Source organism: Lampris incognitus, chromosome 2 (genome assembly GCF_029633865.1).
Source record: "Lampris incognitus isolate fLamInc1 chromosome 2, fLamInc1.hap2, whole genome shotgun sequence".
Lineage (NCBI taxonomy): Eukaryota > Metazoa > Chordata > Actinopteri > Lampriformes > Lampridae > Lampris > Lampris incognitus.
The window spans coordinates 92,075,819-92,649,586 of NC_079212.1; the positions used below are offsets into that span (position 1 = coordinate 92,075,819).

General features: G+C 47.6%; 25 protein-coding genes across 30 annotated transcripts in view; 16 read left to right on the forward strand and 9 right to left on the reverse strand.

Moving 5' to 3' along the window:
• Window positions 1–4,109: 4,109 nt before the first annotated feature.
• Window positions 4,110–29,736, reverse strand: LOC130134273 (S-adenosylhomocysteine hydrolase-like protein 1). 2 transcript variants are annotated; one of them, XM_056302175.1, is made up of 17 exons: window positions 29,269–29,736; window positions 19,319–19,430; window positions 17,880–18,023; window positions 16,237–16,337; window positions 15,498–15,600; window positions 12,985–13,079; window positions 12,032–12,138; window positions 11,760–11,876; window positions 9,792–9,855; window positions 9,286–9,374; window positions 8,922–8,992; window positions 8,397–8,491; window positions 7,736–7,834; window positions 7,537–7,605; window positions 7,119–7,197; window positions 6,648–6,768; window positions 4,110–5,115 (listed from the first exon to the last, which is right to left on the reverse strand). In XM_056302175.1, exons 1-17 carry the CDS (start codon window positions 29,446–29,448, stop codon window positions 5,109–5,111), a joined length of 1,653 nt encoding a protein of 550 aa, XP_056158150.1. In that variant the 5' UTR covers window positions 29,449–29,736; the 3' UTR covers window positions 4,110–5,108. The 2 variants fall into 2 exon arrangements, with proteins under 2 accessions (XP_056158150.1, XP_056158151.1); XM_056302176.1 differs by lacking the exon at window positions 4,110–5,115 and having other exon boundaries at window positions 6,641–6,768.
• A 38,029-nt stretch (window positions 29,737–67,765) lies between these two features.
• Window positions 67,766–75,771, forward strand: srsf3b (serine and arginine rich splicing factor 3b). The gene is made up of 6 exons (XM_056273680.1): window positions 67,766–67,965; window positions 68,997–69,207; window positions 69,360–69,494; window positions 73,446–73,484; window positions 74,687–74,773; window positions 75,082–75,771. The coding sequence occupies exons 2-6, from the start codon at window positions 69,005–69,007 to the stop codon at window positions 75,107–75,109; spliced, it is 492 nt and encodes a 163-aa protein (XP_056129655.1). The 5' UTR covers window positions 67,766–67,965; window positions 68,997–69,004; the 3' UTR covers window positions 75,110–75,771.
• A 16,350-nt stretch (window positions 75,772–92,121) lies between these two features.
• On the forward strand, window positions 92,122–95,145 carry cdkn1a (cyclin dependent kinase inhibitor 1A). 2 transcript variants are annotated; one of them, XM_056274777.1, is made up of 3 exons: window positions 92,122–92,172; window positions 92,494–92,948; window positions 93,043–95,145. In XM_056274777.1, the coding sequence occupies exons 2-3, from the start codon at window positions 92,495–92,497 to the stop codon at window positions 93,096–93,098; spliced, it is 510 nt and encodes a 169-aa protein (XP_056130752.1). In that variant the 5' UTR covers window positions 92,122–92,172; window position 92,494; the 3' UTR covers window positions 93,099–95,145. The 2 variants fall into 2 exon arrangements, with proteins under 2 accessions (XP_056130752.1, XP_056130751.1); XM_056274776.1 differs by lacking the exon at window positions 92,122–92,172 and having other exon boundaries at window positions 92,360–92,948.
• A 17,468-nt stretch (window positions 95,146–112,613) lies between these two features.
• tmcc2 (transmembrane and coiled-coil domain family 2) lies at window positions 112,614–119,151 on the forward strand. The gene is made up of 5 exons (XM_056300627.1): window positions 112,614–112,988; window positions 115,826–116,221; window positions 116,480–117,159; window positions 117,664–117,799; window positions 118,867–119,151. The coding sequence occupies exons 1-5, from the start codon at window positions 112,614–112,616 to the stop codon at window positions 119,149–119,151; spliced, it is 1,872 nt and encodes a 623-aa protein (XP_056156602.1).
• A 26,194-nt stretch (window positions 119,152–145,345) lies between these two features.
• Window positions 145,346–154,144, reverse strand: usp49 (ubiquitin specific peptidase 49). Its single transcript, XM_056274766.1, has 7 exons — window positions 153,466–154,144; window positions 152,279–152,385; window positions 150,513–151,999; window positions 148,495–148,702; window positions 146,240–146,348; window positions 145,872–146,077; window positions 145,346–145,746 (listed from the first exon to the last, which is right to left on the reverse strand). Exons 3-7 carry the CDS (start codon window positions 151,932–151,934, stop codon window positions 145,643–145,645), a joined length of 2,049 nt encoding a protein of 682 aa, XP_056130741.1. The 5' UTR covers window positions 151,935–151,999; window positions 152,279–152,385; window positions 153,466–154,144; the 3' UTR covers window positions 145,346–145,642.
• Window positions 154,145–154,594: 450 nt separating this feature from the next.
• Window positions 154,595–157,134, reverse strand: med20 (mediator complex subunit 20). Its single transcript, XM_056274993.1, has 4 exons — window positions 157,100–157,134; window positions 156,645–156,790; window positions 155,542–155,795; window positions 154,595–155,417 (listed from the first exon to the last, which is right to left on the reverse strand). Exons 1-4 carry the CDS (start codon window positions 157,111–157,113, stop codon window positions 155,196–155,198), a joined length of 636 nt encoding a protein of 211 aa, XP_056130968.1. The 5' UTR covers window positions 157,114–157,134; the 3' UTR covers window positions 154,595–155,195.
• A 254-nt stretch (window positions 157,135–157,388) lies between these two features.
• bysl (bystin-like) lies at window positions 157,389–167,953 on the forward strand. The gene is made up of 7 exons (XM_056274073.1): window positions 157,389–157,778; window positions 158,983–159,139; window positions 159,499–159,637; window positions 160,152–160,285; window positions 162,194–162,354; window positions 164,457–164,559; window positions 165,427–167,953. The coding sequence occupies exons 1-7, from the start codon at window positions 157,511–157,513 to the stop codon at window positions 165,779–165,781; spliced, it is 1,317 nt and encodes a 438-aa protein (XP_056130048.1). The 5' UTR covers window positions 157,389–157,510; the 3' UTR covers window positions 165,782–167,953.
• Window positions 167,954–170,448: 2,495 nt separating this feature from the next.
• Window positions 170,449–190,677, forward strand: ccnd3 (cyclin D3). The gene is made up of 5 exons (XM_056300637.1): window positions 170,449–170,691; window positions 175,006–175,221; window positions 175,547–175,700; window positions 176,855–176,997; window positions 190,490–190,677. The coding sequence occupies exons 1-5, from the start codon at window positions 170,449–170,451 to the stop codon at window positions 190,610–190,612; spliced, it is 879 nt and encodes a 292-aa protein (XP_056156612.1). The 3' UTR covers window positions 190,613–190,677.
• A 425-nt stretch (window positions 190,678–191,102) lies between these two features.
• nuak2 (NUAK family, SNF1-like kinase, 2) lies at window positions 191,103–203,624 on the reverse strand. The gene is made up of 6 exons (XM_056272957.1): window positions 203,278–203,624; window positions 197,874–197,994; window positions 196,750–196,901; window positions 195,453–195,518; window positions 194,672–194,924; window positions 191,103–194,526 (listed from the first exon to the last, which is right to left on the reverse strand). The coding sequence occupies exons 1-6, from the start codon at window positions 203,509–203,511 to the stop codon at window positions 193,481–193,483; spliced, it is 1,872 nt and encodes a 623-aa protein (XP_056128932.1). The 5' UTR covers window positions 203,512–203,624; the 3' UTR covers window positions 191,103–193,480.
• Window positions 203,625–205,967: 2,343 nt separating this feature from the next.
• Window positions 205,968–242,925, forward strand: dstyk (dual serine/threonine and tyrosine protein kinase). The gene is made up of 14 exons (XM_056273876.1): window positions 205,968–207,249; window positions 209,242–209,651; window positions 213,032–213,544; window positions 213,980–214,175; window positions 220,350–220,588; window positions 224,331–224,414; window positions 224,514–224,690; window positions 236,158–236,287; window positions 237,565–237,721; window positions 238,362–238,494; window positions 240,408–240,521; window positions 241,478–241,592; window positions 241,873–242,007; window positions 242,248–242,925. The coding sequence occupies exons 1-14, from the start codon at window positions 207,057–207,059 to the stop codon at window positions 242,433–242,435; spliced, it is 2,784 nt and encodes a 927-aa protein (XP_056129851.1). The 5' UTR covers window positions 205,968–207,056; the 3' UTR covers window positions 242,436–242,925.
• Window positions 242,926–262,506: 19,581 nt separating this feature from the next.
• Window positions 262,507–355,750, reverse strand: celsr2 (cadherin, EGF LAG seven-pass G-type receptor 2). The gene is made up of 34 exons (XM_056273054.1): window positions 352,189–355,750; window positions 322,158–322,862; window positions 308,328–308,550; window positions 301,153–301,268; window positions 300,952–301,040; window positions 293,422–293,579; window positions 292,877–293,040; window positions 292,446–292,571; window positions 288,015–288,181; window positions 286,344–286,523; window positions 285,673–285,786; window positions 285,405–285,561; window positions 284,704–284,845; window positions 284,435–284,555; window positions 283,033–283,216; window positions 282,768–282,869; window positions 282,547–282,641; window positions 282,109–282,318; window positions 280,881–281,064; window positions 276,965–277,283; window positions 274,896–275,063; window positions 274,645–274,768; window positions 274,299–274,499; window positions 273,867–274,041; window positions 272,088–272,200; window positions 271,861–271,943; window positions 270,591–270,717; window positions 270,388–270,498; window positions 268,871–269,001; window positions 268,183–268,268; window positions 267,905–268,069; window positions 267,491–267,715; window positions 266,339–266,561; window positions 262,507–264,854 (listed from the first exon to the last, which is right to left on the reverse strand). The coding sequence occupies exons 1-34, from the start codon at window positions 355,748–355,750 to the stop codon at window positions 264,830–264,832; spliced, it is 9,075 nt and encodes a 3,024-aa protein (XP_056129029.1). The 3' UTR covers window positions 262,507–264,829.
• A 3,866-nt stretch (window positions 355,751–359,616) lies between these two features.
• capzb (capping actin protein of muscle Z-line subunit beta) lies at window positions 359,617–379,373 on the reverse strand. Of its 2 annotated transcripts, XM_056272862.1 has the most exons (10): window positions 379,158–379,373; window positions 375,073–375,162; window positions 373,037–373,158; window positions 372,733–372,846; window positions 372,445–372,586; window positions 372,189–372,305; window positions 370,054–370,119; window positions 369,653–369,729; window positions 364,936–365,037; window positions 359,617–360,879 (listed from the first exon to the last, which is right to left on the reverse strand). In XM_056272862.1, the coding sequence occupies exons 1-9, from the start codon at window positions 379,158–379,160 to the stop codon at window positions 364,944–364,946; spliced, it is 825 nt and encodes a 274-aa protein (XP_056128837.1). In that variant the 5' UTR covers window positions 379,161–379,373; the 3' UTR covers window positions 359,617–360,879; window positions 364,936–364,943. The 2 variants fall into 2 exon arrangements, with proteins under 2 accessions (XP_056128837.1, XP_056128835.1); XM_056272860.1 differs by lacking the exon at window positions 364,936–365,037.
• A 1,142-nt stretch (window positions 379,374–380,515) lies between these two features.
• micos10 (mitochondrial contact site and cristae organizing system subunit 10) lies at window positions 380,516–386,817 on the forward strand. The gene is made up of 4 exons (XM_056275025.1): window positions 380,516–380,580; window positions 385,545–385,592; window positions 386,432–386,541; window positions 386,624–386,817. The coding sequence occupies exons 1-4, from the start codon at window positions 380,520–380,522 to the stop codon at window positions 386,630–386,632; spliced, it is 228 nt and encodes a 75-aa protein (XP_056131000.1). The 5' UTR covers window positions 380,516–380,519; the 3' UTR covers window positions 386,633–386,817.
• A 2,933-nt stretch (window positions 386,818–389,750) lies between these two features.
• On the forward strand, window positions 389,751–397,787 carry nbl1 (NBL1, DAN family BMP antagonist). The gene is made up of 4 exons (XM_056274271.1): window positions 389,751–390,392; window positions 391,760–391,940; window positions 393,140–393,251; window positions 397,155–397,787. The coding sequence occupies exons 2-4, from the start codon at window positions 391,768–391,770 to the stop codon at window positions 397,434–397,436; spliced, it is 567 nt and encodes a 188-aa protein (XP_056130246.1). The 5' UTR covers window positions 389,751–390,392; window positions 391,760–391,767; the 3' UTR covers window positions 397,437–397,787.
• Window positions 397,788–404,715: 6,928 nt separating this feature from the next.
• On the forward strand, window positions 404,716–412,299 carry LOC130108493 (transmembrane protein 88B). Its single transcript, XM_056275445.1, has 2 exons — window positions 404,716–405,009; window positions 411,903–412,299. The coding sequence occupies exons 1-2, from the start codon at window positions 404,716–404,718 to the stop codon at window positions 412,128–412,130; spliced, it is 522 nt and encodes a 173-aa protein (XP_056131420.1). The 3' UTR covers window positions 412,131–412,299.
• A 66,795-nt stretch (window positions 412,300–479,094) lies between these two features.
• On the forward strand, window positions 479,095–501,230 carry LOC130107952 (von Willebrand factor A domain-containing protein 1-like). The gene is made up of 6 exons (XM_056274770.1): window positions 479,095–479,743; window positions 496,188–496,751; window positions 497,287–497,607; window positions 499,115–499,390; window positions 499,564–499,840; window positions 499,997–501,230. Coding segments are annotated over exons 1-6 (1,557 nt in total). The 5' UTR covers window positions 479,095–479,625; the 3' UTR covers window positions 499,998–501,230.
• Window positions 501,231–502,053: 823 nt separating this feature from the next.
• Window positions 502,054–511,105, forward strand: LOC130107807 (cyclin-L2-like). Its single transcript, XM_056274568.1, has 10 exons — window positions 502,054–502,327; window positions 502,817–502,891; window positions 503,044–503,153; window positions 505,258–505,378; window positions 505,886–505,950; window positions 506,257–506,356; window positions 507,375–507,633; window positions 509,143–509,224; window positions 509,363–509,428; window positions 509,802–511,105. Exons 1-10 carry the CDS (start codon window positions 502,106–502,108, stop codon window positions 509,965–509,967), a joined length of 1,266 nt encoding a protein of 421 aa, XP_056130543.1. The 5' UTR covers window positions 502,054–502,105; the 3' UTR covers window positions 509,968–511,105.
• A 1,783-nt stretch (window positions 511,106–512,888) lies between these two features.
• LOC130107087 (olfactory receptor class A-like protein 4) lies at window positions 512,889–517,230 on the forward strand. Its single transcript, XM_056273491.1, has 4 exons — window positions 512,889–513,167; window positions 515,063–515,326; window positions 515,672–515,917; window positions 516,803–517,230. Exons 1-4 carry the CDS (start codon window positions 512,904–512,906, stop codon window positions 517,013–517,015), a joined length of 987 nt encoding a protein of 328 aa, XP_056129466.1. The 5' UTR covers window positions 512,889–512,903; the 3' UTR covers window positions 517,016–517,230.
• Window positions 517,231–520,447: 3,217 nt separating this feature from the next.
• On the reverse strand, window positions 520,448–521,792 carry LOC130130811 (olfactory receptor class A-like protein 4). Its single transcript, XM_056300649.1, is given in 7 exon segments — window positions 520,448–520,727; window positions 520,729–520,850; window positions 520,852–520,962; window positions 520,964–521,404; window positions 521,406–521,441; window positions 521,574–521,698; window positions 521,783–521,792. Coding segments are annotated over 7 exon segments (1,125 nt in total).
• A 3,853-nt stretch (window positions 521,793–525,645) lies between these two features.
• On the forward strand, window positions 525,646–528,388 carry fndc10 (fibronectin type III domain containing 10). Its single transcript, XM_056274916.1, has 2 exons — window positions 525,646–526,078; window positions 526,280–528,388. Exon 2 carries the CDS (start codon window positions 526,424–526,426, stop codon window positions 527,501–527,503), a length of 1,080 nt encoding a protein of 359 aa, XP_056130891.1. The 5' UTR covers window positions 525,646–526,078; window positions 526,280–526,423; the 3' UTR covers window positions 527,504–528,388.
• Window positions 528,389–529,287: 899 nt separating this feature from the next.
• ssu72 (SSU72 homolog, RNA polymerase II CTD phosphatase) lies at window positions 529,288–533,658 on the forward strand. The gene is made up of 5 exons (XM_056273517.1): window positions 529,288–529,586; window positions 530,644–530,787; window positions 532,023–532,162; window positions 532,340–532,458; window positions 532,714–533,658. The coding sequence occupies exons 1-5, from the start codon at window positions 529,507–529,509 to the stop codon at window positions 532,813–532,815; spliced, it is 585 nt and encodes a 194-aa protein (XP_056129492.1). The 5' UTR covers window positions 529,288–529,506; the 3' UTR covers window positions 532,816–533,658.
• Window positions 533,659–544,897: 11,239 nt separating this feature from the next.
• Window positions 544,898–554,676, reverse strand: atad3 (ATPase family AAA domain containing 3). The gene is made up of 16 exons (XM_056274115.1): window positions 554,384–554,676; window positions 553,748–553,824; window positions 553,220–553,321; window positions 553,006–553,065; window positions 552,842–552,911; window positions 552,567–552,732; window positions 552,237–552,306; window positions 550,118–550,273; window positions 549,921–549,977; window positions 549,676–549,801; window positions 548,988–549,112; window positions 548,717–548,768; window positions 548,119–548,189; window positions 547,791–547,958; window positions 547,106–547,214; window positions 544,898–546,942 (listed from the first exon to the last, which is right to left on the reverse strand). The coding sequence occupies exons 1-16, from the start codon at window positions 554,574–554,576 to the stop codon at window positions 546,445–546,447; spliced, it is 2,100 nt and encodes a 699-aa protein (XP_056130090.1). The 5' UTR covers window positions 554,577–554,676; the 3' UTR covers window positions 544,898–546,444.
• A 3,506-nt stretch (window positions 554,677–558,182) lies between these two features.
• mrpl20 (mitochondrial ribosomal protein L20) lies at window positions 558,183–561,757 on the reverse strand. 2 transcript variants are annotated; one of them, XM_056273121.1, is made up of 4 exons: window positions 561,439–561,753; window positions 561,076–561,186; window positions 560,021–560,098; window positions 558,183–559,814 (listed from the first exon to the last, which is right to left on the reverse strand). In XM_056273121.1, the coding sequence occupies exons 1-4, from the start codon at window positions 561,523–561,525 to the stop codon at window positions 559,641–559,643; spliced, it is 450 nt and encodes a 149-aa protein (XP_056129096.1). In that variant the 5' UTR covers window positions 561,526–561,753; the 3' UTR covers window positions 558,183–559,640. The 2 variants fall into 2 exon arrangements, with proteins under 2 accessions (XP_056129096.1, XP_056129097.1); XM_056273122.1 differs by lacking the exon at window positions 560,021–560,098 and having other exon boundaries at window positions 561,439–561,757.
• Window positions 561,758–562,149: 392 nt separating this feature from the next.
• On the forward strand, window positions 562,150–568,252 carry sdhb (succinate dehydrogenase complex, subunit B, iron sulfur (Ip)). Its single transcript, XM_056273120.1, has 8 exons — window positions 562,150–562,282; window positions 564,029–564,162; window positions 564,674–564,759; window positions 564,974–565,110; window positions 565,714–565,830; window positions 565,925–566,026; window positions 566,157–566,279; window positions 567,714–568,252. Exons 1-8 carry the CDS (start codon window positions 562,211–562,213, stop codon window positions 567,792–567,794), a joined length of 852 nt encoding a protein of 283 aa, XP_056129095.1. The 5' UTR covers window positions 562,150–562,210; the 3' UTR covers window positions 567,795–568,252.
• A 3,745-nt stretch (window positions 568,253–571,997) lies between these two features.
• The window catches only part of mfap2 (microfibril associated protein 2), a 5,497-nt gene continuing 3,726 nt past the window's right edge, over window positions 571,998–573,768 (forward strand). Inside the window, exon 1 of one of the 2 annotated variants that reach the window (XM_056273181.1) lies at window positions 571,998–572,085. The gene's annotated coding sequence lies outside the window, so the exon portion shown is untranslated. Of the gene's footprint in view, window positions 572,086–573,654; window positions 573,716–573,768 lie in introns of those variants that run through there. The other variant, XM_056273182.1, reaches the window with a different exon arrangement.

Below are 573,768 nucleotides of genomic sequence, written 5' to 3' on the forward strand. Positions count from 1 at the left end.
GCTTGTGTGCTTTTTATACATTTCAGTGCTTTCTTAAAATCTTTTAACTCATTCATGTAAAGTAAGAATAGTGGCCTGGCATTAATGAATCTAGATCTATGGATGAATTGTTTCGCCCTAATAATCAGGCTATTGTACATTTTCATATTTTTTTTCCTCCACTATAACGCCAAATTTAATATCCTTATCATCCAATTTGGGCAAATGAAAGTCCTTTTCAGATATCCAATTTTGAAATAATTCCCAAGAGGCTCTAGTATAATTACAAGTAAAGAACAAATGTTCTAAAGTTCCGATAACAGGCTCACAAAACATGTTTTCATCAATGTTAAATCTTTGTCTCAGAAACTCATTACAAGGATAAATATCATTTATCATTTTATTTGAAAATAAGTTTCTTTCGCTTTTGGTGAAATAGGGAGAGTGAGGTATCTGGTCCTGATTCTGCCTATAATCTCTCTAGGATAAGCTTTTAATATATATATATTTTAATGGTAAAGGGAAGAGTTCGGAGGTAAGGGCGCCCCCTTGCAATTTTGTTTGTGCATTTCTTCTCCTTAATATCAAGATAGCCTTTGTAAAGTGGGAGCATCTGTGGTACTAACGCGTCATAGGGCAACATGCCTTTTATCATATTCACCATTACACGTGGGATTGCCTTGATAACCACTGAGTATTGTTTGGTTTTTGTTTTGTACACTTCACATTGAATTTATAAATGAATTCACTGTACTCTAGAAGATTTTCTCCTGAATCCATCAAATGTAAAATAGACCAAATACCTCTCTCCACCCAGTCATAATACTCTCATCCCAAACCAACTTGGACATGAACTAAATTGATGCCGCAAAGAGCAAAATGTTGCCCTGAAACAGCGTCTCTGGTGTCCGTTTCCACTTCTGAACTTTGCGGCTTCGTTAACACCTTTATAACCTCATTTAACCTTGTAGCGCCGCATTAACAAATCTGAAATAAGAATCATTTTAAGTAATGAGCAGGAATGACTAAATTATAATTTGTACATTTTATTCTTCTTGGTAAATTTGTCAAGAAAGGCTATCCAACACAAACCTATATCGATCAAATTCTGAAAAAGCAAGACAACTAGTAAATAATGTCATGGGAGTCGTTTTAAAATGATAAGACTCAACTTTATTAAAAGGATCTGTGCACATCGGTTTATAGCGAGCATATGAACAGAATTACAAGTCCTGAAAGCTCTGCCACAGGAAATGGTGCTTAATGTGTTGCATTCTTTCCTGCAGACACCAGCATACACAGACTGTGCTGAAGCCACCACAAATTTTACACAACTGTATATTCTGACCTCGCTAACTTCACAACGTAAATGTCACACCATCACACTTTCGCACAAGTGTGCAACAGTCACATCACAGTGGCGCGTTTTGTAAAACGGTTTAAACGGTGACACGGTTAATTTTCATGATAGATAAGTGTCAAACTAGACTAAAATGTGGATTACTTCTTAAAGGAGAAAACTAACGGATCAGTCATTTTTGTTAATGGTATGGATTAAAAAAAAACATCGCGAGACATTTTATCAAATAAATGTCACAATCCAAAAAGAGAGCCAACATCTTAATATATGATCATTATTTTAAGACATGGTCATAGTGGTAGTAGATTTTAAGACATGATGAAATATGATCACTCGTATTACAGTATTTTTTTCCTCTACAGTTGTTTTCTATCTTAGGTGTAATGCATACGAGTCTTCAAAACCACGACTGGGACAAGTTAGACCGTCCTGCAACCAGAAGGTCGTTCAAAGGAGACAGTCTGATACACGGGTTGCTGCATAGCAAGTCATCTGTACTGCAGGAAAAACAAAAAAAAAACCAGCGTGCTGGTCACTTCCAATGCTCGATGAGAGAGCCCAGACCGCTCCATCAAGTGCGTGATGCATCTGCGGCATACTGGGTCACAAGGTACCGACACCCACAGCTAACCACGGTTACAACACTGCAATGTGACTGCTGCTGCCGCAAACGTCCTCGGACGGAGGCCGCAGCAGCCCGCCGTGCGCTCACACCAGAGTACTGGAAGTGACACACCAAGATCGACACCTCTGGACAGACTGAGACGACGGCACGCAGGGCGAACAGGGACTCCGTCCTGGTGTCGATGAACAGATTCGGACCCCGTTTGACAACTTGACACAAGGACTGAGCGAAGGACGTCCTCGTCCAAGCACGAAGCGACGGCCTGCTGACCTTAATGTTTCACGCTTTTAGAACGGTGCGAGAACTGGATATGCGGCGAGGGCACGCAGACCAACATGTCCGGAGGGGTCGCAAGACGCGGGCCACACAACCAGCCGGTGTACGTTTCACAAGGATGGCTTTAAATTCAGCTGAAGCACATTTACTATTTAGTCAGCAAAAGAAAAAAAAAGAACAGATTACAACTGACAAATGTGACCACTGCTGCAAGTGAGTCGTCAAGAGCTGAAAAGGAAAATAGAGGCAATAGAATTTGTGTATCCAAAAAGTTCGTTTAAAAAAATAGTGCTAGGAAGGACCGTCTTTAGAACGAGATCAAAATAAGTGATCAGAAATGAACAGAGAATAAAACAGTCATACAGAGCAAGCCAACAGACACAGCCTTGAACAGCTTTGCCTGTCTTGCAGGCTTTTTTTGAAGGCCGGTTTTGTCTGCTTTTATGGACTTGAGACGATGTCTGAACAATCAAAATTACCAACAGGGAAGTGGACACAGCTTAGTAAATACTGAAATTAACCTATTACAGTTCTAAGAGATTATATCCGTTACATTTCCATCAACACCAGTAAATAGACTGAAAAATATAAAAAAAGGCATGTATGTATGTATGTAATATGTATGTATGTATGTAGTAGTATGTATGTATGTATGTATGTATGTATGTATGTACACTACCGTTCAAAAGTTTGGGATCACCCAAACAATTTCGTGTTTTCCATGAAAAGTCACACTTATTCACCACCATATGTTGTGAAATGAATAGAAAATAGAGTCAAGACATTGACAAGGTTAGAAATAATGATTTGTATTTGAAATAAGATTTTTTTTACATCAAACTTTGCTTTCGTCAAAGAATCCTCCATTTGCAGCAATTACAGCATTGCAGACCTTTGGCATTCTAGATGTTAATCTGTTGAGGTAATCTGGAGAAATTGCACCCCACGCTTCCAGAAGCAGCTCCCACAAGTTGGATTGGTTGGATGGGCACTTCTTTGAGCAGATTGAGTTTCTGGAGCATCACATTTGTGGGGTCAATTAAACGCTCAAAATGGCCAGAAAAAGAGAACTTTCATCTGAAACTCGACAGTCTATTCTTGTTCTTAGAAATGAAGGCTATTCCATGTGAGAAATTGCTAAGAAATTGAAGATTTCCTACACCGGTGTGTACTACTCCCTTCAGAGGACAGCACAAACAGGCTCTAACAGGTACTATTTAATGAAGATGCCAGTTGGGGACCTGTGAGGCGTCTGTTTCTCAAACTAGAGACTCTAATGTACTTATCTTCTTGCTCAGTTGTGCAACGCGGCCTCCCACTTCTTTTTCTACTCTGGTTAGAGCCTGTTTGTGCTGTCCTCTGAAGGGAGTAGTACACACCGGTGTAGGAAATCTTCAATTTCTTAGCAATTTCTCGCATGGAATAGCCTTCATTTCTAAGAACAAGAATAGACTGTCGAGTTTCAGATGAAAGTTCTCTTTTTCTGGCCATTTTGAGCGTTTAATTGACCCCACAAATGTGATGCTCCAGAAACTCAATCTGCTCAAAGAAGTGCCCATCCAACCAATCCAACTTGTGGGAGCTGCTTCTGGAAGCGTGGGGTGCAATTTCTCCAGATTACCTCAACAAATTAACAGCTAGAATGCCAAAGGTCTGCAATGCTGTAATTGCTGCAAATGGAGGATTCTTTGACGAAAGCAAAGTTTGATGTAAAAAAAAATCTTATTTCAAATACAAATCATTATTTCTAACCTTGTCAATGTCTTGACTCTATTTTCTATTCATTTCACAACATATGGTGGTGAATAAGTGTGACTTTTCATGGAAAACACAAAATTGTTTGGGTGATCCCAAACTTTTGAACGGTAGTGTATGTATGTATCTAGAAGTAGGTAACCTACCTTTCCATAATCTGAGTTTCAAACACTGTTTAATATGTAGTCTATGCCTCCACATGTGTGACTCTACACAGGACACAGCTGCCGTGGTCAGTTCTCTGGACAGGTAAGGCTAATCTAGACGGATGTGTATAGAAAATTAACAGTATACAATTATCATCGTTACACAATGAACAGTTACATCTCAATTTTTAAACTCAGAATAGTGAGACACTGAAAATGGACGTGGCTATAGAGACGGCCAAGCAGAGCAGGCCCCCCGAGTAAAGAGATATTTACATCAAATTTCAGAAATCTGAATGCCCTGAGGTGCACCAAATGATCTGATCTGACCGGACACACAAGCAACCTCAGTGACGGACACATCACTTGCTCTCGTGTTGTTCTAGAACCCGTACAGGAATAAAGTCGTCTCATCCATTCTGTGCGGGTCTGCAGCAGGATGAACACTGATCAATCCAGGACGGTGTTTCTCAGCGACTATAGTAACATCTTCATTTGGATGGAATGTAGGAAGGTCGTTTATCAATCCCCTGGGGGAAACCTCTTATTCAAAGGGTGCAGGCGTGTAAAGCAAAATCAAAGCAGAAAGTTCTAGTTGATTTCACAACTCAACTCTCTCCACAATGGTTTGGCACTGTACATTAACACTTGATTCCGTAACTAAGAGATATCTGAATATGAGCAGCTATAAAAATGGATGCACGTGAAAATCAAACCTGAAGGTGACAGCACAGTGTGCGTTTAACGCTGAATTTTTTTGAGTGGTCCTCCATTATCTGGTGCGTATCGGGTGGGGTTATGCAGGGAGCAGCCGGTGAAGGCAAGGCTGCCGTGGCCGACCATACAGAATAAAAACTGACATGATACAAGTCTATAAAATATATATATATATAGCTTTCTTTTGTCTTCTGGACAGGGACTTCTAGGTAATGTTGAGGTGAGCCAATGCGTGAGTCCCCTTTGTAGACTAGTACCTGCAAAAACACAAAACACAGCAAAAGAAAGAAAGAAAGAAAGAAAGAAAGAAAGAAAGAAAGAAAGAAAGAAAGAAAGAAAGAAAGAAAGAAAGAAAGAAAGAAAGAAAGAAAGAAAGAAAGAAAGAAAGAAAGAAAGAAAGAAAGAAAGAAAGAAAGAAAGAAAGAAAGAAAGAAAGAAAGAAAGAAAGAAAGAAAGAAAGAAAGAAAGAAAGAAAGAAAGAAAGAAAGAAAGAAAAAGAAATAGAAAGTTGATTTGGGAAAAACATTGTCACATTTTCAAAAGAAAATGCAGCATCCTTACATCCTTGCTGTGTGTGTAGTGGCTATGAGTGTATGTACAAAAAACAGACTACAAAAACCTCACAACTGGGCTAGAGGTACCAGCTAATAGTTTCTATATCTATTGGGCTAGGTTAAAGGTGATGTACCTTCATATGGTACATATGTGTGGTACATATATGTGTGGGAAGATGGCGGCGCGAATTCACGTTTGTAGCAGCCTCACCCAGTACCGGTGTGGGAAGGCAGCGGCACAAACATACGTTTGTGGCGGCCTCACCCGGTACCGTCCATGCAGTGTCTTTGTCTATGTCTGCGCCTAAGTTTGTGTCTTTGTTTGATGGCTGGGAGAGCTGGCGCTGGATCTGCGAGGAGAGCTGGTGCTGGATTGGCTAGGAGAGCTTGGTCTGCAGCATCCTGTGGGCCCAGGGACTGCGGCCCTGCTTGGAGCTGCGGCCGAAGAGGAAACACCTGAGGGTGGTCTGACAGGACACGGAAGCAGGGCAGTCTAGCCCATGCAGACCAGCAATTCTGATAACACCGGCGGCCTCGCCTAGCGTTGACCGTTTTTCGTGTTGTTGTGTGGAGTGCGGGGAGGTGTGTCAAAGGTGTCCGGCTGGGAGAGCTGGCGTTGGATCAGCTGGGGGAGCCTGGTCTGCTGCGTCTGGCGGGCCCAGTATCCATGGCCCTGCCTGGAGCTGTGCCCGAGCAGGAAACATCAAGGGCGGTCTGACAGGACGTGGAAGCGGGGCAGGCTAAGCTAACTGCTAGCCCATGCAGACCGGCAGGTCCGACAGTCATCCTGACGTTCGCTCTCTTGGACAGTGAATTTTTTTTAATATATGTTTGATATATAGATTTTTGTAGTGTGGATATGTGTTTTTGTCTTTGTGTTGCACTGCTGTGGGCAACGATATGTCGTTTCATTTCATGTACACAAGTGCGTGAAAGGAAATGACAAATAAATGTCCCTGATTCCTGATATCAGACACACATCTGCCAAAGTATAAGCAATGTTTTGCAGTCACGCATTTGTGTGTGGGCATTGTGCTGCTTTTACCCTGGTGACTTTACTGTGCACTCTTAGGATATCTAAAGATAATACGTGCTCGAGTGTTGCTTGTCGGGTAAAAAACACTGACAAATCTTACAAAACACCCGCAGGTTCGTTGATTATCATCCTTCGTGTGGGCAAAGGGCATGAATAAATCATTCTGCTGTATTGTGTTGGTGGTGCTGTGGATCAGTACCTGTAATAGTTGGGTTTGAAAGGACCGTTCTTGTTCAGGCCTAAGTACTTGGCCTGCTCATCAGAGAGCTCCGTCAGGTGGGCGTCAAAAGTAGCTAGATGCAGGCTGGCAACATACTCATCTGAAACACACAGGCACAGTTACATAAGACACAAAAGCGAAAGTGTTTTTATGCACAAATCCTTGACACGGGAGGCCACGCTGAGCTGGGATTGTACAGAACAGTCAAGAGAGCGATTTGCATTGTTATTTATATAATTCCAGAGCATGGGGCCAGGGAGGGGAGGCGGTTTTCAACATCTGGTTTAGTCCAAGTTTTTAGTCTTTAGTCCAAATCTTATAAAATGTACATGCAAAAAGATGGGGGCCGGGGGCAGAAGAAACAGGCCAAACATGGGTAATAAAGCTTGTAAGCTTTGAGGATAACACCTCCAATACTACAGGTCAAAACAGGTCTCTGTGCATCCTCACCCATCTTCTTGGGCAGCAAGTAAACGTCTTGTTTGTACCGCCCCTCCGGAGCATTATACAACTCAATGAGGGCGAGGGCCTGCAAAATAAAAAAGGCAGTATGTCAGCCATACTCGTTTGACTGGACACATATCGCGCATCAAACGTTATCAAAGTATCTGAGAAAATATCCAAAAGACTGATCATTCAGAAATTATTGCTAATCTATAGAAAGAAGCAGGAAGTCATGGCAGATCCAGGGGACACCGTTGAGTGCTTCTGTGCTGACTCTAGAAGCACAACCAGAACTCATTCAAGTATTGACGAAGAGTACCTTTCTGAATATCACAGCAAAGGTGGAGATGAAGCATGAAGCTACCATGGCTGCTAGACTCTACGTTACCTATTGCTGCTGCGGGTTTAGCAGACTCGCCGTTACCTGAGTGGTGGCAGTGATGGACAAGACGAAGGTCGGGACCGTGGAGCAGCTGAGGTTCAGGAGACGCCCCTAAAAGAGAGAAGCAAAGGCAATTGTCTCACATGCGACTGCCCTTTATTGGCGGAGGGAGCGTACCGAAAGAAAAGGTGTCAAACTTTATGCATGCAGTCGATGGAGAGAAACAGACGCAAACCGTCACCTCAGCTAAGAGGATGACTCTCTTGCCATCGGGCCAGATCACGTGGTCCACCTGAGAGCGCACTCTCTCCCAGGTCAGCTCAGGGGTCCGCAGGCTTGCCTGAAGAGGAGGAGAAATTCAGACGTCATTAAAAAAAAAACATAACACTATTCACAATATATTATCATTGCACTGAGCCTGACCTGTCCATCCCCCCCTTTTTCTCCCCAGTTGTATCCATCCAATTACCCCACTCTTCCGAGCTGTCCCGGTCGCTGCTCCACCCTCTCTGCCGATCTGGGGAGGGCTGCAGACTACCACGTCTCCTCCGATTCATGTGGAGTCGCCAGCTGCTTCTTTTCACCTGACAGTGAGGAGTTTCACCAGGGGGACGTAGCACATGGGAGGATCACGCTATTCCCCCCAGTTCCCCCTCCCCCCTGAACAGGCACCTCGACCGCCCAAACAAGGCGCTAGTGCAGCAACCAGGACACATACCCACAATCTGGCTTCCCTCCCACAGGGAATGCCCGACCAAGCCGGAGGTAACACGGGGATTCAAACCGGGGATCCCTGCGTTGGTAGGCAACGGAATAGACCGCTACGCCACCCAGACGCCCCTGAGCCGTCTTTAATAACGGTCACTTCGGGAATCCCTGTTCCACAAAGACGGGTTGCTCACCACATCGATCTCAGTATTGGAGTGGCCCATGTTGCAGACAATGGAGCCGTTCTTCATGCGGTCCAGCTGTTCTCTGGTCACCACATTCTTGTTCCCTATTAAAGAAGATGCACACCAGTCACATTAATCCACAGGTAAACACTGCAGCCACAAAGCAGCTGGGAGGGCAAAAACCTTTCAGGGATACCAATCAACGGCAAGGTCGGTGAACCTAAGGGAGTTTATTTTCAGTCTGTTCGGCTGAAAGCTCAAACATGAATGCAGTGGTTCTCAATCAGGTCCTCAGGTACCACCAATACTGCCGGTTTTCTATTCTGCTAGGTAGTTCATTACACTCACCTGTTGTTCCCGTTATTCCAGCCTCCAATCAGGGAGGATACAGACCTGCAACAGGTGGAGGTAATAAAGACCGCCTGGTAGAACAGAAAACGAGGAGCACTGATGGTGCCTTGAGGACCAGGATTGAGAACCACTGGATTAATGTAATCCCATTGTTTGCATAATCCTGATTTGATGTGGAATTACCTGTGCACGTGATGATGACATCCACATGGCGGATGACCTCGTTGAGCTTGACCACCCTGAAACCGTCCATGCTGCTCAGACAGAACATAAAGAGGGTCAGTGTGGACGGAGGTTGGGAGGAAGGTGGCGTCACTTGATGATGAGAAAACTGTACTCAGTAACGCAGCCTTGTGTATCGGTCTGGTTACTTATTATGTCAAGTGTTCAGGCTGAATTCTGATCTAGTGATGAGCTGAACAATTTCCCCCGGCAACAGCGGCGAGCTCAAAAAAGCTGTACTATGATGGGTTTTTTGTGCCGCCATTTCGCTTGTTCACAGAACTCAGTACTCTCATCTTCCCACGTCTTCTCCCCAAACACTCACCAGGCCTGCAGGCCACAGATGGGATCAATCTCTGTAACGTAGACAATGGCTCCCAACGCTTTGAGAGCAGCACAGCATCCTTTTCCAACCTACGAGCAAAGCAGACCATGTGTCCAACAGCGTTATTTATCTAGATCGCCTCCGTCAATAATCTGCACTTAAACCTGAGTGCATGCACACTGAGGACATGGGTAGAAAACCTTTAGGCTCTGGTTTAAGGTCTAAATGCTAATCTAGACTTGATCAGTTAGGAATAAATCGACAGCAGAGCTAATACAGCCGGTTAAACACAGTCAAAGGAAAGTTTTCACATATTTCTACCTGTAGCATAACCTAACCATCTACCCACCGCCAAACAAACAGGATTTTAACCTCTCATCTGGGCAGAGGATGGAGGACGGGTATAGCAGCTGCTATTTTTACTGGTATGAGAACATACAGGCTTCACTATTTCCAAAGCAACAACTTGGTGTACATGCCATGCATCATCTTTGAGTCATATTTACCTCTCCGTATCCACACACAACCACTTGCTTCCCTCCAAACATGACGTCCGTGGTTCTCTTCAGCCTGGAGAGATGAGACACAGACAATCTGCCACTCAGCTGGTGGTGAAACACACTACCTACATATCCACTGATTCACTGCCACATGTTATGGTTGTTTGTTCCTATAGTGTGTGTATAGATAGGGTGAGCCAGTTGCTTCAATATTCATATTTTCAATCAATTTTTGCACAATCTAGCCATGAGTGAACACACAACTTTTGCATGCACTGAGCTACTGTAGGAACCGAAAAACCAACGCACACAAGCATGGAGTAAAACAACAGGCAAGACCTTTAGTATATTTTGAAGGTCACTCGTCCTTTTGAAGACTTCATGAAGCGTAATGAAAAACAAATTCAGTGTAGAAATGAGAGAGAAAGAGCAAAAACTATTTAACTACCCTGTGGGGCAAATAAACAGCGATACCCACACACCTGTGCAGTCACACCCCGTCTCCGTGTGTGTCGGTTTATAGCGGAGATGTTTAAAAAAAAACATTACTTGGACATTTTTAAGCTCATAATTTTCTCCCTGGTTGCACCCGGCCAATTACCCCACTCCTCCGAGCCGTCCTGGTCGCTGCTCCACCCCCGCTGCCAATCCGGAGAGGGCTGCAGACTACCACACGCCTCCTCTAATACATGTGGAGTCGCCAGCCACGTCTTTTCACCAGACAATGAGGAGTTTCACCAGGGGGACATAGCGCGTGGGGGATCACGCTATTCCCCCCAGTTCCCCCTTCACCCCGTCCCCCCCGAACAGGTGCCCTGACTGACCAGAGGAGGCGCCAGTGCAGCGACCAGGACACATACCCACACCCGGCTTCCCACCCGCAGACACGGCCAATTGTGTCTGTAGGGACGCCCGACCAAGCCGGAGGTAACACGAGGATTCGAACCAGTGATCCCCGTGTTGTAGACAACAGAATAGACCGTCATGCCACCTGGAGGCTTGTTTTGTTTCTCTAATCAAACAGATGCTATTGTTCTCTTTGACAGTGTTGATGAGATTATGATGGACAGGAGCGTCACCGTTGAGCCATTGTTTTCCTGTGGACTTGAGGTGAGCTCCTTAAGAAGTTAATCCTCATCAAGAGGTCTGGCTCGATCCTGATCACGGTTGTTAAAACCATACTTAGCAAGGGACAAGTATGAGGTGAACCCAGCCTGTCTCCTGCAAACTTGGCTTTGTTCCTTCATGTTTAAAGTGTTGATGGTGGAACAAGCCAGTGAATATTGAGGCTTGTGCCGCAGAGGCCGAGTCATTATGCTGCTGATTCCATCATCATCGTGTGAGACATGCATCCCATAATAGTCGAAGACAAAGACAGCTGATGGTTTTACTGTAAACAAGCAGCCCTCTGGCATTTTACTCATTTCCATCCATCCACCCATCCATTATCCAAACCGCTTATCCTGCTCTCAGGGTTGTGGGGCTGCTGGAGCCTATCCCAGCAGTCATTGGGCGGCAGGCGGGGGAGACACCCTGGACAGGCTGCCAGGCCATCACAGGGCCAACACAGACACACACACATTCACACCTAGGAACAATTTAGTATGGCCAGTTCAACTGACCTACATGTGTTTAGACGGTGGGAGGAAGCCCACACAGACACGGGGAGATCATGCAAACTCCACACAGAGGATGACCCGGGACAACCCCCCCCTGCCTCAAGGTTGGACTACCCCGGGGCTCGAACCCAGGACCTAGCTGTGAGGCGGCCGCGCTAACCCCTGCACCACTGTGCCGCCCCTTTCAAATTGTTACTTCCATTTATTTTTCATTTATTTATTTATTTTTCAGAATTTTACTCTTTTCAAATATCATAACTTCGATTTCGTTAGGCAGAAACACAACAGAATACATACCTTATGTTGCTACAACGGCCCACAGATAATGTGTTAGTGATCAGCTAGTCTCACTCACCCATCCAGTATCGACTCTCTGCAGCAGTAGAGGTTGTCAAACTTCTGTTTGGTCACGGAGTCGTTCACATTCATGGCTGGAACACACAGTTTTCCGGCTTTGGACAACTGATACAACCTAGGGAAAGCAAAAAGCAGGGGTGAACATTTCAGCAATGTGTTTGTTAGTCCTGCTGCATGTATTTGTATTTGTCTTGTGCTGTGTTTGCATTGCCTGATCTTTTTTTTTTTTTTGTACTGGAAGTCTACATCTGGCAAACAATAATAGACTACCTGTGAACACCAGTGACACTCTCCTCTACAATGCCCCTGATCTTCTTGAATACGTTGGGGTATTTCTTATATACCCAGTGGGTCAAATCTCCTCCATCATCAAGGATCTAACAGGGTGGAAGGGAAACAACATTGGTTTTTCCTGTACCATCAACAGTGTTTGACTGAGGGATGGAGGGGTCAACATGTGAAGGTGCCGTGTTTGAGGAATGCAGTGTAAGGCAAATTTTTTTTTTTTGGGGGGGGGGATTACCCTCCCCCTTTTTCTCCCCAACTGAATCCGGCCAATTATCCCACTTTTCCGAGCCTTCCCAGTCGCTGCTCCAATCCCTCTGCCGATCCAGGGAGGGCTGCAGACTACCATACGCCTCCTCCGATACATTTGGAGTCGCCAGCCGCTTCTTTTCGCCTGATGGTGAGGAGTTTCACCAGGGGGGCATAGCGCGGGGGGGGATCACGCTATTCCCCCCCAGTTTCCCCTCCCCCCTGAACAGGCGCACCAACTGACCAGAGGAGGCGCTAGTGCAGCGACCAGGACACATACCCACATCCGGCTTCCCACCCACAGACACGGCCAATTGTGTCTGTAGGGACGCCCGACCAAGCCGGAGGTAACACGGGGATTCGAACCGCCGATCCCCGTGTTGGTAGGCAACAGAATAGACCGCCACGCCACTCGGGTAAGGCTAATTTTAACGTATACAATCACTCTTCACTTTCACAAGTATCTCCTTCTCTGTGTTAGTATACCATCCGAATTGTACAAGCACAAAAAATTTGTTTTTAAGTTGCTATGAAAGGCGTGAGTTCAAATCCAGTCTTATGCTCTTGCAGTCTTGCATCTCTCTATATTGCATTTCCTTTCACACTTTGTTGTGCCCTGTTACAGAAACCATGAGAGGTGCTTGAAAACTGTACACTTGAAAAAGACAAAAGTAAGATGTAATAGCTACCATGTTAGGCTGCCAGCCCTCTGTGTTGACACAGCGGTCGATGCACCACCAAAAGTCATCCTCCGACTCGCCTTTCCAGGCAAAAACCGCAACACCTGAAACATGACAGGTGGGTCACCCTGTGAAGGACACTCCGATATCCACTCAAATGAAGAGCCACTGGACTATTCCTATATGACCTTGGAAAGTTCAGGCTTGACTAGTCAACATCAGCAGGTCCCTCACATCCCAAAGATACAGACAGAGGGCATCACCTCAGGTTTCCGATGCCGTTCAGGAGACACTTCCATAAGTGATTTGCGTGACAATAAATGAAGCCAAAAGACAAGACAATAACCTAAGTTAAATTTACAGGGACATGGATACATCCGTCCATCCATCCATCCATCCATTATCCAAGCTGCTTATCTGAATTAGGGTCGCGGGATGCTGGAGCCTCTCCCAGCAGTCACTGGGTGGCAGGCGGGGAGACATCCTGGACAGGCCACCAGTCCATCACAAGGCCAACACATTCACACCTAGGGACAATTTAGTATGGCCGATTCACCTGACCTACATGTCTTTGGACTGTGGGAGGACGGGGAGATGCTGTGTTTTTGGTGTCATCGTGTGGGGTGTGGGGAGGTGTGTCGAAGGTGTCTGGCTGGGAGAGCTGCTGTTGGATCGGCTGGGGGAACCTGGTCTGCTGCTGCGTCCTGTGGGCCCAGGGACCACGGCCCTGCTGGAGCTGCGCTCGAGGAGGAAACGCCGAGGGCAGTCTGACAGGATGCGGACGCGGGGCAGGCTAAGCTAACCGCTAGCCCATGCAGACCGGCAGGTCCGACAGTCATCCTGGCTGGCGTTCGTTCTCCTGGACAGTGGAATTTTTGGACTGTGTTGCACTGAGCAGACTGTGTTGTTAACCGTTTCTGCTTATTTATTTATTTGTTTCGCTTTGTTCTCTCTGTTTTTGTATGTTTTTGGTGGTGTCGTTTTTGGGAATTTTTGAGATGTGTTTTTGTCTTTTGTGTCGCGCTGCTGTGGTGCTGGGGGGAAAGGAATTTTGTTTCTTTTGTGTACACAAGTACATGACAGAAATGACAATAAATTGTTCCCGATTCCTGAACACGCAAACTCCACACAGAGGACGACCTAGGATGACCCCCCCAAGGTCGGACAACCCCAAGGTTCGAACCCAGGACCTTCTTGCTGTGAGGCGACTGCGCTAACCACTGTGCCGCCTGGACAGGAATACATATGCTTCTTTTTATTGTTTTTACTGCAGTGAAACACTAGGACACAGTGTCAGATGTGACGCACTATTGAGTCCAAGTAAGCAAGGACTTGGTGAATATGCAATGATTAGATTTAGACGGTGTGTCCACTGGAGACCTGTAAAAAAGCACTTCTGGCATATTTGTATTACTTTAATGGGAAAGACGGGGTTTCAGCATTCTCTACCCAACGCAGAGACCTGACCTCTTTTAACAGCCTACACCACAGACACGCCATCCGTCTCTACACTTACAATAAATGCAAAGTTACACAGTTAAAATGACCGATCCCGGGGGGGCGACACAGGAGGCTGAACACAGAGCTGTCTATTTTCATGTTGCACATGAAATCATTCCATGTTTTCTCTTGATTTCTTTGTTCTTGTTTTCAAGCCGTGCCGGACATTTTTACCTTTGAGCTTTGCGATCAGCTTTTTTCTTTCCTTGTACCCCTTCATAGAGACAGACCAGCTCACTGTTTCCAGATCCATGAGCTGCTCTGCATCTAAAAATACTTGGGTTTTACTGCTGCAAGGCAAACTAAAAAAAAAACTGATCAATGTGACATCTGACTCTCACAACTCCCAAATTAGAAGAATTTGCAGTTTCGCTGAAACGACTCATTCTGGTTCGTACACATCACCTTCCACAACCAAGCAAGTGCAAAGGATTTTTGTGCTCTGCAATAAACTCAACAGGCGGGAGACAGAATAGTGTGAAGTAAGAAGGGAGAGCAGACACATATTCGACCTCACATTAAAACATGTGGTATTCATGTGCCGCCAGTAACTCCAGACTGAATGTGCTGTGAGCCTCCGCGGCTGCCAGGCCATGAAAGCCCTCCCGTGGAAACGACTGCAGTTAGCCATCACCTAGAAACCACAAATGAAGGTCCTCTGAAAGCATTACTGCCTCTCTAAAGGACAAATCCTATGTGCTCCCACCATCTCTGCGGGGATGTGCCGAGGACTTATTCTACATTTCTGAACTGTATCCTTGGATTTCAACCTCCCACCAAAGTCACGAGGCATATCTCTGCCCGACAGCAAAGAAACACGATCTGACCATGTGATCCAATAACAAAATAAAAGCAGAGCTTCTAGTGAGGCCTGATTTGTGTTCACTCCGCATAGTTCAGTCTAGTTGGGCCCCCCGGCACATAACAAGATCTGAGGTGATGATGCAGGCTACGGTCTCTGAAGTGCAAAAAAAAAAGAAGAAAAAAAAAGTAAAATATTCTGTACGTGTTGCTCTTCTTACCGATCTCTGAGAGAGCTGCAGCTACTTCGTTCTGAGTAGAGTAGATGTTGCACGCGGTCCAGCGGCACTGAGCGCCAAGGGCCACCAGGGTCTCAATCAGCACCTGCACACATTGAGGCACATGTGACTGAAGAGCAAGCGGGAAATTCAGATGACAACATCAGAAGTAGCAATGGATCTTAAATAGCAATGCAGAGGAGAAGTTATAAGCACATTTGAGCAGAACGCATCATGTCTAGAAGAAATCCACTACTTCCTAAACTTCAATTTGGGGGGGAGGTTGTCTTTTTTTGCATGCTTATATTTTTTGTATACATTTTGGAAAATAATTTTGTAGTTTTGTTTAATGTGATCAATGACAACCACCCATCGAGTAACAAATCCTTGTACGTGTACACTTACTTGCCAAATAAAACACATTGTGATTCTCATTATCCTCCTCACACTTTTGCTATCCTGTCAGAATATTCACTGTGTTGTCTGTCAAGTGTCATGACTTCAAGCATGGTGACAGATCATGTTAATGCACCCGGGCAGTTGTGCATGGTTCAAATACCCCGACAAAGGCAACGTTCCTATCTGTGAATAATACACTCATGAATAAAAGGACTGCTGGTTATTTGTGGAGGAGCTCCCGGTGTCCAAGCCGGAAGCAGTGCAGTAAGTATGATAGAAAATGTCCTAACAACCTATAATAATGACTGAGTTGGACGTTTAAAGACACAGAGAGATGTCTTACTGCGGTCTGGGCAGTGATGTGGGTGCAGCCCACGATCTTCGCCCCCGCCAGCGGTTTCTCGCCCTGCGCTCTCTTTCTGAGAGAAATCAGGGCTGACATATCTGAAAGCAGGACATGATGAGCGAGAGAGAGACAGAGAGAGAGAGAGAGATATAAATAAATAAACCAACCAACAAAGAGGCAGCCAGTGCAAAGACACATATGTAAAGCTTGTCCCTCTAGCATTGGTGGTGTCATCCACTATAAAGGGGACTAACTAAAGCCATGCTGTCCTTGTCGGCCCCATCTTGAACACTACCACTTGGGCATCCTGGTGGCATGGTGGTCTATTCCCTTGCCTACCAACACGGGGATCGCCGGATTGAATCCCCGTGTTACCTCCGGCTTGGTCGGGCGTCCCTACAGACACAATTGGCTGTGTCTGAGGGTGGGTAGCCAGATGTGGGTATGTGTCCTGGCCGCTGAACTAGCACCTCCTCTGGTCGGTCGGGATGCCTGTTAAGGGGGGGAGGGGGAACTGGGGGGAATAGCGTGATCCTCCCACGCGCTACATCTCCCCGGCGAACTCCTCACTGTCAGGTCAAAAGAAGCGGCTGGCGACTCCACGTGTATCGGAGGAGGCATGTGGTAGTCTGCAGCCCTCCCTGGATCAGCAGAGGGGGTGGAACAGAGACCGGGACGGCTCGGAAGAGTGGGGTAACTGGCCGGATACAATTGGGGAGCAAAAATTTTTAAAAAAAAACCAATCCTGTTAATATTTTACTGCAAGGGAAAAGTTTTGCTTCCATCTCTTGCCCATTAATAACAGAAAAGTACAATTTATTTCAAATGCTTCACAGGCTACGCAGGATAAAAGAGGAAAAAAGGGAAACAAATTCACCTCCCACAATACGTAGCTATCCGGCCACCTAACCTGGCAAGACAGACGGCATATAGACTGCATGATTATCTTTAAAGTTTACACTAAACCCAGCAAAATGGAATAATCGAGTATCACTTCCTGCATTTTCTATGCCCTCTTAACTAGGTTCAAGGGTGTGTGTGTGTGTGGAGGGGCAGTCTATCAGAGGCGGAAAACCTGGCCTCAGAAAGTAGAAGTACTAACCATGTATTTGCTCTACCCATGGACTAAACCAGCTGATTTCACTAATTAGTTCTCCTACCTGGCTGAAGTGTTGTGCTAATTAGAATCAGCTGGTTTAGTGCATGGGTGGAGCAAATACATGGTTAGTACTTCTACTTCCTGTACTTCTACTTCCTGAAGCGGAGTTTTTCACCTCTGCAGTCTATCCCTGTGTACTGAACATAAGGAAGGAAAGATGATGACACCCTGGACCATTGCAGGACCCAAACACACATCTATGCACAATCTAGATGCTGTAGTTCACCTACCATGCATGTATTTGGACTGTTTGAGAAAACTGTAGAACCTAAAAAACCCAGCGGAACACGGGGAGGAACATGCTAACTCCACCCAGAACGGCTGAGGTCGGACCCAAGGACCCTCTAGCTAAGAGGGTGCGAACCCTCAAACAGCCGTGCCATGACTTATGCTCTAGTGTGGAGTATCAACCGTATCATATATCCAGTAGGCAGCGCCAACAAACTGAGACGGCAGCAGTGATGTGATCTCAGCGTCTCACCTTGTTCTGCAATCTCAATCTCCCGCCTGCCAAACTCAGCCTGCTTGATGTTCTTCACACAGAAGTCACTGCTGCCCTTGGAGTTGACCTGCGTTTTGTCCCGTGGTGAGGTCTCGTCGTCAGAGCTGTCTGTGTAGGAGGCGGCTGTGGGGCGGAGGAGATGAAGGCATTTTGTCAGAGGACGTGAGACAAAAATAGATGCTACAACTATTTGTGCTGGACCAAATGAGATGACAGTTACCCACTATGATGACTAATAAATGTGACGGCACATAAAGGCTAGCTAGGAGGATGGACATTTATAAGGAGACCAATAGAAACTGTGCTGAAGATGTTCCAAATGAAATTCTGCAGGAAAAAAAAAAAAGATAACTTCATTTTCTTCCAACTCTCTCTCGCCTCCTGCCTCCCTGTGAAGCTCGGTGCTCGGACACCTCCCATACATAAAGATTTACAGACAACGCAAAACAATGGCTGACATTTAACCGCCCCAGGGGCTCGTACAGAGCTTGGTGAAATTCAATGTAGGGCGTCTGGGTAGCATAGCGGTCTATTCCGTTGCCTACCAACACGGGGATTGCTGGTTCGAATCTCCGTGCTACCTCCGGCTTGGTCGGGCGTCCCTACAGACACAATTGGCCGTGCCTGTGGGAGGGAAGCTGGATGTGGGTATGTGTCCTGGTCACTGCATTAGCACCTCCTCTGGTCGGTCGGGGCGCCTGTTCGGGAGGGGGACTAGCGTGATCCTCCCATGTGCTATGTTCCCCCTGGTGAAACTCCTCACTGTCAGGTGAAAAGAAGCGGCTGGCGACTCCACATGTATCGGAGGAGGCATGTGGTAGTCTGCAGCCCTCCCCGGATCGGCAGAGGGGGTGGGGCAGTGACCGGGATGGCTCGGAAGAGTGGGGTAATTGGACGGTTACAATTGGGGGGAAAAAGGCGGGAAAAAATCCAACAATGTAAAATAAGTCACCTGGCTTTAAACAATCACACTCTATTTCATAGTTGTTGGTTTTTTTTGTTTGAAAGTTTAATAACTTTGTTAATTTTTGTGGCATCAGAAATGCCAGACAGCAATGGTACAAAGAGACTGGAAGTGAAGCAAAATCAAGAGATCTAACTAAACTACTAGATAATCTAGTAATTCACTAAATAACCTATCAATTTCTGAATCTATTTAATCGAACGGCCTAAAAACTGCAACCAAGGTGAGAATTACAAAGTGTGTCTGTGGCGACATTCCCCCCAAAAATCCCCAGCGTCAAACAGGAAGTGAGGTGTTTTACATCACCGAGCAGCGGTTGGTCCACCAGAGACGGTAGGAGGAGGAACAAATGCTCTCTATTCCCGCGTTGTGGAGGACAAAAAAATCTTTGGAGGACCAAAATCTTTGAGATTGCCACTTGAACACTGGTTTGCATGTCTTTCTTGTCCCTTACCGGAGCTGTAGCTGTCCGTGGACGACTGAGAGATGGAGCGGGACAGGGAGCGACGTCCAGCCTTGGTAGGGAACCTGCTGAACTCCTGCTTGTCCTCCACAAACTGGATTTGCTGATGGAACAGATGGACATAAATTAGTACACAAACTGCACAGAATTGTCTTTGACATCACTGTGGATGTAATGTTCATTCATCCATCCATTATCCAAACCACTTACCCTGCTCTCAGCGTCACAGGGACACTGGAGCCTATCCCAGCAGTCATTGGGTGGCAGGCGGGGGGAGACACCCTGGACAGGCCACCAGGCCATCACAGGGCCGACACACACACATTCACACCTACGGACAGTTTAGTACGGCTGATTCACCTGACCTACATGTCTTTGGACTGTGGGAGGACACCGGAGCCCCCGGAGGAAACCCACATAGACACGGGGAGAACATGCAAACTCCACACAGAGGATGACCCGGGACGACCCCCAAGGTTGGACTACCCCAGGGCTCAAATCCATGCGTCTTGTGAGGCGACCGCGCTAACCACTGCGCCACCGTGCCGGATGTAGCGTTAATTCATTAAATCGTGTTTTAGGCCATGCAAGGTTTGCAGTCAGGTTAAGGAGGAATATGGCTCGTTATGAAAAGAGGAAAGCCGAGGTGTGGAATATTTTGAAGAGTATCATGGAAAGAGATGTTAATAGGTTGTATAGTTATGTTAGAGAAGAAGAGTTAATTAGTGGGTTTGTGGAGGGGAGCGCTTTTATTGCGATTGGGGAAGGAGGGGGGTGTTGGATTTTGGTTGAACAGCATGGTGTGTGGAGGTGGATGTAGTGTGAGTATTTGTTGCTTGGTTTCTTTTGATTTGGGGGGGGGGGTCTGTAGGCAATACTGCATAGCCCTGTTTCAATGCTATTAAGTTTGAGTTTCAATTTTGCCCTGGAGTGTTTTTTTTTCCTCATAACCATATTTAATAAAGTGTTACAATGGCTGTTCAAACAAAAAAAGGTGGAGAATTTAGTTAGCAGCACCAGCTGTGAAAAAAACGGACTGGATTCCTTCAGTGAGCTACGATGGTGTTTCGAAAGACATACAGCGGGCCGGCATGCAACAGTTAAAGAATCAGCAACAAAGCTTACATCTGGTTTAACCGCTGAACCGGAAGCCAGACACGAGGCTCAGCTTGCAATACTAACACAGAGATGAGTGTTAGATCATCGCCGGCCTGTGGCCTCATTTCTCACTGAGCTCTGATTTGGATGGTGTGGAACGAGGAGAAACCGGGTGGCAAGAAGGTCCTGGGTTCGAAACCCTGGGGTGGTCCCACCTTAGGGGTCGTCCCAGGTCGTCCTCTGTGTGGAGTTTGCGTGTTCTCTCCGTGTCTGCGGTGGGGTTTCCCCGGGTGCTCCGGTTTCCCCCAACATCAAAAAGACACGCACGTTAGGGTTTATACTCCCGTCTGTGCTCCTGAGCAAGGCATGGCAAGAAGAACTGGAGTTGGTCCCCGGGTGCTGCAAGGCGGCTGCCCAATGCCCCTAGCCACACAGCTAAGATAGGTTAAATGCAGAGAGGAATTTCCCCACGGGGACTGATATAGTATAGTAAATTAATATAGTAAACCAAAATAAAAAATAAAAGAAGGTTGTAATCCAGAAAGGCTTATCAGTGAGTTTATCTTCTATTGCACTGCCATAAATAAATGTGCAGAAGTGACTCAACACATATTGCTCCACTAAGTAATGTGCTCCGCTGTGCCCTAAATGAGGGCAGGAACAGGCCCCATGCAGAGGAAGAGCTGTTGCCAATCACAATCCCTGCATTACATTGCATACACACAACTAGAGGCCCACTTTTAGCTGTAAAACTTGCCTACTGTGTCAAAACTGAAAAGCCCACTTCCTTATGCTGGCTGCAGATCGGTGGCGTCGGTCGGCCAAAGTCACACAAGTTCTCGACGCGTGAAAGTGACAGCCAAGAACAGTCCCCCACCAAACACAACGCGGGGCAGTTCCGAGGCATTTCACGACGCGGTTGCTTGGTACGCCGTGCAGCTGAAGCCTGACTATTTTCAAAACGTCCCTCACCGTTTTCTGCGATAAATTATGCAGAGGAAACACGACGTCAGATTCCTTCGGGGGACGTTAATGGGTTTCTCGTGTTGGAACTGCTGCTCCACATGTGTCTCGTCTATGTCAGCAAAATGTGTATTTCTCAAATCGCTGGTTGTCTACAAATAGACCAGTAAGTGGATTAACCTTCAGACTTGAGCAAACAGTGACCCTGCATAGAGGGTGATCCCAGCAGAGCCTGAAACAGCCTGTCGTGTGCAACGCTGACAACATCGGGGAACCGTTTTTAAGAAGCATTAAATGACCCAAATCCTCGGGAATAGTACACATGGCAGCTGTTACTCTAGTTAATGGTCCCGCCCGTATTTGCATATGAAACCAATCGTCGGTTTCGGTCGTTATGCTGCTGTATTGTTTATAAGGGTGGGGATACCTGCAGTCAGTTGAGACCGAAGAGGTCGGTGAGATGAGTGATGAAATGTATCCGTCAATAAACACTGTATCCAGATGAACTGATTCAACCTTCCTGTGATTGAAAGAATCAGTTTGCACACACTAGACCAGCTACTTACTTCACTACGACTGGAAACTAAATGTCACTTATCCATAAAGTCAATGCAGGGTCTGGTCAAAGTAACCAGTTGGCATTGGCAACCATGGGTGTAAGAAAACATCGATACACTTGAGTATCGCGATATTATCTTTTGTGATACTGTATTGATTCTGAAAACCACTGTATCGATTTTTAATTGTTTGCATGTAAAGGTTCGTGACAAACATTTTGAGTTGTGTGTAACCCCACGACCGCTGGCTCTTCCGCCATTTGACTCTTCCGCTCCGACACAACAACGTAAACTGAGACAGGAAGTGGCATAAGCACAAAGAACACAGGCCAATGAAATCGCAATACATTGCCTTTCTTACAGTATCGCGATATATCGCGACATATTGACTCGTAACCCCCGTATCGCGATACGTATCGTACCGCCAGATTCTCACCAATACACAGCCCTATTGGTAACACTCTTGTTCAGATTAACTCACACCAAGAAGCAGAGGAAAAATACATGTTAGCGTGACAGTGAAAACACCACTAGGAAAAGTTAAATGAGTCGTGATTAAGCAGATGTTTTTTTTTTTTTTTTTTTTAATGGAGGTTTTTTTTTTAATCATGATTTCATTTTACTTGCAATCTTCTATGCAACACTGGTTGCCAAAATCAGATCCATCCACTATCCATTATCCATCCATCCATCCATTATCTGAACCGCTTATCCTGCTCTCAGGGTCGCGGGGACTATCCATTATCCCAGCCGCTTATCCCAATTGGGGTCGCGGGGATGCAAGAGCCTATCCTGGTAGGCATTGGGCAGCAGGCGGGGAGACACCCTGGACAGCCCGCCAGGCCATCACAGGGCCAACAACATTCACACCTAGGGACAATTTTAGTACGGCCGATTCACTTGACCTTCATGTCCCACGCAGACACAAGGAGAACATGCAAACTCCACACAGAGGACGACTCAGGAGACCCCCAAGGTTGGACAACCTCGGGGTTCAAACCCAGGACCTTCTTGCTGTGAGGCAACCGTGCTAACCACTGTGCCGCCCCCATATCAGATATCCCAGTTAAAAGAGCCAGTTTCTCATTGATAAATGACAAATTTCTGCATAATTTAGACGTCTGCCGAGACTGATTTAATCCCATTAGCTTTTAATGTGCAACACTTCACAGTAAGAGACAGTTTTCTATATTTGTTCCAAGATAATGACATCAACCCCATTATAATGATAAAGACGAGTTGGCTAACCTTTTTTCCCCCAAACATGCCAATGTTATACTGTCCTTATGCTTGCATATTAAACTAGTAAGGTCAAACCACTAAGTACCTAAAAACAAACCTTAAGAGTTATTTTAAAGTTTAGCTAAGCTTCTCCTCTGAGAAGGCAGCCAAACTGGCTGCTACTTCAGTTAATATGGCTTACTATCTGACCTTCCCCTGAAAGGTGACGTCAGGTTGCAGGAGCATGAGCGTGTGAACAGTTGGCCCAAGTTCATCTAGTGCACTGTAAACAACAGACGCTTCTGTTCTGCACATGCATCGTCAGCTTACTGCTTATCGCAACCATGCAAACCTGCGATATTTTTGATGACAGGCCAGGATGAAGCAACACGAGACGCTGCGATATACTCCTCTGAGACCTGAGACTGCAGCCATCCAGAAAGGCCCATTGTTAAGTCAACAAAACAGGGAAAAGGGCTGGAGGAGCTCCTCGCCTTGCCCATCTCTGGAATATTTTGGTTCCAATTATTCCTTACCACACAGGGCAAGGTAGTGAACTCTGCAGCAGCACAATGGAGGCTCAGATTTGAGGCATCAGAACACAGAGAGATGGGATTACTGCTAAATAAATCAGCCTGCGGACTTTTGATTGTGTTAGTGTGTGTGTGTGTGTGTGTGTGTGTGTGTGTGTGTGAGAGAGAGAGAGAGAGAGAGCGAGAGAGAGCGGCCTCTCCCCTCCATAGATAAGATCTGGTTGCCTCATGCTCCTCATGCTTGCCATGAGAACCCAGGTAGCCTATTATTCATTCAGAGCCGTTAAGAAGGGGTGGTTTTCTGGGTCATGCTGCTTCACCTTTGAACTCAAAGTCATTTGTGAAGTGCAAAACATGTCCATGAACAGGGGCGTCCGGGTAGCATAGCGGTTTATTCTGTTGCCTACCAACACGGGGATCGCTGGTTCGAATCCCCGCGTTACCTGCGGCTTGGTCAGGCGTCCCTACAGACACAATTGGCTGTGTCTGTGGGTGGGAAACCGGATGTGGGTATGTGTCCTGGTCGCTGCACTAGCGCCTCCTTTAGTCGGTCGGGGCACCTGTTCGGGGCGGAGGGGGAACTAGGGGGAACAACGTGATCCTCCCACGCGCTACAGCCCCATGGTGAAACTCCTCACCGTCAGGTGAAAAGAAGCGGCTGGCGACGCCACCTGTATCGGAGGAGGCATGTGGTAGTCTGCAGCCCTGCCTGGATCGGCAGAGGGGGTGGAGCAGCGACCGGGACAGGTCAGAAGAGTGGTGTAATTGGACGGGTACAATTGGGGAGGAAAGGGGGGGAATCCAAAAGTATATATATATATCCATGTATTAAGTGTAATAAAAAACAAACTCAACAGTTCTGCTAATTTAAATATATACATACATAAATAAATAGAACAAACACATTTCGTGCAACACAGCAAGAGCAGTCACAAACACTAACATTTCTACCTAAAATAAGTGGTTTCACTGGTGTCTCATATTTTGCAAAAGCAACCGCAGGCTTGGCAGCAAGGCTACCAGACTGTGATAATTATGCAGGCCTACGCTACAGCACTGTAAGGAACGGCATTCAAGCCAAAGGGTAATTTGGAACTGATCTGGACCACTTAAACGCTTCATAATTTGGGCTCTGGCAGATTGAGGCAATACAAAAACACTCGAGGAGAGGACAAGGTCTATAGTTTATAATTCACAGAATCACAATTGTTGTCTACGGACATTTGTCATGCAGATTTTTGCGCGCGAGTGTTTATTTGGGCACACTAATAAGGCCTGGACGTTTTCATGGATTCAGAAGCAGCAGATCCTGCTCGACATGCAAGACAACGAAAGGAGAGGTGCGTTACTGTGACTCTTCGGGATGCTGTACGGCTCTAAAATTTGCCCCAGTGAAGAGACTAGTGAGCAGCAAGCTGGTCATTACACCAAAGAGACATGTCCACCATTAACAGACCTAGCCGACTGTCAACACATCATCTTTAAAACTGTGTTACAGGGCATCCACGTGGTGTGGCTGTCTATTCTGTTGCCTACCAACACAGGGATCACCGGTTCGAATCCCCGTTACCTCTGGCTTGGTAGAGCATCCTTCCAGACACAATTGGCTGTCTGTGGGTGGGAAGTCGGACATGGTTATGTGGCCTGGTCGCTGCACTAGCGCCTCCCCTGGTCAGTCGGGGTGCCTCTTTGGGGGGGGGCTGGGGGGAACAGCAGGATCCTCCCACACGCTACATTATCCTGGCGAAACTCCTCACTGTCAGCTGAAAAGAAGCGGCTGGTGACTCCAGGAGGCATGGGCTCCAGGAGGCATGTGGTAGTCTGCAGCCCTCCCCGGATCAGCAGAGGGGGTGGAGCAGTGACCAGGACGGCTCGGAAGAGCGGGGTAATTGGCCGGGTACAATTGGAGAGAAAAAGAGGGAAACCCCCCCCCCCCCAAAAAAAACCCGTTTTACAATGCAATGAGGATCAACCCTGTATATCCACCGACCTCATCCCTTTGCAAAGGCCGTGTCGCAGTTAACGGATGAAAAAGGAAGACCAGCACCAGCCCAGCATCTTCATGTGCACAAAATTGCGGTTAAAAGCTCTGTTTCTATAAACACGTCATCCTTAAGAATAAAGGTCACTCTGGCAAAGTCGGTCAACTAGCTTACATAACAGTACCGAGTAAATGACCTTTTAAATTTGGACCTTTTAATGATTAGTTGTGTTCAACGGCAAAACAATGAACCCACCTTTGACGCCATTGTCTCTTGTAATGAATCTTTAAACAGAAACGTAACTGAAGATATGTCGGGGGGGACTGATGACAGGATTAGCACCAAGCTGTGGTGATGAGCCGCATTTAGACTGTATTTCATCAGGGCACCTCAGTGGATGACCCCTGGGTCATATCTGGGGGCTGCCATCTTCCTTTCAACCATGTGGTGCATCTCACAGACACGGTGGCCTGACAGCGGTCAGTCACTGGGGCTTCGCTCGACTGTTTCCACCAGTCTTCAGCGTCATAAGGCGAAACGAGCTCGCTCATTACTGACAAACATCGCCAGCTGGCCGTGACAAATACAGAGCAAATATTGCCAGTGATAACGACTAATCCCAAACAATGCCAACGGATTTCATATCTGGTCTCATTATCTGTGTGTACTCTCTTTGTCTGTGAGAAGCGCAATTAAAATCAAGCTCACATGGACGGTATAAACCAGTCTCCATAAAAGGAACGATTTGTGAATTTTTCTCAGCACAGCGATCAGTTTGGCTGTGTTGGGTCGTAACATTTGGAAGAGCGTTTTCTTTCCTTGAAAACACATGCTGACTAAACAATCCAATATCATCAAGAATAACCTGGTGGCACGGTGGCGCAGTGGTTAGCGCTGTCGCCTCACAGCAAGAAGGTCCTGGGTTCGAACTCCAGGGTTGTCCAACCTTGGAGGGGGCCATCCCAGGTCGTCCTCTGTGCGGTGTTTGCATGTTCTCCCCGTGTCTGCGGTGGGGTTTCTCCGGGTACTCTGGTTTCCCCCACCATCAAAAATTACATGCATGTTACGGTTAATATTCCAGACGGAGGCATGGCGACACGAACTGCAGTTGGTCCCCGGGTGCTGCACGGCGGCTGCCCGCTGCTCCAAGCCACACAGCTAGGACGGGTTAAATGCAGAACGTGATTTCCCCACAGGGATCACTAAAGTATCTCTCATCGCTCAACCCTAAATTGCCTGTAATTTGACTTTATCACGACTGAAGGACTATATCAATGTGGTATGGGGAGCCATCTGGTCCACACTAGTGTCAAGAGCTTCTGGAACAGCTTTCTGGCTCCACACCACTTTCAGTATCGACGATCCAAATGTACACGCTTCAACAAAATAAAGAGAGACGTTAACATGTTGTGAGTCTATAGCAGACCCACTAAAGACAAAGGAATGGCTGAAATGGTTTAAAATTTACGCAGTGATGTAAAGTCTCATCCATGAAAAACAAATACAAAGTAAGCACGTCAGGATAAAGCCTGATTGCTAAATGTTTGGGTAATTATATTTGAGGAAGGAGATTTTCTTTATTAAACCCTGTGGGGAAATTCATCCCCTGCGTTTAACACAGCCTAGCTGTGCGGCTAGCAGCAGTGGGCCGCTAGCAGCAGTGGGCCGCTGCCGCTGCCGTGCAGTACCCAGGGATCAACTCCAGGGATCAGGGGCACAGACAGGAGAATTAACCCTGACATGCATGTCTTATTGCTGGAGGGAGGAAACCTGCGCAGACACGGGAAAACATGCAAACTCCACACAGGAAGACCTGGGACGGCCTGGGGTTCAAACCCAGGACCTTCTTTCTGTGAGGCAACAGTGGTAACCACTGGGCCACCATGCTGCACTTTCACAAAGGGCGTCTTCGTTACGACTCAGGAATTTGCACGGTACAGAGGTGGTCAGAGTTGGTTTGCTTTGGCGTTCATTCGCCCATTCAACTGTCAGTAATGTGCACTTAAATATTTTTCCGTTCACGTCTCACAACATTCCACTGTACAACGCTTCCTTCTTCCTTGAAAATATTTCATAACCTCAAACTGCGAACCAGTCGTTCGGCTGCATTTCCTGAATCAGTTTACAAGACGGAAAGGAAAAAAGCAGCGAGGGAGGAATAGATTTTCTTCCGCTTACTTTCACCCACAACTGTGGAAAAAGCGCCTTGCAGAGAGCACCTGCAGTTCATCGGCAGTTCGCTTCTGTGCGGTGATAAATACAGAACATCAGAACTTTACTCACAGAGCTGTGGGCGTTCCTACTTTCACTGCTGTGAAACTGCATCATAAATCAAAATGTTAGCCATCATTTAGAACCGATGCTGGATTTTGCGGTCGAAACAAATATCCAAACTCAGCTAGTCCTGCGTTATACACAGCGGGGTGGTAATGCCATACATGTATAATAGCAAGCTGAACTCATAATGAATTAAAACAGGGCAGATGGGCGCGTGCTTCTGGAGCTAAAATGCAATTGCAACATAATTCAAGATTTTTTTTTAATAATAACTGAGGTTTAAAAGACATTAAGCAGCTGAAGTGGAGCTATTAAACCTAAATTTAGAGAAACTTGTGTACATTTCCACTAGGGGCTCGGCTTAAGTTCCATTCCAGACAATAACGTATATTTACATCAAACTTGTGTTTTTGACTGTTTGTTGAGCCTTAAATATTGTGCACACTCTGCCAGACACCGCCATTTGCTTATGCCTGTCTACGTGTGCCCACACTTACATGGTGAACGTGAGAGAAAGAAAGGAAGGAAGCAAGAGAGAGCGAGAGAGAAGGGAGCTCAAACAAGTTGGTGGTGGGCAACAACACAATCACAAGGATCTCATGTAACTGTAGCCAGGGAATCAGGTACAATAACATCACAGAGAGGCTGCTTATTTTAGACCTGCACTCTCTGGGACTTGTGATAGTCCCACATGACTGATAAGTATGAGTCAAGTCACTAAACGTTCCCAAATTGTTGTTTAGGGACTAATATCTAATCTGTCTGCTTTAACAAGAAGTGCTTTTTTGGGTGGGGGGGCGTCTTTAATCCGAGAGGGCTCAGCGGGGTCGAACCCAGATCCTTTAGTCTGCACATTGTCCATAACCCAAGACTCAGAATGATCTGAACACTGTGGAGTATGAATCCTTTCTTGTTTTTTTGGGGTCGTCTTTAAACTACATATAGACGTGCTATGCGCAGAACTCACTGGGGGGGGGGTCGTGTTGTAAAAGTGAGAATATCAACCGCTGCAAATGATGTTAATACTTTTTTAATAGGAAGAGTGAGACGTGAGCAGGACGGTGGTGAGCATGGTGCAGTGCCAGCTCAATCCAGTCACCCTGTCACGACCGGTTCTATCAGCCAAGACGTCAGGACTTCTTATCCCCCATACATATATACACACACATATACACATATATACATATATACTCCTGTAACGGCGCGAGAGTACGCGATAAAACACGAGCCATGCCAGCCCCTCCGGGTGACGTCACCGGGCGGTGCGGTAAACCCCGGGTGACGCGCCAGGCTCGCGGGTCGGGTCTCACCTTCTTGACGGGCTTGTGAGTGGGGAGGGCGCTGAACGCGGACGCCAGCTCCGCCATGGTCACGTCGCTGTTCTTGCTCACCGTCATGGTCGAGTATTTTTCCGCCACGTTCTCACTCTCCTTCACCTCCTTGCTGGCTTGCTTCGGCTCCGACTTGGCGTCCCCGGCGGGATCTGACATGGTGATCCGACGATCTCCTCCGACCGAACTTCCTTCTCGCGGGGGGGGGAGGGGATAGCTCGGGGTATGGGGGGGGGGTTCGCCGTCGGCCCACAGGTGGGTTTTAGCGGAAGGAAGCTAGCGTTCACGTTAGCGCCGCGCTGCTAGTTGAGGCTCCCCGTCGCCCTCCTCCTTCGGTCGCTGGGGAGTTGTCAGACGGAGAGGAGAGACCGGCACCGGGTCCGCTGGAGAGTGAGCCGAGGCGGACTGCTGAAGTGGAGGGGCGTGCTCGTCTGTAGCCTCGTTGTTGATCCTGCCTCTGCTGCCTCAGCTGTCACCTGGTCGTCCGGTGGGCGGGGCGGACACGCCCCTCTCCGGCCGAGGGCACGGCCGGGCAGTTATCCTGTTGGGCAATTATCCAAACCACTTACCGCGTTAAATGGTAGCACTAGCTTTTTTAAATTTATTTTTAATTTTTCTTTTTCTTTTTTTGCTGCTATTCAGCTGATTGAGTGCGCCGTAAACTGTCATATTTACGACCAACGGTATTAACTTTAAATCCCTTATTTGGGGGGAGGGTATTACAATTAAATTTGTATTTGTTAAAACACCTATTTATGATATCAGAAATGAAATTACGTCTAGTTGACGTCGATAATTGAAATTTAACTAGTTCATATAGCACGGTGGCACAATGGTTAGCACGGTCGCCTCACAGCAAGAATGTCCCGGGTTCGAGCCCCGGTGGTCCAACCTTGGGGGGGTGAGGGTCGTCCCGGGTCGTCCTCTGTGTGGGGTTTGCATGTTCTCCCCGTGTCTGCGTGGGTTTCCTCCGGGGGCTCAGGTTTCCTCCCACAATCCAAACACATGTAGCTCAGGTGAACCGGCCATACTAATGAATGTGTGGGTGTGGTGGTGGGTAGGTGGGCCCTGTGATGGCCTGGTGGCCTGTCCAGGGTGTCTCCCCACCTGCCGCCCAATGACTGTTGGGATGGGCTCCAGCATCCCCGCGACCCTGAGAGCAGGATAAGCGGTTCGGGAAATGGACGGATGGACAGTTCAAATCGCCTTTCTGATATCAGCAGCAATAGGCATTTTCCCTAATTAAAATTGAATTAGCACTGGTCATAAATTGATTTCTGATGTCAAAAATGGAAATTGAAAGATCAGTGAAATTCAGTGAAACCTGAACTTGAAATTCTACAATATCACAATATCACCCAACTGCGACGCTGTAGTCGCAGATGGCGCATGCGTCAGAAAGCTGGGAAGTCCTGAGCTTGGACTCGGTTGTGTGATTGTGGACAAACTGCTAAAACAAAGTGAATGAAGTTTGGAAGCAGATTCTCACTACCTGGGATAGCAGATGAGGGGAATGGATGGAGGAAAGAAGGGGTTAAAACTAAAGAACTGGCTGGGAGAGTCTAGCCTGACACTCACAGAGGGTTCGGTTATAATGAAGGCATCAGAACTAGGAAAACGTTTTCAGAACAATACAAGAACATTTTAAAATTGAAGGATTGGAAAGGAGGGACGAGGGGGGGGTCAAATCACTTAACCCCATTTAAGTGTCTGAGTCATTAAGACATTTGTGAGGGATTACATGCAGAAATCTTAAAATGAAGAGCTGGATGACTTGCCATTCAAATAGAAAGGTTGTCTGGGAAGAAGATGGAAAGGAACTTTCTAGGTAGGAGATCAAGAGTAAAAGAAGTACTCAAAGTCCTGTGTTATTGTTGCAAGGTGCAAGAAAGACACTGCAGGGCCACAGTATATGGACATCACACCCTCCCTTTGCTTCCACTCTTCTGGGAAGGCTTTCCACTAGATTTTGGGACATGGCTAGAGGGGTTTGCTCCCATTCAGCCACAAGAGCATTAGTGAGGTCGGGCACTGATGTTGGGGAGATGGCCGGGCTCATAGTGGGCGTTCTAGTTCATCCCAAAGGTGTTGGATGGGGTTGAGGTCAGGGCTCTGTGCAGGCCAGTCAAGTTCTTCCACACCAAACTCGGCAAAGCATGTCTTTATGGACCTCATCTTGTACAAAGGCACACTGTCATGCTGAAACACGGAAGGGCCTTCCACAAACTGTTGTCATAAAGTTGTAAGCACACAATTCTCTAGAATGTCCTTGTATAGCATTAAGATTTCCCTTTCCTTTGGCCGAGCCCAAACCATGAGAAACAACCCCAGACCATCATTCCTCCTCCACCAAACTTTACAGTTGGCACCATGCATTCAGGCAGGTAGTGTTCTCCTGTCATCCGCCAAACCCAGATTGGTCCGTCAAACTGCCAGATAGTGAAGTCTGATTCACCACTCCAGAGAAGCATTTCCGCTGCTCCAGACTTCGATGGTGGCGTGCTTTTACACCACGCCAGATGACACTTGGCATTGTGCATGGTGAGCTGTGTGGATGCTTGGCCATAGAAACCAATTTCATGAAGCTCCAGGCAAACGGTTCTTGTGCTGCCATTGCTTCCAGAAGCAGTTTGTAGCAGCTCGGTAGTGAGTGTTGCAACCGACGGCAGATGATTTTTACATGCTTCAACACTGGTCTTGTGTCCTAACAACTCACGGCTGAGCTGTTGTTGCCCCGAGATGTTTCCACTTCACAATACAGTTGACCAGGGCAGATCTAGCAGGGCAGGAATTTATCCTCTTGGAGTCTAAAGCTCTGACAAGGACTCCAAGAGGATAAATTCTGAGTCTCATCACCAGCCAGTCAGACTAGCTTTGTCTAGTCAGAAAGGCACGAACTGAGGAAGCCTCTTGGATGAGAGGCGAAACGTCTTCACAGATGTATACCAAGTCCAGTTGCACTTGATTCAACTCCTTTGGATGTCCAAGGTCTACCTTCCATCCCAAAGGAATTATATGGAACCAGATCTGGCACTCCACATCTGAGGAGGAAGAAGAGGGGGAACGAACACACACCATGCTTTTTCTTTTTCTTTTTTCCATGGCGCACGCACAACTGCCGCCGTGAGCTACGCGTGGCAAATTGTGGTCACTCGCTCACTCATGGTGGACCTGAGAGGGCCGTCTGCTGTTCCCCCCTTTCTCACTGAACAGAGTTGCTGCACCTACACGTGCAGTACAGGTGCGCCGTGGGTCTGGACGGTTTCGTACTTGATTCAGTCTCTTCGCCCGTGCAAGTTTTTCGCATGCATGTTTACACTGCCTCACAAAGGAAGGTGGCTTTAAATGCTCAACGTGATTTACGTTGCACTGTTCTGTGTAGCGAATTCAGGAGACAGCCGGGAACTGCTGAAGCCGGGACGCGAACCCGGGTCTGCCGCACCACGGGCGACTACGTTAACCAGTCAACTAAAGGGTCCTACACGTTAGCCAAGGGCTAGCGAGTCTAGTCATCCGTGATCGTTACACTACCCCATCAGGAAGCGCGTCCCCGTGCTTCATCGTATCAGCTCCCTCGTGCCTCTAGGAGCACGCGCTTCCGATGACCTCACGGTCTCAAAATCCCACTTCTGACACCAATGTAGCGAGTTTAGGGGGCAGCCGGGAACTGCCGCAGCCAGGACACGAACCCGGGTCGCCTTACCATGGGCAACTTCATTAACCAATTAACTAAAGGGTCCGACCCGTTAGCCAAGGGCTAGCGAGTCTAGTCATCTGTGATCGTTACACTACCCCCCTCCTTTGGGAGGCATGTCCCCACACTTCAGCAAACCAGCCCCCTCCCGCCCCTGAGCGCACGCACTTCTGATGGCCTCACAGTCTCTCCATCCCACTTCTGACACCAATGTAGTGAATTCAGGGGGCAGCCAGGAACTGCTGCAGCCGGAATCTTGGGTCTCCTGCACCATGGGCGACTACGTTAACCAGTCAAATAAAGGGTCCACCCCATTAGCCAAGGGCTAACGAGTCTAGTCATCCGTGATCGTTACAACTGTAAGGCAGTGGCTACTGTGCCATTAGAACACCAGTACTTTATTTGCCCAAGCTGCATGTAATCAAACACGACTCACCGCAAACTGTCTCTCACACCATGGACAATCATTATTGCATAATTCACTTCAGCCTGAGCAAAAAAAGTGCCTCAATGTAGCCTCCAAAGATGATAAGTCCAAACATGACAAGAGTAACAATACACACTAATGTTCGTTGCGAAAATAATGGTAGACATATTCACCAAGGTCGAGGGCAGAGGGTGTCTTCAAGCGGACATCACGTAGCAGACGAGATCAAAGTTACGACTGGCCCATAGAAATGCCACAGACATGACTAAAACTACACTATTGATTGGACAATCCAATAAGGTTGATGCTAGCCTGGATCGCCATTAAGAACATATCTCGCAGCAAAGACAGATAAAGCGCAGGCGACGAGTTTGCAGGTATGTGGTTCATCTCATCAAGTGGTTTACATATACACCAGATCCAGATCTCCATCAGACTGCAGCAGCACAGCACCCAAACTATCTTTTGAGGCGTCTGTTGAGCTCTTTGTTCTTCTCGATGGGTCAAAAATTGTAAGGACTGGCTCAGCAGACAGAGTCCGCTTCAGTTCTTCCCATTCCTTGTCATGTTTCTCAGTCCAGTCCAACACTGTGTTGTGTTGCAACAGCTCTCTTAGGCATGCTGTCTTGGAGGACAGATTTGGAAGGAACTTGCCAAGGAAGTTGATCATTCCCATGGCTCGCAGGACTCCCTTTTTATCAGTGGGTCGAGGCATCTCCTGTCTGTCTTGCACTTTCAAGCAATGTGGTTGCACGCCCTCTCCTGATAGCTTGTCGCTCAAGAAAATGACCTCTCTGACACCAAACTGGCACTTATCTTTATTGCTCTTCAGCCCGCTCTCTTGGACTCTGCAAGTTTCCTGAGCCTTTGGTCATGTTGCTGACGTATGGTTCCCCACACCACGTGGTCATCTATGTACACTCTTGTGCCTTCCAGACCCTCTATTGTTATCTCTCTCCATCGGTCTGTGGAAGATCTCGGATGCTGAAATGATGCCAAAAGTGAGCCTGATAAAACAGTATCTCCGAAAAGGCATATTGAAAGTTGTGTACTTGCTGCTTTCAGCATCTAGCTTTAGCTGCCAAAACCCCTGTGAAGCATCTAGTTTACTGAAAAACTGTCATTTGTAATTAGACATTTGTAAAAAATTTGTAATTTGTGATATTCCATCCATCCATTATCCAAACTGCTTATCCTGCTCTCAGGGTCGCAAGGATGCTGGAGCCTATCCCAGCGGTCATTGGGCAGCAGGCGGGGAGACACCCTGGACAGGACGCCAGGCCATCACCGGGGCCAACACACACACACACAGGGACAATTTCATACAGCCAATTCACCTGACCTATACATGTCTTTGGACTGTGGGAGGAAACCGGAGCTCCCGGAGGAAATCCACGCAGACACGGGGAGAACATGCCAACTCCACACACAAGACGACCCCCAAGGTTGGACTACCCCTGGGGCTTGAACCCAGGACCTTCTTGCTGTGAGGTGACTGCGTTAACCACTGGGCCACCATGCCGCCAAATTTAATTTGTGATATTGGGCTATACAAATAAAATTGACTTGACTTGAGCTGCTTCCTCAAAAGCTTCATGTTACCGTTTCTTAACTGTGCAGGTGGTCAACATTCATATACATGCACCTTAACGTTGACACATTGCCACAACACCTCAGCTTGTTTCATGGGTTTTTAAGGCCATGGCAGTATTCCCATCACATACAAAATTGTTCAGTTGCTCTCTTCCTTATATCCAAATGACTGTATCTAGTTCATTCATTCATTCATCATCAGCTGCTTCTCCGGGCCGGGGTCAGGTCACAGTGGCAGCACTCCAAGTAGGGCACTCCAGACGTCCCTCTCCCCAGCAACCCCCTCCAGCTCCTCCTGGGGGATCCCAAGGCGTTCCCAGGCCAGACTGGACACAGTCCCTCCGGTGAGTTCTGGGTCTCCCGCGGAGTCTCCTCCCAGTTGGCTGTGCCTGGTAAATCTCCAAAAGGAAGGAACCCAGGAGGCATCCTAATCAGATGCCTGAACCACCTCAACCGGCTCCTTTCGACGCAAAGGAGCAGTGGCTCCACTCCAAGCTCCCTCTGGATGTCCGAGCTCCTCACGCTATCTCTAAAGCTGAGCCCAGACACCCTACGGAGGAAACTAATTTCAGCCACTTGTATCCGCGATCTCACCCTTTCAGTCACTACCCAAAGCATGAACAAGACCCCGAGATACTTGAACTCCTTCACTTGAGGCAACAACTCATCCCCAACACGGAGGGAGCAATCCACCATTTTCCGGTAGAGAACCATGGCCTCAGACTTGGAGGTGCTGACTCTCATCCCGGCCATTTCACACAGCTGCAAACCGCCCCAGTGCATGGTGGAGGTCGCTTTCTGATGAAGCCAACAAACCCACATCATCTGCAAAGAGCAGAGATGCAATTCTGAGGTTCCCAAAACAGACACACTCCTCACCTTGGCTGCGCCTTGAGATCCTGACCATGAATATCACAAACAGAATCGGAGACAAGTGACAACCCTGGTGGAGTCCAACACCCACGGAAAACATGTTTGACTTTGTGCCGAGAACGCGGACACAGCTCTTACTTTGGTTACACAAGGACCGGATGGCTTGTAGCAACTGCCCCGGTACCCGTTTCTAGTAGATATCACAGTTTTTATATTCCTAAATTACCTTGTGCTCCTCTGCATTTGATAGAAATAATGGGACATGCACAAGAATTTTACTCTCTTGTACTTAGAAATGTAATAAAGGATCTTGAATCTTGAATCTCATAAATATGGCCTGAATACAATAAGCCAAATCAATAACCGGGACACTATAACAATGTAAACACTCAATTATACCCAACAGAAAATATTTATTAAAGCCAAAATTGAGGGATTAAAAAAACCAAATCAAAAGGGTTGATAACATCCTTAATGTACACTGTGGCAAATAACTAGCCATCATTCTGTTTTGAATATGCTTAATTTGAATGTCAGTTGAATGTGAGGACATTTTGGATTATTTGGTATGGTATATGTAGGTTTCTTCTCTCAAGGCTTTTCTGGAGGCAGGTCCTGATGAATAGTGTCTGTACTCCATAATCATGCAATGGCTGAAGGAGCTGTGTTCATGCTGGTGTTCTATAACAAATTAAACACACTTTTAGAAGAGATATACTGCAATATGTTATACACATCTGGTGTGATGTAGTTACAACCAGGCACAAAAACAAAATAAGGCATCAACAGAATCTACTAAAAGTTTTACGTCAAAATGACATTTGATTAAAAACACTATGGATGGACACATATCAAAACAGGGAGGGAGACAGTGCATCATAGAAGTCGTGTTAGGAATCAAAATGATGGGCGTCTGGGAAGCGTAGCGGTCTAGTCCATTGCCTACCAACACAGGGATCACCGGTTCAAATCCGTGTCACCTCCGGCTTGGGCGGGTGTCCCTACAGACACAATTGGCCGTGTCTGCGGGTGGGAAACTGGATGTGGGTATGTGTCCTAGTCGCTGCACTACCGCCTCCGCTGGTCGGTCAGGATGCCTGTTCAGGGGCAGTGGGGGAACTGGGGGGAATAGCATGATCCTCTCATGCGCTACGTCGCCCTAGTGAAACTCCTCACTTTCAGGTGAAAAGAAGCGGCTGGCAACTCCACATGTATCAGAGGAGGCATGTGGTAGTCTGCAGCCCTCCCTGGATGGGCAGAGGGGGTGGAGCAGCTACCGGGACGGCTCGGAAGAATGGGGTAATTGGCCGGGTACAGTTGGAGAGAAAAAGGGGGGAAACTTCAGAAACTTCATCAACAGAGACTTTTTTGCCAGTCGGGTTTCTCTTTGAGGTAGTAAAGAACAAGAAACTATAAACTGAACAATGTTTCAGAAAGCCCTCATGTTGGCATAAAACAAACAAAGAGCATTTTAAAAAAAATACAAAAATTATATTCCTGGATACAAAATGAGGTAGCATGAAAAGACAATGTTTATAGAGCTCAAAAAAATGGAATAGGTATGAATAAATCATAGATTGAAGATGTTTTAAGGTCAGCCAAGAGATGGTGCAGAACTGGATTCCCACCGAGTGCCAAACTCAAATGCAAATACGTCTTCTTTGAAAATACTTTACACCTCCATCACCTACCTGCCTATCGAGTTCTACCTTTTCACTTTCCTTTTGCGAGATGAAGCGCCCACCAACCCCTCTCTTCCTGTTCATAGCATGGAGGTGTCTTGACTCATAGAGATATTTCTGAGGGAATAAACCCATTTAAAAAGTCTTTATCATCTCACACCAGTTCATTACCATGTGGTTATTCATATCACAAACTACACTGAGGCACAGCCAGGAGGGGCTGTAGAGATCTGTCATAGATGCCAAACAGAAGGCAAAAAAAACCAACAATCAAATGACTGCAGCAACCGACGTGCTAGTATGGTGCCTGACTCTTGGCCTTTTCAGGTAAAGATCACAAGATTTGTTCTGACCCCTGAATGAGCATTTTGTATTTCTGTTTCAATGGCTTTAATTTACAATATTTGTCCACATGCCTTGGTGGATGAACACCAATGAGCCACATAAATATTGCCAAATATAATGTGTATCATCCATCCAACCATTTTCCGAACCGCTTATCCTGCTCGGGGTCGCGGGGATGCTGGAGCCTAACCCAGCAGTCATTGTGCGGCAGGCGGGGAGACACCCTGGACAGGCCGCCAGACTGTCACACAGGGCCCACACACACACACACACAGACACAGACACACACACACACCTAGGGACAATTTAGTACGGCCGATTCACCTGACCTTCATGTCTTTGGACTGTGGGAGGAAACTGAAGCCCCTGGAGGAAACCCACGCAGACATGGGGAGAACATGCAAACTCCACACAGGATGACCCGGGACAACCCCCAAGGTTGGACTATCCCGGGGCTCGAACCCAGGACCTTCTTACTGTGAGGCAATCACGCTAACCACTGCGCCACCATGCCACCAATGTGTATCATACAAAGAGAAAAAAAACTAGCTTTTTCACAGCTCTCATTTGTGATATCGATACAAAAAGAAAATTATCCTACCATATACTCACCCGTCTCTCTTTGAGTCTTTTGCCCTTGGCCTCCAGCTTAGCACAGGCCTGACGTCTCTTTAAGATGCGGTGATATTGCTTTGCATTGACATACACAGGCTCTTTCTCAAACTGCTCAGTGGCAGCCCCAGTCACAGATGTTTGCTGTATAGAGGGTGCATCACCACCACCTGGGACCATCTTATTCACATACATACAGAAGATAAAAGAATGTGTGAAAACGAACACACACACACACACACACACCCCAGTAGTTGCACTCATCTCAACTAACTTACCCTAACTGTACCATCAGCGGTGATAACATTACCAGGCAGAGTGAGTGTCACTGCATCGTGTCCGTTGCCTCCTGGGTTTTCATGAGTGCTGGCCTGTACAATCTGGGCCCCCGTTGGACTTGAGGTAGGTATGTGTAACATAACTTAGAGAAACAGTATCGACACAAGTAAATCAGCATAGGCATGGTACAAGTAGAGGGTTGTAGCGTCCAATGTTTGAGCTATCTCCCTGAAGAAGCAACAATCCAAAACGCTCATTTTAACCTTTTACAGTCACCAAACCGAATGAGTTTACCTTGCCATAGAACAGTGCCATCAGAGAGGATTGACTGGTATACTACTATGGCCTGCCCAGCCATCTGATGCCCTTGCGATGCCATCTGTTGACCCTGAAGAGTAAACAATATCTGTATTAAAGCAAATTGAATCAGTTCATCTAGATACAGTGTTTATTAAGAAAGAAACGTTTCATCACTCATCTAAGACAGTGTTTCTCAACCTGGGGTCCGCGGACCCCTATTGGTCCGTGGTGTAATTGCAAGGGGTCTGTGAAAATAAAATATCTTTAAAAAAAAAGATCCTATGACATTTATAGAAATAGGATTATTTTACTCAAATGTGACTGAGACCTTTATCTACCTAAACTATAAAGGGTAACAGGACTTATTTCTCTAATTACATCTGTTTCACAAGTGTAATTTATTGTATTTTAATAAGAGATCCCGCTCCCGTTTGCATTGTTAAAAGTTACTGCATAAAAATTCTGTTGTTACATATATCTGAAAGTTACTGAATACATATTCTGTTTTGTTACATATATATTTGAAAGTTACTGCATAAGAATTCTGTTTTGTTAACTATATCTAAGTTACAACTGAAAGCTCTTATTTGTGCCCCAAAGAGTGAATAAATGCTCTAATGCAATTTAAAATGCAGTTTCTACTGTTTCTATCAAATTGCAACCCCCCTCCCCCAAGATCAGGTGGAGGGGTCCTCAGGGTAGATCAAAAATACGCAGGGGGTCCAGGACCCCAAAAAGGTTGAGAACCACTGATCTAAGAGACCTCGTTAGTCTCCACTGACTGCAGGTATCCCCACCCTTATGAACAATGACACAACGACCGAAAACGATCGGTTTCATATGCCAATTGCCGCCAGCATTAACTAGAGTTTCAATGGCCATGACATGTGTACTATACTCAGAGGGGGAACGGTTGCAATCACAGTATTGTAAAATGGCGACTATTCTGCCCTCACTAGACCGTAGACACGATTGCTAGCTTGGCGGATAGCTAAACAGGCTCCTTAACAAACATCCAGGAGACAGCAGCTAAGTTTAGGACGTTTACTGTCGGAAGCACCGTGAAACTTAAATACAGAAATAAAAAATACAAATTCCCAATTATAATGTGTTTCCCTCTTGCGCTCACACCGACAAACACTAAATCGTCATTAATTAGCTATTAGTTAACTAGCGATTAGCACGAATGCTAACACTGGAAATCACATAGACAAGCTAGCGCAATTAGCATAGATTAGCGTCGCCATGGTTTAACTTTTTTACACTAAACAAAAACTGCTACAAATAACTATCACAGGGGATTGTCACACAAAAAAAAGTTAAGCTCTCAAATCAAATAACACTGATTAGTTACTGTAGAGTAATAAGTACCGCAGGTCGTCGTGTGGTCAGTTTAGACTACAGTCGAGGACTTGCGGCCTACACAGGCGGCGACCTCGGCGCTAACGCGGCACGGAAGGGCGGTTAAAGCAGTTTCGAGCGTGTAAAACTTAACCGGTCCACCGTGGGGTTTCATAGGCACGTTACGTGGTGTCAGAAGTGGGATAACGGCTCAAGGGCTTCTTCGCATCGACCTACCATAATTTTCGATGACAATATTGCCGATAACTGGCGGGAACTTGACAGGGAATGGAGAATTTACCGCAACGCGGGGCTGTCGGGTAAGTCAGAGGAAGCGCAAGCCTACACGCTGCTAAACCCCGCCGGTCCTGAGCAGTGGCGCCCCCAGGAATGTTTCATAGGGGGGGGGGCAAATGGGGCCACTGAAAATCTTGGGGTGGCACACCAAAACCAAAAGCCATGACTGAATTTCGGGAATTCTATGCTGCTGTTGTAGTATACTGTATAGGCTAGTTGAAAACTGTCAATATGAGAGTTAAGAAAAATATACATTATTGATTTAAATGAACAGCACCTAATGTAAGATATCAGATAGAAGCACATATTCTGCATATGCGACTCGTGGCTGGGGGGGCCAGCGGGGGGGCCAGGGATAGTATCAGGGTGGCCGTGGCCACCCCTGGCTGTAGTGATATAACGCCATGTATATACACTGGAACTACACTAGGTGTTATGTACTACCCAGACTGTTATTATGGTTACACCACTACCATATATGGTTATTATGTCTGCCTACTGAGCCGCGATTAAACCTGAGTTCTGTAACCCGGTGTGGTCATTGATCCTCGACCAATACTACCCCAAGTATTACTTCATGGTGGCAGCGGTAAAGTACTCTCTATGAAGAATGAAGATAGACTGATAAAATTGTCCGTGGATAATTTCTGTCATCATTCAAGCAAGAGTGCGCCGGAGCTGAGCTAGCCACAAAGCTAACTAGCTAGCTAGCAACAGGAGACGTCATGGCATCGCATCTACCGACGATGAATTGGTCAGACCCGGACCTGGGTGAAGCAATTTCACTGTATAAACAGAAAATGACTCTGTATTTAGAAGATGAAGAAATAAATGGCGCAGCTAAACAAGCTAGGAAAATATGTCGTGGAATCGGAGATGAAGGATTAAAAAGACTGAACGCCAGTGGTCTCACCGATGATGAAAAGAAAAAGCCTGCCAAACTATGGGACTTCTTTGAAAAACAGCTAAAGTTGAACGTAAATTTCAGAATCCATAGACTGCAACTGATGCAACACAGACAGAAACCAGATGAGAATATTGTTGATTTTGTGACCAGAGCCAGAACACTAGCACAGAAATGTCAGTTTTCAGACGAAGAGCTTAACGAGCGTATGATTGAGCTTATTATTGCGAGCACTCCCCATGATGCCCTGAGGAATGATCTATACAGCAAACCAAAAGGATTTTCCTTAGCAGAGGTTCTGGCCGAGGGACGAAAATATGAAGCCCTGACAGCAGGCAATGAACAGTTAGACAAACTTAGCCTGTCACACAATGAGAGAATCCACGCTGTGGACAGGGACCGCATATGTCGTAACTGTGGGAGAAGCCACAATGTCCTGCATATGATGATGAATGCAATGCGTGTGGTGCAAAAGGTCACTGGGAGCGGTGCTGCAGGAAGGCCAAACGAGAGCACCAGGAACACTCCAGCCAGAGCAGGAGCGGGGGAAGTAAGTCCCACACACCACAAGACAAACAGCACAAGTGCAAAACCTATATAGACAAAAAGCAACAGAGCAGGACTCGCATACATGCTGTAGAGAGTAGCAGTGAAACAGACAGTGAGAACGAAAGTACTTGCCAGAAACAGTTCCACTCCATAACTATCAGTGAAAAGTGCATGCATAGCATAGACAGCAAGCCAGCCAGAGAGGAGGCGTACACAGTCCTGAAGGTGACACCACCTGACCTACCTGGTCGTGGATACACACTACGTCTGAAGATAGACACAGGTGCGTCAGGCAACACACTCCCATTGCGTACCTTCAAGCAGATGTACAGTGAAAATGCATGCACCCAGAAACGACTGAAAAAAACCAACAGGAGGCTATCTGCATACAGTGGTCACGCCATCCCCTGCCTAGGCACCATTGACATTCCATGCCAGTACAAAGAATCCAAATGGATCAATGCAAAGTTCTATGTTGTAGACATACCAGGGCCAGCCATAGTTGGGCTGCCAACATGTGAACTGTTAAACCTAGTGACTGTCAATGTAGATGCAGTGACCGAGAAAGGACATGCAAACCAGAAAAAAGTCAACACAAGACAGACAAAACTCAAAATGACCATATCTAACAGTGCAGACCTGAAGAGAGCATACCCAGACCAGTTTGACAAAATTGGCAACTTCAGTGGAAAGGCCAAGCTCTTCCTTAAAAAGGATGCTGAACCATTCATAGACCCACCACGTAAGTGCAGCATTCACATCAAAGACAAACTGAAAGATGAACTGAATAACCTAGTCGAACAAGATGTGTTAAGAAAAGTAGAACAGCACACAGACTGGTGCTCGAGTCTGGCATACAGCACAAAGAAAGACGGTTCCCTTCGCATATGCTTAGACCCCCAAAAGCTTAATGCCAGCCTTGGGAGATGCCCACACAAGATTCCTACTGTGGAGGAACTGAACCCGAAGTCTGCAAATGCAAAAATATTCAGCAAACTTGACGCAAAAGCAGGATATTGGTCAATACACCTAGAGGAAGAGTCACAACTGCTAACCACATTCCGAACTCCATTTGGTAGACACTGCTGGAAACGTTTGCCATTTGGTCTCAGTGTCTCTCAAGATCTCTTCCAGGCAAAGATGGACCAAATCCTGGAGGGGCTTGACGATGTCGTCAGCATAGCCGATGATATCGCAGTCTACGGAGCAAGCGAAGAGGAGCATGACAGGAACCTGACCAACCTGATGGAGAGAGCAGCCAAGACAGGTATTGTGTACAACAGTGACAAGTGCACAATCAAACAGACAAGCATCTCATTCTTTGGCAACCTGTACACAGACAAAGGTATCAAACCTGACCCAGCCAAAATCAGGGACATCCAGAAAATGCCGACACCCCAGAACAAAGATGAACTGAGCAGATTCTTGGGGATGCTGACCTACCTATCACCCTACATCCCAAAGTTCGCAGACAAAGCACACACACTGAGGGTGCTGCTGAAAAGTGACGTGCCTTGGACATGGGACACTGCCCACCAAAAGAGCTTTGAGGACCTGAAATCAGTTATCAACGAACATGACTGCCTGAAGTACTATGATCCAAGCACACCTCTGACACTTGAGGTCGATGCATCACAGAAAGGACTGGGCGTGGCATTAGTGCAGAACAAAAGACCCATAGCTTTTGGCTCAAAGACACTGGACGACTGCCAATCCAGGTACAGCAACATAGAGCGAGAAATGCTGGCCATAGTCTATGGAATGCAGCGATACCATACCTACCTGTATGGGAAGTCATTCATTGTAGTTACAGACCACAAACCCCTCGTTACCATATGCACAAAGCCACTGCATGCCGCCCCGCCACGGCTTCAGCGAATGCTGATAAAAACACAAGGATACAACTACGAGGTCACGTATCGACCAGGAAACCAGATGGTCCTGGCAGACACACTCAGCTGACTACCCAACCCTGAGAACAACAGCAACATCGAGCTGGACGAGCGCATTGACAGAATAGAGGCAGAAGTCGAGGATCCAGAGATGCTCACTGTTGCAATGATAAACTTCTCTCCCGAGAAACAGGACGCACTCCGCACGGAAACCACCAGCGACCCCAGACTCAATGCACTGAAAGAGCTGATCCACCAGGGATGGCCAGACAACATCAAAGCTCTACCAAGACAACTACGTGAGTACTGATCATTCAGAGATGAGCTCGCAGTTGAAGCAGGAGTCATATTCAAAGGCAGACAGGTGCTCATCCCAGACTCCATGACTGATTCTATACTCGAACAGCTGCATGTAGGACACCAGGGCATCGAAAAGACACGGCGACTGGCGAGAGAAAGTGTCTACTGGATCAGAATGAACGATGACATCGAAAGAGTCTGCAGGTCATGTAGCGTATGCGTGGAACATCAGGATGCAAATCCAAAGCAACCTCTCAACCCACACAACACACCGTCAAAACCATGGCAATCCCTAGCTTCTGATCTATTCGAGATCGATGGACATCAGTATTTACTGATTGTGGACAGATATTCTAAGTTCCCTCTAGTGGATGAAATGCCCATGCCTGTGTCCAGCCGGGCAGTTGCACAAAAAATGGAAATGTACATGTCTCTTTTTGGAAGGCCTGACGAGATACTTACAGATAATGGACCCCAGTACACAGGGCATGCGTTCCAGAAATTCACGGCTGACTGGGGAATCAGGCACGTGACAAGCTCACCCCACTATCCAAAAAGCAATGGATTCATTGAGAGGCATGTGCGATACATCAAATCCATTGTGAAGAAAACCATGAGACAAGGAGGTAACATACAAGTGGCCTTACTACAGGTCAGAGCAACACCCATCGACAGTAAACTACCATCACCAGCAGAACTGATCTTCGGAAGGCCAGTCACCACCCTGCTGCCGAGTCGAGGGGACCCAGGCAAGGAGGAAAACCGACAGCAAGTATCTGTCCTAAACAAGGAAAAAGGGACTTGGTATTCAGCCACCGTCGTACAAAAGTGCGATGAGCCAAGGAGCTACATTGTGCAAACATCAAATGGGAACAAACTCAGACGTGGCAGGAGCCACCTGCGGGAAATTCACCACCCCCATGCACTGAGGAGCGCAAGAACCCGCTTCACAGAACCTCAACGGGACACTCATGCAGCTGGAACTTCTTCCAGCCAAACCTGTGAAACACACAAGACAGTAAGCACAAGATATGGAAGAGCTGTTTCCAAACCAGCTCACTATAAGGACTATGAGTAGAGACAATCACACACAAAAGGAGGGCTCTGAATATGTTTATATTTTGATACTGTAAAAATTGAAAACTAAACAGGGGGGATGTAGTGATATAACGCCATGTATATACACTGGAACTACACTAGGTGTTATGTACTACCTGGACTGTTATTATGGTTACACCACTACCATGTATGGTTATTACGTCTGCCTACTGAGCCGCGATTAAACCTGAGTTCTATAAGCCGGTGTGGTCATTGATCCTCGACCAATACTACCCCAAGTATTACTTCACTGGCTACCCCTTGGGGGCGCCACTGGTCCTGAGGCTGTTGAAAAATAGGAATCGTTCATTTACGACGATGGAGAAAGTCCCGAAGATCCGAAGGTTCTACTGGAAAAGTTCCCTGAATTGTGCTTGCCTGCAAAAAACGTCATTATGGACAGGCATGATTTTCAACACCGCTAGTCAAAAGCCTGGTGAGTCGGTTCAAGCGTACATCTCCACTTTGAAAACACTGGCCTAAGAAATGTGATTTTTGGCGCGCTCCGCGGCGACTTGACAAGGGATCACATTGTGTGTGGCATAGAAAGTGACTGTCCGCAGCCAAGCAGCTACTCCATGAAAAGAACCTCACCCTGGAATTAGCGAGAAGTACCTGTATGCTCCATGAACAGTCGGAAAAGAGCTCCAAGGAGTTAAAGAAAGAAGGAGATGTGTGCGCTATTCAGTTGGACAACACGCTCCTGACCGTAGTAAATGTTATGCATTCAATAAACAATGCAATAATTGCGGCAAACTCAGTAATTTTGCTAAGTGCTGCAGATCCGCACCAGCATGGCCCACGGTTAGCGCCAAAGCCCCCAGTCAATACAGAAAAAGACAGCCAGATTGAGTGAACGAACTGACCACGCAACCAGACAGTGCTTTGGATGATACTTTTTATTGTGACCCAGTTGATTCACCCTCTGAGAAAGGAGAAAGCTTCACAACGTTGAAACTGAAAAGTGGAAAGGGGCAACTGAAGGTAAAAGTGGACACTGGTGCCAAATGCAATGTGATGTCCGAACGCATGTTGCATGCAGTTGACTGAACAATCCCTGTGAATGCAGATGAAAGAGTCGATCTTGTGGCCTATGGGGGTGAGACAATTAACACAGAGGGCACAGCAATACTACACTGTCTGCGAGCTGCGAGGGCAGTTCAAATTTCATGTGGTCAATAGGGATGCGAGACCATTGCTAGGACTACAAGACAGTGTTGCCATGGGACTCATACGCCTTGGACCTGACATCCACACCCTACAACAAGAAGCACCAGAGGTATGGGAAAACAAAGAACTCTTTGATAGCAACACGATAGGTAAATTACCAGTCATATATCACATGAGGCTGGACGACACTTGCCTCTACAGTGTTTGCTCCTCGCAAGGTTCCAACAGCCATGAAAGAAAAGGTAAGGCAGAGCTTGATCGAATGACTGCACTTGGTGTCATAGTGCCAGAAAATGAAGCCACAGAATGGGTTTCCGCCATGGTTGCAGCCAAGAAAAAGATGGAACTGTGAGAATTTGCATCGACCCAGTGCACCTGAACAAGGCCCTTCTCAGACCATGTCACCCCCTGAAATCTATCGAACAAATCATTGCAGACATGCCTGATGCTAAAGTTTTCAGTATTCTGGATGCCAAATACGGTTTTTGGCAGATCCCCTTGATGAAGTTTGCTCAAAGCTTACAACTTTCATGTCACCCTATGGCCACTATAGGTTCCTGAGAATGCCATATGGCATCTGCACTGGCAGCGAGGTGTTCCAAAATGTGATGGAGCAACTGTTCACTGGACAACCCTCTGAGATTGTAGTAGACGATATTTTAATCTGGGGACGTACACTGCAAGAACATGATGATCATCTGAGATGGGTATTGAACAGAATTTGGGCCATCAACTTGAAGCTCAACCCCGACAAATGCAAATTCAGAATCCGCTGTGTCCACTATGTTGGCCACCTGCTAACCGCTGATGGTGTCAAGCCAGACCCTGAAAAAACTAAAGCACCGTGTGACATGGCAAAACCGCAGGACTAAAAAGCCCTGCAGCAGTTCTTAGGCATGACAAACTATCTGTCAAAGTTTATCCCTCAACACAGTGAGGTTAGTGGTCCCGAGACAACTGATACACCAAGATGTGGCGTGGACTTGGCATGAAGCCCATGATGCAGCATTCAACAAGCTGAAACAAACAGTGACAAACCTACCAGTTCTACAGTTCTTTGACATATCGAAGCCAGTGGTCATTGTGGTGTTCCCAACACAGAATATTAACCAGTGTGGGTTGGTTGGTTTTGAATGTACACAGACCAATGTGATTGGTGCTGAATGAGGTGGAGGTCAGCTATTGGTTGTTCCTGAAGAGTATATAAGGCAGAATCGCCACTGGGGCATCCTCTTGGTACTCCGCTCTACTCGGGATAGCTAGGTTGTTACAGCGTAATAATAAATATACTACGTTACTGTCATAAGTCTGCCGTGTGCACTTTCCAGTTATCTACTTAAACAGTTTAGAACAATATTAGTGTTTCATACACGACAGTCATATCAGCTGATGCATCACAACATGGTCTGGGTGCAGTGCGTCTCCAGCAAGGGAGGCCTGTGGCATTCGCATCAAATGCCCTCACACCCACTGAGTCAAGGTATGCACAGATTGAAAAAGAAATTGCTCTCGTCTTTGCAACCAAGAAGTTCCATGATTTCATCTATGGATGTCCTGTCACAGTTGAAACCGACCACCAGCCTTTAATAACAATTCTAAGGAAACCGCTTCACACTGCGTCACCCTTCCTGCAGGGCATGATGTTGAAATTACATCGCTACAACCTGGATGTGATTTATAAACACGATAAGGAACTTTTTTGTTGCCGAGGCTTTATCACGTGCACACCTACCGGTGACTGAGCCCGCACTTACTGATGACCTGTTGGACGTCATGACGGGCCAAGTGCTCTCCTTACGTCGCACAGATGAACTGAGAAGTGCTTAGGAGAGGGATGTAATGTGTCAACAGCTCTCTGACGTTATCCTGCATGGCTGGCCTAACACCTCAAAGGAATTAGCCCATGCTCTGCATCCCTTCTTTTAAATTAAGGAAGCATTGACTGTCGAAGATGGACTTCTGCTCTGTGGACAAAGACTAATAATACCCCCTGCACTGCAAAAGTTCTATGTTGGCCAGCTGCACCAAGGCCATCCCGGTATCAACGCCACCAAATGCAGAGCTCGGGAGACCATGTACTGGCCCTAAATGTACACAGGCATTGAGAGGGAGGTGTCTCGCTGTGCGGCCTGCAATGCTCTCACACCTACACAAAGGAACCACTGTCACCTTCATGAAATCCCAGACTTACCATGGTCATTCACTGCAGCAGATATATTTGAATGGCATGCCAAAATGCATTTAGTGGTTGGAGCTGGACTACCTCCCTGATATGAAAAGCGCCACAGTCATCGCAAAGCTGAAGTGACGCTTCGCAACACATGGTGTTCCTCATACCCCATGACTGACAATGGGACCCAATTCACTGGTAAGGACTTTTCAGACTTTGCACACACATGGGACGTCATACACATTCGGAGTAGTACTCATTTCCAGCAATCAAATGGCCTTGCTGAGCGTGCTGTACAATCCACTAAGCACCTAATGGAAAAGTGCTACCACGGACAACCAAACTGCTCTCTTCCACACTCACAACATTCCCCCGTGATGGACTCCCCTCTCCCGCTCAGCGCCTTCTGTCCAGACGGACCAGAACATTCATACCAGTGACCAAAGCCATGCTCCAGCTGACTGTCCACACTAATGTGAAAGCCACTATCACAAAAAAACAAGGATGGGGGGGGAAAGCATATCATGACCGCAATGCCCAGTCCCTCCCTGCATTAAGTCCAGGTCAAACCATCAGGGTGCAGACTGCACGAGGTTTTGACAGGTTAGCAAGAGTAGAGGGCCCAGCCCCTCAGCCTAACAGCTACATAAGAACATCCTGAGGGACCAACTACATCAAGAATCGACGACACCTTCTCCGAGTTGACTAACCCCACCGGCCATCTCTGAGAACGACCCGCCACAAATTCCCGCTTCAGCAGCACCTGATACAGAAGCTGTCCGTGCTGTCTGCCACACCAGAAATCACCACAAGTGATTCAGGTGGTAGACAACCTGTGGTGACTCACTCGGAAGAGTCAGCCACCCCAACCAGCGTTATCGGGATTACGTCACTTAGCCCCAGTGACTGATAAAACTAAGGTGTGCACTCTTCCAGTGATTGAGTTTTCTTGTTGGTTATTCTGTGCCTCATTAGTTACACATGCAATCTCGTCTTTTTCTGGCGTGCGAGTTTGTCAGTTTCCTGTTATGTGCTGTACCCCACTCATGCTGATGTGTTCAGGGATCTGTGCCACTTGTTATGCAACATAGCTGTTGTTTGTGTTGCTGTAATGTATTTTGTGTTACACCTAGAAGAGGGGGAATGTAGAGTTATGGTGTAGTCACTTTAAATTGCAGTTGAGGACTTATGACGTACACAAGTTGTAGACCTCAGTTGTAGTTACAACTGCGCACGGAAGGGTGATTAAAGCAGTTTTGAGTGTGTAAAACTTAACCAGTCTACTGTGGAGTTTATAAGCACGTTACACTTACAGACATATGCTATCTAGGGTTCAGGCAGAGAAAAATGAACAGAGGAGAAAGAACAACAGCTGTGCTCACAAAGCTCTTCAAGTACAAATCAAACTACAGCAAGTCCACAATAAGACAAGCAGCATCACACAGTCAATACTGCCAACGGCAGCACAGCGACGGATGTACTCTTTTAGTCCCCCTCAGTTCCAGGATGGTTGTTCCCTCTTCACATAGAGGGAACGACCATCTTCGCATTCTGTCGCCATCTTACAATGCTGTGACACTGTTACCTGATGGTCTGCCCCTTGCCACATCCACTTTGCACTGTTATGAGTTGCCCTGAAAAAGTAATAAGCTGTCCTATTGTATTTTTAAATCACGTCAGGACACAGCGCTGTCGCTCGACACAACCTCTCCGTGGCATTCTTTATTTAGACTGACACAGCATCAAAGGCAGACCCGATCAAACAACCCAGAGCCCGCAGGCATCACCAATCGATCCCAGCACAATAGAACAGCACCAAATCAAATGCAGCACTGTCGATGTGTGCAGACATAACATTCCCCCCCCCCCCCGGCAGGATTTCAAACATGAAAGGTTGACACAAAGTCCTCTAGGTGGCCAGGGCGTAAACGTGTGCGAACAGGTCGCGGGGCGGCCTGAGGCTGGGCAGGCCGAGGTGGGGAGGGAGATGGCAGGGGAAGCTGAGGCCCAGAAATGTCTGGGGCCCGTGTAGGAGCTGCATGAAGCCCCGGGGCGTCTCGCCATGCTGAGGGAATGGCTATGGTTGTGTCACCAGCTGTGTGTGGCGGAGCTGACACCTTCCGTAGACGACTGGAGTGCCACCGAGTGCCATCGCTGAGGAGGTAAGTGGCTGGGCCCAGCTGACGGGTGACTTGGAGAGGAGAGGACCAGTATGAAGCCATTTTATTGTCCCTGTGGGGCCTGCGGACCCTGACCCAGTCTGACACATTGATGTCTGGCACCCTGGTTCGTTTTGACTGGTCAAACCGTTGCTTCATCCGCGTCTGCTGACGAGTGACTGAGGCTCTGACCCCAGAGGGAGGTGCCTGAGGTGTGGAGGGGCGGAGCCTGTCAAGGGGCATGCACAGTTCCCGGCCTAGCATGAGAGAGGCTGGGGAGACGCCTGTGGTCGAGTGCTGTGTGGCCCGATAGTGCAGCAGAGTGTGACGGATGGCCTGCGTGAAAGAGCACCCTTGGGCCATGTGTGCTCTGAGGCCGTTCTTCAGTGACTGGTGAAAACGTTCAACGCCGCCATTGGCCTGGGGGTGGTAGTACGCAGTGCGTATATGACGGATGCCCTTGCTTTCGAGATAAGCAGTGAACTCAGCAGAGACTAGCTGAGGGCCGTTGTCAGTGGTGATGGCCTTTGGGAGGCCCCAGCGAGAGAAAAGAGAGTCCAGGAAGTCGATGATGATCTGTGAGGTCACAGTGCCGGAAGTGGTGAGTTCAGGCCATTTTGCGTGTAGATCGTAGGCGACCACCATGAAGCGTTGGTGGTGGGGAACTCCATGGATCTCACCACAAATGTCCAACTGCAGGTGTTCCCAGGGCTGAGAGGGCCAGGCGAGAGGTTGCAGGGGTGGGGGAGCCTGGTGGCCAGTCTTGCCACTCACAAGGCAGGCAGAACAGTCCTTCACCAGAGCCTCAATATCTCTGTCTATCCCCGGCCACCACAGCAGGTCTCGGCAGCACTGTTTCAGTTTCACAATGCCCAGGTGGCCTTCATGCGCCGTATTCAAAACACTTGCACGGAGAGCAGCTGGGACCACTGTGCAAAACCCACGTGCCACGCAGGTGTCGTTCCAGCAGGAGAGCTCCTGTCTGACTCGGGCGAACGCAGCCAGCTCCTCTGGGACCTTGTGAGGCCAGCCGTTCTGGATGTAGGTGCGGAGCTGGGAGAGGACAGGGTCCTGTTCGGAGGCTGCCCTCAGCTCCTGCAGAGAGACAGTGGCCTGGAGGGGTGTGTGTAGCATTTGGACAATGTCCTTTTCCACACAGTCAGTGTCCGTCTGTGGAGCTGGGGTGGAGACAGAGCGAGAGAGCAGGTCGGCGACAACATTGTCTCTGCCTGGGGTGAACTGCAGGCTGAAGTTGTACTGGCGGAGGCGGTCAGACCAGCGGTGCAGCCTCAGGGGTTTGTGGCCTGTCCCAGATGTGGACAGCAGCGCTGTCAGGGCCTGGTGATCTGTCCTGAGGGTGAAGGAGCGGCCATAGAGGTAGAGGTGCCACCTTTCACAAGCCCAGATACAGGCTAACGCCTCACGCTCACCCACGGAGTACCGCTGCTCGGTCAGGTTGAGGGCACGGGAGGCGAAGGCAATGGGCTTCTCCACACCGTTCTGGGTTTGAGACAGCACGGCCCCTATCGCTGTGGCTGATGCGTCACAGGTCACAAAGGTGGAGCTGGAGATGTCGAAGTGAGCCAACACTGGTGGTGAAGTCAGTTGAGTCTTGAGATCACGCACAGCGTCACTGCATGCCTTTGACCACACCCATGGCTCGTCCTTACGCAGCAGCTGGCGCAGGGGGGCTGTGGTCGCAGAGTACTGGGGAAGAAACCTCAGGTAGTAACTTGTCATACCCAGGAAGGAGGCGACCTGGGCGGCCGAGCTGGGCTCAGGGATGGCCTGAATGGCGTCCATGTTGGATTGTAGTGGAGTTACACCGCTCGCTGACAGCCGGAACCCCACGAAGTCGATGGCTGGCACAGAGAGGACACATTTCTCAGCATTGAGAGTTAGCTTGTGCTTGGACAGGGCTGCGAAGACCATGTTAAGGCGCTTGTCGTGGATTTCACTGGTGGGCCCGTGTACCACTATATCGTCCAGATAAATGGCCACGCCCAGTATGCCAGCCAGCACGGAGACCATGATTTTCTGGAAGCAGCTAGGGGCGGAGCTGAGACCGAAAGGCATCCTGGTGTAGCGAAATACTCCTGCATGTGTCACAAAGGCTGTGAGGTTTCGGCTGCTGGGGTGGAGGGGCACCTGTAAGTACCCCTGTCTGAGGTCGAGCTTGGAGAACACCTCAGAGCCATAGAACTGAGCAGTGAGTTCTTCTGAGGTGGGCAGTGGATACTTATCAGGGACCACTGCCTTATTTACTGCACGTAGATCGACGCAGACACGCAGGCCCCCCCGACTTCTTCTTAGCCACCACGAGGTTTGAGACCCAAGGTGACGCGTCCACCGGTTCAATGATGCCAGCTTCCAGCAGTTGTTGCAGCTCGGCGGAGACCCCATCACGGAGAGCCAACGGGATGCGGCGCAGTGGTTGGATGACAGATTTCACAGCAGGGTTGAGGAGAGGTTGATGGGTGAAGGCGGAGAGGCAGCCCAGCCCCATAAACAGCGATGGCCACTTCTGCTGCCAAGGTGTGGCGACAGTCAGGATTGCTGCCCCCCTTGTGTCTAAGAGGGAGAACCCCAGAGCGGAGAACAGGTCCAGGCCCATCAGGTTGGCCCCACGGCGTGCCACATGAAAAACTGCATTGGGCACCAGCTTGGTTCCATAGCGGACAGTCACTTGGAGAGAGCCAACCAGATCGATTTTGGAGTCACCATACCCACAGAGGACAGCTGAGGGTGCGGACAGTGGCAGTGAACCGAAAAATTGACTGTAGGTATCAACATTCAGGAGAGACACACTTGCACCAGTGTCCAACAGCAGGGGGATGCACACATCATTAATGTTGACTGTGCATGATTTGAATGACACTGGCCCAGAGCTCATCTTGTGAATGACGGCGGTTGAAGACTGGGGGGTGTGGCCCTCTGACCCAGCCGGGGAAGATCGACAGACGTTGGCAAAGTGATTGTGCTTACCGCAGCTACGGCATGTCTGGCCACGGGCAGGGCAGTTCTGAGCCCTTGAAACATGAGACCGAGACCCACAGTTACCACAGGACTGTTGAGGGCGGGGCCGAGAACGCCGTCGTTGCAGCTGCAAGACGTCCCCAGTGGAGTCGGCGCCCGCCTCGCTCTGGTTGGGTTGCGTCCCGAGGGGCAGCCGTGAGTAGAGGGAGGAGTCGTTGGCAGCTTGACTGGAGGTGGCCACTTGCTGTGTATTTAGCATAGCAGCACACTCAGCTGCTCCCTCAACCTGTAGTGCGATGGTAATTGCTCTGGACAGCAGCAGATCGTCTTTTTCCAGCAGGAGAGTCTCACGCACCTTTGCGTTGTTGGTGTGTTCGATTAGCTGGTCGCGAACCATCTCGTCCTGAAGCGCGCCAAACTTGCATGAGCTAGCTAGCCCTCGCAAATTAGCTACGTACTGCCGCACAGACTCACCAGGCAGTTGGTGTCGCTGACGGAATATAAATCGCCGAAGGAGGGCACTCTGTGGAGCAGCGAAATGGGTGCTCATAAGTCCCACAGCTTCGGCAAAGCTTGTGACGTTCCCCAGAGTCCCGAGCACACGATGACCCTCTGCTCCCAAGCAGTGTAGCAACAGAGCCGTCTTCCTAGCCTGGCTCACGTCGTCGAGCCCTGAGGCGATGATGTAATTTTCAAAACTATGTAGCCAGCGATTCCATGGTACCGGAGGCTCGCCAGGTAATGCCAGGAAGGGGGCAGGTGGTGGGAGAGAGATATCAGCCATCCTCGTCGCCAATATTGTATTTTTAAATCACGTCAGGACACAGCGCTGTCGCTCGACACAACCTCTCCGTGGCATTCTTTATTTAGACTGACACAGCATCAAAGGCAGACCCGATCAAACAACCCAGAGCCCGCAGGCATCACCAATCGATCCCAGCACAATAGAACAGCACCAAATCAAATGCAGCACTGTCGATATGTGCAGACATAACATGTCCCCCACTCACCTGCACCATCACAGGCTTACCTGGACCCTTAACAACAGATTTCAGAATGGACAGAAAGAATAAGGAAATGCCATGAGGACCCAAAAAGAAAAACAGTCACCATCCCAGTAACCTCAGTTTTGATGCAAAGAGTTACTCAGCTGTGCAGATAAACACTGGGTTGGGGGGATATCAGTTTATAAAACTAGGCTCACTACAGGTTAATGCCTACAGTGCTGCAGAGCCAGAACTACACTGTAAAGCAAATAAATGGTGGTGTATAAAAATACACATAACCATGGCTGCCAAACACTGAAAAGGACTCGCGCTCCCCAAATTCTAGGAGCAGTCGGTACTTTTAGTTATAATTGCACCACCTGGTGGACAGTTTTAGACTTACAGCTACCTGGATTGACTGTGCCGTTTTACCCTACATGAATCCTGACCAATATCGTTTAGTAAAGTGAGTAACAACAGCAAATCAAAGCAAGCCAGAGACAAAGAATTGGCAGATGTGACATTTTTTCCACATCTGCCAATTTTAAACGGCCTCAGAAGATGGCATTCGCTGTGCTTGCTGTGTAGTTTGCTGAGGATGGCCAGAGCAAGCCAAGTCTTTTAAGGAGCAAAGCGTCAAATGACAACAAGACCAACTCATCCAGCCCAGTTCCAGTGTTTCTGAATACAGAAATCTGGGGAGTGGAGGGGGCTGTGAGTCATTTACTTTGTTTTTGTGCTGATATATTAGTCATATTATCCTTCAATAAAGTATTATATGAGGAAGCATGAAATATATAACACAAAGGATTTTCTAAGATGATGGAAATGCAGACGGTAGAGTATAAACAGGTTAAAAGCCTTCTGATCCACATTAACACAGCAGTGACTGAGCTTGGTAATGAGCCACGCAGATAAGACAAACGTGTGTAGGATACGAATCTGCAATGTCAGGACTACCGGTGTGTTGGTGGGAAGACTGCACAACTCAGGCTGTAAATTCACCACAATCCTGACCAAAGAAAAAATGTTAAGGTTTCACTGAATCTTCACACAGTTGTTCTGTATTATTCACAGCTATTCAAGCTATGACAAGTGGTGGAGTAACAGCACGGTGCAGTTCAAATAAAGTTCAGCACAGAAATGTAAAAAGCCTTCCAGATTCCCGAGGTGATACTGTGTCCAAACCAGCTTTGAACCATTACCTGCTGCTGGATCAGCCCGTTGGTTGCCTGCACCACCATCTGCTCCCCTGATAGTCCATGGGCCAGAGCCCAAAATTTCCTATTTCGGTACACTCAAGGTGGCAAAACTTACTTATAATTTCTGAAAGGATCCATGTCTGTAGATGATATTTTGGTATGATAACCATTCCTGAGTGGCAGCTGTATCACAGTTATCAGCTCATGAAGTTAACCACCCCCTAAAGTAAATTGCATTTTAGACGCTGGTGCATATCCTGGTTTAGCCTCATGGTCAGGACATTTTTAAATGTTCTATAATATTGTCTTTGGTATCATTTTAAAGGGGACCTTCTTAGCTTTCATTCAAGCCCTGTTGTGGATATTTCTCACAAATATAGAGGTCACTTGAGCTCTTCAACCCGTCAATAACACACATCTTTCTGCAATGTTCGCCTAAACTATATACTTTCTTTTAGCCCTGTGGCATCTAGGAATATCAGGGACACAAAACACAAAAACTGGAATACTCACAGGGACTGTAAAGATTCAGGAAATGTATAATATACCCATACTATTTCATTGTGTGAGGTGATTGTGAACCTTAAATTAGAAGGGCATTATTACTAAGAAACTAACTAGACCAAAGCCAGTTAGTCCATAGGTCAGAACAGATATCGATATCACCCAAGGTGACACAACTTCACTGGTGCCGTTTTATTTGGTACACTAACAGAAGTAAAATAATACATGATAACCTTTCCAAATGAGCAGCTATTTCATTTTTCTTTCAGGAAACCTGTTTCTGTGCCTCTCACGATTGTGTATTTGCCCAGATTTTTACAAATATAGCATTTCAACACCCCTTGTACTGATTAGCCTAGCTTAAACTCTGGGACAGTTCTTAGTTGGCCAACAACCAAGGATAACCAGTACTGTGTACTTCCATTCATTGTGCTAAGCTAGGCTAACGTGCAGCCAGATAGCTTTCTACTAAACACATATAGAGGAAACTGGTATCTATCTTCTTGTCTCACTCTGGAGAAGATTGTAAGCTAAGTTCCCATAATGTTAGCATGTTCTTTTAATGTATATGTTAATATGATTAGTTAAAGTGGCTACGAGGAACTTTCATCTTGTGTTGATTTTAGCGGCCTCATGTGGACAAAATACAGCTGTTGCATAGCAACTAGGTAATGTATCTATTTGTGGCTATGTAAGATAAATAATGGTAATATGACGCTGGTGAAGCAAAGTAAACTTTGTTTTAGTAGTGTTCATACACCTAAGTTACATGTATTTGTTTGTATGTGGCAGGTGAAAACTGACTGAATATGGCCACTGGTGAACAAGCAAGTTTTTACCCAATACCAAAGCGCCCACGGGTGGAGTGCATTATCCACTGTTCTGATGATACAGATAAGCTGGTTTCACTACAAAGTGTCGACTCATGGAGAACTCTGCTCAGGGCAGCTCAGATACGAAATCATGCACCAGTTTTGAAACTGGCAAAAGACATTCATGAGGGACAGATTCCAGCAATCTACTACCACAGAAAGTGTCGCAGTATCTTCACTATGAAGCAAATTCTTGATGGCCTCCTTGCAAAAGAAAAGAAAAGTTGTGTCTCTGCTGAAGAGAAACAATCTAAGAGAGTAGCTCGACATGCTCCAAGTACATCTAGGACTTATGTTGCAGAGTGCATATTTTGTCAGAAAAACAGCAAATATTCCAAGAGACAGAATACGAGAGAAGTACTGGTGCAGTGTCGAGAACTGCGAGCTGATGCAAAGATCAGGAGTGCAGCCACAAAGAAAAGGGACAGCAGAATCCTTGCCATTGTGAGTAGAGACCTTGTAGCAGCTGAAGGGCACTACCACAGGTCATGCTATAGACTTTACACCAAAGAAGAGGTTTCCAAAGGAGAGGTTACCAGCAATGAAGATGATGCTGCTGCAGCCCAGTATGAAGCTGTTGTGAATAAGGCATACAATGAGCTGTTCCTCTTCATCAGGATGGAGCTTTTTGGCAATCCTCAAGTGATGACAATGACTGATCTCTCTTCTAGACTGGTAGCTTCAATGAACTCCCAAGGCATTGCCCAAGTCAAGGAATCAACCAAGAAGCACATAAGGCGAAACCTGGAGAGTGAGTTTGCTGGAGCCTTGCAGATATTCCCTGATGAGAAAGGAAAATTCCTCCTCTATCCCGATAACTTGTCCATGAGGGAACTTGCCAAAGAAAATCAGTCTCTCAAAAGGGAGCTGCAGACCCTGAAAAGTGTCAGTGCACAAGATGTTATAGCCAAAGCAGCCATCAAATTGAGAGCAGACATTAAAAGTCAAGATGTTCCTCAAACCTGGCCGCCTGAAGTCAAACCAGAAGCAGAATGTCCTACCATTCCAGAGTCGCTCATTATCTTCCTGTACTCTCTACTCACAGGCTCAAATGATCCTGATCATGCATCCCAGAGAGCGCAGTGCCTTCTGCAGTCATTTGGCCATGACATAGTATATGCAGTGACATGTGGAAATACCAAGCCTTCCAAGCACATTGTTCTGCCATTCAGTGTCAAATCGTTGACAGGAAATGTAGAGTTGATAAACATCCTCAACCGACTTGGTCACAGTGTGTCCTATTCACAGATGGAAGAGATCAACACTGCCCTGTGTCTCCAGAAACTCTCATCATCAGGGAGTGGCATTGCCCTTCCAGCTAACATCCATCCTGGCATATTCACAACTTTAGCCTGGGACAATATCGACCGTCTTGAAGAAACTGTCAGTGGTGAGGGAACATCTCACAGAGTCAATGGGATTGCTGTGCAAGCAAAGCCAGTCAACCCACTTCCTGTCCAACCCATGCCCACTGTTCCCAAAACAAAGAAGAGAAGCATTGATGGACCCCCACCAATGTTACCAACTTACAATGCTGGACAACGGGTAGGGCCACCACAAAGCAAAAAGTCAGATGCCGATACTGCAGCCAATACTAAGCTTGCCAGAGAGAAAAACCTTCTTTGGGTCCTAGCACGCATGTCACAACAAGAAGAACAGTCAGTCAGCAGCTGGACAGGCTTCAACATCCTGACTCGAGAAGAGATGACGGTCATCCCCGACAATATAGGCTATCTGCCTACCATCAATGCTCCAGCGACACAAATGTCTACTGTCAACGAGGTGCTTAACCAGTCACTGAGCATCATGCAGTGCTTAGGCCTGAGGAAGATTGTCTGTGTCTTTGACCAAGCCCTGTATGCGAAGGCTGTCGAGATCACATGGAAACACCATGACAAGTTCCATGATATCATCGTTAGGCTTGGGGTATTCCACACCATCTGCACACTGCTGGCAATAATAGGAAAGCGTTTCCAAGATGCTGGACTCAAAGACCTCTGCATTGAGTCTGGCATGATTGCAGAAGGCTCAATTGCTGGTGTTATGGATGGCCGCAAGTACAACAGGGCAGTGCAACTACACAAGCTCCTGTATGAGGCTCTCATGCGACTGACCTTGAATGGTTTCCTGTCCTGGTTGGAAGAAACTCACAGGAATGACATGGTTCACCTGAATGAGACACTGAAGACCATTGACAGCCTTGGGAAAGAAGTCTCACAACATGCTTTGAAGGAGGTCCTCGAGAACAGCTCTTGTACACGCATCATGGATCTATTTGAAGTCTACCGTGAGTTCCTTAGAGGTGGAAACGGCAGCCTCTCGAACTTCTGGATGTCCTATTTGGACATGGTTGAAATCTTGTTGGGGCTCATCCGAGCATCCAGAGAGGGAGACTGGATGCTACAGTTGGCTAGCATTCGAGCAATGATCCCATGGTGCTTTGCTTATGACAGGATGAATTATGCACGCTACCTCCCCTACTACTACGCCCAGATGTCTGAGCTGCCCATCACACACCCAGATGTGTACACAGAATTCATGGAAGGAGGCTTCTCAGTCCAACTGGGCTCCACCAATCCTTTTGGCCGAATCCCTGTTGACCAAGCTATAGAAGAAACGATGAACAAAGACACCCAAACAGCTGGAGGGACAAAGGGATTCAGCTTGAAGCCAGGAGCTGTGACCAAATATCATCTCACAGCTGAGTATAGAAGCATGTACCTCAGACAGCTGAGAGACCTGACAGGTCAAGGCAGGTGCAAATGGTCTCATCCAGATCTACAGAGTCCAAGGATCAAGAGAGATGAAGCAGATGTCCAGTCTCTCATGGACCTTATGGAGAATAACTGGCTCAATCCTATGTCCCCTGATGAGATTGATTTGGTTAGCCTCTCCACTGGCAACATGGCTCCACCTGATGTGACCATAGATCTCTTGAGAGCTCTTGAGAAAGGAGAAGAGGCCTACCAAGCATTCCAGCAAACAAGGTTAGATGCAGACCCACCACCTGTGAAATTCCACGACAAGATGACCAAGCAAAGTCTGAAAACATTCTCCAATGTCAGCACAAAACAAGCTCATGGAAAGAAAGCACAGGATGTGGTTCTGAAGGCAGATAGAAACCTTTTCAGTCACATGATCCTGGTGGCTGAAAGCAGGAAGGTGAATCTGAAGGATGTCCTTGCCTACCCATTGGGCCCACTACCATGGGCACTGGCAAATGCTGATGGGTCCTTACGAAAAACAAACAAGGCTGCACTTGCCAGAGAGCTTGAAAAGAATGTATCTCCTGCAGAAGACATCCCAATCCCATCTACTTCCATCATTGATGGGATGAGCCTGGTCCAAAAAATGAATGGCAACAACAAAACCTTTGCACAGGTGGCAGAGTCAGCCTTGACCCAGGTCCTCCATGAGGGAGCACAGAGTGGGAGGATTGATGTTGTTTTTGATGTCTATCACCAGACTTCGATCAAAGATGCTGAACGACTTAACCGGGGTGGAGACATCACTCTCCAGTACAAGAATCTTGCAGGGGGACACCACGTCCAGCAGTGGAGAAAATTTCTGTGCAGTTCCTCCAACAAGACCAGTCTCATCAAGTTTCTGGTGGAAGAGTGGAAACTCCCACGATACAGAGCTATGCTGCATGGCAAGGTGTTGTACATGACCTGTGAGGAAACCTGCTACAAGTTGACAGAAGATGGGTGTGAGGAAGCAGCAGAACTGCACTCCACACATGAAGAAGCTGACACCCGTCTGCTCCTGCATGCATTGCATGCAGCAAATGCGGGCTCAAAGTCAGTGATCATCACAGCTGAGGACACTGATGTCATGGTGCTTTGTCTTGGCTTCCAGAAGGACATCACCTGTCCCATCTACCAGAAGTGTGGGACTCAGAACCGCACACGGTTTGTCGACATCACCAAACTGGCAAGTTCACTTGGAGACAGCATCTGTGACAGCCTAATTGGCTTACATGCCTTCACAGGCTGCGACACTGTCAGTGCATTCGCTGGTCGAGGGAAGCTGAATGCCCTGAAGATAGTGAGAAAGCACACTTCCTGCCAAGAGACTTTTAGTCAACTGGGACAGACATGGAATGTGAGTGATGAGCTGTTCCAGAAAATTGAGCAGTTCACCTGTCGGATGTATGTTGCTAATAGCAGCACTGCTGGGGTGAACAAACTGAGTTACCAGCTCTTCTGCACCAAAAGGGGAGAGGTTGAGTCCAGCCAGCTGCCACCATGTAGAGACTGTCTCTTTATGCATGTTCAACGAGCCAACTATCAGGCAGCAATATGGAAGTGCGGTCTGCAGGCTAACCCTGTGGTGCCAAGCCCTACTGAGTATGGATGGACAGACGATGAAGGCAAGCTGGCCATTTACTGGATGCGCTCCCCACCTGCACCAGATGTGGTCTTGGAAATGCTAACATGCAAGTGTGTGCATTCATGCAAAATGCCAAGCTGCATGTGCCTGTCAAATGGACTTCCATGCACAGGTTACAGACCTGCAGTAACCAAAAACAGCAGGATGGTCCAGAACTGGACTTTGAACTTGGGGAGTCAGATGATGAGAGAAACGAGCAGTTTGATGAATGACAGTGTGATGATTCTGATGGTATTACTGTGGTAGTAGTCTATTGATGCACAGGATGTTGATTCTGGACTTGGTTACCCAGAGCTTGATAACAAGAATGTAACCATATTCACATATACCCATTACCCTACCCATTACCATTACATATACCCACTAATGATATGGGATTACATGTATCATTGACTAAGTATATGTAAATGTCAATGTTGTTTAAAATATTAGAATAGTTCATTACCTCACTATGGTATTCCTTTTTATCATGTATTTTGATTGTGTATTTAAACAAATGTATAGAGACCAGTTTGTGACCTAACTGGCTTTGGTCTAGTTCTCATTTAAGGCTCACAATCACCTCACACAATGAAATAGTATGGGTATATTATACATTTTCTGAATCTTTACAGTCCTGTGAGTATTCCAGTTTTTGTGTTTTGTGTCCCTGATATTCCTAGATGCCACAGGGCTAAAAGAAAGTATATAGTTTAGGCGAACATTGCAGAAAGATGTGTGTTATTGACGGGTTGAAGAGCTCAAGTGACCTCTATATTTGTGAGAAATATCCACAACAGGGCTTGAATGAAAGCTAAGAAGGTCCCCTTTAAAATGATACCAAAGACAATATCATAGAACATTGAAAAATGTCCTGACCATGAGGCTAAACCAGGATATGCACCAGCGTCTAAAATGCAATTTAGTTTAGCGGGTGGTTAACTTCATGAGCTGATAACTGTGATACAGCTGCCACTCAGGAAGGGTTATCATACCAAAATATCATCTACAGACATGGATCCTTTCAAAAATTATAAGTAAGTTTTGCCACCTTGAGTGTACCGAAATATCGTCTGGCCCATGGACTATGAGGTTGTAGAAGCTGTGGTGTACTGTCCATAGTCCATGCACTTCTATCCTCTGGAAAGTAGACGGTTCCAAAATTAAGTTTAAGGGTGAAACGTCCCTCACAGGACTCACCAACTCCCCCCAATTAACAATTGATAAATAGCAACATTCAAGAACAGCATAAAATTACATATACCAATTCTATGTATAGAATTACCTGTCTGGTGACGCTACCCTGCACGACTTAGCTGTTGACTGACTACTTTGGTCTGGGAAAGAGCCCACATATTATTTTCATGTTTTTCTTTTCTATATTCTTGAGTATACCTATATGTTTGTTTGGTGTTCTTGTTGCTGTTTGCACATAAATAATGCAGATAATGTAAGCTGAAATAGCCATACATGTAAATAACACGCTTCAAACGTAGACTGTACTCAACATGTCTTTATGCACGCTCAATAAAGGTGGATCGGTTCATCTGGACAGAACTTTTATTGAGAGAAACGTTTCGTCGCTCATCTAAGTGACCTCTTCAGTCTCAGCTGACTGCAGGTATCCCCACCCTTATAAACAATACAGTGGCATAACGACCGAAAACAACGACCAGTTTCATATGCAAATTGCCGTGACCATTAACTAGAGTTACAATGGCCATGTGTACTAATCACAGAGGATTTGGAAATGGTTCCAATCAGAGCATTGTAAGATGGCGACAGATGTACACCCCCCGCCCCCCCGTTATGATAATGATCAGCACATCCTTGATAGGGAGGAACGCTGGTTTGAACTGGGAGTCAAAGAAGCCATCTATGTGACCATCCCTGAACCGGGGGGGGGGGGGCGTGTGCTAAAAGTACATCTGTCGCCATTTTACAATACTGTGATTGCAACCATTCCCAAATCCTCTGTGGACATTGCCATCGAAACTCTAGTTAATGCTCACAGCAATTTGCATATGAAACCGATCGTTTTCAGTCGTTGTGTCACTGTATTGTTTATAAGGGTGGGGATACCTGCAGTCAGTTGAGACTGAAGAGGTCACTTAGATGAGTGATGAAACGTTTCTGTCAATACACGTTGTGTCCAGATGAACCGATTCACCCTTCTGTGATACTCAACATAATGTTGGTCAGCATGTTCTAATGCTCAAGTGTGTGTTATGGCTTACAACCAACAACCAATGACCAACCATTTCTCTCATCTACACTTTTTCGTTCTTTTTTATCAGTTTGATAATGATTGAAAGTCTTTCAATAGTATCAATAGTTTTGTAATTGCACATGGCATACAACGTTATGATAACGTTAACACTGTTTATTATGTATGCATGCATGCACATTTACCTGTACAATCACGTCACAGTCAACATCGTCTCGTTGGATGTGTTTCACCTGTTTGGCTCTTTTGTTGGCAACATCTGTGAGATGGTGGATGTAATATGCCTCCATCCTTGTGGTGACAAAGTCAACCAACTGTGTGACATTGTATGCCTTCAGTTGGTGGAGGACCTTTTCTTTGAGAATGCGCAATGCACTCTCCATAAAGTTGTCGGTATGATGTCCTCTGGTGGGTATTTCTGACTGGAGGCAGATGGCCCACTCTTCCCTGCTCTTGAAGACATCCGCCAGGTGTCAGAGGAACTTTGGATGCTTCTTAGCTGTAGGGTCTTCTGTTAGCATTTTGTAGCTCGCAGCCAGGAAGGATGAAGTGCCTGCATAAACGATATGCTTGAAAGGGCTCAAGATGAGAGCGATGGTCTTTCGCTACCTCATTGCGGGAGTTCCACAGCCATCTCCACATGGCCTGCAGAAGATGGAAGACACACAGGATCAGGGTAGCCTCTGGATAGACAGCATTGAGGGACTGTCATAAGGCTGAACAGTCATCAGTCATTATGACCTGGGGACCTTCTTCTTGATGCCCAGAAAAGTTTTATTTCCCATTGGATGCTGTTGAGGAGCTGGAGGGCGGTTGTGATGAGAACCCCTAGAGCAGGAGTGGGCAATCTTATCCAGAAAGGGCTAATGTGGGTGAAGGTTTTTGTTCCAACCAAGCAGTTACACACCTGATCCCACTAATCAACCGGTGGAGTCTTTGCGAGGAACTTGATTAGGAGACACAGGTGTGTAATTGCTTGGTTGGAACAAAAACCTTCTCCCACACTGGCCCTTTCTGGATAAGATTGCCCACCCCTGCCCTAGAGGCAACCCACCTGCAGAAGAGTGGGTGAGCAGGAGAAAGATCCGGTGGTTTTGGCAGCCACAATTGCCTGAGGAGTCAACAAACACTATCTCCCCACTCTTCCTGACCTTGGTGTGCACTGTTTTCATGAGTGGATTACATATAGTGATGACCAGCTGGCTATCTTCAGTCCTGGCCATCTTTGCACTGATGTCTCCCTGCTCCTCACTGTACAGGTCCAGCCTGTACTGGAGATCTGACCGCATCTCCTCCCCTGCTGCTCTGTATGCTTTTTTAAAAAGCAACAACTTGAAACAAAACTGTATGTCCGGACAGACAGAGCGGTCTGCAGCAGCATATAGTTTTCCCCCACCTGCTCCTGCAGATCATATTTAATGGTGTCAAGCGCTGATAAGGGAGAGGGACCATTTTCAAAGAGGGTCTTCAGTTTGTCGCAGGTGTCTTGTGAAACATCCCTCTTTTGTAATGCTTTGGCACATGATACCTGTGGTTATGGTTCTTCCATAGAGTTACATTGACGAAGTAATCCTCTCTGATGTGTGGGTTTTCTGACCCACCATTAATGGGATATATAATATTAATCAGCCCAAACACCAAACCCAACAACCACAGGCCAACCATCATTGGAGGCGAGCCTGAGAGGTACTAACCTTGACTTCCTCTCTTTGCTGTAAATCTGCATTTTCAGGATTAAATACATGGTGGCAAAGCAAGTGGTGTTTTTGGTCATTTTGCTAGCACTACCCCATGTGTTGTGCTGGTATCTTAAGCCCACCTGCAGATGACGTGAAAGTAAAATTAAGCAAATAATGTTGATGTTTCATGAGAGAAATATTGTAGAACATAAAATCAGAAGCTATAAAAGATCACTACCATTACACGGTACACATGGTGTTAAGTGGGGGGGGGACTGTGTAGTACTAACCCTATATGTGTTTGAGCTACACCCAACATCAGGGTAGGTTTTGGACTTCCTCCAGATCAAGCCTGAGGATTTCTGGAAGTCCTGTAGCCACTTCTGAACTTCACCCCCCAGTCAGCTCTACTTTCAGATCTGCTCTGAAATGTGTCTCTCCCAAAGACTCATAGGAGCACACATGATGGCTGTAGTCCCCTGGTAACAGGTTCTGTCAAAACAGGGCCAGTCAGACAGTCTCACATCTCACACCTAGCCTGCTAACTTAATATGTGTTGTGTGCCCTGAGGGTAGCCAATCCTACAAATGGAATAGGTGTAAAAGGTGTACTTTGTAATTCATGTCAGACCTTTTTCTCAAAATGTGTGGTAGCTAAACTATGATCTAGCATGGCCTTGGGTTGCACCTACAGGAACGGTGCAACCCAACAGGGTGGCACAGTGGTGAAGTGGTTAGCGCTGTCACCTCACAGCAAGGAGGTCATGGGTTCGAACCCCGGTGTTGTCCAACCTTGGTCATCCCAGGACCTTGGTCATCCCAGGACCTTGGTCATCCCAGGACCTTGGTCATCCCAGGACCTTGGTCATCCCAGGACCTTGGTCATCCCAGGACCTTGGTCATCCCAGGACCTTGGTCATCCCAGGACCTTGGTCATCCCAGGACCTTGGTCATCCCAGGACGTCCTCTGTGTGGAGTTAGCATGTTCTCCCTGTGTCTGCGGTGAGTTTTCTCCAAACCAAACATGCATGTTAGGGTTTATACTCGTGTCTGTGCCCTTGACCGAGGCAGGGCAAGACGAACTGGAGTTGGTCCCCGGGTGCTTCACGGCGGCTGCCCAGTGCTCCTAGCTACACAGCTAGGATGGGTTAAATCAGGGGCGGGCAAGCAATCTTACCCAGAAAGGGTCAGTGTGGGGTGAAGGTTTTTGTTCCAACCGAGCAATTGTGTCTCCTAATCAAGTTCCCCAGCAAAGACCTAGTGGTTGATTAGTGGGATCAGGTGTGTAACTACTTGGTTGGAACAAAAACCTTCACCCACACTGGCCCTTTCTGGATAAGACTGCCCACCCCTGGGTTAAATGCAGAGCGTGATTTCCCCACGGGGATCAATAAAGTATCTCAAAATGTCAAATCTCTCCCAGCTGGCGTTTTCGTGACATTTTCAAAGGGAAAGTAATAAAAGGATTAATTATTCACACAATTGTAAAAGAAGTTTGACTTCTGTAACTTATTCCTTCAACCCACCGGCTCATCGTCCAGGGCTCACCGTTCGTTTGTGTTTGCGCCGCCCGGTCCTGATTGGCTCGTCCCGGAAATCAGCTGATCCAATCACCGCGCTCGAAATTCGTCCGCAAGTTGTTGATTTTTTGTTTTGTTTTTGTTTTGTTTTTGTTTTGTTTTGTTGTGTGTGTGTGTGGCGGAAATGGACTCCCAAGAACGCCCCCCAGCGAGTTTTGCAGAGACTTGCAAAAAAAAAAAAATCTCTGCAAAACTCGTCCGCAAGGTGCGCACGCCCCCTTTCTTCTTTCCCCCCCGTCTCCGTCCGGGCTGCGCGCGCATCCAGGTGTGCGTTGTTCACGATCCCGGATTGGCCGTTTTTACGATCCTTTTCGTAACACCCCAAAGAAACGCCTTTAGATTCTATTGGCTACCCTCGATCAATTAAAGTTGTGGAAAAAAGTGTATTAGATTACACAAACGCCGCGTATTTGCTTCAAATGAACCGTCGCCTCCTCGGCAACCGATAGGACAGCCATCGCTTGCCCCGCCCTTCGAGCGCTGCAGAGCCGTGAGCCGCTTCTCTTAGCAACACACCTTTCTTTCCGTCACGCCATTTTCTTCGTGCGGCGGGCAGAGCTCCGAATTCGTGGTGTCGGTGGGGAGAACAAATACGGTAATCTAGTTATGTCGGAACAGGAGAATTTATTTATTTTTGACGTGTTTTTTGTGTGTGTGTGTGTGTGCTCGTTTTGCCGGTTATTTCTTTGCAGCCACGTCTGATTTTTAACTATTTCCTCAACCGCTCGATTTTCGCTTGCGGTAAGGAGGCCACGCAAAGGTGACAGCCATTTTAGCTAACGCGTTAGCTTTTGGCGACCGACCCAGAACTATAACGTTATCGATTTACTTAACTAATAGATGATTAAAATACACATTCAACGTGTGAGTTTACGGCCAGACTGTTCTCTGCCCCTCGCTAAGCTGCTGGAATTGTTTAGGTGGGTCGTTGTGGTCATGGTGATTTTTCACTGTGTTCGAAATGTAAGCTAACGCTAACCCATCGGAAGAGGCTAGGCTCTCCCACCGCTAAGGGAGTAAGAGTGAGAGGTGCAGGTAGCTTGGCTATAACACTTATATATCGCAAGCAGTCGCCCTCTTGAATACATGTGTAGATACTTCTGAAGTAAATGCCAGTAGCTGGTGAACAGCATTGAACTGCCAGATGTGCCAGTGTGGTTTGCATTCCAACATCATCTCCATGTCTGGGAATTCATTGCCTTATTCCTCATAACAACACTGCCACCAAAAGAGCCGGGACTATTGGAGACATGACGGCTCGGTGAGGTGGGAGGGTGTCGAGGAAAAGGAATGAGTTGTACACAAAATGCTTTCAATTGCTCTTTTATGGACTACTGGAGGGAATTTTTCGTTTGGAAACTTGTCGCTTTTTGTTCTCGTACTTAAGTCAGTGTCATAAACAAACTCCTCCAATTGGAATTTCGGATAGCATTCGAGCTTTCACGATCTCTTGACTCCAGTAGCACATTTATATTGCCAAATGAAATGTGAGTGGTGTGCATGTGCACCTGCACGTGTGTTTCTGTTTAGGAGAATTCTCAACAAGTCATTTTCTGTCTTAACAATCTACCATAAGTGATGCCGTGATTTTAAATGCAGTAGTTCATCCCTTTATATCTTTTATAGGACCAGACATGCACAGAGACTGCCCTCTTGACTGCAAAGTCTATGTTGGCAATCTTGGCAACAATGGAAACAAGACGGAACTAGAAAGAGCTTTTGGCTATTATGGCCCACTCCGCAGTGTTTGGGTGGCAAGGAACCCCCCAGGCTTTGCATTTGTAGAGTTTGAAGATCCCAGAGATGCAACTGATGCAGTGCGTGAGCTTGATGGAAGGTAGGCAACAATTAACACGTAATGGCACATCTAAAAAGAAAAATAGGGAGTTAATTTGCTTGTGCTAAAGTCACAGTTGGAGATTGGTTCTAATTTGTGCCCCCTTTTTCATTATTTATTTATTATTTATTTATATATATATATATAAACAGGACATTGTGTGGTTGCCGAGTTCGAGTGGAGCTGTCCAATGGTGAAAAACGCAGCCGCAACCGTGGTCCTCCGCCTTCCTGGAACAGACGTCCTCGAGACGATTACAGACGTCGAAGCCCACCACCCAGGCGAAGGTAACCTAGACAGTTTTATGTGATCGCAGTGCCCATAATGCCACTAAACCTTATATTTTATCTCCTACTTTAACCCTTCTCTTTTAGGGTAGGGTAAAAGTTCACACTGACCTACAGTATTTCCTGGTAACTACATGTTTTGCATTTTAGACCTTTCTGTTGTTGGTAGTATTTTTTTGTTCTGTGGTTATACATACTGCAATTTTTGTGATTCCAAAACCTGCAGACTCATCTTCTTCATTACACTTTTGGTCATTTTAAATGTGGCACCAGAGAGTTAGATATTCATAATCAGCAATTGGTTTTACAATTTGGTATACAGTTGGGATGTTTTACTGAATATTTCAGTGTACCTTTTTAATATAGTTAAGTATTTCATTAAGTTTGACTCTGAAAACTTTCACTTGCTTCGAGCACAAATGTATTTTTGAAGTGTATCATTTCCTGTTCACTTCCAAGAAGCTTTGGATTCTAGAGTTTCGTTTTTGGAAAATTACAACTAGATAGTTGATAGGCTTAGATAATTACTATGCAATTTCAGTACCCTTTAGTTGTGTATGTATAGAGGGAAATGAAATTATCACTTGTGATGCCTTTCTTTTTTATTTTTATTTTTTTTGATTTGAGGTTGCATTTTATTTTCCATCTATATTAATAAGAATGAACCCCGTTGCAGAGTCACCACCATGCCTCTTCTCACCACCCTCTGAGTCAGTCAACTAGTCCTCTTTCAGCATCATGTGACCGCTGACCGGCGTGCACCGTTCAGCTTGGCTGGTGTCGTGTCACATGACCCAGGCATGGCCAGTCGTCAGGTTGCACCAGCCCATTGGTTCCTGAGCATGCCGTTCTCAACCTCCTCCTCCAACCTTAACCCAAACGGCAGCGGCCCACTTCACATTTCCGACCAATCAGCGTTTTACGTTCCCAAATGTCTACACTACAACCTACCGGCAGCAGCCTTCGGCTAACCAATAAAAGCAGGGAAAAAGCCACAGCCAGCCCCCATCTGCCTGCCAACTAATCACCTTGCAGCATCTGGCCAGTCCTATTCAGCCAATTCTGCCTACCCGGCCGACAGTCTGCCTCCCTTTCGTCATATCTAGCTTGTTGAAAACCAAAATACTAGTAAGTTTTTCCTGCTTCATTCAGTACACTGCTGATTAGTTTTCAAAGTGAAGAGACAGCTGGTTTAAAAAGGTTGTTTGAATCATAATGGTTTGCTTTCTTTCTCACTCTTAACTTTATTCATTGTTTCAAAGGGGAATGGCCCAATACCCAGTGTCTAGAACCTTAACATTACCAGAGATTTGGATGATAGGTGATCTTCTGGTGTGTCTAGGGGCACTGAGCTGAATTATGAAGTCACAAGACTGAAAACTACTCCTTAACCCCTTTTTTAAAAATCCTGTTTTTGTGTGATCTCTGCAAATTATTTTAAGTTTAATCTATTGTCCATCTATTTTTTACTCCTGATGCCCAATACATTAGCATTGGTTTTGTTATGAACTTCTTTGTATGCACACTTTTCATGTCCAATGGACTAGTTTCATATAGTGGTCTGTAGAGCTGTGCGATATAACCAAAATCTCATATCCTGATATAGTCGTTTCATAGCCAAGTAACTAAATATAACGATACAGAACATTTTCAGTAAATTAAATTAATAAATAGTTTCTGGTCTTTGTCCCCCCCCCCCCAAGCATGTGCACACTGTGTGTGTGTGTGCATGGAGGGGAAGCCCCGCCCTCACTGAACCACAGCAGAGAAGAGTAGCACGACTATAAATGATAGCAAAATGCAATAGAAGGTCTCACACTGAGCTGAAATGAAAGGGGTGCACATAAATTAGGTGACTAACATTATGTAAACATAGCATCTACTGTGTAATGCTGTCATTTATGGGCACGTTAGTTTCTCATCTCCTCTACTCCACTGTCCGTTTCACTGCGGGCGAGGCTCAGTCCCTCCACACAGAGGAGAGACAGAGCGATGGAGAGTTGACGACAATTACACTAGTTACTGCAAGTGCAATAAAAGCTTCGCGAGTAAAAAGCCCATGATTAATTTATTAACGTAACCCCAGCAAAAGATGGACAGACAACACAGGATGAAAAATATTGCCGTAAAGATTGATTTGCGATACTGAAATACACAATAGAGCTTAATATGAAACGGTAGATGTTTTTCTATTGTCGCACAATATATATCACCATATTGCACAGCCCTAGTGGTTTGTGTTCGTGTGTGTGAAGTTCCCACGTGCTCGTCCTGCAATGCAAAGTGTCCCCAGACTGGGAAAAAAGGGAGGGGGGGGGATCAGCTATTGGGCATTAGGAAGTTCAAAGACAGATATAATGCTGCTTGACTGCTATGCCCCAACCATATTCACAATAAGCCTTCCTTGCCGTCAGGCATGACAATTTTTCATAACAATTGGACCCCATTATCAATAATGTTTGAAATAGGCACATGACTTCTATACAGAACAAAAGTATAGCATGTCTTGATGCATGCTCAATAATCCAGGTAAGGAAGTTGAATCGGTTCATCTGGACACATTGGCAAGAAACGTTTCATCGCTTATCTAAGTGACCTTCAGTCTAAACTGACTGCAGGTATCTCTACCCTCTCTAAAAGCACAGTGGCATAACAACAACAAAAAAAAACTTGTGCAAATTACCATGACCATTAACTAGAGTTACAATAGCTGTGTGTACTGTTTAGAGGATTGGGGAGCAGTTGCAATCACAGCATTGTAAATGGCGAAAGTATGACAGGATGTGTGATTACAGCCTGTTGTGTTTGTATGATTAATTCAGTGGCCTGTAACATCTCTTAAGTTTCTGGCGTCTATTCTGTTGTTCTGGATGTGATGTTCATTACTGCCTACCCATTGGTAGGCAGTAATGAACATCACATCCAGAACACTTCAGTTTTATGGAGATGACGAGGGACATCATTATAGAGGGGGATGAAACAATGGTCCTTTATGATGTTAAGCTCCTCTTCACGTGCGTTCCTGTTGATGAAGTAGTGGAGGCAGTCCATATGAAATTACAAGACGACCCCACCTTTAGCAATGGACCACCGTTAACACTGACCGAGTGTGTCTGCTGCTGAAGCTGTGTCTTCAGTCCACATACTTCACATACAGGCAGTACTAAAGGCAGAAACATGGGTGTGCGTAAGAGTACATCTATTGCCATCTTACAATGCTGTGATTGCAACTATTTCCCAATCTTCTGTGGATAGTACACATGGCCATTGTAACTCTAGTTAATGATCATGGTAATTTGCATATTAAACCGATTGTTGTTTTTGGTTGTTATGCTACTGTGCTGTTTATAAGGGTGGGGATACCTGCAGGCAAGACTGAAGAGGTCATTTAGATGAGTGATGAAACATTTCCCAATAAATGTGTTCAGATGAACTGATTTAGCTTTCTGTGAAAAGTATAGAATGGTACATGCCTGATATAAATGGATTAAATTGAGAACTAAGCATGTGACACAGAAGCACATACCTTAACAAATCATACATAGTGCCGTTATAATCACCACAGGCTAATTTAGCTCTTTTTCTTCAATTGAACATTAACCTTTATCCAAACATCCTAATCCAGTGTTCCAAGTTTTGTGAGAAAGGTAGGGAAACTGTGCACTTTGTGTGCTATGGCTAATCTTGGATGCACTGAATGACAGTTCACAGGGCCACCGTCTTCATAGACCTGGTCCATTACTGAGCAACATGTAATATTGGAAGACACTGAGGTCATGTACTAGACAAAATAGTCTTTCTCATGAGACGCACAGCTAGTCTAAAAGTGCTGTGTTGCAGGAGACCCATTAAGGGATTGCAGGCATTATGAGGAATGGGAAGCTTTGGGGTCAAGAGGTAAACAATCGATTTTACTTTAGTCTTTAACATTTTCCTTTTGTTCTCTGTCAGATCCCCCCGCAGGAGGAGTTTCAGCCGTAGTCGGAGCAGGTATGTATGTTTTGATGAATTTTGCTTGAGTCGCCCAATAAGAAAGAAATGTGTGGATTTAGGATAGCAATTTTTCTTGTACAGAATAAATTACAGCAGGTAAATGTATGGGAATACCCATTTAGTCAGGGGGAAAAGACAACTGAATTCATGATTCCCACAATCATTAATATCCTAATTTTAGACCATGTGCTTAAAACGTGACAATGAACAGCAGGTGCTTGTCTAAACAAAAAGCAAACCATGATTCCCAGATGATTTGTCTTCTACATCTTGTACTACTACTTTCAGCTGCTCCCATCAGGGGGTTGTCACAGCAGATCGTCCGTTTTCATCTCTTCCTGTCCTCTGCATCTTCCTCTGTCAAGCCAGCCACCTGCATGTCCTCTCTCACCACATCCATAAACCTCTTTGGCCTTCCTCTTTTCCTCTTGCCTGGCAGCTCCATTTTCAGCATCCTTCCCCTAGTATACCCAGCATCTCTCTTCCACACATGTCCAAACCATCTCAATCTTGCCTCTCTTGCTTTATCTCCAAACCGTCCAACCTAAGTGGTCCCTCTAATATACTCATTCCTAATCTTTTCCTTCTTCATCACTCCCAATGAAAATCTTAGCATCTACAGCTCTGCCACCTCCAGCTCCACCTCCTCTCGTCAGTGCCCCCATTTCAAAACCATATATCATAGCTGTTCTCACTACCATCTTGTAAACCTTTCCTTTAACTCTTGCTGGTACCCTTCTGCTGCAAGTCACTTCTCCACCCTGCCTGCACTCTCTTCTTCACCTCTTCTGCACTCCCTGTACTTTGAACAAGTTGACCCAAAGTACATCTTCGTCACCTCTACTCCTTGCATATTCACCATTCTGCTGTCCTTCCTCGCATTCACATATGTGTATTCCATCCTGCTCCTACTGACTTTCATTCTTCTCTCCGGTGTATACCTCCACCTCTTCAGGCTCTCCTCAACCTGCACACAATGTCATCCGCGAACATCATGGTCCACAGAGACTCCTGCCTGATCTCGTTAACCTTTCCATAATCATTGCAGATTCCCATCCCTACTACAAATAATCTGGGAATTCAAATATGTGGATTCCCAGATTATTTGTAATTTAAGTTTTTTTTTTGTTTTTTTTTCTAAAAGAGTGATTATGATTATATATTTGTATATTTCTGACTGGGTGGTTTGACTTCTGTAGGTCCCTCTCCAGAGAAAGGAGGAGAGAGCGATCCGTTTCCCGGGATAGGAACCACAAACCCTCACGGTCTTTCTCTAGATCGAGGAGGTAATGACATTTTTTCTATTCTTTTATTCCTTTGTCAATATTGCTATATCATAAACTGCCTTCTAAAGGAGTTTTTCAGTTACTTAAGGTAAAAGTGGTTAAAAGTTCTTGGTGGGGGGAAAAAAAAACTAAAATGTGAATTGGTTCCCTCCCTTCATGTTTCGCCCCTTCACTTGAAAAGGTTTGAATAGACTTGATGTGACAGCTAAGTATTCCGAGTCACTGGACGACATGTTCTTGTGTGAATGTTGCTGAGTTGGTTTGGCCAGTATGTCTCGTTTGATTTTAATTCTCGTTTCCCCTTGTAGTCGCTCCAGGTCAAACGAGAGGAAGTAAGGACACGTGGCTGTCAGGAGTGAAGGGATCAGAAGATGAATGATGAACGGTTGTGCTGGATTTATGTGAAGAACTTAAGCCAGACCATGTCCCCCTCTCCCCCAAAAAAACACAAAAAAAAACTTTATAAATATTTTAGAGGTCTAGGGTTTTGTTCCTTCTAATGTGATGTAATGCTCCTTATTCTTGGTTTGTATATTTCATTGTGTGGGTATGTCCAGGAGTAATTCTTTACCCGGGTCTTGTTAATTCTCTTCAGTACTGAAACCTAGTTGCTCCACCCAGCATTCCAATCACAAGTGAATCACTTAAACACTTTCTTTTGTCAATGAATGTACTTTGTAGTTTGACATAGCTTAGTAGTTGTCCATTATTCATGTGTAAACGCCAACTGAGTTTTGTGACTGAAAAAAAAGCCGTGTGAAAGGAAGTCTCCCTATTTTGACCCACTGTTTAGCAACGTTATTTATCTACGACATTCATGGGGAAGGTCCCTGTTAGCAAGGGTTAGTCAGTTACAATGATGGCAATCAGATTTGAAGTGTTTTCCTTTACTGATGAAGAGGATGTAATCAACACAAGTTTTGGTTTTTGACCATAAAAAAAACTGTCCACTGTATTTTCTTCGATCTTTGTAATTTTCTCTTCATTAAAAAAGATGTTTGTTGTAAACTTGCGTTTCAAGAGTACTGTTGTCTACCAGTCAGGCAAGTCTTTCCACTAGATGGCAGTATTGCACAGCGTCAGTTATCCTACAGTTCTGTACTGTTGCTTCAGTCATGGCACGGTTTTACTGTGTGCTGTAGGTGACTCTGGGCTTCTTCTCACCAGAAAGTAGCTTGGAAATGTTATGGGCTTGTTTTCATGGTGTCGTTTTTTAAATCTATTGTAGAGGTCGTTGTCCGCGATGATTTCACAGAGGCGCTGCGGATCCAGAACTTAGGAAGAATGACCCGTTTAACGTTTGATGAGTTATGCGGCAATAGGACACCTCATGGCGTCCGCGTATCATGGGGTTCCAACCCTAAAATACTCCTCACTGCAGGGTGCAGATCGTGGCGGGGCTGACGCCCCCCCCCCTCCCTTTCCCTTTATGAGATGGGTTATTCTCAATTACGTGGCTTTCTGTTCGCATATGACGTCACGAACAGATGGAGGGCCGAAAGTGGTTTTCTACATAGGAAGCGCTGTCACAAACGTTCGAAATGCCTGTTTGGCGTCATTAACTGAGAAACCACAAGGAGTTTTTATTGAGTACCAAAAGTTGTTGTGCATGGGTGGGGTGCAAGAAATTGACCGAAAACGTCGGAAGAAAATGGCTTGCGAACCGCCGTGGGTGGTCAGGAGGAGCGGGGTCGGATAACGCGCGTGTGTGCAGTGACCACTTAATGACTATTAGTAGCCCTATATGTCATATGGGTTACACCATGACCCAAAATGTCATGCCAAGTTTGTATGTCGTGACACCCTTTACATTGGTCAACACTCTCCTCAACAGTTGGCAAGTAATACAAGTTTCCACTCGTGGATGTCAAACCTGCCACCGTCCTTGGTAACCATGCGACTGTCCCCTTTCTTGAAAGTGATTGTCGCCCCTCCGTTTGTTGCTCTTGCCACCGAAAATATGTCATGTGGGTATGAAGATATACAATGTATCCCGTAGCTGTGCTCTGTGCTGTCGTCCGGCGCTGTCTAGTAGACATATTGTAAACTACTAATAAGACACGTTAGTCCCTAGCTAACGGGTCTGACCCTTTAGCTGAGCGGTTAGTGACGTCGCCTTGTGGTGCAGTACACCTCGTATCGAATCCCGCACCGGGCAAGAAAATAACCGGTTACGTTGGTGGCAGCGGTGGGACCCGGAAGTGTGCAGATCCTCAGAAGTCTCTTCGGAGCGCGGGAATAACAAAGCGCGAGGGCGCGCTTCCGGGAGAGGGTGACGACTGTAAACTACTAATAACACACGTTAGTCCCTAGCCAACGGATCTGACCCTTTAGCCGAGCGGTTAGTGATGTCGCCTTGAGGTACAGTACACCTCGTATCGAATCCCGCACCGGGCAAGAAAATAAACGGTTACAATATGCTTCTATCTGATATTTTACATTAGGTGCTGTTCATTTAAATCAATAATGTATATTTTTCTTAACTCTCATATTGACAGTTTTCAACTAGCCTATACAGTATACTACAACAGCATCATAGAATTCCCGAAATTCAGTCATGGCTTTTGGTTTTGGTGCGCTACCCCAAGATTTTCAGTGGCCCCATTTGGCCCCCCCTATGAAACATTCCTGGGGGCGCCACTGATACAGTGTATCCCGTAGCGGTGCTCTGTGCTGTCGTCCGGCGCTGTCTAGTAGACATATCATCACCGTTCCTCTTCGTTGTGCTATTCCACTGCACTTGGTGCCATCGGCTAACTCCACTGAATGGGTCTCAGGCTGGGATGAGTTGTCGAAGCTTTTAAACTTTCCGATGTCGTTCACGATGTGGGATGTTGCTCCTGCATCCACCATGATGCCTTTCATCTTCACGTTGACTTCTTGGTGTGTATTATTAATGCAGTAACTGCACCACGCTTTTCGAAAACATTTTCTTGCCTTGTGCCCTTTTATTCCACACCTGTAACACGTCACGTTGGCATCTTCATCTTTTCTGTTGCTAGAGTGCGTGCGTCTCGGTGGGGCCTCGGCCTTGCCGTGCACATGTCTTCATCACATTATCCGTAGCTCTTGCCGTGTTCACTTTCTCTGCCTCTTCATTGACCCGTAGTCTTCTTTTATTTAAAATTTATCTCTGATTTTTTCTCCCAATTTAGTGTCCAATCGATCCCTATGTTAATTCAAACACCCACCCTCGTACTGCATGCGTTCGCCAACTGCATCTCTCCGGCCGGCAGTCTCGAAGGAGACGCCTCCCCACTTTCGTGACAAGGCGACTGTTGCAAGTGTAGGTGCATATGAATAACAGACAGAGTCGGGCTGTGTCGCTTAGTAACATGTATTCACCGGCTGTGCCCATAACAGAACTGAGGCATGTTACACAGGGCAAGTATACATCCATCAGTGCCCCCAGGGGGAGCTGTTGGCTGCATAACATTACCCTACAACATCTCCCTTCCTTTCGTAGAATACAATACTAAGTAATATAATGGATAGTATTAGCCATTAGAACATTAGTGCTCATATCCCAATATTAAAGTAGTGCATTGGAAATAGTGCATCAAGAAGGAACAGCAAGTCAATATCAACCAAAACCTCTGCAGAACAATAACGACAAAATGGTAGCATCAGAACATCCACAAGACCACTGAATAAGAACATTAGAAGTGAACATCACAGTTTTTGTTTCGTTTTTTTTTTTATGTCCACAGTCCAGTGTGTGTGTGTGTGTGTGTGTGTGTGTGTGTGCGTGCGTGTGAGCGTGTGTGTGTCAATCTCAGTACAGTGTATGACCTAGAGGTCAAGTCTTTCTGGAGGCTTAATCTGCCTCCCGCTCCGGGAGAAGGCCCGGCCCTGTAACTCACGGCATGGTGCGGTCACAGCCTGTGGGGGAGATGGCGGCGACCTCGGGGCTGACGACCTTGGAGACATTACAGGGCTGCTGACGACTTCCTCCATGCTGCCCCCGCCCACATGGCCCCCTTCAGCTGCACACGCGCCCACAGGCTGCTCCGGTGGCCGTTCTGTGTGGGCTGACGGCTGTGGAGGGGCAACCTCCGCTGGTCGGAGATCAACCCTGTTGCGACGGTACGTGGTTCCCTCCATGTTGACGAGATAGGACCGCGGTCCCACCTGCTGCAGGCATACTCCTCTCCTCCATCGGCCCGTCCTGTCACCCGGGATTGGTTTCATCCTGACAGGCTGGCCGACGTTTAGCTCTGGCAGATCCCTCGCAGTTCTGTCATATGTCAACTTCGCTGTCTGATGCTTCACCCTCAGCTTGTCTGTGACCCCAGTGATGATCTGAGGTGCTAGCAGCTGGTCGGCCACAGGGAGAAGAGTTCTCAGCCTCCGTGACATCAGCCGTTGTGCTGGGCTGCCGCGCATGTCCTCAGTGGGCGTGTTTCTCCAGTGTAGAAAAGCCTTCCAGGGGTCCTCGTCGGCCCGGTCTGCTTTTCTGCATAGGCCTTTCACAATCTTCACTGCAGACTCTGCTTTGCCGTTAGCTTTTGGGTGTCTCGGGGAGGACATGACATGTTCGAAGCCCCACTCCCTCGCAAACGCCCGAAACTCTCCACAATCAAACTGACCTCCACAGTCGGAAATGACCCGGTCAGGGATACCGTACCGTGCAAACTGCGCCTTGCACCTTCAGATGGTCGTTTCTGCCGACAGGTCTGGGAGTAGATCAATCTCCCAGAAGTCTGAATAGTGATCCACCATGAGCAGGAAGTCCTGCCTTGCGTAGCTGAACAAGTCCATGCTCACCAGCTGCCAGGGACGTGTGGGGAGCGGGTGTGACATCATAGTCTCTTTTTGTTGCTCGTGTGCATACTCGTTACACACTGAGCACTGCTGCACATAGTCTTTGATTTCCCCCTGCATATTTGGCCAGTAGAGAGTATCCCGGGCCTGTCTATAACAAGCCTCACCCCCCACGTGGTTGTAGTGGATCCGTTTCAGCATCTCAGGACGCATAGCTTTCGGAATGATGACACGCTGGCTCCTAAAAACCACACCGTCCTGTGCGCTTATTTCATCTCTGATGGCCCAGTATTCTCTGACGGCTATGGGGCTCTCCTCTTTGTGTTCTGGCCATCCCTCCAGCACGACTGACTTGAGTGTTTGAAGAAACACATCCTCCTCTGTGTGTTTTCGAATCTGTGTGAGGCGTTGGCTGGTGACGTTTAGATAGTCTGCCTGCTGAATGGCTGCCGTGTCGTACTGCACCTGTTGCATGCTGCAGACCATTTCACGTCTGTACTGAGTGTCCGTTCTCTGTGGCGGGGTGGTGGCTCTGCTGAGCGTGTCACTGATGTACATTTCAGGGCCTGGCTTGTACATCACCGTGAGGCAGTAGTTCTGAAGTGTGAGGAGCATGCTTTGAAGGCGCTTTGGTGCACTGAGAAGGGGCTTAGTGAAGATTGACACCAGCGGGCGGTGGTCGGTCTCTGCAGTCACATCACCCCTCCCGTATAGGTAGTAGTGGAAGCGTTGACAAGCGAATACGATGCTCAGGCACTCCTTCTCAATCTGTGCATAGTTTTGCTCCGTCTGGTTCAGCGCGCGGGAGGCGAACGCGACCGGCTGTCCCCCCTGAAGCAGGCAGCAGCCCAAACCGGTCTGACTGGAGTCGCTCTGTATGGTGACTGGCTTGCTGACATCATAGTAACGTAGTACTGGCACCGCCGTGACCAGCGTCTTGATTTCTTTCATAGCAGCATCATGTTTGGGCAACCAGTGCCACAGCACACCTTTGTCCAGCAACCTTCTCAGCGGTTCACACACCTCTGACAAGCGGGGCATAAACCTCGATAAATAGTTAACGAAGCCGACACACCGCTGAACGCCTTTTGCATCCGTGGGGTTTGGCATGTCCAGGACTGCCCTGACCTTCTCGGGATCAGCTTTGAGGCCCTCCACCGACAGTATGTGGCCGTGGAAGCGGACCTCCCTCACACGAAACTGTAGCTTTTTTATGCTCAGCCTCAGCTTCACTTCCCTGCATCTGTCCATCAGAGCAATGAGGTTTGCGTCGTGGTTGCGAACGGCCTCCTCCTCCGTGTCCCCACAGCCGACTATAAGGATGTCATTGGCTATGGGCTCAATCCCTTTCAAACCGGCCAGCAGCTCATGTTGTTTCCTCTGGTACAGCTCTGGTGCGACTGACACGCCAAAAGGGAGCTTCAGCCATCGCTTTCTACCCTACGGCGTCCAGAACGTTGTCATCAGGCTGCTCTCCTCATCAAGGCGAAACTGCAAGAATGCGTCGCGCGCATCCACCAGGGTGAAGATACGTGCCTTAGGCAGCTTGTACAGCACGTCATCTAAAGTGGGCATGAGGTAATGGGACCTTTTCAGGGCTCGGTTAAGTGGCTTGGGGTCGATGCAAAGCCTCAATTTGTCTGGCTTCTTCACTATGACCAGATTGCTAATCCAGTCTGTGGGCTGAGTGACTGTGGTTAAGTGTCCATCCTTTTCATATTGGTCCAGCTGCGCCTTAACAGCTGCCTTGAGGGCCACCGGGACATTTCTTGGTGCGCACTGGACAGGGGCCACAGTGCTATCCAACTCGAAGTGAACATCACCCGGCAGTGACTCGACTGGGCTGGTGAACACGTCATTGTAAGTGTTAATGAGACAGCCTTTGGTTAGATCACCTGTCTTGCAGTGCTCCACTTTATTCAGCTCTTCGGGAATGGTGAAGCGTATCAAGCCAAGTCTCTCGCATGTCTCCCCGGCGGCGGAATATTGGAAGCCATCGTCTTGGCTCGATGCTAATACTAGCAGGCTAACTGAAACTTCTAGCTACGCTTAGTAAAAAAATAAGCACTCGCTGTTCAAGCAACAGGCAACGTAAGACTCACGTTGGGTTCCAATACAGCTTCTGACACCATGTTGCAAGTGTAGGTGCATATGAATAACAGACAGAGTCGGGCTGTGTCGCTTAGTAACATGTATTCACCGGCTGTGCCCATAACAGAACTGAGGCATGTTACACAGGGCAAGTATACATCCATCAGTGCCCCCAGGGGGAGCTGTTGGCTGCATAACATTACCCTACAACAGCGACTCCAGGCCTGTTAGAAGACTAGACTAATACTTTATGTCTATCTCTGCGCAGATGAAGTGGATTATTAAACCGTTATAAAGAATCGTACTGACTACCGAACTTCTGCTGGAGGGAAAAATGCAGCCTCCGTTTATTCGGTAGTTTGGGGAGAATGAAGAAAAGACCTTATAAAGTGGTATTTGATATCCACATGTTTGCAGCGTTGCCTACACACCGGGTTCTTCGCTAAAGCTATTGTCCCCTGGTTGTCCTCATAAACCACTGTTCTCTTGTATTCATATGAATCAATACCTCCCAGTAACTGTTCAACATAAATGCATTCCTGGATGGCTAAAGCCAGAGCCATATACTCCGCCTCGCACGTAGAAAGTGCCACAGTAGCTTGTTTCTTGGCTTTCCAAGAGATAAGTGCACTTCCCCTGCTCATGCTCACACAGTAACCTGATGTGCTGCGTCTATCCGCAGTATCTGAAGCCCAGTCGGCATCACTATATGCCTGTAAGCCAAGCTTCTCGTCGCTCTTCCTGTAACAGAGCTGTTTGTCTGTGGTGCCCTTAAGGTAATGAAACACATGTTTTACTGTCACCCATTGCTCTTCAGTAGGCTCTGCAAAATGCTGAGATAGCTTGCTCACAACAAAACATAAATCTGGACGTGTACATGTAGCTAAGTATATTAGACTCCCGACCACCTCTCTGTACTTTTTCACATCTAACATTTTTGGTGCATCTTCTGAGTAGTCTAATTTCTGCTCACATGGGGTTTCTCTTACCCTGCACTCCTGCATATCAAAACGCTCCAATATTTTCTCAGAGTACCTTTGTTGTGAAACTGTTACACAGTTGGCGGACTGAGTGAAGTCCATCCCAAGAAAGCACTTTAACCTGCCCAGATCTTTCATCCTGAATTTTGTGGACAGCATCTTTTTCACTTTACTCAGCATCTCTGTGCTGCTTGATGCTATGATAAGATCATCTACCCAGGTTATAATGATCGTTTTCCCTTCCTTTGACTCCTTGGAGTACACACAATGGTCTGATTGGTTTTGTGTAAAACCATCACCTGTCAAACACTCGTGTAACAGTAAATTCCAATTGCGGCCAGACTGCTTGAGGCCGTAGATTGACTTCTCTAGTTTACACACTAGTTTTTCTCCCTTCTCAATATAATCCTCAGGTTGTTCCATGTATATGTCATAGTCTATGGGGGCATGAAGATAGGCCGTCTTTACATCCATCTGGTGTAAAATCAAGTCATACTGAGCCGCCTTCTGTAGAAGCACTTGAACACTTGTTAGGTTGGCTGTTGGCGAAAATGTCTCCCCATAATCCACCCCAGCTCTCTGGCTATATCCCTTTGCTACAAATCTAGCCTTGTACTTGTCGTGTCCGTCTATATCTGTCTTTATCGAATACACCCACCTTCCTCCCACTGTTTTCTTGCCCTCTGGCAATTTCGTAAGGGTGAATGTTTTGTTGTCTCTTAGAGACTCCATTTCCTCGTCCATTGCCCTGGACCACTTTTCTGATTCTGGCGATTCCATGGCCTCTTTAAAGGTCAGAGGGACACCGCACACTGCCCTGTATGCATAATCTATAGTAGTGAGTGAGCTGTCATCACTGTCACCCTGATTATAGTCAGTCAGATATCTCGGAGGGTTGCGTTCCCTTTGGGGGTATCTCCCACTGGCTGAGGCTTGTGATGTCACCCTTGGGTGCTCCTCGTCATCATCCTCGGGTGCTGACGGTGTACCGTCAGTCTGTACATTTTTCTGTACTCTGTTTTGGGTAAACTTCTCTTCTATGCATACTGCACACTCTTTGTCAGGTTTACACACTTTACCCTTTATATGCATACCATCAGTGATATCCTGTAGCTTTATGATATCGTCATAGTTGCAGTGGCCCATTATCTCATGCCAAGTTTCTATATCATGGCTCACATGGCACTTTTCAACAACACATTCAGTTTGCAAATAGTACATTTTCCCCTGTACAAAAATGTCAAACCTGGTACCATCCGGTGACATCAGGGCACCTCTGCCCTCTTCGAAGAACACACTGGCTCCGTGTGCTGTCGCAGACTTCACAGAGAAGAGCTCTTGGGGGTACGATGGATTATATAGTGCGTTCCGCAGTGTCACTCTACACCGTCGCCCCTCACTGTCGAGCAGACATACCGTAGCATCTCCCCTGCCCTGCACCACACCAAAGGTGCGCTTACCGTCCGCCAGCTCCATGCAGTGTTTCTCTGGCTCGAACGAGCTGTCAAAGCTCTTGAACTTCTTCTTATCATTGACTATGTGGGAAGAAGCCCTACAGTCCACAATCATTCCTGGTTTGAACTGTTGCCGTCGTCCTGGTCCTGCTGAGCTGGTCTCTCCAGCCTGCACTCTGAAGATGTAGTTCTCTTCTTCCGCAGTATTCCCCGGTCCCTGACCTCGACCTGCTCCGTGACCACCGCCGCCGCCGCCACCTTGCTCGCGTGCACATCTGGCTCCATCAGCGCGGTCCTTCTTCTTGCACACTTTGTCCGTGTGACCCTTGATCCGGCAGAAGCTGCACCACACGCTGCGTGAACAGTCCGATTTCCGATGGCCTTTGTCACCGCATCGCCAGCACACCGTTTGTTCATCATCTCCCTCACAGCGTTTCACTGGCTTTTTCTTAGGCGCTGCGTGGGCCTTCATCACCCTCTCGGACGTCTCGTCCGATGCTGTAGCATTAGCTACATCTTCTGCCGCCTCAAAGTTTCTCAATTTGGCCTTAAATTGTCCCAATGTCAACTCACTGTCGCCATGTGTCACCATTAAAGTGAATGGCTTATATCTCTCGGGTAACCCCCTCATCACCATGGCCATCATTAGTCCCTCACGCGGTGCTTCTCCCGCCCCTTTGAGAGCCGTAATGATTTGTTCAGCTCGGATAATGTATTCGGTGATCGTCTCATTATCAGCTTTCTTTAGCCCAGTCAATGTTACATACAGAGTGACAATCCGGGGTCTGCCCTTACCAATGTAATGTTCCCGCAACACCCGTAGACTCTCTCTACCGTTGTTCTTCGTTTCTCTGAAGATCAATCCCAAGCTTGTGTTGTCCAATAAAGGCGCCAATGCGCAGTAGGCGTCCGCGTTCCGCTCCTCGTCTAGGGCCTGCTCTTCTGCTGTCAAAGGTCCCACGGGCTCGGTAAGGATGGTGATTTTCAGCCCCACACCATGCATGCAACAGAGCATTCGCTCTTCCCACAGTTCATACTCATCGGCCTGTCCGTTGAATGTGGGCCACCTGCTCTTCTTTCGCTCCATCTCCCTAGGTAGCGTTAGCTTAGCTTAGCGTTCCGTTAGCTTCCCGATAGCTTCTCTCGATGCTAACTAGCTTCACACTTGCTAACTTGCTACTCCGTGCTAACCTGCGCGCATTCCGCCATCCGAGGTTATCACACTTCGTGTACTTCTTTTATCAAACTACTAAATAATCCAACGTTATCTTGGCCCATAACCTGTTAGAAGACTAGACTAATACTTTATGTCTATCTCTGCGCAGATGAAGTGGATTATTAAACCGTTATAAAGAATCGTACTGACTACCAAACTTCTGCTGGAGGGAAAAATGCAGCCTCCGTTTATTCGGTAGTTTGGGGAGAATGAAGAAAAATGAACGGCGTCTCAGTGACGTAATCAATCCGCGCCTGCAAGCGCAACACCGCCTACTTGTGGACAAACAAAGTCGTAAACAAAATAACAGTACACAGTAACACATAGTCATACAAATACGCTGGTGTCATATCTCAACAAGGCCGAACCACTGCTTTCTCCGACCCGCATTCGCGTGACGAATACAAGCCGACTCCGCCCCCCTCCCCAAGACAGCGTCGCCAATGATCGCTGCTTCATCGAGTCCGGCCATAGTCGGATCTGACGAGACCGGGGCGCGAACCCCAGTTAGTGTAAACTACTAATAACACACGTTAGTTTACACAAGTTAGCTTAGTGTAAACTACTAATAACACACGTTAGCCCCTAGCTAACGGGTCTGACCCTTTAGCCGAGCGGTTAGTGATGTCGCCCTGTGCAGTACACCCCGTATCGAATCCCGCACCGGGCGAGAAAATAACCGGTTACATTGGTGGCAGCGGTGGGATCCGGAAGTGTGCAGATCCTCAGAAGTCTCTTCGGAGCGCGGGAATAACAAAGCGCGAGGGCGCGCTTCCGGGGAGGGTGACGACTGTAAACTACTAATAAGACACGTTAGTCCCTAGCTAACGGATCTGACCCTTTAGCCGAGCGGTTAGTGATGTCGCCTTGTGGTGCAGTACACCTCGTATCGAATTCCGCACCGGGCAAGAAAATAACCGGTTACACTAAGCTAGCTTGTTAGCTTCATTGGCTAACGCATTTTAAGTCGCGTAAAACTTCTTCCGAGAATATAAACCCAGATTAAGAAACTGCGATATAAACGCTCACTTATCTCCAAGCTGGTCCACATAGCCCGTAGAAGTTCCGTGTAATACTTGGCCTTAAACTTCTTCCGGAATGCTAGCTTGTGTCCAGCTCTGCCTGGGCCCATAACCTGTTGAGCTGGGGTGCGCAGTCTTCTTTGCGTATGGGGGATAAGCAAAGCTTGACTGTTTTCTCTTTAGCCTTTAATGTTAGGCATATTTATTCAAGCAAATACAGCAGGTCTTAGCTCTCTACTACCGGCCCATACAACCAAGCGAGCCATCTATTTTATTTTATTTCCTCCTAATAAAACTTGTTTTTTTTCCACCGGAAAACTATAGCCGGACAACGGAAACCAGGAACTAGACGCCCGTTATATAGATACGTTATTTTCGTATATAGTTACGAAATGTATTTGATTAAATTCATATGTATTTAACGAAAACGTGTGAGATTATATATATATATATTTTATACACTCACTGGCCACTTTATTAGGTACACCTTGCTAGTACCGGGTTGGACCCCCTTTTGCCTTCAGAACTGCCTTAATCCTTCGGGGCATAGATTCAACAAGGTACTGCAAACATTCCTCAGAGAGTTTGGTCCATATTGACATGATAGCATCACGCAGTTGCTGCAGATTTGTCAGCTGCACATCCATGATGCGAATCTCCCGGTCCACCACATCCCAAAGGTGCTCTATTGGATTGAGATCTGGTGACTGTGGAGGCCATTTGAGTACAGCTGGGCCGAACTGCAGATATCAACTTTAAAAAAGAAAATTCCCCTACTTCAGCTGCAGTGTCCTGCGAGAGAGACGTGCTTTCCAAGTATAAATACTAAATGGTAGCCTAACTGGACGGCCTATACAGTGTTGGGAGGGTGGTGTGTTCGTTATATGCTGACACTTTAATCACTCTAGATGGGAAGTGCAAATAACAGAGTGAGGATATTTCTATTCAATGTACCTGATTAGCCGATCTGACGATGAAAGTGTTTATTTTACTCATCTGTTTTCATGTAACAGCGCCCTCACTTGACTTAACTAGTATCTCTGAAGGCTTTCCACCCCGTCCAATAATGTCTGATTATGAATCAAGCTCAGCATGGGGAGCACCTCGAACCTCACCGGTCTGATGAATTGTTGTTTGTTCCCCAGATAGAAAATTGCTGTGGCCCGGACCCATCCCACACCCGACACTTTCACCCAGCCCACATACCGCGGGGAATGATGGCACTTGGGCGGTCCGCTCCTGTTTGCCAGGTCTGGGCCAGAACCAAGCCATAGCAATGCCGTATGCGCCACATATTTGCTAAAGGTGGCCCATATTTGTTTTGTAATATTAGGGCCATATTCACCATTTACCACACGGGCCACTTCAGGGTCACATCCAGATCACATGTTGCCCAGAGCACTGCATCTTTGCCAAAAAAGGCCCACATTTGATTTGGCATATTTGGGCCATATTTGCTATCATACATGTGGGCCACTTCAGGCTCACATCCATTTTGTCAGGGCCAGAAGAAGGCCATCAGTGCCGCATCACTGCCTGAAGTGGCCCACGCCCGGATGCTGTCTGGGTTGAAGTCTTTTACACCCATGATTAGATTTGTTTAATCCTAATTCCAGCAAGGTGTCCCACCTCCTTGGACAGAGATGTTCGTATGTTTTGAAGAGCCTGGGCTCCACCACCACCACCACCACCAGAGATAACCCAGTACAGCCCTACTTGACCTGCTGGTGTAAAAGAAAAACAAAATAAAGTGATGAAGTTATCCGACTGACTGGCTAGGAAGCATATCACTAAGCGTACCTGTACTCCTATATATATAGGGTTATGTAACGTTTCTGTCGGGTGATAAAGTTGCAGAGGCAGCATGCCTTGTGACGACCTTCTGCCTCTCCTTCATGAACTAGCATGCAGGACGTGCACAACACGGCTCAATGGAGAACATCCGACCAGTTGCCAGGTGTAACCAGGTTAAAATTAATGTTACACAGGCATCAACAACATGACAGCTTGGAAGAACTGGCATGACCCCAACGCCGGGCCTTCCAGTTGAGAGATAAAGGATCTGCTCAACTGTATCAATTGAATTACGGATTTTGTTTTTTTTTACTGTTGTCTCCATAATGACAGTGGAGCTCAGTGTGCACCATCAGATCGGTTGGGGCTTTGTGAGCTGTAGAGAGTGGGGTGGATCTGCCGGGATCTGGGCCGGAGGGCAGGCAGCTGTGCTGGTGTTGGGAGGACACAATATGGGGGTGGGGGTGGGGGGTCCTGTTCACCTGGCATCAACAACGTGACACTTTTTCCCTCCTTTTTCTCCCCAACTGTATCTGACGAATTACCCCACTCTTCCGAGTCGTCCCGGTCGCTGCTCCACCCCCTCCGCCCATCCGGGGAGGGCTGCAGACTACCACATGCCTCCTCCGATACCTGTGGAGTCGCCAGCCGCTTCTTTTCACCTGACAGAAAGGAGATTCATCAGGGGGGTGTAGCGCATGGGACGTTCACGCTGTTCCCCCCAGTCCCCCCGGACAGGCGCCACGACTGACCAGAGGAGGCGCTAGTGCAGCGACCAAGGACACATTCCCACATCCGGCCTCCCACCCACAAGTGTGTCTGTTGACCAAGCTGGAGGTAACACAGGGATTCGAACCAGCGAACGAATAGACCGCCACGCTACCCAGACGCCCAGCATGACACTTTTTAGTTATCGAACCAGCACAAGAGAATGTGGGTCTACGAAGCAAGGCTGTAGAGGAATCTAACTGGGTTTATATAGGGTCAGGGACATGATAGTTATTAATACAGCCAGGTAATGGTGTGGCACAAGGGACATGATAGTTATTAATACAGCCAGGTAATGGTGTGGCACAGGGGACATGGTAGTTATTAATACAGGTAGAGGTGTGGCACAAGGGACATGGTAGTTATTATTACAGCCAGGTAAAGGTATGGCACAAGGGACATGGTAGTTATTAATACAGGTAGAGGTGTGGCACAAGGGACATGATAGTTATGAATAAAGCCAGGTTAGGGTGTGGCACAAGGGACATGATAGTTATGAATAAAGCCAGGTTAGGGTGTGGGACAAGGGACATGATAGTTATTAATACAGCCAGGTAAAGGTGTGGCACAAGGGACATGATAGTTATTAATACAGCCAGGTAAAGGTGTGGCACAAGGGACATGATAGTTATTAATAAGGCCAGGTAAAGCCAGGTTAGGGTTAGGGTGCCAACATGGGTAATGATGTTAATGGCCTTACATGTCACAGAACCAGAAGAAGAAAGTAAACGTTCGCGTCACAGTCAGACTACTGTCATTATCCCGTGAGGAACTGGGGAGCCGGGCTGTGTGCTGAAACAGGTCGTCTTGGCGTTTTGTCTGTCCCCTGTCCGTCAGGGGACAGACAAAACGTCCCGCGAGGAGAAACAGCTGAAGGAAGTGTCACTCCGCTCTGGTGACGAGATCCACACACTCTGCGAGGGCCTGGCGGTCTGCCCGGCGGTCTGCCTGCGGGCCTACCGGTCTGCCCGGCGGTCTGCCTGGCGGTCTGCTGCGGGTCTTGTCAGTCTGCTTGGCGGTCTGCGTGCCGGTCTGAAGGTCTACCGGCCGGGTCTTCAGCGGGACTTAGTCCTGGATACACTCACGTGTGCTGTTGTGTTTACCGGGCGAATTACACGTGCTGCAGCGGGGAGACTCCGCCCGTGCACGATAGGGGTGCCCCGCCCACCGGAGTTCACAAAATTCCAGCTCGGGTCTCCTGGAGGGGACACTTCGAGGAACAACATCCAGTGTAGGGGTGTTTGATCTACTTAGGAGGGCTCTGGTTAAACATTCTGGGGCGTTTTTCTCACCCCACCGTCGCCGGCAAAGACAGGGACCCTCTCGTGCGAGAGCTGATACTACACATCCGCGGGTCTCCTCGCTTATCCGAGAGGCTTCGAGTTAACGGAGGGACTTGGACTCCAGACGTCTACCCATGTAGGTCAAAAGCCTTGGAATGGTCATTCCAAGGCTTTTTCTTATATATTTCAAAATGTCACCATTTCCAGTTTTATCTTTTGCTTTTCAACGCCGCTGTAACTGCACGTGGTATCAGTACTATCTGTATGAGTACGCTGGTAAGAGGAGGTATAGTAACTTCCCCAAGTATGTATCTGAAATGCATGTTCATAAAGCGAACCACTTCCGCTTACTTCGGCTTATTTCACTCGTCGCTTATTAGAGTTTCGGGCTTACAAATGACAAAGTCGGCGTTTCGCCTCGTCGCGTATCGGGGAGCGTCGTGTTGTTCGTCCCGGGTTATCTGCGGTATGTCACGGTGACTTATTGGGGGGGGGGGGGGGCTGGCACGAGTGACAAGCGCAGTTCTCGACCAGCTCACACGGGTTTGAGCCTCACGTGGAGCAGCTGATGAATGGGGCTGGGTCTCCGGCACGCCACCGCCGCTTCGCCGGGTCCTTTTCTCCCGCCACACCATTGAATCGCTGCTCTGGCCCCGCCCAGCCCTCGCTACGTACCCCGTGTCTGGCTGGACGGAGCGGGAGGCGGGGCGTAGGCGGAGCCTTCGGGGTCGCGTGCGACCGGGGTGTGGTGCCAAGTTACGAATCCCCAGCAGGAATCTGATTTCCCCCGTCCATCGGCGTTCCCTGACGAAAGCGTAAACGCCGGTTATTTCGGTCGTTTGTTCGTCAAACCGTGTCGGTAATCTCATAACGGGCGAAACGACAAGTTCATCGAATCGACCTGTTACCGTTTTCTTTTCTTTTTTTTCTACATCCGTGTAATAGAAGTCCGCTTCGAACGTGTGCGCGTTGCCGCGACGCCGCGGACGCGCCTGGGTAACATGTTTTCTGGGGGTGCTGGAAGATTTCGCGTCACGGGCTCCGGTTCCGGTGGCCCCGCCGACTTCTTCTGCTGTGAAGTGAAAGGCCGGTTTCAGTCGTTCCAGCGTCGTAACAAAAATAAAAAAAGCCTCACCGGTGTATTAATTCGTTTCTCGAGTGAGACAAATGTAATGATTATATCCGTAAATAAAATTGGAAACCCCTCACTTGTCGTCGCCGTAAACCCAGCTTGGAGGTTGCTGAAGCCCCTGCAAGTTGCTGAAGTCGCGGAAAGCTAAAGCGATGTTCGGTGGTAGCCTTCAGTACATTTACAGTTCACAGTTCCGGTGGAGTTGCCTTCCCTCTTTATCTGCGACCATACAATTTGCATATATTTTGACCTGAAAGGTCGCCCCCCCCCCCCCGCCATCCTATATATAGTGCGGCAGTGGACCGGGCAGAATGAAGGACCGCACTGTCCTCTGATGTGTGCTTAATAACCTTATGGTGTCGAGTGTGCCTGCTTGCAGATTTCACAGCAGACATACCACACAAAAAGAAACGCAACGACGGTATCCAAATCTTATCTCGTTTAATGTCAAGATATCTTTATAAGAGTCTTTACTGGGCAGCTGCATTCAGCAACTGTGGATAAAAACCCACGCCCGTCCCCTGGGAGTCGAGGTTTCCCTTCCGAACAACCCGTTAATTCCCTGTGTGTGAGCCTCCCAGCGGGGTATGGAGCTGAAAGTGTTCTGATTGATACAGTTCATTAAGCGGACTCTCCACTGCCCCTTGGTGGTTGCAGGGGACACTGGCTGAAGCGCTGACGGGGACTTGCCTTTGCATGTCGCTGTTCAGATTATGTCCGGGCATGTTCCACCGTCGTCAGGTGGGAGTGCCCGGTGATTCACCCTCGGCTGCTGCGTTACCTATAAAACAGCCGCCGACACGAGACCATTACTAGTTGCCGTGGAACTTCGAGGGAGAGGAGCGTTACTAGTTGTTTTGTAAAGCTGAGAGAGACAGAGAGAGAGAGAATCATGGTAAGTCCAGCTCTGGATACATCAGGCTAGAAGAAACTGTATAATACATGCTCCTTTGGGTTTTGAGTGACGTTTACTTTACACCGATTGTAATTCGGAATTTTAGGCTGTTACAATTAGATCTCAAAATGTAATCATTTACATCAGCTGTGTACAATCTTCATTCTAAGGTGGGGAGAAGGCATAACTCAGCTCACTTCGGGTGGAAAACGTGATTTTTGACACCGCTTGGTTGGTGGTGAGAACCCCAGCAACCGATGTAGATACCGCTGTGTGGTTTCGTGTGCTGAGCTGTTTCCGTTCTGTTCTTTCACAGTGTAGGATGATGACTACTCCCAAGAGAATCCTGTCGGTCATAAGCAACGGCCCTGCCCGGCGAAACCTGTTTGGCCCGGTGGACCGGGAGCAGCTGCAGGTGGAGTACCAGGCTGCCCTGAGCAAGGACCTGGAGGACGCTTCGCTGCGATGGGGCTTCGACTTTTTCGCAGAGAAGCCGCTCGAGGGGAGTGGGTTCCACTGGGAGGACGTCCCGGGTACCAAAGTGCCGTTCCTTTACCGATCCTGTATGCTTGGTTTGGATCATCACGTGGCTGGACGGGACTCAGTAGGGACCAGAGGGACGAACCCCTCCAGAGGCAGAGGGGAGCTGTCCCGCAGCGAGAAGGAGAACATCCCACGCTCCCCCGAGAGATGTTCAGTCAAACAACAGCAGCTGGAGAGGATGCCGGAGAAGGGGGAGAGCGCCAAGCTCAAGAGGAAACAGACCAACATTACAGGTTAGTCCCGTGATATGGATTTCTCTCTTGCTGTGCAATACAGTGCTTTTGCGGCCCTGTGCTAACACGACCTTTCGCGATGTCGTTTCAACAGATTTCTATCAGGCCAAGAGAAGAGTGGTGGGGACGCCACGGAAATCGGGTCAGTGATTTCAGTACGGTTTGATGCACGAAGAGCCGATACTCCAAGAAACCCGTCGCAAAACAGTACCTCTCTCAGGAAAACCACATTCTACCCAGACACTGCACATTCTCACTCGAGGAAGCCTTGTAAATAACAAATAGTTTGAAGTCAGTTGCAAAACACAGTAAACCTCATCTACACATATACGTGTTGTCCGTTATATCACATTCATCAATGTACTTTGTTTTCTCCAAGGAGGCTGGTGTTTTCCCATTTGTACAAGCGGTTATCATGAGTAGTAATGAGTCCTAGAAGTGCGCTGTATATCCTGTTTGTGCTGCTTTGGACCAGGGGGGAGACAAGACGTGTTTCCGCCAATCCACCATACTGTAAAAATGCAATCGCAGGTCCGTTGCAAGGTCTACATATCACTAGGATGATGCAGTACTTCTTAAAGGGCTCCGATAGATTCACACGTCGACTTTACACTACCAAAAACAGGCGTTACGTCTTCCGATTGTTGCACGAAACAATGAAATGGCGTAACGGCTGTGATATGCTGCTTACTCATCGACCACAACAGACAGAGGGGGAGGCTCCTCTGTTCCTTCCCTTGTGTCGTGCTTGCTGGTTCTGTGTATCGCGGGGCAAGGGATTGATTTTAACTTCTTCTTTTTTTTCCTTTTGTAAGCACTTATTGTCTGTCCAAAGTGTATCTTTTTGTATCTTGGTATAAATCCTGTTTTCATGTATCAGCGTGTACTCATAGGACACTGTTTACGAGAGTACCCATAGGCTTTGCTTAGATTACACATGACAGAAGTGCCACCGGGTCCTCTCCCAGACCCACCAGACCACGCCGACGTATAGGTTTGTCAGAGTTGGGGGCGTCCGGGTGGCGTGGCGGTCTATTCCGTTCCCTACCAACACGGGGCTCGCCAGTTTGAATCCCCGTGTTACCTGCGGCTTGGTCGGGCGTGCCTACAGACACAATTGGCCGTGTCTGCGGGAGGGAAGCCGGATGTGGGTGTGTGTCCTGGTCGCTGCACTAGCGCCTCCTCTGGTCAGTCAGGGAATCCTGTTCGGGGGGGAGGGGGAAGTGCTACGTGCCCCCCTGGTGAAAGTCCTCACTGTCAGGGTGAAAAGAAGCGGCCGGCGACTCTACATGTATCGGTAGTCTGTGGCCCTCCAGATCGGCAGAGGTGGTGGAGCAGCGACCGGGATGACTCAGAAGAGTGGGGAGTAATTGGCTGGGTACAATTGGGAAGGAAAAAAGGGGGGGAAATCCACCCCCCCACACACACAAAAAAAAGTTAAGTCAGAGTTAGCCCTTCACATGTGCATTGACGGGACTATGACACGTGGACTGTCAGACATGCGGTTGGCTTAGAGTGTAGCACAAGGTCTTATGAACAAGAAGATTATATATATATATATATATACATACAAACATATACATATATATATGTGTCAGAGATTTATCTATAGAGTCATACAGCACTGCTTAATAGCAAAATCACACGAGACATTGCAGTATTGCATGTAATGCTGATAACCAGGTGCCTTCATGGTGTTTGATGGTTCATTTAGGACAATCAGAAGAAAAGTGTTCTCCGAGGCGTTTATCTGTTTTTCAGTCAAGATGAAGTTGAGTATTTTATTTTATTTTGTTTTGGGTTTTTTTTGGTTTTTTTATTTGGACGTTCAGTGCAATTGAACACACGATGTATTTTGTACCTGCCTCAAAGCTAAATAGGGTATATGTCCATACTAGTTATTTATGTCTGTGATGACAATTCCTGCTGCTATGGGTAATCGGATTAGGTGACAGACAAAAATCACTGTAAAGCTAAATCTCACAAACTGAATTTTTCACAGCCCTGCGTGTTATGCCAAGCCAGACGGCATTACCCCAACCAAGACATGCACTTCTGTTTATAGATAGATGCTTATGCAAAGATCCCACATAGTGGTCTACTGTTTGAAAGCTATAAATTTGAAAAAAATGTATTGTTATTTATTGTGTTGTTCCTCATGGTTATCTAAATGTTTTTAATTCCCTAGAAAAATCCAATAAAACGTTAAAATGTAAATGTTTTGTCTTATATCTTTATTATGGCTCCTCTTGATCTCGGCAACATTCACTTGCCTGGACCCATGTTCTCTGCTGCAGCATGTGTGTGTGTGTGTGTGTGTGTACATTTATTTGGGAAGAGGACTTCCAGCCCAGATAGCCAAATTGCTGTGGCCCGGACCCGTCCCACACCTGACACTTTTTCACCCGGCCCACATACCGCGTGGAATGATGGTACGTGGGCGGTCTGCTCCTGTTTGCCAGATCTGGGCCACAACCAAGCCATAGCAATGCCGCATGTGCCACATATTTGCCAAAGGTGGCCCATACTTGTTTTGTGATATGTGGGCCATATTCACCATTTACCCCACGGGCCACTTCAGGGTCACATCCAGATCACATGTTGCCGACAGCACCACATATTTGCCAAAAAAGGCCCACATTTGATTTGGCATATTTGGACCATATTTGCTATTATATATGAGGGCCACTTCAGGCTCGCATCCATTTGTCAGGGCCAGAAGAAGGCCATCAGTGCCGCATCATTGCCTGAAGTGGCCCACATCCGGATGCTATCTGGGAGTCGACTTGCATTTGTCTTCAGTCGGCTCCACAACTGTAACGGTGTCTTTGCAGGTCTCTAAAACATCCACCAAACAGCTGCAGCTGCTCCAGTCCTCACCGAGGCCACAGGAGCAGGTCACATGACTCCACTTCTGAGGTCACCGCCTGGCTTCCTGTGCGCTCACATGACTCTGCTCTTGGCTTATAGAGCGCTGAACACGCTCCACTATGAACCACACGGACCTCTCAGATGGTCTGGGACCGGTCTGCTTTCTGTCCCCAGACTCAGAACTAAACATGGAGAGGCAGCCTTCAGTTTTTATGCACCACATATCTGGAACAAAGGATGGGTTTATTCTCCGTGCTCTTAGGCTCCACAACAACATCAGCATCCGTGTGTAACGTACTGACTGCTTTTCGGCATCTCCCACTTACAGTAGCAACTGTCGTAAAACACATGTCACACAACTCACATCTATAACATCTCCCCCTTTTAGATACTGCCATTATCCATATCCACGTAACGCTCAATGCTTAATATAAACAACAGCACCCTCTTGTGGCCTAAGAGTAACCGAAGAGAGAAAGAGTGTTTACCAACCATTATGTCTCTCAACAAACATGCATAACCAACAATGTCATACTTTTTTTTTATTTCCACACTAAACAACCGTGACATGTCTCTTATCAACAAACAGGTATAACAGCCAATGCCATACTTTATTTTTTTCACACCCAAGTCTCTGACTAAACCTTCCCTTCACAGGTCAAGTCTCTGGACAGTTTTAACAAGCCTACCAGACCTGGTTTGTGGCAGTTCATCAGTGTTCACTTTTGGGCCAGGTGAGCTATGTTTTGGGCTCGCCTGAATGTCTGGTGGGTCATTCCTGGGGTTTGTGTTGGCCTCCACTGGGGACCCTACAATGGGCACCGCTTGGAGATGGCGACGGTTTTGCCTATACAGAGCTCCTTGCTGTCTCGATGATGTACGACCTCTGTGCAGTGCTCTCACCTGCCACTACCACCGGTGTGGCCCAGGATTTTTAATGGTCCATCCTTGTGAGGACATGGTCTCCTTGTTGTAGTGGTGTAAGCTTTTTCACGCCGTGATGCTTGTTGTAGTAAAAGGCCTGTTTACTCTTCTCCGCAGCATCTCTAGCTCTGACGTGATGTCGGCTGTCGGTTGCAGATTCTTGGGAAGGATGGGCAGGGTCGTCCTGATTTTCCCCATCAGGAGTTCGGCTGGACTGACACCCGTGCTGCTGTGTGGAGAGGATCTGTAGATCACGAGAGCAAGGAGAGGATCTTTTTGTTTCAGAATCCCTTTGGCTGTTTGGACTGCACGCTCTGCATGTCCGTTTCCTTGCGGGTTATGGGGGCTAGAGGTCGTGTGCTTGAAGTCCATTTCACGGGCATGTATGTACCTGATCACTTCTTGGAGCTGCTCGTCGGCTGTGGTCTCTGCTCGGATGCTATCCATCTTCTGTGGTGACACCAGAATGCTGCTGATCATACGTCTGTGTGACTGTCTCGGCTATGCTCTGGGTCCCTCTGCGGACTCCTGGGCAGCATGACTGTCACGATGAGGGTCTTCCCCGGTGCATATTCTGCCTCCAGGTTGAACCTCATCAACCGCATGAGAAGTCTCTGGCAGCGGATCGGCACATTGTCGAGATCTCTAGAGTTCATCAGTGGGATGAGGGGTTTGTGATCTGTGATCATTTTGAATGCAGGCAGGCCGTGGAGGTACATTTCAAACCTCTCACACACCCACACACACACCAGGCACTTCTTTTCTATTTGAGCGTACCTCATTTCAGCATCGCTCAGTCACCTTGAACAGTACGCCACCGGTCTCCAGCCCTCACCATGGAGCTGCAACAGGACGCCACCTATCTATCCCATAGCTGTTTACGTCGGCTGAGACTACTGTGCTCTTGTTTACATCATAGAACACCAAGGTAGGTGATATTGTGAGGAGCTCTTTGATTTGTTCGAAGGCTGTCTGCTGCGCCAGACCCCACATCCACACTGAGTCAGACTTTAGCAGTCCATACAGTGGCTGGCCCACTGTAGCTAGGTCGGGAATGTATTTCCCCAGGTCATTTATCATGCCAAGGGCCCTCTTCAGCTCTTGGACGTTTTCAGGGTGTTGACTGCAGACACTTTGGCCAGGTCGGCTCGCACACCGTCGTTATTGATCACCTGGCCCAGGAAGTGTAGCTCCCTCTTTCTCAGCAAACACTTCTCTGTGTCCAGCTTTAGGCCTGCAGACTCTAGTCGCTCCATGACTTTCTGCAGCCGTTCATCGTGCTCTCTCATGTTGCTGCCATGGACGATGTCATCCAGATAAACGGCAACTCCCAGCAGCCCCTCCAGCATCTCCGTCATCTTTCTCTGAAAGATCTCAGGGGCACTGGTGATTCCAAATGGAAGACGTTTAAAACAATACCTTCCATACGGTGTAATAAAGGTGGTCAACCTCTGGCTGTCTTTGTCCAGTGGGATCTTGCCAGAACCCCGAGGCCGCGGTTAATGATGAGAAGACTGTGGAGCCGCTGAGCTGAGCGATCATCTCCTCTGATGTCGGCAGTATGAACCTCTCTCTCTTGACAGCTTTGTTAAGCTTCTTTAAGTTGACACAGATGCGCGTCACCCAACTTTTTTGGGACTGGCACCATCCCTTTGGGTTCAGTCACAGCCCTAATGATGTCGTTGGCTTCCATCCGTTCCAACTCTTCTTTCACTGCACCCATGAAGGGTATGGGGACACGGCGTGTGGTGCAGACTGCATAGGGCTGGGCATTGTCCTGCAGAACTATTTTTACAGGCTGTTTTAAGTAGACCAAACTCCTGTTCACTGCTGCTGATTTCATACACTCTCTTTACTAGCCCCATTGATAAAGCTACAGGCCTGCTGAGTAGGTTATTCACGCTCACCCCTCTAATAACATAGAGCCTGAATGTGTATGGTTTACCTTTGTAGCTGGTCTGAGTTATAAACTGCCCTAAAGATTTCAAACCGCCCCCTGGACCACTCAGTACTTTCTTTGGCCTCTGTAGGACTCGACTTTCAATTACCGTAAATACTACAGTATATGCTCACATATATTACTGTAACCGAGAGTTTGTATATGTCGCTGATACGGTATGAAACTATAAAATAACAAATACGGAGGCTCCACTTTCACACGAGGACCACTTTATTTGGATTCTTCCCCAACAGTCCATTCCACAGCAACAACACTGCGTACAGCACTTCCGCTCTCTCTTGAGCCTTCAAAATAAGAGCTCAAGGCATATACTGTGGCGACAGCTTATAACAGGAACTTAAAATCACTAACAGGCAAGTCCAGAAAAATAAGTTACATACCTCCCCTCCTACAAAAAGAAACGTCCTCGTTTCAAAACAGTAACATTATAAGTGCAAAAACACAGGCTTGTCCAAAACATTATCAACCTGTCCTCCTAAATATACATATATATAGCAGAAAACACACCGACACAAAAAAAGTGCATATCAATCTGCAAACCCCAGATGTAACCCAACACCATAAAACAAAATCTTAACTATAACATTATGCATGTTATTCCTCACCCCACTGCACAGTCTCAATAAAGTATGCCACACTATTCCCCATGTACACCAGAAAATTCTGATACACCATAGCATCCAGACATACTATATATACATATGAAGAAAAAAGTACCATCACAGTAAAAAAAACATGTCAAGTGACCTCGACAACATTCAACAGAAATTCCAACAGTCATATTTACTTGTCTGTGCTGTTTTTTTTTCCAAACAGCTAACCAAACTTGACAAAGTCCTTGAAACGAACTGGTTTTCTCACAGTCCTCCCAGAACGAGAAACAGTCTGTAGTGGCTCACCGGTGCCTGTAATCTGGACAGTCCCTGTGTCACCAGAGGCCAGCGGCTCCTCATCGGTGCACGATGCTTAGGCACCGGGACCTTGCGGGTTTGACATGGGATGCACTGCTCACACCACCGTTGAATATCTTTGAACATGAAAGGCCAGTAGCAAGTTTTCCTTGCATGTTCCCACACTCGTTCCACTGAGAAATGTGCCGATGCAGAGCTCCCTTGCAGATGCTGCAGCACATCAGGGATAACCGAGGAGGGCATGACAACCTGACACAGAGCACCTCCGGTGAGGGGAGAGTTCACCGCCCTGTAGAGTAGTCCATTAACAACAGAGAGGCGGGGATATTCAGTCCATAATTTTCTAAGCCATCGGGAGCTACCTCTCAGCCGCCCCTTAGGTGGCCGAGAACCGCTCCTCTCCATCCAGTCCAATACCTGCCTAATATCTGGGTCAGCCCGTTGTAGCTCCCTCATTTCCATTCCATCATGTGAAAGTGCATGCATGAAAGACAAATCCTGCTTGTCACTGCTCCTCTCCACACGCTGTTCCCCTGCGTTCAAGTCAGAGGTCTGGGGGTTCCCCATGGGTGTTTGAAGCAGCTGAGTGTCTGTTTGGGGAACACTTGGCCCTTCCTCCGAGCCTATGACATTCATTTGTGCTGGCTGCCACGTGGTGACATTTGCCACCCTGGGCTCGGGGTCCCGAGGATGCCGTGAGAGTGCATCAGCATTAGTATGCCGTTGCCCATCCTGTGTTTCCTTATTAGAGGGGCTCCTAGCAGGTCTGGGACCCCGCCAACTTGGGGAGTTGGTTTGGTTGTTGTAGGGGGTCCAGTAGTCCTGTTTCTCCCTGGGGCCTCCTTCTGCTCGCCGCTCGCGCCAGCCACGGTCAGGTGAACGCCCTCTCTGTTCACCCCATGGGCGAGACTGACAGCCCTGCTCCCCACAAGTACACTGACACTGACCTCCATGTACTGGGTGAGGGGCTTTCCATTCATCTCTCCAGCGGCTGGATTGCAGTCGGTTGTTTTCCTCTGCCATTTGTTTCATTTCCATCTTCATTTCCCTCATATCCGCAGTAAGTCTATCCATAGCTCTGTACAAACCACCCCCATCAGATGTGGAGTGCACCATAGCCGCTGCACTGCTTTCAGTGGGAGGCTGGCGTACGTGGGTGTTGACATAGTCCATCTTTAGGGCCTCTCGGGCCATCTCACACCGGCCAGCAATGGTCAGGGCCTCATCCAAATCAGTAGCTCCCTGCTCGTGACATTTAGCTCTCAGCACCGGGTCAAGTCCAGCCAGAAATCTGCGAAATTTCTCCTCTTTCTGAGCTACATCACCATAGCCTGGGAACGCCTCTTGAACTAGCTTGCTTATTTCTGCTGCATATACTTCTGGACTCTCTCCGGGAGCACGGAGGCGGGCAGAGAGGTTTGCTCTGAAACAGTCAAGAAAATGTCTTTGTCCGAAAGCCTCCTGCAATTCCTCCTTTACCTTAGCGTAATGCGCCTGGACGGCAGCTGGCAAGCTATCCCATAGCAGAAAAGCAGCCTTTGTCAGGCGCGTTGGTAAAATCCTCACCAGTTCATAGTCCAAGTCACCGCCAGTGCCTCCAACCAGCGCCTTCACCGCCACTTCGTATTGTCTGGCCCAGCAGGGGAAACTTTGTTGTTCCTCCCCAGAAAATGGCGGCGGGAGTTCAATCCTCACGTGGCTGGCGAGCGGCTTTTCTCCACGTCGCTCTCTGTGGTTATAGTCCAGCGGATCCTCGTATTTCCGCATGTTGCTCCTCAATTATCTCAGAAGACAGCAGCAGGACGAGTGAAGTCTTGGTGCACACACCGCGCCGGGTTTCCCACGCGACGAAGCTCCGCCGTTGCTAGCTGAGGCTAACCGAGAAGCTAACTGACTCTCCTAACCTTTCTTTTCGGTCATTTAAACGTTTTTCTTTTGCGGGACGTTGGCACAAGCATCCCACCGCTGCCACCAATGTAACCGAGGGTTTGTATATGTCGCCTATACTGTATGAAACTATAAAATAACAAATACGGAGGCTCCACTTTCACACGAGGACCATTTTATTTGAATTCTTCCCCCAACAGAACTCCACAGCAACAACACTGCGTACAGCACTTCCGCTCTCTCTTCAGCCTTCAAAATAAGAGCTCAAGGCATATACTGCGGCGACAGCTTATAACAGGAACTTAAAATCACTAACAGGCTAAATCCAGAAAAATAGGTTACATTACCGTATATGACAATAATATGTTTAACCATGTATATAGGTTTTCTATGCGGAACCGTGGAGAGTAAAATAGCTGTGTCTTGAGTAATTTTAGCAAGTGGTTCTAGTTCGGTTAACCACGAAAGCGTTGCTCGACTGTAGCACGCTTGCTAGCTGGCGTGACGTAGGCGATGGCCGCCATTTCGTGAGGCAGCATGTTTGGTCTGTACCCATTTCATGCTGTGCGGGTAAAATGGTGACGCCAGCGTGCTCCAGTTTCAGAAGTGGACCACTGTTGGCTGAATGCGGAGACGTAAAACTGCTATTGGTGTTTAATTTAAAGCAAGACTGTTTACTGATTTATTGGTTTACCAGTGTAAACTACTAATAAGACACGTTAGTCCCTAGCTAACGTGTCTGACCCTTTAGCCGAGCGGTTAGTGACGTCGCCTTATGGTGCAATATACCCCGTATTGAATCCCGCACCGGGCAAGAAAATAACCGGTTACACCAGTGACTCAACTGTATTCAGGTTTAAATGCACGGCAGCCGTATAGACAATAAGGGTGCTGTAAAGGTATTTCTAATTCTGTTTAAAGGAACCGTAAAAGTATTTTGCTAATTTTGTTTTAAGATGCAATGCAGGTATTTTCCTGATGTCTTGTTTAGTCTATTTAAAGGTGCAATGCAGGTATTTTCCTGACAATTTCCTAATTCGGTTAAAGGTACAATGCAGATATTTACATCGTCTCTGTATTCATTCCTTTCATATTCCCCCTTACAGGGGCGTAACACACACACACACACACGCACACACGCACGCACGCACACACACAGTGTATTGGTGTGTGTTTACAGGGTTAGAGATGGGCCGATACAGTCATATTCATATTAAAGAGCTTTGCAGGAACACACAGAGGGCAGTAAAGACCCAAAGGGTCAGATCACTCTTTACTATGAGGCCTTTTCAATTGTTGTAAAATAAATACAATCTGGCTGCTGTCCAGAAAGTCAGGTCTGAGGTGTATGTAACCAGGTTAAAATTAATGTTTTTATTTTATTTTGTTTGAGTATGAAATATCACCAAATCCTGTCTGTGTGCTGTTATTTGTGTTTACTACATTTTATTTTATGTCATTATTTACTTTTATGTATGTTTTCCAACGACCGTCATATACGTGTACTGTCGCTTTAAGAGAGAGGTCTTGTGGGTACACGGAAGAGGGAACGCGGGAGAAGCCATTTTTGTTTTGTGGGAGGAGTCTCAAGCAGCAATCGAGCGGAGCCAGACGTTTTTCTTACCGTGGGACAGTTTTGCTGGTTGAGGAGAACGTAACCTTGAGTATCCCTGTAAGAAGATACTGCAAGCTGTGGGATAAAATACTTGTTTATCCTTTCTTACATCGGAGTCCCGTGGACGGTTTCTACTTCTAACGCACACGAGTGGAGTCCGGGCAGTGGTTGAACTTCGACCCCCACGTCCGTAAGAAACACCGCTCCCGCTGGAGGACTGGACGGTTGTCGAAGGGTTTGAAACCAAAATAAATGGCAAGGTGGGCCAAATAGAGTCCTGTGTGTCCCCGCTCCTTCCTTGATCATGATGATGATGAGAGACTGAGGGCCCCCACAACACCTGGGGCCCCACCCAACTAGAACACAACGCAGAGCTAATGATGAGAGTGACGGGCATGCAGCAGGCTGACCAGCACAGAACAGCATAGGACTGCCCCCGTTACATTGGTGCCGTGACCCTCCTGGATTCTGAGAGTGACATCAGTTGCTCGCCGCGGGAGGCTGCTGTCGTCATCAAGCCCCAGACGTCCTCAGGTATTTCTACAGACTGTACACTCATGTTACAGTGGACTGGAGTTGAGCTGTGTGGACACTGGACAGTCATAGCTGTGGTTACCATGGACTGGGCTTGTGAACAGGACATTTGTATATACTGAAGGAAGAAAAACACACGGAAAAAAAGGAAAAAAAGGTTAATGTTGATGTGATTGAAGGACTCGTGTGAATAATCTATTGATCTAAACTACTGGATATGTGCATATGTGATTAATCTATTGGTGAATTTGTTGATTGTGTGTGATTGTTTCAATCTCTCAGTGATTTCTAGATTCAATTATTTAAATGAATTGAGCTTTTCACTTTTTTATTTTATCTGAGTGTTAGAGGTAGGAACATGGCAGAGGGTGGTTCGTACGTAGGTGGGGGTAACATTGCTGATCAGGATCTTTTGGATCGCCAGTGTGCTATGGAGAGGGGGTACCAGTTAGATGTGGGTGGGGGTTTACGGCTAGGTGTAGGTAGGAGTTTCGGGCAGCTCTTAGAGGGCGGGGAACCAGACACCAGAGCACCAGGACCTAGAGACCCGACCACATTTGGCACTCCTCAGTTCACCTCCACACGCTACGTAGAACGGGCCAGGCCAGGTATCAGCGAAGGGGCTGTGCTGGGTAACAGCGAGCAGCCAGTGGGTGAGTTAGCCATGCTCATTACTGAGTTAGCAGAGAAGATAGGAGAGTCAATCACTGCTAAGCTGCAGGAAACACAAATGCTTAGAAACACACACACAGACAGTGCTAGGTCTGCTGAACAGTGTTCGGAGACAGTGCCTAGTGTTAGAGTAGTAATGCAGACAGACGCTAGGGAGCCTCCTATTTTCAGGGGCGACAGCTCTGATAAGTTTACAGTTCATGAGTGGGAGAGCCTTATGACTTTGTATTTGAGGAAGCGAGCCATTCCAGTTAGTGAGCAGTCACATGAGATTCTAGCTAAGCTTATGGGGAAAGCAAGGGACGTGGTGAGGATAAAGCTGCGCAACACATCTGTCGACCACATAGCGAACCCCCACATTATTTTTGATGTACTGAAGCAACACTTTAGTGACTTCACATACTCGAGCATGCCCCTGGCGGACTTTTACAGTACGCTGCCCAAGCCAGGTGAGGACGCTATGGAGTATTGGATTAGGCTTAATAAAACAGTGGAGGTGGCTGACGAATGCTTGAAGTGGCAGGGCCGTAGTATTGAAGAGCCAAGCCACGAGGTAAGCATGATGTTTATCAAACACTGTCCAGATCAGTCTCTTGCCAATGTTTTTAAGTTCAAGTCCGCAGGGAAATGGTCTGCTAGCGAGATCCAGGAGAGGCTTGATGAGCACATGCTGGAGAGGAAGTCCCGTGTTGCTGCAGGTGGACAACGTGAAGCAGGCGCGGTAGAGCGTAGGTTCCATTCACAGGTTCATGTCCCTGTAGTCGACATGGCTCCCGACTTGAGCACGACCGTGCCGGTGGTGCTATCTCCCGTCCCGGCTCATGCGTCATCTCCTATACCATTTTGTGCAAGGTCTCCTACACCGTCTCCTGCACCTGTCTCTGGCGGTGATGATTATATGAGGAGTTTGGTGAGCTTGCTAGACCGTTTGGTCAAAATGCAGACTCAGGTTCCAGTTAGCGCTGCAGTCCGGACACCGACGCAGACTCAACCGCCAGCTAGCGCCGCAGGGCAGGTGTCAGACGCACCGCAGAGGTTGTGCAAGGTTTGTAAGTCTCCGGATCACTCCACATTTTCCCACTGCAGCCGGGAGAACCGATGTATAAACTGTTTGTCTCCTGGTCATTGGAAGAGGGACTGTCCTCACCCTCAGCCGCCCAACCAGCTCCGTTCTCAGCCTGGTGGAAGAGCTGGTCGTCAGTCTCGTCCGTTAAACTACTAAACCCACACCTAGAGAGGGATGGTGTGGGTAATGTAGATGTATCCCTCACTGATGTCTCCGACCTGGCTCACTTGTATGAAGACAAGTGTGCCAAAGCACCTCAGGGTTCGCGTATGGTCATTCAAGCGACACAGAGGATTCAGGCTTTCAGTGACTTGTTCTATGCTCCTGTTCTTGTCAACCAGAGTGTGCAGCTTAATGGCATGTTGGATACTGGCTCTATGTCATGCAGTATCAGTGAAAATGCAGTAGAGAAGCTCCGCTCTGGGGGTGTTTTACCTGAGAAGCAGCAGCCTGAAGAGAACATTGTCTTGATTGGCTGCGGTGGTCTGGAGACTAGGCCTGATGGTTTTTATGACCTCAACATGCAGCTTTATGGTGTTTCCTTTGTCATACCCACTCTGGTCGTGCCCGGTCAGCATGATGATCTGATAGTCGGCACAAACGTCATTAAACATGTGGCCCATGTACTCAAGAGTGGTACTGAGTACTGGGACATCGCGTCCAGACAGGAACATCCGTCTAGTCCTGACGTTGAACAGTTCTTGTCCATGTTCACGAATGTAGAGCGCTGGAGGGGTGGTGCAGTTCCTGAGAAGATAGGTACTGTTAAGCTCACCCAGGCCGTGACACTCTTACCGAGGCACGAGCACTTAGTCTGGGGCAGACTTCCTGCTAAGGTGCCTATGTCAGCTGGAAGCACTGTTGTTGTGGAGCCGACAGACTCCAAGGCCATGCCACGCAGTGTCCTCGTAGGTCGACTTGTCACACCGCTCTGGGGTGATAGGTGGGTACCCATGACTGTTGTCAATCCATCTGACAAAGCCATCACACTGAAAAGGAACTGCAAGTTGGCTGATGTGTTTCCATGCTTGGCGATTGAGGACTTTAATGTTTTCCAGGGACTGCAATCAGTTGCAGGGAGGCATGAGTCCAACGCCACAGATAGTGCCTGTCCCCCTGTCCAGCCGGCTAGGAGTTTGTCAGAGCTCGGACTCAGTGACATTGACCTCAGCTCCTGTCAGGTTAGTGAGGCATGCAAGTCCCAGCTCACTCAGCTGCTCACCGAGTACCATGACATCTTCTCCAGGGACTCTCTGGACTGTGGCGAGGTCACAGGATACACACATCGCATCCATCTGGTGGATGAGCGCCCCTTTCGCTTGCCCTACAGGAGGGTTCCCCCAGCCCACTATCAGAAGTTGAGACAGGTTCTCACTTATATGGAGGAGAAAGGGATTATCCGGAAGTCCTCGAGCGCATACGCTTCACCGCTGGTTATGGTATGGAAGAAGGATGGCGGGCTTCGGATCTGCACTGATTTCAGATGGCTGAATGCTCGGACCTTGAAAGACGCTCATCCCTTGCCACACCAGTCGGACTGTCTTGCCGCGCTGGGTGGTAACTGCCTCTTTAGTACGATGGACCTCACCTCTGGCTTCTTCAACATCCCAATGCATGAAGATGACAAGAAGTACACTGCTTTCACGACTCCCCTTGGGTTGCATGAATACAATCGCATGCCACAGGGCCTTTGTAATAGCCCTGCAGCCTTCATGAGAATGATGATTGGGATCTTTGGGGATCTGAACTTCACGAAGCTTTTGTGCTATCTTGATGATCTTCTTGTCTTCGCGCCGTCAGAGGTTGAGGCTCTGTCGAGGCTCCGCACTGTGTTTCAGAGGTTGAGGGAGAACAACTTGAAACTGGCTCCGAAGAAGTCTCATCTGCTGCAGAAGCGGGTGCGGTTTTTGGGCCACGTGGTTGATGGCGGAGGTGTGTCTGTCGATCCCTCCAAAGTAGAGGTCATCTCCAACATGACAGTGCAGGATCTCATGGAAGGTGATGGGTGCACGCCTTCTGTTCGTAGGATCAAATCTTTCCTTGGTATGGTATTTTACTACCAGCATTTCCTCCCGAACTGCTCCTCCGTGGCTAAGCCCCTGTTCGCCCTTACAGCTGGACAAAAGAGGAGGGGGAGGTCGGCTAAGGATAAGAAGCCCCATGGCAGCTTCCGTAAGCTTACCTCCGCAGACTGGACGGTGGAATGTGGGGAAGCATTTGATCTGTTGAAGACGATGTTACTGGAGTGTGTGGTGCTTGCCCATCCAGACTTTGAGGTGCCTTTCATTTTGTCGGTCGATGCGTCTTTGGACGGACTCGGCGCGGTGCTGTCTCAAGTGCCCCGAGGAGAGTCCAAGGCCAGACCTGTTGGTTTTCCAAGCAAGTCCCTCAGTGCCTCACAGCGGAAGTATCCAGCTCATAGACTGGAGTTCATGGCGCTGAAGTGGAGTGTTTGTGAAAAGTTCAGCCACTGGCTGAAGGGTCAAAGCTTCACCGTTTGGACAGATAATAATCCGCTGACTTATCTCCTAACGAAGCCGAAGCTTGACGCGTGTGAGATCCGCTGGGTGTCTAAGTTGGCGTCTTACACCTTCGATCTCAAACACCTGCCAGGGAAGAAAAACGTGGTGGCGGATGCATTGAGTCGCGACCCTTTTTCCAAGCCCGTCAGTCAGAGGCTACTTAGGGAGCCCTACCCGGCCCTTGTTCAGGAAGCCGACGGGGTTGAGGGGGACTCTGTGCAGGATGTTTTCAGACTCAGTTGCCAGTCCCAAACACTGAGTAGTGCGCGATCTGGGTTTGCTTGTGATGCAGCTGAGGTCAGGGCTTTTTGTCAAGCCAAATGTGACTGGCCTGATGCATCAGTATTCACAGCACTCAGTTTGGTCCAGCACGTTCAGCATCTGTCGAGTGGTCAGGATACACTGCCAATGTTATCCACCGAGGAGCTCAGGTTGAGTCAGGAGCAGGACCCCTGCATCTCCAAGGTGTTGCCCTTTGTCGCTGTTCGGAAGCGGCCATCGAGGCGTGAGAGGCATGGTGCTGACCAGAAGGTCCTCAGGCTGTTGAAACAGTGGGAGAAGTTGGAAGTCAATGATGGTGTCTTGTACAGGGTGACAAAGGACCCAGTGTCCAAGCAGAGGAGGTCTCAGTATGTTTTACCTCTGAGTTTGAAAGACAAGGCACTGTCTGGCATCCACGATCACGCTGGTCATCAGGGCCAGGACCGTACTCTCTCTCTTGCAAGGGAGCGTTTTTATTGGCCTGACATGGAGAGGGATATCAGAGCATATGTCAGATGCTGTCGGAGATGTGTGTTTGGGAAGACCCCAGAGCCAGCTGCTTGCGCGCCCCTGGAGAGCATTAAAACTTCCGCACCGATGCAGCTTGTGTGTATGGATTTCTGGTCCGCTGAGGACAGTAAGCAGCGGTCAGTCGATGTCTTAGTGGTTACTGACCACTTCACTAAGCTTGCTCACGCGTTCCCCTGCACCAATCAGACAGCGAAGCAGGTCGCCAAGAAACTCTGGGATCATGTATTCTGTGTTTACGGGTTTCCGGAAAGAATACATTCTGACCAGGGCACAAACTTTGAGAGCAACCTGATTGCAGAGCTTCTCAAGTTGGCGGGTGTAGCGAAGTCCCACACGACGGCTTACCATCCTATGGGTAATGGCGGGACAGAGCGGTTTAATCGCACGATGGGGAATATGCTCCGTTCCCTTCCGCTTCAGCAGAAGCAACAGTGGCCTCAGCAGATCCATTCTCTCACGCTCGCGTACAATGCCACTGTTCACGAGACCACGGGTTACGCGCCTTTCTTCCTGATGTATGGGCGTGTCCCAAGACTGCCGGTGGATGTTATGTTCAGGCAGGTTTTGCATGACCCTCACGTTGTTGATTATGACTCTTATGCTCAGTCTCTGCTTTCCTGTCTAAGGAGTGCAATGGAGATCGCTCAGAAGCACTCCACGGCTGAGCAGCAGCATCAGGCGCGACAGTACAACAGACATGCCAAGGGCACTGTCCTGTCTGTCGGGGATCGTGTTTTGGTTGCGAACCAGAGTGAGCGAGGGAAGAGAAAGTTGGCTGACAAATGGGAGAACGGAGTGTACACGGTTGTCGGTGTCAACCCCAATATCCACGTCTACAAGATTCAGGATGCAGAGGGGCACACCAGGGTGGTGCACAGGAACCGTTTGTTGGAGGTCAACTTCTTGCCCCTTCCTGAGTTAGATCAGGGTGAGGAGTCCAGTACAACCAGTCAGTTGTCTGACTGCGCAGAGTCCGATGAGGAGGACAGTGCAGATGTCCTGACGGTCTCAGGGGATGCAGTGGGGCTAGCAGTCTCATCACTTGGAGACTCGCCTAGATCTGAGTGGGCAGAAGCGGAAGAGTTCATTCCGTCTAGTCTGGTAGTCAGTCCTGTGGGGGCCACTGCTCAGTCTCCACCCAACACACACGCACCACACAACACACATGCACCACACATAGAGGCATCACACTCACTCGATGTAGGTGTTATATCTCACACTGATTCGCACACAGGGGCACCACCCTCACTCGATACAGATGTTGCAGCTCGCACTGTCTCACGCACACAAGTAGAGAGCGATGGTGGGGTTAGGACACGCACAGGGAGGGTGGTGAGGTCAGTGAACAGGTTAATAGAATCTATGGCTCAGATGCCATTTCTACGGAGTGTGAGGGTTTGAACTTTGATGGAGGTTGGAGTCATTCAAACTAGTTTAATGTGAGTTATTAGGTGTCTATCAGACAGGGTTGTTTTGGGCCAAGTGCATGGTGTGGCGTATCAGGCGTCACATTGATCTAGGGGAATACTGAGACTTGATCAACCTCATTATTTTCTGAACCTCGTAACCGAGGTAGCTCCTAAGTTGACTGGAGGACTAGGTCCTTCTTTTCACTTGTGCCAGTAGTCAGTGATGGGCTTTTCCTTTCCTCTTTCTCTTTTTATCCTGCTGTCAGGATGTTGGTGAATTTCAGGAGGGGTGAATGTAACCAGGTTAAAATTAATGTTTTTATTTTATTTTGTTTGAGTATGAAATATCACCAAATCCTGTCTGTGTGCTGTTATTTGTGTTTACTACATTTTATATGTTATGTCATTATTTACTTTTATGTATGTTTTCCAACGACCGTCATATACGTGTACTGTCGCTTTAAGAGAGAGGTCTTGTGGGTACACGGAAGAGGGAACGCGGGAGAGGCCATTTTTGTTTTGTGGGAGGAGTCTCAAGCAGCAATCGAGCCGAGCCAGACGTTTTTCTTACCGTGGGACAGTTTTGCTGGTTGAGGAGAACGTAACCTTGAGTATCCCTGTAAGAAGATACTGCAAGCTGTGGGATAAAATACTTGTTTATCCTTTCTTACATCGGAGTCCCGTGGACGGTTTCTACTTCTAACGCACACGAGTGGAGTCCGGGCAGTGGTTGAACTTCGACCCCCACGTCCGTAAGAAACACCGCTCCCGCTGGAGGACTGGACGGTTGTCGAAGGGTTTGAAACCAAAATAAATGGCAAGGTGGGCCAATTAGAGTCCTGTGTGTCCCCGCTCCTTCCTTGATCATGATGATGATGAGAGACTGAGGGCCCCCCACAACACCTGGGGCCCCACCCAACTAGAACACAACGCAGAGCTAATGATGAGAGTGACGGGCATGCAGCAGGCTGACCAGCACAGAACAGCATAGGACTGCCCCCGTTACAGGTGTAATAGAAATAGAGCGAGGCAGGGGGCGTCCGGGTAGCGTAGCGATCTATTCCGTCGCCTGCCAACACGGGGATAGCCGGTTCGAATCCCCCGTGTTACCCCCGGCTTGGTCGGGCGTCCCTACAGATGTGCGTATGTGTTCCGGTCGCTGCACTAGCGCCTCCTCTGGTCGGTCGGGGCGCCTGTTCGGAGGGGGGGCGTAGAGCGTGAGCCTCCCACGCTCTACACCCCCCTGGTGAAACTCCTCACTGTCAGGTGAAAAGAAGCGGCTGGCGACCCCACAGGTATCGGAGGAGGCATGTGGTAGTCTGCAGCCCTCCCCGGATCGGCAGAGGGGGTGGAGCAGAGACCGGAACGGCTCGGAAGAGCGGGGTAATTGGGCAAGTACAATTGGGGCGAAAAAGGGGGAACCCCCCCCCCCAAAAATAAAGAAATAAGAGTGAGGCGGCCAGGAGGAAGCCGGCATGTCTGTGTAATCTGTAATCTGAGGACTATCCATGCACAGGGACTCCAGGTCACGTGACGGATTACTTGTTTTAGGGCGGACGTACAAACGCAACCAACTTGTTGTTTGGCTTCCTGGGCTTGTTTACATCCAGCAGCATCACAGAACCAGTCCGCCTCTCAGTGGGACGTTCAGCGGTTGTTGGTCTGTGTGTGTGTGTGTGTGTGTGTGTGTGTGTGTGTGTGTGTGTGTGCGTGCGTGCGTGCGTGCGTGCGTGAGTGTGTGTGAGCGTGAGCGAGAACCCCTCGTGGCGTCGCGGCTTCACGCATTTTTCTCCTTCCTTTGGGGAGTCAAACGCGCCCTGTCCCACGCGTCACCCACCCCGGCCCCCCTCCGTCTGCGTCATGCGTCATGCGCGGGACCGAGAGCGCCCCGACTGGGTTTTTTAAGGGATGAAAAGGCCGTCACACATCCCGACCCAAGGCCCGCCGCTCTCCCTTCCCCCTCCCTCTCTCCCCACCGCTCATGCACAGAGGCACCTGCACGCCTGCGCTAAAGCCCCTCCACCCCTCCCCTCCACCCTCCCCTCCCATCTCCATCTCCATCGTCTGTCCCTCAGCCCCCGTCTCCCATTGTAGGGCACGGCAGCGAGCGCTTGAATTTTAGAAAGCGAGGGAGGGTGGGAGAGAGGGAGAAATGAAAACGACAGGGGCGGGGGGGGGGCGGCGGCGGGGGAGAGAGAGCTAGATGAAAGTGTAGTAGGCGAGTGAGCGGGAGGCTGCAGTCCTCTTTCCTGTAGTGCCGGCGGAGCGGGAGGATGTGGTGAGGGGCGACGGGCACACTGCTGTTGTTGTTGGGGGGGGGGGTCTCAGCAAAAAATTTAAAGGAGGGGTGGAGGCTCCTGCGTGAGCACGGAAGGGGGTGGGGTGGGGTGGGGGCAAGGAGGAAGGAAGGAGGCAAGGGAGAGAGAGAGAGAGAGAGAGAGAGAGAGAGAGAGAGAGAGAGAGAGAGAGAGAGAGAGAAAAAGGGAAAGTAGGTGGAGGAGGATGAGGAGGGAAGGATGGGCCTGGAACACGGACTGGCGATGGCGCCGCTCGCGGCAAACTGGGATTAAACAGTATGGTAACGTTCCTCGTTTCTTCTCTCGCCGCCCTCATTTCTGTCTCGTGCTGTCGTCTCCACCCCCGGCCTCGCCGGCACCCATCAGCCCCGCGTGTCGCACTGGGCGCCCATCCCGCTGCCTCCGCTCACCGCCGCGCGCACGCACACCATTCCTCTTTCACTCGCTTTCCGTGCCACGGACATCTGTCATCTCCGCCATCCTTCTCTTCCTCCTCCTCCTCATCCTCCCCTTCCGCCGGGACCCTCCTGGAGCGTCTCGTCCACCGCCGCTGGATAACGCCGACATCGACCATTGCTGTGTATGTGTGTCTCTGCATTTGGTTACGTTGTCTCTCTTTTCTTGTTTTAAACCATAGGGAGTCTCGTGCATTTTACACCCCCCCGCCTTCCTCCCCCCCTCACAAAAACGCTGCTTAAGCGTCGCACCCCCCCCCCCCATCCAAACCAGGGTGGGATAAAACGTCACGTATTTCTCTGCTGTCCGCTGCACGGACGCGTCTCGCGGCTGATTCCGAGGGCTGTGACGTCACTCCTTCTGATTCCCTCCCGCCGTCTGTCACGCAATAAAGCAAAACACCCGCAAATCCCCCCAAACCAGGGCAGCGCCGCGAGACGCGGGCTGTCACGTGTCTGCGTCTGATGGCAGCGTTGTGACGTCTGGCCATGGAGCAGAGGGTGATTAACTAATCACACACACGCACACACGCACGCGGCTGATCTGGGGGGAACCCCGCCTGGGCTTGTCTGTACATGTATACATTAGGGCTCATTAAAGCTCATTAATCCAGAGGGATTACAACTGCACGCTCGGATACTCGAACCCGATACGGCCACGTGACGCGCAACCTCTTAACTCGGTACCGTCAGAGCCACCGTAACTAAAACTCACAATACGTTCTGTTCACTACTTTTTTTGGGGGGGGTTACCCCCACTTTTTCTCCCCAGTTGTATCCGGCCAAATACCCCGCTCTTCCGAGCCGTCCCGGTCTCTGCTCCACCCCTTCTGCCGATCCGGGGAGGGCTGCAGACTACCACATGTCTCCTCCGATACATGTGGAGTCGCCAGCCGCTTCTTCTCACGTGACAGTGAGGAGTTTCACCAGGGGGACGTAGCGCGTGGGAGGATCACTCTATTCCTCCCCAGTTCCCCCTCCGAACAGGCTCCCCCACCGACCAGAGGAGGCGCTAGTGCAGCGACCAGGACTCATCCTCACATCCGGCTTGCCACCCGCAGACACGGCCAATTGTGTCTGTAGGGACGCCTAACCAAGCCAGAGGGCACACGGGGATTCGAACCGGCGATCCCTGTGTTGGTAGGCAACGGAACAGACCGCCACGCCACCCGGGCGACCGGGTTCTGTTCACTATTAGTGATGGACGTACTACTACCAGACCTCCTTCGGATTATAGCAGTACGGTTGGAAAATTGTGTTGCTATATAGTGGAACAGTTTGTCAAACATACCCAGTACGCGTTATATTCAGCCCAGTTATTAATAACATGGACAACAGCTATGGTGACAAGTTAACCGCTGAGGACGCACAGGCCAGGGCATTCTTAGTGCCGGTCCCAAGCCCGGATATATTGGGAGGGTTGCGTCAGGAAGGGCATCCGGCGTAAAATCTTTGCCAAATCAAAAATGCGGATCATAAATATGATTTCCATACCGGATCAGTCAAGGCCCGGGTTACCAACGACCGCCACCGGTACTGTTAACCAGCAGAGTGCTGGAGAGGCAGGACAGGGGAATGGTGAGTGTAATGAGTGAGGATGCAAGGAGTAGAGGTGACGAAGGCGTATGAGTTTAAATACTTGGGGTCAACTGTCCAAAGTAACGGGGAGTGCAGGAGAGAGGTGAAGAAGAGAGTGCAGGCATGGTGGAGCGGGTGGAGAAGAGTGTCAGGAGTGATGTGTGACAGAAGGGTACCAGCAAGAGTTAAAGGGAAGGTTTACAAGATGGTTGTGAGACCAGCTATGCTATATGGTTTGGAGACAGTGGCACTGATGAAAAGACAGGAGGTGGAGCTGGAGGTGGCAGAGATGAAGATGATAAGATTTTCACTGTGAGTGACGAAGAAGGACAGGATTAGCAACGAGAATATTAGAGGGACAGCTCAGGTTGGACGGTTTGGAGACAAAGCAAGAGAGACAAGATTGGGATGGTTTGGACATGTGTGGAGGAGAGATGCTGGGTATACTGGGAGAAGGATGCTGAATATGGAGCTGCCAGGGAAGAGGAGAAGAGGAAGGCCAAAGGGGAGGTTTATGGATGTGGTGAGGGAGGACATGCAGGTGTCTGGTGTGACAGAGGAAGACGCAGAAGACAGGAAGAGATGGAAACAGATGATCCGCTGTGGTGCCCCCTAACGGGAGCAGCCGAAAGTAGCAGTAGTAGTATGGTTAATAATTAAAATGGGTCATTTTGGAGCGTTCAGGTAGTGTAGCGGTCTATCCCGTTGCCTACCAACACGGGGATCGCCAGTTCGAATCCCCGTGTTACCTCCGGCTTGGTCGGGCGTCCCTACAGACACAATTGGCCGTGTCTGCGGGTGGCAAGCCGGATGTGAGGATGAGTCCTGGTCGCTGCACTAGCGCCTCCTCTGGTCGGTCGAGGCGCCTGTTCGAGGGGGAACTGGGGGGAATAGCGTGATCCTCCCACGCGCTACGTCCCCCTGGTGAAACTCCTCACTGTCAGGTGAAAAGAAGCGGCTGGCGACTCCACATGTGTCGGAGGAGGCATGTGGTAGTCTGCAGCCCTCCCCGGATCGGCAGAGGGGGCGGAGCAGCGACGGCTCGGAAGATTGGGGTAATTGGCCGGATACAACTGGGGGGAAAAAGTGGGAGGGGGGTCATTTTGACCTGAGCAGGACATAAGGGTTAACAGCGTCATGTGGAAATTTTTTTTCTTACTAAGTTGTTGTGCTTTCAGTATGATTTCCCATTACACACCCTGCTAATGTGTCATGTACCATCAGAAGAATTGTGTGTCATAAAAAAAAGACATGTTGCAACTTATTTTCTGGGGCTGGGATGGTCACTGTGTCTCGTCTCACCTGTTAGTGTGTATGACTTGTAGCCAGCTATCCATGAACAACACCAATTCAACTGTGACCATGACCCCCCCCCCCTCCACAGCTGGATAAGAGCGAGGTGACTACCCTGGGCCTGCCCCCCGCCACCAGCCATGGCGGCTCTGACAGCAACATCAGCGTGGAGGGAGCAGGGGCGGCGGCCGGGCTCGTGGCGGGGGGAGCCGAGGGGCCTGGGCCCGTGGAGCCTCAGCGGACGCGGGCCGCTCTGGAGCACCTGCAGCAGAAGATCCTGAAGATCACAGAGCAGATTCGCGTGGAGCAGGAGGCCCGCGATGACAACGTGGCCGAGTACCTCAAGTTGGCCCACAACGCGGACAAGCAGCAGGCCTCGCGCATCAAGCAGGTGTTTGAGAAGAAGAACCAGAAGTCAGCGCAGACCATCGCCCACTTGCACAAGAAACTCGAACACTATCATAGGAAGCTGAAGGAGATTGAGCAGGTAGGTGTAAATGAGGGCATTTGTTTTGTTCCTCTGTCCATGAGTACATCTGCGTCATGCTGTTGGGGATACCCTGTTATGTATTTAGTGGTTCAGTGGTTGTTTCTCAGGACAACTGAGTCTCGCTTCTCTGGAGCGATTGTTGCTGTTCTCGAGTGCCTCGCCTAATATACCACAAACCTATATTTTTACACATCTTCTCCCTTAGAACAAAAACTATCAATGACTTTTTCCCCAACTTATCTCCCATCTCCACAGAATGGGCCAGCCCGACAGCCTAAGGATGTCCTACGGGACATGCAGCAAGGATTAAAAGACGTCGGAGCCAACGTACGTGCTGGGATCAGCGGTTTCGGCGGCGGGGTAGTGGAGGGGGTCAAGGGAGGGGTATCGGCCCTCACACACACGGCCGTGGTGTCAAAGCCGAGGGAGTTTGCCAGCCTCATCCGAAACAAGTTCGGCAGCGCGGATAACATCGCCCACCTCAAAGACACCCTGGAGGATGGCGTTGGGGGGCATCCCGATGATGCGCCCACACCCCGGACACTGAGCGGTAGCGCCACGCTGGTCTCCAGCCCCAAGTACGGCAGCGACGACGAGTGCTCCAGCGCCACCTCTGGCTCGGGGGCAGGCAGTAATTCTGGTGGGGCAGGGGGAGGAGCAGGGGGAGGAGCAGTAGGAGCAGGAGGAGGAGCAGTAGGAGCAGGAGCAGGAGGAGCGGGTATGTCCGGGCTAGGGCCGACCATGGGCAGTCCCAGACTAGATGGACACCATCATCACCATCATCATATGCACAGCTCTTGGGACACTCTGCTGGAGGGCTTGCAGGAGATCAAGGCCAGCCAGGTGCACATGGAGGATGCCATCGAGGACATGAAGGGCCAGCTGCAGAGTGACTACACCTACATGACCCAGTGCCTGCAAGAGGAGAGATACCGGTATTCATGCCAAAACACCAGCAATGACACACAACCTGCACAGCTTTGCACTTTGAGTCATTTATGCACATGATACCCGATCATGTGCTATGGACGGCCATGTGTATGCGGGTTTTCTTTCCAGTATAACACTGCACCCACTGGTTTCACTGCTCAGTCCTCCTCGGTTCGGTTGAAGGAGTGTTAACCAGTAAAATCAGCTGGTGCAATGTCGGATCGCTACTATACTCCTGACACCAATCTAGCGAATTCAGGGGCAGCCGGGAAGCGAACCCAGGTCTCCCCACCTGGGTGACTGCGCTAACCAGTCAACTAAAGGGTCCGACCCGTTAGCCAAGGGCTAGCAAGTCTAGTCATCTGTGATCGTTACACTGGAAATAATAATGTGCATACACACAACTCTGTGTGGCAAATGGTCGACTACCACTGATTTAGAACACTTGAATATAGAACATTTTCTTCTCCCAGCAAGTTCAGCGTTACTTTTGTGTTTTGTATGATCAGGTACGAGCGGCTTGAGGAGCAGCTGAATGACTTAACTGAGCTGCACCAGAATGAGATGACCAACCTTAAACAGGAACTGGCCAGTATGGAGGAGAAAGTGGCCTACCAGTCCTATGAAAGAGCCAGAGACATTCAGGTAAAGAGACAAGGGGTCGAAACCCTTGAAGGGAAACGTTCACTATTGTCAACGTTATCTCTCCGTGTAAATGTTGTAGAGACAATGCTCCATTAGCAGCCACAATACTTGGCAATCTTCTGTGTGTTTCTGACAACGTTGTGCAGAAACGTGTTGGCCCGGTGTCGTCACTGGTGGGCAGTCTGTGAATACGAACATTAACTTCCTGCTTTGCTATATCCATCCATCCATTAGCCGAGCCGTTTACCCTGCTCTCAGGGTCACGGATGATGCTGGAGCCTATCCCAGCAGTCATTGGGCGGCAGGCGGGGAGACACCCTGGACAGTCCGCCAGGCCACCACACAGGGCCGACACACATTCATTCCTAGGGACAACTCAGTAGGGCCGATTCACCTGACCTACATGTCTTTGGACTGTGGGAGAAAACCAGAGCCCCCGGAGGAAACCCACGCAGACACAGGGAGAACATGCAAACTCCACACAGAGGACGACCCGGGGCGACCCCCAAGGTTGGACTACCCCGGGGCTCGAACCCAGGACCTTCTTACTGTGAGGCGACCGCGCTAACCACTGCGCCACCGTGCTATATTGTACAAGAAGAAGCGAAAATCACCAGCGCCTCCGAGCCAAATAAGAAGATGCGAACCTGAATGTCACATTACACAGCTGCACGTGGCAGTGTTATGTATGTTTTCTCATACATTATGTTTTCTCAGCCAAACCTGGAGGTAAGTTTTGACATCCGTGGATTGTCTGCCTGTGACGTTACCACCGTAACACTTTCCTGCACAATTTTGGCGGTGTCTCAGAGACACACCGCTCAGTTTTATGGCTGCTAATGGTGTGTCATCCCCGCACAATGTAGAAATAATGCTGACAATCAATATTCCAGCGATATTTTGGAATAGAACCAAGTCATTGTTGGCACTGACTCAAATGCATTTCTGAGTCAATGCACTTGCATGCATTTTTATTTTCCATCTCCGAACAAAGCCAATACCACCTGAACAGACCAACACACTAACGCTATCACTCTTGGTGCGGCCTTCACATTTTGTGTGTCCAGGAAGCCGTGGAGTCGTGTCTGACACGCATCACCAAGCTGGAGCTGCAGCAGCAGCAGCAGCAGGTGGTCCAGCTGGAGGGCGTGGAGAACGCCAACGCCCGCGTTCTGCTGGGCAAGCTCATCAATGTCATCCTGGCTCTGATGGCCGTGCTGCTGGTCTTCGTCTCCACCCTGGCCAACTTCATCACCCCGCTCATGAAGACCCGAGCGCGGGTGGCTGCCACGGTCCTCCTGACCCTGCTGCTGTTTGTTTTCTGGAAGCACTGGGACTTCTTGGAGCTGTGACTGCCACCCCGCTGAGCATGCCAGGATTTCCGGTCAGAGGGGGCCTCTGGTCTGACGAAAGGTGGGGCATAAAGGAAACACACTGAGCTAGTCACTGCACCTTCTTTGATTCGAAGGGGGTGTAGCGGTACTAACCAGGACTACAAGGGACACGTTCGGTTGAAGAATAGACGAGGGGGGAGTGTTGAGGGGCCTGCTTGTCCACTCAGAAACCGTGACTTTCCTGCTGGTGTTGATGGCTTACCGTTGCATCGCCACCAAACCGGAATTCTTTTGCAGGAAACTTTGGTGCAATCTTCCTTTTTCTTAGATTATTTACGATGCATGAGGTACAAGGACCAGAGCGAGTTCTGATCCCTGGGATCCTCTGACTGTTGGTCCCGATCTTGGTCCAGACCTTCACGGTGGAGCTGAACTGTTATTGAGAGCTAGGTTTCTATTGTTTTTGTTATGAATGTTGAGTGTGCGCTCATGCATGTCCTCAAACACGTGTTGAAACGTGTCTAGCTAGCATGAATTGATATTTCATTGCTAACAGAAGCACTCCCCCCTCTGTGGACCACCTGTCCGTCTGTGTGTCCGGTCAGTTTTACTGCTGTTTACCAACCAGGGCAGCCTGTTCTGGGGGTGAAGCACTGCTTTCACGTGTATTTCTTCCCCTCTTTCTTTTTTTGTGCGGTTCAAGGAACAGTTTTCAAAGGCCGTCAGTGAACTGTATCGCTGTCAGCCAGTTCGGATTACGATCTGTCCCGTCCATCAACGCTGCTCCATAACCCGGTGTCCTTCCCCTGTCGAAGTCATGAGCATGTCTGGTCATTTTCAAAACATCTAGCCTTCATCCACTCTGCAGAACTCTTCATCATTCTGTTACCTTCTTAATAAACGGTTTCTAACATTAGGCTGAGCTTGGATATTATCATTATTATTATTATTATTATTATTATCATAACTACCGTGTTATCTTCAGTGTTTATTATACTGACACTGACCTTCTGCATTAAAACTATTTTACATGCGAGTTGCAGAGGACAGACATCCACTAAATACTGACAGCTACATCTGTTTAGACTAATCTACTGACACTTACCTTACCTTACCTCACCTTACCTTACCTTAAATACTGACAGCTACATCTGTTTAGACTAATCTACTGACACTTACCTTACCTTACCTCACGTTACCTCACCTTACCTCACCTTACCTTACCTTAAATACTGACAGCTACATCTGTTTAGACTAATCTACTGACACTTACCTTACCTTACCTTACCATACCAAACCTTACCTCACCTTACCTTACCTCACCTTATCTTACCTTACCTTAAATACTGATGGCTACATCTGTTTAGACTAATCTACTGACACTTACCTTACCTTACCATACCATATCTTTTCTTACCTTACCTTACCTTAAATACTGATAGTTACATCTATTTAGACTAATCTACTGACACTTACTTTACCTTACCTTACCTTACCTTACTCAACCTTACCTTACCATACCATACCTTAGCAGAGCAGCAAGTAATTCTATATAACACTTGGAGTTAAAAGTAATAGTACCGCTTTTAAAAGCACATTTTCTTATAGTACCTCAGCGGTGAACTAAAAATTGGTCTCATGTGTGCCAGTAAGCTATTTCACAATCTATACGTGTTTTTAATGGGTTTTTAGTCTTAACTTTGAAATAAACAGATCTCTGCCTGAACACTTCCAGCTGCACTTGTGATGTCTCCATGTTTGTGTCGACTAGGGCTGACCCGTTGTTTCCCTTAAAGAAGAACCAAATAAAATGTTGAAAAGTGAGTTCTGTGGTTCTAAGGATCCATCCATCCATTATCTGGACCGCTTATCCTGCTCTCAGGGTCGCTGGAGCCTATCCCAGCAGTCATTGGGTGGCAGGCGGGGAGACACCCTGGACAAGCCACCAGTCCATCACACATACATACACACCTAGGGCTAATGTAGTATGGCCGATTCACCTGACCTACATGTCTTTGGACTGTGGGAGGAAAACCACACAGACAACACGCAAACTTCACACAGAGGACGACCCCCCAGGTTGGACTACCTCGGGGCTCGAACCCAGAACCTTCTTGCTGTGAGACGACCGCGCTAACCACTGCGCCACCGTGCCTAATGTCAGCATCTAGCAGAAAGGCACTCTGAGTTAGCACACGTTTTACTAACAGGGTGGCTCACGAGCTGAAATGGTGAACGCAGTTTTAGTTTCGTTTCTGGCTGAATCTCCTCGCAGCCAGATTCTGCACTCTGCAATACAAAACAGCACAAATCATTATGGATCTGTCAGGAAACTGTACCATTTTATTTAGAACAGGGGGAAAAAAAATTACATTTCTACAGATCTCTCATCACCGTGACGTTGCTTTGGACCAGATAACATTTGCTCTCAGTCTGGAATCGTAAAGAGGGGCTTAGAGAGGAGGAATTAAAAGGAAACTTGAGCTCATCTGGGTATCCATCCACTAATCCCGTGGATTATTGCGTCTCTGCTTCATTGCACCCGTCTCGTTGAAGCTGCAAAACTTGAGAAAAGATTACTGAGAAGACTTTGTTCGATATGGCGGCCGGTCCACTCAGCGTCACCCGCACTCAAACCTGTACGACACCAGCAATGAGGTAATCCTCTTGAATGCTGCTTTATCGGGGGTGTGGGGGATCTTGGGGGTCTGCCGCGTGCACCCGGTGTCGGCTGTCTGTATGTGGCTCGTGGCCCTTTGTCACAACACCCACCCACCATTTCTCCTGGCATTCTGCTGCACATATCCACCAAGGCAGGGGAGCCACGGAAAGTCTGAATTCCAGTCACCCGCAGGTTTGAACAGCCTATCAAGCTGTCCATTACTAGCTTGTATATACTTACAGGCTACAGTGTGTAACTTTGGAGAAAAGACCAAGAGTGAGCTAGATTTGGACCTAAACAACCAAAAAAAAAATCCATCATCCCTCCCTCCCCACCAGCTTCACGTATGTGCGCGAGTCTGCTCGTCATAAGAGGGAAAACTCATATTGTCATTCCACGCGTGTAAAAATGCCCCCCCCCCCGAAAATCTGTTTGTTACACCAACACCTTTGTGTTGATGCACTTTGCTACTGAGAGGTTGAGTATTATGAAGATGAAGAACATTCTGTGTGCTTACTGAGGAAACCACGGCTCTTAATGGCTCCTCGCTCTCCACTGCTGCTGCAAAGGAGGTCGAACATAAAGGCCTTGCCAGGGGCCATATATTAGATTGTCCCAGAACGCACCTTTACATGCCATAAAAATGAACATCCATCCATCCATCCATCCATCACATCCATCTGTTATCAAAACCGCTTTGCCTGCTCTCAGGGTCGCAGGGATGCCGGAGCCCATCAAGACAGCATTTGTTTCTAAAGTGGCAGCGCACGTAGGCCCAAACCTGAGTTACGAGGAAATAAATAAAGTAATTAATTAAGTTTCCTTTATTAATCGCCTTGGGGAAACTCAGTTACTGCAAATTAACCCATCCTAGCTGTGATTTGTGCAGCTAGGAGCAGTGGGTTCTCGCCTTCATGCTGCGCCCAGGGACCAGCTCCAGTTCTTTTCCCATTGCCTTGCGCAGGGGCACGGACAGGAGTGTAAACCCTAACATGCATGTTCCTTTAGATGGTGGGGGAAACCGGAGCACTCGGAGGAAACCCACCGCAGACCCGGAGAGAACATGCAAACTCCACACAGAGGACGACCTGGGATGACCCCGCTGGGGTTCGAAACCAGGACCTTCTTGCTGTGAGGCGACAGCGCTAACCACTGGGCCACCATGCCGTCCCATGAATACATTTTAAAGATGCTCAGTTACTATTGCCCAGTTAGCAGTATGAGTATTAGCAGGTATCTGTGATCGCGTAAGCTACGCAGCGTTCAGTCTGAACTCTTGAGCTTTTCTTTGACATCAGCAGGTAGAATATAGGATGAGCGACCAATGTTTGACTCGCCATGTGAACTTTTACTCAATCGATGGGCAACTTCCCCCAGGTTGCGCCAAGCAATTGGGGTCCACATGGGAAGGCACGCGGTGGGCCAGTGCTTAGCACTGTTGCCTCACAGAAAGAAGGTCCTAGGTTCGAACCCCAGGCCGTCCCTGGTCCTTTCTGTGTGGAGTTTGCATGTTTTCCCCATGTCTGCGTAGGTTTCCTCCTCTGTGCCCCTGAGCAAGGCAATAGAAAGAAGAACTGGAGTTGGTCTCCAGGCGCTGCAGCTGCCCACGGCTCCTATACAATAGTGTAGCAAATTCAGGGGGCAGCCGGGAATCCGCTGTAGTGGGGAAGTGAACCTGGGTCGCCCACCTGGGTTCGCTTCCCAGCTGCCCCTGAATTTGATACATTGGTGTCAGAAGTGGGATGGTGAGACCATGAGGCCATCGGAAGTGCGTGCGGGAGCCGATATGCTGAAGCACAGGGGCGTGCTTCCCGGGGGGGGGGGGGTTGGGGGTAGTGTAACGATCACGGATGACTAGACTCACTAGCCCTTGGCTAACAGGTCGGACCCTTTAGCTGACTGGTGTGAGGGCAGTTTACATATGTATACTGCTTACTTTTACTCGCTGACCACAGAACAGCTGTACTGTGTTTCCATTGTCTGCATGGATGCCTGGGGGCTCAGGTTTGAGTAAGTTTGGTTCAGGTAAGGGAAAGACAGTGATCTTATGACTAGTGATTGGATGTATTGGGATGATGATATGTGCGCATTAACGTTTGTTCCGACCCAGCTTCACTGGGAGTATAACTCAACACTAGACGTGCCTCTAGTCAAAACAATTGACACCCAGCGGGAGGATTTAGGGCTGTGGGTCAATCCGTGTTCACATGTGGGAGACTAGAGGAGAAGGAGTACAATACTCTCCCCAAATGTGAGCATATAGATGCCCATTTCAGAGCCCTTTCGTGGGTAAACGGACTGTGCATCTAGCACAGAGCAATAAATTCAACTTGAGGGAGTGGGGAAATTTCCCCCCGGTAACCACTGACTCATCAGAGTTGCAAGAAGTGCCACAAATTGTTATGGGCTACAGATCATTATGATGTGGGGTTAGTTAAAGGGGCTGAACTCCTCCATGTGGCACACAAGAGCACATACCGTCCATGTCAGGCATAGTATCCACTCAAACCGGAGATAATAATAGGTATAACAGCAGCGTTTAACCGTTTGCTGGCAGCAGGAGTCATTATGCCATGTGCTCATTCACCAGTGAGGACGCCTATCTTCCCAGTTAAAAAGATAAGGCCAGAGAATCAGCCAGCAGAATTGCGATTCATGCAAGATTTATAAGCAGTAAACGCAGCAGTGTCCGTGTGCACCCAGACTCTCAGTATTGGTTTGCTTTCACGTTTCAGAATAAAACATATGCGGACCAACATAACCACAAGATCATGTTGAGTCTCCAGCAGGTTTTGCACGCAAGTCTCGAGAATTTAGACCTTCCAGCAGGGAGCGCCCTGAAACAGTATGCTGACGATTTGATGATCTGTTCATCAACAAAACAAGCTTGTGAGATTGGTACCATTACATTGCTAAAACATCTGGCAGAGCAGGGCCACAGGGCCGGTCTGAGTTAATTGCAATTTGTCAAGGAAAAGGTCTCCCTTTCTAGGGCACAAGATCTCTAAAAATGAATAAATAAAAGGGTAAACATTGAGCTCAAAACGAGTGGAAGCCATCCTCAAAATTCGAAAACCTTGCACTAAAAAAAACAATTGATGTCATTTTTGGGGATGACAGGCTACTGTAGACAGATTATGGATCCCTGGAGAATCCACTGCTGACTATCACGCATGGCCAGGCACTAAAGCCAGCTGACAATGTGACGTAGACAGAGGCTGCTGACGCAGCTTTCATTTGACTGAAACAGACTGACTACCGCGCCATGTTGGGACTGGCCCACCTGACAGACCATCACACAGACTGTGGATGGAAAGGCGGCTGTATGACTTCTGTTCTACTACAAGAGCATGGGGGACAGCAGCGCCCAGTGGCATATTGTAGCGAATGCGGGGGACGACGCAACCACAGGAACTGCCGCGGCCGGGAAGCGAACCCGTGTCGCCCGCACCGCAGGAGACATCGCTAACCGCTCGACTAAAGGGTCAGACCCGCCAGCCAGCGTGTCTTCTTATCCATGCACGTTACAATATTTTCCCTCAAAACTAGATAGTGTGGCATTGGGCTTGCCTCTCTGTCTGAGAGCAGTAGCGGCAGCAGAAAGAGCCATAGTTGCGTCATGGGATATAGGCGGGTATCAGAAAGTCACACTACGCCGCTCTGGTGGCCGAGCGGGACAAACCGCCGTTCTTGCAAGCCGCTCGTCACGTGGCTGGGAGGTTCGTATCCCAGACTCGCTACGGGGTAAGGCATTCATTAGGCTACCCTTACTCGAGGGATAGTGGGTGTAGATCGGTGTAGTGTTCGGGGACTCGTCGTTCTCCAGCGACCCCTCTGGCCCATCCGGGCTCCTGCAGCCAAGCAACCGAAAGCATTCTCCCTACGCCTCCTTCGCGGCCTGAAGCTAATCTAATGCAGTCCATGCGAGGCTTCAGCGTGTAACAGCGAGAGCAGCCGACACGAGTTTGAAGGAAGCTGGTGTTACGACTATCTCCTTCCTGTGGAAACGTGAGCCAGGGGAGTTATTTGACAAGACACATGCCATTGGGTTATCGGGTGTGATAAGGGGAAACAATAGAAATGAAATTTTTTAAAAAAGTCACACTATTAGTACCTCATTCAGTGGCCTGTCTTCTGCTGGAGCAGAAAACGGCGCACTTCTCTCCAGCGCGCTGGCTGAGGTATAGCAACATTCTCTTATCTCAGCCTCATGCCGAGGTCAAACAAGTCCTGCCATCCTGCTCCCCACTGCCGAAGATGGGGCACCTCATGATTTGGCCCCAATAGCGCAAGTATGCAGCCCAATAGTGGATTTAAAGGAAACACCTCTCATTAACTCTGACTGTGTATGGTCTGTTGATGGATCTGCGAGGAAACATCCGATAAATTGGAATTGTAATTGGATAAGCAGCAGTGGATGATCATGACGTCGCTGAAAGTGCACGCATCCCAGGTCATTTGTCTGCGCAGGCAGCTGAACTGGCTGCATTAACCCAGACTTGCAAACTAGCGGAAGGAAAGTCATTGACCGTGTACACTGATAGCAGATACGCATTTTGGAGTTGTACATGATTTTGGCACACTGGAAACTGCGGGGGTTCTTAACATCTACAAGCAAGCCCATATCACATAGGCCTTTAACTGATGAATTATTAACTGCCATTACAATCCCCACAGTTGTTTCTGTCTGCAGATATGTGGCTCACACTACTGACCCAGTATCACAAGGTAATGCTCGAGCAGACAGCCACAAAATCAGTAGGACAGCAGTAGGACTGAGACTCTTGTTGCCGCTCTAACAGATCTAGCAATGGCACAAACCCGTGCTGGTAAGACAGAGAGATCAGCCTGGGAAAGGGCTGGATGTGCATATGTTAATAACGTCTGGCAGTCTGAGGACGGACGTCCTTGCCTGCCCAAGTGTTTGTTTTTTGTTTCCTCATTATGTAAAATTGGCACATGGAGAGGACCATGTGTCAAAGGGGGGGATGGGGGACGCAGTAAACAAACACTGGTTTACGAGAGGTTTCACAAATTGTTCTGAAAATGTTTTTCGTTCAAAATGTTTAATTTGTTTGAAAAACAATGCCGCAAGAGGGCAAGCCACACAAGCCTCGAGCCACCCTCCCCCTGACCACCCGTTTGATCCCCTGCAGAAGGGTTTCATTGAACGAGCACCATGTGAGGGAAAGACATATTGTCTTGTGATTGTTAGTATGTTTTCTAAAGGAAAGGCAGATGCCTCCACGGTAGCAAAGGTGCTAGTAAGAGACATTATTCCCAGATGGGGAATACCACAGAAGATCAGCAGTGATAACAGAACTCACTTTATAAATAGTGCTGTTAAACAACTTTCAACATTTTGGGGTATTGAGCTGAGACAACGTTGTGCCTATCATCCACAGAGTGATGGAATAGTAGAGGGAGAAGATAGGACGATTAAAAGTAAACTGCTCAAATGTTGGGGTGAGACAGGACTCACATGGATAACGGCACTACCATTAGTGTTGATGACTATGAGAGCGAGAGGGAGGGCTGCAACAGGTCTGTCACCTTTTGAAATCCTCACAGGCAGACCCATGAACACTGGAATAGCCCTTCCCCCACAAAAGCAGGTCCTCAGCTCAGACCCCATGGAGGATGTAATGCTTAACTATTGAATGCAACTAAACAAAACGCTGAGTTCTGTTCACATGCAGGTGAGATGGGCACGTCCACAGACAACAGAGGGTCATCTGCACGACCTGAATCCAGGAGATTGGGTGCTGATAAGGGACCTAAAGAGGAAACACTGGAGGAAGCCCCGTGGGCAGTGCCCCACCAGGTGGTGAAGGTGGAGGGGAACATCAGCTGAACACACACCAGCCACTGCAAGAAGGTGCCACCACTGGAGACGGAGGTCCAGGGTGAGAGACCCGCTCCGCTCACAAACGAGGAAGAGAAGTAGACGAGGCCAGCTCTCACTGAGGGTTAAAAACCTACCGAGAGCCAACGGTTGCTACGCTATAGGGAGAGGCATTCTTTATCTAATGGAGTCTGATAACAATAAGGCACCGTTGAGGTACTTGGTAGTGATGAGGCCAGTGCCTGAAAGCAGGCCCTGGCATCCTGTTAGGAACATGGGATCTAGTCTCAGGAGAATTATGTATTGATTTGCAATAATAAATATTGTGATTGTCAGTCCCATTTTAGGGTTTTTTGATTCTTTGCAAGATAACAATGCCGTAACAACGACCCCCGTTACATTCTCATCAACCACCTTTTGCCCCCACCACAGCCAAACCGCCAGACGTACAGATGACAGGAGATTAATGTCCGTTTGTGCAAGAGAGCTACGTGTGATAGAGAAAGCTGTGTACCGAACACTGACACTACAGTTCACCCTGGTCGAAGTTGGGCTGAAGTTCTGGTTGAAGTTTAACTTTGGTCGAAGTTGGCGAAGTTTATTGGTCATGGATAAACGGTATCACTATCGTGTTACCCCATGTGGAACAGGATGCTGTAAAGTGCTAGTCACAGCCGGTCTGGTGCCAATAGATGGAAAATCCACATGCCGTATTGATGTAGACTGGCCACCAGTGTAACAATAGGAGCTATTGTTAGTAACAACACACTTTAACAACCAGGGCATCAATCACAGATATATGTAAAGATATTGCTAACCCCACAGTAGCCACTCAGACTTCTGAAACCCCTCTATTGTGTGTAAGATGCTTTGATAGCTATAGGGGAAGTCTGCCTATAGTAACTAGGATGGAAGAACGGACCACCTCTCCCAACTTTACTAATTGTTGGATTTGTCAACAATTACCTGCATCGTCTCAAACACCTACGGTAGTTCTGCAGCGGGCTTCCGGGTGTTCGATATTAACCTATTTGACACCGCCTCGGTCTGTTATGTCTCGGGGCTTGTGGTGTATTGGATCGAGCACTCGGTGCTCGATTGTGTTGGACTGTCACCACTACTGAGTTCTGTAATACACTGGTCGAGCCTGGTAGTGTGTGACGTCTCCGTCAGTAAAGATCAGACTTGTGCCGCATCCTCGTCTTCCTGTACTTATTTATATTAGTGATTAAGTTAGTAACCCACGAATAGTAACACTACAATAGTCTACATAAGAGAAGTCACAACATGGTGTCAGAAGACGGAGTTACGGTATAATTCGAGGGCGGTACTTCAACGAGTTCGCTGGTAGCTGAGGCAGCTAGCTAACACGTGCTAGCCTGCGCACAAATATGGAACAGTTCAAGCCGCCACCACCGCTGATACTTACCGGGAATGTCGCAGAAAACTGGAGAAGATGGGAACAGCGTTTCCAGCTGTACATGACCGCTTCAGGTGCGTTGGATAAGGAAGAGACGGTTAAAATAGCCATTCTGCTTCACACCATCGGCGAGGAGGCGCTGGAAGTGTATAACACACTCACCGTCATCCCAGAAGGAGACGACGAATTGATGGAGGACGTTCTGAAAGCCTTCAAGGACTACTGCAGCCCTCGGAAGAACGTCGTGTTCGAACGCCATCAATTCTGGTCGCACACGATGTCAGCAGGAATATCGGTGGACAGATTCATCACAGAGCTGCGCCAGAAGAGCAAAGACTGTGAGTTTGGCAGACATGAAGATGACATGATAAGGGATAAATTAGTGTTCAGCATAAATGATGCCCGTTTGAAAGAAAGACTGTTACGTGATAATGAGCTTACTTTGCGCAGGGCCGTAGAGATATGTAGATCAGCCGAGCTCGCTAAGTCACAAATACAAGCGATGCAGACGTCACATGTTGTCCAAGACGCCTCAGTGGAGGCATTGAAGAAAGCAACAGGGCAAACGCGCACGGGCAGCTGGAACAAGAACAAAACGAGCAGCAAGAGGCATGTAGCAGCAACTCTCTGCCACAAGTGTGGAAATAAACATGAGCCCCGTCAATGCCCAGCTTATGGTGCAGTGTGCCACAAATGTGGTAAGAACAATCATTTTTCCAAGGTGTGTAAATCAAGCACCGAAAAAAGCGGCAATTACAAGACAAAGACAGTGCATAATCTAGAAAGTGAAATTGATTCCTTATATATAGGCATGATTGGAAAATACAAAAACAAAGCAGCCCACCAAGCTAAAGGCACTGTATGGCGTGAAACAGCCACGGTCAGAGGCGTAGCAATTAACTTCAAGTTGGACACAGGCGCCGATGCAAATGTGCTTCCTATGCGCGTATTCCGGCAGCTACCAGGTCCCGTTCAGTTACGGCCCACAAAGACTGTGCTGATTGCTTTTGGTGGTGCACGACTACCCTCAGATGGTGTTGCATCTCTAGATTGCCGCACATCTAAGCATACAGCTATATTGGACTTCCATGTGTCTAGCCGAGCTGACAAGCCAATCCTGGGTGGAGATGCGTGTGAAGAGCTGCAGCTGGTGAGAAGAGTCGAGGCGCTTGCAGTGGAGTCCCCACAACCAGCAAAACCTCCGGCCATCAAAGAGGAGCTGCTGCAGAGGTATGCGGAGGTCTTCACAGGATTAGGCGAATTTCCTGGAGCTCATCATATACACATTGACCCCAGCGTCACGCCTGTGATTCACGCGTGCAGGAACGTACCACTCTCCATCATGGACTCACTAAGAGAGACACTCACAGACTTGCAGAACAGGAAAGTCATAACTCCTGTCAATGAACCTACAGAATGTGTGAACAGTCTTGTTGCCACAAAGAAAAAAAATGGTGCGCTAAGGGTATGTTTGGATCCTTGCAACCTGAATGAGGCAGTCAAGCGTCAACACTACTCCATTCCTACACCGGAAGACGTGCGCAGCAGGCTAACAGGAAAATCCATCTTCTCCATCCTAGATGAAAAGGATGGATACTGGCAGATCAAGCTAGATGAGCCGTCATCTAAGCTATGCACCTTCAACACGCCGTGGGGCCGGTTCCGCTTCCTCAGACTCCCATTCGGGATCAAATCGGCCAGCGAAGTGTTTCAACAAAAGAACTGTGAGACCTTCGGCGATATCCCAGGTGTGTACATTATAGCGGACGACATGATCATCGCAGCGTCATCAGAGCGGGAACACGATGAAATCCTGCAGAAAGTAATGGAGAGAGCCAAGACCGCACATGTGAAATTTAACAGGGACAAGATCCAGTTTAAAGTTGATACTGTAAAGTACATGGGACACGTCATCACGGCAGCAGGACAGAGAGCTGACGACACAAAGATCAAAGCGATTGTCGACATGCCAACCCCGGAAGACAAACAAAGTCTCCAACGTCTGCTGGGAATGACAAAATTCCTAGCGCAATACATACCAAACGAAGCCTCACTCACGGCACCCCTCAGACAGCTGCTCAAGAAGGATGTGGCGTGGCAATGGTGCCCGCACCACAGCTCAGCGCTAAAGGCACTAAAGACCATCCTCACACAAGCCCCTGTGCTGAGATACTACGATCACAAGCAGCCTCTCACTCTACAAGCAGACTCCTCAAAGGATGGACTGGGAGCCTGTCTGATGCAGGACGACCGCCCAGTGTGCTATGCCTCACGAGCGCTCACCGACACAGAAAAGAGGTACGCACAGATAGAGAAAGAGTTGCTCGCTATAGTGTTTGCTGCTAAGAGATTCCACCAGTATGTCTACGGCAGACCAGTAACTGTCCAGTCCGATCATAAGCCTCTGGAGGTCATCATGCGCAAGCCGCTGAGCAAAGCACCTGCGCGGCTGCAAGGTATGCTTTTTCAACTGCAGAGGTATGATCTGAGTGTAACATACACACCCGGCAAGCACATGTACATTGCCGACACACTCTCACGCGCTACAGCTAGCAGAGAAGGTGACCATATTGATGAAAACCCTTGTGATGAGAGAGTTGTGTATGCCTTGAATGCCACAGATGCCTTGAGCGAGGAAACACTCAGCCAATTAAAGAAAGCAACGGCAGCAGATAGCGGGCTGCAAGCTGTGTGTGAGAAACACAAGAAAGGCTGGCCCATGAAAAAGAAAAGTTTGGACAGAAAACTACACGCCTACTGGGCAGTAAAGGACATTATAAGCATGGAAGATGACATTGTCTTGGTCGGAGACAAAATCATCATACTCCAGAGCTTCAGGAGCACGATTTTGGAGAAGCTGCATCTTGCACACCAAGGAGTGCAGCGCACAAAAGCCAGAGCAAGAAAGTCTCTCTACTGGCCTGGCATGGCACAAGATATAGAGGCAATGGTGGAAAAGTGCGTGCAATGCCAGCAGCTACAGCCCAAACAGCAGGCTGAGCCACTTATGCCGCATCAGGTCCCAGAACTGCCATGGATGAAAGTCGGAGCTGACATCTTCGAGCTACACGGTCAGTCATACCTGTTGTTAGTTGATTACCTAACCAAATATCCTGAAGTGCTCAACATATCTGACAAAACAGCATACACAGTAATCCAGAAGATGAAGTCTGTCTTTGCCAGACACGGGATTCCTAGGGAGATAGTGAGTGACCATGTCCCATTTGCCAGCTATGAGATGAAGTCCTTTGCAGCTTCATGGGAGTTCAAGCTCACACACTCCAGCCCAGGTTTTCCCTCTTCAAATGGCATGGCTGAGAGAGCCATAAAGACAGGGAAACATGCGCTGAAGAAGGCAATGCAGACCAGCACTGACCCACATCTGGTGCTGCTGTCACTGAGGAACACACCGGTGACAGGACTGGACGTATCACCTGCACAAATGTTGATGGGTAGAGTTCTACGAAGCACACTTCCGTGCTCCAGTGCTGTGCTGACACAATCAGTCCCACAGCACATTCACAGCAAGATCCGGAACCTGCAGTTCCGCCAAAACAACGTTACGACCAGTGTGCAACTAACGATTATTTTGGTAGTCGACTAATCTGTCGATTATTTTTTCGATTAGTCGACTAATCTAACGATTATTTCTTTCACACCCTCCATCTCTGCTTCCTGAGGGCGCGGATCCTCTTCCGGGCTCCAGTGCATGTTTTACCTCACATGCTTAAGTCTGCACACCTGTGAATGTCGCCCTGTGTCTCTGTCTTAACATAACACGATCCCATAGCGAATTAAAATAATGACTCATGAAACATTTGAATTTGGAACTTGTTTTGGAGCTACTTGTTTAATCAAATGCATCATCAATCATAATGAAAACTAAATAAATACATTAAATAATACAAATGAAAGTCAATGCATTATCAATCATAATAAAAACAAAGTAAATAAATTAAACAATGCAAATTAAAGTGCAAGTCAAAACGTAAAGATAATGTGCAAATAATGTTTTAAAAGTAACTCAAAATAGCAGCCTCTGCCCCAGCACCGCGGTTCTGATGGGGCTGTTAACCTGGTCCAGGAGGGGGACGTGGATCCACTCACTAGGCTCCACCATCTCCAACAGGAGGGGAGGATGAGTCAGATCAGACAGACTTGTAGGTCTTTTGTTTGCTGTGTGTGAGTGAGAGGAGCTGTGTGTGTGTATATGTGTGTCTTACTCTGATCTCATGCAGTTCATAAATGCTTTAAATTGCAGTGCAGGAACGTGAGCATGTCGACGTGCTCTGGAGTGAGGCTGGCTCTCTTCTTTGAGGCGATGTTCCCAGCTGCTGAGAAGAGACACTCAGAGGGAGTAGAAGTAGCTGGAATACACAAAAACGATTTGGCTTGTGATGCAAGGGTTGGATACTTTGCCTCATTCAATTTCCACCAAGACAGGGGACTTTCTGTCTTTGAGAGGGGCTGCTCTCCGAAGTACATCAGCACTTCATTACTGATCGCTTGGTTGCGTGCATCCTGTTCATCATTGGTCTCACTGTCACTGTCTGTTGAGTCACATCCAAGCAGTGAATCGAGAGCTGAAACAGACCTATTTGGAGTTCCCTCAGCTGAGTCTGTGGCATCCTTGTCAGCTGATGCTGCTGTGGCTTCTTCATTCCCACTGGTGTGCTGGTTATTCACAGTACTCCCATCCTTGGACTGTAGGGCCAGAGCTTGTACTTTATTCTGAACAGTAAACCTCTCCTCTGGTGTCAGGAATTTCAGTTTTCGAAATCGTGGGTCTAGTGCAGCTGCAATGATCTGTTTGCTTGGGTCATCATCTGTGATGGTGACCTCTCTTGACCAGCGTGCAGTGGTCTCCTCTGAAGCAGCCGCCTGGAAGGCCTGCACAGGAGCTGTATTATAGGCAGTGTGGGTGGACTTCAAAAGCCCTCTGACTAGTGGAGGCAGGGCGGAGACTGTCACATAGCTTTCACCACTCAAGTAGACAGTGGCACATTCAAAGGCCTGGAGAGCTTTGGCCAGTTCATCTAGCAGGGTCCACAGATCAGCTTTGAGGTCTAGGTATTGTTTCCCTCTCTGTGTTACTGCCGGGTCAGACAGAGTCGCAGTCAGTGGCCATCTCTGTTCCAGCATGCGAGTCACCATATAATAGGTGCTGTTCCACCTGGTAGAGACATCTTGGACAAGTTTGTGTTCCGGGGTCCCCATCTGTTTCTGCTTTGTCTTAAGCTTGCTTGAAGCCAGTTCGCTCCTTTTAAAGTGCTCGACGAGACACCTCGCTGCTCCCAGTGCTTTACTGATCTGAGGGTGTTTCAGTGCACGATTGATCACCAACTGTAAAGTGTGGCCTGCACAGCGGATAGACACCCACCCATGTTTTTCCTGCAAGATGTTTGCAGCCAGTACGACATTGGAGCCATTGTCATGAACAACTGCCACAATCTTGCTTGGAGGGATCTCAAACCTTTCCACAGCCTGCTCAATCCATGCAGCAATGTTGGGTCCAGTGTGCCGTTCTTCGAGTGGCATGGTTGTAAGGCAGAAGCTAGTGAGCTCCCAGTCATCACTTATAAAGTGACAGGTGATGCCAAGATATGCCTCTGTCGCGACACTGGTCCAGACATCAGTTGTCAGGGCAATCTTGTTCTTGGTTGCTTTAAGAGCATCTTTAACCTTACCAAAAGTAGCTTCATACTTTCCCTCCATAAGCTTAGTAAAATGAGTTCTGGAAGGTAAGGTGTAACCTGGATGGAATGTGGTGACCATCTGCTTAAATCCCCCATCTTCAACCATGGATATTGGTCTCATGTCATTGACGAGCATGTTGAGGATGCTCTCTGTTAAGACTCCAGCCATTTGAGGGGTGCATGAGCCTCTCTTCAGGATGAACTCATCCACACGCCTTTGCTTAGTACTAAAATAGAAAGAGAACAAAACAGAAAGCTGTATTAATTATCATCACAAGTTGTAGGCTATGGTATCAGTTTATCTTAGTGTACTGCCTAATACCAATTAAACCATTTAAATGAATAAATATCTTACAACTGAATTATTGATATGCTCCAACCCAGTCTTAACTAGCTAACGCTACGACAAGCTACAGCTGATTAGAGCGCACTGTGAAAGCTAGTTGACTGTCTAGGCTACAGACAGCTCACGTTAGCACCGTGTCGTGTTTTTGCAGACTGCAGATTGACTAGCTAAGTAAGATAGCTAGCTAATGTTAGATGGTGCTAACGTTCCCCGTCTCTGCAGTCTTGCCTGCGCTTTAGCCCAAAAAGTTCAATTTTTTTCAACTGAAAAAAAAGAAACCTAGAGCTCATAGCGTAAGTTACTGCAGAGTCAGTGAATGTTAGAACCCGTTAACATTTAGCTAACGTTAGCAATCTTAACTTAGCTAGTTAATACTCCAGTCTGCAAAAACACGACACTCGGTGATAAATGACGGAGCTAAACAACTCTAAGCTGTAGTGTGCTATGCTGCAAGCTTGGTGCTGTTTAGCTAATGTTACATACAGCTCGTTGGTGGATACGCAGAATCCACATAACTGAAATAGCGTTCGCTTAGCAAGCATCACCCTTGAGACGTTCTGTTTTCCAACATGTAACTTAAGCTAACGTAAACATTACGATACTGTGGCTAACTAGCTAAACTTACCCATGATCCGAAGTAGCAATCATCGTGGCTCCAGGGTGCTTGCGTTTCAAATGCTCGTGCATCGCCGTAGTGCTGCTGTGGAATGCCAATTCGGCTTTGCATATTCTGCATTTAACTGACTTCTTTGGCTTGTCATCTGTGAAATACTCCCAGACTTTTGATAGTCTCGGTCTCGCTGGTTTTTGCTCTTCATTAGCCTCATTCGCTCTCCTTTCCGCCATCGTTCATACGCTTTCTTCTTCTCTTCGTCGTTCATGCAAAATGCAGTTATATCAGACGATGGAAGCGATACTGCCCCCAGCACTTCCTATAGGGCATTGCAGTTACAAATGAACATTTGTGCGGTTTTGAGTTAACGTTACTGGCTCTGATTGTTTTTATACGACGCGTCGAAGCTAAAATTCTGCGTCGACGAGTTTTTATGATCGACGTCGTCGATTATGTCGACTAATCGTTGCAGCCCCAGTGTGCAAAGCCCCTGCCAGTGTTGACCCCAGGAGACACCGTACACATGCAAACACGGCGCGGCTGGGAGCCTGCCGTTGTCATCCGACAGCGAGATGAACCACGGTCCTACACTGTGCAGACACCGGCTGGGAGGATGCAAAGAAGGAACAGGTGACATCTGAGGAAGATACATCCGAGCCTATTCAGAGACACGGACAGTGAGGAACATTTTGACTCAGAGGTACAACCCTCACCCTCACAAGCGCCTGTGCCAGTCGACTCACCACCATATGACCTGCCACCACACGACCCTCCTCCGGTGACTACAGGCAGTACACCCACATGCTACACAAAGTGCGGCAGAGCAGTTAGGCGCCCTGCCAGATACAATGACTTCTTTTGTGTGATCATTCAAGTGTTTATTTAAAAAAAGAAATGAAAAAAAAGAAGGTGAAACAAAGAGTACAAGGTGTGTTTAACCTGAAATGTTGCAAGATTGCTGAATGTTCAAAATGTTTACATGCTAACCACCAGAATGTGAAAAGGAAATGGTTTATGTTGCTTAATGAGAGTCATCTGTCATTTAAAAAAACATGCTGTATTAATCATTGAAGTATGCAAGTAGAAAAGACTTGTTCAGTGTTAATGCCATAGTGTTAATGGTTCGGTAAAGGGTCTACTGTTGAAGCAACTGATGAGTAGGCCACATCTCAGTTGGAAAAGAGGGATGTGGTGTATTGGATCGAGCACTCGGTGCTCGATTGTGTTGGACTGTCACCACTACTGAGTTCTGTAATACACTGGTCGAGCCTGGTAGTGTGTGATGTCTCCGTCAGTAAAGATCAGACTTGTGCCGCATCCTCGTCTCCGTGTACTTATATATATTAGTGATTAAGTTAGTAACCCACGAATAGTAACACTACAATAGTGTACATAAGAGAAGTCACAACAGGGCTTATTCGTTATGATCTACCTGATAGTGAGGTAGATATACTCATATTTGCCTTGTCTGAATTCAATAAAGTTTACAGGCTGCGTGAGTTGAGCCACGTGGTATTGTGGAAGGTATCTAGTACATTTGAACCAACAATAAATGCAGCGCTTCAGTATCACGTGGAGTTTCTGGCCGTGCCTACGACTGGATCTGGGGTGCATTCAGCTCCATGGAATCTGCAAATACAGCCGGCATTTTTAGGGTTTACTGTGTATCGTGGCTCCAGGCCTATAGTGTCTACTAAGTCTTTGACTCGCCACTGTTCTTTTCCTTGGCCTACTCTGTGTGTGCATGCCCTGCCTGGTGTTTGTTTGTCTGTACAGGACCCCAGGTATGAAATCACAGCAGGCACTACTCTCTGTAATAGGACAGTAGAGATAACACTCAGTAAGCAACCCGCACTGCCTGAAAAGGTGTATGTGATTTGTGGCGGAGCAGGCTTATTTATAGCTGTTTCCCAAGAGCAACCCACAATTGGTGTTACTTTGCATTCTTGGTGCCCAAAATCACACAGGCGTCCGCATCAGAATGATCATCACTCTATCATAACCGTGCCTTATCAGCTGATCAGCACACATTTGGCATATTGATACCCTCGTACGGTGCATATATGCAGGCCAGGACGAGATCAAGTCACTGTCTACCGTGGTAGAACGTCACACGAACATCTCTACAGACGCCCTTCAGCCACGGCCAGACGCTTAGATGATGTTGGACGATGCTGACATATCAGAACTGAAACATGATGCTGAACAAGGGGTAAAAGAGTGACGTACTGTTCATGGGTGGGATCCCTTGTCAGAAGTGCTCGACCGCTTGGCATCTGTGGGGCGTCGCTCATCCATACACTGATTTTGGGTATTCTCCTGTTGTTTTTTTTGCCATTGTTTTTGTCATTACTTGTATGATTGTTGTGATCTGTAAATATTGTGTTAAGACAGTACTTAATGCTGTCCAAGTTCAATATCCTCCTGATCCCTGGGTTCCACTGTATGATGATGATGATGATGATGATGATAAGGATTTCAGCAAGTGTCTATAGTCACCTCACTTGATAGCGTAGTTCCCCCAGACCCCTTCCTTTCCTTATTCAGAGTTATTGGTTTCTTGGTTTAATGCTTGGTTAGTTAGTCACTAACCAGCCTACATGTGTGGTATGAATATATCTCTCATTTATTGTTTCATCGTTTACTCACATTGTTTGATGTTACTGGGGACTATGTTGTGTTTCAGATGGATTTTGAGGATTCACATCAGTTTTTCCTACATGTCAGCACTGGGGTTTTCTTGTGATGTACCCCCTCAGATTAGCGTAGGTCACCCCTTGATGTTTGGCTCGAGAGCACATGGGATGATTGGGACTTTTGTCTGTCTGACTGGTGAGTTTATGTGGAGTGTGCTGATGTAAACCTGATGCATGTCAGTTGGCCTACAACTGACAGACAGCCCTCAGAGATGTTCCCCAAGAGATACTATATCCACTGTCATGTTTTCTTTAAGGTCCTGGCTTCGAGCCCCGGGGTAGTCCAACCTTGGGGGTCGTCCTGGGTCGTCCTCTGTGTGGAGTTTGCATGTTCTCCCCGTGTCTGCGTGGGTTTCCTCCGGGGGCTCCGGTTTCCTCCCACAGTCCAAAGACATGTAGGTCAGGTCCAGCAGGAGCAGGATAAGTGGTTTGGATGATGGATGGATGGATGGATGGATGTTTTCTTTGATGCTTTATCTAGACGATTTGTTGGTGAGTAAAAGTAATCAAGGGGGGGGGGTTGCAAGGGCAATTTACATATGAAGGCCACATGGGAAAAATGATCACAGTCACTTTTTTTTCGAGAAAATCCATTTTAATGATTAAAAACGCTCTCACAGACTTCACATAAAAATGATGGTTTGGTTTTATATCTTTTTTGTGGATGTGGTCATGTGATCTGAGCAGGACCTCGCCAGCGACACTGTGATCGTTTTTCCTTTGTACACGTCGGACATTTGAGCGTTCTTACATTATATATGCTTTTAAAAAGTGTGTCTGACTCAGGACTTTGGTGGTTTTAGGTGTTAACGATTTGTGGGAGGAAACTACGGCGCTGGGGGGGCAGGTTAAAGGCAACAACTCTTAAAAGTCAAAATTGTGACTGTGATCATTTTCCCCCTGTGCCCTTCATATGTATGTTGCTTACTTTTAATCGTTGACCACAGAGCATCCATCCATCCATCCAGCCATCCATCCATCCATCCATCCATCCATCATCCAAACCGCTTATCCTGTTCTCAGGGGTGCGGGGATGCTGGAGCCTATCCCAGCAGTCATGGGACGGCAGGCGGGGAGACACCCTGGACTGGCCGCCAGGCCCTCACAGGGCAACCACAGCTCGGCTATACAGCTATACTATATTAACATTGTCTGAATGGATGCCTAGGGCTCATGTTTAGCAGGACAAAGGTGGTGTTAAAAGTGCCTCTTCTTCTTAAATATGGCAAGGACCTGATAACAGAGGGAGGTGTGAAAGCCCTTTGAGCATCATGGGAGGCGGCCCTGGAGGGCCCTGCCAGAAGACAGGATGGGGGACAGACTCTAAGTATGCACCATTATGGTGGAAAATACCTCCTCTTCGTGACAAAAGAGACTCTGGGTACATATCATTGTAATCGAAACAATGGGCGTTGTTCTAGTGCATGGTATGAAGAGGGCGCGCTCCGAGATGGAGGCACGCACGAGCATCTGAGTTTGTGGGTCTGTTCATCGAACATTTATTGAAATTGTGTGACAACACTGGAAGAGATTTTTGTCTCGCTCCTCATTTCATGTCAGAGTGGATTTAAATAACTGTCACAGCACTTGTTAGCACAGTCGCTCGTGGTGCGGGGGCGACCCGGGTTCACTTCCCGGCTGCGGCAGCGGTTCCCGGCTGCCCCCTGAATGCGCTACATTGGTGTCAGAAGTGGAATGGTGAGACTGTGAGGCCATTGGAAGTGCATGCGTCCAGAGGCGTGAGAGAGCTGATACGCTGAAGCACGGGGATGAGCTTCCCGAAGGAGGGGGGTAGTGTACCCAGACAGCAAAATTGCTGTGGCCCGGACCCGTCCCACACCCGACACTTTCATCCGGCCCACATACCACGTGGAATGAAGGCACTTGGGCGGTCCACTCCTGTTTGCCAGATCTGGGCCAGAACCAGGCCATAGCAATGTACCACATATTTGCCAAAGGTGGCTCATATTTGTTTTGTGATATTTGGGCCATATTCACCATTTACCACACGGGCCACTTCAGGGTCACATCCAGATCACATGTTGCCGAGAGCACCGCATCTTTGCCAGAAAAGGCCCACATTTGATTTGGCATATTTGGGCCATATTTGCTATAATACATGTGGGCCACTTCAGGCTCACATCCATTTTGTCAGGGCCAGAAGACGACCATCAGTGCCGCATCACTGCCTGAAGTGGCCCACATGCTATCTGGGTAATGACCACGGATGACTAGACTCGCTAGCAATTTCCTCACCAATTTCTTCATGCTTTTTATTTCTTCAGATGCTGGCCAAGAGAATGGCACAACACTGGAGAGCTAACACGCCAGACCAGGACTCCATAGTCTACACATGGTACCCTCAGGCCAGTGGCCACTCTTTCAAGGATGAGGATGTGCACATCCTTGATAGGGAGGAACGCTGGTTTAATGGGGAGTGAAAGAGGCCATCTGTGTGAAGAGGGATATCATCCCTGAACCGGGGGGGGGGGGCTAAGAGTATGTCTGTCACCATTTTACAATGCTGTGGTTGTAAAAGGAAGCAGTAATTGGGCAGAGATAGTGGACAGCAGATTAAACACAATACATCAGTCATTCACTCCAATACACACAGATGGATTAAAGGAACCTAAAAAAGGAAACGCAGGACTTGCTTATGTTATCCCAGAGTTAGATATAGTACATATCAAGGAAAGAACACCAGATCACTTAACAGGCTATACAACCGAGATATTGACTATTGCCTTGGCATTACAGTGGGTAGAGCAAAACAAGCTTAAAAAGGTCATAGTGTGTTCAGATTCATTGTCAGCTCTGGTATCATCACAGGCCATGTCATCTCAATGCAGACCAGATATCATCTACGAAATCTATGAGACACTATTCAGACTGCATCAAGCAGAGACAGCAGTTCGGTTTATGTGGCTTCCAGCTCATAGGGGTTTAGAGGGGAATGACATGGCAGACTCACTGGCTAAACAAACCCTGAAGCAGGACAGAGTCAGGAAGGTGCCCCTCAGCAAAGCTGAAATTAAAACAATAATAAGGAGCAAAATCATGACGGCATGGCAAAAGCTATGGGATGAGAGAAACAAGGGCCGTCAATTGTATAAAATAAAACCAAAAGTGTGAGGGAGGATATCAGTAGGGAAAAATTCTAGGGAACAAGCAGTCATTCCAAGATTGAGGTTAGGACACACAGGATTAAATGGAACAATGCAGCTATTAGGGGGGCATCCATCAGGACTTTGTGAATGTGGATCAGAAGAAAGTGTTGAGCATGTTATTTGTCACTGCCAGAAATACTCCACACATAGAGAAAAGCTGAAGAAGGAACTCAAGACATTTGAGGTGGGAGTATTTACTCTTAATAATGTATTCAGTATTGAGGGGGAGAAATATAATCCATTGTTTGTGTTCTGAAAAGACATTGGCATAATGAAGAAGATCTAGCGCTATTATTATTGTTGTTGGGGTTTTTTTCTTGCCTTTTGTTCTTTAGTATTCTGGCCCACCCTCCAGCATAGTAGGTGGCGATAATGCACTCTAAACGCTGGTGCCGCCCGCCATTAAATACAAGAAGAAGAATGCCGCGCTCGCAACGATTCCCAAATCCCCCGTGTATAATAGTATTACCGTTGAACCTGTAGTTAATGCGCACGGCAGTTTGCATATGAAACCGACTGTTTTGGGTCGTTGCGCCACTGTGTTGTTTATACGGGTGGGACACCTGCAGTCAGCTGAGACTGAAGAGGTCACTTAGATGAGGGATGAAACGTTTCTGTCTATAAACGTGTGCGGATGAACCGATTCAACTTGCTTTGACATGTTCTGTCTGTTCACGGCGCCTCGGAGGGCCACGGAGACCGGATGTTCTTCCCGGCGCATCTACTTGATAACTGTCGGGTGTAGAAAGCGATGGACCAAATAGTATAAAACCTGTTCTCATTAAAATCTCCGATAGTCACTAATTCCGTCTCTCCTTTGTGAACTTCTTCCGTTTCACGTCGACGTTTTGCGTCAAGCGCACGATGGCGCTCCTAGTGGGCCGGAAAAAAAGCTGTCAAACGAAACGACTGATCAAAGCCAACTGGTTGGTTGCACAACAGAAATAATGAGTGTGGCAAAGGTGGAACATGATGGCAAAATACTGAAAAAAATATCACCGTGCAAGTTAAAGTTTGAGAAAATACCCTGAAAGCACTTCCGAGAGGATAAAGTGCTTATGGTAGGTCTGACAGAAGGCAGGTTCACTTGACCCATCCCCACTAGGGGCGCCATCGTACGTTTGACGCAAAAGGTCGACGCGAGGCGTAAGAATATGGAGTTACATTTGTGTCTTGTTTGAGCACAAATTGGTTAATTTATCGCAGTTTATAATCTACACATTTTAGTTACACCGACGTAGGGTCTACCGAGCACGCACGTCAAATTGCGTGCAGTTGATTGACAGCCAGGAGGCCTGCCCCTTCCCTTTGAGCTTCTTTGATTGGTCACAAGGTCGAGCCTGGCTGTAAAACTTCAGAACGGAGTAAGTAGACTGAGTAAGTAGTGCTTCCTGTTCACTGAGAGTCAGTGTCCACGTTAGGATGTATTTGGGTCAAATTGAAAAAAAAAATAATATCAACATTGTCTCAATAATCATTGTCAGACAAAACCCATATGACCATTTATTTTTATGACCACGTTTATGACAGTTATTCTTACAGTACAAGACAAAACTCAAGGAGATCCAAGCCAGGGGCGAAGCCATACCTGACCACTAAAAAGTAAGACATTCATCGTCATCAGATTGTTCCAACTTTTACATACAGTTCACAAATGTATTTGCATTTGACTCGTATCAAACACAGCGAGTATTTTTTTTCTTCTTCTTGATTACCTAGCAAACTCTAAAGACCTTGGTAGAAACAGCAGAGTAGAAAAAAAAACATCGTATAACAAGCTGAGGAATTCCTGATTTTATCCTAATTTCCTGTCAAGATGTAAGACGTACAATATATTGCTTTCAGGTGCTAAAACTCAAAATAAAACGGGAACCCCCCCCCCCCAAAGTCTTTAAAAACCACAATCTTCTAGATCTTAGTCTTTGTCGTCCACTTTGTTCTCCTGCATTTTGAACGGAGACGCGACGACTCCGCGGGGGGTAGACTGCGAGACTCGCTAGACTAACATTTCAGCTGGGTGCTGCAGGGAGAGCTGCCATTGAGAGAAGGGAAAGGAGCCAATAGATCACAATCACGCAGATAGGACTAACAGTGTTAGCGCCACCTCAAAGTGCAGCTTTCTATCAGTAAAGCATCCAACGCTCGTGACGTTTCACTTGTTTTCGTGGAAGGGAAGCATAAAAGGAATGTATAGGGAAAAAAATCTATTCTTGTTTAACCATGATAACCCAAAAAATAAGGCCTCGAGCCTAAGACACAGTATCCAGTCGCAGCAGTAGCACTGAGGAGAGGACATAAAGACGTGATGAAACACAAGTTACACAGGGGTGAGTACTAAAATGCCCTGGGTTGACATATCATAATGATTGGAAAAACCCAAAAACGGAGGCCACGCTGGTTCTGGAGTAGTCTGCAGTACAGACGAAGGTTCGGATCATAAAGCCAAACAACTCGCGCTAATTTCGAGAGGTTACCGTGTCTCCGCTACTCTGTCCCACGTGGTGGCCAGAATTCGAGCGGGAGCGGCGACACTGAAACAGGCGTCTCCGTCTTGCCGCGTAACGCTTTGGGGAGCGCACGCGGGAGTTCACACGCGCTCAAATAGCTCATCGCGAAACCTTTGGAGTGGAAAAGCTTCCGAACTTCCGAGTCGTCCTCCGATGTCGTACGTCACAGGGGCGCGCCCGGTCGTTTGGCTGGACCGCAACAGCGGGGTCCAGTCCTGCAACACACGGCTGTCCGCGAGCGCCTGACCGAGTCGTGGAGCTCCACCGCTGGGGCCCCACGGCCCAGTCGCCCCCCCCCCCCGTTGGCCTGCGACGACTCGGCGCCCACAGTTTTCTACTAATTCATCAGCTGTTCACGGAACAAATGTCGGAAAAGCCACGTTTAAACGCAGCCGTGCAAAAACAGCCGTTTAATAAATGCAGTCGCGGTCCAGCCATAGACTGGGTCTGAACCCGGACTTGTTCAGAACTTCGACGGGACTGCTGCGAAGGCCCGTGAGCACATCTTGGCACGCAGCAGGGTGAAGAGAAGAGCTGCGCGCGATCACGCGCCCGAGGCCTTGCGGACCTCAGCTGGGGAGCCTGCGGTCTCGTTTATCAAAAGGGTCTGCTGTGCATGTTTCGTGCTCCAAACCAAATCTAAGCCAAATTATGTTCCTTCATGGAAGCGTCACTCATGTGAAAACAAGCAGCTGATTTTGAGTCCACACTAAAAAAAGTATGTAGGCTTATAACATCACCCCCCCCAACTGTGTTTTACTGCCAATTCTTTTTGCACCTTGATGCACTCCCGGTGGATGGTCCGCACCCATGAAGACGGTTTCAGCATGTTCTCGGAAATAATCGTTTAACACTAGAACGACCAGGGCCGTCATTTTGACGGTTTTGGATTTTCAAAGTTTAATAACTTTGCGCAAAAAAAAAGAGAAAAAAAGATACAGACCTGCCGCTCCGTGAATGCTCCTAAAATTGCATATATTTGCATTAAAATGAGTTTTGATCAATTGCACAAAAAAAGTTATAAGATCTACCTAAAATGACCACAAGCGGTCAAATAACCGCACATAATTTGCGCGTCATGTCACTATTTATGACGTGTGTTGGTCTTGGCGAGGTTCATTGCTCTGTCCTAGAAAGACACTAGCATCCTCCAGTGGAAAGGAATGGTCTAAACTTGATTTTTGATTATTTCCAACATGTCTGGTTACAGACGCACCATGACTACCACTGAGGCGTTGCAGTATTTACTGGCGTTGGACAGCGGCCATTTTAAATTGCTTGAAAAATAGTATTAAAGTTGTTAAAATGTTAATTTTGGTGTCAGTTTCATAACAGACATACTAACATATGCAATGCTTCAATATCTCAGTTGGGTATTTATCTCGACAGAATATAGAGTTTAAAACCCAGCGGTCATTTTGACTGCCTGTGGTCATTTTAGGTAGGCGTGAAAGCCCGGTCGTTCTAGTGTTAATGAAATCTGCCATTAAGTCAAAGATTATTTCAACACGTGACGCTAGTTTTGAGTCCAAGTTGACATCACAGGGAGAGAGGAGCCTAGGCAGACCTCTGGGTATAGAAGAGAATATAGGCCTGAGTGTTGCATACTTCCTCCACACTGCAAACCTTCATCTCAGAGTCATTACAGTGGACCCAGAAACCTGTGAATACAGAGACACAAAACTACATTAGACACGTGACAGCACACACAACTTCGTAGCTGAAGACACTTCAAGTTTATATCAGAGTTCACAGAGCAAAAGCAGACATCCTGCGTCTTCCTCACCTCCTTCCGTGTTGTAGCAGTAAGCGGTATAGTGCCCTGAGCCAAAGCCTTTACCGTGGTGCATAACTACGGCAGACAGGTCGTACATGTAGCCCCCTCTGTGGACGGAGTGACCTGAACCTGTGCAGCAGTAAGGTTTGATGTTCAGAACCTGGTCAAAGGCCACATGGACGCCTATCTTCTCCCTATGGTTCCGCCCGGACCATCTGCCACAGAACACAGGCTAGTCAATATAAACTGGCCTTGTAAACCCCCCCCACCCAAAAAAAATCTCCAAAGATGTAATTGAACAGTTTTGGGTTTCGGTGTTTGGGACATGTTCTCTGATGGTAATCCCAGTTTGTGGAGGCGGCGTAGGGAAAACTTGCCTGAAGCGTTTGAGGTGCAGCCGGAGAACCTGAGGTAAACGGTAGATCAGAAGCTGCTTACAGGCCTCTGAGAGGACTATGGGTTTGTGGGATGTTTTCCGTCTTCTTTCTGGCATATCGGAAGAGAAGGAAGCAATAAGATGGTCTGTAGATCAGCTGAGCAGGAACAGCATGATCTGAACGGCAGGCTTTGCAGATGCATTTAACTAGCAAAGACTCAAAAGGAACATTTCTTGCACATTTCTTTAGAGCTCACGCCTCAGCCAATTTGTTTAGGATCCGAGTCTGCTCTCTGAAGGATATGAGAATAGCCTCTATAAGTTGACTACAACCTTCTATGTTAATGTGTGATGACTGTGTGAGGATTAACTATAGTACAATCACGACTTTGCAGACCAGATTAAACTAAGCCAATCGACCGGATATTTTAAGTAGGGTATACCATACAAACTTCCAGATCTGTGTCATTTAGAAAAATGAAATTCAGAGCTGTATGTTATTCAACTCTTTACTTATATCTGATGACAAAACATGCACATTTGTTCATGCATGTCCCCATTCTGCCACAACAATGACACCAGCATTGTATGCTGAAGCAACAGCATTAACTGCTATTTTGATATTTTTCACATTCAAATACTGCATACTGTCACTCATACTGTAATAATTTAAGGATGACCCGTATATCTTCTACAGTACTGCTATAGATACGCTTTATTACTTAAATTATGTGCAATACACATCTGTTGGCTCGCTATTGTGTGCAGTATACAACAACTGTCCAGTAACTGAATAACTGTACGCACCCTGTGCAATAACTCAACATGCCACTGCATCTTTTTTCTTACTGTAACAGCTGCCGTTTTTTATTTTTCTACCAATGCTCTTGATTCACCTTGCTTTTATATATACATATACATCTTTTAATTCTACAGGCACCAAGTACTGCAGTTCGGTTAGTTCTTTATATATTCCCTGTACCCCCCCCTTTTTCTCCCCAACTGAATTTTGGCCAATTACCCCACTCTTCCGAGCCATCCCAGTCGCTGCTCCACCCCCTCTGCCAATCCGGGGAGGGCTGCAGACTACCACATGTCTCTTCTGACACATGTGAAGTCGCCAGCCGCTTCTTTTCACCTTACAGTGAGGAGTTTCGCCAGGGGTACATAGCGCATGGAGGCTCACACTAGCCCCCCCTGGACAGGCGCCTTCGACCGACCAGAAGAGGTGCTAGTGCAGCAACCAGGACACATACCCACATCCGGCTTCCCACACGCAGACATGGCCAATTGTGTCTGTAGGGACGCCCAACCAAGCCGGAGGTAACTCGGGGATTCGAACCAGCGATCCGAGTGTTCATATGCAACGGAACACACCACTACGCAACCCGACGCCCTGTAGTTTTTTCTTTATGTGTGTATGTTTGGTATTGTGTGCCTTTGGATTATGCGAGCTATACTGAATCTTTAATTTCCCTCGGGATCAATAAAGTATCTATATCCATCTATCATTTCAAATGTCTTTATGCATGCTCAATGTTCCCGGTACAAAAATCAAAGCAAGCAGTTCATCTGGACACAACCTTTTTCACTGAGAGAGAAATGTTTCATCACTCATCTAATGCCCCTTTTCAGCTACATGGTACCGGCTCAACTCCACTCAACTTTGTCGTTTTCCATTACTGGAAAGTACCGGCATTTTGGTGACTGTTACCACTTTTCTGGTACCACCTTTGTCGAGGTTCCAAAAACACTGGAGCGGGTACCCAAATCAATGCAGACTAGCCACACTGAGGGGGTACTGTTACGGTAATGGAAAATGACACTCTGCAAGTCGAGACCATGTAGTGGAAAGGGGCTTGCGTGACCACTTCAGTCTCAACTGACTGCGGGTATTCCCACCCTTCTAAACAATACAGTGGCATAACGACTGAAAACGCATATGAAACCAATCCTTGTTTTTGGTCGTTGTGCCACTGTATTGTGTATAAGGGTGGGGATACCCGCAGTCAGTTGAGACTAAAGAGGTCACTTACATGAGTGATGAAACGTTTCTCTCTCGGTAAACGTGTCCAGATGAACTGATTCAACTTTCCTTGATATCCATCATTTAGAATGATCGGCAGACCAAGAGTAAAACCATCTCGATTGTTCCAAAATTACTTCAGTAGTCTGATTTCACTGGATAACAAACAGAAGAACTTCTATATAAAACATGCCAGTTTTGCATTTTGCATTGCACGAAATTGTACTAACTGTTGCAGTGGTTGCAGGCGTAGATGCTGCCTTCGAGGGACTCCGTTTCTGTAAACTTGGCCAGCATCTCAGTGAGGGTGCAGCTACGGGGATCGGCAGTCGCACTCGAGCCTTTCGCCATGCTGTGGTAACGCTCAGGAAACTCCAAAGACAAATCCCAGAACGGCTCCACTGTGTTTGACTTGTGCTTACAAGACAGACAAGTGACCTTTAAAATTCACAGGGATGGAGAGACAGAAAAAGAGTTTTCACTCTGTCAGATACAGGCTACATACACTTACGATGTAGTTTCAAAAACGTGCAAACTGATGTCTTTATGCACGTGCAATAATGCAGTTAAGAAAATCAAAGAAAGTTGAATCAGTTCATCCAGACACAGTCTCAACTGTCTGCAGGTACCCCCACCCTTCTAAACAATACAGTGGCATAATGACCGAAAACAATCGGTTTCATATGCAAATTGCTGTGAGCATTAACTAGAGTTTCAATGGTAATGTGTACTATTCAGAGGATTTGGGAATAGTTGCAATCACAGCATTGTAAGATGGTGACAGATGTCGTCTCCCCCTCGGTTCAGGGATGGTCGTTCCCTCTTCACATAGATGGCCTCTTTGACTCCCCATTCAAACCAGCGTTCCTCTCTATCAAGGATGTGCACATCATTACCATTGAAAGAGTGAACACTGGCCTGTGGATGAGTGTAGACTGCAGAGTCCAAGGTCGGGGGACCTGATCCTTGGGGATCCCCCGGCACAAACAGAGCAATATAGTGTACGCTGTTAAGTGCCGGAAGGATTGCCCTGATTTGTACATCGGGGAAACCAAACAGACGCTGACCAAGAGGATGGCACAGAACAGGAGAGCTAACACGTCAAGCCAGGACTCCACAGTCTACACCCATCTACAGGCCAGTGGCCACTCTTTCAATGATGAGGATGTGAATATCCTTGATAGGGAGGAACACTGGTTTGAACGGGGAGTCAAAAAGGCCATCTATGTGAAGAAGGAACGACCATCCCTGAACCGAGTGGGGGGGGGGGGGGGGGCTAATAGTACATCCGTCGCTACCTTACAATGCTGTGAATGCAAACATTCCCCAATCCTCTGAACCATTGTATCTCTAGTCAATGGTCATGCCCACATTTGCATATGAAACTATCGTTGGTTTCAGTCGCCACACCATTGTATTATTTAGAAGGGTGGGGATATCCGCAGTCAGTTGAGACTGAAGAGGTCACTTAGGTGAGTGATGAAATGGTTCTCTCTCATAAACAGTGTCCAGATGAGCTGATCAACTTTCTTTGCAAAACAACTTAGTTTTCCTTGATGGATTTTAAGCATTTGACTTTGCATACAAATCTTGCTGGGTTTCCAAACATACCACAATATAAAAATAACTAAAGGAAGTTTTTGCTACAAAACAAATGTGCTTATCAGAAAAAAACACCAATTAAAAAGGTATAATCCTTAATTCAAATGTAACCAAAAGGGGTTACCCTGCTAAAAAAAAAAAAGACACAGGATTGGAACTTGCCATCGCTCCCAAATTGATTGGCAGATCTCTTAAAGCTGCTGTAGGTAACTTTGGAGAGCTGAGCAATTTTGACAGCACCTCCCAGAAAATCCACTCCCTGCTTCCTCCTTCCAGGTTCATGCATATGCACGAGTTTGCCCATCATAACTGACAAACAGGTATTATTGTTGATAATTTAAGCACGTAAAAAAATATTTTTTCAACAAATCCATTTGCACCAATGTTCTTATCAAGTACTGGTTCACTTATATGTGAAATTTACAGAGATCACCGATTCCTAAAGTACTGGCGGCACCTTGTGTGATGACCTGTCAATCCAACTCTTCAGTTATGTATGATAATATAGTTTAATTTTAAGTCAATCAAGTCAAGTCAATTTTATTTGTATAGCCCAATATCACAAATTACAATTTTTACATGGTGAAATAAGTCAGACCGGGTCACGCTAAATTGGTTAGCACTGGACAGGCATGGAAAAGCTCACCTGGCTGAGTAGCTGCCCATGAAAGATGGTGTTGAGAACTTTAAGCACTTGCTTGGAAAGTTTCCTCTGGGTGATGGGGATGACTATCCTGCGTTTGGACCCTTCGGACTCCAGCTCCTGCTGCACCTTATCCAGCAGCTCACACAGAAACTCCTGGGCATCCTGCTGGTCATAGCCCCTGAAAGCCGGGATCAGGTTCCACACAGAGTGCAGCATGGCGAAAGGAGATACCAAAGACCAACGGCCCGACCACATGACCCTGAAAAGTGTATGCAACTCGTGGCACAGAGACATTTGCTGGCGGGTAGAGGAGCGTGGTTCTTTGGGTTGGACCAGCTCTGCAGCATACAGAGAAGTGGGGGCAGTTTCTCTATTGCCCACAGGCAAATCTACACAGCCCGCCTTGCTCATGCGTCCAAGAGGGCATCCCGACAGCGCATCACTACCACTACTGACTACACCTCCTGCCACACCCGTCACACCCTGGGAGTGATTGGTCTTTGCTAGCAACTCCTCAGTCTCACATAGGTCCAATGTAAGAAAACACTCCCTGAATTTCTGCAGGTGACTAAGCACCTGTAATATAGAGTTCATGTAGCATGTGTTCCCCAAGTTGCGCAGACCAGTGACGCCTGGAGCAAGTCTCCGACGTGTTGCCGCATGATTAGAGTAGTACTTCCTAAGTTTGGTGGCCCTGCCATTCTGTGAGGCCTTGCGGGAAAGGGACAGAAGAGGAGGCTTCTTGGGAGGAGGAGGAGGTAGGCGCTCTGGGGGGTCACGAAATTTGCGAGGAATAAGTGTGATGGTCGAACGCGGTGCCTGGGTGAGCAGCCGTGCGCTCTTCCTGGGAGGAACACTGCCAAGCTCCTCCATAAGTTTCTTTTTCACCTCCTTCCTCTGTTGTCTGATCTCCTCCTTTTCTTCCTCTAGCTTACGCTTGCGCTGGCTTTGCAACTCTTGGTGCTCTCTGACCCAACTCTGAAACATCTTCCGCAGGAGTGCCTTCCTCCTGTGTCGCAGGGCCAACTGCATGGCAGGCTGTGGCCTTCCATCCGCTACCCAGACGGTGCATTCCCCAGGTGCAGAGGAGCGCAGTGACCGCCTACCTGGGCTGTGAACAGTCGAGAGTGCCCCTCTCAGGAGTTTAAGGTCTCCCTCAGCATTGTCATTAAGCACATAGTCCCCACAGGCGAAGCAGAAAACATCCAGCTCCCGCACTTCCATAGCCAGGGGGTGGCGTGACTCCTGGAAGTGTTTGAGCGAATGCTCCTCCATGAAACGTCCGCAAGCCACGTGGGAGCACTTGAGGCAGGCCCACACTGAGTCCGTGGTGCTGCAGTCCATACATTGCCATTTCTGTGGATTGAGGATGGAGTGGTCCTGGCCCAGACGAAGGCGCCCCACATGCTTACAACGATCCATCTCTGCTGATGCACATGTGGCCTCAGTGATAGGACACACATCCCACAGCCAAGCAGCAATTCATTCTTGGGTATGACACAAGAGGGAAAGAAATGATTAGAACAATTCTGTATAAGAATTCAGAGGGCTTATTTACTTATACTCCAAGGTGATTTTAAATACAGACTTTAAGTTCACTTTAGGAGAAAGCAGGTGCCCGTTGGAATGTGAGAATTTCTCAAACACACCCACTTTTAAATAACAACATTTAGACATCTTAACTAAATTTTGGGATTTTTTTTTAATTAGGTAGAGTACAACTAAAGAAACATCACAGGTGTCCAGGAGTCAAAGCATGTACTTACTGTGACAATGGGCTGCTCGATTAGATTTGGAGCGATACATCACTAAATGCTGCCACTGAGCTTCATCACCCATGTCCACAGTGATCATAGGCATGCACAGGAACATCCTGAAAGACAGGGGACATTTAAATCAACAATGTATTTTCCACTTGTCTAGATCCACAGTCCATCATGTTAGCGTTCAATTGTTCCAATTCTCTAATAAAGTTTTTCAAAAACTACATATTGACAAGAAAACTGCACAACACAAATTAAATCAAGGAAAAGCTTGACAAGTTGACCAGTACAAATTAATAGGCTCATCTCCAGCATGTAAAGCAAGTGATTAGCTTTAGCCTTTCATGTATCCATCACTCTTTTACAGAAAGTATTACTTAAAAACATATCTACTTTTTCCAGGTATCTGCCTATTTGGTGTATAAATTAATTCTTGTGGGTAATGAAAATATGTTAAGAGTCAAATTCCATGCATCCGTGATCTGATACTCATCCAGATGACCATTTGGTAGGCAAGCTTGCAGGAATTCTTAATTGATTTACTATAAGGGCCTTTTAGAGTCTGCAGAGGAAAGTCTATCGAAGCCTCGAGTTTTATATTACAACATTTAAAATGTCGATCCACAATCGCCGTTCAGTTTGGTCGCTTGTACATTTTCACTCAATCATTTGTCAGACGGTTATTCCTTAAAAACTAGTTAATCGCAAACATAATCAACTCGGGCAAACAAAAACCGGGTCTTCTGAATTCAGTTCAGCCAAATAGAAAAACAATTCTTAATTGAATCCAGATCATCTCCTCTGACCCTCCTCCATGCCCACGGGCGCGAGCCTTGTTTAAATATGGATCCTCGATATTTTAAGTTTGTCACTCAAAAACACTCGGGGGACACTTGGTCAGGAGATCGCATCGCTCCATTTCCACGGCACTGTCCAAAGTTATCCGGCGGTCAAACACTTCTGCTACAATGTTGCCGGCTCGGATTTTTCGAACCACTTCAAAGCTGAAGCTCACTGATCGCATTGTCTGCCCCGCCGGTCTGCGGGTCGCAGTAGTTGCGTTCTTACGGCCCCGTTCGCCATCTGCGTTCGGGGCAAGATCCAGAGGTCTCTCCCAATCCAGACATAAATGTGCAAGGACAATGGCAACTTCCATGCCAGGACACATATGTCCACCGTTTCCCATTTACCTCGCGTGACGCGCTGCCGTGCGATCCACATGGCGAATAACGCCAAAGGCACCTAATGGCTCGGGGTCCCGCTAGTTGACGCCTGCTTTAAACCCAATTATTTGCGTCCGTCTATTAATGCGGACGAGTCCGAGCTAATCCCGACCAGTTGATCGGGCTAGGCTAAAGCTGCCCCACCATTCCCATTTTTCCCAGGCAGAACAAAGACCAGTCGGAGAACCGCACGGCGAACACTCAACAACTTTCCCCCGGTTTAAACGCGAACCCCGCATGCGGATTAGCGGACTAACGCCGCTGACCGCTAGCGACGACGCCGCGACGGCGGCGGAGCGCCCCCCCCCTCCTCCAGACAACCGTATATCGTTTGGCGGAGCCCGGCGTGTTAATAACGCTCCTCACTCCCAAATACGGAAACACGCTCGGCGAGCGACCTCACCGCTATCGCCCCCCGCTCTGCTAAAGCGGCTAACGCGCTGGCTGCGGACGGACCCAAGTTAACGTGACTGTTGTTAGCCGCCAACTACCGTGGTTAAAATGGAAGGCGGGGGCGAAACAGCGGCTCCCAAGTTTAACGGACGGAGCGACGCGGAGCCCTTGACGACAGCCGGAGGAGAGAGCGCGTCTGGGAGTCCGCGTCTGTACCATGTGAGGGGGAGGCTAAGTCGACGTTACCGTGCACTGCGACGCTGGCCCCGGCGCTGATTGTTGTCTTCGCTTTACCGTCGAACAACCGAACTCTCGCTCTGATCCGAAGCCGCGCTGATTGGACCGGGACGGAGCGGCGGGCTGTGATTGGACCCGCGCGGAGTGGCGGACCCTGATTGGCGGAGCGGCGACCAACCGGTGAGGACGAGCGCATTCCGAGAGCGGCGGGACCCCAGATGCACGGATTGTTCGGCGTGTGGACGGCATCGCTGCTGGTAACAAAGACCCCCCCCCCTTTAAACGTTTTAACGTGTTTTCATTCGTTATAGGAGAAACCAGACGACGGCATCAGTACGTGGGAAGATCAGTGTAGCTCATTGGATGTGCTGCAGGAAGTATAGACTCTCGCTGAAAACCGTATTGGTACCAATCATGACGTTTGGACTAGTCTAATGAAAACTTATAGTGATGATGACCACAAAAATTAAAACAAAAGTATCGATTGCTTTTATTTACCCATAACTAACAATGTAAGATGGTTCTGTTCATAACATCGACTGATAGCTTCCATTTTAAGTTTCTGTTTAAATATTAGGGTTAATACAACAACTTTTGCCCGTGCCCCTGACCAAGGCAATGGAAAGAAGAACTGGAGTGGTCCCTGGGCACTGCAGCTGCCAACTGCTCCTATACAACAGGATGGGTTAAATGCAGAGAACACATTTCATTGTAACCTACAATGACAAAATAAAGTGGCTTCCTTTCTTTTCTTCTTAAGATAGCAGTAAGTAGTGAAAAGCAGTAAGACGTGTAATTGTACATAGTTCTAAACAAAGTAACTCAGGTCTGAAATCTCAAGGTCATCACGTCTGCCACATGAACTATGGTTTCTATTCTCTGTGGTCACTTGTGTTTATGAAATTGTTTTATTTGAATGAGAGTGCAGTGCCATGCCCAGTCTCCCAAAATGGAAAAAAAAATCCTTGGGTGTAATCAATCCCTGAAGTCCTTGGTGATTCATAGGATCCGAATTATGAAGCAGTAATACAAACAAACATCTGCTTTGCTCTGCGGTTAATGAGGTCTCAACGCATATTGCCTCCTGGGATCTGCAGTTTACGCAGTTTGTTAAACAACTCTAAGTACTGAGTCATGGTGTCAACACAGTCTGCAGGGGCATAAAGGCCCTCAGGCTTGGTAGCAAACACAGAAGGCAGCTCCGGGACATTGGAGCCAAGGAAGCTTTGCATGAACTCTTTCATTAGGTTCCAGCAGTCTCCTGGAATCACACATGGACAGTAATCCACCTAAACAAATGCACAAAGGATTGGTATAACACAGGAAAGATGTACAACACTGATTAAATAGGAAAGATTTCACATCCCCATTCCCTCTAAAAGATATGAATCCATTGATATACGAAGGCCATACCTCTACTGATATCCCTCTCGCACTGGAGCTCATTGTTACAGTGCCAACTTTCACTTGGAAGTCACAGTAGCGGTATCTGGAACCACGGCACTCCACCTTGTGTCCCTTGGCATTTTGGAAGTGACTTTTCAGCTTCACCATGAGCACATCAAAGTTTCCATCTGCTGTGAGGCAAGGTCCTCCTTCAAACAGGGCAAGGCAGCTCAGCGGAGTTTCAGAGTTGTGCATCACATACAGAAGCTTGGTCGGCTGACCTGTTATAAACAGGCAGGATAGACTGTGAGGCAGAGAGACCACTGTTGATACTGTTGATAATCAGTGTTGGGGAGTAACGGAATACATGTAACAGTGTTACGTATTTATAATACAAAATATGAGTAACTGTATTCAAATACAGTTACAATTTAAATTTATGGTATTCAGAATACAGTTACATTCTTGAAATCAATGGATTACTTCAAAAAAATTTCTTTGGTGCCATTCTTATTTTAAGAGGATTGCGACACAAAATCCAGTGAAAGTGATACCTAAATGTTAGTTCAACAGTAAATCCAGTAAAACAGTATGCTATATTTCCATCTTTGGCCAAGGTTTTTCATTCTAACAGCTATGGAAATAAAGAAAAGGACGTGGAAAAGTTCTCTTTTTTTAACAGATAAAAAATCAGAGATCTTTTGTGTTTACATACTCTTCTTGCCTTTGTCAATACATATTTAAGGTGACTCAAATGCATTCAGCCAGTTGATACAATAGAAGAAACAGAATCGTCTACTCAGTTAAGTAGTATTGTGTGAATGCTACATATACTGTTACACAAAATGTAAGAAAATATTAAAGTAATCCAAAGTATTTAGAATACGTTACTCACATTGAGTAATCTAACTGAATACGTTACAAATTACATTTCATAACATGTATTCTGTAATTTGTAGCGGAACACATTTTAAAAGTAACCCTCCCAACACTGTACAATTCACCGTTGATAATACTTTTTTTTAAAATTACAACCGAAGATGAGTGGTTAGTTGCAGAGAAAGCTGTATTTTCTGCATAGGATTATGATAACGCTGATGTCAAAGAATCTGTCATTAATTATGAATTACCGCTGACATTTCCTGTGGCATGGTATGTCTCACAGTCAACGCAAAAGCTTCCCTGCTTCACAGCACCAAGCTGTTCCAGTTTCTTGTGCAGTATGTCTACTGTCTGCTGTACACTCTTCCCCTCCGCAACAGGCACCTGGCACACACTTAAGAGCACACACAAAGCACAGCACTAAATATCACATACAAACCGTTTAGTTTGTTTTAAAATCAGAGATAATACTGCTAGGAGGGTATTCTCTTATGCTCCACGCTTATTAACTCGTTGCAGCTCTTTGCTTTGTTTGCTACCGAATACAGTAGCTGAATGGCAGAGTGCACTCTTCTGTGGTGGCACTAGTCAAAGTTGTAGTAATAAAGATAACACACCAGGGAACCATTGAAGTAATGTTCTGGCTAATACGACATAATTTAAAACCCCGAAAGATAAAAATGACAAAAGTATTTTATCTTACCAAGTGACCCCCATTGATTTCGCCGCCAGTAACCATTTATTGCCAGCGACGTTTTCAAAGGAATACTTCCGGGTTACAAAATAGTCTTCCGGTTAATTACGATATAAAAAATTTTGGATGGGATGACTGGAAATTCTTGAAATTGTTTTTTTATTAACGAACACTTAAACGAAGATATGGAATTGTACCTTATCAAGAAATGTATCTTACTATGTGGACCCCGTTAGACAACAGCGAAAAACTATACGACGCGAGCTACGTCACTTCCGTTATGCCGAACGCCCGCACGTGTTCACCGACCATTACTTGTTCCTGTCTTTTTACCCAAATTCGCAGATCGGACAGGGGGTTTTGACACATGCCAACGTTACATCTGTTGACGACCCAGTGACCCCTTGTACAGCCGCAGCCATGCCGAAAGCGAAAAGATCAAAAGGCGGAGGTGGGGGCGACAAGAGTGGAGGAAACGTTGCGTTAGCCGACCAAATTCTGCTCGGGGACGCGATTCGAGTCCGTGGCCGAGCCAAGAGCAGGGACAGACGGGGGGAGGATGAGAACGAGTACGTGGACGAACGTCTGTCGAGGAAAATTCTGGAGCAGGCGCGAATTCAGCAAGAGGAGCTCCAGACGGAATATGGCCTGGCACCGGAGACCAAGAAGACGCCGGTCACGGTTCTGGGTAAGGGCTGTTCCCCCTGTCACAAAGTCAGCTGGCACCGCAGCACTTAACTTCAGCACCAGCTGTCTCGGTGTGGAGGCACACAGAGTTTAAATGGTCACACACCGGGAAGCAGTCATGCACATCCCCTCTGTTCTGAGTATTTACAGTCAGGTCCAGTAGGGATTGTAGACAGATAAACCCCCTCCCGTCCAGTCTACATTATTTGGCTCTATCCTGTTCTAAGGGTGTTGTTAACACCCTTATTGCCGCCTCGAGGGCATTATAATGATGAGTCAGTACAATCTCATCTTGTATAATAGTCCACATGAAGGCTGATGATGAAATTAATGGTTTGGCACCCTACTGATAAAGCCATCAGACACAATTAGAAAGAGAGAGGAAAAAAAAGCCCTGAAGGTTTCCAGTAGAGGAAACCAGCCAAACTTCTGGGTTTTAGTATGTTTTTGGAAACTGGACTAATGGTTATAGTGATTCCCATCAGAAGCCATTAACCTTATCCTGATACTTCCCAACAGAACACAACATGCCCTGATGGTTTCCATCAGTCTGTCGTTCTAATTCCCAATAGACCCATTAAAATCATCAGAAAATCTATTGTTTTTTTTGTTTTGTTTTTTTTTTTTCAAAATTTTTTTGTTTACATATATATTTTCCAGCTTCGATCATGCACATATCTGAAATGCTCTGCTAGGGCATATACTCCAGGTAGTAAGATGTACAGTTAAATAGAAAAAATTGGTACTTTTCTACTTAACCAGACACTTTCTAGGTAAATAAGGAAAATATTCATTCTGTTCAGTCACCTAAATATGACTTTCCCCCCCTGATTTACTGAGTGGGCTATGCAGATTAACAACTGTCCGCTGCATGTACAGTTCAACACAATACATTCTGCTTGACAAACAGTAAGAATGTGAAAATTACAAACATAAGTATGTGGCAGCATTATATTTTTGAAATCAGTGGTCTTTTATCATTTTTTCTCGTATGTAAAAGTCAACTTGAATTGATGAAAATCAACTACTAGGTGAATGACATCACATATATCCATATTATAAGTATGTCCCATGTGTGTGTGATATTATATAACTGCACCAAACAAGTCACCTCAGTTTGGAGGATTTTTAAGATAGTGTAGTGATGGTGGTTAATGTAATATTCTGTATCTGTGGTTTTTTTTGGTCATGTTATCTGATTCTAGGGTCAGATACTCAGGATGCAGACTCTGATGAAGAATGGCCAGCGCTGGGAGAAGCTGGTGCTGGTTATGAGGATGCGGGCTGTGAAAAAGATGTCGTGGTGAACCCAGAGGATGAGAAGGCCATTGAAATGTTCATGAATAAAAACCCTCCCATGAGGCAAGACTGATTATTTCTGACCTTACCCTCAAACTAGTCCTTGTTTGCACATTGTCTGTCTTGGGAGAGAGAGTCCTCCTCTCTTGCTCTGCCTGAGGTTTCTTCCTATTTTTTCTCCCTGTTAAAGGGTTTTTTATGGAGTTGTTCCTTATCCGATGCGAGGGTCTAAGGACAGGATGTTGTGTTGCTGTAAAGCACCCTGAGGCAAATTTGTAATTTGTGATACTAGGCTATACTAATGAAATTGACTTGACTTAAAAACTGATTACAAAACACATTTTATTTTTTTTCTAAATGTTGAGTCCACTACCTGCCATAAAATTCTCTATTTCTCACAAGTCATCTGTTTTGTCTCACAGGCGGACCTTAGCAGACATTATCATGGAGAAGATCACAGAGAAGCAGACTGAGGTAGGAACAGTGATGTCAGAGGTGTCTGGAAAACCAATGCCCCAATTAGACCCAAGGGTCATTGAAGTATACAGAGGCGTCCACAAGGTGAGTTCTATCATTGTTGTAAATTTTATCCTTACCTGTATATCTGCATGCACTCACAGTGTATAGAAATAAAGGGAGAGTAATTAGGTGCATGAACTTCTAAACCCTTCACAAAAAACGAATTCAGCATGAATTCAGTAAGGCCATGAAAGATAGGACCCTACCACCTGATGGAAGATTACTGCTGAAGAGTAATGCAGTTGTTGTTGTTATTTATTATATATTATCATTACAGTAATGTAATAATAATAGTAATACTAATAATACATTACATTTTTAAAGCACCTCTCACAAAACCCAAGGATGCTGTACATAGTAAGAGAAACACGATGACAGAGGACACAACAAAGCCATATAAAACATAATGAGCAGACATAGAGAATAGGACATGGGAACTGGAGAAGGAAAGAGAAGGGAACAATAGAGTAAGAAAGCCCAGGTGAAGGCTGGGAGTCTTTCACCTGGATATTAAAAAGGTAATAGACTTATTGTCATTTTTGTTTCGTTAATTCAGGTCCTGTCAAAATATCGCAGTGGTAAACTGCCAAAGGCTTTTAAGATTATCCCGGCTCTATCAAACTGGGAGCAGGTTCTGTATTTGACTGAGCCTGAGACCTGGACTGCAGCTGCCATGTACCAAGCAACAAGGTTAGTCTTCAACTCTTTTGGCCGATGATTTCACAGAGAATGAATTGTTGTTGTGCTTTTCATTGTGTACTGTTAGGAATCACGCCTCTTTAAGAGCTTAAAGGTTCCTTGAAACAGCATTTAGAGCACCGCTTCCGCAATTTGACGTATACTCGAATGAAACAGGACCGTCGGGTGGGATTTTTTTTTAGGGGAAGGTGTCAGTCGATAACGGCTGGGCATTTTTAGAAGAATGTGAGCACAAATGTGCTATTGGATGGTTTCAGTTTGATGGTAGAAGATCCCATGTCTTCTTTCAGTCTCACACCCTGTGTCATTGGTCATTTTTTTTAGTGTATGCCAGCAAGTTTAGAGCAACGATAAAGTTATTGTATTTTTCAGGGAGAGAGAACATTAGTCTCATAAAAATAAAACTAGAAGAGTGCACTCAGTAGAGTGCAGATCCCCGCCAGGCGTATCTCCCCTTCTCCAGTGCTCGGATTTGGCGACAAACCACCCCTTCGCCTACCAGTAGAAGGGAAAATATGGAGGCCACTGCCTGTGTATATTCCCTTCTCTGGTGCTCGGACTTGGGCGAAAAGCCAGCTGAGGAGTTACCCCTCGATTGCGGTATAAAGTAGGTTTTTCCAAAGGTTTTGAATCACCGCAACCATGAGAGGTCCTTGATCATACAGTCATAACTGCACAAAAGTTATTAGGCTGACAGGCCTAGTAGTATGGGAGATTAGCAGCGGACAGGTGCACGCACACATGGACAGAGAAACCAGTGTTTTTCCTACCATTATAAGACTTTTCGTCCTGGGTACGACGTTAAACTGCAACCGTTGGGTCGTCGATGACTTAACCGGTACCCCCACTTCAACCCTTGGGTTGTTGTGAGGAGGGTGTGTGGACACCCAGCGGGACTAAAAACAACCTGTCAAAGGGCAGACGAGTTCCTCTGTGAACCAACGGCCACCCATACCTGGAGAGGAGATAGGGACCACCAGGTGCTCTCCCTACTGAAACACAATGATGACTCAACCTGTTGAGGCATCAGCTGTGCTCCTATGACCAACATAGGTCACAAAACTGATGATGATAAGACTTCTACACTGCGCCTAAGTCAATTGAACAGGAAATATGGAAAAAAAGGTTTTTAATATGCAGCGCTCAACCTGAAAAGTCTGCCTAATAAAAACGTTTTGCCTGTCAGTCTGTGGATGTGCAGCCTCCTAGGCAGACCCTCGCGTGAATGCGACCGAGTCTAATATCAACTTGAACTTTCCAAAAAGAAAAAGTTTGCTATGTGAGTGACTGACCATTTTGGTCTAACCCTAACTTGTCTTTATTTTCATAATATAACAAAGCTGGGTAAGCCGTTTATGCTCACACATGCGCGACTCACATCGACGGTTGACTCAGATCGGGCAGAGACAAGAACATGTAACATTTAATATTTTGACTGCAACCTAGAGGAAGTTGTTCCTTTATAACTTTAACTCTTCTTTTTTTTTTGGATTATTGAAATTCTTTGAATAACCTTCGATCATGTCGCTGCCCGATCTGAGTTAACCGTAGATGTGAGTCGCGCATGCGCAGTCGACTTAGATCAGGCAGCGACGGAGAGCACGTTGGTCGAGCGAGCTAGAGGGTGAATGAGGAGCTGTAGCGAGAGCAAAGGTTTTGAATCACTGCAACTACGAGAGGTTCTTCATCATACAGTCATAACTGCACAAAAAAATGTTAGGCCGATTGGTCCAGTAGTTTGCGAGATTAGCCGCGGATGGACACACACACACACACACACACAACATAATGTTAAATAGATGTAAATTAAGGGCAGATCAAAAAAAAGTAACGAGGATGAAAACATATTTCATTTCATGTGACCTTTGACCTTATTGCATTGCTTCTTTTCTCTTGTAGAATCTTCTCATCCAACCTGAAAGAGCGAATGGCCCAGCGCTTTTATAATTTGGTGCTGCTGCCCCGGATAAGAGATGATATTGCAGAATACAAACGACTGAACTTCCATCTTTACAATGCCCTCAAGAAGGCCTTGTTTAAACCAGCGGCATGGTTTAAAGGTGAGAGCAGATCATTTGCCAGGTTGATGCTTAGGCACGTTTGTTGGTTCAGACTTGAGTTTGAACAGATTTACTGATGTTTTCGATGCTTAGCTGAGGTGTTTCACACTTTTTTGACAACAGTTTTGGTTATAGTAGAATGATGTTGGCGTTATGTCTGAAGTGATACGTGAGGGAGTTATAATGGTCTCAACCAGTGGTGGGTAGAGTAAACAAAAACAGTACACAGATGTATAGTTACTTTAGGGGTAGTGTAGCGGTCTATTCCGTTGCCTACCAACACAGGGATCGCCGGTTCGAATCCCCGTGTTACCGCTGGCTTGATCGGCGTCCCTACGTTGCCAGCCGCTTCTTTTCACCTGACAGTGAGGAGTTTCGCCAGGGGGACATAGCGCATGGGAGGATCACGCCATTCCCCCCAGGTTAGGACAACTTCTTGTGAACCTGGCCTCATCTGAGCAGGCATAATTTAGAGTCGTGCAGTTAAAAACCTCACCGCCCCATCGGACTGTCTGGCAGTTTATGCCTTCAATAACCCGGACATATCTCTTTTTCAAATACGGCAAGCTCTGTCTACAAAATATGAAGCGATGCCCCACAGCTTTTTTTTTTTCTACTGAAGCCTGGGTTCTGTAATGCCTCTTTATCACTCCATGGTACCGGCTCAGCTCAACTCTACTCGCTTTACTTTTTGGGATTTGGTTTTCCACTGCAGATAGTTTCCCCTCACGGCGAAGCCCCGCTGGTCATTTGTGGGCGTGTTGACTAGTTTTTCCTCCGTTGTCTGCCAGCGCCCCACACGAGTGTTTTATTTTCCAAAAAATCGAACAAGACCAACTCTAAATGTGTGCTTCACATGAACAATATTAGTGTAACTAAGAGATTCAACGAAAACAAATAATTTTTTACATAGATTATCAGCTATAATACAAGTTTCAGAAGACTCGCTTTGGCGTTTCCTGGTTATAAACAGAGCTGTTCATTTTCTCTCTGACCAGTCAGTGGTCAGAGTTTATTCATATTTAAATAAACAGAAAAATGTATTTGTGTTTTTTTAATATTTTATTTATTTGTTTATATTTAAATTTAAATATTTTTATTCGTTTATGTATTTATTTATTTTATACGCTTTTGTTTATATTTAAATAAATATACATATATTTATATTTTATTTTATTCATAGAGGTATTTTCATGTCACCTTTTAGTATGGGCTCAGCTCACTTGGAACCTGGACGGAGGTGGTACAAAACAAAAGTACCAGGTACTATCCCTAACTTTTGCCCAATGGAAAACCAAAAAAAAAAGCGAGTAGAGTTGAGTAGAGTCGAGCTGGCACCATGCAGCGAACCTGACCTTTTAAAACTGCGGGGTTTGAGGTTGCTAGTCTACCCCAGACCACTGGGGGGCGGTGTTGCCTATAAATACGATCAGCGTCCGTCCGTTGCTGTTGTCGGTCCTCGGGTAACGTCGGCGCTGCTGTAAATCACGGCGTCCATCAGACGTCGACTCCTTTGTCTCACTTCTTCAACACAGTTTGCTGAATATGAACAAGGCAGATATGGAAGAATCAAGTGTACCAGGAGAGCAAAACAAGATAAACATCAAACAATACCCAATGTTGATGCCATTGATAGTGTACATAAAAATATTAATTATTGTAATTTAGTTTTGATACAAAGACTGTGCAACAACAAATATTCAGTTTTAACTCGAGACCTTTTTTTCTTTTATTAACTTAACCTGTTATTGAATCGGGGGTTTCTTTTGTGAAACCTCCATATACATAACCTCTGGGTAATTATTAATATGTTACAATCCATTGTCTATTTCCTCCCCCCAGTATTATAGTTTCTGCTCATGTTTTCCATTTGCACGAGTTAATTGTAAAATCAAGTTACTGTGGAGTTGCTACAAACGTGCGGGCCCCAGTGAAATCTATTGTCGTGCCAAGCCATCTTCTGTTTATGTCAAATGAGTGATCGGTAATTCCTGTAGCTAACCATTTTGTGTCATTAATCCTTTGTTTGAATGTGGTCTAACTGTTAGCTCTCGAGCACGAGATATTTTCAGCACCTGTCTTGTTTGCCCCTCATGGTTCAGGCATACTGATCCCGCTCTGTGAATCTGGGACGTGCACCCTCAGAGAGGCCATCATCGTCGGCAGCATACTCACAAGATGCTCAATCCCCGTGCTCCACTCCAGGTAATTACCCCACCCCGAGGGGGATGACTTTGCTCTGTCTAGCTTTCTGTCTGTCTGTCTGTCTGACTGTCTGTCTGTCAGTGTATCTGTCTGAGACAGTCAGTCACAGCTATATGGAAAAATGGCTGCAGCAAATGAGAATGTTTTCGAGAGAGGTGAGGCAGTGGTTCTGAGATGAGCAGATAACCTGATTACATTTTGGAGATAAACATTTCACCATCAAATTGACACTGAAATGTGTGACTTTTGCTGTCAGAGATATATTCATATCCATCGCTGTGGTCAGTCATGCAATGCTTTGAACACTGGTAGTGGTCACAGTTATGTTAAGAGAAGAGATTTTTTTCATTTACACATATTTGTAAGTTTCTGATGACCTAAAATCAGCCTGTATTTAGAACATGGTGGCGCAGTGGTTAGCGCTGTCACCTCACAGCAAGAAGGTCCTGGGTTCGAATCCCAGGGTTGTTCAACCTTGGGGTCATCCCAGGTCGTCCTCTTTGTGGAGTTTGCATGTTCTCCCATGTCTGCAGCGGGTTTTCTCCGGGTGCTCCGGTGTCCCCCACCATCAAAAAAGACAAGCATGTTAGGGTTAATACTCCTGTCTGTGCCCCTGACCGAGGCATGGCAAGACGAACTGGAGTTGGCCCCCGGGTGCTGCACGGCGGCTGCCCACTGCTCCTAGCTGCATAGCTAGGATGGGTTAAATGCAGAGTGTGATTTTCCTATGGGGATCAATAAGTATCGGTCATGGGGAGTTGCAGAACAGAGCCACTTTCTGATCAGTGGTCGTCATTTCATTTGTGGGTGCTTGTAAACAAAGGGTGGGACTTACTGTGATTGTGTCATATGCTTTTTTTTCCCCAGTGCCGCGATGCTTAAATTAGCAGAGATGGAGTACAATGGCGCCAATAGCATTTTCCTGCGTCTCTTACTGGACAAGAAATATGCCCTGCCATTCCGCGTCTTGGATGCACTGGTGGCTCACTTCCTGTCTTTCCGCAGTGAGAAACGCATCCTTCCTGTTCTGTGGCACCAGAGTCTACTTACTCTGGCCCAGCGCTACAAAGCTGACCTGGCCTCTGAGCAGAAGACCGCTCTGCTGGAGCTGCTCAAGCTTCAGACGCATCCGCAGATTTCTGCAGAGATCCGTCGCGAACTACAGAACTCTGAGTCGCGCGACACCGAATCGACCCTTCCTGTTTCGATGCCTATGGACTGAGTACTTAGTAATACACAATATCTTAATTTTGATGCAAACACCTACGATTTGTCCTGCAGACCAAGGGCTGTGTAGACATTTTTAAGAAATCTACCCATCTTCATTTTGTTGGTACTCCCTGTCGAAGCAGTCGAGGATGGCAGGTATTCATTACAACACCCGTTTTCTGGTTCTCAGTGTGGGTGAGATGACCTCTTCAGTAAAGCAAATGAAGAGCAAAAATGGTGTACATCTTTCATTCTGTGACGCGCTGAACTATTTTGATGCTACTGTTTGGATGCGTTTCACATGTTCCCCAATTGAGCACACATGACAATTGATGTTTTTTGCATGCAATTTGACTCATGAACGACTAAATCCTTGTGGTGCAACAAATGAACGGTATTTGGATATAAAAGATGTGTTCAAGCAGCTGTGTTGAGAGACGTTTTTCCAATCCGTTGGTTGTAATTTGGGGCCTGTCATTGATGGTTTCATACTACCACCGTCTGGACAAATTAACGGCGCCCCCCTGGGGTCAGCTGAGGGGGAAAAAACAGACCCATGTGTAAATCTCTACCCCCGTTTTCGAAAGTTGTGTGCACGGCTTATAAACCGTGGTCTTGGATTCCTAATCCGTGCCCGCAGGTTTGTAAACTCTGCACCCGGGTTTGCAATCCGTGCATTCATTCACAGACTCGAATCTACCAGATTGAACCCTAACCCTAACTGCAGTAAAAGTCTTTGCACTATCAACACTATGTCAAATTAAAATTAGGTGAATGACAGTAAATAACTCTACAAATCAGGATATTTCAAGCAAAACATACAACCCTGTTTGACACGTTACTCACATAGGGTCACTGAACAGCGCCATCTTGGCTAGTTACAACATGGTTGAGCTACCCTGTCAGTTTTGAAATGATACGACAGTCCGTTGAAATCTCCATTGACTTCAAATTCGTCCGGTGCAGGACGAAAAAAGTTAAACCATCATCCACTGGTGGACGATTCAATAGATTAATTTTCGTTAATATCAGAACGAAATCTTGTGATATCATGGGTCTCTATGTCTGGCCAGCTGAGAGTGCAGGGAGCGTCTAAAAAGTGCAACACCAAAAAGATATGCTGCAAAAACGTTAAATAACGTCACGGTGTAGTGTCCCTGAAGTCATGTCACACATCAGTTGTCTCTTGTTGGTTATACTACTATACTCAGCTTGGAAAAGTGTGCGTTTGTATAATTTTTTCTGTATGAGTGAAGTTATTGAATATTCTTTTCCAATAAAATTCCCCAAAATTACGCAAAAGCCCATTTTTCTGAACTGAGTGTTCAGAGGAGTGTTTTTTAGGGGACACTACAATGTATAATACTGAAGTTACTGAATATTTTTTACTATCTCTTGTTGGTGTTTGGCCTTCTTAGATGCTCCCTGCGCACCGGTCTCACAGGTCGTTTGTTCAACTTGGAGGACGGCTCCTTTTGGTGACAGTTAGGTTGTAGCTCGTTGTCTGTTTTACTACGGATTCCTAATTCCAGGCTGCAGATTACAAATCCATGTGGATTATTAATTTATTGGTAACACTATATACTACACAAATGAAGCATTAGTTAAGTATTGGTAACTACTGAAGTCATGCTTTGTAAGGCTTTTGTAAAGCAAGACATGCAGCAGTGGTTAGTGTGGTAATAGATGTTTTAGAAATACTTATTAATACTGCAATTCATGATTGTACATCTAAATAGTTTGTTAATCATGTACTTACACTTTCTAAAGAATTTTATGATCCTCTAGACTTTTGTGAGTCTCAGGGTACTGCTGGCCTTTCGGTCTCATTTGTAAATGCTTTGTAAGGCATAGATAGTCCCCACTTTATACAAAATACTTAACAACTAGTAACTACCTGAATTAATCATGGACTGCAGTAGTAATAAGTATTTATAAAACATCTATTAACACACTCACTAACCACTGGTGCATGTCTTTGCTTACTAATGCTTTACAAATGATGAATTCAGTAGTTACTAATACTTAACTAATGCTTCATTTATGTAGTTGTTATAAAGTGTTACCAATTTATTAATTCTAGGGCACGGATTATGAGTCCGAGAGCACCGTGCGCACAAATTGCTAAGCCGAGTATTGGGGGGGTGCTCTGTATAAATTCAATAAAATGTGTTTCTTCTGTTGAAACTGATGATTGTGGCGAATGTAACTGAAATGACAGTGGAGGCCAGATGAGGATCCATCCACCCATCCATCCATCCATCCATCCATTATCCAAACTGCTTATCCTGCTCTCAGGGTCGCGGGGATTCTGGAGCCTATCCCAGCAGTCATTGGGCAGCAGGCGGGGAGACACCCTGGACAGACCGCCAGTCCATCACAGGGCTTATTGAAGAATAACCACTAAGCTTTACAGGGGCGTAGCACAAAATTCTGGGCCCTATACACCACCAGTCTCTGTGGGGCCTCTTTTGTCTCTCACGCATCACTTTTTTGAGTTCTAGCATACTGTATATTATTTACAACCACAGTACATTCATCTATTTTAACCTAACTTAACCTCACCTTAACCTAACTTAACTATCTCTCGGTGATTGCAAAAATGTGTAGTTCTTTTTTGCAAAGTCGTTGATTAGATATTTAAAGTCCAGTTGTTTTGCTGATCGGCTTTCAGTTGAGAGTAGCGCCAGGCTGTTCAGCCTCTCCTGGTCTGAGGTGGGTTTTAACTGGCTGAAAGCCCGTCCAGTCACTCGCGACAGGACTAGATGAGCTGCACTGAGAGATGCTCATGAGGGGAGGACTAAACCATTTTGCACCTTTTGTAAGGGGTGAGAGGGGCCTCAGAGAGGGGTGAAAGGGGCCTCAGAGAGCCTCCACTATTTTCTTCAAGTCCCTCAACCGATGTATTTAGCCAGTTTTTTTTAAAATTTATTTCTGATTTTTCCCTTTTTTCTCCCAATTTAGTGGCCAATCGATCCCTATTTTAATTCAAACACCCACCCTCGCACTGTATGCGTTCGCCAACTGCATCTCTCCGGCCGGCAGTCTCGAAGGAGACCGCCTCGCCACTTTCGTGACAAGGCGACAACAAGCCGAACCACTGTTTTTCCGACACACACAGAGACGCATTCACGTGACGAACACAAGCCGACTCCGCCCCCCTCCCGAAGACAGCGTTGCCAATGATCGCTGCTTCGTCGAGTCCGGCCATAGTCGGATCTGACGAGACCGGGGCGCGAACCCCAGTCCCCAGTGGGCAACTGCATCGACACAGAGCCGATGCTTAGACCGCTACACCACCGCGGACCCGTATTTAGCCAGTTTTAACTGAAGTTATTTAATTCCAGGCTTCCCGAGGTCCCCCCTTCTTCTTTCTGGGCCCTGGTAGCCCCCCCTCCCCCACTACGACGTCGCTGAAGCTTTATAACGGTGTAGCTACAAACACTAGTCTACTACTACTGCTACTACTACTGCTACTACTACTACTACTACTACTGCTACTACTACTACTGCTACTACTACTGCTACTGCTACTACTACTACTACTGCTGCTACTACTACTACTACTACTGCTACTAATACTACTAGTGCTACTACTACTGCTACTACTACTGCTACTACTGCTGCTACTACTACTACTACTGCTACTACTACTGCTACTACTACTACTACGGCTACTAGTGCTACTACTACTACTACTACTTCTACTACTGCTACTACTACTACTTTCGGCTGCCCCCGTTAGGGGGCGCCACAGCAGATCATCAGTTTCCATCTCTTTCTGTCCTCTGCATCTTCCTCTGTCACAGCAGCTCCATATTCAGCATCCTTCTCCCAATATACCCAGCATCTCTCCTCCACACGTCCAAGCCATCTCAATCTTGTCTCTCTTGCTTTGTCTCCAAACCGTCCAACCTGAGTGGTCCCTCTAATATACTCGTTCCTAATCCTGTCCTCCTTCGTCACTCCCAGTGAAAATCTTATCTTCAACTCTACCACCTCCAGCTCCACCTCCTGTCTTTTCATCAGTGCCACTGTCTCCAAACCATACAACATAGCTGGTCTCCTATATTCTAAAAATAGGAAAGCTATTAAAACCGTAAATGTATGTGCCCTTAGCTGTTAATGGCACTAGCTGTTTTATTTGTTGTATTTACTGTATTAGAAACAAAGAAAAACAGAAACCTCGCCGGTCTCACAGCCCTCTTGTAAACCTTCCCTTTACCTCTTGCTGGTCCCCGTTGGGTCGCGTCTCCCTCCTGACGCTCGTGTCCGCCCCGCCCTGCCAGCTGCCTGCACGCGCTTCCTCGCGCCTCCCCCGCGCCTCCGTTGCTTACGGCCGGTACAAGCTACACGCGCCGAGTACTCCGTAAAGAACACAGCCGGGTTCCGACTGTTACGGTAACAGTGGCGATGGACTAAAGGTACAGTTGGAAAGCGGCCATTCAGAACCGAACAGAACTCGCTTCCGAGGCCGTGTTGATGTATTTTACGCCCGTTTAAAGAAGGTCGGAGTGAAGCTAGCTTGCTCGGCGGGTTGTGCTCGTGCGCGGCGCGGGTGACGCCATTGCCGAATTTTGTAGCAGTCGAATCCGTCTGTCGGAGTGACTGAATATATAGACTATATAGAATATATATATTATATTTTATATTTATTTAGTTAAGATCTTATTAGGTCGAATGGATTTAAGGTGTCTTGAGGGATCGATTGGGCACGAATCCAAGGCCGGTACCCCGGAGGCCGGGAACAATGCTATCGCCAAGATCCGGGCCAGGGCCGACCCCGTCCTGATAAGCGACGACAGGAGCCTGCAGAACCTCGTGGCCGCGGAGAAGAGCGGACAGGCGCCAGCCTACTTTGGCACGGTTCAGAAAGACATCTATCCGTACATGAGAAGAATGTTGTCGGTGTGGATGTTGCAGGTATGGGGATTTGGCTCAGCGGTTGTCCGTCAGATTGCTGCCAAACTAAGTTTCGTTGTGTTTAACAAAGGGTCTCCCTGTCAGGCCCTCGGTACCACCGGCCCGGCACTCCACCCTCTCTGCCATGTTGGTGGTGGCGTTCACCTGTTGCGTCAGTTAGCATGGCGCGAGCTACGGAGGAGCTGCCCTTAATAAGACATGGGCTCCCCAGAACACGTGGTTTGTGAAAAAAAAATTCTGGGGGTTCCTCCAAAAATGTTGACAATGTTTTATTTTGACATGCAATTTTAGTTTTGTGTATCGTTACCATCATGGATTATTATGTGTAAAACTGCGAATTTGTCATTCGTTCATGCATGACGGCGATTTAGTATGACGTCACGACGTACACATGGAGGGCAAGAGGTGATTTTCTGCATAGGAAGCACTGTCACAAACCTTCGAAATGCCTATGTTTGGCGTCATTAGCTGAGAAACCACAAGGAGTTTTTATTGAGTACCTAAAGTTGTTGTTCATGGGGGGGGGGGGTGCAAGAAATTGACCGAAAACGGCTGACCACTTTGTCAAAGACATCCCTCCTCCTATCATAAGGATCATGTCCAACATGTCTTACTTTCTGTTGACACCTTTCTCTCATTATGTCGTCTACGTTAAATAACGTCCCGGTGTAGTGTCCCCGAAATAACTTCACACATCAGTTGTCTCTTGTTGGCTATACTACTACACTTAGCTTGGAAAAGTGCGTTTGTATGAGTGAAGTTATTGAATATTTTTTCCAATAAAATTCCCCAAAATTACGCAAGAGCCCATTTTTCTGAACTGAATGTTCAGAGGAGTGTTTTTTAGGGGACACTACACTATAATACTGAAGATACTGAATATTTTTTACTATCTCTTGTTGGTGTTTGGCCTTCTTAGATGCTCCCTGCGCACTGGTCTCACAGGTCATTTGTTCAACTTGGAGGACGGCTCCTTTTGGTGACAGTTAGGTTGTAGCTCGTTGTCTGTTTTACTACGGATTCCTAATTCCAGGCTGCAGATTACAAATCCATGTGGATTATTAATTTATTGGTAACACTATATACTACACAAATGAAGCATTAGTTAAGTATTGGTAACTACTGAAGTCATGCTTTGTAAGGCTTTTGTAAAGCAAGACATGCACCAGTGGTTAGTGTGGTAATAGATGTTTTATAAATACTTATTAATACTGCAGTTCATGATTGTACATCTAAATAGTTTGTTAATCCTGTACTTACACTTTCTAAAGAATTTTATGATCCTCTAGACTTTTGTGAGTCTCAGGGTACTGCTGGCCTTTCAGTCTCATTTGTAGATGCTTTGTAAGGCATAGATAGTCCTCACTTTATACAAAATACTTCACAACTAGTAACTACCTGAATTAATCATGGACTGCAGTAGTAATAAGTGTTTATAAAACATCTATTAACACACTCACTAAGCATTGGTGCATGTCTTTCTCTACTTAGGAAGCACTATCACAAACTTTCGAAATGCCTATGTTTGGCGTCATTAACTGAGAAACCACAAGGAGTTTTTATTGAGTACCAAAAGTTGTTGCGAACCGTCGCGAACCGTCGCCTGCGGTCCGGAGGAGCGGAGTGACCACTTCGTCAAAAAAAGAAAATCACTCTTCATAACATAAGGATCATGTCCAACACATCTTATTTTCCGTTTCTACCTTCCTCTCATAATATTGTCTAAACTAGCATAGTTCGTTCTGCTTTTCACTTCCTGCCCTCCATCTGAACCTAGCGCGTCATCGGAATCACGTGACCGCAAGCGCGCTGTAAACATAACTACACATGCTATTCTTGTCATCACCATCGAGGCGTGGCGGCGCTGCGGTGCAAATCAAACTCCACTCGTGTTTACGTGTTAACTCAAAGATTCGTAGAAAAAAAGTATTGTAACGATCACGGATGGATAGGCTCGGTAGCCCTTGGCTACCTTGTAGTCGACTGGTTAACGTTGTCACCCGCGATGCGGGAGATACGGGTTCGCGTCCCGGCTGTGGCAGCGGTTCCTGGGCTGCCTCCCGATTCACTGCATTGGTGTCAGAAGTGGGATGGTGAGGACGTCGGAAGCGCGTGCGCCCAGAGGCGTGAGGGGGTTGATATGCTGAGGGGGGGTAATGTACACGAATAAGTAGACACCTTAGCCCTTGGCTAAGGGGTCGGACCCTTTAGTCCAGTGTTTCTCAACCGGGGGTCCGCGGACCCCTAGTGGTCCGTGGTGTAATTGCAAGGGGTCCGTGAAAATAAAATATCTTTAAAAAAAAGATCCTATGACATTTATAGAAATAGGATTATTTCACTCAAATGTCACTGAGACCTTTATCTACCTAAACTATAAAGGGTAACAGGACTTTTCTCTAATTACATCTGTTTCACAAGTGTAATTTATTGTATTTTAATAAGAGACCTCGCTCCCGTTTGCATTGTTAAAAGTTACTGCATAAAAATTCTGTTGTTACCTATATCTGAAAGTTACTGAATACATATTCTGTTTTGTTACATATATCTGAAAGTTACTGCATAAGAAGTCTGTTTTGTTAACTATATCTAAGTTACAACTGAAAGCTCTTATTTTTGCACCAAAGAGTGAATAAATGCTATAATGCAATTTAAAATGCAGTTTCTACTGTTTCTATCAAATTGCAACCCCCCCTCCCCCAAGATCAGGTGGAGGGGTCCTCAGGGTAGATCAAAAATACGCAGGGGGTCCAGGACCCCAAAAAGGTTGAGAACCACTGCTTTAGTCGACTGGACACCAATGTTGCGATTTCGGGGGTAGCTCGGCGGACCGTCACAGACAGGGTGCAGACTTAACATTGTCGCCCGGGGGACAATGTTAACCAGTTGACTAAAGGGTCTGACCCGTTAGCCATTCATATGCATATGTTCCGCGACTGGAAGTTGCAAGACAGAGCACCAGCCAAAACGCTGGAAAAGCTTTGTACAGCGAGTAGAACATACAGTACCTCCCCACTTCAGCTGAGTGTGAGAGGGGATTGTCTGCCGTCAGTGATACTGACAGCAAAACCCGCAACAGGTTGCGTGAAAACAGCCTCTCATCGCTCCTTTTTCTGGATATTAATGGACCCCCGTTGGAGAGTTTCGACCCAATGCCTTTTATAACATCTTGGATTAAGGCAGGTCATCACCCGTCCACATCATGGACGAACAGCAAAGGCAGCTGACCCCAGGCCTCTGTGGTTGATTCTGTATTAAGGTAAGGCGTGTTATTCCCCATGTGTTGTGGCTGGGTTGTTATAGATCTACATGACCCCTCGATGTCTTAATTGAACGGAGGAATTATGGTGCTCTTCTGTAGCCCGTGACAGGTAACTTTAACCGTTGTTGATGTACTCGATCGTAGGCAGCCTGATGTGCTTTGTCTATAGCCTGTTTTATATAGAGGGAGTATAAGAGTATATATTTATATAGCCTATACGATGTGCTGGCATAAAGCAAGTAGGCCATACACTTGCAGCTGTTGTGTCTTTGTAAGTCATTGTAAGTCCTCTTTTTGAGGCACGCGCAAGCGCCCCCCCGCCCCGCCCCCCCGTCAGTAAAAAAAAATTTTTACAAAAAGTGGGCTCCCCTGAAGGCCACGGTATAGTTCGAACACTGTAATCCAGCCTCCAACCAGAGAACCACAAGAATAATAAACAATAACAAGAGAACATAAGGAGCTACATGGCAGAAGAGAAAACTAGGGCGCCCGGGTAGCGTAGCGGTCTATTCCGTTGCCTATCAACACGGGAATCACCGGTTTGAATCCCCGTGTCACCTCCGGCTTGGTCCCTACAGAAACAATTGACCGTGTTTGTGGGTGGGAAGCCGGATGGGGGTATGTGTCTTGGTTGCTGCCCTAACGCCTCCTCTGGTCGGTTGGGGTGCCTGTTCGGGGGGGCGGGACTGGGGGGGATGGCGTGATCCTCCCACACGCTACGTCCCCCTGGTGAAACTCCTCACTGTCTGGTGAAAAGAAGCGGCTTGTGACTCCACATGTATCGGAGGAGGCATGTGGTAGTCTGCAGCCCTCCCCGGATCAGCAGAGGGGGTGGAGCAGTGCCCGGGGACGGCTTGGAAGAGTGGGGTCATTGGCTGGATACAATTGGGAGTAAAAGGGGGAAAATCCACAAAAGAAAAAACCAGTAGTGCTGGTGGTACCCGAGGACCTGAGTGAGAACCATTGGTCTATGGGACATCTAAGGTCAACACACACCATTATTATTATTGCAGCGTCAATGTGTATACATGAATGATGGGTCTCACTTTTGACAGGTGTGCGAGGAACAGAAATGTGAGGAAGAGGTGTTTCCACAGGCGATCAATTACTTGGACCGTTACCTGAGCCGAGTCGCTATCAAAAGTAACAGGTTACAACTTATAGGGGCAGTCTGTATGTTGCTGGCCTCGAAACTGAGAGAGATGATACCTCTGACTTCCACTAAGCTGTGCATCTACACCAACTGCTCCGTGTCCGTGTCAGAAATTCTGGTAAACGCAATGTTCCACACACTGAAAACAGAAACTAGATGGGATGATAGGGGAGTGATGACTGCATTAACATGTCTTTCTTTAAAAATGTTTGGTTCTACATCTACAGCTGTGTATCTGACTCAGAGGGAACCCTCACACAGTTCGTGAATTCACTTTGTGTCTAATAACCAGATCTCAAGCATAACCACCTTTGACAGATTTATGGTTAAAACATATAGATTTATTATGACTAGGTAACGTCTGTGCTAACATGAGCTTTCCTAATTCATGTGGAAGTGGAATGCTGATAAATGTGTATGAAGAATGTGAGTGTGTGTTCCAGCAATTGGAGATGGAAATAGTCTTGGCATTGGACTGGTGCCTGGCCTCTGTGTTGCCCTCTGACTTCCTGGAGCTAATTCTTCATGCCATATCCTTTGTTTGGCCTGACCGCATGCGAAGACATGTTCACTCCTGCATTGCCTTGGCAGCTGTAGGTAAGCCTCTGAAACAACCAAGACCTCAACTCCACTTCTTTTTTTGTTCCATAGATATAACTATGCATATTCATGTTGTGCATCAGTACCTGTTTAGATTAATTATAAACTTATGGAGTCCCTGTCTGTCCGTCCGTCCGTCATTTTTATCCTGACTAAGATGGGGGGATGGGAGTTTGGCTTTTGTTTGAATTGGTTTTTGTTCGTTTCTTTGTTTATATACACTTTATCTTTTCTCTGTAATGATGACACCCTGTCTGTAAAATCACAAATTGAATAATAAAAAAGGAAAGAAAAAAAACAAACCCACATCCAAAACATGCTCCGACGTGTTCACTCCTACACTGCCTTGGCAGCGTAGGTAAGCGATATTATATCAGGATATCAACTTGGGCTTGGGTGAGGGTTCCTCCTAGTACCAAGACTTGGGGAGGATGGAAATATTGCATATTTTTGGTATGGATAAGAATTGCAATTGTATTTTTCCCCACCTAGAATTTTTTTTTCCTCTACAATATCACATCTTCAACATATAGTTAAAGCCGTTTATGGAAAATTGATTTTATTTGTTGAAATTAAGTGACCTTTAGAGAACAATGGGCACAGAGCAGCCATAACTTTGATCATGATGTGTCAGCGGTTCATTTAGGAGGCAGGGAGCTGAGTTTGTGTAATCCTGTATTGTGTGCTGTGAAAGACCTATGTCTGTCTATTCAGCTGGCTGATTTCCCACGAATCTCCATGAGGTTGCCTGAGGCAACACGTCACAGGGATACAGTCAGTTTGCGCCTTTTGGAGGGTCTGTGACACTGAAACCTGTGAAATTTAGAATTTTCTGGCTCCAATCTTTGCAGCCTATTGAAAGAGGTGTTCCATGAAACCATTCATTAGATTGACTTTTTGTCTCACTGCCGTTTTTGCCTGAAGCGGTTGGGATGTGTCTATAATGGCGGCATTCCTCTCATTTTGTCATATCTCATTTCCAATGGGTCATGATTAAGAAAGTCGTGCCGACACTGAATATTCCAAAGTTGCATTAGTCTTTCCCTTAGGCTGAGCTTGCTAGACAGAGGTCCAAACAATATCCAGTAATGTGTATGTGAAAATTATGTAATTTCTGATTCTGAATTTTTGTCATTGTCTCTCTCTTGCAGAGTACGAGTTTTCAGTCTTCCTTCCTTCCACCATTGCATGTGCCTGTGTGGGGGTTACCATGAAAAGACTCAAGCTTTTGGATGGCTTAGGTTCCACTGAATCAATTCTGCAGAAATTGGCTAACTATTTAGTCATTGACCTGGTGAGGATAATATTTAACTGGTACCTCTTTTCCAGACACAGTAAAAACTTTCATATCAGTGCAGATTTTGACTTTGAGCTCTCTTCCAACAATGGCTCGTATTTATAAATGTAATCTTCAGATCACTCACAGCTAGTTAGTGACTCTCGGTCTTTGATGTGCAGTTAATGGAGAAGGAATATAGCTTTGATGTTCCCTAGCCTGATACTCAAACACTTAAAAAGGGATCCAAGATGTATTTTCCTTGGTAAATGTCTATACCCCTTTTAGTGAGATATACCCTGAAAGCCAATTAAGCTGCTTAGTGTGCCTGTGGAGGGACAAGCATGCTCGACACAAATGTGTCAGTAGGAAATATCTGTCAATGGAAAAACAAAACAAAAACAGTCTGGAATGTCAATGACAGAAACCTCTTGGTTGGTTTTACTGTCTCTGCATACTGCTGCACTCATTGTCTTGGAGTAAATGACTCTTAACATAACAGGGCATTGCTTAGCTCAAGCTATCTCCACTGCAAGATTACACCATGCCAAACCTCAACATTTCACTTGTTGGGTTAAGAAAACTTCAAGCTTTAATATGAAAAAATGCAGGATCATGTTGAATAATGTAGCGATCACGTATGACTAGAATCACTAGCCCGTTGGCTAACGGGTCGGACCCTTTAGTCGACTGGTTAATGTAGTCGCCCGTGGTGTGGGAGACCCGGGTTCGCATCCTGGCTGCGGCGGTTCCTGGCTGCCCCCTGAATTCACTACATTGGTGTCAGAAGTAGGATGGTGAGACCATGAGGCCATCGGACGCGTGTGCGCCCAGAGGTGTGAAGGAGCTGATATGCTGAAGCATGGGGATGCGCTTACTGAAGGAGGGGGGTAGTGTAACGATCACGTATGACTATACTCGCTAGCCCATTGGCTAATGGGTCAGATTCTTTAGTCGACTGGTTAACATAGTCAGCCGTGGTGCGGGAGACCTGGGTTCGCGTCCCGGCTGTGGCGGTTCCCGGCTGCCCCCAGAATTCACTACATTGGTATCAGCAGTGGGATGGTGAGACCGTGAGGCCATCGGAAGCGTGAGGCGTGGGGGTGCTGAAGAGGTATACTTTGCTAGTTTGGAGCCTGGGTGGGCCTGTTATAGGAAAGTTAGAGAATAGATTTTTGAGCATGCATAAAGATAGACACTAACATTGTTTTTTTTTTTTTTTTATTTGATTTTCGAGGGTGGGGTAGTTAGGAATTTATTGAAGGATTGCCCCTTGAGATGTAGCATCTCATTTTCAACAGGGTCCTAAAGACAAATGCAACATTATAAAACACATACAAACAAAACAGCATTCCATAACAAACATACACTGCAAATACACAGATACAGAAAACTCACTCACCCTCTCCCACCCACGCCTCCAGTCCTCAGAAGTTGTACAAGAAAAATTGGATACAATGACCTGGATAATAATACTGTGGGAGTATGGGGTACCGGGGCAGTTGCTACAAGCCATCTGGTCGTTGTATAACCAAAGTGAGAGCTGTGTCCGCATTCTCGGCACAAAGTCAAACATATTTTTGGTGGGTGTCGGACTCTGCCAAGTTTGTCCCTTGTGTCCGATTCTGTTCGTGATATTCATGGACAGAATGTCAAGGCACAGCCAAGGTGAGGCGTGTGTTCATTTTGGGAACCTCAGAACTGAATCTCTGCTCTTCGCAAATGATGTGGTTTTGTTGGCTTCATCAGAACATGACCTCCAGCGTGCACTGGGGCGGTTTGCAGCTGAGTGTGAAATGGCCGGGATGAGAGTCAGCACCTCCAAATCTGAGGCCATGGTTCTCTACTGGAAGATGGTGGATTGCTCCCTCCGGGTTGGGGATGAGTTGTTGCCTCAAGTGAAGGAGTTCAAGTATCTCGGGGTCTTGTTCACGAATGAGGGTAGCATGGAGCGGGAGATTGACAGGCGGATTGGTGCAGCATCAGTAGTAATGCGGACGTTTTACCGGACCATTGTGGTGAAGAGGGAGCTGAGCCGGAAGGCAAAGCTCTCAATTTACCAGTCAATCTTTGTTCCAACCCTCACCTATGGTCATGAGCTTTGGGTAGTGACCGAAAGGGTGATATCATGGATACAAGCAGCTGAAATGAGCTTCCTCTGCAGGGTGTCTGGGCTCAGCCTTAGAGATAGGGTGAGGAGCTCGGACATCCGGAGGGAGCTCGGAGTAGAGCTGCTGCTCCTTTGCGTCGAAAGGAGCCAGTTGAGTGGTTCAGGCATCTGATTAGGATGCCACCTGGGTGCCTTCCTTTGGAGGTTTTTCAGGCATGTCCAACTGGGAGTAGACCCCGGGGTAGATCCAGAACTGCTGGAGGGACTCCGTGTCCAATCTAGCCTGGGAACACCTTAGGATCCCCCAGGAGGAGCTGGAAGGCGTTGCTGGGAGAGGGATGTCTGGAGTGCCCTACTTAGCTTGCTGCCACCGCAACCCGACCCCAGAAAAGTGGCTGATGATGAGATGAGATAAGAAACCCGGATAATAAATCAATTACATCAACAAAAAGAGCAATTGAAACAGTTTGTCTTCAAGTACACACAAATTAAAAGCATAAACGGGTTGTTTTAAGATGAGAAAATAAAGATTTCCTAAAACAGTGAAAAGAGGTAATAGATCTCAGAAAAAGGGGAAGATTATTCCAGTCACATGGAGCTTTGTATTTGGAATGATCTGCGTCCGACTTCTTTGAAAATCCTGGGGACCAAAAAAAGGGATATTGCACATGTCTTGAGTGGATATGAAGCTCTACACAGAACCAAAAACTGTTTCAAATAGGAAGGACAGTTATAGTGAACACATTTGAAGATGAACTGAACCCAGTGAAATTGCCTTCTAGAATTAAGTTGTATGTGATTCATACATGAAACAATGGTGAGTTCGATATGGACACTTCAAAAATCTACATAGAGAATTATGCACAACATTAAGGGGCCTAAGATTGTCAAATTTGTTCTGATAGACAATGTCAGCATAATCAATAATAGGTAATATCAACTGAGAAAGCGTTGTTTTTCTGACTTGAAATGTAAAACAATTAATTGAGTGATAAAGTGAACTCAGACAATGATATAATCTTTTTTGTTATAACATCAATGTGGGTTTTCAGGGAGAGTTCAAGATCAATCCAATTCCAAGATATTTGAATGAATCAACTTTCTCAAGGGTTCACCCATCATCAAAATAAATATGCAAAGGGATATGAATGACTGTTACATACCAAACACCATGCTGCAGGACGTCTTCTTATTCAATACAAGTTAGTTGTTAAGAAACCAGTTTTGGATCAAAGTAAAATCAGCCTGTAAAGGTTTCTGGATTTGTAAATGTCAGAGTTCGAAGTATAAATAACTCTTGGGGTGTCCCGGTAGCATAGCGGTCTATTCCATTGTCTACCAACACGGGGATTGCTGGTTCAAATCCTTGTGTTACCTCCATCTTGGTTGGGTATCCTTAAAGACACAATTGGCCATGTCTGTGGGTGGGGAGCCAGATGTGGGTATCAGTGGTGGCTGGCCAGTACAGGGTGCTGGGGTGCTGCCCCCTTCAAATATCAAGAGATGAAAATCTACTTAAACTTGTTAAATATAATTTAGTTGTATAATGCAAATAATTATGAAATAATACTTTTTCAGTCTGTGAGTGCCTGTCAGCAGCCATTAAATATTGGTTCAAATGGTATTTGGTTGATTTCTGTCTGAATACATATGCTTGCTGGGTGAGGGGCACTGGCCAAACCATACCTTATGTAAGCCCTCAAATTTTTGGCGAGCAGGTGACCTGAGGCTGCTGTCTAATTGGTTTCTTCAGATTTTCCATGGGGCTCAGTTCTGTTTGCCCCAAATACTCTCACTTTTATTGGCAGCGAATTGGTATTATTTTAATGGTTTTTGATCTAATGTGATTGGACAATTCTCTGGGCTGTCAGTCATGTTCATACCCACCACCATGCCTCGTCTTGACCGTCAAATCATCCACCATCTACGAACCCTCATAAAATGTATAGGCTACACTGTCCTTTTGTAGCCTGGGGTCGGCCCCTTTTAGTTGAGTGGTTAGCGATGTCGCCTTGTGGTGCAGTACAACGCTGGATCGAATCCTGCAGCAGGCTGAAAAAAATAAGCTCGGTTACACTTCTTAATAACTCTGTGACTGTGTGGACATTAAAGCAGCTATCAGGTGTGCTGCGCGCCCCCCAATTTTTTTAGCACCAGCTGCCACTGGTGGGTATGTGTCCTGGTTGCTGTACTAGCACCTCCCCTGGTCAGTCGGGGCACCTGTTTGGGGGGGTAGCATGATCCTCCCACATGCTACGTCCCCCTGGCAATACTCCTCACTCCTCCTGGGCCCTTCCAATTTGTTCAGCTGGGGCCTGGCGGACTCACCTGCTTGCCAACTCTGCAAGAAAAGGGGATCCTTGGAGGACATCCTGAGCTGCTGTCTAAAGGCCTTGGGAGAGGGGCAGTATCATTGGCGCCATGACCAAGTTCAGCGACATTAGCACACCATCTGCACTGGGATCAGCTACAGCAAGCAGCAACACCCAACAAAACGCACCATCGCCTTTGTTTGAGCAGGGGAGAAGCACCAGCCGAAGGCCCAGGCTGGGCTGTTCGCAACAGCAAGGGACTGGCAGTTCCTGGTCAACCTTGGAAGATAACTGAGTTTCCCGGACACCATCGCAGCAACCACACTCAGGCCAGACATGGTCCTGATGTCCGTGGCAACCAAGCAAGTGGTTTTGCTAGAGCTGTCTCCTGGGAAGATTGGATAAAGGAGGCGCAAGAAAAGAAGTCAGCTGGGGGTGCCCCGGTGGCTCACCTTGTAGCATGTACTGCATAAGGCTGAGTCTTTACTGCAGCTGTCTGGGTTCAAATCCAGCCTGGGCCCTTTGCTACATGTCATCCCTTCCTGTCTTTCTCTGCTATTGCTGTCAAATAAAGATGGAAAATGCCAAAAAAAATAAAATCTTTTAACAACACCAAAAAAGAGCCAGGTATGCAGATCTGCTGTGTGTCAGAGGAATAGGTGGAAGGCCCACTGTAAGCCAGTTGAAGTGGGCTGCAGGGGCTTTGCAGGCCAGTCTCTACACTGGACTCTTGGGGATTTGTGGGCTACAAAGAAGAAGAGCCATTAGGGACATCTTGGAAGCTGCTGAAAAGGCTTCCGTTGGCTCTGGGTGAAAAGGGCTGACGCATGGCGTAAAACGCTACCTAGACACAAGTCAAGGCTTGATCGCCCCCGGCTGAGTCGCTCTGGTGAGGGTGTCTGATGTTAAGACCCAAAACCCCTGATGACCTTGGGTTCATTACTGACAATGTGTCCACGTTGCACCACATGGTGTATCAAAGAACCTGTCTCTCAAGAGAATTAATAGTTGACAGAATACACTTTTTAGTGTCAGTTGGAGCAGAGGGAGGCCTATAAATGTTGCCAATAGTTAAATGTTTGTTATCATGAAGAATAATGTTAATGAAAAGACATTCAAAATTAACTGGCTCTACATTAGGAATGACACACTCTGACCCAAGATTTGCAGCAACATACACTGATGAGCCAAAACATAACCACCTGCCTAATATGCTGTTGATCCTCAATGTGCCACCAAAGCAGCACTTACCCACCGAGGCATGGACTCTACAAAACCCCTGAAGGTGTCCTGTGGTATCTGGTATCAAAACATTAGAAGCAGATCATTGAAGTCCTGTAATTTGTGAGATGGAGCAGCCATGGATCGGCCTCGTCGGTCCAGCACATCCCACAGGTGCTTCATCGGATCAAGATCTGGAGAATTTGGAGGCCAGGGCAACACCATGAACACTTCATCATGTTCCTCAAATCATTCCTGAACAATCTGTGCACTGTGGCAGGGTGCATTATCCTGCTGAAAGAGGCCACTGCCATCAGGGAGTACCATTGCCATGAAGGGGTGTACCTGGTCTGCAGTGATGTTTAGGTAGGTGGCACATGTCAAATTGACTGCCACATGAATGGCCAGACTCAGTGTTTCTGAGCAGAACGTTGTCCCGAGCATCACACTCCCTTCACCATCTTGTCATCTTCCCCTTCACCGTCTTGTCATCTGCGTTGAGACATCTGGGGCAAGATTGGCCCCTTTCTATGCAAATGAGCCTCATTGCAAAAAAAAAAGTCCCATTCACGAACAGCAGCGTTAATAGCCACATGCAGTTAGTGAAAATTATTAGCGTTTAGAGAGATGGTGGTAACCGACGCCCTGAATTTCCAGTGATCATGGCAGCAATGATTGTAGCCAGACGAAGGTATCGTCATGCCAGGTGTGCTCATGAACGGCTATTTTGAAGGAGAATATCACTTTTTGGTTTAAATGAAACCGAAATCATTCGCAGATACAGGCTGCCAAGTCTAACAATTCTTGCTATACTTCATGCCATCAAGGATGACATTGAACCTGCTTACTGTGTTCTTGGTGCAAAGCCACCATTTATACTTTGCCACATGGCTAATTGCAATCAGATTCAAAACAAGGGCAAATTGCACTTAGCTGTAAAATTTTATGGGTGTGTGCACTTTAATATTTGTGCAATATCTTTTGTGAATTGGACTTTGAGATGGGGCAGATAGCAGTTGAAAGTGATGTGCAATTCATGGTGCTATCAGCGGCCCATTCTTTGTGAATTCCCTTGTCAATACAGCGAGTCTTAGAGAAATGAGAGATATCCACAGATAGAGACAGATGAAAGATGAGAGGGAGTTAACATAATTAGAATAGGTATACATACAAATAACTTGAGTTCTCTTCAAATCATGCATCCCAAGATATGAGCGGAAAATAGCAGTTACCCTGGATGTAACTCCAGTTCTGAGTATGTGTGTAGCCCTCTAACGGGCTTCACTATTGGTTTACCTCTTTGAGACGCCGCATCTGAGACATCTCTTTTCCCTCATCACCCAGTCAGGTGGTAGGAACGACACAGTGCCCATCCACCTGCAAAACCCCAATGTCTCTGCAGCTCGTCTCCCTTTAAACTCAGCAACAAATACTGGTGGCAAGCTGGGCTAGAGGTTATAGGGCTACGCATGTACTCATAGAACTGGAGTTACATCCAGGGTAACTACTTTTCTATGTCGTACGTTCTCCACCCTCAAACGGGCTTAGCTATTGGTTTACACCTAAATCGAAGGCCGTTAGGGATGAATATACTCCCAGCTGGGCTCGACTGACACTAGTCAGAGACCAACCAAGACCACACCCCACACTGCAGCAGTACAACGGTCGAGCCCACCTGAGGGCTTTGTACAATGCTGCACCGGCCCTTTTGGGGCCTGACATTGCCAACTTGTCAGTCAACTGATGACGAGAACCCGCACCGAGACCCTGCACCGAGAACTGCATGGGGTAAGGAGTCTGTAGTCATATCCCTGAGATATGATTGCACGAAGGTCTGCCAAGCAGATGTCTTCCACTGGCACTCCCCTGAAAAGGGTCACAGAGGATACAGTGCCCCCTGTAGAGTGCACCCTGAGGCCCACAGGGGCAGGGTGGCCCATAGCATCATAACTCCTGCGGAATGTGTCACAAATCCAGTGGGTGAGCCATTGCACCTATAGGGGAGCCCCCTGAGCCCAACCGCCATGGCAGACGAATAGTCGGTTGGATTTCCTGAGCGGAGCAGTGAATTAGCTGCTGCTCTCGTTTCATCCTCCAGTGATCTGATCACGGGGGACGAAGGAGAAATAACAATGCTGGGGCCAGGCGACAAAGCAGGGAGAATGGCAATATCACTTTGCCCCTAAGTTATATGAGAAAAACTCACCTTGGCAGCCAGTGGGCTAGCTCAAGTGGAAAGCTACTCGATAGCTGTAATGTTTTGGTCGCCATCTTTGGATCGGTCACCCTCTCTGGCCTGAAATGCATAAGAACATGGGGTGGCCTGTATGCAGCCCTGATGACTGATGTCACAAGGCAAAACGGAAGTGGAGCAGTAATGTCGGTGACCCTCAGTAGAAGAAGCTAACTGAAATTTACTTACAGTGGAAACTCCATGAGCAGCACCCCTTGTACGTGCGCTCCTGGTTCAAGATGTGCGTGTCGAGGAATGGCGGTGACAACTTAACCAAAGTGACATAAAAATCCTATTAGCTTTAGAGGAAGCCAATCGGCCATTGCATGTAATGTACTTAAAACACGACACACGTCTCAGTTGGGAGCCAGCTTGTTTATTCCACAATGTGAACCGAGCTACGGGTGCTGTGTTGGGACAGAACAGACTGCAGCTACGGAAGGCAAACACAATATGTTACATCTCCCCTCTTAAACAAAAAGAAACATTCATTGAACTTTACTTGTGTCAATAAACAAAATACCTGTTTACATCTAAATGTGATTCTACACACAATAACTTGGGAGTGTTTACTATCACTTCATTTTCTCAAGGTCAGAAAAACAACTCAAAACTTCAAACTCAACTCAAACTCAAACACTTCCAGATTCAGTCTCTCAGGAGGCTTCACAACTGCCCCGCCTTGTAGTAAGCTGTTCAGATGGCTGGGCTTGAGTGGGGCTCAAAGGTATTTTAGGTGGTGAGTGTGGCAGTTCAGCAAGAGCTGGAGGTTTTGGCTTCTTCTGAGTAAGCCGATCTGATAGTTCAGTCCAAGGTTCATCCCGAGCCCAGTGGCGTGGACGGTTGGCGGCTGCGGTGCTTTTGTGAAGGTGTTGGCTGTTGTGGCAGTACTCCTTGTTCCCACAGTCCACACCATAGGATTGCGGAGCACTGTATGATTTAACTACAATTCCTGGGAACCATTTGTGGTTGTCAGGATGGGGTTGCATCCTAACCTCATCCCCAGGCTTAAGGGCAACACGAGGTTTGCCTGCTCTCTTGCAGTCATAGAACTTTTGGATGTCCTTACTTTTGTCCATCAGACGCTTTACTTTGAGAGGGTCATAGGCTGTTGGTGTGAGTAGCACACGAGCAATAGGCAGCTCATTATGTGGCCTCCTGTCCATGAGCAGTTGAGCCGGCAACAATCCTATTGACTCAAGTGGAGTAGTTCTGTAGTCCAACAGTGCAAGGTGTTTGTCTGGTGCGTTACTCCAATTTCTCTTCACACTTTGCACTGCGCGCTCTGCTTCACCCTTTGAATGTGGTGTATGGTGAGGATGTCTTGTGTGAAATACCATAACTCTTGCAGAAGTCTTTAAATTCCTCTGAGGAATACTGTGCACCGCTGTCTGTCCGTACAGTGGCAAGGATGCCATGCCTGCTGAAATTAGCTTTCAGAGTCTCTATGGTGGGGTGACTGTGCATGTCTTTCAGGTCATTAACTTCAGTAAATTTTGAGTAGTAATCCACTAGGAGGACATACTGTTTGCCTTCAAACTCAAACAGATCTGATGCCACCTCCTCAAATGGCAGCTCTGTCGTTTCTGTTGGCTTGAGTGGTTGTCTGGGCAGTTTATTTTTGAAATCACCACACTTGCTGCAATTTCTGACTATTTCTTCGATTTCAGCACTCATGTCTGGCCAGTATAGCATTTCACGGGCTCGCTGTTTACTCTTCACTATCCCTAAGTGAGATTGGTGTATCAGCCTTAGCATGTGCTCTCGCGTGGTGGGGGGCACTATTATACGTAGTCCTTTGTATACAACTCCATCAGATAACACAAGCTGGCTTCTCGAGTCCCAATATGGCTGAACAGGAATTGGCACTTCCCATCTGTGTTCTGGGCAGTCATGCTGAATTGTCTGTTGGAGACAGCTTAGCTCTTCTTTTGTGCGCTGCTGCAGTTCTATGTCCTTCTGGTTGCTAACTGCAACAAAGTTGAGCATGAAGACACACTCTAGGCCAGGGGTGCCCAACTCCAGGCCTCGAGGGCCGCAGTGTCTGCAGGTATTTGTTGCAGCCATGCACTACACCAGCTGATTTAACTAATTCCTTTCCCTCCTTGGTCCAAGAAGTGAGCTAATTAGTTAAATCAGGTGGTGTAGTGCATGGTTGGAACAAATACCCGCAGACACTGTAGCCCTCGAAGCCTGGAGTTGGGCACCCCTGCTCTAGGCCATCCATCTCAGGCGTGCTCTCTGGAAGCTGTGCTCTGGACGGCGTCCAGATATCAGCTCCCTCGTGCTTCTGGGCACACGCGCTTCCGATGGCCTCACAGTCTCACCATCCCACTTCTGACACCATGTAATGTACTTAAAACGGGACACACGTCTCAGTTGGGAGCCAGCTTGTTTATTCTGCAGTGTGAACCAAGCTACAGGTGCTGTGTAGGGACAGAACAGACTGTAGCAAGGGAAGGCAAATACAGTATGTTACATTGCGAACGACATTAGCTCCACTAGACACTAAAGGAGCTAGCTGGCTACATTAGCCTTGCTAACCGCAACCGTTTAGCAGGTTGTGGTTGGCCATATTAGCACCTCTGATAGCTAATGGTGCCGATAGGCCGCAGTTAGCAACACTAGCAGATCCGAGAGCTAATGGCGCCAACAGCCTGCAGTCAGCCACATTAACACCTCCAATAGCTAATGGAGCCAACAGGCCGCAGTCAGCCACATTAGTGGCTCCAATAGCTAATGGTGCCAGCAGACCGCAGATAACCACATTAGCAACAAGAGAAAGAGGAGTGGAAGACGGAGAAGAGTGGGCAACCTTCACCGCCTGCCCCTCAAGCACCTCACCTGGGGAGGAAAAGGAACCCCCCCGGCCCAGAAGAAGCACCTTTCAAGGTTAACAGGGCTAGCATTCGGACAATAAGGGCGCAGTTATCCACGTTAGCGCCGATAGTTAACGGTGCCAACCCTCCAGAACAAGCCACCTTACCTTCTGGAGAATTGGGGGGGGGGGTTGGAGAAAAGAATGGGCAATGAACACCATCTGCCCCTCAATAGCCTCAATCGGAAGGAGTGGGGGCATCCCCTCCAGCCTGGGTGGGGTACCTCAGAAAACTATTAGCACTAACACCTGAAACTACCTGAGTAACAGTGTGATTAGCGCAGGAAGCAGCTCTTTTAATGAGGGTGTAAGGGTTGGGACAACGGCCTTTATTGACACCATAAGAAAAACTCTGCCTTTGACTGAAAGCAGCCAAGTGAACGGGGCCAGCACCCCTGCCACGAGGCAGGACCAGGGGCTGGGACGATTGAGAGGGCACAGGTAGACTGGTGCTGGCGGTGGAAGAGTTGTGAGGCCTGTCCTTGGTGAAGCGCCAATGGCGGGGTCTCAGCAGAGGACGACGCTGCTGCTACTGCCACAGAGGGGGGTGCTGGGGACAAAGATGGGAACCCAGCTTCTCCGACGCCTTACGGGCTGCCTCCACAACTTGTCAACGAAGGCCTGGATGTCCGGACCAAAAGGGGGAGTCACAAGAGAGGGGTGCGTTGAGCAATAGGTAGGTAGTAGTAAGTAGGTAGTAGTAGCTGATCAGCCCGGTCGGTCACGGCTCTTTTCTGTCCTGGCCCCATAGTGGTGGAATGAACTCCCCACTGATGTCAAGACAGCGGAGTCGCTGCCCATCTTTCGGCGCAGGTTGAAAACTCACCTCTTCAAGAACTACTACCCTGTTACTTGCTGTTAGCACTTATTGTATTCACTCATTCAAAAAAAAAAAATCATCTCTTTCTTGCGCTTTTACTTTAGCACTGGTTTTGCTCTTAGATGCTTGTTTAGAGAGAAGATGCACTTATGACCTCTGATGACTAGTAGTTCTCCCGATTTCCTACGTTAAATGCACTTATTGTAAGTTGCTTTGGATAAAAGCATCGGCTAAATGACTGTAATGTAAATGTAATGTCATGTAAAGTAGGTGCCGCTCGTGCTCATTCAGGGATGATAGGCCCAGCCAGAGATGTCTGTACCCCACTTGTGTAGCACACATGACACAGCCACCGTTTATGGCAAAGGCCTGGGACATCCGGAGAATGGCTGAGGCAGTCGTCTGGGCTTAGGTAATCTCTGCAGCAGACAGCTCGGTCTGCTCGTGGGTTAGCTTGTCAAGCGACCCAGCTAAAAAGGCTTAAGTTTCTAGCCAGTGCCACCACCAGGGAGGCACTGGCATAGCCGCGGTCAAGAAAGGTAACCGTCAACCGGTCCCACTCATTGGGCAGTGACGGCCGACCATCTGGCTAGAGGGAGGATGAAGGCAGGGGGCAGATCCTGACTGAATCCTCGATAAGAGGCACTCCCTTGTCCCACTCCCAGCCCTCCATGGAGCAGTAGGGACCATAAGCCAGAGCCGGAGTCTTGGCGCCAAACGGGGAGGCTCACTTACGCTGCGCGTAGTGGTAGATGGTCACCATCTTAGGCCATAATACATGCGGGTGAGGCCTACCACATGGCTGGACACAAAGGCCGCCCATGAAGTCGTCCTGGGGAGCAGCGAAGGGAGGAGATGAAGGAAGAGGGATAGTCATCCTCAAGGCGGCCAAAGAAAACAGGCAGGGCAGGTCATTCAGAGGGTACCAGTGAGCCGCCAGTGGCTCCGAGTCAAGGAAGAGAGACGTCGAGTCCTCTTCCTCGAAGACACGACGGTTGTCCTCTTCGTCATAGTCGGCCCAGGATTTAGAACAGGCCTCTGACCTCTTGCTCGCCAGCACGGGGGAGGCGAAAGGAGTCAGCATACTTCAGCCTGTTCTCACGTTCCACCTGGGGTAGAGTGAGGCAGGTAGGAGAGGTCTCAGCTTCCTCCAGGTGATGCCAACCGAGGCAACAGAAACAGGCCTGGTGGCTGTCCAGCGAAGACATCTCAGCAGCCCGGGAAGAGCAGGTATTGGTCGGCGAAGGCATGACTATGAAACCGGAGGGTGGCAGAAAAAAAATTGCAGAGCTGTACTCAAGGTGACTGAGTGAGAAAGAGAGGTGAGCTGTAGAGGCGCTGGGGTTTTATAGGTGGACGGGTGCTGTGTGGCTCCTACCACCTGTTTGGGTGGTGAGGGAAAAGATCTGTCTCAGGTGCCGAGGCAGGGCCTCGAAGGGGTAAACCAATTGCGAAGCCTGTTAGAGGGCAAAACACGTACGGCATAGAAGTATTGTTCTTACAACGACATTTATAGCCTTTTCTTACTTGAACGGGGCTTAACCATGTCAAGTGATATGCTGCTTCAATATACTTCAACAACAAATATTACTCTAACCACTGCAGAAAATGCAGATGAACATTGAATATCCAGGAATTCACATTATAGACACTACCGCTGACTATCCCTATAACAAATTGGCCACAATTTCCAAAATTGACCATACACGGTCCAGATATATACTAGGATTTGACCTAGTCTTGTTTGTCATTCCCCATGTAGGGATGGGGAAGGATACATTTATTATCTGCTGTTTCCCCATTCTTTCCTATGGCCCAGTAAAAAAAAAAGATCACAAAGAAAAAAACAAGTAAAAAGTGGAAAAAAAATTGTTTATCTGACCGTGCACTCTTCTCTAATTCTTCCTAAATGCTTTTTTATCTGACCCCAAAACAGGAATCTCTCCATCGCTGCCATCAGAAGTTGGACTATGTGCTGGAACTCAACCTGGCCTCTCCTCTACAGGCTGCAGATGTTTGCACATCAGGAACGCTCAGTGATCAGCTACACACCAACTGATATTCAGGATGCTCTCCTGACACCTGCGGCTCAGACTTTACCACAGGCAAGCAGGCTCTTACGATTCTCACAGCCGTCAGTGGAGTTGGAGATTTGTTATTGATCAGCCAAGTGAGAGGTACCCTGAATATTAAGACCAAGTATTCCTGAGGGCCTTGTTCACGCAGCAAAGTCTGTAATAAAAGTGAACACATGCAATTTAAACTTTGTGTTTCTTCCATTTATCTCGAGAGATCCCTGTTGACACACGACTGTTAATGTTGGTGAAAACTGTTTGTGTTTTCTGCATTGCCATAGTGTTATGTGACTTTTATTTTATTTATTTTTTTAAGAAAATGTTTTAAATGTATTCAGTAATTGCTAATGCGACTTTGCAAGATGGTTCCAATGCTTAATTTTGCTTTTCTAAAAGCTTGTTTCCTTTGGGATGTTTCAGAGACTTCTTTTAGTTTTATCTTTAGTGATATTTCCAGGTGTACCGCATTAAGAACTTGCTTAATTTGTAAAGGGTAAAGTTTTAATTCATATGACCCAATAAAATATACTTCCTCTTGATTTTAATCACCGAACTGTCATTATCTTGGCACTGATTGCTGGTACATTCTGGAGAGACAGAGAAACACAAGCTGTTTGATGTCATTGTTGTATTGCATTCCCCTTGAATTAGTAACCAGCGGTTAAGATAAGACGCCATCATCACGGGTTTAACTAGGTCATGAACACCATAAGGCAGCACTTAAGTTTGTGTTTTTAATTGGTTTCCTCACACAGGTCATCAATCGAACAAAGCACAGGGTAATAAATGAACAATATGAGCTGGTAACTTTGGTGAATACAGTTGTTCCTCAAGAAAGGATAACAAAAAAGATCTCTGAAGCAGCTTACCGGTTATTTTTTGTCCAGTTATGTGTGATAACTACATCAACTAAAGAAAAAAACATCAACGCGACGATAATGTGGCATATTGTATCCTTGCAAATTTAAAAAAAGAGCCACTTTACTGCTGTATTTCTGTATGCTGATGATATTTTCATTTCCAACAGAACATTAATGCAGCACTGAGATCCCATAAGCCATCACTGACAGTCATCACAGCTCAGTCCACCCCTCGTTTTCCTCCAATACAAAAACTTCCACTCGGAACTGAGCGCATTTTCTATCTTATGTGAATGTACATTTGCAAACATATACACATGAAATTCTGGATGAGCTTCAGGGTATGCAAAAAAATAAAATACCTGATTTAGCATTTCTAGAGAACTCGTCTTACATTCCAGTTATGGAGCAGCAACACTACAGTGCAGCCTCTGGGTGTGGTCTTGTGAAACATGTCTTTGTAGCATCAAATAATTATTCAAACAAGGCCGATGAATTGCATGGTGTCGAGTTCTCATGCTGTCATAAAGTGCTTTTGTTGGCACGGTGTTGGGATTATTCGACAAGATCAGGGCACCAATGTAGCTTTGAAACCCCCAGACTTTACAGCAGTGTTCCTCGTTGCTGTCCCTGTCTGTGCCTGCCTGTAGCCACAAGTAAAGCAGAAAGTGAAACACGACTTCACAACGGCCCATGCAAGTGATAAACTTTCGGATGAACTCCGTTTATGGTCTTCTAGTTACACCAAAAAATGTTAAATATTAACTGCACCACACTGGAGGTGGCTTAGCTGTCTGAAAATGAACTGCGGACTTCAATCTTTTTAATGCCATGACCGTTTGAATACGTAACTTTCCAAAACTACGCCATATATCGAAACGAAATATGTCATGAGCCTCAACTTTACTAGGAAGTTGGGAGCGAAGGCTGTGCAGGTTCAACAGGTTTCCCTTGTCGTGAATCAGTGTATGATAAATATAATTCAAGTAATTTCTCATTCTTTTAGCGAAATGAGTAAAATCCAAACAAAATCAGTTATTTGACTGAGTCCCTGATGCATATTAAAGTCTTCTTGGCACTGTCATTATCTACATAATATTTTCTACTGCTGTCTAACAGCCTTACATGACATTTTCATGCTCACACTTTGGTATCAATCAATGAATCCTTTTTCCTCAAGTCAAGAGAAGTCACAAAACCCTTCCTAAAACTGAATTCAAGTGTTATTACCGTAACGTTGGACAATTAGCCTTGCAAAGCAAGGGTTCGAACACAGTGCTTGTGGACACGAGCCTCTCTGCCTGACGCTGGTATTCGAAGAGGCGAGACACATCTCTTATCCATTACACAGTAAGCAAACACTTTCTCCAGCCGCTCTGTTGACAGTCAGAGGCTGACTATTAACACAAGCAAATTTAGACTCAAACGACTAAATGAGCTTTTTCGTAATACTAACAGTTGTAAACCGGACAACACAAATATACCACCAGATACTGAACCTTGGTCCTGTCACAGTCTCCTACACACGATCAATACAGCAGCTCCAAAAACAACTGTTTGACGACGTCATTTGACTTTGGGGTGAATTTAAGATACCGTTTAAAAATTGTGGGAACTTCTGAGACAAAAAAAAAAGATCTCACTGCCATTTAAAAAAAATCCCTGTTGAAATTGAGACAGTAATTTAACAGCTTTGAAGAAACTCATCTAGCACCGCCAAGGTTTTACAACCAAGTAAGGCTTTTTAATGATCATCTAGATTGTAAACTCACGAGTCAGTGTTCCTTATTCATCTCAACAAGCAGTTTGATATGAACCAATTCCCCCATTTTGGTACTGTACAATTTCTCAAGTATGAACAGTTATCACCTCCATCTTGCAGCTTATACCACATAGCAAACTTTGGCCAAGGATATATATAGATATATAGATATAAATATATATTCATTCCACTACCAGGTCATGTGCCAGTAATTTTGCTGCACAATGGTCTTAACTTGCTGGAGCACTTCTTATGACCATAGCCTGTTTATAAGCCTCTGTTACATTCTCACAGTCTGTGATAGAAAAAGCACTATCAGCCACTCCAGACTCATAGCAGTTCCAGGGCCTCAACAGACCTTCCCCAAGTATTGTGTCCTCTTGTATGTCTAGGAGGTTGTCGGCAGACACACACCCCCTCATACTACCCTTTGCTGGTTGACTGATCGGTGTCGGGGGTCCCATACGATCAGGTAGATCCAGCTGATCGAAAGATTCTGAGGACAGAATGCTGTCCTCGCTGATTGCCCCACTCGGCCTTGCCCTGGAAATGCTACGGGGCAAAGAAGCAGCCAGCTGGTCCAGAGAGCCAAACTCCTGCAGCCCGCCTGTGGAGAACTTCCCATTGCGCTTCAGGATGCCTTTCCTATGGGTTGATGCCGAGGGGCAGTCACAAGCTTGTATCTTAGCAGAATCGCCGCTCTCTGGAGAGGAAGAGTAGTACCCTGACTCCTGCTCTGTTGGCTTTTTCAGGATACCTTTGCGAGGCATCAGCGCTGGTGAAGGGGCTTCAACTTGTGTGGATGAGGCAAAAATGTTCTGTGGCTCGACTGGCCCCAAGCGTACGGCTTCACTGATTCCTTTCTGTTTCAAACTGTTGCGTCTCTTCAGAATGCTCTTGGTGGGTCGAGTTTCGGTCGCCCCATCGTGTGCACCCTGAGAGACGTTGTTCTCTTTTCGGGACCTCCGCAACGAGCGCTGCCGCACTACATCTCCTCCGCCTCCCTGGGAGCGCAGCAGGCAACGCACCTTTGAGCCATTCTCCAGGAGGGGCCTGGATGTGCGGCGCAGCCAACCGGCAATGCTGGCAAGTCCGCCAGGCTGCTGCGTGGACGGAGAGGCTGACGAAGCGGTCTGCCCCACTGCCGCCGCCTTACGCTCAGCCAGCAAGGGCTGCTGGTAACCCCAATTCACCCACCAGTGTCCCGCAATCTCCTCGACCGTAGCTCTGCGCTCAGGATTAACCATAAGCATCCAGCGAATAAGCCCGCATGCATCTGAAACAGAGGGAGAGAAGGGGAAAATAGTATTATTGTGCACAGCTATGGTAAACAATCAGCATCAACCGCAAAAGGAAACTTGGAAATCTGGTGAGGTGACAACAAAATTCCCTTCACTGAGAGTCTGAGATATCATTTCTACCTGAGGGGTTGGTAGGTTTGCGGTAGTTCCCAGTGCTGATCTGCTGGACCAGATTTTTGTGGTTGTTTCCATCAAATGGCATGGCACCATGAACCAGGGTGTATAGCAGCACACCAAGGGACCAAGTGTCCACCTCTGGTCCTCTGTAAGGCCGTCCATTGACAATCTCTGGAGAGGCATACAGAGGGCTGCCACAGAAGGTCTGCAAGTATTCATCACCATGGTAAAGATTGGACAGGCCAAAGTCAGCAATCTGCAATGAAATACACAATTACATGTAATGAGTACAGGATTTATGTGTTGTATAAATTACATAACAACAGCTTCTGCCAAATCCTCTGGCTCCTGGCTAGCAACCGGGATGGCTCAGAGAGCGGGGGTGATTGGCCAAGTACAATTGGGGAGAAAAAAAGGGGGGGGGGTTTGATAATTTCCCTTTGTAAATTTAAATAACAAATTGTCTTTCCCTTCACAAGATCATGTGTCAAATTAGGGGAACTGATTTAAAAGCTCAACTTCCTGCCGAACACCTCAGTGGCCAACGCCTGATGTGATTTGCATTCGTTCCCCTGTACCTTTTTATTTATGAAGCGTATTATGTGGGCTCAGTTTAGCAGTGAACGAAGGAGACGTCATATACCTTAGACTTGATATGTGACTTCAAGTCTGTTTTTGAAGCCATATTGCACAGCACTGTAGCAAAGAACGTTTTGTTGTAACATGTTTGGGAATATTACAGACACAGAAATGCAGTTGTTTTCTGTGGTTCCCTTATCCATACCTTAATGTTGCCATTCCCATCCAGTAAGATATTCTCCAGTTTCAGGTCCCGGTGCACTATTCCATTCTAAAAGAAAAAGATAGGAGAGTTATTTCCTTAACTATATTTTTGTACAATAATTTCCCCTTCTTTTTTTTTTTTTAGTTTCAGTTTCCTTGTTCCTGGTATTTGCATTCATCATAGGGGGACGGCTCCGCCTCTTAACGGTCAGAACAAATTCTGTTCCAAGAGAGGAGTTCTTGGGTACATGAGCCATGTTCCATTGTCCACCTCTCTGCAGGGGGGCATGCCTTCCACTAGTGCCGAAGTTCAACTCCAAAAAAAAAGAAGCATATCGGCTACTTCCTCCTTTAACGCCTGCTACGAGCCCAGTGCTGAGGCAACTGACATGTCTTTGCATGTTTCTGCATGTTCGATTCATTACTTGCACAAACTAAACTGTTGCGTGCAGTGCTCCAGAAGTCGTCACGAGGCTACACAACTTTAGACAGTCCTTTACTGACCTTTTCTGGGTTTACGACAGATACTTAACTATTTATCGTCACGTTATCAATCAGTAAAAAGGGACTAGACAGGGAGGACAGATGGTTGGTGCAGTCTTTTGTAGGGCAATTCCCTCTGTAAACGTTGTCCAAAGTACATGTATGAATGTCCCATGCTGTGTTTGAACGGCTACCCTGTAATATTACACAATGTGCTCTCGACTTGCATTGTACCGCAGCCCTGTTCCCTCGCACCCTCATTAGACTGTGAGACCATGCGTGTGTGTGTCTGTGTGTGTGTGTGCGCGCTCAGACCATTTGGGCTCTAGTCCCAACACTGGCTCTCCATAGACCGACTGTTAATTTCCCCCTGCATCATTCTCACAGCCACTCTGTGCACAATGGCCGGCTGACAGTGAATAATGCCCATTATGTAACTTTGTGGGTGCCAGTGTCCTGGAAAAAAAGCTGATGAGCGGATGGGCTACTGTGGGGCTGAGCTCTGCGTCCTGTGGTTTTACAGTGGTGAGCATGGGTACAGATTTTTTGGGGGGAAAATAAAGGTACTTTTTTTCATGACATAACTAGTTTTTCCAGGTGCCTGTTGGGTTAAGTACTGAGCCAAGGACATAATAATAATATAATAATTATTTTATTTATACAGCACTTTTTTAAAACGATGCCACAAAGCGCTTCACTGAATAAATAAATAAATAAAAACAGGCAAGGCAAAAACAAACATAAATCTAACTAACTTACTAAATAAATAAAACAAGACACTGGGGGCTTAGGAAGAAGATAAGCAAATGGCTTACCCGATGGCAGTAATGCACAGCCGATACGATTTGTCTAAAGAAGCCCCTGGCCTCCTGTTCGGAAATCCTCTGCTTCTCGCAGATGTAGTCGTAAAGGTCGCCTCGTCTGGCATACTCCATCACGATCACTATCTTGTCCTTGTTCTCGAACACTGGGACACCGGGACCACCCACACAATAAAAATTTGTTAATTCAAACCCGAGACCCTCGAACCCAACCGGTCCCCAAAACTGTCATTAAAAACAAAAAAAAACCTAAATAAATTAAAAATTAATCCTACAAAATTGTGCAAAACAACAAAAATAAAAATTAATTAAAATAGTTTAAAATTTAATTAACAAAATTAAAATTAACAAAAAATTGTGCAAAACAACTAAAAATTAAATGAATAAAATTAAAAATTAATTAAATTAAAATGTAATTAAAAAAATTTGCAAAACTACAAAAACAGTGTAAAGCCCCTTGAGGCAAATTTGTCAATTTGTCACTAAAGAAAAGAAAAGGAAAAAAACTTCATTGTGAAACTAGGGGCTAAATGCCCCCAAACAGATAATTGGCACTATGTAGAGCCTTTCAGGTTGGTCTCTCTCTCTCTCTCTCTCTCTCTCTCTCTCTCTCTCTCTCTCTCTCACACACACACACACACACACACACGTGTGTGTGTTGTGTTGTGAGTAACTTAATTTCAGGATTCACAGACTGCAGTAAGCGTATCAGAGTTGTGTCGTTTCCTCGTCCTCAGCAGCTCTCAGTTCTTACGGTCTTAACGCCGACAAGGCTCCGCCGCACACACGTGTAACGTGGAGAATGGGTCTCATTGAGGAACCCGAGTCAAAGGATGGCCGCTGAGGCGTTCAGCAGCGATGAGCTACGGGCATGGCGTCATTATTTACGTAACCTGGGACGGTTCCTCAACACAAAGACTTGCGTGACCACATTCTGAACGCCCCTTCCAGCAGGGATCGACTCGGGGACTTTTTCCCTTTCAGGTGTCACATTTTATTGCACGTGGGCCTTAGAACGTATCTCATTCATCTCCTGAAATTTACACAAAGGCCACACACACGCGCACACACACACACACACACACACACACACACAGTAGATGTGGGGCCCTGTGTACCTTCATATATGGTAATGATGTGCGGGTGGCTGAGCGAGGACATGATCTCAATTTCTCTACGGATATGAACGAGGTCCTGCTCATCCTTGATCTTTTCCTTCCTGATGGACTTTATGGCAACCTGTGACATAAAAAGATAAATAAAAAAAAACAACATTTGACTTCAGACAATAATACCCGTTTAGCTGTGTAATAATAATATTAAAAAAAGGACATGGACATTGTGAGACAAATTTGGGGGGACTAATGAGCAGTATAATGCAGTTTTACTGTTGTTAGGAAAGTAAGACTTATACATGGCAGGCAGGTGCTATCAGTTAATTTCATATACAAAATTAAAAAAAATCTCAAAATCTGAACACTTCCTCGGTCAGGACTAATATTGTATTCATTGTTTAAGCTCTCGGAAAAACTCGTAAACTGATGTCACAATAATGACAATGGAACAGCATTAGGTCCATTAAGGAACAAGCTCTATTATAAATAAAATCAATCAGGTCTGTCCAGCGGAGGTATAGACTATATAATAGTATAACAGCAATATAATAACAGGAAGCTCTTCACAAATATAATTATCTTCAGACATTTTCCTTTTATGTGCCAATGGTCTTGCGGCAGAAACAATGGACTGCGACCTGTGTTGAACTGTGTTGAGGTGCTTGCAGCAGTTGGGGGTTCGGGTCCGCGTATTTACTGGCTGTGATGAAATCTATTATTTGGCGTTAGCGTCAGTGAGTGTCAGCATGAGAATATTTTGTTCATTTTGGGTCATACTGTGCACGGCGTGCACTGGTAGGCATTCAATTTAGCAGGAGTTTGGCAAAATGTACACATGCGTAGCTTTAGTGGGCAGCGCCGACACGGCCCGGCTCCGAGAGACCCTGTCTGGGTCTTGTATGCTTGTCAGTTTGGAAGCCGGGATGCCTGAGATTCCTGTCTCCCTCAAATGCGTCATCAATCTACTCCAAGGTTGAGAGGTGTTGTGCGTGCTGCAGCAGATGGTAGTGAGGATGGTAGTGTGTGTGTGTGTGTGTGTGGGGAGGGGGGGGTCGCCCTTGTTTCCTCACATTCACGACCCTCGGGGGTTGCAGACATTGGACATGAGTCGTCTACTGAGCTGTCAGATAAGATAAGCCTCAACACGCGATCTGCTGTAATGAGTCATAGTCTGGTGTGGATGCTCCTCCAGTCAGTGTGTTAGTAGCGCCGCCCGGGCCTCGCTCCCGGGGCTGGGAACCGAGGAGGCTTCCTGCATTTGTTTTCATAGCTGTCTGATGGGCTTAACTCACACTCACAACTTAACACCGCTGTGAGGTTTTCTGCATGGGCAGGGTTGCTCCCTGTAGGTCTGCTCAGGTCAACAAGTTCCAGGAAGTCGGGACTTTCAAAAAACGGCTCTGCGTCAAACCAGAGACATTTAAAAGACCCCCCCCCCATTGAATTGTCAAATGCACACTGGATTACTCAAATCTGATAAGGTTTGATACAATATGTGCGAGCAAATGTAGTCGCGAACATTGTGTGACGGAAGGTTTTGTGATGGAACAGTTAACCAAGGTGCATACAATGTGTTTGTGATGTTGTGTGTTTGAGACCTGCTAAGCATCAGCTAATACTGAAGCCTCCTGTTCCCAAACAACATTAAAAAAAAATTCCCCCCCACTTCTGGTATGGGAAGATGGCGGCACGAATTCACGTTTGCAGCGGCCTCACCCAGTACCGATGTGGGAAGATGGTGGCACGAACTTAGTTTGCGGCGGCCTCACCCAATACCGTCCATGCAGTGTCTTTGTCCTGCGTCTAAGTTTGTTTTGTCTTCGTTTGATGGCTGGGAGAGCTGGCGCTGGATCGCCTGGGGGAGCCTGATCTGCTGCGTCCTGTGGGCCCAGGGACCACGGCCCTGCCGGAGCTGTGCCCGAGGAGGAAACACCGAGGGCAGTCTGACAGGATGCGGAAGCGGGGCAGGCTAAGCTAACTGCTAGCCCATGCAGACCACTAGTTCCAATAACAAAGAGGGCGGTCTGGTGGCGGCCTTGCCTAGCGCTGACTGTGTTTTACTGTTGTCGTGTGGAGTGCGGGGAGGTGTGTCGAAGGTGTCTGGCTGGGAGAGCTGGCGTTGGATCAGCTGGGGAAGCCTGGTCTGCTGCGTCCGGTGGGCCCAGGGAGCACAGCCCTGTCGGAGCTGTGCCCGAGGGAGGTCTGACAGGATGTGGAAGTGGGGCAGGCTAAGCTAACCGCTAGCCCATGCAGACCGGCAGTTCCGACAGTCATCCTGGCTGGCGTTTGTTCTCCTGGACAGTGGAATTTTTGGACTGTTTGTGTGTGTGTTTGTTCCCTCTGTTTTTGTATGTTTTTGGTGATGTAATTTTTGGGAAATTTGGGATGTGTTTTTGTCTTTTGTGTTGCACTTCTGTGGGCCGGGGGAAACGGAATTTCGCTTCTTTTGTGTACGCAAGTACATGAAAGAAATGACAATAACTTGTTCCTGGTTCCTCAGAAAACGATCAGAAAGTCAAACTCAGAGAGTCCCACTATGGCTTCTCACAGAAAATGAAGCCCTGATCTCACACATCATGCGCCGCCTGCCGGGTCAGGTGACATAGTATCCATAGCCAACACAGTGGGACACTGACGCAGGTAGAGCAGAGAGAACAGAAGCATTTGCATGGAAACCATGGCTCTCGGACACCGGCTTGGTGTTAGCCGCCGTTTCACCGCCTTGGTATGATATTCGGGTGAAGCACTGATGGGACAGCTGGCTCTGTGAGAGTAATATTCGGGTGAAGCACTGATGGGACAACTGGCTCTGTGAGTGAGTAATATTCGGGTGAAGCACTGATGGGACAGTTCGCTCTGAGCGAGTAATATTCGGGTGAAGCACTGATGGGACAACTGGCTCTGTGAGTGAGTAATATTCGGGTGAAGCACTGATGGGACAACTGGCTCTGTGAGTGAGTAATATTCGGGTGAAGCACTGATGGGACAGTTCGCTCTGAGCGAGTAATATTCGGGTGAAACACTGATGGGACAGCTGGCTCTGTGAGCGAGCAATATTCGGGTGAAGCACTGATGGGACAACTGGCTCTGTGAGTGAGTAATATTCGGGTGAAGCACTGATGGGACAGCTGGCTCTGTGAGTGATTAATCGCGCTACCGATGCTCTCCACACACCTCGCGTGCCACATCAGAGAGCAGCAGCAGCAGGCTGCATCATGAGTGATCTCACCCCGGGGAGGGAAACGCAGACAAGGCCGGACACGCATCGCTGCACAGTCAGGAGGGGGAGTCCGGGCTGGCACTTCCCGGAGGTTTGAGCCCGTTTATCCATTACGGACCAATCTTATCGACGAAACTGATGAGCCCAGATGATCTGGTAGTTCTGCCCACACGTAAGGAAGCAAACTAAGTTTTAGGCCAAGAACATGAATTACGGTTATTTTGGGGGGGGGGTTTCTCCCCTTTCACCCCCACTCTTCCGAGCCATCCCAGTCGCTGCTCCACCCCCCTGCCAATCCGGGGAGGGCTGCAGACTACCACATGCCTCCTCCGATACACGTGGAGTCGCCAGCCGCTTCTTTTCACCCGACAGTGAGGAGTTTCACCAGGGGGACGTAGCACGTGGGAGGATCACGCTATCCCCCCCCCCAACAGGCGCCCCGACTGACCAGAGGAGGCGCTAGTGCAGCGACCAGGACACACACCCACATTCGGCTTCCCACCCGCAGACACGGCCAATTGTGTCTGTAGGGACGCCCGACCAAGCCGGAAGTAACACGGGGATTCGAACCGGCGAGCCCCGTGTTGGTAGGCAACAGAATAGACCGCCACGCCACGCGGACGCGCATGACTGGCAGTTCTTGTGTTTTTGCCTGATTGAGAGGTTTTGTCATGCTCGTCTGTAAGATGCTTGTTTATGACTCAGTTGTGTCCTTCTTGTCACACAACCTCGCTAGATAAATCATTATGGATCCGTCTCACATGACCAGCTGTCTTTCAACAACCTGATGGTTTCTTCTTTTAAGGAAACTATCAGGGGATTTGACACAACCTCTGACCACCGCCGGCGTTAAAGAAATGGTTTTCCTATTTCACAAGTAGAATAGCTCGTCTCTTTATGCAAAACCGACAAGCTTTCACATTTAACCATAACCTTTTTTTGGGGGGGGGGGCTTGGAAGCACTTTTGAGGAGCCTCTTAATCTCTAACAAAATGGATCCACGCTTGTTTGCCATGGCTGACTATTGTGCTTTCTATTTCCAGTGCCTCCTGTTCCCCTTGGGTCACAGTGGACTGGAATGCACCTAAAAGAGGAAGCAGCTTCCCTCCTACCTTTATCTACCGCCAGTCCCCCGCCAGAGGGTTTCTTCTGCCCCGGGGACCAATCACAACGGCACTTCTCCATTCTACAATATGCTCACATTCAGAGACGTGGACCCGGACTAGTGCTGACAGGTCTTCCTAAGCTTTTCAGCTTTGCCGTTTCTTGTAGCTTGACTACAGCTCAGAGGCAGTACTTCAGTGCAACCTCACAACTCACCTTCATCCCACGTTTCAAACCTACAAATCCATTCATTTTGCTTCAATAACAGAAGCCTACCTGAATCATCTGTCCACCTGCTGATGGGAAGACTATACGTATTCTTTTACTACTTAGTTTTCCATCTATTCTCATTAAGCATTATTATCTCATTATGAAATTTACCCTCGGACAATGAAAATAGTGGGGGGGGGTTAACTTTTAACACCAATTTCATTGTAACTCACTTGTACCATTAAAAAAGATCATTTTCAATTACCTTACCACCTACACTGACTGGGGCATCATGTTTCAGAAACCAACAGGTTTACATAAAAACACCCCCCACCCCTCTCGCTTTGTCTTTCTGTTTCACACACACACACACACACACACACACACACACACACACACACACACACACCTGGTAGCTTGGGTAAACAGCTAATGATTACATGGCCCTATTCTCTCTGGTTCATTTAGGATTAAGTTTCTCTTCTCCTCTCTCACCGTGTGCTCAGTTCTCTCTCTCGATGGAAGAGGAGATGGGCAAAATGACGCCATGCTGCAGACGTACCGTTTATCTCAAAAACCCAAACCCAGTTCCCCCTGGCGTTTTAGCGGTGTCTGAAAATAGCACGCAGCGTTGGTGAGCAGGTGGCAGCCGCGCTGCTGATCTGCGGCAGATGTGCAGGTAGAGAACGCTCCGCAGGGGGCCCCCCGGGGACCAAAGCTTACAGGTGAAAAGGCTGAGGATATGTCGGGAGTAAAGGGGATCTGTCTAGCTGCTAACTCAGACTCGGCTAGCTGGCAAAAGTTGCCACTCAACATGTCATGTGTGTCACACATACCCCCCCCCCGGGGTAAACACGGACGATCGGGTCTTACCGTCCTGCCGGATCTTTCCTTTGCCTTCTTCACTCTCCCGTAAGTTCCTTTCCCGAGGGTCTCCAGGAATTCGTATCGGTGCTTCAGGTTGTGCTTGTGGTGGTGTCTTTTCACGGCTTGCTTCTTCACAGGCACCTGGGACGCGGGTTCCCTAAAATTTGCATCTTCGACGGGCAGAACCTGCCTCGTGGGCCCGTAATTCGAGGACAGTCCAGTATCACCGAGGTCTTCCATTCCGGTAGATCTTTTTCTTCTTTTTGTTTATTCTCGGACGATGGTGTCGATGTAAAACCGCATTCCTTCCTGCTCAGCCCTGTTATTATTATTCTTGTTGTTCTAGCGTGTGGTTCCTGTTGCTGGAGTTTCGTTTCGAAGCTGCTGACAATGAACAACGTTCTCCCAAGATCTATTTTTAACGCTCCATTCGCTGTGACTGACAGGTCAGTATTTCGGGATAACGAAGCTGCAAATTGAAGTCACTCCACCTTCCGCTGTAGTCGTGTGCCGGAGCAGGGCACTACGGTTCCCGTTCCTAGGAATCCTGTCGCACTCAGCGGGCCACGCAAGAGCCAATGAGAAGACACCAAACGGCGGAGGGCGGGGCGAAGGGCTGCCGGGGGCGTGTCGTCTAATGCGTGCCGAACTTGTTACATTCTCTCAGAAAACCACGTGATTGGCGAGGACTTCGGACGAGTCTGCCAGTGTTGGAGCCAGCCCTTGCTGCCCATTCGCTTCCTCTTTCAGATAACGTGAATTGAAAAATGTGGCGCGAGCTAGAGTCGGTCCTCCGGTGCAGCTGGTTCGCCTTGTTTCAACCCACTGATTTTGTCATTGCGATTAAATTTGAGGTCTCAGCTGTTCGGCGAATTCGTCTGACCTCGTGGTTTCCGAGAAAGTGTCTTCAGAGACGAGTTCCTCGCACATGACGTCTCGTGTGGGTGGGGGCGACTACGACACAAATGAAGTGTGTTGGAGAAATGGGGAACATCGAGTTCTCTTTTTCTGTTATAGCCATATCTAAATGATCATATTGACAAATAACCTATTTAATCTGTTTGTTGCCGAGCCCAAACAGTGGCCTATGGAAGAGGTCCGAAGCTGTTGTTTTTAGGCCTAAGCGATGTGCATACTTCACAGTCTACATCTCTTTTAATATAATAATAAAAAAGTGATGGGTCATCTTGGCACTGCACACGGCTCTCGTCTCTGTCATATTATTTTCCTCCATCTACGCAGAAACATATTCATTTATTTCCAACAAAAATATTGTTATGTTGCTCGAATCTTAATGTCCATCATTAAACACGGTGTCCTTTCGAATGCGTCTCTAACTTGCTGATGAAGACCTAAGACTCTCGACTTTTGAAAGCTGTCACAGAACAACTTTGTGCCATTACAATATTATAGGTTGTACATAATTGATATATTTCACTTCGGTCTGGCCAAGAGGCGCCCCTAATCAGGCTATCCCCCTAATCAGGCCCACGAAGTCATTCGAGTTGTTATTACAACTTAAGGCCACTGGAAGGCAGTGTATCTTCAAGAATTTCTTCAAAGTGGACAGAGTTCGTTTCAATTAAACCAAGCAAACTGCGTGATTATTCTTTGAAATAGCCGTCAACTGCATCACTTGTGCAAGGTTAGGCTGACCAGAAATTCCTGTTTCACGCGAAAAATTCCCAGTTTTGTTCCAAAGAAGTCATGACAACTACATTTCAATTTATCTGTTATCTTATCTTCAACTTTTGACCCCGTCGTGGACGTGCCTGCAGTGCTTGTGTTGGATTACCGAAACGGAGTTCGGTACATTTGTTCAGCTAGTATCTGGCGGTACACAGAATAACCCTCAAAAGAGGTTAACACTTTCCTGTGTGGCCGGGGTGCAACAGTTAAATCCTACGAAAAAGGTCCCCCCCCCTTGGATCCACACTGGGCAGCGGAACGAAACGAAGGGCAGATGATTATAAGGATACAACATAAATGCTGTTTGAAGCTATGCAAGCTCATTAATGCTACATGGATCTGTCAATACTGACAGCATGTACAAGAAGTAACTCCCCGCGAACAAAAAGTGAATAATTTGATTAGTAAAGGATTGAGAAAAAAAGATTAAAAACAAAAAGATCAAGAACAAGCTGCGGAAGAACAAATTCATGCGTATAAAGGAATGATAAATGATCCCCAGAGTTTTATCTGCTGACCTATGTAATTGGGTCGTTTTGCCACAAGAGGTTACATTTGCGCAGTGGTCCCCCTTCCCTGTATTTAAGAGGCACAAACCAAGTAGGGATCTATCAGTGAGCCTTTTTCTATTGCCCCCCCACCCCCCCCAAAAAAGCAAAAACAAAAAGACATTTTGATACCCAAATTAACAATCATAATACCTAGATACTGTTTTCTTCTCGGTGTGTGACAAATGGAACGATGACATTTCTTGTGTAAAAGTATAATTCTATATTTAAAGTATTGGGCACAGTAATAAATATTACATGTCGGGGTTTTTGTTATTTGGGCTGGGGGAGTTGAGTGGGCTGATGGGTCGCAATTAAGATTCTCCTCCGGGCTGCAGCATCCCGCAGCTTCGTATCCATGTGCTGATGAAGCGCACACGCCGAAAAAAGCAAATCTCGGGGGAAAACGTCCCGATCGGCACACGACTCCCAGAATGCACCGCGGCGGCGCCCCCTGTGACCCCGCCCCGGAGTCGACTCTCTCCGGTTTATCTCACTGTTTTGCATAGCCGCGGCCGCGATGTTGTGATTTATCTCGGACACACCTCGGTCTGCATCCTCGCCGTCGTCCCCCACGCCTCCTCTTCGTCACCCCAAAAATACGAAACGTCTCGTTTTATTGTTGTTTACGTCGCCCGTCGACGAAGGCGCCAGTTTGCCACTTTCTCCGGAGCCGAGACGGACGCGGCGCTCCTCCAGAAAACACTCGGACGTCTCCGGTTGTCGTGGAGCCGCACCGCCGTCTCTTCGCCTAGCCGGGGGGGGGGGGGGGTCGGGGGCTGGCTAGCTAGCTAGGCGTCGGTGCCCCTTTTTCCCTTTTCGGTTTGTGTGTGGTCCGTACGATGTTAACCCCGGTCGGGAGTGTCTGCGTGAAGTGAACGGGCAATGCCTCGGTGCCAGGCCAAGGCGAGGACAGGAGACGCCTGCTGGCTAGTGGCGCTGGTCGGACCGTAGCTCGGACGCGGGATTAGCTAGCTTACTTTTCCGTTAGCGAAACGCTGACACTCTATCCGACGCCGGGATAACGGACGGAAGTAGGACGAGGATCCCCGGGGAGTGTGTGAAGCAAAACGGCACAACCGCTAACTATCGCGCAACACGGTCGTCTCTGGACGCCGCGTTAGGTTAACGTTGAGCGCTTCGCCTTAGCTCGCCGAGTCAAGAGTAGCAGCTCCCCGTCCCACGAGTTCGGGTCCAGATGCGCGGTCTTTACCCGCTGACAGCGGAGGTTTCGAGTACCGTGTCTGTCAAACGCCGGCGCCGGTCGGGGCTCAAGTCGAGACTTCCATCTTTCGAGTTGGTCCACCCCCCGTATGATGGACAGATAAGAGACCCGCGAGGCAGGCAGCGTGAGCTGTGACCTCCCCCCCCCCCCCCCGCCCGCCGCCGATCTGCCGCTTCAGTAAAAGTTGACTCGAGCATCTCTCGAGCCAAAGCTGCTTCATCGGGGAGTCGGGAGGACTTTTAGCTCCTTGACCTCGGCGCACATCGGGAGCAGGAGACGGACGCTGACTTCACCTGGGAGGGGGGGGGGGAGAGAGAGAGAGCATGGAGGGAAACACGCAGAAAAGTACTCCCCTAGCCCGAGAGCTCACGCGGGTATGCAACAGCTACAACAAACACTCGGTGCAGCTGAAAAAGAACCTGAAGGAGACCAACGTCTTCTTCAGGGAAATAAGGCAGAACTACAGTAACGCCTGTGCCTCGGCCATCAGCTCGGATTCGGCGTCCTTGGAGGCAGGTAGGTTTTGAGCACCTGCGGCGTCCGGATGCTGCTCGTGGTTGGTTTCCTACACATGGCGGGACCAAAATCGTGCCTTTCTCTGGTCGTTGCATGCACGTCTTTATGGTGCAAGTGTTTTAAAACTGCCGATTCAGCTGGGAAGGAAGGAAGAAACAAAAATAAGTTTGGGGTAATTCCCCCCATCACAGTGTCTTGAGATTTTTCCTCAACACCTGGACTCCAGGCAGTAGCTGGGACTAGTGGCAGCTGAAGGCCCTTCTCAAAAACATGCACCAAATATGTTCAGGGTTGTTGCTCGTGAACATCCTGGATGTCTACCATCTCATCCTTGTATGCAATGGCCCTATGTGTTGGGGGCATGTTAATGAGAGGGGTCAGCTGGTTCTTGTAAACAACAAAATTGCTTTATGTTTAAAAGACTGGCCCATTAAGTCAAGCAACTGCTAAAGCATCAAGTAGCCATTGTAGTCATGTAGTCAGTGCCACATCTGTCCTAGCGTTTCATAGCTAGAATATACCTTTCTCCCACTCCACGCTGTTCAAATACTCGTTTGTGTTTAAAAGGATCAGATCTGTGGTGGTGATTTAGGTTTGGACCACTCTGTGTGAGACATCGGCACCGATAGCCAACGGTTTTTTTTTCTTTCAATGTGGAAAAAAGAATGTTAAGCCTAAGATTAGGCATAATCAGTCAGTGAAAATGGCCCTCAATGCAACCTTTCATGACATAAGCAAACTGAGGGTCCCTACAGGCTAACTTTATATAGCTCTCAAATGTTTTGGCTGGCCTTATTCATCTAAAGAAAAACCAACGATGTCACAGTTGCAGTCTGATTGTGAGACAGTGCTTAATCTATAATCTTGTTTAGATGTTGTACATAGATCCAAAAAAAAAAACAAGCTTGTTGGAAAAAAAAATTGAGGTTTTCCAAAATAGGTCATGCCGTCCACTGCTTAGCACATGTTGGTCAGAAACTTTAGACTTCAATACATCATGTTGGACACAGTGAATACCAACAGAGTAATAGTAGATTAGACTTTTAGAACCTGGAAGATAAGGCGGGTGGGTTGTTAAAATGTAGCTCAGGCCGTGGCTGGACCCAATTTTTTTCTTCTCCTGTCGTATAACTATTTTGAACTTTGACTCAGCTTCATTGTGGATTATGAGCATTCCTCTCAAATAATTTGGTTGATCCGGTTCTTCTGCTGGCGCACCAAACCTCGGCGTTGGATAGAGGAATAAAAATGGAGGAATAAATCCCCCAAGGGTTGACACCGGGTTTGTAGTCTACATGTACTTTAAAATCTCTCCCATATCACTATCCAAGAGGGCTGATCTATACTGTAGATAAACGGCAAATCAGAGAGAGCTTTCCAGACTTGGATTAACCTGTTTCTTCTTACAGCGCCTAACAAACTTGATTTCAGAAGTTGACCAGTATTAATATGCGCAAAGAAGAGCAGCAGCGGAGTGCAAATCTCAGCCGAGGCTCAACAGTCGTCCTCAATAACATCTCCCACAATGAACCACTTTATCCTTTAGTCTTCAATATAATCAGATTTGTTAGTCTTGAGAAGTTTTGTCTGAAAACTAGTTTAAAGGCGTAACCATTAGAATGAATAAGGTCAGTCCTGTAGGAGATTTCAAATATTACACCATTAATTTCTCTGGTCCCCCCTTTAAAAAAGTATATGTCAACATATACAGACCTTCACCAACAAAATCTAACTTAACCAATTATTGCTTTGTCCAAGGTTTACCTGTACACAACAGTTAGTGAGAATACATTCATCCATTTTTTTTAGACATTTCACTGACAGACAAAAATCAAGCCAAAAAAAACAAAACAACTTCCTTTGCTGGGGTACCAAGGGTGGATAAGACTTGCTCATGGAACTATTTAGTTGTAGTCAATGGTTAACCACTTATATTTGCAAACAGTTAATACTAACACTTGGTTTTTTTCCCCCCCTTTTGTTTTCTCCTAGGCCAGCTTAGTTGCATCTCTTTCCCCAGCCATGAAGAAGAATTCCTGCGTGACACTGTGGGAGCTGCCCCTTACATCCTGGTGCTGGGCCAGGATTGTGCTGCCCGCTACCAGCTGCTTAACTGCCTACTGGGGGAGAGACTGCTTCCTTTGGGTCCTGAGGCTGGGGAGGCTTGTAAAGGAGTCCAGGGCACGGTCTGCAAAAGGAGGAAGCTATGTTTCACCCATGGGAGACAGACACGTCTTAGTCTTGCACTCCCTGGCCAGTACGAACTGGTGCACCAGCTGGCGGCCAACTGTGGCCGTTGGGATACAGTGCCACGGGAAGACCTGGAGATCCATGAGGAATGTGAAGATCCAGCCCACAGGCTGGCTGAGCTGGAGATCACCCTCCACCACCCATTACTACAGGTAGGGTTCAACCCGTGCTTTTCGACCAGGCTCTCTTTACTGGTTGAGATGTTCACTATTTGTGGAGGTGTTTTTGCACAAGATTGGGCATTTTGACATCGGCCTCCTGAACGAGGGCGTAACTGAGAAAAGTTAATTATTGCTTTGATAGTCTTTTTTTTTTGCCACTGAGCTGTCAAAGTACACAGCATGCTGTAATAAATTAATATCCTTCATATGGTGGAAGGAATGTGTCCCGCTGTGCATGGATTTCTCTCTGTAGATTATTTTCTGTTGAGGCGACTCATTGTGTGTGTGTTTTAGGCCTAAGGGGAGGATTGATTTTTTTTTTTTCTTCATCATTCTCGCTGGCTGAATCCAGCCTTTTTACTTTCACACATGGTTCAGTCTGCATAGAGATTATATGCAAGAGGTGATTAATTCCTGTGTTTTTCAGCCTTCTTCTGACCAGATTTCTGGTGCTTTTTTGGAAACATGTTGCGTTTCTTTTCAGGTCTCAGGCGTTGCTGACTTACCGAATCACAGGTCACTCCAGTAAGAGTCGTGTCGTTCACATAGCGGTGCAGTCAAACTGGCTTTCAAGCAGCGAGACCTCATAATTAGACTATCTTATGTGCTTAATTGATTGGATGTGATCTGTTGTCATTCATTATGTATGAAACTTGGAAAAAAATGCGGCTTAATCCTTTAGACCAGGACCTCCTCGCTCGTTGTCATGGAATCCAAGCTCCAGACGGCTCTGCATAGAGTCTTGGCCCTAGCGTTGCTCCGAGGCGGCCCACCCGTCTTACCCCCCCTTACGTAATAGTCTTGGTCTGGTGCAATTCACATGACCGGGCAATGGTAGAAAAAAAATCCCAAACCCTTTGCTGGGATGAAGTTGCCAGGGTTACGACTGAATCCGTGGAAATATTTTGTTGCTGTCATCACATCTTATGTTTATAGGATTTTACTCTTCAATAAATATTTTCTAAAGCCTCAAATCGAGGTGCTGAGATATATATATATATATATATATATATCTTTTCTGAGACTTTAGATATTTGCCATGACTAAGACTTCAGCTGTATTAACTCTTACCTTTCCAAATGACTCGGTCATGAGGACAAATATTCAGAATACGTTTGATGAAAATATTGATTTAATGTATTTAAAAGGATCACATTCTGTAGACCCTTATGTTGGATATTAAATTTGTCTTGCAATTAAAATATCTTATTTTTCGCTCTCTGTGATGCACAGCCCTCTGTCTTATCAAGAATTTGACCTGAATGGACAGTTTGTCTTTTGAAACATCCTTGTTGCATATCCGATTCGAGACGGTGTGATCCTAAATCTTGTTTTTCAAGGATCCCTTTTTTGCACAATTAACCCTTTTTGTAGCGTGCTCTTCAAGAAACAATGCCCCGTCTCAAGGTTAACGGTACGGTAAATGTATTATTGTTTGATACCAGGAACTGTTGGTGTAGCACGGTTCCTGCCGCTGGCACTCCAGTGTCTCGGTGTGGCGTTAAGTCTCCGCCACTGTAATGGCGGTGGGCCAGTTTTTACCCGGAGGGCGGCCGAAGTGGGAGAACCTCTCTCGTCGCTGTGATATTCACACAACCCTGTCAGAGTCACAGCCCCCCCCGCCCCACCCGCTCTCGAGTCAGCGGGCTAAAAGAGCCCCCTTGCTAATTAGCCTTCCTTTCCCATCCTGGTGGTTGCACGTTCTTCTGTCTCCAGCGGGGGGGACGCGGTAGCACGGACAGACACAGGCGGTGGTGCTGACCTATGGCCAGATGTCTGAAATACCTTTAGAGCCGCAGAACCCGGCACGCTTACTGCCAGTGAGCCGCAAGTTCACAAAGGACACGCCGCCTATTAGCAGATGGATGAGGCATTGGTACACGCGTTTTAAATGCCATTTAAAGCGTGTTGCAGGTGCGAGCGCGTGTCTGTTTGACTCCGTTGCTGCCGTGTTCATAAGAAGGTCAGACAGGAGTAAAGGAGCAAAACGGAAGGCTTCAGAACGGCCCGCTGATGAGTCAAAGCTCTGAGGCCTTCTCAGACGTTTTTATTTTGATTGGTTTGTGAACAAATATGTGCAGGCCATCTTTGTTGCGGAGACTGCTCAGTTGGTCTCGGCTCTTGTCTCTTGGAGACAGGGCTGACTGTCTCCTTTGTGAGGCTGTGCTAGTCATTACTGCTTCTCTCTCTTTTTTTTTTCCTTCCCTGTTTCAGCCCCCATCACACAAACACACACATACCCTCTCACGCTCTCCGCTATACTATTTTTGTGGCTGTTGTAATTTATCAGAAGGTTGAGCAGAACTTTTCATTTGTCACCCACTCCCCACCCGTCACTTCAGTCTTTCCCAGGAGCACCATACATGTTTTTGTACCGCCGTGTGATCAGAAATAGATGTAGCATGTGATATGTGTGGCTGACTTTTGTTTGTTTGCTTTCTCGTGCAGTGAAATACATCTTAATCACAAATTATGTTGAAGAAGTTAGCGAGGTTGTGAGATAGATTATTATTATTGTTGTAGAGTTAAAGATTTATTGTTAAGGCCCTGTCCGCTGATGATGAGTCAGGAGGTCACGAAAGGTCTCAGAAATATATATCATAATAATTGCCTCCACTGGGGGCGTCTGGGTAGTTTAGCGCTCTATTCGTTGCCTACCAGCACAGGGATCGCCGGTTCAAATCCCCATGTTACCTCCGGCATGGTCGGCAGTGTTACCAGATTTGGCAGTTTTACGCCCAATTGGGCTAATTTTTATTTGATTGGGTGGGTAAAAATGGCTCTGATAAACATAATTATTATTACATACATACACCGGACGGACAGAGAAGCCCTCTACTAAACGGCAGTTTATATAAAAAAAAGGGGGGGGGCTATTTTTGTGATGATTGGGCGGGTTCAGGGCTGTGATTGGGCTCTTTGGTCTCAGTCAAATCTGGCAACACTGTTAGTCGGGCATCCCTACAGACACAATTGGCCGTGTCTGCGAGTGGGAAGCCGGATGTGGGTATGTGTTCTGGTTGCTGCACTAGCGCCTCCTCTGGTCGGTCGGGGCACCTGTTCGGGGGAGAGGGGGGCCTCCCACACGCTACGTCCCCCTGGTGAAACTCTTCACTGTCAGGTGAAAAGAAGCGGCTGGTGACTCCACATGTATCGGAGGAGGCATGTGGTAGTCTGCAGCCCTCCCCAGATCGGCAGAGGGGGTGGAGCAGCAACCGGGAAGGCTTGGAAAAGTGGGGTATTGACTGGATACAATTGGGGAGAAAAGGGGGGAACCCCCCCCCCCAAATGGCCTCCATTTATAATGGTAAAAGGTCTTCTTGAAAAGAATAATATTGTCCATGTTTGCTTTTTTTTCTGTTGTTGATCAGGAAGCAAAGATCATGGTGGTGCCGTGCTCAAGTGTCCAGCCCATAGAGGAGGCCCTGGATGACTGCACCCGCAACATGATCCCCATCATACTCTACGCCCTCAACCAGGACTCTCTAAGTGCGGAGCAGGTGGCTGAGCTCCACAAGGTCAAAGAGATGCTCTCCTTCCCCATCTGCTTTGTCCGCATTCCTGCCACCCTGCCGGAAGCATCCCCAGAGTCTGGCCGCCGTGCGGAGAAGGAGAAAGAAAAGGAGAGGGAGAAGAGCACTCTCCATAAGCAGCTGCTTTCCCTGGGCTTCCTAAGCAGTCCTGGAGGGAACTGCCCCTGTGGCGCCCCTGCACAGACACCCAGCCCAGGCGCTAAACCTCAGAGCGTGCTGGGAGAGGCGTTTGATAGACTGCACCGGTTGCTGGTGCCCTTCGCCCGTCAGGTGCTTCAGAACCAGCAGGTGGAAGCCGCCAGCCTTCTTAATGGACTACACTGTCGCTGCCTCGATCTTTTCATCAACCAGGTCAGTGTCTGTGGGGGACACGGGAGAAAGGACACTTACTCTTGTTAATGACTCGTCTCTTTTGTCTGTTATTACTCGTATGGGACAAAGGTTAAAGCCATTACATGACTTGAAAATAATGGCGATAAGTAAAGCGGGGGAAAAAACAGTGGATAGGCCCAATTTTGTAAGTGGCAAATGTACAAAAAATATTTTCCCCCCCGAAACCTAGTAATTGTGATCAGTAATCATGATCCACAATATTTAGAAGAATAATCGGGATTATCATTTTTGTCATAATCATACAGCCTCGCAAGCATTCTTATTCATTAATATCAGCTGTTTAGTTTGGCTCATCAGGTCCCACATGGGAGTTTAGACTCTGTCTCCCAAACTGCCCCAACTGAAATAACCAACACCGGGTGTTTGTCTCTTCTACTTCCTTTTGTTCTGCAGGCTTTTGACATGCAGAGGGACCTGCAGATAACGCCCCGTAGGCTGGAATACACCCGGGAGAAGGAGGGCGAGCTCTTCACCTCCCTCATGGCCATTGCGAACCGCAAACAGGAGGAGATGAAGGAGATGATCATCGATACGCTGAGCAGCATGAAGGAGCAGCTGCTGGAGGATGCTGCCAACCTGGAGTTTACAGGTCACTTCCCAGATACCAAATGTCTTGTCGCCTCTGTGCTCCGCCGCAACAGAGATAACCGGAGATAACTGATGTAGAGGTGACTTTAAGTTTACGTGCTGCGGTACCTATTTGCTTATCGTATGCCTCTTCGCTGTTTTAGGTGGTGTTTTGTCAGTCAGAATCAGTAAATTTGAACGTGCGATGGTTGAATGGGGTCAAGTGCTCACATAAACTTGTCACAGACTGGCTACTGGGTCTGACAGGTAGGAGACCATGTGTAACTTTAAATGCCAAAAGCAGATTTATTTGCTGTATTTTACATAAATTGTTAAATGGGCGGCACGGTGGCTCAGTGGTTAGTTAGCGCAGTCGCCTCACAACAAGAAGGTCCTGGGTTCGAGCCCTGGGGTAGTCCAACCTTGGGGGGGGGGGGGGGGTCGTCCCAGGTCATCTTCTGTGTGGAGTTTGCATGTTCTCCCCGTGTCTGCGTGGGTTTCCTCCCACAGTCCAAAGACATGTAGGTCAGGTGAATCAGCCGTACTAAATTATCCCTAGGTGTGTGTGTGTGTGTGTGTGTGGGTGGGTGGGCGGGCCCTGTGATAGTCTGGCAGCCTGTCCAGGGTGTCTCCCCGCCTGCCGCCCAGTGACTGCTGGGATAGGCTCCAGCATTCCTGAGAGCAGGATAAGCGGCTTGCATAATGGATGGATGGCTGCTGAATGTTGGGTTGTTGAAAGGGTCAGGCGTGACAGTCGGTAGAATCAGTGGGTTTGTGTGTGGTGCGTTGCCGGGTGTAAGTGTGCAGGGTGGAACAAAGAGAAAGTTAGCTAAATCAAACAACAAATGGGGGATTGAGCTGTTGAGATATTCTGTTTGACCCTAGAATATTGTGTATTCAAAATAGTGGTAGCTCTTCCGAGCGGTCTCTGCTCCACCCCCTCTGCCGATCCGGGGAGGGCTGCAGACTATCACATGCCTCCGCCGATACATGTAGCCGTCAGCCGCTTCTTTTCACCTGACAGTAAGGAGTTTCACCAGGGGGTGTAGTGCGTGGGAGTATCACGCTATTCCCCCCAGTTCCCCCTCCCCTCCGAACCTCCCCTCCGAACAGGCACCCCAACCGACCAGAGGAGGCGCTATCACAGCGACCAGGACACATACCCACATCTGGCTTCCCACCCGCAGACACGGCCAATTGTTTCTGTAGGGATGCCCGACCAAGCCAGAGGTAACACGGGGATTCGAACCAGCGATCCCCATGCTGATGGGCAGCAGAATAGAGCGCCATGCCACCTGGACGCCTCAAGTTTTCTTTTTATCGTTTGGATTGTTTATCAATTTACATCCACGGACAGAAATAAATCTCCACAGAATTTAAACTTAAATTTAATAACTAGAATTTAAATTTGAGTATTGTCCGCAACGTAGAATCTCATTATAGTCGAGTTTATTTGTGTAGCCCAAATTCACAAGGCGGTCCCCAAGGGCTTTACAATCAGTACAATGTACAGCAGTGTACGACATGTAACCGCCTCCATCCTTGGACCCGAAACCCGATTGAGGAAAAACGCTACCAGAAATATCCAGACGAGAGATTTAGTTTTGGATGGAGAGCTCATTCCGGGCTGCATTTTTTTGCTGTTCTGGCTTTGATTTATTGTGATATAAGCAGATATAATTAGGTTGTTGAAAACAAACAAGATTTTATTTTGGCATACTTCCAATTAGAACAGTGTCCTCTTTTGATGTGACGGGACTTCCCAAAGAGTTGTGCAGCCGCTCCACATGCTTCATATTAAACAAATAAAAGAATATTAGGGTTCTGTCATCCTCTTTATCATCTAGTTTTCGTTTTCGTAGGGCTGGGCGATATTGACAAAAATATAATATCCCGATATTTTTGACTGAAAACCTCCATCAATAGCGTGATGATATTTTGGGGATGACTACTGGTGCTTTTATAAGACACTAAAAGGAATATTTAGAGAAATTATCACTCGTAATGTGGATAGAGGCATCAGCTGTCAGTCTGAATGACATTATTTAAGTTGGATCTCCATATTACGATAACCGAAACCCCAGACGGTATCTCGTCTCGCATCATGATGTCAGTATTATGATGATGTGTGGCCCAGTTCTAATTGACAGCGGCTCACTTTTCCACTGAGATGTTTCTCAGTGTAAAAGTGAAGTTTTGTTCATGATAGTCGGGACTAGATGCTGTATATAAGGACTTTCAGTGCAAAATGAGGCTTCCACCACTGGCAGAGGTCTGACCCTTGAACTGGAAAGTGATTTTAATCATGAAATATAAGATTACAAATGAGAAATTATGTTTTTATAAATTAATTCATGGTACATGAATTATTTTATCAAATAATAGTACTTTTTTTCCGCTCCCCAATTGTATCCAGCCAATTACCCCACTCTTCCGAGCCCTTTCGGTCTCTGCTCCACCCCCTCTGCCGATCCGGGGAGGGCTGCAGACTACCACATGCCTCTTTTGATACATGTGGAGGGACGTAGCGCGTGGGAGGATCACACTATTACCCCCAGTTCCCCCTCCCCCCCTGAACAGGCGCTCCGACCGACCAGAGGAGGCACCAGTGCAGCGACCAGGACACATACCCACATCGGGCTTCCTATCCGCAGACACGGCCAATTGTGTCTGTAGGGACGTCTGACCAAGCCAGAGGTAACACAGGGCTTCGAACCGGCGATCCCCGTGTTGGTAGGCAACGGAATAGATCGCTATGCTACCTGGATGCCCCAGCATTACATATTTTGAGCTGAAAACATCTTGGTTTGGGTAGAACAAATTGCCCTCATGATAAATGACAACAAAAAACGAGACTCTTGCTTTGAATCTGTGCTTCTTCTTCTTTTGTGTCCGTGGATAAATACACATTACTATCACCCCCCCTGCTAACTTAATATGGGGCATCAAAAACACTGAGTCCTATGTGACTCAGGTGGCCCTCATCAGGTCCTGGATATGTTGGATCAACCTACTCTTTAAGCTTGGTGATAGAGCTGATGTAGAGCTCTGACAAAGCACATAACTGACCTGCTGTGGTTTGGCTACACGCAGACCTGAGACTCACTCAGACCTGAGACTCAGTCCTGAGACTCACTCAGACCTGAGACTCAGTCCTGAGACTTACTCAGACCTGAGACTCACGCAGACCTGAGACTCACTCAGACCTGAGACTCAAAGGCATCACCTCATCTGTCATTAGACTCTGGCCCGCTTTGCTGGATCTGGCTTCAGCTGGCTGCTCTCTACAACCTGGCCAAAGCTGGTCAGCAGCTCTGACTTCAGGATTAAAATATTTTTGTAGAAAAAAAACACAGAATTTTCCTTTTACACTCTGAAGGGGGTTTCGCAGCAGTGTTGTTGTACTCCTTCTGATGATAAATTAATGTTTCATAAAGTAGGTGACTCGGAGAAGAATGAAGAATAAAAACTGTCAGTTGTCAGTTGTTCCTTTTGTTCTCTCGCTCTCGTATTGATAGCAAAGGATGATTTACAGTGTGTGACTGATCCTCACTGGGTTTTTTCTTCCAAATCCTGGCTTTCACTCTTTGGCTCACCTACTAGTAAATGGAGATGCAAACCAAACCATACGATGCCGTAGTTGGCTCCAATAAGGCCAAACAGTACTAATGGAGACAAGTAAAGAGACTCGTTTTGCGACTTCCAAGTGTGACTTTCTGTCTCTGCCAGCAACAAGACCAGCAGCAATCAGTGGCACACTGTCCCAAAGGACACATGATTTCTATTTTCATACATGAGTCACTTTCATACATAGGTTTTTACATGAGGAGCTTGCATGAATTGTTTAGCAATTAGTCCTTCTGTTTGATTGATGGTCATTACATTATTGAATACAAATGCCCCGGTTGTGTCCCGAGTTTGCCATGCATGAATTCGATGCGATATGAGTCTCTTGAATGATGAACTTTCTCCAAGATGCTTAATTGTTTCCCATGCCAGCATCTTGCATACCGACCCATCAGCCGGCGACCGGAGTCAGCCGATTTTCAGCGTGATTGGCCGTGACTGGCAACCGACCAGTCAGTCTCAGATATATCCAGTTCTGTGCCGGTCAAATTTACATGCATGCACCACACAGTGGTTCAAGTCCCACACAGCAACACAGACGGTAACACCACAGCCATACACACACACACACACACACATGCTAAAACAGCACACAACATCATACTGTGCACTTCTCTACATGTTCGTACATGCTGTGTCTCTCGCTCTCTCTCTCTCACTTGCCGATAGTGTGTGTGTGTTTGTGTGTGGCTGTGACATTAATGTCTGTGCCGCCAATGACATGTCAGCATAAAAAATGTTGAAGAGTGAAGAACACACAAAGCTTGCAATATGTTTTTTTTTTCTTCAGTTTTTCCTCCCAAACTGTACTAGCCCAATTACCCCACTCTTCTGAGCCTTCCCGGTCGCTGCTCCACCCCTCTGCTGCCGCTTCTTTTCACCTGACAGCGAGGAGTTTCACCAGCGGGACGTAGCGCGTGGGAGGATCACGCTATTCCCCCTAGTTCCCCCTCCCCCTCGAACAGGCGCCCCGACTGACCAGAGGACGCGCTAGTGCAGCGAGCAGGACACGTACCCACATGCGGTTTCCCACCCGCGGACATGGCCAATTGTGTCTGTGGGGACGCCTGACCAAACCGTAGGTAACAAGAGGATTCGAACCGGAGATCCCCGTGTTGGTAGGCAACGGAATAGACCGCCATGCTACCCGGACGCCCTAAAGCTCGCAATTTGTAATACCTGTAAGGCCAAAATAACCTGTGGAGGAACAACTACGAAAACATTTGGAACAACAAACACTCAGAAACTTAAGAAACCATCACCTGGCTGAAAATGCTCAATTTAAAAAGCAGCAAAGGCAAAGCGGCTACAACTAAAGCTAGCGGGAACACAAAGCCAGTCATGAGCCACCAGACTCTTCTCTTTCACTGGTATCAGCAATGATGTAAATGAATGACATTGGGTGTGTTGTTGTATAGATCTGTTGCACCTGTTTTCTTTTGGACATGTAAAACAGTTAGATGAAGTGGGGTATACTACAGTTCCTTTTCAGTTGGATTTTATTTGTACAGAAAAGCTCTTCAGTAACCTGGAGCACTTTTTTTATTTGGGGTTTGTTTGAGTGAGTGTGAGAGCAGGTCCTGTAACCTGGTGCAGTTTTGGAGAAAATGCAAAAGTTATTTAATATTCAGTGTTGTAGTATGAACATAACAATCGAAAGAAAAAAATTAAATTAAAGAAAAGTTACAAAAATGTTTGTGTATGCTGTCAATTATAGTTCTTGGATAAAAAGAATATCAGAATCGGCTAGAATTGGAATCAGCATGTCAGACTTTTAAAAATCGGAATCGGCAAAGAAAATTTCAGTTGGTGCATCTCTAATTTCACAGTAGCCTGGGAACTAGACAAATCTGCAAGCTCATGGTTTACATTTGCTCTTGCAGATCTGGCAGATTTCCGACTGACCTGCCCCGGGTCGAGCCGATTACAACTGTTTATCTAATATGGGGTGGATTTGATACAATGATTTATAGCCTTATTTTTTTCCCCACCTGCCTTCCGGGAACTCTGCCTCTGATTGGCTAGTACCCGTTGCCTCCAGTGGTGAGGTTGGTTATGGTTAGGGATATGGTTAGCCAATCAGAGGCAGAGTAGGAGCGGGTCTTCCTGGAATGCATGTGGGGAAAAAAAATAACGCTGATGCACAGGCTAGCGCCGTTGGTTGCCGCTGATGTAGAACAGTCTGTTGAATCCGCTATGGCGTCAGTATTAAACGAACTAGACGGTATATTTTCTCTAAAATAATAACAAACAACTGCACTTAAAGGTTTTGTTAAAAAAGATGTGTTTGCCGTACTTCCGACAGGATTTGGCAGAAGTTCAAGTGCTATGTCACACGTTTCATTACTCTGATTGTTTGTAGGTCTATCTAATTGCGTCCAGAGGCATTTTGGTCTGCGCCTATTGGTGATACCCCTTGGAAATAAAAAATGAACTGAGAGGAGCCAGACTCATTAGCATTTGCTAATTTCACAGTGATAAGAGCTTATACATCACATGTAGTAGATTGGAGAGCAGTTCATTGTTTTTGGTTTCTTGATCCTAAAAACCTGTTTCTTCTTACCCACAGACATCATTGTGACCACCAGCGGAGAGCCCGTTACTTCAAAAGAGATCAAATCCTGCATCCAGCACATCCAGGAGCTGATAGTCGTTCGTTTAAACCAAGCAGTGGCCAACAAGCTCATCAGCTCGGTGGACTACTTAAGGGAAAGCTTTGTAGGAACCCTGGAGCGCTGCCTCAGCAGTCTGGAGAAGTCCAACATGGAGTCCTCTGTCCACAATGTCACCTCCAATCACTTAAAACAGGTGGGCTGTGTTCTTTGATGAAGCGAAGTAGTAAAACTAGTCGAATACACATGACAATAAAAGGCAGAATTCAGCAGTGAAATATCAAATGAATGAATCATCTGCAAAGCTAACAGGTTAAAACAGTTAAATTTGGAGGATGTTATATTTCTGGGTGAAAATTACAATCGCATTTGATTACCTCTGAAAGGTGAGAAAGACTTCACCTGCAGCAAGAATAGCTGTGTCACAGTCAAATTGATCAAATAATAATAATGAAAATTGCAAATAGTGTATGAATACATCCTTACTTCTGCAGATTAATTTGGATTTGGTCCAGTGTTTCAGTCCTGGATAAAAAATTTAATTCTGAATCGCAGGTGGCACGCCATACCAATAGAGTAGTGTCTTGATGGTTCCCTCTCAATTGAGGAACTAGAAAGAGCCGGGTTTTTTTTTTTAACTGCAATTCCTGAGATGTTGCATTATTTTCTTCAGTTGAAATGTGCTAATGATGCAGTGATTCTGTTGGACAATGAATCAATATTACAGTAGAACAACATTCCAACATAGTTGGATGTAGGCACCAGAGAATTTTTTGGGACTACAAACAAGGTGTAGCAACCATTATGGCTTTGGGTGCCCTCAGCTCACTAGTAAATAGTCTGCATCCTTATCAAAATGAGATCCTCGCACCAGTACTAACACAGGTAGTCTAAACGTCTTCAAATTACATCGCCATGTTGTTCTACATTTATGTTGATCATCTGTCCAACAGAAGAACGGCCACATCGGTGTCACATTTCAGTCTTTTTCCCTGCTGGCATTGTTTCCAACATGTACGTGTTTGCCGCTGGTACTAACAAATGTTAGTACCATTAAATGGAGAGTAGAGAGTGTTTCCAACCATGGTAACGATGACGGTTAGTATTATGGGATCTGACTCTGTGATCCAGATGGATAAAATAATGATTTATGACAGTAGAAATGTTATGGATTGCAACTTTAACTCCTCTGTTATTTTACATTAAAATCGAGCATCAGGCCGTGGCTCTTATACTTAGCACATGTCTGACTGGTATAAAAAGTGTTGGACACATTCGTAAATTGTCTCTTTATGCTGATGACCTGGTGCTGTTTTGTCTAATCTAGGCCTTTCCATCCCTAAGCAATGTAAATCATTTTAGGTTTTGGGGAAAAAAAAATCTCAGGTTATCAGATTTATTTAATAATAAGTTAACCGTCATGTACAATGTCAAGCCTGCTGGAGAAGCTCAAGCAATTCCTAACCTGATGGTGAATGCTTCAACTTTCTCTAGCTGGTAGTTTATTCTATTGACCACCAAATTCATCTCCACGAAAGACATTTTAATTTACCTTAGTTGTCATGCCCAAACTTTTGCTCCTTTTCCTAACATCACCAGTTTTTATATGTAATTTTTCAAAGACGTGGATCTGTTCATATCGAATTTTATTTGGAATAAAAGCCTCTTCTCGGATATGGAATTCTTATCTGGAAAGATGGTACTACCTATACATGTTATTATTGTGTAGCATAATGGCTGGGAGGCTTCGAAGGAGAACTGATGTTGTTTGGCAGGTTGTTCGGAAAAGGACAAATTTTTCCACCCATGTGTTTTAGACATGGCTTGCACCTGTTTAAGGTTACACACAGACCCTATTTATTTATCCAAGAGCAGGCTGGCAAGGCTACACCTGGCAGTGGACCTGACCTGCTCAAGAATTCAGGCTCCAGCAGCTCCTTGTAATGTGTTCTGGTCCTACTAGGAGCCAGTTTCATTCTGTTCTAAGATTTTATGAAACATAATAAATTTTTAGCAAAAACGGTGGCCCTGATCTTATAATTGCAACCTTTGGAGTTGGCTCTCCTGCCAGACAGAGTCTTCTCAAAGTGCAAGTCAGCGGTGCCACCGTCATACGCTCACTGACTTGAGGAGGTCAGCATCACATCTCCAACTGGAAAAGCTCAGCTATTCTGTTAATGGTTCTGCATAGAAAGTCATTTATAAATTACTTTCAAAATGAATTTCCTCCTAGAAAGAGAAGGACCCATTTACCACCTCCCCAAACCCAACCCCCCCACCCTTTTTTTCTTCTTTTTCTTTGTAGGCTGGTTTTGATTTGTATTGTATATGTGTGGTTTTTGACTCAGGAAAAGTTGAATATTGGTCAGGTTGAATCTTCCTAAACAATACTTTCTGGTCAGATAAGATATACTTTATTAATCTCCATGGGGAAATTCACCCTTTGCATTTAACCCATCCTAGCCATGTGGCTAGGAGCAGTGAGCTGCCACTGCGCAGCGCTCAGGGACCAAATCAGTACAGTATTGCTGGAGTTGATTGCTGCATACACAAACAAAGGAAATTAAGATATTTGAATAGATGTCATGGCATGTTAAAATCCTTTGCTGTAAATGGTGGGGGTGTAAAATTGCAAGTTTCATCACAATACGATATTATATCAATTCTTTGTGGACAACAATACGATATTTGCTGAAAGTCTGTCACGATACGATTTCGATTCAATTCCAGGGCTTGCAATCAGTATGAGATGATATCGCGTCCATTTACATAGTCGGTTACATTTATATCAACTCACAAAAAGCAACTAAAATATGATTTGACGGGCGTCCGGGTAGCGTAGTGGTCTGTACCGTTGCTTACCAATACGGTGATCGCTGGTTCAAATCCCCGCGTTACCTCCTGCTTGGTCGGGCGTCCCTACAGACACAGTTGGCCGTGTCTGCGGGTGGGAAGCCAGATGTGGGTATGCGTCTTGGTCGCTGCACTAGTGCCTCCTCTGGTTGGTCGGGGTGCCTGTTCGGGGGGGAGGGGGAACTGGGGGGAATAGTGTGACCTTCCCACATGGTACGTCCCCTTGGTGAAACTCCTCACTATCAGGTGAAAAGGAGCGGCTGGCAACTGCATATGTATCGGAGGAGGCATGTGGTAGTCTGCAGCCCTCCCCAGACTGGCAGAGGGGGTGGAGCAGCGACCAGGACAGCTCGGAAGAGTGGGGTAATTGGCCAGATACAACTGGGGAGAAAAAGGGGGGAGAAAAAACACGATTTGACAATTTTATTGCTGAGCTCTTCCAGACATTTAAATCAAAATAATCTTAGACCTGTTGTTCACTATGAAGTGCCACATTTCTCATGGTTAAGTGCAAATGTTTTTTTAATCAGTTAACTTCCAATTGACCTTTCAGTTATAAACATAAACCATGTCTGTGCCTCATCACTTTGGATTTACAAAGTTATGTCTGTGGCTAGTGGTTTAGAGATACTGAGCTTTAAAATCTTCACATCCTAGACGTATCTTAAAAGATGATGGTATGGATCGACGTTTCCACTTTGCATCGACGATATTGGGTCATTGATCACTGAATCGATATATTGATCCAGATCGATCGATAGTTACACCCCTAGAACCCGAATAAAAGTGCAGAGGGGGTCAGATGGAGTTGTTTATTGGTCAACAGACTAATGGAGAGACAAGCCAATGTTTTCTGACAGAAACAACTCTAATTCGAGGAAGCACATGGGCTTGTCTCCTGCATTAGCAAAAATGGCTGAATCAATGGTCAGGAGACCTATTTCAACTCCAGTTTGTAAAGTAATTTTGGCAAAGTACAAAGTAAAAATTACTTTTGAAAATAAGCTTCAAAAGAGTATAAGAAATCATGGTACCTTAGATTGTAGTTTTCATTCACATTGTATGCCTTTCCTTCATGACCTCAGATATTGAATGCTGCCTATCATGTGGAGGTGACGTTTCATTCAGGATCCTCTGTCACGAGGCTAGTCTGGGAGCAGATCAAACAGGTAGGAAACCCACCTATCCAGCCACATGTGAAATACCTGGTGACCAGTGAGGTGATAGTTTCTATTTCTGAGTCACATTTTTCTCTCCCTCTGTTTCAGATTATACAGAGGATAACGTTTGTGAATCCTCCTGCCATCACTCCAGAGTGGAAGCGAAAAGTAGCCCAGGATGCCATCGAGAGTCTCAGTGCTGCCAAGCTGGCCAAGAGCATATGCTCCCAGTTCAGAACGCGCCTCAACAGCTCCCATGATGCCTTTGCTGCATCCCTGCGCCAGGTTAACTTTCTTTATAATTTTTTTCTCATGTAACTCTCACTGTTTCAAAGCCTGACACGTTTGAAGGTCTGCAGTGGTAATGAAATGGTGTCCTTACAGTGTAGAGCCAAGCAAATGTCATTACAATGATATATATTATGTACACGGGGCCACCCCTGTGTACATAATATATACCATTGTAATGACATTTGCCATTCTAGTAACTGCTGTTACGACTACTACTTTCGGCTTCTCCCGTTGGGGGTCACCACAGCGGATCATCCGTTTCCATTTCTTCCTGTCCTCCATTTAATTTGTCCTCCAATTCATTCCATTCCATTCGAGTTGGAATTTTATTGGAATTCCGTTCCAATTTGCCATTCTAGTAACTGTTCCCAAATTACTTTTCAATAACAGCATGCAGAATCACTTGCATGACTCCAAATGCAGCTACGCTTGGTAAGGCACCAATGCATGTTTTAGGTTTTTGTTGCGTTACTGGCACAAATATTTCACTCTGCTATAATTTACCAGCAAGTCATACTGACTACTGCTTTGCTAAATAGCTTTCTAAGCCAGCTGGATAGCAACTATCTGACGAGTCAGTTGACGCTTGGCTGGTGCCAAGTTGGCTTCCATCGCTTTTTGTGTGTCTTTGGGGTGTAGGAAATTCCTGTAGGATTTCCCTCGCTGCCACTTTAAACAAACATGTCATGAAACCATTTGTTGTTCATGACTGAATGATTCATGATTGAATAAAATTTGGTTATCTGTGCAGGATTAGCGCTTCCTAATGGTGAGAGAGGGGGCACTGAGTACTGATAATGAACAAGGGATGCACTGGGATCACTTTTTCATGGCCCATACAGTTTCCGAGTGTGAATCTTTTTTTTTGGGGGGGGGGGGGCCCATTTTCTCTGTAATTGTATCCGGCCAATTACCTCACTCTTCCGAGCCGTCCCGGTCGCTGCTCCACCCCCTCTGCCGATCCGGGGAGGGCTGCAGACTACCACATGCCTCCTCCCATACATGTGGAGTCGCCAGCCATTTATTTTCACCTGACAGTGAGGAGTTTCACCAGGGGGACGTAGCGCGTGGGAGGATCATGCTACTCCCCCCAGTTCCCCCTCCCCCCTGAACAGGCGCCCCGACCAACCAGAGGAGGCGCTAGTGCAGCAACCAGGACACTTCCTACCCGCAGACACGGCCACGTTGGTAGTCAACGGAATAGACCGCCACACCACCCGGGACGCCATGAGTGTGAATCTTTAAGTATCGTCACATATCGGGTACCGTTTCGATGCTTTACCTTTGCTGGAAAGTGCAGATTTAGACAGCTAGGCTACATTTATGCCGCAGGTCTTGGTGCCTGATTTGGATTTTTTGTTAAAATCCCATCTTTTGTCTGTGATGTTTACATTACATGGCCTGTATTTGGACTGTGTGTTTACCCGGCCATGCATCTTAATGTGACACACATGCACATACAGCAACATGTGATGTTTGAACAGCAGTGTGGGCGACAGATGGAGGCCAAACATTGAGCCCGAGTGAGCTGATGCTTATTCCAAAAGGTGTTGGTGGTGAGATGACAGAGAAGGGCTGTCGGATGCATTTCTTCTTAATCTTTGTGTGCAGGATACAACATCATTGAAACAGAAAGTGTTAAAAACTCAAATCTATAAATGAAGAACTTAACAACGATCATATCAACAATATCAAACATGCAATCATGTTTTAAGGTGGGAATGTGCTGTCGATCTAGTGGGTTGATGCTCGCACAACGGATACTGCCATGTGGCTGGATGAGCGGTGGGGCTGTCGTACATTTGTCTAATGACTCCCAGTGGCTGGAAAACAATGACTGTTTTTTCAGTCATTGTTCCCATCACCTCTCCTGACAGAGCACTTCGTTTCTCCAGCTCGTCTCACTCAGGAAGTCATGCGAGGTGTTGAGTGTGTTGTCATGGGTCATTTCTGGGGTCAGAAATCCATCCATCCATCCATTATCTGAACCGCTTATCCTGTTCTCAGGGTCGCGGGGATGCTGGAGCCTATCCCAGCAGTCAGGGGGCGTCAGGCGGGGAGACACCCTGGACAGGCTGCTAGGCCATCACAGGGTCGAGACACAAACACACACACACACAAACACATTCATACCTAGGGACAATTTAGTACGGCTGATTCACCTGACCTACATGTCTTTGGACTGTGGGAGGAAACCGGAGCCCCCGGAGGAAACCCACGCAGACACGGGGAGAACATGCAAACTCCACACAGAGGACGACTCGGGATGACCCAGCAAGGTTGGACTACCCCGGGGCTCGAACCCAGAACCTTATTGCTGTGAGGCGGCCACACTAACCACTGCGCCACCGTGCTGCCGGCAAAAATCCAATCAGCATTTAATTTTAGGTTGGATCAATTTCAGGTTGGATCTAGAAAAGTGCTATAAAAGAATGTAACTTGACTGATTGATCTTGGCGATCGGAGTCGTATCAGAATTTAATACCACATATTAAGGAGGCCTGTATCCGATCTGAATCAGACACCATGCGTTTTCTGCTGTTTATACTTGGAACAGTTAAATCCAGTCCGAGTCAAATGTGTGGGGAAGATAGGAATCAGATCATCACTGTGGTAGTGTAAATGTAGCCTCAGCTTGGGGGTCAGTTGGCAAAATAATTGAGACAGAATCCGTTGTTTCCCCCACCATTAAAGACATACAGGGCGTCCGGGTAACATAGCAGTCTATTCCGTTGCCTATCAACATGGGGATCGCCTGTTGGAATCCCCATATTACCTCCGGCTTGGTCGGGCGTCCCTACAGACGCATTTGACCGTGTCTGCGGGTGGGAAGCCGGCTGCGGGTAAGTGTCCTGGTTGCTGCACTAGCGCCTCCTCTGGTTGGCCGAGGCGCCTGTTCGGGGAGGAGTGGAAACTGGGGGTAATAGCGTGATCTTCCCACGCACTACGTCCCCCTGGTGAAACTCCTCACTGTCAAGTGAAAAGAAGCAGCTGGCGACTCCACATGTATCGGAGGAGGCATATGGTAGTACTGCAGCCCTCCCCGGATCGGCAGAGGGGGTGGAGCAGCGACTGGGACGGCTCGGAAGAGTGGGGTAATTGACCAAATGCAATTGGGGGGAAAAGGGGGGATGCAGTAAATCAGCCATGTTGCTTTTATTCATGACACGCTGCTCATTGTTTTTGGTGTCAGATTTTAGCCGTGGGTAAAATCTCTGTTGCCGATATGTCATTTTAGCCTGGTTTCGGCTCGATATTCAATAATGGCGTCAATATCACTGCATTCTTATAATGAAATTATTGTTGGTTTGACATGTTGAATACTTTATTTTTTAAATATTTTTAATTAGTTTCTTAACATTTAAAAGCTGCTGTCGTTTTGGATTATCGTGCTCCTCTGCCTTGTACTCCCAGGTTTACACTGTTGAGTAATTCGCCTGTGTTTTACCTACACCTCCAGTCTTGTGCCACAAAAACACCTGTCAGTCAGATTGTTTTGAGGGTGTATCTTGTATGGTAGGCAGTAGAAAGACTCGAACCCGTGCCAGTGATGGATTCTCACATCGCTATCTGCAGTTCCATGCTCAGGAGGATGGGATTATAAAAGCAGTCTAGTTATTTGTGTACTGGATATGGAGTAATATTGTCAGTGCTGTTGACATTGTGAGACATACAGTGACATCATGAGACATGCAGTGACATCATGAGACATACAGTGACATCGTGAGACATGCAGTGACATCATGAGACCTAGTGACATCATGAGACATGCAGTGACATCATGAGACATGCAGTGACATCATGAGACATGTAGTGACATCATGAGACCTAGTGACATCATGAGACATGCAGTGACATCATGAGACATGCAGTGACATGAGACCTAGTGACATCATGAGACATGCAGTGACATCATGAGACATACAGTGACATCATGAGACATGTAGTGACATCATGAGACAGTGACATGAGACATGCAGTGACATCATGAGACATGCAGTGGATATAAGAAGTCACACACCCCTGTTAAAATGGTAGATTTTTTGCAATGTAAAAAAAAAACGAAACCAAGATAAATCATGTCCATTCATCCATTATCCGAACCGCTTATCCTGCTGGGATAGGCTGGAGCCTATCCCAGCAGACACCCTGGACAGGCCGCCAGGCCATCACACGGCCATTTCTATTCCTCTCTCTTTTAATCTAGCTGTCGCTCTCTTTGCCTGTCCGTCTCTGTTGATCTATCTTCTGTGCTCTCCCTGTCTCGCTGTCTCGCTCTCTCCCTGTGTGTGTGTCTCTCTCTCTCCTTGTCTGTCTCTCCTTGTGTGTGTGTGTGTGTGTGTGTGTGTGTGTGTGTGTGCGCGTCTTTCTCTCTCTGTCTTTCTCGCTCTCTCTCTCCTTATGTGTCTCTCTGTCTTTCTCTCTCTCTCTCTCTCCCTGTCTCTTTGTCTCTCTCTCCCTGTCTCTTTGTCTCTCTCTTCCTGTCTCTTTGTCTCTCTCTCCCTGTCTCTTTGTCTCTCTCTCCCTGTGTCTTTGTCTCTCTCTCCCTGTCTCAATTCGATAAGAAAATCCACAACAAATTCAATTCAATTCAGCAGGCTTTATTGGCATGACCATATTCAGTTACATAGTATTGCCAAAGCACAATGTTGTACAAAACAGTACATTACAGTTTATAACATACAAACTATAATAGAAAAAAAGTTGCTGTATTGTTCAAAACAAACAAACAATAAACCAGCCAACTTAACAATACATTTAGTATTTCAAACGTTAATTGAACTTGGAGGACAAAGAAGAGAAGAACAAAAAATAGAAAAGGAAGAAACCTGTGTGTGTGTGTGTGTGTGTGTGTGTGTTGTGTTGTGTGCGTGCGTGTGCGTAGGTGTGTGGTTACGTGTGTAGGTTGGTGTGTGTAGGTGGATGTGTGTGTGTGGGTGCATGTGTAGGTGTGTGTGCGTAAGTGGGCTTGTGTGTGTCAGTGTGTGGAGGGGGTCACTGTCTCTCAGATCGTGACTTGCAACAATATATTTGGCTGCTGTGGTGCAGTTTGTCTTCTCCTCTCCCAGTAGGATGGCTAGTTTGTCTTTTTCTCTCCCAGTAGGATGGCTAGTTTGTCTTTTTCTCTCCCAGTAGGATGGCTAGTTTGTCTTTTTCTCCCCCAGTAAGATGGCTAGTTTGTCTTCTCCTCTCCCAGTAAGATGGCTAGTTTGTCTTCTCCTCTCCCAGTAGGCTGTCTAGTTTGTCTTCTTCTCTCCCAGTAAGATGGCTAGTTTGTCTTCTCCTCTCCCAGTAGGATGGCTAGTTTGTCTTTTTCTCTCCCAGTAGGATGGCTAGTTTGTCTTTTTCTCTCCCAGTAGGATGGCTAGTTTGTCTTTTTCTCTCCCAGTAAGATGGCTAGTTTGTCTTCTTCTCTCCCAGTAGGATGGCTAGTTTGTCTTCTTCTCTCCCAGTAAGATGGCTAGTTTGTCTTCTCCTCTCCCAGTAGGATGGCTAGTTTGTCTTCTTCTCTCCCAGTAAGATGGCTAGTTTTTCTTCTCTCCCAGTAGGATGTCTAGTTTGTCTTCTTCTCTCCCAATAAGATGGCTAGTTTGTCTTCTCCTCTCCCAGTAGGATGTCTAGTTTGTCTTCTTCTCTCCCAGTAAGATGGCTAGTTTGTCTTTTCCTCTCCCAGTAGGATGGCTAGTTTGTCTTCTTCTCTCCCAGTAAGATGGCTAGTTTGTCTTCTCCTCTCCCAGTAGGATGACTAGTTTGCTGATGTCAGGGAGGCTTCTGATGTTTGGGTGGATCTGTTGAGTGTTTGGGTAGTAATGATTTCTAATATGGTTCTACTGAAGACAGGTGATGATGAAGTGCAGCTCTGTCTCCACCTCTCCCATGTCGCAGCGTGAGCACAACTTCTCGTCTAACGGCAGCCATGTTTGTCTGTGTCGGTCTTTGTCTACGACCAGGCCATGCTCACTGAGTCTGTACTTTGTCAAGGTGGTTCTCAGTTTGGTATCAGTCACTGTGCAGATATTCTGCTACAGTGTACTATCTTTTTAGGGCCAGATAGCATTGCATTTTATGTTGGTTTTTAGTTTGTGTGTCCCAATAAGTGATATAATTTAGTTTTTGTTGAGTTATAATTTGATGGATTCTGATGTTCTGGTCCTAAGGCTGTGAATTGTTAGTGAGCTGAGCGTCAGGACCAGCTGAGTGAGGGGACTGGTTTTGCTCAAGTCTTGGTATTGCAGGGCTTTGTAATGGTATGAGTCAGGGGTCACTGTTTTTCAGATGTTAGCAGAATTTGATTGCCCTTTTTTGTATTTTGATCAGTAATGGGATATTGGCCTAATTCTGCCCTGCATGCATTGTTTGTTGTTTTCCTCTGGACATGTAAGAGGTTATTACAGAACTCCGCATGCAGGGTCTCAATTGGATGTTTGTCCCAGTTGCTAAATTCTTGATTTGTAATTGGACCCCACACCTCACTGCCATAAAGGGCAATTGGTTCGATCGCTGATTGGAATATTTTCAGCCAGATTCTCATTGGAATGTCTACAAAAATTTGTCATTTTATGGCATAGAAAGCTCTGCATGCTTTTTCTTTCAGTTCATTCGCTGCCAGGTTAACATTTCCTTTGTTGCTGATTTTTAGTCCTAAATAATTATTGTTCTGGGAGTGTTCAAATGTGGTTTCCTCCTAATGTGAATGTATATTTCATTCCCTGAGATCTGGATCTTTTTTGAAAAATCATGGTTTTGGTCTTTTTCACGTTTACTGCCAGGGCCCAGGTCTGGCAGTACTGCTCCAGCAGGCCCAGGTTCTGTTGTAAGCCTTGTGCAGTAGGAGACAGCAGAACTAGGTCATCTGCATAGAGACGGAATTTTACCTCTGAGTCGTGTAGAGTGAGGCTGGGTGCTACTGATTGGTCTAGAGTTTTTTCCAATTCCTTGACGTAAATGTTGAACAAAGTTGGACTCAAGCAGCATCCCTGTCTCACTCCAAGCTCCTGGGAGAGGAAATATGTTATTTTATCACCAGTTATTCTGCACTTATTTTCTGTGTACATTGATTTAATGATGTCATAGGTTTTACCCCCTACACCACTTTCAATAACTTTGTAAAAAAATCCTTGGTGCCAGATAGAGTCGAAAGCTTTTCTGAAATCAATGAAGCATGTAAAAATTTTGTTTTTATTTTGGACTACATGTTTATCAATTAGGGTGTGGAGGGTGTAAATATGATCAGATGTGCGTAATTTGGTAAAAATCCAATTTGGCTTCTACTCAAGACATTGTGCTTCGTAAGGAAGTCTAGCAGTCTAGAATTTATAATATTACAAAAAAGCTTCCCCAGATTACTGTTCACACAAATGCCTCGGTAGTTATTAGGGTCAAATTTGTCTCCATTTTTAAATATTGGTGTTATTAGTCCTAGAGTCCAGATGTCAGGGAAATAACCTACTCTCAGAACCAAACTAAACAATTTTGAGATGGCCAATTGAAATTTTGAGCTCAGGCATTTTAGCATCTCATTTAGGATGCTGTCAGTTCCAGGTACTTTCTTAGTTTTTACTTTTTCAATTTGGTCCTTGAGTTCCTGGTCAGTAATGGGGAAGTCTAGTGGGTTCTGGTTATCTTTATGGCCAATTCTAATTCTTCAAGTCTTTTGTTTATATGGTCCTGATTAGGGTTTGTATTTGATTCAACTTTTTTAAAGAGCATTTGGAAATGGTTAGTCCATATTTCTCCATCTTGTATTGCCAATTCTTCTTTTTTGGATTTTTTCAGTTTGTTCCAGTTATTCCAGAACTGATTTGTATTGATTGACTCCTCTATTAGTGTCGGTTGCTTGGAGGCGTACTGTTTTTTGTTTTTGGTTCTGAGCATACGTTTGTATTGTTTTAATGTTTCACAGTAAAGAAGGCAAATGTCTGTATTATTTGGGTCTCTGTTTCTGGTTGGATAAAGTTACAAGTTCTTTTCTGATGTTTTTGCAATCTTGGTCAAACCAATTATCTCCTTTTTTCGGTTTGGTTTTTGGTTTATTTTGTTTCAGTTGTGATTTCTGTGCTGTTTTTGTAAAGATGGTATTGATATTTTATACTGCCATTTTGACTCCTTCTTTACTGTGAGTATACAGTGGCTTGAAAAAGTATTCATACCCCTTGAACTTTTCCACATTTTCTCACGTTTCGACCACAAACATAAATATATTTTATTGGAATTTTATGTGAAAGACCAACACAAAGTGGCACACAATTGTGAAGTACAAAGAAAATTATACATGATTTTAAAAAAAAATTACAAATAAAAAACTGAAAAGTGCGGTGTGCAAAAGTATTCAGCCCCCCTGAGTCAATACTTTGTGGAACCGCCTTTTGCTGCAACTACAGCTGCAAGTCTTTTGGGGTATGTCTCTACCAGCTTTGCACATCTAGAGACTGAAATTTTTGCCCATTCTTCTTTTCAAAATAGCTCAAGCTCAGTCTGATTAGATGGAGAGCGTTTGTGAATGGCAGTTTTCCGATGTTGCCACAGATTCTCAGTTGGATTTAGGTCTGGACTTTGACTGGGCCATTCTGACACATGAATATGTTTTGTTTTAAACCATTCCATTGTAGCCCTGGCTTTATGTTTAGGGTCGTTGTCCTACTGGAAGGTGAACCTCCGCCCCAGTCTCAAGTCTTTTGCAGACTCCAACAGGTTTTCTTCCAAGATTGCCCTGTATTTGGCTCCATCCATCTTCCCATCAACTCTGACCATCTTCCCTGTCCCTGCTGAAGAGAAGCACCCCCAGAGCATGATGCTGCCACCCCCATGTTTGACAGTGGGGATGGTGTGTTCAGAGTGATGTGCAGTGTTAGTTTTCCGCCACACATAGCGTTTTGCATTTAGGCCAAAAAGTTCAATTTTGGTCTCATCTGACCAGAGCACCTTCTTCCACATGTTTGCTGTGTCCCCCACATGGCTTCTGGCAAACTGTAAACGGGACTTCTTGTGGGTTTTTTTTTAACAATGGCTTTCCTCTTGCCACTCTTCCATAAAGGCCAGATTTGTGCAGTGCACGACCAATAGTTGTCCTGTGGACAGATTCCCCCACCTGAGCTGTGGATCTCTGCAGTTCCTCCAGAGTCACCATGAGCCTCTTGGCTGCATCTCTGATCAGTGCTCTCCTTGTTCGGCCTGTAAGTTTAGGTGGACGGCTGTGTCTTGGTAGATTTGCAGTTGTGCCATACTCTTTCCATTTCCGGATGATGGATTGAACAGTGCTCCGTGAGATGTTCAAAGCTTGGGAAATCTTCTAATAGCCTAACCCTGCTTTAAACTTATCCACAACTTTATCCCTGACCTGTCTGGTGTGTTCATTGGATTTCATGATGCTGTTTGCTCCCCAATATTCTCTTAACAAACCTCTGAGGCCGTCACAGAACAGCTGTATTTGTACTGAGATTAGATTACACACAGGTTGACTCTATTTAGTCATTAGGTCAACATTCGATCATTCAGCAATCATCAGGCAACTTCTGAAGGCAATTGGTTGCACTCAGAGAAAAGGGGGCTGAATACTTTTGCACACTGCACTTTTCATTTTTTTATTTGTAAAGAAAATTTAAAATCATGTGTAATTTTCTTTGTACTTCACAGTTGTGTGCAACTTTGTGTTGGTCTTTCACATAAAATTCCAATAAAATATATTTATGTTTGTGGTCGTAACGTGACAAAATGTGGAAAAGTTCAAGGGGTATGAATACTTCTGCAAGCCACTGTATGTGGTATCCAGAAAGGTGTCTAAAAGTTTTTGAATTTCGTGGCTGCCAATTGCTTTGTGGAAATCTTCAGTACAGTTTTGGGCCCATCTGTATGATTTCTTGATATGGAACAGCTTACTGGGCTTTGTGTGTGGTGTTGTTATCTGTCTTTTTGATGTATACAGTGATTTGACTGTGGTCAGACATAGGGGTTAGTGGTTTAACAGTGAATGCTCTGAGAGAAAAAGGATCCCTATCTGTGATCATATAATCTGCTGTACTATTCCCAAAGGTGAGCAAATGTGTATGGCCCTAGACAGTCCCCTCATACCCTACCATTGACGATGTACAGACCCAGGTTTCGACAGAGCTGCAGCAAGTCCTTTCCGTTTGTGTTGACTGTGTGGTCATGGTTATTTATGTGGGAATAGGTCAGGTTGTTGATATATGACAGTTTATTACTGTCATATATACTGTTATGTATATGTATTAACTACATAACATGACAGTTTATGTAGTTATTTGCTTTTCCACCAATGGAATCGGGCTGGGTTCCTGTCCTAGCATTCAGATCGCCACAGGTGAGCACATTTTCCTGGGCCTGGAAATGGCTCGTCTCTTTTTCAAGTTCAGAGAAGGTGTCTTCGTTGTAATAGGGGGATTCTTTAGGGGGACGTATATAGCTGTGCTGAGAGTAGATTTTCCTTAATTTTTATCCAAGCCTGTGATTTTTAAGATTTTTATAAAATTGTTTAGTTTAGCTTTGTACCATATTTTGAGTCTCCCTGAGTCCCTGCCCTGATGTGTGGTGCTGTTTCTGGGAGGATGTAATGATCTCTCCCTGTCTCTCTCTCCCCCTGTCTTTCTCTGTCTCTCTCTCCCCCATCTCGCTCTCTATCCCTGTCTCTGGCTGTCCTTGTCTCTCTCTCTCTCTCTCTCTCTCTCTCTCTCTCTCTCTCTCTCTCTCTCTCTCTCTCTCTCTCTCTCTCTCTCTCTCTCCTTATGTGTGTCTCTCCGTCTTTCTCCCTGTCTCTCTCCCTCTTTCTCTCCCTCTCCCTGTCTCTCTCTCTCCCTCTCTCCGTGTGTGTGTGTGTCTCTGTTTTTCTTGCTCTCTCTCTCCCTGTGTTTCTCTTTCTCGCTCTCTCCCTGTCTCTTTCTTTTATACTTTTTTGAAATGGCAACCTATATAAATAAGGTGGAAAAACAATCAGAAACATTTTAGGTAAAAAAAAGGAAAACACAAAGCTCACAATAACCTGGTTTCAGAAGTGTGCACATCTTTTATAACAGGGTTGTGGCTGTCTGCAGAATTAATCAGTCACATTCGAGCTCATGTTTAGTAGTAGTGAGGATACACCTGCTATCAAGTAAAGTTTACCCCATATAAAGTTCAGCTGGTCCTGGAGGATTTCCTGACGGCTGCATCCAGCTGTAAAAGCCATGGTCCACAAAGATCTCACAAAGCATGAACGGGGTCTCGTTGTTGATTGATATCGGTCAGGAGACGGATGCAAAAGATTTTCCGAGGCCTTAGATGGTCACACTTTATTTGAAGAGGCATGTATAAGCCTGACATGAAATCATCATAACCATGACATTACACCTGAGGGAGTCTTTGTGGATGTGTTTGTTGTAGCAACCCGGGTGGGACGAGCCGCTCCATTTGATACATTTCATGCGTATGTATTTTGAAAAGAGTGAATTGTGTGTGCGTGTTTCTGCAGCTGGAAGAGGGACACACGGGGCGACTGGAGCGTACCGAAGACCTGTGGCTGCGTGTGAGGAAGGACCATGCTCCCCGTCTGGCACGACTGTCTCTGGAGAGCCGCTCCCTAAGGGATGTGCTTCTACATGGTGAGTCACCCTTACACTGTCTCACTGTTCTCACACACACACACACACACACACACACACACGAGAAACTGGAATTGGAGAGTTTACTTGCACCTTTTTGCATGAAGTACACACAGTTACCTTACAGGGTTCATGCAGTCATGTAAAACCTGGAAAAGTTCGTACATTTGGAAAATACAGTTTCCAGATCCTGGGAAAGTTATGGAAAATAATAATTTGTAAATGTTTTGGAAAAGTCACAGAAATCTGACCAAAGGAGCATCAGCTTTATTAAAGACTGATTGACTGGAGCGTCTGGGTAGCGTGGCGGTCTATTCCGTTGCCTACCAACACCAACAGGCGTTCCTACAGACACAATTGGCCGTGTCTGCGGGTGGGAAGCCAGATGTGGGTATGTGTTCTGGTCGCTGCACTAGCACCTCCTCTGGTCGGTCAGTGCGCCTGTTCAGGGGGGAGGGGGATAGCGTGATCCTCCCATGCGTTACGTCCCCCTGGTAAAACTCTTCACTGTCAGGTGAAAAGAAGCGGCTGGTGACTCCACATGTATGGGAGGAGGCGTGTGGTAGTCTGCTGCTAGAATCATTGTAGTGGAGCTTTAAAATTTCTGTTGTGTGTGTGCGCTTGCAATGGTTTGTGTCAGTGTGCTTGCATGTGCCGCCGCCGGCTAGCCTTATCAGTTAGCTAGCTAGCAGTCTTGTTGACGGCATACTGGACAAATGCACTTTCAACAACAAGTGGTTTCAAATAGACCAGTACAAAATATAGCTTGCAGAAGTTGAGTCAAGTGGCTCGTATACTTACATGTTATTTGAAATATAGACTGACTGCTACATCATGTGTAGTGTTAATACATACTTTAGCAGTGGCAACTCTAAAAAAGACCAAAAGTTGATTTTGATCGTAAAAATGAAGCTAAAGGTGATGAAGAAGTCATGGAGAACAAGCGTATGAACTCTGGATTTAGTGTTGTACACAAATGTGTTGTTTGCATTATCCAGGTGTGTGGACACCAAATAAGACATTTGACATACCAAGTACATGATGGCCAGAAGTCTTTCTTTCTTTGCACCCCCCCGATCTAGTAATGATTTGGAATACTGATTTGAAAAATTCATCAGGAAATGTTCCTTAATCAGGAAATTAAACCTGCGTTGCCAAGTTGGTGTCAAACCCAGTGAGTTGTGGAAGGGTGAAAACGAATAACCTGAACTCGTTCAGCATGACAACCTTTGCTCAAGAACAGACATTTGATTTAAGCTAAACAAATTGCATTACAGGCAAGCCCAAGCTTGGGCGAGAGCTGGGCCGGGGCCAGTACGGCGTGGTGTATCTGTGCGACAGCTGGGGGGGCCGCTATCCCTGCGCCTTGAAGTCTGTGGTGCCGCCTGACGATAAACACTGGAACGACCTGGCCCTTGAATTTCACTACACGAGGTGAGTCCGCAAGTGGCAAAAAGTGAAATATTAGAGAGGGCGTTCAGCGTTAAAGACAACGTGGGGACCAAGATCCCTCAGCGATGAGTCACTGCAGTTTGTCCTGCTGCCGCACTGACTCAGTCAGGTGTAAAACCGGATCCCCGGCAGTGCATGTCAGTCGATTCTACAGACACGCCAAAGGTCTACCTGTCAGGTGTCAGATTGGATAAATGCTTTCCAGAGTCACTGTGTTTGTCAACAACGGTGTTATTATTGAACATGATGGTTGTCTTCATTCTTCGCCCAACTGCCACACCTGATTTTTTTGTTTTTTTTCTTCCCTCCATGTTTGTTTTGTGAGTTCACCCTTTGAGAATTTTATCTGTCCACCCACCTGCACACTGGTTTTGAGGTATCTCGTTCATGTCATCCTGACCCATTTTAACTGTTCATTTGTGGAATGCAGAACTTGTTTGAGAAGGAGCAGCCAGGATCACATTTGGTGTTAGGCTATAACAGGTCTGCCCCCTTGTGGACACCCGGATAAGGATCCCAGAAATACACAGACCTGGTCAAACAGAATGCTTTCAGTCCAGTATTGGTTTTCTTGATCTGACGTATTTTCCCATCTTGACCCTTCTCTGCTCACATGGTGTAGGTCCTTGCCTAAGCACGAGCGTCTGGTGGATCTGCACGGCTCCGTGATCGATCACACATACGGGGGAGGCTCCAGCATTGCTGTGCTTCTCATCATGGAGCGGCTGCACAGAGACCTCTACACAGGCTTGAAGGTGAGTTGGTGCTGCAGTGCATAGAAAAGACAGAGTGTGTTGTAGTGCAGGGGCTTACTCGCAAGGTGCCCCCCTCCCCAAGATGAGTTTATAGAGAACAGTTTAGCGCTTGTTGCTTTCCATATTGGAACTAATTAAAAAGCTTTATATTTGGTACAACCCACAATTCCTTCCTCTCATGGAAAAAGTTTAGCTGTACTGCTTTGCAGGAAGCAACACCAGCGGCTTGGCCAAAAACAACTAGCACTCAACCGGAAGAGTTTGTAGTGGTTTGTTGGCATCAAGCTCCAACCTGAAGCAATAACATCTAATCAGATTTCCAGGGAAGGAAGGGGGGGGGCAACACATGGGGGAAGACTGTTACTGACATCATAACCTTGCTCAACTTTCCTAAGTGCTGTGTGGAAAACCCCCACCTGTCCATGAGGATACAATGAAATGGTTAAAAGATGTGCCGGTGCAGTCCTCACTGGGAATTTCCTAGTTAGGAGTTTCCTAGCTAGTTTTTTTGGAGTTGTACTAAAGATCAGGATTTTCTTTGGATTGTTTAGAAGGATGCTTGCTTTTTACAATCCTACCCAAGAATAATCTAGGAAGGAGGCTGTCTTAGACTAATTTACTCAGACCCTAAAACAAACAAAACAACACTCAGTTGTAATTTTGTCTAGTTGCACATTTTCATTTTTACTGCAGTTTGTGTGCAGTGTGCAGTAGAGACATAGCCTAGACCTGCATATCCTGTGTAGAGCCAGCTCGAGAGGCCATGGCCCAGGGACCCAGAGCAGGGGCGGGAGTCACAGGTAGCACTAGCAGAAGCATCAGTGATGAAGCAAGGGGAAAAGTGAGAGGATAAATGTGAAGGGGTTAGAATAGAAAGCGGAGAAAGAGGAGGGGATTCAGAATTAGGTTTTTATCAGGTGATACAGGACTGTGGCTTGCTAGAATGAATAAAGACATATTTATTAGAAAACTGGCTGGGAGACTTGGATAGTGCTTGAATTGTGCCCCTGTTGTGGTTTATATGGGCACCAGCGATGCACAGGTGGACCTATAATCTGTGAGTCCTGCAGGTTGGGTGATTTCGGGTAAGCTTACCGGAAGATATCACGGGTTTAGGTGGGCAGTTCAAAAAGTGACAAAGCAGCGTTCCGATGAAGTTATAAATAACAGAAACATTGCGTGCAATAGGCTAGGCAGTGCGTTGCTAGTCCCCCTCGCTCTCTCTCTTAAACACACGCGCATGCATGCAAGCTGCTTCATCGTCAATGTGATTATAGCTTTGGTCAGTGCATGTGTTTTAGAGTGTTGAGGCTAAATGGTATCTGTAGCTTTTGTTTATACCACCAAAACTTTTTTTTTTGGTCAGAGGGAGAGAATGACAGAGAGAGAGGGGGAGAGAGAATGACAGAGAGGGAGAGAGAGAATGACAGAGAGGGAGAGAGAGAGAATGACAGAGGGAGAGAGTGGGGTGTCTTTAATGAAGGGTTACTTGTTATGCTGCTATTCAACAATAAAGAAGACCGTTTGGAATAATTGGTGTGTTTATTTAGTTGCCGAGACCCAGATGCTATGATGCTATTACACTAGGATAAACAGGGGTGTGCCTTGCGACCAGTCATATTGTGCTGGGCAAACAGCCCGAAAATGAAAGAGTGCAGCACTACTCACTTTGCTAGCCTGGGCTACATCTGGAGGTTGTCAGGTTCGGGTGGTTAATTAATGCATATTTTAGTGGGTCAGGCAGGGCGGATTGGCTCTCGCAATGGGCTGGGTGGGTTAAATAAACCCTGACTTGTGCATCCCCAGTGGGCGTCATTGACTTCTCCTTGCCATCTGTCTCCACTTCTGTCCCCCTCTGTCTCTCTCTCTCTCTCTCTCTCTTAAAACTAATCCATCCCTCGTGTCTTTTCCAGGCCGGTTTGTCACTGAGGGGGAGACTTCAAATTGCCCTGGATGTCGTGGAGGGCATCCGTTTTTTACACAGTCAGGGCCTCTTGCACCGAGATATAAAGCTTAAAAATGTTCTGGTAAGTGTGGGCCAGTTGTTTGAGCAGTCTGCAGACTGACTGCAGAGAAGAGTGCATCAAAAATACTGAAAACCAAACACACCCCTCTGCAGACTTGGTACTGACCAGAACGAGTTGATCTCGCACCTGAAAGTTATTGTGTATGTAGTGTTGTGTGGTATAAATGAGCTGGTATACAATGTTGTTAGTTTTTTGAAGAAATAAGCTGCTCAGGCGGTAGCAAACCTTTATTATACCTTATTATATTTTTGAGCTGAAAACATGTTGGTATGGGCCAAGGATGGTAGAACTGACATCACAAACCCCACCCCCCCAAAAAAAATCATATGGGGGGCATCAAAGATGGTGTGACCCGTGTAACATAGTTGACACATGTAGGATCCAGTGCGTTAGACCATTAAAATATGAGGCGGGGGGCATCCGGGTAACGTGGCGGTCTATTCCGTTGCCTACCAACACAGGGATCGCTGGTTCAATCCCCGTGTTAACTCTGGCTTGGTCGGGCGTCCCTACAGACACAATTGGCCATGTCTGCGGGTGGGAAGCCAGGCATGGGTATGTGTCCTGGTCGGTGCACTAGCGCCGCCTCTGGTCAGTCGGGGTGCCTGTTCAGGGGGGAGAGGGAACTGGGGGGAATAGCGTGATCCTCCCACGCGCTGCGTCCCCCTGGTGAAACTCCTCACTGTCAGGTGAAAAGTGGCTGGCGACTCCACATGTATCGGAGGAGGCATGTGGTAGTCTGCAGCCCTCCCCGGATCGGCAGAGGGGGTGGAGCAGCGACTGGGACGGCTCAGAAGAGTGGGGTAATTGGACGGGTACAATTGGGGAGAAAAAAAGGGGGGGAATCCCCCCCCCCCAAAAAAAAGAGGCGGGTAAGCAACACACCAGCATGCTTCTCCTGTTGAAAAACTCAAAACTTTCCTTTCCTGACGTTTGCTGTCCTTTGCCCCCCCCAGTTGGACAAACCGAATCGGGCAAAGATCACAGACCTGGGCTTCTGTAAACCAGAGGCTATGATGTCTGGCAGTATTGTTGGAACCCCCATCCACATGGCTCCGGAGCTGTTCACAGGTTAGATAACCCAACAGTGATACTGTCCAAACAGTTGCATCATGGGACTTCAATTGTGACAGAGCAGTACATCTTTGACAGTGGAAGCTGCTCTTTGGTCTTGGATTTGGACAGCATGGCACCTGTTTCTATGTGTTGATAATGTAATGCGAAGTAATGCAAAGCTGTATGTTGCAGCCAATTGTGTCCAATTTGTAAATTCATTTTATTCGGTATTTATTCTTTCAGATTTATTCCACCTGTGTCTTGTCAAGCTCTCTGCTCTCCTCTCTTCCTGCAGGAAAGTATGACAACTCTGTGGATGTCTACGCCTTCGGGATCCTTTTCTGGTATCTGTGCACCGGTTCAGTAAAACTGCCAGAGGCCTTTGAGAAGTGCTCCAGCAAGGACCAGCTGTGGAACAACGTTAAGAAAGGTACGTTACAGCAGCGGCCATTTCCTGAGAAACCCTCATCTGCACAAGTTTAACATTGATTCACGGCATCAAACCTAAACCTAATTAAACCCTCATCAGTCTGCAGAGCGAGAGGCCTTCCTTTCTTGTATTCGTGGATGCCGTTTTGTGCGTTTTTGTCTTCCTGGTCTGTCGGCGTGTGTTTTGGTTGGTTCGCCGGCTGGCCCGCCAGAGACTCAGTGGTGTGCGTGTGGTCTGCAGGTGCCAGGCCGGAGCGGTTGCCCAGTTTCGATGAGGAGTGCTGGCAGCTGATGGAGGCCTGCTGGAACGGGGACCCTTCCCAGAGGCCCCTGCTCGGTATCGTGGAGCCCAGCCTGCAGAGCATCATGGTGCGGCTCTGCAACTGCGGCTCCAACCAGAAAAGCATTACCCTCGAGGACTCGAACTGAAACACTCCATACAAAACGTCACGATAAGAGTATTTTTGTGTGTATTTATAAACAAGGTGGGTAAATAAAAAGCGACTCGGAGCAGGTGACCAAAAAAGAAAAAGAAAAAAAAAGCGTGCTCGAGATGTTGTCTGCGTTCACCGATATTAGATTTACACTATTTATGTTGAAACGGAACAAAAAGTTCACAAGTGTTTGTTTTATTTGTTTGTGGTTGTGTATTTGTGTACAAACTCTAGACCTGCATCCACTCTGCTTCTCTCTTAGCCGGCTAATAGCTGCCTGCTCCAGGTTGTTACTAAATGCAAACCGTTTTAAACGTAGTCCACTCCCAGTATTATCTGTATCTATACATCTGTATGTATAGATGTGTGTGTGTGTGTGTGTGTGTGTGTGTGTGTGTGTGTGTGGATGTGTATGAATAAAGAATTTTAAGCTGTATTTAAACTTGTCTCTTCAACCATACAAAATCCTTTTTTAATAAAATCATTTGTCAGAGCAAAGTGTTTGTCGTTCCTTCTGGTTTGGTTGATGTACTGGTTTTCTCTGCGACCAGACTGGGGTGAAAAGTGTCGGAGTCGATCCAGAGCCGATCCAGAGCCAATCCAATCTTACACATGCAAAGGGGAGTAACTCCAATAGTTAAAAAAGAAAAGTTTAGGGGTAGGTTTGAGGTGAAATAGGACCTGTCTGGCTTCAGCTTGTGGTGTTGGTGCTCATGCGTGCTAATGTATCTGTTCAGGTGACAGTGTTATAGTTCTCGAGTCCATGGCTCGGACTCGGGTCCTGATTTTCAGGACTCGTGACTCGATGTGGACTTGAGCACTGATGACTCGGACTTGTACTCGAGCATTGACTGCATTCGGACTCAGAAGTTGGAGATGAGGACTCGGACTTGTTAGTTTTTTGTAACAGCGTTTCTGCATGTCTGGTGATACCACAGCACCTCTAGTCTACGAGCAGTCTTTTTATAAATCTGATCCATACTGAAGCCTCGGAAGCACACTGGGCACAGGTGATTAAGGCGAGGGAGATGATGAAGGTGAGGGGGTTTCTTGTTTGGCCCTTCACACAAGTTGGACAACGACCAGAGTGGTGATGCGTTGGATGAAGAACTCCACCCATTGTGAGACAGTATTGGTGTGTCATGGCGTGGTCATGTGGGGCGCATGATGTATTTGTGGTGTTGTCTTGATGGGTCGTCTTATCTTCAGCCTGGTGCAGCTGGATCTGCTGGTGGTGGGTGGGTGTTTGGCCAGTCTTGTCATTATTCGCCCCTTTCTCCAGGTTGTAATTTCACATTGCAACACGCTGTGGTCGGGGCAGCAGAACTTAAAAAACAAAACAGCAACACTCAGTTTGGCAGAGAGAAGCAGCTTTCCATATGGCACATCACCACACACCGGCACGTGCCTAGGATACCATTTAAACACCCGGACCAGAAACCCAGCACACAAGCCCCCACTCACAGCAAGAGCTTGAATAATAATAATGAATAATAATCATTACATTCTTATATAGGGCTTTATCTAGACACCACCAGTGTGTAGCACCACCTGGGTGATGCACGGCAGCCATTTTGCGCCAGAAGGCTCACCACACATCAGCTTGAGGTGGAGCGGGAGGAACCATTGAGCCAGTTACATGGGGGGGGGGGTGATTAGGTGGCCAGATTGAGAGAGTCAGGTTGGGGATTTTGCCAGGAAACCGGGGGACCCCCTACTCCAGGGGTGTCAAACTCCAGGCCTCGAGGGCCGCAGTGTCTGCAGGTATTTGTTGCAACCTTGCACTACACCACCTGATTGAAACTAGTTCCTTTCCCTCCTTGATCCAGGAGGGGAGCTAATTAGTTAAATCATGTGGTGTAGTGCACGGTCGCAACAAATACCTGCAGACACTGCGGCCCTCGAGGCCCGGAGTTTGACACCCCTGCGCCTACTCTTTGTGATAAGTGCCATGGGATCTTTAATGACCACAGCGAGTCAGGACCTCGGTTTAACGTCTCCTCAGAAGGACGGCGTCTCCTACAGCACAGTGTCCCCATCACTGCACTGGGGCATTGACCTTTGGTATTTGTTGTTTATATTAGGGCCAGAGGGAAGACCGCCCCCTGCTGGGCCACCAACACGACTTCCAGCAGCAACTGAGTTTTCCCGGGAGGTCTCCATCCAAGTACTAGCCAAGCCCACACCTTGCTTAGCTTCCGTCATGCAGCAGAAGCAGGGTACATGTTTGGTATGGCTGCCAGCAAGTGTGACGTCATATCCTCTTAAGTATACATCTTAAATTATATAATAATTTAAAAAAACACACTCCTAATGTTTAAGCACCAGAATTTGACAAGTTAAGATGGTTACCTTTTATTATTTTTTTCTCCCATTTTCAAGGCAAAAGGTCCCGTGTTCAATAATAAGCAATTTTCCAGAAAACATTTTGCTGAGTTTAATATTTGTCATACATTTTATGTACACTTTAACAGGTTTGTCAGTAGTGATAGCTGTGTTACCGTTTCTTCTGCGGGACTCCCTGTTTGCCACTTCACCCTGGGTGGGGGGGGGTTGACACTGGACCAAGATAAGGATTAATGTCAGATTAAGATTAGGATTAAAGTTAGGTCCAGGGCTGGTTAAAACTGGGAAGGTCTAGGATGGCCTTTCTTCCTCACATCCCTGAATCCCTGCTGCGTGTGACTGAGAGGGGCGTTCTGCAAACACTAGAAGAGCACATTTAAAGGCAATCATTTGACATGTGACGCCGGTTAGCGTGTTCATTTGTGGTGAAAATTCGAGTTTAAAACAAGTTTAAGTTAGGTAAGGAACTTCCTGTCTGGCTGTGCGTCAGTGGCACCTTTGCAATCTTTTTGTAATTGCAACTACATATATGTTTAAGTCCTTAATAACTTTTATCGCAAATATAATGTCAACAGTAAAACTGCTTTCAGATTAATTTGCTTGCGGTCAGGAGTGAAGCACGAATAATCGAGAATTGTTGCCAATGTCTGCAGTTGGTGACAACTTGAAGTTTACAAGCGAAGCACCGCAAGGACATCGCGTTTTCACAATCATGTCAAAATGCGCCCTACTCACGTTCACCGGTCCTTCTAAGACCAGTTTGTTATGCGTGTCTGAACTGTTACCTTGATGACATCCACCCCAGATAGCATCCGGATGTGGGCCACTTCAGGCAGTGATGCGGCACTGATGGTCTTCTTCTGGCCCTGACAAAATGGATGTGAGCCTGAAGTGGCCCACATGTATAATAGCAAATATGGCCCAAATATGCCAAATCAAATGTGATTTGGCAATGTCAAAGCTTTTTTGGCAAAGATGCAGTGCTCTGGGCAACATGTGATCTGGATGTGACCCTGAAGTGGCCTGTGTGGTAAATGGTGAATATGGCCCAAATATCACAAAACAAATATGGGCCACCTTTGGCAAATTTGTGGCACATGCAGCACTGCTAAGGCTTGGTTCTGGCCCAGATCTGGCAAACAGGAGCGGACCGCCCAAGTGCCATCATTCCACGTGGTATGTGGGCCGGATGAAGTGTCAGGTGTGGGACAGGTTTGGACCACAGCAATTTTGCTATCTGTGACTGAAATGATAACTAGATTGTATCTGACCCTTTTTGACCCCGGGACTCACTTAAGGACCATATGGTAAGGTTGAGTTGGCCCTGTTATGTGTGCAATTTAGGTCATGTCACTTTAAGACTGATGACGTGAGTGCACAGAGTGATGGGGACCGGGAAGTTGATGTGACCTGCAGCAGCAGTGTGGTGGAATGGAAGTTTCACTAAAGTCATGCTTAAGACAATGAAGATAGCAGCTAAATGTGAGGGAATTGAAATGCAAACGTCCACCATGAGTGTTAGTGCAGATCCCAAAGAGACTGAGACAGTGAACCGAGTTTCAGGAAAAGGGAGAAAATACCATCAGAAAGGGAAGAATCCAAGGGGAGATAGAGACAGCAAATCTGACAAAGTGTACTATAGCTGTGGGCACGGAGACCATTTTGCAAAAGACTAACTGTCCCGCACGGGATCAGACCCGCAGAAAGTGTAATGGGAAGGATCACTTTTACAAAATGTGCAAAAGCAAAGAGCAGCAAAAACAAACAGTGAGATGTGTGGAAGAGGAAGAACAAAGAGGCTATGTTCTCACAATAAACAATGACAGCAACACAGAGAGAATCACATTCCCAGTAGGAAATGTTAGTCTGAACATGCTCATAGATTCAGGGGCATCTAGCAACATTATAGATAAGAAGACCTGGGAAATACTTAAAGCAGAGAAAATAGTGTGTGGGTCAAGAGTATCACAAGCTGTATTCTTATTCTTATCCAGTGAACCTTTACCGGTAAAGGGGGTTTTCACGTGTCAGGTAGAAATAGGTTAACGCAGCACGCAGGCTGAGTTCACAATGATTAAGGGCCAGGGTGAGCCGCTGTCAGGGAGAGAAGCTGCAATGAAACCAGGGGTGTTGAAAATAGGCACAAACATAGCTACAGTCAGGGACATGAATACTATCATACAGGGGCAATACCCAAGGCTGTTCGAGGGAGTAGGTGAACTGAACACGAAGCAGATCCGCCAGTACATCGATGAGACCGTCAAACCCATCGCCCAGCCCCTGAGGCGTGTGTCGTTCAGTCTGAACATGGACATTATCGAGCGTGTGGAGGGCGCCACACCGTGGGTCAACCCAGTAGTCGTAGTACTCAAAGCGAAGAAAGAGATCAGACTGTGCCTAGACATAGAGGCAAGGAAACACAGCAATAGTTCTTGGCAGGTATCCGATCCCCACTGTCGACCAGCTGCTGCAAGGAATGAACGGGTCAGTGGTATACAGTAAACTAGATCTTAAATGGGGGTACCACCAGCTAGAGTTAGAACCAAAGTCACGAGACAACCACATTCGCGACCCACAACGGCACATACGGATACAAGAGGCCCGTCTTTGGAGTCTCCTCTGCTAGTGAGCAGTATCAACACGAGATCGCTACAGCGTTGACAGGCACCGAGGGCGCTGAGAATATCTCGGATGATGTCATCATACATGCCCCGGACCAGGAGACTCATGACAAAAGACTACATGCTGTACTTCAAAGGCTACAGGATTGTGGTCTCATCCTCAACGCAGAGAAGTGCCAGTTCAATATGGACCAGATGGTGTTCATGGGGATTCTGCTATCGCAGAAGGGCATAGGCCCAACAGCTGAAAGGGTGAGAGAGAGCTGTATTGGAAGCCAGGGAGCCCGAGGTGTGTAGTTTTCTAGGCTTGGTGAGCTACAGCAGCAGGTTTATACCTCAGTTCGCATCGATCTCAGAGCCGCTCCGCTGACTGACAAAGAAAGACACACCTTTCTGCTTTGGACTGGAACAGAAGGAAGCATTTAAGACACTGAAACAGGGACTAGCTAGAGCAGGGACACTCGCTTACTTCAATAAAGACGCTTCCACCAAACTCATTGTGGGCGCAGGGCCTGTAGGTGTAGGTGCTGTACTTGCCCAGGAACAAAAGGGAGAAATGATATCAGTTTGCTATGTGAGTCGTAGCTTATCAGCATGTGAAAGGAGAAATTTGCAAACAGAGTGTGAAGCCCTAGTACTAGTATGGGCGTATATGGCATGAAATTTGATCTAGTTACAGACCATAAACCACCGGAGGTGATCTACAGCCCACGCTCCAAGCCATGCGCCCGCATCGAGCGGTGGGTGCTGAGACTTCAGCCATGTGACTTCAAGGTCGTCCACATACCAGGGAAACAGAACATCACTGATCCGCTGTTACGGCTGCTAGGAAAGACAGCAATGGAGGAATCTCATGGAAACAGGTCATATGAATATGTGAGTCATCGCAGAGAATGTAACGGCAAACGCACTTACCACAAGGGAGGTGGAAGAAGCACCAGCAGGAGATGTGGAGCTGAGGGAGGTGAGGAAGGCTATTGAGAGTGGGTGTTTTGATAGTTGTAAGGCATATGCACCGATAGCAAACGAGCTCTGTACAATAGGGTACTTAGTTCTCAGAGGGACACGTATTGCCCTGCCTCACTCGCTCCGCGCAAGGGCACTAGCTTTAGCTCATGAAGGACACGTAGGTATAGTAGGCACGAAACAACACCTAAGGAGCAAAGTGTGGTGGCCTGGAGTTGACAAGGCTGCAGAAAAACACTGCAAGTCATGTCATGGATGCCAGATTGTAGCCCGGCCAGACATGCCGGAGCCACTGAGACCTACGACACTTCCTGATGGGTCATGGCAGGATGTAGCTACAGACTTGTTGGGTCCGTTACCCACTGGACATTCAATACTAGTAGTTGTAGACAATTATAGTCGGTATTATGAATACGACATCCTCAAGTCCACAACCGCAGAGAAGGTCATTGATAGTTTAAGGGCTATCTACCACTTACCTGTAGAACAGATTGTGGCCCGCAGTTTAGGTCAGAGGAGTTTCGGCAAGGAAAACGGAATTCAGCACGTTAAGAAATCGCCAAAATGGGCTCAAGCAAATGGTGAGGTTGAGCAACAGAATGCCCCCCTCTTGAAGCACATTCGCATTGCACAGTCCGATGGGCTGGACTGGAAGCACGAGCTACGCAAATACGTCACCATCTACAGAGCCATCAATCATCCAACAACAGGCAAGAGTCCAGCCGAGCTACTGTTCGGTTGCAAAATGAAAGGGAAGTTGCCAGATCTTTCCACAACCCGAAATGACTTGGATTTGCACAACCGCGATGCTGAACAGAAAGGAAAGGCCAAGATATATGCAGATGAGCGCCGCAGAGCAAAACTCTCAGACATAGAGGTAGGAGACCAAGTACTCCTAAAGCAAGAGAAGGTAGATAAGTTCACCACACCTTCCAACAAAGTCCCGCACACTATCATCAACAAAACAGGAAACTGTGATTGTTCAGTCTCCGACAGGTGCCAGGTATTCAAGGAACACCACCTGTGTAAAGAGATACCTACCTGAGAGATACCTACCTGAAGAACCAGCTCTGCTAGCACAGGATGCTGCACACCTGCAAAAGGATGAGAACAGTAGCCCCACAATGGAGCCCCAAAAGATTCCCGAGCTGGAAACACGCTCCAAGGAGCAAGTGTAACCAGGCTAAAATTAATATTTTTATTTTATTTTGTTTGAGTATGAAATATCACCAAATCCTGTCTGTGTGCTGTTATTTGTGTTTACTACATTTTATTTTATGTCATTATTTACTTTTATGTATGTTTTATAACGACCGTCATATACTTGTACTGTCGCTTTAAGAGAGAGGTCTTGTGGGTACACGGAAGAGGGAACGCGGGAGAGGCCATTTTTGTTTTGTGGGAGGAGTATCAAGCAGCGATCGAGCCGAGCCACGCGTGTTCCTACCGTAGCACAGGTTTGCTGATTGAGGAGAACGTAACCTTGAGTATCCCTGTAAGAAGATACTGCAAGCTGTGGGATAAAATACTTGTTTATCCTTTCTTACATCGGAGTCCCGTGGACGGTTTCTCCTTCTAACGCACACGAGTGAAGTCCGGGCAGTGTTTGAGCTTCAACCCCCACGTCCGTAAGAAACACCGCTCCCGCTGGAGGACTGGACGTTTATCGAAGGGTTTGAAACCGCAGGAAAGAAGAATTCAGCTCGCGCTGGCTATAGAGCTGAGAGACTGAGGGCCCCCCACAACACCTGGGGCCCCACCCAAAATAGAACACAACGCAGAGCTAATGATGAGAGTGACGGGCGTGCAGCAGGCTGACCAGCATAGAACAGCATAGGACTGCCCCCGTTACATTGGTGCCGTGACCCTCCTGGATCCTGAGAGTGACATCAGTTGCTCGTCGCGGGAGGCTGCTGTCGTCATCAAGCCCCAGACGTCCTCAGGTATTTCTATAGACTGTACACTCATGTTACAGTGGACTGGAGTTGAGCTGTGTGGACACTGGACAGTCATAGCTGTGGTTACCATGGACTGGGCTTGTGAACAGGGCATTTGTATATATTGAAGGAAGAAAAACACACGAAAAAAAAAGGAAAAAAAGTTAATGTTGATGTGATTGAAGGACTCGTGTGAATAATCTATTGATGTAAACTACTAGATATGTGCATATGTGATTAATCTATTGGTGAATTTGTTGATTGTATGTGATTGTTTCAATCTCTTAGTGCTTTCTAGATTCAATTATTTAAATGAATTGAGCTTTTCACTTTTTTATTTTATTTTTTATTTTATCTGAGTGTTAGAGGTAGGAACATGGCAGAGGGTGGTTCGTACGTAGGTGGGGGTAACATTGCTGATCAGGATCTTTTGGATCGCCAGTGTGCTATGGAGAGGGGGTACCAGTTAGATGTGGGTGGGGGTTTACGGCTAGGTGTAGGTAGGAGTTTCGGGCAGCTCTTAGAGGGCGGGGAACCAGACACCAGAGCACCAGGACCTAGAGACCCGACCACATTTGGCACTCCTCAGTTCACCTCCACACGCTACGTAGAACGGGCCAGGCCAGGTATCAGCGAAGGGGCTGTGCTAGGTAACAGCGAGCAGCCAGTGGGTGAGTTAGCCATGCTCATTACTCAGTTAGCAGAGAAGATAGGAGAGTCAATCACTGCTAAGCTGCAGGAAACACAAATGCTTAGAAACACACACACAGACAGTGCTAGGTCTGCTGAACAGTGTTCGGAGACAGTGCCTAGTGTTAGAGTAGTAATGCAGACAGACGCTAGGGAGCCTCCTATTTTCAGGGGCGATAGCTCTGATAAGTTTGCAGTTCATGAGTGGGCGAGCCTTATGACTTTGTATTTGAGGAAGCGAGCCATTCCAGTTAGTGAGCAGTCACATGAGATTCTAGCTAAGCTTATGGGGAAAGCAGGGGACGTGGTGAGGATAAAGCTGCGCAACACATCTGTCGACCACATAGCGAACCCCCACATTATTTTTGATGTACTGAAGCAACACTTTAGTGACCTCACATACTCGAGCATGCCCCTGGCGGACTTTTACAGTACGCTGCCCAAGCCAGGTGAGGACGCTATGGAGTATTGGATTAGGCTTAATAAGACAGTGGAGGTGGCTGACGAATGCTTGAAGTGGCAGGGCTGTAGTATTGAAGAGCCAAGCCACGAGGTAAGCATGATGTTTATCAAACACTGTCCAGATCAGTCTCTTGCCAATGTTTTTAAGTTCAAGTCCGCAGGGAAATGGTCTGCTAGCGAGATCCAGGAGAGGCTTGATGAGCACATGCTGGAGAGGAAGTCCCGTGTTGCTGCAGGTGGAAAACGTGAAGCAGGCGCGGTAGAGCGTAGGTTCCATTCACAGGTTCATGTCCCTGTAGTCGACGTGGCTCCCGACTTGAACACGACCGTGCCGGTGGTGCCATCTCCCGTCCCGGCTCATGCGTCATCTCCTACACCATTTTGTGCAAGGTCTCCTACACTGTCTCCTGCACCTGTCTCTGGCGGTGATGACTATATGAGGAGTTTGGTGAGCTTGCTAGACCGTTTGGTCACAATGCAGACTCAGGTTCCAGTTAGCGCTGCTGTCCGGACACCGACGCAGACTCAACCTTCAGCTAGCGCCGCAGGGCAGGTGCCAGACGCACCGCAGCGGTTGTGCAGGGTTTGTAAGTCTCCGGATCACTCCACATTTTCCCACTGCAGCCGGGAGAACCGATGTATAAACTGTTTGTCTCCTGGTCATTGGAAGAGGGACTGTCCTCACCCTCAGCCACCCAACCAGCTCCGTTCTCAGCCTGGTGGAAGAGCTGGTCGTCAGTCTCGTCCGTTAAACTACTAAACCCACACCTAGAGAGGGATGGTGTGGGTAATGTAGATTTATCCCTCACTGATGTCTCCGACCTGGCTCACTTGTATGAAGACAAGTGTGCCAAAGCACCTCAGGGTTCGCGTATGGTCATTCAGGCGACACAGAGGATTCAGGCTTTCAGTGACTTGTTCTATGCTCCTGTACTTGTCAACCAGAGTGTGCAGTTTAATGGCATGTTGGATACTGGCTCTATGTCATGCAGTATCAGTGAAAATGCAGTAGAGAAGCTCCGCTCTGGGGGTGTTTTACCTGAGAAGCAGCAGCCTGAAGAGAACATTGTCTTGATTGGCTGCGGTGGTCTGGAGACTAGGCCTGATGGTTTTTATGACCTCAACATGCAGCTTTATGGTGTTTCCTTTGTCATACCCACTCTGGTCGTGTCCGGTCAGCATGATGATCTGATAGTCGGCACAAACGTCATTAAACATGTGGCCCATGTACTCAAGAGTGGTACTGAGTACTGGGACATCGCGTCCAGACAGGAACATCCATCTAGTCCTGACGTTGAACAGTTCTTGTCCATGTTCACGAATGTAGAGCGCTGGAGGGGTGGTGCAGTTCCTGAGAAGATAGGTACTGTTAAGCTCACCCAGGCCGTGACACTCTTACCGAGGCACGAGAACTTAGTCTGGGGCAGACTTCCTGCTAAGGTGCCTATGTCAGCTGGAAGCACTGTTGTTGTGGAGCCAACAGTCTCCAAGGCCATGCCACACGGTGTCCTCGTAGGTCGACTTGTCACACCGCTCTGGGGTGATAGGTGGGTACCCATGACTGTTGTCAATCCATCTGACAAAGCCATCACGCTGAAAAGGAACTGCAAGTTGGCTGATGTGTTTCCATGCTTGGCGATTGAGGACTTTAATGTTTTCCAGGGACTGCAATCAGTTGCAGGGAGGCATGAGTCCAACGCCACAGGTAGTGTCTGTCCCCCTGTCCAGCCGGCTAGGAGTTTGTCAGAGCTCGGACTCAGTGACATTGACCTCAGCTCCTGTCAGGTTAGTGAGGCATGCAAGTCCCAGCTCGCTCAGCTGCTCACCGAGTACCATGACATCTTCTCCAGGGACTCTCTGGACTGTGGCGAGGTCACAGGATACACACATCGCATCCATCTGGTGGATGAGCGCCCCTTTCGCTTGCCCTACAGGAGGGTTCCCCCAGCCCACTGTCAGAAGTTGAGACAGGTTCTCACTGATATGGAGGAGAAAGGAATTATCCGGAAGTCCTCGAGCACATACGCTTCACCGCTGGTTATGGTGTGGAAGAAGGATGGCGGGCTTCGGATCTGCACTGATTTCAGATGGCTGAATGCTCGGACCTTGAAAGACGCTCATCCCTTGCCACACCAGTCGGACTGTCTTGCCGCGCTGGGTGGTAATTGCCTCTTTAGTACGATGGACCTCACCTCTGGCTTCTTCAACATCCCAATGCATGAAGATGACAAGAAGTACACTGCTTTCACGACTCCCCTTGGGTTGCATGAATACAATCGCATGCCGCAGGGCCTTTGTAATAGCCCTGCAGCCTTCATGAGAATGATGATTGGGATCTTTGGGGATCTGAACTTCACGAAGCTTTTGTGCTATCTTGATGATCTTCTTGTCTTCGCGCCGTCAGAGGTTGAGGCTCTGTCGAGGCTCCGCACTGTGTTTTAGAGGTTGAGGGAGAACAACTTGAAACTGGCTCCGAAAAAGTGTCATCTGCTGCAGAAGCGGGTGCGGTTTTTGGGCCACGTGGTTGATGGCGGAGGTGTGTCTGTCGATCCCTCCAAAGTAGAGGTAATCTCCAACATGACAGTGCAGGATCTCATGGAAGGTGATGGGTGCACGCCTTCTGTTCGTAGGATCAAATCTTTCCTTGGTATGGTATTTTACTACCAGCATTTCCTCCCGAACTGCTCCTCCGTGGCTAAGCCCCTGTTCGCCCTTACAGCTGGACAAAAGAGGAGGGGGAGGTCAGCTAAGGATAAGAAGCCCCATGGCAGCTTCCGTAAGCTTACCTCCGCAGACTGGACGGCGGAATGTGGGGAAGCATTTGATCTGTTGAAGACGATGTTACTGGAGTGTGTGGTGCTTGCCCATCCAGACTTTGAGGTGCCTTTCATTTTGTCGGTCGATGCGTCTTTGGACGGACTCGGCGCGGTGCTGTCTCAAGTGCCCCGAGGAGAGTCCAAGGCCAGACCTGTTGGTTTTGCAAGCAAGTCCCTCAGTGCCTCACAGCGGAAGTATCCAGCTCATAGACTGGAGTTCATGGCGCTGAAGTGGAGTGTTTGTGAAAAGTTCAGCCACTGGCTGAAGGGTCAAAGCTTTACCGTATGGACAGATAACAATCCGCTGACTTATCTCCTAACGAAGCCGCAGCTTGACGCGTGTGAGATCCGCTGGGTGTCTAAGTTGGCGTCTTACACCTTCGATCTCAAACACCTGCCAGGGAAGAAAAACGTGGTGGCGGATGCGTTGAGTCGCGACCCTTTTTCCAAGCCCGTCAGTCAGAGGCTACTTAGGGAGCCCTACCCGGCCCTTGTTCAGGAAGCCGACGGGGTGAGGGGGACTCTGTGCAGGATGTTTTCAGACTCAGTTGCCAGTCCCAAACAGTGAGTAGTGCGCGATCTGGGTTTGCTTGTGATGCAGCTGAGGTCAAGGCTTTTTGTCAAGCCAAATGTGACTGGCCTGATGCATCAGTATTCACAGCACTCAGTTTGGTCCAGCACGTTCAGCATCTGTCGGGTGGTCAGGATACACTACCAATGTTATCCACCGAGGAGCTCAGGTTGAGTCAGGAGCAGGACCCCTGCATCTCCAAGGTGTTGCCCTTTGTCGCTGTTCGGAAGCGGCCATCGAGGCGTGAGAGGCATGGTGCTGACCAGAAGGTCCTCAGGCTGCTGAAACAGTGGGAGAAGTTGGAAGTCAATGATGGTGTCTTGTACAGGGTGACAAAGGACCCAGTGGCCAAGCAGAGGAGGTCTCAGTATGTTTTGCCTCTGAGCCTGAAAGACAAGGCACTGTCTGGCATCCACGATCACGCTGGTCATCAGGGCCAGGACCGTACTCTCTCTTGCAAGGCAGCGTTTTTATTGGCCTGACATGGAGAGGGATATCAGAACATATGTCAGAGGCTGTCGGAGATGTGTGTTTGGGAAGACCCCAGAGCCAGCTGCTTGCGCGCCCCTGGAGAGCATTAAAACCTCCTCACCGATGCAGCTTGTGTGTATGGATTTCTGGTCCGCTGAGGACAGTAAGCAGCGGTCAGTCGATGTCTTAGTGGTTACTGACCACTTCACTAAGCTTGCTCACGCGCTCCCCTGCGCCAATCAGACAGCGAAGCAGGTCGCCAAGAAACTCTGGGATCATGTATTCTGTGTTTACGGGTTTCCGGAGAGAATACATTCTGACTAGGGCACAAACTTTGAGAGCAACCTGATTGCATAGCTTCTCAAGTTGGCAGGTGTAGCGAAGTCCCACACGACGGCCTACCATCCTATGGGTAATGGCGGGACAGAGCGTTTTAATCGCACGACGGGGAATATGCTCTGTTCCCTTCCGCTTCAGCAGAAGCAACAGTGGCCTCAGCAGATCCATTCTCTCACGCTCGCGTACAATGCCACTGTTCACGAGACCACGGGTTACGCGCCTTTCTTCCTGATGTATGGGCGTGTCCCAAGACTGCCGGTGGATGTTATGTTCAGGCAGGTTTTGCATGACCCTCACGTTGTTGACTATGACTCTTATGCTCAGTCTCTGCTTTCCTGTCTAAGGAGTGCAATGGAGATCGCTCAGAAGCACTCCACGGCTGAGCAGCAGCATCAGGCGCGACAGTACAACAGACACGCCAAAGGCACTGTCCTGTCTGTCGGGGATCGTGTTTTGGTTGCGAACCAGAGTGAGCGAGGGAAGAGAAAGTTGGCTGACAAATGGGAGAACGGAGTGTACACGGTTGTCGGTGTCAACCCCAATATCCACGTCTACAAGATTCAGGATGCAGAGGGGCACACCAGGGTGGTGCACAGGAACCGTTTGTTGGAGGTCAAGTTCTTGCCCCTTCCTGAGTTAGATCAGGGTGAGGAGTCCAGTACAACCAGTCAGTTGCTTGACTGCGCAGAGTCCGATGAGGAGGACAGTGCAGATGGCCTGACGGTCTCAGGGGATGCAGTGGGGCTAGCAGTCTCATCACTTGGAGACTCGCCTAGATCTGAGTGGGCAGAAGCGGAAGAGTTCATTCCGTCTAGTCTGGTAGTCAGTCTTGTGGGGGCCACTGCTCAGTCTCCACCCAACACACATGCACCACACATAGAGGCATCACACTCACTCGATGTAGGTGTCATATCTCACACTGATTCGCACACAGGGGCACCACCCTCACTCGATACAGATGTTGCAGCTCGCACTGTCTCACGCACACAAGTAGAGAGCGATGGTCGGGTTAGGACACGCACAGGGAGGGTGGTGAGGTCAGTGAACAGGTTAATAGAATCTATGGCTCAGATGCCATTTCTACGGAGTGTGAGGGTTTGAACTTTGATGGAGGTTGGAGTCATTCAAACTAGTTTAATGTGAGTTATTAGGTGTCTATCAGACAGGGTTGTTTTGGGCCAAGTGCATGGTGTGGCGTATCAGGCGTCACATTGATCTAAGGGAATTCTGAGACTTGATCAACCTCATTATTTTCTGGACCTTGTAACCGAGGTAGCTCCTAAGTTGACTGGAGGACTAGGTCCTTCTTTTCACTTGTGCCAGTAGTCAGTGATGGGCTTTTCCTTTCCTCTTTCTCTTTTTATCCTGCTGTCAGGATGTTGGTGAATGTCAGGAGGGGTGAATGTAACCAGGTTAAAATTAATGTTTTTATTTTATTTTGTTTGAGTATGAAATATCACCAAATCCTGTCTGTGTGCTGTTATTTGTGTTTACTACATTTTATTTTATGTCATTATTTACTTTTATGTATGTTTTATAACGACCGTCATATACTTGTACTGTCGCTTTAAGAGAGAGGTCTTGTGGGTACACGAAGAGGGAACGCGGGAGAGGCCATTTTGTTTTGTGGGAGGAGTCTCAAGCAGCGATCGAGCCGAGCCACGCGTGTTCCTACCGTAGCACAGGTTTGCTGATTGAGGAGAACGTAACCTTGAGTATCCCTGTAAGAAGATACTGCAAGCTGTTGGATAAAATACTTGTTTATCCTTTCTTACATCGGAGTCCCGTGGACGGTTTCTCCTTCTAACGCACACGAGTGAAGTCCGGGCAGTGTTTGAGCTTCAACCCCCACGTCCGTAAGAAACACCGCTCCCGCTGGAGGACTGGACGTTTGTCGAAGGGTTTGAAACCGCAGGAAAGAAGAATTCAGCTCGCGCTGGCTATAGAGCTGAGAGACTGAGGGCCCCCCACAACACCTGGGGCCCCACCCAAAATAGAACCCAACGCAGAGCTAACGATGAGAGTGACGGGCGTGCAGCAGGCTGACCAGCATAGAACAGCATAGGACTGCCCCCGTTACACAAGCTAAAGGTCAGCTGACTACAGCGCTGGTCAGACCACAAAGACAGACCAAACTACGTGAAAGACTGAAAGACTTTGTTATCAAGTGATAGACACAGAAACTTAAAAAGACCCAGCTGGAAAGAAAAAAAGTACTTAAGTGTTGGCTTATTTCAAATGCATCATGTTGTTTAGACTGACAGTTTAAGTTGGTTATGGCAGACTGGGTAGTACAATATCTAAAGAGAGACAATGTTGCAATATATGGATACAAAGAAAACATGTTAGTCACGCGTTATGTACATGTTTGTTAAGTTAAAACTTCATCCAAGAGAAAGGGGGATGTTATGTGTGCAATTTGGGTCATGTCACTTTAAGACTGATGACGTCAGCGCACAGCGTGATGGGAACCGGGAAGTTGATGTGACATGCGGCAGTGTGTTACGATGGAAGTTTCACTAAAGTCACGCTATGGTTTACTCCGTGTCCGTGTGATTCAGTTCGTTAAGTATTAAGTCTAATTCGGTGATCTTAATACACAACAAGCCTCACCTCCAGATGTATTTACTATGTTCCGGAGATGCTTGTGCTTTACTATTTTCAGGCTTTAAAGCTGGGGAAGGCAACTTTCTTCGTGTTATTTGTGGGAAAATTGTGTATCCCTCTTACAGCTAAGAGTAATTCAAATGAGTAACTTAAACGGCCTGAGAGAAAAACAAGCCTCCGTGTTTAACTACCCAGGAACGCAAAAATCTCACCTGCGCTGCCCTGATTGGTTGAGGCTTTACCGCTCCTGGTAGCTCTCAACCAATCACAGGGAGCGCTCAGTGAAGGGGCGGTCCTACTGCCTGTCAATCACTCGCATTCACAGCCTTTCTGTTGAGTTTTCTTGTTGCGGTTATGGATCTTGTACAGGTTGAGGGACTAAACAGCAAACATCTTAAATACTGGGCCTTACAGTAAAACACCTGCTTCATGATATCAGTGTACACTACTAATAACACACGTTAGCCCCTAGCTAACGAGTCTGACCCTTTAGTCGAGCGGTTAGTGATGTCGCCTTGTGGAGCAGTACACTCCGTTCGAATCCCGCACCGGGCAAGAAAATAACCGGTTACATTGGTGGCAGCGGTGGGATCCGGAAGTGTGCAGATCTTCAGAAGTCTCTTCGGAGCGCGGGAATAACAAAGCGCGAGGGCGCGCTTCCGGGGAGGGTGACGACTGTAAACTACTAATAAGGCACGTTAGTCCCTAACAAACGGGTCTGAGCCTTTAGCCGAGCGGTTAATGATGTGGCCTTGTGGTGCAGTACATCTCGTATCGAATCCCGCACCGGACGAGAAAATAGCTCGGATACAACAGTGTTGGGGTAACTAAGAGATTTGCCGGTAATGTTTCTATTTTTGTTTTTACGTCCATAGATTATGAACGAATTTGTCCGTTAAAACAGTCAAACTCGGGCAAGCACGTGAACCTGGTTTGGACGGAGGGTTTATGGGAAGGAGGAAGCGGAAGTGGATTTTTTGGGAGGGTGTTATGTCAAAGGTGCTCACTTTTCCAAAGTTGCCTACGCCAAGGATGAAGAATGATATCTGGAACTTTCTCATGCACCAGTTGCTGCTCTGCTCATTTTTCCATGGTGCAGATTACACGCCCTAAATTGGTCCCAATTACCCCTCTAATTAAGGAGGCGCAGGATCGCGTCGCCGAGATAACAGCCGGGATGTCAGCGAAAGCGGGCCTCAGCCACGTCTGCAGGGATGGAGCAGAGCCCCGAGGAGCTGGAGGGGGACCCTGCTGTCTACGTCACAGATCCACAGAGGACGACCAAGCTGAGGAGAGGTTCAAAAAGGGAAAAGGTAGTGATGATGCACGAGAGAGAAATATACAGAAAAAAAGAAATCTGAGCAGCTGACAGCTATTGATATTTTGGCAGGTAGGCAGCACAGCTGTTTAGCAAGCTAGCTAGACCCTTTGAGAGCTCCAGCCAAGAGGCATTTGATTTCATTCAGCTGTATTCTGAGGAGGGAGGATTATCACAGGCACATGATAGTACAATGTTATTTGAAGTACTGCTGCTACTACTACTACTAATAATAAGTAGAGCAGCAGCGGTTAGCAGTGTCACTTCACAGGAACAGGTCGTGGGTTTGATTCCAGTCCATCTGTGTGGAGTTTTCATGTCCTCTCTGTATTTATGTGGGTTTCCCCCCACAGTCCACAGACATGCATGTGGGTGAACTGGAGTCTCTACATTGTCCATAGGTGTGAATGGTGTGTGTGTGTGGGCGGTGTGATGGCCTGGTGATCTGTCCATCTGTCCTTGCTTTCTGCAAAATGCCTGCTGACATTGGCTTAAGCGAGAAAGAAGCCTAATAAGTAAAGCTAATAGATGGATGGCTTGATAATAATAAGCATAAAGATATAATCCAATATGCAAAAGACAGCAAAATGCAGTCCAAACTTTAAAGTGATGTGGGTTAGGCTGGTTGCATGTTAGTTTGCAAACGAGTTTAAATGTCGGCCCAGAACTGATCATTTGATTTGAAGAAGTCCCAAGATTTAGAAAAGGTTGCTCAACATTTCTTCATCTGCTTTTTCATAAAAGAATTAAGCCTCTGTAGTGTCTGTACTTATAGTCAAATGACAGCAGCGTCCGTGTTGAATATTTGCCTTTGGTTCATGCAGCTGTTCTAAATGTGGTTAAAACACATTGGGGTATCCTGTCTCAGCAGACCAGGCCTGCCCTGCCATGTCGATGGGCTCCACCAGGACTTTCAAACTCCTGCATCTGCAGCAATGTTTATCATTGTCAGCCCAGCTGGAAATGGCAACTTGCCTAAATACACTGAGTTCATCGAACAGGTTGTGTTGTTAGTTTGCTATGTCATCTGGTCTGCCACAGTGGAGGGCCCACCACGCCAGGATCATCCTCCAAATTAGCACACATCCCAGGTTGGTTATGAGCGGAAGTGTGAGTGGTGAAATAATGACGTCAGGAAGCTTCCAGCTGCACGACAAGCTCCCTCGTGTACATGTGGAGCATGATATGGTCTTACTACAGGGAGCCTGGAACATTCCTGCTGCTGTAGATTTATTCTCCTTAAAAGTAAGAAACTGTCACTCTTTCTCCTGGCTAATTCTGCATGGCTCACACTACACGTCCTCAAATGTAATTGTAAGTATTTCCGGGCATTCAGCGCTGTATGCTATTATCACAGATAATGTGCACGCATTATAGCCACGTGGCACTAAAGTGCACAAATTATACAAACTGCTGATAATGAATTTCATGTGAAACAAAAACAAGAAACAAAACTATACATGGAAATAAAAACGAAATGATGTGCAATGATAATTTGGTTGTTTTGAAATGAACATTAGGGCAATTACCAAAAAGAGGCGCAACAATAACATGAGTATTAAAACCACATCTGCTGTTTTACTCATGAAATTTGGTGACATCTTTTTTTTTTTAACAAAGTAGTTTCCCATAAAAAATACAGGCCATATTCTAGCATATTCTAATTAGTCTGTATCACTAAAGCTTTGACATCAGTCACCTACAACAGTTGTTGTTTTGGAGCAGTCGATTGCTTGCCGCCATTACTGAGAAACAGTTTGCAGACCGGATGAGAACAAACGAGCAGTCAAATGTTCATTTTGGGGGGGGAAAAACACAAAGGAAATCGAGCAAAACGTTTCCTGTATTCTTGTACAACTTGAAATCTGTGTTTGTAGCAGAGTCTCTCATCTCCAAATAAGTTCTTGTTAACTGACAAGGAGAGTGTCATCAGCATATAAGGTCATACCAGCGAGGAGGGGAGCTTAATGCAAAATAAATTACGCAAAAGAAAACAGCATAGATTTAAAGATGAGAGAAATCTTTTTTTTCTTGTCTTGCCGAAGACACTGAGGTGACATGAGAAATACCATCTATGTTCAAGGCTCTGGCATCGTACATGAACCACGTGTAGCTCTGCAAACATCACACAGAGTACATCAAACTGAAAATGGAAACGTCACAGCCACTGACGTGTACGAAACCTTCTTACCCACATCCAGGATGAATTCAGAAACGTGTTGCCATCTGGAAACGGCTGAATCAAGTATACACGTTTGTCACACGTTTCCTTTTTGGGGGGGGGCTCCCCCCCCCTTTATTCTCCCCAGTTGTATCTGGCCAATTATCCCCACTCTTCCGATCCATCCCGGTCACTGCTCCACCCCCTCTGCCGATCCGGGGAGGGCTGCAGACTACTACATGCCTCCTCCAAGTGGAGTGGCCAGCCGCTTCTTTGCACCAGTGGCGGCTGGTCTCAAAAAGTTTTTTTTTTGGGGGGGGCGCAATTTACCTTGGTGCAGCACACCTGACAGCTGCTTTCATGTCCACACAGTCACAAAGTTATTAAGAAGGACAATGTAGCCTATAGATTTTATCAGGGTTCGTAGACGATGGATGATTGACAGTCGAGACAAGGCATCGTGGTGGGTGTGAACATGATTGACAGCCACAAGAAATATCCAATCACATTAGATCAGAAAACATTAAAACAATACCAATTCACAGCCCATAAAAGTGGGAGTGTGTGGGGCGCACAGAACTGCGCCCCATGGAGAATCTGAAGAAACCAATCAGACAGCAGCCTCAGGTCACCTGCTCGCCAAAGGTTTGAGGGCTTACATAAGGTATCGTTTGGCTGACGCCCCTCACCCAGGAAGTATATGTATTCAGACAGAAATCAACCAAATACCATCTGGAACCAGTATTTAATGGCTGCTGACAGGCGCTCACAGACTGAAAAACACTTTTATTTCATAATTATTTGCATTATACAACTAAATTATATTTAACATGTTTAAGTAGATTTTCATCTCTGAAGGGGGCGGCGCTCCAGCGCTTTGTACTGGCCAGCCACCACTGCTTTCCATCTGACAGTGAGGAGTTTCACCAGGGTTGGTGCTAGAATGCATCGTCCGGAGGGAGGTGGGAGGGAACTCCGCTGCACGTCATCAAATGCTCACAGCGGAATCGACCAATCTTATGATTGGGTAGGGGCTAGTTCAGTTTAGGAACAGCGGGAAACAGTAGATTAACGTTAGACGCAGCTCAGGCCTTCGGCCCTCGCACGCGTTCACTCGTGTGGCCTCGCTCCTTAGACGTAGCTCGAGCCTTCAGCCCTCACACCTTTACTAGCCAACTCTATGTCAACGTGGATTGTAAAAAAACACACAGCTAAATAACTATAAAGCTAGCAACGCTAGCTAGCAACATAATCTGTGATTCCATTGTGAGCATTTGATGACATGCAGCGGAGTTCCCTCCCACCTCCCTCCGGACGATGCATTCTAGCACCAACCTTACACCAGGGGGTGCACATGGAAGGATCACGCTATTCCCCCCAGTTCCCCCGCCCCCAAACAGGCACCCCAACCGACCAGAGGAGATGCTAGTGCAGCAACCAGGACACATACCCACATCTGGCTTTCCCACCAGCAGACACGGCCAATTGTGTCTGTAGGGACGCCTGACCAAGCCGGAGGTAACGGGGATTCGAACCGGCGATCCCCGTGTTGGTAGGGAACGGACTAGACCGCCACGCTACCCGGACGCCCCCACTTTTCCTTTCTGAGATACGTTGGAATTGCAGTTTCTTTCACAGGCAACTCTGTACAGTAACATTAGGATGCAGTTAAATGGAATTACAGCACAAGTTGTAAAAGTATTTAATTATTTCACAAAAAGACAAACGCTTCAGACAGCAGCTAATCTAGAAAATACAGCTGTTTAGTCACCGAGGTCACACATCCGCCCCACTGATGACACACTGGAAAACAAGGGCGCGTTTAATGTCCATTACAAAAAAATGGCTCTCAACGATTTACAAAGAAAGAAAAAGGTTGTATGAAAAGTCTGTGAGATGTGTGCATGCAGGTTTTCCCTCCTTGCTTCGCTGATGTTAGGAAATGAAGGCTCAGTGGTAGACAAGGCAGTCACTGTCAAATCTGTACAAAATGTCAATTTACACCAGCAGAGGAAGGCCGCAGCCTTGAGGAAACATCCTTCATTTGTGAGAAATAGCTTATAGAGAGACAGATGTAGACTCAAACAGTCTTTTCTGTCCTTTGCTCTGTCTCCAGTTTGCTTCGTCGTCCACGTCTCCACCCGGAGGCCACTTCTTGCAGCGTGTCTGGACGGACACGTTGGGATGGCCTGTAACAGGAGCCGGGTCAGAGGGGTCACCGACCCCCCTCAGAAGAGCTGCTGGGTTAGCGGACCAGTTTTACAAGTGGGAACTCTGATGTTTCCGTGCCTCCGGGAACATCTCGGCCTGGCTGGCGGAGCAGCTTCTGCTTTAAAATCCAACGGCGGTACCTGAGACAGGCGTGAACCTCAGACTGCGGTACCTGAGACAGGCGTGAACCTCAGACTGCGGTACCCGAGACAGGCGTGAACCCCAGACTGGCACTGTCACTCAGCACAAACGCCTCCAACAAAACAGCAGCAACATGAAGTGTGCGGGCAAACCGTGGTAGCGAGCAGGACGAATTTCCCTGAACGTTTACAACTCTACAGCTAAGTGACCCATGTGATCCTCACGTCCTCCGGTCAGGCTGTGTATCCCCCAAAAACAGCTGAAGAAAGCAACAAAAAAAAAATTGTACACAAAGTTTACAACCAGCAAATCTAGGGCTGGCAGTTGTAAATTCGAAGAAAAAAAAGTGCATTGCTTCAAGTATGTAAACAAAACAACAATTTCTGTAAAGGGAGGATGAGACTCGCTCTGTCGGTGTGCGTGAGCCCGGGCCAGTGCAGTGACTCCTGAGGTTTGGCACACATGCATCGACAAACACACACACACATACACACACAATGCTCAGCACGCACAGACCACTTGCTGCACAAAGTCACAGTACGCTCCTTCAGGGGATGATGATGATGAGGAAGGGGCACTCCCATCGGTCTCCAGATTGAGGGATTGGTCCGGCGCTCCCCCGGTGTGTGTGTGCACATGTGCGCCTTCCTCTTTACACAGCGGAGAGAGCGGTAGGGCTGGCGCTGACCAACCCTTATGACCTGCAAAGACACACCCGTCCCGTCAGCTGGGTCACATGGAGGTGTTGCGTTGGCTGCTGGGAAGACACGGTGGTAGGTGAAAGAGGAAGAGAAGGAGGAGGAGGAGCGGTGAAGGTGAGCGTTAGGATGGTCACGGATGATGTTGGAGACAAACGTGACGATGTAGACGAACAGAGGGACCAACAAAATACAAATGTAAACAAACATAAATCATGAATGGTGACACAAACCATGACAGCAACAGAAAACCACACTTTTGTGCGCACACAGACACACACTCACACACACACACGTTAGCTATGGGGGGTGGGAGATGCCAAATGATGCACCAATCAGAAGACAGTGATCCTGATTTTGGACTGAGGATCAGCGCTTCAGTGGCTAAAATGAAAGAATAAAAATCTATGGTTTTTGGGGAGGGAGGAGGGGTGGAGAGGGGGGATTAGTATAAACGACAAGCTCTGTCAATCTCATGGTCAACATCAAGGTTTTCAAGCATTTGACGACGGCATTTCACTGACTACAAGGAGTTTCTGTTTACAAGGTCCTCTGAGACACACGTGAGCGTTTTCACCAGAGGAGCAACTGCGCAGGTTCAGATGTCCACAGCGCCCCCTGCAACCAGTAGGCCTTCTTTGACACGGAAGTGCCAACTGTGGCTTTTTTTAACGTTCGTGTCGCCCTGCTCGACGACTCAGAACCGAGTGAAGAACAGATGACGTCACACCCTCATGGGGTTTGGATGGGGGTGGGGGGGGCTTTCACGGACTTCTGAGCCGGTGAGAATGGAGTGGTGATGGTGCTGTTTGTTTGCCCTGGGGGACTGACAGACTGGCACATTTAACATCAACACAACTCGGGGGGGCAAAGGTGGACATGGGACGGACCACAAACAATGACGGCAACGGAAAAACCACAGCGAGGGGAGCAGCAGCACACATCGACAGTTTATTTGCCTACATCCAATAAGCTTCATAAGATGCCAAGGATCCATGCAGATGTATGAGAATGATCCACACTCTGCAGTTTAGATTCCACCCCCCCCTTTTCTCCCCAATTGTATCCGACCAATTACACCACTCTTCCGAGCTGTCCCGGTCGCTGCCCCACCCCCTCTGTCAAGCCGGGGAGGGGCTGCAGGCCAGCCGCTTCTATTCACCTGACAGTGAGGAGTTTCGCCAGGGGGACGTAACGCGTGGGAGGGTCATGCTATTCCCCCCCTGTTCCCCCTCCCCCCCAACAGGCGCCCCAACCGACCAGAGGAGGCGCTAGTGCAGCGACCAGGACACATACCCACATCCGGCTTCCCACCCACAGACACGGCCAATTGTGTCTGTAGGGACGCCCGACCAAGCCGGAGACAACACAGGCATTCGAACCAGTGATCCCCGTGTTGGTAGGCAACGGAATAGACCCACCCGGACGCCTGGTGTTAGATTTAAACTAAAACTGTATCCCCCGCTGACCTTTTACCCCCGGTCTTCGTGGTGTGCTACACGCTGTATGCGGTACTTGGGACTCGGCTGTTCCCGGTACTCACTCTGATCCTGAGGAGTCGCCGTCCACCGTCCCCGCCTTGATGCTCATGGCGACGCCATTCAGCTGATCTGGGAAGCCGGCCTTGGCCGCGCCCGCCCTGCCGTCACTGGAGGAGGAGCCGTGCAGCGACGTCAGGCCCGCCACACTCCCGGACAGCTCGTTGTGGATGCGGTTGATCCCATTTCTCTCTGCGATGGGAGAAAGCTGCTTCTTCTTTAAGATCCCTGCGTGTGATGTGAAAAAGAAAAACCAGGAAATTCAACACGGCAACTTCCGCCCGTCTAACAAATTATTGTGGTCTTATATTCAACCTTGAAATACTGTTTCTTCTTCCCCCTAAGATCAAACCAGACTGTCTGCCAGTGGAGGGAAGTAACTGCACTTGCTTCCAGCAGATTCATGTGTACCCTGGGATTCTTTCTGAGAACCAACGTCGGTATCTTCAGGACCCAAAGAAGAGAAAATATTTCTGGTTTCTTTGCTTTTGTGCTTTCAAGAGCAAAAACAAAGTTTGTTTGTATGAACAAACAAACAAGTATCAGGTCCGCCTTGCAGGCTCAACCACTCTAAGTACTCTCCCCAATTGTACTTGGCCAATTACCCCACACTTCCAAGCTGTCCCGGTTGCTGTTCCTCTTCCTCCTCACCCCATGGCGGTGTTCCACTGCTCGAGTGAAGAGTTCCTAATGCTGCCTCATAAAATGTTGGGTGTATGAAAGTGGGTCTCCCCCCACCCCTTTTCCTTCCAATCGTACTTGGCCAATTAACCCCCTCTGCCGATCTGGAGAGGGCTGCAGACTACCACGTGCCTCCTCCGGTACATGTGGAGTCGCCAGCTGCTTCTTTTCACCCAACAGTGAGGAGTTTCGCCAGGGGGATGTAGCGCATGGGAGGATCACGTTATTCTCCCCCCCAAGAACAGGAACCCCGACCAACCAGAGGAGGCGCTAGTGCAGCGACCAGGACAGGCTTTCCACCCAAAGACACGGCTAATTGTGTCTGCAGGGATGCCCGAGCAAGCCAGAGGTAACACGGAGATTCGAACCGGCGATCCCCGTGTTGGTAGGTAACGGAATAGACCACCATGCTACCCAGATGCCCTTTAATCTTAATCTTAAAAGTAAGTACTAGATGTATTAATTGCACAGTTCACCTTTGTGAGGATGTGCGTTCAGGTTCGGCAAACAGGGTAGTAACAAAATCATGCTATCCTTGTCCGCTGCCTTGTCGTCTGGTGCTGCTCTGTTGTCTCGGCCAAGCCTCCCGTCAGGGTGGGCCAGAGGATCCATCATCAGTCTGCTCGCCCCCCCGGCGGCCTCGCCGTCACTCGGCGGTGATGCATAGTCGCCGGGCCAGTACATCTTGCTCAGGTTGTTATCTGGACACAAACGCAGAGACATTCACGTTACTGAACAAAGACAGATTTCATCTGCTGATACTCCATCGTTCTATTAGCTCATCACTATCTGTGGTTGTGCCAAATGTTAGGATCATTTAGAAATCTCTGGGGTAAAAGGAGCCGTGGACCTCCCTCGTGATGGAGAAGGGTTTGGATGAGGTCACATACCATGCGGGTGTGGTCTCTTGGCCACGTTAGAGGCCAAGCTTTCCCAGCATTCCTCTGGAGGGTAGGGCTCTTCCCCGTCCTCGCTGTCGGAGGAGTGCGTGGAGGCGTATGAACCGCTCTGGTCATCTTCCAGAGAGAGGTCACTGTCCGAGTCACTGTCGTGATCTACACACAAAGAAAGAGCACGACGAAAACTTACGCAACTCTTTAACGCAACAGCCTGTTTTTCTTATTATAAGGGTACATTCAACGCTACTGCAAACCAACTATCTACATACCATCCAAGTGCTCCTTCGTTTCATGGAAGAGTGACCCGTGATCATTCAGGGCGATATGCCCCTGACTGTTGTTGAGTCCATCATCCCTGGAATGCACAATTAGACTTGTACAGATGCTACACAATCAGGTCACACAGCATACAAATCCATCCATCCATTATCCAACATCCATCCATCCATTATCCGAACCGCTTATCCGGCTCTCAGGGTCGCAGGGATGCTGGAGCCTACCCCAGCAGTCATTGGGCGACAGGCGGGGAGACACCCTGGACAGGCTGCCAGGCCATCACACAGGGCCCCCCCCCCCCCCCACACACACACACATTCAAACCTAGGGACAATTTAGTACAGCCGATTCACCTGACCTACATGTCTTTGGACTGTGGGAGGAAACCCACGCAGACACGGGGAGAACATGCAAACTCCACACAGAGGACGAACCGGGACAACCCCCAAGGTTGGAATACCCCGGGGCTCGAACCCAGGACCTTCTTGCTGTGAGGCGACCGCGCTAACTACTGCGCCAGCGTGCCACCCATCTTTTCCAGAAATTGTGAAATCGTAAGGGAGTGTGCTGTTCACACTTCTGTACAGGAATATCCTACAATGCAGAAGAACAAAATGAAGGGACCCTGCAGTTCTCAGCATTCTTCAGCGGTTCACTTGACCCCCGCTTGCTTTGTCATACCTGAGGACAAATGGGACATAGCTCTGCTGGCTCTTGCCACTCTGCGTGGTGCCATTCAGCGACACGCTGGAGTCTCCGAACGGGAGGTGGTACAGCCGCCCGTCCATGTAGCTGGTGTTGCATTTGTAGACCTGGAAAAGCAAGAAGCGAAGAGAGGATGGAGGACAGGTATGACTGAGAAAAATAAAGAGTACCACGGCAGAATTTACACAGGCTGTTCTTCTGGTCATCCACAGGTGAGTGGCTGTGTGGAAACGTACAAGTCTCTTGCTTAACGCCAGAGAAAAGAGAGCCAAGACCGTATTCTGAAATGTTGTCAGATGATGCTTGTTTGACCTGACTCATTAGCCAAATTCATGAAATGGGTACATCATTTAATTCATTGTGCACGATGACAATGCTCAGGGTGATTTTTTTGGGAATGAGTTTCATGGGTCTCAACTATTGATGTTACTATGAAAAAACAATTTCAACTTGAGCTCAAACAAGCTTTTAATGAACCCAGAGAGTCGGTTATTACAAAATCTTTCAGCGGAATTGGGTTAATTGGCAGTAAATGATTTCCTCCCAGGCGCTTAATAAAGGAAACTAAACTTGATGAGTGGAATGTCTTGATGCCTGCTCAATAAGCCAGGTAAGGAAATCCAAGAAAGTTGAATCAGTTCATTCATTGTAATTCTAGTTAATGGCCACAGCAATTTGCATATTGCTTCCCTTTCCGGTGTGGGAAGATGGCGGCGCGAATTCACATTTGCAGCGGCCTCAGCGCTGGATCGGCTGGGAGAGCTTGATCTGCTGTGTCCTGTGGGCCCAGGGACCACGGACCTGCCCGGAGCTGCGCCCAAGGAGGTAACGCCAAGGGCGGTCTGACAGGACACGGAAGCGGGGCAGGCTAAGCTAACTGCTAGCCCATGCAGACCAGCAGTTTGACAGTCATCCTGGTGTTCGCTCTTTTGGACAGTGAATTTTTTTTGGATATAGTTAGATATATGTGTTCTTGTAGTTTGGATGTGTTTCTGTCTTTGTGTTGCACTGCTGTGGGCTGGGGGCAATTATATTTCGTTTCATTTCATGTGCGCAGGTGCATAGAATGAAATGGCAAATAAATGTTCCTGATTGCTGATATGAAAGTGATCATTGGTTTCGGTCGTGATGCCACAGTATTGTTTGTAAGGGTGCGGACACCTGCAGTCAGCTGAGACCGAACAGGTCACTTAGATGAGTGATGAAACGTTTCTCTCAAACTTTGTGTACAGATGAACTGATCCAACTTTCTGAGGATTGGGGTCTTTCTAAGGAGCGGGGTCTTTCTCAGGAGCAGGAGTCTTCTCTGAACGGATTTCAGATTTGCGAGCGGTAAATATTCACAAAGCTTGACTGAAACGGTCACGGTCACCCAAATGCAGAAGTACCCCATAGGTGGGACTGGTACTCATGCAGTATTATTGCTTCAGGTAAGTTCCCACTACGTGACCAAAGCTGAGGCATTACTGAAGACGGACACTCGGGGGACTCACAGAGGCCTTGGACTTGATCATATGGTCGGGACGCTTGCGACTGCAGCAGTATTTCATGGCGTTTCTCGCCTCCTTGTTGAAGACGATGCGGAAGAAGAAAATGAAGGGACCCTGGGGTGGACGACAAAAGGGTGAGTAGAAAAACAAAAACAAATCCGAGAACATTTTTTGAACAGCATTTCAGAGGGAACAGCGGTGCTCACTTGTACGCAGTTGAAGCCGGCGAACAGGTAGTGGAAGATGATCATGTCGCTGTTGACGGAGAGGAGGGCCAGCAGGCACGTGACTGTGACCAGTAAGAGGACGACCCCGGCTGTCCTCAGGCCAGAGCTGCAAACATGGACGGATCACATGCAGGGAGAGAGGGAGGCATGAAGGAGAATGGAGCATTGAACATCGCTTTGACTCGGGGTACGTAAGCCCAACCCACAGATATGTGACCTTCTGGTGCTGCGCACATGAAAGCCACGAGGACTCACCAGACGTCCGGTGAAATACGACTCGTCTGGCCCATAAAACACTGCGGCCACTGCCCAACCCTTACAAACAAGAAGCTGGTGTGTTGTATTTACACACAGTTATCGATAATTTGGACAAAACTTCGCCCGACTACTGGTCCTCTGAAAAGAGTATGTGACAATACACCTTAGCTTTGAACCCCCCCCCCTTTTCTGCCCAATTGTACCCGGCCAATTCCCCAACTCTTCCAAGCCGACCCGGTCACTGCTCCACCCCCTCTGCCTATCCGGAGAGGGCTGCAGACTACAACATGCCTCCTCGGATACATGTGGAGTCGCCAGCTGCTTCTTTTCCCCTGATAGTGAGGAGTTTCACCAGGGGGACAGGTATAACATAGGCCATGTTATAGGTTTATAACCCCCTTGAAAGAGCTCATTAATATTCGTCTGTCTGTGCTATGATTTGCTGAGTACGAATACTGTCGTCATACAGAAGAGACGGAGGAGATAGCTAACATTAGCCGACGGTATCAGAAGGGAAGGCAGCATGGGTTAAGGTTAGGGTTAGGGTTAGAGACGGAGGGTCTCTCCGTCTCTTCTGTGTGACGACAGTATTCACACTCAACCAATCACAGCACTGACTGACGAATATTAATGAGATCTTTCAAGGGGTTATAAACCCATAACACAGCCTATGTTATAGCTCCAGGAGGACGTAGAGTGTGGGAGGATCACGCTACCCCCCCCCCCCCGAACAGACACCCCAACCGACCAGAAGGAGCGCTAGTGCAGTGACCAGGACACATACCCACATCCAGCTCCCCGCCCGCAGACACGGCCAGCTGTGTCTGTAGGGACGCCCAACCAACACGGGGGGGGTTCGAACCAGCAATCCCCGTGTTGGTAGGCGGAACAGACCGCCACGCCACCCGGACGCCAAACGTAAATATGTTCGACCGTGCAATGGCTTGTGGACTGCCTGGTGGTTTTGTTGGGACATTGAGAGGACACTCACACCGGCGGCTCCTTCTTCTCAAAGCTGTGGTGTCTCAGAGAGCACGAGACTCTGGAGGCCAGCACGTACAGGAAGACGTTCATCTGCAAACACACAGCCGCAGTGCATCATGAACTCACACACGGTGATACACCACATACACAAACGGTTTCTGATTCCCTGGTGCCTGCAGCACCCCCCACCCCACCCCCCACCATGCAGATAAGAAGTCACATCCAGGGACTTACCGACACAACCATGGCAATGGGCCCAGCGAAACTCCAGATGAGAGTGTCGTACATGGACAGCCAGCAGAAGTCCGGGTTCCCATAGCCCTCTGGGTCCAGTCCAACAGCCAGGCCTGGGGACCGAGCCAGACAGATTAAGACAACAGCTCCGAACCATCCGTCAGGAAGTGGCAACCCAGCTCTCAGTCTCACACACACACACACACATACACACACACACACATCACTCTGCCTTTGTACTGACTGATGTGTGTGTGTGTGTGTATGTGTGTGTGGGCATGTCTCTGTATACACTTCTGTATTGTGTGTGTGTGTGTGTGTGCGTGTGTGTGTGTGCGTGCGTGCATGTCTCTGTATACACTTCTGTATTGTGCGTGTGTGTGTGTGTGTGTGTGGGCATGTCTCTGTATACACTTCTGTATTGTGTGTGTGTGTGCGCGTGCGCCTACATTCCAGCAGAGGGCGCTTGTTTTCCTTTGCTGGTGTAAAAGAAGGCCGGCTGCTGACTTCAGCAGGAGAACGTGCTGCTGTAGCAGAGCTCCATCTCTCAGATGGTGTGAAACAGGACTGAGTTGTGTATCAAGTGTTACAGGACTGAGTTGTGTATCAAGTGTTACATCTCTCAGATGGTGTGAAACAGGACTGAGTTGTGTATCAAGTGTTACATCTCTCAGATGGTGTGAAACAGGACTGAGTTGTGTATCAAGTGTTACATGTCTCAGATGGTGTGAAACAGGACTGAGTTGTGTATCAAGTGTTACATGTCTCAGATGGTGTGAAACAGGACTGAGTTGTGTATCAAGTGTTACATCGCTCAGATGGTGTGAAACAGGGCTGAGTTGTGTATCAAGTGTTAAGTCTCTCAGATGGTGTGAAACAGGACTGAGTTGTGTATCAACTGTTAAGTCTCTCAGATGGTATAACAGAGGACTGAGTTGTGTATCAAGTGCCAAGCCTTAATGTCTGCTTCTGTTGGCAGTGTGTGTCTGTATATCAAGCAGACAGGATGCTTTGCAGTCAGATTCCTCTATTTCTCAAGCTATGTTAAACACTGAGGCTGAGCTATTAGTGGTTATGATGAAACCACAAGTAGAACAAGGTTCCTGCTGAGCCATCCACCCATCCATCCATCCATCCATCCATCCATTATTTGAACTGCTTATCCTGCTCTCAAGGTCAGGAGGATGCTGGAGCCTATCCCAGCAGTCATTGGGCAGCAGGCGGGGAGACATCCTGGACAGGCTGCCAGACCATCACACAGGGCCCACACACACACACACACACACACACACACACACACACACACACACACACACACACACACACACACACACACACACACACACACACACACACACACATTCACACCTAGGAGCAGTTTGGTACGGCCAATTCACCTGACCTACATGTCTTTGGACTGTGGGAGGAAACCGGAGCCCGGGGAGGAAACCCACGCAGACACGGGGAGAACATACAAACTCCACACAGAGGACGACCTGGGACGACCCCCAAGGTTGGACTACCCCGGGCTCGAACCCAGAACCTTCTTGCTGTGAGGCGACTGCACTCACCACTGCTCCACCGTGCCGCCCCTACTGAACCATATGACCTTTAATTTTGGGGTTAGGTGTTGAAGGCCATGGGCTCCATCCTGCCAGGTCGGCAGATGGAAAGGGAGGGAGGGAGGTCGTGACCTCCCAGGGGGTTTCTCAGCACACACTATCTTATCTTATTATGCAATGCATTGTTTTACTGTGTCACTCGTGCGAGGTTTCACACCTGTGATGAAGGCCGGCACTCCCCAGCCGACAAGATAGTAGAATCGCATCGGTCCGTAGTTGATGTCTCGCACTTCACTGAGCATGCGGTACACATGCAGCCCTTCCAGGAAGAGCCAAGAGAATGTGCACAGGTAGAAGAAGTGCAGCAGGATGGCAATGACTGTGCACAAAAACTGCAGAAAGGAGGGAGGGGGGGGTTGAGGAGGGTGATGATTAAAGCATTGTTAGAAATGCTGTGTCATCGCAAATATGATGAGAACAATCTTAAACTACATCTGTTTTATCCTCTGATCATGCAGCTCTGCTAAGACTCTTCCTCGTCCAGATATAGATGAGAGAGGCGGCAGGAGATGGGATACGCTGCGGTGAAAGCGGTTGCGCTGTTTAAAGATAAGACGTTTGGAGAGGAACAGGAGAACTTTGTGATTACCGGGTTGTCAGCCTGGTTGATGCCGAGGATGAAGATGAGCTCGGAGAGGAAGAGGGCGGTGGCTCCATTGTTGATTATGCTGGTCTTGTTGCACTGCATGGCTCTCAGGCAGAGGAGGAAGAGCGTGGTGAGGAAGAGGAAGCCCAAGGTCACACCCACTGTACTCCACGTCACAAGCTTGATGGGCAGAATCTCCCCATTCTGACCGGTGATAACAAAGGATTGGGGGCGGGGGGGCAGGGGGGGTTAGAGTTAGTGTAGAACTTGGACACTGTCATATGACGAGTTTTTGCAAAGGTTTCGAGTTCATGTGCTCCCCTCGCTGGGTGGACAGCGTTGCCCTCACCTCCCTCCTGGAGACGTCCATAAGCACAGCGAAGCTGGTCATGTGGTAACACTGGCAGTTGATGTGGGTGCTGTTCCTGAACACCACCTCACAACCCTTGGCTGACCAGCCTCCGCTCCCCGCCCTGGAGAGAAAACAAAGAGGAGAAGAAGAGCCGTGTGAAAACGCAGTTTGAGCTGATGGTTCGGCTTAAGTCTGAATTGGATTGTTTGTTTGTGTGTGTGTGTGTGTGTGTGTGTGTGTGCTCTCACAGTATGGTGTGATTCCAGAAAACACAGATGGGTTTGGATCGCTCCTCTGTGATGACCAGGCGGAACTGCACAGTGATGGGCTTGTCCAGCGTGTGCAGCAGCAGCTCGTCGTTGTCATGCACTGTGATGCTAACGACTGGCGTGTTGATGACCGGGCGCTTGGGCACCCTTGATGCAAGTCACGTGACAAAGAGATGTATGAAGTCAGTGAACAATGTGAGCAGTGATTTAACTGGCAACTGGGTTTTAACAAAGAAATCAAAGGCACTGGTTAAACAGTAATTCATTCATATCCCATATGCTTCACCCTGTGCAGGCTCGGTTGGGGGTCTGGTTCATAACGGTGCAGGAGGATATTCTGGACGGTGTTATTCCATTGCAGAACACACACAGACACTTTTATAGCTATGGGCAGTGAAGTCACATATTCACGTTAAATCCAGATTGATTCAGAGGAAACCCATGCAAACAAAATGCAAACTCCACACAAGGATAGACTCTCTGACCCTGCTGATCATTCAGCCAATTAGCGGCCTGATTCTAAGGATTGAAAGAAGAGAAAAATCATACATTGAGACTATGTTGTGCAGCGATTAGTGAGAGCTCTGTCCGTGTTCTCGGCACAAAGTCAAACACGTTTTCGGTGGGCGTCGGACTCCGCCAAGTCGTCCCTTGTCTCCGATTCTGTTTGTGATATTCATGGACAGGATCTTGAGGTGCAGCCAAGGTGAGGAGTGCGTCCATTTTGGGAACCTCAGAATTGCATCTCTGCTCTTTGCAGATAATGTGGTTTTGTTGGCTCCATCAGAACGTGACCTCCAGTGATGGCCAGAATGAGAGTCAGCACCTCCAAGTCTGAGGCCAGGGTTCTCTACCAGAAAATGGTGGATTACTCCCTCCGGGTTGGGGATGAGTCGTTGCCTCAAGTGAAGGAGTTCAAGTATCTTGGGGTCTTGTTCACGAGTGAGGATAGGATGGAGCGGGAGATTGACATGTGGATTGGTGCAGCATCAGCAGTAATGTGGATGCTGTACCAGACCGTTGTGGTGAAGAGGGAGCTGAGCCGGAAGGCAAAGCTCTCAATTTACTAGTCAATCTTCTCTTCCAACACTCACCTGTTGTTATGAGCTTTGGGTAGTGATCGAAAGGGTGAGATCGTGGATACAAGTGTCTGAAATGAGTTTCCGCCATAAGGTGTCTGGGCTCAGTCTTAGAGATAGGGTGAGGAGCTCAGACATCCGGAGGGAGCTCGGAGTAGAGCCGCTGCTGCTTCGCATCGAAAGGAGCCAGTTGAGGTGGTTCGGGCATCTGATTAGGATGCCTCCTGGGCACCTTCCTCTGGAGGTTTTCTAGGCACGTCCAACTGGAAGGAGACCCCAGGGTAGACCCAGAACTCGCTGGGGGGACTACATGTCCAATCTGGCCTGGGAACGTCTTGGGATCCCCCAGGGATCCCAAGATGGAGGGCGTTGCTGGGGAGAGGGACATCTAGAGGGCCCTACTTAGCTTGCTGCCACCATGACCCGACCCCAGAGAAGCGGCTGATGATGAGATGAGATGATGAGACTATGTGCATAATGATTAAGTTTTAGGAACTGCTGTCTTGTAGCCAAAGGGTCAAGGAATACCTCCCAGTCCTTCAATGTTTGCATGATGCACAAGTATGGGTTTTCTCAGTGTTCTCTGGGTTCCTCCTACAGTTCAAACATCATATTAGGTCAACTGGACAGTCTATATTGCCCATAGGTGAGAATGCGTCAATATGTGTGTTGGTCCCCCTGAAGTCTTCTGGGGGACCCCTAGGACCCTATTGAGTTTGATTCAAAATATCTTTCAGCCAATGGGGCCGATGGGGCTCTGGATTTAATGTGGTTAATATGAATTATTTCGCAAATTATATGTACATTATTACACAGCTGAGCAGACATTCCTTGTGGGCTTGAGTGGCCCAATAATTATTCTGCGGTTGCCTTTTTATGGTCTCACTTCATCTTTGCTTCTCTCTACTCTGTCAGTTTCCAAGCTGTGCTCGGTGCTCTGGCGTCACAGCTACGTATTATCTGATTTACCGGAGACTTCTCTTGTCAGGGTCGTAACTCTCAGGTAACAGTGAGGCCAAACTGTGGAAGATGATCACACTGGCGATGGCCTCCTGTTGGCTCTCGTCAGGGTGGCGCCTCTTCCTGGTAGCCGAGTAGTTCCTCGGGGAGGATTCTGGGAAGACATCCAGGTGCCTGTGGCCTTTGGTCTCCACAGGCGGGTCAAAGACAGAATCGGGGAGGGTGACTGCCGTCTCCAAGTCTGCAGGACGAGGGCCTCTCATGGACTGGTAACGGGGCAGCCTTGCTCCAGCAAAATTCGTCTTTTTCAGACGGTCCACAGAGATAACTATGAGAAGCACACAGAGGAGAGGTCACAAAGCAGTGCAGGAGGACCACCAGTCACTCTTAAAGGGAAAAAAAAATCACAATTTTCAACATTATCTCCATATTTTGTGCCCAATTTTGGCAGTGTTTCAGAGATAGCTGCTACTGGAGGGTTATCCCTACAACACACACACACATACACTACCGTTCAAAAGTTTGGGATCACCCAAACAATTTTGTGTTTTCCATGAAAAGTCACACTTATTCACCACCATATGTTGTGAAATGAATAGAAAATAGAGTCAAGACATTGACAAGGTTAGAAATAATGATTTGTATTTGAAATAAGATTTTTTTTACATCAAACTTTGCTTTCATCAAAGAATCCTCCATTTGCAGCAATTACAGCATTGCAGACCTTTGGCATTCTAGCTGTTAATTTGTTGAGGTAATCTGGAGAAATTGCACCCCACGCTTCCAGAAGCAGCTCCCACAAGTTGGATTGGTTGGATGGGCACTTCTTTGAGCAGATTGAGTTTCTGGAGCATCACATTTGTGGGGTCAATTAAACGCTCAAAATGGCCAGAAAAAGAGAACTTTCATCTGAAACTCGACAGTCTATTCTTGTTCTTAGAAATGAAGGCTATTCCATGCGAGAAATTGCTAAGAAATTGAAGATTTCCTACACCGGTGTGTACTACTCCCTTCAGAGGACAGCACAAACAGGCTCTAACCAGAGTAGAAAAAGAAGTGGGAGGCCGCGTTGCACAACTGAGCAAGAAGATAAGTACATTAGAGTCTCTAGTTTGAGAAACAGACGCCTCACAGGTCCCCAACTGGCATCTTCATTAAATAGTACCCGCAAAACACCAGTGTCAACATCTACAGTGAAGAGGCGGCTGCGGGATTCTGGGCTTCAGGGCAGAGTGGCAAAGAAAAAGCCATATCTGAGACTGACCAATAAAAGAAAAAGATTAAGATGGGCAAAAGAACACAGACATTGGACAGAGGAAGACTGGAAAAAAGTGTTGTGGACGGATGAATCCAAGTTTGAGGTGTTTGGATCACAAAGAAGAACGTTTGTGAGACGCAGAACAAATGAAAAGATGCTGGAAGAATGCCTGACGCCATCTGTTAAGCATGGTGGAGGTAATGTGATGGTCTGGGGTTGCTTTGGTGCTGGTAAGGTGGGAGATTTGTACAGGGTAAAAGGGATTCTGAATAAGGAAGGCTATCACTCCATTTTGCAACGCCATGCCATACCCAGTGGACAGCGCTTGATTGGAGCCAATTTCATCCTACAACAGGACAATGACCCTAAACACACCTCCAAATTGTGCAAGAACTATTTAGAGCAGAAGCAGGCAGCTGGTATTCTATCGGTAATGGAGTGGCCAGCGCAGTCACCAGATCTGAACCCCATTGAGCTGTTGTGGGAGCAGCTTGACCGTATGGTACGCAAGAAGTGCCCATCCAACCAATCCAACTTGTGGGAGCTGCTTCTGGAAGCGTGGGGTGCAATTTCTCCAGATTACCTCAACAAATTAACAGCTAGAATGCCAAAGGTCTGCAATGCTGTAATTGCTGCAAATGGAGGATTCTTTGACGAAAGCAAAGTTTGATGTAAAAAAAATCTTATTTCAAATACAAATCATTATTTCTAACCTTGTCAATGTCTTGACTCTATTTTCTATTCATTTCACAACATATGGTGGTGAATAAGTGTGACTTTTCATGGAAAACACAAAATTGTTTGGGTGATCCCAAACTTTTGAACGGTAGTGTATATAATCTAGTGAGTCAAGTAAATTCTTTATGAGACAGTTTAAGTCTGTTTCATGCCATAAGTAATCATCAGCTCTCAATATATATATATATATATATATATATATATATATATATATATATATATATATATATATATATATATATATATATATATATATAGATAGATAGATAGATAGATAGATAGATAGATAGATATAGATATATAGATATATACGTATATATAGATAGATATATAGATATCGATAGATAGCTAAAATGAGAGAGAGAGACAACAAGAGAGAGCACGAGACAGAGAGAGAGAGAGAGAGAACACGAGACAGACAGACAGACAGAGACAGACAGACAGAGAACGCGAGAGACAGATAGAGACAGAGAGAGACAGAGAGAGCGCGAGAGAGAGCACGAGACAGACAGACAGACAGACAGAGCGCGAGACAGACAGCGAGAGTGAGAGAGACAGAGAGAGTGAGAGAGACAGAGAGACAGACAGACAGAGCAAGAGAGAGACAGAGAGAGATCGAGAGAGAGTGAGAGAGACAGAGAGACAGACAGACAGAGCAAGAGAGAGACAGAGAGAGATCGAGAGAGAGACAGAAAGAGCCAGAGAGAAAGAGACAGACAGACAGACAGACAGACAGACAGACACAGAGAGAGAGAGAGAGAGAGAGAGAGAGAGAGAGAGAGAGAGAGAGAGAGAGAGAGAGAGAGAGAGAGAGAGAGAGAGAGAGAGAGAGAGAGAGAGAGAGAGCTCCTGCTGTGCCCTTGTTGGATGACCGAAAAAAACGGGGAGGGAAAAACTGTTTGGCAGCTTTCAGAATGTTCCTCTGAAGGGACCCTCTCTGCATCAGGTCATATGTATAGACACCCTACTGCACCAGTATGACCAGTAAGACCAGTATGACCAGTAAGACCAGTATAATCATTACGCTGATAGCCTTACAAATAGACTGCATGAGGCTACAAAGGAAATCATCTAATTAAACAGACTGATATTGATTAACTTTATAGCTAATTATATCCAGGATGTCTTTTATGAAAGCATGGGCCTTGATATAAACTTTCCTAACTTAAAGCTGAAATTAAAACCATGACATAAACATCGCAGGACAACAGTAATCTGGAAACCAGATGCTGCATGATGGCTCCTTCACCCGTGCTGCTGCAGATCCCCCATCATTTGTCCAAACTCTACAACCCCGAAACGTGCTATGTATTCCTCGCCTCTTCTCCAACAGGCTGAGGACAACAACAACAAGACTGTTGAAAATCTCGACTGTATCCCTTTAAATCAGGGGCAAGCGATCCAGGGCGGAAGTTGGCAAGAGCTCGCTTTATTTTGAAAACGTCCTGCAAAAGAACCCGCCCCCTCACTTCTGCCCAAGAGTCTCGCGCACTCGCAAACTGACGGACAGCAAGCAGGGGGCCACTGCAAAGAGTTGTCCTAATTGGCCGATAAGGAGCAGGAACGGACTAAATGTTCTGTCTGGTTTAATATCTAGGGCAGCATCAGAGACTGGACTTCTCTTCTCGGTGCATCTACTTACTCGATATCTGTCAGGACGTAGAAAGAGTTTGACCAAATATTATAAAAAGTGTTCTTAATTAAAACTGCCCTGGTAATAGTAAGGAAGCGCCCCCATGAAATACCCTTAAACAAAACAAAACAAAACATGCTCTGTGACAGACAAATTTCATCTTTGGGAATCAAAAAGGTACCCCTGAAAACATACAAAAAGAGAACATAATAAATTAACACATTGCTGTCTATGGATTCTAGTGCCTCGCCTTATGTGCCGCGGTACCTGCTGGTGACGCCCTGGAAAAAGCTCACCTATATGCGGGGTCACGATGGTGAAGGGGCTGAGGTAGGTCTTCCTCATGTTCTGGGCCAGGGTGTTGGCATATTCCTCGTAGTGGCGCAGCAGGGCGGCCGAGCCTCCCTCCACGCGCTGGATCAGCTCCCAGTGTGGCCGCGTGTCGGGGGACAGGATGGCGCTGCCCACGTGCACCAGGTTCTGTCAGAGAACAGCAAGAATTCAGCCGTGACAGGACTTGACAGCGGGAGGATGCGTGAAGTGTTGTGCGTTTCCTTCTTCCTCATCACCATGCTACAGACACCACGTGTTAGTGGATTATATCCAGTTCTAGTGTTTGCTTCTGGTGAAGCAGTCTTTTGTTTTAATACCAGTCTTTGTAGGTGTGATGAGGTATTCTCAGTTTGTTGTCTAGATGTGAGGTGGTGTGGGAAGATGGCGGCGCAAATTCACGTTTGTGGCGGCCTCACCCAGTACCGTCCATGTAGAGTCTTCGTCCACATCTGTGTCGAAGTTTGTCTTCATTTGATGGCTGGGAGAGTTGGCGCTGGATCGGCTGGGAGAGCTTGGTCTGTTGCGCCCTGTGGGCCCAGGGACCACGGCCCTGCCTGGAGCTGTGCCCACAAAGAGGTAACACCGAGAGTGTTCTGACAGGACGTGGAAGCGGGGCAGGCTAAGCTAACTGCCTGCCCATCCAGACCGGTAGCTCCGATAACACCGAGGGTGGTCTGGCGGCGGCCTCGCCTGTGTTTTTAGTGTGGAGTGCGGGGAGGTGTGTCGAAGGTGTCTGGCTGGGAGAGCTGGCGTTGGATCGGCTGGGAAACCTTGGTCTGCTGCGTCCTGTGGGCCCAAGGACCACGACCCTGACCGGAGCTGTGCCCGAAGAGGAAACACCGAGGGCGATCTGACAGGACGCGGAAGCAGGGCAGGCTAAGCTAACTGCTAGCCCATGCAGACCGGCAGTTCCGACAGTCATCCTGGCTGGCGTTCGTTCTCCTGGACAGCGATTTTGTTTGTTGTGTTTAGTTTAGATATATGTGTTAGTTTGGATATATGTGTTAGTTTGTATATGTGTGTTCTTGTAGTTTGTATATGTGTGTTCTTGTAGTTTGGATATGTGTTTTTGTCTTTGTGTTGCATTGCTGTGGGCTGGGGGAAACGACGTTTTATTTCATGTGCGCAATTGCATGAAATGAAACGACAAATAAAAGTATTTCTGGTTCGGGTTCTGGTGCTGTCGCTTACCTCAGTGAAGTGGACGTCCTGCGTAGCGGTGAGGTTGAAGCCCTGCTGGTTGCTCTCGTGCTGCAGCAGGCTCTGGGTGAGCCGGTAGGCCACCTTCACGTCACTGCCGTAGTATTTGTGTGTGTGCAAGGTGGCATTGGCCAATATGGCAGCAGTGTGTTGGACGTGCCCGGTGTCCAGGATCGATATGTTGCGGAGCAGCTTTTCAGACTAGGGGGAAGAGCAGTGCACAACACTCCAATCACTCACTTTTGCGATGCTTTGAATGTGAAATTAAATTTCAGTAACCATTACCTAACGGCACCTCTTTATGCTACAGAGCTTTAGCTTTAAATAACAGGGTGGAAAGTAGAATCCTCATTTTGTTAAATCTTTCACCAGCGTCAACGATGGCTTGTTCTTTGGCGTAAGAGAGGAGGCAGATGGGGTTGTACTGACCAGGGCCTTAAGCTTCGTGAATGTGATGGAGGTGCAGTTGAAGAGATTGGGAGGCAGCCATCCCTTGTGCTCATCGCAGTGGCGGATGGCCGTGCCTGGGAAGGAGGAGAGCGTAATCACGGGTTGAGTTGGAGAGAAAAAGACGGGGGGAGGAGGAGCGGTGCGAGGGGACATTTCTGGATATTTCCATTATTGCACGGCGGTCTGACGAGCTGCCTTACCAACGGATCCCTTGGGACAGGGAACCGCTGCCGGTAGACCAAATTTGGTCCTGGGCCACCAGATCCCAGCCTCGATAGCCTGAGGGCAGCTGTCATAGATTACTGAGAGGGAGAGGAGGAGTGGGAAGATAGGGGGAGTAATGGAGAGGGGGAGACGATGAGAATTAGAACAGCCCACTGGTGACATCCATCTGGGTCCTCAACAAAAGAGACTTTTTAGAAATCCAACAACGCGTGGTTTTCTGACACACATCACCACCCTGACCTTCACAGCCGTTAGGAGACACCTCTGCGAAGGGGTTGTCGCAGCGGTCGCACTGGCGTCCGATGACTCCGGGTTTGCACTGGCACTGGCCGCTCTGCCGGTCGCACGCCCTGGAGAAGGAGCCGATCGGGTAGCAGTCACACAGTAGGCACGTATCGCTGCCCTCCGGGCAGTAGTGGTTATCCTGGAGGGGTAGGAGGAGAGGAAGTCGGACGGAAATCAGTGACCAGCTTTAACCTTTCATGCCTAAAAACCTGGAACACGGCACAATAAAACATTCAGTAGCTTTTTTTACTTGACTAATATTGTGTGTTTGTTATGCCTTTATTCATAGCTGCTCTCCAGAGGTGGAAAACCCGGCTTCAGAAAGCAGAAGTCCTAACTATGTATTTGCTCCACCCATGGACTAAACCAGCCGATTTCACCAAGTAGTTCTCCTACCTGGCTGACGTGTTGGGCTAATTAGAATCAGGTGGTTTAGTGGAAGGGTGGCGCAAATACATGGGTAGGACTTCTACTTTCTGAAGCGGAGTTTTCCACCTCTGCTGTTCTCCTTTGTCTAAATAACTGCGAGGGGAGGGGTCTATTCCTCATTAATATTCATTAGCTGACCTTTGAGTGACATGTACAAGCAAGTGTTGTCTGCGTGAGTGGGCGGGGCTTCATATTTGATGATCTGATCTGATTGGCTGTATGTAAATGAGTGTGTATGACGCCATTATGATGAGCAGACGATACGATCGGCTGACAGGAACTGAAGGGGAGCTCTTTTGAAAAGAGAAAAATGGAAAAACGGAATTCTACCCTTTAAATATATATATATATATATATATATATATATATATAGATTTTTTTTTTTTTGTAAAAAGCGACACGACAAAATGCATGACGAATAAAGTAATAAGTGACGTCAGAAAATGTTAGTGTTTCAATTTCAGTCCGACTTTAAAAGTCACGCCTTTATGCAATTTTTGTTTTTATGCCTGCTCAATAATGCAGGGAAGAGAACCAGACTAGACTGAAGAGGTCACTTAGACGAGTGCTGAAACGTTCCTGTCAATAAACGCCGTGTCCAGATGAACTGATTCAACTTTCTTCGATTTTATGCAATTTTATTCAAGCCTTCTCTTTTTTTTTTGCTTTCATCAGCATGTATGACCTTCCCTGTACTTCATGCTCATACAGCGCCGCATATTTGTACGATAGAGCTTTATTGATCCAGTAAACATCTATCGGGGCAGTTGGGGGGTCAAATGTCTTGCTCAAGGGCATCTTGACAGTGGTTGCTGAGCGACTGGAGCGCATTCTCGACACCTGCAGTCAGGAGCATCGAACCCGTAGCCTTCCGGGTCACAAGGCAAATTCCCAAACCTCTCTGAAGTCCGCAGGTCTTCCTGCTCACCTTGCAGCGGCACTCCCCGCTGGTCTTGTTGCAGTCCAGATCAAATCCCTTGTGAGTCTGACAGTCACAGGGACCACAGGTCTTGTGACCCCACCAGCCTCTGGGGCACGGCAGGTCAGTCCTAGGGGTACAAATATGTAGTTATAACTACTGCACTGCTAATGTACGTCATGCTGAATGTTAAGCATGTACAAGTAGAGGACTGCACATGCCATGGTAAAGTACAAAACACACATAAATTAGCATTAATATGGATTACTGCACTCAACTTTTTTTCACAGTACTGGCCAAAGTAATTACTGGGACAGTCGCATGTGTAGCCGCGAGAGGAGCTTGACTTTCTGGTGCAAGATGAGTCATGTTCACACGGGTTTAACGAACAAGCATCGGTGCAGTTGTTGCCATAGAAACCTGCAACACAATATACCACAAAGGCAAATTGGGAGTAAATCTCCTTCCCAGTTAAGATAACGACTATTGCTGCACAGTAGTGCTACAAACAGTGTTAAGAGGAGGACACAGTTAGAAGAGAAAGGTAAAGGATGAGATAAAAAGGCAGTCATTGTCAAGTGCAGGCATAAATATAATATCAAAAGGCTTGAAGCGTTATTGTATCGTTGTAGACGATGATGTTGGAAATTTAGGAAGAAAGACTATCCATGTAAATTCTTATCCTGTAGATTGTAGAGGCAGCGCCATATCAAATAATTGATCGTTTCTGAGCAAAGATTGAGGATTTTGCAAATTTTCTCCTGTGCAAGTTTTCTAGGGTTCGTTTTTTGGCGTTGCACTCTAAAGAGATACTCATTGCCCAAAGCCCTTCATTCCTCTTGATAGTCCTATATGCAACGTGCCCCGGTTGCGGCGGTTCCCGGGCTGCCCCCCTGATTCGGCACTGTCAAAAATACGTTATTTTCCGCAACGTATTTTTTTTGCAGCGCCGGCAGTGAGCGTAACCATCTAGACTGACCGGTGTGGCAGGTGCAGGAGTAGCTGTCCCAGTCGTCGCTGCAGTAGCTGTTAACAGGACAGGGGCTGGAGCCACAGGGGTCCGGCACGTTGCAGCCCTGCTCAATGTTGACCTTCCTGGAATGGGAAAGACTCAGGACGTCGCCCATGCGCAGACCCTAAGGGAGAGCGCAGGAAACACAATGTGCAATGTAGGCACACGCAGGTCGCAGAAACACAGTACACGTCTTTGGGAGTGTGCAGGAGAAAGCAAGGAGGGTAAATCGAACCTGTACGCAGCCACGGAAGCCATGCTGTACTCTCCCATCCTCCCTGATCACGCCTCCCACGCTCACACTTTTCAGCTTGGATTCTCTCAGCCTCCCATCCACCTCCATACTGGCCTGAGACCGGTACACAACACACGGCTTAGACAAGGCTGTTGGATGAAAAAAAAAACCCACAACAACGCCCCCCCCCCTTTTCTCCCCAATTGTACCATCCCGGTCGCTGCTCCGGCCCCTCTGCCAATCTGGGGAGGGCTGCAGACTACCACATGCCTCCTGCGATACATGTGGAGTCGACAGCTGCTTCTTTTCACCTGACAGTGAGGAGTTTCACCAGGGGGACGTAGCGCGTGGGAGGATCACGCTATTCCCCCCAGGTCCCCCTCCCCCCCGAACAGGCGCCCCCGACCGACCAGAGGAGGCGCTGGTGCAGAGACCGGAACACATACCCACATCCGGTGTCCCACCCGCAGACATGGCCAATTGTGTCTGTAGAGACGCCCAACCAAGCCGGTGGTAACACGGGGATTCCAACCAGTGATCCCCGTGTTGGTAGGAAACGGAATAGACCGCTATGCCACCCGGACTCCCCAACAATCTCTCTTTATGCTAGTTTACACTGACAGGTCCCTGCAAAAGAGCATCAAGCCATGTGTCCGGGGTTCACAACTCACCAGGTAGAGGCCATAGTCTAAAGACAACACAGCCCTGTGGTGGGACGTGTCCCCCACAGACCCACTAATGTCAAGCTGCAAGTGGTGCCAGTCTCCGTCGTTCACCGTCATCTCCTCCACCCGGGATAGTGTGGAGTCCTCCCCCCTGTGCAGGCCCATCACCACGCTGCCCCCGCGCAACTAGACACAGCAAAAGGGAGGGAGAGCGACAGATGTATGGATAACATAGTGGGACGGGGGTGGGGAATTCCATAGATGGTGCACAAAGAAAAAAGAAAAAAAGAACGGCGTGGTGGAGGATTGAGAGAAGAGGCAAAAACTGCTGAGGTTCACAATCTGCAAGCGGAGGATGACCGGAGAACTACTGAGAGTTATACAGCAAAAGTTCCAAGCTTGCAACTGCTGCACAACTTAGAAAAGGTTGGCTGGGAACAGATCCTGGACTGTTACGTAACACTGGAGAGGCATCAGGCTGGACCAGCAAAACAACATCAGGCTGGACAAGCACAACAACATCAGCCTGGACAAGCACAACAACATCAGGCTGGACAAGCACAACAACATCAGTCTGGACACAAACACAACAACATCAGGCTGGACAAGCACAACAACATCAGGCTGGACAAGCACAACAACATCAGGCTGGACAAGCACAACAACATCAGGCTGGACACAAACACAACAACATCAGTCTGGACAAGCACAACAACATCAGGCTGGACAAGCACAACAACATCAGTCTGGACAAGCACACCAGCAGCACAAGTGCAGAACATGCGCGTCATTAGATGCTGGGACGAGCAGCTCTCCATGGAGCAGGTTTTATCTGCGTGCCATTAAATCACACGAGCCTGCTGCTATTCTAGACAGCCAACAGGTGGAGCCTCATTCCAAATAAAGTTCTATGTTATGCTTGTGTGTGTAGTTTATTGGTTTGAGCACATTTATATATATATATAGTTTATATATAGTTATAGTTATATAGTACATACATATTGATATATAGCTTATTGGTTTGAGCATATAAACTGTTGCAGTGCAAATACTAGGGATTCTAACAAGCAGTCCTTCATTGAATCTTGAATCTATATATATATATATATATATATATATATATATATATATATATATATAGATTCAAGATTCAAGCAGTCCTTCATTGAATCTTGAATCTATATATATATATATATATATATATATATATATATATATATAGTATATATATATGTGCATGCTGAAACCAATAGACAAGTTAAATTAGTGGTGTCTAGGTTACTATAAAAATGTCCCTGCTGATGACTTCAGACAGATGAGTATCGAATCAGCCGGCCTATTTTAAGATTTCTAATGCATTACGACTCACAACTTCAGCTATTCAGTGGGACTACGAGTGGAAATGCTCTGACTACTAGAATACAACACTGCCTTGCCAACCTGCCATGTGACTTCACCAGCGCACATGTCTAACACAATAACGTGCCTGCTTATAAACGTTATTGCTTTCCTTGAGAACAAAAAAAGGAAAAAAAAATCAAATTATGTTCAGCGTACCATTTAATTTGCAAATGCTGTTGTCTGTGAAGTGGAATAATACATGATGTAACTGGGCCTCAGGTGCAGAGAGAGTGTGTGTTGTGAGTGTGTGTGAATGCAGCAGGAGTGTGTGTTCACCTGTAGGGTGAGGTTGTGCTGCAGGCCAGCGGCGATGTGCAGCAGTGTGGCGGTGGGCTGCCGCGTGCGGAACATGAGCTCCACATGCCAGGGCACCGAGACCACCGCTGCCAGGTTATTCCAGTGCAACAGACTGTTACCCAGGAAACGCTGTGGGTTGGTCATCACTACAACACAATCACAGACAGACAGACGGACGGACGGACAGATAGACAGACAGAGAAGTGTGAGGACGAGGGGGAGCGGGATAGGGTTGGCGTGGCTCAGCGGGTGTCATGTGACACAGCGCTGCCGCCAGTCAGACAAATATAATCTCCCGTCTTAAGTGCAATATGTTCCGTGGTCACGTCCAACATTATCGCCGATGAACAATTCTCCTTTCATGCCGCTGCAGACTCCACTCCTTCAGGAAGTAGCCGAAAATCCAGAGGTGGAGACAAACGGAAAGGTTACGTAGAACATACTAAAGCCTTCTCATATTCATGTGGCTCAGTTTTATTATGTTGTGGTTTCTGAATGACATTTAACATTACTTTCTATATTTCCATAGATATATATATATATCTCTATATATTTTTTTTTTAATTTGGATTCCCCCCCCCCCTTTTCTCCCCAAATATATCCGGCCAGTGATCCCGCTCTTCCGAGCCGTCCCACTCGCTGCTCCACCCCCTCTGCCGATCCGGGGAGGGCTGCAGACTACCACATGCTTCCTCCCATACATGTGGAGTCGCCAGCCGCTTCTTTTCCCCTGACAGTGAGGAGTTTCACCAGGGGGACGTAGCGCGTGGGAGGATCACGCTATTCCCCCCAGTTCCCCCTCCCCCACCAACAGGCACCCCGACCAACCAGAGGAGGCGCTAGTGCAGCGACCAGACCACATATCCACATCCGGCTTCCCACCTGCAGACACGGCCAATTGTGTCTGTAGGGACGCCCGACCAAGCCGGAGGTAACACGGGGATTCGAACCAGCGATCCCCGTGTTGGTAGGGAACAGAATAACAGAATAGACCGCCACGCCACCCTGATGCCCCTCCCATATATATGTATATATGTATATGTGTGTGTGTGTGTGTGTGTGTGTGTATATATATATATATATATGTGTGTGTGTGTGTGTGTGTGTGTGTGCGTGTGTATATATATATATATATATATATATATAAATCCCATATTCTTCATACATGAAAATTACGTCTGCATACAAATGTATGCATACATTTGTATTTTGCCAGTTTCCATTTGTTAAGTAACATGTGTTATGTGTGTACACTCTGAAAGAACTTTACGGCCTTCACTAATCCTTCCTTATACAACACAAAGGGTAGTCATTGAGTGCTATTGTAAGTGGCTGTGCTTCCATGTAGTCGGGGTCATGTTTAATGCAGTCTGAAGTGATGCACAGCAGTTAGCAGCATCCCTCCTCAACATCTTCTTCACTGGACGTGTGATGTCGGGTGAAAGCGAGCTGGCTAGCTGCGTGTAGGCGGGGGGAACCCAGCCGCAGTAGTTAGTATGCGGCTTGTAGGATTCCGCGGACAAGCTCCCTCTCTGTTTCCATGTCAGAGACAGAGACATGAAAGGGCCTCCGCTGCGTGCCGAACACCTCGTCTCTCGCTCCGCTGTCTCCCTCAGCCCTGGCGAAAATTGCTCTGATGTGCTCAAAGCGGGACGATCCATCATTACTGGCGCCCGCGTCCATCCTCGCCTGCGGTGGAGGGTGGCGTGACCCAAACAATCTGTGGTGGTTAACTCCACAGTGTTCCTTGCAATCAAGGCGAGGGAGAATGGCGAAGACCTAAATGAGCCCGCCCGTTGGGCAAAACACTGAATTGTGCCGGGAATTTACCCGGCCACGCGACGGGCGGCAGGTAGACTGGCTGCACGGCCGCTCGGATCAGAGGACAGGAGCGCGTGCACCACATCTCCCCACACACAGCCACTTTACAAACCCAACAGGTAGAAACTGTTGGACGCTGTGAGGTGCCCTTAGTGGATGTGTTCAACCTGGAGTAGGTCCTCCTTGTGGTCGATGTTATATAGTCATGCTATCAAAGCTCATTAAATGTGAATTGGAGATCAGTGACATGGCAGCATGCTGCATTGTGCGTTCCTGCTCCACTTTCCCTCTCCCCTTCCCGCCCCCCCGTCCTCTTATGTTCAGATGAACGATTTTACGGCAGATGCTATTCCTGGTTCCCAGGCTTTCCTTTCTCCTTCCACCCGTGTTACCTTCTACCCCCACCCCCTTCTCCTTACTGACTACTCTGCTGCAAAGCAACCGACTGATGGTTTCACTTTGAACCCCTTCAGTTTACATGACTGGCCTCCTTTTTCTTGCTTATCTTCCCCCTCAGCTGGATCGAACCTGTAAGTCAGCAGGAGAAACAACTGTGTCGCGTAGGATAAGGAAACGAGACACACTAGAGAACACAGAAAAGAAAATACCAAAACTTCCGGCGTGGGAAGATGGTGGCGCGAATCGATGTTTGCAGCGGCCTCACCCGGTACCGTCCATGCAGGGTCTTTGTCCACGTCTAAGTTTGTGTCTTCGTTTGATGGCTGGGAGAGGTGGCGCCGGATTGGTCGGGAGAGCCTGGTCTGCCGCGTCCTGTGGGCCCAGGGACCACGGCCCTGCCTGGAGCTGTGCCCGAGGAGGAAGCACCGAGGGCGGTCTGACAGGACGTGGAAGCGGGGCAGGCTAAGCTAACTGCTAGCCCATGCAGACCGGCAGCCCTGACAGTCATCGTGGGCATTCAGCCTCTTGGACGGTGAAATGTGTTTTGATATGTTGGATATAGCATGTGTTTTTTCTTTTTTTATAAATTTATTTCTGATTTTTCCCTTTTTTCTCCCAATTTAGTGGCCAATTGATCCCTATTTTAATTCAAACACCCACCCTCGTATTGCATGCGTTCGCCAACTGCATCTCTCCGGCCGGCAGTCTCGAAGGAAAGCGCCTCCCCACTTTCGTGACAAGGCGAATCCAAGCCGAACCACTGTTTTTCCGACACACACAGAGACGCATTCACATGACGAACACAAGCCGACTCCGCCCCCCTCCCGAAGACAGCGTTGCCAATGATTGCTGCTTCATCGAGTCCGGCCATAGTTGGATCTGACGAGACCGTAGCATGTGTTTTTGTTGTTCTTGTAGTTTGGACACGTGTTTCTGTCTGTGTCACACTGCTGGGGGCAAGGATATTTTAACTTCATGTGCGCAGGTGCTTGGAATGAAATGACAAATAAATGTTCCTGATGTCTGATTCCTGACCATCTGCTTCTAAAAAGCCGAAAAAGTCCAAAACATCTCAGTGTAACGCTGTCCTGTTGTACTGTGGAGACAGTGCAGCGCTACAGCGCCCGGCATTAAAGCCTCCCCTTGTGAACACACCGGGGTATTACGTACATGCATGCTGATCATTCCACAGATAACTCTTATTTACTGGTTTAGTCATTTGCTTTATGACAAACATGGCTAACTGAGGTGCTAACCAGGGCCGCTGAAGCACTATTGACTCTCTCTGTGCACTTTATCTCACAGATTACCTGCCCTGCTGATAATGCTTCATACACACTAGTCCTCTTCTGGGTGCTGAAACAACGCCTCCACCAGAGCAGACACGGCTTACACAGACCACATGTATGCCGAGGACGAGAAGACGGCTTTACACTAAGCCCACAGTTTTAAAGTCATGGGACCAACAAAGCCTTGTCAGCCTCCAACCCCCATCTCGTGTGTGTGTGTGTGTGTGTGTGTGTGTGTGTGTGTGTGTGTGTGTGTGTGCGTGCTTCAACCCCGATGCCCCATATATATATATATATATATATATATATATATATATATATATATAGAGAGAGAGAGAGAGAGAGAGAGAGAGAGAGAGAGAGCGATAGATATAGATATATAGATATATGTATATATATAGATATAGATATAGATATAGTATCCATCCCATTACAATGTATCCAATTGTATCCGGCCAATTACCCTATTTTCCGAGCCGTCCTGGTCACTGCTCCACCCCCCTCTGCCGATCCGGGGAGGGCTGCAGACTACCACATGCCTCCTCCCATACATGTGGAGTCGCCAGCTGCTTCTTTTCACCTGACAGTGAGGAGTTTCACCAGGGGGACGTAGCGCATGGGAGGATCACGCTATTCCCCCCCCAGTTCCCCCTCCCCCCTAAGAGGCGCCCCAACCGACCAGAGAAGGCGCTAGTGCAGCGACCAGGACACATACCCACAGCCGGCTTCCCACCTGCAGACACGGCCAATTGTGTTTGATGGGACACCTGACCAAGCCGGAGATAACACGAGGATTCGAACCGGTGATCCCCGCGTTGGTAGGCAACGGAATACACCGCTACGCTACCCAGACACCCCGCCCCAGTCATATTGTGTGTGCGTGTGTGTGTGTGTGTGTTACCTCTGTCACAGCTCTGCCCTCCATATCCTAGGGGACAGTCACAGCTGAAGGAGCCCCACAGGTTCACGCACGTGCCTCCGTTCATGCAGGGGCTGTTGCTGCAGAAGTGGCGTTTCGCGGAGCACCCTGGGAGGACGAGGAAACGACAGCTCGGTGACTATTCTGCCGCGGCTGCAGATTTCAGCAGGACACGGGGGGGGGGGGGTAAAGAACTATTCACATCAGCTGAGGTGACGACGATGTCATGGTGACACCACTCCCCTGCTTTTCTCAGCAGAAATGATAATAATCACTTCCTCCCCCTCTGTTAGAACTCGGCTGCTGCAGCGGTGAACACCAGCTGACGGCGCTACGCCGGCTCAGCGCAGAGGGCAAGGCGACGGGTGACGTCATGTGACTCCGGAGCCACACAGCTCCACGCGGCTACACACCTGGCAACGTGCCATTGTTGGCGATGAAGCTGGCCATATCGACATGCTGGTTGTCGACCCGCAAGTTCTTCATGCAGCCCACGAACTGTCGGTTCTGGACGGGGAAGTCTTCGGGGAGCTTAGGAACTCCCCCCAGCAGCAGAGGTCCGGTCAGGTCCAGGGATCTGACAACACACACACACACACACACACACACACGCACACGCTGTGCCTGTTACAGCCCGCTCCCCCCATAACAAACCATGGACGCTGATGCAGGTTCATGAAAAATTCATCACAGACAGTTTTGCAGTGTTTTCTTCTTCTTCACCAGTTATGAAAACGGCGTAAAAGATAAACATCCCAACGAAGAAGAAAACAAGTTCGGTTTACTCTGGAGACAAGATAAAGCTCACTTCAAGGAGTCTCACTCCGCCCCTCCTGATGAGAGGACGTGATCGGTGGTGTGATCAGTGATGTCACGAACGTCAACACAAAACCGGCGTACAGAGTTTACAGCAAGGGGATCCAGAAGGATTTCGCCGGTACCTGCTCGCCGAACCTACTTTTTGGATCCTGACTGGCTCCCTTGAGCAGAGCAGGTGTAGTTCCCAATCATGTGACCGAATCTCAGCGCCACCGAGGTGTCACAGCTGTCCACAGTGACCACCACCACCTTCTGGTCCGAGGGTCCCTGCGGCAGGCCGGCCTGGTTCAGGACTGGCTGTGGGTCATGAATACCAAGAGACACAATAGATGTTACAAAAAGATGACCCCCCCCCCAATTGTATCCAGCCAATTACCCCATTCTTCCGAGCCGTCCCGGTCACTGCTCCACCCCCTCTGTCGATCCGGGGAGGGCTGCAGACTACCACATGCCTCCTCCCATACACATGGAGTCGCCAGCCGCTTCTTTTCACCTGACAGTGAGGAGTTTCACCGGGGGGACATAGCGCATGGGAGGATCACGCTACTCCCCCCCCCCCCCCAGTTCCCCCCCTCCCCCGAACAGGCACCCCGACCGACCAGAGTGGGCGCTAGTGCAGTGACCAGGACACACATACCCACATCCGGCTTCCCATCCGCAGACACGGCAAATTGTGTCTGTAGGGACGCCCGACCAAGCCGGAGGTAACACGGGGATTCGAACCAGCAATCCCCATGTTGGTAGGCAACGGAATAGACCGCCACGTCACCCAGACGCCCCTAGATGATTTCTTAATGTTTAGCTCACACACATGGCTTAAAAGCTGACGATGACCCATAGATATCTATACAGTCTGGTTCATCTGGAGCTGAGGAATTCAATCCAGAACGCACATTTGAAACAAAACACACAAGCCAGCATGAACACACATGTACATTTCACCCATTATCCAAACCGCTTATCCTGCGCTCAGGGTCGCAGGGACGCTGGGGCCTATCCCAGCAGTCATTGGGCGGCAGGCGGGGAGACACCCTGGACAGGCTGCCAGGCCATCACAGGGCCGACACACACACACACCTAGGGACAATGTAGTACGGCCGATTCACCTGACCTACATGTCTTTGGACTGGTGGGAGGAAACTGGAGCCCTCGGAGGAAACCAACGCAGACACGGGGAGCACATGCAAACTCCACACAGAGGACGATGCGGGACAACCCCCAAGGTTGGACTACCTCAGGGCTCGAACCCAGGACCTTCTTGCTGTGAAGCAATTGTGCTAACCACCGTGCCCCCCCCCCCCCCGGTCGCTACAATATTTTGCTAAAGGAACGACACAATTCTGAACCTCATTGTCATCAAAAATCATCCCAAACTGGTGTCGTTCACCTTTAAGTGGAATAAAAATGTGCTTTCAGTCATTTTAAATCATATGTAAAAAGTCAAATTGAAAAACAATTAGCTCAAGAACAGCCCCCACCATATGAAACAACATTCAGATGATTATTATTAATGTTATTACAATTGACATAAATAGCTTTTTTCCACAAATGCATTAAATGTACTATATTGTAGTGATCTACTTGTCGGTTACATATCCGCCTTGCGGACCAGTGATGGTCCCTTTAAGACAATGGGTTCAGGGGTTAGCAGACAGGATTGTGGGTACACACGAGGCTTAGATTTTGATACAGTAAACTGTTCACTTAAAGAGTTGGAGGAAATAAATGACCCCACGGCTGTGTGGTCAAAAGGAGAAGCGGTCTCGTCTCCTTTCTGTCATCCTCCACAATATAATGACAGTGAAGTTACACTACTGATCCAAAAATCCCTGGATTTATAGATATAGAGCTGGTTTTTACAGATATAGAGCTGGTTTTTACAGATATAGAGCTGGTTTTACAGATATAGAGCTGGTTTTACAGCTATGGAGCTTATTTTACAGTTATAAAGCTGGTTTTTACAGATATAGAGCTGGTTTTTACAGATATAGCGCTGGTTTTACAGTTATAAAGCTGGTTTTTGCAGATATAGAGCTGGTTTTTACAGAAATAGAGCTGGTTTTACAGCTATAGAGCTGGTTTTACAGATATAGAGCTGGTTTTTGCAGATATAGAGCTGTATTTTTACAGATATATAGCTGGTTTTTACAGATATAGAGCTGGTTTTACAGTTATAAAGCTGGTTTTTGCAGATATAGAGCTGGTTTTTACAGATATAGAGCTGGTTTTACAGTTATAAAGCTGGTTTTTGCAGATATAGAGCTGGTTTTTACAGATATAGAGCTGGTTTTACAGATATAGAGCTGGTTTTTACAGATATAGAGCTGGTTTTTATAGATATAGAGCTGGGTTTTACAGATATAGAGCTGATTTTTCCAGATATAGAGCTGGTTTTACAGCTATAAAGTTGTTTTTTTACAGATATAGAGCTGGTTTTTACAGATATAGAGCTGGTTTTACAGCTATAAAGTTAGTTTTTACAGATATAGAGCTGGTTTTTACAGATATAGATCTGGTTTTTACAGATAAAAAGCTGGTTTTTACAGTTATAAAGCTGTTTTTTACAGATATGAGGCTGGTTTTTACAGATATGAGGCTGGTTTTTACAGATATAGAGCTGGCTTTTACAGATATGACCCTCCCTCCATCCCCAACCACGCAGATGAAGACAGAACAGCGCAGCACAGCAGTCGCAGTAAAAATAGCAAGGCTTAGACGGACAGATAAGAGAAGACATGTCATGATGGTGGTTTATCTGAGCTCTCTCAAAAAGACTGTGTGTGGAGGAGTCACACTCAGCAGCATCACAACACTCTTCCATGTTACTATTTCTGACACACACAGGTATTTTTACCTTTTTTTCCTCAGTGAAACGACACAAAATGTTAAGACTATAAGACAGAAAAAAGGGTTGCTTTAAAGATCTATCTCACACACACACACAAACCAAGTCATGTGTGCGCACACTGACACACACACACACACACACACACACAAACACACACAGAGCTAGTCATGTGCACGTACACACTCTCGCGTACACTCAGACACACACGGGGGGGGGGGGGGGCTGCTCCCTGCAGCGGTCTTGCCCACAGAGGATCTTTTTCATTGTCTGAGAAATCAATGGTGGGAGCAACAAAGGGAGGGGCGGAGGGGCGGGGGTCTGAGAATGATGATCCCGTCAATAAAGGTCGCGGCCTCTTTTCGAAACGGGGCCCTTCCTCTGAGGTCACACAGAGCTCATATTAACCCTAAATACAGGTTCAGGCTGGTGTCGCGCTGCACTGCGGCCACTGCGGTGAGCGCGCCGACCACCCTCGCTGAGGCCTGCACGCCACGGACGGGCCCCCGGTCCCCGCACGGGTCAAACAGGGCTTAGCTGGAGTTAGCATATCCGTGGTGCAGGGGTGATGCGAGAGCTCGGCTTGGACGGGCCTACCGCTGATAGCAGGGGGTGCACGCAAGGTTTAAGGATTCATTGTCCCGTTATTTTAGTGCGCTTCAAAAAGACAAATCTAATGGCTGCATGAGCCTCACGAGTCGCTTCCTGACCGCTCGTCTGTTATGACTGCCCCGCCGTGACCGTCTGATCCCCTACAATTAGCGTCTCCGAGAAAAGACCCAGCCGAATGGGATGTAGGGTTTTATTTCTTACTCACAAGCCGACACTGCGGGTGTATTGGTCTAAGCAAGTGCAGCACAGGCGGTGAAAAGTAAAGTCCCGCCACAGCACTGAACAGGGCCAACTGACACGGCTTAACCTCTCCCATGTGGTTTTCTAATGGCATTCATTCTGTAAATTAGATTATAGCTCAGTTGGCCATGAATTCTGCTGCTTAATTGAGGAGCAGCTAGGACATTTAGCACCTCCATTCATTCTCTGGCTTGCGGTCGAAGAGGCCCGGACCTCTTCCTCCTCACCCCATGGTAGTGTTTCGCTACTCGAGTGAAGAGTTCCTCAGGCTGCCTCATAAAATGTTGGGTGTATGAAAGTGGGTCCCCCCCCCCCCCACCCATTTTTCTTCCAATTGTACTTGGCCAATTATCCCACTCTTCCGAGCCATCCCAGTTGCTGCTCCACCCCATCTGCCGATCCGGGGAGGGCTGCAGACTACCACATGCCTCCTCCCATACATGTGGAGTCGCCGGCCGCTTCTTTTCACCTGACAGTGAGGAGTTTCACCAGGGGGACGTAGCGCATGGGAGGATCACGCTATTCCCCCCAGTTCCCCCTCCCCCACCAACAGGCACTCCAACCAACCAGAGGAGGCGCTAGTGCAGCGACCAGACCACATACCCACATCCGGCTTCCCACCTGCAGACACGGCCAATTGTGTCTGTAGGGACGCCCGACCAAGCCGGAGGTAACACGGGGATTCGAACCAGCGATCCCCGTGTTGATAGGCCGCTAACGCTAGCCGGATGCTGAGGTACCCACCCTTTTAGCGATATCTCTGGATATTAACATTATGTCCAGCATACCCTCGTCCGGCTTCCCACCCGCAGACACGGCCAGTTGTGTCTGTAGGGACGCCCGACCAAGCCGGAGGTAACACGGGGATTCAAACCGGCGATCCTCGTGTTGGTAGGCAACGGAATAGACCGCCATGCTACCCGGACGTCCGAAAATGGGTTTAGAAGGTTTTTCAGTACATGGCGTCTGAGGTCAAGGTGGACAAATTTGTCGCAAATGTGCGGGTGAGGGACCAAGTAAACAGGCGGTTTGAAATCGTCTGTTGGATTTCTTACAGATGAAATTCCCCGACACGGTCTTTACCACGCTTTCCTTTCTGCTATCAAGAGTCCAAAACAGACTGTGGCCCAGATCTGATGGTCCTTTCACTGACCTGCGCTGTGAGCCGTGGCTCCTGGGGGCCCCTGGCTTTCTCAGCGACAGCCTCCATCAGTCACGGCTGTTGACTTCCCTATAATGACTGCTGATGTCTGTGAGCCAGCCCGTCCGGCGTACAAAGCCTCGCGCTGTCAAGGCTGATTGGTACGTACATATTTGCTCAGGACAACATTAAACACTGTTCTCAGCCGCGGCAGCAGGGGATTATGGGAATATGAGTTCCCGGTCACCCTCTGTGGCAGGGGTCCACGGGAAGAGCACGGCTACAGACAATGCAAATATGGGATTTGAGATTGACTGAAAAACCATAGCAACCGGAGGGGCTGGCCCCGAAGCGCAGTGTCCACCGTTCAAAGCCGGAGTCAATACTTCTCCTCTGCTTTTCTTTTCCCTCCATTTGGTCCTCTCCTGCTCGGCTTTTCTCTCCTCGCCCGGGAACAGAAAGAGGGGCACCTTCCCCGGGGCCGCATCATTCACTGCCCATGGTCCCAAAGGAAGCAGACCCCAACACAAAGGCAGCGGTCATTGCCATTCTCCACAGTCTCCACTCCCCTGAAAGGCACATTTCAATCTAAAATGCCCCCCCCCCAACTCCAGCTTGCCCCACCCCCCTGTGGACAGGGACAGGCCAGACCAGGCCACTGTGGGATACCTCAACAGGGAGGAGCCATCTTTCTACCTCAGTGGCTCACAGGATCTGGACCAACAGTCCTCTACTGCCGAGGCCGAGGACTTAGGACTGGGAGGATTAGTTCAACTAGCATACTGACTGCATCATCCCAGGGCTGGACCCTGTCCTGAATCCTCTGTAGGTCTCTGCTATGCGTGCAGTATTATTCATAGACCACACATTGTTGTGTATTAACACATCAACAGCAAATTTCAAATGAAGGTAAAAAAAAAAAAGATAAAAAAGTTCTGTGGACACACCGCACTGAGCCTGAAGGGATTTACTGATCATTCCTAATGTAAAACGTTTAAATGCACATGTAAATCTGCCAAGTCAAAGCAAAAACAACTGAATCAGAGATTCATTGGACTTCAGGGTTTGTACGAGAGTGATTAATGAGAGTATAATGTCCATCTTGGCGAGGAACCAGGGTTTTGTTCAAAAGCCCACGAGATGGGCTTCTGCTCGCTGGAATCTGACATGGCCGTGTTATCATAGACACTGAATAGAATATCCACACTGGGGCAGTTGCCTGGCAACATCTTTATGATGCAAAGTGACTTCCTCAATAGAGTAAAATGTAACATCCTGTGAGTTGGCCTGGGGGGAGGGAGTGGGAAACTATTGAGAGGGCCAGGGTGAGATGGGGAAGCAAGGGTCCCATACACCCCCCCCCCAACTGATTGATGCAAAAAGTTGTGAAGCCCCTTTGGAAAGAAACTTGTCCTATCGGGTCCTATACGAGGCGATGTCTGTGAAAATATTCCCCACAGAGTTTTATTCTTCGATATTTTTCTTGCTCTGGCTCCCAATCCCTCCCCAACTCAGACCCCCTCACCCCACCCCCACGCCCCCCATCCCCTCTTTCTTTCTCTCTGGCTGGCTGGCTAGCTGGCAGTGATCCAGATCATCAGCCTGTCAACGCTAATTCTTTATAGTGACACAGCAGCAGTTCTGAACGGGGGGGAAAAAAAGCAAACACAAAGGGAAAAAACTTGCACAGCTAACATTATTCTACCCCCAGAGTGGGTTCACATTTAGCACCAGCGTTTCATCTCAGGACAATCATCAGTTTGTGTTGGAGACGACACAAACCTGACAACCGTCACCACAGCAACTACTGTATGTATGCAACCGCAATCAGGTCTCCATAATGAATCAAGACCGTGACCTGATTTCATTCCAGATGTATTTAGCGACTAGATCTAACATGCTGTTGTCACACCCGAAGTTGACATCGGCATGACGTGGCCAGAGGGGAACCTTCTGGACCTTCAAGATATTCAGTGAATACCCAAGAAGAAATATTGAAAGAATCCCCCCCCCCTTTTCTCTCCAATTGTACCCGGACAATTACCCTGGCATATTACCCCTCTGCCGATCCGGAGAGGGCTGCAGACTACCACGTCTCCTCTGATACATGTGGAGTCGCCAGCCGCTTCTTTTCACCTGACAGTGAGGAGTTTCGCCCGGGGGACGTAGCGCGTGGGAGGATCACGCTATTCCCCCCAGTCCCCCCTCCCAAACAGGCGCCTCAAACCGACCAGAGGAGGCGCTACTGCAGCGACCAGGACAACCCCCACATCTGGCTTCCTGCCCGCAGACACGGCCAATTGTGTCTGCAGGGCCGCCCGACCAAGCCGGAGGTAACACGGGGATTCGATCCGGTGATCCCTGTGTTGGTAGGCATCGGAATCGACCGCTACGCTACCCGGACGCCCCTATCGAAAGATTTTTTGTACTCCTAGTAAATATTTTTTCATTATTTTTATTCACTGAAATAACAGTAATAATTTCCAGCTCATCGTTATAAACTTGGACTAATACGTCTTGGCAAACAGTGGGTTCATATAACGGAACGGCAAATGGACCAATCACAATTTTCCTTCCGATGGTATCTGGTTGAATCAGCGGCTCCCTCGTGTACATGACCATATCTAAAACAAAGCTTTTGTTCGGTCAGACCAGATATGCTCTCTACTGCCCTTGCTTACAAAATAATAATCAAGAAACAAGAATAAATGAAGATGGGGATGCGGGCCAGAAATTGGCCCGTACGGAATCCTAGACTGGCCTCGCCGAGCTATTAGCCATAAATCCTGCCCTGCAGACCAACCAAAGCATATTCTTCCACTCATTCATACCTTGTTGTAGTAGTGGACCTGGACCACATGCCACTGCCCGTCACTGACACCTCCGAGGATGTAAGGTGACACTGTAGTCTTGGTCTCACCTGGGACACATCGAAAGCAGTCAAAGGTCACAACATGCTAAATAAGACGCTCATTTGCATCCTCAAAGAGGAAAAAGAAAACACAGAAGTGGTGTATTGTTATTTTCAATACCTGCAGAGAAGGTGAGCTGGACCTGCTCATTGATGATCTCCATCGCAATGAAATCGTGCTTTTCGTTGAAGCGGCCATTGTAGAGTAACAATCCATTAGGCTCTTTGGTAGCAAATCTGGAAAAAAAAAAAGAAAAAGTTATATTCTGTAGCACGGCGGCTGTCACGAAGGACGTACCTGCAAGCTGAGCGACAAGCAAAATACAGTGAATTTGGGGCACCCCGGGCCTCTGGTGGCTCACCTGGTAGAGTGGTGCCACATAAGGCTGAGTCCTTACCACAGCGGCCTGGGGTTGAACCCAGCCTGGGCCCTTCGCTGCATGTCTCCCCCCACCCCCCCTCGCTCGCTCTCTCTCTCTCTCTTTCTCTCTCTCTCTCCTGCCTTTCCTGTCTCTCTCTACTATCACTATCTAATAAAGGCGGAAAGTCCATCCATTATCAAAACCTCTTATCCGAATTCAGTGTTGCGGGAATGCTGGAGCCTATCCCAGCAGTCATTGGGCGGAAGGTGGGGAGACACCCTGGACAGGCTGCCAGGCCATTACAGGACCGGCACATTCAAACCTAAGGACAATTCAGTACGACCGATTCACCTGAACTACATGTCTTTGGACTGTGGGAGGAAACTGGAGCCCCCGGAAGAAACCCACGCAGACATGGGGAGAACATGCAAACTACACACAGAGGACGACCCAGGACGACCCCCAAGGTTGGACAACCCAGGGATTCGAACCGAGGACCTTCTTGCTCTGAGGAAACCGCGCTAACCACTGCGCCACCGTGCTAAATAAAGGCGGAAAATGCCAAACAAAATAACACTGGTAGCGTAGCGATCTATTCCGTTGACTACCAACACGAGGATTGCCGGTTCGAATCCCCGTGTCACCTCCGGCTTGGTCGGGCCTCCCTACAGACACAATTGGCCATGTTTGCAGGTGGGAAGCCGGATGTGGGTATGTGTCCTGGTCACTGCACTAGCGCCTCCTCTGGTCGGTCAGGGCACCTGTTCAGGGGGGAGGGGGAACTGGGGGGAACAGCGTGATCCTCCCACGTGCTACGTTCCCCTGATGAAACTCCTCACTGTCAGGTGAAAAGGAGCGGCTGGCGACTCCACATGTATGGGAGGAGGCATGTGGTAGTCTGCAGCCCTCCCCGGATCGGCAAAGGGGGTGGAGCAGTGACCGGGACGGCTCGGAAGAGTGGGGTAATTGGCCGGATATAATTGGGGAGAGAAAAAGGGGGGGGGCACTGAACTTACTAGTTTGACACATGCTAAGTTCATAATTTCTTGGTGTATATAGACAAAATACACATATTATTTGCTTTGTGACCAGTCTGTCTAACTTAAAGACCATCACAAACACCATAGGTCACATTCTGCATCACCATCATCACCAACATCGGGACACAAAGAGCCATGGACATCTATAGCTCTGACAACGACTCCAAAGAGGATACATTCTGAGTCTCATCACCAGCCAGTCAGACTAGCTTGGTCTGGTCAGAAAGGCACGAACTGAGGAAGCCTCTTGGATGAGAGGCAAAACATCTTTATGGATATACACCAAGTCCAGCTGCCCTCGATTAAGCTCCTTTCGATAACCATGACCTGGATGAATGAGAACATTCACAGACATTCCGCATCACAACTTCACCTTTCAAACAGAATATTCATCTCATGAAGGTCCATTAATGTCGAAGTCTTTGTTCATCCTTGTGAACTGTAAACAAGCCCATGTACTCAGCATGTCCGCATCCCATGTTAAGAGAAAACGGCAGCAAAAATAACCACAAAAACAAGACAGTACAGTAAGTAGTTTATCGTGTTCTACACGTACCACGACGACACCAAAGAGAAACACAATCAGCGTGTTTTGCTTGCTGCAGTGTGGATTTCTGTTGTGGTCCACGTGAGTCACCAATGTGGACAGAGAAGGCCAGACCTAACAAGCCCGAGATGTTACACACACCGCTGCACATATAACAGGGTTAATCACGAGCACGGCCCGAGCCGGGGAGAAGCCCTGCGAGACAGCAGCCCGTCTGCAGAGAAATGACCGCCAGCGACACGGTCCAGAAACTGTACGCCCTGAATAGCAGCGCATTTAGATTAGATTTAGAAAGCGAAGAAAAAAAAAAAACACAAAAAAAAACAGACAGACAGAAAACTAGGGCAAGATCAAATCGGAGAGATGGGGAAAACCCATCACATTACTGCAAGTAAGCAGATGCATGACGCGGAGATGCAGTTCAGGAGTAAACATCTGCATTTCCCTCGTAAAGGAGGACAAAGACAGCAGCCCAGGCTGTACACAGAACCCCAACTCCCCCATTTAAATATATACGTCTGAGGATGAGAGAGGAGCGCCCGGGGCCAGCTGGGTGTCTGTTGGCTGCATATTAATGCACAGTTTAACAAGTCTGAACACACTGGCACCTCCGCACTTCCAACAACAGCGCCCCGCTTCCCGCAGCTTCCCCCTCCACCTGGGATTCAAGCTGGTGGGTGGAGATTGTCTACACAACTGCCCTCGTGAGATAATGTGAAAAAGTGGCCAGGGACGGAAAAAGTAAGATCTACCCATTTCCAGATGTCTGTGGACAGACAGAGCTGCCCTCCTCGGGAGTTGAGAGGCAAGTCATGTGTTGAGCTGATGGTGTTCATAGCCTACTAAGATAGTCACCGACAAACAACACCGACATTGGGGGCTGTGTGCTGTCGAGAATCTGGCGGTACGATACGTATCACGATACAGGGTGGTTAGGATTCGATATATCGCGATACTGTAAGAAAGGCGATGTATTGCGATTTCATAGGCCTGCGTTCTTTGCGCTCGTGCTACTTCCTGTCTCAGCTTACGTCGTAGTGGAAGAGTCAACCCCAGCGGTCATGGGGTTTACACACAACACAAAATGTTTGTCACGAACCTTTACACGTAAACAATTAAAAATCGATACAGCGGTTTTGAGAATCGATACAGTATCACAGACGATAATATCGCGATACTCGAGTGTATTGATATTTTCTTACACCCCCCCCCTACTTGACATGCAGCCTGATGATCACCAGTAGTAGAGCTGAATAACTCTAATTCCAAATGAACTGGCATCTTAAAACAATTTGATTCAAAATGATACCAGTCCAGCCAACAGTTGAAAGAAAACATGCATTTGGGGCACATCCATAGTTAATGATCAACTCCATCAGCTCAGCTTCTTTGAGCTGGACTGGATAGAAAGCAGGCCTACATGTGAACACCATTATGATCAGTCAGACTGCTGTTATCAGAATGGTCCGTTTTTAGAAGGAGGTCACGGGTCACAAACCAACGTATATTTCAATGCTTCCAGAGAAGATTGCATATTTTTCCCCCTCTTTCTTTCATCTGCCCCGCGGGCTTGGGGGGGGGTGTGGGTGGGTGCATGGTAAGTAAGTCGGCTTGTGCAGTATTCCTGAGCTGGAGCATGGCCACGAGGCACGGCACTGCTGACCTGCTTACTGAGAAAAATGGTAATCATGACCTCGCAAGGGAGGAAGAGGGAATAAAAAAACACCCACGCTGAAACTCCGGCTGGTAATAATAGCGGAGACAAAACACAGACAAAGCCCTCAGAGGCGTCGAAAAAATCCGATTGAACGAAAATAAAACGGTGCAAGATGGTTATATTTCGAGCCGGCTCTTGCTTGGCCGTCTAGACTTTGATGTATTGATTTAAAAAGCCTCTCCGCATTCCCCCTGAGCCCTGTGAGCCATGAGAGTAATCAGCCGGAACTAAACTACGGCTTCATTGGCATCACTGCATGTCACATTAGGCACCCATCAGTAAGAATAACAACCAGTCTGGCCTTATGTAGACACAGTGTCATGTCACGCAACATGGTGCAATGCAGACACTGTATATACTGTACGCTGCTGAGGGGGGAAGAGAAGCTCAACCGCTGGCTGATATGGACTTCTGATCCGCCCGGACTCGCACACTGCAGCATCGTGCAAAATACCGATACAAACAGCACGTTTTCTCGATTTGAAGTCATTTGTTAAACATATGAAAAAAAAATAGGCTAAGCATTTTGTGTCATATTTTTTAGACACATTTTTATGACAATATATATTTTTTAAATATTATTTAAAAATAATTCAATTGATTAAATAAATAAATAAGTAGAAAAATAATAAATACAATTTAAATAATAATAAATGATAATATTTAAATAATAATATTTAAATAATGAATAAATAATAACATTTTAAAATATTTTAATTAATTAATTAATTAATTAAATGCTAACTAATTTCTAAATAATAAATAAAAAAATTAGATTAGTAATTACTTTTATGACAATATTTTTTATTGCTTTCCAGCTCGGTGTTTGAGAGCGGATGGTAATGGACTTGATGCTGGAGTCATAGGAAGTGTAAATATGCACCGACAAGAGGTTCTCCAGCAGCATGAGGCAAGACGGCAGCACGGTGGGTGTTGTTTACAGACTGCTTTGGTAGCTCGTGACCTAAATATCGAGGCAATTGTATTGAATACGGGGAACCGGAATGCTGGGGACCAATAAATTAAAGAAGACCCTGAACCTGACATGAATATCATCAATATCATGAGAGATGCAACTGGCAAGACCTACTCGAGTCCTCCCACTCATGCTTGCAGGCTGTTGTGGCAGGCTGCTGACACGTCCCGCCATGCAGGATAACGAGCTGCCTTCCTCTGAGGTGCAGTAAACAACACCCACATCCCGAACCTCTTCTGCGGCTCCTTATGGCAGAAACCTGATCAGCCCTGGCTCGGGTAACGTTTCAGTATCGGCACCTTTTACACACTTCACAGCTCCCGGACCCCTCGCTGAAACAGAGGCCGGGGCTTTAAAAAAACAAAAACAAAACTGGTCTGAGCAGTTCTCCGTCAAAAAAGACTGCCACCTGAGTCTCGTGTAAAGAAAAGGCCACATCCATAAAACTCACGAGGGCGTATCATTTTCACCACCGACAAGTATTACTGTCAGCCCCGCCGAGCATGTCTAAGGTGACATGTACTGACAATAAAGAGAGGCGGAATGGAGGGACATATTCTCTGTGATACCTCCTTTGTTGTGACGGATATCAAACAGAAGGGGCTTCTTTCATTTCTGCTCACATTTCATCCCGTGGCATATTTCCTCCTGCCCTTGGTGGAATCTGATTTACATAGACGCCCCGCTGCGCTGGCATGTGAGCAGTACGCACAGCTCCTCTGCTTTGCCTCTCAGCACCTCCCCCTCCATATTCACCTCCAACAGGTCAACCTACGCCTGGTGCAGGTTTACAGCTTATGCAAAACGTGCCCTACCTCTGCATGGCTCCTCGCACTGATGGGAAATAACTGTGTGTGGCTGCATATATCCCCCCCCCCCCACCTATGTAGGCCAAGAACGTTCTGCTGACAGAGGGAATGTGGATGAAATGTGGATACCCGCTTCCGGTGTGGGAAGATGGCGGCACGAATTCACATTTGCGGCAGCCTCAACCAGTACCATCCATACAGTGTCTTTGTCCACATCTGTGTTTAAGTTGTGTCTTCGTTTGATGGCTGGGAGAGCTGGCGCTGGATCGACTGAGGGAGCTTGGTCTGCTGTGTCCTGTGGGCCAAGGGGCCACGGCCCTGCCTGGAGCTGCAACCGAGGAGGTAACACCGAGGGCGGTCTGACAGGAAGCGGAAGCGGGGCAGGCTAAGCTAACTGCTAGCCCATGCAGACCGGCAGCCCTGACAGTCATCCTGGCTGGCGTTCGTTCCCTGGACAATGATTTTTGTTGTTGTTAAGGTTGTATATATGTGTTAGTTTGTATATATGTGTTAGTTTGTTTATATTTGTTAGTTTGGATATATGTGTTAGTTTGTATATGTGTGTTAGTTTGGATATATGTGTTAGTTTGTATATATGTGTTAGTTTGTATATGTGTGTTAGTTTGTATATGTGTGTTAGTTTGTATATATGTGTTAGTTTGTATATGTGTGTTAGTTTGTATATGTGTGTTAGTTTGTATATATGTGTTAGTTTGTATATGTGTGTTCGTTTGGATATATGTGTTAGTTTGTATATGTGTGTTAGTTTGTATATGTGTGTTAGTTTGTATATATGTGTTAGTTTGTATATATGTGTTAGTTTGTATATGTGTGTTCGTTTGGATATATGTGTTAGTTTGTATATGTGTGTTAGTTTGTATATATGTGTTAGTTTGTAAATATGTGTTAGTTTGTATATGTGTGTTCGTTTGGATATATGTGTTAGTTTGTATATGTGTGTTAGTTTGGATATATGAGTTAGTTTGTATATGTGTGTTAGTTTGGATATACGTATGTGTTAGTTTGTATATGTGTGTTAGTTTGTATATATATGTGTTAGTTTGTATATATGTGCTAGTTTGTATATATGTGTTCTTGTAGTTTTTGGATATGTGTTAGTTTGTCTTTGTGTCGCACTGCTGTGGGCTGGGGCAAACGATAAATAGTGTTCCTGATTCCTGAAAGTTCCCACTTCCATATAAACACAGACCGAAACACGCAAAAACACACACACACACACACACAACGTACCCCGGGCTTCACCCTGATGAGGGAGACAATGTGGAAATAGGCCAGGCCTCGAGTCCCAGCTCCAAGTGACCAGCGCCACTGACTGTAACACGACCAGACTCTCGGGTCTGGGATTAACGCAGTCCGCTGTGCAAGGCTCCGCTCCAAAAACATGAGTAAGTCCTGCGGCACGCGGGGTGAGCACGCGTCTTCTTCTAAGCGTTTGCTAATGCACTTCACGGCCGTGCGTCATGGTGGCCGCGCACTTCTGCAGCACTTCTCTGTGTTTATACTCAGATATCACAATCTGCTGAAAGAGAAGCACCACCAAAAACTAGAAAGGCGGTGAAGTGATTCCATTACCGCTACCCAAGGCCACTGCACTTACCTGAAATGTGAGGGGGCAGCTGAGCCGCGCTTCGCTTCGCCCTCGGCTGAGGGTAAAAGCTGTTGTGCGTGCTAAAGTGGGGTGTCGGGGGTGGGCAGGGAGTAACGAGCGAATCAGATCATAACGTTGTGTGTGTGTGTGTGGGGGGGGGGGGGGTCAGCAGCATGGGCGGTCGGGAGTGTGTGCTGCAGGTGGGCTCCCGTCACGCGGTGGACCGCTGTACTTACGAGAGCGAGAGGGTGAAGTGGAAGCGCTGGCGGAGGCCCTTGAAGGTGAGGAAGGAGTGCGGGGGGAAGTTTCGGGTGGTCATCTGGCAGTAGGGCTTCTCGTAGCCGCCCACCGGGCACTCGCACCTGAACCCGCCCACCAGCAGGTTCACGCAGGTCCCCCCGTTCTTACAGACGCCAGGCGCACAGCGGCCGGAGCGGGACGACAGCTCGCACCGCTCTCCTGTTGTGGAGGACACACACACGCACACACACACACACACGCATGCGCGCGCGCGCGCACACACACACACACACACACACACACACATATAGACAGTGAGATGGAGGAAACACAAACACACACACAGATGGACAAAACACGCACACACACACACACATTTTTATAGACAGAGATGGAGAAACACACACACACGCACACACACACATAGACAGCAAGATGGAGGACACACACAAACACATATAGACAGAGAGATGGATGACACACACACACACACACACACACACACACACACACACACACACACACACACACACACGTAGACAGAGATGGAGAAACACACACACACACATATAGACAGAGATGGAGGAAACACACACACACACACACACACACACACACACACACACACACACACACACAGGTGGAGGACACACACACACACCCACATATAGACAGAGATGGAGAAACACACACAAACACATATAGACAGAGAGATGGAGGAAATACACACACACACATATATAGACAAGAGAAATAGATGGGGAAAAGTAGAGAATAATGAGGATTGATATTGCTCATGACAGATTGTCTTGCCTCAGCTGTGTCTGTGCACCTGAGGGACCCTAACACACACACACACACACACACACACACACACACACACACACACACACACACACACACACACACACACACACACACACCATCTCTGTAAGTTGCGTGTGGCTGGTGTGTTTTGGCTGTCCTGCTGCTGTGGGGAGCAGGACGGCTGTGGAGACGCGTCCCACGCCCCACGTGCATCACGTGACCCCAAGCTCCGTGTCGAGTGAGGCCTGCAAAAGGTACCGACGATTTGAACAACTGCACAGCCCTCGAGCAGGGGGAAAAACCTACAGGGGGCGGGGCCAGGTTCCACATACAGTAGCAGTAATGTGGTAGGGGACGGGGGCAGGGGCAGGGGGGGGGGACGGTCCCGGACAACGGAACTGTGTCACAGTGAATGACTCTCCGCTCTCCACGGCCCCCCGGCCCACATGTGCCATTTGTCTCCATTCTCCGGATGGGAGGCGGTGGTGGTTGCTGGGCCAAGGCGGCGCGCTTCCACGTGTGAGCTGGACTTTGTGTCAAAGCCACTCAGTCAGCAGCGTGGAACACACTTCTGCTGTGTGTAGCACTGCTGTAACACACACACACACACGCATCTTCATGGAGGCTGTTGATAAACAGACCTTTTGTCAACTCCGCTGCCGTCTCTGCTTTCGAAGGACTTGAAATAATTGTTCCTTTGTTTCATTACTGTTGTAGTGGGACATCCGTTCACCAGCCAGAAAAGAAACACACGGTAATAATCAGAGGTCGGAATAACCGACAGTTGCAGAGTTGGAAATTAATTAACTTGCAAAAAGAAATTCGGGCCAATAAAAAAAGCATGAATATTTATTGCCTTGTACTGGCATCGGTGCACTGGCTCTGCTGCAGGAGCAACAACGTGCAGCTGCTGTTCTCTGGCAGCCCCTGACAGTCTGCTGCCATTTTCTTACTGATGCTTCTTGGGGGGAGAAAAAAACCAAAAACCTGCACGTCAGCTGGAAAACGAACACCTTGTACTGCGGTACAGGCTGTCTGGTAAGCCATTCAGACCTCACTCGCTGTGGGGAACAAGCTCCGTCTGCTCCTTTATGTGGACGGGGAGGGCAAGGTCTTTATCAGCCCCTGCGGTTGAACAACATTGCAGGTTGGTGAACCACATTGGTTCACCAGCCTGCACCGTTGTTTGCCCATCAACTGGACACAGGGTGGGACCATTCGGGCAGCAGTACAGATAAAACCAAAGGCTTTAATAGCAGGGGTAGACACCAGTAATTTCTTAAAAGTGTTGCAGTGCTCTGGACCAAAAATAGATCTGAAAGACGAGATACTTCAGTTTGTCTGTGGCTGCTGTGCGCCTGTCAGTAGCTGTCAGTAGCAGGCATCTAATCTGGTGGTGCTGTCTATTCCTTGCTCCTGCTCTCTGAGGACACCTGAGCCAGGTTCGGTCTCGCCTACAAACTGGGGGAGAGCATGGCCAGTGTGTTTGTTTCTCTGTCTGTGGAAGTCCGTCTGGGGCGAAGCCTGCCACAGGTGCCCCAGCAGACCTGGAAGTTGCTGGGCAGGCAGCACAGACGAAGGGTGGTGCTGGTGGTCGGGGGGGGGGCACCTCACAGCCACAAACCCACAGGAGACCACAATGAATAATTTAAGCACAATTTCCTCTGCTCTATTTACGCTACTCCGACTCCATCCCAGCTCCCGTGCTGTCTGTTTACTGCCACCATCAGCGATTAAGGCAGGCAGACAGCACGCGGCCTTCATTGGCTCCATCAGCTGAATTTATACAGCCTCTTTTCAGTCTGCCCCCCGCTCATGATAACACCCCATAATTGCTATTTGCTCACTATTCGTGATATTGGGCTGGGCTATGAAAATAAAATTGACTTGACTGTTAACACTAGAATGACCGGGGTTTCACCCCTACCTAAAACGACCATGGGCAGTCAAAATGACCGCTGGTTTTTAAACTCTATATTCTGTCAAGATAAATACAGATATTAAGGCATTGCATATGTTAGTATGTCTGACACCAAAATTAACATCTTAACAACTATAATACTATTTTTAAACAATTTCAACTTCAGAGAGACATGGTCGAACTTGAATGGCGAAATTGAAAAAGTGAAAATATTACCTGACAAACAAAACGGAAAACACACAATGCTAATCTAACAAACGTACTAACAGCAGCGGCTCTACTTCGAGCTCCTCGCCCTGTCTCTAAGGCTGAGCCCAGAGGAAACTCATTTCAGCCGCTTGTACCCGAGATCGCCCCCTTTCGGTCACTACCCAAAGCTCGTGACCACGGGTGAGGGCTGGAACAGAAGATTGACCGGTAAACTGAGAGCTTTGCCTTCCAGCTCGGTATTATAGTAGACGATTTATAGACTACACGATTAATCGATTCGTTGAAACAATAATCGATAGATGAATCAATACTGAAAATAACCATCAGCTGCGGGCGGCCCTGCTAGGAACTCACAGAGAACCGGAGGAAGACCCATAAAGTTATTATGTTGGGGCAGCTGAATGAAGAAGAGTCGCTTCACAAGAAGCTCACTGCTGTCTGAGAAGTCCGTCAGTAACACGACTGACATGGAGAGAGAGAGAGAGAGAGAGAGAGAGAGAGAGAGAGAGAGAGAGAGAGAGAGAGAGAGAGAGAGAGAGAGAGAGAGAGAGGAGAGAGAGAGACAAGAACTGACATGGAGAGAGAGAGAGAGACAGGAACTGACACGGAGAGAGCGAGAGAGACACGAACTGACATGGAGAGAGAGACAGAGAGACAAGACCTGACACGGAGAGAGCGAGAGAGACACGAACTGACATGGAGAGAGAGAGAGACAAGAACTGACATGGAGAGAGAGAGAGAGAGAGAGAGAGAGAGAGAGAGAGAGAGAGAGAGAAGAACTGACATGGAGAGAGAGAGAGAGAGAGAGAGAGAGAGAAGAACTGACATGGAGAGAGAGAGAGAGAGAGAGAGAGAGAGAGAGAGAGAGAGAGAGAGAGAGAGAGAGAGAGAGAGAGAGAGAGAGAGAGAGAGAGAGAGAGAGAGAGAGAGAGAGACAAGAACTGACATGGAGAGAGAGAGAGAGACAAGAACTGACATGGAGAGAGAGAGAGAGAGAGAGAGAGAGAGAGAGAGAGAGAGAGAGAGAGAGAGAGAGAGAGAGACAAGAACTGACATGGAGAGAGAGAGAGAGAGAGAGAGAGAGAGAGAGACAAGAACTGACATGGAGAGAGAGAGAGAGAGAGAGACAAGAACTAACATGGAGAGAGAGAGAGAGAGAGAGAGAGAGAGAGAGAGAGAGAGAGACAAGAACTGACATGGAGAGAGAGAGAGAGAGAGAGAGAGAGCGAGAGAGAGAGAGAGAGAGGTAAATATCCGGTGTTTCTATCCAGTCATTACCCTGTCCTGTACAGGATGAACGCAGGGGAAAAGGAGCTCGAGAGGAAAACACCTTCACTCCTCACATCTTACTGCAACACGTTGTGTTTCCAGGCCAGTACTACAACTTTAACATCATTTAATAATAAATAAATCAAGACATTCGTTTGAAAACACACGATTACACCGCCCAATGGCAACACGATCAATCCAGCCCCCCCCTCCCCGCTACCCTGCCTCAGACATCGCTGCCCCCCCCCCCCCCCATTATCACTGCTGGCCTCCATCTGACTGCACAACCACCACCTCCAGAGACAGGGCTGTCATTCTGCCTCGCACAAACGGAAACACTCAGAAACACGTCTCGTAGGGCAGAAACACGTCTGGTAGGGCAGAAACACGTCTGGTAGGGCAGAAACACGGCTGGTAGGGCAGAAACACGTCTGGTAGGGCAGAAACACATCTGGTAGGGCAGAAACACATCTGGTAGGGCAGAAACACGTCTGGTAGGGCAGAAACATGGCTGGTAGGGCAGAAACACGGCTGGTAGGGCAGAAACACATCTGGTAGGGCAGAAACATGTCTGGTAGGGCAGAAACCCATCTGGTAGGGCAGAAACACGTCTAGTAGGGCAGAAACACGTCTGGTAGGGCAGAAGAACTCTTCACTCCAGACTAAGACGCTGCACGGTACACATGTGCAGTAGTCACGTTGCAAAGGATGCAACTTGGCTGACAGTCTTACAGTTGGGTGGAAACCAACATCTAGCAGGGTCCTCGCGTTTTATGACTTATCTTGAACAAAAACACTCCAGTGCATCTGACGCATAACATGATTTAGTCTGACTTCCTGGACAACTGCCCTATTTCCCACCATCTAAAATCATCCTAACCACCGCTAAAGCGATAAATTATCTGCAAACGGAGCTTTGAAAGTTGAAAGCTGCATGTATCTGGTGAAGTTATGTGGCTCTTTTGTGTTCTGTACCGTTGTAACACATATCCCACCAAACAACAATGTTGCAACGTTGATCTTTCCCCCCAATATCGTTCAGCCTTGGCGTTATTTAACATCCTTCTTCTTCTTTCAGCTTGTTCCCTGTTCCTCAGGGGTCGCCACAGCGGGTTTGATAGTTTCCATCGGTACCCTGTGAGGGCACCAATGGGGGCTGTTGTCAATCAGGGCCTTGACCGACCCGGTAGGGTCTTGTCAATCCGCATAATGATTTGGCAAAATGTCACGTCGGATGCCCTTCCTGACACGACCACTAACCCTGCAGAGGGGGGCGCAGGTACAGCGCCGGATGCCATCCCAGTAGTCATGGACTCGCGCCCATGCCTGTGGCATTAGTAACAGGCCTGTGGCATTAGTAACACTTGGAGGAAGGTCTCACTGATAGCAAACAACAATATGAAGAAGGCTTGGGGACATATACTACACTATAACCACGTGACTGTGAGAGACCACGGGCCAGTCCGCCCATCCACAGAAGACGTTTGCATATAGGAGGTCCCTTGCAGACTTTCCTGGACTTTACACAAGTGTGTCTAGGCTGCTGGGGAGTAACAGCAGGGGATCATTTCTGCCCCCACAGTGACAGTGACAGAGAGGTGGAGGTGGGACGCTCCCTCAAGACACGTCATCAGCACACAGCTGCAGACTGGGACCCCCTCCTCACCAAGCCAGGCTGGTTTTAAACCACACACACACACACGACTAGGACTGGATCCTGCCGCGAGGTAAAACACCTGCAATGGCTCACAGGATGTTGCTGGGATGAATGAGGAGATAATCCGTCTAAATGAGACGCACTTTAAAGGTACAGTCCGCAACTGACACACACAATGACTGTCTGTCCCACTTCTGCCATGGTTTTAAGCGAGACTTGGTGAACATCCATCCATTATCCAAGCCGCTTGTGTTAAGTAGGGTCGCGGGGACGCTGGAGCCTGTCCCAGCAGTCATTGGGAAGGAGGCGGGGAGACACCCTGGACAGGCTGCAAGTCCATCACAGGGCCCACACACATATTCACACCTGGGGACAATTTAGCACGGCCGATCCATGTGACCTACATGTCTTTGGACTGTGGGAGGAAACCGGAGCACCCACAGGAAACCCACGCAGACACGGGGAGAACATGCGAACTCCACACAGAGGACGACCCGGGACGACCCACCAAGGTTGGACTACCCCGGGGCTCGAACCCAGGACCTTCTTGCTGTGAGGCGACCGCGCGAACCACTGCGCCACCCCTCCCAAATCGTATTCGGCCAATTACCCCACTCTTCCGAGAGGGACGTAGGGACGGGTTTTTTAAGTCCTCTCTACTTCCCTCAGATGGTGCTTCTGGAGGAAGGTCCATGGTGGTGTGAGCTGCTCCGGTGAAGGAAAACACTCGCTCCGTGTTTCGTTTCGGCGCACTTTTAGCCGTCCACACAATAACAACACGAGGCCTCAGCCATGTGCAATACAAGATGAGGGCTTCAACTACAGCATGATACACCCCCCCCCCACTGAACACTATAATAAACCCCAGTCAGAGGCAGGCTGTCTGTAAGGGACATGTGGAGGTCAGCGCTTAGTCTGTGGAAAATCACTCGTGGCATTTGCAGGAACGGTGGAGTGTGAAGAGTCAGGAAACGCTCTGACCGAGGCTTGTTTGTGTGAGGAAGGGGGAAGCAGCTGGCGAGCAGCCCAGTGGGTCAGAGGAGGGATCCCGAGTCTGTGCTCTCCATCCTAAGACTGACTGGGCGAGGCATGGGCTAATTTGTTCACTTTGTTCTGTGCAAAAACAAAGAACGGTGACAGCTGTCGTCTGTAGTTTTTTCCACTTTCTACCCGACCACCATCTGGCAACGCCCACGGGCCAACCGTTTTACACCACGCGCACACACGCGCGTGCACTGCATAACAGAGACATTCCACAGACTGTTCATGCATTCACATCACCATCATACACAAGATAACAGCTATTCAGCACTCACCTGCCAACCCACATAAGTGAGCAATTTAGCGCTTACACACACACACACACACACACACACAAGCCAGGACATGCACACACACACACTTGTTTGTGTAAGAGCTTGCAAGTAAGTGCACACAAAAAATGTGCACACAGAACACAAGCTCACACATGCAAACAAGCAAATGGACCACACGTCAACACACACATCAACACACACGTCAACACACACATCAACACACATATCAACACACTGTGGCAGAACTGGATAGCGTTTGAATTTTAACATCCGCCAAGGCTGAACGCTGAGACTTGTAGATTACTGAGCAAAATCCATCCGATAAGTCAAGCCTTTTTATGGGGGGGGGGATCCCCCCTTTTCCTCCCCAATTGCATCCAGCCAATTACCCCACTGCAGACTACCACATGCCTCCTCCGATACCTGTGGAGTTGCCAGCCGCTTCTTTTCATCTGACAGTGAGGAGTTTCACCAGGGGGACGTAGAGCGTGGGAGGATCACGCTATTCCCCCCCAGTTCCCCCTCCCCCCTGACCAGGCGCTCCGACCGACCAGAGGAGGCGCTAGTGCAGCAAAATACCCACACCCAGCCTCCCACCCGCAGACACAGCCAATTGTGTCTGTAGGGACGCCCCGACCAAGCCGGAGGTAACACGGGGATTCGAACCGGTGATCTCTGTGTTGGTAGGCAACGGTATAGACTGCTACGCCACCCGGGATGCCCCCTCGAGCCCTTTTATAAGCTGTCCGAACGACCTTGCTTGAACCGACAGCAGAGAAGGCCTGGCTGGACAGCTCAGTATCACTGGCTTACAGACGAATATACAAGTATGTTAATTCTCTTGGCAAAACAGCCATGCTGGATGTAACACTGGATGTAATGCTGGATGTAACGCTGGGTGTAATACTGGATGTAATGGATGTAACGCTGGATGTAACGCTGGATGTAATGCTGGGTGTCATGCTGGATGTAATGCTGGGTCTAATGCTGGATGTAATGGATATAACGCTGGATGTAATGCTGGGTGTAATGCTGGGTGTAATGCTGGATGTAATGTTGGGTGTAATGCTGGGTGTAATGCTGGACGTAATGCTTGCTGTAATGCTGGGTGTAATGCTGGATGTAATGCTTGGTGTAATGCTGGATGTAATGCTGGGTGTAATGCTGGATGTAACGCTGGATGTAATGCTGGGTGTAATGCTGGATGTAATGCTGGGTGTAATGCTGGGTGTAATGCTGTAATGCTGGATGTAATGGATGTAACGCTGGGTGTAATGCTGGGTGTAATGCTGGATGTAATGCTGGATGTAATGCTGGGTGTAATGCTGGATGTAATGCTGGGTGTAATGCTGGATGTAATGCTGGATGTAATGCTGGGTGTAATGCTGGATGTAATGCTGGATGTAATGGATGCAATGCTGGATGTAATACTGGATATAATGGATGTAACGCTGGATGTAACGCTGGGTGTAACGCTGGATGTAATGCTGGATTTAATGCTGGGTGTAATGCTGGGTGTAATGCTGGATGTAATGCTGGGTCTAATGCTGGATGTAATGGATATAACGCTGGATGTAATGCTGGGTGTAATGCTGGGTGTAATGCTGGATGTAATGTTGGGTGTAATGCTGGGTGTAATGCTGGACGTAATGCTTGCTGTAATGCTGGGTGTAATGCTGGATGTAATGCTTGGTGTAATGCTGGATGTAATGCTGGGTGTAATGCTGGATGTAACGCTGGATGTAATGCTGGGTGTAATGCTGGATGTAATGCTGGGTGTAATGCTGGGTGTAATGCTGTAATGCTGGATGTAATGGATGTAACGCTGGGTGTAATGCTGGGTGTAATGCTGGATGTAATGCTGGATGTAATGCTGGGTGTAATGCTGGATGTAATGCTGGGTGTAATGCTGGATGTAATGCTGGATGTAATGCTGGGTGTAATGCTGGATGTAATGCTGGATGTAATGGATGCAATGCTGGATGTAATACTGGATATAATGGATGTAACGCTGGATGTAACGCTGGGTGTAACGCTGGATGTAATGCTGGATTTAATGCTGGGTGTAATGCTGGGTGTAATGCTGGATGTAATGCTGGATGTAATGCTGGGTGTAATGCTGGATGTAATGCTGGGTGTAATGCTGGATGTAATGGATGTAATGCTGGATGTAATACTGGATGTAATGGATGTAATGCTGGATGTAACGTTGGATGTAACGCTGGGTGTAACGCTGGATGTAATGCTGGATTTAATGGATGTAATGCTGGGTGTAATGCTGGGTGTAATGCTGGGTGTAATGCTTGGTGTAATGCTGGATGTAATGCTGGGTGTAATGCTGGGTGTAATGCTGAATGTAACGCTGGATGTAATGCTGGATGTACTGCTGAATGTAATAATGGATGTAATGCTGGATGTAATGGATGTAATGCTGGATGTAATGGATGTAATGCTGGATGTAATGGCATCTGGGGTCTTTCCTCAGTCTCACAAAGCCTGACGCAGATAGCTATGACAATGCTGTGCTGTGCAGGCCCTTTCTGACCCCATAAAATCAACACCCATCTTTCATCCACATAACAAACCGCTCTCTCTCGCTCTCCCTCTCTCTCCCTCTCTCTCTCCTTCTCTCTCTCCCCCCCTCTCTTAAAAGCACACAAGGTTCAGCGCTAACACCCACAACGGTGTATTGAGTGCGTGTGAGTATCACTCAACCTGGTCTATGCATGACTGAGCCCACACACACACACACACACACACACAGAGCACTTCAGTCTCAGTAACGGTGGGCTGAAACGAGAGAAAAAGCTTTTAAGATGGACACGGTGTAGTGGTGGTACCACTCTTTATAGCGAGACCCCCAATAGGCCAACACAACGCCAACACAACGAGCGTTGCAACACTGCTCGAAGGGAAACTCAGCTTGAAAATCGTTCTGAGCCATGTTCGCTTTCTCTGGAAGCTGCACTTACGTGAAGTGATCATTCGTCCAGCGATATAAATATATATAAATCGTGTAATTTCAATAAAGGGGGGGAGGGGGGCGTGTTGGGCTGCTGCGCCACTGGGAGAGAAACGTCCTCTACTATCGGGTAGGGTACACGTCATCAGGGTTACAGGGTTGTAGAACAAACATCTGCAAGGCAACCCCCCCCTTTTCTCCCCAATTGTCACCCCACTCTTCCGAGCCGTCCCGGTCACACGCCTCCTCCCATACATGTGGAGTCGCCAGCCGCTCCTTTTCACCTGACAGTGAGGAGTTTCACCAGGGGGCGTAGCGCGTGGGAGGATCACGCTATCCCCCCCAGTTCCCCCCCTCCCCCCTGAACAGGCGCCCCGGCCGACCAGAGGAGGCGCTAGTGCAGCGACCAGGACACATCCGGCTTCCCACCCGCAGACACGGCCAATTGTGTCTGTAGGGACGCCCGACCAAGCTGGAGGTAACACAGGGATTCGAACCGGCGATCCCCTTGTTGGTAGGCAACGGAATAGACTGCCACGCTTAGCCGGACACCCTGCATGGCATCTATACAGCAAATAATGCCCCGGACTACGAGTGGTTTGTGAGGTAAAATAACATTAATTGCGTCAGTAATGATAATGATGAGACACGGCACGTGGACGGCGGCAGGACCGCCGCAGCGGTGCTTGGAAGACCAGCGGTGGACACGTCCAATGCTACGAGGACAACTGAGAAGTCAGAGGTCTGACCCACTTAACCCCTCAGCAGAGAGATGGGGGGGAACATCCAAGTAGTATTCATTCATATTTGCATATTCTAATTCCTCCCCTCTTCTCATCATCTTCCTCCTCTTCTTCCCCCCCTCCCCCCCACACTATAAGAGAAGTAAGACTAGACAGTCTTTAACCCCTTGAGGATGTGCATAATTTTTGGAACAAAGGCTGCATAACATTTCCAGTCAGTAGCTACAGCCAGTGCAAAAAAGGGGGGGGGGGCAAGCCAAGCAGAGTAATGGACTGCAGAATCTAGTGATGAATTACATCCAAGTGCCTCATTATCTTCTGCATCTTCTGTGCCTCCCAACATTTTTTTCTTCGTTTTTTGACTGCATCGGTCCAACAATTGTGGCTGTATGAACTTACAGTTTTCATCCAAATAATATTTCCTCTTACAAGGGGGCATTCAGCGGCCAGGGCAGGAGACACCCGCTATCTGCAGCCATCTATAATTCATCATTCACTTCCATTATCGCTCTCAGGGCCTTTCTTCTGGTCATCGTACCCCCTGTTGCTTTCTCCATCGTATCACACTCCTGGCACAGTAACGGTCCCTCTTAAAGTCGAGTAGACACCGAGCACTTCCGCCTCATCGCACCTTGGGCTGGGTGTGTTCATAGGAATACAGTCTGGGAAACGTCCAGATTCCCCCCCAAAATTCACTGCGACAATAAAAACCCCATTGTCTTTATGCATGCTCAATAATCGTCTTCTTCTTCCGGCTTGTTCCCTGTTTTTCAGGACCGGCTGGCGAGTCTACTCAGTCATGGTCGTTAACACTACCGCCCCCCTCCAGGAAGTGCGTCTATAGCATACCAACTCCCTCACGCCCTCTGGGCGCACGCGCTTCCGATGGCCTCGCAGTCTCACCATCCCACTTCTGATACCAATGTAGCGAATTGGGGGGGGCAGTCGGGAACCGCCGCAGCCGGGATGCGAACCCGGGTCCTCCGCACCACAGGCGACTGCACTAACCAGTCAACTAAAGGGGTTGCCACAGCGGATTTTATAGTTTCCATTGGTACCCTGTGAGGGCACAGCACCAACGGCGGCCGTTGTTAACCTGGGCCTTGACTGATCCGGTATGGTCTTGTCAAACCGCATACCGATTTGGCAAAATTTTACATCGGATGCCCTTCCTGACACAACCAGTAGGCCTATGGACGGGAGTGCAGGTAACGTGCTGCATGCCGTCCCAGGATTCATGCATGCTCATAATCCAGGTAAGAAACCCAGAGAAAGGTGACTTGGTTCATCTGGACACAACGATTACTGACAAAAACGTTTCATCAGTCGTCTATCAGTGAGGCGGCTTGGCTCAGGAGGTAGAGCGGGTCGTCTAGTAATCGGAAGGTCGCTGGCTCGATCCCAGTCTCCTCCAGAGAGTGTGCCGAAATGCAAGACACTGAACCCCTAACTGCTCCTGATGAGCAGTTGGGGCCTTGCAGGGCAGCCCCCAACTGCTCCTGATGAGCAGTTGGGGCCTTGCAGGGCAGCCCCCACCATCGGTGTGTGGATGTGTGTGGATGTGAGGCATACATTGTAAAGTGCTTTGAGGGGTCAGTAGACAGACACTATGTAAATGCAGTCCATTTACCATGTAGTACACACGGCCATTGAAACTCTGGTTAATGGTCACACCCATATTTGCATACGAAACCTGTCGTTGGTTTCGATCACTATGCCACCGTATTGTTTATAAGGGTGGGGACGCCTGCAGTCAGCTGACACTGAAGAGCTCACTTAGATGATGATGACACGTTTCTGTCACTGAACGTTGTGTCCAGACGAACTGATTCACCTTTCTTTAAAAAATGGCTTTATTTTTTTTTGGCTGGCTAACTACCCCACTCTTCCAAGCCGTCCCGGTCTCTGCTCCACCCCCTCTGCCGATCCGGGGAGGGCTGCAGACTACCATATGCCTCCTCCCATACACGTGGAGTCGCCAGCCGCTTCTTTTCACCTGACAGCGAGGAGTTTCCCCAGAGAGACGTAGCGCATGGGAGGATCACGCTATTCCCCCCAGTTCCCGTTCCACCCGGAACAGGCACCCCGACCGACCAGAGGAGGCGCTAGTGCAGGACACATACCCACATCCGGCTTCACACCCGCAGACACGGCCAACTGTGTCTGTAGGGACGCCCGACCAAGCCGGATGTAACAGGGGGATTCGAACCGGCGGTCCCCGTGTTGGTAGGCAAAGGAATAGACCGCTACGCCACCCGGACGCCCCCAGAAACTTGCGTTGTTAACCAGCAACACAAAGGCAGCTTTGAAATAAGTTTAAAACTCAATGCTTAGCTCATATTCACTGCCCCCTTTAGCTTATCACGCGCGCTACGGTATCACGCGCGCTGCGGTTCTGGTTTCGGTGCAAACTGTTTCTTTTACGCAAGCAGGCCAACTTTTCCCCACGTGACATGTGGACCCCGACTGCAGCCTTCCCGCAGATCGTTTCCAGATCAAATTAAAGGACGCCCGTCGGTGACCTTAGGAGTCACGTGTGGGGGGAACCTGACAGGCCCGGTGAGGTTTACCTCGGCCGTGGCTGGCGACGAGGGGGATTATCCGATAAATACGTCATCGTCCGCAGCAGCTCCTTTGTGTGCAGAGCTGGGGGTCATCCCTGTGGAAGACCCGCACGGTCTGTCAACACAGCAGAGAGGGGGTGGGGGGGGGGTGCGTGGTAGTTATGGAAAGAAGACTACCATTTGGAAAGGAGGGGGCGTGGATGGAGAGCTAAGCTGAAATGTTTCCCCTTCAATGTTCTACATCCGGTTGCGTTGGAACTTGACGGCTCCTGAGTAGCTCGGATTCTCACAGTTGTGTTACCAGCTTGTGTGTGTGTGTGTGTGTGTGTGTGTGTGTGTGTGTGTGTGTGTGTGTGTGTATGTGTGTGTGTTCTTACCGGTGTAGTCGTCCAGGCACTCGCAGGTGTAGCCCCCCTCTCTGCTGCGGCACACCCCGTGCGCCCCACAGGGTTTGGAGTAGCACAGGTCGATCTCCGTCTCGCAGTAGTCTCCCGTGAAGCCGGCGGGGCAGCGGCAGCGCAGACCCGCAATGGGGTGGATGGGCCGGAACAGGATGGTGTCGGACGCGACGAACGGCGCCAGGCTGTCGAACTTCAGCACCGACACGCACTTCATGTAGTTCTCGCAGGGCTCGCGCAGGCAGATGTTGTCGTCGAAGGGCAGCACCTCCTGGGAGGAGATCCGCGCCAGCAGGCTGCGATTCAAATACAGCCTCTCCTGGAGCTCCTCCGAGCCGAAGAACTCCGCCCCGCCGCTACCCGCCCCCCTCCCGACCCTGTCACCCGCCCGCCTGAGCGCGCCGTGCCGGTGGCCTTCCCCGGCAATGGGCACCGCCACGGACAGGCTGACGTTGAGGATCCGGGCGCTGACGTCCGTGTCGTCTTGGATGTTGAAGACCACCACGTCCTCGCGGGTGGCGGACAGCACGCGAGCGACGCCGTCCAGGAACTGGGCCAGCAGCAGGGACAGGAAGTGTTCCTGGGAGGTGTTGGCCAGCCGCAACGTGATGCTGTTGGACAGCATCTCGTCCGTGATGATGGTGACCTGGAGAAGGCACTGGGCGGACACGGAGTGGATGCCATCTGAAAAGAGAGGAGGAACAGGAAACGCGTTCACAATTTTAGGGATTTCATTTAGGACTCGGCAGAAGGCCGTGACACACTTCCGGCAAGGATGTTTGATCTCCGAAGTACGGTAGCGCAAGACTCACTCGCCGTGCTGCAGGGATTTCCATCGCAAACATGGGAACCCTGTTATCCTCCTACATGCAGAGACGATGCAACACAGGATCGCTCATCTTTGAGCGAGACCAAGGTCACCTGATCTCTGCGGTCTCAACAGAACGAGTGACAGCAGCCCTTCTTGTGTGGGGTCGACGCGACCCTGCATCCTGCTGGACCAATACAAGACCACAACACCTAACCCCCTACCCCCACCTTCAAGACTGGTTTGGCTTTTCGATGACTCCCTCCCCCAATTGTACTTGACCAGTTACCCCATCCTTCCGAGCCGTCCCAGTCGCTGCTCCACCCCCCTCTGCCGATCCGGGGAGGGTTGCAGACTACCACATGCCTCCTCCGATACATGTGGAGTCGCCAGCCGCTTCTTTTCACCTGACAGTGAGGCGTTTCGCCGGGGAGACGTAGCGCGTGGGAGGATCACGCTATTCCCCCCAGCCCCCCCCCCGAACAGGAGCCCCCGACCGACCACAGGAGGCGCTAGAGCAGCGACCAGGACGCGATATTATGAACCCTACATAGGCCTCGCCAAAATCCCGTTTCTGGCTTTGTCACGTGTGCGCCACCGTAGCAACGCGAAAATATGTTGTTATGGGGTTAGCGCTCATCAAGGAAACGCTGTACACCCACAATTTAACCTGTCTAAGTTATCCACAATCAACATTAATATAATACCAATAACGTATCCAAGGAGCAGAGGCGTGTGACAACTAACGTTACTTACCTCCGTTCTGTTGTTGACAGCCAGCAGTCCAAAATTACAAAAGCAGCCAGCTGTCCAAAATTGCGAAAAATACAAAATTACAAAATTGAAGGTAGCTAACGTTAGCTTTGCTTCGCACCGAGTTGATAGTTGATTGTTTCCTTAGCAACGCAGCGGAAATCCGGCGTCCGTTCGCGAGATTTGGGACAGGGTACAGGATTTTGGCGAGGGCTATGTAGGGTTCATAATATCGCGACCAGGACACATTTGCCGGCAGCCATACCAACATGCACCCTGGCTCTGCCAAATGACAGAAGCTAAGCAGGTATGGACTTGGCTAGTACTTGGATGGGAGACCTCCCGGGAAACCTGAGTTGCTGCTGTGAGTGGTGTTGGTGGGCCAGTAGGGGTCCAGTAGGGTCCTAAAAATAAAAACAAATACTATGTCCCAGTGCAGTGATGGGGACACTGTGCTGTGGGAGATGCCGTCCTTCGGACGAGGTCCTGACTCACTGTGGTCATTAAAGATCCCGTGGCACTTATAATAGGGGGTCCCCCCGGTGTCCTGGCAAAATTCCCAACCTGGCTCTCTCCATCTGGCCACCTACTCATCTCCCCGTGTAAATGGCTCAATGATTCCTCCCTCTCCACCTCAGGCTGATGTGTGGTGAGCGTTCTGGTGCAAAATGGCTGCTGTGCACCACCCAGGTGGTGGTTGAAGTGAGTTACCCCCTTCAATGTGAAGGGTGAAATGTAATCAATTATTGCATACTCACATCCGGCTTCCCACCCGCAGACACGGCCAACTGTGTCAGTAGGGATGCCCGACAAAGCCGGGATTCGAACAGGCGATCCCCGCGCTGGTAGGAAACGGAACAGACCGCCACACTACCCGGACGCCCTTTGAGTGACATGTTTGCGTAGGCTTTCTTACCTAAAAACAAAAACTGTCTGTTCAAAGCACATAAATAACGTCAAACCTGAGCAGATTGTGGCTGAACACACACACACAGACAGACACACACACAAACACACACACAGACACACACAGTGTTTACATCAACATGTTCCCTGTCAGATGCATTTTGCTCAAACTCGTCCCTCACAGGGACGTTTTTGTAGTCAGTCCTCACGAGCCAAGACACAAGCAGACGTCTGCCAAGACCGAGACAGGCACCAAGGCACTCCAAGTCTCTGAAGAAAACTTTCACATTCACACCGTCATGTCTCATCCGTCATGTCTTATCCGTCATGTCTCATCCGTCATGTATCATCCATTATGTCTCATCAGTCATGTCTCATCTGTCATGCCTCGTCCGTCTTGTCTCATCCGTCTTGTCTCATCTGTCATGTATCATCCGTCATGTCTCATCCGTCATGTCTCATCAGTCATGTCTCATCCGTCATGTATCATCCGTCATGTCTCATCAGTCATGTCTCATCCGTCATGTATCATCCGTCATTTATCATCACTCATGTCTCATCCGTCATGTCTCATCCGTCATGTCTCGTCCGTCTTGTCTCATCCATCATGTATCATCCGTCATGTATCATCCATCATGTATCATCCACCATGTCTCATCAGTCATGTATCATCCATTATGTCTCATCAGTCATGTCTCATCCGTCATGTCTCATCTGTCATGCCTCGTCCGTCTTGTCTCATCCGTCATGTATCATCCACCATGTCTCATCAGTCATGTAACATCCGTCTTGTCTCATCCGTCATGTATCATCCGTCATGTCTCATCCGTCATGTATCATCCGTCATGTCTCATCAGTCATGTCTCATCCGTCATGTATCATCCGTTATGTCTCATCAGTCATGTCTCATCCGTCATGTATCATCCGTCATTTATCATCACTCATGTCTCATCCGTCATGTCTCATCCGTCATGTCTTATCCGTCATGTCTCATCCGTCATGTATCATCCATTATGTCTCATCAGTCATGTATCATCCGTCATGTATCATCCATCATGTCTCATCAGTCATGTATCATCCATTATGTCTCATCAGTCATGTCTCATCCGTCATGTCTCATCTGTCATGCCTCGTCCGTCTTGTCTCATCCGTCATGTATCATCCACCATGTCTCATCCGTCACGAAACAGCGGTCCAACTGAAATACGGTTTGTATCTCGTGCTGGTCAGCACGGTTTTTTAAATACGTGTTGCAAAGCACAAATTCATAGATTAATTATTCGTGACTATGACACGAAAAGACATGGTTTTTGTGAGTTTTCTTTCTCTGCTATGAAACTTTCCCGCTACACAACTGGAAACGGGGCAACATCAGGTAAAAATCTGGGTGCATGTCTCAGATGTGTGCTTACTGAAGAGTGAGATTATAATGAAAAGATTCCTTTCCCCCTCAATGTCCGGTTACAAACAGGGCTACAAGATGTACAGCAAGTTCTGCACATGGCCGACAAGCAGAACCAATTACTGATCTGTGTCCACGCGCAAGTGCGCTATGAGGGTCTGATGAGGACTCCATCTAGGGTTGCCAACCGTTCCTTAAAATAAGGACTCGTTCCTTATTATATATAAAATATACATATAAATAATATATATATATGCAAGACAGACATAGACAAACATGGCAAACATAGTATAAGATATATACAGATGAAGAATAAAAGCTAAAAAAAAAGAGCACGAGTATAAACATTTTTACAGACATTCCGTGGGTGGCCAGGTTCAGGTGGGCAACAGCTTGGGGAAAGAAGCTGATTTTGAGCCTGGTAGTGTGGGTTCTGAGGCTCCCGTACTACCTCCCAGAGCGCAGGGGGAAGAACAGTCCATGGTTGGGGTGGGTGGGATCTCTGCTGATGCTGAGACCCCTTCGAAGGCAGCATCTGTGATAGATGTCTTTTATGGCTGGGAGCTGGGTACCGGTGATCTGCTGGGCCGCCTTGACGACCCGCTGCTGAGCTTTCTGGTCTACTGAGGTGCAGTTGCCGTACCACACTCAGATGCAGATGGTCAGGATGCTCTCTATGGTGCAGTGGTAGAAGTTGGTGAGAATTTTGGGGGATAGACGGGCGCTCCTCAGCCTTCTCGGGAAATGCAGGCATTGTTGGGCCTTTTTCACAAGGGCCTGGGTGTTTAATGTCCAGGAAAGGTCCTCGCTGATGTGGACTCCAAGGAATTTAAAGCTGGAGACACGCTCCACTTCCACCCCATTGATGTGTATGGGGGAGTGGCTGCAGCTCCTAGACCTCCTGAAGTCCACAATCAGCTCCTTCATCTTCTGCACATTGAGGACAAGATTGCTGGTGGTGCACCATGATGTGAGGTGCTGAATCTCATCTCTGTAGGCCGTCTCGTCATTGGTGGTGATATGGCCTACAACTGAGGTGTCATCTGCAAACTTAACTATAACATTTGAGGGGTGAGTTGGCAGGCAGTCGTGGGTAAAGAGGGAGAAAAGAAGGGGGCTCAGAACACAGCCTTGAGGGGCACCTGTGCTGAGGGTCAGGGTGGAGGAGGTGTGGTCACCTCACCTAACAGACTGAGGTCTGTTGGTCAGGAAGTCCAGGGTCCAGTTACAGAGGGAGGGGTTGAGGCCAAGGGGGAGGAGTTTGGTGGTTAGTTGGGCGGGGATGATGGTGTTGAAAGCAGAGCTGTAATCTATGAACAGCACCCGGATGTATGTGTTGTTAAATTCAAGGTGGGTCAGAGCAATGGCCTCCTGTCCACCATAGACCTTCTGGGACGGTAGGCGAACTGATGTGGGTCGAATGCGTGGGGGGGGGGGGGTCATAAGATCATAGATGCCACGTTTAGAAAAGATGAAGTACGACGCAACCTGGAACAGTCGGAGAGCCGAGGTTGATAGAGGTAGACGAGAATAAAAAGATCTCCCTCTGGGATGGTGGTCCTACCCCCCCCGCCCCCCCGCCCCCCCCTTTCTTGGTGCCCTTTTTTTGCACACATTAGCAAAGCAATTTCTATGGTCCACAAAATCATCCCCAGCAGAGATTTCTGAAAGGATAAAGCATTGCCTTGTCAAGCTTCATCCCAAAACCCACCTCATCCTGTCGTAATGATTGACGGCCACTTGAGCACGCTTGATCACCAAACTCTAAAATGCTTTTAACTGCTTCGAAAGTCCCCCAAGGTGACTTTTTTAAAAATCTGCTTTACAAATTTAACCGGAGTTGGCTGAGTTGGAGGTTACGAGGAGAGCATCTGTTTGTTTTCGGTGTTGCTGCTGGGCCTGCAGAGCTGTGTAGCCTGACGGGCAAACACAACTAAGTACTAATCGAATCAAAACTGTCATGAAAACAAGACCCCCCCCCCCACACACACACACACACACCACCTCCACAGTAATCAATAGAGCTCTTTGTTTGGGCCTGTTGGAGGTGTGCCAGCCAAAAGACCCGGTGAAACTCTGCTGCAGCAGAAACTCCGCAGACACACACACACACACACACACACACACACACACACACACACACACACACACAGCAGAGCTACCCAGTTTGAGGAGTAACTGCCAGAGGGGGGGGGCAATAGAGAGGCAAAGAGACGAGAGCAACGGAGAGATGGAGAACTGTGTCTGACATGGCTCTAATCCTCCTGCTCGCAGCCAAACCCCTTCCAGCGCCACAACAATGCAAAAGGCCGCGGCGGAGGAAACGGGAAATCAAAGCAGGGGTGCGGGGGGGGGGCGTGGGGAGGGGGTCACCGCTCTCATTCACACTTAAATGCAAATACTCACGTGCACGCGTGCACACGCACACCTGTGCACACGTGAAAGCTGTCCGACAACCACAAGCAAGAGCAGGAGCAGGAGCAAGAGCAAGAACAGGAGCAGGAGCAAGCGCAAGAGCAGGAGCAAGAGCAAGAGCAGGAGCAAGAGCAGGAGAAAGAGCAGGAGCTCTGCACGGGAATGGACGGAGACGTGGGAGCGGCAGCCCACAGCATCGTGTTGCAGGGACGACGTTAAAACCCGCCTGACACCAGCTGAGACGCACGCGCACCCCAGACGTCCCCTGTGTGAAGCCGCGGTCGGGCCTAGAGGCAATTAAAACCTGTCCTCACCAAATTAAGGGGCTGACATGTTTTTTCCGTAATCGTCATTTTAACCGCGGATCCCGTTTCCAGTGTCAAGCCGCAGCGTGGGTACGTAACTGCGAAGACGGCCAAGTCCAAGTCCAGCGTTCTGCGGACCCCTTCTCCGCTCAGTCACACATGTGATATAATTAGTGATCTTCTTTCTTCCCAGCACCGGTTCCTGGCCAGGAAAACAACTCTGACGGAAGAGAAGCCCTTAAAGGTTAGGCCGTGTATAGGGACGGGCATCGCCTCAACTGCGTCCTCTGCCAGCTCACCTTCCCAGATCCAGGCCCGGGCAGGGCGCCAGGCATAGACGTAGCGCTGGGAAAGTGTGCGCGAGGAGAATCATCCCTAAAAGAAACCAGACCGTCCTTCAAAGAAGGTCATTTTGCAGGGATGGATCCTCTGCTTAGGAACGGGAGGGGGGGGAGTGGGGGCAGTGAGCGGGGCTTGTGGTGGGCCAGAAGAAGGAAAAGGAGGAATGGTTAGTTGGTCACGGGACAAGGTGCCAGCTCTGGAGTGTGACACTCTTTTCAGCCCAATGTTTGACCCCCTCTGGGCCTCCGGGTGCCAGGAATGCTCTCAGCTCGCAAGTGGCGCCAGGGAAAAGATTAAACCCACACAGCGCCTGCAGGACTGCCAGAGCAGCGCACACACCGCACTGCGATCTGTGTGTGTGTGTGTGTGTGTGTGTGTGTGTGTGTGTGTGTATGTGTGTGTGTGTGTGTGTGTATTGACAATAGATGATAGGGTAATCCATATTTCAGACGAAGCATCCTTTACCAGATGAGAATGAAATGGTGAAAATCAAAAAAAATATGGAGGAGGAGGTGAATATGGGGACGCAAATATTGCTAAATCACATAGCCATTCAAACCAAAACAAGTGTGCAGTGGATATATTTGTAGCTGTAACAAGCTGTAACCACGTGGTTACAGTGGTTACAGCTTGTTACAGCTGTGGTTACACGTGGTTACAGTGGTTACAGCTGAGGTTACACGTGGTTACAGTGGTTACAGCTTGTTACAGCTGTGGCTACACGTGGTTACAGCTTGTTACAGCTGTGGTTACACGTGGTTACAGTAACCACGTGGTTCACACAGCTATGGTTACTGTAACCACGTGGTTCACACAGATGGATATCTGTGAGAACAAGTCTAATGGGTATCATGTCTTCCTCACCCACTTGCTCGCCCAAACATCTCAACTAAGATAACGGTGGGCCGTCAAAGACGGCAAGTCTTTCCCATGAACTCGACTCTACGGCGACTGGCAGGTGGAGCGATGACGTGAAACACACAAACCCGTTCAGTAGGACCTCCGCTTTGGGGTTTTGTGGCACGGCGAATGAGTGTGTGCCACTATCCCGACGCACAGAGAACACAAGACGTCGGTTTGTAGTTCAGGAGGTACGATACGCATCTTTCAATGTCTGAAACATTCATGAAATCCTGTTTCAGGTGAATTATGAATGGCGTGTATACTATTCCCATTGTGTCACGGGTGGCGAGTGGTTTCATACGGGGATGTGTTGCTGTTAACACAGATCTCCGCCTCTGTTGTCAGGCAGGAGACTGCAGAGAGAGAGAGAGAGAGAGAGAGAGAGAGAGAGAGAGAGAAAGAGAGAGAGAGAGAGAGAGAGAGGGAGAGGTGGATGAGACAAGGATGGAGAACAGTCCTTACAAACTGGTGAGACTGGCCTAAGAAAGAGAGAGAGAGAGGGAGAGAGAGAGAGAGAGAGAGAGAGAGGGGTGGATGAGACAAGGATGGAGAACAGCCCTTAAATTGGTGAGACTGGCCTAAGAGAGAGAGAGAGAGAGAGAGAGAGAGAGAGAGAGAGAGAGAGAGAGAGAGAGAGAGAGGTGGATGAGACAAGGATGGAGAACAGCCCTTAAATTGGTGAGACTGGCCTAAGAGAGAGAGAGAGAGAGAGAGAGGGAGAGAGAGAGAGAGAGAGAGAGAGAGAGAGAGGTGGATGAGACAAGGATGGAGAACAGCCCTTAAATTGGTGAGACTGGCCTGAGAGAGAGAGAAAGAGAGAGAGAGAGAGAGAGAGAGAGAGAGAGAGAGAGAGAGAGAGAGAGAGAGAGAGAGAGAGAGAGAGAGAGAGAGAGAGAGAGGTGGATGAGACAAGGATGGAGAAGAGCCCTTAAATTGGTGAGACTGGCCTAATTAGGCCACAAAGCTGCCATCAAATCCCCCAGTTGATTCCCAGAAAATGCCGACAGAGTCATGGTGGATAAAGATCAACAGGGCACTAAGACCACATTAGGGAGGACAGAGACATCAACCATGGTGGCACCACCACCCCCACCCCCACCACCACAACCACTACCAACCCCACAACTAACACCCCCACTGCAACCAACACCCCGTCCCTCTGCCCCCATGTTGATCTTCTCTCACAGGGCCTAGCTCTCCCAGCCAGCCACCCCCACCCCGACACCGCTGAAATGACAGATAATCCATTTGTTTAAGTATCGGACTTGTTCTTTATGGCTTACTTTCAGGGTCTTTCTACGGTGGAGAGAAAAGGAAGAAGGGGGAGGGGGAGGGGGGAGGAAAACAGAAAAGAACGAATAACAAACAGTGATCTGGAGTGGTGCTGGGCGGTACGGGAAACACAATTTCCCAGATAATTACGGGGAATGTTCTCCGATATTAGTCCATGGGCCAGACGATATTTCGGTACACTCAAGGTGGCAAAACTTACTTATAATTTTTGAAAGGATCCATGTCTGTAGATGATATTTTGGTATGATAACCATTCCTTAGTGGCAGCTGTATCACAGTTATCAGCTCATGAAGTTAACCACCCGCTAAACTAAATTGCATTTTAGACGCTGGTGCATATCCTGGTTTAGCCTCATGGTCAGGACATTTTTCAATGTTCTATAATATTGTCTTTGGTATCATTTTAAAGGGGACCTTCTTAGCTTTCATTCAAGCCCTGTTGTGGATATTTCTCACAAATATAGAGGTCACTTGAGCTCTTCAACCCGTCAATAACACACATCGTTCTGCAATTTTCGCCTAAACTATATACTTTCTTTTAGCCCTGTGGCATCTAGGAATATCAGGGACACAAAACACAAAAACTGGAATACTCACAGGACTGTAAAGATTCAGAAAATGTATAATATACCCATACTATTTCATTGTGTGAGGTGATTGTGAGCCTTAAATGAGAACTAGACCAAAGCCAGTTAGGTCACAAACTGGTCTCTATACATTTGTTTAAATACACAATCAAAATACATGATAAAAAGGAATACCATAGTGAGGTAATGAACTATTCTAATATTTTAAACAACATTGACATTTACATATACTTAGTCAATGATACATGTAATCCCATATCATTAGTGGGTATATGTAATGGTAATGGGTAGGGTAATGGGTATATGTGAATACGGTTACATTATTGTTATCAAGCTCTGGGTAACCAAGTCCAGAATCAACATCCTGTGCATCAATAGACTACTACCACAGTAATACCATCAGAATCATCACACTGTCATTCATCAAACTGCTCGTTTCTCTCATCATCTGACTCCCCAAGTTCAAAGTCCAGTTCTGGACCATCCTGCTGTTTTTGGTTACTGCAGGTCTGTAACCTGCACATGTCTGTGCATGGAAGTCCATTTGACAGGCACATGCAGCTTGGCATTTTGCATGAATGCACACACTTGCATGTTAGCATTTCCAAGACCACATCTGGTGCAGGTGGGGAGCGCATCCAGTAAATGGCCAGCTTGCCTTCATCGTCTGTCCATCCATACTCAGTAGGGCTTGGCACCACAGGGTTAGCCTGCAGACAGCACTTCCATATTGCTGCCTGATAGTTGGCTCGTTGAACATGCATAAAGAGACAGTCTCTACATGGTGGCAGCTGGCTGGACTCAACCTCTCCCCTTTTGGTGCAGAAGAGCTGGTAACGCAGTTTGTTCACCTCAGCAGTGCTGCTATTAGCAACATACATCCGACAGGTGAACTGCTCAATTTTCTGGAACAGCTCATCACTCACATTCCATGTCTGTCCCAGTTGACTAAAAGTCTCTTGGCAGGAAGTGTGCTTTCTCACTATCTTCAGGGCATTCAGCTTCCCTCGACCAGCGAATGCACTGACAGTGTCGCAGCCTGTGAAGGCATGTAAGCCAATTAGGCTGTCACAGATGCTGTCTCCAAGTGAACTTGCCAGTTTGGTGATGTCGACAAACCGTGTGCGGTTCTGAGTCCCACACTTCTGGTAGATGGGACAGGTGATGTCCTTCTGGAAGCCAAGACAAAGCACCATGACATCAGTGTCCTCAGCTGTGATGATAACTGACTTTGAGCCCGCATTTGCTGCATGCAATGCATGCAGGAGCAGACGGGTGTCAGCTTCTTCATGTGTGGAGTGCAGTTCTGCTGCTTCCTCACACCCATCTTCTGTCAACTTGTAGCAGGTTTCCTCACAGGTCATGTACAACACCTTGCCATGCAGCATAGCTCTGTATCGTGGGAGTTTCCACTCTTCCACCAGAAACTTGATGAGACTGGTCTTGTTGGAGGAACTGCACAGAAATTTTCTCCACTGCTGGACGTGGTGTCCCCTTGCAAGATTCTTGTACTGGAGAGTGATGTCTCCACCCCGGTTCAGTTGTTCAGCATCTTTGATCGAAGTCTGGTGATAGACATCAAAAACAACATCAATCCTCCCACTCTGTGCTCCATCATGGAGGACCTGGGTCAAGGCTGACTCTGCCACCTGTGCAAAGGTTTTTTTGTTGCCATTCATTTTTTGGACCAGGCTCATCCCATCAATGATGGAAGTAGATGGGATTGGGATGTCTTCTGCAGGAGATACATTCTTTTCAAGCTCTCTGGCAAGTGCAGCCTTGTTTTTTTTTTGTAAGGACCCATCTGCATTTGCCAGTGCCCATGGTAGTGGGCCCAATGGGTAGGCAAGGACATCCTTCAGATTCACCTTCCTGCTTTCAGCCACCAGGATCATGTGACTGAAAAGGTTTCTATCTGCCTTCAGAACCACATCCTGTGCTTTCTTTCCATGAGCTTGTTTTGTGCTGACATTGGAGAATGTTTTCAGACTTTGCTTGGTCATCTTGTCGTGGAATTTCACAGGTGGTGGGTCTGCATCTAACCTTGTTTGCTGGAATGCTTGGTAGGCCTCTTCTCCTTTCTCAAGAGCTCTCAAGAGATCTATGGTCACATCAGGTGGAGCCATGTTGCCAGTGGAGAGGCTAACCAAATCAATCTCATCAGGGGACATAGGATTGAGCCAGTTATTCTCCATAAAGTCCATGAGAGACTGGACATCTGCTTCATCTCTCTTGATCCTTGGACTCTGTAGATCTGGATGAGACCATTTGCACCTGCCTTGACCTGTAAGGTCTCTCAGCTGTCTGAGGTACATGCTTCTATACTCAGCTGTGAGATAATATTTGGTCACAGCTCCTGGCTTCAAGCTGAATCCCTTTGTCCCTCCAGCTGTTTGGGTGTCTTTGTTCACCGTTTCTTCTATAGCTTGGTCAACAGGGATTCGGCCAAAGGGATTGGTGGAGCCCAGTTGGACTGAGAAGCCTCCTTCCATGAATTCTGTGTACACATCTGGGTGTGTGATGGGCAGCTCAGACATCTGGGCGTAGTAGTAGGGGAGGTAGCGTGCATAATTCATCCTGTCATAAGCAAAGCACCATGGGATCATTGCTCGAATGCTAGCCAAGTGTAGCATCCAGTCTCCCTCTCTGGATGCTCGGATGAGCCCCAACAAGATTTCAACCATGTCCAAATAGGACATCCAGAAGTTCGAGAGGCTGCCGTTTCCACCTCTAAGGAACTCACGGTAGACTTCAAATAGATCCATGATGCGTGTACAAGAGCTGTTCTCGAGGACCTCCTTCAAAGCATGTTGTGAGACTTCTTTCCCAAGGCTGTCAATGGTCTTCAGTGTCTCATTCAGGTGAACCATGTCATTCCTGTGAGTTTCTTCCAACCAGGACAGGAAACCATTCAAGGTCAGTCGCATGAGAGCCTCATACAGGAGCTTGTGTAGTCGCACTGCCCTGTTGTACTTGCGGCCATCCATAACACCAGCAATTGAGCCTTCTGCAATCATGCCAGACTCAATGCAGAGGTCTTTGAGTCCAGCATCTTGGAAACGCTTTCCTATTATTGCCAGCAGTGTGCAGATGGTGTGGAATACCCCAAGCCTAACGATGATATCATGGAACTTGTCATGGTGTTTCCATGTGATCTCGACAGCCTTCGCATACAGGGCTTGGTCAAAGACACAGACAATCTTCCTCAGGCCTAAGCACTGCATGATGCTCAGTGACTGGTTAAGCACCTCGTTGACAGTAGACATTTGTGTCGCTGGAGCATTGATGGTAGGCAGATAGCCTATATTGTCGGGGATGACCGTCATCTCTCCTCGAGTCAGGATGTTGAAGCCTGTCCAGCTGCTGACTGACTGTTCTTCTTGTTGTGACATGCGTGCTAGGACCCAAAGAAGGTTTTTCTCTCTGGCAAGCTTAGTATTGGCTGCAGTATCGGCATCTGACTTTTTGCTTTGTGGTGGCCCTACCCGTTGTCCAGCATTGTAAGTTGGTAACATTGGTGGGGGTCCATCAATGCTTCTCTTCTTTGTTTTGGGAACAGTGGGCATGGGTTGGACAGGAAGTGGGTTGACTGGCTTTGCTTGCACAGCAATCCCATTGACTCTGTGAGATGTTCCCTCACCACTGACAGTTTCTTCAAGACGGTCGATATTGTCCCAGGCTAAAGTTGTGAATATGCCAGGATGGATGTTAGCTGGAAGGGCAATGCCACTCCCTGATGATGAGAGTTTCTGGAGACACAGGGCAGTGTTGATCTCTTCCATCTGTGAATAGGACACACTGTGACCAAGTCGGTTGAGGATGTTTATCAACTCTACATTTCCTGTCAACGATTTGACACTGAATGGCAGAACAATGTGCTTGGAAGGCTTGGTATTTCCACATGTCACTGCATATACTATGTCATGGCCAAATGACTGCAGAAGGCACTGCGCTCTCTGGGATGCATGATCAGGATCATTTGAGCCTGTGAGTAGAGAGTACAGGAAGATAATGAGCGACTCTGAAATGGTAGGACATTCTGCTTCTGGTTTGACTTCAGGCGGCCAGGTTTGAGGAACATCTTGACTTTTAATGTCTGCTCTCAATTTGATGGCTGCTTTGGCTATAACATCTTGTGCACTGACACTTTTCAGGGTCTGCAGCTCCCTTTTGAGAGACTGATTTTCTTTGGCAAGTTCCCTCATGGACAAGTTATCGGGATAGAGGAGGAATTTTCCTTTCTCATCAGGGAATATCTGCAAGGCTCCAGCAAACTCACTCTCCAGGTTTCGCCTTATGTGCTTCTTGGTTGATTCCTTGACTTGGGCAATGCCTTGGGAGTTCATTGAAGCTACCAGTCTAGAAGAGAGATCAGTCATTGTCATCACTTGAGGATTGCCAAAAAGCTCCATCCTGATGAAGAGGAACAGCTCATTGTATGCCTTATTCACAGCAGCTTCATACTGGGCTGCAGCATCATCATCTTCATTGCTGGCAACCTCTCCTTTGGAAACCTCTTCTTTGGTGTAAAGTCTATAGCATGACCTGTGGTAGTGCCCTTCAGCTGCTACAAGGTCTCTACTCACAATGGCAAGGATTCTGCTGTCCCTCTTCTTTGTGGCTGCACTCCTGATCTTTGCATCAGCTCGCAGTTCTCGACACTGCACCAGTACTTCTCTCGTATTCTGTCTCTTGGAATATTTGCTGTTTTTCTGACAAAATATGCACTCTGCATCATAAGTCCTAGATGTACTTGGAGCATGTCGAGCTACTCTCTTAGATTGTTTCTCTTCAGCAGAGACACAACTTTTCTTTTCTTTTGCAAGGAGGCCATCAAGAATTTGCTTCATAGTGAAGATACTGCGACACTTTCTGTGGTAGTAGATTGCTGGAATCTGTCCCTCAGGAATGGCTTTTGCCAGTTTCAAAACTGGTGCATGATTTCGTATCTGAGCTGCCCTGAGCAGAGTTCTCCATGAGTCGACACTTTGTAGTGAAACCAGCTTATCTGTATCATCAGAACAGTGGATAATGCACTCCACCCGTGGGCGCTTTGGTATTGGGTAAAAACTTGCTTGTTCACCAGTGGCCATATTCAGTCAGTTTTCACCTGCCACATACAAACAAATACATGTAACTTAGGTGTATGAACACTACTAAAACAAAGTTTACTTTGCTTCACCAGCGTCATATTACCATTATTTATCTTACATAGCCACAAATAGATACATTACCTAGTTGCTATGCAACAGCTGTATTTTGTCCACATGAGGCCGCTAAAATCAACACAAGATGAAAGTTCCTCGTAGCCACTTTAACTAATCATATTAACATATACATTAAAAGAACATGCTAACATTATGGGAACTTAGCTTACAATCTTCTCCAGAGTGAGACAAGAAGATAGATACCAGTTTCCTCTATATGTGTTTAGTAGAAAGCTATCTGGCTGCACGTTAGCCTAGCTTAGCACAATGAATGGAAGTACACGGTACTGGTTATCCTTGGTTGTTGGCCAACTAAGAACTGTCCCAGAGTTTAAGCTAGGCTAATCAGTACCAGGGGTGTTGAAATGCTATATTTGTAAAAATCTGGGCAAATACACAATCGTGAGAGGCACAGAAACAGGTTTCCTGAAAGAAAAATGAAATAGCTGCTCATTTGGAAAGGTTATCATATATTATTTTACTTCTGTTAGTGTACCAAATAAAATGGCACCAGTGAAGTTGTGTCACCTTGGGTGATATCGATATCTGGTCTGACCCATGGACTAACTGGCTTTGGTCTAGTTAGTTTCTTAGTAATAATGCCCTTCTAATTTAAGGTTCACAATCACCTCACACAATGAAATAGTATGGGTATATTATACATTTCCTGAATCTTTACAGTCCTGTGAGTATTCCAGTTTTTGTGTTTTGTGTCCCTGATATTCCTAGATACCACAGGGCTAAAAGAAAGTATATAGTTTAGGCGAACATTGCAGAAAGATGTGTGTTATTGACGGGTTGAAGAGCTCAAGTGACCTCTATATTTGTGAGAAATATCCACAACAGGGCTTGAATGAAAGCTAAGAAGGTCCCCTTTAAAATGATACCAAAGACAATATTATAGAACATTGAAAAATGTCCTGACCATGAGGCTAAACCAGGATATGCACCAGCGTCTAAAATGCAATTTACTTTAGGGGGTGGATAACTTCATGAGCTGATAACTGTGATACAGCTGCCACTCAGGAATGGTTATCATACCAAAATATCATCTACAGACATGGATCCTTTCAAAAATTATAAGTAAGTTTTGCCACCTTGAGTGTACCGAAATAGGAAATTTTGGGCTCTGGCCCATGGACTATATTTGCTTACATATGCAAGAACACCATGCTGAGGATTCCAACTGCGGCTCATCACACCGAACTGTCCGGCGATGCACAGCATAGCATAGCATCAAAGCAGAACCCGTTTCCAAATAATACCCCCTCAAATACTTCACAGCTCCTTTTCTGAGAAATGGCAGGTGATGTGAGCATGATATATATATATATATATATATACACTACCGTTCAAAAGTTTGGGATCACCCAAACAATTTTGTGTTTTCCATGAAAAGTCACACTTATTCACCACCATATGTTGTGAAATGAATAGAAAATAGAGTCAAGACATTGACAAGGTTAGAAATAATGATTTGTATTTGAAATAAGATTTTTTTTACATCAAACTTTGCTTTCGTCAAAGAATCCTCCATTTGCAGCAATTACAGCATTGCAGACCTTTGGCATTCTAGCTGTTAATTTGTTGAGGTAATCTGGAGAAATTGCACCCCACGCTTCCAGAAGCAGCTCCCACAAGTTGGATTGGTTGGATGGGCACTTCTTTGAGCAGATTGAGTTTCTGGAGCATCACATTTGTGGGGTCAATTAAACGCTCAAAATGGCCAGAAAAAGAGAACTTTCATCTGAAACTCGACAGTCTATTCTTGTTCTTAGAAATGAAGGCTATTCCATGCGAGAAATTGCTAAGAAATTGAAGATTTCCTACACCGGTGTGTACTACTCCCTTCAGAGGACAGCACAAACAGGCTTTAACAGGTACTATTTAATGAAGATGCCAGTTGGGGACCTGTGAGGCGTCTGTTTCTCAAACTAGAGACTCTAATGTACTTATCTTCTTGCTCAGTTGTGCAACGTGGCCTCCCACTTCTTTTTCTACTCTGGTTAGAGCCTGTTTGTGCTGTCCTCTGAAGGGAGTAGTACACACCGGTGTAGGAAATCTTCAATTTCTTAGCAATTTCTCGCATGGAATAGCCTTCATTTCTAAGAACAAGAATAGACTGTCGAGTTTCAGATGAAAGTTCTCTTTTTCTGGCCATTTTGAGCGTTTAATTGACCCCACAAATGTGATGCTCCAGAAACTCAATCTGCTCAAAGAAGTGCCCATCCAACCAATCCAACTTGTGGGAGCTGCTTCTGGAAGCGTGGGGTGCAATTTCTCCAGATTACCTCAACAAATTAACAGCTAGAATGCCAAAGGTCTGCAATGCTGTAATTGCTGCAAATGGAGGATTCTTTGACGAAAGCAAAGTTTGATGTAAAAAAAATCTTATTTCAAATACAAATCATTATTTCTAACCTTGTCAATGTCTTGACTCTATTTTCTATTCATTTCACAACATATGGTGGTGAATAAGTGTGACTTTTCATGGAAAACACAAAATTGTTTGGGTGATCCCAAACTTTTGAACGGTAGTGTATATATATATATATATATATATATATATATATATATATGTCATGCTCAGTTCACGCTCAGCTGTCGAGAGGAGCCTGCATTATACTAGTGGTGACACCAAACAGGAGCCACATGTTAACAAGGTGTGTTTATTTTGTGAGTCAGGGCACACAGACACGCCATCAAAGGCGAATGGGGTGCTTGGTTGCGGGAGTGTGCCGTGTCGGGGGGGGGGGGGGGTTGGGGGGCGGTTGGGTAATGAGGCGGAGCAGGGCCTGTCTCGGTTGTTCAGAATCCCTGCACTACAGTATGTGCAGCACGCACAAAGTGCTTACTACTTCAAAGAGCTGCAAAGCCAGAGTCCCTTTTTCCAAGATCAATTGGGGGGGGAGGGAGGGGAGGGGAGGGGGTCATAAATTAAATATCACCTCTGAGGGGATAGGCCTTTGGATGCCTTTGCAGCCCCCCTTCTTCTTCTTCTTCTTTTTTTTTTGTTTTACAACTTCGCCCGGTGAGCCGCTCGGCAAACTTGAACTCCTCCCGCTGCAAGTTTTTTAATCAGGCTGGGGTTGTGAAGAAGGGGAGCGTCCCGCTTGTGCTGCTTTCACCGTTTGCTCGAGTACGCAACGCACACCCCGGACTACTGCAGCCGAAGCCTGGCAAGCTGCTAAACTACTGTCGTGTGACTCACCGGGCAGATGTGTTGTGTTTACGTACCGCTGACGAACGCCCAACTGTTGAGTCCCCAGAGAGGTCACACAGGAACAACACATCCGAGCCACACCAGGATCGAACCTACGAGCACAGGCCCCTCCCGGGCCCCGACAGCAGCACACAGTTTGCATGCGGTTAAAAGTAAAACGCTGGGCCTTCGGAACAAAGCGGTAATTACATACATTAATGAGCAGGACTACGCTGCCCTTGGACGACCCCCTGCCTAATACACTACACCTCATTTGTTCTCCGGTCCTCCGGGGCCGCGCAGCAGCTTTGTTCTGCCATCACCCTGACGGGATTACCGCCCCTCGTTCAGCTCCCGTTTCAGCACGCCCGACCACGCTAACGTGCCCCCAGCCGCTTAAATAAAAAAATAAAAAAATGTATAAATTACATTATATTTAATAAATATTTATTTATTTAAAAATGTAAAAAAAGTAAAAAAAAAATGTTTAAATATTCCATTTTAAAAAGTTTAAAATACTTTAAAAATATTTATTTAAAAAAAATTTAAAATGGAAATAAAGAGATAAATTAATTAAATAAATCAACAGTTGAATCTAAGGGTTAATGGGACCCTTTAAGAAGAGGTATCAGCCCATATGCTATATGTGGTGCACAATTCTTTGTTTTTGAACACAAACAAGAGTGAGACTCGGTCAAAACTGTGCTGATGTTGGACGTCCTGACAAAACACAGGTGCAGTCTGGGTAAGCCCGGTGAAACCCCTGCCTGTGTCTATACGGGTCTGACTCAGGGGTACAGGGGGACCCCTGAGTCAGGTGTAATTCGGCTACCTAGCTTTGGGTACAACAAAATAATTAAACCTCGACTTTGGCTCCTTGGGACATCTTGGAGATCTAAATCTGCGGGGCCTTGTCAAAAGACCACTTTCGCGGCCTGTCCTCCCGTTGCCTAGGGACCACTGGTGCATCATGGAAATGCATTGTTGTTTGTGTTCCACCTGAGCGTGGACGTGCGGGGGACGGAGAGCCCTCAGCAGGACGACGGGCCTAATCCTCGGCTTCAAGCCAATCAGCAACCCGCTGTCCGGCTCCTATCAGCGCTCCATCAAAGGAGCTGGAGGACCCCCCCTCCCTACCCCCCCTCCGTGGACGCTAATGAGGGTCGATGTGGGTTAAAGGGTGGGGAGGTAGTTTACTACATGCGGCTTTATGGAGATTTTTTTTATAAACCAGGTCTTTCCCCAGCTAAATGCTGCGAGTCTGCCCAAGAATTCAAGTTGGGTGGTGTTTGTGAGCGGTCTCACTTCATTAAATCAAGTGAGTGTGCCCCGCTTGCTGCTCGTTTAATTAAAAAGATGAAATGTATAATCCGAGTGATCAAAAGAGAAAAGGACTCTGGAGAAGGGAGTAAAGCGTCGCTGGGGAGCGCTCCGGCGGCAGTAACTGGGGCAGAAAGATGAAGCGTGCTCTGCAAGCGCAACGCTAGTAACTCGAGGGTGGAGGTTATGGGCCTGCGAGTGGAGGGTTTCCCCCACCCTGACCCCCCGACCCCATAACTCCCCTCTCTCTTGACCCACCCCCACCCCCACCTCCCCATGGGAGGAGCAACAGCCAAAGCGGACACCCAACCTTACTCTGCATGGAATAATGAATGACCCCTGCTGGGCGTCCACCCGCCTCCTTAGGACGCCTCCTGACGGTACCAGAAAGCATCTGGTGGTCCGCTAATGAGACAACATGCCACACAACGCACATTCTCAAGCTTCCACAATGGTCACCAAATAAAAGATTGCTCGGTAACATCGCAGCACACCATACTTTCACACAGCTTTGCAGGACTTGTATTGCCCATCTCTTAGTCAGCTTAGTGATCTGGACAGTGAAATGTTCGATGCCCTGCGGATTAATACAAGATCTAATCTTCTCATCTTGGAAAACTGCAGACTGGGGCCTTTTGGAGGCGCGGTTGAGCAGTCTACAGCAGGCTGGGGCGGTCTGAGGCGGTCTGGCCTCGCGGCGGTGGATAACACCACGGCCCCCTTGCAGGTCGAGAGGGTTAATTGGTGGGTTTCGTCGTCAGAATCCATGTGCGCCATGAGATCGAGCACGCAGATGAGCGCGAGCATTCCACATCCACATCCGCTTGCCAACCTCGCCCTCCGTCGGAGGCGTGAATGAGGAGCATGTTCGAACTCCCACGCAGCAGATCTGCTGCCATCCACATCAGAGAGAGCCCAATGAGAGCCGACTCAACAAATCACTTCTAGCACCTCGCCTGCGTCAGAGCTGCCACGCAGCTCGGCTGTCGGCGTGCAACGACCGCCTCGTAGCATTAAAGGCCGCATGAAAACAAGCAAATCCAGCGAAGTTAGTTCACACGCCTCCTTGCAAAAGCAAACAGAAAATCAGGCATTGCAACAACTGCCGGGGCTCTACTTCCACGGAGCTAACGCCAATAATGTGAATTCTGCACAAAAACCTCGGTGGTGTATGCCTATACCGGTGTGTTTATCCAAATTGTGGCAAATTCCAGCACGACACGGTGACTGTAGACGAATGTCTCAGCAGCTCAATGTCAAACCGAGGCATTTAGATCCGGAGGATTTCTGGGTCAGCCCCGCAAACCAGCCGTGGGGGGGGGGGCTCTCCGCCCAGAAGGATTGCTGCCTGTCTTGGACCCGCCGGCCGAGGCCGTTTGTGCTCGTTTGCAGACAGTACAGCTGCGGGCTACAGCAGCTCTCCCTCTCCCCGATGACAACTTCCTGTCGTATGTGAAAAGCAGGAGAAGCAGACATTCCAGAGATTCTTCCCTTGTTATGAAGGGGGGGGGGGCTCGGAGTCGCAGAGGAGCATCCGAGCGCAGCCACAATCGACACATCTGCATATCAAAAGAAAGCTGCTGTCGCCGCAACAGCAAACAGCAGTCATTTGCATGTCAGATGTGATCGGGCAGGCGCGAGGCCGGTATTCACCGCCGCCACGCGATGGGCCAAACAAACGCTGCCGAGCAGGTTGTGCCATTGATTTGTTCCAATATCTATCGCAGTAAACACAAAATAAGGGATTCAGGGAGCAAAATGAGTGCAAGAGTTAGCAGTACAGGTACGGGGCTCGTCAGATGGCACAAACACAAACTGCCCCAGACTCCATGACCTCACCTTCAGGGCACGGGGATTGTATTACTACAGATTTGGTCATATTTGGCAGTGCAACTAGGCCTACTAGCTATAGCTCATGTGCCGCACAGCTCTGAGGATGAGCAGAACGGGGTGAGAAAAGCTTTCAGGTACAAAAAACCTATAAAAAAAAATTTCCACACGACCATACCAACCTTATTATGACGGTCAAACGTTTCAGGAATCAGGAACAATTTGCATGCATTTGCATGCAAATTGGTATGTGTGTTAATTGGTATGTTTGCATGCAACCAACAATTTGCTGCAATCAGCAAATTGTTGATTTGCTGCAGAAATCAGAATCAGCAAATTGCTGATTCTGAGTTCACATCTATAGAGGTCAAATACACCGGCAAAAACTCACTGGAGAGGGGAGGAATCCCACCGAAGCGGGCTAGAGAAACCAATAGCTAGCACGGCCCACGAGGAAACCACCTCTTCGTCGGCCCGATGGCCCCTCGTCATCATTACAAAGCCATCCGACGAAACCATCGAGTCACCACCTCTTCCTCTCCGCCACCTTCTCGCCGCACACCTCGCCTGGGAATCAGCGGGCGTGCCCAAGTGTGGACTGGGAATGCTGGAAAGCAGGTCACGGTGAAGCTCCCTCACCAGTTAGATGTTACACGGGGTCAGTGTGGCGTGCGAGGTGAAGTATCTGCTACACAAACACAAGTTGTTCTGCTCGCGTGAACACACTCATGCCATGTTTTCCTCGCTCCGCCGGAGGAGCGGAGTCGTCATTCCTGTGTACAGAGGGGAATATTTTGGAAACGAGGGTGTTGTCCTCGGCTGGCTTTCAGGGGTGTTTTTTTGTGCGTGCTCAGCGAGCAGTTGGGTGAATGGGACATTACGTCAGCACTGAAAGTGTCCGCACTGGACCGTACAGTCAACAGGCCGACGGAGAAGTGAATAACAGGTCCGGTGCAACTTCCTCGAAGACACCAGCGGCGGCAGCAAGTGGACACAAAGACAGCGGGGGTGCGCCCCAGACAGGGCCTGCTACTAACCCGGTCTCCATTGTCTGCCCTGATAGGGCGGACAATGCGGGACGACGCGGAGATACGCGCGAGAGCCTCGAGGAGTCACCCCAGAGATGCGCCAGCCCAAATCCCAAACACGACCCCCCCCCCCCGTTCGAACACGGGGATGATGTCATTCCGCACCCCACCGGTTCAGCCCCCCCCCCGCCGCCCACACCCCCTCCACCCTCCACTATCTCATCTCATCTCATCCGGACCTTTTGGAGCAGCCAAGCGTTGGAGGGGGCAAGGCCCACAAAGGATGTTCCCCTGTTGAGAAACGAGCCAACGGCAGGAAATCTGAGACCCTCAACAACACATCTGGGTCATAAATCAAAGCGCTTAGACAACAGTATCGTATTCCTCTGAGCGCAAAACTCCGAAGAAGGTTTTTTTTGGGTTGTTTTCTCTTTTTTTTTAAAGGGGGGATGTGGTTTGAAATCTGTCAAACACAATGTTGGCTTTCGGGTTCGAGCTGACCTCAAAACACACCGCCGACGCAAATACGACCAAAGCTTTCGACAACTAGAGTCCATATGTTACAACTGCATGGAGGCTGGTTGAGTGTGTTTGTTTGTTTGTTTACATCCCGCCCCACCCAGGCGTCCGGGGGAGGGGCTGCACGGTGAAACCAGGAGATACGGCGAGATACACGGGTCACTGTGGCCCACCGCAATACAGGCCCAAGGAGAGACTCATACTTTACTGGAACAAGGGAGTGGGGTGGAGAGGGGGGGGAGTGGGAAGGAGGGAGAGAGAGAGAGAGAGAGAGAGAGAGAGAGAGAGAGAGAAAGAGAGTGAGAGGGAAGAGAAGGGGGAGAGAGAGAGAGAGGGGAGGGAAGGGGGAGAGAGAGGCAAGAGAAGGGGGAGAGAGAGAGGGAGGCGAGAGAAGGGGGAGAGAGAGAGGGAGGGAAAGAGAGGCAGAGAGAAAGAGAGACAGCGAGAGAGAGAGAGGGGGGAGAGAACGAGAGGGAGGGAGGGGGAGAGAGAGGCGAGAGAAAGAGAGCGAGAGAGGGGGAGAGAGAGAGGCAGGGAGAAAGAGAGAGGGGGAGAGAGAGGCAGGGAGAAAGAGAGAGGGGGAGAGAGAGAGGGCGGGAAAAAGACAGAGCGCGAGAGAGGGGGGGATGGAGGGGGGCAATTGCACTTTGGAACTTTATGTGCTACCCCTCCCCCCCACCTCCCCTCCACAAAAGGGACCTTACCCCTCGTCCCCACCCACAAGGAATTTCTCAGGCATTGCTGGGTTCACCATGACAACTGGGTGCTTAACAAAGCATTTCTCTTAGGCATTCTTCCTTTCACAGGGGGAGATGGGAGGTGGACAACAGTCAAAGGAGAGAAAGGGGCGGGGGGTGGGGTGGGGTGGCGGGGGGGGCGGTGAAGAAAAGGAGTGGAGGGGCTTGAAATGATGGGAGGGAGCGGCGGAGGTTGCAGGGGTGAGAACCATAGACGCAGGGAGATAGGGGGGAAATGGGGAAGGGTGACAGGCCAACAGAAGAGAGGGGAAGAGGAACAGGATCAAGGTGATAGGTAATGTCATGGGGGAAGGAGAGGAACGGTGCTGCAGGCATGCCGCCAGGGCCTAAGAGTGGGACTAACGCCCTCCTGGGAGGAGGTGACGCATGAAAAAGGCCCGTTACAGACGACTCCGGTTGAGTCGTGCACGCAGAAAACCACGAGTACACGGCTGAAAGCTTTAACGATGAATCCATTAACCTTGGGGGGGGGGGAGTTCAACGTATAGGGGGATGTATAGCGCAAGAGCTGAAAAACCCACCAAGCATGGAAGTACTCGTGGTGAAGGAGAGAAGTGATCACATAGCGGCCCAGCTGTCGGAGGCCACGGGCCCACGGGCTTGTGCCGCTCTTCGTCCACCAGCTAGTGTTACAGCCCGGTCCACCCCGGAGCCAGGACCGCCTGAGAAACCCCATTTACAGACGGCTTAAGTTCTTAATAGATTGTAATAAAATTACACCACAACCGCAACTGGCTGGGCGCTCGCTTGGCGGTGGCGGAGAGGGAGGCCTTGCCTTCCTCCATTAAAATTCTACTCTTGTAGCGTTATCTCATGCAAGAATGGCAACAGTGGGGGGGGGGGGGCTTACAAAACACCATTCAACCGCATAGAGTTTAGACTGCAAGCCCGTGCACCATTTGGGAAGTCCCCTCGCCGTTCACAATATAGCGCTTGAATGTTCAGAACGTGTAAAAACGCTTCGTTAAAGATGCTCTTTGAGAAAACAACTTCAGCAATGTGTATAAATATTCTCCTGCAATAAAGACGCTAAAATAAGAGCGGGAGCAGGGGCGCTACCGGAGAATTTGGGGCCCCACGAAAAGACATGCCGTTCATTAATAATGTTATCAACCTTATTATCCAACGCCCCCCCCCCGTTTTTCTCCCCAGTTGTACTTGGCCAGTTACCCCACTCTTCCGAGCCGTCCCGGTCACTGCCCCCCCCCCTCTGCCGAGCCAGGGACGGCTGCACACTACATGTCTCCTACAATACAAGTGGAGTCGCCAGCCGCTTCTTTTCACCTGACAGTGAGGAGTTTCACCAGGGGGACGTAGCGCATGGGAGGATCACGCTACCCCCCCCCAGTTCCCCCTCCGCTCCTGAACAGGCGCCCCGACCGACCAACTGACCGACCGACCAGATGAGGCACCACTGCTTCCCACCTGCAGACATGGCCAATTGCGTCTGCAGGGCCGCACGGCCAAGTCGGCGGTAAAGCGGGGATTCGAACTGGCGACCCCCGTGTTGGTAGGCAACGGAATAGACCGCTACGCTACCCGGACGCCCATTTCCCCTGTTCTGTTCATCCTCAGAACGGTGTGCCACATGATCTATAGCTAGTAGGCTTATTTGTCCTGCCAAATATGACCAAATTTACAGTAATACAATCCCCGTGTACTGAATGTGAGGTCATGGAGAGTCTGGGGCAGTTTTTTAAGCGGGGCCCTTGGAATCGCCCCAAACCACCCCTTCCATATGGTGCCACTGAACGTAAGTGAAATAATCGAAGATGTGTTTTGCAGCCTGTTGGACATGGCTTCAGCTAACACTTATTTACTCTGAGGGGAGGGGGGTCTTCATCAATCTGTAAAGCTGCAATAACCAAAACTCAACACTACCCACCGTTCCTGAGATCATCAGTAAAAACAAGGTGGTTCTCTCTCTGCGCCACTGCTTACAAAACGAAGTCACGCCGTTCTCACTGCAAGAGGCCAGGTGGACTGGAGGTCAACAGGTCTTGCTCAGCAGGACTGGAGGAGAGAAAGAGTTTAACCTGAGAGCCCCCCCCCCCCCCCGGTCCAGATGAGGCCCTGTGAATGCCCTGCTGCTGACCACGCTCTGCACCGGCGGTGAGAAACCGCGGCTGTCTCTCTAACGGGTCGTTCTGGGGCTTCTGGACAAACCGCAGTGCGATGTGAGGCGAGTCAGACTTCTGCCGCTGACCGAGGGGGCGTGCTTGACCGCTTAATCTCAGCCCTGGTGTTTTTAGAGCGGGGACTGAGGAGGAAGATTGGCCCGGGCTGTGAATTCTGTCCGTTAACTCAAGGGATGCGGAAACTTGGTTGCTCAGCGAGGCGAAAGCACATACCGTGCATCTGCAATCCAGCAGGGTTCAAAGCCGACTTGCTGCACGGCACCCCCTCTTTCTCTGCCTCTCTTATCACTCTTCGCTGTCCTGAAATCACGTAATTCACGTGAAAATGAATTATGCAGGGGTTTGCAGAGATGTATGGGCTAACCTAATAACACACCGTGACAGGATAACAGCTTATAAAGCAAAATACCACATAATCTTCAACGCGAGCAAAACCCAGCTGTACTTCTTATATAACTCCCTGGGTCTCAAGGAGAGACCGGGAAGAGATAAAGCTTCACCACTGGATGCAGAGGCCTTATGTATGCAAGCTCACGCTTGCCTCAGAACAGTGGATCAGTTCCACAGTATAAGTCAACACCGGGCTGATGCATCCCGGCATACAGACACGCCACCAACTGATCTCAAACCAGCTTCTGCACCGTGACCAGAATCCTCATCCCAGCCGTTTCATTGAGTTTATGCACTTTCTGTCTTCCGCTTTGAGAAAGAGACAAGAATCCCAAAAGTCTTGCACATCCGCAGCCATTTGGGTTTGCAGTCATACGCAACACAGCAGTTATTAACCCAAAGCGGGCTGACCCGCCAGACAGCGATATGAAGCGTCTTATCAAAACCGGTTCACTCGGGCTCCATTCTTGGACGCTGCCGGGCACTAAGTCCTTTTACCAGCAAGATTCAACCTCTATCTTTTACAACGGGGAGTCATCCATATCTCAAACTCTGAGCCACATTTGCATTTACATTTTAGGAATGCTGGCATATTGCAAAAACAGGGAGTGTTGAAGTTTGCTCCAAAGGATGCTGGTGTCTTAGAAAGCCCCCCCCCACACTTTACTGATGCTTGTACGTGTGATGCTGTCGGTGCTGCCATCTTTAGCCTTTCATATTGTCCTACTGTAAACTGATAAAGAGTGCACCGTCTCCACTATAACTTAAACCGTCTCTGGCATTATCCAGCCAATTGGCCAGATTTATCCCTTCTGCGTCCATAATAGGGCTGGGCTAACCACCCATCATAACACCAGTGTAAATCTGGCCCCCTGGGGATCTGGGATTAAGATTATCTCAGCATATAATGATACCAAACAAGACCACTGTATACTACAGGAAGGCAATAAGAGATCAAATCTGTCTGACCAGTCTGCTGACTGGAACAGAGTCCTCCAGGATAACTGGCACCATTGATCAATAAGAGCCAAAGGCAATAAAAAGTAGACAAGTATTGAGTAGCACTTCAGGAAAAAAAAAGTGTAATACCCCCCATTTGAAAATAACGTTGAAATAACTAGTGGGACCCTAAATCCAACAATTACATTTCCATATAGGATAGGATTACATAGGATTACATTTCCAATGAGCAAATCTTAGGCTATCTTGATCACTTTATTGAGTCCTACATTTTATATGAATGAATCATAATTTACCTTTTCTTGTGCCATTAGGGTTAGACATCATTCTGGCTGTTGCATTTCGGATAAATGGACTCAGGTTAATCAATCACTGAAGTGATAGGACATCAAAGGCAAAGCACACACCATCCATCAAAGAACGTTGAATCAGTTCATCTTGATACGTTTACTGACAGATATGCAAGATGTCACTTAGTTGAGTGATGAAACGTATCTGTCAATAAACATTGTATCCACATGCGTATCTATCAATAAACATTGTATCCAGACACGTATCTATCAATAAACATTGTATCCAGATACGTATCTATCAATAAACATTGTATCCACATGCGTATCTATCAATAAACATTGTATCCACATGCGTATCTATCAATAAACATTGTATCCAGACACGTATCTATCAATAAACATTGTATCCAGATACGTATCTATCAATAAACATTATATCCAGATACGTATCTGTCAGTAAACATTGTATCCAGATGAACTGATTCAACCTTCTTTGATTTTCTTACCTGGATTATTGAGCATGCATCAAAACACACACCTAGCAATTACAATTTCAAAAGTTGCTGCCAAAATCTGAAATCAAACACCAATTTAAATCTTAAACTCTCTGCAGCTGTACCTGAACAGCCCTTTTGTGACAATGTGTGTTGAGAAATTATGTTAATCGCCGTCCAACGACATCAAAAATCATCTATCATGAGGGGCCTCTTGAACAGGGGTACAAAGCGAAAGATAATAGGAAGACGCGCAAGGTCCCTTAAGGGAGAAGCTTTTTTTCAAACTGGGGTCAGCAGCATCTACATCACAGCCTAATCTTGACACTTCATCTCCTTCCCCTGGCAACTTCTCCCCTCTCAATGATGCCTCCATGTTATGTCGCCTCTGCGTTTCACCTAATATCCTTCCAGTTTGCACTGCCACTGCTTTGCCTCCCCTTCTCTTCCCCCCGTTCCCATCTCCCACCTCTCTCTCTCTCTCTCTCTCTCTCCTCTCTTCCTGCCCTTTTCCTCCCCCTCCCTCCCTCCGTCCCCTGCAGGGGTGCTGACACATATACCCAGCAGGTGCAGGACGCGCAGGGAAGCAAGACCTCTAATTGGTCCTTGGTGGAGTCACAGCTGTTGCCCCCAACCAGAGCCTCGTATGAGCTCTTGCGGCGGCCCCCGAACCGACAGCCTGCCATTGTCCTCCGCAGGAACAGGCAGCTATCTCATCTGTCACAGGGGACTCCTCCTTTTTATTTGAAAAAAAGAAAAAAGAAAGGAGGCCAGAGAGGTAAAGCCAAACAAAGCGGACCCTCCGGTCCACTTTAACGGCTGCCCATGCTAACCATACAGTCTCTGGTATTCCCAGCTGATGATCTGTGGGACTGCTGTAACGGACCAAACAGGGATGTAACTTGATTGTTAGTCATTCCTTGATAGAGTTACACGTACCCAAGACACTCAGTCACTACATCCCCCTGGGCACGTGGGAAAGAGAATATAAAATATATGAGGTTCCCACTGGAATAAGAACCCTTCTTTGTCTCGTTGGATGTGCATGTCTCTCAGAAATGCCGTCGTTCAATATCTTAATAACACCGGTGGTTTGGTTTCCCTCTTCTAAGAAGAGCCAAGGTCATAAAAGAGGTAGATTTACAGTGACTCCCACTGCATCCACTTAAGCTGGCAGGGAGAGGGGCCGCTCAGCATGCTCTCCCTCTGGTGCAATTCAAGTTCAGTCACATTTTTTCTGAGCAATCAAACGTCTCTGTAATTTTTGCTGTCAGGCGTAATTAGAGGCAGCGGGGAAAATATCCAATTAAAGACGCTCAGGTTTGGAAGGAGGCAACTCCACTCATTACGGTCGTTCGTGGCAAAGTGTGAGGACTTCTGAGAACCCGCCTCAGTCGTCACACGCTTACACACATCTGCCATCAGCAATGCCAACAACACACTTGGGGAGGGAATATTAGTTTATGATAGAGGGAAATCAAACTGTCAAATTCTGTCTTGTCCATCTGTGGAATTGTCTGACAATACAGTCGGAAAACTGTAACCTGGTACATATAGGCCTTTCATATTCCTACGAGTTATCCAAACAGGCAGCAACAGAATACAGTCTTTCGTACCACGTGGGCGATGTGATGGGCAATTATGGGGGATGATAAGTCTACCTGCTGGAGTGTGGATCCCACAGGACCACGCATTTGGCTGCAGACCTGCTTAAATGAACAGCTACTTAAAGGACAACAATGGACCGAGTAAATAAAGCTGCTCCTTAATGGGGCTAATAAGCCTCGGTAAAATAATGCAGACCCCCAAATGTTCTTTTTAATGCTAAAACACATCTGAGTGACTTATCACTCTAAGGGGAATATATTAAGGTGAAGTGGCTCACAAAGACCATGCAGTGAATCTTAATCCTACCTCATGATTAATTCTAAAAACAGACAAATCTTGGTGGGGTACTAAAGCCGAGAGCAGCATACTTAAGCGATCACCGCACTTCGTTTCTGGTGAATCGAACATTAAAGTTTGAATTAAGAGGCTGAAAATTGACCAAAAAAATCTAGTCCGGCCATCTCGACAAGCAACGTCTCTTTCAGAAACGACATGGCAGGAACAATAGGCTGAAAGCAGCAATTAAAGAGAAGAGCTCAGTGGTCTCACCTGACACAGAGATCCTCATGGAGGCCTCCAGGGGCCGGTTGTTATCCAGCGCCTGGCTCAGCTGGATCTCCCCCGTGCTCTGGTTCAGGATGACTAGGTTCAGCTCATTTCCCATATCGAAGCAGTAGTGCAGATGATCTGAAACATCTGGGTCATGGGCAGGGATGCGCCCTATTACCCCGGTGGGAAAGCTGTTCGATTTATCCGTAACATAGTTGTTGAATATAATCTGGAAGTTTTTGAGTATGGGCACATTGTCATTCTTGTCCACAAGTTTGATGTGCACTGTGGCGCGGCTAACCAGAGGTGCAGAGGTGGCCTGGACCACGATGATATACTCGGACCTCGTCTCATAGTCCAGGTCTATAAGTGCCGTCAGCTCTCCGGAGAAAATATCAAGCTGGAACACCTCTGGAATATTGCCTTCCACTATCTGGTACATAATCTGGGCATTACTCCCTTCATCTGGATCTGAGGCTGATATGTGCGCCACAACAAGTCCTATGGGGCTGTTCTCATCCACCATAATGTCAAACTCGTCTTTCTCAAACACGGGCGGGTTGTCATTCACATCTAGAATGGTTACTTGAATGTTTATTGATGTTTTCAGAGCAGGAATGCCTTTATCCACAGCAAAAGCCTGTAAGTTATAAACCGGCACGTTTTCCCGATCCAAGCGCCTCAGTGTGCGAACGATACCAGAAGTAGACTCAATTATGAAATCTCCATCACCGTCCTCACCTCCCTGGAAGGTGTAGAACACGCGGCCGTTGAGTCCAGAGTCTTGATCGGTGGCTGAGACTTGGACCACACTGGTAAACACTGGCACGTCCTCCATCACAGCGCCTACATAGTGGTCTCTCAGAAACCGGGGGGAGTTGTCATTGACGTCATTCACCAGTATCTCTAGGTAGGTGGTGTCAGATTTCTGAGGGATGCCATTGTCCCGGGCAGTGATGGCTAATGTGTAAGAGACCTGGTCTTCGTAGTCCAGCTCCATCTGAGTGGTGACAGCCCCGGTATCTGGGCTGATGTCAAACTGAGGGATGCTGTCATCCATGAAGTAAGTGATACGCGCATTCTCGCCCGTGTCTTCATCTGTGGCACTAATTACCACCACGGTGGTGCCAACAGGCCTGTCTTCGTTGATGTTGACAGTGTAATGGGAGCTCTGGAACACAGGCCGGTGGGTGTTGGCGTCGGTGACATTTACAAACACTTTCGCTGTGTCAAACCTTGTGCCATCACTCGCAGTGACACTGAGGACGTACTGCCGTTCCAGCTTGTAGTCCAAGGGCAGCGCCAGCGTTATGAGCCCCCCGCCGCTCTGACTGGTGATGGAGAATCTGTTCCTGGTGTTTCCACTGGATATCTGATATGTGACCACGCTGTTGATGTCCTGGTCCACGGCGGACACGGTCACCACACTGGTTCCCACGGCCGCGTCTTCATTCAGCCTCATGTAATATGCCTTCTGAGTGAACTCTGGATTGTTGTCATTGACATCTAGGATGGTCATGCTAATGCTAGCTGAGGAGGACATTACAGGGTGGCCGTGGTCCCGGGCCTCCACGCCAAAGTTATAAAAATCCACACTCTCCCTGTCCAACTCAGCTGCCACCACAATCCATCCGGTGCTGTTGTTGATGGTAAAAGGGAAGTTGGGTGTGGTTTCAGTGAGCAGGTACTCCAGCCTGGAGTTGTCTCCGGAGTCTGCGTCAACGGCCTGGATATGGATGATGGAGTAGCCAAGCGGTACGTTCTCCAGCACGGTGGCCTGGAAGGGGGTACTGACAAAAATGGGAGCGTTATCATTTATGTCCAGCACCTGCACTGTAACCAGGCCACTAATGTTGGAGAGCGGTGGGCGTCCACCGTCTTGAGCTCTGATTCGCAGGGTGTATTCTTTATTGGCCTCATAGTCAAGGTGACTCACCAGGTCCATCTTGCCTGTCTGAGCGTCAATGTAAAACTGTCCCCTGGTGTTTCCGCTCATGATGCTGAAGTGAACAACAGCGTTACTCCCTCTGTCCTGGTCTGTGGCTGTAACCTGGAGAATCTCCGTGTTGGGGGCCATATCCTCGGGTACCTGCACCACATAGCGTTTCTCGCTGAACTGCGGCGCATTATCGTTGTCATCTTCAACCAGGATGTAAACTGTTGCTGTAGCACTACGAGGGCCAGGCTCACGACCTTGGTCATTCGCCTCCACCAACAGCATGTAGGCATCTACCACCTCTCTGTCAACGGGGCCTTTGGTACGGATCACTCCAGACCTTGGGTCGATCTCAAATACATCATTGGAGCCGTTGCTGTTGAGGACGTGGTAAAGGATGTTGCCGTTGACTGGCGCGTCGCCATCGGTGGCTCTGACGGTCAACACCTCATAGCCTATCTCTAGGTTCTCCCTGATGCTTTCCTTGTAGTCCTGTTGCTCAAATACGGGGTCATGATCATTAGTGTCACTGACTGTGATAGTGAGAGTGGCCATGGCTGTACGGCGAGGCGTGCCATGGTCAACCGCTGTCACACGGAACACGTGAGTGTCCTTTGTCTCCCGGTCAAGCACCTCCACAGTGGAAACAGAGCCACTGACTGGGTCCACAGCAAAAAGGTTGTTGGAGCGGCTGTCAAATAGCGCTTCTATAAAGTACTCTAATCTGCCAGCTTCCCCCTCATCCACATCCACTGCCTTCAAAACAACAACAGGGGTTCCAGCTGGCTTATTCTCTGGCACAGACACTTGGTACATGGGAGGCTTGAACTGGGGACTACTGTTAATGCTTCTCTTCCTGCGACTCACAATGCCAGAATCAGAATGGGCTGCCTTTTCTAGCAACCTCCCAAGGTGGCCCTGTTTAAATGGGCCCTGGCCTACACGCCAGTGAATGGATATGTGATTAACTTTAGACTCTGGACCATTTTCTGTGAACTGACTACAATGCAAGTCGAGCTCGAAGAGCGTGTCGTGACTCCAGCACAGCGTCTCAGTCAAAACCAGTTTCCCTTCTGAAAAGTAAAAGCCAGGGTTGGTGGTCACTTTGCAGCGGGCACTGCTGCGGTTCGGGGAGACGGGGAGCAGTTCCCATACTGGGAATAACACAGAGTCCGCTTCATGACAATCCACACGAAGGCGGTGGTAGTTGAGCAAACTTAAGATGTCCATATCCCACTGTGACTTTCTTTTACGTTTGTTTGAGCAGTTCCTGCCATGTACATGCACATCATACTGGCTGGTCAGGAGATGCCTGGGACCAGCCCCATTGTCCGCGCAGTCAACAACAGTGTACAGGGTGAAGGGGTTCGATCGGAGTGAGGCACAACGTATTATATCCGAGAGAAACACAATACCTGCCGCTGCATCGCTCTCAACGAAGCTGTCCGCGAATTTAGGAGCGACGACCTGATCCAAAGTACACAACACTCCCCTCCCGTCCACACTCGCTATGACCGTCCCGGGCTCCGCATCCTCACTAAGGTGAACGGTGTAACAGCTGGACAGTGAAACGAGTTTCCTCCACGCCACCAGGACCGCCAACAGAACCCACCGGGTGACGCGCATCGCTCCTCGGGTGTCGTGCGGGCCGCTCTCCGGAGTAGAAGCTTTTAATGTGCGCCGCCGTATCCTCGCTAAACTTTCCGCCCGCGTACGTCCCCTCGTCGTAGCCTATCCATGCTCCCGCCGCACTTTTTTTGGTTCCGAGGTCGATTCCGCTTAGTCGGTTGAAATCGTGGAGGCGCAACAACAACCGCGGGAACCCGCGCCGGAGCTTCGCATCCACACACGGAGACACCTCCACTCCCGCGTAGCCCGACTCCGCGTGAATGATAAAAATGGCTCCTGCTACCCCCGCGCCTTGAGGTTCCGATTATCATAAACCTGTTTCTTCTGTGAGTGTGTGCGCGCGTGTGTGTGTGTGGGGGGGGGGGGGCGAGAGAGAGAGAGAGGTGGTAGTAGCAGTGGGAGAGAGGGAGAGCGAGATGATAGTAGTGGTGGGAGAGAGAGAGTGGTAGTAGTGGTGGGAGAGAGAGAGAGTGGTAGTAGTGGTGGGAGAGCGAGAGAGAGAGAGAGGGAGAGCGAGAGAGAGAGAGAGAGAGAGAGAGAGAGAGAGAGAGAGAGAGAGAGAGAGCGAGAGAGAGCGAGAGAGAGAGAGAGAGAGAGAGAGAGAGAGAGAGAGAGAGAGAGAGAGAGAGAGAGAGAGAGAGAGAGGTGGCAGTAGTGGTGGTGCTGTGTGCGTGTATAGGGGGGTATGAGGGGTCTCGGGAGTCGCAACTACAAGAAAAACCCCGGCGCCGTAAACTTATCCACCTGGGTCGCAAAGGCAAGAGGCAAAGAAAGCCCAAACTCCACCAAACTTTTACAACACCTCGGACCAAGGTGCAGTATTTCCGTGGTGACAGTGTCCTATGAACTTTATTCATAAAGCGCCTTTTGTACTCGAAACGCAGCTCAAAGAGCTTTATACCAGAAAGAGGAGAGTTAAAACAACCACAAGCGGAATAAATACAGTGTAAAGTTGGTCTGCCAGCGCTTCTACCGATCTCAGTCATCTCCCAAGTCTTTGTTAATTCATCACACGCGCAGGCTGGATGTCGTCGCGTGATCGGTGTCCGCGTCTTGATTCTCCTCCTGGTGTTCCGTGGCTGGTACTGAAGTACCTGCCGGCCCTGTCGTCTTCATCATTATACAAGTACCTGCCGTCCGTCATCTTCATCATTAAATACAAGTACCTGCCGCCCCTGCCATCTTCATCATTATATACAAGTACCTGCCGTCCCTATCGTCTTCATCATTATACAAGTACCTGCCGTCCCGGTCATCTTCATCATTATACAAGTACCTGCCGTCCCTATCGTCTTCATCATTATACAAGTACCTGCCGTCCCGGTCATCTTCAGCATTATACAAGTACCTGCCGTCCCTGTCATCTTCATCATTATACAAGTACCTGCCTTCCCTATCGTCTTCATCATTATACAAGTACCTGCCGTCCCTGTCATCTTCATCATTATACAAGTACCTGCCGTCCCTATCGTCTTCATCATTATGCAAGTACCTGCCGTCCCTGTCATCTTCAGCATTATACAAGTATCTGCCGTCCCTGTCATCTCCATCATTGTACAAGTACCTGCAGTCCTTATCGTCTTCATCATTATATAAGTACCTGCCGTCCCGGTCATCTTCATCATTATACAAGTACCTGCCGTCCCTATCGTCTTCATCATTATACAAGTACCTGCCGTCCCTATTGTCTTCGTCATTATACAAGTACCTGCCGTCCCTATCGTCTTCATCATTATACAAGTACCTGCCGTCCCGGTCATCTTCATCATTATACAAGTACCTGCCGTCCCTATCGTCTTCATCATTATACAAGTACCTGCCGTCCCGGTCATCTTCAGCATTATACAAGTACCTGCCGTCCCTATCGTCTTCGTCATTATACAAGTACCTGCCGTCCCTATCGTCTTCATCATTATACAAGTACCTGCCGTCCCGGTCATCTTCATCATTATACAAGTACCTGCCGTCCCTATCGTCTTCATCATTATACAAGTACCTGCCGTCCCGGTCATCTTCAGCATTATACAAGTACCTGCCGTCCCTATCGTCTTCATCATTATACAAGTACCTGCCGTCCTTATTATCTTCATCATTATACAAGTACCTGCCTTCCCTATCGTCTTCATCATTATACAAGTACCTGCCGTCCCTGTCATCTTCATCATTATACAAGTACCTGCCGTCCCTATCGTCTTCATCATTATGCAAGTACCTGCCGTCCCTGTCATCTTCAGCATTATACAAGTATCTGCCGTCCCTGTCATCTCCATCATTGTACAAGTACCTGCAGTCCTTATCGTCTTTATCATTATATAAGTACCTGCCGTCCCGGTCACCTTCATCATTATACAAGTACCTGCCTTCCCTATCGTCTTCATCATTATACAAGTACCTGCCGTCCCTGTCATCTTCATCATTATACAAGTACCTGCCGTCCCTATCGTCTTCATCATTATGCAAGTACCTGCCGTCCCTGTCATCTTCATCATTATACAAGTACCTGTCGTCCCTATCGTCTTCATCATTATACAAGTACCTGCTGTCCCTATCGTCTTCATCATTATACAAGTACCTGCCGTCCCTTTCATCTTCATCATTATACAAGTACCTGCCGTCCCTATCGTCTTCATCATTATACAAGTACCTGCCGTCCCGGTCATCTTCATCATTATACAAGTACCTGCCGTCCCTATCGTCTTCATCATTATATAAGTACCTGCCGCCCTTATCATCTTCATCATTATACAAGTACCTGCCGTCCTTATCATCTTCATCATTATACAAGTACCTGCCGTCCCTAACGTCTTCATCATTATACAAGTACCTGCCGTCCCTATCATCTTCATCATTATACAAGTACCTGCCGTCCTTATCTTCATCATTATACAAGTACTTGCCGTCCCTATCGTCTTCATCATTATACAAGTACCTGCCGTCCTCATCATCTTCATCATTATACAAGTACCTGCCGCCCTCATCACCTTCATCATTAAACAGGAGTGGTTGATTCTCGGCTCGTGTGTTCTAAAAGTGGGTGGGGGGGGTTTGGTGATAACGGGACGCAGCTCCTAAAACGCGACTGACCATATAAACATGGGCAAGGTGGCGGTGTGTTTCCTTGAGATCTTCATGAGAGGTGAGATGGAGAAAGACGCTGGGTTTCAAACATGTGAGGCAAAACAAAGGTGCGACACGGGAAAGGACCGATTTTGAAGTTTTGATTTATTTAACCTGGCTGAGAAACTGAAGGTGACCGATGCAGATCTTTACTGACACCTACTGGTGACATTTATTTACTACAGGTTAGAAATGCCACATTTCAACGTTACCACGCCACCTTCTCCCAGTACAAGATTCGTAGTTATTTTCTTCATCGCGTTTCAACTAAAGATCATCTGTTGGGTGGATTACAGTATGGAGTAAACATTAATGTAGCTGCCGTCATCCCACTGTCATATGTTCTGTTAATAAAACTGCCTGGGACCTCCCAGTCAAAGCACTCCTGTCAGCCAGGAATGCAAACAGCAACAACCCGGTAGTCAAATAAGTGATAGATTAACACAAAATGGCTGGAACCAGGCGTGCAAATGTGGCCAGCTTCCTGACAGCATGCAAAGGTCGACATGGACGGATGAGGTCACATCTGACAAGTTTACCTCTATCTAACTTTATGGAAAGAAAACAAAACAACTGATAGTCCGATATAGAAAATGGTGCAACCCACTTTGTGATCATGTGACATTAAGGAAAAACCAATGCATTGCAGTGAAGCCTAAAAAAAAACTCCACCCATTATCTGATTTTTGCCAAAATTACACGTAATAACAAGGAAAAGAGTAAATAAGCGACACAGAAACTAGCTTTTTACTGTTTTTATTGTTGCTGGAGGCTCTAACACATTATGAATCATAAGCTTTACAAAATAAAAACAAAACAAAATACAATAAAAGATTCCCCTTCGAAACAAAACGGTCAAAGGTTTCTGTTAAGACGCAGAGACAAACCGTGACGGCCCCCCCCCCTCACCCACCCAACGAAGACAGAGGTGAGGAGAGATAGAGAAGAGTAGGAGAGTGAAACAGAGGGGAGGCAAATGTGTCATGTTATACACAGTGTGGGGGAAGGGGGGCTTTCACAACATGGTTATACACAGTGAGTTTAACAGTCCGTCCCCATGTTTTACAAGTCTACATTGCCACTGACCGCAGCCCCGTGCTCCCAAAGACTCACATGCATGTGGACAGGGTGGAAACCGAGAGTGAGCCATCGACGAGTCCTCGCGGCACAAAACCTCGCGGGGCTGTGCTCTCTCTCTCCTCACCGCTGGGTCACTCGCAACAAATGACAGCTACATTAACAGCTAGAATCTCACACGGATATATTAGGGGATGGCATAGTTCATGTTTAATTAAAATGGGCGCCAGAAAATTAATTTGACGTCAAGAATGACTATCCGATAGCCCCGCCACCAAACCCCCCTCCCCGCGCACACCCCATTTGGATTACGGTCTACCAAGTCCACGCCCACGTCAGGAGTCACAGCTGAGAGCAGGGCCATTGTCTTTCCGTCTCAAATTGACCGTGGACACATTGGCCACGAAAGCGTCGTCGGGAGGGGTCTCTACGCACATCGCGCTCACGCCGCAAGATTATCGTAAACCGTCATAAATACCATCGTCGTATTCGTAATGTAAGAGGTCGAGGTGGAGAAAGAGAGAGAGAGAGGCAGAGGGAGCGTGAGTGAATGGCTTTGTGGCGGACGAGACGCCGCAAAAATGATGTTTGGAAAAAAACAAAAACAAATAAAAAACAAATAAAAAGCTAAGCATTTTCTCCTTTTTGTACTTTTTCCACAAATAAACAAGAGTGCAGCACGGAAACAGGCATGGAGGGAGACGTACAGAAACAGAGAAAAGATGGCAGAAATGAGAGAGAGAGAGAGAGAGAGAGAGAGAGAGAGGGAGACAGACAGAGAGGGAGCGAGAGAGAAAAGAGAGAGAGAAGAGAGAGAGAGAGAGAAGAGAGAACAATAGCATTTCTAGCTTTGCTGTTTGCGTTTGAGTGCCTCCATCAGGTCGTTCTTCAGAGCCTCCTGCTTCGACTTGTCAGCCAGAGTCTGAACACTCCTGTGTTTAGAAAACCAAGAGAGAAAGAATGACCATCAGCGTGTGCATCACCGAAATAGGTACACCCCCACCCCACCCCCCAGGCAAGTCGATGAGACACCGTCAATCTGGGGAGAGCGGTTGGTCAAGACAGATGCATTACAGATGTTGTTAATGTGGTCATTACACCTCAACCGTCCTCATGGAGAGACGGTTAGGGTCATATTCACCAGAATATGCACACAATCTCCAACACACACCTACACACACCTCTCAGCATAATAATAAAATGTTATTGGCAAGTGAATGTTAATCACATTTCTACACTAATTTGTCATGCTGCTGGATAATGTGCTTCTTCTTTGTGCGCTTTTGGCTCAAGCACGAGTAACACCTCTCAGTTATTCATCGTTGCCAACATGTTAAAAATGGTAAATAGCAGAACATGCACATTCGCACAACCGCCAACACCTCAGTAGACACACACACACACACACACACACACACACACACACACACACACACACACACACACACACACACGTGTGATGAAGGCAGGGGGAGAAAAGGCACGATCGTCATCTGCTCAAGCGGGGCATTTTGAACATCTGACATGACTTCCGTTTCAATCGGGTCCTCTGCCATTCAAAACACTGCTGAGGCATGAGGTCCGAGTTCTGCCTTGGCCACTCTGCTCTCCCCTGGGCCGTCCGCTGTCAATCACAACCCTGGAACCCAAAATAAATCTCAAGGAAAGCTTGCGTCCAATGTGGGAAGATGGCGACGCGAATTCACGTTTGCGGCGGCCTCACCCAGCACCGTCCATGCCGTGTCTTTGTCCATGTCGAAGTTTGTCTTCGTTTGTTGGCGGGGAGAGCTGGCGCTGGATCGGCTGGTGCGTCCTGTGGGTCCAGGGACCACGGCCCTGCCTGGAGCTGTGCCCAAAGAGGAAACACCGAGAGCGGTCTGACTGGAAGCGGGGCAGGCTAAGCTAACTGCTAGCCCATGCAGACCGGCAGTTCTGATAACACCGAGGGCGGTCTGACTGGAAGCAGGGCAGGCTAAGCTAACTGCTAGCCAATGCAGACCGGCAGTTCCAATAACACCAAGAGTGGTCTGACTGGAAGCGGGGCAGGCAAAGCTAACTGCTAGCCCATGCAGACCGATGGTTCCAATAACACCGAGGGCGGTCTGACTGGAAGCGGGGCAGGCTAAGCTAACTGCTAGCCCATGCAGACCGGTGGTTCCAATAACACCGAGGGCAGTCTGACTGGAAGCGGGGCAGGCTAAGCTAACTGCTAGCCCATGCAGACCGGCAGTTCCGATAACACCGAGGGTGGTCTGGCAGCGGCCTTGCCTAGCATTGACTGTTTTTAGTGTTGTCGTGTGGAGTGTGGGGAGGTGTGTCGAAGGTGTCTGTCTGGGGCAGCTGGTGCTGGATTGGCTGGGGGAGCTTGATCTGCTGCGTCCTGTGGGCCCAGGGACCACGGCCTTGACTGGAGCTGCGCCCGAATTGGAAACACCAAGGGCGGTCTGACAGGGTGTGGAAGTGGGGCAGGCTAAGCTAACTGCTAGCCCATGCAGACTGGCAGTTCCGACAGTCATCCTGGCTGGCGTTCGTTCTCCTGGACAGTGATTTTTTTTGTTTAGATATATGTGTTAAATATGTGTTGGTTCAGATATATGCGTTCTTGTAGATTTTGGATGTGTTTTTGTCGTTGTGTTGCACTGCTGTGGGTTGGGGAAAACTATGTTTTGTTTCATTTCATGTGCGCAAGTACATGAAATGAAACGACAAATAAAAGTGTTTCTGATTCTGACTTCAGTGTCCTGATCATCTTCTTAAGAGTGAATGAGCTTAGTTATAAATTAAAGGAGAACTTCAAATGCTCCAAAACAACTTTTACAGAATTATCTCCAACCTATTTTGTTCTCTTGCTTATTATTGTACTTGTTGCTCTTTTGTGTTTTTCTTATTTTTTACCCTTTTCTGTTGTGTGTTACTCTGATTTTTGAGCCCACCTGCCCCACCTTATGAGTTTCTTTGTGTCCCTGTGGTAAATAATAATAATAATAATAATAATAACTTTATTTATATAGCACTTTTCTAAAACATTGTTAGAAAGTGCTTCACAAAAAAAAAGATAAATCCAGACAAGATGAGTGCATACAAAAATTTTGACACATCTGTAAAAAATAAACGTTCTACAACACCTTCATATGAGGGTGATCTTTACTGTACTGATATTTTGTGTCCCTTAATATATACGGGACACAAAATATCAGTACAGTAAAGATCATCTTCACTTGTTTGACAAAGCTTTCGGTTTTGCAATGTAATCTCTGTACATGGAATAGAGGACACCAACAGTCACAATCCCAACCACAAAGCCTTGGGCCGCAACACGCATGTGGATCAGGTGCACTGACATTTTTGTGTCTCCACGATTCTTCATCTTCATAAGTGTGTACCCAACAATGGCAAAGAAATCCAGCCATTCGGACGGGAACAAATGGATTCTCCTTTGCCTTTCGCATGAACTTGGACTCATTATCCTCGTAATCAGACATCTTGACTTGTTAGAGCAGTAATGCCTCACGAGTAAATTTGCGGGTTGGGTGTGGAGCAGCAGTCCTGGGTCGGTAAGGGTATGATTAACTCAGGGCAGGTTAAACAGAAACTAAACCAGATACCACTTATGTGAGTTTCCTCTCATCTTAAAGTGAAAAACCTTCTCTAAGCACCGGGCTGATCTGGGGACAACGTGGTGTGAGCACAGCAGGACAAATAAAGCTGCATAAAACATTAATGAGGGCTCTGCTTGATTTAGTTGTGCCTATGATACGGCACACGTTTCCGTCTATGCATTTCATTTTTTGCGAAATTTAAAGCTGCACATAAGAGAAAGATGAATGGAAACACCAAAACGGAAACAACGCCCACATATTTTAAAAGTTTGTACACTCATTCAAGGAGGAAAAGTTTCAATAAAGAGAACATCTTTTTGGCTGGCTGACTGGCTGATTTGTTTGCATGAATGATGATGTAGAGCATAGTCAGGTCATGTGACTGTGCTCTACCACGAACAATTAAGGTGGACGGGGAAATGACACCAAATTTCCAATTTTTTTTCTCTCGGAAAAACAACAGTTGATGGAAAAACGTAGTAATACGCATTTTATCGCTATTTCAGATTTTCACTCAAAATCTGCAGTCCGTTTACACGGAAACAGATATTTAACAACGGCCAATAGTTTTGTCATGGGCTGCTCATTGCCACACCTAAATCCAACGGATCCATTATTCATGTTGTTATCTGCAGCTGTGTTTATCCTGCTATGCTTACACCACAGAGTACCAAGACCAGCCCAGTACTTACAGGTGATTTTTCACCTTTTTTGGGGGGGGGGGGAATCCCCCCCCCTTTTCTCCCCAATTGTACCCAACCAATTACCCTACTCTTCCGAGCCGTCCCGGTCGCTGCTCCACCCCCTCTGCCGGTCCAGGGAGGACTGCAGACTACCACATTCCTTCTCCAATACATGTGGAGTCACCAGCCGCTTCTTTTCACCTGATAGTGAGGAATTTCGCCAGGGGGACGTAGCGCGTGGGAGGATCATACTATTCCCCCCAGTTCCCCCTCCCCCCTGAACAGACGTCCCAACCGACCAGAGGAGGCGCTAGTTCAGCAATTAGGACACATACCCACATCAGGCTTACCACCCGCAGACACGGCCAACTGTTTCTGTAGGGACGCCCGACCAAGCCAGAGGTAACGCGGGGATTCAAACCGGTGATCCCTAGGTTGGTAGGCAACGGAATAGACCACTACGCTACCTAGATGCCCCCCCAAATTCTAGTTTTTTGCTTTCAATGTATTAAGTCTTACAAACCAGGGAACATGGAGTGCAGCATTTCTCCTGTGATGAGTGATACCTGAGCAAAGTTAGTAAAGCTGAGGATGGGTTTTTTTTTTGAGCCCATTGTCTTTTTGAACCCACACACACACACAAACACACAAACACACACGCATGCATGCATGCGTGCACACGTACACCTGCGGTGCCAGGTTGTACCTCTGGCCCTAGTCAATGAAGATCTGGCGCTGGGTGAGGACCTGCGACAGCTCCTTCTGGAGCTGCCGATACTTTTGGTTATCGGGCAAAGAGTCAATAGATCTGGAGCAAAGGGGAGAGGATTGAGATGAGGGGAAAGGAAAAAGAGAAGGAGAAGCATGGCAGGGGAATAAAGGAAAGACTAAGCAATGGAAGAAGAATGAAAGAATGACTGGGGAGGGCGACTGGGGCATGCGAGGGCAGAATAAGGAGGTTTAAAGAGAGTAATTGTAGATCACGGGTGGGAATTAATACAGATAAAAATAGAGAAGACCACATAAAGAGAAAACTCACAGATTTCAACATCTCTCTACACACGTGTTGTACGAATAACACCCCATCAGCAGCCACAATACTGAGCAGTTGTCTGTGTGCGTCTGAAACACCAGTGAAATGGTGGAAAGGTTCCCACCAGTAATGTCGAGGGCAGACAACCCGTGAATGTGAAAAATACAACCCTTTAAGGGGTGGCCAGACAGATTTTCTAACCATCCACAATGGACTGAGCTAATATGTTCTCTTTGGAGCTGATGTATGTTGACGGACGATGGACAGGGCGGACGTTTGTCCGTCATTTTGCAGACGGTTGGTCCACATTTTTACGTTATGTCACATGTTGTGGACAGACTGTAGCACATGTAATCATCAATAACGGACTGTTTCAGCTGCCTGCGGTCGGGCCGACGCCGCTGCAGCCACAAGGCCGACACAGACCCAGAAGAAGCTTTTTCCCCCAGGCCATAAGGGCACGTAACACCAAATAACATAACTCAACACTGTGTTGTTACCCGTCCGTCGCAGCGACGAGGACCATCTAGTCACCCTGTGATGGACGACTGATGACTTGCACGATGATTAAAGTGAGGAAGAGTTGCGCATCATCAACCCCACTCTCTCGTCCGAGACCACCCACTACCAGTGGCAAGACTAGCAAGACGACTGGTAATGGAGACGGATGCAGATTTTTCCTCGGGGTTTCTTCCTGAAGCCTTTCCCGAGGACGAGTATACCCGCAAGGCAGCGGAGGTTCGAAATCAGTTTGCCTTTTCCTAGATGAACTGCCCGACAGGCTAACGAGCTTCATCTGCCCGGGTTTGAAATCAGAGTTGTCCTTCTCCTAGACTGGCTGCCAACCAAGGCTAACGAGTCCAACCGACCCACCCGGTTATACCGCCGGGAACCCGGTCGCCCCCGCAGCAGACTTTGTGAAAACAGGAGGTACCACGACAAGGTGCTGCTGTGGACACATTTGCGTAGGGGCGGCCATATGCTAAGGTCCTGATGGACCCGCGGCGATCATTACACCAGGAAGTGAGAGGCCACCGCCCCGCCTCACATTCCTTTTGGCATGTAGGACATCTGATCCAATACTCGCCACCTCCCAACTTACACTGTGTATTTGGGGGGGGGGAATCTTTTGGGATCTCACGATTCGATTTCGATTCTTGGCGATCACGATTCAATTCAAAATCGATCTTCGACTCAAAAGGATTCCCAATTCAAAATCGATTCTAGATTTGGTACACAGGGCTGCTAATTTCAGGATCTTCTCCAGTCCGCTGTGTGCTCAGAAAGGCGGTGTGGCAAATTGTGGCATGGAAGCAGACTAAAGTGTGTATAAGATTGTGTAGATTTTATATTTGGAAAACTTACATCAATTGATTGCAATAGTGCGAACACACAAAGGCAAACCTAACCTTTCCCGGTAACAAACCAACGTGATGGTGTGTCGTACTTTGGCTCAGTCGTCTGGATCATAACTCTAAAGCCTTCATTGTGGACTACGCTGTAGGGGCGCAGGCCTTTTGAAGTGAAACAGGCGATGGATCTAGTTATTTATTTATTTATTTGCTTCCTGTTCAGAATTGTCTGGGAGTTTAGCAAAGTGGTGTGGTGTGTGTTGGTTGTGTGTTAATGTCGCAGGAGGTCGTTGTTCCACTTGTTTCAACTCTGGGTGATGGTGTATGATATGACACCTAACACCTGTCGTGTCCCCGAAACACTTAACTTTTTTTTTGCAGATCGTGCATGTTGAATGAGTCGTGTCAGGCTCCTTCTTCCCCACCGGGAGATTGTAAAATCCAAACTGCGCCCAAACACCTTCGGTGATGATGGGACTGGCTGGATTTGTTGCTGCTCCGTTTTTAGGAAGGCTAGCTAGCGTTAGCTTAGCAGCGACTGCCTAGCCACTGTCGTGTTCCGTTTTTAGAAAGGCTAGCTAGCGTTAGCTTAGCAGCGACCGACTATCCACTGTCGTGTTCCGTTTTTAGAAAGGCAAGCTAGCGTTAGCTTAGCAGCGACCGACTAGCCACTGTCGTGTGCCGTTTTTTAGAAAGGCCAGCTAGCGTTAGCTTAGCAGCGACCGCCTAGCCACTGTCGTGTTCCGTTTTTAGAAAGGCTAGCTAGCGTTAGCTTAGCAGCGACCGCCTAGCCACTGTCGTGTTCCGTTTTTTAGAAAGGCTAGCTAGCGTTAGCTTAGCAGCGACCGCCTAGCCACTGTCGTGTTCCGTTTTTAGAAAGGCTAGCTAGCGTTAGCTTAGCAGCGACCGACTATCCACTGTCGTGTTCCGTTTTTAGAAAGGCAAGCTAGCGTTAGCTTAGCAGCGACCGACTAGCCACTGTCGTGTTCCGTTTTTAGAAAGGCAAGCTAGCGTTAGCTTAGCAGCGACCGACTAGCCACTGTCGTGTGCCGTTTTTTAGAAAGGCCAGCTAGCGTTAGCTTAGCAGCGACCGCCTAGCCACTGTCGTGTTCCGTTTTTAGAAAGGCTAGCTAGCGTTAGCTTAGCAGCGACCGCCTAGCCACTGTCGTGTTCCGTTTTTAGAAAGGCTAGCTAGCGTTAGCTTAGCAGCGACCGCCTAGCCACTGTCGTGTTCCGTTTTTTAGAAAGGCTGGCTAGCGTTAGCTTAGCAGCGACCGACTGGCCACTGTCGTGTTCCGTTTTTAGAAAGGCTAACTAGCGTTAGCTTAGCAGCGACCGCCTAGCCACTGTCGTGTTTTCCGGAAGCCGGGCCAGGTGCCGCGGCCAGTCAACACTGCCAGCAGACTGCTTAAGACTGAAAAAAACGTTTCTAAAAATCAATTTTTGGTATTTGTGAGTCTATTCAGAACCAAAGAAGATAAGAATCTCGATTGGGTTGTTTTCGCCCCTTTTTTCTCCCCAATTGTATCCGGCCAATTACCCCACTATTCCGAGCCGTCCCGGTCACTGCTCCCCATCCCCTCCGCCGATCCGGGGAGGGCTGCAGACTACTGTGGAGTCACCGGCTGCCACTTCTTTTCACCTGACAGTGAGGAGTTTCACCAGGGGGACGTAGCACGTGGGAGGATCACGCTATTCCCCCCAGTTTCCCCTGCCCCCTGAACAGATTCCTCGACCGACCAGAGGAGGCGCTAGTGCAGCGACCAGGACACATACCCAAATCCGGCTTCCCACCCGCAGACACGGCCAACCGTGTCTGTAGGGACGCCCGACCAAGCAGGAGGTAAGAATCGCGATTCTTACGTGAATCGACCCCCCCCCCCCACTGCGTATAAATTACTAAGAACTGCCCCTGCTGTCACTTTGCCTCTGAAACTTCAATGCCTTTTGCACAATACATGTGTATATAAACATATTAGGACTGCTGGGATCGGCTCCAGCCTCCCTGCGACCCTGAGAGAAGGATAAGCAGTTTGGATAATGGATGGATGGATATATTATATATTCCTTCAAACAGACCATTTGCCATATTTATTATTTGTACATTGTATATAGATATTCCTGGGAGTATACAGAAGGTATACTCCCAGGAATCTTGACTGTTAAACTTTATTCCTATTTACTTGTGTTCTTCTTTTAGTTGCACAATTTCGGAGTTACCAATAAGCATGTCACAGCTCATTGCACTTGTACATGAAGTACATGACAAATAAACCTTTGAATCGTGAATCATTCGTTGTATGTTCAATACCGTCAGATACGTCCACATAGCCTGTTCGTTATTCAATGTGGAAGACAAACTTTTGATTATAGCTGCACTAAATTAACACTGTGCACCCGCTGCTGAGACTACTACTTATGTTTAAGAATGGTGATAGCAAGAAGCTTGCACTTATTGTTGTCCACCTCTCCTCCTTTAGTGCACCCGCCTTGTTTTGAGAATGATGTGCAGCCACTCTCATAGTCGAATCGGACTCAGAATGGATAGCGTGCAAAATTCATCCATTTTGTCCGTTCTGTGTCTGGCTGCCCTCTTACTTCCTGGTTTTCCATTACCTTCGACGAGCTACATCAAAATACCCTACACTCTATAAGGAAATGCAGTTAACAACACTACAGCTTTTGTCACAAACACTACCGAATGCCATATAAAGATGGCAATTCGGTAGTGTTTGTCTGCCAGTGACATCACTGGTGGACACTTCCTTCACAACTTCGGCCGTGTCACAAAGACAGACATCAGTTTGGCTGCCGATGGAGTGTCCCTCCTATAACTTATACACAGAGCAGAGATCGTGTTGAAAGTTGTGACTGAAAGATAGATGATTCATACAATAAGCAGGTCAACAGATGGAGAGACATGGGTGACAGAGTGAAGCTGAAAGGCAGGACCGTAAACAGAGCGGCGACCTCGGGTTCTGCCGGTCTGCAGTAACTTTAAAAAGAAGCGTATCAGTGAGTCAGTGTCCCATCATTACCTTAGGCCATTGACAATGTCCTTGGTCTTCCCAAAGTAGATTTCATTCAGTGTGGATCGAATCTTGTTTTCCATATCCTGAAGAATAAGGAGATAGTATTTCACGAACACGTCGGATTTTTAATTAGGCCGCTGGTCAGACCAGGTAAACCATTTTAAGATATCGATGTAGGCTCTGGGAACTAACGATGGACATTTTTTGTTATTTTTGACATTTTGTAGACCAAAATAATGAATAAATTAATCTACAACATAACTGATAAATTAATCTATAACGTAAATGATTACTAGCCACAACCTCGCCAGACTGATTTCCTTTCGGCTGGGGGAAAGACAGCAGTATTGGATGTGGACGGGATACCAGCAGGACATTTAGCTGTGGGACATTAACGCACTACTCACTTCCACAAGACGGCCGATGTTGGCGATGTGTGGTGAAGACTCTCCGACCGTCTCATCTTTTTCCATCTATGGAGAGGTGTGAAAGGATTCAACAGATGAAATACCGCTTCAGGCAGCGATTAGCGGGGTTCGAGCTACACGTGGCAGCATGCAACAAGGAGTAAAGAAGCTCTCAAAAGGTTTTGCAATAAAACTCAGAAGTCACTCATGCCTCAACGAGACATTTTGGTGCCTCAAAGATTCACCCCCCCCTTTTTTTCTCCCCAATTGTATCCAACCAATTACCCCACTCTTCCGAGCCGTCCCACTCGCTGCTCCCACCCCCTCTGCTGACCCGGGGAAGGCTGCAGACTACCACATGCCTCTTCCGATACCCAGCCGCTTTTCACCTGACAGTGAGGAGTTTCACTAGGGGGACGTAGCATGTGTGGGAGGATCACACTATTCCCCCCCAGTCCCCCCCCCCCCGAACGGGCGCTTGACTGACCACAGGAAGGGCTAGTTCAGCAACCGGGATACATACCCACATCTGGCTTTCCACCCGCAGACGCGGCCAACTGTGTCTGTAGGGACGCCCGACCAAGCCGGAGGTAACACAGGGATTCGATCTGGCGACCCCTGTGTTGACCTCAAAGATTTTTTGACACGGTGCATCTACTATCACACCTGCATTTGAAGGGTCAGTTGGATTTTGGGCCAGGGGAAATGCACTTGCCCTGCTCTAAGGCTAAGACTTAGTCATGAACTGCAGGAACGTTAACTCCACTCAGCTATGAGACAACTATCAGCCAATCAAACTGCTTTGCATTGTGACTCAGGAGCAATTTGTTTAAGTCTCTGGTTGGGCTCTGAACTGCATCCTTTACCATCACAGGACTTAAATTCTAGTCTGCAGGCAGACGGTTGGTAAGATGAATAAACCAGTGAAGGGTATTGGGTTGTCCTACGAGCATGTCATTTCAGAGGGAATATTCTGCAGTGGGGGTACTGCTAATAAACTGCATATGATTAAATCTCTGGCGGTCAGGAAGCCGATACCTTAAAACTTGATACTTCCTGACAAACCAACACTAAAACTCACAACATTTAGAGTCTCCAGCAGGTCATGAGCTGATTGTGCCATGAGTTACTACTTACTCAATAAATTGGCAAGAGTTTGTGAGAATCTGCCACCGGGAGTACACATGGCGATATATTTTGCAGATTGAGTAGATCTGTCTGTGTATCTGTCTTCTGTATGCAGGCGTAATTGGTTTCACAATATTAAAACAACATGGGCAGTATCTCATAACTATAAATAACCAATAATATCCACTGTAAGTCATGTATGATCTTGATCCGGTTATATATCATTTGTTTTTGTTTGTTAGGTGTCTCTGAATACCAGTAATTTTAGAAGTTTTTCATCAACCAATGAAAGTGGAGCGAAGTGATGCACACAGGAAGAACTCTTGTCAGTTCTTCCTGTGTTCTTGTCATTAAAGCAACATAGGCAGTTGCTTTAATGTAACACTGCTTGCATATGGTGTTTGTAATTGAAACCCACTTGTCTTCTGCATAGATATGAGCAGTTTAATAAGAAAAATCCACATAGGAAATTGCATTAATGTCACATTTTGTGAAGCACCACATGGGATTTGAATTTATAATCTTTGTATTCAATCGCAGGTAATGAGCTAAATGGGCAGATGCATTGCATGTGGTTTTGTTTATACTTTTGAGTTTATGTGCCAACCATTCATATGAGGGGAAAAACGTTATAAACATGTCCAAAATTCAGTTTTTGTGCTAAAATTCTTAAATCGAATGTGCCTAATCTAGACATGAGCTGAATTTCGCACTGATGGTGGCACTAGAGGGACGGTTGTATTGACCACAAAATGGGTGCTGAGGCTTCATGGACCGACATCTATCGATGTGCTAATTTTCAGAAAAAGTGAACCATCAGCTCTTTGGACTGCCATAGACACCCATTACGTAAGAAAAATGGTGGATAAAAAGTCGACCAGAACCACAGGTTTTCAGCCTGAACTCCTAATGAATGAACAGGGAATAAATAAGCTGTACACCAGTGAGTCAACTGGCAACCGCATTTCCACTCCGGTATGCAGAAATTCACATAAGCACACACTTACCTGTCTTGTAAGGCTGCCACCCAAGTTCATGGTGCCGGAGCCGGTCTTGGTTGTCTGGAGCCACAGCATCACAGTGGAGGTGAGTTTGTAGTGAGCTGTACGTCCACTGGACTTCTCCTGCAGAAACAACAGACACAAGGAGCCACGACAAACCATTTTGAAGGCTGTTTTAGATGTGGTTGAGCAAATGCTAATGTGGGGGGGGGGGGGGGGGACAGAGAAACCCAACCAAAACCTTATTAAACCAGGTTCCCACCTGCACCTCCACCACATGGATGGAGTCCCAACAGCCTTTGATCTTCTTGGATCCGTCTCCAGCCTTTTTGATGAGGATGACCCCAGCGAAGCCATGATCCAAGTCCCAGAGGTACACAGAGGACACGCCACCCTCGAAGTACCTGGCAACCACAGGCAACAGTCACGTGGAATTTGTATCGGCTGATGTGGTTGATGTGACTCAAGCACAGATGTTTTGGTGCAAGAGCAAAAAGCTTTGAAACCCCCTGTGAGATGAGGGGCAGATATTTGATCAGCTGGTACTCACAAGTCTCTGTACTGGTCAAAGGCATTGTTGGCTTCCACCTCAAGTTTCCTCAGGCGGGCTGAAGGCATTGCACCGTCATCAATGGGGGGTTCATACTTATTACTCCACGGAGATCTGGTGAATTTAGGAGTAAAGTAGAATTATTCACAAACGCAACCAACAACAGTGTTACTTTGAGACCAAGCATTTATTCATACCGGTAGTTTATATGTTGCCCTTATTCCCAACAGTGACCAATAAAAAGGGGTAAATTCTCTTAATTTATGTTCCGCCTCCTTGGTTGAAGTGCAGTTGTGGATCAAACCTGTAGGAGTCGCCATCTCGGTTGTAATCGCAGAGCAAGTAGTCTTTCCCCACCACCCTGTCCCGGGCAATCTTCAAGGGCTGGTCCACAGAGGAGAGGAGGTCCTCACACAGACTGGGCACCTGGACACAGCGAGAGAGAGGACAAGTTCACCACCCCACTTGAATGTCCTTTAATGCCTGTTGCCATCGCAACGACAACTTGTCTCAGCCTCCCAAAGCGACAAACTGCAACCGTTTCTAGCACGCCTCAGCTCTGATTATCAGAGATTTCTAGGGTTTTTCAAAACGCGTCTCGAGAGGGCAAAAATAAAAATAAATTGTCTCGGCACAGTCTAACTGTAGCAAATGCCCACACCTTCACAATGACTAAGGCCAAGACTGTCGGGAGAACACGGGAGAAAAAGCAGCAGACGGGAAGGGAGATTTCTGACAATTGATACCCTCGAGTCAATTTCTGTTGTGAATGCTTTTACCCCCCCCCCGCCCCATTTTTGCTCCACGATAAGCAGAAATGGCTCACAGAAACAGGGAGCGGGAGGGAGGTTGAAAGTTATATCAATGGAAAACATAATACCTAGAGGACAAAAGGTTACAACTTCATTCTCACAGACGAACACGGACCCTCCCCCTCCTCCATTCGAACACAGACACAAAGGAGGCCCTGTTCCCCTGACAGTCCCCCACACCTGGAAAGCGTGACTGAGTAGGACAAGGAGGTGGGACAAAAGCCGGTAGGGAGTATGTGTGAGTGTGTGTGTGTGTGTGTGTGTGCCCCCATGTGTTTGGAAAGAGACAGAAGAAGAGTGGTGGAAAAGTGAGACGTGGGAGAGACGGAACAGAAAAGACGAGGGTGAACTCAGGTGACTCAACAGTAGGGAGAGCGAGCATGTGCAGAGAGGGCGTGGCCAACAGTGCCCGGCAGCAGTGGTGACTGACAGCTATGCTAATCACCACTAACAACCAGACACAATGGAGTGGGTGAGGAGGGAGCTGACACCCAAAGGAGAGAGGTCAGGGGTGAAGGAAGAGGAAGGTGAGCAGGTGAGGGTCTGGAGGGAACAGCGGATATTCCCACTGAAATCTTAGGTGCCCTGAAAACACTGGCCGGAGTGTGATTTGATTTGCGTCTGATTCAGCTTAATTTGTCAGATCCAGTCAGAAGCACATTGTTAACATGTATAGCGTACGCGTAGATCCATCAGTCCCAAGCACACGACTGTTCATGGCGTGACCAAGTAGGAATATGAACTGACCTTGGGAGTTTTGCAGAGGAAAGTGAAAGCTGTCAGTGTGTTGCAACGTAATTCATAAAAAAAGATTTCACCAGCCCCACACTGTGCACAAAAGTAACACACTTCCTGTACTGTAACTCATATTTTCCCTTTGATCGGAAACTTACAATTAAGGATACACCAATATCACTTTTTCCACTGCCGATACCGATTCCGAGTGCGAATCTTTCTGTATCGGCCATTATGACGTACTGATCGGATTCATTACTTCTGCTGGATAGTAGAGACTTAGACCATTAGTTTGGGGTCGATGGGCAAATAATTGATAGAATCATAAAAAAAGCTTCCATGTGCCAAAAATGCAGTATTCATTAGAAATACAGTATGTAGTAAATCAACCCAGTTTACTATGACATGTTACTCGTGGCTTCCGGTATCAGCCTTGGGCAAAATCTCTCAAGTTAATACTCCATTTTAGCCAGGTGTTGACCTGACTTCCGATACCAGTATCAGTACATCCCTTTTGATATTGTGGAATGATTCAAACATCTAATGCTGACATTTATTTATTTTATTTTTTTGTTATTTGCTCCATGAGCGGGTTTCTTTGAGCCCATAAAAAAGAGTTGACAACACTTCCAGAGCCTCCCTTTTAATCCTCTGACATTTCAGACAAAGGAAAAGACAGTATTTTCCTCACATTTCATTTAGAGGTTGAGACAAGGCGCCCTGATGTGGGGATGTGGTTACTGGTTTGGTCTGGGAGGTGAAATCTAACAGGACGCCGGCGCTGGCTACTCACCAGGTCGATGAGGTCACTGAGGTTCTTCTCAATCTGCTGGGGAGGCAGACGCCTCATCAAGTCCAGGGCACAGTCCAGCTGCTGGTCATTCTGAAAGAAACACAACAGAGGTGGAACCATTACAACATCACACTGCCACAGACTGCAGCTATATATAGATATTATTTATTTATTTGTAAATATAAATAAATAAATATATAAATCAGATTTCCCTGTCAAAACCTGACCTGAAAGTTCATGTTCACTCATCTAAATGTGACTTAAAAAGGTCATATGCAGTTAAAGCTCATCTCTGCCATGTACAAAGTTTTGGAAAAAGACAAATTTGTAGGGCGGGGAGCACGGTGGAAAAAGCCGGTGCACATCTTGAAAATTAAGCCGTTTCATTCTCCGCCAGCCTATATTTAAGTGTTTACTTCACCTGTTCATCTCAAGTTATTTTCTTGGACAAATTGCCAGAAATGAAACTCAAAAAAAGAATAAAATCATCCAAAAGAATTGAGAAAATAACCCAACCCATAATAAATAATCTATGAAAGGAATAATCCAATACACAACCCCAGTTTATAGGTTATTGGCCAAGACCATATGAAGAAACAAGTTTGTGAACGTTGTTTTGTTTTACTGACATCATTTCTATCTTTAGAGCTTTTCTGTTTTTGGTCGTAACAAATAATTAACACATCCCCTCGGTAGAAAGTTCCAGGAGTCTAAGTTTTTCCACTCAAGAAGCAGTAGCTATATGCTAGAGGCTGCTGGATAAGCCTTGCAATTAAACAGAATGAGACTTTTTTCCCCCGTTAACGTCTAAGTGGCTGGGTCTGCCTTCAGACCATTCAGCCCAGTGACTTTTACCCCCTCCGCAGCGCCAAACAGTTGACTTTTGTACCGTTCATCACACACTCTCCGAGACCTCCATGAACGCCGTGAGAGACGGTTAAAGAAATAAAAGCTTACACACAGAGGAGATGTCATCTGGATAAGAAAAATCGACAGGTCATGTTATCATCCCCATTATCTATTGCTGAATAAAAATCAACAAAACAACAATATATGGCTTTAATATCAAAATGTGAACAACTGACTGTTGTCAGATAATGCAGGAACCAAACGGTGCCCCCATATTTCCCCCACCAGACTGTCAGGGTACTGATGAAGACGTGCTACATTCTGCACGAGACTACGGGAGGAGTGAACCAACAGGATGTGTTGGAAATAGTCACACCAAGACAATCACACCTTCTGTGTACTTTGAGATTACATATATATTTCCAGCTTGCTCGTGCATGTTCACGTGCACTTTGCAGGGGGAAAAAATGCCACCAAAGATGACTATCAAGACGACACCCGCGAGTCAACTGATGTCAAGCAACAGGAGTAAAAAAATCCACTTCCTGTACCATCTACAACATTTGGTTTCAGAAATATTTGACTAGTTCACTGGTGCAAATAACCAGGCTTGTTTTAGTGTTCGCAATTACAACTGTGTCTACATTGTGTCTATGTGGTAGGCCCCCAAAATTGCGTTGTTTTCAGATTTCAGTTTGACGTCAAGATCATTCCTGATAAATTCTCTCTACTCTTCAACCCAGGATAGTGACAATCGTTTCCCTTCGATTTTAGGAAAGCGGACTATAACTTCCATTTTGCCGGGCAGGTCCGTGGGGAGTAAAACTCTTGTAATGATGGGCTGGGAAGCAGAAGAGAAAACAGTGCATAGCAGAGCTGTCCCCGGGGGCTTTCTCTCGCTTAAATATGCAGTGAGCGGCAGGATATCAGTGCGCGGAGCAGGACAGGCCAGCCGCAACATGAAAACTCCCGAGAAATGTGCAAGGGGCTGTCAGAGGGCACAACAGAGAGGGTCAAATCATGTTTTTCCAACTAAGCTCGGAATCTAGTCAGCAACGCTACCATCATCTTATATTGTCGGTGTTATGAAAATGGTCCCCGTCACTCTTCGACTACCCAGGCCTAAAGCTTTTTTTACTGAGAACAACGTAAATATACACGATTATGACCGTGCACACTAGTATGTCCTATCTGTGCAAATTACACCACGGCGCAGATCAACAACTAACCCGCTTTTCAGCTAGAAAAGAGTGAACAATGCCGTTCATTTTTGGCGTTGAATTAGCTTTTGACCAACCTGATACGTTTTTCCATCACCCTCCACATGTGACAGAGAGGGATTTCTATTTCTAGGAAAGCCCAGAGAAAAGACAAATCTCATGAGAGGCTATAGTCAACTTAAAATGGAAAGGGTAAAAGCAGTCATTCGGATCATAATAAACAAAAGAGAATTACCCTGAAGCAAACCACAACCAATGAGGCCAAATAAGAAGAGAATACAGTCTATCATTGCTAATCTGATTCACTTGGGAACAGAAGTTGTAAATGCGTGAGAAACACCCCCCCCCCACAATTCTTAAGAATATGAAATCCAGATTGTCCCATAATTCATCCGATATGCTTATTTTGCAGAAGACACGTTTCAGAAAGTCACATTTTACAGCAAAACCCTTGACTTAACCTCAAATCATCACAGTCAAGCACAAGCAGAACCAAGTGTCCAGCTAGAATAACACGCTTTTTTGTTTTTTGTTTTTTAAAGCAGACTCTTCTTTCCATAAACATCTTCCTCTCCTTTGGGGTCACCCTGACCATATCAGAGGTTTCCAGGCATTTTCTTTTTTCTCCCCCTCTCTTTGCAAGTTGCTCTTTGTCTGTCTTACGATCTCTCACAGCCGATGAATCAGTCTGCTCCATCAGACACCTGCGTTCCCTGACACAGTGTTTACCAACGCCCCTGTCTCCATGTAAACACTGCCTCCAACCACCCAACCGCCCGGTGGCTGGAGCAAAAGCAGCGAGGCAGGACTCATGGGACGGATGAGGTGAGTCCGAGGGACAGAGTGGGTGTACGAGGGAGAAAAGCCACCTGGTCTTAACAAATTACAAACATGGGAGAATTTACACAACGTGCAAGAGTAGCAAAAGAACAAACGTAAGCGGTGCATCCTCACTGGTAATTGTGTGGTTCTACCATTTATCCATCATGCAACACTGGTTCACACGATGCTTCCTGTTCAATGGCAACAAATGACTCATCTTGATATGACAATAACATGGCCCACTGTATATGTGTTTAAATGGTCAAAGGGGAAGAAAACAAGCAATCAATGTTACACTGAAGTTAATATTGACAATGTCTCAATGGATGGGGGGTGGGGTGGGGTGGGGGGGGGGTCCATAGGAATTGGCAGTGTCCAACTGTTTGAAATGGCGTTAAAAGGCAAGTACAGCTAGGACCAGAAGACAGCTAGGACCAGAAGTCAGCTAGGACCAGAAGACAGCTAGGACCAGAAGTCAGCTAGGATCAGAAGTCAGCTAGGACCAGAAGACAGCTAGCTAGGACCAGAAGACAGCTAGGACCAGAAGTCAGCTAGGACCAGAAGTCAGCCAGCCCCACAGGGCAGCGAGAAGCTTGGAAGAAGAGGGTATGGGCTCGCTGCAAGCTGGAATAGGTGGAGCAGGCAAGGCTTATTATAGCGACAGGCAACGCGCTCGTCTATTTTAACTGTGTGTGCGTGTACGGTGCACGGGTGCTGGGCAGTGGGTGGTCTGTGCGTGCGTGTGTGTGCGTGTGTATATGTGTGTGTGTTGGGACCACACTCGCTCGGTATTCAACGACTCGTTTCAAATCCAAAACATCCTGCGCTAACTTTCTGCTCGCACCCACTGGAGATCAAGCTGGCACCAGCTAACTATACCGCTAGCTGGCTGTGTGGCTGAGGGCTAGACGTAACCTGCTGGGTGCCGTTGTTTTATTAAGACAATCTCGATCACTTTTCTCCTTCGGAACGGGTTCGCAAACTGTGCAGATGCATTCGGTGATTAATTCACTTGGATCCCCCCCCCCCATGCTACTCTCAAGTTACCACCCCAGCACTTCCTATAAAGGGCAGCTAGCGTTAGCATAGCTTAGCCCGCTAGCCAATATCGCTCAGTTAGCAATAGCCAAGGAGCCCCACCAAAAAAAAAAAAATCCTACCCCGTCCCCGCATCTCCAAGCCCACGGCCCTTACCATGTCTGCGGCCTTCTGCGGCGATCTCAGTGGGGGGAGGGGGTACAATTTCACCGGTGGCTTTGCAGTGCAGTTTTATTGAGCTTTCATAAGTCGCTCCCCTCGACCAATTGTTATTTTTGTCCCCACCGAATACAAGATGTTTCTTTTCGCCTCCCTCACAGAACCCAACCCTGTCAGCGAATTCACTTCCTCAACCGGGGTACAGGAAGGAGGCAGGAGAAAACAAGCGGAGCATTGCATGTCCGGGTCACTCCGGGCTCAGCCCGCAACAGCCAATCACAAAGTAGTGTGTAAGGCATTGCCAAGTATGGAAAGAGAGGAGTGGTGCAGAGAGGTGTGCTTGATGGACTAAAGGGAGACTATTTCTCCCGAGTTTCTATTGCATCAAGGCTGTTTAGATTTTTTTTTAAATGACTATAGTCGGTAATTGCTGACGATACTGAAAAGAATACAGCAAAAAATGCAATTTTTTTAATTCAAAGAAAGTCGAATCGGTTCATCTGGACGCAACGTTTATGCTCCAGATGAGTTTATACAGCTTTCTTTGATTTTCTCACCTGAATGAGCATGCATAAGGACAATCTATTTAATTGCATCGGAGGGGTTTATCATTTCATTTTCCACCAATTTCTGACATTTTTTTTTCATTCATGCTGTTCATCTGCGGCGCTATACACAAAACCTATTGCAGTTATATGATCACTCGTGTTGAGTAAATTTCAAATTTCTGCAAATAAAAGTGATGATTTCTGTCATACAGTGCGCTTTGATACCCCCCCCCGAAAATGTCCTAATCCACATTCAATCCCGATCATATATTTTGCAGGATTAAGTAGAAGAGATGTTATTTATCTGGTTTCATCAGACTGCCTGTTGCAATTTCCTATAACAAGCGATTGTGTTTTTTTTCTCGAGGTAAATGTGTTTCATAAAAGGATGTTTTTTGTGTGTGTGTGCCGAAAGTCTGCATCCTTCATTTCAGTCTGTCTGTTCATATTCCCACGACTGCCCCATGACTCCACGAGTCGTGATGCCTATGACGGAAGCTAATAGATGGGTCTGTGCAAGTGATGCAGCAGTCAGCTGTGTGGTCCATCAGGCCGGTGTCGGGGTTGTACGTGTACACTTCTTTTTAACTCATAATAAAGGTTGTTACGATAATTATACCCCCATCCTTCTCCGCTGATATTCGCTAAAAGTTGCAAAAGGCACCGATTTCCACGCGAACGGGAAGAAATGTACCCGGAACATAAAAAGTAATCCTGTAAATGTACTTATGGGCGTGGAGGACCGCGGGCTCGTGATCGAGTCGACGCATCGCGATATTTTGCGTCACTTCCTGACAGCCCAAAAAAAAACATGGCGGAAGATCACGCACGGAAATGGGACCGTTGCTTAGCCGATACCGTCATTAAAACAGGTGATCTTCACGCAAACGCGTTGTTTTCCTAGATTCTGGGTTGTGTGTGCTCCCGGCTTTTGTATTATGGGATGCGTGGGCAAGTTCGGAGATGTGAAATGGAGCCCATGACCTTGTCGTTTGGCGAGGACCCGCGATAAACTGCTGACAAATCTTAAGCCGCCGGTGTGGTCCGCAGCGTAGAGAGTCCTAATATGAAATGGGGGACAGCTGGACAGTCATTGTCACTTCGTTAGATATCGTCAAACGATCAAAAACCCGCGTCAGCTCGTTAAGTGAAAGCGTTTCCAATAGCTACACGCAGCGCTACATCTTGTGTCCCCTTGACGTGTTGAGTGGTTAGATCCTTCCCCTAAGGGGAAATCGTATTCCCAATGTGAAATTCCAACCGTATCCTCAAAGTACTGGGAGCTAAGCTTGGTTTATCTTGGAATAGCAAAGGTCAATATATGGACACGCTGTCACAATGAAGGATATGCTAATGAGCAGGCAACGTGTGCGTTAAAGTATAAATTCATTCTTCAACACTGGAGCCCTAAACTCCACCGGTAAGACGGATCTAATAACCTAGTCTTACATCTTCACCAGTGGTTAGCTGGTTTATTATGGAGAGGGGGCTTGATTACCCCCGGGTCACCTATTCACCTTTGCCCCATATAACCTTAAAGAAGATCGGAGAGAAAAACATTCATATTAGCTCAATGAGCCTGCCACGTGATCGTTATTAATAGCGTCTCATTGTGGTTCTAGTATTACAAATGGAGCATCTGTATTAGAGGTACCACTAATTGGCCAGAATTATTACAGGACCCTTAAAGCCTATCAGTGAAGTTATCGTGTCTTGTTATTGTACAGTCTGTCGACCGAGAGGACTGCTGCTTATTAAAATATTCAGCACAGTTAACATCATTATCATCATCATCATCATAGGCAAAAAAAAAGAAAAGGATCTTTAGATTTGGTGCACCAGGAAACTAGATATGGGATTAGTATGGGAATCAAAAGCGTGTACAAACTTGCACCCTGCTAATATTGTTTAGCGGTCTTGTTCCATCCCAGTATCAAAAAGGTCACTGTGAAAATGTTATGGAGGGCAATGTTGCATGCTTGATGCTTTTAATGTTGGAGAAGTGACATATCTGTGGTACAACCTTTCCAAATCCCTTCTGAATGCAGGAAGTCGGCTAATCCCTCGAAATTAATTTGGTAATTTGGAGTCCTACTTGTGTTACGGTTTTGTCTGCACTCAAAATTTGTTCGGTCATTAAACTTCAACCATTTGTGACCTGCTTGGTTTCCACTGTTGGAAACGTGGTCCTCCTCTGAACAGCCTTCTAACTATGCCAATGATCCATAGTTAGAAGGCTGTTCAGAGGTGGAACAATAAATAGTTCACAATAATGTAGAAAATATTAAAAAATGTTAGCTAGTACCAGAATTTCCATTATGCACGTGATTCACAATTAATTCTTTGAGGCATAGGTGTCTCAGGCAGCATTTCAAATACGCAGTTCTTTTGTTGGGCAAATGAATATCAAATTGCATTTTAAAAAAAAAGTAAATTCCCGGATGACAAAAGTTGCATGTTTTAGGAAGCCTTTAATCATTAAATTGAGCAAATTTACACAATTATTTGACCAAATTTTACATTTACTGTAGTGATAAAGCAATGCAGCCACCTGCTCATGTTCTTTTCTCGCTCCTTCCATCTAAAAAATTTTTTTTTTTACCTGAGCATCAAATCACACACCACCCCTCTCAGTAATAGTTTCTTTCCACAGGCAGTCAGGTTGCTGAAAAGCTGATACGCCCATATGCACCTTACATTGTTGTGTTATCGTGTACTTTATTGTGTATATATGTATGAATTCTGTGTACATAGTCTATGTAGGGATGGTGTGTCCTTTGTGTTAAGGCAGAGAGAGCCAGAGCATAAGAATTTCATTGTGTTCCAATAGACATGATAATAAAGTTGAATTTAACCAGGGTAACGAAGTTGCCAGGCAATGTAGTTTATTCATGGCATGTGAAACCTATTAAGCTATCTTCAGGGCCAGTATGCAGAAAGCTGCCCACTAAGTATGTCGAAATGCTAAAATGACGGATACTTGCTCATATTTTGAGAATTAAGAATAACTGGCTGCATGAATATTCTTATGTACTAAGAATTGGTCTCGACTCCTAATTTGTTTGAGCTCTCTAACTCGCACAAGAGTGGCAGCAGATGGCTGTTGGAGACCCTGTATGGCATGTGTGGCCACATTGATAAGAGGACATAGGCTGGATTGTCAAGAAGCAGTTTCATAATCAGAAAAATGAAAGAATGATGATATATATATGAGGGTGAAAAAAAGCCAGGTCAGTACACAGAAAATACTCCCAAGGCAACTCTCTTCCAATAAAAAAAAAGCCATTCTTGAAACTAAAAAAGCTTTTCTTGAAAGGAACCTATATATAAAGCAAGAGTGTATGTTTGTATGTTCGCTTAAAACTCCGGAAATACTCCTTGTGGAAAAAAAGAAAGGTATCTTTACAACCAGCACTTTCCAATGATTACACAGTTCGAAAAATATTTCAAAAACTAAGTAAAAAATTCGAATTATTTGCGAAATTGAGTTTATTTTGTGGCGATTTGCGCGACTAATATTAACATTGGCAAAGAAGCTTGATGAATGGATTGAAAATTATGACATTTGATCATTTTCATAAATAACATTTGTTCATTCGACATTCGTTTATTACTTGTATCATATCATAAATTATCCTATATTTCATCATCACCTATATCGTAAAGATCCGATCGTGTTGGTTGTTTTGGTGAGAACATTTTCCCCGGGCAGCGCCAGGTATTGCTAACTAGTACATAATAGTTAAAAACACGTTGTACCAGTAGTATGCCTTTTTAACTCTTATGCAGCCCCTTCCAAGACATGTTGACTACAAGTAGGTTAAAAGACACTATGACAAATACTGATCTATGTAAAGGATAATGAATCACGACGGGGTGTGTGGTTATGACCTATAAATAATCTTACGCTGATATGAAGATAAAAGTGCGTGCATGAATTGGCCTACGTGTGGTGGAAATGCAGCCCTGATGCAAAGCTGTTGGAGGCTCGCCCTTCGCTGCTATTGGCTAATTACGATCTGAAGAAGGGCATTTTGGGTGGCCATCGTTGTAGTTCTTTTCGAATGGCACGTGGGTGTGCTTTGAATGAAAGCTCGGGGAGATCGGCAGCTTAGGAATCACAGCTAATCTTTCGCTGAAAGTTGCTTTGAGCATCTTAACCCATGGTGCTTATTTATGTCCCGCGCTTCTTAACTCGTAACACAAGGTTCAAGACCGTCCTTGCGAGTATCCCGAGTTTTATCCGCGCCGGCCCAGGTCTAATGGTTGCACATAGAAGAACCCCGCTACAATGTAGCGGTTTGGTTATCCACCCGTCTAAATCTCCCTCCTCTTCATCCTGCCAGCTAACCGCCTTCCCCCTGCCCCTAAACCCCCCCCCACTCCCACTCCCTCCCCCCAAATGCTCAGAATCATCTGAAATGCCGAGAAAAGTGGTTTTTAGCCATTTTTAGAAAATGCATATTTTGCATAATTATGCATAATAATTATAATTATTTTAATTTTCTGCTATTTTTCTGGTCCTCTCTGGAGCAACACCTACCACCTCCAAAAAAAATTAGGATCATAAGTGCATTTTTGCAAAAATGCATTTATTTTGCATAATGCCAAAACATTGCGAAGTCCCAGAAATTTTTTTTTATATAGGTGAAAAATCAAAGATGCTCAGAATAATCTGAAATGCCGAGAAAAGTGGTTTTTTAGCCATTTTTAGAAAAATTCATATTTTGCATATTTACGCATAATTATGCATAATTTTAATTTTCTGAGATTTTTCCCCTTACTCTCTGAAACAATACCTACCACCTCCAAAAAGAATTAGGATCATAAATGCTTTAGTTTTCGGTCCTTGGTGCAAATCTGCCTGTAATAATCCATCACGCCAAAAGACGCAACCAACACTTGAGATCGATCTCGCCTTGCACCCGTATTTGTCATCTCCTGCTTTTGCGCGTAAATCAACGGGAAAGAGGGCGTGTATGAGGAGAGGGTGAAAGAGCAAGAAAAATGGAGGCGGGTATGGCGGAATAATGATATTAAATGTACAACAAAGAAAACCTCGGCTTGGAAAAGGGGGGGAAACTGAGCGAGTTGCTGTTGGCCAGTGTCCGTAATGAGGATGCGTGGGATGTGTCTGTTGTTCTTGCGGTCTTGTTTGACGTTTGCAAGTCGTGTAATGGGGACCACGCTTCGTGTTCTGGCTGAGGCAAATTGGTCATGCTGCATAGCTCTCTGAATCCAATTAAGCGTCGAAGGGGCCCAAATGACTATTTTTATATGTTTCTGTGCCGGCCGGCCTGGAGTTGGGTGTGGCGTGGCCTGCAGCGAGGTGAAACTAGACACACACACACAAAATCACATTCCTCCCCACGATCCTCAGGTTCGGCTGCGGGTCTCTGAAATCCGACAAGCGCAGCGTCTTTCCTTCTGGTCGTGGTGACTTCTGTACTCGATCTGCGTTCAGCTCCGCCATGTTGGATGTAGTAGACGGGTTCTTCCGTGGTTACCTGCTCGTGCACCGGCCCGTGCGCTTCTTGTCGACTCCTTTCCAAGCACACCAACATGCCCCCCTCTAGGTTTTTTTTCGTTTTTCTTTTCTCCGAGTTTATTTCTTGTGGTTCGGTTTCTAACACATCTCTGTGACCAACCATATCGGGCTACTGACCTGCTCATGGGTCACAGGTTCTGGGAGCTCAGTTTGCCCACCAGAACTTCCTGTAGATGATCTCTAAGATTAAATCAATGGCAGATCTGAATCATTCTGATGTAGTGCGATTCGATAAAAATCACTAATACTTTTTCTCTCCACCCCTCCGCCCCCCCCACTCCCTTGTAGCCGCTGGCCTCAGTTTGGGCATTGTGTTCTCGGCTCTTTTCTTCAAAAGTAAGTATGAATCCTGTAAAATGTTTACATGCGCAGTACCGTAACAAGCGCGGGTACTTTCCAAGTCCCGCTGCACGTTCTCGACAGTGAAGTCTACTGCTCGGTGGACATGAAACCAGAATTGTGAGTTTTGTGTTACATAAACAGGCAACTGGCGTCCGGGTAGCGTGACGGGCTATTCCGTCGCCTACCAATAGGGGGATCGCCGGTTCGAATCCCCCATGTTACCTCCGGCTTGGTCGGGCGTCCCTACAGGCACAATTGGCTGTGTCTGCGGGTGGGAAGCCGGATGTGGGTATGTGTCCTGGTCGCTGCACTAGCGCCTCCTCTGGTCGGTCGGGGCGCCTGTAGGGGGGGGTGAACTGGGGGGGGGGGGTAGCGTGATCTTCCCATATGCTATCCTCACTGTCAGGTGAAAAAAAGCGGCTGGCGACTCCACATGTATCGGAGGAGGCGTGTGGTAGTCTGCAGCCCTCCCCGGATTGACAAGAGGGGGTGGAGCAGCGACCGGGGCGGCTCGGAAGAGTGGGGTAATTGGCCGGATACAGTTGGGGGGGGGCAGGCAACTGGGAAGATTTGAGGTTAGATACGTTATTCACGTCCCCCCCCTCCGTTTATCAGACGCTGCTTGTTAAAGAGCAAGAAGAGTTTTACAACGTAGACCCCCCCCCACGTGTTGGGGACTCGAGACGTGTTGGAAGTGTGCAGGTTTCGGATGCGTGGCGTGCTGCGTTCCGCACCGCCTAACCCGCTAACAGCCGATCTGCGGCCATGACGTCACGGAGAAAAGAAAAACACGAGCAAAGATATGAACAGAGGAATGTGTTTGTCCTTCGCAGGGCGGACATGGCCCGTGTCGTTCGGCACAGGCATGGGATTCGGCATGGCGTACTCCAACTGTCAGCACGACTTCAGCTCGCCTTATCTGCTTCACGGCCACATGGTCAAAGTAAGACCCGCAAATCACATCTATCACGTGTCGGAGCTGCACGGAGGCTCCTGGTGGTTTACGTCTGCCTGTTCTCTTCCAGGACCAGTAAGAAGGGATCGATGACGATTTGCTGAAGGAAGAAGTTGCTTGTCCTTTTTTTTTGTCTTGTCCTTGTTATTTTGCATTTTGCTGCTCGTTTCTGCCCTACGACCCATGAAGTACCGCATCCAGTGTGTCCACACCACATATATCAGAGGGCCGTCAATGTATATTTAATAAAGTGACCATGCAATACTCTTCTGAATACGTGCGCTTTTTCTGTGTCGTTTATGTGTGTGCGTGTTTGAGAACAGGCGAGAGAATAATGAAATGGGCTTTTGGGGGGGTGGGGGGGTAATTTGGTGTGTTAATGTGTTGGGAGACTCGGACTCCTGCTGTTTTGGAATGGGAGCCAGGTTCGGCATCTGCACAACCGGAGGAGTGGGAGGAAGAGAGGGGTGTTGTGAAGAAAGGACGTGGGGAACATTCAGTTGGTTTTAAATGAAGCCGGTCGTGTCCAGAAGTACCGTGGCAAGTAGAGGGGGGTGGGGGGGGGTGGAGGGGTGCACGTCCTTGGCTTTGTGCTGTGCAGAGCTGCACTCTCACTTGGCCCCGCAGAGCCGATACCGGCTCCCCTTGCTTATGTATCGTGTTTATTTGCATAGCGTGAGCAGATAAGTTCATGCAGAAACCTGGCGTCGTTTTCCCAGCCTGCACTGCGCGCTGGCTGTGCCCTGTTCTGCAGTCCGCTTGCACGTCGTGTGTGTGTGTTGGACGCAGGCGTTTACCCTGATTGTGGTTTCTTTGTGATCGGGGGGTTGACAGGGGTTAAGCCAATGGCTCTGTCGGGAGTAATCTTACATGCTCTCTGTGTTCGTTGGCCTCGTATCTGTTCGGCAACACTGTTTTTTAAGCCCTAGATTGATTACTTATGTGCGGTTACAAGGGCCCGCGCTATAGAGACGGATAGCGCGCGCGCGCACACACACACACACACATTGGTCCAGCCCCCTGGTGCAGCAGAATGTGCGGAATGCGATGGAAAGCCGTTTCTGGACTGAAGCTCGGCCTTATTGCTAACAGGTGAGTCGTGCGCTGTGCGCGCCTGAACATAACACATATCATACACGCTCACATCAAAGCGCGCGGCGCGGCGCCCCGCCCCACCTTCTCTCTTTCTCTTTCCCTTTCTTTTCTTTTTTTTTTTACTTACAAGTTTCCACTTCACTTTCAGACCGGCGGGGTGCACGGCTAACAAATAACTCCCAGCACACAAAGAAGGGGGCAATAACTTGAAACCAGGCCGGCGGAACATCTCGCTCTCGGCCCGTGATGTGTGCAGAGGGTCGGTGCCTTTAGCGGCCGCCCTGCAGCGACCGGGGTCCGAGCCCGCTGCAGAGGCCAGCTCGCGTCCCCAGCTCGCGTCCCCAGCTCGCGCCCCGGCGCCATTAAAATGTGTGTTTGCAAGTGAAGCGCGCAGAGGCAGATGGATAGGGGCGCTCGTGACACGATCCAGGTTGCACACCTGCAAGCAGGGTAACGCTGGTACAACAGAGGAATGGGGAGGGGGGGAGGAGGAGAGGGGGGGTCTTCACAGAGCACGGGGGTGTGCAGCTAGACGCTGTCCCAACACCCATGTGTCTGTCCCGTCTATCACCGGTCACGGTCGGACCCGAACAAGCAGTCCAGTAGAGTGCAACCGGCTCAGGTTTGGGCCAGCAAATGGCGCTGGGCCTTGGTTTGGCTGTTGTGAACTTTTAGCGAAGGCGGTGTTTTCAGCTCGGATCTACTCTGCTGACAGTGAATAGGTGATTTTGGGGGGGGGGGGGTTGGCGGCCTCATCTTTGTGTGCTTTGTGTTATGATTGGCAGTTTTGTGCGCGTAAACATGTTTATCAAAATATCCAGATAGATGCATGGGTGGATTTACGGAGGCTTTTCAAAACCAAACACAACAGAAGAGAAGAGAAGAGAAGAGAAGAGAAGAGAAGAGAAGAGAAGAGAAGAGAGGACTCCCTGAAGGGATGGGAAGAGCTTGCAGCGAGCCCGGGGTTTTATAATACAGCCTGTTGCGTTTTTATTTGTTGTTTTTATCATTAAACGAGCTTTCGCCAACACATGAGTGGGAAAGTCTGTTGTTGTTGTCCTCCGCCTGTCGGAGAGGAGGCGAGGAATACAGAGCACGTTTCGGGGTTGTAAAGTTTGGACAAATGATGGGGGATCTGCAGCAGCACGGGTGAAGGAGCCATCGTGCAGCATCTGTTTTCCAGATCGCCGTTGTCCTGCGATGTTTACGTCGTGGTTTTAATTTGAGCTTTAAGTTATGAAAGTTTATATCAAGGCCCGTGCGTTCATAAAACGACATCCTGGATATAATTAGCTATAAAGTTAATCAATGTCAGACTGCAATTTAATGTAGCCTCACGCAGTCTATGTGTAAGGCTGTCAACTTAACGATTATACTGGTGATACTGGTCTTACTGGTCTTACTGGTGATACCGGTGATACTGGTCATACTGGTGATACTGGTCTTACTGGTGATACCGGTGATACTGGTCATACTGGTCTTACTGGTCTTACTGGTGCAGTAGGGTGTCTCTACATATGACCTGATGCAGAGAGGGTCCCTTCAGAGGAACATTTTTAAAGCTGCCAGTTTTTCCCTCCCCATTTTTTTCGGTCATCCAACAAGGGCACAGCAGGAGCTCTCTCTCTCTCTCTCTCTCTCTCTCTCTCTCTCTCTCTCTCTCTCTCTCTCTCTCTCTCTCTCTCTCTCTCTCTCTCTCCCACTCTCGCTCTCTCTCTCTGTGTCTGTTTCTCTCTCTCTCTCTCTCTCTCTCTCTCTCTCTCTCTCTCTCTCTCTCTCTCTCTCTCTCTCTCTCTCTCTCTCCCACTCTCGCTCTCTCTCTCTGTGTCTGTTTCTCTCTCTCTCTCTCTCTCTCTCTCTCTCTCTCTCTCTCTCTCTCTCTCTCTCTCTCTCTCTCTCTCTCTCTCTCTCTCTCTCTCACACGCTCTCTCTCTCACTCTGTCTGTTTCTTTCTCTCTCGCTCGCTCTGTCTCTCTCTCGCTCTCTCTATTTCTTTCTGTCTGTCCCTCTCTTACGCGCTCTCTCTTTCTCTCGCCCTTCCTCTCTCTCTCTTTCTCTCGCTCTTCCTCTCTCTTTCTCTCGCTCTTCCTCTCTCTGTCTGTCTCTCGCTCTGTCTCTCGCTCCCTGTGCGTGCGCGCGCGCGCGTGTCTGGCAGCCCTCAGCCGCGCCTCAGTCTCTCTCCCAAATAAAGCGTCCGGATCTCGTGTGAGGGTGACCGCACTTGGAAGAGGGCGCTGCGCCGGGGCGGGCGGCGAGGCTTGCTCGGGAATGTAACAGTGGACGGGAGGAGAAACAAAGGGGAGGGACTGCAGGAGCTGATGGACTTGGAGATAACTAGATAGCACGCATTAGATATATAGACTCATCTCGCTCTCTCTCACACTCTCTCTCTCTCTATCAGTGTCTCTGCCTCTCTCTCGCCCCCCTCATCCTTCGTCGGTCGGACTGTCTCTTTCCTTTCCGGATGATGTAAGCGTTTGACGGGAGATACTCGGATTAATCCCCGCTGCCCATCAAAGCGCTCATATTTTCCATTAGCCGGGGCTGTGCCGGGGCTGAGCCGGGGTGGGGGCCGGAGCTGTGCCGGGGTGGGGGCCAGAGCTGTGCCGGGGTGGGGGCCGGGGGGATAGTTCCACGTTGTTCCACCGCGTCTCTCTCGTCGGCGTGACGGGGCTCCGCGGGACGTTGCGCAGCGCTCTCCTGTGGTCCGTTCGGTTGTTTTCAAGAGATCCATCTGGGCGGCGGTGAGTTGCTTGGTGGTTTGTTTGTTTGTTTGTTTGACTGTGATACTTGTGTTATGACAGTTTCCAAATAAAAAAAAGAAATAAAAAAGTTCATCAACGTTTTCCTGCAGAGTCGCCGGGGCTGCTCACTGCGCTTTTGCCTTGGCTTTTCTTTTTTTTGGGGGGGGGGGGGCTGGGTGATCAGACCTGCGGTGCGTGATGAACTGGCCTGCGGCCAGGAACCGAGGGTCCGTGGACCACACGGGCTGCGCGGCCGAAGCCATTTCCTGATCAACAAGTCCGGGGAAAGGATTGGCGTATCATCTGCACGCGAAACCGGGTTGTGGCGCGTGCGCTGCACGCAGCGCCAAAGCGTACTGGCGTGTTATCTGTACGCAGGCTAGAGAGGCTGGGCTCTCGTGTGTGACTGCTGCCGGAAGCTGGATGGCCGTTTAACTTTCACGCGCAGTCCAACAAGTTTTTGCGGCGCTACACAACCAGCTCGCGTACTTGATCCTCTCCAAACCAGCGGAGGCGTGCCCAGATTACGTTTCGGTCGCCAGTGCAGCAGCCGCTGCAGCCCCTGCAGCCGCTGCTTGGTCTAGGCAGACGAGCTGGACCTCCTCTCCATGGCAGACGAGCTGGACCTCCCCATGGCAGACGAGCTGAACGTCCTCCCCATGGCAGACGAGCTGGACCTCCCCATGGCAGACGAGCTGAACCTCCTCCCCATGGCATGCCCTGGCAGCGCGTTGCTGCTGAGACGTGCGTAAAAAGGACACGACGTGGGCGGCCAGCAAGTTTAATAAGTAGCAGGAGAAACCATCATTTTTTTGGGGGGGGGGGGGTGTTGTAAAATGACGTGACTAGTCGAGGCATTTTTTAAAGAAGAGAGTTAAAGAGATGACGCTCCTAGTTTATTTGAGTCAGGTGGTATCAAGCAACCCCCCCACCACCACCCCCGATTTCCTTTTCCCCCTCCTGGTCTCCTTTCTGGGAGAACACGAACCTGTGTGTAATTGCTCTGTGCGGTATGCGGGCCGGGTTACGCCAGTCTGACCACGGGGACGCGATTTAATCTGGGCGCATTCAAATGAGGGAAAGCTGATAAATGGAGGCCGGGTCCAAGCCTCAGGTGAGGCGGTGTGGAGACGGGTCGACGACCCAGCTGACGGGCGGCTCGTATAGGCCGCCTTACACATGTGCTTCCTACAAGTAACAAACGTGCCCCCCCCTTCTTCTTCTTCTTCTTCTTCTTCTTCTTCTTCTTCTTCTTCTTCTTCTTCTTCTTCTTCTTCTTCTTCTTCTTCTTCTTCTTCACTCCTTCGCTACTGTGGGAGCGGAGGTTTCGTGTCCAGGTAGCGGTAGTAATGTCTCCGCCTCTTTAGGTGCAGTCATGTGGCAGAGAGTCCTCGTTTGCTGCGCACTGCTGGCGCTGCACTCGGCGGCACCGCCTGCGCACATCAACCGTCTGGCGCTGTTCCCTGACAAGAGCGCCTGGTGCGAGGCCAAGAACATCACGCAGATAGTTGGGCACACGGGATGTCAGCCCCGCTCTATCCAGAACAGGTCCGAACGAAAAGCCGTCCCCTTTTGTCTGTCTGTCCTCTTCTATCTATCTATCTATCTATCTATCTATCTATCTATCTATCTATCTATCTATCTATCTATCTATCTATCTATCTATCTATCTATCTATCTATCTATCTATCTATCTATCTATCTATCTATCTATCTATCTATCTATCTATACTAGTAACTATGGTGATACTGTTAATTTCTGTCTGTCTGTCTGTTTTTGTGTCTGTCAGTCTATTTATTTTAGTGTCTGTCTGAGTTTGGGTCTGTCTGTCTGTCTGTCTGTTTTTCTTTCTGTCTGTGTCTGTCTGTCTGTCAGTTATTGTGTCTGTCTGTTTTTCTGTCTGTCTGTCTGTTATTGTGTCTGTCTGTCTGTTATTGTCCTTCTTTCTGTCTGTCTGTCTGTCTGTCTGTCTGTCTGTCAGTTATTGTGTCTGTCTGTCTGTCTGTTATTGTGTCTGTCTGTCTGTCTCTCTGTCGGTCTGTTTTTCTGTCTGTCTGAGTCTGCCTGTCTGTTTTTTTGTGTCTGTCTGTCTCTCTGTGTCTCTTTGTCTGTCTGTTTTTCTGTTTGTCTGTCTGTCTGTCTGTTTTTCTGTCTGTCTCTTTTCTCTCTGTCCGTCTGCCTACTCAGAGCTCCATAAAACACGGTGTTGTATATTACGCGTTGGCTAGTGTTTTATTTTTATAACGGTAATAATTCTCTTGCTAATAGTAGAAAGGTACACAAAATACACAACAAAATGACGACATTACCTCTATATTACACCTTTTCATTTACACACCACGTCAGTAGAAGAACAGGGGACATACTTATCAGCAGTTTCACTCGTAACCTTTTCTTTTGATTCTTACCACCAAAAAAAATCCAGTGTTTGCGTTTGGAATGCACATCTGCTCCTCTGCACACCCACCAGTCAGACAAACCTGCTACATGATCATCCATCCATCCATCCATCCATCCATCCATCCATCCATCCATCCATCCATCCATCCATCCATCCATCCATCTATCTATCTATCTATCTATCTCTCTCTCTCTCTCTCTCTCTCTCTCTCTCTCTCTCTCTCTCTCTCTCTCTCTCTCTCTCTCTCAAATGTAAAATATAACGCTACAAGTTTATTGTGCCCTGGACTTAACATTTGCAGGCGGCAGGTGAATGACCCCTCTCCCCCCCCCCCCTCTCTTCCAGAGCGTGCCTGGGGCAGTGCTTCAGCTACAGCGTCCCCAACACCTTCCCGCAGTCCACCGAGTCTCTGGTGCACTGCGACTCCTGCATGCCGGCGCAGACGCAGTGGGAAGTGGTGAGTCCGCGCTCGCCCTAGTTCAAAAGAAGCGCGCACAAGCGAGACACGTTGCTACGCAACCGGAAACTTCCGGCAGGAAAGACAATACGGTTATGTCGTGTTCCCACCAACCGGAAACTTCCGGTAAGAAAGGCGATACGGTCATGTTGTGTTCCCACCAACCGGAAACTTCCGGTAGGAAAGGCGATACGGTCATGTTGCGTTCCCACCAACCGGAAACTTCCAGCAGGAAAGGCGATACGGTCATGTTGCGTTCCCACCAACCGGAGACTTCCAGCAGGAAAGGCGATACGGTTATGTTGTGTTCCCACCAACCGGAAACTTCCGGCAGGAAAGACGATATGGTTACGTCGTGTTCCCACCAACCGGAAACTTCCGGTAGGAAAGGCGATACGGTCATGTTGCGTTCCCACCAACCGGAAACTTCCAGCAGGAAAGGCGATACGGTCATGTTGCGTTCCCACCAACCGGAGACTTCCAGCAGGAAAGGCGATACGGTTATGTTGTGTTCCCACCAACCGGAAACTTCCGGCAGGAAAGACGATATGGTTACGTCGTGTTCCCACCAACCGGAAACTTCCGGTAGGAAGGCGATACGGTCATGTTGCGTTCCCACCAACCGGAAACTTCCAGCAGGAAAGGCGATACGGTCACGTTGCGTTCCCACCAACCGGAAACTTCCGGCAGGAAAGTCGATACGGTTATTTTGTGTTCCCGCCAAACGGAAACTTCCAGCAGGAAAGGCGATACAGTCATGCTGTGTTTCCACCAAACGGAAACTTCCGGCAGGAAAGGCGATACGGTCATGTTGTGTTCCCACCAAACCCGAAGCCAATTTTCACCTCGCTTTACGCGCGCGAGTTTGATCATGGGATCATTTGCCCCCGCGTTACTCGCGCTAGTTTGGCCGCAGGATCGAACTCGCGACGATCAGCTTGTCCTCCATTTTCTGACGTTTTTTTTTATTGAACAACAGAGCATTTTACAAAAAAAACCCCAAACAGGTATATAGTATTAGCACATATCAGGTTCAACATAATTATACAACTACGTCAAAGGACTACAAGAAGGGTATGAGACATCCAAAGGAGTTGAATGAAGTGCAACTGGACTTGGTATATATCCGTGAAGACGTTTCGCCTCTCATCCAAGAGGCTTCCTCAGTTCGTGCCTTTCTGACTAGACCCAGCTAGTCTGCAAGTCTAGCAGTTAGTCTAGCAGTCAGACAGTTACAGAGATAAATAAATGATAATAATATAATAAAAACAAAGAACAGACAAACAACAAAACAAACCCGCGTACATATTGTAACGTGCATGGATAAGAAGACACGCTGGCCGCTGACTCGCGGATCTGACCCCTTAGTCTAGCGGTTAGCGATGTCTCGCGGTGCCGGCGATATGGGTTCGCGTCCCGGCCGCGGCAGTTCCTGTGGTTGCCCCCCAAATTCGCTACAATATGTACAAATCTGAAATATTCAGACAGAGGTATGAGGGGAAAAAAGCTTCCGAGTAATTCAACAGTTTATTCCTCCATGTTCTGACTCCACAAGACGCCAGGACGTCAGTGACGTCAGGGGAATCTCAACGCTGATAGGCTTTCGAGACACAGCGTCACGCACGCGAATTTCTCGCTCAAATTGAATATTTTCAACTCGCGTCTCCCTCACACATACCTTCTTACTAATAAAATAAGGGAAATTTCTTTTCAAATTTGACATAGATTCTATCCTGTGAACACATAATTAGTTAATAAGTTTAAGAAAGACTTGTGTGTAAAATGCTCTTTATGTGAATTGCACCCTGAAACTATGCTGCACCTGTTCTGGCAGTGTCCCTATACTGTCAAATTCTGGAAAGACCTATCACGATATGTTATTGATAATGTTGACCCTGACTTTTCTCTTTATTGGAAGAATGTATTGTTTGGTATTCACGTTAATAACAGTAACAAAAGCAAAGAATTCTATTACATAAATTTATTGATTATTTTAGCAAAGTATCACATTCATAAGTCAAAATTTAGCCATTCTAAACCCCTATTTGTAGTTTTTGAAAATGACACTAAACAATACATTAAGACCGTCACTGACTCGAAAAATAAGCAAGCTGCGATTACCGTCTATTTTTGAAATCTATTTAATTTCTTTATTTGAAGAGTCCCCCTGGCTCCATTTAAATTGGGTTTTTTTCCTGTTTTATTGTTGTTTATATCAACAACTCTGTTGTTTGTATTTGTTGTTCTTGTTTGACAGATATATTCGAATACTGAATATTGTATCTTCTATACAACTTGTTTAATTAAATTTTTTTTTAAAATAAATATATTTTCAACTCGCGGCGCCCGGGTAGCGTAGCGGTCTGTTCCGTTGCTTACCACCACGGGAGTCGGCGGTTTGAATCCCCGTGTTACCTCCAGCTTGGTCGAGCGTCTCTACAAACACAAGGGTGCATGTCTGCGGATGTGAAGAGTAGGGTAATTGGCCAAGTACAATTGGGGAGAAAAAGGGGGATTTTTTTTTTCAATTTCCCCCCCTATTTCTCCCCAGTTGTATCTGGCCCATTACCCCGCTGTTTTTGAGCCGTCCCGGTCGCTGCGCCACCCCATCTCTGCCGATCCGGGGGGCGCCCCAACCGACCAGAGGAGGCGCTAGTGCAGCGACCAGGCAAATACCCACATCCGACTTCCCACCCGCAGACACGGCCGGTTGTGTCTGTAGGGGCGCCCGACCAAGCCGGATATTTAAAACTCGCGCGAATATGCGAATGACGCGAAATTCGCGTATTCGCGCCATTTGTTTCAGCTCAGTTTTTTTTTCTATTCAATCCGGAACTCCCCACATACCGGATATCTATACATACCGGATATATCGTCATGGCGACCTGGTTGACACACTTCACCAGTAGGTGTCACTGAAGACTCAGTATAACACCGTTCGCGTCGCCCGGCGCGAATACCCGCGAATCGCGTCTCCTCGCGTCTCCTCGCGTCTTTGCATTGCCTTGATACGTAATCTCACCGCGCGAGAAAACAAATGCGTCGCGTCTGGTGTGAACACGACGTCGCAACGCTGCGCACGCATGCGCACACACGCACACACCCTGCTCCCAGAGGAAGGAAACAATAACAAAACTGTTGTTTCCTTGGCGTGCGTTTCAAGCTCTTAACCCGAGCCGAGCGCGATCCCGCCGTCCCGTGAGACCAAAGAATTTGGGGTGGGATGCGTGTGCAGTCTGGAAAGCTGCCCAGTGGCACGGGAGGGCCGGACCACAGGTGAGATCACCTCATGTTAACGATGGGAACCATCTCTGCGAGCGTACAGCTGTTACTCCAGCGTTTTATCAGCTCTGAGAGAACTACACGAGAACAGGCATTACATCCTCTGTTAACTTCTACCGAACTGCAAGTGGGTATTTGTTTACGCATGTGGCCGTGACCGTTCTCACAGGCCCCCCCACCCCACCCCCAGTTTGACTGTTCAGTTTGAAACAAAACAAGATCAACTCGCTTAATGAAACAGGACACTGGCCAGCGCCGGTTTGGCAGATGTTGCGGCTCATGACGAAATGGCTGAGTGATTATTTGGGATGGAAAACAGGGAAGCTGTATCAAGTTGGAAGGCCTTGAGCAACGCATGAAGTGTCTGTCTTTTTTCGTGTTTACTTGGTCAGCGTGTGTTTTCTTAGAGGGCGAAGTGAGCCGTCCACTTACCTTTGGTATTCTCCTTCTTTGTTTGGACAGCGGTCAAGGACTCGGAGACGTGGTGGGGGAGACGAACAGCTTTTGTGGGATTCATTTACCAAAACTATGGGGCTTAAGATGGGGGTCTTAGCAACCCAGCTGTCTGTTTCGGTCTGTTTATGAGTGTTATTGTGCGTGTGCGTGCGTGTGCGTGCGTAGGTGACTTTGGAGTGCCCAGACAGTGAAGACGCGCCCCGCGTAGACAAGCTGGTGGAGAGGATCTTCCACTGCAGCTGCCAGTCGTGCAGCAAGGAGGGAACCCAGGACGAGGCGGTGATGCAGCTCTACCCTTCGGAGGGCGCCGTCGAGTCGCCGTCGCTGTCCGAAGGCCTCGGCGGCGCCCCGCCGTCCCACCCTCAGAGCCATACGGACGGACACTCCAAGCGCGTTCACTCGCACGCCGAGCATCACGCGCTACCGCACACGTCTGACGGAGGATAGGACCCCCTACCCGACCCCCCTCCCCACCATCCTTTCCTTCCTCCGTCCTCCAGAACCACGTGTCATCCTCTTAACCACCCTGTAGCATCGAAAAGGCACTTTGAAAAACCCTGACTTGTCTCTATAGTACTTTGTTTGAAGGGCACACAGCCGGCCATGTTACACAACACACCCCACCGTATGTAAAGTACACTCGTACCAACACACCAAGCCTGCACACTCGCTCCTCGTGCACTGATCAGTGCAACACATATTTACATTTGTGCACCCACACACACAACTACCCTGTTCGTGCTGTAGTCTCATTACTTTTAATCTGCTTTAATGCAATAAATTCTATTGTTAAAATTACCACGGCCTTAATGTGTCCTGCAATTACTATAAAGCAGATCTCTCTCTCCCTCTCTCTCCCCCATTTCTCCCCCTCTTTCTTTCCCTCCCCCTTGCTCTCTCTCCCTCCCTCTCCCCCATTTCTCCCCCCTCTCTCTTTCCCTCCCCTTGCTCTCTCTCCCCCTCCCCTTGCTCTCTCTCCCTCCCTACCGCTCTCTCCCTCCCGCCTCCCCTCGCTCCCTCCCTCCTCCCCTCACTCCCCCCTCTCCTTCCCTTTCTCTCTCTCTCTCCCCCCACCCCCTCTCTCTCCCCATTTCTCCCCCTCTCTTTCTCCCCCCACCCTCTCTCTCTCCTTCCCTCCCCCTCTCCCCCCACCTCCCTCTCCCCCATTTCACCTCTCTCCCGCCTCCCCTTGCTCTCCCTCTCTCTCCCTCCTCCCCTCGCTCCCCCTCTCCTTCCCTCTCTCTCTCTCTCCCCCCACCCCCCCCCCACCTCTCTCTCTGTGTCCTTGTGTCTGTGCTGTTCTTTCTCTCTCTCAGTACAATGAGTGTCCAACATCTGGCAGGAGGAAGTCACCTCACCAAACCATTTCTTCTGCTTGACCAGAAGGATTGCACACAGCTCTCTTGTTGTGCGTTCCTAAATGAAAGCTCTTTCGTTTTAATTGTTTGGCTGGTATGTGGCTGAGGAGAGGTCAGCCCCATAACTCACACAGCAGCGCAGCAGACGCCTTGATTCGCTGGGTTTTGGTTCACAAAGGGAAATAAAGCGGGTTAAGCTCGCAGCTCAGGTTTGTGGCGATGTTAAGGCGACCACAACAACTTTGTCTGAGGTCAGAATTAGATTTTGGCGTCTTAATCGGCTCTCGGCAAAAAGGCCGCAAGGGCAGCCAGTGTCATAAATCAGATGGAGTGCGTCGCCGGTTGACTCATTACAGTCGCCCCTGTCTCATGGTCCTACATTCTCCAACAAACCCGTTTCCAGTCACGTGCAGCCCTCTAGTAGATGGCCGTGGCCCTTCCTGATGCACAGCAGTATTACCCGGGGAAGGGACGGGCACTGGTTTTTGTGCATTGTCTGTCTGGAACTAATTTCATGCCGTCATAACTCACAGTCTTGCGAACGGCTGCAAGAGAAGGCCTGGAGCGAAATCTATCCCGGATCCTGCCCTATGAATCACTTATCCACCTCAATCTCACATGTGAAATATTTCTTGGCAGCTCGGATAATAATGCAGATGCGAGCGGTGCCAAATGTTAATCCAGCCTCGCTATTATTGTACAGGAACGCCTTTTAAGAACTTAGGAGATCTAATTCAATCTATTTGGTTTAAAGAATAGCCCAAAGTCCCATAAAGAAGCATATTCATGTTGGGTCAAATGGTGTCTCGAGGTAAAGAATATATGAAACTCAAGTGGAATCATAACTCGCACCTACGCAGAAGTTACGATGGAGCTGGCCAGAGAATGTAATCCAATTTAGGGTAAAAACGCAGTCATATTAGAAAGAGCGAAGGCTTGTCATGCAACGTGGAAAATAAAGTTAAAAGCACCGAATCCTCTCGATAAATCATCCGCCTTTCTGCCATGAATAGTTAACAAACAGCAGTTGTCATCCACCCAATATAGCTGACTTTATGCTGTTGAGCAGTAGCCTCTATACGCAACATGCAACAATACATGCAATATACACATAACACGTGTGCAACAATAAATAAAAAATAAAATAAATAACAAAATAATAGTAATAAATAAAAATAAAATAAAATAAATAATTAATAAGAATAATAAATAAAAATGTAAAAATGAAATAAAAATATATGCAACTTTCATACATACATATATGCAGAAAATAAATAAATAATAAAATAAAAATGAAATAAAATAATTAATAAATACAAATAAATGATAAATAAAATTTTAAAAATGAAATAAAAATATACACAAATATACAAACTCAAAAATAAATAAATAATAAAATAAGAATAATAAATGAAAAACAAAAAAATAAAATAAAAATTAAAAATAACATGCAAATATACATACACACATATATGCAAAAATAAAAAATAAAAAATAAATGATTAAAAAATACATGCAATTATATGGAACATGCAATGATACAATCCTGACAAATGTCCTTTTTTATTCTTTCTATTCCTGCTGTACCAAAGACTACAGCTGATCCATGAAGGTCTAATTCATGACTGCATTTTACTGGGTGCTGCCAGGTGGGAATTCCCAACAACAATAATAATATGGCACGTTTTACATCCTCGCCGCGAGCAGCCAGTGCAGAAAAACAAGGCGCGTGTGAAGAGGAAGTGATGTTGTTGTGGCTAACCGGAAGATATGACGTATAGATTACCTCTACCAACAGATAATTAATCGTCAATAGCTAAAACTCCTGAAGGATGCAGACATCAAATGCAATTACCAGTATCACCATAGTTACTAGTAGATCGATAGATAGATAGATAGACAGACAGACAGACAGACAGACAGATAGATAGATAGATAGATAGATAGATAGATAGATAGATAGATAGATAGATAGATAGATAGATAGATAGATAGATAGATAGATAGATAGATAGATAGATAGATAGATAGATAGATAGAAAGGGGGGGCTCCTGATTTCTGTTCATGATGCCGGTCAGTGGCAGAAAGTGAGCGACAGCGTTGATGTCTTCCCACTGAATCGCCAGTTTAGACGTGCATGACAGGCATAGTATGTGTGATGTTTTATGCAGATGAAATACAGATTTTTATAAATGACCACAACCAATAGAACCCCCCCCCGCTCTTCGCCCGCGTCCAGGTTCTGCGCTCATGCGCCCTTTGCTCTAGAAAAGTAATAGTTACCGGGTCTGTCAAAGCGCTCTGCTCTCGGCCTATTATGTCACATAAGAAATAGCTTTTATGATGAATTACCATGGCAACCCAAGGGGGGGGGGCGTTTAGTAAATGGATCAAGATTAGTGGCTAAATGGCTTGGAAGGGGAGAGAGCGAGAGACAGAGACAGAGAGAGACAGAGACAGAGCGACACAGACAGACACAGACAGAGACAAAGACGGAAACAGAGACAGACAGAAAGACAGACAGACAGACAGACAGATCCAGAGAGACAGAGAGGTAGGCGGAGAGAGCGCGATAGAGAGACAGAGTGAGGCAGAGAGAGAGACAGAGAGGGAGAGACAGAGAGACAGACAGACGGATCCAGAGAGACGGAGAGGCAGGCGGAGAGAGCGCGATAGAGAGACAGAGAGTGAGGCAGAGAGAGAGACAGAGAGACAGACAGACGGATCCAGAGAGACAGAGAGGCAGGCGGAGAGAGCGCGATAGAGAGACAGAGAGTGAGGCAGAGAAAGAGACAGAGAGGGAGAGACAGAAAGACAGACAGACAGATCCAGAGAGACAGAGAGGCAGGCGGAGAGAGCACGATAGAGAGACAGAGAGTGAGGCAGAGAGAGAGACAGAGAGGGAGAGACAGAAAGACAGACAGACAGATCCAGAGAGACAGAGAGGTAGGCGGAGAGAGCGTGATAGAGAGACAGAGTGAGGCAGAGAGAGAGAGACAGAGAGGGAGAGACAGAGAGACAGACAGACGGATCCAGAGAGACAGAGAGGCAGGCGGAGAGAGCGCGATAGAGAGACAGAGAGGGAGAGACAGAAAGACAGACAGATCCAGAGAGACAGAGAGGCAGGCGGAGAGAGCGCGATAGAGAGACAGAGTGAGGCAGAGAGAGAGACAGAGAGACAGACAGACAGGGAGAGAGAGAGAGAACGAGAGAGAGGGAGACAGACAGACAGACGGACATATGAAGAAGGAGACAGGGAGAAAGACAAACAAGAGCGGGCCTACGTGTGACGGCTGATGAGGGAAACAGAACAGGACAGTTAATGGTCTGCTGGGCCAAGTCAATGGAGCCTCACAAAGTACAAATGACAGCAGTGGGAAGTGTCCATGGAAGAGAGGGGGAGTCAAAAGGAGGCAGAAAGAATGTCTTGGAAAACATGACTGAGGAACATTGTCCGAAGAAGCCAAACTATCTGTGTTGTTTGTGTGCGATTGTGTTCATGTGCACCCAAGCGTGTGTTATATTTTGGTCTTGTTTGCCAGCTACGTTTTATATAGTCGACATTTACCGTTGGCTGCAGCCTGTAGCTCAGCAGCGATAGCGTACCTCGGCTTTTAAACAGTTTCCTCTCCGTCCAGCAGATGTCAGCAGAACTTCACAGCTAGACTTGGCCAGAAATTTTTTTTTTTTATGTATCTTGGAGTTTTATGTGGTTCATTTTTCTAGTTTATTGCCGTGCGCCGTGCGCGCGCGCGCATGTCAAAAAGCCTGTAGTTGGAAGTGAAACAGGCCACGGTGTCTCGTGTCCTCGCAGTATCACTCTCTTTTTACGCATTTACGGGCACCGATAGGCGCTTTATTCCCCTCTGCTGCCTATAAGCACAATATTCCATTCCATCATCCAAACCGCTCATCCTGCTCTCAGGGTCGCGGGGATGCTCAATATGCCACAACATACCACAATATGCCACAATATACCACAATATACCACAATATGCCACAACATGCCACAATATGCCACAATATACCACAATATACCACAATATACCACAATATACCACAATATGCCACAACATGCCACAATATGCCACAATATACCACAATATACCACAATATGCCACAACATTGCACAATATGGCACAATATACCACAATATACCACAATATGCCACAGCATGGCACAATATACCACAATATACCACAATATGCCACAACATGCCACAATATGGCACAATATACCACAATATACCACAATATGCCACAACATGGCACAATATACCACAATATACCACAATATGTCACAATATGGCACAACATACCACAATATACCACAATATGCCACAATATGCCACAATATACCACAATATGGCACAATATGCCACAACATACCACAATATGCCACAATATGGCACAATATGCCACAACACGGCACAATATGCCACAATATGCCAAGTTTCATTTGTAATCCCACCGGGGCAGATTAGCAATCCCGGTTGGTCGAAATGTAAATTAACTGCAAATTGGGGGGTTTTAGTTTAATAATCCGCCAGCAACGCAGCTGGCGTTACAAATGGGCAAAAGTAGACGTAGGCTACAAGTTGGCTTGATTTCAGGGGGGATGTGGGTAGAGCCATCGCAGCCACGGCGCAGGGTAGGTTGCTACCTGCGCGTTATTCTCAGACCCTTCTGCGTTAAATCCAGTTTGCAGCGGGGAAGTGCGCTGCAGACAGAGCGGTTCTTCTCCTGGCGGATCGGATCCATTTCTTTGAACCACGTCTATTTGGGGAGCGGCGCTCATCCGCATCAGTCGCGCAGGGGCCAGCGCGTCAGAGGAGGTGCGCTCCTCTCGGTCCGCTCCTGCACACCTGACCCGAGGTCCGACGTGGGAGAGAGAGAGAGAGAGACGGGAGTCTGAGCTCCGAGAGGTCAAGACACCGGGAAACAAGTACATACTGTCCTTTAGCGAGGTAAGCGTGCATTTTTTTATTACGTCTGGCTCTGTTTAATGGCGACGCGGTTGCCATGTCCACCAGGGGAAAGCCGTGCAGCAGCGGGGAACCACGTGTTGGGCATCGTGCCGCATTCACCTGTCGGAGGTGATAAGTCAGCAGCATCGTTACACGAAGGAAACGGCTCGGCTATTAATTGCGCGGCAATTAGAGAGTCGTCTGGCGGCATTTCAAGGCATAACGAGGAGATCAGCCGTTAATGTGAGTAACATAAAGTGATGCTGCGTGACGCTCGCGCGCAGCCCGGATGGTCTCCTGCGCTCTGCGGGTGACAGATTGTCGGCGAGGGGGGCGTCTGGCTAATTGAATTTACATGGCGCGAGACGATCCTGGCCGTCCGACAGAGCCGCGATCGACGTGATCGATGAGCTGAGGGATGGGAGGGAGACACGGGGGCGAGGAGGTCGCGTTAAATCAGGATGGAGCATTTGCATATAAAGTAAACCGGGGGACCACTCTGATTTCTGTCCGTGTGTCTCGCTGTCCCTCTGTCCCTCTTCCTCCGCTGATTAGTTACGGGTTGGTATGTGAAACGAGGGAGCATGCGTGGATCACTTTTATAGATCCAGCATCCTTCATGTGAGAGGAGATGCAGAGTACCGACACGCAACTTTTCTTTGACTTACAGTAAAAGTGAGCGAGGGACATGAGGCCGCGAGGACCACGAGAAAGCGCCCAATGGCTCCTTCGTTTCATTTAAAGCACTTCCCTGCCCATCACTTTTACAACTGCTAGTCCCTGCACACTGCTAGTCCCTGCACACTGCTAGTCCCTGCACACTCCTAGTCCCTGCACACTGCTAGTCCTTGCACACCGCTAGTCCCTGCACACTCTTAGTCCCTGCACACTGCTAGTCCCTGCACATTGCTAGTCCCTGCACACTCCTAGTCCCTGCACACTGCTAGTCCCTGCACACTGCTAGTACCTGCACACGCTGCACATATATTTGCATGCATTTGCATATAGACAAGCACATTTCATGGCTTCCCACATGCGCGACCTCGCAACATCAATCTGCACCCCTGTTTTTGTTCCCTCCCGTTTGTCTCCGCATGAATCCCTGCAGCTCTGGCGCAGCAGCGTGCGCGGGACTATTTGGAGCGCGCGGTAAGTGATGGACGATGCGAGACAAGCTCGTCTTGCCATCGTATCTGTTCCGTAGCACCGATGCTTGGGTTAATATTTACTCAACCCCGAGCACCACGACGCAGGACACTCTCCTCCAACACTCCGGCTCAATCCATCTCTCTCTCTCTCTCTCTCTCTCTCTCTCTCTCTCTCTCTCTCTCTCTCTCTCTCTCTCTCTCTCTCTCTCTCTCTCTCTCTCTCTCTCTCTCTCTCTCTCTCTCTCTCTCCAGCATGTGCGGCATGGATGTGGACCTGGATGAGAGCGGCTCAGGGGAGGAGGAGAAAGAGGAGTCGTTCTGGGTCGGGGAGGGGGTGAAGATGTTGCCTCCGCCCGTGGCTCACAGCGGGGGGAGCGCGTGGGGCAGCCGCAGGGGCAGGTGTGGCTGCGTGGCCTGCGGCGCGGGCCTGTTGCTGTGGAACGCCGGCGTGGTCCTGGTGAGCGTCCTGCTCCTGGCCGCGGTCTTCTCCGTGGTGCTGCTGCCCACGTTGGCGCTGCTCTACACCGGCTTCCTCTGCCACTCAAGGGTGAGTTACCACCAGCGGCGGCTGGCCAGTACAGGACACTGGGGCGCCGCCCCCTTCAAATATCAACCCTCATAGCACCTGACACTGGGCCGGATCCGCCCACAGTCCGGCAGATCCGCATAGGAATCACATCCGCCCATAGACCGCACCGCGCCTCTGGCCAGAGTGTGGCCTCCTAAAGTATTGGCCCGTTGTGCAAAAAGTTGCTGTGATACATCCGGCCCGGATCTGGCCCAGTTTCGTTTTGCTGTCTGGGAAGGGATGAAAAAGCATGTTAAATATAATTTAGTTGTTTAATGCAAATAATTATGAAATAAGAGTGTTTTCAGTCTCCGAGCGCCTGTCAGCAGCCATTCAATACTGGTTCCAAATGGTATTTGGTTGGTTTCTGTCTGGATACATATACTTCCTGGGTGAGGGGCGCCAGCCAAACCATACCTTATGTAAGCCCTCGAACTTTTAGCGAGCAGGAGACTTGAGGCTGCTGTCCGATTGGTTTCTTCAGATTTTCCAGGGGGCGCAGTTCTGTGCGCCCCAGACACTCCCACTTTTATTGGCAGCGAATTGGTATTGTGTTAATATTGTTTTGATCTAATGTGACTGGACAATTCTCGTGGCTGTCAATCACGTGAACACCCGCCACGACGCCTCGTCTCGACCGTCAATCATTCACCGTCTACGAACCCTGATAAAATCTATAGGCCACATTGTCCTTCTTAATAACTCTGTGACTGTGTGGACATTAAAGCAGCTGCGCCAAGGTAAATTGCGCCCCCCCCAAATTCTTCTTAGCAACAGCCGCCACTGGTCGCAGGCCCCGTGCGCTTAATCTACCTCTGCAGCAACGTCAGGACGAGCTGAGAGGCATTGTTGGCTACTGCTGCGTCTGACAGCTCCCCCGGTGAGGCCTTTGAGTTCCAAAATCCAGGTCAACATTGTGAAAGTACAGCTGCAGCGCTCTCAAAGCTATGCCAGTTCCTGGCATGAGTAGATGCTGGATACGAAGCTAAACAGTGAGTCACTGGCACAGGACCTACAGCAGACAGGAAACTGTTGATCAGCAAATCTCTACCAAGTCGTCTGACATTTAGACCTCGTTCTGCTTGATTTCACAGCTGCTTGCTTTAGTAAATGGTGGAGCATATGAGACAGGCCAGTAGATTCATGATGACATGTTGTGATGTTACAGCTGATAGTGGGTAAGTAGACTGGGACCAGATGTGGGTTAGTGCGCTAGCCTGTTATCTAAATGGAGGTTCAGATATGAGGATTGTTGCATCAAACGCTGTGTGTCAGCAGATAACAATCCACCATCTGCAAATAACAGCTGATCTCCATTTTCCATCCATTCATCCATTATCTGATCCGCTTATCCTGCTCTCAGGGTCGCGGGGATGCTGGAGCCTATATTGCCCAACAAAAAGTCGTGCCACTAATTCTGCCTTTTTTCTCGACGGTTGATATTGTTTCCCAGTGCATGAAAGCATGCCTTGACCCTTTAGCGCGGGAAGGGGGCTGTAGCGCCCCCTAGTGGCAGGTGGCTGTGTAACATCCAACAGTATGCCTTCGGTGGTCACCAACCCTGCTCCTGGAGAGCTACCGTCCTGCCGGTTTTCACTCCAACCCTAATTTTGCCTAACTTACAAATGCAAATGAATAAATAAATAAACCATACCTTTATTTTAAACAGTGGGCGGGGCTGCGTAGAATGTACATTTTTAATAATAAAGAGAGTAAACACTCCATTCCAAATCTGCTACACACGCACCTTACAAACAAAACAATGACGTCATACTATAGCGACCGGGAGAGGCGGTCGCTCTGACTGTCGGCGGTTCTGGGTTGATGCTAGATCCAACGGGGTGTAGGCACGGAAGTAGCCTTGATTGGCTGTTGCGTTGGCCAATAGACAGCGCGGAACCTCGAAGCGCGCTGACTTGAAACAAACGATACGCACTGAAACATCGACTCGGGGTCCTTCGACTACATATGACGTCACGGATTGTGTTGCTAGCTAGCTAGCTTTAAAGTTATTTAGCTGTGTGTTTTTTACAATCTACGTTGACATAGAGTTGGTTAGTAAAGGTGCAAGGGCCGAAGGCCCGAGCTGCGTCTAACGTCAATCTACTGTTTCCCGCTGTTCCTAAACTAAACTAGCTAACTAACGTTAACTTAATTCGCCCCAACTGTTGCTCTGTCTGTCGGTCTGGCCGTCAGTGCGCTTCGAGGTTCCGCGCTGTCTATTGGCCGACGCAACAACCAATCACGTCTACTTCCGTGCCTACACCCCGTTGGATCTAGCATCAACCGCGGTTCTGCGCTGGGGGAGCGCAACGACCGATGGGACTGTTAATGTTAAATTTAAAATTGTGTTTTAATGATGTGGTGTTCATGTTGTGGTTATTATTGTGTTGATGTTCGACTCAGAATAAGTAGGAGACCGTTTACTGACTAACTGACTGTAGGACCATGACGGACTGATGTCGCCACTTGGGACATGGGGGGGTTGGGACTCATTACATTGTCGTCAGTTCTGTGTGAATAAAACAGCACTTCCGGGGTCGTGCGGCGTATCGGGAGTTGCGATTAAAAAGATATCTCTGCCTCACAACGGCTCGCCACAACACTGTAACGAGTTAGGAGCAGCCGGGAACCGCCACAGCCGAGACACGAACCCGGGTCTCCCGCACCATGCGCGACTACGTTAACCAGTCAAGTAAAGGGTCCGACCCGTCTGCCAAGTGCTAGCGAGTCTAGTCATCCGTGGTCGTTACACTACCCCGCCCCCTTTCGGGAAGCACCTCCCCCCGCACGTGCTCCCGATGGCCTCACGGTCTCACCATCCCACTTCTGACACCAACGTAGCGAATTCGGGGGGGGGGGGGGGGACCGCCGCGGCCGGGACGCGAACCCGAGTCTACTGCACCACGGGCGACTACGTTGACCGGTAGGGGTGTAAGAAAATATCGATACACGAGTATGGTGATATTATATTTTGTGACACTGTATCGATTCTCAAAACCACTGTATCGATTTTTAATCGTTTACATGTAAAGGTTCGTGACAAACATTTTGTGTTGTGTCTAACCCCACAACCGCTAGATAACAGTGTTGTACTCTATCTTCAGCTATTTGACTCTTCCACTCCAATGCAACGACGTAAACTGAGACAGGAAGTAGCATGAGCACAAAGAACACAGGCCTATGAAGTCACGATATATCGCCTTTCTTACAGTATCGCGATATATCGCGGTGTATTGGATCATAACCCTGTATCGTGATACGTATCGTACCGCCAGATTCTCACCAATACCCAACCCTACTAACCAACCGACTAAAGGGTCCGACCAGTTAGCCGAGGGCTAGCGAGCCTCGTCATCCGTGGTCGTTACAATACTTTTCGTTTTAGTTGGCAGCCCCCCCCACCCCACCCCACTTACAACATCTTCCTTGACCCATCCAACTCACGTTTAGAGACATCACACACAGATGAACGTCATGGACGGTTTATCCGTCACGTTCAAAATGCTGGCCTTCTGCAGAAACCTGGATGCCGGAGGATATAGACCAAATGCATAGAACGTAGAGACCAAGCGTTGAAAAACTAAGAGGTAGACCTGGATGCAACAGTTCTGTGACAAAAACTGACCAGAATTATTTTTGTCGTTCTTATTTTTTTTACAACCTCTTACCCAGATAGCATCCGGATGTGGGCCACTTCAGGCAATGATGCACCACTGATGGCCTTCTTCTGGCCCTGACACAATGGATGTGAGCCTGAAGTTGGCCCACATGTATAATAGTAAATATGGCCCAAATATGCCAAATCAAATGTGGGCCTTTTTTTGGCAAAGATGTGGTGCTCTGGGCAACACGTGATCTGGATGTGACCCTGAAGTGGCACCGTGTGGTAAATGGTGAACATGGCCCAAATACCACAAAACAAATATGGGCCACCTTGGACAGATATGTGGCACACTGCTATGGCCTGGTTCTGGCCCAGATCTGGCAAACAGGGGAGGGCCGCCCAAGCGCCATCATTCCACGTGGTACGTGGGCCGGAAGGAAGCAGTTTCGCCATCTGGGCTTCTATCCCAACTCCTTCAGAAGAATCAAGCACGGGCGTATCGTGGTCAGGGAGCGGCCTTGAATCCTGTAACAATTCACCTCTGATACTGCCAAACCGACAAACACACCCGTAACAGCTCAGGGATGCGGGGCTGCCGCCATCGTAAATCACACGTCCAGCGAGACTGCACTGTCAACGCCCACTCCATCAAAACGCATATAACGATAAAACTAACGTTTGTAAGGAGGAGAAAGTGTTACCACGTATGTACGTATAGCGCTGCCGCGTTCAGACGTCTTTCCGAGCCACGTGTGGACCGGACCTGACCGATAACGCTGTCAAGTCAGCAACAGCGAGTAAATGCGATAAGTACCCCAGACCAGGCCACGAACATCTGCAGCTGTTGTCCTTGGCTTGCACCTTGATTCCCGGTCGTATATTATATTGCTCCGTCTCCTCCTCCCGTCAGTAGCCGAGCACGGGCCCGGGCTGCCTCTGCTGCAAATAACCCCGAGAAAAGGTGCGCCACGTGCTGGACTCCGGCTGAATTTAGAGCAGCGGTCGGGAACCTATGGCTCGCGAGCCATATATGGCTCTTCCGGTGACGGCATATGGCTCCCAGACAATTTTGAGTTGAAAAAAAAATCAGTTTGGAACTGATTTTAAAATACTTGTGATATTTCTTAATAATACTGTGTCATTTTAAAGTAAACAGAAATTAGTTTTGAAGATAAATTTCACGGGTCACGGGTCACCCGTGGGTCGGGTCGGGAACCAATGGCTCGCGAGCATGTCCGGGTCATTGTAAAGGTGAAGAAATCAATTTGATCAGATAGCCAACTAGTTTATCCGCTTCAACCCTTGTAAGGGAAAAGAGGGCGAAAAGAAAAAAAGATGGTGGTTACCGTGCATTCCAGGCTGCGTGCGCAGAGGAATCTGCATTTGTGGAGAGAGCAGGATCTGCCGTATGTCTCATATGCAATGATAACATTGCATCGATGAAACGGTCACATATAAAGCGGCACTTCGATACGCCATGCAGCACCAGAAGTCGCATTAAAAGTAAGACATATTTCATTTATTATATGTTAAAAATACTATATGGCTCTCAATGAAATATATTTAGAAATATTTGGCTTTTATGGCTCTCCCAGTCAAAAAGGTTCCTGACCCCTGATTTAGAGGGTCACTAGAACAAAAGAAATAAGCGCGCAGAACACCCGGAGCACCTGTGTGGGGTGTGGGCGTGATGGCTGTAATCGAGTATACTGCTGACACGCGTCAAAATGTAACCGAGTATACTGCTGACACGCGTCAAAATGTCAGCTGTCAAGTTCCGCCGCCCGACTAGCAGCCGACAGAGAGAGAGAGAGAGAGAGAGAGAGAGAGAGAGAGAGAGAGAGAGAGAGAGAGAGAGAGAGAGAGAGAGAGAGAGAGCCCGAGCCCAGGAGATGACAGGGCTGTTCTGACCAGTGCCAGCTCTGCACAGACATACTGACATACTGACATACTGACAGCAGCATCAGAAGGAAAACACACTAAGTGAAAGCTGACATGCACGTAACAGAGATGTGAGTGTGTGTGTGTCTTGATGTGCTTGTTCCTGTTCGTGTGTGTGTGTCTCGATGTGCGTGTTCCTGTGCACCGTGTGTGTGTGCATGTGCGTGTGTCTTGATGTGCTTGTTCTTGTGCATGTGTGTGTGTGTGTGTGTGTGCGTGCGTGTGTCTCGATGTGCGTGTTCCTGTGCACCGTGTGTATCGATGTGCGTGTGTGTGTGTGTGTGTGTGTGTGTGTGTGTGTGTGTGTGCGTGCGTGTGTGTGCGTGTGTATCGATGTGCGTGTTCCTGTGAACCGTGTGTGTGTGCGTGTGCGTGCGTGTGTATCTACGTGCGTGTTCCTGTGCACAGTGCGTGCGTGCGTGTGAGTGCGTGTGTCTTGACGTGCGTGTTCCTGTGCACCCTGTGTGTGCGTGCGTGTGTGTGCGTGTGTGTGCGTGTGTGTGTGTGTGCGTGTGTGTGTTTGGCGGGTCCATGTAATTTTGATACTACAGCCTGTGGGGCTGTAAAGCTGTGGGCGGTGAAGCTCCTTCTCAAAAAGTGCGGAATGGGGAAGTGCTGAGCGAAACGCTTTTACACCGTTCAGCCGCAGCCGGCTTCGAAGTGTAGCTGTGCGTGCGCGTGCACGCCCATTTTATGCACGCGCACTGGAAAGTTTGAAGATGTGGACTAATGAGCGTCCTTCTGTCACAACGCCTTTCATTCATTCGTCTCACGTGCACTCTGAGCCATTAAGTCCCCCCCTCCTCTCTCTCTCTCTCTGTCTGTCTGTCTGTCTGTCTGACGGTCTGTCTGTCTGTCTGTCTGTCTGACTGCCTGTCTGCCTGTCTGACTGTCTGTCTGTCTCTCCGTTCATTTGTTTTGTTTTATCCTGACCTTCAACCTCTTCTCTCTCATTGTAACCCCCTCTCGAACCGCTCCAATACATCACCGCCCCTCGCTCTCACCAGCCACCATTGATGGGCAGCTTTGATTGACAGCTCGGGGCTTTATTGACAATTTTAAGCTGCTTCTTATCTTGGGTGAGAGGCTGGGAGAAGGTCTGTCACACCCCACCAGTCATACACTCCCTCTCCTAAAGCGTGCCTGCAAGCGTTGCATAAACATGTTAACACGCGCGCGCGCGCGCACGCACACACCACACACGCACACACACTTGTTTCTCCAGCGTAATCCTGCCTACAAAATGATAGAACACAACTAATTGTTCAACGAAAACTAAAGCTTGGTGTGTTTGTTTCTATTCCACCGCCCGCCGTCCTGACAGGTCCTGGACTCCCCATCCGCGATGTGCCGTTACCTTGACGATAACAGCTGCTCCGCTCTCATCATCCTCGGCTTCGTGATGATGTCACCGCTGGTAGTCGTGGCAGCCGCCATCTTCTGTGGGTTGCTGCGTAAATTTCAGCTCCTGCTTCTGATTCAGCCGATGGCACGCGCCTGGTACCGTGGACGCATTTGGGACTGGGCGGGCCACATCCGTGCCTGGGTCTGATACAGACGCAGCAGGGACGGGTAAGCATGAGCGGGTCAACAGTCAGCAGAACGTCCGGCGTGGAGGAGTCGCTGCATAATCTGTTTCAGCCGTTGTCAGAAGTGACATTTAGTTCCGAGGAAACCGTTTTCTTTTCATTCTGTTGCTGGTTGAATAAAGAAGTCCTTACCTGCCGTGATTCAGTTGTAGCAGTTTCCTGACAGACAGTTTTACACACAAAATGACCATCTAAGATATGATATGATAATGTATGATATATGATATAATATATGATATGATATGGACCATCTATGATATGATACATGCTATGATATATGATATATATGATATGATATGATATATGTCATATGATATGCTATGATATATGATATATATGATATGATATGATATATGTCATATGATATGTGTTATGCTATGGTATATGATATGATATATGTCATATGATATGTGATATGCTATGATATATGCTATGATATATATGATATGATATATGTCATATGATATGCTATGATATATCATGTCATAGATATGATAAATGATATGATATATCATATCTATGGGGTCCAGCTTAACAGATATTGGTGATATATGACATGATATGATATATGACATGATATGATATGATATATATGATATGATGTTATATGATATATCATATCATAGATATGATAAATGATATGATATATCATATCTATGGGGTTTAGCAGAACAGATATTGGTGATATATGACATGATATGATATATGATATGATATGATATGATATGATAAAAGGTACATGTAACCTCAACACAGTTCCCATTGAGCACCAAACCCATTCTGCACGTGCATCATTTGGAGGGGAAAACACAAATCTTGGGTTTTTGATGGTTGGAATATTTTACTAGGGGAGTGATCTAAGTTTTTGTCTAAAAAGGGCGCATGTGTGGGATTTTCACATCAGCAGTTTGCTATAGACTTGTGGAGGGTCGGTTTTCAATAGACGTAAATTGGGAATATTAAGGTTTAATTGTCTGTGAAGAGCCCTTATGGTAGACTGGTAACTGCTGCATCAGAGCCAGTCTGGAAATTATGAAATAGGCACATAGAAACCAGGAGAAATATTTCAGCCTGCACATGGATGGAGGGAAATTCTCTTTTATATTATGTTATATTATGCTATAATGTGCTATATTGTAGTTTATGTTTATCATGGGATGAAGAGAAAGCACCAGAGGGCCTGGAGGGGTCCAGCAGAACAGACGCTGGCACAAATAGAAATAGAAAGTCGTCTATTCTGTTGGTCCAAGGAAGCGACGTGTGGAGATGACAGCAGCTAGCTGGTGTGCTGTGACAGCATAGCTTACTAATAGGGTGTAAATAAACATGCTGTGATTTTCCATTGTTTATTTGCTAGTGGTGAAATTGGTACATGATAGATCTTTTACCTCAATATATATTATAGTGACATTTCTTGTGGTGACAAAGTCTAATGTTATAATAAAGAACCCAAATTTAAAAAAAAATAAAAGTTTTTTTTTAACCACTACTTTGTATGACTGTCTTGGTGTTAAATCTCTGGAAATGAAAGGGAAGTCGTGTCGCAGTCTGTTTAAATAATACATCAGAGAGCAGCGCCACCACTGTGTACCGTGCAGCCGCAGATGTGTTGCCGGCGGTTGCTTCATAAGTGTCGTTGTGTGCTTCATGAGTGTCGTTGTGTGTCTGATGTAGCAACACTAAAAACACCAGTGTGTAGAAGGAGGGCTGGCTTGCATGTGTGAATGACTTGTTTCAGTGGAAGTTGGCGGGTTACATCGTGGCCCAGAATGCCACGCTTCACGATCATTAAAAGACGAATGAGCCCCCGGCCTGAGGACTCGTGCACGTGCAGGAGGGACTCATCGGAGCGGGGTCCTTTTTCCTTTTGTCTGTCTGTCGCTTTTGGTTCTGAACTTCCTCCGTGACATGGCCTGCTGTCTCCACAGGTGTGTCATTATTTATGTCCCCTTGAACATATTCAGATGTGAGCTCTTCATTTGTCAAGAAGAAAAAGACCCGGACTTGTTTTCCGAGAACAACACTTGTTCCTCCTCTTGTAATGCTGTTGTATAGCTGAATATTGTGCATCTGAGTCACTTTATTTATCATGTAAATCATCAAATAATGATTGATATAACAAGAATGTACTCTGTTAATGTGTTGACAGTTATTTAGGCTGGGGTATTGAACTTGGGTGGGTGGGGGTGGGGGTGAACTTGGGTGGTGAACTTGCAGTCATTTGGCTGGGCTGTAATGTAACCTGGTAGCTAGTTACCCTGCAGACTTCTGTTGGAAAGATGAAGGAGGCTAGTGGTGGTTGATTTTTTTTTCATTTCAGTGTGCCAGGCATGCTAGGACCCGGTACAGTACATGCTAGGACTCAGGTCCGGTACATGCTAGGACTCCGGTACGATACATGCTAGGACCCCGGTACGGTACATGCTAGGACCCCGGTACGGTACATGTAGCATCGCGGGCACCACTAACACGTTCCTCTGTTCAGATATTCAACCCAGAAATCCCATTCTCCGTTGACTTAATAAACACGAGTCAGCAGTTTCACTCCAGTTTGTCCTTTTTTGGTGTCCCTCGTGTCATGGTTTGTATGAGAGTTACTGAGACAGTGAGACGAGCTTCCTCTCGAACACACATCACATCACAAGTATACAAAAACCCCTACTCCTGGATCTCCACCTCGCCGTGGTGGAGAAGCTTGCGTGAACCAATGATCCCAAGAGCTATGCCCTCTGGAGCTTGGTTCCTGGTAGGGTCACCCAAGGCAGATAGGTCAAGAGGGAGGTTCCAGACGAAGCATGATCCAACAAAAACCTCAACGGCAGAACTGGTGGAAGATGTCTCAAAGCCACAATGGCAGTGAAGGTGGATAAAGGCTGCAACAGAGGGTGGTCCCCAATCATCTTGGTTATCCATGCCGTGGACTCTGGCCACCCCCTTGCCAAGGACCGTGTGGTGGCTGCAGGCGCATCAGCCACTCCACATAAAAAACTGGCACAGGCAGGCGTCCTCCCGTTATGCAGCTCCAGGGTCGGCCTCAATGCCCTCCTGAGGACCCAGAGGGACCCGGAGGGAGGACGGTCATACTTGACCCCGAGTGACCGCCGATGATGACAAAAAAGAAACATTTCAATCACGGCATAGCTTCTTAAATCATTGAAAAATATCTATTTATCATAGTTGGCATTCTTTGTCACTAGCCGGAGCGAAGACTTCTAAAAACTTGGAAAATCTTACAGGCGAATGTAGGAAGGACTAAAGATAGCAGCTACACGCTAGCTCTCATCAACCCCAGAATATAATAGGCTGAGTGTAGTCAGCTCTGACCAAATAATTAATTATTACTTAATCATGTTTTATTCATATATCGTGCTAGAATACTTTTAATTTCTCTTGTTTCAAGAGGGGCTGTTCAGCTCCCCGTTCAACAGAGTCAGATGTCTGCCAGACTTTCACTCACCAGCCAGTCTTACTCTGGTTTTAGCCGAGGAAGTGAACACCATTTAGATGTCTTCTACATGTTAAACCCATGACTGTCTCCCCCCTGCTGCAGCCCACTCAGTTTTTACCAGGGGGGACTGTAGTCCCTTTTAACGGGCAGCTTCAAATGTAATTCAGTTTCAAGGCAGACGGTTTAATGGACGGTATCGTGGCCCAAGGATTGCTTCTCCGTGGAGAGTCAATTAGACAATAATTCAAACCAGTGGTTTCCGTGAGCGGTGTATGCGGACACCAGCTTGCTAAAGTGTGGGGTATTTGTGAATTTGTAATGAACTGCTGGTTCAAGGCCAGACTGAATATGCTGATTTGTTTCTGCAATGGGCCGATGGGTAACTACTGAAGCTGGTGCAGTCTGATCAGCTGAAGGATGCTTTCAGCCGGTGCTGATGGTTCCCATAAAGAAGAGCTCCGAGGGAAGCATCAGGTACCTAGTATACTTTACTGGCTGCTGTGTCAGTGCTGTGTTACATAATAAAAACCCTCGTTAGCACATTTTCTCATTTTTATGGCAGGTTTTTTTAAAATTCTCATTTATGTATGATGGAACGGTGGCCCAGTGGTTAGTGCCGTCGCCTCACAGCAAGAAGGTCCTGGGTTCGAACCTCCAACCTTGGGGGGGGGGGTCCCAGGTCATGCTCTGTGTGGAGTTTGCATGTTCTCCCCGTGTCCGCGAGGGGTTTCTCCGGGTGCTCCAGTTTCCCCCACTATCTTAAAGAAACATGCATGTTAGGGTTTATACTCCTGTCTGTGCCCCCTGACCAAGGCAGTGGGAAAAGAACTGGAGTTGGTCTCTGGGTGCAGTGTGTAGGTGGCAGCCCACTGCTCCTAGCTACACAGACCACAGCTAGGGTGGGTTGATTTGCAGTAACTGAATTTCCCCAAGGGGATTAATACAGGAAATTAATTAATTAATTAATGTAAGCCTGGGTACGATGTTAAACTGCAACCGTCGGGTCACTGGCAACTAAACTGCCCCCCCCCCGACACACACACACTTCAACCCTTGGGTTGTTGTGAGAAGGGTGTGTGGACACCCAGCAGGACTAAAAATAAAACCTGTCAAAGGGCCGGATGAGTTCCTCTGTGAACCAACGGCCAGCCATACCTGGAAAGGAGATAAGGACCACCAGATACTCCCTCTACTGAAACACAATGATGACTCAACCCGTTGAGGCATCAGCTGTGCTCCTACGACCTCCATAGGTCACGGAACTGATGATGATGATGATGATTTTAGTTTCAACCAAGCTACACTGCTGTGAAGATGGATGCTTTAAGGCTGCCAGTGAGCCACATTACTGTTGTCATAGTTTAAGGCACTGTCTAAATTGTTATTGCTGTAACATTTTGATGCTATTCCCTGTCAGACTTGACACCGATGGGCCTCGGTGATGCTTACCAGGCACTGTCCCTCCCTGGGAACTCAACCTATGTCAGAGGGAATATAAATGATACATGTGATGTAGGACTCTGGCCTAACCGAGATATCTTGTGCCACCATATTGAAAACCTGTCGAGTGCGTACTAATCTCTAGGTCTCAGCCGAGCGTGCACACAATGCATCGCGTGTCCTCGTTTTCAAGCTGTTTTGAGCAGCACACGTCTCCGGTGAAGAGGAAGGCCTCTGAACCATGGAGAGCCCTGCCGCCACGGCTGTCTGCAGGAACACAGCAAACGAAACGAGCGGCTAACCTCACCCAGCCCAGCCAGCCCTGCCAGTCTGGTGCAGCTCGCCCAGGAGCGGTACCGGCTCTCCAAAAGCGATGATGCTACACCTTTTAACGACAACACAGAAACACAAAGCACAACAAAAATGTCACAGAAGTGCTCGAGTTGAGCATGTCGGTAACCGAGCACACTCTGGTAATACCATCAAATAAAGACAGAGACTATGCGTGGAACACCAGATTAATAGAAGCAGGTGAAAACATGAGGAATATTTGATAAAAATGAGCATATATATATATATATATATATATATATATATATATACACTTAGTGTGAGCCAAAGCAGCCACCAGCAGAAAGTTGTGGGTTGTGATGTCTGTCTTCCTCTGCACTGTATCAGCGTTTTCAGGGAGCTGCAGAGCAGGACAAATATATCTCTGTCTCTGCACATCAGTAATTTCCCTGCCGGCTGTGTTTCGGCCTCGCAACAGAGTGAAAAAACGCTTCATCCACTAAACTGCCGATAAACTCGGTTCAAGGCGGCATGAAAGAATCCAATTTTGCTCCTTTGGTCTTTGAAGCTGTGAAGCTCACTAAAGCTCACTGCAAGCTTACTGCAAGCGGTTACAGGCACACATGGACTTTGCTTGGACATTGTACAATTTACATCATCCACCCGTCACTATGGCAGCAGACATCTCCATGTCTTCACCTCTATGTGCTTAAGCGTGTGCACTTATGATCTGTGTGTTCAGGGTGTGTTAATAGTAAGTTGTGTGTGTGTGTGTGTGTGTGTGTGTGTGTGTGTGTGTATAGTATGTTTGTTTGAACTACGCTCAGTGTATTCTATCGTTTATGGACATGTTGTCGGTGCCTGTCAGAATAACCACGGCATCAGTACACAGACGTACCCCCAGCAGACACGCAAACAAGTTCTGATTACTCATTTTTGTTGCACATCCTATGGTGGCTTAACTGCTGGCAGTAAAGGAGTGGAATACAGAACATTAATTACCTAGTTAATCAGACAGGCAGCGAGGCATGGTGGCAACAGGCTGTCAGAGGAGAGAACACTTCCACGGGGGAAGCAGCGTGGTGATGACGGCTTTTAATTGGAATAATGAATTTTTGTTTTATAAAGGTTCCTTCATCTCATTCATCCAATTACTCACTTGTGCCATGTAGGCGGCATGAAGGCCCTATGGACTTCAGAGTTCATATATATATATATATATATATATATATATATATATATATATATATATATATATATATATATATATATATATATATATACAGTGCATCCAGAAAGTATTCACACCCCTTCACTTTCCCCACATTCTGTTATATTACAGCCTTATTCCAAAATAGATTAAATTCCTTTTTTTCTCATCAATCTATACACAATACCCCATAATGACAAAGTGAAAAAGGTTTTGTAGAAATCTTTGCAAATTTATTAAAAATAAAAAACTGAAATACTGCATGTACATAAGTATTCACACCCTTTGCTATGACACTCAAAATTGAGCCCAGGTTCATCCTGTTTCCACTGATCATCCTCGAGATGTTTCTACATCTTGATTTGAGTCCACCTGTAGTAAATTCAATTGACTGGACATGATTTGGAAAGGCACACACCTGTCTATATAAGGTCCCACTGTTGACAGTGCATGTCAGAGCAGAAACCAAGCCATGAAGTCAAAGGAATTGTCTGTGGACCTTCGAGACAAGATTGCATCGAGGCACAGATCTGGGGAAGGGTACAAAAAAAAATCTACAGCTTTGAAGGTCCCGAAGAGCACAGTGGTCTCCATCATTGGTAAATGGAAGAAGTTTGGATCCACCAGGACTCTTCCTAGAGCTGGCCGCCCAGCCTAACTGAGCAATCGGGGGAGAAGGGCCTTGGTCAGGGAGGTGACCAAGAACCCGATGGTCACTCTGACAGAGCTCCAGCGTTCCTCTGTGGAGATGGGAGAACCTTCCAGAAGGACAACCATCTCTACAGCACTCCACCAATCAGGCCTTTATGGTAGAGTGGCCAGACGGAAGCCTCTGCTCAGTAAAAGGCACATGACAGCCCGCTTAGAGTTTGCCAGAAAGCACCTGAAGGACTCTCAGACCATGAGAAACAAGATTCTCTGGTTTGATGAAACCAAGATTGAACTCTTTGGCCTGAATGCCAATCGTCACGTCTAGAGGAAACCAGGCACCTCTCATCACCTTGCTAATACCATCCCTACAGTGAAGCATGGTGGTCACAGCATCATGCTGTGCAGATGTTTTTCAGCGGCAGGAACTGGGAGACTAATCAGGATCGAGGGAAAGATGAATGGAGCAAAGTACAGAGAGATCCTTGATGAAAACCTGCTCCAGAGCACTCAGGACCTCAGACTGGGGCGAAGGTTTACCTTTCAACACGACAATGACCCTAAGCACACAGCCAAGACAACGAAGGAGTGGCTTCGGGACAAGTCTGTGAATGTCCTTGAGTGGCCCAGCCAGAGCCCAGACTTGAACCCCTTTGAACATTTCTGGAAAGACCTGAAAATAGCTGTGCAGCGACGCTCCCCATCTAACCTTACAGAGCTCGAGAGGATCTGCAGAGAAGAATGGGAGAAATACCCCAAATATAGGTGTGCCAAGCTTGTAGCTTCATACCCAAGAAGACTTGAGGCTGTAATCGCTGCCAAGGGTGCCTCAACCAAGTACTGAATAAAGGGTGTGAATACTTATGTACATGCAATATTTCAGTTTTTTATTTTTAATAAATTTGCAAAAATTTCTACAAAACCTTTTTCACTTTGTCATTATGGGGTATTGTGTGTAGATTGATGAGAAAAAAAAGGAATTTAATCCATTTTGGAATAAGGCTGTAACATAACAAAATGTGGGGAAAGTGAAGGGGTGTGAATACTTTCTGGATGCACTGTATATATATAATCCAGTTAGTCAAGTACATTTTCTATGAGACATTTTCCTGTCTCAAGAAAATTTACTTAACTGGATTATTCTGCCCCTTATTTATTGAGCACTATCCCTACCGTTGAGTGTTTCTTTTAACAAAGTTATACATATATATAAAATCCATTATTATTATCATTATATTATTATTATTATTACATATAATTTTTACAATATATGTTCAATAAAGATTTAATTTTAAGATTTTCGAATATGATAAAAAAATTGTTATTTGAAAACTTTTATTCAAAAATAAATAAATTTGATTCTAAAAAATTATTAAAAAAACAAAAACAAAAAACATACTATTTTAATTAAAATTAAAATATCCCTTGTGCCATGTAGGCGGCATGGAGGCCCTATGGACTTAAAATTTCAGATATTTTCTTATATATATATATATATATATATATATATATATAATCTATTGTTATTGTTATATATTTTTTATATTTTTATAATATATTTTTGATAAAGATTTAATTTTAAGGTTTTTATTTTATTTAAAAAAATATTTTAAAATTTAAAATAAAATGTATTTAAAAATATAAAAAACCACAAAAAACAAAAACGATATTTATTATTTTAATTAAAATAAAAATATCACTTGTACCATGTAGGTGGCATGGAGGCCCTGTGGACTTAAGAGGAGATATAATGTGGAAGCAGTGTGGCACAAAATGGATCTGGATGAATGTTCAGTGGTCCAAGTAAAAGCTGTTAGAGCCATATTTTGGGGGCTTTTGTTCGCGAGCAGCTGTTTACTAATGCCTGCCAACTGACAGCGTCATTGCAGAAGTGGTAATAGCTGTAGGACACAATGTGCAATCCTTCCTGTTATTATGACCCACGGTCCAAGAGGCATAGCAGCCGTCTCTTGGATGCAGGTGTAGGTGTAATCACAGCTGATCATATTCAGGTATAATCAATGTACTCCCTGTCACAATTTGCAGTCGTGATCACAGGTGAGATGGGAGGGCATCTGCAGCTCCACTTGGTGTAATATCCATGTGGTCCTCAGTCTCCATTTGTGGCGTGTTGCAGAATATCTCAGTGGAATTACCTGAAATAGGAGCATAATGCTAGAGTTGTTATTTGAAATGGTCAGGGGCAAAAATGAAAAAAGGGTTAGGGTCAGAAAAATGTTTTTTTTTTTTTTTTTTGTGATCAACAATTTTTATTTTTTTTAAAACAGGACACAACACACAAACAACAACAACAGGGCAGCATATTAGTAACAATGTTTAAGGACCGAAATAAAGGGAAAAATTTACAGAACAAAAAAAACGTATCCATAGTAGCTGAGAGTAAGAGACAGACATTCCCAAGGGAAAGACAAATAATTGTGGACTGAAAAGAAAGAAAAAAACAATAAAACAAAACTACACATTGTATATACAACCATCAATTTCTACTAACTTCCAAAGCTGGCCTGCTCCAGGTCTGATGTTACTGGGTGTGGAGGGGTGCAGGGAGGGGGAGATCCCTTCTTTAAGGTAGTCTCTTATGGACACAGCTGTGCCTGCACAGTGGCAGGCTTGGCTCTATTAAGTCACGCTGTTGTACACTCAAGAGACACTATGCTCTGGTAGGACGCCATTGAACACTTAATTAAATGAAGTTTGGGATTAAACCACAATGTCAGTATGGTCTTTTTTGCTGCAGTAAAGCCTGCCAGCATTAGTCTTCGCTGATTTAAATTGAGAGACAAAGACAAATTGTCATTGAGCAGAAAAAGGCAGGGATGAGGCAATATTGTTGATACTAATAACTCTGACAACATTGACATAACCTGTGTCCAAAAATTTCTAATCAGTGAGCAGTCCCAAAACATATGCATTGTTGTGCCCAGCACCTGATCCCAGCAGTGAGTACAGTTAGGGCTGGTAATTAGTTTAATTTTAAAACATTTGACTGGTGTAGCATATGCTCTGTGAATCATCTTATAGTGTATAAGCTGATGCGCAAGATTTTTAGAGGTACTGCTTATATTAGACCATATCTTTTCCCAATTTGGTTCTAGACTGACAATGCGGAGTTCCCTGGCCCACACCCCTTCAACTGCCAGTGTCTTAGTAGAGTGATCAAGCAGAGAGTTATACGTATATACGTGTCACTGCCCCCCGAGTACCCCGCCCAGGACCAATCCACTCCTCCATAGGGTGCTCCGGCAAAGGCCCATTCCAGGGCACCCCATATGTTTTCATTGCAGATCTCAGTCTCAAGTAAAAAAAAGAGGTGCCTGGTAAATCCTATTCCTCCCTAATATCTTGGAATGAACGGAGTCCAATATTGTTAAAAATATGACTGAGAGTGAGGACACCTTTTTGTGACCATGAGGGAAATGTAAAAGTCTGCCCACCTGATTGAAGGTGATAGTTATTCCATAATGGAGATGTTTGATGAAATAAATATATTTGGCCCATCGTCAGTTCCACTTTTTTCCATACATCAATAGAATTGGTTACAATGCTCCCGTATCGTAGATTAATGTTCTTGTGCCCCCTGCCTGTATATAATGAGTCTCCAGACGGTGTGGCTTCACGTGTGCTGCCTCCATAGCCCGCCAAGGGACCTCAGATTCCTGGTTTCTCCAAACATGCAGTGGTCTAATTTGAAAAGCATAATAATAAAAATTAAGGTTTGGGACAGCTAAGCCTCCAGTGAGTTTGGCTCTTTGTAAGGTTGTAAGTTTGATTCGTGCACGCTTTCCTCCCTAAATTAACTGTGATATGAGGGAGTGTATTTCCATGATAAATTTACTTGGTGGTGCTAGGGGGATCATAAAAAACAAAAAAAAATCCGAGGCAAAATACTCATTTTGATAGTTGTAACTCTGCCTTGTAACGACACATTAAGAGAGCCCCACCTCTTCAGATCATCTGTAATCTTTTTTTTTCAAAGCCAAAAAGTTTTCCTGAACTATTCTACTAAGACTGGGGTAAATCTTTATGCCAAGGTATGTAAAGGATGTACAGTTAGGGATGTCAGCAGTCAAACTGGTATTTAATGCAGCGGTATTCAATGGAAGAAGGGCAGATTTAGTCCAATGGATTTTATATCCAGCCATCCCTTTAAAGAGATCAAAGAGTTTTAGGACCTGCAGTAGTGACGTCCAAATATTAAATATAAAAAAAACAATCATCTGCGTATACTGAAATATAATGTCTAGATTGGTCTATGGTTATAGGAGATATTGTGTCACTCTCTCTGATGGACTGAGCCATAGTGGGGCAGCTTAGCATAAAAATTGTGCAGTTTGTGGTAAAAGCATCAAACTTGCTACATATGTAGCTTACGAAGAAATCTGGATATGGAGCCACTGAAAATTAATCCCGTAGTGGCCATGGCAGACATGGACGTTATTGGATCGCTTTTAGTAGGGCTGTCGCCTCCCTAAATTTCATATCAGCCATTATGGCAAGACAGAGAAGAATGTTACCTTTCCAGAGATACCAATATTATTGTTCTAATCCAAATAGAACCAGAGATATGCCATTTTACATATCGGATGTCACCAATGCATGTTGAAAAAACGAAGTTCACAGTCAATTTTGAGACATTATTCATCTATACACTATGTATAGACATCTATACCTAAACATTCCTCTTCTGTTGGTCAAGGTTTAGAACCAGCGATTGCAGGAAAAAATACACAATTCGGTACTTCAACAGTGTTTATTGTTTTTTTATTGTTTTTTTTATTTACAAAAGTAACTGCTTATCAACTGGCTCTCGATCTCAAACGTCTCAATCTCACTTGAAAAGTTAACTGTGTTAACAATCCCCTTCACAGGCACACAGGGCAGTGCATCCAAGCGCTGCTTTTTTGTACTTGCAGCGCTTTACACAGCCATCCTTGCACCTGCATGATACCAGTTCATGGCAGGTGTGGGAGGCCTCGGGTAGTTCTGTCCAATATGGCTCCAACATTCCTTCCTGGTTCCTGGTCCAGCCCCAGTTGTCTGGTGAAGGCAACTCTGGTGCAGGTAACAGCATCTGCCCCCACACATATCCTCCCTGATAGACTGCCCTCTTCACATGTTGCTCCAGGGCTGCCTTTGTTGGTTGTATCAGCTGAACGTTGTTCTTCTTTGCAAACATCTTCTTTCGTGCTTTATTGATGTCCATGCACTTGCTCGTCCTGTCATACAGGAGTATGACAAATCTTTCTGTGCTCCTCATGACCTCTTCTGGTATGTCACCTGGTGCAGAGGACAGCGTCAGGAGAGCATCTGTCAGGTCTGGCAAAACGATCCATACTGCCCAAGCAGTTTTCTTACTGTGTCCGGCAAAACTGGATACAGTGTCACACCCAGTGACAGCATGAAATGTGAATAATGTCTCAAAAGGGACTGGGAACTTAGTTTTTTCAACATGCATTGGTGACATCTGATAAGTAAAATGGCATATCTCTGGTTCTATTTGGACTAGAACAATAATATTGGTATATCTGGAAAGGTAACATTCTCCTCTATCTTGTCATAATGGCTGATATGAAATTTAGGGAGGCCACAGCCCCGCTAAAAGCGATCAAATAACGTCCATGCCTGCCATGGCCACTACGGGGTTAATTTTCAGTGGCTCCATATCCAAATTTCTTCTAAATATATTAAGCTACATATGTACCACGTTTGGTGCCTTTATCACAAAATGCACAATCCTTATGAATATTGGAGCTAAGCTGCCCCACTACCAGGGATTCTAGGGACAAGGCAAAGAGCAGAGGGGAAAGCGCACAACCCTATCTGGTTCCACGATGTAAAGGAAAGGGTTGTGATTGATATGTTCCTGTGAGAACTGATGCTGTAGCATGACTGTACAGCGTTTGTGTCATGGAGATGAAGTTAGGCCCAAATCTGAATCTCTCCATGACCAGCCATAGGTAACTCCATTCCTGTCAGTCAAAAGCTTTATCAGCATCAAGAGAGAGAACAGCACAGTCCTCTGGAATGGTATATGCAACCTCGATAACACGTAGGAGCCTCCTAACATTATCTGATGCTACTCTCCCTTTCATGAATCCCGTCTGCTCAAAGTGAATTAACTTCCCAATTACCATCTCCATGCGAGTAACCAGTATCTTGACATAAAGCTTCACATCTCCACAAATCAGCGAAATTCGGCGATAACTTGAGCATTCAAGTGGATCTTTACCTTTCTTGAGTAAGATGGTGATGAGTGCATTTCTCTGGTCCCTATGAAAGGATCCCTGTTCAATGGCAAAGTTTATAGAGCCCAATAAAAGAGGTCCTACCTGATCCCAAAAGGCTAGATACAGTTCCGGTGGTAGGCCGTCCACACCAGGACTCTTGCCCTTTTTCAGAGTTTTCACTGCTGTTTCAAGCTCTTCTAAAGAGATGGGACTTTCTAATTTTAAGCTCTCTAAGTGGTCCAGACAAGGAAAAGCTAAATTTTGAAGAAACATGGTGCACTTCTCCATATCTACACGGCAGTCTTATGTGTAGACTGCTGTAGAAATTTTTGAAAACATTGTTGATTGCACTGGGATCTGTAACAACGTCACCTTCTGTTGTACGAATTGCATTAATCACTGCTTTGGATTCATTTTGTTTTAACTGGAGGGCTAATAGTCTGCTCGGGCGGTCGCCATCATAATAATATCTTTGTTTGGTTCTACGTAAAATAAACTCGGCCTTGCTTATGGATAAATTTCTATATTCTCCCCTTAACGCCTCGATAATATTGGTGTTGGCTTCAAAGGGTGTTTCACTCTGCGCCTTCTCCACTGTCTATCTCCTGCTCAATTTCAGAAAACCGCTTATTGCACTCAGCTTTTAACCTAGAAGAAAAACTAATACATGTGCCTCTTATAAAACATTTCGCTGCTTCCCATAATGCTTGGGGATTGTCACATGACCCAACGTTCTGTTCAATAAATTCACCAAGTTGTGTTTTCATTCGTAATAGAAAATCAGCATTGCTACGCAGAGAGTCATTAAATCTTCCATCTGCGTGCTTTGGGATAATCAGTTAATGGTGTTAAAGTGCATGACACAGGGGCATGATCAGAGATTAAGATAGGGAGCATATTAATATGGGGTATATTATTTATCAGAGAAGGGCTGATAAATATATAATCTATCCTGGAGGAGGTGCCATGACGACTAGAATGAAAGGAATCGGCTTTAACTTTGTAACTATGAATGCGCCAGAGATCCACTAAGTTCAAGTCAACCAGGAAGGATCTTAGAGCTAAAGATGAGAGAGGCGCTGCGTTAAGTGCGCCTGTAGATCTGTCAAGCTCTGGGGAGACTGTGGTACTGTAATCGCCAGAGACAATGCAATGAGGGTCTCGATAACGTAACAGAGTCACACTGATGGAGGGCAAAAAGTTTTCATCAAAAACATTACGTGCGTAGATACACGCTAATAGAAGTTTTATATAATTAATAGAGAGCAGCACATAGACAAATCTACCATCATTGTCATTACCATTCTCCATAACCACAAGCAGTATTTTCCTTTCCGCTATAATCAGGACACCTCTAGCTTTAGTTGACGCGCATGAATGAGCTATAATTTTATAGTGCTTGTTTTGGAACCGCTGTACGTCCTTCGCTGTCAGGTGTGTTTCTTGAATCAGAGCTAAAGAAACATGTTTGCGGTGTAAAAATTACAGGCAACGAGTGCGCTTAATGGGTGAGTTCAGACCTCGAACGTTCCAGCCCAAAATATTTAAGTTGGCCATTTAAATGGTGGCGTAGAAGTGTAGCAAAATAACATGTAAACAGTCCACTTTATATGAGTAGTAAAGACAAAACTTAAACTGAGAATATGTCCCTTAATAGCTAATGGCCGCACAATACATTTAACATAGACTAATTGAAAGTTTAATAACAGAACTATATACAAACAGGCAAACCACCAGGTCCTTGTTACACCTAAGGTTTGCATGGAACATGCACTAGTCATTCCGGTGGCGCGCGTACTGCAAGGCCACTCCTCACAGCCCCTCTCCCCTCCTATGTCTCATGATGTTCAACAAACAACTGAAAACAAACAGAAAAGAGAAAAAAACCCCACAGAAGAGCTGTTGAAATTGACATAATACACAAAGCACATAACGAGTTTCAGCACTGTGGGCTATTCAGTCCATGATACGCGAAATAAAACACATGTAACCTATTTTTCTGGACTTGCCTGTTAGTGATTTTAAGTTCCTGTTATAAGCTGTTGCCACAGTATATGCCTTGAGCTCTTATTCTGAAGGCTGAAGAGAGAGCGGAAGTGCTGTACGCAGCGTTGTTGTCCTCGTGTGAAAGTGGAACCTCCGTATTTGTTATTTTATAGTTTCATACATACAGTATAGGTGACCTCTACAAACCCTCGGTTACGTTGGTGGCAGCGGTGGGATCCGGAAGCGTGCAGATCCTCAGAAGTCTCTTCGGAGCGCGGGAATAACAAAGCGCGAGGGCGCGCTTCCGGGAGAGGGTGAGGACTGTAAACTACTAATAAGACCCTTTAGTCGAGCGGTTAGCGATGCCCCCTGCGGTGCGGGCGATACGGGTTCGCTTCCTGGCCGCGGCAGTTCCTGTGGTTGCGTTGTCCCCCGAATTCGCTACAATATGTTGAATTTGACGCGTTAGCGCTGTGATGAGGTCACGGTTGGGCGCTTCTTTCACTGCCGACTGGATTAACGTGTTGAGGTCACTCTGCTGTTCTAGCAACGCGGTGCTAACAGCGTTAGCTACGGCGTCGTCGAGCTCTTCCTTCTGCACCGTAACCATAGGTTTTTTGTTTAGCGGCGACATACTCTGGCCTCCCCGTTTGCCTCCGGGCTTTCCTCGAGACGTTATGCTGAGCTACTGAGCTGCGTGTGCATCGCAGTCGAGCGCCACCCGGAAGTCAGAAAATGTATTTTATATATAAACTTGGCACAAAAAGAAAGGAAATGTGTGTTTGGTGGATTATTTCTTTGTTGTAACAATGCTTCTTGGCAATAAATCTTATACCAGGCACCTGATTGTCAGCAGCTGGGGTGCCAGAAGCTCAACACAAGAGTCAATAGCAACAGCAAAATAAGCTGTTGGGCATTGGCAGAGAAGATTTGGCAAATGTTTCATGGACGCAACCCACATACTCAGCTCTGCTGCTCATCCCACAAACGCATGTTCCTTACACATGTGGCGCCATTTAAAAGGGAATTAAACAGGCTTTCCAACGGTATAAGATTTATTGCCAAGAAGCGTTGTTACAACAATGAAATTATCTACCAAACACAAATTTCCTTACTTTTTGTGCTAAATATACACTCACTGGCCACTTTATTAGGTACACCTTGCTAGTACCGGGTTGGACCCCCCTTTTGCCTTCAGAACTGCCTTAATCCTTCGTGGCACAGATTCAACAAGGTACTGGAAACATTCCTCAGAGAGTTTGGTCCATATTGACATGATAGCATCACGCAGTTGCTGCAGATTTGTCGGCTGCACATCCATGATGCGAATCTCCCAGTCCACCACATCCCAAAGGTGCTCTATTGGATTGAGATCTGGTGACTGTGGAGGCCATTTGAGTACAGTGAACTCATTGTCATGTTCAAGAAACCAGTCTGAGATGATTCGAGCTTTATGACATGGCTCGTTATCCTGCTGGAAGTTAGCCATCAGAAGATGGGAACACTGTGGTCATAAAGGGATGGACATGGTCAGCAACAATACTCAGGTAGGCTGTGGCGTTGACACGATGCTCAATTGGTACTAAGGGGCCCAAAGTGTGGCAAGAAAATATCCCCCACACCATTACACCACCACCACCAGCCTGAACCGTTGATACAAGGCAGGATGGATCCATGCTTTCATGTTGTTGACGCCAAATTCTGACCCTACCATCCGAATGTCGCAGCAGAAATCGAGACTCATCAGACCAGGCAACGTTTTTCCAATCTTCTATTGTCCAATTTTGGTGAGCCTGTGCGAATTGTAGCCTCAGTTTCCTGTTCTTAGCTGACAGGAGTGGCACCCGGTGTGGTCTTCTGCTGCTCTAGCCCATCTGCCTCAAGGTTCGACGTGTTGTGCGTTCAGAGATGCTCTTCTGCATACCTCGGTTGTAATGAGTGGTTATTTGAGTTACTGTTGCCTTTCTATCAGCTCGAACCAGTCTGGCCATTCTCCTCTGACCTCTGGCATCAACAAGGCATTTTCGCCCACAGAACTGCCGCTCACTGGATATTTTCTCTTTTTTGGACCATTCTCTGTAAACCCTAGAGATGGTTGTGCATGAAAATCCCAGTAGATCAGCAGTTTCTGAAATACTCAGACCAGCCCGTCTGGCACCAACAACCATGCCACGTTCAAAGTCACTTATATCACCTTTCTTCCCCATTCTGATGCTCGGTTTGAACTGCAACAGATCGTCTTGACCATGTCTACATGCCTAAATGCATTGAGTTGCTTGCCATGTGATTGGCTGATTAGAAATTTGCGTTAACGAGCAGTTGGACAGGGTGTGCCTAATAAAGTGGCCGAGTGAGTGTATATATATATATATATATATATATATATATATATATATACGTATATATATATATATATTATGTGAGTGATTATTAATAGATACAGCATGTACCAACCAACATTGATTTTTGCCCCCATTCTCTCTTCTTATCTCCCTCTTATTGCCACTCTCCACCGCTCTCATCCACTCTAGAAAAAATGAATCTGCCCTGTGAGCCATGTACATGATGCTCTCCCAGTCCTTTTCCCACTCCTCTACCCCCCCCCACCTCCTCCTCCTTCTCTCTTCTCTGCCCATCACTCCCTCTCTTTCAGGCTCCCAGCTTCTCACCTCCCAATTTTCCCCTGGAACAGAAAATTACTGTCATTCTAGTACTTACCATCACCGTCTCCTATCGCTTCTATCTTAAGCTCCCTTCCTGTCCTCAACTCCACCACCTGGCTTTCCCTCTTTTCCTCCGTTTGTTTACCACGGTGCTTTTCAACAAGGTTTGAAACAGTCGATTTGCTTGCCCTGTCTCCCCATCTATTATTATGTGTCCCTCACTGGATTTATTCCTGCTTTTTGTCCACCCTCCCCATTCTGCAGTGATTATAAGCGCATCCCTTTCTGGCGAGAGAGAGAGAGAGAGAGAGAGAGAGAGACGAGAGAGAGAGAGAGAGAGAGAGAGAGAGAGAGGTCTCTCTCTGGTTTCCAACCCCAATTTAACCTGCCAACACAATGGAGTCAGCCCTGCATGAGCCGCGCGCTCCCTCCCTCATTACCCCCCGCCTGCCAGAAGACATGTTTGCGTTATTACATAGCTATTATTTCTCCCCATCTTCCATTTTTATCCCTCTTTCATCGACCATCCTTTCGATTTGATCCTCTCGGTACTTTTGTGCATTTACCAAGCACTGCAATTCTCTCAGCTTCTCCCCGTTTTCTGGAAATTAAAATCCGTCCTCATTGTTCTGCTTTGTCCTCAAAGTGGCTTGCTCCCCATGTCCTGCAGCTCTGGGATGAAAAGAGAGGCCATTTGAAAAAAGACAAGATTAACACCTCTACTACCCCTCCCCAGCAAGGGAAGTTATATGGGGAGTTTATCTCTCTCTCTCTCTCTCTCTCTCTCTCTCTCTCTCTCTCTCTCTCTCTCTCTCTCTCTCTCTCCTCTCTCTCTCTCTCTCTCTCTCTCTCTCTCTCTCTCTCTCTCTCTCTCTCTCTCTCTCTCTCTCTCTCTCTCTCTCTCTCTCTCTCCTCTCTCTCTCTCTCTCTATATATATATATTATCAGCAGGGTCACACACTCCTGGTCACAGATTAAGAGGTTTATCACGGAGATAAAGGATTACAACGGCGCTATCAGCACCCTCAAAGATGGACCCAGGTTACTTGACATTCACTGAACGGTTGCAGCTTATCGTTCTTACCAGTGCTTGAAATGGGGGGGGGGGGGGTGCCAGTACTCCCCTTATATACGTGGGTCTTTTTTTTAAATTATTTTTACCTTTTCATTAGGCAGTGGCCAGTGGAGAGGTAGGCAGGAAATGCGAGAGACATGTGCGCTCCCTGTTGCGCAAAAGCATCAGTTTCAAGAGCCAATCAGCACGCCCCCCCCCATCGTCTACAAATTGTCCAATCAATGTAGCTCCCTTCTACAAATGTTCTACAATGTGGCCAGCCAAAACTCATCATTCTTCCGCAATACGCTTGTCGATGTCATCGCCCACTTTTAGCTGAAAACCAATCAACAACAAGCTCGCGGAACTTACAGGAGTCCTAAAAATAAAAAAAACATTAATTCCAAAAAAAAAAATCAGTGAATATTCTTTTAATTGCAACATTAACCTTTTGAAAAGTTAGCTAAGCTAATGTAAACTACTAATAAGACACGTTAGTCCCTAGCTAATGTAACCAGGTGAAAATTAATGTTTTTATTTTATTTTGTTTGAGTATGAAATATCACCAAATCCTGTCTGTGTGCTGTTATTTGTGTTTACTACATTTTATTTTATGTCATTATTTACTTTTATGTATGTTTTATAACGACCGTCATATACCTGTACTGTCGCTTTAAGAGAGAGGCCATTTTTGTTTGGTGGGGGGAGGGTCAAGCAGCGACCGAGCCGAGCCACGCGTGTTTCTTATCGTAGCACAGTTTTGCTGATTGAGGAGAACGTAACCTTGAGTATCCCTGTAAGAAGATACTGCAAGCTGTGGGATAAAATACTTGTTTATCCTTTCTTACATCGGAGTCCCGTGGACGGTTTCTCCTTCTAACGCACACGAGTGAAGTCCGGGCAGTGGTTGAGCTTCAACCCCCACGTCCGTAAGAAACACCGCTCCAGCTGGAGGACTGGACGTTTGTCGAAGGGTTTGAAACCGCAAGGAAAGAAGAATTCAGCTCGCGCTGGCTATAGAGCTGAGAGGTGACTGTCCTATAGCTATGTTGAGACAGACAACATTCTATTTCCTTTTCTTTCCTGTGATTTCGTACAGAAAATAAATGGCAAGGTGGGCCAAATAGAGTCCTGTGTGTCCCCCCTCCTTCCTTGATCATGATGATGATGATGATGAGAGACTGAGGGCCCCCCACAACACCTGGGGCCCCACCCAAAATAGAACACAACGCAGAGCTAATGATGAGAGTGATGGGCGTGCAGCAGGCTGACCAGCATAGAACGGCATAGGACTGCCCCCGTTACATTGGTGCCGTGACCCTCCTGGATCCTGAGAGCGACATCAGTTGCTCGCCGCGGGAGGCTGCTGTCGTCATCAAGCCCCAGACGTCCTCAGGTATTTCTATAGACTGTACACTCATGTTACAGTGGACTGGAGTTGAGCTGTGTGGACACTGGACAGTCATAGCTGTGGTTACCATGGACTGGGCTTGTGAACAGGACATTTGTATATATTGAAGGAAGAAAAACACAAGAAAAAAAAAGGAAAAAAAGTTAATGGTGATGTGATTGAAGGACTCGTGTGAATAATCTATTGATGTAAACTACTAGATATGTGCATATGTGATTAATCTATTGGTGAATTTGTTGATTGTATGTGATTGTTTCAATCTCTTAGTGCTTTCTAGATTCAATTATTTAAATGAATTGAGCTTTTCACTTTTTTATTTTATTTTTTATTTTATCTGAGTGTTAGAGGTAGGAACATGGCAGAGGGTGGTTCGTACGTAGGTGGGGGTAACATTGCTGATCAGGATCTTTTGGATCGCCAGTGTGCTATGGAGAGGGGGTACCAGTTAGATGTGGGTGGGGGTTTACGGCTAGGTGTAGGTAGGAGTTTCGGGCAGCTCTTAGAGGGCGGGGAACCAGACACCAGAGCACCAGGACCTAGAGACCCGACCACATTTGGCACTCCTCAGTTCACCTCCACACGCTACGTAGAACGGGCCAGGCCAGGTATCAGCGAAGGGGCTGTGCTAGGTAACAGCGAGCAGCCAGTGGGTGAGTTAGCCATGCTCATTACTCAGTTAGCAGAGAAGATAGGAGAGTCAATCACTGCTAAGCTGCAGGAAACACAAATGCTTAGAAACACACACACAGACAGTGCTAGGTCTGCTGAACAGTGTTCAGAGACAGTGCCTAGTGTTAGAGTAGTAATGCAGACAGACGCTAGGGAGCCTCCTATTTTCAGGGGCGATAGCTCTGATAAGTTTGCAGTTCATGAGTGGGCGAGCATTATGACTTTGTATTTGAGGAAGCGAGCCATTCCAGTTAGTGAGCAGTCACATGAGATTCTAGCTAAGCTTATGGGGAAAGCAGGGGACGTGGTGAGGATAAAGCTGCGCAACACATCTGTCGACCACATAGCGAACCCCCACATTATTTTTGATGTACTGAAGCAACACTTTAGTGACCTCACATACTCGAGCATGCCCCTGGCGGGCTTTTACAGTACGCTGCCCAAGCCAGGTGAGGACGCTATGGAGTATTGGATTAGGCTTAATACGACAGTGGAGGTGGCTGACGAATGCTTGAAGTGGCAGGGCCGTAGTATTGAAGAGCCAAGCCACGAGGTAAGCATGATGTTTATCAAACACTGTCCAGATCAGTCTCTTGCCAATGTTTTTAAGTTCAAGTCCGCAGGGAAATGGTCTGCTAGCGAGATCCAGGAGAGGCTTGATGAGCACATGCTGGAGAGGAAGTCCCGTGTTGCTGCAGGTGGAAAACGTGAAGCAGGCGCGGTAGAGCGTAGGTTCCATTCACAGGTTCATGTCCCTGTAGTCGACGTGGCTCCCGACTTGAACACGACCGTGCCGGTGGTGCCATCTCCCGTCCCGGCTCATGCGTCATCTCCTACACCATTTTGTGCAAGGTCTCCTACACTGTCTCCTGCACCTGTCTCTGGCGGTGATGACTATATGAGGAGTTTGGTGAGCTTGCTAGACCGTTTGGTCACAATGCAGACTCAGGTTCCAGTTAGCGCTGCTGTCCGGACACCGACGCAGACTCAACCGCCAGCTAGCGCCGCAGGGCAGGTGCCAGACGCACCGCAGCGGTTGTGCAGGGTTTGTAAGTCTCCGGATCACTCCACATTTTCCCACTGCAGCCGGGAGAACCGATGTATAAACTGTTTGTCTCCTGGTCATTGGAAGAGGGACTGTCCTCACCCTCAGCCGCCCAACCAGCTCCGTTCTCAGCCTGGTGGAAGAGCTGGTCGTCAGTCTTGTCCGTTAAACTACTAAACCCACACCTAGAGAGGGATGGTGTGGGTAATGTAGATTTATCCCTCACTGATGTCTCCGACCTGGCTCACTTGTATGAAGACAAGTGTGCCAAAGCACCTCAGGGTTCGCGTATGGTCATTCAGGCGACACAGAGGATTCAGGCTTTCAGTGACTTGTTCTATGCTCCTGTTCTTGTCAACCAGAGTGTGCAGTTTAATGGCATGTTGGATACTGGCTCTATGTCATGCAGTATCAGTGAAAATGCAGTAGAGAAGCTCCGCTCTGGGGGTGTTTTACCTGAGAAGCAGCAGCCTGAAGAGAACATTGTCTTGATTGGCTGCGGTGGTCTGGAGACTAGGCCTGATGGTTTTTATGACCTCAACATGCAGCTTTATGGTGTTTCCTTTGTCATACCCACTCTGGTCGTGTCCGGTCAGCATGATGATCTGATAGTCGGCACAAACGTCATTAAACATGTGGCCCATGTACTCAAGAGTGGTACTGAGTATTGGGACATCGCGTCCAGACAGGAACATCCATCTAGTCCTGACCTTGAACAGTTCTTGTCCATGTTCACGAATGTAGAGCGCTGGAGGGGTGGTGCAGTTCCTGAGAAGATAGGTACTGTTAAGCTCACCCAGGCCGTGACACTCTTACCGAGGCACGAGCACTTAGTCTGGGGCAGACTTCCTGCTAAGGTGCCTATGTCAGCTGGAAGCACTGTTGTTGTGGAGCCGACAGACTCCAAGGCCATGCCACGCGGTGTCCTCGTAGGTCGACTTGTCACACCGCTCTGGGGTGATAGGTGGGTACCCATGACTGTTGTCAATCCATCTGACAAAGCCATCATGCTGAAAAGGAACTGCAAGTTGGCTGATGTGTTTCCATGCTTGGCGATTGAGGACTTTAATGTTTTCCAGGGACTGCAATCAGTTGTGGGGAGGCATGAGTCCAACGCCACAGGTAGTGCCTGTCCCCCTGTCCAGCCGGTTAGGAGTTTGTCAGAGCTCGGACTCAGTGACATTGACCTCAGCTCCTGTCAGGTTAATGAGGCATGCAAGTCCCAGCTCACTCAGCTGCTCACCGAGTACCATGACATCTTCTCCAGGGACTCTCTGGACTGTGGCGAGGTCACAGGATACACACATCGCATCCATCTGGTGGATGAGCGCCCCTTTCGCTTGCCCTACAGGAGGGTTCCCCCAGCCCACTATCAGAAGTTGAGACAGGTTCTCACTGATATGGAGGAGAAAGGGATTATCCGGAAGTCCTCGAGCGCATACGCTTCACCGCTGGTTATGGTGTGGAAGAAGGATGGCGGGCTTCGGATCTGCACTGATTTCAGATGGCTGAATGCTCGGACCTTGAAAGACGCTCATCCCTTGCCACACCAGTCGGACTGTCTTGCCGCGCTGGGTGGTAACTGCCTATTTAGTACGATGGACCTCACCTCTGGCTTCTTCAACATCCCAATGCATGAAGATGACAAGAAGTACACTGCTTTCACGACTCCCCTTGGGTTGCATGAATACAATCGCATGCCACAGGGCCTTTGTAATAGCCCTGCAGCCTTCATGAGAATGATGATTGGGATCTTTGGGGATCTGAACTTCACGAAGCTTTTGTGCTATCTTGATGATCTTCTTGTCTTCGCGCCGTCAGAGGTTGAGGCTCTGTCGAGGCTCCGCACAGTGTTTCAGAGGTTGAGGGAGAACAACTTGAAACTGGCTCCAAAAAAGTGTCATCTGCTGCAGAAGCAGGTGCGGTTTTTGGGCCACGTGGTTGATGGCGGAGGTGTGTCTGTCGATCCCTCCAAAGTAGAGGTAATCTCCAACATGACAGTGCAGGATCTCATGGAAGGTGATGGGTGCACGCCTTCTGTTCGTAGGATCAAATCTTTCCTTGGTATGGTATTTTGCTACCAGCATTTCCTTCCGAACTGCTCCTCCGTGGCTAAGCCCCTGTTCGCCCTTACAGCTGGACAAAAGAGGAGGGGGAGGTCAGCTAAGGATAAGAAGCCCCATGGCAGCTTCCGTAAGCTTACCTCCGCAGATTGGACAGCGGAATGTGGGGAAGCATTTGATCTGTTGAAGACGATGTTACTGGAGTGTGTGGTGCTTGCCCATCAAGACTTTGAGGTGCCTTTCATTTTGTCGGTCGATGCGTCTTTGGATGGACTCGGCACGGTGCTGTCTCAAGTGCCCCGAGGAGAGTCCAAGGCCAGACCTGTTGGTTTTGCAAGCAAGTCTCTCAGTGCCTCACAGCGGAAGTATCCAGCTCATAGACTGGAGTTCATGGCGCTGAAGTGGAGTGTTTGTGAAAAGTTCAGCCACTGGCTGAAGGTTCAAAGCTTCACCGTTTGGACAGATAATAATCCGCTGACTTATCTCCTAACGAAGCCGAAGCTTGACGCGTGTGAGATCCGCTGGGTGTCTAAGTTGGCGTCTTACACCTTCGATCTCAAACACCTGCCAGGGAAGAAAAACGTGGTGGCGGATGCGTTGAGTCGCGACCCTTTTTCCAAGCCCGTCAGTCAGAGGCTACTTAGGGAGCCCTACCCGGCCCTTGTTCAGGAAGCCGACGGGGTTGAGGGGGACTCTGTGCAGGATGTTTCCAGACTCAGTTGCCAGTCCCAAACAGTGAGTAGTGCGCGATCTGGGTTTGCTTGTGATGCAGCTGAGGTCAGGGCTTTTTGTCAAGCCAAATGTGACTGGCCTGATGCATCAGTATTCACAGCACTCAGTTTTGTCCAGCACGTTCAGCATCTGTCGGGTGGTCAGGATACACTGCCAATGTTATCCACCGAGGAGCTCAGGTTGAGTCAGGAGCAGGACCCCTGCATCTCCAAGGTGTTGCCCTTTGTCGCTGTTCGGAAGCGGCCATCGAGACGTGAGAGGCATGGTGCTGACCAGAAGGTCCTCAGGCTGTTGAAACAGTGGGAGAAGTTGGAAGTCAATGATGGTGTCTTGTACAGGGTGACAAAGGACCCAGTGTCCAAGCAGAGGAGGTCTCAGTATGTTTTACCTCTGAGTCTGAAAGACAAGGCACTGTCTGGCATCCACGATCACGCTGGTCATCAGGGCCAGGACCGTACTCTCTCTTGCAAGGCAGCGTTTTTATTGGCCTGACATGGAGAGGGATATCAGAGCATATGTCAGATGCTGTCGGAGATGTGTGTTTGGGAAGACCCCAGAGCCAGCTGCTTGCGCGCCCCTGGAGAGCATTAAAACCTTCGCACCGATGCAGCTTGTGTGTATGGATTTCTGGTCCGCTGAGGACAGTAAGCAGCGGTCGGTCGATGTCCTAGTGGTTACTGACCACTTCACTAAGCTTGCTCACGCGTTCCCCTGCGCCAATCAGACAGCGAAGCAGGTCGCCAAGAAACTCTGGGATCATGTATTCTGTGTTTACGGGTTTCCGGAGAGAATACATTCTGACCAGGGCACAAACTTTGAGAGCAACCTGATTGCAGAGCTTCTCAGGTTGGCGGGTGTAGCGAAGTCCCACACGACGGCCTACCATCCTATGGGTAATGGCGGGACAGAGCGGTTTAATCGCACGATGGGGAATATGCTCCGTTCCCTTCCGCTTCAGCAGAAGCAACAGTGGCCTCAGCAGATCCATTCTCTCACGCTCGCGTACGATGCCACTGTTCACGAGACCACGGGTTACGCGCCTTTCTTCCTGATGTATGGGCGTGTCCCAAGACTGCCGGTGGATGTTATGTTCAGGCAGGTTTTGCATGACCCTCACGTTGTTGACTATAACTCTTATGCTCAGTCTCTGCTTTCCTGTCTAAGGAGTGCAATGGAGATCGCTCAGAAGCACTCCACGGCTGAGCAGCAGCATCAGGCGCGACAGTACAACAGACACGCCAAGGGCACTGTCCTGTCTGTCGTGTTTTGGTTGCGAACCAGAGTGAGCGAGGGAAGAGAAAGTTGGCTGACAAATGGGAGAACGGAGTGTACACAGTTGTCGGTGTCAACCCCAATATCCACGTCTACAAGATTCAGGATGCAGAGGGGCACACCAGGGTGGTGCACAGGAACCGTTTGTTGGAGGTCAACTTCTTGCCCCTTCCTGAGTTAGGTCAGGGTGAGGAGTCCAGTACAACCAGTCAGTTGCTTCACTGCACAGAGTCCGATGAGGAGGACAGTGCAGATGGCCTGACGGTCTCAGGGGATGCAGTGGGGCTAGCAGTCTCATCACTTGGAGACTCGCCTAGATCTGAGTGGGCAGAAGCGGAAGAGTTCATTCCGTCTGGTCTGGTAGTCAGTCCTGTGGGGGCCACTGCTCAGTCTCCACCCAACACACACGCACCACATAACACACATGCACCACACATAGAGGCATCACACTCACTCGATGTAGGTGTTATATCTCACACTGATTCGCACACAGGGGCACCACCCTCACTCGATACAGATGTTGCAGCTCGCACTGTCTCACGCACACAAGTAGAGAGCGATGGTCGGGTTAGGACACGCACAGGGAGGGTGGTGAGGTCAGTGAACAGGTTAATAGAATCTATGGCTCAGATGCCATTTCTACGGAGTGTGAGGGTTTGAACTTTGATGGAGGTTGGAGTCATTCAAACTAGTTTTTTTTTTTTTTTATTTCTGATTTTTCCCTTTTTTCTCCCAATTTAGTGGCCAATTGATCCCTATTTTAATTCAAACACCCACCCTCGTATTGCATGCGTTCGCCAACTGCATCTCTCCGGCCGGCAGTCTCGAAGGAAAGCGCCTCCCCACTTTCGTGACAAGGCGAATCCAAGCCGAACCACTGTTTTTCCGACACACACAGAGACGCATTCACATGACGAACACAAGCCGACTCCGCCCCCCTCCCGAAGACAGCGTTGCCAATGATTGCTGCTTCATCGAGTCCAGCCATAGTCGGATCTGACGAGACCGGGGACCGCGAACCCCAGTCCCCAGTGGGCAACTGCATCGACACCAAGCCGATGCTTAGACCGCTACGCCACCGCGGACTATTTTCAAACTAGTTTAATGTGAGTTATTAGGTGTCTATCAGACAGGGTTGTTTTGGGCCAAGTGCATGGTGTGGCGTATCAGGCGTCACATTGATCTAAGGGAATTCTGAGGCTTGATCAACCTCATTATTTTCTGGACCTCGTAACCGAGGTAGCTCCTAAGTTGACTGGAGGACTAGGTCCTTCTTTTCACTTGTGCCAGTAGTCAGTGATGGGCTTTTCCTTTCCTCTTTCTCTTTTTATCCTGCTGTCAGGATGTTGGTGAATTTCAGGAGGGGTGAATGTAACCAGGCTAAAAGTAATGTTTTTGTTTTATTTTGTGTGAGTATGAAATATCACCAAATCCTGTCTGTGTGCTGTTATTTGTGTTTACTACATTTTATTTTATGTCATTATTTACTTTTATGTATGTTTTATAACGACCGTCATATACCTGTACTGTCGCTTTAAGAGAGAGGTCTTGTGGGTACACGGAAGAGGCCATTTTTGTTTGGTGGGGGGAGGGTCAAGCAGCGACCGAGCCGAGCCACGCGTGTTTCTTACCGTAGCACAGTTTTGCTGATTGAGGAGAACGTAACCTTGAGTATCCCTGTAAGAAGATACTGCAAGCTGTGGGATAAAATACTTGTTTATCCTTTCTTACATCGGAGTCCCGTGGACGGTTTCTCCTTCTAACGCACACGAGTGAAGTCCGGGCAGTGGTTGAGCTTCAACCCCCACGTCCGTAAGAAACACCGCTCCAGCTGGAGGACTGGACGTTTGTCGAAGGGTTTGAAACCGCAAGGAAAGAAGAATTCAGCTCGCGCTGGCTATAGAGCTGAGAGGTGACTGTCCTATAGCTATGTTATGAGACAGACAACATTCTATTTCCTTTTCATTCCTGTGATTTCGTACAGAAAATAAATGGCAAGGTGGGCCAAATAGAGTCCTGTGTGTCCCCCCTCCTTCCTTGATCATGATGATGATGATGATGATGATGAAAGACTGAGGCCCCCCCAACAACACCTGGGGCCCCACCCAACTAGAACACAACGCAGAGCTAACGATGAGAGTGACGGGCGTGCAGCAGGCTGACCAGCATAGAACGGCATAGGACTGCCCCCGTTACACTAACGGGCCTGACCCTTTAGCCGAGCGGTTAGTGATGTCGCCTTGTGGTGCAGTACACCTCGTATCGAATCCCGCACCGGGCAAGAAAATAACCGGTTACACTAAGATCATTAAGGTAGTAAAATTAGCACTGTCATGAAGTAACGTTACATATTGTAACAATCACGGATAACTAGACTCGCTAGCCCTTGGCTAACGGGTTGGACCCTTTAGTCGACTGGTTAACCGGGTCTCGTCCCGGCTGCGGCAGTTCCCGGGCCGCACCCCAAATTTATTACATTGGTTCCAGAAGTGGCATGGTAAGGCCGCGAGGCCATCGGAAGCACGTGCGCCCAGAGGCGTGAGGGAGCTTATATGCTGACGCGTGGGGGCGTGCTTCCCGAAGGAGGAGGAGGAGGAGGAGGAGGAGGAGGAGGAGGAGGAAGAAGAAGAAGAAGAAGAAGAAGAAGAAGAAGAAGAAGGAGGAGGAGGAGAGGGTAGTGTAACTATCACGGATAACTAGACTCGCTAGCCCTTGGCTAACGGGTCCAATCCTTTAGTCGACTGGTGAACGAACTCGCCCGTGGTGCGGGAGACCCGGGTTCGCATCTCGGCGGCAGTTGTTCCGAGGCCTCACGCCGAATTCGCTACAGTATTATCAGATAATATCATGACGTTATAGTAATGCTAAAGCTAGCTAACCACTTTGACAATCTGACTTTCAGCTAGCTACTTGAAATCTACTTTTAGCAGTATCATACTGTGGGGTTTCAGTCAGGGCCTTCAATAACGAACTGCACCCCCCCACCACCACCGCACACACACACACACACACACACACATACACACACACATGCACACATTTCTCATATGGGTGCGGATACAGCCAACACAGCCACATACAAAATACACTATCGCGCACTGTATGCACCACTGGGTCAACACCAGCAGGACAGCTGATCTTCAGCAAGCACAACACACACCACTGTGCACTATAGCAGCTACTGCAGCAAGTGCCACAAGGACAGAAAGACTCCTGGCCGCCATGTCTATTATGGCAGACGGTACTGTGAGCAGACTGCCACGGCCTCTTTCTTACAAGGCATGAAAGATGGCGCTGCAGGCAAGAGGTTATGGGAAGGGGGGTAAAAGGCAGCCTCCTGATATAAAGTACTGTCGCGGTTTTTCTATAGCCCGGATAACTATGGATGGAGGCGGGGACTTTTAGGTGCGACAAACCGGGCTTCACCACCGTTAGCTAGATAGCTGCGCCAATGCTAGGGCTAGCCTGCTAGTTAGCTAGTTAGCCGTGTGCTAATGGGTTAGCAAGCTCACCTTGGGACCAGGGCTGGTGATGGAACAGGGCGGCTGAGCTCTACGCGGGGCGGGAGATGGATGGCTGCTCTCCGGGGTGCGTGTCTCTCTCTCTCTCTGTACTCTGGCTCCGGTGTGACCGGGTGAATGTCTCTCTCAGTCTCTCTGGGGAAGCTCTCGGGAGTAGTCAGCTAGCTACAGGTACCGAGGCAGTCTGCTGCTAACACTACCACTGCTAGCCACCGTATCTACTGTCTAGCCCAGGATACGCTAGGTTTCCCTGCTCTATCCCACGCTAAGGTGACAGTCTACGATATGGTTACTAAACAGTTCTGGCGCTTTGTCTCTCCCGCGGTGTCTAATATAGTTGCGTCTGTGACAGCGCGAGCTAACCTGTGATTGGTCCTCTAGCTGCACGAGCCCAGTGCAACATTCCAAGTACATCCCCAGGCATTTCCCACTACACTGCCCCCCTCCAGCACTGTTGAGTCCCTTCAACATAAATGAACAACAGACTACAAAGATCAGTCTGATTAATCTAACACGATAAACGGGACAGAACACCCGCGAAATGAACTAGGCCCGGAACAAAGGGCGTCAAACAAATGTGGGTGGTCGCTATCCATACTGGACTCTTGTGACTAGCCTAGTAACCCCCAAGTCAACTAGTCACGTCCGTCAAAGTTAGTCTAGGAGCCAGGCGGGCCTCCGGACTGGCCGGCCCCGTCTGGTGGTGTACGGGAGATGGGACTCAGCGGCGTCGGCTTCGTCTCCTTCTGGGTCAGGGGCGTTGGACTGCCCGCCCGGAGCACAGGCTGCTGTCCCACGACGTTGGGTGATTGTCGACTCGCCTGAAGAGTAGCTGGCAGCAGTGTGTTGGAGCGGCTGGAACCGAGCCGGGGAGCCTGGTGTGCTGGGTCCTCCATCGTCGTTTGCGTGGAACAGGTCCTCCAGCCGGAGATCAAGGTCTTCATCGATCTCCTCCTGCTCTGTCACTCCTTCGTACTCCTCTGTTCTCTGCGCCCCCGGCTCCTCCATGTCAGCAGCGGGAGGACCTCCTTCAGGTGTTTCCTGCGGCCCTATGGCTGGTGCTGGAGCAGACAACAGAGCATGGCGCCTCCGCTGAATCCAGACCGGCACGTCGTCTGAGAGGTAGGGTAGCAGTCGATCGTGGTGGAGGACTCTCTCCTTACGACCTTCCTGGACTCTGTACAAGACGTCTCCCATCTTCTCTGTGATGAGGCCGGGACCTCTCCACCGTGGCTTCAACTTTGGAGATTGACCCTTCTTCCTGGTGTCGTCCCGGACATACACTAGATCTCCAGGGTGAAATGTGCGTTGTCGAGCACGTAGGTCGTGGTCCTTCTTGTTCCTGAGCTGGGCAGCACGGAGATGCTGGCGCGCCACTTCGTGGGTGTCCCGCATGTTCGCCTCCAGGTCAGCAACGTACTCGGCTGGGGAAGTGCGATGAACGTTGGCTTCCTGCACCCTCAGGGTGAGTCCTTGCGGCTGGTTGACTTCTCGCCCAAGCATCATCCGGTTTGGTGTGTAACCCGTACAGGCATGGGGTGAGCTGCGGTAAGCCCCGGCGAGGAGGTGGAGGTGTTGGTCCCACTCGCTCTGGTGTTTCCCCACGTAACAGCGGATCATTTGCAGGAGAGTTCGGTTGAACCTCTCGACTTGACCATTCGACGCAGGATGGTAGGGGGTCGTTCTGGTCTTGGCCACCTGGAGAAGTTCACAGAGCTCACGAAACAGGGCACTCTCGAAGTTGCGTCCCTGGTCTGTGTGGATCTCCAGGGGTACTCCAAACCTGGAGAGGAACTCCTGTAGCAGCTTCTGAGCGGTGATCTCTGCAGTTTGCTCGGGGATCGGGGCCACCTCCACCCAGCGCGTGAACTGGTCCACCATCACAAGGATGTATCGGTTCCCCATCTTGGATACTGGGAGCGGTCCAACCACGTCGATGTGAACCCTGTCCATAGGAGCGCCGGCCTGGTACATCTGCAAGGCAGCTCTGCCTGTTCTTCCAGAGGATTTACACGCCTGACATTCAGGACAGCGTCGGACGAACTGGTTCACACTGTCAGTCAGACCAACCCAGTAGAACTCTCTGCGAACTCGATGGTAGGTCTTCTCACGGCCCAAGTGACCGGACAGCAGGGCGCAGTGACACAAACGTAGGACCTCTTCTTGGAGCGCTGTTGGAACAATGAGACGGAGGATGGATGGCGTGTCAGCTCCTTCGTCCCAGCGGTAGTACAGGACTCCATTTCGCCTTTCTACTTGCGTCCAGACCAACCAGTACTTCCGTGCAGCAGGTCCTTCCAGCGCCATCTCCTCCTGTGACGGTAGCTTCCCCTCATCCTTCCACTGGTGCAACTTCGCTAGCACGGCGTCTCCCCTCTGGCGCTCCGCTAGCTCGTTGGTCGAATACTGGGCTAACCAGTTGATAGCAGGTGGTTCACTCTCTTCAGCACCATTCTGATGTTCATTGACAGGTTGTGACATCGTTAGGCCTCCTGCCTCTCCTCCTGGAGCCGATGGTGGAACGCCCTCTTCTGCCGCTCCGGAGGTGTTCTCTTCCGAGTCAGTTCGACGGATCGCTAGCGGGACCACATCATCCACATCGTCGCTGAACCTTGCCCAATGGTGGTGTTCACGGTGACAGTAGGAGCAACCTCCACAAGGCAGCGAGTCCAGACTCTCCCCAGCATGATAGCAGTCACAGGCGGGTTTGGGTGACCTGGACAGCGCGTCCGCGTTGCTGTGCTTGACTCCTGGCCGGTGTTCGATTTTGAAGTCGTACTGGCTCAGCTCCTCGATCCACCTCGCCAGCTGGCCTTCTGGGCTCTTGAACCGAAACAGCCAAATCAAACTGTTATGGTCCGTCCGGATGATGAACGACCGGCCCAACAGGTAGTGGCGAAACTGCCGTGTGAAGCGGACTACAGCCAGAAGCTCTCGGCGTGTGACGCAGTATCGCTGCTGTGTGCTTTGCAGATGTGCACTGGCGTAGGCTATGACCTTTTCTTCTCCTGCTTGCATCTGTGACAGGACAGCTCCGACGCATGTGTTGGACGCGTCAGTGTCGAGCAGAAACAGTCCATCTCGAGTGGGGTATGCCAGAAGAGGTGCCGTGGTGAGTCTTGCCTTTAACTCCTCGAAGGCTACTTGTTGTGTGTCGCCCCACTTAAACTCCTCCCCCTTTTTCTGAAGTTCGTAGAGGGGGCTGCACAGATGGGCAAATCCTCGCACAAACCGTCTGTAGTAGTTACACAAGCCGAGAAAAGCCTGGAGCTCAGTGAGGTTTCTTGGGGTCCTCCAGTCGTTCACAGACTTCACAAGCTCCGGGTTCGGGCTGACTCCGTCTCCGCTCACGACATGCCCCAAGAACAGGACCTCCCTCCGTAGCAGGTGGCATTTAGATGGCTTGAGTTTGAGACCGTACGCCCGGATGCGCTCCAAGACCTTCCCCAGGCTCTGCAGACCCTCTTCGACTCCACGCCCCAGCACAATGATGTCGTCGAGGTATACAAGCAGGTGTCTCCACTGTAACCCTCTCAACACCACCTCCATCGCACGTTGAAATGTGCCGGGCGCATTGCACAGCCCGAAGGGCATTCGGGTGTACTCGAACAGCCCATAGCGTGTTATAAAGGCTGTCTTTCCACGATCATCCGGGTGCACTCCAATCTGCCAATATCCACTTTGCATATCTAAAGTCGAGAATACAGTGGCCCCCTCGAGGGTGTCCAGACACTCTTCGATCCGCGGCAGCGGATATGCATCTTTGAGAGTCAGGTCGTTGAGTCTTCTATAATCTATGCACCACCGCACACCTCCGTCCTTCTTTCTAACTAACACCACTGGAGAGGCCCATTCCGAAGTGGATGGTGTAATCACTCCGGCCTCTAGCATGCTCTTCAGGTGCCGCTCCTCTTCTTGTTGAAAGCCCAGGGGCGTGCGCCGAGCCGGTTGTCGGACAGGTTGGCCTTCGCTAGTGTTGATTCGGTGCTGGACCGCATCGAAGCGCCCCAGGTCCGCGTCACTGGCCGCGAACACGCCCTGGTGTTCAATCAGGAGTTGTTGCAGGGCCCTCCGCTGATCCTCATCCAACCCTTCACTGGCGGACTCATACAGGGACGACAGATGGTCGGGCAGACCCATAGTTGGTGACGACTCCATCCGTCGGACTGTGGCTGGTTCATTTTTTCGGCTCATGTCGTCCTCTTGTGGGGCCTGAAGCTCCTCTTCCGCCTCCACTAGCACGCCGAGGCAGGCTCCTTTCTTCAGCCTAACTTCTTTCGGCATCAGGTTACACAGTCGCACAGGGACGTGTGGGCCAACGTTGACCAACACACTGCCAGATGAAACTCCCTCGGTGAGGCCAGCAGGCTCCAGGACGGCGGAGATACCTGCCTTGGGGCTTTCCACCACACCCCAGACGTCCTGCTCGCTCTCCGCTGATAGTGTCAAAGAGTCCTGCAGCAGTACGCGAGAGACGGCGTACTCCCCCACGGACGTACCCACGATAACTGTGGCCACTGGCTCCCCTTCGACGTAGACCTGGCCTCCCCCGGATACAGTGACATGAGCGGCCAACATGAGATCTAGGCCCAGGAGGAAGGGGTCGCGGATGGGCGCGACGAACACATCCCATTCGATGGTCTTGGGGCCCAAGCGGATGGTCACCCTGTACTTCCGGGTTTCAGCCATGTCTTTACCCTCTTCAGCGTTACGCAGAATGGCGATTCCGACGCTCGGCTGGTCGGCCAGATTTAATCGTTGGAATGTGTCTCGGGACATCACCGTGGCTTCGGCCCCTGTGTCAACGATGCACTTCAGCTGCAGGCTGTTCACGGTGATGGGAATGACGAGACTGGGTCCATTCCCCGAGGCTCGGCCGAGATTGACTGATGGCTGCTCGCTGACCTTCCTCGGAGCCCTCGGGCTTGGTGACCGTGAGTTACACTCTCGCTTGAAATGGCCCTCCTCTCCACACTGGTAACAGGTCCCTTTGCTGCGGGAACTTGGGCTCGGGGACCGCTGCGCGCGTTGCCCCATGTGCGCGTAGGTAGCCTGCTCAAGCGTCCTTCCCCGTTCCACTCCTACTTGTTCTTTGGCCATGTACCGCTCGATGTTTAAGAGCACCTTGTTAATGTTGTCGATGCCACTGGCCAGGGTTTTGAGCTCGGGGGTGCTCATGCTGTCTCCTACCGGCGGAGGACTTGGAGAGCTATCGCGACGCCGCTCGTCTTCCCATGCTACTCGCCGGATTCTCCCTTTTCCTTCAACCTCTCGCCCCAGCGTCGCTTTAAAGTCATACTCGCGTGCCTCAACCTTCCTGATTGCTTCAGCTAGTGTTTTGGGTTCTGCCCCCAGGACTTCATACGCGATGTTTTGGTTCTTCAGCCCGCGCAGAAAGGCTTCTGCAGCGTAGGCCTCCTGCAGTGTAACACCAACCTGCGGGTATGCCAGTGTGACAAGTCTCCTCACTTCCTCGCCAAACTCATAGAGGGTCATCTCTCTGGCCTGCTTAACCTCGCTGAGTTTACGGCGCGCAGTTCCCTCAGGCAGCTCTTTACCGTAGCGGCGGCGTAACTGGGTGATGAGCGCGTGGTAGTCATCTTTTATCGGAGCCGGCTGCGCGATGACAAAAGACATGGCGTTGTCCCTCAGTCGGAGATACAAGGCATCCAAACAGGTCTCGTCGGTCCAGCCCCTCTTTCTCGCCATCCGTTCGAATGGTCCAACGAAACTATCCCAGTCGCCCTTACCATCAAAAGTGGCGAGGAGCTTGATGTCATTTTCGTGTCCTCGGTCGGGACCTTGTGAGCTTCGGTTGGCGCTCCGACTTTGAAGGTCTCCTGTCTGGCTCTGTTGACCTCTAGAGGAACCTGCCTGCCCTCCAACGCTGTCATCCAGCAGGTTTCGGCCGCCGTTGCTGTCCAGGGACATTTGGCCACCCTGCATCCCGTCGGGGGGTGGTACTGCAGTCGCTCCATTTTTTCCACCATGACCGATCGGAGTGCTGGTAAGTGGTGCGGGCTCACTGGGTCCATTTCCTGTATAGCGCAGGGCTGCTGGGGCCGCTTTGCTGCTCGGCCTGGCTGGCGTCTCCTCGTTGCGCCGGTCGCTCAAGTTAGCCACTGCGGCCATAGCTGCTGGCAACAGGTGATCAGCGCCGTCTCGCTGTCTGGCCCCTGGGTTCTCCCGGGCCGGGGTGAACTGCGAGAGTAGGCTCATGTCTTGCACCGTTCTGCTAGTTCGTTCTCCGAGCACAGCCCCTGCCGACCCTACACCACTATCGCTTTGAGGGCTACTAGGAGAAACCCCTTGCTTCACTACTTGAGCGATGGGCGACAAACCGGGAGGCTCACCTTGGATATCTGAACGATGACGGGCCCAATCGGTGCGCTGAATGGGAGGTGTGGGGGGACGAGATCGCTTAGCCACCGCTTCCGCTAGTCCATCGATACGCGCTGTGAGGGCCTCCATCTGCATCTCTATCTGGCGTTGCATCTTAACCTGGGTCTGGCGTTCCATGTTTTCCATCTGGCGTTGCATCTGAACCTGGGTCTGGTTCATGGTTTCCATCTGCGCCAGGAGGAGCTTCATCCAGGCGTGCTCTCCGGGGTCTTCTGTCCCCACACCAGCACCATCCAGACTCAACTCAGACTGTTCTTTTACATTTTCTTTGTCCTGTGACATTTTTATTTTTCCACTGATTTACGTGACTACTGAAGAAATTACAGTGCTTCACAAAATGGCTGACTCACTCAGTTGCTAGCTAGCTATAGCGATGCCGTCAAAAAGCTGCTAAATGCTGCTTTGAAATGCTGCAGAATGTCAATGCTAATTAGCTAGCGCCACTGGACGTCCTTTTGTGCACTTTCAGGGTGAAACTCGGTGAAAAACAATATCCTCACAGTGTGAATGGCGTTGAGAAACTAATGAGTCTTTTTATTCACTTTTTCGTTTGGGTTCCACTTCATAAAGAAGTTTCTTATTCACTTTTTTCGTTGGGGTTCTACTTCACGAAGAAGTACAAAATGGCTTCTTGCTAGCTGGGTTAGCTCACAGTGTGCAGGCTGAATTATGCCGCCATGTGACCGGGGCAGGATCCTCCGGTGTTGAGATTATGGCGAATCCCAACCTTTTATCCCACTTCTGACACCACTTGTCGCGGTTTTTCTATAGCCCGGATAACTATGGATGGAGGCGGGGACTTTTAGGTGCGACAAACCGGGCTTCACCACCGTTAGCTAGATAGCTGCGCCAATGCTAGGGCTAGCCTGCTAGTTAGCTAGTTAGCCGTGTGCTAATGGGTTAGCAAGCTCACCTTGGGACCAGGGCTGGTGATGGAACAGGGCGGCTGAGCTCTACGCGGGGCGGGAGATGGATGGCTGCTCTCCGGGGTGCGTGTCTCTCTCTCTCTCTGTACTCTGGCTCCGGTGTGACCGGGTGAATGTCTCTCTCAGTCTCTCTGGGGAAGCTCTCGGGGGTAGTCAGCTAGCTACAGGTACCGAGGCAGTCTGCTGCTAACACTACCACTGCTAGCCACCGTATCTACTGTCTAGCCCAGGATACGCTAGGTTTCCCTGCTCTATCCCACGCTAAGGTGACAGTCTACGATATGGTTACTAAACAGTTCTGGCGCTTTGTCTCTCCCGCGGTGTCTAATATAGTTGCGTCTGTGACAGCGCGAGCTAACCTGTGATTGGTCCTCTAGCTGCACGAGCCCAGTGCAACATTCCAAGTACATCCCCAGGCATTTCCCACTACAGTACTAAACCGCCCCAAATAATGGCCCTGAACCCCCCTCCCTTTGGGTGTGTGTGTGTGTGTGTGTGTGTGTGTGTGTGTGTGTGTGTGTGTGTGTGTGTGTGTGTGTGTGTGTACTATGCAATATGTAAAGTCATATCTTTAATTTAGGTTATTTCAAATTCGCGATTTAATTTTTTTTTGCACAATTGGTAGTTACTTAATTTCAACTTGAATATTTTACAGCTGCATTAATTGAAATATGTAATAATATTGCTAATAGTTACAATAATAGTAGTACATTTAGTAACAATAGCAATAACAATAACATTAATAATGATGTCATAGTTATAATGATAACAACCATTTATATACAATATTAATTTATAAATCTGTTTATGTATAATCTATAAATAAGAATTTGATAGTCAGAAAAACCTAATAGTGTGTAAGTCTTCCTTGACCTCGGCTCTCCTCCCCGAGCTCCCTCCACACCTTGACAGCCTTCAGACAGCACATATACTATCCAGCACGTGTGACTATCAAATGTCTAAATTAATGCAGCTTGCTTTATTCAGATATACGTATAACAGAATATTTTTCACGTGTTGTTGTTCCTGTATTTCTTTGCTTTTTACTGGACTGTTGTGTTGTCTACAGACTGGTTATTTCTTGAGCTCATTTTGTGTGCTTGTCATCATTTATTTTTGGGTTGTATTTTCCTAAATTAGCTTATTTTTTCCCCCCTGTCTTCTTTCTTTTCTCACCTTAAATGGAGGGGCGGTCCGTCCCAGATAGCAAAATTGCTGTGGCCCGGACCCGTCCCACACCCGACACTTTCATCCGGCCCACATGCCATGTGGAATGGTGGCACTTGGGCGGTCCGCTCCTGTTTGCCAGATCTGGGCCAAACCAAGCCACAAATCTGGGCCAGAACAATGTGCCAAATACTTGCCAAAGGTGGCCCATATTTGTTTTGTGATATTTGGACCATATTCACCATTTACCACACGGGCCACTTCAGGGTCACATCCAGATTACATGTTGCCCAGAGCACCGCATCTTTGCCAAAAAAGGCCCACATTTGATTTGGCATATTTGGGCCATATTTGGTATTATACATGTGGGCCACTTCAGGCTCACATCCATTTGTCAGGGTCAGAAGGAGGTAATCAGTGCCGCATCATTGCCTGAAGTGGCCCACATCCCGATGCTATCTGGGGTTGCATAAGCCTGTGGCTTCTTGACCTCTCCTGACTCGTCTCTCCCTTTTTTCATTATCTGGATTTTATGCAGTCTTATGTGTGTGCAAATTAAACAAAACAACATATAAACACAATAAAACAACACATAAAACAACAATAACACATCAAACAAACTAAATTTAACTCCTGTGGTGTAATCGGTGAACACGCTCAGTGTTTGGGTAGAAGAAACTGGTTCAAATCCTGGCAGGAGCGATTACTGTGTTGCCCGAATGTCCACGTTACACAATTGTCTAGCTCTGTTCTGTACACTCTCCCTCATCTACCTCCCCTTGGGGTGTGTGTGTGTGTGTGTGTGAGAGAGAGACACAAGAGTACTACATAGTCAGAACACCACTTCAACTGGAGAGCCATGGGATCATAGCAAGGAAACCACAGAAATGTATAGAAACTCATAGTTTTCCATCAGAAAAACTACAGTGAATTATCATACATCACGAGACTGGTACCGCTGGATCCAGAACAAGCTTAATTTCAATGATATATCAAATATGATACTGTCCACCAAAAAACGACCCCATAGGTCGTTTGCAGAAGCAGTTTATTACGACCTATAGTTACGTTTTAAAGTTAAGCGACCTCTAGCGGTCGTGCTGCCAATAGCAATTTTAGCTACTATACTAGACGGCGAAACAAAACAAAAGCGCACTGACTACATGTTCTGTTGTTCTCAGATTGTTTTTAATCACTATTTACCGACTACTTCCCATTATTAGCCTGTCTATGAGGCGTTGTAAAAAGGATGTCAACAAGCAGATTAAAATCCCACAATGCACAGAGGCGAAAAGTATCTGCGGCATAGCTCCTGCCGCCGATAGGGGCGCTAATTTAGGACACGCTCCTGTGGGTCGTATTAGAGGGTATACGACCTGTATGTGGTCGTATGGGTTGGAGGACTTGTAGTCAAATATATATGCTGGATTCGTAGCTGCTGAATTACAGTCAAGCCGGGATGCGATCCTTGGCCAACTTGTGCACTCGTAGAAGGTTTATGTAGACTCATGCGCAATATTCTATGCAACAAAGGTCGCCACGTTGCGACCGTGTGGCCATGTGGCTTCCATTGTAACCATTCAGCTATGGAGACCCCCCCCCCTCCTTATTCACATGTGTATTAGCCGGTATCAGCAAATCATTATTACATTCTGAATTTCTACAGTGAGTAAAATATACTAGGAGATATTGCTCATTGTTCACAACATGAATTTATTTAATCAAGGGGGCAACCATTTCAGTTATTAGAGTAAAAAATATATTTTCCTACGCGTACTAGCTTTAGTGTGTGATGCATGACGTCGTCAGGCCGGGACGACCTTAGCTCCTTGTGTCTGGACGCATGCTCAATAATCCAGTTAAGAAAATCAAAGAAGGTTGAATCAGATCAATATGTGTACTGACAGATAAACTGACAGACGGGGAGTCGAAGAGGCCACCTGTGTCGAGAGGGAACTTGTCCTTTTCAAGATTTTTAGGTTAGACTTTAATTTCCTTTAGATATTTGTCTCTCTAGAAACAACGCAAGAAACTGAAATAAGGACGGAAAGTTAAGCCTGGCATCGGTGACACCGAACAGCTTAAAGGGGATATTGCTTATCATTATCATAATATCACTCATGACAGTTAGAGTTTGTTTCATATAGTCAAGTCAATTTTATTTGTACAGCCCAATATCACAAATTAAAATTTGCCTCAGGGGGCTTTACAGCAACACGACATCCTGTCCTTAGACCCTCGCATCGGATAAGGAACAACTCCTTAAAGATCCTAAAGAAAAAAAAAAAGAAAAAATATATATATAATGCTGCTGTTGTGTATCTAGGTAGATCTGTGCAAGTCAGCGTAGCGTCAGTTGAAAAGTAGTGTTGGTGAGTATTTCTGACGAGAGGTCAACCGGTCTGTGATGGGGGTAGACACACTCAGTGGTAGGCAGACAGCTATATTAGTGTTACAGTATGCCCCTTTCCCCTCACTGCCTAGAAAGATTTCTCGATAAGCACTTGCAGTCAGATATCACAAAGCGTATCTCCAACAAGCCGGTGCCGGTGACCGGCTTGTTCAGTGAGAAACACTTTTTTTTCCCCCACCTTCACATTTCAGAGACAGAATTTGTTTCCAAAATGGATCTTATCGTTGCCGTGTTGAGGTGTTCCTGTCGGGCCTCGCTGTGGGGGTCACGCCATGACTGGCAGCGGATGACGGGTGGGGTTCAGAGGCCCCTTGTTGGTCTGTGGGAAGCGGTTCACATCCGGACATGTCCTCACATTCCATCGCCGATGGTGGAACAGATCTGTCACTGTGAAACTGAGCTGCTCTGGGCCCCCCATCGCCCTGCCGTCTCCTCTGAGCAGGCGCCTCCCTCTCCTTGACCCGGGGCATGGACGCTGCATGTGCAAACCTGAGGCCTCTGACAATAGTTGTGATCTGATCACAAGAGATGTACGTGTAATTCATTACCCGCTGGAGAAACCCCCCCCCCCCCATTGTATTCAGCCTACGGACTCGTTGGAGGGGGGGGGGGATAAAACAGGTAATGCCTCACTAGAGTCTAAAGGAACAAGGGCAGGTTGATGACATGTTTAGAAATATTTTGCAGCGTTTAATGCGGTGCAGATCTTAAAGTTGTGGATAATGTTCTGGGAATTTATATGAACTTTAGATCCTCGAGCTTTTATATGAACTTTATATCCTGGCGCTTAAGATTCAGGAAAAAAACATTTTTAAACGGAAATTGGGTGACGTCACTAAAGTGGGGCAAGTAACAGAATACTTTGCTGTGATTTTATCCAGGGTAATAAGTCATCTGGGTTTTGAAACGGCTGCACGAGCTCGGTTTGCTGTGATTGGCATGGTTTGTCAGTGATGGCTCCATCATGAGGAGGATTAAATGGTGGTTGTTAGTGGTAAATGTTAGATTGCGACCGAATCAAATTGCACAAAGATCCGCGAGCTTATTCACATCGGCTACCGGAATACTCGGATGGGATTCCAAGCAGGGAGATATGTACACCAAAAACAAAATAAACACACACACACACACACACACACACACACACACACACACACACACACACACACACATGTTGGCTCACTGACACGGCGTTTCACATCGGCAAGGACAGACATGCTCACGCAGAAACACTCTGCTGAAACCAAAACAGAGGCATCCTCCCTCCCTCTGCTCTCTTCCCCGTTTGCCCCTCAGGCAGAAGCACTGCAGCCCACTCTGGGACAGAACCCCCTTCACCCTGCCTCTTCATCCTGCCTGTCTCACCTCTGGATCGCCCTAATGAGTAACTCAGTGCAGGTCAGGAATCAGGAACATTTATTTGTCATTTCATTCTACGCACCTGCGCACATGACATGAAACGAAATGTCGTTTCCCCCAGCCCGCAGCAGTGCAACACAAAGACAAAAACACATGCAAACTACAAGAACACATATAGCCAAACTACAAAAACTACATAAACACATACTATAGCCAACATAAAGAAAAATTCACTGTCCAAGAGAGCGAACTCCAGGATGACTGTCGGAACTGTTGGTCTGCGCGGGCTAGCAGTTAGCTTAGCCTGCCCCGCTTCCGCGTCCTGTCAGACCGCCCTCGGTGTTTCTTCCTCGGTCCACAGGACGCAGCAGACCAAGCTCTCCCAGACGATCCAGCGCCAGCTCTCCCAGCCATCAAACGAAGACACAAACTTGGATGCAGATGTGGACAAAGACAGTTCAAGCCATCTTCCCACACCGGAAGCAGAAATATACTCTATATATATATATATATATATGTGTGTGTGTGTGTGTGTGTGTGTGTGTGTGTGTGTGTGTGTGTGCGCGCGCGCGCGCGCGCGCGCGTGAAGCTTATAGTGAAACGCTGAGGGAGCCGCCCATGTGCTTAAGAAAAGGCCCATGAGGTTGGAAGAGTTATCAACGTACACACATATCATACACATCTCAGCACAAACAAGCACAGAAACACACAAAGAGAAGGTCAGGGTAATAGTCACAACAATATGCTATCTGTCTCATACACAGAAGCACAAGCACAACGAAAACTATTTCCTTTTTAATGGTTCATGAAATAAGTGGTGTTTTGTGGGTCCCCCCCCCCACACGTTTTATTCTAGTTTATTTTATTTTATTATTTTACTAGCAGAGGTGCCCGGCGTTACTCGGGGAAAATGTTCTCACCAAAACAACCAACACGATCGGATCTTTACGATATAGGCGATGATGAAATATAGGATAATTTATGATATGATACATGTGATAAACGAATGTTATTAACGAAAATTACCAAACGTCATAATTTTCAATCCATCCATCAGGCGTCTTTGCCAATGTGTGTATTATTTGCCGCAAATCCGCCGCTGGCACCGCAAATCGCCACAAAATAAACTCCATTTCGCAAATAAATCAAAAATTTTTACTCACTACTTTTTCGAACTGTGCAATCCTTGGAAAGTGCTGATTATAAAGATACCTTTGTTTTTGTTGTACAATGAGTATTTCTGGAGTTTTAGGCGAACATACAAACATAAACTCTTGCTTTATATCTATAAAACAATTTACAGCTTTTTGTAGGCATTAAATTGGAGATGTTCTCAATGTTAATTTTTAGTATAAATCCTTTAAGGTAACAGTGATGACCAGCCCTCTTAATACCTGTATGGGCATTACAGGCACAGCAGTCTTTTGGTTGAAGCATTGTCTTGTCCGGTACAGCATTCTCATTCAGCACAGGGAGTTCTTGGTCCTTCCTCATCACCTCTCTGCCTGCAGAGTTATTCAAGCATCAGCTCTTTAACACGGCACCGACAGGTCATGTATGCTTATAATCTACATTTATATGCTAATGAAGATTGGGTGAGCTACTGGACACCTGAATTTCCCCAAGGGGGATGAATAAAGTATCTGTCAGTCTATCAGTCAACCAATCAATGTAATCTGCTAACTTATTTTCTGTTATGATTTAATTGGCGGTGCAGAATTAGAAAAAAAAGTAAAAGGTTCTGGCACTGAGCTGGAAAGAAATTAAAACACTGATCAGCATTTTGTCTTTTTTTTCTTTTTGCACCGAGCATCAACTAATATAAATTCAATAGCCACACAGCACAAGTACCATGCCCAGTACGAGCGGTGCTCATTAGAATTTTGGGTCCCTTGATAATGCTAGACCCCCCCCTCCCTTCCGAATGCATCAATGTTATTACACTGTTGTGAAGCCTGGCTTTAAGAGCCCCTTCTTACAATTTACCATTTACAACTTCATTTAGCAGACGCTTTTATCCAAAGTGACGTACATCTGAACACAAGCAAGGATTTAGTGGCTTTACTTTTCTTTTCTGCATAATTTATTTAATGGCTATGTAGCCTGATGCCATGCAATAACAAGCATTATTTTTAGAAATGGACTGCACCACTTTTATCATCATCATCATCACCACCATAATCATAATTATTATTGTTATTAGCATGTCTTATTCAAAACTATCAACACGGGGGTCGGCGGTTCGAATCCCCGTGTTACCTCCGGCTTGGTCGGGCGTCTCTACAGACACAACTGGCCGTGTCTGCGGGTGAGAAGCCGGATGTGAAGAGTAGGGTAATTGGCCAAGTACGATTGGGGAGAAAAAGGGGGGGGTGTCTTGTTAAAAAAAGGCTTAAGTGTAATAGGCTCATCTATTTCTGTTCACCATCTCAATATGCAAAGACGTCAGTTGTTGGGTTGTCAGAGGAGGAAGAGTGGTACACAGACAGTGGTACGTCACCACATACAGGCTTGAGTAGCACTCGGTGACATGCGGGCCGTGGTGCAGAATCATAATGAAGTGGAAAAAAAGACAGACAGCATGTTGAGGGTTGAAAACCTTTGGGGCAAAGAGGGGTGTTATGGTGAAGCAAGTGTACTCGTGCAGCTTTGCATGAACATCACTTTAGCAAACTGGTGGCGGATGAAGTGTTTCCCCCCTTCACTGTGAGGTGCTTTGGGTGTCAAGATAAAATGCTATATAAATGTAATGCATTATTATTATTATCATTAAACTGACAGGGGTTGTTAAAAGAGATACAAGCATCATGCAGCTATACAACGTATATACAATTGACAGATGGTGACAAATAAAAAAATAACCATTTACAATATGTGAGAAATAATCAGGGGGAGAATGAAAACTACTATGTACAATATCAAACAGTATTGTCATAATAACAATTATGATAATATGTAGCCCTGCACGTTTTGTGGGCCACTTCAGGCAATGATGCAGCACTGATGGCCTTCTTCTGACCCTGACAAAATGGGTGTGAGCCTGAAGTGGCCCACATGTATAATAGCAAATATGACCCAAATATGCCAAATCAAATGTGGGCCTTTTCTGGCGAAGATGCGGTACTCTCGGCAACATGTGATCTGGATGTGACCCTGAAGTCGCCCATGTGGTAAATGGTGAATATGGCCCAAATATCACAAAACAAATATGGGCCACCTTTGGCAAATATGTGACACATGCGGCATTGCTATGGCTTGGTTCTGGCTCAGACCTGGCGAACAGGAGTAGACCGCCCAAGTGCCATCATTCCACGTGGTATGTGGGCCGGATGAAAGAAAGATGAAAGTCAGGTGTAGGAGGGGTCCAGGCCACAGCAATTTTGCTATCTGGGTCTAGAACTCTGCTGTTCGCCTGCTCACCCACTCCCGCTCCTGTGACCACATCACCCCTGTCCTGCAGAACCTCCACTGGCTCCCTGTCCCACAGTGGAGCCAATTCAAAGTCCTTCTCCTCACTCACAAAGCCCTTCATAACCAGGCCCCCTCCTACCTCACCGACCTGCTCCACCACCATACTCCTTCCTGCAGCCTTTGCTCCTCCGATGCCAACCTCCTGTCTCCACCACACAGGACCAAGCGCTGGACCTGGGCCGACAGAACCTTTTTCACAACTGCCCCTTCCCTCTGGAACCCCCTCCCCAAACACATCAGAGACTGCTCCGATCCGTCCATGTTCACATCATTAATCAAAACTAACCTCTTCAGAATTGCTTTTAATGATATGTGTTATATGTTTTGATGTGTTGATTTTATGTTTATTTTTACATATATAACTCATCTTTGAGTAGTTTGAAAAACCACTGTACAAATAAAATGTATTATTATTATTTCTTTCACGTTTCCTGTTTTACATCCTGAAGAGCCAGGTCCAAACTATGGACCTGAGGCACTATATATATATATATATATATATATATATATATATATATATATATATATATATATATATATATATATATATATATAGGGCAGATGTCACTTGATTGACAGTACTCGTCGTAATATGTGGGCTTTTCCGAGTAGGGCGATCTTCTGGACTGCACAGATGTTGATGTTTCCTGGGATACGGTTGGTGAACTTTTCCATTCCCTTCTTCATGAGTCCTAGAGCTCTGATGACCACTGGTGTTGTTTTGGTCTTCATTCCCCACATCCTGTTGGTTTCCATCTCCAGGTCTTTGTACTTGGTGAGCTTCTCAGTGACTTTCACTGAGGTGGGGTTTTTTTTTTGTTGGATGGTGTTGCCATGTCGATGAGCATGCACCTCTTTTGCTTCCTGTCCTTGATAACGATGTCGGGCTTGTTGGCTGTTATCTCTCTGTCAGTGTGGATGGGCATGTCCCAGAGGAGGGTGACGTCATTGTTTTCAGTGACCGTTTTTGGCTGATGTTCGTACCACTTCTCAGTCGTGCTGATCTTGTAACCCCTGCAGATCTTCCAGTGCAGGTATGCTGCGGCCTTGTTGTGCCTGTACATGTACTCGGTCTTTGCCAGTTTCCGGCAGCCTGAGACAATGTGGTCGATTGTTTCTTCGTACACAGATTCTGCATTTTGGGACTGTTCCATCTTTGATGATGCGATGGTGATAGGATCTGGTCGCCAGGCTCTGGTCTTGCGCAGCGATTATCAGGCCCTCCGTCTCTGCTTTCAGCCCCGTGCTCCTCAGCCACTGGTGTGTCTTTTGTTGGTCCACGTCTGCGTCTTTCATTCTTTTTGGGTACTTCCTGTGCATTGCTTTGTCCTCCCAGGTTTTTTGCAGTTGCCGCTGGCCATGGTGCTTTGTCATCTGCTTCACTCGTTTGGCGTAGATGGTAGTTGCCTCATTCTCTGTTGGTGGGGTTTCTGAGACATTAAACTCTTTCTTGAATTGTGCAGCTTCTTTATTGATGGATTATCAATAAAGAAGCTGCACAATTGTAATGTAATGACGTAATGTAATGATGAGAATGTAATGGTGGCTGCCTACATGATCCTTGAGTTAAGTAAACAGCCGTTCTAAGCCGACCTGCCTCTTCGTGATTGTGCATCATCCAAACTGTGTTTTATTATTATTATTATTTCTTTCACGTTTCCTGTTTTAAATCCTGTAGAGCAGTGTTTCTCAACCGGGGGTCCGCGGACCCCTAGTGGTCCGTGGTGTAATTGCAAGGGGTCCGTGAAAATAAAATATCTTTAAAAAAATATCCTATGACATTTATAGAAATAGGATTATTTTACTCAAATGTGACTGAGACCTTTATCTACCTAAACTATAAAGGGTAACAGGACTTTTTTCTCGAATTACATCTGTTTCACAAGTGTAATTTATTGTATTTTAATAAGAGATCTCGCTCCCGTTTGCATTGTTAAAAGTTACTGCATAAAAATTCTGTTGTTACATATATCTGAAAGTTACTGCGTAAGAATTCTGTTTTGTTAACTATATCTAAGTTACAACTGAAAGCTCTTATTTTTGCCCCAAAGAGTGAATAAATGCTTTCATGCTATTTAAAATGCAGTTTCTACTGTTTCTAACAAATTGCAACCCCCTCCCCCAAGATCAGGTGGAGGGGTCCTCAGGGTAGATCAAAAATACGCAGGGGGTCCAGTACCCCAAAAATGTTGAGAACCACTGCTGTAGAGCCTTCATGTTTTCACCGTTGAGTCACTTTCTTCTAGGGTTTTATTGAGGTGTTGTTCATGGTTTATGGTTACATCGCCTCGGAAGTGAGCTTCTTCAGAGTAAAACCTGTGGAGCGTCACCAGGTGTCGGTTCCGTTTCACATCGAACGGGCTGGTCAGGAAATACAGTCTGGCAACCCTGGTTAGGTTGTGAACGCATAGGGCTTCCAGCAGAGTGCTGTAAGCAACGTCAGAGCAGTGAAAAAATGATGTTGGAAGCTCCTGTCTGACGTTCAGATTTGGGGGGGGGGGGTAGAAACAACTCTTTAAAGCCCACATTGTGAAGTCTACTGCCACTTTCAGCAGTGGTCGACCAGATGTGCCTCGGCCTGAATATGGGTGTAGGCTTCACATGGTCTGCAAATTCTGTTCTGTTCATCCTTCATAAAAACCACTTCCCACGGGAGTCGCTGGTTCGAATCCCCGTGTAGCCTACGGCTTGGTCGGGCGTCCCTACAGATACAGTTGGCCGTGTCTGCGGGGAGGCTGGATGTGGGTGTGTGTCCTGGTGTAATAGTTTGGGTCCGTGTTTCTTGATTGAGGTAGCTTGGAAAGTGGGAAGGAGGCAGACAGGCAAAAACTCATCCACGCAAGTACTGGGATCCCACGAAGTTTGTCGTTTATTATTACACGTCAGCCTTACCGAGCCCGGTTGTACGGCTACTATTCCATCACACATGAACAAAAACAGAGGCCACAAGTAACCCAAATGTCACTCTTGAGTTCCAGAACACAAGGCGCCGTCTGATGACACCGCCTGTACGCAAGTACCTCTTAAAGGCACACCTCCCAATTTCGACTGCTACACTGGTCGCTGCACTAGCGCCTCCTCTGGTCGGTCAGAACGCCTGTTCGGGCGGGAGGGGGAACTGGGGGGTCTAGCGTGATCCTCCCGCGTGCTGCATCCCCCTGGCGAAACTCTTCACTGTCAGGTGAAAAGAAGCGGCTGGCGACTCCACATGTATCGGAGGAGGCATGTGGTAGTCTGCAGCCCTCCCCGGATCGGCAGAGGGGTTGGAGCAGAGACGGAAGAGTGGGGTAATTGGCCGGATACAATTGGGAGAAAAAGGAAAAAAAAACTTACTGTTTTAAATCGTCATCCCTCTTTATGACGGACAGCTTCTCACCCCACCTTGGAGGTTAGCTAGTTTGGAAGATATGAACGACTCGGCTCAAACGACCTGGCCAACATGGTCAGATTACGAGTCTAGAAACACACTAGTTTGTTTGAAGCACGCGGAAACCTTTAGACCTACAGCATATTTTACTTCAGACGTTTGTGTGCATTTAAATAGTTTGAAAAGGGTATTGAAACAAGAATGGGGCAGTACTTGACCGCTAAGTACCAATTTCCAGCATCTTTCCCAGATAGCAAAATGTTGTGGCCTGGACCCGCGTCCCACACCCGACACTTTATCTGGCCCACATACCGCATGGAATGATGGCACTTGGGCGGTCCGCTTCTGTTTGCCAGATCTGGGCCACAACCAAGCCGCATGTGTCACATGTTTGCCAAAGGTGGCCCATATTTGTTTTGTGATATTTGGCCCATATTCACCATTGACTACACGGGCCGCTTCAGGGTCACATCCAGATCACATGTTGCCGAGAGCACCGCATCTTTGCCAGAAAAGGCCCACATTTGATTTGGCATATTTGGGCCATATTTGCTGTTATACATGTTGGCCACTTCAGGCTCACATCCATTTTGTCAGGGCCAGAAGAAGGCCATCAGTGCCGCATCATTACCTGAAGTGGCCCACATCCGGATACTATCTGGGTTTGAAAACGTTTAACTGGTTTGTTGAACCATGTAGCATTTGGGGACGCCGGAGAGTTATCTACAGCTGGATGTGAAAACTGCAAAGTGGTTTTTGTTTTCAGCACACAAGGCCTCCCTTTAAATTGAATCAAATATTATAAACTAATATGATCAAAATGATCTGTACTGTGGCTTTAGGTGGGCCGAGAGAAGAACTGCACAGGAAGTTAAAGTTATTTGGATAAATGTTTGTTGGAAACATCTCTGTAAAACCGTGCAGTAAGCAGCCCTCCCATCGCTCCTCGACGTCTCCTCGACTGATGGACTTTAAAAGCTTTCATCTCCTCTCAGCAGGCTGGTCGTCATCGCTTTGGCTCTCCTAACTCAGCGCCTTGGCATGTGTTGCCTTTGGCTGTTTTGTGTGTGTGTGTGTGGTGGTGGTGGGGAGGGGGGGGTCCTGGAAGAAGAATGGCTATAAGGTTGGAACAGGTAGATTTACAAGGGAGCCGTTCATGTTTTGCAGGATCAGTGTAGCCCTGGGGTCATTTCATCAAAGTGCAAAGCTTGAAAGCAGAACATCAGCACAAATGAATGCAAACACACCCCGCCACCACAGAAACCGCTGCAACACTACAATAACAGTAACGCAAATACACACAAGGTAGATTTTCACACCCAGTAGATAGTGGATAGACGGATTGCAGCTTTTAAGGGAGGCCACGATGAAGAATTAGACCGAAAAATAAAGCCTGTTGAAGTATAAATCTTAAAAGATTTCAAAAGCACCGCCTCTGAAGAACTTGGAGACAAACGTCGTAGCTGAACCCTGACAGAGTTGGGCAGATATATTTACACATTATTAGCTTGTGGAAGTCTGAGCATGTGGAAAAGTTTAGAGCAAACAACAAAACAAATAATTTTTTTGCACATTTTATCTTGTTTTATTTTACTTCTCTGCAGAAAAAGGATGATCCTTTATCTTGCATGATCCACAATAACGGCCTCTTGTTGAAGAGCCAGCTCAACAGAATGAAATAAAACTTCCGTATGTTGTCAGGCACTTCCGGCCGCATTGATTGTCACTTTCAGCTGTTCGGTGCAGATTTGGTGAGAGTGCCCCATCTCAGACATGCACCATGAAAACAGCTGAGCCCCCTACTTTACATATGAACCGACTTCTGAACCGCTGGGATGACGACACCAAATGTGAAGAATGCATGAAGGGCCCCAGAGGGTCGCTAGAAAACCTCAAACTGAACAGCTGTTTTGAACCCAAACGATCACATCACGAAGTTAAGTAACGCAACGAGCTGCAAAGCTTTGCACTTTAGGGGGCCCAGTGGTTAGCACTGTGACCTCACACAGCAAGGAGGTCCTGGGTTCGAACCCCAGGCCGTCCCAGGTCCTTTCTGTATGCAGTTTGCATGTTCTCCCCGTGTCTGCGTGGGTTTCCTCCGGGTGCTCCGGTTTCCTCCCACCATCAAAAAGACATGCATGTTAGGGTTAATACTCCTGCCTGAGCCCCTGAGCAAGGCAATGGAAAGAAGAACTGGAGTTGGTCCCCGGGTGCTGCAGATGCCCACTGCTCCTATGCAGTAGGATGGGTTAAATGCAGAGGATGAATTCCATTGCATATGTATAGTGCATCCGGAAAGTATTCACACCCCTTCACTTTCCCCACATTTTGTTATGTTACAGCCTTATTCCAAAATGGATTAAATTCCCTTTTTTCCTCATTAATCTACACACAATACCCCATAATGACAAAGTGAAAAAGGTTGTGTAGAGTTTTTTGCAAATTTACTAAAAATTATAAACTGAAATGTTGCATGTACATAAGTATTCACACCCTTTGCTATGACACTCAAAATTGAGCTCAGGTTCATCCCGTTTCCACTGATCATCCTCGAGATGTTTCTACATCTTGATTGGAGTCCACCCGTAGTAAGGTCAATTGATTGGACATGATTTGGAAAGGCACACACCTGTCTATATAAGGTCCCACTGTTGACAGTGCATGTCAGAGCAGAAACCAAGCCATGAAGTCAAAGGAATTGTCTGTGGACCTCCGAGACAGGATTGAATCGAGGCACAGATCTGGGGAAAGGTACAAAAAAAAAATTCTACAGCTTTGAAGGTCCCGAAGAGCACGGTGGTCTCCATCATTCGTAAATGGAAGAAGTTTGGATCCACCAGGACTCTTCCTAGAGCTGGCCGCCCAGCCAAACTGAGCAATCGCAGGAGAAGAGCCTTGGTCAGGGAGGTGACCAAGAACCCGATGGTCACTCTGACAGAGCTCCAGCGTTCCTCTGTGGAGATGGGAGAACCTTCCAGAAGGACAACCATCTCTGCAGCACTCCACCAATCAGGCCTTTATGGTAGAGTGGCCAGGCGGAAGCCTCTGCTCAGTAAAAGGCACATGACAGCCCGCTTGGAGTTTGCCAGAAAGCACCTAAAGGACTCTCAGACCATGAGAAACAAGATTCTCTGGTCTGATGAAACCAAGATTGAACTCTTTGGCCTGGATGCCAAACGTCATGTCTGGAGGAAACCAGGCACCTCTCATCACCTTGCTAATACCATCCCTACAGTGAAGCATGGTGGTGGCAGCATCATGCTGTGGGGATGTTCTTCAGCGGCAGGAACTGGGAGACTAGTCAGGATCGAGGGAAAGATGAATGGAGCAAAGTACAGAGAGATCCTTGATGAAAACCTGCTCCAGAGCGCTCAGGACCTCAGACTGGGGCGAAGGTTTACCTTTCAACACGACAACGACCCTAAGCACACAGCCAAGACAACGAAGGAGTGGCTTCAGGACAAGTCTGTGGATGTCCTTGGGTGGCCCAGCCAGAGCCCAGACTTAAAACCCATTGAACATCTCTGGAAAGACCTGAAAATAGCTGTGCGGCGACGCTCCCCATCTAACCTTATAGAGCTTGAGAGGATCTGCAGAGAAGAATGGGAGAAATACCCCAAATATAGGTGTGCCAAGCTTGTAGCTTCATATCCAAGAAGACTTGAGGCTGTAATCGCTGCCAAGGGTGCCTCAACCAAGTACTGAGTAAAGGGTGTGAATACTTACTATGTACATGCAATATTTCAGTTTTTTATTTTTAATAAATTTGCAAAAATTTCTACGAAACCTTTTTCACTTTGTCATTATGGGGTATTGTGTGTAGATTGATGAGAAAAAAAGGAATTTAATCCATTTTGGAATAAGGCTGTAACATAACAAAATGTGGGGAAAGTGAAGGGGTGTGAGCATTTTCCGGATGCACTGTATGTACCCTGACAATAAAGTGTCTTCATTATCGTCAGGCTTCCTCATAACTGGACTTTCTACACAAATCCTGTTGGTCTAGAGGAGAAACAAGGAATAAGAAGTGAGACTTGCAGGTTGCATACTGCAGCAGATATCCAATCGATAGAAAGTAAAACTATTTTTTTACGAGCAGATTGACCTTAGTTCCCTAACCTCACTCTACTTTTCTATTTCTTTTCAGTTTTGTGTGTCCTCTCTGTGTAGGGTTGTGTGCTCTCGGGGGGTAACATGCATAAAGCTTGTCTTTCACCAATGAATAGCATCCCACTTCACCATGTTGTTACCCACGGTGCCTTGAGGTTGACCTACCCCAGATAGCAAAATTGCTGTGGCCCCGGACCCGTCCCACACCCGACACTTTCATCCGGCCCACATACGGTGTGGAATGATGGCACTTGGGCGGTCCGCTCCTGTTTGCCAAATCTGGGCCAGAACCAAGCCATAGCAATGCCGCGTGTGCCACATATTTGCCAAAGGTGGCCCATATTTGTTTTGTGATATTTGGGCCATATTCACCATTTACCACACGGGCCACTTCGGGGTCACATCCAGATCACATGTTGCTGAGAGCACCACATCTTTGCCAGAAAAGGCCCACATTTGATTTGGCATATTTGGGCCATATTTACTATTATACATGTGGGCCACTTCAGGCTCACATCCATTTTGTCAGGGCCAGAAGAAGGCCATCAGTGCTGCATCACTGCCTGAAGTGGCCCACATCCGGATGCTATCTGGGACCGCCATACAGAGAAGCAGTCAGCTAACAGCATTAATGCCGTTTGTGACATTTATGTGTTGTATTCATTGTCAAATTTGTGTAAGTGACTTTTCCTTTGCTGACATTTAAAGACCTCCATTATCTGTGTTCCAAAAGATCAACAAGCAACAAAAAAGGGCTTTTTTGTTTGTGCCTTAAATAATCCGGTTTTCTCATCCTGGAAAAGGCATCAACTTCAGAGTGACAATTCTTTGCAAAGTAGTGATGTGGTTGGATTTCTCCCACCTCTCCCTCACCTTATAAAAGTCCAAATGCACACGTCTGCACTTTGCAACGGCGTGCTGTTGCATCTTTGGCTGTTCGCCTCCACAAACACTTCCCTGTCCCCAAAACTCTGGCTGTGGAAACGACGGTCGACGTTTCCTTCACATTAGAACGTCAATCAGATCGACATTTATTATGAATCACACCCCGGCAGTGTGTTTCTATTGGCAGTGCGTCACAACACAGGAGCTCGCGGCGCCCTGAATGGTGCTTCATGTGGTCTATGGTAGAAAATACTGAAGCACAGGCGCACTGGTTTTTAACCCACATCTCTTTGAAATATTGTTGATGTGCAGACAAAAAAAGAAAATATCAGTGAGGAGATATATTGTAGTTTTTAAAGGCTTAAACGACTGCCCTCATTGGACCATGTGTTGTGTCTTCGTTTGATGGCTCGGTGCAAGGCCGGATTAAAGTAACATGGGCCTTGGGGCTATGAGTTTTTCAAGCCCCCCCCCCCCCATCAACAATCACTTAAGACTGCAGTTTTATTTTACGACACAATGAGCTTTTTGAGGCGGCATGGCAGCGCAGTGGTTAGCAAGGTTGCCTCACAGCAAGAAGGTCCTGGGTTCGAGCCCCGGGGTAGTCCAACCTCGGTGGGTCATCCCGGGCTGTTCTCTGTGTGGAGTTTGCATGTGCCCCCCATGTCTGTGTGAGTTTCCTCCGGGGGCTCCGATTTCCTCCCACAGTCCAAAGACATGCAGGTCAGGTGAATCTGCCATACTAAATTGTCCCTAGGTATGAATGAATGTGTGTGTGTGGGCCCTGTGATGGCCTGGTGGCCTGTCCAGGGTGTCTCAAATTCATACCTATCTGGAATTGCGCATAACAACTGCTTTGCTAAATCCGCTAAGACCTAGCTAGCTAGATACCAAACCTGTAGAAGCAGGCAGTGATTCCGCCGGTGGCCTCAGCGGCGGCGTGGTTTCACTTGAGCAGTTTTCAGCCTTGCAGCTTGGAAATATCCAGTCAGTTTGGGGATTTTTTCTTAAGAACTGTGACCCCCCCCTGCTCTCTCTCTCTTTGGTGTTTCCTTTTTTTAGCTCCCCTTTCACATTTCTTGTTTCCAGATATGTGGGGCTTTTTTTCCAGACAGCAAGTTTCAAGCTGCAAGCAAGCTGAGTGGTAACGTTACTGTTGTGTACAGTTGAAAAACAGCAAGTCATTCATTGGGCAATAATTGACAGGCACGTCGTACGTGTGATTGGTAGCCTAAAGTCACTGTCAGACCCGTCAATCAGCGGGTCTGACATTGTGATTTGTCAGATATTAAGCCCCCTCCCCCGCCTTTGAGGGCGGCCAGCGGCCGCCACACACACACACACACACACACACACACACACACACACACACACACACACACACACACACACACACACTGGAGTACAGACACAGAAGACCCTGAGCTTCATGGGCCCCCTCCCGAAGTCGGGCCAAGGGGCTCAAGCCCCGGTAAGCCCTTGCATTAATACGGGCTTGGCAGGGAGAGCTGGCGCTGGATCGGCTGAGGAAGCCTGGTCTGCCGCGTCCTGTGGGCCCAGGGACCACGGCCCTACCTCGAGCTACGCCCATGCAGACCAGCAGTTCCGATAACATGGAGGGCGGTTCTGGCGGCGCCCTCGCCTAGCCTTGACTGTGTTTTTAGCGTCGTCGTGTGGAGTGCGGGGAGGTGTGTCGAAGGTGTCTGGCTGGGAGAGCTGGCGCTGGATCGCTTGAGGGGGCCTGGTCTGCTGCGTCCTGTGGGCCCAGGGACCACGGCCCTGCCTGGAGGAGTGCCTGAGAAGGAAACACCGAGGGCGGTCTGACAGGACGCGGAAGCGGGGCAGGCTAAGCTAACTGCTAGCCCATGCAGACCGGCAGGTCTGACAGTCATCCTGGCGTTCGCTCTCTTGGACAGTGATTTTTTTTTTTAATGTTGGATACATGTGTTTTTGTAGTTTTTGTAGTTTGGATATATGTGTTCTTGTAGTTTCTCGATATGTGTTTTTTGTCTTTGTGTTGCACTGCTGTGGGATGAGGAAACGATATTTCGCTTCATTTCGTGTGCACAGGTGCATGGAATGAAATGACAAATGGATGTTCCTGCTGCCTGCTGAAGTCCATTGTAAACACCAGATATCGTGGTAAGTTTCTCAGTACTGATGTGATCAGTGAGGTTTTTATCTGCATGAGGCAAAATTATGCTCGCCAGTGTTCATCATCAGATCTGGGTTCAGTCAAGGTGAATTTATCCTTCCGAGTCTATAAATCCGCATAGGTATGTGAAGATTTAACATCTCTTTTCCGCTGTGTCACCGTGATGCAGTCTGGCCGTATTGGTGATGTTGGGCGAAGTAAGCCCCCCTCTGCCATCGCAGCCCACACCAGACCAGATGTCAGCTCACATCCACATCACGCGTAAAGTGAACACACGATGTCGTAAATCAGATCAGCTGTCTTGCTTTACACTCATTTATAAAATACGACTCTGGTACAAGAAGCACAAATTGCTTCTGGGCTTCAACCATCTATCATTTTAAAGAGTAACATCCCTCCACCCCCCACCCCCCCCACGAGGCTGCACTGCAGCTGCAGTGTGGCGCTACAGATGCAACAACACCAGCAAAAAAGTAAGTGCAGAGGTGATGATACGGAGGTGATGATACGGAGGTGATGATAGGACTGGATGTGGATTGATGAAATTACAGGCCGGGGGTCAGTTAGACGGGAGTGAGCGGGGGCTTTCCAGATAAAAGCTGAAACTGACTTGGTGGTGTGACATGGGGTGTTACACTGCAAAAAAGACCAGCTTGTCAAGGTATTTTATATTAAGTCTCATAATACTTATGTCAAGATAGTGCTAATTAACCCCTTTGGCAGATAATATCTCTCATTTCAAGAAAGGGCGCTTGTTTCATGATTGTAAGACTTGTCTCGTGACATTTACCCTAAAAAAGAAAGAGCATCTCAAATCAAGTTTCTCGTTTTGAGATTGCTTTTCCTTTTTTTTTTTTTTTTAAATTTCCTAACAAGTCTAATAATAACAACAAAAACAAGTAATCTTCCCTGAAACAAGCAAGCAATAATATGTGCCACTGGGACAAGAAAAATGACTTGATGCATGGTTCAATAGTTCTCCCACTGTCCAGATGAACTGGCTCAACTTTCTGGGGATGAGAAAAATGTACTTGGCAGTATCTTCCAGTGTCCTTATGAGACTTAAAACAACATCAAATGACTCAGCAATCCCCAGAGTTAGAAATCCAGGGAAATTAGATATCAGGAGTGGTGAAGGAACCCCGGAACCTCAACCGAACCCAAAGCTTTCTTCACATTTGTTCTTTTAACACCAGCCGCTATGCTAACTACTAGCTAGCATAGCGGCTGGTGTTAAAGAAGAATGGCCCCAGAGCTACAGACATAGCTCTGAGGCACCACAGTGGTAATCACGAGTCAGTTTAGTTTATGCTGGTGTACTTTGGCCTACACCAAGGGGCCACGACGGACCATGGCGACCTGCAATGCAATTAGCATGTCAAGCAGACTGACATGGGGGGGGGGTGGATTGACCCTTTGCTGCTTCTGCCGTGGTGATTGACTGAGCTCAGGTCACAGGGACTCGTACTCGCTGTCACTCCGCAGCTTCATGTGTTTGCCTGTCAGATCCCGTCCAGCGCTCGGGACGAAAAGCAGATCAGTGCCTGCACTTGCGTGCGGGAAGAGGCCTGACTCCTTTAGCCACTGGCAAGAGAGGTGTAGCGCTGTCAGGGGACAGACGGGGGCCCGTCTTGGCCTTATTGATCTTAACTGTTCTTTATGGCTGTGTGGTCGGGCTATGTTGCTCACGAGACTGCAGCAAAACATTGATCTGGAATACTCGATTCGCTTGTAGTTCAGTCTGCATCTGATGCCGCTGTAGCCCTGATAAGGAAAAGTGAGTTACAGAAAATGGATGGATGGAACAAAAGCGCAGATGGCTTCCTCGGGTGAAAACGATGTCAATCATTCATCATCCCACCTGCAGGTAAATTGCAGACCGTCTTGGCCTTGTTTCAGGGTTCTTGCTGGAAGACAGATCCCACGCCTGTCTGCAGAGGATTAGAGGGAAATGGATTCTGTAATGACAGAGTCACCGGTTGCAGATAGCTGAGCCATCTTCATAGCGTATGGCAGTGGACGTTTCAGATGAATCAAGCCATGCACAAATAAAGCCCGTTAGGGTGCTTCAATACAACTGCCTTTCACTGAAGAAAACAAAGCCTCGATACAAACATAAGGCATTATAAAATCTCTCTGATGCAGAACAGCTGCTCTGTTCTTCTGGCTGTGTTTTAGAGCCTCTACTTATCATGATGACAGTGCTGCTTTTATAAAAGATATGGTTATGGGGGCGGGGGCAGGCGGCACAGTGACGCAGTAGTTAGCGCGGTTGCCTCACAGCAAGTGGGTCCTGGGTTCGAATCCCCGTGTTACCTCCGGCTTGGTCTGGCGTCCCTATATTGTCCGTGTCTGCGGGTGGGAACCCGGATGTGGGTGTGTGTCCTGGTCGCTGCACTAGCGCCTCCTCTGGTCGGTCGGTCGGTCGGTCGGTCGGTCGGTGGGAGCGCCTGTTCGGGGGGGGGGGAACTGGGGGGAATAGCGTGATCATCCCACGTGCCACGTCCCCGTGGTGAAACTCCTCACTTGTCAGGTGAAAAGAAGGGGCTGGTGACTCCACGTGTATCGGAGGAGGCATGTGGTAGTCTGCAGGCCTCCCCGGATCGGCAAAGGGGGGTTGGAGCAGAGACCGGGACAGGGTGGGGTAATTGGCCGAATGCAATTGGGGACCAAAAAATGGGGGGGATAAACTATTTTGTTATGAGCACATTGGCCTTAGTTCCCTATTCTCCCTCTACTCTACTTTTCTATTTCCATCAGGACGGCTCGGAAAATAGGGTAGTCGGCCAAGTACAATTGGAGAGGAGGGGGGGGCAGAAAAAAAGATGGAGAGAACATTTACACTAAATGTCTTTTGGAACTGGAATGTCAAGTGGGATTATTGTCCAGACAGCGTCGCTGGAGCCGCTGCTGAGGAGCCGCTGCTGAGGAGCCGCTGCTGAGGAGCCGCTGCTGAGGAGCCGCTGCTGAGGAGCCGCTGCTGAGGAGCCGCTGCTGAGGAGCCGCTGCTGAGGAGCCGCTGCTGAGGAGCCGCTGCTGAGGAGCCGCTGCTGAGGAGCCGCTGCTGAGGAGCCGCTGCTGAGGAGCCGCTGCTGAGGAGCCGCTGCTGAGGAGCCGCTGCTGTCCGACGGGACAGCTTCTGATACTGCAGCGCCGTCTGAGTGAGCAGTGGTGGTGTGTCCGCCTCCTTAAGGGTGCGGTAAATAAATGTCCGCAATCTGGGCAGGGGTCCACAGAGAACAATGTGCCAATCCCCTTTTATATAGTCACAGTTTCTTAAAAAAAAAAAGAAAGAAGGTCACAGCAAATGCTGCGTGGCGTGAGGGGGCGTGCTTTTCACTGGGATACGATTTTCTCTCCAACATTCCTGTCTTCTCTCCACCGGCGCTTTTTTCCACACTCGCTCCGCCGCCAAGTACAGCGAGGGTCTTACGCAAGAGCGGAGCTACTTGGCCCCGGCTGCACGATGTTTTTGACCCCTGTAACCTTATTTTTTGCTCTCCAGTTGTTCCTCCCGTGCTCATCCGCTGGTGTTTTTCGTGTCCGGTCGTTATTTGACGTGGTTTACTTCCTCAGAGTTGACCTTTGCCTCATCGCAAATGTTATAAAATGGGCCGATGTACTTTTGGCACGGTGCAGAAGGCTTCATCTGCTCCGTCGGTTGTTTTGGCTTTAGTGATTCAGGGCTGTTGTTGTTCGCCTCACTTCATCAGCCCAATCTGCCTCTCAGGTTCACGTACACCCGAGTAAATACTCTCCGAGTAAATAATTGTCTCAGGGCCTTAGGCCAATTGTTTTTCATTACTGTGAGACAAGGGGAAAGTTAATGCTCTCTGCACCGAAGCTGGAGAGCAGCTCCCCCCCTCCCCCCTTTTTCGCCTCAGTTGTACTTGACCAATTACCCCACTGTTCCAGTCGCTCCCCCCCCCCTCTCTCTACCACATGCTAGTGGGGGCGTAGCGCGTGGGAGGATCACGCTATTCCCCCCCAGCCCCACCCGAACAGGCTCCCCGACCGACCAGAGGAGGCGCTAGATACATGTGGAGTCGCCAGCCGCTTCTTTTCACCTGACAGTGAGGAGTTTCACCAAGGGGACGTAGCGCGTGGGAGGAGCACGCTATTCCCCCCCAGTTCCCCCTCCCCCCCCCCTGAACAGGATCCCCGACCGGCCAGAGAAGGCGCTGGTGCAGCGACCAGGACACATGCCCACATCCGGGTTCCCAGCCGCAGACACGGCCATTTGTGTCTGTAGGGACGCCCGACCGGAGATTCGAACCGGCGATCCCCATGTTGGTAGGTAACGGAATAGACCACCACGCTATATATTTTTTTCTTTTTCCCCCTCTTTGTCTCCCCAATTGTACTTGGCCAATTACCCCACTCTTCCGAGCCTCCTGGGTCGCTGCTCCACCCCCTCTGCCGATCCGGCGAGGGCTGCAGACTACCACATGCCTCCTGCCATACATGTGGGCGTCGCCAGCCGCTTCTTTTCACCTGACAGTGAGGAGTTTAGCGCGCTATCGCCCCTCCCCCGCCCGACCAGAGGGGGCGCTAGTGCAGCGACCAGGACACATACCCACATCCGGCTTCCCACTCGCAGACACGGCCAATTGTGTCTGTAGGGACGCCCAACCAAGCCGCAGGTAACACAGCGATTCGAACCGGCGATCCCTGTGTTGGGAGGCAACGGAACCGCTACGCCACCCGGACGCTCGAGCAGCGTTTGTTTTGGTGGGGCGTTTCTCTGTCGGGGTGAGAAGATGGGGAGAGTGTTTGCCGATGAGCCGGCTTTTCATGCCGGCAGGCTGATGAAATCATCTCACACTTCTGACATTTACACTGGCTTGAAAGTCTCGTTTGTTTGTTTGAATTGGGGCTTTGTATTCTGTCCAAGTTGCTCACATCCTCCGCCCTTTAAGGTCCGCTGCTCCCCCCACAAACACAGAAACAGCCAGCGAGATAGGAAACTATCTCCACAGGTCCTGAAGTGGCACCTCGTCCTGCTTTCTGCCTTCTGCCCTCCTTTCTTATCTGCTGCTTCTTTCCTTTCTTCCCCTGTCGTCCTCTCTCCTGCCGCACAACCGGTTTTGTTATTCTCAGTTTTCTCTCACCGTTCACCTTGTCTCCTTTGAAAAGGAATATGAAAATGGAAATGCTCAACTTCCCGAGCCTTTCAGCGAGAACGAAGGCTTGTTAAACACAATGTGTTGGAACCCCTCATAAATCTCTCTTTCATTTAAATTACAGGCATAGGGTTTCCATTACACCCTTCCGCTCCGTAGCAAAAACACACATACACACACAGAGCCATGAACTTTCCATGCAGTTCTCCATCTCTGAGCGATTGAAGCGTCGGTGATGCCACAGGCCCGGACAGGTACAAAGACAATAAAGAGATGAAGAGACAGACGCTTCCATTCTAATCCTGCTAACGACCGGGCTTTCACTCCGACCTAAAACCACCGCGGGCGGTCAAAATGACCGCCGGTTTTTAAACTCTAGATTCTGTCAGGATAAATACCCAGTTGAGATATTAATACATTGCATATGTTATTATGTCTGTTAAGAAACAACTGACACCAAGATTAACATTTTAACAACTTTAATACTGTAACGTGCATGGATAAGTTGACACGCTGGCCGCTGGCTGGTGGGTCTGACCCTTTAGTCGAGCGCTTAACGATGCCTTCTGCGGTGCGGGCGACACGGGTTCGTTTCCCGGCCGCGGCAGTTCCTGTGGTTGCGTTGTCCCCCGAATTTGCTACAATACTGTAACGATCACGGATGAATAGGCTCGGTAGCCCTTGGCTAACGAGTCGTACCCTTTAGTCGACTGGTTAACGTGGTCGCCCGTGGTGCGGGAGATCTGGGTTCGCGTCCCGGCTGCGGCTGTTCCCCGAATTCGCTAAATTGGTGTCAGAAGTGGGATGCGCGCGGACGCGCTTCCCGAAGGAGGGGGGTAGTGTAACGTGCACGGATAAGTAGACACGTTAGCCCTTGGCTAGCGGGTCGGCGGACCCTTCACTTGACTGGTTAACGTTGTCGCCCGTGGTGCGGGAAATCCGGGTTCGCGTCCCGAGCTGCCCCCCCCCCTGAATTCGCTACAATACTATTTTTCAAACAATTTAAAATGACCTCTGTAAATACTGCAACGCCTCGGTGGTAGTCATGGTGCGTCTATAACAGCGTCTGAACCCAGACATGTTGGAAATAATCCAAAATCAAGTTTAGACTATTACGCTCCACTGGAGGACGCTAGTGTGTCTCCAGGACAGAACAATGAACTTCACGAAGGAAATGATGCGACCAACACACGTCATAAATAGTGACATGACGCGCACGATGCCGCGCAAATTACGCGCGGTCATTTTGACCACTCATGGTCGTTTCATGTAGATCTTATCATAACTTTTTTGTGCAATTGATCTAAAATTCATTTTAATGCAAATATATGCAATTTTAGGAGCATTCGGGTAGCGACAGGTCTGTATCTTTTTTTCACGAAGTTATTGAACTTTGAAAATCCAAAACGGTAAAAAAAAGAATCCTTTTGACTGTTGCTGCCTTTCTCTAGCCAATGATCGATGAATTATGTGCAATCTGAATTGTATATCGCTTTTACAGGAGGAGAGTCTGCCCAGGCCTGTATTTGAGGGCCGTCCCCGCCACCAACCCAGATAGCATCTGGATGTGGGCCACTTCAGGCAATGATGCGGCACTGATGGTCTTCTTCTGGCCCTGACAAAAAGGATGTGAGCCTGAAGGGGCCCACATGTATAATACCAAATATGGCCCAAATATGCCAAATCAAATGTGGGCCTTTTTTTTTTTAGCAAAGATGCGGTGCTGTCGGCAACATGTAATCTGGATGTGACCTTGAAGTGGCCCGTGTGGTGCTATGGCTTGGTTATGGCCCAGATCTGGGAGTCAGGAGCGGACCACCCAAGTACCACCATTCTACGTGGTATGTGTGTTGGGTGTGGGACGGGTCTGGGCCACAGCAATTTTGCTATCTGGGAACACTTAGGGTGTCTCCTCGTCTGCCGCCCAATGACTGCTGGGATAGGCTCCCGCATCCCCGCAACCCTGTGTAGGAAAAACGGGTTGGATAATCGATGGATGGATGGATGGACAATGCACAGAAGCGAAGAGTATCTGTGGCATATCTCCAGCCGCTGATAGGGGGCGCTAATATAGGAAACGCTCCTGTGGGTCTTATTAGAGGACAAACGCCCTCGTGGACAATGCACAGATGCGAAAAGTATCTGTGGCATATGTCCTGCCGCCGGTAGGGCGCTAATTTAGGAAACGCTCCTGTGGGTCGTATTAGAGGACAAACGACCTATGTGGTCGTATGGGCTGGAGGACTTGTTGGCCCATTTACCATTTTATACAACTTGCTGAGACAGTCATTTCACAGGAAAAGGGTTCCAGCTTCATAATAGGGTACCACTTTATTTAGGCGCCAAATATCGTTGCACTTCATCGACCGCTAAGCTTCCGTGTGAACAAATCCTCTTTGCATTTGTGCAGCAGCAGCAGCAACGGCAGCGTGTTAATCTGGACGCGGTGCCCCTCAGCAGAGGCACAGTTCATCAGCGTGGTACTAATAAAATGTTTTTTTCAGTTACATGCAGCTCCTCTAAGTGCACATATATGCAGGTCACGTCTTTTTACAGTGTCACGGCGTTGATTAACCGAGTTCGTCTCCACACTGGACGTAGACTGGCAATTTTGCAATAGTACATTGCAAAATTCTCCTGCAGTCTAATTGAGTGTGGAGCATACACAAGTCTGTGCATGCTTCTCTCTCTCTCCATCGCACACGCGCACACGCACACACGCGAGTGGGGGAGGAAAGACATGATGGCTCATCGACCTCCTGTCTCCGGGTGAGAACGCTTCAAATGCAAACCAGTGAATTGGTCGTGGGTGCGCTACAGTAGTCGTTACAATAGCGAGCTTATGACGGAGGAGACCGAGCACGCATGCACAGCTTCTGCAGGCACAAACACGTTCCGCAGACTGTGCCCTCGTGCACTGTGTGCTTCTTCTTCTCCCAAATGTCACTCTCGATCGTTTCACGTGTTCGAAAGGGGAAACTCTGTGGAGACCATTTTAATTATATGGGCGGGGAGGTGGGGGGGGCTGACCTATAGATCCGTTTCGTTTCCGAGTACAAGTGAAATACTATCCACAGCTCCATTGTGACTTACCCCCAGTAAGTAATGCAACATGGCTTTCACACGTGAAGACTCTCCAGCTCCTTCGAAACCCAGTTCAAAGTGGATTAGATGTACATTTTGATAAAGAGGGGGTTGCTCCAGGGGGCATGGGCTGAGACCCCCGAAATGTCCTATTCCACATTCATGCATCAAGGCATACTGCCGTCCAGTATGCTGGGACACTTATGAGCATGAGGGGATGAAGATGAGCGAATGGCGATCTTTCACGAATGAATTTTCCTTTTCTCGAGCAACATATTGGTGTTCTGACCGTTTTCTCTCATCTTTCTCTCTCTCTCTCTCTCTCCCTCTGGCAAGCACACCTTAAAAACGGAGCACGGTTTACTTTGTAAAATACCACATTTGCTGCATGCAGTATGTATAGAAGTTATATTCTGCATGAGCCACGTGGGGCAGAATTTCTCAATATGCAGGCTGCACTAGGTTCAGCCACTGGAGACCACATCTTGGATTACTCTAATTTCACGAACAGAGAGAGAGACGGAGAGACAGAGAGAGAGAGGCAGACAGACAGACAGACAGACAGACAGCCAGCCAGACAGACAGACAGACAGAGAGTGAGTGAGTGAGTGAGTGAGTGAGTGAGTGAGTGAGTGAGTGAGTGAGTGAGAGAGTGAGAGAGGGCGTGTGAGTGAGAGAGTCAGTGAGAGAGTGTGTCTGTGAGTGAGTGAGAGAGAGAGAGTGTGTCTGAGTGAGAGAGTGTGAGAGAGAGGGGTGTGTGAGAGAGTGACTGAGTGAGACTGAGAGAGGGGGGTGAGTGAGTGAGTGAGTGAGTGAGTGAGTGAGTGAGTGAGTGAGTGAGTGGAGACAGAGAGAATGGTGTGTGAGTGAGAAAGAGAGAGTGTGTGTGAGTGAGAGAGGGGGTGAGAGAGACTGAGTGAGACAGAGAGAGGGTGTATGAGTGTGAGAGAGAGCGGGGTGAGTGAGTGAGTGAGTGAGTGAGTGAGTGAGTGAGTGAGTGAGTGAGTGAGTATGTGAGTGAGTATGTGAGTGAGTATGTGAGTGAGTGAGTGGGAGACAGAGAATGGTGTGTGAGTGAGAAAGAGAGGGTGTGAGTCACTGAGTGAGACAGAGAGGGGGTGTATGAGTGAGAAAGGGGGGGTGAGTGAGTGAGAGAGAGGGGGGTGAGTGAGTGGAAGACAGAGAATGGTGTGTGAGTGAGAGAGAGAGGTGTGAGTCAATGAGTGAGACAGAGGGGGGGTGTATGAGTGAGAGAGAGGGGGGTGAGTGAGTGAGAGAGAGAGGGGGGGTGTATGAGTGAGAGAGAGGGGGGTGAGTGAGTGAGTGAGTGAGTGAGTGAGTGAGTGAGTGAGTGAGTGGAGACAGAGAGAATGGTGTGTGAGTGAGAAAGAGAGAGTGTGTGTGAGTGAGAGAGGGGGTGAGAGAGACTGAGTGAGACAGAGAGAGGGTGTATGAGTGTGAGAGAGAGCGGGGTGAGTGAGTGAGTGAGTGAGTGAGTGAGTGAGTGAGTGAGTGAGTGAGTGAGTATGTGAGTGAGTATGTGAGTGAGTATGTGAGTGAGTGAGTGGGAGACAGAGAATGGTGTGTGAGTGAGAAAGAGAGGGTGTGAGTCACTGAGTGAGACAGAGAGGGGGTGTATGAGTGAGAAAGGGGGGGTGAGTGAGTGAGAGAGAGGGGGGTGAGTGAGTGGAAGACAGAGAATGGTGTGTGAGTGAGAGAGAGAGGTGTGAGTCACTGAGTGAGACAGAGGGGGGGTGTATGAGTGAGAGAGAGGGGGGTGAGTGAGTGAGAGAGAGAGGGGGGGTGTATGAGTGAGAGAGAGGGGGGTGAGTGAGTGAGTGAGTGAGTGAGTGAGTGAGTGAGTGGAAGACAGAGAATGGTGTGTGAGTGAGAGAGAGAGGGTGTGAGTCACTGAGTGAGACAGGGGGGGGTGTATGAGTGAGAGAGAGAGGGGTGAGTGAGTGAGAGAGGGAGGGGGTGAGTGAGTGAGTGAGTAAGTATGTGAGTGAGTGAGTGAGTGAGTGGGAGACAGAGAATGGTGTGTGAGTGACAGTAAGACAGAGAGAGGGGGTGTATGAGTGAGAGAGAGGGGGGTGAGTGAGTGAGTGAGTGAGTGAGTGAGTGAGTGAGTGAGTGAGTGAGTGAGTGGGAGACAGAGAGAATGTGTGTGAGTGAGAGACAGAGAGGGTGGTGAGCGAGAGAGAGGGTGTGTGTGAGCTGGAAAGAGAGAGAGAGGCTGTGTGTGTGGTGAGTGAGAGAGAGAGAGGGGGAGAGGGTGTGTGTGTGAGTGAGTGAGTGAGTGAGTGAGTGAGTGAGTGAGTGAGTGAGTGAGTGAGTGAGTGAGTGAGTGAGTGAGTGAGTGAGTCGGAGAGATGCTCTGTGTGAGTGGGAAAGAGAGAGGGTGTATTTGTGGTGAGTGAGAGAGAGGGGTGTGTGAGTGAGTGAGACACAGAGAGGGTGAGTGAGGGAGAGGGTGTGTGTGGTGAGTGAGAGAGACAGAGAGAGAGAGAGAGAGAGAGAGAGAGAGAGAGAGAGAGAGAGAGAGAGAGAGAGAGAGAGAGAGAGAGAGAGAGAGAGAGAGAGAGAGGGAGAGAGAGAGAGAGAGAGAGAGAGAGAGAGAGAGAGAGAGGGTGTGTGTATGTGTGTGTGTACAACTCTCTGGCCATAGACTTGTACAGTAATAATGAGTCAGTCCTCATCCGTAGTACTTCCTAATGGTGTGATGTGGGCCAGTGTTTTCTCATCTGCCTCGTCCAGAGTGTCCTGCCCTGCAGTCAACACACACGCACACAAGCACACGCACACACACCCCGTCTAAAGCGTCTCCTCTGCGCACCAAGAGACAAAGTCCAACCAAAAGTTTTGGGAAAAGAAGAGGAGGCGGGGGTGGAGTGAGGCAGTCGGTCTTAATACGGTGCCGACAGGGTGAAACGGTTCAGAGGACCGGCAGAGAGGGGACAGCGGAGTCCTCTTCCATCTGATTTCCTCAGGGAGGGATTACAACACGGAAATACTGCTGCCCATGCCCACAGAGGATGACGCAGGTGTCTCCTGAGGGACTCGCCGCGCTGGTCGTCAGAGGGAGCGTGTGGGAGCGGTGCTGCAGGGGCTAGGTCATGGAAACGGTGGAGGGCACTTGTTCCAGGGTCGTTTCCTCCGAAGGAGTTCCTCGCGCGCGTGTCAGTCTGTAGGGTGTCGGCCTCAACGCCGCGGCGAGAGTTTGCTTTGCTTTGCGATGGACAGCGGCGACAGAAGACCGCGCTCCGGTTAAGTCACCTGTTCGAGAGTCCCCTCGATGAAAGTCGCCGGATCGGGAAATCGTCTGCTCGCGATGAAGGGCGGCGTTCTCCTCACCGTCGCCCTCCTGGCGGCGCTGCGCTCGGGCCACGCGCAGGTGACGGTACCTGACACAGGTAAGAGCCGCCCGCGGTGACACGCGCCTCGCGCAAATCAAGCCCACCTCGCCACGGACACACGCGCGGATCTGGGTGGTCCTACGGGACGGGTGGCTGTGTTACTGTATAGGTCTCTTGAGGGGACAGGGCAAGAAACCTGCGGCCACCTCTTGCTCACGAGGACCAGAGCAGGCGGAACGCGCGTCTGTGTTGGGGGTTTGGAAACTCGGACGTCGCAGTATGTGGCAATGCGTGTTGGCAAAGGGTGGCGTTCAGATGCGCAGCTCTTTAAATGTGACCTCATGATGCTGACAAAGACAGCTTGTCAACATTAGCACCAGGTTGCAGTGGCGGCTGGTGCGAAAAGGTTTTTTTTGGGGGGGACGCAGTTTACCTTGGCGCAGCACACCTGGCAGCTGCTTTAATGGCCACACAGTCACAGACCCCGTTTACACTTGGTTTTAAAATGCCTTGTTTGTTTGTTTTTTTGTGTGATCGGATCACACGTGGACAGTGCTAAAAACGTTTTGTGAACCGGTTACTCAAACCACTTGCCGAGGCGGTCTGGGACGCATCTGACCACATATCTTTTTATAGTGTAAACGCTAATGCGTCCTGATGCGTCCCCGACAAGGACGTAACAGGAATTCTTCTTCGTACCGAAATCTGATCACAAGGGGTCAGCGGGACGCATTTGGAGACGCGGGTGTAACACAGGTGTAACCGGCGATGTGTCTCGCTGTCCACTTGTGATCCCATCGCCCAAAACGCATTTTAAACCCAAGTGTAAACAGGGTCACAGGGTTGTTAAGAAGGACAATGTAGTCTATAGATTCTATCAGGGTTCGTAGACGGTGGATGATTGACAGTCGAGACGAGGCGTCGTGGTGGATGTGAACATGATTGACAGCCACGAGAATTGTCCAATCACATTAGATCAAAAAAACATTAAAACAATGCCGATTCGCTGCCAATAAAAGTGGGGGTGTCTGGGGCGCACAGAACTACGCCCCCTGGAAAATCTGAAGAAACCAATCAGGCAGTAGCCTCAGGTCACCTGCTCGCCAAAGATTCGAGGGCTTACGTAAAGTATGGTTTGGCCGGCGCCCCTCACCCAGGAAGTATACGTATCCAGACAGAAACCAACCAAATACCACCTGGAACCAGTATTTAATGGCTGCTGACAGGAGCTCACAGACTGAAAAACACTTTTATTTCATAATTATTTGCATTATACAACTAAATTATATTCAACATGTTTAAGTAGTTTTTCATCTCTTGGTGTTTGAAGGGGGGCGGCGCCCCAGCGCCCCGTACTGGCCAGCCGCCACTGGTTAACTGTGGATAAACAGGGAGGGCCTTGGCTACATGTGACCATTTCTTTTCTCTTATTGTTCACTGTTAGTTGCGTTTGTATTGTGCAGCACAACTTGCATTGAATGTGAACCATACGGTACAGTGGGAATTGAGTCTGTAGCTGAATTAACTTAAGAGTAGGTGAGAAAGGGTAGGAAAAAATAAGTGTACACTTCCTCCTACTGCTTTTCCAACATCTTACAAATAATCTGATGCGTACGGAGGTTTGTTCACTGAGTTTGATGTGTGGATTTGTTGATCCCTTCAGACTATTGGCAATGGAGTATCTGTTTGTTATATCCTGCTTATTTACATAAATCATCATCATCATCATCATCACTATCATCATCATCATCATCATCATCATCAAATCTATTTCTAATAGGCTGATGTTGTTGATGATGAAATGGTGGGGCAATGCCTAATGCATCTTTTATTATCTAGCCTAATGTTAAAATACATTTCAAAAGATGTACTCACACTTAAAGAACCCATGTTATTGACATAAAAGCTCAGCGTCCGGGTGGCGTGGCGGTCTATTCCGTTGCCTACCAACAGGGGGATCGCCAGTTCGAATCCCCGTGTTGCCTCTGGCTTGGTCGGGCGTCCCTACAGACACAATTGGCCGTGTCTGCGGGTGGGAAGCCGGATGTGAGTATGTGTCCTGGTCGCTGCACTAGCGCCTCCTCTGGTCAGTCGGGGCGCCTGTTCGGGGGCTGGGGGGAATAGCGTGATCCTCGCACGCGCTAGATCCCCCTGGCGAAACTCCTCAATGTCAGGTGAAAAGAGGCGGCTGGCGACTCCACATGTATCGGAGGAGGCATGTGGTAGTCTGCAGCCCTCCCTGGATCGGCAGAGGGGGCGGAGCAGTGAAGAGTGGGGTAATTGGCCGGATACAATTGGGGAGAGAAAAAGGGGGAACACTAAAAAAACAAAACAACAAAAATCACTATTGTACAAACTAACTTCCTTGGATCATTGGATCATCAAACATCAGTCTCGATTTAGATGTCAGGCCCTCAGAAAAGAGGCACAAGTCACCTTAATTGTAATTTTAAAAGTTTTTTTGTTCGACAAATGGAGCCAAAAGTGGCAACCGTGATCATGTTCGCACTGAAATTGGGGCACAGCATGTTACAAACGGAGAGGGTTGATAACGCGGTTAGTGGTGTGCATGGCATGGCTTGACCCTATTGATCAGCTGAGCCTTGGACCCCCACGACCCACAACTCAGAGTACCCCTACGCATGTAGAGGTGTGACAACCCACCCCGCTACCTCCTGCAACATGCAGGTTGCACTGAGGTTTTGGTGCAAGGCAGGACAAGTGGTCTAAAAGAATTGTGCAAATCTGTATTTACTCTTTTTTTAGATTACTTATATAGATCTAATTCAGTTTATTTTGTCCTCAGGGAATGTGTATGAAAACTCTGTGCCTGCATGTCTTATACTGACATCTGCAAAACAGACTCTCGTATGGAAAGGAAAATGGCAGCCACCCCTGATTAAATTAAAAAATTGTGCATGTACTATAGATTAGATTACAGAGGAAAGGTCGTGCGCCTACGAGTCAAATGAAATGGAATCTGTGAAATTTTGATTAAAATTCAGTCACGTTTTACTGGAGACCTGTAAAACAGAAAACAAAGTAGTCTGCAAAATGCATGGAGTGTTTTATTTTTAGATCAAAATCGGGGTTTTAGTTCATGTTGATCTGACGTGTTTCATGTGTCTTGTGGCTAACCAGACTCTGTTGCGGGGTTGGGTCGGCTGTCCACTCTTCTTTGTGTTCGCATATTGACCTTCTCGTGAGATAGGGGCGTAGTATATCTCCAACATCTGTGCAACTGTCTGGCGAACAGATGCCCGGAGCCTGTTTTTGAAACCAATCAAGACACAATGTCCTCAACCGTCTGTCTGTCACGCCTTTTTACACTGAAATGTAGATTCTATACACCCTTTCTCTCAGGAATGCAAACAAAGAACGGGGCCTGTGCTCCTGGACACCTCCATCAACAACCCCCAACCCTTCCAAATCTTTCTATGCTTCTCTTGTGTGCCCCCCCCCTCCTCTTTCTTCCAGCTTTCACTGCCTATCATCTTCTTTCATCAGAGATTTTATTTTTGCAGAAGTTATTGTATTTAGAAATCACGTCAGGACACAGCGCTGTCGCTCGACACAACCTCTCCGTGGCATTCTTTATTTAGACTGACACAGCATCAAAGGCAGACCCGATCAAACAACCCAGAGCCCGCAGGCATCACCAATCGATCCCAGCACAATAGAACAGCACCAAATCAAATGCAGCACTGTCGATGTGTGCATACATAACATTCCCCCCCCCCGGCAGGATTTCAAACATGAAAGGTTGACACAAAGTCCTCTAGGTGGCCAGGGCGTAAACGTGTGCGAACAGGTCGCGGGGCGGCCTGAGGCTGGTCAGGCCGAGGTGGGGAGGGAGATGGCAGGGGAAGCTGAGGCCCAGAAATGTCTGGGGCCCGTGTAGGAGCTGCATGAAGCCCCGGGGCGTCTCGCCATGCTGAGGGAATGGCTATGGTTGTGTCACCAGCTGTGTGTGGCGGAGCTGACACCTTCCGTAGACGACTGGAGTGCCACCGAGTGCCATCGCTGAGGAGGTAAGTGGCTGGGCCCAGCTGACGGGTGACTTGGAGAGGAGAGGACCAGTATGAAGCCATTTTATTGTCCCTGTGGGGCCTGCGGACCCTGACCCAGTCTGACACATTGATGTCTGGCACCCTGGTTCGTTTTGACTGGTCAAACCGTTGCTTCATCCGCGTCTGCTGACGAGTGACTGAGGCTCTGACCCCAGAGGGAGGTGCCTGAGGTGTGGAGGGGCGGAGCCTGTCAAGGGGCATGCACAGTTCCCGGCCTAGCATGAGAGAGGCTGGGGAGACGCCTGTGGTCGAGTGCTGTGTGGCCCGATAGTGCAGCAGAGTGTGACGGATGGCCTGCGTGAAAGAGCACCCTTGGGCCATGTGTGCTCTGAGGCCGTTCTTCAGTGACTGGTGAAAACGTTCAACGCCGCCATTGGCCTGGGGGTGGTAGTACGCAGTGCGTATATGACGGATGCCCTTGCTGTCGAGATAAGCAGTGAACTCAGCAGAGACCAGCTGAGGGCCGTTGTCAGTGGTGATGGCCTTTGGGAGGCCCCAGCGAGAGAAAAGAGAGTCCAGGAAGTCGATGATGATCTGTGAGGTCACAGTGCCGGAAGTGGTGAGTTCAGGCCATTTTGAGTGTAGATCGTAGGCGACCACCATGAAGCGTTGGTGGTGGGGAACTCCATGGATCTCACCACAAATGTCCAACTGCAGGTGTTCCCAGGGCTAAGAGGGCCAGGCGAGAGGTTGCAGGGGTGGGGGAGCCTGGTGGCCAGTCTTGCCACTCACAAGGCAGGCAGAACAGTCCTTCACCAGAGCCTCAATATCTCTGTCTATCCCCGGCCACCACACCAGGTCTCGGCAGCGCTGTTTCAGTTTCACAATGCCCAGGTGGCCTTCATGCGCCGTATTCAAAACACGTGCACGGAGAGCAGCTGGGACCACTGTGCAAAACCCACGTGCCACGCAGGTGTCGTTCCAGCAGGAGAGCTCCTGTCTGACTCGGGCGAACGCAGCCAGCTCCTCTGGGACCTTGTGAGGCCAGCCGTTCTGGATGTAGGTGCGGAGCTGGGAGAGGACAGGGTCCTGTTCGGAGGCTGCCCTCAGCTCCTGCAGAGAGACAGTGGCCTGGAGGGGTGTGTGTAGCATTTGGACAATGTCCTTTTCCACACAGTCAGTGTCCGTCTGTGGAGCTGGGGTGGAGACAGAGCGAGAAAGCAGGTCGGCGACAACATTGTCTCTGCCTGGGGTGAACTGCAGGCTGAAGTTGTACTGGCGGAGGCGGTCAGACCAGCGGTGCAGCCTCAGGGGTTTGTGGCCTGTCCCAGATGTGGACAGCAGCGCTGTCAGGGCCTGGTGATCTGTCCTGAGGGTGAAGGAGCGGCCATAGAGGTAGAGGTGCCACCTTTCACAAGCCCAGATACAGGCTAACGCCTCACGCTCACCCACGGAGTACCGCTGCTCGGTCAGGTTGAGGGCACAGGAGGCGAAGGCAATGGGCTTCTCCACACCGTTCTGGGTTTGAGACAGCACGGCCCCTATCGCTGTGGCTGATGCGTCACAGGTCACAAAGGTGGAGCTGGAGATGTCGAAGTGAGCCAACACTGGTGGTGAAGTCAGTTGAGTCTTGAGATCACGCACAGCGTCACTGCATGCCTTTGACCACACCCATGGCTCGTCCTTACGCAGCAGCTGGCGCAGGGGGGCTGTGGTCGCAGAGTACTGGGGAAGAAACCTCAGGTAGTAACTTGTCATACCCAGGAAGGAGGCGACCTGGGCGGCCGAGCTGGGCTCAGGGATGGCCTGAATGGCGTCCACGTTGGATTGTAGTGGAGTTACACCGCTCGCTGACAGCCGGAACCCAACGAAGTCGATGGCTGGCACAGAGAGGACACATTTCTCAGCACTGAGAGTTAGCTTGTGCTTGGACAGGGCTGCGAAGACCATGTTAAGGCGCTTGTCGTGGATTTCACTGGTGGGCCCGTGTACCACTATATCGTCCAGATAAATGGCCACGCCCAGTATGCCAGCCAGCACGGAGACCATGATTTTCTGGAAGCAACTAGGGGCGGAGCTGAGACCGAAAGGCATCCTGGTGTAGCGAAACACTCCTGCATGTGTCACAAAGGCTGTGAGGTTTCGGCTGCTGGGGTGGAGGGGCACCTGTAAGTACCCCTGTCTGAGGTCGAGCTTGGAGAACACCTCAGAGCCATAGAACTGAGCAGTGAGTTCTTCTGAGGTGGGCAGTGGATACTTATCAGGGACCACTGCCTTATTTACTGCACGTAGATCGACGCAGACACGCAGGCCCCCCGACTTCTTCTTAGCCACCACGAGGTTTGAGACCCAAGGTGACGCGTCCACCGGTTCAATGATGCCAGCTTCCAGCAGTTGTTGCAGCTCGGCGGAGACCCCATCACGGAGAGCCAACGGGATGCGGCGCAGTGGTTGGATGACAGATTTCACAGCAGGGTTGAGGAGAGGTTGATGGGTGAAGGCGGAGAGGCAGCCCAGCCCCATAAACAGCGATGGCCACTTCTGCTGCCAAGGTGTGGCGACAGTCAGGATTGCTGCCCCCCTTGTGTCTAAGAGGGAAAACCCCAGAGCGGAGAACAGGTCCAGGCCCATCAGGTTGGCCCCACGGCATGCCACATGAAAAACTGCATTGGGCACCAGCTTGGTTCCATAGCGGACAGTCAGTTGGAGAGAGCCAACCAGATCGATTTTGGAGTCACCATACCCACAGAGGACAGCTGAGGGTGCGGACAGTGGCAGTGAACCGAAAAATTTACTGTAGGTATCAACATTCAGGAGAGACACACTTGCACCGGTGTCCAACAGCAGCGGGATGCACACATCATTAATGTTGACTGTTCATGATTTGAATGACACTGGCCCAGAGCTCACCTTGTGAATGACGGCGGTTGAAGACTGGGGGGTGTGGCCCTCTGACCCAGCCGGGGAAGATCGACAGACGTTGGCAAAGTGATTGTGCTTACCGCAGCTACGGCATGTCTGGCCACGGGCAGGGCAGTTCTGAGCCCTTGAAACATGAGACCGAGACCCACAGTTACCACAGGACTGTTGAGGGCGGGGCCGAGAACGCCGTCGTTGCAGTTGCAAGACGTCCCCAGTGGAGTCGGCGCCCGCCTCGCTCTGGCTGGGTTGCGTCCCGAGGGGCAGCCGTGAGTAGAGGGAGGAGTCGTTGGCAGCTTGACTGGAGGTGGCCACTTGCTGTGTATTTAGCATAGCAGCACACTCAGCTGCTACCTCAACCTGTAGTGCGATGGTAATTGCTCTGGACAGCAGCAGATCATCTTTTTCCAGCAGGAGAGTCTCACGCACCTTTGCGTTGTTGGTGTGTTCGATTAGCTGGTCGCGAACCATCTCGTCCTGAAGCGCGCCAAACTTGCATGAGCTAGCTAGCCCTCGCAAATTAGCTACGTACTGCCGCACAGACTCACCAGGCAGTTGGTGTCGCTGACGGAATATAAATCGCCGAAGGAGGGCACTCTGTGGAGCAGCGAAATGGGTGCTCATAAGTCCCACAGCTTCGGCAAAGCTTGTGACGTTCCCCAGAGTCCCGAGCACACGATGACCCTCTGCTCCCAAGCAGTGTAGCAACAGAGCCGTCTTCCTAGCCTGGCTCACGTCGTCGAGCCCTGAGGCGATGATGTAATTTTCAAAACTATGTAGCCAGCGAGTCCATGGTACCGGAGGCTCGCCAGGTAATGCCAGGAAGGGGGCAGGTGGTGGGAGAGAGATATCAGCCATCCTCGTCGCCAATATTGTATTTAGAAATCACGTCAGGACACAGCGCTGTCGCTCGACACAACCTCTCCGTGGCATTCTTTATTTAGACTGACACAGCATCAAAGGCAGACCCGATCAAACAACCCAGAGCCCGCAGGCATCACCAATCGATCCCAGCACAATAGAACAGCACCAAATCAAATGCAGCACTGTCGATGTGTGCATACATAACAGAAGAGTCTCCTTGTTTTCCCCCATACTGTCTCTAATCTCGACGCGTCACCAGTGCGTTTGGACAATAGCTGGCACCTCGTCCCCTGGCTGCTCCGTTCTCCCTCGTCTGCTTTCCCTTTGCCGGCTCTTAAGCGCCGCCCATTTATAAACTGAGTTTAATGATGATGGACAAGGGCTGCTGGGAAGTCTCGGGTGTGCTCTGCAAACAGGCAGAGGTGGAATAGAAGAGTAATGATAGAGAGATAATTGTGTTTTGGCACAATCAGCATGATGTTTATATCAGCTGAAGACTAAAACAGCAGTGATTGTGTGTGTGTGGGGGGGGTGTGCACGTAATGATGATGATGATGATGATGATGGGTGCATGCAAACACATGCAATGTGGAAATATGGTGATGCGTCTGTTTCACTGCTTGACTGATAAACACTTACACTTGGTAGAAAGCCATGCATCAACTGCCATCAACCTGGAGGATTAGCCTGTACAGGATGGGAAATCGTTATAAACCACTCTAGCGCTACGGCGTCTATGCTAGCGCCAGCTGCGTTAGCCTCGTTGGAAGCGACGGCGCTGGACTGGTAGCTTCGTCTACCGACATGTTGGACATCAACGTGCCGGAATGAAGACGCAACGAGACGGTTTCTCATTTAAGACCCTTGCCGGGTCGTTTCATTCCTCCCACTTAAACGCAGGACACGCCGACATGTAGCGTGTTAAGCAGCTACCAGCTAATCGTTAACCAGCTACCAGCTAACCGTTAACCAGCTACCAACTAACCGTTAACCAGCTAACCGTTAACCAGCTACCAACTAACCGTTAACCAGCTAACCAGCTACCCGTTAACCAGCTACCAGCTAACCGTTAACCAGCTAACCGTTCCATTGCATGTATACTCTACGACATTTTGGGAGGATTTGCAGGACTGGCTGTTAACTAAAATCCCACTTGCTCCTCTCACAAGAGAAAATAGTGTGTTTGGCGTTAACACGAAGCACGTTGAGAGGGACTTGATTTTGAACAACCTTGATACTGTAGAGCCGAAGGAACGGAGAAGACCGTAGGTTCACACTTTAGCCGTGTAGGCAACTTTCTTTAATCCACGGTAAATCAGAGAGACAACCAAACCACAGCTCGACTGAGCGGCGGTGGCAAGAATCCCCAGAAAACTGGCTGGACAACCATAACTTAACCCTGCGTTAACCTGCCAGGGCAACCATGACTTAACCCTTAGTTCCTGGGTTGAATTCTGTCCCCAATACGTATCCACCACATGAGCCCCCCCAGAATTCGCCCTAGTAATCGAAGTCAGGCAGGCGCGGGGGGACGACAGGCCGTCCGCGGCGGCTCCGGATAACAGGGGCCGGAGTGTCTCCGGGAGGCATTGACGCGGGCCTGTGGAGGTCGGCCTGAGGAGCAGAAGAGGCAGCTCGGGCCTCCACGGGGGGAGGAGGCGGAGCCGGGGGACGACCGCGACGAGGAGGTTGGGCTAACTCCAACGGCTGCGTCAAGTCCAGGTGTGCGGGTTTAACTCGGTCCACTGAAACATGCTCGGCCGTGCCCCCAAAATCCACCACCAGGTGCTTAGTTCCCCGTTCCAGGACGCGGAAGGGGCCGTCATAAGGGGGTTGCAGAGGGGGGCGGTGTGCGTCGTGACGGATAAACACGTAGTCCGCTGACTGCAGACCTGGGGGCACCTGGGACACCGGCGCGCCGTGTTGGGCGGTAGGGACGGGTGTGAAAGCTCTGACCCCGTCCAGCAAGGAGGCTCGTTGGTCCACAGCTGACCAGGGACGCGTTGCATTGGGCATGAAATCGCCTGGGACTCGCAGCGGCGCGCCGTACACCAGCTCCGCAGAGGAGGCTTGTAGGTCTTCCTTCGGGGCGGTCCGCAGGCCCAGCATGACCCATGGGAGCTTGTCGACCCAGTTGCAGTCCTTGAGAGTAGCCCGAAGCGCAGCCTTCATGGACCGGTGGAAGCGCTCACATAGGCCGTTCGCCTGAGGGTGGTAGGCGGTAGTGCGATGAAGCTTGACGCCCAGAGCCTCACCCACAGCATTCCATAGCTCTGAGGTAAACTGAGGCCCGCGGTCAGATGAAAGGTCGGAAGGCGTACCGAAACGTGAGACCCACGACCCAATAAAAGCCCGGGCCACATCAGCAGACGTCTTGGATGCCAGGGGAACAGCTTCAGGCCAGCGCGTAGTCCTGTCCACCACAGTGAAGAGGTAGGTGAACCCCTGGGAGGGGGGTAGGGGACCAACCAGGTCGACGTGGACATGGTCAAATCGTCTCTCCGGCACTGCGAAGCGTTCCAGGGGCGCCTTAATGTGGCGGTGTATCTTAGCCCGCTGACAGGCAACACACGAGTCGGCCCACGCTTTCACGTCTCTCTTAAGTCCCTCCCACACAAACTTAGCAGAGGTCAGGCGCACGGATGGCTTACCGCCTGGATGAGAGAGGCCGTGCACAGCTTCAAATACGGGGCGTCTCCAGCTGTGCGGGACGATGGGCCTGGGCTGTCCTGTGGAGACGTCACACAGGAGGGTGACACCTGTGTCGCTGAAAGGAACGTCCTGCAGGCGGAGCCCTGTGTCGGAGGCCCGGAGACGGAGGATGCTCGGGTCCGTGGCCTGGTCAGCGGCCATCTGTGCATAGTCAAGGCCTAGGTGGACCGCTCCAATCACTGCCCTAGAGAGGCAGTCAGCTACCTGGTTAGACTTACCAGCGACGTGCTGGATGTCGGTAGTGAATTCCGAAATGTAGGAGAGTTGTCGCTGCTGGCGAGCGGACCATGGCTCGGCCGTCTTGGACATGGCAAACGTGAGGGGCTTGTGGTCCACGTACGCAGTAAACTCGCGGCCCTCTAGCAGGAAACGGAAATGCCGGACGGCGAGCCAGAGACCGAGGAGTTCCCTGTCAAAAGTACTATACTTGCGCTCTCGGGGTGTAAGCTGGCGACTGAAAAAGGCCAAAGGCTGCCAAGCCCCCCCCACCCACTGTTCGTGAACCGCACCAACAGCATAGTCCGATGCATCCGTGGTTATGGAAATAGGCGCTGTAGGTGAAGGATGCGCTAGCAGGGTAGCCTGGGAGAGCGCAGCTTTAGTCTCGGTGAACGCACGGTCCCGCTCTGCTGTCCAGTCGACCGCCTGGTTGGGGGACATGCCTTTCAGCGCCTCGTACAGTGGCCGGATGATAAAGGCGGCTCGGGGAATGAAGCGGTGGTAGAATGTCACCATCCCGATGAACTCCCTGAGCGCACGAGCTGTTTGGGGGCGCGGAAAGGCCGCCACCGCTTCCACCTTTGAGGGCAGGGGGACTGCCCCGTCCCCAGTGATGCGGTGCCCGAGGAAATCAATGGCTGTCAGCCCGAACCGGCACTTCGCCGGGTTGACGATCAGCCCATGCTGGCTGAGGCGTGTGAAGAGGGCATGAAGATGGGACAGGTGTTCTTCCTCGGAGGCGCTGGCGATGAGTATGTCGTCCAAATAGACAAAGATGAAAGGAAGGCCACGGAGCACTGAATCCATCAGCCGCTGAAAGGACTGGGCCGCGTTTTTGAGTCCAAATGGCATTCGTAGGAATTCAAATAGGCCAAATGGGGTAGTCGCCGCTGTCTTGGGGATGTCTGAGGGGTGCACGGGAACTTGATGATAACCACGGACCAGGTCGACTTTTGAGAAGATGCATTTGCCAGACAGGTTTGCAGAAAAGTCCTGGATATGCGGGACAGGATAGCGGTCGGGCGTGGTGGCGTCATTTAGTCGGCGGTAGTCCCCGCATGGGCGCCAACCTCCATCAGGCTTAGCGACGATGTGGAGTGGGGACGCCCACGGGCTGTCAGAGCGGCGGATGATCCCCATGCGTTCCAGGTGCTCAAACTCAGACTTGGCAATGGCGAGTTTGGCGGGGTCGAGACGCCTGGCTCTGGCGTAGACCGGGGGCCCCTTCGTAGCAATGTGATGCTCCACCCCATGCTTAGCGGTAGGTGCAGAGAAGGTAGGCTGGGTAAGGTCAGGGAACTCAGCGAGGAGGCGGTTGAACTTGTCTGCCTCTGAGAGAGAGTTGGCTAGACCTGCATAGGCCGCTTCCCTCCGCGTACATGCGAAGGAGGAGAAGGTTAAGGCATCGACCAGACGGCTGTTCTGAATGTCCACTAGCAAACCGTAAGCGCACAAAAAATCAGCTCCGAGGAGGGGAAGCGTTACATTGGCCATGACGAACTCCCACGTGAAACGTTGTCCACCAAAACACAGTTCTACAGACCGCACGCCGTAGGTGTGGATAGGGCTGCCGTCAGCCGTCGCCAACTGGGGGCCCCGCTCCCCGCCCATGATGTCGACGTCAGTAGCAGGGAGCACGCTTCTCTGTGCGCCCGTGTCACAAAGAAATCGCCGACCGGAGATGGTGTCGAGGATGAAGAGTAGCCTGCTCGTATCGCCAACACTCATGGCCACTACTGAGTGTTGGCCCTCTCGTTTCCCGTCGGCCTGTAGTTGCAGGGGGAACGGCACCGTTTAGCTTTCGCACCAAATCGAGCGTGGTACATACAGAGTCCAGAGGGCTTGTAGCGGTCTGACGCTGTGGCGCCACCGTCGGGCCACGCCCGCGATGTCGGCGGGGGGCCAGTGAAGGTAGGAGCCAGCACCCCGGCATGGGAGGAACGTTGTGTAGCGACGAAGAATCGGTCCGCCTCCTTTGCCAGCTCACGGGGATCAGTGATGGTGGAGTTAGCGAGCGCAGTCTGGACGTGGGGCGGCATGTTGCGCAGAAACAGCTCCATAAACAGGAAACATGGCTTTTCTTGACCCAGTAGGTTTAACATCCTGCTCATTAGCTCCGATGGTTTGCCATCTCCCAAGCCCTGAATTGCGAAGAGGCGACGTGCTCTCTCCGTTGTTGACAGTTCAAAAGTTTCAAGGAGGAGATGTTTAAGTGCGGCGTATTTACCATCGGCCGGTGGGTCGGTTATGAAACCGCTTATCCTGGAAGCCGTAGCGCACCCCAGCGCTGCCACTACGTAGTAGTACCTGGTCTCGTCTGCTGTTATGTCTCTGAGCGCGAACTGTGCCTCAGCCTGCGCGAACCATGTAGCCGCGGAAGACTCCCAAAACTCCGGCAGTTTCATTGCAACGGCGTTCGTAGCCATAATGTGTGTGGTTTCAGAAAACTTATCCGAAAACCGACGTCGGGGTCACCAGTGTAGAGCCGAAGGAACGGAGAAGACCGTAGGTTCACACTTTAGCCGTGTAGGCAACTTTCTTTAATCCACGGTAAATCAGAGAGACAACCAAACCACAGCTCGACTGAGCGGCGGTGGCAAGAATCCCCAGAAAACTGGCTGGACAACCATAACTTAACCCTGCGTTAACCTGCCAGGGCAACCATGACTTAACCCTTAGTTCCTGGGTTGAATTCTGTCCCCAATACGTATCCACCACAATACTCCTGGCGAAATGTTTCCTCCACACATCCAAATGGAGGAAAATTAAACCCATTTTTTCTGTTTTCAAAAGGGATCTTTTGGACAATCATCTCGGTGGTTTGAGACTAATGAACAAAACACATGCAAAACCTCCTCAGAGTTTATGAAAACTATATTTGAAAAAACCCAGCTAACCGTTCCCCCCCCAAAAACTACGCCCCTCGGAACTCTCATCTCGCGAGACCCGTCTGACCTCAACTCTTAAAGGGCCTGCAGAACATGAAGGTGAACGTCTCAAGTTCTTAAGTGCAGCCGCCACAGTACCCTCTAATATATATATATATATATAGAGAGAGAGAGAGAGAGAGAGAGAGAGAGAGAGAGTAGCGGATTATATGGGCAGAATTCACCATAATCGGTTGGCGTTCTGGGTTAGGTAGACACGGGCCCTTTAAGAAAGGGTTTCCGGGTTGACGGTGGCGCGAGGAGGAGGATTGTGGGAGCAGCGCCATGTTGCTGGTTTTGTGTACGGAAGAGTAAATGATACATGTGTTCGTGTTGTCAACGAGAGAAGCTGCCCGTCCCTACTTTCCTGCAGTTTCCACATTGCTGACCCCGACGTAAACCAACGTGGAAAGCTGGAGGTAACACGGGGATTCGAACCGGCGATCCCCGTATTGGCAGGCAACGGAATAGACCGCTGCGCTACCCGGACGCCGTCTTTATATAAATAAATCTTACCAATATGTCAGGACATTCCCGTTGCCATGCGAACAATCACAGTAATTGTAATATGATTCCTCTGTGGGTTTTGGGGTTAGTCGTTTTCAGCAGCTTGTGGGAGAAGGTGAAGATGCAATTGTCATAACAGTGTTTGTGGCGACAAGACATCTCGTTTCATAAACCGCAGACATACCATAGATACCAGTAGCCAGACACAGGCAGTTACCAAGATAACTAGGATCCTGTGTGTCTTTATGCATGCTCAGTAATCCAGGTAAGAGAATCACAGAAAGGTGAATCAGTTCATCTGGGGATACCTGCAGTCAGCTGAGACTGAAGAGGTCACTTAGATGAGTGATGAAACGTTTCTCTCAATAAACGTTGTGTCCAGATGAACTGATTCACCTTTCTCTGATCGGATCCTGTATGCGTTGCTGCTTGCTAAAGAACCTCTTTGGCTTTCACTTGCATGAAAATAAGCACACACACACACACACACACACACACACACACACACACACACACACACACACACACACATCTGACTGACACTCCTCTGACTGTAGGCAGAAGCGATTCTTTTCGCTGAAAAATGATAACACCGTTTAGATATTTTTCACATGAAATATAATACAGTTGCTTGTGAGAAGCCAGAGAAGAGGCCCAGTGATCAGTATGTGTAAGCTCAAGTGTAGAGAACCCAAGCCAAGCTGCCCCCTCTTTCTTCTTCTCCAGTCTATTAAACTGCATGTATTTCCCTTCGGCTGCCTTTTATCTGCCTGACGAAGTTCACTCAAGTTGCACCACATCACTGACACATGCGTCCATTTGTCTTTGTTCTATAATTCTCCAAAAGCTCCACTTTCCTGATCTCGGCGACATGTACAAATTTCTAAGCCGAGCGGTTCGCAGCAAAGACTTCCATGAGCATTTCATTGTGGTGGTGTGTGATCGTATCTGGAGGTCATGTTGGACCAGTTGTTCTCTACTTTAAAGTTTGTTTTAACTGGTTTCATAGACCGCAAAAGTTTGATGCCAGCCATGGAAAGGCCTATTGAGCCCTTAATCCAGCATTTTAAGTGCAAGCAATAGCAAAGGTTTAAAGAACGACCGGGATTTCACCCCTACCCAAATCGACCATGGGCGGTCAAAATGACCGCGTGTATTTAAACTGTATATTCTGTCAAGAGAAATTCCCAATTGAGGTATTAATGCATTGCATACGTTAGTATGTCTGTTAAGAAACTAACTGACACCAAAATTAACATTTTAACAACTTCAATACTATTTTTAAACAATTTAAACTTAAGAGAGACATGGTCGAACTTGGGTAGCAAAATTGAAAAAGTGACAATATTCACCGAAAAACAAAAACCATATTGCTAATCTAACAAACGTAACAAGGCCTATAAAACGTGAACTGCAAAAAAAAAGAACTGAAAATAACCACTGAAGCAGCCCCAAACAGCGGTGTTTTGGGTGTCTAGAAAAGCACTATATAAATGCAATGATGATTATTATTATTAATAATAATAATAATATTACCGGAACTTTAAAACCAGTAGAACATGGTTTTTAAACTCTATATTCTGTGAAGATAAATACCAAATTGTTATATTAATGCATTGCATATGTTAGTATGTCTGTTAAGAAATGGCTGATACCAAAATTAACATTTTAACAACTTTTAATACTATTTTTCAAACAATTTAAAATGGCCACTGTCCGACGCCTGTAAATACTGCAACGCCTCGGTGGTAGTCATGGTGCGTCTGTAGCGGCGCCTGTAACCAGACATGTTGGCAATAATCAAAAATCAAGTTTAGACCATTCCTCTCCACCGGAGGACGCTAGTGTGTTTCTAGAACAGAGCGATGAACTTCACGAAGGAAATGACGCAACCAACACGCGTCATAAATAGTGACATGACGCGCACGATGACGCGCAAATTACGCGCCGTCTTTTTGACAGTTCATGGTCGTTTCATGTAGATCTTATCATAACGTTTTGTGCAATTGATCTAAAACTCATTTTAATACAGATATATGCAATTTTAGGGGCATTCGGGGAGCAGCAGGTCTGTATCTTTTTTATTTTTTTCCACAAAATTACTAAACTTTGAAAATCCAAAACGATCAAAATGGCCGCCTTGGTCGTTCTACTGTGTGGTTTTTAGGGAGCAACTTTTCTGGGAAAGGTCAGTAAACGTTCATAGGTGTTAACCTCGTACCAAGGCCCAAAATACACAACGCCCACAAGACAGAAATGGCGACGTCATTGGGGTTAGATTTGGTGCTTTCTCACTGTCAGTATCTAACAGTTGAAATCCAATCGTTTCCCCCTCTCTGCCAGTGTCGAACTGCTGTGAAGGGGACATTTTGCTTGTGCTGGACTCTTCTGGAAGCATTTCATCCTACGAGTTTTCCCGCCTGCTGCTCTTCCTGACTGACTTGCTGCACACCTTCTCTCTGGGCCGGGGACAGGTGAGAATTGGCCTGCTGCAGGTGGGCACTGCTCCTCTCTTGGAGTTTGGCCTTGATGCCCACGACACCCAGGCCAGCCTGCAGAAAGCTCTGCTCAACACCAGGCAACTCCAAGGAGATACGAACACAGAGGCTGCCCTCAGGTTAGCTCTGGACCTTCTCACTAAACCAGAGACAGAACCCGGGCCGGCCAGAGACGCCGCGCTCCCCAAGGTGCTCGTGTGGCTGACGGATGGGGTGCAGCCCGGAGACGTGGACGAACCGATGTCGGAGCTGAAAGAGCGGGGAGTGGCGGTGCTAGCTGTGTCTACGGGACATGGGAATTATCAGGTGCTGCGGCGGTCGGTGACACCCCCTGTTGAGAACCACCTCTACTTCGTGGACATAGATGACATCGGTATCATTTCAGACGACCTGAGGGAGGCCATCATCGGTATGTATGTGTGTGCGTGTCTGGGAGCAAGCTTCTCCGCCTGCGTCTTGCTAGTATTAGTGTTAGCTACAAGTCCTCCAACCCATACGACCACATAGGTCGTATACCCTCTAATACGACCCACAGGAGCGTTTCCTAAATTAGCTCCCCTAGCGGCGGCAGGAGATATGCCACGGATACTTTTCGCCTCTGTGCATTGTGGGTTTAGACATGATATGTAAAAACTGCTTGATTAGAGGCACATGACAGAATATTGTGATATGCTTGAGGAAAAAAATGATGGATGGTTTATGACTTTGGTTGTGTGGTTGTTTACCACAAATGACAACTTGAGCAGAGATGAGGTTAGGCGGTGGCTGATACATCTCCAAACGTAAAACATTTTTTAGCTGGAAATGGAAGCTGTCATGTTACAAAGCGTGCTCACTGGGAGAGCTCTGTATACCCCCCCTCAAGTTGCCCCTGTTTTATCTTGCTGTGCCCCTGTATCTCTGTCCTCCTTGCTCATTTTCCTTTCCCATTGCCTTATCTGCAGAAATTATTCGTGCAGAACGGCTGCGGGCGATGCATGTGTCCTCCCATAGTGTCACGCTGCAGTGGCGACCTGTTCTGAGTGCAGGGACGGGTTACTATGAGCTCCGCCACAGCTGCGTGCGGAAAGCGGAGGGAGACGCCCATTCTGACACGGGCGTCGGCTGCACCGACGGCCACTACCGCAGGCGCACCCTCTCAGGAGACTCCAGCTGGGTGGAGTTAACCAACCTGCAGCCTGACACCACCTACACGGCCTCTCTCACCCCAGAGTCCAACCAGGAGGTCCTCAACACTCTCTCCATTACTTTCACAACACTTCCCGGTGAGAAAGAGTTTCCTAACGGTGCAAAATAAGGAAAATGAAAATGTTCCGTCTGTAAAATATTATTATGCTGTGCGGGGAATAGCGCCCCGGGGAGAGCATTTGACAATTAATACTAGGGTTAGGGACTAAACTGATAACTAATAAGATACAGTGTATGCATGCACTTATAAAATTGCCAAGTAATTTGGATTTAAGTGTCTACAGTGTTGTGTGGTTTAAAACTGCAACAGATGGACTGTGGAAAAACACAATAGGCTTTAGAAAAATAGCTTGGATATGTATCAGGTCGGTGGGGTGGACACTGTCCAGAGGGCTGTTGGTTTGTTTCCAGCTACCACAGGGAAGGCATGTGTTGGCTGCAAGCAATCAACAGAGGGGTGCTTGTCTGCACATTTTTTACAACGTCTCACAGCAAATAGACAGGGACTTTTGAAGCCACTATCACTTTTGAGCAAAAACCCTGAGCTCTGTCTGTACCTGAGTTGCTGCCAGCGGCCTCGACAAGGAATGTCTGGGAGATTATCTTAACGACGGCTTTTCCACAAGGCAGCTCTCAGTAGTTGTGGCCAATATTAAGGCTATAATTCTGTATTACTGAGTACAAACAAATGTCCTTTTTGATACTAGACAAGAGCTAATTTGCAAATATGAAAATAATGAAATGTTTTTATAGCAGCTAGCTCAATGGTTCCTGTTGGGTAGGACAAGTTAGGCATAGCATTTTACACCTTCACCATAGCAGCTACATGTGACAGAGGAAGGAAGGTAGTGGCGAGCAGCAAACAAAACAAGCAGATATGGCAGACTAAGCATGTGCGAGACCTTTACCAAAGGGCACAACAACCCCAGATAGCATCCGGATGTGGGCCACTTCAGGCAATGATGTGGCACTGATGGCCTTCTTCTGGCCCTGACAAAATGGATGTGAGTCTGAAGTGGCCCACATGTATAATAGCAAATATGGCCCAAATATGCCAAATCACATGCGGGCCTTTTCTGGCGAAGATGCGGTGCTCTCGGCAACATGTGATCTGGATGTGAGCCTGAAGTGGCCCGTGTGGTAAATGGTGAATATGGCCCAAATATCACAAAACAAACATGGGCCACCTTTGGCAAATATGTGGCACATGCGGCATTGCATGGCTTGGTTCTGGCCCGGATCTGGCAAACAGAAGCGGACCGCCCAAGTGCCATCATTCCACAAAGTATGTGGGCCGGATGAAGTGTCAGGTGTGGGGCGGGTCCGGGCCACAGCAATTTTGCTATCTGGGACAGCAATAGCTAAAACCCAGGTTTAACCACGTGTTTTTGTGGGGTGGTTGGGACGGTGGTGACAGAGCAGGATGTCCACAGGTGTGTCAGTAAGTTAGACGAAAATGACATCTTCAGCAAAGTAACTTGAAAGCAAGTCTTTTTTTTTCTACACTGTAGAATGTCTTTGCTGTTGTCTGTCATCATCTCATCATTTATTGACGTATTTCCCCTTTTTCTCCTCGCACATCAGAGATATTGAGTCCAGCAGTGGTCTTAGTATCAGACTCGGCCCCTCATCAGCTTCGCGTCAGCTGGGGCCCTCTGCAGCCCGCTCGAGTCCAGAGGTACCGGGTGGAGTATGGAGCGATTCCCACCGGCCAGGTCCATACCGTATCATTGTACGGCCATCAGAACTCCACCCTGCTGACAGGATTAGAGCCGGACACTCAGTACCTGGTCACCGTCAGTGCTCTGCATGCAACAGGCGACGAGAGAGCCATGTCTGTCAAAGCCTGCACTCAGGAAGGTATGGTTTCAGTTTGAGCTGCTTTTTAGTGTGTGTGTGTGTGGGGGGGGGGGTAGTATGTACCATTTTTTCCCCAATTAAATGTTTGTAACTGGTTTGGCTTTGCTGTTACAAGAAGGTTAAATGAATCCTTCTCCTGAATCCTTTCTCACACACACACACACACCCTGCAGCAGTGCTGCCTGCCCTGACGGAGCTTCAGTTGACCCCGGTGGACCAAGAGGGCACACGGGTCATGTGGCGAGGCCAAGAGGAGGGTCTGAGAGGCTACTGGATCAGCTGGGAGGGGCAAAACACCCAGAACCCGTCAGAGCCCTTGTCCTCCTCCATATACCTGCCCCCTGGCTCTCTGTCGACACAGCTGACCCACCTCGCCCCCCACAGTCGAGTGTGTGTGTCCCCTGTCTACACCGCGGGCAGAGGAGAAGGAATATGCTGCCAAGCAGACTGGTAGGTCAAGTAGAAAATATGCTTCATATCGTTTTATGGACACATAATGTGGATGTATGTAGACATTTTGGCACAGAAATGGTTTGGTTCATTGGTGCTACAGGAAAGTGAGAGGTTATAATGAAATTATCTGCTTTTCTCCCTTCTTTCTGATAGAGTCCATCCAGTGGGGTTGAAAATCAAGGCTGCAGCAATGAGGCCACTGATGGGAAAAAATCGACAAAATCAAACATTTTAAGTGCCTCAAAGACAGATCAGACAACAGATATAGATCCTATTTCCTTGTGTTCCAGTTTCATCTAGAAATTGATGATGAAGGCGATAACATATGGCCAAGTCTATTTATTTTGCAGCGGTATTCTTCTCTTCTTTTTTTTTTCTTCCAAATTATATCATTTGAATCTAATGTTCTTTGCAGCTTTATTTTCTTCTACCTTGCCTATAGACAGCTGGTCGGCCCACAAGCACCTGGGACCAGGTCAAAAACCCAAGTAGCATCTAAATGTGTAGGAAAAAATAATTCAAAATGATCAGTACAAAAACGTTATTAACCAAAAAGTGGAAGTAGTATACACTTATATTTCCTAAATTTTGTTTATTTTTATTCAGTCACAATAAAAACCTCTCTTACACACAATCCTAGATGGGCAAATTGAATCTGTTTAAGGGTAACTAAGGATTTGCACATTTTGACCAATTACCACGGATGATTCAGTTCACATATCGGAGCTTAAACTTTTTAAAATTTGCATACTTTTATGCAAATATATTTTTGAATAGGAAGGTATTAATTATGTATGCTGACACTTTTGTCGTGGTGCACAGTTTTGGTTTTTACCCGTTCTTGTCTCCAGGCTGTGGGGGGGGGGGCGGGGATCCCCTCCATTTTAATTGCCACACTGGCAGCACATCAAAGCCACAACCACGTGTTTCTGCATTCTCTTAAATATCATAATAGGAGATGCTGCAGTGCTTGAAAATAATGAAAAAACGTTATGGTTTATCATGATCCGGACTCATCAAGGTCAATATTAAGCCCATGCAAATACTAACCTGCTGAATCAAAAACCATCCTTTTTTTTTTCTTCCATACTGCTTGCATTGCATGAATATTTGTGGATGCTTATAGGCCTACAGTGAATTATTTTATATTGAATAGTTTTATTTTGTATGTAACATTTTGTCTGTAACATGTATGTGCTGCAGACAGTTTTGCGTGGGATAATGTATCCTCTACAGAAACAATTATGAGGTGAAAAGACACTTTCTCAAGCTGAGAAAATCTGTAAACAATGCCACAATAATAAGAAATGTCCAGACTATTACAATCTCCTCAGAAAATGACAGATATTATAAAGTGGAGAGTAAATGAATTAAAACTGTGCAAAGATATTGTATTCTTAGATTTTTTTTAAATTTTAAATAAACTGGAAGCGGTGTCGAATGATTGCTCGAGTTTTTAACCTGGTGTATTTGGGATGAAGCCAGACTATTAAAAAAAAAGATGATACAAGGCCTGCAGTTGGCTTGGTCTTGGCTTTACTTGTGTATTGCGACACCTAGTGGCTACTACTTGAAATCATAAATTGATATGTTGGCGAAATATCAGTTACCCAAACTGCATTACAAGATGCTAATTCTCGATTATCTTGCTTTTTGGACAACAAGCTGGGGCAGAGGCACAATTTTTGAAGTGGTCTGAAGAAAAATAAAATTTCACCATGAATCCCGTATAAAATGCGCTTTATATTGTTTACTAATGGTATTTATATGCCATTGATGAGGCAGTAGGCCTACCAGCAATATAATTTTTACTAAGTCATTAACTAAATAAATGGGAAATAAGTGAAAATGGCAATAATATTGGGATGTGGCGAATGGGAGGCATTCGATCTCGAAAGCAAAGTAAGTTTAGCACACAGAGAAAAACATTTATGGGATAGAGGACTACTTACACTGGCTAGATTAAGGTAAATCAGCAGAGCCTGTTATTGTTAGGTGTTGTATGTATGAGAGGAAAACGGGAGGTAATGAGAAGAACAAGAAGGGGGAAATGTCTACATATGGACATCGGTCGACACAAAAGAGTTGTGTATAACTTCCAGGGAGAAACCAGGATTATTAGAATTAATCTAACGAGGGCGGAACGCGCCGTCGCTGAACAGAAAGTTCGAAGAAGAAAAACCACAGAAGAAGATTCAGCGCCCCCCTAAGGACCCGCCCGCTTGCGCGGATCCCCGGTCTCGCGCAACCGTTGAATAAACAATGGCGGCGGGGGACCTGAGGATCCCCGGAGAGGGGATTCTCATAGGAGGTACGTTGTATTCTGAAGTCCGCCTGCTTCTGGATTACTGTCAAATCCCATCGGAGCGGCTGAAGAGAAGCCCGTCCGCCGAGCACGGTCTGCCCGCCGACACGGAGGAGCAGCTCCGGCTACGGGGCTGCGAGATGATCCAAGCCGCGGGCATATTGCTGAGACTCCCACAGGTCGGTGACTGACGTTAGCCCGCCTAGCTGTTAGCTCTGTTTACTTGACGCGGAGGTCAGATAGATCAGCCCAACTCACTCACTGCGTCGCCTAGGCGACCTTAGCCGGGTTAGTTTTCGTCCAAGAGGATCGGGATCTGGGATGAGACCGATTTAGCGATCGAAGAGACGTTGGAAAAGGCGTGCTTTTTATCTCTGGATCAAATCGGCTTGCACGGCCTCTTAACATAAGGTAGTGAAGTGGCCCTTCTTTGATTTTTTTGTGACGTGAACTACTGCTGACGCCACTATTTCTTGTTGCCCGCATATTTACCATGTGCTGGGGCTCAACTAGCTGACGTCCTACGCGAATTCTTGTCTTACTGGTCAGTGCTGACAGGTCGGTAGTTCTGTTAAGAGTGCCGTCTACTGTTGCTGTCAGCAGGCCTCCACTTGTGGCTGTGTGGTGTCATTCACCTTAACTGACTATTGTGGGATTCTCGCCTCCAGGTAGCCATGGCCACAGGGCAGATACTGTTCCAGAGGTTCTTTTACTGTAAATCATTTATTCGACACTGTGCAGAGGTAAGAGCAAGATGAACCACTGCGCTGTTCCACCATATAGTCAAGCAAGCTTACACAAATCCTTTCATACTGTCATTTGTAACACTGGGGGAAAAAAATCACCCCGTCACAGGATGCCGTTGTCTTGAATCTCACGTGCGTTCTCTCCACAGACTGTTGCAATGGCTTGTGTACACCTGGCCTCAAAGATAGAAGAAGAGCCACGCAGGGTACGGGATGTGCTCAATGTCTTCCACCATCTCAAACACAGCAAAGGAGCAAAGTAAGACACAGTTATTTTCACACTGTTAAACATATTCCCATCCATTATCCGAACCGCTTATCCTGCTCGCGGGGATGCTGGAGCATATCCCAGCAGTCATTGAGCGGCAGGCGGGGAGACACCCTGGACAGGCCGCCAGGCAGAGCCGACATACACACTCATACCTAGGGACAATTTAGTACGGCCGATTCGCCTGACTTACATGTCTTTGGACTGTGGGAGGAAACCGGAGCCCCCGGAGGAAACTCCACACAGGACAACCTGGGACGACCCCCAAGGTTGGACTACCCTGGGGCTTGAACCCAGGACCTTCTTGCTGTGAGGCGACCGCACTAATCACTGTGCCACCGTGCCGCCCTAAACATATTCCCTTCTAATTAAATTGCTTCTCACTGGTCTTTGTCCTCCCTTTAAGTCATTGGGGGAATGCGTAATGCCCTGATGACTCCTGGCAGCCTAACAGACGTGTGATTCAGTTCCAACTAGGAACTAAAAGGTAAAAAGGCTTTTTGAGCCCTTGTGTTTTTTTTTCTTGCTACCACCAAGGGTGTAATATGCATACTTTTAAAGGTACCCCACACTCTGATGCACCTAGACGTCGGTGGACGAAAAGATGTAATCTGTGTTAGAGCCAATTTCCAGATTCAAAACTCTGCATATAACAGTATCGCCATTCCTTCCATGTGTACAGCATTTATATAAGAAGCTTGGAGTTGCAGTAGAAATTAAAGTGTCTTAATTAGATTCGCTTTACGTCCTTGAGGAGTCAGATCGACATCTGACCCTAACTAAATACAGACTGTCAAGTTGACTGTTTTCTAGGCGGGAAAAAATGTATTCAAAATTGGCTTGGCATGAGTTTGTTTGAAGTATTTTGGTATTTGGGGAGGTCATCTACCAAATAACTTGTTTTTCTAATAATAATAATAACTTTTATTTATATTATGTGCCTCTTTTAGTTTTGTATTTTTTTAGAGTAATCGTGCCAGAAAGTAGATTGACTCACCACTCTTAGCCAATGCTAGCGATCCATGCTTCTTGCAGTTGGTAAGGAGCAGAGGATCCCTACATCTAAAGCTGTCCCGAATATCTTTTTTTTTTTTTAAAGTAATCGTGCCAGAAAGTGGATTGACTCGGCACTCTTGGTCTACCCTAGCAATCCATGCTTCTTGCAGTTGGTAAGGAACAGAGGATCCCTACATCTAGAGCTGTCCCAAATATCTTTTTTTGGGCTTTGAATATTTGGCAGTAAGTATTCAAAGGTATTCGAAGCTTCACTTTGATAAGGTGGGGGGTGTTGACTTTTTGGACATCTTGCCAAACTAGCCGTAAGACACATCCCATGACGTTGCAATGGGCGTAGAAGAGACTAGAGCTAGCACGCTCGGTTCACGTGGACACCGGATGTCATTATTGTGGATGAGAACGTGACGGTAATATCAGATGACACTGACAAATTATGCCGACAATGGCAGACGGCACTGCCGTCCGAAGTTAAAATAATTAACTAGCTATTTTTTATTTCTACACAAAATAAAACACAATATTAAGTATGGTGTGTGTGTGTGTGTGTGTGTGTGTGTGTGTGTGTGTGTGTGTGTGTGTATGAATATTATTGAATATAATTATATAAAACAAGACAATTTAGTACAATATATTTTTTCTGCAGACAATACAACATCACCATAGCAACTAATTGTCCTGTACTGTTTTTTGACGTCCTGGCAGTACCATATTGCCAGCTGCCTTTTACCGTCTCCCGGGAAATTTTTTTTTCGAATACTGATTTTTGCCATCAATTACCATGGCAACGATAGAAGGCTTTGAAGCATTCGGGTCAGCCCTGCCTACATCCCTTCTCATATTTCTAGGGGTGCTCCATCCCCACAGGAGGTGTTCGCTCTCCCCTCATCCCATGCAGAAGTAGGAGGGTTCCTCTTGTTTGTCATGAGTTTCATCAGCAGGACACTCGCTTAGCAGGATGACAGGGGCGCTGAATGTGGTAGTTCAGATAGGAATTCTGTTCTTGTCTTCATACCCTTCATCTTTGCTTGTTCTGCATTGCCTCACATCTCACCTTGGTCTGTCCCTGACTGATCCATAGGAGTCCTGTTCCCATGCCTCTGGACGCTGGTTACATCAGCACGAAGGTGCAGGTGATCAAGGCGGAGAGGCGAGTTCTAAAGGAGCTGGGTTTCTGTGTGCATGTCAAGCACCCCCACAAGGCAAGCAAGAGCAACTCCACCAGCCACTGCTTCTGTCTGTAGGCGACATCATGCCTTGGTAGACAAATGGTTTCAGAATTGAATCATTGGACCTCATCCATCAATCGTTCATACGTACAACTTTGTCCTTACACACCCATGGAATATCTGAGCCCTGAAGTTTGTCTCAGAGACCAGTGTAGAACCTGGGTAACCCCTGAATTTAGACACCCCTTGGCTAACGCTGATGTCTTTGCAAGCCTGAGTGATTGCTCGTTGCAAGAGGTAGACAATAGATGTTAGGGGGAAGGAATTACAAATAACCATCAGGCTTTGCTTCTGAGGTAAAAGAAAATTCTGGGTGTATAAGAACAAATTTGTACGTATGAAGGACTGATGAATGAGGCCCATTGTGTTGGGAAAGAATGATTTATACCGGTCTGTAAATTCGTTGGTTCCAGTCATCCATTAAAGGCCAGTTCCATTGTGATTCTCTTGAAGTAATTATTGGTCTGTTTTATGTCACAGATAATCGTCATGTATCTTCAAGTGCTGGAGTGTGAGAAAAATGCTAAACTGGTGCAGATGGCTTGGTAGGTAATTAACCGCCCCTTTTTTTTAGCATGTGTTGTAGACTTACTGCTGTGGTACTGTGTGTTTTTGTTTTTATATTGTCATAATCAACACTTCTCTATGTATTATCAATGCCTTTCCTTTGTGAATTTGCAGTGTTGCATTTGCAGTTAGTTATATAACTTTTGACCTGCCCAGTTCTGTTTATATTTATATTTTATCTTGCAGGTTACTACTGAATGCAGTTACACTGTTGGTGTAACGTGTGTAACTTGTGCAGTGGTTGCATAAAACTGGCTAAATCAGCTTCCTTTTCTGTTGACTAGGAACTATATGAACGATAGTTTGAGGACAGATGTGTTTCTGAGGTTCACTGCGGAGACAGTGGCATGCGCCTGTATCTACCTGTCGGCTCGATTCCTTCAGGTGAGTATTGCTTCTAAAAAATGTTGTTTTCCGCACAAATTTAATCCAGATTAACATGAGCAATGCAAGATGCCTGTTGGATAATTCCATCATATATTGGCACTCATTCCTGTTCTCTGATTTTGTACAATTATGATATAAAGGGCGGCACGGTGGCGCAGTGGTTAGCGCGGTTGTCTCACAGTAAAAAGGTCCTGGGTTGGAGCCCCGGGGTAGTCCAACCTTGGGGGTCGTCCCAGGGTCGTCGTCTGTGTGGAGTTTGCATGTTCTCCCCGTGTCTGCGTGGGTTTCCTCTGGGTGCTCCGGTTTCCTCCCACAGTCCAAAGACATGTAGGTCAGGTGAATCAGCCTTACTAAATTGTCCCTGTGTGTGTGTGTGTGTGTGTGTGTGTCGGCCCTGTGATGGCCTGGCGGCCTGTCCAGGGTGTCTCCCCGCCTGCCGCCCAATGACTGCTGGGATAGGCTCCAGCATCCCCGCAACCCTGAGTAAGGATAAGCAGTTTGGATGAATTAATGATAAAAGATATTTTAAACAACATTGTGTATATTCGAAGTTGCTCTTTCCAACAGGCAAACAGTGAAACTTAATATTTTAGTTTTCATTGTAAACACTTGGGTGTGTTGTGACTCCAACTGTCAACACATATAAACTATGCAAATCCATGTTAATATTGTATGTAGTCAAACACTAATCTTAAATTACTTACAACACAGCTAGCCAGTAGGTTGTCGTGATTTCATTTGCTTCCAATTCAAATCAATTAACAGCAGAATACTCCTGATACCAGTGAAGTGATCCGTCTCATATCAAGTTATTGTAGCTTGTTTAAAAGCAGCAGCTCAGTCAGAGGAAAAGATCTTACCCCCTTTGACAGATGTTTTTTTTTTCCATTTGTTTCAATGAGGCACACTTTTAGCAACTAATGCCGGACTAAATTACTTGTTAAGATGAGCATTTTTTGCGGGACATTTTTGTCAACATGAACATTTGACTGACAGTCCCTTTGACTCCCACTAGATTCCTCTCCCCGATCAGCCCCCGTGGTTTCTGCTGTTTGGGGCCCTTGAAGAGGACCTGAGAGAGATCTGCAGGAGGATTTTGAGGCTATACGCTCTCCCGTCAGTCTCCCTCACAAGCTTACTACAGCAGGTGGATGTGTGTCGGCAGGCTCTGGATGCTTTGGCTGTCAGTGCCAAGCTAGCAGGGGGGGCGCTGCTTGCCATTGGAACCCCGACTTGTGACACCCCATCAAGCTTCTCACCGGCCTCCAAAGCAGGCAAGTTATAAATGGCCTTATTGTTTGATATCTTTTTTTTTTTCTTGTCTTGATAGGCGCACACTATATACTGAGTTAGGCTGAGTACACACTAGAAGACTTTTCAAGTCCTAACTGATATTGAAAACATCAGTGATGGCACACAAAGAGACAGATTTTACAGACTTCTTGTCTTGCAGTTGTCATAACACGCAAATGACGATCAGGCAGAAATGTGGCATCACACATATTGACACTTACACTAACAGTTAATCAGTCTCGATTCTCAGGACTGTTTTATTTTAAGTCAGTAGTTGGCGGTAATGCAGCAGGTTGGATATCAACCGCCATTAAAAATCAAAGCAGAAGAAAAAGACTGAACCTGGGATCTCGCCGAAACTCTTGTGGTCCAACGTGACTTCAGAGCAAAACACATGGAGTTTGATAGTCTGACGCTACTACACTGCTTGTCAGGCTTGTTGTGTGTGCATTGTTTTACGGGGGGGGTTGACAGTTAAAAAAAAAACACAATTAAAAACCGCTATTGTGTTGTTTAGCGGTCTCAGTCAGCTTCACTCTTATTGTGCGGTGTGGGTGTGTGTTCTCCGTCACTGCAGGATTTCCGGTCGTAGGATCAAACGTGTGATATTATCAGTGTTTGAGTCACGTAAATGCATCACACGACAAGATCGTCTGGGAAGATTATCGACTTCAAGCAGCCTAGTATTGAGACCGGTGCCCCGATTCTCATGAAGGGCAAACCGGGCCTAAAATCTGGCCCATTATCCAGTAGTGTGTACCCAGCCTTGGAGAAGTGAGTTTGTAATCGAAAGGTCTTGATTCAAATCCTCAGACAGGAAATGCTGGGGCAGGTAGTTAAAATTTCTGAACTTCCACTTGCCTTCCAATATACCATGGGACATGTGCCTTGACACTTAGATAGTTTGATATAGTTAACCCTCAAACTCTCATCGAGTTGTTCAGGAAGTACAATCACTCAGCCCCGCCTGGATTAAATAAATGTGTAAACTGTTTGATTTTCTAGCTTGTTTTCATACAGCTTGACCTAAGGGTAAAATATAGCATGCATGTGTCGGGATCCTTAAGGCATTACACTGCAACAAGACCACTATTAGCCCCTCTGCATATTGTCCATATTTTCTCACCTCACATTCTCAATGCTTGAATGCTTGTTCAAGTCACCCTGACTGACTCACCCCCCCCCCCCCCCCCCATCCAGCCATCCATTATCCAAACCGCTTGTCCTGCTCTCAGGGTCACGGGGATGCCGGAGCCTATCCCAGCAGTAATTGGGCAGCAGGGGGGGAGACACCCTGGACAGGCCACCGTGCCGCCCTCACCCCCCCTCCCATTGTTTTGGGTTAAAAAAAAATATATATATATATATATATATATATATATATATATATATATATATATATATATATATATACAATACTCGCATGCAAACACACATTGTTATGAGTCTTTTTCATTGATCGTGGACATGTGTTCACTCCTCCCCCTCAGTGTCACCCGCTGTAACAAATCACAGTCTACAGACTCAGGTGTCCCTGAAGAATGTCTGCCGAAAACTGACTAATGGAGATGGGTGAGTCGATGTGTTCACACAGTAGTTGGAATTGAGCTCCGAAAATGAATTCCAGTCATCAAGTATTGATTTGCATGGGTCACACTTCTGTTGACGCTCGTGGTGTTCATGTTCCCTCGCTTCACGATTTCATTTCAGGCGTGTAAAAGTGAGTCACAGTGCCGAGAGAAGGAAGGCTCGTTCCCCCACGCCTCCTAAACGCAGGTACAGTAGAGCAAACTGCCGCCACACTATTTAGCAAATTGATTTAAATCGTTGGCTTTCAATCAGGTCTTCGGGTACATCCACCTGCTCAGGTTTTCCATGTGTCCCGGAAAACCTGGAAATTTATAGATTCATTTTCCAGTCATGGAAAATGCAAAGAAAATTATCAAACTGATGAAATGTCCTGGGTGTATTATTGAGGCCATGGAAAATTGTGAAGTTGGATTATAAAATAATATTTTTAATGAACTACCTGGCAGAATAGAAAACCAGCAGGACTGGTAGTACCCGAGGACCTGATTGACGACCACTGATGAAGACTATATTAAATGAGCGTCTGGTAATCTTTTCTCCTTTTTTTTTTCTCCCCCAGACGCAGTCGCAGTCTTTCCTCTCCCTCGCGCTCTGTCTCTCCCATCCATCGGAGGAAGCGTATAGAAAGAGAGCGGAATCGAGCGAGAGACAGAGGAAGGGAGCAGAGAGACGATGAAAAGGATCGAGGTAGAGGAAAGAGACATGAACATTCCCGTAGAAGATGATGGTCATCACTAGAATGAGTGGAAAAACACATTTGGGACCAAGAAATGCCTTTTTTTTCCCCTTTTTTTTTAAACTCTTTTTGAATATTTTGTATTTTTACTTTCTTTTTTAACTAACTTGTTTTTTGGATACTGTCCTTTTTTATTCATGGTAAATTCTCATGGTTCTTGTGACTCATTAAGGAATTTGATTATAAATTTGTCAAGTCTAATATAATCTTGCCCAGAGGAGAACACTGCTAGACTGAAATACACTTTAGAAATCCTACATTGGTATCCATTACATTATGCTATATTAAAAATGATAGATATGGGGCGTCTGGGTAGCGTAGCGGTCTATTCTGTTGCCTACCAACTCAGTGATCGCCGGTTCGAATCCTCGTGTTGGTCCTCCGGCTTGGTCAGGTGTCCCTACAGACACAATTGGCCATGTCTGTGGGTGCCAGATGTGGGCGTGTGTCCTGGTCGCTGCACTAGCGCCTCCTCTGGTCGGTCAGGGCGCCTGTTCGGCGGGGAGGGGGAACTGGGAGGGGAGTAGCGTGATCCTCCCACGCACTATGTCCCCCTGGTGAAACTCCTCACTGTCAAGTGAAAAGAAGTGGCTGGCGACTCCACATGTATCGGAGGAGGCATGTGGTAGTCTGCAGCCCCCCCCCCCCCCCGGATCGGCAGAGGGGGTGGAGCAGCAATCGGGATGGCTCGGAAGAGTGGGGTAATTGGTTGGATACAACTGGGGAGAAAAAGGGGGAGGGGAAAGAAATGATAGATAGGTACTCTATTAATCCCCGAAGGGAAATTAAGGCGTTACAGCAGCTCACAAACGACAGTTGAGTGACAATAGAATAAAATAAACGTCTGACACATTATTTACAGTAAGAACAGTCCAGTATGTTTTAACATCCCCCAGATCAGCCCGATGGAGCCAGCTGGAGAGGAGTTGTAGAGTTGCGGTAGGCAGAAAAGGTCTGCTATAGCGCTTCTTAGTGCACCCTGGTTGTAATAATCTGTTGCTAAAGCAGCTTCTGTGCTCTGCCACAGCATCATGTAGAGGATGAGAAGGATTGTCCATGATGGTCAGGAGTCTGGTCCTCGTCTTGCTATTGCCCACCTCCTACACAGTGTCTAGGGTGACACTGAGGACAGAACCAGCTTTCCTGATAAGCTTGTATAGCCTCTTGGCGTCACCGATTCTGCCCCCCAGCATACCACCGTGTACAGTACTGACAGATGACAGAAGAGGTTGTAACCCTTCGAATCAAAGCTACAATCCTGAAGATAGTTGTCTAGTTGTCTAGTCCATTCCAGTGATTTTCACTGGAATGGACCTCTCCATGTATATCATTTGGAGCCACTTTTGGGGTTTATATTAATGTTACATAAGCTCAGAACACAGGGTTTCAGGTAGTTTTTGGATGTGTTCAGTCAGTTGACTGACAGGGGTCTTTCTTTTTTAAACAGACAAAAAGTCACCAACAAACTTCTGCCCCGGATGAAATACCCAAACTTGGGGATCAGCAGGTCCAGTCTCTGTTAAAAGAGTGTGTTGAATTCTTAAATGTAGAATTTTTTTGGGGCGTCCGGGTGGCGTGGCGGTCTCTTCCGTTGCCTACCAACACGGGGCTCACCGGTTTGAATCCCTGTGTTACCTCCGGCTTGGTCAGGCGTCTCTACAGACACAATTGGCTGTGTCTGCGGGTGGGAAGCCGGATGTGGGTATGTGTCCAGGTCGCTGCACTAGCGCCTCCTCTGGTCGGTCAGGGCGCCTGTTCGGGGGGCAGGGGGAACTGGGGGGGGAATAGCGTGATCCTCCCACGCGCTACATCCCTCTGGCGAAACTCTTCACTGTCAGGTGAAAAGAAGCGGCTGGCAACTCCACGTGGACTGGAAAAGTGGAGTAATTGGCCAGGTACATTTGGGGAGGAAAAAAAGGGGTGGGGGGCCAAAAAAAATAGATTTTTTTTTTATTGCTATTCCACTATGATGAACATGTTTCAAATATTCAAACTGTAATAATCAAGAATTCAACCCAACAATACAAAAAAAAAAATCCATACATTTTATGCAAAATATATTTTGTACAAAGATCTTAACATGCAGCTACAAGTTACATCTCACAGATGTGCAGAGTTGACCTTCAACCTTAAAAAAGCCCAGTTTGAGGCCATAGAGGTAGACTTCATGTGGAAGATGGGGCTCACGTGAAATACTGATACTGTAACGTTTCAGTGACTACAGCCACCCTCACTACTGAGAATCAAAACATGGGGCGGGGTTGATTTTTATTATTTTTAATCCTTAAGAAAAATCTCTGGTAACTGGCCCAGCTTCCTCAGAGCTTACCCCCCAGCACATGTGCAAGTCCATGTGTGCTCACAAACAACCCGGCCTGTGCCCTCCTGAGGCAACACAGCCTAATGAACCTGGCTGCATGTTTCACTAAGGCAAATTGATTGCTCTCTTGTGTTTTATTAACATGCCCTGAGATTCCCCCGAGGCAAATAAATGGTATAGCAAGAATTTGGGAACCTACCGCTTTCCTTGTGGGCGTTCGCTATGATCTTTGAGGGCTTATGTCACCAAAATTAACCTGAAAAGCACCTTTGCTGTCAATGTAGGTCAGGTGTTCTCATGACTGGGACCACCTTTTTGCATAGCCGGTTAAAAGAGGGAGCGTCTTAAGTTAACTGTCTGTCCAGAAAAATCAAGGAACAGAAAATATTTCTGGCTTGATTTGGCTGGCGAACAAGACTCTTCCCATGTCTGGAATATCAACGGGAAGCGTATAGGATGAAAACGGAGGTGGGGCGTTGATTGGAAATGCCTCAAAAAGCTGTGGCGAGAATATGGAGTGTGTCATGAGGAGTCACATTTAGGGCTACTTGAAATTGTTTCAGGAAACGTTCGCTGTGAATGCTCTTTCTGGGAAGGGTGGCTCCATGGCGGACAGTGATGACGCAGAGCTTGTGGGGATGGGACTTCGTGTCTCTGTATCCCCTGTACAAACTGCCTTTTACGTCCTCCTGGTGCTGATTGGCGTTGTGGGCAATGCCACTGTGGTCGGGGTGATTGGAAAGAGCATCTTGAAGGACCACGGCGGGGGACGCAACTCAGACATCATCATAGTCAACATGGCTCTGTCGAACCTGCTGGTGTCTGTAATGAGGAACACATTGCTGGTCATCTCAGACGTGGGACTGGAGGTATGTCGCCTGAGACAAAAGACAGTTTTTTTGGTTGCACAGCACGGTTGTAAAGGTTAGGGTGGGGTGACTACAGTGAGGAGTGTGGAAAGTAGAGAGCCAATATTTCAAATTCTGTCCAGTATGTTTTGAAATGTATATTGGCTTAAAGCTTCAAACCATGTATTGTTATTGCTTCATCGTCCAAGATTTAGATTTCTGTGACATGTAGGGAAAGCATTTTCTGTGCAGCGTACATTTGTCACAAGACCATAACAATGAACAACTAACCTTTGTTTTGAGGAGGAGAGACAAGGCCGGAGTATTAGAGTTAGATAGGTTTCATATCTGTGAATATTCTGTGATTGAATATGAAGATATTCTTCATATCTGTGAATGTGAGAGCTGGCGCTGGATCGGCTGGGAGAGCTTGGTCTGCTGCATCCTGTGGGGCCAGGGACCACAGTCCTGCCTGGAGCTGTGCCCGAAGAGGTAACACTGAGGACGGTCTGACAGGACACGGAAGTGGGACAGGCTAAGCTAACTGCTAGCCCATGCAGACCGGCAGTTCCAATAACACCCAAGGGCGGTCTGGCGGTGGCCTCGCCTCGCCTTGACTGTTTTTAGTGTGGAGTGTGGGGAGATGCGTCGGAGGTGTCTGGCTGGGAGAGCTGGCGTTGGATCGGCTGAGGGAGCCTGGTCTGCCAAATCCTGTGGGGCCAGGGACCACAGTCCTGCCTGGAGCTGTGCCCGAAGAGGTAACGCTGAGAACAGTCTGACAGGACGCGGAAGTGGGGCAGGCTAAGATAACTGCTAGCTCATGCAGACCAACAGTTCTGACAGTTATCCTGGCTGGTGTTCGTTCTTGACAGTGATTTGTTTATTTATTTGTTTATTTTGTTTAAATACACTATATGGACAAAAGTATTAGGACACCTGGCCATTAGACCTCCAGGAGCTTTTATGACATCCCATTCTAAATCCATAGACATTAATATGGAGTTGGTTCCCCCCTTTGCAGCTATGACAGCTTCCGCTCTTCTGGGAAGGCTTTCCACAAGATTTTGAAGTGTGTCTGGGAGTTTTTGCTCATTCATCCAGAAGAGCATTTGTGAGGTCAGGCACTGATGTTGGACGAGAAGACCTGGCTCACAATCTCCATTCTAGTTCATCCCAAAGGTGTTCGATGGGGTTGAGGTCAGGGCTCTGTGCGGTCAAGTCAAGTTCTTCCACACCAAACTCACCCAACCATGTCTTAATGGACCTTGCTTTGTGCACTGGGGCACAGTCATGCTGGAACAAAAAAGGGCCCTCCCCAAACTGTTCCCACGAAGTTGTAAGGCTTGCATGCAGCTGCTCGGCCATGGAAACCCATTCCATGAAGCTCCTGGCGCACAGTTTTTGTGCTGATGTTAATGCCAGAGGAAGTTTGGAACTCTGCAGTTACTGAGTCAACAGAGCGTTGGCGACTTTTACGCATTATGCGCCTAGCACTCGTTGACCCCGCTGTGTGACTTTACGTGGTCTGCCACTTCATGACTGAGTTGCTGTTGTTCCTAAACTCTTCCATTTTTCAATAATACTACTTACAGCTGACCGTGGAATATCTAGCAGGGAAGAAATTTCACGAACTGACTTGTTGCAAAGGTCCTATGACAATACCATGCTTGAATTCACTGAGCTCTTTCACAAATGTTTTTAAATGCAGACTGCAGTTTGGATATATGTGTTCTTGTAGTTCTTTAGTTTTTGGATATGTGTTTTTCTTTTTGTGTTGCACTGCTGTGGGCTGGGGGAAACTACGTTTCATTTCATGTACGCAAGTGCATGAAATGAAATGACAGTGTTTCTGATTCTGATTCATTTCAGTTGAAATCAACATGCACACTCTTCTACCCATCCCTTTCCCTTTCAAGCTGTACTCGTCCCAAGAATGGTGCCAGTTCCTTATGGGGATTTGGGTGTGGCTTCGCTCTGTCAACGTGTGGTCAACGCTCTTCCTCAGCGCCTTTCACCTCCAGACCCTGAGGCGTGTGGCTCCTCCCGTTGGACACCCACAAGGGACCCGTGGCCCTCCCAAATCCCTCCTACTGACCCTCGGCCTCATCTGGCTGGCCAACTTTATCTACTCCATCCCCGCTCACATCTTCTCCAAAAGTGGAAACCAGAACACCACCGAGGTAAGACAGCCTACACCATCAATTCTCAAGACATACTTGGGAGCGCCAATGCAAATATCCAGACCAAGAGAATTTGGTCCAGTGTGTCAGTTGGCGTCTGGAAATGTTATGAGTTAAATTCTGGGTAATCTCCCAGGTGGGCTTGTGTATGTATTTGTACTAAGCTGTAACAGCTCTGCAGAATGAGTCTTTTCTTTTTTTTTGTGCATATTTTTCCTTCCCCTCAACCCAGATTGCAGGCAAGCTTTCAAACCACTAATGTCCATGACAAATCTTATCCCTCTCTCCTGTCTTTCTCTGCCCTTGACTCCCCTCCATTTTCTCCTGTTCCTTCGTCTCCTCCAGACGCTGATGCTGGTGAGCAGCACTACTCGGCCCCTCTTAGGCTGTGTGTGGAACTTCCCCAGCAGCTACAGTGGCCTTGCCTACGCCACCACCTCCATGGTGATCCATGAAACGATCCCCATCATCCTGATGACCATTACCAACCTGGGCTCCCTGTATACACTCTATGCCCACAGCAAGTTGCGCAGCTTGTTGCAAGATGCTCCCGTCATAAAACGGGTGCCGGCTGAGAGACGCGCAGCCAAGGTGAAGGCCAAGAGGTCCGACGTTAAAAGAGTTTCATAGCCTAAAGAGTAACTAAACCCTAGACCATTTTAGTGAGTTTGCTGATATCTCCAGGTTAAAAACCATGTAAAGGTTAAGATGGCAGGCTGGGGCGTCCAGGTAGCGTAGTGGTCTATTCCGTTGCCTACCAACACGGGGATCGCCAGTTCAAATCCCTGTATTACCGACGGCTTGGTCGGGCGTCCCTACAGACACAATTGGTCGTGTCTGCGGGTGGGAAGCCGGATGTGGGTATGTGTCCAAGTCGCTGCACTAGAATGTATGGAAAATGTGTGGTTTACACCTAGAAACTGTGTGGTTCTAGTAGAACTATAACTTCTTGTGACATAATGTGCAACACAGAAATTTGTTGATGTGCACAAAAAAGCCACATGTGCTCCACATGAGATAACATACCTGTAACTACATGTGTTATAACATGTGTGAACCACATGGAAACTTCATGTGTTTTTTTCTGTAAGGGCAAACAGAGCCATTGCAGCTATGTTTATCCTGCTATGCTAACATCGCAGAGTACCAAGACCAGCCTGCCATGTTTTTAACCTTTACATGGTTTTTAACACGGTGTCAGCAAACTCGCTAAAATGGTCTAGGGTTTAGTTGTTCCTGTTTATATCAACAAACAAATTTACACACCACATATGTAAAATAAAGAGCCAACATGCAAAATAGCATGAATTAACGATATATTCATATACATGGCATAATATTATGTGTTGTATAACATGTAAAGTATTAGGCAATAGACAAGCTGTTTTATCTGTTCTGTGTTGGATTCAGGGAATGAAGTTCATCATCACACAGAAAACTAGATACATAAAGTCTTGCCCCTCCTCGTCTCCCCAGGTGATTCTTTCCCTCATCATGCTCTTCATCGCCTCCTGGGGAACTAGCATTATTTCCGTCAACTATTTCAACTACAACCGTGGTTCCTCTGCCGACTTCCTTCTTCTCATCGCACGCTACGCTAACATCATCTTCATCGCCTCGTCACCCATTGTTCTCGCTGTTGGACACAGACGGTTGCGCTCTTTCATCAAGTCTGTGATTGCACACTGATGGAGTTCAGCCAGCACCACGGCCTACATGTCTGTGAATGTTCTCATTCATCCAGGTCATGGTTATCCAAAGGAGTTGAATCAAGTCCAACTGGACTTATATATACAGTGGGCAAAATAATTATTAGACCCCTTGCTGATTTTGTAAGTTTGCCCACTTACAACGAGTGCAACAGTCTATATAATTTTAAGCGTAGGTTCATTTTAACAGTGAGAGACAGAATATGACCAAAAATAGTGGAACAAGACGTATGAATTTTATGAATTTATTTGCATATTTTTGGTCCAAAATAAATATTTGAACCCCTGGACAAACACTATGTTAATATTTAGTAGAAAAGCCATTATTGGCCAGCACAGATGTCAAACGGTTTTTATAGTTTCTGACAAGGTTTGTGCACATTTCGGCAGGGATGTTGGCCCACTCCTCCCTGCAGACAAGCTCCAAATCGTTCAGGTTTCAAGGCTGTCGCATGGCAACCCGAATTTTAAGCTCCCTCCAAAGATTTTCGATTGGATTCAGGTCTGGAGACTGGCTAGGCCATTCCAGAAGCTTGATGTGCTTCTTCTTCAGCCACTCTTTGGTTGCTTTGGCGGTGTGCTTTGGGTCGTTGTCGTGTTGGAACACCCATCCACGACCCATCTTCAGCGCTCTCACTGAGGGAAGGAGGTGTTGGTCCAGAATTCCACGGTACATGGCCCCGTCCATCCTCCCCTCAATGTGATGGAGTTGTCCTGTCCCCTTGGCTGAAAATCACCCCCAAAGCATGATGTTGCCACCCCCATGCTTGACGGTGGGGATGGTGTTCTTTGGGTTGTACTCCGTGTTCTTCACCCTCCAACCACAGCGAGTTGAGTTGAGCCCGAAAAGTTCTATTTTGGTCTCATCCGACCACATCACCTTCTTCCAGGCCTCTTCTGAGTCGTCCAGGTGTTCATTGGCGAACTTAAGACGGGCCTGTACATGTGCCTTCTTCAGCAGTGGGACCTTGCGTGCACTGCAGGATTTTAATCCATGACGGCGTAGTGTGTTACTAACCGTTTGCTTTGTAACTGTGGTCCCAGATGCCTTCAGGTCATTAACCAGTTCCCCCCTTGTGGTTCTGGGATGATTCCTCACCGTTCGCATGATCAGGGACACCCCAAGAGGCGAGATCTTGCGTGGAGCCCCAGACCAAGGGAGGTTGGCGGTGGTGTGGTGTTCCTTCCATTTCCTGATAACTGCACCGACAGTTGTTACTTTCTCTCGAAGATGCTTTCCAATTCTCTTGTAGCCCATCCCAGCCTTGTGCAGGTCTACAATCTTGTCCCTGGTGTCCTTAGACAGCTCTTTGGTCTTGCCCATGATGGAGATGTTGAAATCTGATTGATTGGGTGTGGACAGGTATCTTTGTACAGGTAACGAGGTGATGCAGGTGTATTTTATGTGGGTAATTAGTTGGGATTTGGGTGCATCTTAAAGAAAAACTATCTGGTTTGTGGCAGCCAGAATACTTGCTGTTTGGTAGGGGATCAAATACTTATTTTTCTAAATCAGGTGGTTATTAATTTTTATAAATTCATATGTGATTTTCTGGAATTTTCTTTGGGATTCCGTCTCTCACTGTTAAAATGTATATATGATTAAAATTATAGACTGTTGCATTCTTTGTAAGTGGGCAAACCTACAAAATCAGCAAGGGGTCAAATAATTATTTTCCCCACTGTATACACGGCCTACATGTTCGGCGAGCCATCAGCTCGACTGGTACTCAACTGACTGGTACTCTGTTAGAGTGTGTAGTGGCCCTAAAGCCCACACAATACTGCTTACACGTAAAAAAGGACTGCAACCTTTTCTTGAAAAACAAAAACGTCATTCCAGACGACTTTGTTTCCACAGCTATGAGGACGGAAAGGTTGTTGTCGCTCTGCCAAGCTCCATGTCTGTGGCACTGATATCTGATATCGCCGTGTTGGTGTTGCTGCCACGACATCATAATTAATGTTGCTCCATGACCATCATTGCAACTGACCAATCACGTTGTTGTGATGTCATGCCTTTGCGAAACGGAGGAAAAGACCGGAAATATACCAAAGCTAACCTAACATTAGCCTAAAATTAACCCACTTACCCTATCCTACCCTTAACCGATAGCTAACTTCAACCTAACCAATAGCTAACTCACAACCAATCCCACAACTGTCTTTTTCCCTGAGTCACATAGGCACGACAGCACAACAATGTGATTGGTCAGTTGCAGGGATAGTGCGGGAGCAGCATTAATTATAATGTCGTGGGAACAACACCAACACGGCGATATCAGATACAGCCGTGTGCACGGGTGACCATGGTGGAACCGAGGTCCAGCCTGACTCAAGGGAATGCTGTGCAGAAACATCTTAATGTTTCATAGGTTGGTGAGATAATTTCTCTGTTTTTTGGGGTTTTTTTGGATTCTCACCCCTTTTTTCTCCCCAATTGTATCCCCCACTCTTCTGAGTCGTCCCGATCGCTGCTCCACCCCCTTTGCCGATCCAGGGAGGGCTGCAGACTACCACATGCCTCCTCCCATACACGTGGAGTCGCCAGCCGCTTCTTTTCACCTGACAGTGAGGCGTTTCGCCAGGGGGGCGTAGCACGTGGGAGGATCAGGCTAGTCCCCCCCAGCCCCCCCCCCCCCCGAACAAGCACCCCGACCGACCAGAGGGAGCGCTAGTGCAGCGACCAGGACACATACCCACATCCGGCTTCCCACCCGCAGACACGACCAATTGTGTCTGTAGGGACGCCTGACCAAACCGGAGCCATCCAGATGCCCATATAATTTCTCTATTGTATCCCAAGCATCTAAAGAAGACTGCAACTCAGATATTGAATGATTTATTCATCAAGGTCCCCGTATATCAAACAAGCATGATGATATCATCTCAGATGAGTGGGCCCAAGCGTGTACTTGAAGAGCCTTGATCAGAAAACATCAAAACATATTCAGTGTTCTCATTTTGGTCCAAAAGATAAAAGCAAAGATCTGATTTTGAACAGTGATAAAGCAAAGTGGGGGGGAAAGGGAAAGGAGAGATGAAGTACTAATCTGTGCAGTTAAACAGAAACAAAAATATTTCAGCGAGAGACAATCACAAGAAAGTAACAACAAGATGCACGGAAACAATCGGTGTGGAAATCACTACATACACAACCATGTACAATAATTTCCAGTGCAACAGTCAACAGTTTGTCTAGAAAATATTCTGAACTCCTTTTCATTTTCTGCTTGTATGAACATTTTCAAAATGGACTTAATACTTATTACTTGAGCTTGATAAAAGCTGAAGCGATCAGGTTTTATCCAGGATAAACATGAGACTGATCTGCATTCATTTAGGTGATGCCCCAGTATTATGCCATATTTAAATAAGTATCAGTAGACTCACAATTTGTTTTTTGTTTCCTTTAAGTTTTTCCTCTACTTTTATGACTTCTCTCATTTTGAACAGAAACAGCTTCCTCTGCCGCTTGCCCTTTGGTGTTTGAAACCTTGTTCTCCCTCTCAGACTCCTCCTTGAAACATTTGATGGCATCCGACCACCTCAGAATCATACCCAGGATTCATCTCCTCAGCTTGCCGTGTCCCAGGGCCACGACCGTGGGGCTGAACCCTACAAACAGTGAGGCAGAGAAATGGGACACGGTCAACAGCCCCTCAGCGTGGTGTCCCCCGTCATGGTTGAAGAGTCATCGCCGCCACCTGCAGCACGCAGCAGACCACAAAGAGCGACACCGGCAACATGATCATATGCCCCACGTTATGCTCACTGGCCACATGCCTCTCCAGCTCCCTGTGGGTCCCCCCAGACTCCCTCAACCACGGTGACAGCTCAGATGTTCTTGGCCAGGGCATGCAGCGTGGCCAGGTTGGTGCAAATCATCAGCACCAGTGGTGCTACCTCATTGAGCATCAAAGGGGTTGGAGATGAACACAGAGCCCTGCTCCTCTGAGGAGAACTCCCAGATGCAGCCCAGCAGAGGCCAAGTGGTGCAGCTGATCACCATCAGCTCTGCGGTGGCATTGCCATGGATGTGTGTGGTGTACACCAAAGCCGGCAGAGAGAAAACCAGATTCACCCCCCACACCAGCCCCAGGGCCACCAACACCCACTGCTGCTCCCACTGCAGAGCCAGGGGTCTGAAGGCCACGTGCTGTTGCTTCAGAGTGGCGCGGTAGAAGGCACTAAGGGCCAGCATGATGGCCTGCCACCACACCCACAGCAGCATGAAGAGGCGACACCAGCCGGGGGCAAGGGACACGTCCAACCCCAGGTCAGACACAAAGGTGGGGACTGTGCGGAAAAGCCAGGTCAACAGGTTTGCCAACGACAGGTGCACCAAAATGGTGTCAGAGGGGGGAGGGTCGCCAAGACGGGCTTTCAATGGCTGACCGAAACACCTGAGAGTAAAGGAGACGGAGAGAGAGAGAGAGAGAGTGACAGCATGACACTTAACATTACTTTAAAACATCTGTAAATCAACTTCCTCATCATTTTCTTTCTTCATCATTACATCAAATGTTTTTCCTTACCACATGGATGGCCAAGCTGTTTCCCAGAATGCCAGAAAAGACCAGGAGCCCAAACAAAACAGCATCTACTGTGAGAACCTTGGCCACTGCGTCAGCCTCGGCATGGCGACCCCATAAGTTTTTGTCTGCAACGTGTATTGTTACGTATGTATGAGAGTAACTGTTTATTCCCCCGTCTCACCGGGGTTTGACCTGAACCACATCCAAACCGCTGTTCATCGTGGTGTTTTATGTGCAAGTGCCAGGACGTGTAGACAAACAGACTTCTCCCAGGGAGAGATGAGTGCCTTCAGCATCGCTGAGCCTGCTCAAGGTCACTTTACTGTCATGTGTTGTGTGGATAGTCGAACAGCAGTGGCTTAGGCTTCATGGGTGTTTCCGCATCAGTTGACAGCTGCGAACAGGACACAGTCAAGTCAACTTAAATTGCTAAGTCCATATCACGTCTGTCCCTGACTCTTAAGTCTTTTTTCTTATCGTCTTTGCTCAGGCTCACCACCCACTTTTACATCAACGTGGACGACAGTCATTCGAAGCCAAAGTGTCTTTTGTGAATATTCCTTGCATACTTTAAATGTGAGTGTCAGGATTAGTGAAGGGTTTTCACATAAGTGCAGACATCACCGCTTCCGGTGTGGGAAGATGGCGGCGCGAATTCACGTTTGTGGCGGCCTCACTCAGGACCGTCCATTGCAGTGTCTTTGTCCACTTCTGTGTTTAAGTTTTGTCTTCGTTTGATGGCTGGGAGAGCTGGCGCTGGATCAGCGGGGAGGGTTGGTCTGCGGCGTCTTGTGGGCCCAGGGACCACGGCCCTGCCCGGAGCTGCAACCGAGGAGGTAACACCGAGGGCGGTCTGACAGGACGCGGAAGCGGGGCAGGCTAAGTTAACTGCTAACCCATGTAGACCAGCAGTTCCATTATCACAGAGGGCAGTCTGGCGGCGGCCTCGCCTGGCGTTGACTGTGGTGTTTTTGGTGTTGTGTGGAGCGCAGGGAGGTGTGTCGAGGGCGTCTGGCTGGGAGAGCTGGCATTGGATCGGCTGGGAGAGCCTGGCCTGCCGCGTCCGGTGGGCCCAAGGACCATGGCCTCTGCCTGGAGCTGCGCCGCGGAGGAAGCACCGAGGGTGGTCTGACAGGATGCGGAAGCGGGGCAGGCTAAGCTAACTGCTAACCCATGCAGACCGGCAGTTCCGACAGTCATCCTGGCTGGCGTTCGTTCCCTTGGACCGTGATTTTTTTATTTAATTTTTTGGATATATGTGTTAGTTTAGATACATGTGTTAGTTAGTATGTGTGTTCTTGTAGTTTTTGGATGTGTTTTTGTCTTTGTGTTGCATTGCTGACATGCGTGTTTATTGCTGAAGTTGTTTTTGCTGGTTCTTCTGTGTGCCCTAGGACTTTAGGTTACCAGGTATTGGCTAGTGCTATCATCAGTGGAGCTGATGAAGGATCCGCAGCTCTGATCCCCGCGTTCTCCCAAAGGAGCTAGAAGGGACAGGTCTTGTTGAGACAAATCCACTGATGCTGCATTTCCACTTATTAGCTGGCCCTGCAAGCGCTCCCTTGGGACTAATTGTTTGCTTGGTTGCGTAGTTTCTCTCAGGAATAAACTTTGATTGGAACGGTTTCACAACTGCTGAGTCAAATGTATGAAAACGAGCTTGTTTGTTGTCAGGTGGTTTTTCTGTTGATTTCTTGGTCAGTTTCTGTGGAGACAAGCTAAGAGGTGAGCTCGGCTGTAGGCTATAAGCATGCCTTGTCACCGTTTTCCTCCTTCCCGTATTCCCCCCGGCTGCTTTGGTAGGCTGCAGGTTAGATTGCTGGCTGATGGTCCTCAAGTGTGTGTCCTTAGCTGTCTGCTGTGTGACTACGGTGCTGCACCGACACCAGTGGAGCTGGCATCCACAGATACGGACCCCCCTTCGGTGTGACAGCCGGCCCAGCTCTTCACAGACAATCAGTTTCGCTGGCAAAACTGGGGCTTGTGAATTTTAGACCTTGTCATACAGATAATGATCCCTCATGGTGCTCTTGTTTTTGCACCATGAGGGATTGTACTGTAGTGTTAAAATTGTGTTTTTATTGCAGGAACTGTATCTAGTCCATTTTTGACCGGAAGTGGTAGAAATATGAAGTTAAACATCAAACTGCACACTGGGAATTGCACAGTAAATCGTGGGCGTCGTCTGTACTCCATGTTTTTTTCCAGTGCGTTTTAATTCTTAAAATATGTGCTTTCAGAAGAATTCAGATACTCTTAAACTTGTATAATACTGGTCTCTACTGATCAAAATGTGTATTTAACATCAGCTATTTTTAGATTAGGTATACTTTAACTTACTGACAACCTCCTAATTGGGTCTTTCAAAGAAAGAAGGAAATGATGGGATGTAAATGGTTAAACTGAGGGCATAGGTCTTACTCAGTCGTATAAATACTGAGGGTAGAGGTCTTACTCAGTCGTATAAAGACTGAGGGTAGAGGTCTTACTCAGTTGTATAAATACTGAGGGTAGAGGCCTTACTCAGTCGTATAAATACTGAGGGCAGAGGTCTTACTCAGTCGTATAAATACTGAGGGTAGAGGTCTTACTCAGTCATATAAATACTGAGGGTAGAGGCCTTACTCGGTCGTATAAATACTGAGGGCATAGGCCTTACTCGGTCGTATAAATACTGAGGGCAGAGGTCTTACTCAGTCGTATAAATACTGAGGGTAGAGGTCTTACTCAGTCGTATAAATACTGAGGGTAGAGGTCTTACTCAGTCGTATAAATACTGAGGGTAGAGGTCTTAGTCGTATAAATACTGAGGGTAGAGGTCGTATAAATACTGAGGGCAGAGGTCTTAGTCGTATAAATACTGAGGGTAGAGGTCTGACTCAGTCGTATAAATACTGAGGGTAGAGGTCTTACTCAGTCGTATAAATACTGAGGGCAGAGGTCTTAGTCAGTCGTATAAATACTGAGGGCAGAGGTCTTAGTCAGTCGTATAAATACTGAGGGCAGAGGTCTTAGTCGTATAAATACTGAGGGTAGAGGTCTTACTCAGTCGTATAAATACTGAGGGTAGAGGTCTTACTCAGTCGTATAAATACTGAGGGTAGAGGTCTTAGTCGTATAAATACTGAGGGTAGAGGTCGTATAAATACTGAGGGCAGAGGTCTTACTCAGTCGTATAAATACTGAGGGTAGAGGTCTGACTCAGTCGTATAAATACTGAGGGTAGAGGTCTTACTCAGTCGTATAAATACTGAGGGCAGAGGTCTTAGTCAGTCGTATAAATACTGAGGGCAGAGGTCTTAGTCAGTCGTATAAATACTGAGGGCAGAGGTCTTAGTCGTATAAATACTGAGGGTAGAGGTCTTACTCAGTCGTATAAATACTGAGGGTAGAGGTCTTACTCAGTCGTATAAATACTGAGGGTAGAGGCCTTACTCAGTCGTATAAAGACTGAGGGTAGAGGCCTTACTCAGTCGTATAAAGACTGAGGGCAGAGGCCTTACTCAGTCGTATAAATACTGAGGGTAGAGGCCTTACTCAGTCGTATAAATACTGAGGGCAGAGGTCTTACTCAGTCGTATAAATACTGAGGGTAGAGGCCTTACTCAGTCGTATAAATACTGAGGGCAGAGGCCTTACTCAATCGTATAAATACTGAGGGTAGAGGCCTTACTCAGTCGTATAAAGACTGAGGGCAGAGGCCTTACTCAGTCGTATAAATACTGAGGGCAGAGGCCTTACTCAGTCGTATAAAGACTGAGGGCAGAGGTCTTAGTCGTATAAATATTGCCAGTTCATTATGAATGTTGTTGCACGTTCCGAGTGACGTGGGCTGTGGGGCCCATTGTCAGAAGAGAAAGCGCGCCACTTGAGGGTGCTGTGGACCGTTTTAGATTACACCCATCTGTCCCACCGAGACGCGTGGAAGGAAGGGAAAGACGAGCTAATCAGAGACATCTGTCAGTTCTTGTAACTTTTTGTGACATCACCCCCAATCGTTCATGATTTGCAACAATGCGGGGGACATAATTAAAACGACGAGAATAACATTTTATTTGGGGGTGGGGGGGGACAAAACCATCAAACCCAGATCTTAGATGAAAATGTAATCACGGCTGCTCTAGTAGGCGCTCATTTGCAGAGGCAGCGACAGTTCTGTGGAGATAAGCGCCAGGCAAGACGGGGATGGGGGGGGGGGAACTCCCCACTCCCCATCAGTTTAGCAAGGCCCGCCGTGCTCCGCTGATTTCTTCGTATATTAGCGAACGTCACGATGTTGACGGCAGCTGCCCGTTAACCTGCGGAGGATGAGTGGATCCACGGGACCGGGCGCGAGCAGATTCCCACGTATTCAGACGCCAATGAAACGGACTGCAGATACTCGCTCACGTGCACACCCCGCGCGCGCGCGCACGCGCCAGCCGTCAAACGTTCCGAGCAGACAGGAAGGAGAAGAGAGTCGATCTGATGGAGCAGTAGCCGCGTCCTCCCGCGCCACCCCCAAAGTAAGTTGTTGTTCTCTCTAAGAAAAAAAAAGGCCTGTAAATTGGCGCCTGTGCTAATCGGGTGACCTTGGCAGGCAGGCAGTGGCCCGCGTCGAGGCGCTTTGCTGCACTGCAAGGCTAGCTTAGCCTAACGCAAGGTCATACCTAAACATCGCGGGCTACCAGCCCGATGGTTTAACCGATGTCGTGTGTTGGATGCAGGCTGATCCGTCTCGTGGACGCGCCCGGAGCGTCCGGTCGAAGCGTGCGTTGATGTAGACCTGGTCGTCCTGCGGGCGGACATCTCGGCACGTCGTGTGCTATCGTCAAACGGCTCCACGATGTCAGCGAGTCATTAGAGGAGGAATGGAGACGAAGGGGCAACGACGCCGAGCATCGTCGTCGCCGTCACTCCTCGTCTTGTTGGCAGCCGCGCTCTGCGCGTTTCACGCGGCGACCGGGACGAGCGGAAGCGGCGGCGGCGGCTCAGCATCCTCAGCGTCAGCGTCTCCTCCGCCAGATGCTGGAAGGAGGGATGCGCCGTCAACCTGGCCGAGACAGACCAGCAGCAGTTCTGACTACTTAAGCCACGAAACCCTCGGCAATGACAGCAGCAGCCTTACACCAACGCTTAAAGAGGAGCCCACCCTCGCCGACGGCTCCCCTTTCAACACCAGCGGAAGCAGTAGTCCCACTTTGACATCTGGAAGGTCAAACAGACCAAGTTTGGGCACGGAGGCGCCCAGGACACCAATTTGCGCCTACCAAGTAATCGAGGGAGGCATCGGGGGCCAGTTGTGTTTTCGGCAAACTCAGTTTGGGTTCCAGTGCCGCAAGGGAGATTGCAGGACTGTAAAGTCTAGTGCCAGGAGTCTGGTGGCAAACGTTCTCACCAATGGCAGTGTATTTTTACAGTGGAACCAGGGTGGTGCTAGGAAAAAGATTCAAGTGAAATCTAAAGTGGCGATGACTGACCGCGACACAAAGACCGCACAAAATGGATCTGGCTCAGTAGGGGAGGAAGACTGGCTTCCTACCCCCCCACCAAAGACTGTTTTCAACGGCAAACACCACAGAAGGGGTGGCTTCAAGTTGAGCTGCTTTTGGAATGGAAGCTATACTCAGTTTGAGTGTGCTGGTGTCCATCTTGGGTCCGGCTGCAGAGACTTTCTGCTGACTGAGCTGCACGAGAACGTCCCCTACCGCATCTGCCTGAGCTCCCTGTCCCGCCCAGGTCTAGCCAAGAGAGCAGATCAAGGGGACTGTGTGGAGTTTACTGTATCTCCCACCGGGATGCAGGACATTGTGATCGCCATGACAACAGTGGGGGGCGCAATCTGCGTGATGCTGGTCATCATCTGCTTATTGGTTGCATATATCACTGAAAACATTATGAGCCCCTCAACACAGCATACTTACTCCTACCACACACACTCTCGCCACTAATATTGCTGTACTCAGAAAGGGCACTGCTGGAATAAAAAGCGTAGGTTATGCATAATAAGGTTTCTTGATTACCATATCTAATCTAAGAGTTCGTCTGTCGCCATTTTACAATGCTGTGATTGCAACAAAAAATAAATCCCAAATCCTCTGTGAATAGTACACACTGTAGTAAATGGTCACACCCATATTTGCATATGAACCTGGTCGTTATGCAACTGTATTGTTTATAAGGGTGGAGATACCTGCAGTCAGACTGAAGAGGTCACTCAGACGAGGGATCTGTCAATAAACGCTGTATTCAGATGAACTGATTCAACCTTCTTTGACCCATCTCCTCTCACACTTACAATAACCAGTGACTCTTTGGATAAGCCGCATATTATGAAATGCACCTTCAGACATGAGTCAAACAAGCACAACTTGAGGTTCTGAAAGGAACACATAACTTGCCTTGTAAACCTCTGCAAGGGACGCACTGAACCAAAACTGTACATGACTTACTTCAAAGAGACCACTGTGTACTCCTTTTCTTTTTTTGTTCCTGTGCACTGTTTATCTGTCAATGGCAATGAATCTAGCAGCTTGTATGCTGGTGATGTCTTCTCTGCAATACAAATAATAAAGTGTATTTGAGGAACAGGAGAGTTGAGCTTACTGTTTAGCCCGGGAGAGAGAAATCCAGACTGTGGTACATGTCGTTGCACAGAGAACATAAACTCACTAGAGAACACTTCTCCACTTCACTTTGTCATACATTGTGTCACTTTAGTCTACTTAGACTAAACTGTGTAGAGACTATATGTACTGTAGTGTAGACAATGACACGCACCAATTTCTGCAGATACTTTGCCAAACTGTGGCTCTATCAGTCAGTCAATAAAGTAATCAACAGAAGTAATTTGTAATTGAATTTCTCTTTTTTGTGTGTGTGTGTGTGTGTCCTTATGAAAGCATTAGACTACCGCGACAATTTACAAACGCCAAGCACAAGAAATACAGAAATGAGACACGTCTTTAAGGTGCAGTAAGGCATCTCGTGGGTTAGTTTGGATCTCTTGTAATGCTGACGTGGAGGACGTCTGGGTGGAAAACTAAACTGCAATCAAATTTACAAAGGTTGGACATATAGTTGTAAACTACTAATTAGACACGTTAGCCCCCAGCTAACGGGTCTGACCCTTTAGCCGAGCGGTTAGTGATGTCGCCTTGTGGTGCAATACACCCCGTATCGAATCCCGCACCGGGCAAGAAAATAACCGGTTACATAGTTACAAAACTGAACATGAACAGATTAGATCAAAGAGGTAAACCGACGTGTCTACTAAAGAGGTTCAATCCAGCGAAAGGCACACATTTTGGACCCGTCCGTTCATCCACCTAGAATTCTGTTTTTAACAAGCCTGGACCACCGGAATAACACGATGATTGATATTCACCTATTGCTTCAACAAATTGGTGCATGGACTTGACGTGAGCCTGCTCGGTTTTGTGAAGCGACTGGATTCAAAACGAGTAAAAGAAGAAGAAGACGAAGAATAAGAAGAAAAGGCAGTGACATTGAATACATTGAGTAGACCCATACAGCAAGTGAGAGATAACAGTTATTGCAAAATCTATAGAACAACTCCCGACGCTTGCCATTTTGAGTGTTGGGCGGACCGAACGTGACGTCATCGCAGCGCGTATCCGCGACGCCCCGCCCCCCCTCCGCGACACGTCACAATTTAAAGCCGCCGTAAGGCGTAGCGCTCCCCGATCTCCGCCATTTTAGCATTCTCCTCACACGGAGAGGGGAGGTCTGCCGTTCTGCGTAACACCGATTGTTGTTTTTTTTTTTTTTCCTTCTTCTTCTTTTTTTTTTTTGGGTGTGTGTTTCGTTCAGGGTTCGTTTCGGTTCGATGTTAGGCCTCTCGTTTCGCGAACAGAGCAGTTGACCGCCTATGAGCGCCGACATCGCAGTCCTTTATTCCGGTTAGTTAGACCCTCCCTATCGAAGAGGCGCAATGCCTAGCCACCCGCTGCGTGTGGCGGTCGTGTGCTCGAGTAACCAGAACCGCAGTATGGAAGCGCACAATATCCTCAGGTAAAGAGATCCGCCGAGGACACGGGACCCCGTGTCCCGACAGGCCCGGTGACGCCGATAACTGTCACCGCCGCATTTGCCGTTTCGTTCCCGTCGGCGCTTCACTAAAGTAGCCGCCGTCGGCCTCGGTACTGCCTCAACAATGGGCACGGAGAACAACCACGCAGCTCGCAACTTTAATATCGACTGGTGGCGCGCTTCCTTTTTCTTGTTCTCCTTACGATGGAAGGCGATGCGAGTTTGTTCATTTTAACCGCCGAGGGGGAAACATCCCCCCCCTCCTCTTTTAACAGGTTTTCGAGATCGCCGGCCTGAATTTATCTAGATAGTTTTTTCCCCCTCAACTCAGACGAGAGCGCCCCCCCCCCTTTAAAATATACCGGAAGGGAGGAACTTCAGCCGTGGTGTTGAGGGAGTTTCTGTCGTTCTACCCGAACGAGTCCTCCTCGTGAGCGCCGCCCGGCAGGGAACAGTAGCTGAAGTCACTGAGGTCTGCGGCAGGTTCTGGGTGTTGAGGTGTCATTTTTAGGTCACTCTCACTCTTTACAGCTGGCTAGTCCAGCCCCAGACCTCGTTATGGCTGGACCGTAAGATGACCGAGCAGGTCTTTTTTTATTAACACTGGTACAGACGCCTCCTCGCCTGGGCTTCTTACCCGGGGGGGGGGTGATCAGATCACGGCAGCCTGCTTGGCAGTAGGGGCTTAGCGTGGTCGGGTGAAATAAAATGTGAAACCTTTTCTCTGGTGTGAAGGTGACAGCCTCTGATGGGTCCTCTCATGCCACTGCGTTAAAGTGGCCGAGGAACCTTGGCATCTTCTTAAATCTTCAGTGCTGAGTGCAGGAAAATCACAAGAGTGGAATAGTTTGCCTTACGAGTTTAATGAACGCCCCTGAGAACAAATACATTCGTGGATGATTTTGTAAAATTGAAGATTCAGCAGCAATTGAGACTAGACTGGGTTGTAATTTGTGCGTTACCTTTTGCATGCATTACTGACTACTGCATATTCACTTAATTTTATTAATGAGCCTTTCTTGTCCCTTCCTCTTTGCAGCAAGCGTGGATTTGATGTGCGATCATTTGGGACTGGGTCTCATGTGAAACTACCCGGTCCTGCTCCGGATAAACCAAATGTATATGACTTCAAAACAACATATGAACAGATGTACAACGACTTGGTCCGCAAGGACAAGGAACTGTATCCCCCCCCTCCACACACACACACACTCAACTGACTACAGATAGGTAAACAGTCCACTGACATCTTGGTCAGGCATTTTCCTTTTCTCACTGTGATACAACTGGAAGGTGGAGTGACACAGCATCGGAGATTGCAGCAATGGGTAACACACATGGAGACATTTTTCATTAAATATGACAAATATTTCTATACTTTGTTTACATTTTATTGTGTTTGCTCACCAGGTACTGTGATCATCAAAAGCCCTTATATGTTTCACTAAATGTTGGCTCTGAAAACAAAAGGTACAGCCTGAAACCGAGTGAGAATGTAAAACAAGCCATCTGAGTACTGAATGGTGTTGCCGCTGAGAGATGAAATGGTTTGCAAGTGTACATATTCACTGCTCTCTTTAAACGGCTTGGTGGCAGTTTTACTGACAGCTGCTTGTTCATGACAAACTCTTTAAGACGGCTATGTGAGGATGTAGATAGAAAGGCCTCCCCCATGTTTTGGTGAGAGGTAAAGTAGTGACAGAGTATACAAAATCCAACAGGATAATTTTGCATGGGCTCTACTGTGAAAGTCATGATAACTAAAGCCTGTTAGTTTCTTCTATAGAAGTAACACAATGCTAATATCACTTCTTCAGTAGTGTAGAGGTTGTCATTCATTTGCAATTTGTCATTAGTTCAGCTAGAATTAACCTGAATTCAGCCCCTACTTCCTGTTCACAGGAAGTTGAATCAGTTCATCTGGACACAACGTTTATTGAGAGAAACGTTTCATCTCTTATCTAAGTGACCCCTTCAGTCTCGAGATGTCAGTTAGATGAGGGATGAAACGTTTCTTTCTAAAACGTTGTGTCCAGACGAACTGATTCAACTTCCTGTGATTTTCTTAACCTGGGTTATTGAGCATGCATGAAGACATACTTCCTGTTGTTGCACCCACAGTGGGTCGGTAGGCATTTTAAGCACCACTGGAGGGCACTGTGGCTTCTGTAATATGGGCACTGACTGCTTAGCACCTCGTTGCTCTGTGTTCTTTTATTAATGATTTGTTTGGGAAGTCAACAAGGGGGAAGACAACCATCCTTTGTTTGAAACACCACATAGTTCAGCGTCTAATATTCTAGTGAGGCTTTACTGGGTGTTGTCCCATTCTGTCAGTACTAGCACATACGAGTTCTTTTTAAGGGTGTGAGGGACGTTCTTGCTTCTGTTGTGTTCCTTAACCTCCCACCTCCTAAGATACACACAGAATGGAATCCTACACATGCTGGACCGCAACAAGCGCATCAAAACAAGACCTGAGCGCTTTCAGAGTTGTAAAGACCAGTTTGACCTCGTCATCACCTGTGAAGAGAGGGTTTACGACCAAGTTCTGGAGGGTGAGGCTTCTGTCTGTCATATGGGAGCGCACGTGTTGTTGAAACAGTCAACGATAAACCCCATCCACCAGAGAGGGTCGGCAGTTTTGATAGATTGGGTGATATTTCGGCACTTTACCATTGTGGAGCTGCATGTTCTGCCAGAAAACACATTAAGTCATGCGTTGTGCTTCACAGATCTGAACTCCAGAGAGCAGGAAACTCTCCAGCCGGTGCACGTCATCAATGTAGACATCCAGGATAATCACGAGGAAGCCACGCTCGGGGCCTTCCTCATCTGTGAGCTGTGTCAGTGTGTGAGTATCTGCCGCTGTTGAATGTCGTGCGGTCATTTGGTCGCTCTTGAGAAGAGCCAAACTTTCCTCATCGGCCACATTTGATGGTTAAAGTTGGTCAGATGAGTTGGTTATGCACCTGTTCTGGAAATAGTGTCCACTTTTAAAGATGCCTCAAGTGTTAGGGGTTTGCTGCTTGACGATAATGATGATTAGACTCACCGATGATTTTATCTGTCTATGCAAGTCCCTCATGAGTCCTACTTCTCCTTTCAGATCCAGCACACTGACGACATGGAGAATGAAATCGACGAGCTACTACAAGAGTTTGAGGACAAGAGCAACAGGCCTTTTCTCCATACCGTGTGCTTCTACTGATACCCCCTCACAAATCTTGCAATAAAACGTACCCCAGGACCAGAAGCAAACAAAGTCCTTCAAGATGCACATACATACTTGCATTTCCCTCAGTAATCTACACTCGTTTGGTACAAAATGAGTGCGCACACATCACACAGAACTTCTTGCAAAGACTTCATGGCGGTTGTTAGCGAAAATGATGATGGTTTTGTTTTGGTTGCTTTTTGATTTCCTCTGCAGAGGACAGGCTGAGGCTGTTGCTCTGCCTTTACTCCTGGGTCAAGTTCAGGCCAAAGTCCTCCACCCATCCCACAGTGAAACCACACAGCCATGTTACCCTGGAACAAGCAAATCCCCTCAAATAACCCCTCATCCAGCCCTTCTGAGTTTATGTTCTTTTCTTTCTTTTTTTCTCCTAAATTGATGCTGATCTAGGTTCTGTATGACATGAAATAATTGTAATGACTGCGTATATGTCCCATTTTATGCCTAAACAGGGATAGTGTAAATGTTTTATATTGGAATCAGAGGAGGTTTATATGAGGTGAGTGCGTGTCTTGGTGTGCAGCTGTGTGTGCTAGGTAGTTGGAGTAACTTAATATGGGGGGCCATAATTACCAAATCTGAGACCTTAAGGCTCTCCCCCGGTTTATTTCTCTATAAAGTATTGATTCATATTTAAGGTGAGATTTGCTGTCCTTCAGGACATAGTATTTTTTTCTTTTTCTTTTGTAAATTGTGAAAGAATTGAATTGTAATTATTTGCAAACTGCAAGCTCAGTCCAGAGTGCCTGAATTTCTGTATGTACATAAGAATTCACTAAAGAAACGAACATCTCACCTTTTGTGACTTGTTTTTTTTTTCTGTTTTGAGATATGATCTTCATGATCATATGAGATATGATCTTCATGAGATATATCATATGAGATATGATCTTCATGATCTCTTTATATGGGAAGTGGCGTCAACAAAACCAGTGCACTGTTGTCAGTTGCTGCACATCAGTTTACCCATCAGGCTGCTGGGGGGGGGGTGTTTGGACCGGTTTGCCGTCAGTGTGTGTTGGTGGCAGCGTGGCTGGCTGGGTCATACGTGTAAGTGACAGTGAAGTGAATCTGTGGGTGCATCTACTGTGCTCTCAGGGAGCAGGATCGGGAGTAAATCTAAACGGTCCTGCATGCATGTCTAAACAGTTGCAGCCAGGGATCCGTCCACGATCTGGCCATACTGATACTGATTGGTCGGTCCTCACAAATCTGGAGTTGGAAGATGTGCGCAGGTATTCATGTCCCCTTTAAGACGGAGGTTACTGATCCACGGTGGCTTTCTCGGTAGACGAGCTAATCAAAGAGGAGGGGAGGCCTGTCCGGCAGACGGCTGCTGTTGGAGAGCCCTGGTGCCTGCAGAGAGCCGGTGGGAGGGTGAGAGCGGGTGGGTTGAGGTGCTGCATGAACGCGGCGGAAGTGGTTGGAGCCTGTGACGCACCGGTCGTGTGTTGGCTCTCCAGGAGCGCGGGGAAGCGCGTGTCTACTTCGGGAGAGAGAGGCTCGCCAGTCGTCGCGGTCCTTTGTTTTGTGATGGAGAGCTATGACGTCAGATCACGGTCGATCACTTTTGAGCCCCCCCCCTTTTTTTTACATAATCCCCCCAGGAAAGCTGAGAAATAAGCCAAGCCAACTAGCCAAGACCACGCCACAACAATGTGAGTTTACAGGTTTAATGAGGAGAGGAAGTGACAGATGATGGAGGTGGAGGTGGAGGTGGTCTGACATGTCTGGGGAGGAGGAGACTTGGAATGGGGGTTTCGTCTCAGGTGATGGTTTGCCCGAGCCGACCCCCAGATGGTGCCTGAAAAGAGGAGAGAAGATAAGGGAGGGAAGATGGGATGAACGGGTGTGAGGAGAGACCGGTAGGGGGAGGGATGAGGTCGGAGGGTGAATGAAAGAGATGGAGGGAGGGTGGGGGTCGAGAGAACGGATGGCTGGATGGGTGGACCAGTTGATTAGAGGAGTGGTTGACACGTCGCCCTGCTCCCAAACCTTAGTCAACAAGTTATCTTCATTTAAGTCAAACATATTTTACCAATTAACATTAGTAGAATAGAGTAAAAGAGCTTCTCCCTTTGTAGAGTTTTTTCCTCTGACTAATTTAGAAACTAGTCTAAACTAGAACTAAAGCTAAGTGGCTACTAGATCCTGTTGATATTGTACATTTCTTATAGAGCTGATATCTGTTGCTGTCTGACAGTTGTATTATGTAATGTTAATTCCAAGTCAGAAACACCAACATTTTAGTTGGTGACTTGTTCACAAGAGTTTTGGTACTCTTACCAAAACTCTTGAGACACCTCAGAAAATACAGTCTCTGCTGTGCCTTGTTGAGGATGCAATCAGTGTTGAGAGACCATGTGAGGGTGTCTGTGATGTGTAAACTGAGAAATCTAAAACTGTCCACAATTTCAACAGATGACCCACTGATGGAAATAGGAATGTGACTTCCACTGATCTTTCTAGAGTCAACAATGATTTCTTTTGTCTTATTGACATTTACAGAGAGGTTGTTAGCATGGCACCATATGGTTAGATCTTCCACTTCCCTCCTATAGGCCCTCTCGTCACTGCCGCTTATTAGTCCAATCACCGTTGTGTCATCTGCAAATTTAATGATGCTATTGTTGTCGTATTTGGTAACACAGTCAGTCGTGTGTAAACAGGCTTGTACAAGAGGGGCCCGAGACAGCAGCCCTGAGGTGCACTGATCCTAAGAACTAATGTAGATGAGTATGTTTTACTCTCACAGTCTGAGGCCTGCCCGTCAGGAAATCAAATAGCCAATTACAGATACAGTTGCCCCGACCAAGACCTCTGAGTTTCACCACCAGTTTGGATGGTATAATTGTATTAAAAGCAGAGCTGTAATCAATAAACAACATTCTGACATATCTTTTCAAGGTGTACTAAAGCAGTATGCAGAGCAAGTGAGATAGCGCCATGCACAGATCTGTTGGAACAGTAGGTAAACGGTCACGGGTAACAGGAATGTTACATTTTATATATGATATAATCAATCTTTCCAGACACTTCATAATAACAGAGGTCAAAGCAACAGGAAGGTAATCATTAAGGGAAGAGACAGGTGTTTTCTTAGGCACAGGCACAATGGTGGTTTTCTTAAAACACAGTGGAACCACACATAATGACAGGAACAGGTTAAAAAATGTCAGTAGAAACCTGAGATATCTAAGTGTAACATGCCTTTAGAACATGGGAAGGGGTGCTGTCCGGGCCAGCAGCTCTACCAGCCTTAACCCTTTTAAAAGTTTTACTCACACCAGCCTCTGTCACCCGTAGATCGACTTCATCAGTGGGCACTGTGCTGCTGTCACTGGGTCCAAGTTGTGAGGCTTCACAGTGGAAATGAAAGTCGTTAAGCTCATCCAGGAGAGAGGCAGAGGTGTTGACAGCCACACTGGGTTTAGATTTATAGTCCATAATCGCCTGCAGCCCCCTCCACATGCGCCGTGAGTCACAGTCACTGTAGTCATTCTCCAGCTGTTTTCCAACTGAGTTTAGGTAGTGTCATAGTCCTAGACTACGTTGTTTTCTTCTCATGATACTTTAAGATTCCCGGTAACAGAAGACTCAGATGGCCTCTAAAGCTTCAGCCTCATGATAAAAGCTCAGACGGCCCTTTTCACGTGAGCAGTGCAGCATGTGATGTTTTATTTTCTTTCTTTCTTTCTGTTTTTTTTTCTTACTTTAATTCTTTTTGGGATGATTCTCTCGGGGGCTCGAGCTTCTCGCCATATTGCATCATTACCACTCACACAAGAGTCAGTTCTCCCACTGGCAGCTTCAGAAAATGGGGGAGAACTGCAGGGACCAGCAGGGTCAGCGATACTGAAAACAGTCTGTGAACTGTTCATGTTGTTGCCCGCAGCTGTGTTTACCCTGCTATGCTACCATCACGGGGTACAAGACCAGCCGGCCATGCTTTTAACCTTTACACAGTGTTTAACCCGGAGATGTAAGCAAACTCACTAAAATGGCCTTGGGTTTAGTTACTCTTTAAAAATCCATCTACTCCTACCCAAATTATTCCCATCCTAGGACCCAGGGCAACTTGTATAACTCGGCATCCCGGGAAGACCTGGATGCTACAGGGACTAGAATGAGAGGTCCTCTATGTCATGCTGCTAAGCAGAGTTTATTCTCGATGGCTGACTGTTACTAGGCAGGCTGAGAGACGATCACAAATGGAAGGGCTATGCTGGCCCAGTGATTCAGGCTTAGGTCAGGAGGCATGAGAGCTTCAAAAGGCACAAATGGTGAGTTGAGGTGAATGGGACAAACTATCCCAAAGACACTTGGGTGTCTCCGTCTGGTCTCTGGATACTCTGCGGTGGTTTCTGTTTCCAGGGACTTTCAATAGCTGGACGGAGACAACAGCTCAGCCAACCAGCTGATAACTCTCCCTGGACATCCGTAGACTTCCCCCACCTGGGAATCATTTGAACATTTTGATTTATTTTCAATGCCAAAAAAAAAAAAAAGCCCAGCGACTGCTGGGATAGGCTCCAGCATCCCCCGCCACCCTGGGGAAGGATAAGTGGTTTGGGTAATGGATGGATGGATTTATTTTCATTGTATATATTACACACAATACTACCAACAAAGCCAAAAGAGAAACATTGATCTCTTCACGATCAACCTGAATTAGCCAAGGATCGAGTCCTGCTTTGCACTTGCTTTTCAAAAGTTAACAAAATGTAGAGTTTATAATCCCTGCAAACAATAGACAAGCTTATTAAAGAAAAAAAATAAATAGATACCACTGTGCTAAAAGGATGCCTGTGCTGTTGTTGTTTTTCCAGGTTGATTCCTCAGAATAATGTTAACACCTAGCTTTTAGTCTGGCTGGGGAGTCCAGTTCACAGTATCCAGTTTATGTTTCAGTGAAGACAAAAGCAGCAAGTGTGTGTCCTGGTCGCTGCACTAGCGCCTCCTCTGGTCGGTCGGGGCGACTGTTCGGGGGGGGGGGCAGGGACTGCAGGGAATAGCGTGATCCTGCCACGTGCTACAACCCCTCCTGGTGAAACTCCTCGCTGTCAGGTGAAAAGAAGTGGCTGGCGAATCCACAGGTATTAGTCCATGGGCCAGAGCCCAAAATTGCCTATTTCGGTACACTCAAGGTGGCAAAACTTACTTATAATTTTTGAAAGGATCCATGTCTGTAGATGATATTTTGGTATGATAACCATTCCTGAGTGGCAGCTGTATCACAGTTATCAGCTCATGAAGTTAACCACCCCCTAAAGTAAATTGCATTTTAGACGCTGGTGCATATCCTGGTTTAGCCTCATGGTCAGGACATTTTTCAATGTTCTATAATATTGTCTTTGGTATCATTTTAAAGGGGACCTTCTTAGCTTTCATTCAAGCCCTGTTGTGGATATTTCTCACAAATATAGAGGTCAATTGAGCTCTTCAACCCGTCAATAACACACATCTTTCTGGAATGTTCGCCTAAACTATATACTTTCTTTTAGCCCTGTGGCATCTAGGAATATCAGGGACACAAAACACAAAAACTGGAATACTCACAGGACTGTAAAGATTCAGGAAATGTATAATATACCCATACTATTTCATTGTGTGAGGTGATTGTGAACCTTAAATTAGAAGGGCATTATTACTAAGAAACTAACTAGACCAAAGCCAGTTAGTCCATGGGTCAGACCAGATATCGATATCACCCAAGGTGACACAACTTCACTGGTGCCATTTTATTTGGTACACTAACAGAAGTAAAATAATACATGATAACCTTTCCAAATGAGCAGCTATTTCATTTTTCTTTCAGGAAACCTGTTGCTGTGCCTCTCACGATTGTGTATTTGCCCAGATTTTTACAAATATAGCATTTCAACACCCCTGGTACTGATTAGCCTAGCTTAAACTCTGGGACAGTTCTTAGTTGGCCAACAACCAAGGATAACCAGTACTGTGTACTTCCATTCATTGTGCTAAGCTAGGCTAACGTGCAGCCAGATAGCTTTCTACTAAACACATATAGAGGAAACTGGTATCTATCTTCTTGTCTCACTCTGGAGAAGATTGTAAGCTAATTTCCCATAATGTTAGCCTGTTCTTTTAATGTATATGTTAATATGATTAGTTAAAGTGGCTACGAGGAACTTTCATCTTGTGTTGATTTTAGCGGCCTCATGTGGACAAAATACAGCTGTTGCATAGCAACTAGGTAATGTATCTATTTGTGGCTATGTAAGATAAATAATGGTAATATGACGTTGGTGAAGCAAAGTAAACTTTGTTTTAGTAGTGTTCATACACCTACGTTACATGTATTTGTTTGTATGTGGCAGGTGAAAACTGACTGAATATGGCCACTGGTGAACAAGCAAGTTTTTACCCAATACCAAAGCGCCCACGGGTGGAGTGCATTATCCACTGTTCTGATGATACAGATAAGCTGGTTTCACTACAAAGTGTCGACTCATGGAGAACTCTGCTCAGGGCAGTTCAGATACGAAATCATGCACCAGTTTTGAAACTGGCAAAAGACATTCCTGAGGGACAGATTCCAGCAATCTACTACCACAGAAAGTGTCGCAGTATCTTCACTATGAAGCAAATTCTTGATGGCCTCCTTGCAAAAGAAAAGAAAAGTTGTGTCTCTGCTGAAGAGAAACAATCTAAGAGAGTAGCTCGACATGGTCCAAGTACATCTAGGACTTATGATGCAGAGTTCATATTTTGTCAGAAAAACAGCAAATATTCCAAGAGACAGAATACGAGAGAAGTACTGGTGCAGTGTCGAGAACTGCGAGCTGATGCAAAGATCAGGAGTGCAGCCACAAAGAAAAGGGACAGCAGAATCCTTGCCATTGTGAGTAGAGACCTTGTAGCAGCTGAAGGGCACTTCCACAGGTCATGCTATAGACTTTACACCAAAGAAGAGGTTTCCAAAGGAGAGGTTGCCAGCAATGAAGATGATGATGCTGCAGCCCAGTATGAAGCTGCTGTGAATAAGGCATACAATGAGCTGTTCCTCTTCATCAGGATGGAGCTTTTTGGCAATCCTCAAGTGATGACAATGACTGATCTCTCTTCTAGACTGGTAGCTTCAATGAACTCCCAAGGCATTGCCCAAGTCAAGGAATCAACCAAGAAGCACATAAGGCAAAACCTGGAGAGTGAGTTTGCTGGAGCCTTGCAGATATTCCCTGATGAGAAAGGAAAAGTCCTCCTCTATCCCGATAACTTGTCCATGAGGGAACTTGCCAAAGAAAATCAGTCTCTCAAAAGGGAGCTGCAGACCCTGAAAAGTGTCAGTGCACAAGATGTTATAGCCAAAGCAGCCATCAAATTGAGAGCAGACATTAAAAGTCAAGATGTTCCTCAAACCTGGCCGCCTGAAGTCAAACCAGAAGCAGAATGTCCTACCATTCCAGAGTCGCTCATTATCTTCCTGTACTCTCTACTCACAGGCTCAAATGATCCTGATCATGCATCCCAGAGAGTGCAGTGCCTTCTGCAGTCATTTGGCCATGACATAGTATATGCAGTGACATGTGGAAATACCAAGCCTTCCAAGCACATTGTTCTGCCATTCAGTGTCAAATCGTTGACAGGAAATGTAGAGTTGATAAACATCCTCAACCGACTTGGTCACAGTGTGTCCTATTCACAGATGGAAGAGATCAACACTGCCCTGTGTCTCCAGAAACTCTCATCATCAGGGAGTGGCATTGCCCTTCCAGCTAACATCCATCCGGGCATATTCAAAACTTTAGCCTGGGACAATATCGACCATCTTGAAGAAACTGTCAGTGGTGAGGGAACATCTCACAGAGTCAATGGGATTGCTGTGCAAGCAAAGCCAGTCAACCCACTTCCTGTCCAACCCATGCCCACTGTTCCCAAAACAAAGAAGAGAAGCATTGATGGACCCCCACCAATGTTACCAACTTACAATGCTGGACAACGGGTAGGGCCACCACAAAGCAAAAAGTCAGATGCCGATACTGCAGCCAATACTAAGCTTGCCAGAGAGAAAAACCTTCTTTGGGTCCTAGCACGCATGTCACAACAAGAAGAACAGTCCGTCAGCAGCTGGACAGGCTTCAACATCCTGACTCGAGGAGAGATGACGGTCATCCCCGACAATATAGGCTATCTGCCTACCATCAATGCTCCAGCGACACAAATGTCTACTGTCAATGAGGTGCTTAACCAGTCACTGAGCATCATGCAGTGCTTAGGCCTGAGGAAGATTGTCTGTGTCTTTGACCAAGCCCTGTATGCGAAGGCTGTCGAGATCACATGGAAACACCATGACAAGTTCCATGATATCATCGTTAGGCTTGGGGTATTCCACACCATCTGCACACTGCTGGCAATAATAGGAAAGCGTTTCCAAGATGCTGGACTCAAAGACCTCTGCATTGAGTCTGGCATGATTGCAGAAGGCTCAATTGCTGGTGTTATGGATGGCCGCAAGTACAACAGGGCAGTGCGACTACACAAGCTCCTGTATGAGGCTCTCATGCGACTGACCTTGAATGGTTTCCTGTCCTGGTTGGAAGAAACTCACAGGAATGACATGGTTCACCTGAATGAGACACTGAAGACCATTGACAGCCTTGGGAAAGAAGTCTCACAACATGCTTTGAAGGAGGTCCTCGAGAACAGCTCTTGTACACGCATCATGGATCTATTTGAAGTCTACCGTGAGTTCCTTAGAGGTGGAAACGGCAGCCTCTCGAACTTCTGGATGTCCTGTTTGGACATGGTTGAAATCTTGTTGGGGCTCATCCGAGCATCCAGAGAGGGAGACTGGATGCTACACTTGGCTAGCATTCGAGCAATGATCCCATGGTGCTTTGCTTATGACAGGATGAATTATGCACGCTACCTCCCCTACTACTACGCCCAGATGTCTGAGCTGCCCATCACACACCCAGATGTGTACACAGAATTCATGGAAGGAGGCTTCTCAGTCCAACTGGGCTCCACCAATCCCTTTGGCCGAATCCCTGTTGACCAAGCTATAGAAGAAACGGTGAACAAAGACACCCAAACAGCTGGAGGGACAAAGGGATTCAGCTTGAAGCCAGGAGCTGTGACCAAATATTATCTTACAGCTGAGTATAGAAGCATGTACCTCAGACAGCTGAGAGACCTGACAGGTCAAGGCAGGTGCAAATGGTCTCATCCAGATCTACAGAGTCCAAGGATCAAGAGAGATGAAGCAGATGTCCAGTCTCTCATGGACCTTATGGAGAATAACTGGCTCAATCCTATGTCCCCTGATGAGATTGATTTGGTTAGCCTCTCCACTGGCAACATGGCTCCACCTGATGTGACCATAGATCTCTTGAGAGCTCTTGAGAAAGGAGAAGAGGCCTACCAAGCATTCCAGCAAACAAGGTTAGATGCAGACCCACCACCTGTGAAATTCCACGACAAGATGACCAAGCAAAGTCTGAAAACATTCTCCAATGTCAGCACAAAACAAGCTCATGGAAAGAAAGCACAGGATGTGGTTCTGAAGGCAGACAGAAACCTTTTCAGTCACATGATCCTGGTGGCTGAAAGCAGGAAGGTGAATCTGAAGGATGTCCTTGCCTACCCATTGGGCCCACTACCATGGGCACTGGCAAATGCTGATGGGTCCTTACGAAAAACAAACAAGGCTGCACTTGCCAGAGAGCTTGAAAAGAATGTATCTCCTGCAGAAGACATCCCAATCCCATCTACTTCCATCATTGATGGGATGAGCCTGGTCCAAAAAATGAATGGCAACAACAAAACCTTTGCACAGGTGGCAGAGTCAGCCTTGACCCAGGTCCTCAATGAGGGAGCACAGAGTGGGAGGATTGATGTTGTTTTTGATGTCTATCACCAGACTTCGATCAAAGATGCTGAACGACTGAACCGGGGTGGAGACATCACTCTCCAGTACAAGAATCTTGCAGGGGGACACCGCGTCCAGCAGTGGAGAAAATTTCTGTGCAGTTCCTCCAACAAGACCAGTCTCATCAAGTTTCTGGTGGAAGAGTGGAAACTCCCACGATACAGAGCTATGCTGCATGGCAAGGTGTTGTACATGACCTGTGAGGAAACCTGCTACAAGTTGACAGAAGATGGGTGTGAGGAAGCAGCAGAACTGCACTGCACACATGAAGAAGCTGACACCCGTCTGCTCCTGCATGCATTGCATGCAGCAAATGCGGGCTCAAAGTCAGTTATCATCACAGCTGAGGACACTGATGTCATGGTGCTTTGTCTTGGCTTCCAGAAGGACATCACCTGTCCCATCTACCAGAAGTGTGGGACTCAGAACCGCACACGGTTTGTCGACATCACCAAACTGGCAAGTTCACTTGGAGACAGCATCTGTGACAGCCTAATTGGCTTACATGCCTTCACAGGCTGCGACACTGTCAGTGCATTCGCTGGTCGAGGGAAGCTGAATGCCCTGAAGATAGTGAGAAAGCACACTTCCTGCCAAGAGACTTTTAGTCAACTGGGACAGACATGGAATGTGAGTGATGAGCTGTTCCAGAAAATTGAGCAGTTCACCTGTCGGATGTATGTTGCTAATAGCAGCACTGCTGAGGTGAACAAACTGCGTTACCAGCTCTTCTGCACCAAAAGGGGAGAGGTTGAGTCCAGCCAGCTGCCACCATGTAGAGGCTGTCTCTTTATGCATGTTCAACGAGCCAACTATCAGGCAGCAATATGGAAGTGCTGTCTGCAGGCTAACCCTGTGGTGCCAAGCTCTACTGAGTATGGATGGACAGATGATGAAGGCAAGCTGGCCATTTACTGGATGCGCTCCCCACCTGCACCAGATGTGGTCTTGGAAATGCTAACATGCAAGTGTGTGCATTCATGCAAAATGCCAAGCTGCATGTGCCTGTCAAATGGACTTCCATGCACAGACATGTGCAGGTTACAGACCTGCAGTAACCAAAAACAGCAGGATGGTCCAGAACTGGACTTTGAACTTGGGGAGTCAGATGATGAGAGAAACGAGCAGTTTGATGAATGACAGTGTGATGATTCTGATGGTATTACTGTGGTAGTAGTCTATTGATGCACAGGATGTTGATTCTGGACTTGGTTACCCAGAGCTTGATAACAATAATGTAACCATATTCACATATACCCATTACCCTACTCATTACCATTACATATACCCACTAATGATATGGGATTACGTGTATCATTGACTAAGTATATGTAAATGTCAATGTTGTTTAAAATATTAAAATAGTTCATTACCTCACTATGGTATTCCTTTTTATCATGTATTTTGATTGTGTATTTAAACAAATGTATAGAGACCAGTTTGTGACCTAACTGGCTTTGGTCTAGTTCTCATTTAAGGCTCACAATCACCTCACACAATGAAATAGTATGGGTATATTATACATTTCCTGAATCTTTACAGTCCTGTGAGTATTCCAGTTTTTGTGTTTTGTGTCCCTGATATTCCTAGATGCCACAGGGCTAAAAGAAAGTATATAGTTTAGGCGAAAATTGCAGAAAGATGTGTGTTATTGACGGGTTGAAGAGCTCAAGTGACCTGTATATTTGTGAGAAATATCCACAACAGGGCTTGAATGAAAGCTAAGAAGGTCCCCTTTAAAATGATACCAAAGACAATATTATAGAACATTGAAAAATGTCCTGACCATGAGGCTAAACCAGGATATGCACCAGCGTCTAAAATGCAATTTAGTTTAGCGGGTGGTTAACTTCATGAGCTGATAACTGTGATACAGCTGCCACTCAGGAATGGTTATCATACCAAAATATCATCTACAGACATGGATCCTTTCAAAAATTATAAGTAAGTTTTGCCACCTTGAGTGTACCGAAATATCGTCTGGCCCATGGACTATATGGGAGGAGGCATGTGGTAGTCTGCAGCCCTCCCCGGATCGGCAGAGGGGGGTGGAGCAGCGACTGGGACAGCTCGGAAGAGTGGGGTAATTGGCCAGATAAAATTGGGGGGGGGGGGGGGACAAAAGCAGCAACATGACCAACACAGGAGTCCAGTCTGATTTGTTATTTTATTTCAACTAGTGTCCGTAATGGGAGAGATGAGTAGACGTAAACCACCAGAAGGCACAGGACCCACTACCATTTCTGCCTCCGGCCTCGACAGGAGAACCTCTTCTTCTGTACAGTGGTCCTCTACTCAGAGTTATTGGAAGATATGACGGAAAAGACTGAGGACCTCGAGGCCTAAGACACTACAGGTCAAAGGTCACTATCTTTCTGGTGGGTTCTGGTCTGACAGCAGGCATGTGTGTATGTCGTAAAGTACCAGACTCAACCCCTTTTAGTCACATCCCTTCGGGCCCTCGCCATGAACTCGGCACCGGGTTTGACAGCACAGCTGATAAAACACACGTACAGATGGCACACAACAAATACATGGCTCAAATATGGAAGAGGACACACATATGAAATGCGTATAAAACAGCTGCATACATATGGCACACACACACACAAGTGGAGGGAGGACCACATAGTCAGGGAGGACCATGGAGAGCTATGTACCGAGTCCAAGTCGCCTAACCCAGCATTGCCAAGTTCAGCTTCACGCCCTTGATGCCATGAGGAAGAAATGACTCGTCTGCAGCCGTCAGCAGAAACGCTCAACTCCCAAATGAATTCCCACAAGTCTCTGGGGGAGTGGATTTCCTCTCGACAACCCACCGAGCCTCTAACTCATCTGTCCTAGTGCTTCACCACATCCACGCTTCGATAAAGCTCAACGCTTGAGGCCAAGATACTGCAAACACATCCGCTTCTCTACACGCGTTGTCGGGTGTTTTCTAGGGCCTGAACAAATACTGTGTCCACAAGGCTCAGCGTTTTTGGCTTTTACCGAATTTCACCGAAAAATACCCAGATTTTCACCCAGATTTTATGTTTCCACGGATTCAAACGTTGTTCCTGTTCGTGTGAGGTTATGCAACAGTGTCCTCTTGTGGCGAAAGTCGGCATGCTGGATGGTTTTGAAAACGCTGAGCCTTGTGTGTCCATTACTTGACGGGAGACTAAAATTGCTCATTACATATTAAACTGTCATATCAGTTTAGTGTCAATAAGGGCATGGATAGATATTTCATACATAAGCAACTCAAAATTTGGCCTTGAAAAGGAAATTAAAGTAGTCAGAGTCTGTTAAACATTACACCTGCTTTAAGACTCAACAACGTCATGTACGCCTCAAAAAAGTATAAGAAATATGGGAACTGTCACCATTTATAAAAACAATCATACCCATTTAATCATTTCAGCAGACAGCTTTGACATTTCTATGATTACAGATGAATGGTTTTATGTAAAGTACATGTTTAAAATCTTTACAGATGTTAATATATTAGGATGATTCACAAGCTTGAGGTGCCATCTTGGTTGTGATAAAATATTGGTGTGTTGCTCCCACCTCCTACTTCTCTAACCTCTGCCATGAGGACAGAGACAGACTTGTGGACATATATTTAACAGACACTACTCAGGAAAGACGAGACGTATGCGCCTGTATTTTTTCCTTTCCTTTTCTAATCACTTGCAGTCCTGTCCATACAACCCCAAATGCTAAACCGGTGTTCCGTCTTTTGGGGGAGGTACAGTCTTGCCCTCCTTTTCTGCCTCACCCTCAGTAGAAACGGGGGCACTGGTTTGGCCTAAACTCTCTCCCGTTGTCTCGGCTTCTGCTTTGACACCATCTTCACCGACCCGCCCTTCGGCCGGGACGTCGCTTTCGCTCTCTGCTGACTTCCCCGTGCTGTCTGAGGAGGGCGCCGTCAACTCCTGCGGCGTGTCTGCGCTTTCTTCTTTCACGCTCGTCTCAAGGACCGGCGCGATCACCTCCTGAGCCTGGGGTGCCTCGCTGGGGGGCAGATTAAAGCCCATTTTACCCCCACTGCCTGCCGCCCCGGCCTGCGGCGATGAACTGGCCTTGGCTTCGGCCTCCTCTCCACCCTCTCCGTGCAGCCAGTCCATCTTCTGAAGGTGCTGCTTGACGGCATCGTCGACCCGCGCGTCGATCATGGCCTCCGTCAGGATTCCATCTTCGGAGGAGTACGCTGCCGCCTGGGAGGACATGAAACACAGGTATCTACAACACTCATCTGCTTGATTGGGGGGGGGGGGCTAGAATCATCGCGATAACAGGTCAAGATTTCCTCACAACAAGGTTTAAAATCCAGGAATGGAGATAAATTATAATCTTTAAAAAGGCTCAGGGGACACGCACCTGCCAGGCGACACCCAGTTTGGAGATCTCTCTACCCGACATGCCCACTGCGCGCCTTGCGATCTCGGAGCACTTCTGGCCGTAGTCGAACTGGGCCAGCTTCATCCTCCTGCAGGAGGACACAGGCAGTTATAAAAGCAGGACAGACAGAGAGACATGGAAGAAGTGCAAGACCGTTGTTTTTTTTCCTCCAGACTAAACACAGATTTACTCTGTATGGCTGCTCTTGTTGGAATTTTCTGTTTTCACGATTTGGTCCCACTGACACCTGTCCTACGTGTACAACCCCACTACTTATCAGCTGCCAACCTCCCACTGAGCTCATGTAATTAATGCCCCCACCACGGCTGGCTGGATTTCACGTACACAGCGTGCCGTTTCTGAACAACAACCTGAAAGGGCCTGGGTGTAATCCCAATTCTGGCACAGCCTTGCACAATGAGGTCTACCGAGAGCCTTCCAAAACACCCGCATTAAAACCTTGAATAAAAGTGCGTGGGTGGGTGTTTGCTGCACACACATTTGTCTTCCAAGGTGACTCCAAATGCAACTTTACTACTTGGCTCTGGTACTCATTTCATCATGTATTTCAGTGTGAAAAGCACTCGGTAGAGCAGCCTATTTTATCACTCGTGCTGCTGTGTGTGTGTGTGTGTGTGTGTGTGTGTGTGCATGTACTACTCACTGCCTCCCTCCAGTGGCAGGCTCCAGCACGTATTTGTCAAAGTACAGCCGCACCAGCCTCTCCCTTTCCTCGGGACCTGGCAGAGCAAAGTTGATGATTTCGTCTATACGGTCATTTATGGCCCAGTCAAACTGCTCTGGCTGGTTACTGGCCAGCACCATCATAAACCTGCAGGAAACAAGCCCTGCAGATCAGTGCAACTAGAGACGGACACAGCAGCACCAGAAACGTATGACGTTGTCAGACGGATGGAACGTATTTAAAACTTATACTGCAGCAGAAGGTATATTCAAAAGCTCAAAAACGTACAGTATCAGTGAATACTCACTTGCTGCTCTGCTCGCCGGTGCGATACAGGAATGCGTTTAAAGTGGCTCGGAGATCTTCACTTATTTTCTCCTGCAAGGAGACAGAACAGTGAATATCATGTCATAAGTGAAGGTTAGTGAAAATGAAGAGTGGCTTTGGAGACTGGCAACATGGGGAGATAGGAAGAGGATAATCCATCCATTATCTGAACCGCTTATCCTGCTCTCAGGGTCGCGGGGATGCTGGAGCCTATCCCAGCAGTCGTTGGGCGGCAGGCGGGGAGACACCCTGGACACGCCGCCAGGCCATCACAGGGCCCACACACACACACATTCATACCTAGGGACAATTTAGTACGGCCGATTCACCTGACCTACATACATGTCTTTGGACTGTGGGAGGAAACCGGAGCCCCCGGAGGAAACCCACGCAGACATGGGCAGAATATGCAAACTCCACACAGAGGACGACCCCCCAAGGTTGGACTACCCCGGGGCTCGAACCCAGGACCTTCTTGCTGTGAGGCGACCGCGCTAACCACAGCGCCACCGTGGTGCCAGGAAGAGCATGGTTCCCAAGAAAATCAACATGGGCTCTACAGAGTGAAACAGACTTACGGTGGATCGCTTGCGAAGGAATGCATCAGCTTCATCGACAAAGAGCAGCAATCTGTCACAGGATGAAAAGATATGATGAATCTTATTGATTCTGTTACCACCTTACAACTAAAGAGGATGACAGCACTATTCCATCTATTAATACATCTATTAATACATCCATCAACACATCTATTAATACAAATAATCTCATCCTCTACTGTGTTTGGCAATATGAGAACATTTTAACAGGGGCGGTGGTTTTTAAAATATGCTTCTTCAGGAGTCGTACCCGCGACGGCTGGTGTTAGCCCAGTCGAAGACTTTGTGCATTGCAGTCACACCGTCACGGCCCATGGGCGCAACGTCGCCGCCTGTCATAATTGCATAGTCCATCCCAGAATGCACCGCCAGCTTCTGCTCAAAACACAAGGAGAAAAAATACCCACAAATTAGGCAAAGCATCACATCTCACGTAACCAAGTTTACATGGTCAGCCTCCCCCTCCCCCCCTTTTCTCCCCAACTGCACTTGGCCTATTACCCCACTCTCCAAGCCGTCCCGGTCACTACTCTACCCCGTGCCAATCCGGGGAGGGGCTGCAGACCACCACATGCCTCCTCCGATACATGTGGAGTCGCCAGCCGCTTCTTTTCACCTGACAGCGAGGAGTTTCGCCAGGGGAACGTAGCGCATGGGAGGATCATGCTATTCCCTCCGAGTTCCCCCTCCACCCCCCCGAACAGGCGTCCCGACTGACCAGAAGAGGTGCTAGTGCAGCTACCAGGACACATACCCACATGCGGCTTCCCACCCAAAGACACAGCCAATTGTGTCTGTAGGGACGCCCGACCAAGCCGGAGGTAACATGGGGATTCGAACCGGTGATCCCTGTGTTGGTAGACAAAGGAACAGACCGCCACGCTACCCAGATGCCCCGTGGTCAGCTTTTTATCACTAGCCCAGTGTCTCGTGTGTACCTTAGCAAAGAGGGTTTTCCCAGTGCCCGGAGGACCGTACATGAGAATGTTCCTGTAGAGGCCGTGGTTCTGCCTGGTGTTCCTCGTTGCTATGGCGACGTCACGGACACGCTCTTCCAGCTTAGGCTGAGCGGACACGAGAGGGAAAAAAGGAGAGGGGGTGGGGATTTTAGTTTTAGAAATATCAAAAGTAAATCATACAAAACCTGTGGAAAGACTTGCGATGTTCACGTGCCGCCACTTACACTCAGCACCACCCCCTCTAGGGCATCCGAGGGTTTGCTCTTCAGCCGTCTTGCCATCTGACAGGTTTGGGAGGAGGGAGAGGAGACGTGTTACTGACAGTCATGAACAAAATTATACAATTTGTCAGAGCGGAGGGTTTACAACCTTAGATGAATAAAAAAAAAAAAAATGGCGAGTGGTGTTTATGACCAGCTACCTTGATAGGATGCTTGATGGCCTCGCCCACGGTGAAACGAGACGTCTCTCTGACCAACGAAGGCTTTCCGAGGCGAGCCTCGACGTAGCGCCCAGCCACCGCTGTTATATTGCGGGCTGAATACACTCCCAGAGCTAAAAATGACAGTCCTGCTACCTGGTAGAGAAGATATAATGCAGAATAGGCACTTAAGTAGGCAACTGTTTAATAATCCTGGAACGCCACTACGATTAACCTTATGGACAGAGCCTACACTTCTACACACAGCGGTGGGACAACCCAACCGGCACATTCGTCATTTGCTCACATTCTGAGTGCAAACTTTTTTTATTTTTATTCCCTCCCCCCTTTTCTCCCCTACTGTACTTGGCCATTTATCCCACTCTTCTGAGCCGTCCCGGTCGCTGCTCCACCCTCTCTACCGATCCAGGGAGGGCTGCAGACTATCACATGCCTCCTCCGATACATGTGGAGTCACCAGCCCCTTCTTTTCACCTGACAGTGAGGAGTTTCACCAGGGGGACGTAGCACGTGGGAGGATCACGCTATTCCCACCAGTTCCTCCTCCCCCCCTCCGACCAGAGGAGGCGCTAGTGCAGCAACCAGGACAAATGTACCCATCCGGCTCCCCACCTGCAGACACGGCCAATTGTGTCTGTAGGGACGCCTGACCAAGCCGGCCGGAGATAACACGGGGATTCGAACTGGCGATCCCCATGTTGGTAGGCAAGGGAATAGACTGCCACGGTACCCGGGCGCCCTTGAGTGCAAACTTTTAAAAGCATATTTAAAAGGGCAATACCATCTGCGTTCGTTTCGGGTTGTTCCCATGGAAAAGCCCACGCAGCCGTTAACAAAAAGCACTGACGTGGGTTAGCACAGATACCCAGCCCCCCCCACCCCCTCACACAACCACGCAGCTCGATGACAGCGTAAGTACAGAGAGTGACGAAAGTGTTCAAACAAAGGGCAGAAACGTGCATCAGGTCACATGGGGAAAAGGTTTTAGAAGGGCTTGGGAAAATAGTGTTTTGATGCTAAAACACACGTACTTCAACCAAAATTTGAATTTTTTTGATTTGAATACATAGGAAACACTACCAGGAACCACACAATGATATAAAAAAAAACCCAAAACACAAAAGAATGCCCCCCCCCTTTAAAAAATGTCCCACGTGTTCACTAATATTATCTTGAGGATATATCATGGGTATATTGTATCTTGGGGCGTCCGGGTGGCGTGGCAGTCTACTCCGTTGCCTACCAACACAGGGATCGTCGGTTCGAATCCCTGTGTTGCCTCAGGCTTGGTCAGGCATCCCTACAGACACAATTGGCCGTGTCTGTGGGTGGGAAGCCGGATGAGGGTATGTGTCCTGGTCGCTCCACTAGTGCCTCCTCTGGTCGGAGGGGGGAGGGGGAACTGGGGGGAATAGCGTGATCTTCCCACGTGCTATGTCCCCCTGGTGAAACTCCTCACTGTCAGGTTAAAAGAAGCGGCTGGCGACTCCACATGTATCGGAGGAGGCACGTGGTAGTCTGCAGCCCTCCCCGGATCAGTAGAGGGGGTGGAGCAGCGACCGGGACGGCTCGGAAGAGGGGGGTAATTGGCCGGATACAGTTGGGGAAGAAAAGAAAAAAAAGACAAAAGCAATTGGGGAGAAAAAGGGGGGAAATAAAAACAAAGTGAACAATGAGGGGCTAGAAGCTAGATCTGACATGTACTTGACTGTAAACTGATGTATGGAAATAAATCAGTTCAGTTCAACGGTTCGTACCATTTTCCCCATAGGGGGGAATTTGTGAGCGGTGTGTAAAGTGTGTGACCTGGGTAATGACAGCAAACAAATCATTGTCAAAATCAAAGTTGTAAAGTAGAACTCCACTTCCTCCTAACAACTGAATGCATGGATCAAATCCACATTCTTGGAAGGTGCCTTGTGTATTTGCAGACGCAGCATATTTGCCCAAGCCTTCACAACTAACCCTGCATTACACAGAAGTGATCATTCTGACAGTCAGCATTTCCACTTTTCCCAAAGTTAAATTCAACCCATTATAAGTGTTCATTATCTTGGAGATTGACATGAATGACTGGATTTGTGGGGAGAGGTCTCACCGTAACTGTGACTTTGTCCCAATCTGACACGAAGGCCCTGAAGCCCTCTCCGAACACGGTGCCTGCAGTCCTGATAGAAGATCATATTTACAGTCAGTGCACCTTTAAAACGTTCAGACTGTACTGTTACCCACACTCGACCATTGTGATTCAGCCCAACTGCGGTGAAGTGTACAACGTTTTTAGATAATGATGCATATATATATAAATCATTCTCTTGAGATTCATTTACTGTCGAGATGATTTCGGAGCACCTAGATGGCCCTCATTTACTACGTCATTCGTAAAAGCAGCGTCCTGTAAGAGGATTCGTGCGGCAGTATGTCTTACTTGATGGACTCCAGAACAGTCTGCCTGTGCTCCGCAGCCTTCAGACGGATCTGCTCCCGGATTATGTCAGCATTTTCCCTCTCTACGCGGGCGCGTGCCTTAGACTCGGCCTCTATGCGCAGAAGCTCGTTCTTGTGCCTCAAGTCCATCTCGTGCTGTATTGTAGCTAAAGAAACCAGGACACGAGACGAGTTTAAACAACGTTTCAGACACACCAATACAAACGCCTTCCATAAAACTGTGATTTGCACTATAGCTCTGTGCTTAATCCATACCCTTCCTCATGGCCTCTTGCTTTTGGACTGACTCCTCCTGCTTACGGAGATTCTCCTCATTCAGGACTTGCTGTAGCAAAAGACAAACAAACTCCTGCTATTTAACTACACGACAGATTAAAAAAAAAAGAAAATTTCATCTATTGTCGAGGTTATGACCTCACCTGTTGCCTGAGCTGGTCCTCATATCTCTGCCTAGCAAGCTTGTCTTGGTACTGAGCTCTCTGTGATGGGACAGAACACAGACATTTACTATGACGATATATATATGAGAGAGAGAGAGAGAGAGAGAGAGAGAGAGAGAGAGAGAGAGAGAGAGAGAGAGAGAGAGCCCCTGTCTGGACTAATAGCCAGTGTAACCAACTCCAAAGTTCTCACCGCTTGGTGCTGTTTGGTCTCCTCATTCAGAGTCTTCCTTCTCTCCTCTCCCTGGATTTTTATCTGATCTCCTTTAAGTTGTTCAACTGCTGCCTCGTATTCCTACAAATGCAACAGACACAAACAGAAATACTATCACAAGAGCACCACAGACCCGAGTCCTTCATTATTGAACACTTACATTTATGATGCCCTCCCCCCCCATCATTGTCCGGGTTGTCAAATGCCACTCTATGAACCCTTTCAAGCCAAGAAAACACAGATCTACACCAGGTATGCCAAGGAAATCCATCTTATCATCTCCGAGAATAGAAGCTACACTTGTAATTGTAACTGCACTGTTAAAGAACGAGTACGTGAGGGAGGTAAAACTTAAAATGGACATTCCTATATATTCTCCACTAATAGCCTCTCGCTTATTTTAATGAATGGGAAAATCCTGGAGTCTCACCTCTTGCTAAAAAAAAATCAACAGTGAGAAATCCCTTTCGTGATGAAAGCGTTGAGGAATAATTTAAGATATGTTACCTTAATTTTGCTCTGGTAGTCCATCTGAGTGGTCTGCTCCTGCATTCGAGCCAAATCCAAAGCCTCTTTGGCATGGCCTGAATTTAAGCAAGAAGAGATGGACAACATGGAGGTCAACCTGTGGTTGTTTCAAAGCGCTGTCATGTGAACATTATTAGACTGGTTGCAACGCTCAACGCTGGTCTACGTGCCAGTCTCGCAAACTGACAATATGTTGAGCACATAACCCAAAGGCAGCCTTAGTACTTCTTTGGTGCAGGTTGGTGATTTGAGGTGCATAGGGGGATCGATGACCTCTGGACCTTGTCCCCTTTGAATGAAACCGAGTGCAGTGCTCTCATAGGCGGCTGTCATTCATAACGGCGCTGGTTTATGATCCAAAAACAACGGCTCTACATTTCCCTCTTAAACCAACTTAACTAATGTGTTGAATCAGTGTCACCGGGGTGACCAAGCACCACACGCCGGGGGGGGATTTATATGGCAACGGGAGGCTGCTGCATCCATCGCTTGACTCGTCTGCAGACCGGCTCGCAGCGGCAGCGCCGTGGTCAGCGTTGCGCCAGAGAGCTGCGGTAAGACCGGCACAAGGCTTGGCGGTGGCGAGACGAGCGATGTGCCCCCCTGAAAACTTACGGGACGTGTCGAGTTCCTTGGCAGCCTGAGCCGCTCGTTCCAGCCCGGTCGGATCGAAGTTGCTCCATTTGTCCTTGGGTTTATCTCCGCCGCCACCGGAGCCGCCAGCCGGAGGCGGTGGCGGCGGCGGCGGAGCCGGGAGGGTAGGGGGTGCTTCGGGCTGCCCCTTGTTCAGGCCAAACAGCCAGGACATATTAAATCTTTAAAGATAATACGCTATCTTGCTAAACTACTTGGTAGAATGCGGCCCCTGGCTGCAGCCCGTCAGTCCACTTCCTCCACAAGCGTGTCACGCCGCGAAAACTGCGCATGCGTGTAAAGCGAAATATGGGCTCAGTGAACAACGGCCGCTGCGATTGGCTGGAAGTGAATACTGTAGTTGCTCATTGGCTGATCCGGCGGCGTCCTCAGCAAAGGTCGTTCGCGTCGCCCCGCCCAGACAGTGATACGGCGGCCGCGAAGGGGAAAATGACGGTATGATGAAAACCACCGGTTACGCCGATTTCACGCCGCGGCCATCTTGGTTTTTAAAAAAACCAAGCGGTGGGAACTTAGCCACGCCCCCTTCTTGCTTCATTGAAAACACTGCTGGAAGCAACATGTCGTACTGCTGTGTACCATCCTGCAACTCCTATCAAAGAAGGGAAAGAGATAAATCCTTGACGTTTCACCGCTTCCCCAAACACCTGTACACCCGTAGGGCATGGGTGGTGAAAATTAAGAGGGATACAGGGCCACACTTTCAGGTAACTACCAATACCTTCACCTTTACCTAGCTAGCTGGCTGGATAGCTAGCTAGCTAGCTCCCTAGCAACGTTGTTAGCTAACTTTCTGGTCTAACTACAACCGTAAGAGTCAACATGTTGCTGACAGTAACGTCAGATATCATTTGTCATTATAGATCACAGACAACACCAGGGTGTGCTCAAAGCACTTCACCGAGGACTGTTTTCGCAAGACGTTTCTTGGGCTGACAAAACTGAAACCCGGAACTCTACCGACCATTTTCCCATGGTCAAATCAACCTACGCCGAGGAGGTAGCTAAGTTTACTAACTTTACTAGCAGACAGACATCACGGTAGGTCATGCAGAGCTATAATAACGTTAGCTGGATGTTGTCATGAAAATGATTTTAGGATGTTGATGAAATGAAACATAATACCTGCCATTAATAGCTTGTATTTTTAGGGTTCCTGTTCGTGGTGGTCAACCGGCTGGGGAGGTGACACCCGAGTCAGCAGATGAGTGAGTAACGTTTACAGTTGTGCACTCATGTTTACAACCAAATTCCACATTAAGAGGCCATATGGCTAAATGTTTACTCCTCCTGCTATTATTGCAACAGACATTATGTACATATAGGCCTACTGTATGCATTGAGCTGCAGAGGTTGCATGTACATTTAACGTTACTGTATGCATTGAGCTGCAGAGGTTGCACCATGTACAGCCAGTTAAATAGTTGTTACTGTCAGTACAATACAATTTTTCAAACATGTAGATTACTGCATTGTATAAAATGTGTATATATATATATATATATATATATATATATATATATATATATATATATATATATTTATTCACTAATCTTTCAATAGTGGATAGCTCTGTTCTGGCACATCATCTTGATAACAGGAAAATGTGTGGATTTATATTGCTTCCCACATGTATGACATATCCTCATGTGTCCAGTGAGGTTTGGGCGACTCTACCTGATCATGACTACGACGTGAAGCCCCTTTCTGTGGAAGACCAGCTTGACGCAGTAAAGAAACGCATCGCTTTCCTGGAGGACGAAAATAAAAAGCTGAAAAGTGAGCGTTTTGGTCTAGAACGCTTCCAGTGTGCGCCCAATCTGATCAGGTTTTACACTGGTTTTAAGGATTACCACACCCTCAAAGCACTCTTCCTAGCTTTACAGCCTACTGCAGAGTCCATGGTGCGATGGACTCAAATGCAAATGAACAGCCATAACCTAGAACACATTTCTGTGTCTGGCTTCCATGCAGAGCATTTATCGCTGATTGATCAGTTTTTCCTGTTCTTGTGCCGTGTGAGGCAGGGCTTTTTTGCTCTGGATTTATCTGTACGATTCAATGTGTCGCCAGCCACAGTCAGCAGGAACTGTACGACGTGGGCCAACTATTTGCTCTTTATGTTAGGGACCCTCCCAATATGGCCTAGTAGAGCAGCAGTAGACGAGCTAATGCCACCAGTATTCAGGGAATTCTACCCAAACACAAGAGTGATACTAGACTGCAAAGAGATCTGCATCGAGACAGCTAGTTCAAAGGTTTTGAACACCATGACATACTCCCATTATAAAAGTAACACTACACTGAAATCCCTAATTGGGATCACTCCCTCAGGGTCAGTTAGCCTGGTAAGTAATCTATATACAGGATGTATTTCTGATAAGGAGATAACTAAGAGGTCAGGTGTTCTGGACCTCTTAGAGTCAGGTGATGAGGTCATGGCCGATAAGGGCTTCCTTATCAAAGACCTGCTCGATGAAATAGATGTAAAACTTGTCATCCCTGCATTTTTAGGCCCAAGTGGACAGTTTAGCTGTAATGAGCTCACAGACACACAGAGTATTGCTGGCTTGAGAATACACGTGGAAAGGTCAATAAGACGCATAAAGGAGTACCACATTTTTGATGGAGTCATACCCCTTTCACTAAGTGGAACTGTCAACCAACTGTGGACTGTGTGTGCTCTCCTAACAAATTTTCAGTGACTACTGTTTTAAACCTTTGTTAAATTCAGCTGACAAGAAAATAGTGCACACAAACCTTAGATAGATTGAAACATATTTAACTTCATTTCAGTACAGTCCCATTTTTTAGCCCACACCTTGAGATGAGCAATCACTATCTTAGTTTAGTAAACAATTGATGATTTGAGTTGGTAGCCAGTTCCAGTTTATTGCTACAACAGAATGACAGTTGACCGAACATATTTTAGTTTAAAATGAACCAACAGTTTTGTTAAAGGACAAAGAATGAAAATATTGTAGATGGGACAATCTAATGTATAAATATTGAATGTACCGTATAAAAATGAAATGTATCTTATTTTTTATTTTATTGTGATTAAACAGCTTCTTTGAATACAGCCCTGTGTGTGTGTGTGTCTCTCCTCACTGGCACAGGAAAGGCAGAAAGTACTCGAAAAAGAAAAGATCCAGCTTAGTTTTCATATTCTCCCATTCCTCCGCATCAAAGTAGATTCGCTCCAGGTGGTAGTCAGCAGTACATCCCTTAGGATCCGACGCCCCTTCTCTGCCCATTTTTCGATGTCATTTGTGGTAAATGACGGTAGGTGCTCGAGGTTGGTAGTCCAAACCATGTTTGCTGCTGGCCCCGGCTGCATTGATTTCCGATTGAGTAAGAAGGGGGCGTGGCTAAATTCCCACCACTTGGTTATTTTAAAATCCAAAATGGCCGCGGCGTGAACGGGATTTCCGATTGAGTAAGAAGGGGGCGTGGCTAAATGCCCACCACTTGGTTCTTTTAAGATCCAAGATGGCCGCGCATGAAATTGGAGTATGTTCGTTGCATCATGTGCCTGGGGTTTTGTAACTCGTTTTAACACACTAAAATCACGTTGCTGTATTTTCTCCTAATTTACACACGCATAACTGTAGTTCCCAACATTTAAATTAGCTCAGACTGATGGTGGCAGGTGACAATTCAGCTGTGCCTTAAAGGTCATAGGTCTACAACTAGACGCAGAATAACACAATAGTACAAAGAAAAAAAATCATTACACAAATAAGACAAAGGGTTGAGTATATAACAATTTTTTTTAATGAAAGAATGTTCCAAGTATACACTTTAAAACAAATGTAAAGGGAAATTACACTTATTTACACAGAGACAAAAGGCATCACAAAGTTGATATTCTGGCGCTCTACCACCAACAAAGCCTCACAAACAGTATCAAAACCATACCTAAACAGCAGATATGGTACATACGATTTAAATGGTTTCAAAAGGAACTTAAATCACTGGGGTGTGTAGAGTTGGTAATGCTGCAGAAGGGATTCTGTGCTGGCTAGACACACACTGGACATAGTTCAATAAAAGGGTATGTGCAGTTCTAACTCTTGACTCCTCATCACTATCATGTAGCGTCTACTGCAGTCATGGAATACAATAATGTGAACACAAAGACTCATCAGAACACATAACATTTTGAAAAATTGGCGCTGAATTAATTCTGAGGATACTGGGGTATTTGTAAATAAATTAAATCGAGACCTGCTGGAATAATGTGGAAGTATTCCAAAAAGTGCTGACAATTGCCCATGGCACACAGTGAATGGGAAGTGACAGTGAATGCCAAAGACATTTGTGAAGCACAACACACCGAGTGACAGACATCACAACAGTTGTCAATAAGGCCTTAACTCATAGCCTTAATAATCTTTTTGTTCAATACTTTGAAGATGTACTTTTTTTCTTTTTTCACTTCAAGCGCACAACTGGTGCTTTTTCTAATTCAAAAGCTTATTTATACCTAAAAGTATTTGAAATAAAAACTTTGAAATAAAAATCTTTAAAAATAAAAACAGATTTGGATCTGTATGGTCCAAATCTTTACAGAAAATAAAAAAACCCAAGCACGTTTCAAGCAAATAAACACTAAATTCTAGCATCTGTAAAAACTCAAACTTCTTTTGAAGGCAAGAATTAGGTTGTGGTTTGATGAGCATTAGTATGCTCACCAATGCCTATGTACGTTTATCAAGACGTACAAGGATGCAGTTGAGGAAAACAAGCAGAGAAAAAAAGCAGGAAGAAGCCGAGAGAGAGAGAGAGAGAGAGAGAGAGAGAGAGAGAGAGAGAGAGAGAGGTTATTGGCTCGGGGCTAAACAGCATAACCTCAAGGTACCAAACAGTCCAAGCATCTGCAATTGAGATGAATGAAAAATAGTGTGTTGCATATCAGATGTTTACACAGTGTTTTGTTTTGAAACTTGATACTTTTAAAACTGTTTTAAAGACCTATTTACATAAAAAGGCTTTCTGTTAGTTTTAGCACTTTAACCAAGTAATTTAACCGAGTAGTAATTTCGTTGTCTGTTTTGTATTGTTTTAATGCACTGTCAAGTACTCTGAGATCATCTCTGACGATGAAAGGTGCTATACAAATAAAATGCATTATTATTATGCACATACTAACAAGCCAAGGGCATCACTGTCTACACTACATAGTAAATGGGAGTCAAGAATTGCAGCAGGTCCCTTATTGTTGCAGAACTACGCGTGAGAAGACACCGGGAGGCTCTTTTCCATTGCCCAATGCTGCACGGAAGCCCTCCTCTCGCCGAGCCTGAGCCAGCTTCGTAAGTGCGAGGAATGACCGAGGTTCTGTGACGGCAAGGTCACTGAGCGTGCGACGATTGAGTTGAACACTACTCTGTATGGGAAGACAAAGAAATAGGGAATAGGTTTAATACATTCGGAATGGAAACCCAATAAAACAACGACGTCTCCAAAAGGAGCAGTAATGAGTCGGCGCAAATGAAGCATCACTGTGAGGGCATGGGAATTCCCTCTAAATACAGCACCGGAAGCTGGGAAGAAGTCATTTAGTGGAGGGACGGTAAAGTCGTTATCACCAACCTTTATAAGGTTGTTCATGAGGACAGGGTACTTCATCCCATGTTCTTGTGATGCTGCCGCAATGCGCAAGATCCAGAGCTGAGGAAACAAAGTGCACTAAATTGTGTTAACATACATTTAGCGCAGGGGTGTCCAACTCCGGGCCTCGAGGGCCGCAGTGTCTGCGGGCATTTGTTGCGACCGTGCACTACACCACCTGATTTAAACTAGTTCCTTTCCCTCCTTGATCCAGAAGGGGAGCTAATTAGTTAAATCAGGTGGTGTAGTGCACGGTCGCAACAAATACCTGCAGACACTGCGGCCCTCGAGGACCGGAGTTTGACACCCCTGATTTAGTGTCTAGGACACTAGTGTAAACTACTAATAAGACACGTTAGTCCCTAGCTAACGGGTCTGACCCTTTAGCCGAGCGGTTAGTGATGTCGCCTTGTGGTGCAGTACACCCCGTATCGAATCCCGCACCGGGCAAGAAAATAACCGGTTACATTGGTGGCAGCGGTGGGATCCGGAAGTGTGCAGATCCTCAGAAGTCTCTTCGGAGCGCGGAATGACAAAGCGCGAGGGCGCGCTTCCGGGGAAGGTGACGACTGTAAACTACCAGTAAGACACGTTAGCCCCTAGCTAACGGGTCTGACCCTTTAGCCGAGCGGTTAGTGATGTCGCCTTGTGGTGCAGTACACCCCGTATCGAATCCCGCATCGGGCAAGAAAATAACCGGTTACACTAGGTTTATCTCGATTAGTTGAAAGTCAGCAAGTTTTAATGTTCTCATTGAAATGAGTAACTGTTCAAAAAGTTCCTTCAACAATTACAAGAACTTGTTCAAAATGACAAAAAAACTGGATACATTCAAATGAAAGACAAAACATGACGCTGCAGAACCAGCGAGCGCCGATACCGACGCCGGCCGCCGTGTGGTCGGGCAGCGTGCTGAACGGCACAGGCGCCTCTTCAGGCACAATGCGTGTTTGCAGCCCCTTTGTGATATCACACGTCCATCCTCCCGAGGTATTTCGCCCCCCCGTCAGCGTTTCCTGGACGTTTCCTGTTCTTACCCTCCGCATGTCACGTTTCTTGAGTATCCGACCTTTGGTGGCATAGACGAAAGCCCTTCTCACCGCTCGCACAGCCAGAGAGTAGCAGCGGTTCTTCCTGCCTCGGAAATGCTGTGGGAATAAGCGAGGAGGATGACTAGCGGTTACTGTCATCATCATCTTCATCATCACCATTAGTGTACATATTAGATTAAGACAACGACCCATGCTTTCACTTCGGTAAGATATTGTGTGCGTCTCCGGCAAGAGGAACGGGGAGCAACCACAGAGGGTGTAGTGCGCACTTAAAAACCCAGCAAAAACACACCGCCTAGACAGGTGGTTGGGTTAAAGAGTAGCTCCAGGAAATAGTCGCGTCCTTACCCGTGCATGTTTCAGGAGTTCTTGAACCTTCCAGTATCTATCCGGTCCACGGTTTCGGATCCAGCGCGACAACGTCAGAAACACCATTTTCTCTTTGCCCAATCTAATTACAGCATTTACTTATTTATTTAATTTTTCTCCCAGTTCACGAAAATCCCCGGGGGTGTTGAGTGACCTTAATCCGGGTTCGAAACGTCCTACGTTAGGTGCTACAGCTGCGCTCGTTTTGGTTTCGCACGCGGTGCAAATCGGGCACGTCTAGGGTTTGTTGGATTTTGGCACCGGGAGATGGCGGTCCTCAACTCGGATACGCCCGCCTAGTGTGACGAAGGCCATGAGAAACCTTAGAAACGTACCACCAGGTCATTGAATCAAACTCACCTACTGGGGGGGGGGGGCAAAACCCGAAAGCAGGATTATATGTACCGGGGGGGTGGGGGGTGGGAACGGTTTTTTTTCTTCACGTGTGAGAGCGTATGCCTCGGTGTCCATCACGAAACACCCCTCCACACACACTCACACACACCGTGTCGTGGGCGACTTGTTAAAAAAAATACTGCGGTGTCTATATATTGGATAAACTAGATAATATGGCACCGGGCAAGAGAAGTCCCAAATTGTTTAGAAATAGCCAGCGCTACGACGGCCCCGTGTCGGCAGCGAAACCGGGAGATACCGGTTAACAAAATGCGCTCATTCTTTAGAATGACGACACTTGCCGCGGTGGCTTCTGGGGGGGAGCAGGAAGTGGTGGTCAGAAACAGTGTCCAAAATGTCCGCCTTCGGTCTGACGTCCTTGAGCCGCTGTGGGGTTTTGGCGTTCCGTTCCCCCGCCGGTCTGGTGGTAAGGAGACTTTCACCCGAGTAGACTACAGTAGAAACGAGCCACTGACGGGGCGGCTCGTTACGGAGAAGGTGCTGATGTGGTGTTCGGGCGGTAGACGTCAGAGGGCTCTGCCTGCCTGCGTACCGGTCCCTTACGGTCCGCTTAGCTAACGCGAGCATGTCATCCGAATCTAAGTGACGTTGACTGCGCTGATCGTTCAGCTCAGTCCTTGTCACCCGGACGTGTTGTTTAAACGGCCACCGTATTTATCACAGCTTGTCTTTGACAACGTGTAGGGCGACACAAGCTTGCCAGGCCTCAGCAAAAGACGTTGTCCCCTTGTAAGCCCTGGGTGGATGACATGTTTGGTCATCTCCAGTAGGGGGTTGGGTAACACCAGACAGGAAGTGATTGTGCTGGCAGCATTACTTAACGAGAGCTGGTGTTTCACTGCGTCTGAAACCGCTGTTTTCCTTCTTGTACCTGCAGTTTGCTAACATTATTTTAGGCAGTTCTCAAGGCTTTGAGAAAACGATCAAAAATGACTGCCCTGATCAGCAATCAATCAATCAATCAACCAGTCAAGTTGTATTTTTATAGAGCTTTTCTTGCTGCAACAGCCACTCAGAGCTCTTTACAATTAATTAATTCACACACACACACACACACACACACACACACACACACACACACACACACCTCTCATACCCCGATGGCATGGAAGTGTCTGAAATAATGGCTCTGTGATTGAAAGAGGCTTCATGTTCCTCATACCAAACCTTCTTTTGGCAAACAGTAAGCAGTTACAGTAGTAAAAAAAATTTTTTTGCAGCATCCCCGCAACCCTGAGAGCAGGATAAGCGGTTTGGATGATGGATGGATGGATGGATGGGTTACATTTGGCCTTTAGCAGACACTCTTATCCAGAGCGACTTACTACAAGCGGAGTTAACATTAGCAACATTAGCCAACATGAGCAATAACAATAGGAGTCAACATTGAATAGTAAATTATGCAAATGTGAAATTGTATGTACTACATCCATCTATTTGTCCATCAGTCTAGACATTTTAATCAATAAGTTACATCCAATGTAGCGACAGGCATGGGAGCGAGTCCATGAACACTGGGATGGCATCCAGCGTTTGACCTGCGCCCCTATCCATAAGGTTAGTGGTTGTGTCAGGAAGGGCATCCGACGTAACATTTTGCCAAACTGGTATGCGGATTGACAAGACCATACCGGATCGGTCAAGGCCCGGGTTAACAACGGACCCAATTGGTGCTGTGCCCTCACAGGGTACCGATGGAAACTGTAAAATCCGCTGTGGCGACCCCGAGGAACGGGGAATCAAACGAAAGAAGTTAATCCAACATGTTTCATCAAATTTTCCCTCATCAGCAAGATGACAAAACTATACAATTTATGTAACTTTGGCATTTTATTATTTCCTGTTTTACTTTACTTTTCTGTAAGTGAAAGGCCTCATATTTCGACCCTTACTGTGATATCTTTACTTTGTGTAATTACATTGTGTAATTTTTCATTGAGAATCAGCATATTTTTTGCTAACTAGGAAGCAGCACTGTCACACAACTTTGGTCTCAACATGGACGTTGCTGCCTGAAAATTTAAAATCCTTTTTTTTTTTTTGCAGTGACCATTAAAAGCTATACAGAACACTCAAGACTCAGTAGGAGTGGTGCTGATCTGTTTTGACAAATGTGGATTTTTTCCCCCTCTGCCCTCATCTCTGTTGTTAGGCTGTTCGGTACGCCCAAACTGCTGCAGCTCCGGCAAAACAGCCTAGGATAAAGAAATTCCAGGTGTACCGCTGGGACCCAGACACCCCAGGAGACAAGCCCCGGATGCAGACCTTTGAGATCGACCTCAACACGTATGTAAAGTTGCAGCTCTGTCATTTTCCTTCTGTAATGAGGAAGCTTTTTTCTCTGTGTAAGTCGACACCCCGACAGATCATTGTTTTGTGTGATACCGTGATACTGTGTTGTCCTCAGACTACCGTCTTTTGTGATTGTCCTTGGTTGTTTTCATGTTTACCTGCATCTGCCCGAGGCATTCCAGTTAGGACATATGCAGTTCCAGTGGTAGATAAGCTCATGGAAACTGAGGGCCCTATTAATCAACCTTCCAGCAGTCTTAAGGTGGATTTGAGCAGATGGTTCTGACAGCTTGGCACAGAGCCAGTCCTCCTCCTAATTCTGTTCCCTCAGATGGCGCCTGAGGCTCAGTAAACTCTGTCAGTGTGACGCTGCAGCCAAATCAGCCGTCTTATTTTTTTTTTTTTCTTATGGTCGTTTAAGTATGTTCCTGGTGTTCATTTTTTTTACATTCACATGTCTTGAATGTGTAGCTGTTACTGATCGGCATTGTTTCTCCTTAACTAGTTGTGGCCCAATGGTTCTTGATGCCCTCATAAAGATTAAGAATGAGATGGACTCTACTTTAACCTTTCGCCGCTCCTGCAGAGAAGGTCAGGCCTTGTCTTTTTTTTTTTTAATAGAAAGTTAAAGAAAAACCTTCAGATTTTGTGTCACGTGCATTTCTCATATTTCTGATTAATATCAAAATCCCATCCTGGAATTTGTAGTATCACAGAGAAGTATGGATGGACGGATGGATGAATGTATTCCTGTTCATACTGCCTGGTGTTGACCATGATGTTGATCGTTTATGTGTTCATGCAGGTATTTGTGGATCCTGTGCTATGAACATCAATGGGGGCAACACACTCGCCTGTCTCAATAAGATTGATACCAACACTAGCAAGCCATCTAAGATCTACCCCCTACCCCACATGTATGTGGTCAAAGATCTAGTACCTGTAAGTAACATAAATCCTCCTCACCTTCTGACCCCCTACCCCTTTTTGTTAGGCTCCATTTGGCTACTTCTTGAATGACAGGTCATAAATCAGGTTTATTCGCAATAGTTTACCCGTGACATTCAATCAGCATGATGTAATAAAAGTAATTTGTGCCGATTACAGACTTTTTTGTCAATGAAAAATGTTTTTTTGTGAGTAATTTCCTCCAAATTGTGAAAATAGTAATGTCTTAATGACTAATCTTTAGATTACACCTGAGTCATTGCCAAGTAAGATCTAAAATGTATTTCTGCAAACTTGCAAGTAAATTATCCCAGGGTCGGTGGGGATTAGCTGCCCAAAGTAAATACTGGATAAAACGCCGAATTATATTATTAGCCTTAGGAGCCAAGCTTGTAAAACAAGCTGATCCAATCTCACAGAAGTTGAGTTTGGCTTTTTCATTGAGAGTGAATTCAGAAATAGGGGCCTGACCTGAAGGTCTGATCACAGATTTGTAGACCAGTCCAAGCAAGCCGTCAACAATTCTTCTGTAGAGCCTCTCATGTGTGTAACCCTTCAGTGTCCAAAAGTTTGGCTGATGTGGGATTTCATTTTCAGGATATGAGTAACTTCTATGCCCAGTACAAGTCCATTGAGCCCTACCTGAAGAAGAAGGATGAGTCCAAAGAGGGAAAGGAGCAGTACCTGCAGTCCGTGGAGGACAGACAAAAACTGGTACACCAATTGAAGTAATTTAATGAAAGCCACTTGATTTATTTCTTCTTGTGACCACAGTGTGAACACATCCTTTGTATTTTGCTCCATGTAGGACGGGCTTTATGAATGTATCCTGTGCGCCTGCTGTAGTACTAGCTGTCCCAGCTACTGGTGGAATGGGGACAAATATCTTGGACCTGCTGTCCTTATGCAGGTGAGCCTCTGTGTGTGAGAGACTGAGAGAGCATGCACACATACAGAATACGCACACACATTTGTTCAAGTTTCCATATAAGCTACAAAAAAGATAAAAGTGTCTGGTTCGCACCCTTGCTGTCCCCCAGGCCTACCGCTGGATGATTGATTCACGGGACGACTTCACAGAGGAGCGCCTGGCCAAGCTGCAGGATCCGTTCTCCCTTTACCGCTGTCACACTATCATGAACTGCACCAAGACCTGCCCCAAGGTAACCTCACAACATACTTGGTCTTCTGCAGAGTTGGGGGTAATGTGTTAATAAAGTAAGGAGTTGCGCTACGATTTGTTTTTGTGGTAATGTAACATGCTACTTTTTATGTGTGAAATAAATAATAACTTTATACTTCTGAATTTAATGAGACATTACTCAACCAGATATTCTGCGTGGTGATGCAGATCACCTTTGCGGATCTGAGCCAACTTCACAATCAACTAACTGGGAATTAAGTGTTGCAAAAATTTGGAATAGCTGTTCTTGAAGGAGTAGACTACTGCACCAACTCTCTTTCACGCACATGAACACACACACATACCCACACTAGTACAGGAAAAACTTGGTGCGAATTAGTTGTCTGAGGCAATTGAATATTAAGAGTGAGACTTGATATTTTTCAAATGCTTGCTCTGTTAAAGTTCTCATCTTTTTGTCCTTGCAACCTGCACAATTTTTGTTGTTTGACATGATGAAAAATAGGAAGCCTTACGGCTCAGTTTATACTCCAAATGTTGGCTAGCAGACAGATGTCTCTCGACAATTTTGACGTCATGAGAGACACTTTTTGTGTCTCCCAGGACTGTCGTGTACACGACACATTTGGAGCATAAATTGGGCTTTAATTCTTCCCATGAACTTGATTGATTGAAAACTCAACTCCTGGAAAAATCTCTTCCTGCTAATCAGCACTATTCACATCCAAACTAAAGTCAGTATCGTGTAAAACCACACACCTGGATCTGTGCAGTTTAAGTGGTTCATTCATTTGGCTGCTCCTGCTGAAGCGCCGCTTGTGACAGTTGCCTGGGTGGTCTGTGGACAAGCCAGCCCTGATGTGGCATTTAAGCTGTTAAAGGCTATTTTTCTTTAGGATATATTGGTTTCACTGGCTAAACAGACACTTCCTAATAGCAAATAGGCAATTTTTGGGGTGCTAAGAAGTTGACAAGTTTCTAAATCACAATGGAATAACAATCGATAACATACTTGAGTACAATTTAAACTAATAGGTAAGGTAAAATGGGTTTAATGATCATAATTCTCAGTACAGTGCACCTCAGTACAGTTTTAGAAGAATGCAAAGTAATATAACATGTCACCATATTTATAAAGTGATGTAGTAACAAATCGCATTACTTTTTTAATGCAGTAACAAGTAATTTGTAATAGATTACAATTTTTAAGTAACATCCCTAACGCCGGTGTTTTGTCCTACATACAGCATAACAGTGTGCCACAGTCCTCATGTCTTTTTATGACTCTTAGATCTTGTACCTTATCCACAGAGTGTGTGTGCGAGCATGCTTGCATGCATGGTTAAATGACTGTGGGCTCAACCCTTGAGACATCATCCCATCCGTTGTCTAAACATTTCCAGACCATTTCTGTGACTTGATATTTTCATCCTCCCCCTTGTCTCCTGTCTAGGGGCTGAACCCGGGAAAGGCTATAGCAGAGATTAAGAAGATGATGGCCACTTACAAGGAAAAGAGAACTGCTACTGCTTGAACCCTCAGTCTAGACTCTTCACAAACTTTCCTCTGTCTCATCTTTCAGTTAAAATACTTAGCATGTGCCGGTGACCTCTTTTACATAGACATTCAGACATGGGAGACAGCTGCTGAAGATGTGAGCACAGTGGTTGAAGTATTGGGGGCTCTATGTGGGGCCCATGCTAACGCACATTTGTATGTATGATCGGGAGAGTGTGTCAGAGTCAGGGACTATATATTGTAGATATTTACCGATGACTCTGATGTATTTGTACATTTGTGAGATATGATGTTCTAGATGGTGATCAGAGCGAGTCATTCTCTGGTTCATCCCTATTTCTTTCAGATTTTACCCTTTGCGTGTATTGCCTCAGCGAATTATTCGTTCACACAAAACTGTATTTGATTCTTCACCAAACCAAAAACAGTATCTATTTACATGTATAATAAACAGTTATTATGCATTGTTTTCCAGGCTGTTATTTGTGCCGTGTCTTTATTTCCCTGCTGTTCCAGTGCATAATCCATAATGCCATTTATCTACTACTACTACTACTACTACTTTCGGCTGCTCCCGTTAGGGGTCGCCACAGCGGATCATCCGTTTCCATTTCTTCCTGTCTTCTGCGTCTTCCTCTGTCACACCAGCCACCTGCATGTCTTCCCTCACCACATCCATAAACCTCCTCTTTGGCCTTCCTCTTCTCCTCTTCCCTGGCAGCTCCATATTCAGCATCCTTCTCCCAATATACTCAGCATCTCTCCTCCACACATGTCCAAGCCATCTCAATCTTGCCTCTCTTGCTTTGTCTCCAAACCGTCCAACCTGAGCGGTCCCTCTAATATACTGGTTCCTAATCCTGTCCTTCTTCGTTACTCCCAGTGAAAATCTTAGCATCTTCACCTCCGCCACCTCTGCCTCCTGTCTTTTCATCAGTGCCACTGTCTCCAAACCATATAACATAGCTGGTCTCACAACCATCTTGTAAACTTTCCCTTTAACTCTTGCTGGTACCCTTCTGTCACACATCACTCCTGACACACTTCTCCACCCACTCCAACCTGCCTGCACTCTATTTTCACCTCTCTACTGCACTCCCCGTTACTTTGGACAGTTGACCCCAAGTATTTAAACTCAAATGCCTTCGTCACCTCCACTCCTTGCATCCTGACCATTCCACTGTCCTCTCTCTCATTCACGCATAAGTATTCCGTCTTTCTCCTACTGACTTTCATTCCTCTTCTCTCCAGTGCATACCTCCACCTCTCCAGGCTCTCCTCAACCTGTACCCTACTCTCGCTACAGATCACAATGTCATCCGCGAACATCATCGTCCATGGAGACTCCTGCCTGATCTTGTCCGTCAACCTGTCCATCACCATTGCAAACAAGAAAGGGCTCAGAGCCGATCCTTGATGTAATCCCACCTCCACCTTGAACCCATCTGTCATTCCAACCACACACCTCACCATTGTCACACTTCCCTCATACGTATCCTGCACCACTCCTACATACTTCTCTGCAACTCCTGACTTCCTCATACAATACCGCACCTCCTCTCTCGGCACTCTGTTATAAGCTTTCTCTAAATCTACAAAGACACAATGCAACTCTTTCTGGCCTTCTCTATACTTCTCAATCAACATTCTCAAAGCAAACATCGCATCTGTGGTGCTCTTTCGTGGCATGAAACCATACTGCTGCTGCTGATCATCACCTCTCCTCCTCTTAACCTAGCTTCTATTACTCTTTCCCATATCTTCATGCTGTGACTGATCAACTTTATACCTCTGTAGTTGTTACAGTTCTGCACATCGCCCTTGTTCTTGAAAATCGGTACCAGTATGCTTCTTCTCCACTCCTCAGGCATCCTCTCACTTTCCAAGATTGTGTTAAACAATCTAGTTAAAAACTCCACTGCCATCTCTCCTAAACATCTCCATGCCTCCACAGCTATGTCATCAGGACCAACTGCCTTTCCATTCTTCATCCTCTTCATAGCTGCCCTCACTTCCTCCTTGCTAATCCGCTGAACTTCCTGATTCACTATCCCTACATCATCCAACCTTCTCTCTCTCTCATTTTCTTCATTCATCAGCCCCTCAAAGTATTCCTTCCACCTTCTTAGCACACTCTCCTCGCTTGTCAGCACATTTCCATCTCTTATCCTTGATTGCCCTAACTTGCTGCACATCCTTTGCAGCTTGGTCCCTCTGTCTAGACAATCGGTACAAGTCCTTTTCTCCTTCCTTAGTGTCTAATCTGTCATACAACTCACCATACGCCTTTTCCTTTGCCACCTCTCTCTTTGCTTTATGCTGCATCTCCTTGTACTCCTGTCTACTTTCTTCATCTCTCTTACTATCCCACTTCTTCTTTGCCAACCTTTTCCTCTGTATAATTTGCTGTACTTCCTCATTCCACCACCAAGTCTCCTTGTCTTCCTTTCTCTGTCCTGATGACACACCAAGTACCTTCCTAGCTGTCTCCCTCACTATTTCTGCAGTGGTTGTCCAGCCATCTGGCAACTCTTCACTACCACCCAGTGCCTGTCTTAACTCCTGCCTGAACTCCACACAACAGTCTTCCTTCTTCAACTTCCATTTGATCTTCGGCTGTGTCTTCACTCGCTTCCTCTTCTTGGTCTCCAAAGTCATCCTACAGACCACCATCCGATGCTGCCTAGCTACGTTCTCCCCTGTCACCACCTTGCAGTCTCCAATCCCTTGTAGAGGGCGCCTTCTATATAAGATATAGTCCACCTGTGTGCACTTTCCTCCACTCTTGTACGTCACCCTGTGTTCCTCCCTCTTCTTGAAATATGTATTCACCACAGCCATTTCCATCCTTTTCGCAAAATCGACCACCATCTGTCCTTCCACATTTCTCTTCTTGACTCCATAACTTCCCATCACCTCCTCATCACCTCTGTTCCCTTCACCAACATGTCCATTGAAGTCCGCTCCAATCACCACTCTCTCCTCCTTGGGTACCCTCTCCACCATGTCGTCCAACTCACTCCAGAATTCTTCTTTCTCTTCCATCTCACACCCAACTTGCGGGGCATATGCGCTGATAACATTCAGCAATAAACCTTCAATTTCCAGCTTCATACTCATCACTCTGTCTGACACTCTCTTCACCTCCAGCACGCTCTTGACATACTCTTCCTTCAGAATTACCCCTACCCCATTACTCCTCCCATTCACACCATGGTAGAAGAGTTTGAACCCACCTCCGATACTCCTGGCCTTACTCCCCTTCCACCTGGTCTCTTGCACACACAGTATGCCTACCTTTCTTCTTTCCATCATGTCAGCCAGCTCTCTCCCTTTACCAGTCATAGTGCCAACATTCAAAGTTCCAACTCTCACCTCCACATGCCTACCCTTCCTCCTCTCTAGCTGCCTCTGGACATGCTTTCCCCCTCTCCTTCTCCTTCGCCCAACAGTAGCATAGTTTCCACCGACACCCTGCTGGTTAACAGTACCGGTGGCGGTCGTTGGTAACCCGGGCCTCGACCGATCCGGTATGTAAGTCTTATTTATGATCCGCATATTTGATTTGGCAAAGATTTTACGCCGGATGCCCTTCCTGACGCAACCCTCCCCATTTGTCCGGGCTTGGGACCGGCACTAAGGATGCACTGGCTTGTGCATCCTCAGTGGCTGGGTTCCATAATGCCATTTATCACTCACCCTAATTTAGGAACAGCTCGCCCCATTCCCCGTACTTTAATGTTCCGCGTACTGCATGTCCTCAGTGTGGCCGCTAGATGTCAGCACTGGCCCGAGTGTCCCAACTAAGGTGAGCGGGGAAAAGCCCATCCCCTGTGGTACTTAATAGGTTTAACGACCAGAAAGTTAACTACGGTACTGAAGGTTTGATACGCTTCACTGAAGATGGTTATTACAGTGCAAGTGCATCAGTGTTCTCATAAAGCAAATTATTATTCTGGAAAAAGTATTGCAATACCCAGAAACTCATTTTCTTTGCATCTCTTTTGTGGAGGCCGTAGGTTAAACCTTTAAAATTCGACTATATGGTCTGATCGCCACAAACGTAAAGATGGACAAAGGATTTAAGGGAGATGAATAAATAAAGGATAAAGAAAGAGGATGGTTTGCTTTGCAGATGAGAGCTGTAGAATACGGAGTAGTGTAGTTTAACGGGTGCGTGTGTGAGTTGGGGGGGTGTCGGTGGGTGGAGACAGAGGTGCGGGGTGGTACAATGTGGCGCTGGACTTGCAGCTCTCACTGGGTGCAAGAGATCGGGGGTTAGTCGGAGCAAAGTGAATCAAAATTAGGTAAGTTCAATTTCTTTCGCTTGCAACTTGGAATGTGTGTGTGTGGGGGGGGGGCACAATGAGAGTTACCTTAGACGCCAGTTTAAGTTTTATCAGATGTAACTTTTAATGGGTCACTGGACTCCACAGAAAGCTTAGTTGGCTTGATTTGAGCAGCATTGTTGTTGCTGGGGAGGGGGGAGGGAGGGAGGGGGGGTTCAGTTGAGGTAGTGTTGGTTTTCCGCTGCAACTTTCATTGTGTTTATTACAAAAGTCGCGCGGAGTTCAGCGGCCGGCTCGCGCCCACGATATAATGCCCATTCGTCACAATTCATGTACAGATGACAAATGTGAGCGGCGTGTCCGTCCTGCTGCAGAACTGACATGTGGTCTTGTGTTTTCATTAGAGAGATGATTCAGTAAACTGAGGGGTGGGACTTTTTTTCTTTCTTTCTTTTTTTTAACGTAGCCCGAGGTAATGGTAGTACAATGAAGTTAGTCGGGCCAACGCAAGTAAAAGCTGGCTCCGGTGGGGTGTCGGTTCGGGGGGAAGGGGTGGGTGGGTGGTGGTGGTGGCACAAAGACAATCGATTTGGATGCTTGAAAACAAAAGCCGATTTTTGAGAAAAAAAAGGGGGGGCGACAATTCATGCCCCCCCCCTCCTCCTGTCGCGTTTGTTCCCAAGAACTCACGGCTTATTTTCCTGGAGGTGGGGGGGGGGTCTCTGGGTAGAGGGAGGCATAATGTGGGGGGGCTAATGGTTCCCAGATGTGTGCTGTGAAAACATATGGTTTCCGATGGCCACCGTGATGCACACGAAGAATGTCTGAGTGCGGTCACGTGAGCGTCTGTGTATTATACGCTAAGGACGCGCGCGCGCGCGCGCACGCACACAGTGAGCGTTTTGGATACATAAGCAAAGCGCGCGCAGACGTTATTTCATGACGCTGGCCGTCCACATTACTGCCTCCGAAAAAAGCCCGCGCGCAACTGACTGATGACGTGGGCGCGCACAGGGCGCGGGAGCGCCGCAGCGGCCCGTGTGTAACGTGTGACGCGACAAGGCGACAGAAGACCGGAGCGTCCCAGTCGGCCTCCTCACCTTGTCTGCGCACCGAGTCCAGCAGCCGCTGCAGAGGCGCAGCCGCTGCACACGTTCTGAACAGTGCGGCCCGGCACCCCGGACTAAAACACGACGTTATTGGGCGATGACTGACGGACCGTTTCTCGCCATAAGGGGAAAAGCCGTAGTATCGAGACCCAACACGCTCAACAGATGAATAAATAAAGAGTGTGCTGAGACTGCCACCGAGCTGTTTCTGGAGAATGGCGTCAAGCCTCTCATGTCAGTATGGCCACATGTCATTTTGGTTTAGGACTTAACCTGAGACGCTCTTTCCCCTTGGTAGAGAAGAAGGAGGAGGAGGAGGGAGACTGGGGGGGGCTGAGGAGGAGGAGGAGGAAGAAGAGGAAATGACCAGTGAGGGCGACAGAAGGGAAATGAAAGATGTGGAGAGAGCGAGAGAGGGATATAGGAGACTAACAGGGAAGGGTGGGGTGGAGGGGTTCAACGGTTTCTTTTCCTGGAATGCGGCCCTGGGTCCGTCTGCTGCAGCGAGCTCTCCTCGCAGTGGAACGAAGCGGAGCAAAGTAGGAAAACAGAGAGATTGTTAAGGAAGACAGACGGGCCACATTCTTGCTGT

Excerpts from the sequence above, each read along its gene's own strand:
- LOC130134273 (XM_056302175.1), bottom strand. The coding sequence starts at position 29,448 with ATGTCAGATCCCGCCGGGGACGCCAAGTCGGAGCCGAAGCAAGCCAGC. Across the intron at positions 19,431-29,268 it reads CTCACAAGCCCGTCAAGAAG|CAAATCCAGTTTGTGGAGGA; the intron begins GTGAGACCCGAC and ends CTGTTCCATCAG. Across the intron at positions 15,601-16,236 it reads ACATCACTGCCCAGACCGCA|GTGCTGATTGAGACCCTGGT; the intron begins GTAAGACATCTC and ends CAATGTGTGCAG.
- srsf3b (XM_056273680.1), top strand. The coding sequence starts at position 69,005 with ATGCACAGAGACTGCCCTCTTGACTGCAAAGTCTATGTTGGCAATCTT. Across the intron at positions 69,495-73,445 it reads AGCCCACCACCCAGGCGAAG|ATCCCCCCGCAGGAGGAGTT; the intron begins GTAACCTAGACA and ends GTTCTCTGTCAG. Across the intron at positions 73,485-74,686 it reads TTCAGCCGTAGTCGGAGCAG|GTCCCTCTCCAGAGAAAGGA; the intron begins GTATGTATGTTT and ends TGACTTCTGTAG.
- cdkn1a (XM_056274777.1), top strand. The coding sequence starts at position 92,495 with ATGATGACTACTCCCAAGAGAATCCTGTCGGTCATAAGCAACGGCCCT. Across the intron at positions 92,949-93,042 it reads GAAACAGACCAACATTACAG|ATTTCTATCAGGCCAAGAGA; the intron begins GTTAGTCCCGTG and ends TCGTTTCAACAG.
- tmcc2 (XM_056300627.1), top strand. The coding sequence starts at position 112,614 with ATGAGGAGGGAAGGATGGGCCTGGAACACGGACTGGCGATGGCGCCGC. Across the intron at positions 112,989-115,825 it reads CCGACATCGACCATTGCTGT|CTGGATAAGAGCGAGGTGAC; the intron begins GTATGTGTGTCT and ends CCCCCTCCACAG. Across the intron at positions 117,160-117,663 it reads CTGCAAGAGGAGAGATACCG|GTACGAGCGGCTTGAGGAGC; the intron begins GTATTCATGCCA and ends TTGTATGATCAG.
- usp49 (XM_056274766.1), bottom strand. The coding sequence starts at position 151,934 with ATGGATCGTTGTAAGCATGTGGGGCGCCTTCGTCTGGGCCAGGACCAC. Across the intron at positions 148,703-150,512 it reads ATGGGCAGCTACTCAGCCAG|GTCACTTGTCTGTCTTGTAA; the intron begins GTGAGCTTTTCC and ends TGAATTTTAAAG. Across the intron at positions 146,078-146,239 it reads CTGCACCTCAAACGCTTCAG|ATGGTCCGGGCGGAACCATA; the intron begins GCAAGTTTTCCC and ends GTTCTGTGGCAG.
- med20 (XM_056274993.1), bottom strand. Across the intron at positions 155,796-156,644 it reads TGCCACAGGAAATGTCAGCG|GTCAGCCGACCAAGCTTCTG; the intron begins GTAATTCATAAT and ends TGTTTATAACAG. Across the intron at positions 155,418-155,541 it reads CGAGAGGGATATCAGTAGAG|GTGGATTACTGTCCATGTGT; the intron begins GTATGGCCTTCG and ends GCATTTGTTTAG.
- bysl (XM_056274073.1), top strand. The coding sequence starts at position 157,511 with ATGCCGAAAGCGAAAAGATCAAAAGGCGGAGGTGGGGGCGACAAGAGT. Across the intron at positions 159,638-160,151 it reads TATACAGAGGCGTCCACAAG|GTCCTGTCAAAATATCGCAG; the intron begins GTGAGTTCTATC and ends TCGTTAATTCAG. Across the intron at positions 160,286-162,193 it reads GCCATGTACCAAGCAACAAG|AATCTTCTCATCCAACCTGA; the intron begins GTTAGTCTTCAA and ends TTTCTCTTGTAG.
- ccnd3 (XM_056300637.1), top strand. The coding sequence starts at position 170,449 with ATGGATTTAAGGTGTCTTGAGGGATCGATTGGGCACGAATCCAAGGCC. Across the intron at positions 170,692-175,005 it reads TGTCGGTGTGGATGTTGCAG|GTGTGCGAGGAACAGAAATG; the intron begins GTATGGGGATTT and ends CACTTTTGACAG. Across the intron at positions 175,222-175,546 it reads TGTCCGTGTCAGAAATTCTG|CAATTGGAGATGGAAATAGT; the intron begins GTAAACGCAATG and ends TGTGTGTTCCAG.
- nuak2 (XM_056272957.1), bottom strand. The coding sequence starts at position 203,511 with ATGGAAGACCTCGGTGATACTGGACTGTCCTCGAATTACGGGCCCACG. Across the intron at positions 197,995-203,277 it reads AGGAAAGATCCGGCAGGACG|GTTGCCATAAAGTCCATCAG; the intron begins GTAAGACCCGAT and ends TTTATGTCACAG. Across the intron at positions 194,925-195,452 it reads ATGGGAATGGCAACATTAAG|ATTGCTGACTTTGGCCTGTC; the intron begins GTATGGATAAGG and ends ATTTCATTGCAG.
- dstyk (XM_056273876.1), top strand. The coding sequence starts at position 207,057 with ATGGAGGGAAACACGCAGAAAAGTACTCCCCTAGCCCGAGAGCTCACG. Across the intron at positions 214,176-220,349 it reads TGCCAACCTGGAGTTTACAG|ACATCATTGTGACCACCAGC; the intron begins GTCACTTCCCAG and ends TCTTACCCACAG. Across the intron at positions 238,495-240,407 it reads ACCTCTACACAGGCTTGAAG|GCCGGTTTGTCACTGAGGGG; the intron begins GTGAGTTGGTGC and ends TGTCTTTTCCAG.
- celsr2 (XM_056273054.1), bottom strand. The coding sequence starts at position 355,750 with ATGCGCGTCACCCGGTGGGTTCTGTTGGCGGTCCTGGTGGCGTGGAGG. Across the intron at positions 283,217-284,434 it reads GCGGGGAGTGCCGCTGCAAG|GATAACCACTACTGCCCGGA; the intron begins GTGAGCAGGAAG and ends CTACCCCTCCAG. Across the intron at positions 277,284-280,880 it reads CATCGTGACCCCGCATATAG|TTATCTCTGTGGACCGTCTG; the intron begins GTGAGCTTTTTC and ends TGCTTCTCATAG.
- capzb (XM_056272862.1), bottom strand. Across the intron at positions 372,587-372,732 it reads TTTGACCAGTACAGAGACTT|GTACTTCGAGGGTGGCGTGT; the intron begins GTGAGTACCAGC and ends TGTGGTTGCCAG. Across the intron at positions 370,120-372,188 it reads GTGGCAGCCTTACAAGACAG|ATGGAAAAAGATGAGACGGT; the intron begins GTAAGTGTGTGC and ends ACCTCTCCATAG.
- micos10 (XM_056275025.1), top strand. The coding sequence starts at position 380,520 with ATGGCGGAAGATCACGCACGGAAATGGGACCGTTGCTTAGCCGATACC. Across the intron at positions 380,581-385,544 it reads CGATACCGTCATTAAAACAG|CCGCTGGCCTCAGTTTGGGC; the intron begins GTGATCTTCACG and ends ACTCCCTTGTAG. Across the intron at positions 385,593-386,431 it reads CTCGGCTCTTTTCTTCAAAA|GGCGGACATGGCCCGTGTCG; the intron begins GTAAGTATGAAT and ends TGTCCTTCGCAG.
- nbl1 (XM_056274271.1), top strand. The coding sequence starts at position 391,768 with ATGTGGCAGAGAGTCCTCGTTTGCTGCGCACTGCTGGCGCTGCACTCG. Across the intron at positions 391,941-393,139 it reads CCCCGCTCTATCCAGAACAG|AGCGTGCCTGGGGCAGTGCT; the intron begins GTCCGAACGAAA and ends CCTCTCTTCCAG. Across the intron at positions 393,252-397,154 it reads CGCAGACGCAGTGGGAAGTG|GTGACTTTGGAGTGCCCAGA; the intron begins GTGAGTCCGCGC and ends GTGCGTGCGTAG.
- LOC130108493 (XM_056275445.1), top strand. The coding sequence starts at position 404,716 with ATGTGCGGCATGGATGTGGACCTGGATGAGAGCGGCTCAGGGGAGGAG. Across the intron at positions 405,010-411,902 it reads GCTTCCTCTGCCACTCAAGG|GTCCTGGACTCCCCATCCGC; the intron begins GTGAGTTACCAC and ends CCGTCCTGACAG.
- LOC130107952 (XM_056274770.1), top strand. The coding sequence starts at position 479,626 with ATGAAAGTCGCCGGATCGGGAAATCGTCTGCTCGCGATGAAGGGCGGC. Across the intron at positions 496,752-497,286 it reads CCTGAGGGAGGCCATCATCG|AAATTATTCGTGCAGAACGG; the intron begins GTATGTATGTGT and ends CCTTATCTGCAG. Across the intron at positions 499,391-499,563 it reads CAAAGCCTGCACTCAGGAAG|CAGTGCTGCCTGCCCTGACG; the intron begins GTATGGTTTCAG and ends CACACCCTGCAG.
- LOC130107807 (XM_056274568.1), top strand. The coding sequence starts at position 502,106 with ATGGCGGCGGGGGACCTGAGGATCCCCGGAGAGGGGATTCTCATAGGA. Across the intron at positions 502,328-502,816 it reads TATTGCTGAGACTCCCACAG|GTAGCCATGGCCACAGGGCA; the intron begins GTCGGTGACTGA and ends TCTCGCCTCCAG. Across the intron at positions 505,379-505,885 it reads ATGTCAAGCACCCCCACAAG|ATAATCGTCATGTATCTTCA; the intron begins GCAAGCAAGAGC and ends TTTATGTCACAG.
- LOC130107087 (XM_056273491.1), top strand. The coding sequence starts at position 512,904 with ATGGCGGACAGTGATGACGCAGAGCTTGTGGGGATGGGACTTCGTGTC. Across the intron at positions 513,168-515,062 it reads TCTCAGACGTGGGACTGGAG|CTGTACTCGTCCCAAGAATG; the intron begins GTATGTCGCCTG and ends TTCCCTTTCAAG. Across the intron at positions 515,918-516,802 it reads CTGAGAGACGCGCAGCCAAG|GTGATTCTTTCCCTCATCAT; the intron begins GTGAAGGCCAAG and ends TCGTCTCCCCAG.
- fndc10 (XM_056274916.1), top strand. The coding sequence starts at position 526,424 with ATGGAGACGAAGGGGCAACGACGCCGAGCATCGTCGTCGCCGTCACTC.
- ssu72 (XM_056273517.1), top strand. The coding sequence starts at position 529,507 with ATGCCTAGCCACCCGCTGCGTGTGGCGGTCGTGTGCTCGAGTAACCAG. Across the intron at positions 529,587-530,643 it reads GAAGCGCACAATATCCTCAG|CAAGCGTGGATTTGATGTGC; the intron begins GTAAAGAGATCC and ends TCCTCTTTGCAG. Across the intron at positions 532,459-532,713 it reads TCTGTGAGCTGTGTCAGTGT|ATCCAGCACACTGACGACAT; the intron begins GTGAGTATCTGC and ends TTCTCCTTTCAG.
- atad3 (XM_056274115.1), bottom strand. The coding sequence starts at position 554,576 with ATGTCCTGGCTGTTTGGCCTGAACAAGGGGCAGCCCGAAGCACCCCCT. Across the intron at positions 552,307-552,566 it reads ACTGTTCTGGAGTCCATCAA|GACTGCAGGCACCGTGTTCG; the intron begins GTAAGACATACT and ends ATCTTCTATCAG. Across the intron at positions 548,769-548,987 it reads GCTAACACCAGCCGTCGCGG|ATTGCTGCTCTTTGTCGATG; the intron begins GTACGACTCCTG and ends ATCCTGTGACAG.
- mrpl20 (XM_056273121.1), bottom strand. The coding sequence starts at position 561,525 with ATGGTGTTTCTGACGTTGTCGCGCTGGATCCGAAACCGTGGACCGGAT. Across the intron at positions 560,099-561,075 it reads AGAAACGTGACATGCGGAGG|CTCTGGATCTTGCGCATTGC; the intron begins GTAAGAACAGGA and ends TTGTTTCCTCAG. Across the intron at positions 559,815-560,020 it reads TCATGAACAACCTTATAAAG|AGTAGTGTTCAACTCAATCG; the intron begins GTTGGTGATAAC and ends CTTCCCATACAG.
- sdhb (XM_056273120.1), top strand. The coding sequence starts at position 562,211 with ATGTCCGCCTTCGGTCTGACGTCCTTGAGCCGCTGTGGGGTTTTGGCG. Across the intron at positions 565,111-565,713 it reads TGGTCAAAGATCTAGTACCT|GATATGAGTAACTTCTATGC; the intron begins GTAAGTAACATA and ends TTTCATTTTCAG. Across the intron at positions 565,831-565,924 it reads TGGAGGACAGACAAAAACTG|GACGGGCTTTATGAATGTAT; the intron begins GTACACCAATTG and ends TGCTCCATGTAG.